The 505,406-nt window shown below is 40.3% G+C and overlaps 2 protein-coding genes across 2 annotated transcripts; one reads left to right on the top strand and one right to left on the bottom strand.

Annotated features, from left to right (window-relative positions):
- Positions 1–80,643: 80,643 nt before the first annotated feature.
- PREX2 (phosphatidylinositol-3,4,5-trisphosphate dependent Rac exchange factor 2) lies at positions 80,644–313,465 on the bottom strand. The gene is made up of 40 exons (XM_075213618.1): positions 312,983–313,465; positions 260,936–261,007; positions 255,122–255,244; positions 252,617–252,721; positions 250,443–250,544; positions 247,260–247,421; positions 245,756–245,889; positions 240,770–240,873; positions 229,786–229,935; positions 222,000–222,144; positions 220,612–220,712; positions 213,772–213,875; positions 211,642–211,691; positions 206,160–206,235; positions 203,722–203,794; positions 203,274–203,416; positions 199,525–199,617; positions 198,124–198,272; positions 192,634–192,719; positions 191,794–191,930; positions 188,195–188,315; positions 187,904–188,088; positions 186,597–186,758; positions 179,014–179,236; positions 176,828–177,035; positions 170,715–170,888; positions 169,038–169,132; positions 166,923–167,005; positions 166,448–166,538; positions 164,816–164,944; positions 156,658–156,699; positions 153,883–154,100; positions 151,505–151,607; positions 145,297–145,440; positions 143,861–143,975; positions 133,351–133,417; positions 131,735–131,925; positions 92,976–93,078; positions 87,923–87,990; positions 80,644–82,315 (listed from the first exon to the last, which is right to left on the bottom strand). The coding sequence occupies exons 1-40, from the start codon at positions 313,121–313,123 to the stop codon at positions 82,270–82,272; spliced, it is 4,818 nt and encodes a 1,605-aa protein (XP_075069719.1). The 5' UTR covers positions 313,124–313,465; the 3' UTR covers positions 80,644–82,269.
- A 104,014-nt stretch (positions 313,466–417,479) lies between these two features.
- Positions 417,480–504,991, top strand: CPA6 (carboxypeptidase A6). Its single transcript, XM_075211380.1, has 11 exons — positions 417,480–417,770; positions 461,554–461,629; positions 468,495–468,619; positions 474,215–474,329; positions 475,366–475,467; positions 486,314–486,430; positions 486,564–486,674; positions 492,611–492,698; positions 495,999–496,201; positions 500,067–500,151; positions 504,672–504,991. The coding sequence occupies exons 1-11, from the start codon at positions 417,670–417,672 to the stop codon at positions 504,857–504,859; spliced, it is 1,311 nt and encodes a 436-aa protein (XP_075067481.1). The 5' UTR covers positions 417,480–417,669; the 3' UTR covers positions 504,860–504,991.
- The last annotated feature ends 415 nt before the right edge of the window (positions 504,992–505,406 follow it).

Below are 505,406 nucleotides of genomic sequence, written 5' to 3'. Positions count from 1 at the left end.
GTCGGGCGTGGAGGGATAGAAGGAAATAGATCTATTTATTAAATGTGAATACTATTATTTTAATGTTGGGACTGGAGGAGGCCTAATTATTAATCGTGGGTGCTATTGACTTAACGCCGGGGCTGGTTGGAATTTTCTAAATGTACCCTTTTTTTTTCCAAATAGGGTCCCCCAACATTCCAGGATCCAGACAAGCCGAAACTAAAGAAACCAGCAGCCACAGGTGATAAAGGTGACAAGAACAAGTAGGAGTGCGCAGGATAGTCTGTCAAATGTTCTGATTCTAGTGAGACAATCCTGATTTTTGGTGACTGTTCTGCCCAATCTAAGGGGCAGATAAAGACTGTGTACTCTTTATATATACTCACTGCATTCTTTATATACTACACTATGGTGTTGGTGGCTAGTGTATAAGTAACCTGAAAGTCACCAGAAATTGGAGATCACATCCATATGCTCTGCATCTTGGTCGCTGCCAGTTTCAGGCGCTAATTTGTTCATAGTGTCTGCCATATAGGAAAATGCTTTTACATTTTCTTATCTGACACCATAAACAAAACAGAGCATGACAACCTGTCAGCTATATGGAGATGAGGGTTATTACCTTAGCAATGTGCAAGCAGCAAACCTATGTTCTTGCCTGTACTGAAAGCTGCCATATTTTTTGTAAAGTTTGCCAGTTTGGATTTAGTCTACTAAACTTCAATGTTATTCCTTGTATATTAAGACACCTGATACACTTGTCGGTGATGTTAGCCATTATAGCCAATTTTGACTTAATTAGGTAGTGAACGTAGCATTTATGTTCAACCCTTCTACCGAATCAAAACTTAATCAAACTGGATCAGTACCAATATGGCAGGATGGAAAACACATAAGTACTTGTCTGGCTGGGCCAAGATGCAAAATGTATACTTAACCTCATGTGTCAATCTCCCATTGTCCCATAGATTGTAAGCTTGCGAGCAGGGCCTTCTCACCTCTTTGTCTGTTTTACCCAGTTTGTTTATTAGTTTATTACGTTTGTCCCCAATTGTAAAGCGCTACGGAATATGTTGGCGCTATATAAATAAATGATGATGATGATGATGATTGTACGGCATCACTAGCCAATTGCAACAAGTACTTTGTGGTCATATCAGGTCTTGCATTTATCTTGGTCAGCGTACCACAGACAGTTTAGATAATTTGGTCACAACTCATCAATCAGACCAGACATTCCAATCTGAAAATGTAAAGCTATCTTTACAGCAGACGATATGTTGACAGAGATCAATATTATGTCAGGTCCAAGTCAGCAGTGGTTAAACAGTTCTGTCAGTATTTACTACTCATGTACGACTATCAAAGATATATATTATATTGGTATTAGTGTTCTATCACTAATTATGTTTTTGATTATATACTGATTGTTGTATTACTTTAGCATATATGGCCTTGAGAGATCCTTTAACAACCAGATGCCCTTAACGAGCAGCCAGCACCTGATTTATGATTGCAGTGTTCCTGACCTATATAATGTTCTTCCTGTCTGCAAACATTGGCCAAATCTTTGTTGTATGGTTCTTAGGCTTTGATAGATGAGGCCCTGAAACTCCGGTTCCTGACTCAGCCTGGCTGTAGCTTCTCCCCTGATTCTTGTTGCCACCCAGATAGTATGACCCTGCTTTGTCTGCCACCTGTACTGTATTTTGATTTTCCTTTGCAGTCCAGATCATCTGCTGCTTACCCTAATCCTGGTTTGTCTCTCCCTTCAGGTGCTGAGGTTACTGTAGACAGTCTTTTACTTGCTATTAGTAGTTTTGGAGGCATGGGGAAAGTTTTGTATGAAAAAAAACCACAGCCTAGGTGAATGGAAGCAAGTAATAAGTGAGAATAAGAGGAGCAGACCTTGGACAGAGAATTGGGGTCAGCTGGGAGATATTTTGAGACAAATGAAAAATGTATGTTGGTTCAATTTTATTAATTGCTTGGTATATTAGGAGAGGTATTTTATATTTCATCATGTAAAGTACAGCAACCAAAATAGGGTCTGGTAGAGTGGAGCAGGTGTTTAATAGCATTTTGTAAGGAATATTAGTCTAGTCGTTGCAATCAAAATAGGAAGGTCCCTCTATCTGAACCGGCCTCCATCTAAAAATGCCTGGAGAGGATCGTGTGAAGTGACGGGTGTCCTAAATCAAATTAGCCCTTCTGAAAAAGCTGACTAAATGCCACATTAGAGGCTCTCCAGATCTTAAGATATACTACTGGGCGGCCCACTGTCAAATTGTGACCTCCCTTCCTTCCCTTTCCTCCCTGTCTTGGGTAGATATCAATACTAATTATCTGTCACTGTCTTCTCTCTCCTGGATATGGGACCTGCATAAATGGACTGTTCTTTCTGTCTGTGTACTATGTAAGTACTGTTTAGGCAGAGCATACTTACACCTAGGAAACATATCTTGATCTGTTTGGAATTGAATACAGTCGGAACTGCATTCAAGTTCCGTGCTCTTTTTGAAAACGCAACTTGCATGAAAGTTGTATTTAGACTTGTAGGTCTTGTAGTCTGGTCGGACATTTATATTTTTAGCCTTTCTGCTCCATGGGAGGTTACTGTGCTCCCTGATCTGGTTTATGTACATTAATTCAGACTCTATACTATAATTTTGTCACACATATGTCCTCCACCTGTTTATCTGTAAATGAGGTGCACTGCTGCATAAGTGTGTAATGTCTGCAGCCTTGCCCTGTAAACTGTCAGATGAATATCTACTTCTTCTTTTAGATGCTTGTGACAAATCACTCGCTTTGTCACAATATGTAGGATGAGAACTAGGACTGTGTCCTGAAGACATAGAAAATGCAGTATTTGTATGAGAAGTCAGTGGTCAATAGTGTCAAATGCAGCAAAGAAGTCAAGGAGAATTAGAAGTCGGTAGTAGTCACTAGATTTATCAGTGATCAAATATTGGACTACCTTGGTCAGTGCAATCAATGTGGAGTGAGATGGGTGGTATAGACCCTTTAGGGGGGGCTTACCTGGGACGTCTGCGCTTTGTTTTGTCGTTGTTGTTGTGAGGGTGGGTGCTGCCTTGACGGATGGTCCGGATGTTCCAGGTCCGGTTTCTGTTGGTTTTCTCCTTGTTGTTTCCGTGGCGCGACCTGTGAGGGGAGAAAAGTAGGGGAGGGGGAGGGAGAAGAGAGAGAGAGGGGAAGGGCGAGAGCAAAGGACAGGCGAGGCAGTATACACGATTGGGGTATGTTTATAGCTCTTTTTGCAATGTAGGTCCTGAGCTAGTGGGCCTTGTTTATAGCTCTAGTCAGGGCCGCCGAGAGGGGGGGGGAGCGGGTACAGTTTACCCGGGCCCGGCCATGCCGGCCATGCCAGAGAGCCACAGGGGAATAAAAAAAAAATTGGGGAAAGAGGAACAGAGGAGGGGAAAAAAAGTGGGAGAAAGGAACAGAGGAGGAAAAAAAGTGGGAGAGAGGCACAAAGTAAAAAAGAAGGGGGAAAAGCAGCATGGAGGTCGCAGTGTGAGCATAAGGGGGTACAGTGTAGTTGTGATGAAGGGGCACAGTATTGTGTGTGTGATGGCACAGGGGGCTTGTTGCAATGTAGTGTGTGTGAGGTAGGTGGCAGCTAATTAATGGGCGCTATTTTGTTTGTAGGGTGATGGTGAGGCAATTTAATAGTAGGGACTATTAATTTAAGATGGGGTGGTTTGGGGGCTATTGAATCTTGGGGTGAGTTTAGGGAGAATGAGGTCTATTTATTAAATGTGACTATGAATTATTTAATGGCAGTGATGGTTGCGGGAAATAGGTATTGCTGGGGCTGTTTGCAGGAAGGGATATAGGTTTATTTATTAAATGTGAATAGTATTATTTTAATGTTGGGGCTAATTATTAATCGTGGGTGCTATTGATTTAACGCTGGGGCTGGCTGTAATTTTCTAAATGTAGCCATTTTTTTTTCAAAATAGGTCCTTCAACATTTCTGGATCCGGACAAGCCACAACTAAAGAAAGCAGCAGCCACAGGTGGAGAAAGTGAGAAGAACAGGTAGGAGAGAGCAGCACAGTGTGTGAAATGTTGTGATTCTAGTAGGGACAATACCAATTTTTGGTGAATGTTGTGTCCAATGTAAGGTGTAGGCCAAGACTGAACTGTTTGTGTACACACTGCATTGTTTGTATACTACCCTGTGGTGGTAGATGTCCTGAAAGTCAGGAGTGCTTGAACATATGTGACGCTCCGGCGAATTGAGAGCCTAGTGGTTTTTATGTTAGCCACGCCCCAATGGCACGTTTGCCACGCCCCCAAATGCATGACCACACCTCCCAAAAATTTTGCACTGCCGTTTGGCTAGCCACGCCCCTGAATATATGACCATATACCTAATTTTTTTTGCGCCGCCGTAAGGCGGCGCAAAAAAATTTTGGGGCTTACTTCACTATGAGGGGGGCCCCATGAATTTGTTGTACCCGGGCCCTGAATTCTTCTTGGCAGCCCTGGCTCTAGTGCCGTGTATACTTCGGGGCACTGATGTTAGTAAGGCTTATGCGGGCACGGGGACTACTGTGCCTTGCCTTAAGCTTGTATTAGAAGCTTTTGCAGATTATCTGCTATAAAATGACTAAGCCTGCTTTCCTTAAAAATGTGTATTGGTGTGTTAGGCTGTGGGGTGAACAAGCAGGCTTTTACTCCTATGAGTGTATTATTGTACCCTAATGGTGGATATGTGTGGTAAAGATACCTTTTTAGGGGGGTGGATGTCTCTTAGGGAGATGTAGGTGAAGATCTACGTGGGGTGGATCACGGGGTTTATAATGGTGTGTGTGCTTATAAAGCGGGTGTAGTAGAAATGAATGTAGCTTGTGTGTGGAAGAAAGAATGTGAGGAAAGTGCAGGCAAGCCCATCAGTAGCTTTAAGGGGAAAAATGGGGGGGGGGGGGGAGCATTGGAGTTGAGAACTTGAGTTAGAATTAATTTTATACTGAATAGGAAAAATAACAGCGTGCTTAATATTGATGGAAACATACAGTAGAGAGGGAACTATTACAGATGTTAGTTATGGCTGGGATGAGCAGAGGTGACAGCAAATGACAGATTTGTAAGGGAATAGGGTCTAGAATGGGAGAAGAAGAAAAGGGGCGGACACTTCATTTTCATTTGTGGAACTAGAAGAAGGCACCAGAGGGTACAGGAAAGGAATTGAGCAGGTTGTTGCTTAGAGTTGAGGAAGTCATTTTTTAACAGATTTTTCCAGTCTTATCTTTGGAGCAGAAAGCTAGATCTTGGGCAGTGATTGTGGTCACAGGGCTTGCAACGAGATTTAAATGTAATAAAGAGGTGTTTGAGTAGAAATGAATAAGTGTATTTGTTTAGCGGTGTCCAGAGCATTATTTAGGAGTGGTAGTTAGCAGTATAATTGAGGAAGTCATGAGAAGTGCAATACTTATAACAATAATGTCTTAATTTGTAGGACAGAGCGTTTTTTGTGTGCCACAGTTATGTTTATGGTAAACACTAAGCTGGAGCCAGTGAATTTAGAGCTGTTGCTATGGTGTGATTAAGATGTGGGGCTGCCAAATCAGAACAGGGAAATATAAAAATAGGGGAAATAAGTTGATGACATTAAAAATAGTTGAAAGTTAAAAGAACTGAGATTTCTGCAAGTAGGACGTTGAGGTGATCTGGTGATGGCTTGAGGGTGGAAGCAGAGTGTTACAGGAAAGAAGTATACAGTATTGTGAAAAAAAATCAAGAATAAGTGGTTGTTCATCACAAAGAGAAGAAGAGTCAGTCCACTAAAAGTGGACTTAAGAGGAGGTTAGCGAGAGTAGTTTTGGAAGTATAATATGGATAATCAACTGGCATATTGAAAGCACCAAAGATACTGGGGATAACAAAAGATAAGAATTTAAGGAGACAGACAGGGAAATGTTCAAGGAATTGTTGGCAGGGAGATTGATGGATTACAGCAACACCCAAAGAGAAAGGGTTAAAAGTCCAGATAGTATGTTCCTCAAAAGATGTGAAAATGAGTAATGGAACAGGGGGAGCAACTTTGATTGTGCAAAGTGGGGTAAAGAGAAGAAGTGCAAACCCATATTCCTGCCTGCTTCCAGGCCTGGAGGTGTGAATGAAGTAGAAACAACAAGTGAAAGGACTGGAGGTGAGGCATGTTTCTGTTATTGCCAGAAGGTTTAGGCTGTTTAAGAGGAGGAGGCCATAGATGGATTTTAGCTTGTTAGACTTATATTTTGTAGGGCACATTTCTAGAGTCTTGAAAATGACAGGAGACAGGTGATATGTTTGAGGTTTGCTGGATTCCTAATTTTGAAGGTGCTGGCAGTTCCTAGGAAAGTGCCACTTGGCTGGGTTAGCTATTAGAGACAAACCACGTCCAAGCCTCTTAGTCCTGAGAGAACTGGTTGTAACATACAAGCTGAAGTCAAAGGATTGGAGTAGGTAGAACAGTGGGGGACGAAGCTTAGGTCAAAGAATCAGAGAGGGTAGAATCATGATGTACAGTCAAAGAAGTTACCTTAAAAGCACAAGTAGAGAAATCCCAAAAAAACCTTGCAAAGCTCTTGCAAAGGTTTGGTAGAAATGAGGGACTTTTTGAAGACTGCAAACAGGTGAGATAATTGCGCTGATTGACTTGACATTTTCATTGATTTTGCTGTGTAGCAGTCCATGTGAGGAGACTAGCTAGATTACTGTTCTTAGAGTGCCTATTACAGGACTTGAGATAAGGGGGTAAATGTATCAAGCTAAGAGTTTTCCGGCGGGTTTGAAAAGTGGAGATGTTGCCTATAGCAAGCAATCAGATTCTAGGGGGGGTATTCAATTGGTAGCGTTAACGAAAAAAAACGAGCGCTCAAAAAATCTTAGCGTTAATACGGTAATTACTCACGGAATTTCAGCTCACCGCTCCCTGAGCGGCGAGCTGAAATTCCGCGAGTAAACTACCATATTAACGCTTTTCGCGCAATATTACTGTATAAACGGTAATATTTTTTGAGCGCTCGTTTTCTTTCGTTAATGCTAACAATTGAATACCCCCCTAGCTGTCATTTTGTAGAATGTACTAAATAAATGATAGCTAGAATCTGATTGGTTTTTCAAACCCGCCAGAAAAATCTCAGCTTGATACATTTACCCTCAGGTGTGTGTAACTGTCATTGTGAACTGTTTTCTGACAGCTGTCATCTGGAGCTGTTTTGAATCCTCACACTATTGTATGTACAATCTGAATTAAGAGCATGTGAGATGTGGATGGTGAAGGGAGACACCTGGGTTTGGTGATAAATCATCAGCTGCTGGACGCAGAAGGATTGAGCGGTAGAGGACATGATTATAAAATGTCTTATTTTATGATGACGGATTGAGGATATTGCAGTTAAGGAGCACAGATAGAAGAGAGGTTCATCAATGTTCATTAGAGGAGAGTGGAGTAGTGAGGGGGCAGTATGGATAATGGGGTGTTATGCAGGTGGTTTGTAAGGGCTCCATGTGCCGCAATAAAGATGAAAAGATGTGGCACTCCCAGCTGTAGGCCTCGTAGCATTAAAAGCCAGAGTGCCAGGAGCTTAGATTTGATGTGTTGTTAGGAACTGGGGTTTCACCCTAGTGGGAACCAACTTAGAAATAGCCCTGATCTGCACTGTCAGTTTCCAGGCCCAATTTCAGCTATATGCTTCTTTCTGATCAGGTAAGTTATGAATGGGTTGGTGGTGGGGAATGGTGTCTCTGCAGTAGAAGCTTGTGCAGTGGGGCTGGCAGTGGCTTTGTGTAGAGTCAGGGCTAGTAGTGATAGCAGTGTAGGCTAGCAATGGGGAGGGATTGGGATATGTGCAATGGGGCAGGGTCTATTAATTACACCACTAACTACCCTGAGTGAAATAAAACAGTCAATGCAGATAAGCGATAGGAGAAAATAGGCTCCTTCCAATCTATGTCCAGGTACAGGGACAAAAATGTCTGAAAATTATTATTAATTATTATCAGTTCCTAAAATTTTTACTTTGTAAAATAAAATTTTTAAGTACTTTTCTGACCCTAGATTGCTCTGTGTCTTAAAGCCATGTTATTAATGTCTATTTAAATGGCAGCTTTATGTATATTTTGATTTACACCAGTGGGGCTGAATAAAGAAGTTAAAATAGTGCTAAAATACATTTTGCAAATATTGCAATTTATTTTTTCTCACAATTTAATAAGATGTCTCGTTCATATTGATATGATAAACAGTAATCAACTGTTAACATATACCATGTTAAAGTATATTTCCCAGCGCTTTATAAATAAAAAGCTAATAATAATAATAATTGATAGTTGTAAAATTATTTCCAGGGACACTTTGCTGCTTGTCAGGGTCATCTCAGCATATCACTTGTGGTACAGTCTAGGTGACCTTTGGTGCACTACAATTCCCATCATGACATGTTAAATGAACTTGGCTATGGTGTCCTTGTTTAGAGTAGCTGAAAAGCTGTCACATACAAGGCATTACCGTTAGATAATAGATGAATAAATGATGATGATGATGATGAAATATATTCCCCTACTTCTGTCTCTATAACCTTTATTAAACTGGCACAGATTGTGAATCCTTGTAGTGGGATTCCTGAAAAATATGTAGAAGAAACCAAGAGAAACATTCTGGGAAATGATTTTGTTCTGGTTTTACCTATTTTCACTCAGAAACCCCAAAAATAAAAACCAATATAACATTTACATGGATAGATTGGGAAATTAAAACACAATATCTGAAAATGAGCCTAGTCACCACTGGTCTTGAAGGGATTAAATGCTTCCCTTTCTTTTGTCTAATAGAAATAGTTGAATGTATATTGCATTATGCATTATTATTTTCTATGATATTTACATACATATGTATTGTGAGAGGATTACACATAACATGAAAATTAAAAGGATTTTTCTACTGTGTGTTTGTCTTTTTTTTTTTTAAAAAAAAGTATTTTACTATATGGTCCTATAGGTCCCAGAGATCCTTGGATGCTAGAACTTGTAGTTCTATAAGCACCATTATGCTCTTGGTGCCACTGATATGCTGGTACTTGTAGTTCTTCAATCACCAGCATGCCCAAGCAGTTTATAGCTGCCAGGGCTTGCTGGATCCAGCAGTGCCACATATTGATATACAATTTTTTTTTAACTTTAAACAATTATTACCATTAACACTTGCACAGTAGCCCCCACTACTATCAGCACAATGCTATTACCTAGGTGCCCCATTTCCCTAGGTAATTCAGCCACGTGCTTAACCAACTGAGACTTTACCCCACATGCTGCAGGTTACCCTATTACAGTGTGACCAGCTCAGCCTGTCTGCGGATTTTACTGACCGCAAATCTCCCCAGTCTCCTTGCCAAAACTATGTTACAATGCAAGGGGTCAAAATTAGTTTTCTGTTTTGCACATAAGTTAAATAATGCCTTTTTTTTCATGTAGCACATAAATACTTGATAGCTTATTTGTACACTGAAATTTAAAGTTGATATTTATGTGCTACATGAAAAACAGGCAGTATTTAACTTATGTGCAAAACAGAATACTAATTTGCACCTCTTGCATTGTAACATGGTTTTGTCCAGGAGACTGAAATAAGAAGTTTCTCAAGTTAAGATCCTTAATGAATAAGGCCCTTAAAGTGTGTCATGATGCTCTTCCAATGTATTTTCATGCAGACACATTGTAACACATACAAGATATGTATGAATCAAAAGAACAGCTCAAATAAGTGCCGCAAATTTGTTCCACTCATTTACTTGCATGGGCGCAGCTCTTCAAGAACATATAATACCCCATTCATACTGCACCAAAATCCCGGGTTTTTCCCAGGGTGAGCTCAAACGACCCGGGTCTTGGTGCAGTATGAATGGTGTTTCTGAGCTGGGACGCTCCGAACCCCTGCAAAAATTGCCCGGGGGGCAGTATGAAAGTGGTATAAATAGTACATACCCTGCATACTGTGCCATGTTGAGCTGTGTATCTGGTCAGGTGTAAAAATTGTTGCATGACCTCACAAAACAGAATAGTATTGCAGCGACTCATCCTAACATGTTCTTAAATTACCTTTTACATGTACAGAAGTAACATAAACATAACTTATAATTGTAATATATTGTTCTATTAAATACACTTTTGAGCCTTAAATGGAATGACCACCGTCAATGTAAATATTTCAGTCTGTCCTTTTTTCCTTATTGTATCTTGCGTTTAGCAGTGTAATTTTACAGCAATTGGTTATCAGGAAGGCTGGAAGGCTTGTGCAGCTTACACATTTATTTTTCAGTAGCGGTTCAGCAGAGTATGAAACATTATTCATTCAAGTAAATACTTTGGATTACAGGTGAGCCAGAAACAAAATCTCAGGCACACAATAGGAGGTTTCAAAATAACAAGACATGAATGTCTATAATTAATCACAGCCTGTCACAACTGTTTTGTGAACCAACCTAACAGAGCATTGAAATATATATATATATATATATATATATATATATATATATATATATATATATCTATATCGTGGACCCCGATAACAACAATAAGGCTAATTTTCTTTTATTACTTATTGCCACAATTAATCTAAAAATATTGCCAGAGTAGCAACGTGATACTCAGTAGCCGTGGCAATTCTGGTTAATTTTCCACTTGGTGTAATAAAACTGTAAAAAAATTATATACATATAATGTTTAAAAATAAAATTATAGGCCTATTTTAAAAAAAAAAAACAACACATTATTTAATAAACTTAATAAAAAAAATGCTTTATTCAAATAGTAAAACATTTTTTTAAAGACTTTAATCTGTTATTGCCATTTAGAGATGGTGATAACAGAGCAGTTACCCCCACGATACTTGTTAAATAAGCTTCCTGACGTACGACTTTTAACCCTTTGATAGATCGAGAGAGAGAAATAATCATGACAGTATCCATGCAACAAATTACTAATAATTATTACAGTACTTGTTTGATTCTTTTCATGTACATAAATATATTATTCTATCATAGTGTTTTCTTAAGTTAATGGAGCTCTCCTTCCTGAATATAGAGCAGTTTTAGAGTAATAGGGTAATATACTTATGAAACAGTCAATAATGGGATATGGATAGAGGTGGTATTTCAGTTTACCATAAACAATGTAAAGTCTGGTCAGGCCTGCCCCAGGGGTGTATAACATTGGTTGGTTTTCACTCTCTGGAAGATGTTGCAGGGTCCTTTACTTGGATCTGTTCCTCTTCTCTCCCAGCAGATAATGGACAAGGAGTTAATTAAATAGAGATCGACCCAGTACCCCATTCCTGACTCACAAGACCTTAATATCAAATAGGTTAATGCAGTTTGAAAGCCTGGGCAAAAGAGAAAACTATCACTCCCACAATGGTGGGAGAGATAGTATATGCGTACTGCTGGAGGTGGAGCGGCCAAACTACAGAGGCTTAGCCTACTGAGACAGAATCCTGCATGAACTCGGGGCAGGCAGGAGGTGTCGGGGCTCTGCTGGTGGAGGCAGGAGGAGAGGCATCGAGCCACACTGCCTGGCAGTACTCAAGGACAGTGCTCTGAGCCACACCTAACTCAGTACAGATTATCCCCCTTGGTGCAGCCCACCTTCTCTGCTCTGCATTGCACTCTGGGCGGGCGCAGATTTCGCAATACCTTATTTGTTTCCCTTTTAACCCAGGGCTATAACTAAGTATGGCACATTTATTAACAGACTAAAGGAAAGGTAAAATAATTATGTAAAAGTGTTTGGTGGGAAAGTAATAGGATAAGCAAACAGTATAAGAAAATAAAAGGCAGGCAGCACAGTGGCCTAGTGGTTAGCACTTTTGCCTCACAGCACTGGGGTCATGAGTTCAATTCTCAACCATGGCCTTATCTGTGTGGAGTTTGTATGTTCTCCCTGTGTTTGCGTAGGTTTCCTCCGGGTGCTCCGGTTTCCTCCCACACTCCAAAAACATACTGGTAGGTTAATTGGCTGCTATCAAAATTGACCCTAGTCTCTCCCTCTCTCTCTGTCTGTCTGTCTGTGTGTGAGTGTGTGTCTATATTAGGGAATTTAGACTGTAAGCTCCAATGGGGCAGGGACTGATGTGAATGAGTTCTCTGTACAGTGCTGCGGAATTAGTGGAGCTATATAAATAAATGATGATGATGATGATAAAAGCATGTCTGTGTAAAGCACTTGCTTACAACAAAGATAAATTCAATATAATTACCACACTTTGCAGAACAGAGATCACAATTTCCTTATGAAGTAGCTAGTTATTGTAGTGCCACTCTTCAAATCTAAGAAACTGATCAACACTCATTATATTGCCAATCACAATAGAGTGATTTTAGGGTAACTTTGTGGTGCTGATTCCGAATATAACATCAGTTTTACTAGATTGGCTCTAAGTTTTGAGATAATGGATATCCCATTTAAAAACATAAAATACAAAAAATCTAACGGTCAGGCAGTTGTATTTTGCACTGAAATTGTCTCAAATCATACAAAAGTAAACACATGAAATGCATAATAGTATTTTATCCTGTATAATAACAGATGAACATAGTAAGCTGATTGGGATCATTACAATTAATGCATAATAAAATACTGTTTGTGCGATTTTCTTTTATGTGGGTTATCAGGACAATCACATTGGAGGTTCCAGCAATAGTCAGCTAACATGTGTCTGTTCCATATGCCTGGATACCTTTCCTCCGTCACTTTTATATCTTGATGAAACCTCTCCCCTTGTTCTTCATTAAAATCACCAAGATTATCTGGAAATCTATGTAAGTGGCTATGGATACAGTGTACCTTTATGCTCATATTAGTAGCCAAATTTTTAAAGTTTGTGAGCATGTTTTGCACCAGTTCTTCATAGTTGTCTGCTTTTGATTACCCAAGAAGTTCTTGGCAACTGAGACATAACTGCACCAGGCAGAAGCTTCAACACCATTCATAAGTTTTGTAAAATTAGAATCAAATTGATAAGTTTAGGAATGTGAGGGCCATCAAAGATTATAGCTTTTAGTTTTTCCATACTTTGTCCAGTGAACGATCTACAAATGTCTTTGAAGCAATCACCATCTTTGTCCAAGGCCCGATTGATATTTAGTGGTGGGAGAATGATTATGTCCTTGTCAACCAATGGCTCGTTAATGATGTTCACTGCACCTATAGTCATGTTTTCTCTTGAAGACCATGACACTTTTTCACCAATAAAAATGAAGATTATAGATATTGTCACATGGGCGTTGTAGATAAAACACGTTTTATCGTTAATTGACTTTATTCTTACTTGAAACACTCTGTATATACAAATTGTAACTACAACCACTCTGTATACAATTTTAACCCATTTACAGTAATTACATGTATACAAATTTATTATACGGACAAGAAACAACCAAACCACAATAGACATCGCAAACCGTTTAACTGTCAACTGACTGTTGGTTGTTTGACAAATCATTATTCTAAAATGATTGCGGAGTGAACACCTGGGGGTAAATGTATCTAGCTGAGAGTTTTCCAGCGGGTTTGAAAAACCAATCAGATTCTAGCTATCATTTATTTAGTACATTCTACAAATGATAGCTAGAATCTGATTGGTTGCTATAGGCAACATCTCCACTTTTCAAACCCGCCAGAAAAATCTCAGCTTGATACATTTACTCCCTAGAATATTTGTGTGTCTCAGCTTCTAGAATGTTCAAGTAGATTCCCATATGCACGCATTATGGCTAAGTTCCCTATTAATTGAGGGTATACATTATCTCAAGAACTAGAGCCAATTAATAAAAAAAATAAAAATTTTCAATTCAGCAATCAGAAAATACCCAAAATTCCTTCAAATATCGTTAGCAGCTAAAAACAATTTTTTTGTTGGGCTGTGTAATTATTGACCAATATTATTGCTCATCTCACACTAATACTTATGGCAAAAAGACTCCTTCTTCTTGATGCACTTGACTAGACTTAGTACAGTTGCTAGCAACAACCATCATTGTAATGCAGGCCAACACTTAGGGCTAGATTTACTAAGATGCGGGTTTGAAAAAGTGGGGATGTTGCCTATAGCAACCAATCAGATTCTAGCTGTCATTTTGTAGAAGGTACTAAATAAATGAAAGCTAGAATCTGATTGGTTGCTATAGGCAACATCCCCACTTTTTCAAACCCGCAGCTTAGTAAATCTAGCCCTTAGTCTTTGCTCTAGTTACGTCCAGGTAGAAGGATGCAATGCAATAGGTGTCTCCCTATTAATTCCAGTCTCCCCCAAGGATATCCAGTTAATGATAGGCTTTATCCCAGTTCCTCTGTACATTCACTGAGATCCAGAGTCCCCCTCTCAGCAACCAGGCTTGCCTGACACTTGATCCAGACCCCTTGGTATTTATTGGGATCTGTAGTCTCCCTCTTGCAGACTCTCTTGATACTGGTTGTGAATGGTGTTGTTTTGCTGCCTGAGAGATCTGTATTCTAACTTTGACCTATAGGATCCTTTGGTTTGAGAGACTAACCTACAGCTTGGTGATTGACTTAAGGTTACTACAAGGTAGGAGTTAACACAACACAGTGGTTCATTAAAAATTAAATGAAAAGAGTGTATAGAATTAATACGGTGTATCTATTCTCAGTTAAGTAGATTATTGAACATTTGTTACTATAAAGGATTGGCTCAAAGATTTATATAATCCATTTACGGTTTAGTCTTACTCAAAACCATAAAACAAATATCCACAGCGCCTAAAACTAAAAATCAGTAAAGAAGAGCATGATATTGAAATCAGACAATGAGATTAAACCTCTGCACTTTGTCAAGATATACTTTAGGACAGGATCATAGAGTGTTGATCATTATTATGAACAAAACTGAATTCCATATATTAAGGAACTCTATATAGTAATCACCCTGCTTCACGATTAGGAGTACGCACTCCCCATTATCAGACGTCAGTACTAGTCGCAAAAGTAATTTACAAAGCCGGGAAGCGTATGAGTAGAAATAACCGTCCCAGTTATTGTCCTGGCTCCAGTCACAGTATATTATGTCAGAGAGACATTTCTCTCTTTCATGTGACATTAGTTTCTCTCTGTCATGTTAGTAAGTGCAGCTTCTTGACGGGATTCATATTTCTTTATAGAGAAATGTTGTTTCGCCGTTCATGGTACTTTATCATTTATTCTTTATGTGGAACCAGCTCCCTTATATTAATACCTAGCTCACCTTCCACAAACAGTTGGGAGTTGCACAAATACAGCATAATCATCAGTAAAGGTTAAAATGAAATATACAATATCAAATAAATGAAAAATGAGGAATAAATATTAAACATGTTTTTTGAAGTATCAGCTAGCGATATATTGCATTAGATATTACTATTACTAAGGATTACTGTGTGACAATGGTTTCTGATCAATGCAATATGATATCATGTCATTATGTATACATTTAGTACTAAATGGGATAAATATGTTCATCTAATAACAGTAAGAGCTTTGCGAACTCTAAGCTCTTTGCCAGCCAGTGCAGGGACCCTCTGCTGATGTGTGTCCTTGCATTGGTCGGTTCACATATGTGCAGTGGAATCAGGGCCGGATTTAGGGAATGGAGGCCCCTGGGCTAAGGGGGCCTCCATTCCCCCGTGAGGGCCCCCCCCCCCGTGATCCGAGCTGCCCGTGCCCCCCCCCCCCCCGTGATCTGAGCTGCCCGTGCCCCCCCCCCCCATGATCCGAGCTGCCAGAGCCTCCCCCCCGGCACCTACCCCCTTCTCCGGCGCACTGTACTGAGGAAATCTCGTGAGAGTGAGACTCACGAGATCTCCTCAGTAAGGAGACTACAGCGCGCCGGAGAAGGACCGCAGTCAAAGTGCTCAGCAGCACTGATAGCGCCGGGGGAGCCCCCGCTCCCGACCGATCAATACTGCTGCTGAGCACTTTCAAGGGCCCCCTGGCTGCCATAGGCCCCTGGGCTGTAGCCCAGTTAGCCCTATGGTTAATCCGGCCCTGAGTGGAATTGGAAGTCCAGTCAGGGTGAAATAGGGAGAAGCCCTAAATCCAATGAAAATTCCCGTTTTCAAGGGATTTAGGTCTTTTATCCCTTTGTTAAATATACCACTCTATGCTGTGCAAGCACTGTGAGGATATGAAGGTACCACAGTGACAGTGACTGTACCTCTCTATCCATTCTTTGCATTATAGATCATAATTGCACTCTGCTCTAACATTAAACTAAGTTTTTCCCTTCTCTATGGTCTACACACTGCCACAGTGCCGATAATTACATTGTTTCAAATAAGTAGATATTTAATATGTTACTTTCCACTTCTGATGGGTTTGCTCATGTGTTTTAACTATGTTTCTTACTGTTTTTAATTGAATTAAACTGCCCTAATGATGTATACATTCTACCGAGGACTGATCCTCCCACTTTAACACAGTTGTGGAAAGTGGCCGAAGTGGGAATTCAGAAGTACTGGTATGTAAAGTTGAAGTGAATGGCTGGGATGTGTCACTGTTCTTTACCCTTTTATGCTTCCTTTTGTTTTGTTGGTAATGGGAAGTTTCTTATTTAGTGGAAAACCCTTTTTGCTATTTGCAGCACAATATACTTACAAACTGGTTCAACAAATTTTATAAGTGAATTAGAATAAAAAATATTTTTCAATAAAAAGATGCGGCTATGCTTAGTTATGCAATTGTGTGCTGCTTTGTGCATACATAATCCAGGTATCTATCTGGAATAGAGGAATATATTATTAGGACAAGCAGTTATATGCATAATTTATTAACATGGTAAATAGTTTTTGTACGCTGTAGAGAACTGAGGTACTAATATCCTGCTAAGAAGCAGCGGAGATAAGAGAGACTGGTGTTTCTGCCGGGTAACAGTTCAAATCAGGTTAAAAACACTGCAGCATTGGAGTTACACTGTCGGTGCGACCCGCTATTTTACCTGAGCCAGCAGGATCTATAGCAGTGATGGCTAACCAGTGACACTCCAGGTGTTTGTGAAACTACAAGTCCCAGCATGCTCTGCCAGGTATCAGCTAGTTATCTACTGGCAAAGCATGCTGGGGCTTGTAGTTTCACAAACACCTGGAGTGTCACAGGTTAGCCATCACTGGTCTATAAGGTCTCTGAATCTTATGCTCACTTGCCCTACAAGGGTAGTGTCTGCTTGTAGAGCATGTGACCAGCATCAAACGGAGTGGGAAATAGTAATGTCAGTATATCATACCTGCACATTGTGAGCACTGGTTGTGCAGTAATTAATACATTGCGGATGGGGGAGTGCTCTCCCATGCTGGTATTTATAAGGGGATAATTTTGGACACAATGACAGCTGTATCCTCAGATCAAACGTGTCAGCTGGAAAAGCACTTGGGTATCTGCTGCAGGACAAGCGCGTACCTCAATTCTTATTAAGAAAAAACAGGTGTGATCCCTTACTAGTGCTCCAATAGGTTTCAAAGAATGCTGCCTTAATATATGTCTGGAAACATACCTTTTTCTACATTCATAAATAAAAAACATATATATCTCAGGCGCAAAGAAAGACATATGTCTGGACTCCTTAGTATAACACCAATTGATAAAATAATCCATTAAACAAAGGTATGTCCAGTATACACAACCATAGTTCCAAAATGTCTTAATTTGGAAAAGTTCATAAATCGTTTCACGTGAAGTTGAAATCCTGCAAGACAGATCTTCCGATGATCTCATATATTTCTTTTCTTCCTAATATATGAGATCTATTCTTGCTCGAGATAAGCTATGAGAATTATCAGGTACCAAACTACCTGGCAAAGCGGTAAGAGTCCACTTACTCTTGTACAAGAAACCATGTTACAATGCAGAGAGTATTTAGCTTATGTGTAAAATAGAAATCTCATTTGTACCCACAAATGAGATTTCTATTTTGCACATAAGCTAAATACTCTCTGTTTTTTCATGTAACACACAAATACTTGATAGCTTATTTGTACACTGAAATTTAAAGTTGATCTAGGACATGCCTTACCCCAACTATAAATCTGCCATCACATTTTAAACTTAACTTCCCCTCCAATGCTACATGATTTTGCCAAGGTGCAAAGTTACTCATGTTTTTTGCTTTCCTTTCCTTAATGAATCAGGCCCAGGAAGTTCTTTATGGCTGTGAGAAACAGAAAGGGAAAACTAGTCCTATAGCTGCCTGATAATAAATAGACCCCTTTGTATGTTCAGCTTTATATATGTATATTTTAGGGACCTGGCAATTTCCCATTGAACGACAGCAGAACTCTGAACTATTATCTCCTTTTTATATTTTACTTCTATAAGCGCCTGACATATTTTGTTTGGGCTACATACTATTATACATTCTATTGAATCATGGCAACAGTGAGGCCCTAGAGTTCCAAAGTTTGTCATGAAGGGGCAAAGAGTTAGTGAAGGGACTAGGAAGTACCCTATGTAGAAATGATCCAGTGGAAATAGAGTAGTACATACCTGGGGTATGTGGGTCCAGAAAATTCAAAAGTCCATAGGGGGGCAGAATTGCAGGTGATGTAGGTGTCTCTTTGTTTCTTTATGCTATCACATTTTTGTACTTATCAATTATCATTTTACATAGTAGTAAAATTTGCCAATTTACACACATTGCAAACACTGGGGATAATGTACAAAGACCACTCTGCGCTGCTTTATATTTAAAATTTTACATTGTGTTTTCCTTATTGACAATCTAAGAAGATAACTTGCTTTCCACAAATCCAATTTACCTTTTTTTAATGTTGTGTAAAACATTCTCTAACTACAGAAACAAGTCCTGGAACATTGAGTAAGGGGTCTAATGAGCAATACATGTACAAAGTGTTTTTTCCTCTGTTGGTGAGTTTTTATTAGTGCTAAAATGTTGTTAAGGTGATAAAGTAGACTTTACAAATATAGGTCTCTAACATAAAGAGAATGTTGTTTTTGGAGCAGAGTGGCACCATATGTGAAATTTAACCAATGTATATAACTCAGGGGAGTGAATAGTGCAATCTTATATACCTCATTACCATGTGTGAGTGCCCTCCCTCTGCCCTGACTTCTCCTCTGGGCACACCGCATGGCAGAGAGTGTGTGTAAATGTGTTGCTCATAGTTTGCTTCTTTCCCAGAATGTCTGGGAGACTCCTGAATTTCTAGGAGATCTCCTGGACTCCCGGGAGAGCAGCACAACCTCCCGCGTAGTGCCCACTTCCCTACTGAAGTGGGTGGGGACGGGGCTTAATGGCGAGATTCACAGCGCAACGCATCATCATGGCCCGCACCCGGCTCTATTAGAAGGGGTGGGGCTTAATGATGGGAATAACATTGCTCCGCCCCCAATGCTCAGCGGCAGGATCTCCCGGAGGAGAAATTAAAAATGTTGTATGGTTAAGAAGTGATCTTGTGTAGAAATGTGCATTTAATGGAAATTACTGCTGTGAACATAAAAGAAAAGGGAAAAAACTCAACTGATTCTGCAATACAGCAGAACATTTCTCTGCGTAGAAATGTTACTGGTAATATCAGCACAAGCACATTGTTGACTCCACAATTACATTTAAATGTCAAATGATTCTCCTTTTAATAGTAACTGGCTGCCTAAAATTGATTTTCACATAGAAAACGAAATACCACACATTTATTTATACGCTTGTTACCCTTCAGTAATTTATGCGGTAAAAATTATCATGAAAACAGACAGGCATAAATAAAGCTCATAACTTTCAATAAAAAATAAAGTCCATTAATGGACCTTTCACTAGACTGCATTAAATAGAATTCTAAAATAAAATACAAATATGGTCAGAGATATAAAGAACTGATTTATCAACATTCCCCCATTGTAAATTAGTGTTATGAAACCAGCACAGTTTAAATATGTGCTTATTAAAACTCAGTTCTATATTCTTCAAACTTCCCTTGTTGTTCAAATGCCTATGACATGAAAACGGGCTCCATAAACGTCCTATAAAGTGGTATTGGGTGCATGGAGATGACTCTTTAAAGGGACATTGCACTTTCCACAAAGTAGGGTTAAAAATGTATCCCCCCCCCACATATAAATGGTGTGCATCTTTCCAAAGATCACCTTTCTTTACACTGTGGAGGTTGCGGATGAAATCTAGGGCCTCCACAAAGGAAAACATGATATGCAGAACAAGCTGCAAGAAAGCACAGTATTGGGCTTGTCTCCCACTGCTTCCCTCTGCCTCTTCAGCCTGCCAATTTAATTACTGTGGTGAAGCAAGGTATTAATATCACCCTCACCAGCCTGTCCCTCGTTTCTCACAAAATGTGGATTATAGCATGTACTTTTTATAGCCCTTGATTTTGTTCCCCAGCTCAACAGAATACCACTGCAGTTTCTAATTACATGTGGATAAGGGGACATTGTAGCTAATTGTAAATATGTATATTGTTTATTATATGTTGTTGAAATTGCATAGAAACTGTTAGTCACTGTCCTTAAAGTGAAGCCAGGTGGGTTATGGGTAAGGATCAGATTGCAGGATTCAGGTGAGGGTTGGAGGCCAATTAGTATCCATTGTTCTCAACATGACTAGTTCAGACATTTTGTCTAGAGCCCAGCAGGGGACCTTCTGTGGAAGTACAGCTCAACTCTACTCCCCTTCCAACCCCCTAATACAGCACCCACCAATGGTTAAGAAGAACAGACCCAGGGGTTTGCCCAGGGTGGGGAAACACTGTGAAAATTAGACCATAGATATAAGGAGCCACTCCAGGGAGGGAGGGAGATATTCATTCTGAGATTTGATTCATGGAAGGTGCAGTGTAACTGTTTTTTTGAGTTTTCGTTCTCTACCAATGGACTACAACTGCAGCTAAGAGAAGAACTCCATGGGTCTTTAAGTCAGGACATCCAGGTGACTGTGGCTTCTTAAGCTAGTGGGGTAAGGGACAGATGATGTGGTAAACCTGTCTGGCATTTATTTACTGTGTACATAATAATCTAGTGATTGTTTTTTATTACAATAAATGTATTGCTTTACTTTCTAACTACATTTGCCTGAGTGACTAATAAGAACCTTAGAAGGTACTGGGTAGGATTCCCTGGCCTAGGAAGGCACCCGTGGGTGGCCAGCCAGAGTGAAGTGGGTAGAATTGGTCCAGAAAACCCAGTAACATTTTTGGTGGCAGTAGTGGGATCACTCAGTCCCAGGTCCTCTCTGGGTAGAGCTGCAGGGGAACTGTATCATGATACATTCCAGGGCTCTGCAAAGCAGTTAGCACTAGAAACCAGTTACCACATTATCCTGAACTTACTCCTAAAGACCTTAAGGTAGAAAGTATCATGAAAAGCTTCTGGAGCTTTAGGCGAGGGAAGATGCCGCCTAAGTGCCGATTTGATAAGGAGAGGCGCACCCCGCCAGTGGAGAACAGAAGATGGAACAGTGTCTCAAGGAGGGGAAATCACAGTGAGATGATCTCTGGAAGTAAAATGGTTGTGAGCTCTGGGAAGAAGACAGCAGATCACAGCCCAATATGGAAAAAGCTTCCAAAGGAAGGGATGAAACAGTCCAGTACAACCAGGGGGACGAATTACTGAGATCAACGACTGTGGCAGTGTCTGTAGGATGGGGATATGGATGTGGTGCGCCACCTCACCTCAGTGCAGCACATTATGGATTATTGGGATTAGGAGTGGCCAAAGATTGAAATGAGTCAGTCTGCAGGAGAAATTGGAGAACCTGTTGGATGTGTTCCCAATGTTGAATGAGGAAGCAAGTGCCTGTAGTTTTCAGAATGAGCCAGAATGGGATGGTTTTACAAATTAAGTTATTTGTGCTATGCAGAATCTGGCCAAGGGAAAATCCAGTTACAATAATAATCAGCAGTACAAACAAGAAGAAAATGGACTGTTACAGCACAGGGACATGCCTCATGAATCCCCTGCAAATGTACTAATAGAATCCATTCCATTAGCAGATTGTACAAATCCACTAGAGACAATGAGTATGGAGGAGTTGATAGTGGAATGCCAGATCCAGAGTGTACCGTACCTGTACTGCACGCACAGGGATATCATCAAACGTCTTTTAAAATATCAGGAGAACCCCATCAATGCCTTTTAGTGTCTATAGGAAATGGATGTTCATTTTAGGTCCCCACATACCTCTCTGGGAATAAATGCTATGTCTGCAACAGAATTTTGAAGAAGCAGAGGACGAGGTATGGCAACAAAGACTTACTGGCACTGAAATGTGACAGGATCAGTGTTATCGAATGAATACTGAAAAATGTAAATTACAAAATCTTTTATCATATTTTAAAAAAAGGACCGCTCAGTCTGATAATCAGGGGGAGTACCATCCCAGTGGATTATACACAGCTGCCCAAGCTACTATCTTGGGAGGGGGACTGGAGAAGAACTACTTGGTGAGGATGTTGTAACTCTGACTACTCCAAAAGGATTAGAAGAAATCCTCCCGTTTGGTGACTTGGATGAAAAAGAACTACCAAGTAAGTACCATGTAGTACCATCTTCTGATACTTTGCCAGTGTTATTGGCACCTGAGACTGTGTCTGAGCTAGAACAGAATTACAGGAAAGGACAGTTATGCACCCCTGTTGTATCTGAAAATGTTTTATCTAATGAAGTAACTTAATTAGAATGTGACAGAAGAGAAACATAAACATGCTCAACATATGATCTCAGCAAAAATCATGATTACAGACTGCATGACAGAATTAATGGGAGAGGATAAAAGAATTGTCATGTCAGTGGCCACTACCATGGGGCCCTGGGAAAACTACTCCTACACCTTTCCCTATGCAAAATTGGTAGATAAGGAAATGTTGACTGAATGGGTGTCTGAGAGGGGACCAGCACAGCAAGATTCACCAGACCCACAAGCTTTGAAGCATCGCACTCCAGCTCCAAATCTGGGGACCCAGCACCCCATACCAGAGGCCTGCCCTGGACCATCCACTCTGGTTTGCTGTCATGAGGACAAGTCTGGATCCAATGAGGATTCACACTACCCTGATGCACCAGACATGAGGTGCAACAGTTGGATGTGGTAGCGGAGGAGGGGAGATGAACGCCAACATACATACAGGGGCACCCACAAGTGTTTTGGGACAGAGCATTCCCCAGCAGTAAAGAATTAATTGAGCCCCCACGTTTTCCTGCCACTTGACAGTTGTCCCTTGCATGTTTGGAGGAGGGGGGATTGGATCTTTGCCAGAAACAACCGGACAAGAAGCCCCTAAGTTTTCCGGCCCCTGGGCAGTGTTCACTTGATTATGTGGGGGAGGAGAGCATGGTCTCCAGACACAGAAGACATGCAGAATTTGCAGAAGGGAATTCACTACTGAATGATAGCTAAAGTCAGGCTAGCGATGAGATCTAGATATCTGCCCCAGGCAGAAAAGAGACAATTGGTCCCTGGAGTACTGCCTTTGCCCTGATCTACCTCTCCAAGTCTTGGGGAGCTGTGTGTCCGCCAAAAGCAGAGTGACAGTGACTCAGGACCACTGCCTTACTGGTAGCTTCAAAGGAGAGAGGGGGAGAAACTTGGATGGAAAGACAGCAGTCCCTGAAAGTGACTAGGATACTGGTGAGGTGTTTTATACCCTGTACGTTGTCTGTGCCAGACTGTAGGGTTATTTGTTGGAAGTTTTTAGTTAAATATGTTTATTGCTCTTTGGTGCTACCATTTTGTTAACTAAACTTATTTATTTTATTTTGGATATTTGCCTTGGTGATTTTGAACCTTGTATATGTACCGGGTAGGCCATCTGTGCGGCGCAAAACCCGGTATCATCACAATTATCATCCCCAATAGTTATCTTGTTAGGACTCTGCAACTTAATTATAGCGGCAGGCTGAAATTAACCTCTGCTACAGTATATTTAATTGGAACTGTACATATTTAAGTACAATGAAATATTGTTTTATTTTATGATTGACTTGTAAAATAAAATGCTTCAAATTGTTAAATTTTATTTGAGTCCAGGGTGATCCTTTATCTAAAAATGTTAGAGATACCAAGCATTATTCATTCAATGGGCCTTTGTCAGACCCTCTAAGATATAGGCACCATGGGGGTCTTGCACCCAAAAGGATACCTTGCTCGTACTTTTGCATCTAGAGTAACCCAGAACTACAGAAATCACAGATTTTAATAAATAGACCCCCATTTCTCTTACCACTACTTCAGTATACTGACTATTTGTAACATATGTCTAAATCCTAAAACAGCATTGCAGCATAGGGGCTTATGTAGGTGTTTAGGGCAGAGCAGTAACGAGGGCGGTGCGGCCGGTATGAGCGCCCAGGGCGCAATGTCAAGCGGGCGCCACTGCAACACGCTTTTGCCCAGACCCAACCCCCAAAGTACCCAGGTGGTTCCACAGGCAGCAGTGCACTTGTTGCACAGGTAGAAGCAGCGCCTGTCTCCAGATCGCAATACAGGAAGTAAAGAAATCATCACTTCCTGTAGGCTGCAAATCAGCTACACAGCAGGATTCGCGTTACTGGCAGGGAGGTGTACACTGAGAGTGTGCAGCTACCAGGAGGAACAGAGCTATTGGGAGCAGAAAACATAGGCACAGTAAGTTCTATAACTGAACTTGTAATAATACTCCAAACTGTTGAATCTATTGAAGTCTTTTATATCAAGAGCATATATGTATGTATGTATGCATGTAACCCTAATACCCCTAAGGTTAATATAATACATAATACTTACAGGACAGAAATCACAGGCGGGTCCGGCCAGCGCTGCTTTAAGCCAAGTCGCTCTTTGTGATGACGTTAATTTCTGCAGTCGGCAACACAGTGAGCCGGGATCTGAAGTCATCTTCATTCCGGTAAGTAGTTTTCTTTGCAGGTCGGTGTAGTACTAAATCGGACTCCTCGTGTCTTTATCTATGTTGTTGGGGTAGTCAGTACAGTTAAAAGGTACTACACCAGGTGAGGTATTGTGCTAAGGAGTGGTGGTGAGTAAGGGGTAGTTTAGTGGGTGAGGAGTGGTGGTGAGTGAGGGGTATATTAGTGGGTTGTCACTCACCGGACCGTGAGTGCCTCTTCCCGGACATTTAGGAACCGTGGCCGTCCACCATCCTGAGGGTCTGCGCATGCGCAGCCCTTTTCTATACTTCAGTGTATACCCCTTTAACTTAATTGGCAGATCAGGCAACCTCCCTATATTAAGCACCTGTGGTCACCACCACGTTGCCTGATCTTGGAGTCTCATTCCTCATGAGTCTCTGAAGGTGTTCCTGTATTACTTGTGTATTCAGTGCTGCTGATTCCTGTGGTTTCCAAACCACTTCTACTACTGTGGTTCCATACCACTTCTACCATCAACTGTATCATGATGACTGTTTGCTGATTCCTATCCGCTGCCTCCGTGCACTACAGTCTTCTACACCACTTCAACGTTATTTTATATCAATGTGACTGTTTGCTCATTGCTATCCGCTGCCTCCGTGCACTCCAGCTTTTACCTCACTCACCTGCTTCTCATCTAGTCTGTTTGCTGATTTCTATCCGCTGCCTCCGTGCACTACAGTCTCCTGCTTGCAACTCGCCTGTGTTCAACATCGTGACTGCCAGCTGACTACTATCCGCTGCCTCTGTGCACTACAGTCTCCTGCTTGCAACTCGCCTGTGTTCAACATCGTGACTGCCAGCTGACTACTATCCGCTGCCTCTGTGCACTACAGTCTCCTGCTTGCAACTCGCCTGTGTTCAACATCGTGACTGCCAGCTGACTACTATCCGCTGCCTCTGTGCACTACAGTCTCCTGCTTGCAACTCGCCTGTGTTCAACATCGTGACTGCCAGCTGATTACTATCCGCTGCCTCCGTGCACTACACTCTCATCTCATCTTTGCTGTGACTTCCTCGAGACTGCCGCTTTTCATTACCATCTGCTACACTTCGTGATCTACAGCTCCTGCCCTGCGCTGCACTCCTGTTTCCCATCGCTGTTGGTTCCTGTGGTTGCTACTGGTTACCTCCGTGTGCCGCTGAGTCCTGCCGCTGTGGTCAGCGCTATCGTCCATCTCCTGCTGATCCACTCTCCACGCCTTCACGTGTTCCACTGGCCTCTACCCTCCTGTCAGCATTGGATTTGTATCTCTTCTACTACCCTCTGCTGGATCATCTCCATTCTCCTGGGTTTCCTATGAGTCCAGTTCCACGTGTTGCTGACTCCTGTGGATTCGTGTCCCTGTCGGTCTACTCACCTGTGCGCTGCACCTGCTAGACCGCTGCTTCTCCTATCCAGGGACTTCCTATCCAGTCGGTCTCCAGCCGCTCAGGTACCGCTGCAATCCCATCTGACTGCTACTGCTGAACCACGGTATGCATACTTCTCATTGACTGTGCTGTGTATTGCATATCTTGCTGGACTGTGTTTGGTTCTCTCTGGAGTCTGCTATCCGCTGAGTCTATTGCCATCATTGACTGTGTTATCATTGTGCTGGACTACTTCAAGAGACTTTCTAGATTGCAGACCTGATCAGTCATTTACATATATATATACCTATATTGTGCATATTACTGTGGATCGTGTATAAGGTGCCTGTGTATATCCTGTGTTGCAGTCTTCCCCCGTGCACCTCCTCACATATATATGCAGTGGTACAACTTGCTGATGTCAGACCACTGATCCCTGTTTCCGGTATCACCTGTTCCATTATCCTCTCACATAGCAGTGGTACAACTTGCTACCGCAGACCACTGACTACCTGGATACCTCCACTTGGATTCCATTCCTTCACTCAGACAGCGGTACAACTTGCTACCCGCAGACCGCTGACTCTCATCACCTCCTTGTTTCTGTTGGACATTCCTCCTCACTATAGCAGTGGTACAACTTGCTATCGCAGACCACTGACTACCTTCACGTGTCCTTGTCCATACAGTTCCTTGTGTATCATTACCTCATTATTACCAGTGTTGCTAGTCATAGACTTTCCTGAGCATCTCATCGGCCATCATTTCATGTTCCGTGATCACTCAGCTACCAGAGTACCCTATTACCATCTACATTGCTCTGGTAAGCCTACCATCTGGTGATTCCTGGGTAAAGACTCCTAGTGCCCGTGACATGGGTGAGGTATGGTGCTAAGGAGTGGTTGGGAGCATATTAGTGGGTAAGGTGTGGCAGCAGGGAGTGGTGGTGAACAAGGACTATGTCAGTGACTGAGGGATAGGATTTTTGGTGATGTGTTTTATCTGGTGGGTGGTGTATTTGGTGAGTAGTAAAAGAGGTGAGTGAGGTAGAGTAGTACAGACAGCAATACTTATCCCTGATTCCTTAGACAGCTGAGTTTAATTTTATGTTCTCTTCTCCGCACCTTAATTCAACGTGCCTGAAAATGGGTAGTGCTATCACCCATTTCAGTCATTACAATGCTGACATCTCTATGTAAGCAGGACATGTTAGCTCTACATTTTGTAATATATGTCTATTCAGAAGGTTATTTAGCACTTCAAAGGCTTAGTCAAATGGAAGCTATTTTACTATACACCAATAGAGCTGTAACCAGCGTCGGACTGGCCCGCCGGGGGACCGGTCTATCCCCCGGTAGGCCCCGACCCTGATCGCTCCCCTCTTCGTTGGTGGGGGAGCGAGTAACTGAAGACCAAAAAAAAACAAAAAAAACCTTGCGTGTCTGCGGCGCTGGCTCCGTGCGCACTGAATGCCGGGCGTGACGTCATCACGCCCGACATTCAGTGAGGAGCGCCGCAGACAGAAGACAGAAGACAGAAGACAGAAGAGAATAAAGAATCAGATAGAAAAGGTAAGTGAGGGAATGGAAGAAAGAAGAGAGCATGAAGGCAGAGCATGAAGGCAGAGCGTGAAGGGGGAGCATGAAGGGGGAGCATGAAGGGGGAGCATGAAGGGGGAGCATGAAGGGGGAGCATGAAGGGGGAGCATGATGGCAGAGCATGAAGGGGGAGCATGAAGGCAGAGTGGAGGGGGAGCATGATGGCAGAGTATGAAGGCAGAATGAAGGGGGAGCATGAAGGCAGAGCATGAAGACAGAGTGGAGGGGTAGCATGAAGGGGGAGCATGAAGGGGGAGCATGAAGGCAGAGTATGATGGCAGAGTGGAGGGGGAGCATGAAGGCAGAGCATGAAGGCAGAGTGGAGGGGGAGCATGATGGCAGAGCATGAAGGGGGAGCATGATGGGAGAGCATGATGGCAGAGTGAAGGGGGAGCATGATGGCAGAGTGGAGGGGGAGCATGATGGCAGAGCATGAAGGGGGAGCATGATGGGAGAGCATGAAGGCAGAGTGAAGGGGGAGCATGATGGCAGAGTGGAGGGGGAGCGTGAAGGGGGAGCATGAAGGGGGAGCATGATGGCAGAGTGGAGGGGGAGCATGATGGCAGAGTGGAGGGGGAGCATGAAGGCAGAGTGGAGGGGGAGCATGAAGGCAGAGTGGAGGGGGAGCATGAAGGCAGAGTGGAGGGGGAGCATGAAGGCAGAGTGGAGGGGGAGCATGAAGGCAGAGTGGAGGGGGAGCATGAAGGCAGAGTGGAGGGGGAGCATGAAGGCAGAGTGAAGGGGGAGCATGATGGCAGAGTTAAGGGGGGCCAGGAGAAGGGGGAAACAAAAGCAGCATGACACAGGGTGATGAAGGGGGGGCAAAAACAGCATGGAGGGCGCAGTCTGATCATAAGGAGGCCCAGCATGGTGATTAAGGGGCACAGTAATGTGTGTGTGATGGCACAGCGGGCTTGTGGCAATGTAATGTGTGTGTGGTAGGTGGTAGCTAAATAATGGGTGCTATTTTCTTTGTAGGGTGAAGGTGGGACAATTTAATTTAAGATGGGGTGGTTTGGGGGCTTTTAATTAAATGTGAATATGAATTATTTAATGGCAGTGACGGTTGCGGGAAATAGGTATATTTATTATACGTATTATACATAAATGCGATTTATTGCAGGGGCTGTCTGGGGGGAGGGAAATAGGTTTATTAAATGGGAATACTATAACTTTAATGTTGTGGCTGGAGGAAGGCCTAAGTATTAATTGTTGGTCCTATTGATTTAATGCCAGGGCTGGTTGGAATCTTCTAAATGTACCCATTATTTTTTCCAAATAGGGCCCTCAACATTCCAAGATCCAGACAAGCAGCAACTAAAGAAACCAGCAGCTGCAGGTGGTAAAAGTGACAACAACAGGTAGGACAGTCTGTCAAAAATTCTGAGTCTAGTGCAGGCTTGGCTAACCTGTGGCACTCCAGGTGTTGTGAAACTACAAGTCTCAGCACACCCTTCCAGCAATAAGCTGCTATATATTGGCAAAGCATGCTGGGGCTTGTAGTTTCACAACACCTGGAGTGCCACAGGTTAGCCAAGCCTGGTCTAGTGGGACAATACCGATTTATGGTGACTGTTCTGCCCAATCTAAGGGGCAGGTCAGACTGTGTACTCTTTATACACACACTGCATTCTTTATATACTACACTATGGTGCTAGCTGTCCTTCGTGGGCTGACCACTCCCCCTCTAGCGTCTAGTCTCGCCTCTATGATGACTGGCCACACCCCCTCTGGTGGGCCCCTAGCATTGCAGTTCCCCGGTGGGCCCTTCATGCCCCAGTCCGACACTGGCTGTAACTAATGCAGTGCGACGTGCCACAGCCAAGGGTGCCTAGTATTTCCCCTAGCAAAAGTGTGTGTGGGTGGGGGGACGGGGGCGTCGGTGTTGTTTCTTGCCCAGGGCACTAATATCTCTAGTTACGGCTCTGGTTTAGGGGGATATACATACTTTTCTAAAATATAGGATACATAGGAAATAGCTTTGGTAACGTATTTTACAGTTTCTTTAAGTTATACCGTTAACATCCTGGTCAGCACAGGCCGAAAGTATCGCCACTCCAGATAGTTGATCACACTCAATGAATGCTCATGCTCCACCAATGCTGACGTGTGCCCGATCCTAGCCGTATCGCTTCCTGCACAGCATACAATCAGTGTATATTTAAGTACACTATGATATATACAGTATATATTTAATTCATTACTATTCAGCAGTAGGCCAGTAGTGATATTTAAGCACAACATAATATGAAAACCAAAAGGCAGAATTTCATTTTCAATACATCAAATGAATAATGCAAAAGAATAAACTTTCACAGAACTAACTAAATTGAATTTAATGCATAAATTGTAATGTTCCTTTTTATTTCCAAAAGCAAATTTGTTGCATCTGCAAGTTCAGCTCAGTAGGATGCATAACAAAGCAGGGTCAGTCTGTGCAGTCTGCATGAGTCCTGGCAGTATTCTCATCTTTTCATTTCATTACGCTCTTCTTTTTAACAATTACTTTACAGAACAAACTTCCTGTCTGTTGTTCATTTTAAAAAGTAAACTCAGAGAAGATTGATCATCAGAATACAAGTTATTTTAAATGCTTTAGTGTATGTATTTCATATTTTAACTTTGTCTATATTTGTAGAGATTGTAATATAAAGTCCAATTGCTAACATTTTTGTGTACCCCCCCCACCACCCTCTATTTTTCTCCTACACAGTGGATGGCTTTAATTTAATTTATATTTATCTTTTTTTTTTTTTGGCTGTGGAGCACTGTGTGGAGTGCTTTGTTGTCCTCTAGGGGGAGCTCTGTGGTGGTGTTACATCGGAGCCCTGGGTTCTCAGGATAGTTGTTGAGGAAGTAGAGCTGGAGATAGGTATGTATGAGTTACTATTACTAATAGCTTAATTGGAATATGAGAGTGGTGGAAATAAGAAAGAAAAAAGAAAAAAGCAGACCAGATAGGCAACAGGGAGGGTTAAATGTTGGTGAAAAAAGTGTGAATAGGCGTATGGGGTATAAACAATGCTTGGCCTCAACAATATAACTTAAAAATAGACATAATGAAGGTAATGAAAGTGAAGGGGTGGTGAGACATCATATACCACTTTGCCAAGCCTTTCTTGGGGCATATGTGCTGTAGAGCCAAAAGCCCTGTTATCGCTAACCTGAGATGGAGATAGCGAAAGGAGGATTGTAGCGGTACATGTACTGCCACGGTGCTTGTTAAATAGGCTTCTGATTCCGTCGGCATTCTCCAGCGAAGCAGTTGAACTGGGGCACAAAGGGAATATAATGGTAGGAACACAAGAAAGTGGCAGTGCACCACTGAGGGAGCGCAGCCAGCCACCAGAGAGGCAAGGCCAGACACTAGAGACAGAACTGATAGTTATTAATCCATAAAGATTGTTCATCAATCAATATATTATTATTATTATTATTATCGTTTATTTGTAAGGCGCCACAAGGTTTCCGCAGCGCAGTACATGGTACAAACAGTAGACTATACAGGGTAAGACAGTACAGAACAATAAACACAAAGTACCAGTACTTCAGAAACTCCAGGTAGGCAGATACAGTGGAGACGGAGCGGAAGAACAGGTATGGAGACAGAAGGGAGCACATTGCATCCTCAAAGAGAAATAACAGGGATTATTGCAAGCAAGACAAAAAAAGTTTTATATTTGTATGCATAAAAATCTACCCAGAATTAGCGACCGATATACAGTACAGAGAGCATCCTAGTGACTGATATACAATGCCTAGAGCACTGTAGACTGCCACACAATACGTAGAGCATCCTAGTGACCACCATACAATATAGAGAGCATCCTGTTGATTAATATACAATACAGAGAGTATCCTAGTTATCCCCATACAACACAGATAGCATTCTAGGAATTATATACAATGCAGAAAGCATTCTAATGAGCACCATACTATACAGAGAGCATCCAAGTGACGGCCATATAATGCAGCCTATGCTCAGGCTCCACTTTACACAGGTTCCCTTTATCACCTTCTTCCTTCTCCACCCCCATTATCCTCTCCAGTCCTTCATACTACTTCTCCTCCTTTCTCTTATTCCTCCTTCTTCCTCTTCTTAATCCTTCTTCTTCATCCTCATCCTCCACCTCCTCTATCCTCTCCTTCCTCCTCCCTTCTCATTACTTTCTCCTCTGCCTTTATCATCCTAAATCCTCCTCCTCCTCTTTCTTCTTGCTGCATCTTCTTTTTTAACCTTTATTCTCCTTCCACCTCTAGCCTCCTTTCTCCTTCTTCATCCATTCTCCTCCATCATCATCAACATCATCAACATTTATTTATATAACGCCAGCAAATTCCGTGGCGCTTTACAATTGTTTCAGAATCAGTGCAACTAGGATGAAACATACACTACTACATGTAATTACATGTGCTGTACTCCTGCTATTGGGGCTCCACACACACACAACGTTTCAGATGATGTTTGCTGAGCCCTGAGGCCTGCTTTGGAGCTCAGCACAAGTAGTTATTGAGTGCTCAGTGGTGCAGTCAGTGCATGTATTGCCCAATCTGTACAGGCACCGGTGGCAGGGCAAAAATACAGTAGTTGTCAGCCCTTGTCCTTAATATTATATATCTGTGTGTGTCTTGCAAAATTAAAATATGAAGTATCGGTTCATATTTTGATCAAAACATTTAAGCCTACTTCTCAGCAGCAAGGGAAACCCATTACATGCAAGTCATTCACTGACCTATATGCTTCAAACACCTTTAAAATGTAGTAAAAACCAGATGCCTCCCAGGTACAGGGGCTTACATCTAGTAAGGGCTGGCTTGTAAGCCACACCCAAAAAGGCCTTAAATAGGTCTGATCGACAGCTGCTATTACAACACAAGACAATATTTTGAAATAAAATCAGAGAAGAACTAAGCCTGAGCTTGGTTAATTCCATATTGTACATGGTATCATCTCTGTGGCAATATAAATGCATTATATGTGCACAAATAAAAAATACAGTTATTATCAGCACTTGTCCCTAATTGCAATGCATATTTCTGTGTATCTAGCAAATGAAAACATGAAGCATTAGTTCATATTTTTATCAAAACATTTAAACCTGCATCCCAGCATAAGGGTACCTCATTGTAATCATGTCCTATACCGTACCTCCCAACTGTTCTCAGTGGGACAGTCCTGATTTTACGTCTCTGTCCCGCTGTTAGGAGGTATCTTTCACAGCTGTTTTGCATATACCGTATATACTCGTGTATAAGCCAAGTTTTTCAGCACATTTTTGTATGCTGAAAAAGGCCCCTCGGCTTATACACGGGTGAACTTACCTGGTGTCCGGTCCCTGAGCTGTTAACTCTCTCTCTCAGCCCCGCAGTGGAACGCATGTGCGTTCCACTGACAGGAAGTTTTGCATTTGTAACAGAAATGCCGAACTTCCTGTATGTGGAACGCACATGCGTTCCACTGCGGGGCTGAGAGAGAGAGAGATGTCAGGACTGACGCGGGAATACAGCTGCTGCTGAACTGATTGAAGAATCAGAGCATAAAGTGAAGGACTTTGAGGACCAGTAAGCTTCATTCTTCTTCTTGAATCTCTGGGGATGTTGTTGTGGATCTGTGGGGTGACACCTCTGTCACAAAGGATTACGCCTTAAAAAGGGATACCCCAGGGTTGGCTACCAGCGCATCTGAATGGTAATGTACTATGTGTTATGTTACATGTGTAACTTAATTCTTCCTTAAAAGCTTTCTTGGTGCTTTGCATTAATAAACTTATGTATTCTTTACTTTCTTAAATGTGAAAATATTTTTCCATTTCCATGGTACTGGAGGTGAATGATAGGCTGCAGTTAGCCTGGTAAGATGTGATCTGGTGCAGTGTGTGTTTGCTGGTTAACCCTGGTTACACACTCCAAAAGTTGGCCAAGATAAAGAGCCTGTGGGTTCCTCGTTATGGTGACAGCACCCTACATTGATTTTTGCTTTACCATTATCATATTCATTTTTTGTTTTTGGTCTATGTTGTTGTTCCTGTTTCACAGTACACATTTGAAAAGTTTTTTACCTATTTGGAGTTGCCTGGTGATTTCCAAATCATCTTGTCTTTTTGTTTTGTGTTTCCATGTGCATAGAATCCCTATAGAAATGTTTGAGTTATGAAATCATTTGTTAAGACTGTGATTATCCTAATTGTTTAAAACTCTGACTGAAATTACAGTAATTAAACAGAAGTGAGCTTTTAAAAAAAAACAAAACATTACCAGTAGCTGCTGCATTTCCCACCCTAGGCTTATACTCGAGTCAATAAGTTTTCCCAGTTTTTGGTGGTAAAATTAGGTGCCTCGGCTTATATTCGGGTCGACTTATACTCGAGTATATACGGTAATACAAAGGTCAGACATTCAACTTATTTGTTTTGTTCTAATACACACTTTTAGTATGTTGATGTTTATGGATACATTTTAATTACAGACTAAACCAGCATTTCCTAAAGGGTGTGCCGCAATTTGTTCCTTTGTCCTTAGGGTCTGCTCATTACGGACATGAAGGTCCGAAAGTATGGGCTATGTACACCACTCGTGTCTGGCATATGTATCATGGAGAGCGTCTGCAGACCTCTGAAAGTGTGCGGAGGCTCCTTGCATTGTATACTGGCCTTTAAAATTGAGCTTTGCATTGTATACTGGTAAGATAGTAATGCATTTTTTTTTTTTTAAATTCATTGGCTTAGTACATCAATGCCCTTATACCAACAAGCCATGCAAACAGCATCATCCACATGCTTTAGTAAGACTAAAAGAGAAAATATTTCCCTGATTGTGCCTGGAACACCAAAAGGTTAACAACTGCTGCCTAAGGAGCTACAAGTGCCAGGATTCCCTGGCACCCGGGACCCCTGAGATCTGTAGTGCAGCAGAGGAAAATGTAAATATAAACAACAAAAAAACATTCATTGAAATAAAAACACCCAAATTAACTATTTGTATTTCCTCACCTAATCAGAAGATTGGAACTGGGACAGGTTATCTGTAAACAATCTGGCAAAATAAAAGAACGTAATAGACACCTCACAACTAGCTCCAAGCAAATAAGCTCTTAGCAGATATGAAGTAATATTTATAGCCTTGGAATTTTCCATTCACTGAGGTCACTGCATAATGCTGGTTTGTGCAATTTCGGGGGGACCCCATGCTTTTCGTCGATTTTCGTGCCCCATTTTGTCAATACCAGCCTACACTGCCTTTACTAGAGAGGATTTGCCTTTTTGGGAGGAGTCCCATTCAGCATTTACAAAAAAATATTATTTTTTTTTACAGGAATTGCAAGATCCGTAACTCAACGGCAGCACAGATCTTGCACTGGGGGAAGCAGGCGCACATGCTAAGAGTCGTAGCTGCACCTGCTAAGAGTCGTAGCTGCACCTGCTTCCTACACCTGCTTCCTACTGTACTCGGGCTACACCAAACCATCCCTCCACTCCTCCATTCCCCTCTTTACATGTAGAGGCACAATGGAAAGACAGATCCCAATCTGCATACAGACTGAGATGTACTAATTGTTTGTGCAGTATGAAAAAGCGAATTTGGACTTCCATTTCAGATTTACATCTGACTATATGTCAGCTTCTAAATGATCACTAAAGAGAGCCATTTAAAAATAATTAAAAAACTGGAATAGTTCTTTAAGTGTGAAGAATTCTGAGAGTTAGGAGGATGAACCCATAGTAAAAACAAATTGATATTTATTAAATTATATTTGTTTCTGGCCTTGAGACCTAGCAAAAAGCCCAACATGATCAGCATTATTACCTGAAATTTTCGTGTGGAGATTTTTATAGTGTACGTTTACTTCCACTTTACAGATTCCTAAAGCTCAATCAAATGAAGATCTGCGCTTATCATGGAGAGCGATGTATCCTGCTATCTCGGTGTCTCTTGATGCTGCCAACACAGAGAGATGCCTCAGATAGGACAGCTGCTACCCAAATTGAGATGTTTGTCAAATGCATTGCACTTTTCTTCCTTTTAAATCACCATGAGCAGACTGAATAGAACATGAACAAATTGCTTATTTGTATACTTACACCAGATGAAGTATCAAGGCCACTAGGCCATGTTACGGAGCAATAAAAATGATCAGTTATTTATGACTTTTTGTTTCCATATTTATATTCCTTTTTGGTGCATAATCTATTTCAACTTCAATTTGATATCTAATATGACATGTGTTTGATTATCCTATTGATAATTTCATCATGGATAAACTGGATTTTCATTTGTTTGAGTTATTTGATTATAGCAATGTATGAATTGTAATACTGATCTTTTTATACAGTGAATCATATTTAATTATATGTATTGCATTACTAATTACATTATTTCTATGATTGTTTCGTATATGGGGAATTATTAATATATATGTTTTTATTAAGATGTAATATTTAATGAATATTTATGAGGTTTTTTTTCTTGGTTTACTGTTTTGTTTTATCTGTACACACTTCAATAAGGAATAATTATATTGTTGATACCAGCGGTCGAAGTGGACTTCTCCTACTGCCTTCATTGTAAAACAAATTCCTCTCACATTTTCCAAACCACCATTTCTAAATGTCCACTTTGACCACTGGTTGATACAATATGAGTAATGATATGAGAGATTATTTTAGTGGCATAAATGTTTTTGGGTTGGTTGCAAACATCAAAATGAAAAAATCATTATTGTGTAGTAGACATGACAGAACAAGTGTCAAAGAGTAGGTGGAAGAAATACATATAGAGATTGCTAAGCAGAGCACACACAAAACAAGCATGCACAAAACACTATGGAAAATAAATTGATGATTTTTGAGAAAACTAATCAGGGCAAAAGAACTATTAAACAATATTGTGTGGCACTGAGTAATTTGCAATGTACCACAATTCTGTATCCTTCCTTAACCTACCTCATTGTGCAATCACTTGGGGTGGCAGCAGCTAATACAAGAGAATATTGTCATTTGATTTATTTTGTAGTGACTCACCGTACAAGGCTTTAATGCTATTGTCATGCATAAGTCTCCTGAACAGGAGAATCTAGTACTGGCAGAAGTAATTCTACTAATAAAGGTCATGTAAGAAGAAATTTTCAGACAGGGAACCTTTCAAAAGTTATTGATAAACTCAAAACAGCAGTAAAAATATAATGATGATTGCGATGAAATCGAAAATTGCCAACTTCCCATACACCACCCGTTCTGGCAAGAAAAGGCTGACAACATGAGCATTTATTTGTACTAGCATCGGTCCTGCTACTGCTTGTACGAGAAAGCCTAGGACATCAACAAGAGTCCACCATGATCATGCATATTAGTTAATTTCTAATGCATTACCTAGCTCTAGGTACAGGCCTGTCACCTCTAAAATACATCAAAGAATCAGAAGAAGAACACTGAGTTGAAAAAGTACCATTTGGGCCTTCACATAGTCCTAAGGAGTGTAAATGTGCCCAGGAGCGGTACTTCTGGCATTTCAGTCTCACACACTGTTATATTGGGTGATGACCTTGTTGACATCAGTGCTGACATTGATGAGGATAATTGTTCAGTCTGTATTCTGAACATTTTGTGGCATGCAGTTCTTCTGTTTCACCAGGAACTTTGGGTACTTGTAAGGGTTAAGTCTCCTCCTCTCTCTAACTGATTACCTGTACCTGCTTCTCTGGTTTAATATTCCCGCCCCTTGCACTGCTCATGGCTGGCCATTGCTTCTTCCTGTGTACAGACTGCTGCTCGGAGCCCCAGTCTGATCAAGCATTTGTTCCAGTGTCCCATCGGTGGTATTCTGGTATCATGCATCCCTTTGGGTTCCTGATTCTGGCTGCTTCCTGTTTGATTTTAACTTTCTCTGGTGTCTGTGATTTCCCAGGTCTGTTACACCATAGGACCAGGGCCACCTTAACAACTTTATGGGCCGCCGGGCAATGCAGTGTACCGGGCCCCTAAAAAAAAAATATATATATATATATATAAAATAGCAGGTTAACAACAGCAAACATAATGTGCAGCTTGAAAGTGACGTCATCGTTACCTGCCGGCTTCTTCATTTGTCAGCAGGGTTTCTGGTCACTGTTTCCAGCTGTCAGTATTACCAGTCTGCCGGGGAATATACCTTCAGTGTATTCCTTTCGGGGTATCTGGTATCAGTGATCCAATCATCGTAAAAAGGTACCCCACTCGCAAGGAAGCCTGTTTATTGAACAAATAAGCGGATGATTTAATGTTGGGCTGCTTGGGGTTAGGGTGGCCGAGTGTTTAGTCATTGCTCGACTGTCTAAGAGGTGAATAGCAACTATCGCTTCTCCAAACAGGGCCATAATGTTCCAGGATCCGGCAAAGCTGCAACTGAGTTTAAGACACTGGCAGCAGCACCAGGTAGGAATGTAGGAATGTCCCCTCTGACAGTGCGTTTCCGTGAGTGTGTAAAAAGGGGGGCGCCAGTGCTCTGTCTTGCACAGGGTGCTAAAATGTTTAGTTACACCTCTGCGCCTCTGTTCCCTCCTTTCTGTGTGTACCTTTGTCCCCCCTTCTATGTATAGATGCACCTCTGCGTCCAATTTTGTATTTGTACCAATTTCTCGCCATCTGTCCCTAACTGTTGTCTGTCTCCAAATTATGGGTGCCTTTCCCTTTATTTCTCCCTCACTATGGTGAGCATGAAAATACCTCCCAAACGTCCTATGAGTTGGGACAAATGTGCTGAACGAGGGGTTGTGGGACAGTCCCCTCAAATCGGGGCTTTCCCATCAAAATTGGGACACTTGGTCGGTAAAGATTACCACGCTAATCAAGTCTAGGGCCAGGATGCTAATTTATCTTTATTACATGTATTTTAAAAGATGATTTGGTCCTGCTAATGCTGCAGGACCAACACACTATAGTGTTTATAAGTGGATATATTGCAGAGATTTGTTAGAACTAATTGCCGTTCATCACAGCTCATTGCCAGACATCACACTTTTGTTACATTGCTGTTATGCAAACTGCTTTTAGATATAAAGGGTGATTAGTGTTATTGATCATAGTATAGTTACAACTTTTTAGCAAGAAAACATCTTAAGTTTAATTTAAAATTGATTTCAAACTTTATACCTTGTAATGACCACCACAGGTGAGATAATTCAGCAAGAGTAATACTAGACTTGAACAAACACACCAGCCCATACAAGCAGCAAACCAGATACATTAAAAAGCAATAAAGGTGTCAGGCGCCATCCCCGCACACACGCTAGGTGCCGAGGGTGGTCGTCTTCTTTTCTTCCGTCCCGTTGCTAGGCAACGGAACGCTACTTCGGCATTCGGGAGGATGTTTGGGCGCATGCCCAAACATCGCTTCTCTGTTGCAATGGAGACGCCGATTAGCGCTTCCTGTCGGCGGTCATATCAGCTGACTGCCGACCCGCGTTCACCAATGAGTCTCCAGCCACATGTATTTAAACCTGACTTTGGCACCACTAGGGTGTTAGAGTATCTAGTTTCCTAGGCTCCAGCACTGTTATCCTGCACACTTGTCTATTTGGATTCTTGACCCCAGCCCTGTCTGACCACTATTTCGAATTCACCCTTGGACCCATCCTTATTCTCCGATTTCTTTGTGGCTGGATCATGTGGAAATAATTTATTGTAGAAATGTTTTTCAATCAGAGGTGCAGGCACCAATGTATAATTTTAAAATGTACTTATTGTGTTACATTGGGATGTGTTTTGTATGGAAGTGTCATTGTTTGGGTGTAAGGTTGCTAGAGAAAATCTCCAATTAAGGCATATGTGGGGAGGGAGTGTGATAGCAGGAAATGCTAACTAAGTTTTTTGATGAAGTGTCAAATGCCTGCTCTGGCCAAAGGCCCAGCAGGGGGTTGTTACTGTGTGGCTTTTTGTCCAGAGTGTTCAAACCTTTCTGGACATTGTAAACAGCATGTGATGCAGGATATCACAGCAAGTTATAGGATATCACAGATAAGTGTAAATATTGTTAGCTTTGAATTGCATGTAAATCCATATTTGGATAAACAAATTGCATCCTGGTTCTAAAAATAGCTCAGATATCAAGGGGGCTGACTTATCCAGTGTGGCTGCACTCAAATGTGTACAAAAATAGAACTGTTTTGTATTAAAAGTTGCTCTTCTGATTTAATCTGACCTTAGCACTAGTACCTCCAATCAGTGTGACTGCAAATAAACATGACTTGCTTCAAAGACCTGCTTGAAAATATCTTCCATTCTGAAAATCCTGTGACCTAGAGATTAGACCCAAAATCGAATCCGTTCCCGGCTGCTCCTGAGGTTTGGACCCAGCTCTTCCGATGCCACCGCTCTGCCTGCTACCCTGCAGCTCTGGTCAGGGGGGATCCATCTGCAGCATCCCTGATCCATAGTAAGGGTTCAGGAGTACCAGCCCAGGTACACCAGTAACTGGGGAACACTCGCTGCGTCAGTTACCCAGAATAAACCCAGAACTGTAGCACTAGGGGGTAGATGTATGAAACCTAAAAAGGAAGGTAGAGGTGTTACCTAAAGCCACAGCTGGTTAACCTAATGGTCTTTCTGGGCTATAGCCCAGGGGCCACGGGCAACTGGGGGCCCTAACAAAGATTTTTTTTTATGTAATATTGTGGATTGCGGGCGGCCTCTCATTCATTCTAGGCAGGTGCAGCTAACAGCAAATCTGATGCTGTTATCTGACCTGCGATCCATGCGGCGGTGGTGCACAGCCCGCTACTAGAGAAAAGACTATGACTCATAGTCTCGAGAGATCTCCTCATTAAGCAATGCGCTGCCCATCGAGTCTGCACGGACAGCAAGACAAGAAGAAAGAAGAGGAGCCTGCAGGGTGCAGCTAGAGAAGAGGACCGGGTAAGTGCTCCATTCCCTTAATCGGGCCCTGTCTATAGCAAGCAATCAGAATCTGGCTATCATTTACTAGAATGTACTAGATGAATGATAGCTAGAAACTGATTGGTTGCTTTGGGCAATACCTCCACTTTTTCTTTTTGGAAAGTTTAATACATCTATCTCTAGTTCTTATTTGATCCTTAGCTGTTTTCAGATTTAGGATAGTCCTATGTTTATACTATGCATGTTTAAATCCCCCTAATCTGTTACCCTCTACCACTCTGTTGGGAGGTTATTTCACCTATACAAACTGTTAGTGGAGAAATTTTGTCTAAATTTCCCCCGTACCTACTGCCCTCCAGTTTTAGTGCATGTTCTCTTGTTCTAATATGTCTCTTTCTCTAAAAAAAGGCTTCTCTTCCGTACCTTGTTAAAACCCTTAATATATTTGAATTTTTCCATCATATCCACCCCTCCCTTCTCTTCTCCAAGCTATATATATTTATATCCTTTAGTTTTTCTTGGTAGTTTTTTTGCTGTAGACCATGCACCATTTTAGTGACATTCTTTGCACAAGCTCTGATTTTTATTTGTCCTTCTGGAGATAAGGTTTCCATGCACTTTTGTAACTCAAGTGCATTAATTTTATTTTTAACTTTAAACTGTAGTTTCATACTTTGATCATTCCTTTAATCTGCCTATTTAGCAATTTTTGGACTCCCTCTTGCCTACCCTGTTGCATATCTTTGTGTAATCTGCAAAAAGGCAGACTTTATCTTCAATACTGGTAATGTCACTGATAAAGATATTAAAAACACTGGTCCAAGTAAAGATCCCTGGGATATTCCATTTAGAACTTTTCCCTCCTCTGAATGTGCTCAATTTACTATAACTCTCTTACCCAACCACCTTAGAATCCAATCCCAGGCTTTGTTATTTATTTAGCATTCTTCATTGTGGACATTACCAAAGACCTTACTATAATCTAGATATGCTAGATCTGCAGCTCCAACTTGATCTATTACTGTAATCACCCCGCCAAAAAAGTCAATCAGATTTGTTTGATATGATCTCCCCAGGAAATACATCTAACAAGTTATTGAATTTGAGATATTGTACAGTTCTTTCTTTCAGCAGTGTTTCTATTAATTTCCCAATTTCTGAGATCAGCCACACTGGTCTGTAGCTGCCAGCCTCTTCTTTACTCTTGTGCAACAAGACTACATTCACTCTTTTCCAGTGTTCTTGAACTACTCTTGTTAACAGTGACAGATTGAAAAATTCTGTTATTTGTGTTACCAGTACCCCTTTAAACTCTTTTATTATGCTTGGATGTTTCCCTTTCCACTTTCAGTTTTGAGAATTCTTTTAGAATCTTCTGATCTGTAAGTGTACTTTTGTCTATCAGTGTTCTCGTGACTTAACTGTGGTCCTTTCCATTTTTCTTTCTGCTATGAATACTGAGCAAAAATTAGTATTAAGATGATTTGCTATACCCTTGTCTCCCTCAGGAAGACCATCTCCCTCCATCTTTATTCTTCCTGTTCCTCCTTTTGTTTTTGTTCTTTCACTTATATACTGTTAGGAACCCCTCCAGCCGGCACATCACAACCCGGAATCTACTCTGCCAATCAGGTGTTCATTGGAGCCCCTGATGGTGGGGACAGACTGGGCCGCAGACTGACAGAGGGTCGTGAAGTGTGTACCGGCTGGGGAGAACCCAGGCAAGCGGAGTGAGGTCCACGCAGAGGTCAAGGGCCGACAGCAGACAACAGTATCGGTAAACAAGCTGAGGTCAGGGGTCACAGGCAGATAGCAGAAACGGTAAACAGGCCGGAGATCAGGGTCACAGGAAACACAAGCGAAGTCCAATTCAAAGCCAAGGGTCATACACGGGAAATCAGTAGCAGTATCAGGATACAGGAACAGGAACAAGCAGGTCAGCAGACTGGAGCACAGAAGCTATAACCGGCAGTGAGGCTGCAGACCTCACTGCCTTAAATACATGGTTAGACCAATCAGAGCCTAGCTCTGTAACCACACACAGGGCCCTGTTAATTAATTAAATCAACCGCTAAATAGCCTGCAGGCTATTAGATAACCTTGTGCATGCGCCCGGCTGTCCCCTGTTGCCGGGACGCAGCGCTAAACTGTGAGGCGTCCGGCCGTTGTCTTGACAACGGTCGGCGTTGAGAAGGAAGTGACGTCCCGGTCGTCATGGTGACGGCCAGGACGCTGGGGCAGACAGGTGTCACTCACCGGACTGTGAGTGCTTCTTCCCGGACATTTAGGAACCGTGGCCGTCCTCCATCCTGAGGGACTGCGCATGCGCAGCCCTTTCTATACCTCCAGTGTATGTTCCTTTAACTTAATTGGCAGATCAGGCAACCTCCCTATATTAAGCACCTGTGGTCAACACCACGTTGCCTGATCTTGGAGTCTCATTCCCCATGAGTCTCTGAAGGTGTTCCTGTGTTTCCTCGTTTATTCAGCCCAGCTGATTCCTGTGGTTTCCAAACCACTTCTACCTCAGTGGTTTCCAAACCACTTCTACTACTGTGGTTCCCATACCACAGTTACCCTTCTGTGTATCATCGTGACTGTGAGCTGATTCCTATCCGCTGCCTCCGTGCACTACAGTCTTCTAACCACTTCAACTCTACCATGTATTATTGGGACTGTTAGCTGATGCCTATCCGCTGCCTCCGTGCACTACAGTCTTTCATTCACATCCACTCACCTGTTCATGATTGTGACTGCTAGCTGATTCCTATCCGCTGCCTCCGTGCACTACAGTCTTCAACCTGCAACTCGTCTGTGTTTCATCATCGTGACTGCTAGCTGATTCCTATCCGCTGCCTCCGTGCACTACAGTCTTCAACCTGCAACTCGTCTGTGTTTCATCATCGTGACTGTTAGCTGATTCCTATCCGCTGCCTCCGTGCACTACAGTCTTCAACCTGCAACCCGTCTGTGTTTCATCGTGACTGTTTGGCTGATTCCTATCCGCTGCCTCTGTGCGCTTCAGTCTTCAGTCCTTGTCTACTCTCCCGTGTTTCCTTGAGTCTGCTGCCACTATTGCTACCCGCTACTCTTCGTGATCAACAGTTCCAGTTCAACTCTGCTCTCCCGTGTCCCATCGTTACTGCACCTGCTGGTTGCTATTGGCTACCTCCGTGTTCCCGCAGAGACCCGCTGCTGCTACTCCTCAGCGCTACTCATCCATCTACTGCTGATCCGCTCTCCACGCTTTCCTGTGTTCCCTGCTGGTCTACCTACCTGTGCGCTGCACCTACTAGATCACCGCTTCACCCATCCAGGGACTTTGCATCCTGCCGGCCTCCTGCCGTTCAGGTATCTCTGGACTCCTGTCTGACTGCCTTCTCCTGAACCACGGTATGCATACTTCTCATTGACTGTGCTGTGTATTGCATACCTTGCTGGACTGTGTTGGTTCTCCTCTGGAGTTTGCTATCCGCTGAGTCTATTGCCATCATTGACTGTGTTATCTCGTGCTGGATTACTTCAAGAGACTTTCTATATTGGCAGTGTTGTTCAGTCATTTATACATTTATATTGTGTATATTACTGTGGATCAAAGTCAAGGTGCCCGTGTATATATTGTGTTGCAGTCTCTCCCCGTGCACCTCCTCACATATATATTCAGTGGTACAACTTGCTAGTGGCAGACCACTGACCCCTGTTTACAGTTTCACCTGTTCCAGTATCCCCTCACATAGCAGTGGTACAACTTGCTAACGCAGACCACTGACTCCCCGGATACCTCCACTTGGATTCCATTCCTTCACTCAGACAGCGGTACAACTTGCTATCCGCAGACCGCTGACTCTCATCACCTCCTCGTTTCTGTTGGACATTCCTCCTCACTATAGCAGTGGTACAACTTGCTACCGCAGACCACTGACTACCTTCACGTGTCCTTTGTCCATACAGTTCCTCGTGTATTACTACCTCCATATTGCCAGTGCTGCTAGTCATAGACTTTCCTGAGCATCTCATCATCTGCTATTTCCTGTTCCGTGATCACCCTGCTACCAGAGTACCATATTACCACCTATACTGCTCTGGTAAGCCTATCACCTGGTGATCCCTGGGTAAAGACTCTTAGTGCCCGTGACAGTAAGATCAGGCCATGACAGACCCAGATACGGAACCTACCGCTAAAGAGATGCTGCAGCATCTGGTCAGCCGTGTGGAGCAACAGGATGCTCGCCAACAGCTGTTACTTCAATGTTACCAATCATTAACCTCCCAAGGAACATCTGGACAGACTGTTACAGCTAATATTGAAGCTCCTGTGCTTTCCTCCGTTTCCCCAGTGCCATCCCAGGTGTCTACAGTTCCTACGCTTCACCTGCCTACTCCGTCAAAATATGACGGGGACCCCAAAACTTGTAGAGGTTTCCTTAACCAATGTTCAGTCCATTTTGAACTTCAACCTCAAAATTTTTCTACCCATCGTTCCAGAGTGGCCTATCTTATCTCATTGTTTTCTGGACAAGCCCTGGCTTGGGCCTCCCCTCTGTGGGAGAGAAACGATCCAATTCTACAAGATAGTGCCAAATTCATTTCCACGTTCCGAAGTGTGTTCGATGAACCAGGTCGTGTGACCTCCGCTGCTTCCAGCATTCTTCGTTTGCGACAAGGCTCCCATACAGTAGGACAGTATGTCATTCAATTTAGGATCTTAGCCTCTGAACTTCAGTGGAACACTGAAGCATTAGTTGCCGCCTTCTGGCAGGGGCTCTCCGATAAAATTAAGGATGCACTGACTACCCAAGAGCTTCCTTCGTCACTAGAAGATTTGATCTCTCTTTGCCATCGTGTAGATATGAGATTTCGTGAAAGAGAGTCTGAGAAAACAACGGCTGTCAAAGCACCTCTTCGTTCAAACCCTCAATTTCGTCCAGCTCCATCCTCTGCGATTCCCATGGAGATAGGACGTTCCAAATTATCTTCAGAGGAGAGGAAACGAAGAGTAAAGAATAGACTCTGTATCTATTGTGCTGATTCCACGCATATGCTCAGCTCTTGCCCTAAGAGATCGGGAAATGCCAGGCCCTAACTAGTTCTGGAGAGGTGAAGTTAGGGTCCCTGGAGTCCTCTCCATTGTCTATGAAATCTAAAGTCTGCGCTTTTGATGTTACGATTTCCTTTGCTACCAAATCCTTTGAGTCACAGGCATTGATTGATTCCGGAGCAGCAGGAAATTTCATTTCTAAATCACTAGTGAATCAATGGTCCCTACCAGTGATCACTTTAAAAACACCCATTACTGTGACGGCTATAGATGGATCACGTCTCATCAATGGTCTCATCACCCAGAGTACGTCTCCAGTAACCCTTCAGATTGGTGTACTACACCATGAAGAAATTTCGTTTTTAATTCTTCCAGTTACGACAAGTCCGATTGTCTTAGGCCTTCCATGGCTTCAGTGTCACTCTCCCCAGATTGACTGGCGCACCCCTCAAGTTACGTCTTGGGGGTCTGAATGTCACCATCGTTGTCTTTCTCAAGTTATTCCTCTTAAAGTACAGCAATCTTCCATCTCATCTTCCTCCCCGGGACTCCCTCTTCAGTATGCTTCATTTGCCGATGTGTTTGATAAAGCTCAGTCTGAACGTCTTCCTCCTCATCGTTCTTGGGATTGTCCGATCGACCTTCTACCTGGCAAGACTCCTCCCAGGGGTCGGGTCTATCCTCTCTCGTTACCTGAAACTCAAGCCACATCTGAGTACATACAGGAGAATCTCCAGCGTGGGTTCATTCGACCTTCCACCTCCCCCGCTGGAGCTGGGTTCTTCTTCGTCAAAAAGAAGGATGGATCATTACGCCCTTGTATGGATTTTCGTGGACTCAACGCCATTACTATCAAGAATCGGTATCCCATTCCGCTGATCACTGAGCTATTTGATCGCATCAAGGGAGCTCGGATATTTACTAAGTTGGATCTTCGTGGTGCCTACAATTTAATTAGAATCCGTTCCGGTGACGAATGGAAGACCGCGTTTAACACCAGAGATGGGCATTACGAATATTTAGTAATGCCCTTCGGGCTGTGTAATGCCCCCGCTGTTTTCCAGGGTTTCATCAATGAGATCTTTCGGGACTTATTATATGTATGTGTCGTTGTCTACCTGGACGACATATTGATCTTCTCACAGGACCTGCCTTCTCATCACCAACATGTGGCAGAGGTCCCCTCCAGACTACGGAAAAACTCATTGTTCTGTAAATTGGAAAAATGTTCATTCGAGTTACCCCAGATTCCATTCTTGGGGTATATAGTTTCCGGAGTTGGCCTGAAGATGGATCCAGACAAAGTAAATGCTGTACTACATTGGCCTCAGCCAACTACTCTTCGTGCCATCCAGCGTTTTTTAGGTTTTGCTAATTACTATAGACGCTTCATTCAAGACTTTTCATCCATTGCATCTCCTATTGTGGCCCTAACTCGGAAAGGGGCTAATACTAAGCAATGGTCATCTGAGGCTCTCCAAGCCTTTCAAATTCTCAAAGAGTCCTTCTCGTCTGCTCCCATCCTTCGACAGCCTGATGTGACACTCCCCTTCTTCCTAGAAGTAGATGCCTCTAATGTGGGCTTAGGAGCCATTCTCTCCCAACGCTCGGAGCAACAAAAATTACATCCTTGTGCCTTCTACTCTCGGGGTCTTCTGCCCGCAGAGAAAAATTATACTATCGGGGACAAGGAGTTGCTGGCCATCAAAGCTGCATTAGAGGAATGGAGATACTTGTTGGAAGGAGCTCGCCATCCGGTGACGATCTTCACGGATCATAAGAACTTGTCATATTTGCAATCTGCCCAATGCTTGAACCCTCGTCAAGCAAGATGGTCTCTTTTCTTTTCCCGTTTTGAATTAATTATAACCTTCAAACCAGCCGCTAAGAACAAGAAAGCTGACGCTCTATCTCGAGCTTTTGTGACGTCCTCTGATATAGAAGAGGTTCCCAACCATACTATTCTAGACCCCAAATGTATTTCTCTGGCTGCTTCATCCACCAAAATGCTACCATTTGGGAAGACCCTCGTGCCTCCTACTCTGAGGAGGAAAATCCTTTCGTGGTTCCATGCCTCTCGTTTTTCTGGACACGCCGGTGAACACAAGACCTTTGAGATTCTCTCTCGAAGTTACTGGTGGCCTTCAATGAGGAGAGACGTCAAAGAGTTTATTGCTTACTGTGATTTATGTTCTCAATTCAAATCCTCCCGCAGAACTCCAGCAGGGTTGCTGCGACCACTACCCATTCCGTCCAAGCCTTGGACCCATATTAGTATGGATTTCGTTACTGATTTGCCACCAAGTAAGAATCACAATACTATTTGGGTAGTGGTAGACAGATTTTCGAAGATGGCCCATTTCGTCCCTCTGTCCGGTTTACCTTCCTCGTCTACTCTGGCTGAACATTTCATTAAAGAAATCTTTCGCATCCATGGATGTCCGTCTGAGATTGTGTCAGATAGAGGAGTACAATTCGTTTCCAGATTCTGGCGGGCCCTTTGTAAAACCTTGGGCATACGATTAGCACTCTCATCTTCTTACCATCCGCAATCTAACGGACAAACGGAACGAGTCAATCAAGATCTTGAGACCTTTATTAGGATGTTCTCTTCAGCCAACCAAGACAACTGGGTAGAATTGCTCCCTTGGGCTGAATTCGCCCATAACAACATGTACCATGAGTCATCATCCAAAACTCCATTCTTTGTGGTCTACGGTCACCATCCGTCTTTTCCGGAATTTCCTGCCCTCCCGCCCACCCAAGTTCCTGCTGTGGAGACTGCTTGTCAGACCTTCAAAAATATCTGGTCTCAGGTCAAAACCTGTTTAAAGAAGACATCTAACAAATATAAGTCTTTCGCAGATAAGAAGAGGCGGGCTATTCCACCACTAAAAATTGGAGATCGTGTCTGGTTATCTACCAAAAATATTCGTTTGAAGGTTCCATCTATGAAATTCGCCCCTCGTTTTATTGGTCCATATAGGATCATTCAAGTTATCAATCCAGTATGTGTTAAACTTCTTCTTCCTAAGAATCTTCGGATTTCCAATGCCTTCCATGTGTCCTTGCTCAAACCTCTCATCATCAACCGTTTCTCGACTCCTCCCTCAGCACCGCAGCCAGTTCAAGTTCATCAGGAGGAGGATTTCGAGATTACTGAGGTATTGGATGCAAAAATTTCGCGAGGAGTCCTCCGTTTCCTCGTTCATTGGAAGGGCTTTGGTCCTGAAGAGCGTTCATGGATCAAAGCTGAAGATCTTAATGCTCCTGCCCTTCTGAAGAAGTTTTATTCCTAAAATCCGGACAAGCCCGGTTCCAGGCGTTCTGTGCCCACCTTTAAAAGGGGGGGTACTGTCACTCACCGGACTGTGAGTGCTTCTTCCCGGACATTTAGGAACCGTGGCCGTCCTCCATCCTGAGGGACTGCGCATGCGCAGCCCTTTCTATACCTCCAGTGTATGTTCCTTTAACTTAATTGGCAGATCAGGCAACCTCCCTATATTAAGCACCTGTGGTCAACACCACGTTGCCTGATCTTGGAGTCTCATTCCCCATGAGTCTCTGAAGGTGTTCCTGTGTTTCCTCGTTTATTCAGCCCAGCTGATTCCTGTGGTTTCCAAACCACTTCTACCTCAGTGGTTTCCAAACCACTTCTACTACTGTGGTTCCCATACCACAGTTACCCTTTGTCACTCACCGGACCGTGAGTGCCTCTTCCCGGACATTTAGGAACCGTGGCCGTCCACCATCCTGAGGGTCTGCGCATGCGCAGCCCTTTTCTATACTTCAGTGTATACCCCTTTAACTTAATTGGCAGATCAGGCAACCTCCCTATATTAAGCACCTGTGGTCACTACCACGTTGCCTGATCTTGGAGTCTCATTCCTCATGAGTCTCTGAAGGTGTTCCTGTATTACTTGTGTATTCAGTGCTGCTGATTCCTGTGGTTTCCAAACCACTTCTACTACTGTGGTTCCATACCACTTCTACCATCAACTTTATCATCATGACTGTTTGCTGATTCCTATCCGCTGCCTCCGTGCACTCCAGCTTTTACCTCACTCACCTGCTTCTCATCAAGTCTGTTTGCTGATTTCTATCCGCTGCCTCTGTGCACTACAGTCTCCTGCTTGCAACTCGCCTGTGTTCAACATCGTGACTGCCAGCTGACTACTATCCGCTGCCTCTGTGCACTACAGTCTCCTGCTTGCAACTCGCCTGTGTTTAAATCGTGACTGCCAGCTGACTACTATCCGCTGCCTCTGTGCACTACAGTCTCCTGCTTGCAACTCGCCTGTGTTCAACATCGTGACTGCCAGCTGATTACTATCCGCTGCCTCCGTGCACTACACTCTCATCTCATCTTTGCTGTGACTTCCTCGAGACTGCCGCTTTTCATTACCATCTGCTACACTTCGTGATCTACAGCTCCGGCCCTGCGCTGCACTCCTGTTTCCCATCGCTGTTGGTTCCTGTGGTTGCTACTGGTTACCTCCGTGTGCCGCTGAGTCCTGCCGCTGTGGTCAGCGCTATCGTCCATCTCCTGCTGATCCACTCTCCACGCCTTCACGTGTTCCACTGGCCTCTACCCTCCTGTCAGCATTGGATTTGTATCTCTTCTACTACCCTCTGCTGGATCATCTCCATTCTCCTGGGTTTCCTATGAGTCCAGTTCCACGTGTTGCTGACTCCTGTGGATTCGTGTCCCTGTCGGTCTACTCACCTGTGCGCTGCACCTGCTAGACCGCTGCTTCTCCTATCCAGGGACTTCCTATCCAGTCGGCCTCCAGCCGCTCAGGTACCGCTGCAATCCCATCTGACTGCTACTGCTGAACCACGGTATGCATACTTCTCATTGACTGTGCTGTGTATTGCATATCTTGCTGGACTGTGTTTGGTTCTCTCTGGAGTCTGCTATCCGCTGAGTCTATTGCCATCATTGACTGTGTTATCATTGTGCTGGACTACTTCAAGAGACTTTCTAGATTGCAGACCTGATCAGTCATTTACATATATATATACCTATATTGTGCATATTACTGTGGATCGTGTATAAGGTGCCTGTGTATATCCTGTGTTGCAGTCTTCCCCCGTGCACCTCCTCACATATATATGCAGTGGTACAACTTGCTGATGTCAGACCACTGATCCCTGTTTCCGGTATCACCTGTTCCATTATCCTCTCACAGAGCAGTGGTACAACTTGCTACCGCAGACCACTGACTACCTGGATACCTCCACTTGGATTCCATTCCTTCACTCAGACAGCGGTACAACTTGCTACCCGCAGACCGCTGACTCTCATCACCTCCTTGTTTCTGTTGGACATTCCACCTCACTATAGCAGTGGTACAACTTGCTATCGCAGACCACTGACTACCTTCACGTGTCCTTGTCCATACAGTTCCTTGTGTATCATTACCTCATTATTACCAGTGTTGCTAGTCATAGACTTTCCTGAGCATCTCATCGGCCATCATTTCATGTTCCGTGATCACCCAGCTACCAGAGTACCCTATTACCATCTACATTGCTCTGGTAAGCCTACCATCTGGTGATCCCTGGGTAAAGACTCCTAGTGCCCGTGACAGTAAGATCAGGCCATGACAGACCCAGATGTGGAACCTACCGCCAAAGAGATGCTGCAACATCTGGTTAGCCGTGTGGAGCAACAGGATGCCCGCCAACAGCTGTTACTTCAGTGTTATCAGTCATTAACCTCCCAAGGTACATCTGGACAGACTGTGACAGCTACTACTGAAGCTCCTGTGCTTTCCTCCGTTTCCCCATTGCCATCCCAGGTGTCTATAGCTTCCACGCTTCACCTGCCTACTCCGTCAAAGTACGATGGAGACCCCAAAACTTGTAGGGGTTTCCTTAACCAATGTTCAGTCCATTTTGAGCTCCAACCTCAAAATTTTTCTACCCATCGTTCCAGAGTGGCCTATCTTATCTCTTTGTTTTCAGGACAAGCCCTGGCTTGGGCCTCCCCTCTGTGGGAGAGGAACGATCCAATATTACAAGATAGTGCCAAATTCATTTCTACATTCCGAAGTGTGTTCGATGAACCAGGTCGTGTGACCTCCGCTGCTTCCAGCATCCTCCGTCTGCGACAAGGATCTCATACTGTAGGCCAGTACGTCATTCAATTTAGGATCTTAGCCTCTGAACTTCAGTGGAACACTGAAGCCCTAGTTGCCGCCTTCTGGCAGGGGCTTTCCGATAAAATTAAAGATGCACTGACTACCCAAGAGCTTCCTTCGTCACTTGAAGATTTGATCTCTCTATGCCATCGTGTTGATATGAGATTTCGTGAAAGAGAGGCTGAGAAAACGACTTCTGCTAAAGCACCTTTTCGCTCTAACCCTCAATTTCGTCCAGTGTCACCCGCTGTGATTCCCATGGAGATTGGACGTTCCAAGTTATCTTCTGAGGAGAGGAAACGAAGAGTCAAGAATAGACTCTGTATCTATTGTGCTGATTCCACTCATGTCCTCAGCTCCTGCCCTAAGAGATCGGGAAATGCCAGGCCCTAACTAGTTCTGGAGAGGTGAAGTTAGGGTCCCTGGAGTCCTCTCCATCGTCTATGAAATCTAAAGTCTGCGCTTTTGATGTGACTATTTCCTTTGCTACCAAGACCTTTGAGTCACAGGCATTGATTGATTCCGGAGCAGCAGGAAATTTTATTTCCAAATCGTTAGTTAATCAATGGTCTCTACCAATGATTACCTTAAAAACTCCCATTACTGTGACGGCTATCGATGGATCACGTCTCATCAACGGTCTCATCACCCAGAGTACGTCTCCAGTAACCCTTCAGATTGGTGCTCTGCATCATGAAGAGATATCGTTTTTAATTCTTCCTGTTACGACAAGTCCGATTGTCCTAGGCCTTCCATGGCTTCAGTGTCATTCTCCCCAGATTGACTGGCGCACCCCTCAAGTCACGTCTTGGGGGCCTGAATGTCACCATCATTGCCTTTCCCAAGTCATTCCTCTCAAGGTACAGCAAGCTTCCATTTCAGCTATTTCACCGGGACTCCCTCCTCAATATGCTTCATTTACCGATGTTTTTGATAAAGCTCAGTCTGAACGTCTTCCTCCTCATCGTTCTTGGGATTGTCCGATTGATCTTCTTCCTGGCAAGACTCCTCCCAGAGGCCGGGTCTATCCACTCTCGTTACCTGAAACTCAAGCTACATCTGAATATATACGGGAGAACCTCCAGCGTGGGTTCATTCGACCTTCCACCTCGCCCGCTGGAGCTGGGTTCTTCTTTGTCAAAAAGAAGGATGGATCATTACGCCCTTGTATAGATTTTCGTGGACTCAATGCCATTACTATCAAGAACCGGTATCCCATTCCGCTGATCACTGAGCTATTTGATCGCATCAAGGGAGCTCGGATATTTACTAAGTTGGATCTTCGTGGTGCCTACAATTTAATTAGAATCCGTTCCGGTGACGAATGGAAGACCGCGTTTAACACCAGAGATGGGCATTACGAATATTTAGTAATGCCCTTCGGGCTGTGTAATGCCCCCGCTGTTTTCCAGGGTTTCATCAATGAGATCTTTCGGGACTTATTATATGTATGTGTCGTCGTCTACTTGGACGACATATTGATCTTCTCACAGGACCTGCCTTCTCATCACCAACATGTGGCAGAGGTCCTCTCCAGACTACGGAAAAACTCATTGTTCTGTAAATTGGAAAAATGTTCGTTCGAGTTACCCCAGATTCCATTCTTGGGGTATATAGTTTCCGGAGTTGGCCTGAAGATGGATCCAGACAAAGTAAATGCTGTACTACATTGGCCCCAGCCAACTACTCTTCGTGCCATCCAGCGTTTTTTAGGTTTTGCCAATTACTATAGACGCTTCATTCAAGACTTTTCTTCCATTGCATCTCCTATTGTGGCCCTGACTCGTAAAGGGGCTAATCCTAAGCAATGGTCTACTGAGGCTATTCAAGCCTTTCAAACATTAAAAGAGTCCTTCTCTTCGGCTCCAATCCTTCGTCAGCCTGATGTGACACTCCCTTTTTTCCTAGAAGTAGATGCCTCTAATGTGGGCTTAGGAGCTATTCTCTCCCAACGCTCGGAACAGCAAAAATTCCACCCTTGTGCCTTCTATTCTCGGGGTCTCCTACCCGCAGAGAAGAATTATACCATCGGAGACAAGGAATTACTGGCTATCAAAGCCGCATTAGAGGAATGGAGATACTTGTTGGAGGGAGCTCGCCATCCGGTGACGATCTTCACGGATCATAAGAACTTGTCATATCTCCAGTCTGCCCAATGCTTGAACCCTCGTCAAGCAAGATGGTCTCTTTTCTTTTCCCGTTTTGAATTAATAATTACCTTCAAACCAGCTGCCAAGAACAAAAAAGCTGATGCCTTATCTAGAGCCTTTGCTACGTCCTCTGATATAGAAGAGGTTTCCAACCATACCATTCTAGACCCCAAATGTATCTCACTGGCTGCTTCATCCACCAAAACGCTACCATTTGGGAAGACCCTCGTGCCTCCTACTCTAAGGAGGAAAATCCTTTCGTGGTTCCATGCCTCTCGTTTTTCTGGACACGCCGGTGAACACAAGACTTTTGAGATCCTCTCTCGAAGTTACTGGTGGCCTTCAATGAGGAGAGACGTCAAAGAGTTCATTGCTTCCTGTGAATTATGTTCGCAATTCAAATCCTCCCGCAGAACCCCAGCAGGGTTGCTGCGACCACTACCCATTCCGTTCAAACCATGGACCCATATTAGTATGGATTTCGTTACTGACTTACCACCTAGTAAGAACCATAACACTATTTGGGTCGTAGTGGACAGATTTTCGAAGATGGCTCATTTCATCCCTCTGTCTGGTTTGCCTTCCTCGTCTATCCTGGCTGAACATTTCATTAAAGAGATCTTCCGTATCCATGGATGTCCATCTGAGATTGTGTCTGATAGAGGAGTACAATTCGTGTCCAGATTCTGGCGAGCCCTTTGTAAAACCTTGGGCATACGATTAGCACTCTCATCTTCTTACCATCCACAATCCAATGGACAAACCGAACGTGTCAATCAAGATCTTGAGACTTTTATAAGGATATTTTCATCAGCCAATCAAGACAACTGGGTAGAGTTACTCCCTTGGGCTGAGTTCGCCCATAACAACATGTACCATGAGTCATCATCCAAAACTCCATTCTTTGTGGTCTACGGTCACCATCCGTCTTTTCCGGAATTTCCTGCCCTCCCGCCCACCCAAGTTCCTGCGGTGGAGACTGTTTGTCAGACCTTTAAAAATATCTGGTCTCAGGTTAGAACCTGTTTGAAGAAGACATCTGTCAAATATAAATCTTTCGCTGATAAGAAGAGGCGGGCTATTCCACCACTAAAAATTGGAGATCGTGTCTGGTTATCCACAAAAAATATTCGTTTGAAGGTTCCATCCATGAAATTCGCCCCTCGTTTTATTGGTCCATATAGGATCATTCAAGTTATCAATCCAGTATGTGTGAAACTCCTTCTTCCTAAGAGTCTTCGGATTTCTAATGCCTTCCATGTATCTTTGCTCAAACCTCTTATTATCAACCGTTTTTCAACTCCTCCCTCAGCTCCGCAGCCAGTTCAAGTCCATCAGGAGGAGGATTTTGAGATTACCGAGGTACTAGATGCAAAAATTTCGCGAGGAGTCCTCCACTTCCTCGTTCATTGGAAGGGCTTTGGTCCTGAGGAGCGCTCTTGGATCAAAGCTGAAGATCTTAATGCTCCTGCCCTTTTGAAGAAGTTTTACTCCAAAAATCCGGACAAGCCCGGTTCCAGGCGTTCTGTGCCCACCTTTAAAAGGGGGGGTACTGTCACTCACCGGACCGTGAGTGCCTCTTCCCGGACATTTAGGAACCGTGGCCGTCCACCATCCTGAGGGTCTGCGCATGCGCAGCCCTTTTCTATACTTCAGTGTATACCCCTTTAACTTAATTGGCAGATCAGGCAACCTCCCTATATTAAGCACCTGTGGTCACTACCACGTTGCCTGATCTTGGAGTCTCATTCCTCATGAGTCTCTGAAGGTGTTCCTGTATTACTTGTGTATTCAGTGCTGCTGATTCCTGTGGTTTCCAAACCACTTCTACTACTGTGGTTCCATACCACTTCTACCATCAACTTTATCATCATGACTGTTTGCTGATTCCTATCCGCTGCCTCCGTGCACTCCAGCTTTTACCTCACTCACCTGCTTCTCATCAAGTCTGTTTGCTGATTTCTATCCGCTGCCTCTGTGCACTACAGTCTCCTGCTTGCAACTCGCCTGTGTTCAACATCGTGACTGCCAGCTGACTACTATCCGCTGCCTCTGTGCACTACAGTCTCCTGCTTGCAACTCGCCTGTGTTTAAATCGTGACTGCCAGCTGACTACTATCCGCTGCCTCTGTGCACTACAGTCTCCTGCTTGCAACTCGCCTGTGTTCAACATCGTGACTGCCAGCTGATTACTATCCGCTGCCTCCGTGCACTACACTCTCATCTCATCTTTGCTGTGACTTCCTCGAGACTGCCGCTTTTCATTACCATCTGCTACACTTCGTGATCTACAGCTCCGGCCCTGCGCTGCACTCCTGTTTCCCATCGCTGTTGGTTCCTGTGGTTGCTACTGGTTACCTCCGTGTGCCGCTGAGTCCTGCCGCTGTGGTCAGCGCTATCGTCCATCTCCTGCTGATCCACTCTCCACGCCTTCACGTGTTCCACTGGCCTCTACCCTCCTGTCAGCATTGGATTTGTATCTCTTCTACTACCCTCTGCTGGATCATCTCCATTCTCCTGGGTTTCCTATGAGTCCAGTTCCACGTGTTGCTGACTCCTGTGGATTCGTGTCCCTGTCGGTCTACTCACCTGTGCGCTGCACCTGCTAGACCGCTGCTTCTCCTATCCAGGGACTTCCTATCCAGTCGGCCTCCAGCCGCTCAGGTACCGCTGCAATCCCATCTGACTGCTACTGCTGAACCACGGTATGCATACTTCTCATTGACTGTGCTGTGTATTGCATATCTTGCTGGACTGTGTTTGGTTCTCTCTGGAGTCTGCTATCCGCTGAGTCTATTGCCATCATTGACTGTGTTATCATTGTGCTGGACTACTTCAAGAGACTTTCTAGATTGCAGACCTGATCAGTCATTTACATATATATATACCTATATTGTGCATATTACTGTGGATCGTGTATAAGGTGCCTGTGTATATCCTGTGTTGCAGTCTTCCCCCGTGCACCTCCTCACATATATATGCAGTGGTACAACTTGCTGATGTCAGACCACTGATCCCTGTTTCCGGTATCACCTGTTCCATTATCCTCTCACAGAGCAGTGGTACAACTTGCTACCGCAGACCACTGACTACCTGGATACCTCCACTTGGATTCCATTCCTTCACTCAGACAGCGGTACAACTTGCTACCCGCAGACCGCTGACTCTCATCACCTCCTTGTTTCTGTTGGACATTCCACCTCACTATAGCAGTGGTACAACTTGCTATCGCAGACCACTGACTACCTTCACGTGTCCTTGTCCATACAGTTCCTTGTGTATCATTACCTCATTATTACCAGTGTTGCTAGTCATAGACTTTCCTGAGCATCTCATCGGCCATCATTTCATGTTCCGTGATCACCCAGCTACCAGAGTACCCTATTACCATCTACATTGCTCTGGTAAGCCTACCATCTGGTGATCCCTGGGTAAAGACTCCTAGTGCCCGTGACAGTAAGATCAGGCCATGACAGACCCAGATGTGGAACCTACCGCCAAAGAGATGCTGCAACATCTGGTTAGCCGTGTGGAGCAACAGGATGCCCGCCAACAGCTGTTACTTCAGTGTTATCAGTCATTAACCTCCCAAGGTACATCTGGACAGACTGTGACAGCTACTACTGAAGCTCCTGTGCTTTCCTCCGTTTCCCCATTGCCATCCCAGGTGTCTATAGCTTCCACGCTTCACCTGCCTACTCCGTCAAAGTACGATGGAGACCCCAAAACTTGTAGGGGTTTCCTTAACCAATGTTCAGTCCATTTTGAGCTCCAACCTCAAAATTTTTCTACCCATCGTTCCAGAGTGGCCTATCTTATCTCTTTGTTTTCAGGACAAGCCCTGGCTTGGGCCTCCCCTCTGTGGGAGAGGAACGATCCAATATTACAAGATAGTGCCAAATTCATTTCTACATTCCGAAGTGTGTTCGATGAACCAGGTCGTGTGACCTCCGCTGCTTCCAGCATCCTCCGTCTGCGACAAGGATCTCATACTGTAGGCCAGTACGTCATTCAATTTAGGATCTTAGCCTCTGAACTTCAGTGGAACACTGAAGCCCTAGTTGCCGCCTTCTGGCAGGGGCTTTCCGATAAAATTAAAGATGCACTGACTACCCAAGAGCTTCCTTCGTCACTTGAAGATTTGATCTCTCTATGCCATCGTGTTGATATGAGATTTCGTGAAAGAGAGGCTGAGAAAACGACTTCTGCTAAAGCACCTTTTCGCTCTAACCCTCAATTTCGTCCAGTGTCACCCGCTGTGATTCCCATGGAGATTGGACGTTCCAAGTTATCTTCTGAGGAGAGGAAACGAAGAGTCAAGAATAGACTCTGTATCTATTGTGCTGATTCCACTCATGTCCTCAGCTCCTGCCCTAAGAGATCGGGAAATGCCAGGCCCTAACTAGTTCTGGAGAGGTGAAGTTAGGGTCCCTGGAGTCCTCTCCATCGTCTATGAAATCTAAAGTCTGCGCTTTTGATGTGACTATTTCCTTTGCTACCAAGACCTTTGAGTCACAGGCATTGATTGATTCCGGAGCAGCAGGAAATTTTATTTCCAAATCGTTAGTTAATCAATGGTCTCTACCAATGATTACCTTAAAAACTCCCATTACTGTGACGGCTATCGATGGATCACGTCTCATCAACGGTCTCATCACCCAGAGTACGTCTCCAGTAACCCTTCAGATTGGTGCTCTGCATCATGAAGAGATATCGTTTTTAATTCTTCCTGTTACGACAAGTCCGATTGTCCTAGGCCTTCCATGGCTTCAGTGTCATTCTCCCCAGATTGACTGGCGCACCCCTCAAGTCACGTCTTGGGGGCCTGAATGTCACCATCATTGCCTTTCCCAAGTCATTCCTCTCAAGGTACAGCAAGCTTCCATTTCAGCTATTTCACCGGGACTCCCTCCTCAATATGCTTCATTTACCGATGTTTTTGATAAAGCTCAGTCTGAACGTCTTCCTCCTCATCGTTCTTGGGATTGTCCGATTGATCTTCTTCCTGGCAAGACTCCTCCCAGAGGCCGGGTCTATCCACTCTCGTTACCTGAAACTCAAGCTACATCTGAATATATACGGGAGAACCTCCAGCGTGGGTTCATTCGACCTTCCACCTCGCCCGCTGGAGCTGGGTTCTTCTTTGTCAAAAAGAAGGATGGATCATTACGCCCTTGTATAGATTTTCGTGGACTCAATGCCATTACTATCAAGAACCGGTATCCCATTCCGCTGATCACTGAGCTATTTGATCGCATCAAGGGAGCTCGGATATTTACTAAGTTGGATCTTCGTGGTGCCTACAATTTAATTAGAATCCGTTCCGGTGACGAATGGAAGACCGCGTTTAACACCAGAGATGGGCATTACGAATATTTAGTAATGCCCTTCGGGCTGTGTAATGCCCCCGCTGTTTTCCAGGGTTTCATCAATGAGATCTTTCGGGACTTATTATATGTATGTGTCGTCGTCTACTTGGACGACATATTGATCTTCTCACAGGACCTGCCTTCTCATCACCAACATGTGGCAGAGGTCCTCTCCAGACTACGGAAAAACTCATTGTTCTGTAAATTGGAAAAATGTTCGTTCGAGTTACCCCAGATTCCATTCTTGGGGTATATAGTTTCCGGAGTTGGCCTGAAGATGGATCCAGACAAAGTAAATGCTGTACTACATTGGCCCCAGCCAACTACTCTTCGTGCCATCCAGCGTTTTTTAGGTTTTGCCAATTACTATAGACGCTTCATTCAAGACTTTTCTTCCATTGCATCTCCTATTGTGGCCCTGACTCGTAAAGGGGCTAATCCTAAGCAATGGTCTACTGAGGCTATTCAAGCCTTTCAAACATTAAAAGAGTCCTTCTCTTCGGCTCCAATCCTTCGTCAGCCTGATGTGACACTCCCTTTTTTCCTAGAAGTAGATGCCTCTAATGTGGGCTTAGGAGCTATTCTCTCCCAACGCTCGGAACAGCAAAAATTCCACCCTTGTGCCTTCTATTCTCGGGGTCTCCTACCCGCAGAGAAGAATTATACCATCGGAGACAAGGAATTACTGGCTATCAAAGCCGCATTAGAGGAATGGAGATACTTGTTGGAGGGAGCTCGCCATCCGGTGACGATCTTCACGGATCATAAGAACTTGTCATATCTCCAGTCTGCCCAATGCTTGAACCCTCGTCAAGCAAGATGGTCTCTTTTCTTTTCCCGTTTTGAATTAATAATTACCTTCAAACCAGCTGCCAAGAACAAAAAAGCTGATGCCTTATCTAGAGCCTTTGCTACGTCTTCTGATATAGAAGAGGTTTCCAACCATACCATTCTAGACCCCAAATGTATCTCACTGGCTGCTTCATCCACCAAAACGCTACCATTTGGGAAGACCCTCGTGCCTCCTACTCTAAGGAGGAAAATCCTTTCGTGGTTCCATGCCTCTCGTTTTTCTGGACACGCCGGTGAACACAAGACTTTTGAGATCCTCTCTCGAAGTTACTGGTGGCCTTCAATGAGGAGAGACGTCAAAGAGTTCATTGCTTCCTGTGAATTATGTTCGCAATTCAAATCCTCCCGCAGAACCCCAGCAGGGTTGCTGCGACCACTACCCATTCCGTTCAAACCATGGACCCATATTAGTATGGATTTCGTTACTGACTTACCACCTAGTAAGAACCATAACACTATTTGGGTCGTAGTGGACAGATTTTCGAAGATGGCTCATTTCATCCCTCTGTCTGGTTTGCCTTCCTCGTCTATCCTGGCTGAACATTTCATTAAAGAGATCTTCCGTATCCATGGATGTCCATCTGAGATTGTGTCTGATAGAGGAGTACAATTCGTGTCCAGATTCTGGCGAGCCCTTTGTAAAACCTTGGGCATACGATTAGCACTCTCATCTTCTTACCATCCACAATCCAATGGACAAACCGAACGTGTCAATCAAGATCTTGAGACTTTTATAAGGATATTTTCATCAGCCAATCAAGACAACTGGGTAGAGTTACTCCCTTGGGCTGAGTTCGCCCATAACAACATGTACCATGAGTCATCATCCAAAACTCCATTCTTTGTGGTCTACGGTCACCATCCGTCTTTTCCGGAATTTCCTGCCCTCCCGCCCACCCAAGTTCCTGCGGTGGAGACTGTTTGTCAGACCTTTAAAAATATCTGGTCTCAGGTTAGAACCTGTTTGAAGAAGACATCTGTCAAATATAAATCTTTCGCTGATAAGAAGAGGCGGGCTATTCCACCACTAAAAATTGGAGATCGTGTCTGGTTATCCACAAAAAATATTCGTTTGAAGGTTCCATCCATGAAATTCGCCCCTCGTTTTATTGGTCCATATAGGATCATTCAAGTTATCAATCCAGTATGTGTGAAACTCCTTCTTCCTAAGAGTCTTCGGATTTCTAATGCCTTCCATGTATCTTTGCTCAAACCTCTTATTATCAACCGTTTTTCAACTCCTCCCTCAGCTCCGCAGCCAGTTCAAGTCCATCAGGAGGAGGATTTTGAGATTACCGAGGTACTAGATGCAAAAATTTCGCGAGGAGTCCTCCACTTCCTCGTTCATTGGAAGGGCTTTGGTCCTGAGGAGCGCTCTTGGATCAAAGCTGAAGATCTTAATGCTCCTGCCCTTTTGAAGAAGTTTTACTCCAAAAATCCGGACAAGCCCGGTTCCAGGCGTTCTGTGCCCACCTTTAAAAGGGGGGGTACTGTCACTCACCGGACCGTGAGTGCCTCTTCCCGGACATTTAGGAACCGTGGCCGTCCACCATCCTGAGGGTCTGCGCATGCGCAGCCCTTTTCTATACTTCAGTGTATACCCCTTTAACTTAATTGGCAGATCAGGCAACCTCCCTATATTAAGCACCTGTGGTCACTACCACGTTGCCTGATCTTGGAGTCTCATTCCTCATGAGTCTCTGAAGGTGTTCCTGTATTACTTGTGTATTCAGTGCTGCTGATTCCTGTGGTTTCCAAACCACTTCTACTACTGTGGTTCCATACCACTTCTACCATCAACTTTATCATCATGACTGTTTGCTGATTCCTATCCGCTGCCTCCGTGCACTCCAGCTTTTACCTCACTCACCTGCTTCTCATCAAGTCTGTTTGCTGATTTCTATCCGCTGCCTCTGTGCACTACAGTCTCCTGCTTGCAACTCGCCTGTGTTCAACATCGTGACTGCCAGCTGACTACTATCCGCTGCCTCTGTGCACTACAGTCTCCTGCTTGCAACTCGCCTGTGTTTAAATCGTGACTGCCAGCTGACTACTATCCGCTGCCTCTGTGCACTACAGTCTCCTGCTTGCAACTCGCCTGTGTTCAACATCGTGACTGCCAGCTGATTACTATCCGCTGCCTCCGTGCACTACACTCTCATCTCATCTTTGCTGTGACTTCCTCGAGACTGCCGCTTTTCATTACCATCTGCTACACTTCGTGATCTACAGCTCCGGCCCTGCGCTGCACTCCTGTTTCCCATCGCTGTTGGTTCCTGTGGTTGCTACTGGTTACCTCCGTGTGCCGCTGAGTCCTGCCGCTGTGGTCAGCGCTATCGTCCATCTCCTGCTGATCCACTCTCCACGCCTTCACGTGTTCCACTGGCCTCTACCCTCCTGTCAGCATTGGATTTGTATCTCTTCTACTACCCTCTGCTGGATCATCTCCATTCTCCTGGGTTTCCTATGAGTCCAGTTCCACGTGTTGCTGACTCCTGTGGATTCGTGTCCCTGTCGGTCTACTCACCTGTGCGCTGCACCTGCTAGACCGCTGCTTCTCCTATCCAGGGACTTCCTATCCAGTCGGCCTCCAGCCGCTCAGGTACCGCTGCAATCCCATCTGACTGCTACTGCTGAACCACGGTATGCATACTTCTCATTGACTGTGCTGTGTATTGCATATCTTGCTGGACTGTGTTTGGTTCTCTCTGGAGTCTGCTATCCGCTGAGTCTATTGCCATCATTGACTGTGTTATCATTGTGCTGGACTACTTCAAGAGACTTTCTAGATTGCAGACCTGATCAGTCATTTACATATATATATACCTATATTGTGCATATTACTGTGGATCGTGTATAAGGTGCCTGTGTATATCCTGTGTTGCAGTCTTCCCCCGTGCACCTCCTCACATATATATGCAGTGGTACAACTTGCTGATGTCAGACCACTGATCCCTGTTTCCGGTATCACCTGTTCCATTATCCTCTCACAGAGCAGTGGTACAACTTGCTACCGCAGACCACTGACTACCTGGATACCTCCACTTGGATTCCATTCCTTCACTCAGACAGCGGTACAACTTGCTACCCGCAGACCGCTGACTCTCATCACCTCCTTGTTTCTGTTGGACATTCCACCTCACTATAGCAGTGGTACAACTTGCTATCGCAGACCACTGACTACCTTCACGTGTCCTTGTCCATACAGTTCCTTGTGTATCATTACCTCATTATTACCAGTGTTGCTAGTCATAGACTTTCCTGAGCATCTCATCGGCCATCATTTCATGTTCCGTGATCACCCAGCTACCAGAGTACCCTATTACCATCTACATTGCTCTGGTAAGCCTACCATCTGGTGATCCCTGGGTAAAGACTCCTAGTGCCCGTGACACCCTTCTGTGTATCATCGTGACTGTGAGCTGATTCCTATCCGCTGCCTCCGTGCACTACAGTCTTCTAACCACTTCAACTCTACCATGTATTATTGGGACTGTTAGCTGATGCCTATCCGCTGCCTCCGTGCACTACAGTCTTTCATTCACATCCACTCACCTGTTCATGATTGTGACTGCTAGCTGATTCCTATCCGCTGCCTCCGTGCACTACAGTCTTCAACCTGCAACTCGTCTGTGTTTCATCATCGTGACTGCTAGCTGATTCCTATCCGCTGCCTCCGTGCACTACAGTCTTCAACCTGCAACTCGTCTGTGTTTCATCATCGTGACTGTTAGCTGATTCCTATCCGCTGCCTCCGTGCACTACAGTCTTCAACCTGCAACCCGTCTGTGTTTCATCGTGACTGTTTGGCTGATTCCTATCCGCTGCCTCTGTGCGCTTCAGTCTTCAGTCCTTGTCTACTCTCCCGTGTTTCCTTGAGTCTGCTGCCACTATTGCTACCCGCTACTCTTCGTGATCAACAGTTCCAGTTCAACTCTGCTCTCCCGTGTCCCATCGTTACTGCACCTGCTGGTTGCTATTGGCTACCTCCGTGTTCCCGCAGAGACCCGCTGCTGCTACTCCTCAGCGCTACTCATCCATCTACTGCTGATCCGCTCTCCACGCTTTCCTGTGTTCCCTGCTGGTCTACCTACCTGTGCGCTGCACCTACTAGATCACCGCTTCACCCATCCAGGGACTTTGCATCCTGCCGGCCTCCTGCCGTTCAGGTATCTCTGGACTCCTGTCTGACTGCCTTCTCCTGAACCACGGTATGCATACTTCTCATTGACTGTGCTGTGTATTGCATACCTTGCTGGACTGTGTTGGTTCTCCTCTGGAGTTTGCTATCCGCTGAGTCTATTGCCATCATTGACTGTGTTATCTCGTGCTGGATTACTTCAAGAGACTTTCTATATTGGCAGTGTTGTTCAGTCATTTATACATTTATATTGTGTATATTACTGTGGATCAAAGTCAAGGTGCCCGTGTATATATTGTGTTGCAGTCTCTCCCCGTGCACCTCCTCACATATATATTCAGTGGTACAACTTGCTAGTGGCAGACCACTGACCCCTGTTTACAGTTTCACCTGTTCCAGTATCCCCTCACATAGCAGTGGTACAACTTGCTAACGCAGACCACTGACTCCCCGGATACCTCCACTTGGATTCCATTCCTTCACTCAGACAGCGGTACAACTTGCTATCCGCAGACCGCTGACTCTCATCACCTCCTCGTTTCTGTTGGACATTCCTCCTCACTATAGCAGTGGTACAACTTGCTACCGCAGACCACTGACTACCTTCACGTGTCCTTTGTCCATACAGTTCCTCGTGTATTACTACCTCCATATTGCCAGTGCTGCTAGTCATAGACTTTCCTGAGCATCTCATCATCTGCTATTTCCTGTTCCGTGATCACCCTGCTACCAGAGTACCATATTACCACCTATACTGCTCTGGTAAGCCTATCACCTGGTGATCCCTGGGTAAAGACTCTTAGTGCCCGTGACAACAGGAAGCGAGCCGCGGCGGCTGTGAGTACCGCCGCGGCTCGTGACATATACCTAAAAATTGTTTGCCCACTTTTCCACCAACTGTACTATCTTCTCGTCTTGGCCCTTTCCACATTTCCTTTTTAGCCTCCTTCTGCCTAGCAAGATATATTCATTCTTCTAAATCTGCTTTTATTACTTGAAAGCCATTTTTTTTGCTTTTATAAAATTTCTTACTTCTTTTGAATCTGAATTGTCTAAATTTTTCTTGTGCTTTTCCTAACCTGTTTGACACAATGGTCTGTTGCTTTTGGTGTATTACTTTCATATTATTCCCACTGTCCTGCATTTAATTCAACTGCCAACACTCTGCCAAAAAATCACTACCATAATGAAATAAATAGACGAATGAAATAAAAAAACAAATTTCTTGTGATCTTTATGGACTATGTATGAAACATACTTGCCTACAAAATTTCATGTCGACAAAGGGGACGTAACTTCCTGCACTCAATGGGCGTGTCTAGCCCCACACACAGACTTATCTGGTAAAGCATTTACAGTAGACCACACACATTTCCTGGTTTTCCCATGATAGTCCTTTGTTCCAACAGACATCTTTAACTCTATAATTTAGACTTCTGATGCCGCTAAATTGCCATAATAAGGAGTGATAGCTTCCTATAACAAGTTTATCTTATTTGGGAAATTGTGTTAATTTATGAGAGTGGACTTTATGGCCCCTGAAAACTTCAGGCCATAAATATGAGAGCCCTAGGTTAAACACAGTTTCCAACAGCATGAATTTCCAGCATAATATGTAATACATAGTAGTACATTCACTATACATAACTATACATGCTTCTGGGTTAAAGATCCACTCCCAGCAGCAGGAGCAGCAGCAGCGGGACTAAGGCTCAAGAATTCTTCTGAGGAATCCTAGATAGTGGTGGAGTCATCTAGCCTTAGCAACTTGGATGCAGGACTAACTCAGAACGCTACTGAGGATATTGATGAGGAAGTTGTTGTGGGTGTAGAGTGCAAGTGCTGGGATCTAGTTGAGAAAATGGACCTAGCTGATACTGGACTGCTTGTTATTATTTTTTTAGCATAAGTTTCAGATTTTCCCAACACCTTGCCATGAACTCACTTCATATGTCGTAACATGGATAAGGTTACTAGATGGTTAAGGTCCCTACCTCTACTGACTGTGGCTTTACAAACACTACATATAGCTAGACAACTGTTGTCAGGATTTGGGTAAAAATAATTCCACACATAAGAGGTGGATTTTTTGGTCTTAGGTCCAGGCATGACAATGACCTTCTTATTATCACGTGCCAGAACTGCTTCCACTGGTGCAGGACTTACACTAACAACATCATCCTCATCAACATCCTCATTAGCGCCATCGTCAGCTACACAAATATCCCCTTCATCCTGTTGCAATTCCAAAGTTGCATCCTCAATTTGTGTATCACTGGCTACACTTGGGCAGCTCATCAACACATCTGCAGAAATCCTGAAAGGAAGCTTCTTTATGAGTACAGTATCAGAAAGGTCAGGATTACACATAGCACTCGTGGATAGACTCTCCTCAGGGATTTGTGTCATTTCTGAATTTGAACAAACTGTTTCTTCTAATGCCTTATTGTTTTCTTCCAGCTCAGCTTTTACACGTAAAAGTATTTGGGCACCACTTTTTGAGTCAACATGGCAAGGTCATTGCATCTTCATGACTGACCTTACAGGAAGATGCCTCACTGTCAGTTGTAGAACTAGCACTCATAGAGAAAGGTGAAGGCCTGATTCTTTCCTTGCCACTGCGTGTGTAGAATGGCATGTTGGCAATTTTATTTTTTTCTGTAATTAACTTTGCATTGATTATGTTTTTTTCTTTACCAAGGTAAAAGGTGTTTTTTTACATTTATGTTTTTCCCTGACTTAAAAACACTATGCAGTTTAACATAGGCTTTAGCAGATGACGTAGAGGGATTACCAGCATCATGACTGGTGCCAGCAGCTGCTTGATGCTCCTGATCTTCTGTGGACTGGTGTGAATCCATTTTGATGACACAGTACAATGTGAATGTAGACTTTTAAAAACACTGCCAGCAATATTATTTCGGTTTCAGCACTGACAATGAGCAATGGCACGTAGACTATAGACTGGCAAGAACACTGGCACCTCTACTGTTTCTGTGTGAGCTTTAGCAACACAGTACAATGTGACTGGAGACTTTTAGGAACACTGCTAGCCCTATTATTTCTCTTTCAGCACTGACAATGAGCACTGGCACGTACACTGTAGACTGGCAAGAACACTGCCACCTCTCCTGTTTCTGGGTGAGCTATGGCCCAGTAGAACACTACCAGCCCTATTATTTGAATTTCTGTTTTCAGCACTGAACACTGCCATCTATCCTGTTTCTGTGTGAGCTTTAATAACACAGTACAATGTGACTGGAGACTTTTAATAACTCTGCCAGCCCTATTATTTTTGTTTCAGCACTGAACACTGCCACCTCTCCAGTTTCTGGGTGAGGTATGGCACAATAGAATGTCACTGGATACTTTTAGGAACACTGACAGCCTATTATTTGAATTTCTGTTTCAGCACTGAACACTGCCACCTCTCCTGTTTCTCATTGAGCTATGGCACAGTACAATGTGACTGGAGACTTTTAAGAACACTGCAGCCCTATTAATTCTGTGTCACGTAGTCTGAGTTTGGAGTAGACCTCGAAGTCCCGCTCTAGATTGACTTACCCTCAGAGAGGTGCAGATTCTAACGGTAGAGAGGTTTTCACCAGGGATCTCCGCAAGGGAATATGGACTTAGCCACAGGTCGCGGCCCTCTAAGGAGGATTAGAGCAGGATAAGATGGAACAGTGGAGTGGAGCATGACTGCTGGACAATAATTGCAGAGGTTCAGGGATCCCTGGAAAGCAAATAGCTTGAGAACAGGACCGATGATGAGGCACGAGGTTCTTGCAATTATACCACAGGTCTTGATCGTGGAACAAGTAACACAGAATACCAAGTGAGAGGTGGTGAACTGAAGAGAACTGATGCACTGAGATCCCTGGAAAGCAAAGAGCTTGAGGACGGGACCGATGATGAGGAATGAGGTTCTTGCAATAATACCACAGGTCTTGATCGTGGAACAGGTAACACAAGATACCAACTGAGAGGTGGTGAACTGCAGAGAACTGATGCACTGAACACTGCCACCTCTCCTGTTTCTGGGCAAGCTATAGCACAGTAGAATGTGACTGGAGACTTTTAAGAACACTGCCAGCCCTATTATTTCTCTTTCAGCACTGAAAACTGCCACCTATTACTCTGTAGAATGTCACTGGAGACTTTTAAGAACACTGCTAACCCTTCTCTTTAACTTTCATTAATGACGCTACCCAACTGCATTGGAGACTGCCAACAACCCTACTACCCCTTCTATGTTCTCTGTGAAATGGTGCCGGATCTCCATGGAGGGCGGTGCTTATAGAATCCAAAACTCACGAGATCTGACAATGTGATGATGACGTTCTGCATTGTTTCCAGTTCCGATGGCACATGAAAGTACCGAGCCGGTTCAGCTCAGTACTCGGATCGGCGATGTTCGGGTGGGCTCGGTTTTCAGAAAACCGAGCCAGAGTATCTCTAGTATTTGCTAGGAATTGTACATAATGCACTATTTTAAAAATAAAAAACAGCCCATGAACTGATTGCACCGTATTACATCAGATTGGTCACATAATTTTATATCTTTGAAAATCTGTAAAATAATGGTCTGTGCTTTGCTATGACACTGACATCTAATCCATTATACAAAACTTTAATTAGACCTTACCTACTCTAATTGATTGTCGTATTAGAAAATATACTGACAAATCACTACATTTCTTCATCAACCATATTGACATTTCAGACAGATGCAAGGGACCTTATTATCTATGCATCATTAAACCTACATTCACTTATTTAATGGAAGCATTTGTATCATATGAAAATGTGTTTTTTATGACAAATTGAATCATCAGGTTGCTTAGTTGCTATGGGACAGAGGGTCTTTATACAATTCACAAGTTCCAATCTTAGCAGCGTAACTGAAATTCCCAAATGAAATAAAGTTTGACCCTTGGTATGGCATGGTGTAGGTACAAGAACAGGCTTTCTTCCCCTTTCTCAGGCTCTCTAGGTTTCAAGTGTAAACAGCTCTTGCATATTCAAGTTTAAGAAGCAGTCATGTGCTTTAGATGACACAGGTATAGCAGTACAGTACAGATGTTGAAAAAATAGCCACCAGTTTATCTCACTTTGAATTCACACTTTAATCACCCCTTCAGCACATTATGTAGCTGACAGAAGCTTTAGGGATAACACTGTTTCTCCCTCTAAAAAGTATATGGATGAGCGCTCAAATAAAGATCACAAATTATTTGACATGAGCAGCATATAGAGAGACTTCCCCAAGTCTTCAAATTACATCTGATATTTAATTGCTACAGCGCTCAAATGTCAAATATAAACATACCATAACATAAACCACACATGAAATTCCTTTGAATTGTCACTGCCGATATGCCAATGTCACTGCCGATATCAGAAACAGATTCACACTATCTCCGTACTCTAGGCTAATATAGATACCGTCACTGGTTCAGTTGTGTGAGTAGCGTGATTGGTCCCAAAAATGTCTATTTCTTCCAATGTTAAACAGGCTGGGTAGGTTGAAAAAATATATTTCCATATACAGACCTTCCCTTCTGTGATCTTAATGCCGCTCCCGAGGATGGCATTCAACTGAACTCACGGCTGATGTCCATACAATGCTTGGGTGTTTGTAAATCGTATCACCCTCGATGTTGCAAGCATCCGTCTCGTCGGGAAGTGTTCTTTTACTCCGTTTTGCAACAGTGGGATCCACTCCACGTGTTAACGGCAAGAGAAGACCAGAGTAATAGATAAATAAAACAACTTTATTCCACTATACAAAACGAGCATCGGTACTTACAATTCAGTACATATGTAGATGTTCACAACTACCCCCTCAACGCGTTTCGTTCCCAAGATGGAACTTTATCAAGAGTAGATAATTGCAATTATTGATGTCCCTATATACCTATACGATGGTCTCCATTGGTCTATATCGATTGGTAACACATTGATCAATTTAACCCTATAGTTCCTCGTTCATGGGAGGTTTCATATATATTTGTACATCTTTGCTAATAAATAAACTATGTTAGTGCAATAATAATAATAATAATAATAATAATAATCATAGTAGTTATAAACATACAATTGTTATATTAAAAAGATTTTTTTTAAAAAAAAATTTATATTAAAAATATATACATAAAAACAAGGAGCTTGTATACTATATTTAAATATATGCACACATTTTGTGTATACATTACACTATACCATCTCAGAAACTATATGATATAATTAAATGCAACATCAAACATGTTTCCAATTTATTTATGCTCTATGATATATTATATTCCATAAACCATATTCCGTGTACCAAAGATAAATGCGGCCACAAATAAATACAAAAATTCTATACATATACATATATATATATATATATATATGTATATATATATATATACACACACACGTACACACCAAATAAGGATATGCACATGTACATATATATACACATGCCTGGACATCCACATATATGTACATGTATCTGCACATGCACATATAGTTGTAACTCGTTGACAATAGTTGTCCTGCCAAATGAAGATGATATACATATGTATATGTAACAAAGGGGATGACTAAAACTCTATTATCAGTGTACATCTCACATATTAATGTAGAGATGAATAGTGCACTGTCTTTATTTCTTAAAGTAAATTATTAATTTCAAAATCTATATTCATCCCTTTAGGGGCTAAGGTCCTCAGTTTGTATATCCATTTCATTTCCTCCTTATTTAACTTCCTGATGTAATCACCCCCTCGCCAATCTGGTTTAATTTGTGTCAAAGCCACAAATTTTAAACCATTTGGGTTTCCCTCATGATATGCCGCAAAATGCTGTGATACACTATGAAGCATATTACATTTGCGAATGTTTCGAATGTGTTCACTGATACGGACCTTTAGTCTCCTTATAGTGCGACCCACATATTGGATATGGCACAGACATTCCAACAAGTAGATCACATTTTTACTGTTGCAAGTCAATTTTTGTTTTATTTTAAATTGCTCTAATGTTTGATTGGATTGAAATACATCAGTAGGCTTGTTGGATCTCATTCCCAAATATTTACAATTTGTGCATGCACCACAATAGTAAAAGCCCCCCTTATGGGAAATGTCCGTAAGCCAGTTATTAGATTTTGTTGATTTAGATACATGACTATGTGTGATTTTCAAAGCTAGATTCGGAGCCTTTCGAAAGACCAATCTAGGTTTGGTAGATAAAATAGAATGAAGCTGTTCATCCTTTAATAACACATGCCAGTGTTTATTAAGGATTTTCCTCAATTTGGGAGCTGATCTTGAATATTGAGTAATGAACAGAGGTGTTTGTGCTTGTTGTAAATCCTGATTTTTATCTGAATTTGATTTATACCTAAGTAAAGTGGAACGATCTATGTCCCTATTTGACTCATAAGCCTTTGATACTAAATCTGGGTCATATTTCTTCTCTAGAAATTTTGCCCGCAAGTGTACACTCTGTTCCTTATACATATCCAAGTCTGTACAGTTTCTACGAATTCTGCGAAACTGCCCTTGAGGGATATTAGTCAACCAATTTGAATGATGATGGCTTGTAGCCAGAATATATCCATTGACATCTACTATTTTGTTAAATGTTTTTGTTTTTAAGATCTTATCTTCCACGTATATCTCTAAATCTAAATACTCTACTCTGTTATAACTGCATGTGTAGGTAAAGAGAAGGTTATTCTGATTACAATTTATATAGTGCAAAAATTCATTCAACTGTATCTGCGTTCCTTTCCAGACTATAAGAATGTCATCTATGTACCGCCTCCAAAGCACCAGGCTTGCCCCGAATTCGTGGGAGGACCAGATGTTTTCCTCCTCCCACTTGCTCATGAATAAATTGGCATAACTCGGGGCAAACCTGGTGCCCATTGCCGTACCTCTTGTCTGTAGATAATATGTTCCTTCATACCACATATAATTATGGTGCAATATAAATGACATGCTGTCGATGATGAAATCTATCTGATTTTTTGGTAATGTACCCGCACTTTCAAGAAACCATCTGGAACTCCTCAATCCCTGACCGTGATCAATTATAGTATATAGACTAGTGACATCACATGTTACTAATAAGTAATCGTCCTGCCACTCTATCTCATCTAATATATTAATCACCTGGGTGGTGTCCTGAATGTATGATTTTTGGGTTTCTCCCTCTATCTGCCTCTCTCTTTCTTCCCACATGGGCAACACTCTTTACTACTACTCTCTACCTCTACTTGTATATCCAGTCTATGCAGTCTCAGCAGCCAACTTGGCAATGTCATGGTGCACAATTGTTATTCAGCATACCTGCCATTACTCTTGGTCTCCACGCAAAGGGAAGCTCGGGCTCTGGTATTCCCACTTTTTGACAACTCCCCAGGAAACCACTTCACAGCTTTGGCAAAAGTTGATGCTGTGCATCAAGCCTAGTAGAGGTGTGACGTCCAGGACCAACAGAAAGCTAATGGTTGTATAGTCACTTTGCCAGGCCAGTGACATGGAGTCACCGGAGCCCCATCCATCCCCACCATAATCTGCCTTTGCTGTGCCCAAAGGAGGCCCGGCACTTTGTATTCTCCCCACCACGCTCTTGGCGCTCCTGACTGAGTCCCATGTTGACTAAATATCAGGTGGTTTAAAAAGGGAACTAGAAAGATAAATTATTACAATCTAGAATAAATAAAGCATTGTGAATCCACCTAAACATTGGTCGTTGGCATATATTACATTTAAAGGTACCGTGCAGTTATCATAGCAACAATAAAAAAAAGAGGATATGCAAACTTCCCTAAAAAAACATGTCCTTTTTTTATTATTACATGTCCCAATTATTAACCACAGTAATAGTATACTAATTTGAAATAGTATATAATGCAGCACCTATTTTACCAGTAACTCCTAACACACTTTGTCTAGCAGCACCCACTACCATTTTTACCAACAGCTTCCAGCACCCTGTGGCTTCATTTAGTCTTTCTATGATCTCTATCAGTTAGTTGACATTAAATTGAATGCTGATTGGCATTTGGGAGTCAAGGGAAGAAAGGCAACCAATGTCTTGACTGAAAGGAATCATGGCTGCCTTTTCTCTTCATTTGTTTACCGTCCTGATTCCCAGAGGCACGTATCTGCCGATTTTGAGTGTATGTAATGGAGTCCTGTCTGCTCTGTCTCCATGCCACACTCAAGCACAGGCAGCCACGTTCGAATCAAGCTCTCGGAAAGTATACTTGTTTTTTGCTGTATCTCTTGCTCCAGCTACAGGGCTAGTCTAAGTTTTGATCACAAGTGATGACAGTCTTGTATGCATGCTATAACATACGTCTGCAATCAGGACCAACTATATAATTGTATTTTATGTTCAGTAGAGATTAACAGCATGCTAATAAACTTATCATTAATGCCTTTATTATTAACTGGTGGCATTAATTATATATTTTTTTTATTTTCTGTGCATTCATTTGCAAATTTATAATCCACATAGGTCTTGGATGTATCATGCAGTGTTCTGTGTAGTAGAGCACAGGAGACCTACATTCGAATTCAACAGCGCACGTATCTAGGTCTGTGCTTTGATGAGTTCGGGTGTGTGCAAACTCGAAATACATGCGGTTTAAACTAACCTTATATAAGGAGTAGGTTGCCCTTCCCAACTCTATTTTGCACATCCAGCAGCCCTCTGAGGTGTATTGCATACAATAAATCAAATAGAGAGAACACTATACAGGACTGAGGGACCTCTCTAATGGGCAAAAACAAATATGCCAATATATAATCCCAGTTTTTCCCATCATTATCTACAACTTTTGTTAACATGGTTTTGAAGGTTTTGTTGAACCTTTCTAACAACCAATCAGTCTGATGATGGTAAACGGATGTCCTGAGGTGAGCGGCCTTAAACAATTTACACATTTCTTTCATGATTCTTGACATAAAGGGGGTGCGCTGATCAATCAGAATTTTTTTAAGTATTCCTACTCTGCTGAAAACATTCACCAGCTCTCTAGCTATCGTTTTGGTTGAGATATTGCGCAGACGGATTGCCTCAGGATAGCGGGTAGCAAAATCCATTATTTCCAAAGATATACTGATGCCCCTGAGCAGATGTTAACAAGAGCCCAAAAAGGTCCATAGCTATCCTATCAAACGGGGCCTTTATAATAGGTATTGGCAGTAGTGGGCTCCTGAAATGGGGTCTAGGAGCAGGATACTGGCATTCGGGACGGTAAGAACAAAATTCTGACAACTCTTTATGTACCCCTGGCCAAAAGAACCACTATAAAATCCTCTCAGTGTTTTTTTTTTGCCCCTAATTTACTGCTATGATGTGACCATGAGCCAGGTATAATGCGGTTCTCCTTTATTACCGGGGACCTAGCAGCTGTTCTTTCACAACCTCACTCATTTTTGTCATTTGATACAAAAGCTCATTGTTTATGGTCATGTGTGGGTACACAAGCCTGTCACCAGATTCTACTGGCTCCCCATTATAATTTTCACATTTTCTCAAGCTTTTATTAGGGTAGGGTGTTTTAGCTGTTCTGACGCAAAAAAAATTTTCCTCACCTCAAGATTAGGCTACTTTCAGCTCTGTCTACTGCTTGTCTTTTCCCCGTGGAAGGAGTCTCATTTTCACCTTCATCATATGCTATTTTCCCAGCCATACTAGTAAATGCAAATGGCTCTGGAAATTCACAGGACACACCCACTGCCAGAGGACCATCAGGGCAGTCAAATGGCTCTGGGAGTTCACAGGACACACCCACTGCCAGCGGACCATCAGGGCAGTCCAATGGCTCTGGGAGTTCACAGGACACACCCACCACCAACGGACCATCAGGGCAGTCAAATAGCTTCTACATCGCTCACACCTGAGACCATACGGGATTCCCATCATTTCCAAAAATGGGGAAAATCTTTCGCTGTTATAGCATCATGCAACAAGAAAGGGACCAATTGACTTTATCAGTAGACGAACCACAAAAGGTCTCAATATTCATCTCATCAGTGACATAATGCCAGGTGTCACCATGTATACAAGTTGCCCTAACAGTTGTTCGCTGGAATTATGAGTAGTTTACTAACCCTGCTTTCACTTGGGTAATTAAACTTCCTTAGTCTAACCATGCCTCTATCCGGTTACCCTCCATAAAAACTATACACATTTGTTTTTCTGGCTCAGCCAGAGGTAAAACCGTACAGACGTTCTGGGATATTCAAAGGCAGCACCACATTGAATAGGTTCTTTCATAAGTGGACAATTAGCAATAACATGGCATACCACACCTAAAACATTTAAGCACATGATTGACTAGTCTTTTATGTGGCGGGGACCTTTCAGGCCTCACTGACCAGTTTACAGGCCCAATGCCAACAGTCTCTTAATTTTTAATTCCTCTTAACCACCCAGCAAAATTTTCCCTTGGAACAGTCTGACCAGATATTACTGAAGTGCGCTGTCGCAGATCTTAAGGGTACTGTGGTGCAGCCAGATACCTCTCTACCATCTCTATCAACTTGTCAGCAGTCTGAGGGTCCCCGTGGGTCACTCACTTGTGCAAAACCATGGGCAGAGACCTCAAATAATGGTCCAATGCTACTCTGTCCACCATCTGTGAACTGGATAATGTCTTGGGCTGTAACCATTTCTTTGTTAGGTGGATAAGATGCACCTAAGATGCGGTACATTTGTGAGCGAGGAACCTATTCCATGGAGTAAACCCAGTAGTGCACTCATTGCGCTTGAACCAATAGTGTAACTACCAGGTGAGTGAAAATTTCCATTTTTAATTTTTCATAGTCCAGAGCAACTGCAGTGCTCAAATCAAAGTAGGCTTTCTGCGGTTCTCCGGCCAGAAAAGTAGGCCACCCCACTGTTCTTTAGGCCAACTCTCATGCTCCACCATTCTTTCAAAGGTGGTTAGATGCACCTCCACATCAACAGCCATAGTCATGATTTGAAGAAAGTGACTTGCTCATATGGTACTGGACATAGTCACTAAGCTGGAGGAGATACTTTTAATCACTGCAGCCATCTGCTGTATCACCTGAGTCAATGTGGTGCCATTTTGCTACATATTTTTTTAATTTAGTTGAGGTGAGCTGGCCATGGTGCTTAGCTTCGTATTCAACTGCAAACATCCTTAGACAGTCAGATCCGCTGATAAGAGTTGCTGTGAACAGTCTTTGGTACACCAACTTGATCATGGGCATTGATAAGGATCTTCAATGAAGTAAACACTATTTTAGTAAGCAGCACGGGCACCTAGCTAGACATTTTACCACTGATTTCTAATATGGCCAAGATATCACTCATTTGTGTATGTTTCCAATAGTAGTTTTGCTGCTTCTCTTTCTTGTCTACTGTTGAGCATTTTGACATTACAAGAATTTCACCCAGCATCTTCCAAACAGAAGAAATTGGGTTTTATTCCATGTTTTGTTTTGCTCTTTTCCTCAGAATTCACATGGGACATTTGCAATGTATCAATGTCTTCTGTCAGAGAAATCCATTTTGTTCCACTTTGCCTGATGCCATGTTCTAATGGCATGACTAGAAATACATATATTCCATTTTGTTTCAATAAGTTTGATAACATTCTTGTTTCATTGTCAGCTTTCCTAAGACTTTCTCCAAAACAGTTATATATTCACTATCTTTAGGGAAAAGCCAATTTCTATATTTGTGCAACTATCTGCCTGCAGCTTGCTGCTTTGTATTGGCAGCTCCTGGCTCCAGGACTTTTGGACTTATTATTTGTTATATATATATATATATATATATATTGTGGCAGTACCTCTATTCACCAGAGGTGCTGCTATTGTGCCTTCTTATTGTCCCAGGGGTTAACCTCCTCTTTATTTATCCCTTGCTATTACCTGGGTGTGTCCCTTCTTATACCTGTCACTCCCAGCACACATTGTTGGTTATTGTTGTTACATTGTTGTTGCTTCCTTCTGCTGTGCTTCTGGTTTTCTTGCTGCTTGGGATCTCTCCATACCTCCTGCTTACCTGCATCAGCCGTGTACCTGGTATTTTCTGCATGCTCATTATACCTCCTGCTTACCAGCATCAGCCGTGTACCTGGTATTTACTGCAAGCTCATTATTACTCCTTCTGTTCTGCTTGTCTTCAGCAAATAAACATTGAGTGTTTTTCACCATTTTCGTGGCTCCTTAGCTGTATTCCTGCATTGAACCGTGACAATTTGTTACTGAATGAATAAAAACCACATAGTTTACTTGCACCCTCAGCTACCAAAGTAAATCTGAGTGTATCGGGATCGCATCACCAGGCGACATAGACCTATATCTTTGGTTATTGCCATCATTGCCATAACATTTCCAGTAACATTAAAATAATCTTTCCTTCAGGCTTGCTATATTTACATGTCCTGCGTTTTGAACCTTTTGAAAGGCCTCTTTTGTGTCAAGATATCTTACTGCTGTTTTCTGACAATAAACACAGAGATGTCTTTTAACCCATATTTTTAATTTTCCTTCACTGGTCTTGTTAGTTCTTTTTACTGATACTATTTTGTAGCTTGATGGTACATTGGTCCCAATTGAGAATAGAAAGATGTTTGCCATGCATATGTGGAGCTATGGGGTGTTTTTTTTACAGTGTGGCAGGAATAATGCTGCAATGCCTTTTAAAGAAGAATACAGGTCTCTTGTGTAAATTCCAGCGGAGCGGAGCAAAAACTGTACGGACACTTTCACACAGATAACTGGACTGACAGATAGCTGAACTTGCAAAAAGAGGACTGCCCTGATAGTGCTACAACAGGATCAGATTTACCCTACCATGCTATTAAAACTGAGTTTTAGGTCCTCATAAGTACAGCGGTTCAAACAAACACATACACATTCTTTTCCTGATGTCGTGTGACTGTTTAGGAATACAAACATGAAGTAACCATTATCAATTATAATTATTTCAAATAAATGCTACGAATAAAATAAAAATAAAATGACATGATGATAATTATATGCTCTGTATTAATAGTTTTAGATTCTTATTTACACGTAGAGAAATATCTCCCAGCAACACTGCCGTGAGCTAGTAAAAGAGCTGTTATTCTACTTGTACATAAAATTGCAGAATTCTCAATTACACAAATTTGCAAATGCTTGATAAGCCACCCGCCACTTCAAGGCGCTTCTGCTAATAGAGAGGTCCTAACTCTAAACAATGAGAGTCCCTATATAATGAGTCATACATTCAATGTGTTTTTAAATTGAGAGCTAACTTACCAAGAAGTAGCCCAAGAGCCTCTAAATAGCAATAGAGGACCAGCACTCCCCATCAGCTACGGATACCAGAACATGTCTCTCAAACAACAATACAAAAATGGAAGGTGCTCAATTTATAGGTTCACAGCAGGAGCTTGAAAAGGTGGGATTATCCAGAAAGGAAAAAATGCAGAGAAAAATCCTCTAGCAACACTGCTGTGAGCAGTTATAGAATGAGCTACTGGCACGGGTAGCCAGCCTGAAAGGATCCCATTGATGTTGGGAGTTATTGTTAATGTATGCATTGTGGTATTTGTGGCTGTTTTTTATAACATCTGATTGGATTATAGTTGAACATCATTTCTTACAGGTAGTAAAGGTTAGATGGAATAACAGTTTAGTGTTAAATCAGGAGTTCTTAATATATATATTGTAGATGCCCTATTTGTATACTTGCTGGAGTTCAACAATTGATTGAAAGTGGCATTAGAGAGCTGGGATAGTAGTATAGTGAGTTGCCAGCAGTCATTCTTAGTGTATCATGGTTAGACATAAGACATGACCGGGACTACCTTTTGTGAAAGTATCAGCATTGAAGGCATAATCATTTTTTATGTAATGGATAAATTAAAAAAAATGTTTAAGTGTTGAATGAGTTTGTTTTGTTGTTGCTACTTTGGTTATTTGGGTGTTTTAGAACTTTGGTTAGTTTTGCACACACACACTAGCTTTTATTAATTAATGACTTAAAATTGTCTGTAGGTAGTGGCTTCAAATTAGGAGCAATGTGTTTGCTCGGTATCAGATCAATCTACTGTGAGATTTTATAAGACTGTGATGACAAACCATACCCCTGACGAAGTTCTAGGAGCGAAACGCGTTGGTGTTGTCCTCACAGTTCTGTAAGGTCATATTATTGGATTGTTTGTACAATACTGGACAACGCGACATCTATGGAACATTATTACTTTTTAATCTGGACAGAAAAGGAGTTCCTCATTGGAGTCGGAAACATTGTCTATAAAGATAAGCGCTGACATGTTTTACCTTTTGTAAGGGTTTTAGTTATTGTTTGAAAATAAAACCTTGCTGTTACGTTTTTACACACGAGTGGCTGTTTTCTCACTCTGTGTCTTTTTCTATAGTGCTTGGTGTAGATTTGTTTAGAGTAGCTCCAATCAAGTCACATACAGATAAGCTATAATTTCTTATAAAAAATGTTCGCTGACTTTTTCCTAAATTTACATGTGTAGTAGACAGGGCCGGATTAACCATAGGGCTAACTGGGCTGCAGCACAGGGGCCTATGGCATCAAGGGGGCCCATGAAAGTGCTCAGCAGCAGTATTGATCGGTTGGGGGCGGGGGCGCCCCTGGCGCGATCAGTGCTGCTGAGCACTTTCACTGCGGTCCTTCCCCGGCGTGCTGTAGTCTCCTTACTGAGGAGATCTCGTGAGTCTCACTCTCACGAGATCTCCTCAGTAAAGAGCATACAGTGCGCCGGAGAAGGGGGGGGGGGGAAAGGGCAGCTCGGATCATGGGGGGGAGGGGGCGCGGGCAGCTCGGATCACGGGGGGGCCTCACGGGGGAATGGAGGCCCCCTTAGCCCAGGGGCCTCCATTCCCTTAATCCGGCCCTGGTAGTAGATGAGATGTGTTAAGTATGATACCTGAATAAATATTATGATTACACAAAAGAGGTCTGTGTGATGATAAGTGCAATACTATGGAACCCAAGGACTAACTATCCATATTTCCGAAGTGCTCTCACAACATATGAAAGTAAATAGATCACCCTCTACTTAATATTATCGTTGTTAATTCTCCTCATTGTTTTCTACTTTAAGGATCCTATATTTGCCTGTGTATATTAAGCAGTGTAATAACGCTCTAAGCATTCCCATAGCCTCTACCCCCTTCTACTCTGGTCACATGTATAAAGTGTCACGTAGAAATGTAATTTTGTAAATACTATACGTAGTATTGCATTTATTTCAAAATCCTACATTTCATAAACGTAAAAAAAGTCAAAGATACACACCATGAATTTGAACTGTTCTTAAACGCCTAATGTATACATATGACAGTTAGATATGTCTACTAATCTAGCAAGGTTTACATTATATCTCATACTATATATACAATACATAGAGGTAGCTGGCTAAATAAGAAAGTTCAGTTATTTATTTAGTCATATGCAATTCATATTTTAATAATGAAAAGTATACCCAGGGTGCTTAGGGTCAGTATAAAATGATCATTCTTAGAATTTTATCTATCATAGTTCCAAGAGGAAACTCAGAGAACAATAGTGTTTGCTTTAAATCAAGTGACAGTGATTTCAGAGATCAAAACAGCTCAACTTGTTCATGTATCACAACAAGGAGATGTGTCTAAGTTGATGTCCACATATAAATCCAAGGAATAGACTTCATCAGTACAAGTCCACATTACTTATCTAATCGGGAAGGGTATGAAGTTATATCGAAACAAGATGAAGCAGATGGAATCCAACCACATGGGCTAAGGGAGTTAGCTAGTAAACCACATAACTGGGATGAATAATCTATGGGATCAAAGTGGCAGATTAACGCATTGATCTACATTAATAATCTATGGCAAGATCATTTAGATAATGGTGAGCTTGATCTACTTGTGTTTTACAATTGTAAAAATGTAGCAAGCATTGCTTTGCTAAGAAATAGCTAGTAATTAAATATAAGTAAAATATAATTTTTTTAAAATGCTAAGTTGCAATGATTTAGAAAAAATAAATACATCAACTAGACCAGATGATGATCTGAAATATAACTTGATAGGAAATAGAACTTTAAATAGCCAATTTGTTTGTGTTATGATGAAAGAATTATGCCACTCAAATAGTTCATATTTTTAGAAGACAGAATGATAGATCAGTTGAGCAATATAGGGGTTTTTAACCACAATACTACATCGAAAATGAGGAGTTACTAGTATTGCACAAATGAAAACGTAACATAAAAGAATATTATTTCATACATTCTCATTAATTTATGTCTAGTGACTGGCTTTCCCAATACAGTGTACATTATTAACAGGTTAATGTTCTATATCTATTTCTAATTAGCAAAATAAATTTTTTGATGCTCTATGAAAAAATGACCAACTAGAATTTTGTACACTACAGTTATACAGAATGATGGCATATATTATATATGTTGAAGTTTATTGATACCAAAGTGGATATAAATGCTTCCTTTTTGAAATATAATACTTCCATTTTCACTGACACAATACAAAAAAATAACATAGGTCCTGTTTGTATGTGGAAATAGATTTTGAACCGCAATCCAAAACCTTTCAACATTCAATGTCCTTGTTGAATTTTTACAACATGTAAGTGCTTTATCCAATGGGATTCCAGTGTACACAATATGCTATCGGCATATAGTCCTCCGAGCTTGAGCTGAATGTGTTCTTTCCATGTGACCAATACTGAAAATAGATGTTCGTCCTCCTGTATGTTTAATAACCACACTTACAAAGAGCAGTCATGAAATGAGTTCTGTTTGTAATGATCCAATTGATTCCACGGTGGGCGTGTTCACGGTTCATCATCAGCAGGTGGTGGCTGGCACAGCTTGTACAACCTATTTGAAATGACAAAGTAGAAAGATGAGCTTTCCAATGATGAGCAACCAATGTATATCAAGTTATGGTATATGGGATGATTCCCAACAATGTGTTTGCAAGGCTTACTGTGATGCCCCTGCAGAGTTAGTGTCAAATTATTGTATGTTGCTATGTACTTCTTCTATGCTTCCCATGTGGTTCTGTTGTGTATTACATGCCTTGTTATCCAGTAATCCTGATCCATTTTACATGTTATATCTTCTGTCACCTCACTTAGGGGTATATATACTAAATTGCGGGTTTGAAATAGTGGAGAGATGTTGTCTATAGCAACCAATCAGATTCTAGCTGTGATTTTGTAGAGTGTTCTAAATAAATGACAGCTAGAAACTGATTGGTTGCTACAGACAACATCTCCTCTGTTTCAAACCCACAGTTTAGTAAATATACCCCCTGTACTTCCTAAAGAGTGAATAGCCCTTCACTACGGCTAAGAATGTCTATTTTTTTGAGTTTTGCCTAAGTAGATTAATTTGCTGCTATTAAATTGACCCTAGTCTCTCTCGATCTGTGTGAGTGTGTATGTTAGGGAGTGTGTATGTTGGGGCAGGGACTGGAGTGAGTGAGTTCTCTGGACAGCGCTACAGTATTAGTGGCGCTATATAAATAGCTGATGGTGGTCATGACGTTTTCTAGTTTTGTCCATATACCTGTTAAATAAACTACATCTGGGCCGATCTCCTCTGTGGCATCTTGATCAAGTTCAGCTATTGATGGAGAGCACCTCAAGTGAGGAATACATACTCGTCATACAAATCAACATCTCACAAGATGTGTTATTTGTTATAACACAATTGGAAACAGAATTTTGACTGATTGGCTTACCTGCATCCATATAAGAATTTACATTAGGTGCAGGGGCACACGCAAGATTTGTAGAGGAAGGTTTCCCCACCACGCCGCCAGTGGGCGTGACCAGCATGCATGGGGCTGTGGCTATAATTTTAGACAGTGTTTGGCTGCTCTTCAACTCTTCCTATCCCCATAATATACATGGGCAATGCTGCATGCACTACTGTTAGGTGCACGCAGCTCTCCCTTTTCGAGCAGAGCCGTGTGAAGGGGGACATACCTCCAGCCTGTCCACCATAACCCCACTATTAAATGAAATATCCCTAATCTTTACCCCACCAATAAATTAAAGACTCCCACTCTCAACCTACTATGAAATTATTATTTTACACCCAACCCACATCACATAAAATTGTGCTCCCCTACACTTACATTAAAATCCCTTTTCCCCCTTCCACCACACTATTCCTTTTCAAGCAGAGCTGTGTGAAGCTAGGGCAGGGTCCAGCCACCTCAATTATACAGTGCCCCAGGCTTGAAGGGGGTTTCCAGGCACTAGGAACCCCCCTCCCCTCGGTTTGCCTATGAGGTTGTCACCTCTCTCTACACAAACCTCCTTCCTCTCATTCCTCCTATGAACTACTGATGTACAGTACATTAGAAATATGTTATTGAGGAGCTCTTTTTATTTACTGGTACTGCATGTTGTTTAGTATGCTGTATCTTCTGTTCCTATTCTAAACTGCAGCTGGAATAGATCAATCAGGTCTCTAAGCACAAATACAGGTGGTGGAATAGAAAGTAAAATGATCACAGAATCTTACGTAGTATGAAACATGAGCGCAGGATAATTTCTTGTTTCATTTCTGACAATTTTATTTCAGATCATTTCTATCCATCTGATAAATACTGCTTTCCTCTGCTCCTTCTGAAGTGATAAACTGCAGTATGAACTTTTAGTGTTCAGCTGCTATTTATTAAGCAAGTTCTGTCTGGGTCTAAAATACCTCTGTGCTATAAACAAGTCCAATTAATATAAACATAGTATTTAAGGTCTATTACCTCACAAACTATACTTCTTGGACCACAAATATTTAGTTTTATCTGCTTCTTATTTCTTGTGCAAAATGTTATATTAGCATTGCTAGTTGTACTTTATTAAGATTAGTTAAGTGTTTTATTTTAAGATGTAATTTCTATTTTGTACCTTAATTGTGGTCACGTGACTTGATGAGTCTGTTCTGGATCTATGAAGTGAGTGAAAAATGTCTCAAAATCTGATGAAGCTGATTTATTCAGCAGTGACTTTGATAAATTAGTCCAATATATACTGGCATCTGAGCCTAACTCAGTGCCTTACATTACAGAATACTGTATATATGTCTAAAAAATACACAGCATGATTTAAAGGCTTATTTTAATGCAAATAGTAACGTAATGAAAGACCTTGAACGTCTTTTTCCAAAGTTAAAATGTCTTCCTGTATCATAATGTCTCAATCATGTTTCATACTTAGACACTTCTTAAGTATTGCTTTATTTCCAAGGAGAAGATTATCTGAAACTGCACAACTTGAAAAGTAATCAATGTGATGGAAATGGTGTTGAGTTGGAAAAGACACAAGTCTCTAGGCAATGCTTTAATAATGATATTAAAGTAGAATCAACACATCATTCTCTAAGCTGGTCAAACTTTTCCTTCATTACAGCCGGGACCCTGCTGATTTGCCCTGCTGTTTTATTGCATTGTTTGTTTACTATTTTTGTAAATAATCATATAAAATTCTGTACCTCTGCTTTCTCTAATGTGATACTTGACACAGAGGAGCTGAGCCATAAATCATGTAATCTATTATGAAACAGTTTTCTCCTATTACCAAAAAAATATATATGTCCCCTCAGCTTTATAACCTGTGGGTGCATGATGACTGTTCTCAATATAAAAATTGAGTACAAAGCTGTATTGTAGACTGCAAAAGAAGTGACATAAAATATTGTTGAAAGATACACAATTTAAAACTATCTTTTTATTCTTGGATGTTACAGTAGTCACAGAGACTTCTACTTTATAATATCTATCTATCTATCTATCTATCTATCTATCTCATATCTATCTATCTATCTATCTCACATCTATCTCATATCTATCTGTCTATCTATCTATCTATCTAATATCTATCTATCTCACATCTATCTCATATCTATCTCATATCTATCTGTCTATCTATCTATCTAATATCTATCTATCTCATATCTATCTGTCTATCTATCTATCTATCTAATATCTATCTATCCCATATATATCTCTTTATCTATCTATCTATCTATCTCATATCTATCTATCTATCTATATATCTATCTATCTCACATATATCTATCTATCTATCTATTATTCTTGGATGTTACAGTAGTCACAGAGACTTCTACTTTATAATATCTATCTATCTCATATCTATCTATCTATCTATCTATCTATCTATCTATCTATCTATCTATCTATCTATCTATCTATCTATCTATCTATCCATACCATATCCCATATCTATCTATCTATCTATCTCATATCTATCTATCTATCTATCTATCTATCTATATATCTATCTCACATCTATCTCATATTTATCTATCTATCTATTATTCTTGAATGTTGCAGTAGTCACAGAGACTTATACTTTATAATATCTATCTATCTATCTATCCATCTATCTATCTCATATCTATCTATCTCATATCTATCTATCTATGTATCTATGTATCTATCTATCTATCCCATATCTATCTATCTATCTATCTATCCCATATCTCATATCTATCTATCTATCTATCTATCTATCTATCTATCTATCTATCTATCTATCTATCCCATATCTATCTATCTATCTATCTATCTATCCCATATCTCATATCTATCTATCTATCTATCTATCTATCTATCTATCTATCTATCTATCTATCTATCTATCTATCCCATATCTCATATCTATCTATCTATCTATCTCATACTTGCCAACTCTCCCGCAATGCCTGGGAGACTCCCGAATTCTGGGTAGGTCTCCCGGACTTCCGGTAGAGCTGCCAATTCTCCCACATTTGAAGCCTCCACAATGCGATTCTCCGGGAACCGCATCATTTTGGCCCGCTCCCCTTTAAAATGACTATGGATGCGATTTAATTAGCTGCAAGGTTGCATAGTAGCCTTACGTATTATGATTATACCCAAAACAATTTAAATTTTGTTAATGATAACATTGCTCAAATCCATTCTGTCTACGTTATTGTAATTTATTTGACTATAAATAGTCAACAATTATTTTTTAGTGATTCTATTAAATTCCCTTATGTTGATCTATAGTTATCATATTCTTTGTTTCTGCGTTTTAGTGTAGTGGAACTAGATTTATCATTCTCCAAACACCTGGGATTATATCTGTCTTAAATGTCACTCTGTAGGCTAGTAAAGTGACAATGATGTTAATGTCCCTCCCAATAATGAATAGAACCTTGATGCATTGTTCTGGAGATATCAGCTGGAGTACTTGCAGAGTCTTTTGTGCATTTTTCAGGTCACTAGAAGATGATTTAATAGGCAAGGCTCATGATCGGCAGTGAAACAGAAGTCAGCTCTCCAAATTGCACCTATCCCAGATGTGGGAATATTACGAAGCGTACTGCGTTAGTGCTCATACACACAGGCTTTATAAAAACAGTGCTAGTTTAGTGCAGTAGACCCCCACATTATGTGTCTCTGTAGATCTTGTGGCCTTATAAATAAAACTTAATAATAATAAAAATATAGACAAAATCTTACCATTGTTTTTGCATTCACATTGTTTTGGGAATAGGTGACTGATGTGCTAAAAAACATATCTGATAGTATTCCCTGCAGCATTCATTGTGGTCAAACATCTTCTGACTTTATTAGCAGTTAGCAAGTGCTAAATGAGTATTCCCTCTATTGTGAATGCATGTTCAGTACTTCTGAATGCTAATACTTGTCAACCAGAGTAGAGGTCCATTTTGCTTACATTGTATTTCAGCTATATTAGATATATTTTTTGGAGTATATGCATGAAAGCCCTAATGCCAGAGGCCTTTTTGTTGAAAAACAACATTTAAAGTAAACCTATGATCAGCCCAACGGGCTCTTCAAAAAAAGTCTCTCTCTTTGTGATCTAAATCTAATCTAACTCGACAAGATTAAAACAGAGTGGAAATGGGGAAGGCAAGAGAAAAACTAGTTAATCTCTTTTTCATTCCAAGTATATGTAAATAGCATATCATCTTATTATCAGGTAGGCTAACCAAATGAAAATTGTGTGGACTTCTTTTTTCATTATAATTTTCCAGGGCGAAAACTTATGGAAGAATTTTTTCACAGGAAATATGAAAACAGTGATAGATCTATGGAATAGACTCACACCAAAATATTAAGAAAATCCGCCAAAAATGTTCACTCTCAAAAAAAACACACACATAAGAGGACATTACATGGATAGATAGATATGAGATGGATAGAGATAGATTTGAGATGGATAGATAGATATGAGATGGATAGATTTGAGATGGATAGATAGATATGAGATAGATAGATATTAGATAGATATGAGATGGATAGATTTGAGATGGATAGATAGATATGAGATGGATAGATTTGAGATGGATAGATAGATATGAGATAGATAGATATTAGATAGATCGATCATACAGACAAATACAGTACAGTAAATATTACTTTCTACAAGTAACGTTGAGGATTTATACTATATACTGTACCTTGGAGCAGAAGCTGGAGTTCTGTCCCTAACACCCAAATTCTTGGCTGTGTTCTGAACCCTTGCTCCCTGGAAATAGAAAATAAACGATACATTCAATCACATTACTCATTTAAAATACAAATAATAAGATATGTTTGCTGAGATAAGCTATGATTACTTTATAGGTTTAACAACTACTCTACTCATTTTTTCTGATGTTTAGTAGGATAAGGAACAATGCATTACAAACGTGACACTTAATTGCAACAGTCTTATACAAGCAGTGACTTTCCAGCTACCAAACAGAGGATTTACTCTTGTGTGACAGATACAGCTAGATGCTGGTATATGATGAATACAAACCGCCACACAGCGGATGCGGTTTGAGTTTTCAGCCTCCAAACCGCAGGATAATGAATTCTGCGGTTTGGGGCTGAAAATCGTATCCGCTATTTGACGGTTTGTAATTCGTATCTTAAAAACGCAACTTGGTAAAAGACTAGGGGGGCAAATAAACTGTTTTTTTCTTGCAGAGAAAGTTTTATGTAATGGTTGCTATCTAGTTTCTGAAAAGTCGTCTTGAAAGCCAATTTGTATCTTTGAAAATTGTTTTCTTACAAGTCGGTTAAAATCTTGAAATCTTACATGCTAAAAATATAAACAAATGTAAAACCAAACTTAAGTGATTTCTGAAATTCCAAATCTTCATTGCTTTTAAAATAGATTTACTCTAGTACGTTACTCTAGCCAAGACTATTGATTAGCTCATCAGTGCTAACAGACATTGCCAAAAATTGCATTAGTGGTGTATCCATTACAATAAGTGCTGATGTCAACAGGATGTCTTCTCCAAAGATTCTGAACCAGTTTTCTACTATAAATCAGGATAATATCCAATTAAATTGCCATGCATAGATTCAACTCTATCGCTGGAATTGTGCTTAGGGGTAAAGTTAATTGGTTGCTGAATGATTATCTAAAAATGTTAAAAATCAATTGTCTATCTGCAGCTGTGGTTAAACTTCAAAATGTAAAACTGTAAAAATGAAACGTTATATGACAATATATTTTTAGTGCACACAGTAATAAATCTGTTCATTTTATGAACTTTCATACTGTAAAATATCCCTCACTTATAAAAAAAATGATAAAAAACTGTTTATTATACAATTATATGATTGTGTTTGTATTACTTTAACAGTGTCTGATTAGCAATGATAAACAGATTCAGATGGGACAGATCAGACCAGAGAAGAAAGACAAGACATAGGTTGTGGATAGAGATATGTTAAGTGGTTTCCCAATAGTTGACAGTCACACTCATTATGACCTGTATATAAAATGTAGCAAGTAGGGCAGGGGGACTAAATCCATGAAGTCCTCTTCAATAGCCTGGATGTGGCTTCCATATTCAGGGTCACTGGGTAGATTCAGTCCTCGTGCACTGTGATCGTGTCCTGAAGTTTTTCAGATAAATAGAGGGGTGCAGGGAGGCACCACCCTAGATGTCGTTGCAGGTTATTGAGTGGGTTGTACAAAAGTGGATTACCACATTAACTTATGCCTATGGTGATTTCTTAACAAGTTGATGAATCAGCTTTGTTTCATACACATACAACTTTCATATATTTTTTTGGCTGTTTATAAAATAAACATAATAGTAATAAAAAACTCCACAACAGACATAATCAATATGTTTATTTCTTAATTGATTAAACTAAAAAGTGCACCTCATATATATATATATATATATATATATATATATATATATATATATATGTATGTGTGTGTATATACACACACACACACATATTTTTATATATATATATATATATATATATATATATATATATATATATATATATATATATATACATACAGTCAAGTCAATAAATATTGGGACATCGACACAATTCTCATATTTTTGGCTCTATACACCACCACAATGGATTTGAAATGAAACAAACAAGATGTGCTTTAACTGCAGACTTTCAGCTTTAATTTGAGGGTATTTACATCCAAGTCAGGTGAACAGTGTAGGAATTACAACGGTTTCTATATGTGCCTCACACTTTTTAAGGGACCAAAAGTAATGGGACAAACTAAACAATCCTACATCAAACTTTCACTTTTTAATACTTTGTTGCAAATCCTTTGCAATCAATTACAGCCTGAAGTTTGGAATGCATAGACATCACCAGACGCTGGGTTTCATCCCTGGTGATGCTCTGCCAGGCCTCTACTGCAAATGTCTTTAGTTGCTGCTTGTTCTTGGGGTATTTTCCCTTCAGTTTTGTCTTCAGCAAGTGAAATGCATGCTCAATCGGATTCAGATCAGGTGATTGATTTGGCCATTGCATAACATTCCACTTGTTAGCCTTAAAAAACTCTTTTGCAGTATGCTTCGGGTCATTGTCCATTTGCACTGTGAAGCGCCGTCCAATGAGTTCTGAATCATGTGACTGAATATGAGCAGATAATATTGCCCGAAACACTTCAGAATTCATCCTGCTGCTTTTGTCAGTAGTCACATCATCAATAAATACAAGGGAACCAGTTCCATTGGCAGCCATACATGCCCACGCCATGACACTACCACCACCATGCTTCACTGATGAGGTGGTGTGTTTTGGATCATGAGCAGTTCCTTTCCTTCTCCATACTCTTCTCTTCCCATCACTCTGGTACAAGTTGAACTTTGTCTCATCTGTCCATAGGATGTTGTTCCAGAACTGTAATGGCTTTTTTAGATGTTGTTTGCCAAACTCTAATCTGGTCTTCCTGTTTTTGTGGCTCACAAAGGGTTTATATCTTGTGGTGAACCATCTATATTCACTCTTGTGAAGTCTTCTCTTGATTGTTAACTTTGACACATATACACCTACCTCCTGGAGAGTGTTCTTGATTTGGCCAACTGTTGTGAAGGGGTTTTTGTTCCCCAGGGAAAAAATTCTTCTGTCATCCACCACCAGTTGTTTTCCGTGGTCTTCCGGGTCTTTTGGTGTTGCTGAGCTCTCCGGTGCGTTCTTTCTTTTTAAGAATGTTGCAAACAGTTGATTTGGCCACACCTAATGTTTTTGCCATCTCTCTGATGGGTTTGTTTTGATTTTTCAGCCTAAAGATGGCTTGCTTCACTGATAGTGACAGCTCTTTGGATCTCATATTGAGAGTCTACAGCAACAGATTCCAAATGCAAATGTCACACCTAGAATCAACTCCAGACCTTTTACCTGCTTAATTGATGATGAAATAACGAGGGAATAGCCCACACATGTCCATGAAATAGTTTTTGAGTCGATTATTCCATTACTTTTGGTCCCTTAAAAAGTGGGAGGCACATATAGAAACCGATGTAATTCCTACACTGTTCACCTGACTTGGATGTAAATACCCTCCAATTAAAGCTGAAAGTCTGCAGTTAAAGCACATCTTGTTAGTTTCATTTCAAATCCATTGTGGTGGTGTATAGAGCCCAAAATATGAGAATTGTGTCGATGTCCCAATATTTATGGACTTTACTGTATATATACACACACACAGTATCTCTCACTCTCTCTCTCTATATATATACCGCTACCCTCTTATTCTCCTTCTCAGATCACGTGGAACGGTTTAAATTTGTTGATGTGTACTCCTCAGCATGTGTAAGACTATGCAAGCTACGTTATACTGTCCAGGAGAACCCCATAGTACTACAGGTGGGTTCTCCCGTGATTGCAAGCTCTGTAGCACAATGCTACAAGTTACTCTAACCATATGGGCACTGACTGGCCACAGGTTGAATCTGGTCAGGCCTAATTCCAAATTGCTCAATCAATGGACAGTGAGTAAAAACGTGTCCAACAATAGATGCTCATACCCAATTGAAAGACACTTAAAATAGCAGACAGGACAGGATAGTCCTGGTTACTCATAGCTATGGATATTGCGGTTGTGCTGATGACCATACATCAAATTTGATCAAATGCAGTTGACCAAATTGATAATCCAAATGGATTAGATTGAATGTTTTCTGACAAAAGATTGGATTTAAGTATATACTTATGCATACTAACTGTATTGTAATTAAACCTAATGATCCTACAACTGTCCTACATTTAATATACCCCTAAATGTATTTTTGCTCAGATCAAAATTGCATTGCATGCAGAGTGATGATCCATTATTACCTATTGTCTGATTGAAAATAATCACACTGAAAACAGTCATATTATAATGTGTGTGCTTTAACTGTACACGGTACGATTGCACATATACACAACTATTCATTCTTCATGTGTGTCAACAGTTTAAACCTCTGTGAATTTGAAAGAGATAATTGTTGAGGAATATTTTGAGTCTACAGGCATCTAAAGAGCTCAACTGACAAGCAAATGTGTCTAAGGTGCATTGTGTATGCCTCTTGTAGAGTAAGACAAAGGTGCATTGTGTATACCACTTGTAGAGTAAGACAAAGGTGCATTGTGTATACCACTTGTAGAGTAAGACAAAGGTGCATTGTGTATACCACTTGTAGATTAAGACAAAGGTGCATTGTGTATACCACTTGTAGAGTAAGACAAAGGTGCATTGTGTATACCACTTGTAGAGTAAGACAAAGGTGCATTGTGTATACCACTTGTAGAGTAAGACAACGGTGCATTGTGTATACCACTTGTAGAGTAAGACAAAGGTGCATTGTGTATACCACTTGTAGAGTAAGACAACGGTGCATTGTGTATACCACTTGTAGAGTAAGACAAAGGTGCATTGTGTATACCACTTGTAGAGTAAGACAAAGGTGCATTGTGTATACCACTTGTAGAGTAAGACAAAGGTGCATTGTGTATACCACTTGTAGAGTAAGACAAAGGTGCATTGTGTATACCACTTGTAGAGTAAGACAAAGGTGCATTGTGTATACCACTTGTAGAGTAAGACAAAGGTGCATTGTGTATACCACTTGTAGAGTAAGACAAAGGTGCATTGTGTATACCACTTGTAGAGTAAGACAAAGGTGCATTGTGTATACCACTTGTAGAGTAAGACTTCATCGGGTAACTGCAGATCAGTTTACAAAATATCTGACAAACCTGCTTTCTCATGACATCTGTAGCTTGCATGATGTAACGGGGAGGCAGCCCATGACTTCGGGCCAGAATAAGCGCCTGTTCGAGGGTGACGCTCAAAGTGCATCTGCAAGAAAAAAACACAAACATTTTCAACCTACTCAGAATATGATTTTTATTTACTCCAAGATGGGTCACCAATACACTCACAATGCTAGGCCTTTACAGGCAGGACCAGCACAGACATCCTAAATCTGATCCTTTACAAATACCAAGATGGCACAAACACGTGACTTCAGACACAGCAGCACAAATCAAGGGACGCTAATTAGTGCTGCAACGCCGGGTTGTGAATGGCTCCCAGTTTCTTTTGATTTATTATGTCAATCAAAAAATTTCATTAAATCAAAGCAGCTATTAGATGACTTTTTTCCCTCTAAATATGATGAAACAATACACGTCAGTATAAGGACCCCCTTATACCATTTAATTGTAGTATATCATATAGCTGTAAATGTTGTAGTGCTAATAATTCATCATTATCATCACCATTTATTTATATAGCACCACTGATTCCGCAGCACTGTACAGTTCACCTCTCATCCTCACCTACAAAGCCTTGCTCCACTCTCCCATCCCTATATCTGCGACCACATCTCACTCCACATACCCTCCTGCCATCTCTGATCTGCCAATAACCAGCGTCTCAACTCTCAACTGATATCCACATCCAACCCCTGCCTTCTAGACTTCTCCTGTGCTGTACCTCACATAGTAGAATACACTTCAATTCCTAATCAGACTCTACAGCAGCTTCTAGTTTTAAATAAAGACCCACCTATTCATCAAACCCTACCAATCTCCCTTCTATTTCCAGCTTGCCTCAGTCCGTATTCACATTGCGTGTCACCCCTTTGTGTCTTAGATTCACCCCTCCCTATTGGACTGATATCTCTTGCTACTTTTGCAATAATGCTATTAATAATATTTTTTCTTTTGCTTTCAGGTCTTAAATACTCAGTTTTTTATAGCCTGCAATATTTACAACTGCATTGGTTATTATTTGTATGTATTTATATCTAGCTACCTGTATTTCAAACACAATATAATAATATATTAAAATGCTGAACTCTTAGGTAACCTAGAACATTGATATCCTCAGAGCCAGTGCAATACAAGCATTTCAAACAATTGCACAGAATGAAAAGCTGCCACCAACATATTGTGAATAGAAACATGCAAACAACTCCTCACCTTTCCTCTGTAAAAGAGCTGGCTACTGATAAATCATTACATTTATTCTAGCATAGATACAAGGACAAATGCAGATTCATAAAATAAACGTACATAGTGCTTTTTAGAACATATTATATTTTATTGTGATGTGACATTATTAGTACAATATATTGTTTATTGCAAAATATTATACAGCCCCAGTGATTTTGGCTGAATCCCTAATAAACACACACAAGCAAATTATAAAGCCATAATGACTTGCATTTTATATATCAGTATTATATTCAGCCCAACTGTGAATTATACAGCTAATCAACCCCAATTGCCCAGTATACATTAGAGTAGCCCCTAATCACCAGTAAACAATATAGCAGCCAAAAGTTCTCAGTATACAATGCAATAACTTTAAATGAAGAACATACAATGTAGCAGACTCATGACCTGTATACTATGCAGCAGCCCCAAATATGATGGGCCTGAAGCTGCACTAAAAATGCATGTACCTACATCCATATGCAGATTCGGACTTGCAACTCCTTGCACTTAGAGAGGCAGCATGGGATAATGAAGGAGAGGGCAAGTGTCCGACGAGTACAGTAAAGGTGCATTCACATAACTGAGATGTAATAACAGATGAATGCAGCTACAGATTAGTACATTTAGAAGGCTGTTCGAACCCTGGTGCAGTGGCCCATGCTGATGATGATCTTTGCAGTGTTTAAAAGAATATTTAAATGAATAAATAAAAATAGCATACCAACCTTCAAATATCCAAGAACCAGCACTCAGAGCCTGGACTAGTTGCCACTAATATAATGCGGGAGTTCCCCGCAAAAACCACAACCAGCACCAGGCTATGACAAGCTGGACTGGACACACTATAACAGAGAAACCTGCTGCATGTAGCCCCCCTATTCTAAGGTCGCACAGCCTCAGTCTATTCAGCATGGGGCTGAATAGGAAAATCAGGCTCGCAAAAAACACAGGCACCCACCCTTGGGAAAAATAGATCCATGCTAATATCACTAGTGTTTCTCCCAACACCTGTGGATTTTGGAGTAATAAATAGTTAAAATTATTATTATTTTTTTTTAACCGGCACTACTGTGGGTATACTAGAGCCTGTAGAACTACAAGTACCAGCATACTCATGGCTGTAAGAGCATGCATGCCCTGGTATCTTGGGCCCACTGGGATCTGTAGAACACAAAAAAATACTATTTAAAAAAACACAGGTATCTTGAAAATATCTTTACTTTTAATAGACTTCTCCAAATTTATTTCTTAACGTGTTTAATATTACCTATATTATTTATGAAGTTTTTATCTTACAGATCAGATTTTATTTCTAAATTTTGCCTGGTGTTGATGAAGGATTAAGGAATCCATGAAGGGTTTGGAACTCAAAAAAGTCTGGGACATCCTGAACTAAATCCACAGGGATCCTCTTCATTCTTGCAGGTTTTATTCCAAAGACAAGACAAGAAAGACATATGGACAACACTGACTTGCTCCTTGCAAAGGAGTAACGCAACTGACAGGCTAGGAGGTTTATCATTAACTAACTAATGCAGAGTGGCTTCACTCTAAGTGGTCAGAATATAAGACAGCTGCTCTGATTGGTTAGTAGCGGCTCAATTCCACATGTGATCTAGCTGCAATAAACTTCATGGATACTGTATCAAAGAGGTACATTAATTCATGTACTCAATGAACCTCTTTGTATCCATGCTTTTGATATGTAGTCCTTTTCTAGAATACAGTATTTTGCTGTATGAAAGAGCACACAAACTCAGACAAGTGTAGATTAGTAAAAATATTGCATGTGTTGTCTGGATCACGTAGGATGGACACATACAGTAGATACAACATGCACCTAATTTGTGTGGAGTGATATTTGCTATATCCTTTTACTAAACTGACACAGATATGTAACGCTAACATTCTGCTAAATTTGTGGACCTCCAATTTATATGTAGCTAAAGGCATGTTAACGGAAGACAAAAGTGTCTATCCATATCCAATCTTCATTTATAAATGAAGTTTCAGTTTCTATATGCTATTTTCAACTAAATCTCTGCCTAAGTGAACAGAATAGTTGGAGATTTCTGCAACGTTTTCGCTCCTTAATATAATTGCTCTGTGGAATCCCAGCTGGTGATATTAAAGCATTAAAAGACAGACCTGTGGATATTCAAATATCCGAGTCCTGACCTGCAATATATATCTCCAGTACTTTATTACTGAGGTTAAAGATGCATCAGTAACTTTCATTGTTATGACTAGCAAGTCACAATAACAAATCAATAGTGTGTAAACCTCAAACACTAAGGATGACATGCGGACGATAATTAGAGATGACGGCACTTTAGATCAGCTCTCTGCCTACTTTCCACATAGTATCCATCTCACAAGTATATAACAGCTAAAGGTAATGGCAGTGGGAAATTTCAAGGTGGGGCCGGTTGAGTCTCATCACACCAATGTTGTTGGAGGATTACATGGAAGTATATACACTTTCTATTGAAACATCTGGTGCAAATGCTGCTAGTTTGGAGCCAGGCGCATCTTGAGAACATATTCGGGTGCATATGCTTTTTTTCTTCCTGCATATTTTCCTACATACTTTAAAAGCTCAAATGTGTCGTACTCTAAATGAGCCCTCTGGTCTATAAGGAGGATATACAATAAAAGGGGAGTGAGTAAATTACATTTAAGATAACACTCAGGGGCGCACCCAGGCGGGGTTTCCTAGTCCCCACAAACCCCTGTCCTCCCTGGAGTGTCGATACTTGCAGTGACTGGCCCCTGAATTGCTTCCCCTGCTGTGTGTGTATACAGCACTTTCTGACCTGCAGTCTGGCCCCTTCCCTTCCTCCCACCCGGCTGGCATGTGTATGATGCAGGAGGCAGAAGAAGAAGGTAAGAGAGTCTGTGTGTGTTTGATACTGTGTGTGTTTGTGTGAGTCTGTGCTTGTCTCTGTATGTGACAGTTTGCATGTCTGTGTGTTTGTGTATGTGTGACTCTGTGCTTGTCTGTGTATGTGAGAATTTACATGTTTATGTGTATGTGTAACTCTGTGCTTGTCTGTGTATGTCAGAGTGTACATGCCTGTGTGTTTGTGTGACTCTGTGCTTGTCTATGTATGTGATCCTGTGTGTGTTTGTGTATGTGTGAGTCTGTGCTTGTCTGTATATGTGACAGTTTACATGTCTGTGTGTTTGTGTATGTGTGAGTCTGTGCTTGTCTGTGTATGTGACAATTTTCATGTTTATGTGTATGTGTGACTCTGTGCTTGTCTGTGTATGTCACAGTTTATATGTCTGTGTGTTTGTGACTCTGTGCTTCTCTATGCATGTGACAGTTTACATGTCTGTGTGTTTGACCCTGTGCATTTGTGTATGTGTGACTCTGTGCTTGTCTGTGTATGTGATCCAGTGTGTGATTGTGTATGTGTGAGTTTGTGCTTGTCTGTGTATGTGACAGTTTACATGTCTGTGTTTTTGTATGTGTGAGTCTGTGCTTGTCTGTGTAAGTGACAGTTTACATGTCTGTGTGCTTGTGTATGTGTGACTCTGTGCTTGTGTGTGTATGTGACAGTTTACATGTCTGTGTGTTTGACCCTGTGTGTGTTTGCGCGTGTGATGCTATCCTGCCTAAATTGGGACAGATAGGAGATATGCATTTGTGATATAGTCTGACTATTCTAGTTAGATAATTACCAGCTGAAACAAACCACAAAACTCTATAAATTGCTAACCAGCTTGTGCCAAAAAAACATTTCATCATTATTTTCCATGAGGCAGCAAACACTGAATATCATTAACATTAGCATACAAAACCGTATATCACCTAAAAGTACAATACATACAGACCACCTGAGTGGCAATACAGTAATTTTAATGTCTGTACAGTATAGCATTTGACCATGTCTGAAGAATTCAGCTTGTGTGATACAGCAATGATAAACAAACAAACATCTTATATAGGATTTTACATAAGAATACTCAGTAAGCAGGGTTTGTTACTATATGAACATATACAGCACATGACGTTCATGCTAAAGAGCAATGTTGTAAAGCATACAAGAATGTGCTGGGTTGTGTTTATTTTCAAGAATGATTCTCTGTATGCAGCATTTATGCTTAACAGCATAGAAACATTTTGTTGTATGTATAACCAAGATAATCTACAATAATCTATCAGAACATATGATGTTTGGCCACATTCACTATGACTACAGTGTGTCACTTTGCTTATCATTTATTGTAATTATAACTGTTTTTTTATTCAGTTCTTAGTGTCACACTAGGCATTACAATGCATACGCATTCTGATGGCCCAATGGAATGTTGTAAAATTATAGCCATGCCCCCACACATGCTGGTCACACCCACTGGTGGTGTAGCATGGAAACCCCCCCTCAAATCCTGCGTTTACCTCTGACACTATCATCAACACTGTAAAAAAAAAAAAATTTAAATTTATGTTGCAACATAAGCTCTAGACAAATACAAGCAATAGCTGTTTTGTTGTTTGTTCTACAGCGTATATGTGGCCAGCATTACAGTAATACTGCTGGGCAAGCCAATTGCAGTGCACTTAGAGTCACTGATTCAAATCAATAAAACAAACAAAACAATAACTTGTAATGCTATTGTTGATAACATTGATAAACCACAATTCCCTCTCCCTCTTCTAAATGGACTCCATTTATTTCAACTCTCTGTCATCTAGCTTCCAACCAATGTTGTATCCACGCGAGCACTTTTCAGTTCAATACTAAGCATTACAATTTATCAGTCTTTGATGTTGGACAGTTTTAACAGCTTAACCAAAATCTAGATAAGCTACATCTAGGTAACCACCTCGTTCTATAATCACCCAGTCACCCAGCCAAAATAAATCAATCCGATTTGTACATGGTCTCCCCCCAGTAAATCCGTGCTGCTTAGGATATTGCAAATTGTTGGATACTTTTAGAAGTTTCCATTAATGTCTCAGACTACTGCCAGTCTCGCTGGTCTGTTGACGTCCGAGACTACTGCCAGTCTCGCTGGTCTTTTGACGTCCGAGACTACTGCCAGTCTCGCTGGTCTGTTGATGTCCCAGACTACTGCCAGTCTCGCTGGTCTGTTGATGTCCCAGACTACTGCCAGTCTCGCTGGTCTGCTGATGTCCCAGACTACTGCCAGTCTCGCTGGTCTGTTGATGTCCCAGATTACTGCCAGTCTCGCTGGTCTGTTGATGTCCCAGATTACTGCCAGTCTCGCTGGTCTGTTGATGTCCCAGACTACTGCCAGTCTCGCTGGTCTGTTGATGTCCCAGACTACTGCCAGTCTCGCTGGTCTGTTGATGTCCCAGACTACTGCCAGTCTCGCTGGTCTGTTGATGTCCCAGATTATTTCCAGTCTCGCTAGACTGTTGATATCCCAGACTATTGCCAGTCTCGCTGCACTGTTGATGTCCCAGACTACTGCCAGCCTCACTGGTCTGTTGATGTCCCAGACTACTGCCAGTCTCGCTGGTCTGTTGATGTCCCAGACTACTGCCAGCCTCACTGGTCTTTTGATGTCCCAGACTACTGCCAGCCTCACTGGTCTGTTGATGTCCCAGACTACTGCCAGTCTCGCTAGACTGTTGATGTCCCAGACTACTGCTAGTCTCGCTGGTCTGTTGATGTCCCAGACTACTGCTAGTCTCACTGGTCTGTTGATGTCCCAGACTACTGCCAGCCTCACTGGTTTGTTGATGTCCCAGACTACTGCCAGTCTCGCTGGTCTGTTGATGTCCCAGACTACTGCCAGTCTCACTGGTCTGTTGATGTCCCAGACTGCTGCCAGCCTCACTGGTCTGTTATGTCCCAGACTACTGCCAGCCTCACTGGACTATTGATGTCCCAGACTACTGCCAGTCTCGCTGGTCTGTTGATGTCCCAGACTACTGCCAGTCTCGCTGGTCTGTTGATGTCCCAGACTACTGCCAGTCTCCCTGGTCTGTTGATGTCCCAGACTGCTGCCAGCCTCACTGGTCTGTTGATGTCCCAGACTACTGCCAGTCGCGCTGGTCTGTTGATGTCCCAGACTACTGCCAGTCTCGCTGGTCTGTTGATGTCCCAGACTGCTGCCAGCCTCACTGGTCTGTTGATGTCCCAGACAACTGCCAGCCTCACTGGACTATTGATGTCCCAGACTACTGCCAGTCTCGCTGGTCTGTTGATGTCCCAGACTACTGCCAGTCTCGCTGGTCTGTTGATGGCAACCTTTTCTCTACTTCCACTTTGTGTAGCAGGACTACACTTGCCCCTTTTCCAGACCTCTGAGACTAATCTTGTTAATAGTGACTGGTTCCAGTTAAACTCTTCTAATATTATTGATGTACCCATCGAACCCTATTGACATGTTTACTGTCAGATTTGAGAACTCTATCAAGATCCTTTCCTCTGTAAGTGGCCTTATGTCTCCCATCTTTGCATCAATATTCTTCCACATAACTGAGGTCTTTTTCCTTCACCTATTAATTAGAACTTAGAGATGAATGAAGCCCGAGTTAAATGAAAAGCTGGGTCTGTGTACATAACCTTTTTGGATTAGAAAGGGTTAACAAAGTGAGTAGGGGGTAATGTACAAACCAGTGTCATGAAGGGGCAGGGACAAGGGATCAGTTTAAGAGTGGGTTGGAGTTAGCTCACTCTCTTGGCCCAGGAAAGAAATCCCTCCCGCCCTTTCACGAGTCCTGGTTCAAGGGTTCGCTGTCTGCTTGAGGTATAGTTTGTCCTGCTCATGTACAAGTGGCCACGAGTACATGGGCCAGATCATACAGTGGAGTGTTAGTGCAGACCAGAGGCATGAGGAGCCAATTGGAGCACGGGCTCATAGTATGGTACGGGTGTTGTGGTTCAGCTTCTGAGGTATGTTGATCTAACAGGGAGTTACAGCCATAGTATGGTACCGAGTGGTTCAGCCTCGGAGGTATGTTGGGCCAACAAGGAGATACAGCCATAGTATGGTACGGGTGTTGTGGTTCAGCCCCGGAGGTATGCTGGTCCAGCAAAGATGCAAGCCGTGGTATAGTACGTGCTGTGGTTCAGCTCTGGATGTACTTGGTGCCACGTGGATGAAGGCCGTGGTATGGTACGGCCTGTGGTTTAGCTCTGGATGTACCTGATGCCCCATGGATGAAGGCGGTGGCATGGTACGGGCTGTGGTTCAGCTCTGGATGTACTTGGTGCCACGTGGATGAAGGCCGTGGTGTGGTACGGACTGTGGTTTAGCTCTGGATGTACCTGATGCCCCATGGATGAAGGCCTTGGTATGGTACGGGTGTTGTGGTTCAGCCCCGTAGATAACTGGAGACTCTTGGTGAGAATGACAATGGCATGGTCTGTCGTCCCAGGTGAACACTGTACAGGATAAGCAAAGTGACGAAAGCACACATTAATGGTAGTCAGGCGTTTGAAACCCGTACCCTTCTAAGAGTCGGCTTAGGTTTGATGCAAGTACAGCTCTTCTGGGCTTACTTGCGGTGGATTACGATTAGTCCAGAGTGGTGTGGGTTCTGGGATGCCTGGGGACGGATGTCCCATTAAGTTTAAGAAACATTGTGCGCTTATTGATGGGCCAGGTCGAGTACAGTGTTCACCCGCTACCATAGCAGTTACGCTTTAATTTAAATAAATAAGTTATTTGCCAACAAGTCGGTGTGGTGTCTTTTATTATATTACTTAGCAGTTAAGGTTAAGACTAAGGTCTATTGGTTATGTCATCAACCGTAAGCATTTTATGCTGAAAATAGATACTTATTTAGATGATGTTTGTAGAGCTCAGTATAAAAAAAATAATGAGTCATAAGGGCTCATTCTCCAACATTACATTTAGGAGCAATGAGCCTGATTCATTAAGGAAAGTTAAGTAAAAAATCGAGTAAGCAGTCTCCTGGACAAAACCATGTTGCAATGCAAGGGGTGCAAATTAGTTTTCTATTCTGGACATAAGTTAAATACTGTATTTTTTTCATGTAGTACACAAATACTTGATAGCTTATCTGCCTTATATTACAACATGGAAACAGGTAGTGCTGCATTTACTAGAGTCTATGTCACTGACATATCCTAGCTGGGACATAATAGTTGGTGTTTGGCACAGATCTGTCAGTTATCAGCTGCCTGTGAACATGTCTGCACTGTATAAAAACTATTTATCTCTGTGACTGTACTATCAGATTTCCCATCACGTAGACTGAGGTAAGAGCAATTTAGTTTTATAACATATAGAAAATAACGTTAAAATTAAAAAGGAAAGGAAAAAAACTGCTCTCAGATCCTTCTATATATGAAATACAATTAAATGCTGTATCATTGAAGGAAAACTCCCACGTTGTTAGGCTTAATCAATTCCATTAAATATTGTGAAGTTTTTCATGTCACTAGTCTTTATGATTCAATTTGTATTACACTTATTATTAATGTGTTGGACATACTTTAATAGACCATAATACTTTTTCATGATTGCGATAATTGTAATCAGGGTTTCTTTATGTCACTACTCAGCCTTATTCCCATATGAAGAAACTCAAGGGGTTAGTTGCAGCTATATCCCAAAAATTGAGAGTGTCAAGTCGGTGGTAGTCAGCGTATCGATGCTGACTAGCCCGACAAGACTAACCACGACATGATCATTCCGAAGGGCTCTTGAGCAACGATCCCTGATGCCAACTACTCTTGAAAGCGACTACAAGCAATGACGAAGAAGTAAGAAGCCGACTGCTCTTCATGATGTCAGTCACCATGGCGATGAGATTATTGGTGCTGTTAATGGTGTAATGTAAGTATGCGGCTATATTCAATGTAGAAGCTTTTGTAAACTACATTGTACATAGGCGCATACTAACATGTTACTTATAAACCCCAATGTTGCATCATCTGCCCAAGTCAGCGGACTTGAAGTCAACAAAAGTGGACTATTCCTTTAAAACCCTGTATACATGTCATATCTCTGTTGTTTTAATGAGTGTCTTAATCACGGCCACATCTAATTAATTTTAAACTTGGATTACAGTACATTCCCACCCTTTATTTTAGCATTGTCTGACTTAAACACAAGCTGCAGCTCTCAGTTGTGGTATTTGTGTTATTAAACGTGATCAGTGTTATATAGAACAAAATGATGCCTTCACTTGCATATATCTCTATTTATCTGCATTTCTTGGAGAGGTAAGGTATAAAAGAACTAATACTAGCATTTTGCCTAGGCAAGTAAATTTGGTAGAGGATTTCAAGATGTGAATTAAACTGCAGCACATAAAAAGTCATTTCCAAAGATTAGATTGTAAGGCTTTTAGCGGAATGAAAAAAAAGCTGGCTTCTGTACAGCTACCTCTGAGAAGACCTGATTCACTGTACCCCAGACATTTGAAAGACCTACTCAATTACATTCCTCAGGCTATTGCAAAATAAATGCAGCACATTTTACCTTGATCCTAGGGTAATGTAACACAGCAGAGATTGGAGCTGCAGTAAAGCCTTGTATCTCTTATCCAGCTCTAGAAGAAATACATTACTGTATAAACAACATCCCCACTGTCTTCTGCCTTTGCTTTAACTTGAATCAATCAACGCAGTTTTTAAGATACTGTATATATTATCATATAATTTACCAGTGGTTTCTGAACTATAAACTTAATTGGATGTGCTGCAAGACTGCAATATTTTCACAATATTAAAAATAAAATTATATATTTTTTTAAAATATTTTTGCATCACTTGGTAGCAAGATAAATGTGCCATAGTGAAATATCAAGGAGAGATGGTGATATCTGTAAATCCGCTATATAATAACTCACACACGTAGGTAGTTCTAGGCCCAGCCTTTACTGCTAATTTGAAGAAAAGTTCCCAGCGATTTTCTTTTGTGAGCAGTGCTTGGATGAGGCGACAACAGAGGAGGCAACTGTCCTGGGTACAATAAGTTTCTGCACAGAATACTATCAGCTATTCCCTACTTTAGCTTATCAGCAGAAGAATTGCATCGTTATTGTGAAATTGGACCAGATAACCATCATCAATGAAGACTCTGCTTCTCCATGGAACCTTCAATTTATTTAGATTGATCAGAGCACACAGAAAAATAACATCTACGCTACCTGGCATTGCTATACAGTGACCATGCAATTATGCCATAGGTTTAGATGGATAGGGGGCATTTTGCATGGATTTCAAAATAGTTTGCCCAACCATTGGCTGTGAACTATTGTACTATGTAGCTAAAATCTACAAGATCCATCATATAGTATTGGGGCAACACGGTGGCTTAGTGGTTAGCACCTCTGCCTCACAGCACTGGATTCATGAGTTTCCTGACCATGGCCTTATCTGTGTGGAGCTTGTATCTTCTCCCCATGTTTGTGTGGGTTTCCTCCAAGTGCTCCAGTTTCCTCCCACACTCCAGAAAACATACTAGTAGGTTAACTGGCTGCTATTAAATTGACCTTAGTCTCTCGTTATGTATGTTAGGGAATTTAGACTGTAAGCTCCAATAGGACAGGAACTGATGCTCAATTTATTTTATTATATGTGCTTACAAAGCAGTACATACTTCATCTAAAAAATCCCACAAAATTTGTATTAATTAAATCATGTAAATTGAATTTACTATGATTTTTTTTCATTAAAGCTGAAAACCTTTGAGGCAAGTAACAAAATTGATGTCCCCGCAGATGTTCATATAACGAAAGATTTTCTTTATTGAAGAATTTCCTTTTAGACAGAAAGCAGAAGCAATACACAATTAGGTTTCTCTGTGCTTCACCATACCAGCCAATTTAACTAAGTGGGACTATATTTAAAATGATATATTGCACCAATACTGTGGGCTGCATGTGATATACAGTATGAATGTATAAGAGCAATAAATAACAGATCACTTATTGTCAAGGCAGTTTCTTAGACGTACACATTTGCAGTAATATGAAGATTAATGTGTTTTTTATCAGATCTGTAAATTTCTTATTTGAAAGCAAAATGTTGAAAAAAACAACCTTTCAGCACAGTATTCCACCCTCTGAATCTGCCCTTTATTATTGTAAGAATCAATGATCAGCTTATAAATCTATTTATCCTAATAAGTATTTTCACCCTGGGTCTGTACTACACAGATTTCTATCATGTTCCTTGCTTTTTACATATGTAAACGGCCGGACTGGCCATCTGGCAGTTCTGGCAAATGTCAGAAGGCCCGATGGCTAAATGGGCCGATGCAGGGACCGGCAGATTGGGCATTAATTTCTATCTGTTATATTCTATCTGGCAGTCTATGCACTCAAGCTAATGGGGCCAGCCCTAGGCTATTAGTGGCCGGCCCCAACACTGACTTCCTGGTGGCTGGCTCCTCCCCAGGAACCAGCCACCTTACCCCGGGTGCCCCCCCTTAATCCGGCTCTGGGGGGGGGCGGAGCATGGCACAGTTTGTAAGGTGCTGGTTCCTGGGGAGGAGCCAGCCACCAGGAAGTCAGTGTTGGGGCCGGCCACTAATAGGCTAGGGCTGGCCTCAACACTCCGATCACTTGTGAGGATATTGATGATGAAGGTGTTGTGGGTGTAGATTGCAGGTGCTGGGATCTAGCTGAGAGAAGGGAGGTAGCTGATGCTGGACTGCTTGTTGTTATTTTTTTGCATAAGTTTCTGATTTTCACAAAAGATTTCCATGAACTGGCTTCAAATGGCGTAACATGGATGAGGTTCCTAGATGGTTAAGGTCCCTAACTCTACTGACTGTGGCTTTACAATGCTACACATGGCCAGACAATTGTTGTCAGGATTTGTGTAAAAATTATTTCACACATATGAGGTGGATTTTTTGGTATTATGCCCAGACATGACAATGGCCTTCTTCTTATCAATGGCAACAACTGCTTCCACTGGTGCATGACTTGCCACAGTAGAGTTCATTAAAAGCACTGTTTGCTGTACATGTCCTTTTCAATATTTTACATAAGGGTGGGCGGGAGGGCCCAAGGACAAGTCCATCTTGCACCACTTTTCTTTTCTGCCACTGCTGTGTGGAAATGTTTCCTAGATGTGCTATGAACTGCGTGTGTTTGTGTCGCTGCTCTTTCGCTTAGCATCCAGCCAGTTCACTGCAGTCTTTGTCTGAGAATGGATGATACTAATATTGTGACCTGTGAGGTGGTCAAAATTGACTGGAAATTAGGGTCATTGAGGTTAATAATAATGTAGGAACAAATAAAGAGCAAAATTATGTGATTTTAGCATATTTTAGCAATTTTTTCTAAACAATACAGATCCAAAGCCTAAACCAAAACCAAAACATGCTAGGGCAGTTTTGCCAAAACCAAAACACAAAGTTAATCCAGATCCAAAACCAAAACCAAAACACGGGGGTCAGTGAACATCTCTATTGGCAACAGGGGCAATTTTCAGCAGTAGAGGGGCAACTTCTTTGCAGCTCCCCCACATGTGTGAAGAAAGCAAGCTTCAGCTCCAGTACAGGCTATAGCGCCACATGAAAGATGGTAAGTTTTAAGGAGGAAGGAAGAGGTTTGGGTTGGGGTGGTTTGAAGAGGCTTTTAATGTAATGCGGGTGGAGGCGTGAACTATTAATTTAATGGTAGAGTGAGGGTGGAGGATAGTCTTATAATAATGGGTGAGCGCTTTAAATTTATTGGTTAGCTATTTAATTTAATAGTGGGACCTATCAATTTAAACTGGGGTGCTATGGGGTCTATTAATTGAATGTGGGGCTGTTTGTGGAGAATGAGGTCTATTTATTAAATGTGACTAGGAATTATTTAATGGCAGTTATGGTTTGAGGGAAATAGGTATATTTGTTAAAAGTAAATGTTATTAATTTATTGTCAGGGTGGGGGAGTCTCTACTGTAATTTGGGTGGGAGGTAGGCTATTAATTTAATGGCAGACTGTGGGTCAGAGCTAATTATTTAATTGTAGTTGCTATTAATTTATTTGTGGGGTGATGGTGGGGCTATTTAATTTAGTAGTGGGATGTGTTCATTTAAGATGAGGTGACAGGACCTTTAATTTAATGCTGTGGTTGTTGGGGCTATTAATTGAATGTAGGGCTGAGAAGGGCTATGTATTAAATGTGAATATGAATTATTTAAGGTTGGGGATGGTTGTGGGAAATGGTTAAATTTATTAAATGCAAATATTATTAATTTATTGCTGGGGCTGTTTGGAGGTAGGGAATTAGGTTTATTTATTAAATGTGTACTGTATACTATTAACTTAATGTTGGAGCTGGTTGGAGTAAAGATGATCTATTTATCAAATGTGAATACAATTATTTTAATGTTGGCTGGAGGGAAGCATCATTATTATACGTGTGCTATTAATTTAACTCTGGATGTGGTTGGGGTTTTATAAATTACATGTACTCATTTTTCTTCCAAATAGTACCTCCTACATTCCAGGATCCAGACAAGCAGAGACTACAGAAACGAGTAGCTGTAGGTAGTGAAAGTGACAAGAACAGGTAGAAGAGAGCAGGACAGTCTGCCAACTGTCCTGAATCTGGTGGGACAGTCACAAATTTGGGTGACTGTCTCACTTAATCAGGATTTGGTCTGATTGCAAGGACAGTTAGGAAGTATATCCAACTTCACACTGTACTGCTCGTGAAAGGGGAACTGCCTGCACCTAACAGTAGTGCACACAGTATTGCCTGTGTATTTGTCTAAAGTTTGTCTAATAACCATAATACATCATAAGAGACCCCTTGTCTTAAGTGCCCCAGGCTCCCCAGAGCCTTAATCCAGCTCTGGTTAGCAGGAGGAAGCTGATAGTTGCTCGCAACTCCTCGCACATGACACAGCCTGCAGAGCAAGCCAAGGAGATCTAAGTACTACAAGATTTGGAAATATCGTGAGATAAGAGCTTTCCTGCTCACTCTACCGGAAGTTCCCACCCTGATAGATGTCAGCACCATCAGAAGCATAGATAAGTACAATGGACTGGGGGTGTCATAATGTGGGGTGGGGTGGCGGGATATGGCTGGGAAGGTGTGATAAGTGTAATGTTTTATTTTAATGTATGTATCAATGCCCCATGTTGACCACGCACCCAACACAATGTGGCCACGCCCTTGACACCGTACACAGAGGTGGGCTTGTGTGCTTTAAATGCTAGGGCTGATTTTTAGTCCAAGTCCGGCCCTGCATATGTACACGAGTGCTTGTGTGTATGAGCCTTTTGTTTGCAAGTTGAACTTTTCATGTTAGCAGGTAGTTTGCTTAGCTCACCTTATAGGATTTCTTGTTAGGGCATTTTTTTTGCTGTTAAATGGATGTTACCAGTAAGATGTAAGTTTGCTATATTGTAGTATGGCAATATCTACTACGGAAAGTTGTAAGTGGCACTTGTAAGAAACTGATTATTGTTTTATATAATTCAACTACGGTGGTAGGATCAAATATATGTTTAAAACATTCTCAGATAATTATCTGTACAATAAAAATGAGATACTTTCCCGTAGCTCACTGTCACCCCATTGGGACTCTTGGCCTGGAGTTAAAATTAATGATAGACCAGTTTTCCAGCTGCTGCCAATCATACATAGTTGCTAACTGACTGTTTTTCTGGGCTATTTCAGTTTATAATGATGTGCTGCAGGACATGTGATTTGTTTTGTTTTTATTTGCTTGGCGAATTCCATAGTATCAAATGTCTCTCTGTGGATATTGGATGTAATTGTTAGTATCTGTTATTTATACTTGTGGACAAGCTATTTGCAAATTGAATGTGTTTAGTCTGTTATTATTTTGGAAACATGTATGCTCACCTTGACAACTCTTGTGGGCCCCATTCTTATACCTATGATCACACTCAGTTTTTAAAAATGCAATGCTATACAGGTACTCCTCACTTAACAACCTACCCATTTAATGACCACTTGGAGTTACGACCAGGTTCTCCCTGGGTCCTCATTGTTATAATTGCTGCTGTTTGTAGAGCTTTACTGTACACATGTTTATTTTCTGTTATGCAGTGTTATGTAATGTAAAGCAAACTAACAAAATACAGTTTTCTTTAGTCTATTTCTTCATTCAGAATCAATAAAAATGATTACAATATATGTAGGTGCATATAACAGTACTGTACTCACTTAGCGACCAATTCGCTTAACGACCTAGTCGTAGGAACGGAACTCGGTCGTTAAGTGAGAAGTACCTGTATTGCAAAATACCCCCCCTCAAAAAAAGGATGGTGTATCGGCAGACTTTGATTGATGGGAGTGTGAGATGACCAAACTCTCAAGTTATTAATTTATAAAAGGCTCTAGTACAGTCATATTGTACAAGGAATTTACAGAAAGTCATAGGAATGCTGGTACAAAAGGGTTAACCGCCCAGTGTATAAAGCATACTTGCCAACTCTCCCAGAATGTCTGGGAGTCTCCCGAAATTCGGGTAGGTCTCCCGGACTCCCGGGAGAGCGGGCAAGTATCCCGCATACGGAACTCACTCATCAACAGGATGCGATTGACGGGGAATCGCGTCATTTTGGCCCAGCGACAAAATGACGGTTTGTTGCGGGGGCGACGCCAAAATGACGCGATTTACCACGGCCCGCCCCCTCCCACCATCCAACCACGCCCCCTGATCGGGATCTCCCGGAATTGTCTTTTCAAAGGTTGGCAAGTATGGTATAAAGCTGAATGGGGGCCCAGGGGAATTAATATTTTAAGTTAATTTGGTTACAGTTGAGGGCTGGAGAGCGTCAGTTTTCCTTCTTGTCCCAGGAGCTAACATTTCTAGCTACAGCCCTGTGAGTAACACTGGGGGAGTGACACATATCAATGAAAATGTCCTTCAAATGGTGTCATCCATAGTGACCATATTGTGGAGAAAGTGCAGTGTAAGCTCTGTTTATAACATATTTCTGGGGTAATGAGTTAGTGTGTTAGTTTGTCCTATGTCCTAGATTTGTTCAAATCAGATAAACCTTGCAAGCAAAATGACACAGTAAAAGAAATCATAGCGTATAACTTGGCAACCCCTGATCTAAAACTTGGAAAGCACTTTATAAGATAAATAGAAAAGATAACATATGTGCACAAAGAGGAAAAAGATTAAGAAAAATAATATTAACCAAAAAATGTGAGGTTTGAAGAAACTATATTGCAGGAAGCGATAAGGAGAAAAAGTTAATTAAGACTTGACCTGTGGCATGAAATAGCAGGAAACAGTTTAACGAGAAAGGTTAGAAGAAATCTAAATATATTTCAGTTCACAAGAATGCTGAAAAAATTGCATCAAAATTAAAGCTGGTTCAGCTTATTTTCAGATTAGAAAAAGACGAAAATGTTCATATTGTAATGGATACAGCAAAAAGTAAGACTACCAATGGGAATATATAACAATCAGGATTTGACCTAAATAATTGTGCTATAGATATTATGAAACGTAATATAAAATCTTCCTGACATCATGCAAAATAATGCAACCCAATCTGACCTTTTTAGCTGGGGCAGCCAATCACAATACAGTAAGGAATGTGGTAGGGGGGCAGGTGCTCTGACAACCAGGGCCTGAAGATAGTTGTCAGGAACAGATAAGTTAGAGGCAGAGGATTTAATAAGAGAGTCAGTTGCTACATCTTCTAAATGCCATTTTAATAAATCAATATTTTACAATGTTAGCTTTTATGAAAGATGATTTATTTAAATGACATTTGTATCATGTAACATTTTTGGAAAGCAATTAATTGGACACTGCGTACGCAAACGAATTTGAGTAGTTTTCTTGGTTTTACAATCAATCTTTGCTCCCTCCACATAAAGTAGCCATGCCATTTCAGTAATTATATTATGATATGTGGGTAATTTGGGGTATTATTGCATATTACCAACTCACTGATAATCCCAGGGACAGTGCCAGGTTTTCAGAATTTTTCCCTTGAAATCTTTTACCATGACAGTGTCCATAAGAATACTGGTTAGTTGTCCAGCACTACTTCTATTGTCATGGTTGCTGAATGCATTTCTCTGTATTCGTTCTGTTCTGTACTTTATATAATATACATTGTGACAAAGGGAGTGATTTGCCGCTGGCATCTAAGAGAGGAATTAGGTTTCCAACTGACAGTCGGCAGGTAAAGGCTTCAGACAGGGTTACACACAGCCATAGCAGTGCACCTAGGTTACAGTATACAGGTGTAAGATGTGTGACAAAGTAAAAGTATAAACTGTGACTTAACTTACATGCGTTGAAATGGCTTGAACATGTATTTTTCCACAGCTAACAGCAAAGCTAACAGGGTTTGTCTGCAGTGAAGAGTAATTACAGAACACCTGCAGAGAAAGAGAACTCCCTTTAAAGGCAAGGTGGGAGTGTCCCCTGTACATCAAGCTAGGACCGTGGGAGGAGTGTCAACTATATGAACAAGTATTGTGCACATGTGCGACCGATGCTAGACAGTGGCCGGTGACTAGGCAGGAAAATTATGTCTAGTCAGTGTTAGGTACCCTGGTGTCATCCTATATATATCTATATATATATATATATATATATATATATATATATGTATGTAGATAGATACATTTAAGATTAATATTTTTAAGAATTGTAATGTGATCATGTACAGTCATGTTATATTTTATAGGTGTAGGGATATATGCATGTATAGATTGTAACAGAACTATTTTGTAACCATGCTGAGTAGGTGCTATATCCTGCTCTATTTCTATGTAAAGTATAATTAAATTGAAATCAGATCATGTCAGTGATAAGACAGTGCAGTGTCCTATGTCTATATAGTGTGTAATAGAATTGTATTAGGATCATGTCAGTGTCATGTCATGTTGTGTTCGTGTAGCGTGCTATGTCTACATAGCGTGTAAATTAATGGCATTCCGATCATGTTCTTGCGGTCATGTCATGTTTTTGACTTCCATCTTTTTGAAATGAACAGCTTTGACACCCATGTGGCCTGAGGTTTCCCACCTCATATAATGCAACCCATACTCTATTTCACATGCCAAATAAGGAACATATTCCTAAATAACCTGATAATTGGTGTACATCACGCATATGAATGAAAATAAGAGTTAAACATTTTGGGTGGAAAAAGGGACAGTCATGGGAAAACATCATGCTGTCTATTGTTACATGTCTTTAGAGTGTAATATATTTGAATTATGATATCCAGTGTCATGTCATGTTGGGTAGACGGCTTTATATCTGAAAGCTGTACGAGGAAATTATTATTAGTATTAAGCATGTCCAGTGAACATGTTATGCTGTGGGTGGATGTAGAGTTCTGTGTCTGAATATGAGTGAAAAATAACTTTATTATCATGTCCAGTGGTAATGTTATGTTGGGTTGGTATGATGTACCATGTCTGTTTAGCATGTAATAGAATTAAATTATGATTATATTCAATCGTGGTTTGGTATAGTGTTATATGTCTGTAGAGTATAAACAGAATTGTGTTATAATCATTACAAGTTATCAAGTCATGTTGTGCAGTTACAGTGTCATGTCTGTATACAGTGTAATAGAACTGTATTAAGATTAGAGATGACCAGGCTCGGTTCCCCGAGAACCGAACACACCCGAACTTAGCAGATCCAAGTACTGAACCGAGCCGGCTCAGTACTTTCGCGCACCTTCGGAATTGGAAACGAGGCAAAACGTCATTGTTATGTCGTCGGATCTCGCAAGTTTTGGATTCTATAAGTACCGCCCTCCATGGCGATCCAGCATCATTTCACAGAGGGACACAGAAGGGGTAGCACTGTTCTTGCAGTCTCTAGTGCAGTTGGGCAGCGTCATAGCTAGAAAAGAAAGAGGAGGGGTAGCAGTGTTCTTCAAAGTATCCAGTGACATTAGCTACATTACTAATTGTCAGTGCTGAAATAGAAATAGTAGGGCTGGCAGTCTTGGTCTTTTAAATCTGCAGTCACCTTGTACTGTGTTATATAGCTCACACACAAGCAGGAGAGCTCCATTGCTAATTGTCATTGCTGAAGTAGAAATAATAGGACTGGCAGTCTTGGTATAAATCTGCAGTCAAATTGTATGGCGTTATATAACTAACACGCAAACAGGAGAGCTCCATTGCTAATTGTCATTGCTGACATAGAAATAATATTGCTGGCAGTCTTGGTCTAAATCTGCAGTCACTCTGTACTGTGTTATATAACTCACGCACAAACAGGAGAGTTCCATTGCTCCATTGCTAATTGTCATTGCTGAAATAGAAATAATAGGGCTGAGAGTCTTGGTCTAAATATGCAGTCAAATTGTACTGCGTTATATAGCTCACGCACAAACAGGAGAGCTCCATTGCTTCATTGCTTATTGTCATTGCTGAAATAGAAATAATAGGGCTGGCAGTGTTGTTCTTAATCTGTAGTCACATTGTACTGTATTATCAAAATGGATTCAAAGCAGTACACAGAAGACCAGGAGCACCAAGCATCTGCTTGCACCAGTCATGGTGATACTAATTCCTCTACGTCATTTGCTAAATCTTATGTTAAAAAAATTAAATTGCCAACATGCCATTCTACACACGTAGTGGCAAGGAAAGAATGAGGCCTTCGCCTTTCTCTATGAGTGCTAGTTCTGCAACTGTCACTGAGGCATCTTCTTGTAAGGTCAGTCATGAATAAGCAAGACCTTGTCATTCTGACTTCAAAAGTGGTGTCCAAATACTTTTACATGTAAAAGCCGAGCTGGAAGAAAACAGTAAGGCATTAGAGGAAAATGTATGTTCAGATTCAGAAATACCACAAATCCATGAGGAGAGTCTATCCACGAGTGCTATGTGTAAGTTTAACTCCTGCACCAGTGGAAGCAGATCTTGCACATGATAAGAAGAAGCCATTGTCATGCCTGGGCATAAGACCAAAAAAACACCTCTAATGTGTGGAATTATTTTTACCCAAATCCTGACAACAGTTGTCTAGCCATTTGTAGCATTTGTAAAGCCACAGTCAGTAGAGGTAGGGACCTTAATCATCTAGGAACCTCATCCATGTTACGCAATTTAAAGCGAGTTCATGGCAAGCTGTTGGGAAAATTGGAAACTTATGCTAAAAAAATAACAACAAGCAGTTCAGCATCAGCTAGATCCCTTCTCTCAGCTAGATCCCGACACCTGCAATCTACACCCACAACACTATCCTCATCAATATCTTCAGTAGCGATCGGAGTTAGTCCTGAATCCAGGTTGCTAAGGCGAGATGACTCCTCCCCTATCCAGGCTTCCTCGGAAGAATCCTTGAGCGTTAGGCCCACTGATGCTACTACTCCTGCTGGGAGTGGATCTTCAAACCAGAAGCAGACCAAGAAGAAGACTGCTACTAATTTACAACAATTGACTGTTAAACAATCCTTTGCAAGAGGAAGCAAGTATGACAGCTGTCACCCAGTTGCAAAGCGGATCACAGACGCCATGATGACTATCCTAGTATTAAATCTCTGCGTCCAATATCCACTATTAATGCAGCAGGTTTTAGACAGATACTTGAGGTCTTGTGTCCCACTACCAAATCCCATCACGACACCATTTTACTAGAAAAGCTATTCCTTGCCTCTACCAGAAAGTTTGTAAAAATGTAAATATTGGGCTACAAAATGCCATTCTACCCACTGTACACTTAACCACAGATATGTGGACAAGCGGAACTGGGCAAACTAAAGATTATAAGACTGTGACAGCCCACTGGGTTGGTGATTCGCCTTCACCAACAGGAACAGCAGCAGCATGTACCCAAGTACAGTCAGGTCCATAAATATTGGGACATCTACACAATTCTCATATTTTGGGCTCTATACACCACCACAATGGATTTGAAATGAAACTAACAAGATGTGCTTTGACTGCAGACTTTCAGGTTTAATTTGAGGGTATTTAAAGTCTGCAGTTAAAGCACATCTTGTTAGTTTCATTTCAAATCCATTGTGGTGGTGTAAAGAGCCCAAAATATGAGAATTGTGTCGATTTCCCAATATTTATGGACTTGACTGTACATCACATTTTTCAAAGGCAGGCTACTCTGTGTATCACCGGCTTCACTAAGAGGGATGTCATTGCATCATGGCTTATCCCGCTTGGACTCTCCTCAGGATATGTCATTTCTGATAATGCCACCAATATTCTGAGAGCATTAAAGCTGTGTGAATTCCATCACAATCCCTGTTTTGCTCACACAATAAATTTGGTGGTGCAGAGCTTTTTAAAAAATGACAGGGACGTGCAGGAGATGCTGTCTGTGGCCCATAAATTTCAGGACATTTCCGGGATTCAGCAACAGCATGTAGGAGATTGAAGCAGCTACAAGAGCAATATAATTTGCCCTGCCACCAACTGAAGCAAGAGGTGGTGACAAGGTGGAATTCCTCCCTGTATATGCTCTTGCGGATGGAGGAACAGCGAAAAGCCATGCACGCTTATTCCACAAGCCATGACATTGGGAAAGGAGGGGGGATGCATTTTACTCAAGCGTAGTGGAGAATAATTTCAGTGTTGTGAAAGGTGCTGAAACCATTCGAAGTAGTCACCTGTGAAATGAGTTCAGACACTGCTAGCTTGAGTAAAGTGATTCCTTTAATTAGACTTTTGGAAAAGCAACTTGAGAAACTGAAGGAGGAGATTAAACAAAGCAATTACACTAAGTATGTCAGACTTGTAAATTACTTTATTCACTTCGCCAGGATCCAAGAGTTATCAAAATCTTGAAATCGGATCACTACATTTTGGTGACTGTGCTTGATCCTAGTTTTAGGAGCTATGTCTTCTCTTTGTTTCCAACTGACCCCGATCTCAAGAGATGCAAGGAGCTCCTGGTGAGCAAGATGACAGCTCTAGTGTTACGTGACAGGACGGCGTCTCCTTCTTCAGTTTCTCAGTCAACTGCTGCTAGGAAAAAATGTAGCTTTCCCAAGAGACCCAGGGATGATGCAGATGACTCAGCACAACATTTTGACATCTGGTCTGGTCTAAAAGAATTGACCAAAAAACGTGACACCTCTGTCGTAAGTCCACCTGATCCAACTATCAACATCCAAAGGATGGTGGAGGATTATTTTAACAACAGTATAGAAATAAACACATCAGACAGTCCCATTATATACCGGGAGAAAAAAAAAGGGAATTTGGAGACCCATGTACCAACTCGCTTTGCACTGCCTGAGCTGTTCACCATCCAGTGTGTACTCTGAAAGAGTTTTCAGCACCGCTGGGAACCTTGTCAATGATCGGTGTAGAAGGCTACTTCCTCAAAATGTGGAAAAGTGGCACGGTGGCGTAGTGGTTAGCACTTCTGCCATACAGAACTGAGGTCATGAGTTCAATTCCTGACCATGGCTTTATCTGTGAGGAGTTTGTATGTTCTCCCCGTGTTTGCGTGGGTTTCCTCCGGGTGCTCCGGTTTCCTCCCACACTCCAAAAACATACTGGTAGGTTAATTGGCTGCTAACAAATTGACCCTAGTGTGTGTGTGTGTGTGTGTGTGTGTGTGTGTGTGTGTTAGGGAATTTAGACTGTAAGCCCCAATGAGGCAGGGGCTGATGTGAGTGAGTTCTCTGTACAGCGCTGCGGAATTAGTGGCGCTATATAAATAAATGGTGATGATGATGATGTTCATTAAAATGAACTTCAATTTCCACGAGGAAGGCCTTTCCCGCTAATTACATCGAAATACTGAGACTTCTGTAATGCTGCATTCCAGTCGTGACAATTCCATCTTGCATTACTTTTCCTTTCAGCTACAGCTGCGTGCCAATGTTACCTTCATATGCTATATACTGTTGTGTGCTTTGCAAAAATCAAAGACACCCATTGATGATGCAGATGACTCGGCACGACATTTTGACATCTGGGGGTAAATGTATCAAGCTGAGAGTTTTCCAGCAGGTTTGAAAAGTGGAGCTGTTTCCTATAGCAACCAATCAGATTCTAGCTGTCATTTTGTAGAATGTACTAAATAAATGATAGCTAGAATCTGATTGGTTTTTCAAACCGTCGAAAAACTCTCAGCTTTATACATTTACCCCTTGGTCTTGTCTACTGTAAAAGAATTGACCAGAATGAGTGACACCTCTGCTGTAACTCCACCTGATCCTACTATCACCTATCAGCATCCAAAGAATGGTGGAAGATTATTTAAAAAAAATTTGTACGGTATAAAGACAACAGTTTTATTAACAAAGAACAACTTTGCTTGCAGAAGTAATGTAAGCATGGATGTCAAAATAGACGTGTATATGTATTACTCAAATCTTCCAATTTGCTGTTGTTTCATCAGTATTGCAAAAAGTGTTTGTAATCTGCACTTTACGTCAAAGGTATCTAACTATATTATATTTTTTTAGGAATTGGGGCTGATTCGAAGCTCAGTGATGAACTTGCTTTTTGCTGTGAATTACAATGGCTCATTTTAGTGCATTGTCTGGCACCCTGGATTGGTCTGGGTCTGATAAAAGCACGCATCCCGGGAAGGTCAGTGCTCGTCGCCATGTCTTAGCTGTAGAATTACCACAGTTATCCAAGAAACGGGTGGAGTGATCAAATGAATCATAACTGATTTCATGATCCAAGGACAACTCCATCTTGCCCCACTTTTCTTTTCTGCCACTGCTGTGTGGCAATGTTTTCTAGATGTGCTATGAACTGCTGTGTGTTTGAGTCATTGCTTTGCTACTTAGCATCCAGCCAGCTTGCTGCAGCATTTGTCCGAAAGTGTATGAAATTAATATTGTGACGTGTGAGGTGGTCAAAACTGACTGCAAATGACTTGAAATTAGTGTTATTGAGGTTATTAATAATGTAGGGAAAAATAAAAGCACAATTATGTGTTTTTAGAAAAAGTAATAGGGATTTTAGGAAAAAATATGGATCCAAAACCAAAAACAAAACACCCATGGTAGGTTTTGCCAAAACAAAAACCAGAACACGAGGTTCAGTGAACATTTCTAATTAAGATCATGTTCAATAGTCTTTCCATGATAGGTATAGCATTCTATGTCTAGCAAATATTATTGTTACTGAATCAGAAAAAGCAAATATTTGGTTACAGTTAGACTGTTTGCACCTTAAAAAATCTGAAAAATGTTCAGTGGTCAATGACAAGCTGCAACTAAAACTGCTTTCTATTGTGCTGTTAAGTGTCACAAACTAGAATAAGTCATACTATCACCTAGGGGTTTCCTTTAATAACAGTACTGAATCCTCTTTTATCTGACCACATGCAGTTAGCCTGTACAAATAATGAAGATTAATTTAGCAAACCAGACTCCTGGAAAAGAAAGTGGTGAACAGAATCCCTGCTAATTCCAGATTGCTGATAGAGTGACATGTATGTTTTGGGAAATCTATGTAGAGATGATGTAGGGCATGAGCTGCTACTAATTTTGTTTAGTCAAAGTAAAAATTCCATCAATGCATTGGAATCTTGTTTATTTAAATAACAATATTCATGATATTTATATATGTAGTGTACTCCTCGTATTTCATGCTTCAGTGATGCCACTGGTTCTTTGTAAACAGCTGCATTCTCATTTTGCACACAATGGATTCAGCTATTGTGAGAAGACAACTGGTACACTTAATGGTAAAAATGTGAGTTACATAAAGTTTGTCATACTGCAGAAGCACACAACTTACACTCGTCTGATGAGCATATAGTATATCTGCAGCCCCTTGTGTTAGTATGTATACATCAGGGCATGAGTGTGTTATTTGTATTGTTATTTCATGTTGTTAGGTACATTGTGCCCTAGGTATTACCTGCAATATTGTATGTATTAGAAGTATAAAGACTATTGCTGTATTGTGTGAAAATAGCAGGACAGCAGAAACCATTTTGCTTGTGTTAGCTAAGGTAATTACCATTTGTCTCAAATGTCCAGTGTTATGAGGCGTGGCTTAGATCTAGGTTGTTAGTAATGTAATCAGAACGATGTCTGCGTGACTGTTAAGAAAGCTAACTGGCAGCCCAAGGTAATTTTCTAGGTCAACAGGTAATCTGAGTGGTAATTAGGTTAGAACATCCAGATTATGTGCAATGTGTCTCCACAGTACTACCGTATACTGGCTGAAATTGCATTGAGAAATGTATTAATATGTATCAATATAAATGTTATTGTATCAAAATGTATCTCAGACTTAGATCGAGTAATGCTGAAGATACAATGTGTCAAATGTCTCAATGTTTCACGCAAGAGTGATGTGTCATGGTATTCCCTGATGTACTATTGTAACCCTTTGTTAAGCGTATCTAGCCAAATAGCTAATTCCATTGCATAATCAAAGTAACAGAGACATTGGGCCTGATTCATTAAGGAATGTAAAGCAAAAAAAATGAGTAACTTTGCACCTTGGGAAAACCATGTTGCATTGGAGGGGGAGCTAAATGTAAGATGTGGGGACAGATTTAAAGGTGGGGTAGGGCATGTCCTAGATCATCTTTAAATGTCAGTGTAAAAATAAAGCTATTTGTGAGCTACATGAATAACAGCCAGTATTTAACGTATGTGCAAAATAATAAAGTAATTTACACCCTTGTATTGTAACATAGTTTTGCACCTGTCTTAAGATATGTGCAACAGAAAATACAGTCATAGAAACATAAGTGGATTGAATGCATTTTTACGTGTATGCAAAAATAGCAATTTTCACGTTTAACTTTAAACTTTAAACTTTAAAGGCCCATAGTTTGGTAAGTAAACCCAAAGGCATTGTACAATTACAATGACATTTTGCACATTTTATTTCTTGATATGAAACACCATCGTGGCCTAGTTACAATGCCATTGCCTACAATGTAGTAGCAATTTAACCTGAATTACTGGACAGGACTCACACAGTTCTATTCTAAAAAATAAATGATATGATGAAGTACATAATGATATGCCGTAAGCTGGTCGCTTTATTACTCATGATACAGAATCAGAAAAATATATGGAATAGAGCCCTGTTCCTGAAAACAATTTCCATTTACCCAGGATATCTATTTCATTCAATTTTAATGGAAACCTCAAGATCCCTAAATAATCAGATGTGTCAATGAAAACGTGTAGTAATAAGTTCAAAGCACGCTGCAGTCATTTGCTGAAATACAGTCGATTCCCTTGGGTAGTAATGTCAAGACCACAAATGTGTCCACAGGTCCCTTTCAGCCCCAAGCAATCTATATAAACCCGCTCTTCAAATCCTAGCTCATCCTGAATTGCTGTGCTTGCACTCTGCCATGCATAATCAACTTAGCATAAGTATCACGCTAGAGAAGCAGAGGCAACAATAACACACTAACTCTCTGTGCATATTGGAAGCGGTAGTTCATTCCTGCTCTGCAGAATTCTCTCTGTATGGAGTATTTATAAAAATAAAATATATTTTACTCAGTCTCACAATGACCTTCGTAATTTAGCACACAATCCTTCTTGACTGTCAAATAAATGTACCATTTGTATTGCCTGTATAAAAATAAAGATTACACAACACAGTACTGTTGTACTTCTATCCAAGTTAATGAGCAAGAAGAATTTACTGCAGAAAAATACTGGACTCAAGAATAATTCAGAGTAAGTGTTATGACCCTGAAGATAAGTAATGGGAACCAGAGGATAATGTTAATCAGAGAGTTTCACCGACGCTACCGTTTGAAACCTCGTTGAAAAGAGTATATACTACATACTTGCCTACTTTCGGCAAGTTCTGTCCGGGAGAGGGACGTGACTGGAGGGCGGGAGGGGGCGGAGCACGGCCAAACGTGTCATTTTGGCCCTGCCCCTGCAACAAAAATGCTGGTTTGATGCGGGGGCGGGGCCAAACGGCACGATTCAACGCGAATCGCGTCATTTTGGGAAGGCAGCTGCGGGATGCGGGAGACTTGCTTGCTCTCTCGGGAGTCCGTGAGACCAACCCGAATTTCGGGAGTCTCCCAGACATTCCAGGAGAGTTGACAAGTATGATATACTGTTAGAATAGTTTTTTTTTACTTAACACTTCCTACTTCCACTAATCAGAGACCCCCACATTGTCCATTAATTCTATCCTCATCCCAGATGGCCAATGCTGCATTGCTTGGTGGCCATCTTGTTTTTTGTTTCCTGTCTTGGCCTATAAATAGCTGCTTCCGTTTGTGCACAATGCTTGAGTACTCTGCTTTTGCCTTGCTCTGTCCCTCATTGTGTCTTCAACTTGATCTACAATCCAGTGTACCAAACCCAGCTTACCCCTAATGTCTCAGAAGGTTCCTGAAGCAGTTTGTTTATAATTCCTCCAACTGGGAACATTTCATCATTTGCTTATCTGATCAAACAAGATTTAATATGCTCCTTTCTCATACAATGAGGAAGACAATAAATTGACATGGAATTATAAGGATAAAATGATTTGCCTTTTAGATTTTTGGACTGAACATTACAGATAGGTCAATTGAATAGAAAGGAATTTAGTACATGCTAAACGGATCTTAGAAGCTACTGTAAAGTGTTATTAACTAAGCAACTGACTAATTTAGATGTAATGCAATACAAAATATAGACAGGATTATTTTGCTGCTCAGAGCATTATCTATGGATTAATAGAAAAGCATGTTACATAGTTATGGTTTCTCCAATATAAAAATACTGCCATGAATATTGCTGATATCCTGGCCAATGAAGAACGCAACATGTGTCATACAGGCCTATGAGAATGAAGAGGTGGAATAAAGATTTTGATGCGATCAAACAGATATACTAAGCATACATTCAAATCATTTTATAACATTGCATTATTCAGTTGCTAAAAGGAAAAGGTTTGTCAGATCAGCCATTTTATAGTCAAATAGCAATAAGTGCATATGGTCCATGGAATTGGTTTAAATGCATGCTGTTATTATGTAGACATAAAGAATGCACCTGATCTAACTGAAACTAAATAGAACACCATATGTATTTCATTCATTTTTAAATGGCCAACATGACAATCAAAAGAGAAAACCCTGCTCTGTACTTCCCTGTAGGTGATACCAAAAGTTCTCAATATATTTGTTAAAATGACTGCAGAACTATTTTGTGGGTCAGCATTAGCAGAGAAGCAGGGGATAGTTCTCAAACACGTCTGTGCAAAAAGATATCTATACAAGTTCAGCCTGAAATGTATTGTTACAGATAAAATCAACATTAGTTATTCTTAGATTAGCCAAATATATTTGGAGAATATTAAATAAAATAAGCAATGGGTAAAGGGGATGTCTGATAGTGATTTTTAAGATGGGGATAGTATTTCACTAGGGTGTTAGTCACCTTACGGCTCTCATTATGACGACAACGAGTATTTCTACAAAATAAATCCGATTTCATCAATGCCTATACAATAAAAAAGCAGACTTATCATAAAAATGACAGTCTACATGCCCGACATGCTTCTGCTATATACAGAGTGATCGAAATGACATCACTTTCTATTTACGTCACTTATCAGACTTACAGTGATATTTCAGGATTTTAAGTGGCAATGCCATGACGTTAGGACATTATTAGCTAATTTAAAGGTTCTGGTTTCTGTCAGGGTTAGGGTTAGGATTAGGGCTAGGGTTAGAGGTAAGGTTAGGGTTAGGATAAGGGTTAGGGTTAAAATTATAAACACCATCAACACTTTTATATTACACACGGATCCTGGCATTGCTGCTTTAAATCCCAAAATACCAGTGTAGGTCTGATAAGTGACGTAATAGAAAGTTCCATGATTTCCATCAATCGGTATATAGCAGAAGCATATTGGGCATGTAGACTGTTATTTTTATGGTAAGTATGCATTTTCTTTCTATAGGCATTGTGGAAATCAGACTTATTTTGTAGATATACTCGTTGTCGGCATAATGAGAACCATAAAATCGTACACAACCCTTTTATTATATTTTGATCAAAGATGCATTATGGTGCAAAACTGACCCACCACACATGCGCACAACTCGCGTCCATACTTAGAGTTGCACATAACTTGCACATATGGCCCCTTGCACTTGGAGAGGCAGATCTGGGATGTTATCATGCATTACAGTACAAAAAAAGCATACAGACACAAGTTAATCATGCCCCTTTGAGATGTGTGTTGTTTGGAGTTGCACGGATCATGAAATACATTATCTACAAGACGTACACTCTGCATCTGCATAAAGCAGGTACAAGCTTTGGAGTTGCTGATGATGAACACTGTGGGGTAGATGTATGAAGCTCCGGGTTCTTAAACACCCGCGAGTTCGGCGTCTTCAGTGCTTAAATTTAAAGCGGCGCTGCCTTGTAAAGGAAAGTTTCCCTTTACAAGGCAGCGCCGCTTTAAATTTAAGCGCTGAAGACGCCGAACTCGCGGGTGTTGAAGAACCCGGAGCTTCATACATTTACCCCTGTATCTTTGTTCTGGACGTACCTATGTGTTAAATTTAACGTTGCGCATATCTTAAGATGCCTGCAACTCCAAATATAGATATGTTTCAGCTCAAACAATATTTGCTGTACTTGAAGTTGGATTCAACATGCAAATGATTTCAGAATGTCAAAGAGGGAAATGTCATAGTCAGGTGAAACTCAGAACTAATGAAGCTCTTTACATTTGCTAATTGTGGCTCCAAGCCTTCATAGTATCACTGATATTTGTGCTGTATCATTGAAAATAGCTATCCACCAATTATGTATATATTTGGCCAGTAAAAAACCTCTACCTGCTCTACTAACAGGTTGAACCACTAACTTCGCCAGCCTTTATATTGCAATCGCCAGCCCTCTGCGATAACAAGTAATGGATTCCAGCCATTAGGGTTGGTAATAAGAATATTGACATAACTGTAGAAAGAGGTAGTGTTTATCCTACAGTATGAATATGATAATAGATACTGTAACAGGTCTCTTGCAGCAGTATTGCCTGATTTGGTGTCCTTGCTTCCGGTTCTCTGCTTACATGTGTGCCAATGTCTCATTCTGTTTATCCTGTTTTATAGCAGGATCATGTGACTGTACTTCAGGATTATCTATGTTGATGTAGTAGGCATTCTATTTAAAAGTAGGCCGTACATATTACAAGAGATATCTCTTTCTATATTTGTGTTGCCGTGTTGATGGCTATTGGACTACCCATTACTGACATGACTTGTTAATGACCTTCTGTGTGCCTGATTTTGTTTGCTGGTTACCTGATCCTGACTAGGGCCTGTTCCTGATCACACCAATTTGAATAATACCTGACCTTTGCAATGTGCGCACCCTTGGCCTGTCACTATGTCTGTGTATGGTCCTATTTTCTCCTGATGTGCGCCCTACAAGCTGATACCTAGCGGGGATAGTCTGAAGATGACCTCTGTGTATCTCTCACTGGGGTCCAAAGACTGGACATTAGACTCCATGCCCCAGGTTAGCCATTACCAACTACTTGCAGTCAGGTGGGACCATTAAGTGTGCCTATAACACATATTATTCGGATGTACATACATAAAGAACTAATAAGCAAGTGCACCCATCATATCTGTTTAGGGTGGAATATGTACAGTACGATTGATGCGATGAGATTACCTTAGCTTAATATTATCCAAACAAAACTGACATTAATGAGTATTTACTTATAATATTACAAGTATGTCATAGCCATACTTGCCTACTTTGGGCAACTTCTTTCCGGGAGAGGGTTATGACTGGAGGGCGGGAGGGGGTGGGGTGCGGCCAAACGCCTCATTTTGGCCCCGCCCCTGACGGAAATGACGGTTTGTTGCGGGGACGGGGCCAAAATTACACAATTCACCGCAAATCGCGTCATTTTGAAACGCCAGTAGCGGGATGTGGGAGATTTGCCTGCTCTCCCGGGAGTCTGTGAGACGGACCCGAATTTCGGGAGTCTCCCGGACATTCCGGGAGAGTTGGCAAGTATGGTCATAGCTTACTACTTCCACAGTCTACCCGTAGAAATGACACAATGTAGATAATTTAAAGCTGTATATCTGTCCGTTTGCCCAGAAGGTCACAAGTCATGAACATGATGTACTAGAATGTAAGCTTTCCTTACCTATTGTTTTCACATCTGTTTACTTTATCTACTTTGTATGTCCCTGTTTTATTTCTGCTCTATTTTCCCCACTGTCCGGCAGGGCAGAGTGCTGTGCTGTCCCACCACCCTACCACAATGATGATAATGATGTACAACTGTGATACCGTCACTTGCCTTCATTTAACACATGATAAGGTCTTTTATAATAGTTATTGCTTGAATAGTGACAAACTAGTTTTTAAAATCATATTTTACTGCAGCTTTATAGAGTGAATTAATTCTTTCTGTGATGATTTCATTAAATATTCAAATTCTTGCAGTACAGTATATCAGTTAGAATCTAACAACCAACTATACATTTTTAAAATGGTTTTTCTGCCATGTTGTTATGAGTACATCTGTTCTTTTGCTTTCAAAGCTGAGTATATGTATTAGAGACAAATGCATCTGCCTGTGCTCATCTGTATATTAACTGAAATGACAATAGATCGGTTGAGCAGCATTCCAGCCAGAGAGCTATTGTATGTTCTACCTGCTTCTATTACATTTTGTTTGCAAAGGTTGCAGTCAGATGCTCCAACTTCCTCTCACGGTCCACGGATACACTTAGATTATGAGCGCCACTGTGGCACTCACTGATGTTTCTCTGGTTTTATAACTCTGAGGAACATGCTGACACTAAAATAAATAATAATAACTGTATGATTCCTTGGACTATAAATCCCCATATGCTGTGCCACAGGGTTGTCCACGTCTACAGTCTCAACTAGGGTTGGACAGGGTAAGTTTATACATGATACATTGATGTAAAACAAAAAAGGGGTGAGGTTTTATCATTAATTGGCAAACAGTATTTTAAATGAAAATAATATGTACAATTGTGCAAATCAAACAAAAAAATTACATTTTCTAGAGTATATAAAGTGATTCTATATGTACTACACATCTCCATTTGCCTTTATGTACATGTAAACAAGCTACGTGACAGTGTTGAGTGTTGCTAGCTTGATTTGTCATGGAGTCAAGTAGTATGAGTGGATGCTCACACTGTGGACCCTATAGCAAGTGCATGTAATCTGAGTCTCATCTCAGAGAGGAAGGAGTGGGATCCCGGTGCTGTGTGGCAGTGGGTGGGATAATAAGGCCCAGTAGGGCAGCGGTGGGAAAGACAGAGTAAAAGAAAGAGAGAACATTAGTTCTTGGGATCCACTACGTGGTGCACTACCATTTATTACTGAAGCCAAAAACTGTGCAGGGGAGTGGGACAGAAGATTCTGGTGCCCAGACCTTTAACATCGAGATATTGCACTATGCTACCATGTTTACATCTGCATTGCAAGAATTTGTTACATAATCTTCACATAGTTACCCCATACTTGCCAACCTTTTAAAAGTTCATTCCGGGAGATCTCGGGCAGGGGGGTGTGGTTGGAGGGCAGGAGGGGTGCAGGCGCGGTCAACCGCATCATTTTGGCCCGCCCCCGCGACAAAATGCCATTTTTGTCGCGGGGGGTGGGGCCAAAATGACTCGTCATTTGGACAAACAAGTTGCCGTATGTGGGATACTTGCCTGCTCTCCCGGGAGCAGACCTACCGGAATTTCGGGAGTCTCCCGGCCATTCCGGGAGAGTTGGCAAGTATGAGTTACCCACAGCAGCCCGAGATGAAGAAGAATGAGGCAATTCCCAGATGGGCCTGATCCCAAGTAGTTGCATAGATAGGTTACAAGGCAAACACACCAAACACCCGACCAGTAAACAGGGGGCTACAATAGTGTTTTTCGTCTTGTTTTTTTTTTTGTTTATTTTAAAAATCCCACTGTGTTCTGGAAAGAAAAATGCACACATCAAATTTTGGGCTTTGTAGTGCACCAAGGATGTGCCTAAGCTCCTCTGCAAGCGATGCTCTGACATGTAACTGCCCAACAGCAAAGTAGATTATTTTTATAAGTTGACAACAAAATAAATGAAACACTAATAACATCTTTAACACAGAGAAAAAAAAATTGTGTTGACACAAACCAGTTCTATAGAAGTAGGGTGCCAAAACTCTGTAAAATATAAAAAGAATAAATTCCACAGCAAAGATTTTGTGCAGCACCTAAATATATGACCTGGCCATAAGCCTACACGGTGTCACCTGATTACCTCGTATCTATTCCATTACTTTGAAAAATAGCATATGTTCTCTCTAGAATACACTCAGCGGCAGACCGATTCAGGATGTCTGTATGGATTTCTTATTTAGTACCTTTTATTGAAAAATAAGAAAAAAGATTTATTTTAAGGTCAGAACTGTTAAAATGACACTGTCAGTGATATGTATTATGTCGTTTAGCTTACAAGACTAAGGTCAGTGTAGTGAATCCTATCAGCAGATTCCGCATGTTACACCGTTAAGTAGTGTACAGAGACTGGCCAGAAATTTTCCTGATAACATCTTGCTTTTCCCAGCAACCAGGGAAAAAACATCTTTATCAGAGTGCAGTGGAAATTCTCATCTGGCAAATCCCAATAACGGGAGATTATTTTTTCTTGGGAGTCTCGTGGGTATAGGCTGGTGGAAAAGATATATGGCTATTTTACTACATTTTATTACTAAAGCTGTTCTTGGCAGCATTTTATAGATATAGGTTAAGAGCAGAATGAGAAGAAGCAGAATTATGCCATAATAAATCACATATGATCTTTTTTTATCATGTATGCATACTTGTAAATGGGATGAGAGGTTCCATGTTTAAGTATTGTACTGCAGTAATATATGTAAATTGGCGCTGCCGTGTGACCCAGTTTTCCCAGGACTGCCCCCTTTTGCCATTCAAAATATTTAACCTTTTGCCCTAATTTAAACATTTGATCAACCCAAATTAACAGAACAAGTTGGAACATGTTCCTATAACACGGTGCATAGTGGTTAGCACTTCTGCCTCACAGCACTGGGGTCGTAAGTTCAAATCCCAACCATGGCCTTATCTTTGTGGAGTTTGTATATTCTCTCCGTGTTTGCATGGGTTCCTCCAGGTGCTCCGGTTTCCTCTCACAATCCAAAAACATACTGGTAGATCAATTGGCTTCTACCAAATTGACGTGTGTGTGTGTGTATGTTAGGGAATTTAGACTGTAAGCTCCAGTGGGGCATGGACTGATGTAGGTGAGTTCTCTGTACAGCGCTGCGGAATTGGTGGCTCTATATAAAATGAATGATGATGATAACAACAGTGTTATCATACTGAGACCTAAAAGGAACCATGTGTGATAGATTTTCTGGCCTTCGGATCGCACCAGTGGAAGGTGCACGCGACACCCTTTCATCGCCCCCCTGCTATGCCCTCAGCCCTCCCCTGCAGCACTTTCTCTTCCTCCCAGTCCCATGCCTGCTGTCTGGATTGTTATCAACCCACTACTTACCTGTGCTATGGAGAGGACCAGGTTTCATGTTTTCAATTGGAGTTTATTTGTTAATGTATCTCCCACAATAGTATTTGATGGGAGTTCCGTTCCTTTTTAATTCATTTACTGGTGACCTTTGCTGCTCACCTTCCAGAAAAGAGCACCAGAGCTGATCATTTGAGCCTCACATGTTGAGGTTGTGTCAATCTTTCAAGCTCTCTCTCAAAACCTACCTCTTCCCTATTACTTATCTTACCCCCACTTGATACTACTCCCTCTGCTCAGATTTCCACTATCTCCTATTGTCTCAGGATTGCCTTCTTCCTCTAGATTGTAAGCTCTCTCCCACAGGGCTCTCTCTACTATCTGTCTCATGCTTGTCCCTCCTACATCAATCCGGCTCACACATGCTCACATCTGCAGATACTGTCCCAGTCAAGCAGCTAACACTTACCACCGTTGTGAGCCAATATCTCTGGGGCAGCTGGAGTATCGTTTAGCTGCCACGATCATATTTTTGTCTTGTTAAATTTGGTTAATAACTGATTTTGTTATCGGCACAAGAATTGGGTAGTAAAAAAAAATCAGACTTATGGCCACAATGAGGCTCTCATTAATAAATATGACACTAAGGGCTAGATTTACTAAGCTGCGGGTTTGAAAAAGTGGGGATGTTGTCTATAGCAACCAATCAGATTCTAGCTTTCATTCATCCCCACTTTTTCAAAACCGCAGCTTAGTAAATCTAGCTCTTAATCTCCAAAAAACCTTGTGTCTGAATACATGAATGTGGTGGTTTTCACTGGTCCATTTATGAAAGTGTCCTTGATGCTGAATAAATTGTATTATTGTTTATGTCTTGACTGTATCTGTCAGATGGTAAATCCTTATGTTAATTGGCAAGCACACTGTCAGTAGTAATCCAACGGCTGCACATTATTATAGCTAATGGGAAGTAACAAGACCACTTACAAACAGTTTTAATCCAGTTTAGAAGCGCAGCCTCATTTTAGAAATTAGACCAACATCAAAACAGACTTTAATTATTTCAGTTAACCATTATGATGCAAGCAAAGTTAATTTCATGTGCATAAGCTTACTGTGTGTGTAGTGGGAATGCAGCCAAGCTCAGAAGATGAAGTCCTACATGTACATATACTTAAATACAAGAATATTAAGGAAAGTGCTGCTCAATACTAGATATTCATCTAAACAATGCCAGTTCTACTGGGGGTTTTTAAATGTTTCCTTTGTACTTGTCTAATGTAAACATTAAAACTGTACTACCCGCTAAGTGGTCAAACATTAAGGAGTAGTTATATCAAAGAAATGTGGAGGTTGCCCGTATCAACCAATTAGAGTCTAGCTAGCATCTATCTAGTACATTCTAGAAAATGATAGCTAGAATCTGATTGGTTGCTATGGGCAACACCTACAGTTTTCTTTTGAAAAGGTTTGATAAATCTACCACTAAGTTCACCACTTTAAACTGGCTGCAGGGGGAGGGAATGGGGGGGGGGGTATGAACAGGAGGATCAATCAGAAGCTACAATCTCCGTGATTGAGAATTCTAATTATTCCTCCTACCTCACAGCATCACACAGCCAGAATTTATGACTGGAGCTGTGAGACTAACTACAGAGCCATGGAGCAATCCCCGGGGCTTAGAGGTGAAGAACGTTAATGTTCTTCTCTTCTCCATAATACCTTTATCTGCCCCCAGAATGCTTTGGTAAATCTAGATGAAGTGAGATAATCCCCCCAAAATACAATATCTTGTGACCATGCAATAGTGGCCGGATGGGAGCAAGCACGGCTGCAGAGAGGAAACATAGGCGGCATGAGCAGCTGCAGGAAGGGTGGTGCTGCACCCACAGACAAAGACTTCAAATCAATTTACCCTCCTCTATTCACAATGAAGCAAATCATTTTTTTTGTGGCCAAATGAATGATAATTATTGTACAAAAAAACAAACAAACAAAATACCGATTACTGTTAATGTATTAAAGTATTCTCTTTTTTTGCCCATTTTATTGTGCACACACGTATGTAAACCTAGGCACACGTGGTATCTATTTACCAGGGACAATCTATTATATTTTGTGGGTTGTGTTTCATACTTCGATGTAGTAAGAGCTGCAACTAAGGATCTTTATTAGGTTTTTTAGTCTAAACTACAATCTGTATTCCACAGTGTCAGCACTGTCGTTGAATTTTGAAAACATAGCTATCTGTTTGGATACTTTATTTTGGGGATGTGATATTAGAATGTTGTGTGAATCTTGTGCATTATTGTATTGTCTCCATAGCTTGTGGGAGCTTTACAGATATGGTATTTATTTACTAAGCTGAGCCAGTTTTTCAAACGTATGGTTCTTTGATCATGTGATCAAATGTTTTGCATCTATTAAGTGTGAACTGATGAGAAAATAATGTTTATTTCCAATTATTTATTTTATGACATTACTCAAAATGTGAAATTCATTACAAGTTAGAAACAAATGGAAAGCTGAACACAAATGTTTATATGTGCAAATGAAATGTATTTTATTATATTAAAGTGCACAAAGAAAAGCCCTCTCCTGTATAAAGTTCACTTGGAAGCTTAGGGCAATGTCTGGTTTTTACCACCTTGTACACTTTATCTAAAAAAGCAAGCCTCTTTGTAGGGACAAATGATGATCTGTAGTGCCCACTAAGCAGAGAATGTCCCACTGAATGTGCCCCCTCCACCCTGAATCTCAGCTCAATAGTCACATCTCACGAGACAAAATTTTATTTCTGCATGTGGGTGCATAATTAGATGCATTCATACGGGGGGCCCTCACTCAACAAAGTAAGTTCCCATCCACCCTGCTTCTCCCAACAGAAGATGCTGAGGACACCTCCAGTGTCATGGATGTCATCTATCCGCTTTCCAAAAAATGTTCTGCTTTAACGCGAAAAAAGATGCAAATTGCATTTGTACTGGCAGAGGCACATTTTGCCACTCTGAAACACGTTTACTGAAATCAGAAAATACTACTTTCCTGAAGCTTTTGAATGTTATTTACTTTGTTTTGCTCACCAAGATTTTTTCAGTTAATTCATTTTTTTTACCTTGAAAAACAAATTCTGTAACTAAATAATAATAAATAAATTAAGTTTACCTACCGATGCACCCCACTATTGCACATTATAATATGGCAGGCTCCGAGCCGGTTGCACAGTTCTGAAGACACAGAGAGAAGTCCCACCCCTGAGGCACTGCAAGCTGTGTAGGCGCAGGGTGCTGTACGTTTGGAATGAATAAATGAATCCACCAACCGATACAGTTCATCCAAAGCATTCAGCGGCCTCATCAGCTACAAATGGAATAGAAAGGAAGGAACAAAATAAGCATTTTGTATATTTCAAACAGAAAACAGTACTTAAATGGATTTAAAGGAGATGTCTGTTGATATTAAAAGTAAAAAATCCCCAATTGATAATATGATATGTAAATATTTTTAGCCATTGGTTTTGCTGCATTATAGCTATAAAACAACATTAACATAACAGCTTCTCTGAAACTTTATAGCATACTTGGCCACTCTCCTGGAATGTCCGGGAGACTCTCAAATTCCGGGTAGGTCTCCTGGACTTCAGGGAGAGCATGCAAGTCTCCCGCATCCTGCAAACTGGGAGCCAAATGACACAATTCGCAGTGAAGAGCGTCACTTTGGCCCGGCCACCGAGACAAAATGACCATTCCGTTGCGAGGGCAAAATGACGCTATTAACTGCGTCCCAGCCCCTTCCGCCCTGCCACCCCCTCTCCAGGATCTCCCAGAGGCCAACTAAAGAAAGTTGGCAAGTATGCCTTATGGGCACATTTTTCCTGCAGAGATCTGTAACATTGTTGTAATAAAGTTAAAATCTAGTTATGGCTGTCTGCCAAGTTCTGTTATAATGAATGGGGCTATAAGGTATCTGACAGCTATGTCTTTAAATTGAATTCATATATGGAAGCTGAGATAAAGCTCACACGTCGATCGCATACCTCCCAATATTTGGAGTGCCATAAGAGGGACAAATAAGCCATGCCCCTCGTTGAGCCTAATCACCGCCTGCAAACGTACTTTTTGCACAGTTTGCGCATGCGCAGTAGCGGTATCGGACATGTTTGCATATGCGCCGTAGCAGTTTCCGAAACGTCATGCCCCACTTCCTCCTAAACCACTGGGGAAACTGGCTGCTATGTCCCGGTATCGGGACAAATTGTAAGTCGGGTGGGACAGCGGGACAGTCCACTGAAATCGGGACACTTGGGAGGCATGCGATCGGTTATATAAAATGTAAATACATGCATGTTTTCCATCAGAAGGCAGCAAAAAAAGTATTAACAATACATTTAAAATCACAACGTCAGTTGCGACGTCAGTTTTTATAAAAATTTTGTGTGCACAATATATTCTGTACAAAACACACAAACAGCCACACAACATTCACAAATGAACGTATATTCTCAATAAAATACTTCTTATGGATTACACTTATTTTGATTAATTTTCCTATCATGCCGGCTGTAGCCTTCCAGAATGTATGAAAGGAGAACTAGCAGGAACATCATTCAAGCATGTTTAAACAATTGATCTCAGGGACTTGCTGCATTTATTCAATCAAATGGAACAAATCACATTTTTCACATATCTGTATTACATTGAGCTCTGCATATCTATGGCTTCTTATCGTGCCATTACTTTATACTGAAACGAATAGCTTATCTCCATGGTACCACCAATGATTTACCTTATCAATGAATGCAGCTTTAGATGTGGTATTTGAAGGCAGATTTGTCTTATCCAAGTAAAAAGCCCTTAGAGAGAGACACACATTACCAATTAGTGTGGGAAATAATGACAGTCCAATTCAATCATTTATGTTGCACTATAAAGATGTAGTAATTGAATGCCTTGTTAGAGCTAATACAAAAGGTTGGCACTTTAAAAATACTAAATAATAATAAAGTAGCATTTTTAAATTGATACAACACATTAAATAGAGATACATGATTTGGGGTAACATCTTGTCTCCTAAACCTATTTCCTAGTATTGTAAACCAAAACTTCTCCCTCTCCTCTAACTGCACCAAGATCCCCTGTTACCTCTGCTCTATATTGGAGCAGAGTTGCGTTATTTCTAATACTACATTAATATTACATATTGCTGTGCTCTGCATAGAAAACAGAACTGCAAGGCTCTCTTGTATGTTAGCGGAACAACATGGGTCAGAGACAGGGTTAATTATTTAGGATATCCTTTTTTCTACTCTAAGCATATCTGACTGTTTTATCCTTTACCACTTGTGGAGAAAGACTGTTCCAATTATTTCAGTAAAGTATGACTTCCTTGCCATATCACTGCAGTGCCATCAATTCCTGTGCACGGCCTCTACTACGACCCTACTCTCTCTATGAAAGAAACTCCTTTCCTGCACATTGTTGAATCTATTAAATTATATTGTTTTTTAACCTTCCATTAAGCCCTTAGGTATCCCACAAGCCCTTACATCTTCCTCGCAGGGCCGTAACTAGGGCTGTGCAATAGGGGCGACCGCCCAGGGCGCAACGATGACGGGGGGCGCAGTTTAGGAATATTTTTGGTTCATTTAGTTAAAATTGAGGGCTAGGGAGGCAGCATTTGTCTTTCTCGCCCCGGACGCTAGAATTCTAAGTTACGGCTCTGCTTCCTCGTCTTACATCATGTCTTTTTCTACATACATGTGTCAGACTCTGAGAAATAAAACACCATATACATAGCATATTAGTTGAATAAAGACCTTTGCTTTCATCTTTCACCTTTTTTGCAGCGCACAAGTTTTTGTCAATGCCTCTCGTGTACAGCAAATTAATATGATCTTCAGTATTTCTTAACATCAAATTAATTTATCTTTCTTTGGAATAGTCAAGAATATTGGGCAGCTTTTTTTTTTATAAATTTTTTGTTTTGTTAAAAGTCGCATACACACACACACACATTAGTATCACACAAAGCACTACACAAAGATACAGGCTGCACAGTGGTTAGCATCGCTGCCACACTGTGCTGGGTGCTTGGGCTCCATACCGACTGGGGCTCCAGTTGTGTGAAATTTGTTTAACCCATGTTGGTGTGGGTTTCAGATAAGCTCTCCGGGTTAACGTCACAGTCCAAAAATAAGAGTGCGTGTGTGTGTGTGTGTGTGTGTGTTAGAGAATATAGAATGTAACCTCCACTTTGGCAAGACTGATTTGAATGATTAAACATTCTCTGTAAAGTAATGCACAATATGACAGCACTATACATATAAAGGATAATAATAGATATTATAATATGCATTTCTGTTATATTTTGCCACTAACAAAATGATGCTGACGTGCATTGATATTTAAATCTTCCCTCACAGTATAAAGAGCATCCTTTCTGCTTTATACTCAATATTTTACCACATTACACACTGTGGACAGTGCATACCTTCATTTAATTAGGAGTCTGTGCTGCTGGTTAATCACATTTTGTAAGAAATTCCTGATGGAAATGCTAGCGGCATGCTAACATTGACTAGTTTATTGAAGTGAATGGAAACCAAATGGCTAGAAATGGATCCAATAGAGAATATGGCCCTGATTCATTAAGTAACTTAGGCAAGAATCTGAGTAAGTTTTCTTACTTAAGTTTTCTGGACAAAACCATGTTGCAATGCAAGGGGTGTAAATTAGTTTATTATTTTGCACATAAGTTAAATACTGGCTGTTTTTTCATGTAGCACACAAATATCAACTTTAAATTTCAGTGTACAATTAAGCTATCAAGTATTTGTGTGCTACATGAAAAAACAGCCAGTACAATGCACTATGCCTCGCTCAAAGAAATCTAGTCTTACTGTTATTTTACCCAGGCTCCTCCACAGAGTGGAGAGTCGGCCTTCACATCCACATACACTTATGCAAAACCAAGGCAATGTGCAGTGCACATCCTGGATCCATGCTCCTAAATGAGGTCCACATGGTTTAAATGAATGGATTTAAATTATTTCTTGACAGATTATATTTGTATACATATCATTAAGTTGCATAATTAAATGCACTTTTTTATTGAATTATTGTGTTTTGTGATTGACTTTACTTAGATAATATTCAGAAATATAATGGGATAGTGTGGCTTTATCACATATAAATAACTTATTATATAAATATATTTAAATTATTAGCATGGTGCACAAATTATATCATTGCATAAGTACTGATTTTGATACTGTGTTATATTTCTGTATTAGCAATGTACTAATTTCTAAGGCCATGCCAAGGGAGTCCATTTCTGTGACTGTCTGAAGGCAAGTAATCTCATGTTAATTTGTGAGCAGCACGGTGGCGTAGTGGTTAGCACTTCTGCCTTACAGCACTGGGGTCATGGGTTCAATTCCTGTCCATGGCCTTATCTGGGAGGAGTATGTATGTTCTCCCCGTGTTTGCGTGGGTTTCCTCCGGGTGCTATGGTTTCCTCCCACACTCCAAAAACATACTGGTAGGTTAATTGGCTGCTACCAAATTGACCCTAGCCTGCATGTCTCTCTGTCTGTGTGTGCGTTAGGGAATTTAGACTGTAAGCTCTAATGGGGCAGGGACTGATGTGAGTGAATTCTCTGTACAGCGCTGCGGAATTAGTGGTGCTATATAAATAAATGATGATGATGATGATTAGACTTTTTCATCTCAGTGTCAAACACATCCCTTCGCCTGAATGCGAAGGGGGTTTAATTTAACTTGTTAGGTTTCTTATGTGTCTAAGACAGTATACAGGAAATCAAGAGATTGAAGTAAATTTGTTAAAGCTTAAACTGCGTTAACTCCTAGTCTGGAGATTTTTGCATCCTGTGATCTGATGTAATATTTCACACTTTGCGGAACCATCCAGGATCAGGGGGCAGTGTTACACCCTGCCAGGCTGTATCCAAAACTGTATAAAAAAGCACTGTTTGACCATGTAATGTATTATTGTTCCATGTGATCTTCTGATCACTAGTACCCGACACTAGTGTGAACTGTCCTTATTATGACACTTGTGCTAATAAACATCATTTGCTTCAAGAGTCTGCTTGACTAATACTTTCCTGCTGTAATTCCTGTGACCTGCAGATTATATCCAAATCTAATCCGTTATCCGACTGTTCTGAGGTTTGGACTCAGCATCTAGTACCACCGCTCTGCCTGCTACCCAGCAGCTCTGGCCATTGTAAGAGGCCAGGGGGGAAACCATCCACAGCAACCATGATCTACAGGAAGAGGTCAGGGGTACCAGCCCAGGTGCCCAGTGAGGGGGTACACTAGCAGGAACAGTTACCCAGAAGAACGCGGTTCTGGATGCTGCTAAGGAGTCCAGTGGTGGCAGCACCGTAAGCCTCTCCTACTGCTGTTAGAGGGCACATTTGGGAAAAAGAAAAGGTACAGGTAAGCCCAGCCAGTCCCCAGCATCACAACAGACAGGGTGGCATAGGCAGCTCATCCTGTCACAGATATATTTACTAGAAAGTTGACAGGAATTGCTGTGAATATTACGTGTTGTTTTCCCTCCACAGCCCCCACACATGGTAATATGTTATGGTGGTAAAGGTGCTTTAAAATACGTAATTTCAGATGCCAGTGAAACTGCATGTTGCATGGTCTTACCTGCACCTGGAGGTCTTTCGAGGTCACCTAGGATCCCCAATGAACGCTGCCATAGTGCTCCAGAACGGGAGTGATTTGGCGTGTGATTATGTGGTCATTGGAAACAATGGTTTCCATTTTCATATATTGTACTATCATTAAACACATTAATACAGCACATAACATTAATTCCAGTGGATATGAGGCCTTACAGGGCAGTAGAATTCTAGGAGAACTTACTGTAGTCTGAAAATGTTCCAAATATAGTGAGAGGAAACGGGGTGCTACTGGACTGGGAACTTTGTATTCATCATCCGTTTCTCACGGTTTAATGTACTTTTTTTAATCCCTTGCCCAGTCTAAGTATATACACCAGAGCATCGGTGTATTATGTGTATTATTATTTCATGTTATTAGGTACATTTTGCACTTGCTATTACCTGCAATATTGTATGTAGTAGAAATATAAAGAATATTGCCATACTGTGTGAATATAACAGGACAGCAGCAGTCATTTTGCTTGTGTTAGCTAATGTAATTACCATTTGTCTCAAAGTCCATTGTTATAGGTGCAGCTTAGATTTGGTTTGTAATCAGAACAATGTCTGAGTTAACTAGCTGCTTGCCCATGTTAATTAGCTAGGTCAACGGGTAATCTGAGAGGTGATCTTAGAACTTCTAGATGATATGCAATGTGCCTCCACAGACATATACTGGCTGAAATAGCATTGGGAAATGTACCAGTATGTATCAATATAAATGTTATTGTAGCAAAATGTATCACAGACTCAGATGGCGTAACACTGTTGATACAATGTGTCAAAAGTTTTGTTTCATGTAAGCGTGCATTGTCATTCCCTGATGTAACATTGTAACCCCATGTTTAGTGTATCCAGCCAAAATAGCTAATTGAGTCAAGCCATTCCATTGTATAATCAAGGTAACAGGGACAGTATGTCTAACAGTTAAAGTGTCCCTGTTGTAAAGGTGAAGTTTGAGACATTTGACCCTACTTCCTGTGTATACAGGGAAGAATATAGAGAGAGGCTGGGCGACACCGTAACTGTTTTGCTCATCGGTAGTGGTGGTATTGCGGGAGGATAAGACTCTGAAAGAGACTAAGATTAATACTTTGGAGTGCTGACTGCAAGAGGCTGCTGGAGGATACATGCTACCATTTACCATTTATGAACATCTTGTGGTGTTGTGCTGTTGTAATAAAGTCTTATTTTGGATATATTCTGGTCTACCCGAGTGAGTTGAATCCCACAGTGGGTAACTGCAATCCCAGCTAAGGGTGGTATCCTCACATATAGCTATGGATCTTTCATCCAAAATATGTTTCTACAATTTGGAACACCATACCCAGAGCAGTACTTAGGGCAAAGCTGGCAGTGTGACTGTTAAGAGGGCAAGGCTGTGGGGGGCGTAACACCCATGCGCCCGCCTTTTACATGCCACCAAAGAATGACACGGTGCCTGCCACGGCGAAGCACTGCAGGCTGCATTTTCCCATTGACAGAGAGTAGATGCAATGAGGAAGGCGCTGGCTCCCTTCTAACCACAGCGCCCTCACGTGGAGAAATTACTTTATGGCGCTATCAGAATAGAGGAGACAATAGGAGCTGGCACAGAAGCAACAAGAAGAAGGAGCAAGAAGACGCAGGAAGATGATACAGAAAGAAGAAGCAGAGAGAGACGAAAAAGAGACGCTCAGGAGCAGTAAGGTAATTAAAATACCGCAGGGGCTGGCGAGAAGAGGTGGTTCAAGAGCGGGGGGTCTGGAGCAAATTGATGGGGGGTTCTGAAGAGAACGGAGGTGGTCTGGAGAGAATAGAGGGAGATTCAGGGTGCTGGGTTTTGAGAGAGTATATAAATATATGATACATACTACAAAACAATAAGTAATTTAAGTAATAAGTAAACAATTAAGTAATATAAAAAATAAATTAGTAAACTATTAATTAGCAATAATAATCTCTATTAAATGTGAGCAAAGCTGTAAGCCATCATTTGATTGTGGTTCTGGTGGGGGAAATAAGCCTTGTATGTATTAAATGCGAATGTTAATAATTTAATGTGGGGCTGGTGAGGGGTGAAATTTGGTATGCTTGTTAACTGTGATAGTTATTACTTTAATGTTGGGTTTAATGAGGTGCAAGATGTCTGTTTATTAAATCGGAATGCTGCTAATTTAATGTCTGGATTTATGGGGGACGGGTTTGTCTGTTTATTACATGTTTATTACATGGGAATATTATTAATTTAATGTCAGGGCTGGTTGGGGAGAAAGAGGCTAAGTTATTAAATTAAAAATCTGTTAATTTAATGTTGGGCAGAAAAAAGAGAGACCCAACATGCCAGGAACCAGCCAAGCAGCAACACCAACAGCAGCACCAGGTAGTCAAAGCTGCAAGAACAGGTCGGAGAATGCAGCACCATCTTAGACAAAGACATTGTTCTTGTAAAGATCTAGGCACATCCCCTCCGGCGATGCGTAACCGCTGAGAGGCCACCCCCCTGGCCCCCAATGTATGCTTGGGGGGGATGTTTACCAATGTTCTGTTTTGCCCACGCCACTAAGATGTCTAATTATTGCTCTGACCATACCTAAAATTTACTAAAAAAACATTTTAAAAAATAGCTTTGCCAATGACATAAATCATTCATTTTTAAGCACTCTTGCTGCTGATGGGTACTCCCAAGTCATAAGGCTGTGTTGTTCATAAGTTTTTGCTGGGTAATGCCAGTCAAGTATTCTGACATTTTCCAATAAAATCTGCCCAGTAGGGGCGCTGTTGCCCTATAATCTCTATTGATTACCTACACATTTTTCATTTACTTGAGGACACTATATGAAAACTACTGCTGTAACAAGTAATAAGACATTTGCTTTCATTTGCTAAACAGTAATAGAAACATTACAGCTAGAAGCAGATAGGATGCAATTATCATAAATAACACTCAATATGTGCAGAATACACTGCCGACTGCCTCAAGTTCTACAATGACAAATAAGTCATGTATTTAAGTAGAAGGATGGAAATTGCTGGATAATATTGTCTTTTCATCTAAGTAAATAGATAAACATCTCCCATGCACTGATATTCTATAATGACAAAGTGACCACAGACACAATATCATTTCATTCTGAGTGCATTAAATGGATTACTCTAAGGAGTAATAAGTAAATTAATTTTAACGTTTTCTTCTTCTTAGGATTCTAATTATTTTTATTGTTTCTCGGAAACTCAGAAGATGTTCATTTGTCTCAAGCTTGTTTAGCTAATCAAAAGAGTAACATCCTTGACATGCATTTAGAGGCCTCATGAGGCCTGATTGAAACTAAAGGAAAGAAGACTTCACATTCAGAGCATGCCCAGCTACGGGAAGATAGCTTTCCACGTGTCTTACATTTTTAACCCAGCATTTGAACAGGGGAGTTGATACTATGTTCATCTTTCATTATTCATTTTAAAGTAATCTTTACTGTAAGTTTAGCAAGGACCTGTTTTAGAGGCTTCTGGGCCAGGGGACGGCTGGCACACTTTGTGCCAGGTAAGTGAACCAAGGTCTTGTATTCACGCTCTACAGTAGAAAAGAGTGTGGCCAAACCATGTGAGTGTGGTTTGCCTACTGCAGGCATGGCTTTAAGAAGCCAATGAACATATGAAAAAAATGTTATTTTAAAGATCTATAATCAAATAGCATACTGCCCCATCTGACCCATATTCAATGGAAAGCTTAATCTTGTGCAGATATATAATGCAAAGTTGGTCACTGCTATACAATACAGAGAATATGTTAGTGACCACTATACAATACAGGGGGGATTCTAGAGGTCAATACAATACAGCAAGCATCTTAGTGACAGATATACAATACAGAGAATATTCAAGTAACCACAATACAATGCAATGCATTTCTGGAGGTCACTATACAATGCAGGCTCCCAAATTATGGCGGTGGTACTGTTCAGACACCTAAAATCACTAAAGGATTCACTATGCAGCAGTCCCTCACCCCCATTTCAATCTCTGCTAACGATACACAGTGCCGATACCAGATCTCTTGTGGTGACACAGTGCAGGCTCAAATTGAGTTCTTACCCGTCCTCTGGTCCTGCGCTACCTCTCAACTGGGTGTTGTGCTGGGAACTAGTCTGACCGAAGAAGACAGCTCCCAGTACTCTGATTGATAAAAGTGGAAACCATTCATCAATCAGTGTGTCATACTTTGGTTGGTGGAAAGCTTTGCCAGTCAGAACACTATGATTGGTGGGTAGTTCCAGTCTTTCACTAATGAGTATATCTGTTTCCAGATACTCTGATACTTGCAATTGGCCAGTACTCTTCCAGAGTGATGGAAGCCATCTACTGGGGATGATGGAAGCTGTCAGGCTATGGAAATGTTTTCCTGACTGACAAGAAGTCTGGGGGAAAAAGCCCCTGCCAACCTTGTAAGCCCACCTTTGTTCTGGGCACCAGGATAAGCAATGATACATGGGCCACTCTAAAAAGAATTTGAGTCCAAACATTAAAAATAGACATTTATTGACATGTTAGGAACATATCATTTATAGAAAACTTATATATTAAGGAATACAAAACGTTACAATTTCACTCTGAAAAATGACACACTTTAAAAATAATATGCATTCCTCAGGGATCCATTTTTATTGCCTATATGATATATTAATTCATCCTTTTTTTGTTGGTGGTATAGATATAATCTATTAATAGAAAACTTAATTCAGAAATGACAAAAGTATAATTTCTGTGTGTATGACATTATTACTGAACAGCATTCAGTAATAATGTCATGCACCCAGAAATCATCACTCAGAAATTGTTCCTATTGTATCCTTACTGAGTCCTTGGGACGTGACCATGTGAACCAGGTCATTAAGACCTACCCCTCTGCTAAATGGCACAATTTTTGGCCCATTACAGCGAGGGGCAAGATATCTGTGAAGCGCGTCACTAAGTCCCGCTATCACACCAGTAAGGAAGTGGGCAGGATGCGGGAGGTTGTACTGCTCTCCTGGGAGTCCGCTAGAACTCCCAGAAATTTGTGTGTCTCCCGGACACTCTGGGGAAGTAAGCAACAATGTCCTATAGTTATTTTCATGTAATTTACAGTTAGATTCGTAATTCATTGGATGAAATGCCCACATGTAATATTTTTGGCCCCTATAATGATAGTGGCATTAGCTATTGCCGGGACTTTCTGGTGATAGCAAAGCATGGGGAAGCCTATTTACTAAGCTGCTGTCCTTCTGTCACTATGGCCATCTCAGAATGGTGATAGCAGCAGCCCAGTACAGGAAAAGTCACTTATTATACAAATACAGCATTGTTCTAATTTTGATTATATTAAAACAATACTTTTTTGTTTTCAATTTTTTGATTATTTGTTATGGAAAGTGGAACTGGAAGCCCAAGTCTACGTTTACCAACATGCAAATGCTCTTTTGTGAAGTCACACACCTTCTTTTATGCAAATGTACCCATCTTTACAGCTAATTACATGGATATGCAGGCCAGGATGGTGGTATATGTGGGGTGCAAATTCTTGCACCCCTGACGGAAGGAGTAGGGCAGATGTGGGGCATTCCTTACAAAGTGTGGATTAAACTGAAATAGAAAATTGAGATTTAAATTTGAAGGACGAAATTATTTAAATTAGATGGCGGGGACAGAGAACCCGCATTTATGGGGTTTCAGGGTAGGAACAAAGACTTTTCCTCCCTTTAAGAGGACCTGAATTCTGCGTAATTCGACCAATATAATAAAAACATTCAAACACACACGTAAGTAACACATATAATAACGACAGTCCCAATGACCTCTCACTCTCATGATTAAATAAACAAAGGTAAATCATGCAGTAATTTAGGAGAAAAAAATGGAAAAAGCAAAATTGATAAAAAAAGGTTGTTCTAAAGTACATCTAGGTTAGAATTAGATTTGACATTATTACTGTTCCATAGAATCCACCGACCCACTACTGCAGGCACAGACTGATGAGTGTTTCCAAAGAGCAGGAAAGGTAGATGCAGTGTGGGTCTGTCATTTGTTTACAGTTCTAAAATAAGTCTTAGGCCTAGATTTACTAAACTGCGAGTTTGAAGAAGTGAAGATGTTGCCTATAGCAACCAATCAGATTCTAGCTTTCATTTATTTAGTGCACTCTACAAAATGAAAGCTAGATTCTGATTGGTTGCTATTAGGCAACAGCTCCACTTTTTCAAACCCGAAGTTTAGTAAATATACCCCTTACTGTTATTTACTTAGATATTCCAATTTTTTCAGTTACACTAGTCGTTCTTGGTTCAATTCATCAATTTTCCATCAGTAAAAAGTCACGCTGTTCTGTACACGCCTCAAAGAAGAAAGGTGTAAAGATAACACTTATTGACTATAATTGGATCAGAGTAAATGATCGGGTCTGCCATGCCATATCTCAGGCTTATCACAGGGAATGTGTTACCCGCACACTGTCACGTACGCACTAAATTACAGACGAGATTCCTATTTACCAGATAGTGATGCTGAAACCTCTTTTATTATCAGTTTCAGGAATCAGAAGTATACAGCATCTGAGAGATGAGTGAAGGTAATTGAAGAGCATACCTTAGTTTCTGATTGTACTGCTTAACCTTCTCAAGTGATGCGGCATTAATCTGTGCTTGGAATTCTTCAATAGAAACATTGTCCTTGTAATAGTAGCCGTCCATGCTCTCTAGGGCTGAAATAGAGATTACATTTATTATTTCTGCACATTCTCGCAGCATTCTGGTTTTATGATCTTTATATAACACACATAGCAACTCATAGGTGAGCATGAGCATCTACGAAATGCAGGGACTATAAATAATCGCCAACAATAGCCCAAAATTTGGATTATATGGAGGGCAGAATCTTAAGTCATAGATAAACTAAATGTGAAACTAAAGGGTAATGTCAGATTGGTTCAAGAGTTAAGTTACCGATTTGCTGGGCCAGTCTGTGGGGATATGTACACGTCTGACCCAGCTAGCTGGATCCCACATGCACAGTGGAAATGAGAACCCAGACTATGGCTTTTAGTTCCACTAACTAAAAACAAAAATAGTAAAACAATAGATAAAAATATGTAAAAAATAATTAAAATAATTTAATACTGTTGCTAAATTTAAAAACTATTTTTAGTAACACACCTTGGTAGTTAAAGTTGTGCCAAAAAGATATAATTTTTCATTTTTCACTTTAGAGGTTTTTAATCACTGTAAATGCAAGTTGAAAACTGCAGCTTTCAGAGGATTAAAGTAACATGTCTATTTATTATTAGAGGATCTCTGATATCTGCTGTGGTCCCAAGCATCTTCGATCATCGATGCAATCACAGATGGATTTTTATGTGGACTGCGAAAATGTTCTATTTATCAAGCTCGCTAACGGCATCTAAAGATGGCATTAGCCATTCTATCGTATGGGGAGAGCATCACAGGAGAGGGATCTTCGGATTCCTCCCCAGCATGCTTCATGCTCCTCCTATCGCAGAGTGCGCAAAAGCCATCAGAACCTGTAAATAAAGTGATTTCAATTGATCACATTACTATAGACTCTTCATCGGGACAGGCTCCTATTGGAAGAATAAACAGTACATTTAAACAATTTTTATCATTGCGATAAGAAATGATAAATAATGTGACTAAAATGCAATGGGTCCCAAATAGACTCCTTAATAGTTATATTTGTGAAATTCAAAGGTAAAATTAAAAATGTAGTAAGTTTGCTTTTAAGCCAGAAAACGTTCTGCAACACTAAAAATACTCAGCAAAGGCAAGTGAAGGGAGAATGTTCATCTAGACTCTCTGTGCTTTGCATGACTGTATGCCTTAATACATTGCTTGTCTGTACTGCAAATACTTCATCAAAATAATAAGATTAAAATCTGAAATCTGAGAAATGCCTTTTGTTATTCATTGTTGTGATACAGAAGGTCTTAGGAAAAGACAATCCAATTTGCAGAAGAAAAGTACCTAATTTTTCTTTCTTTCAATGAAATGTAACAAAAAAGTGTTCACCTTGAGAAAATAGAACAGGGTGAATTTTAAATCCTCCTCCGTTCTTCAGCCTCTGTGGAAGATGTTCAAAATGATAACTGTCTAAATAGAAATAAATTTTCAAAGCTTGCAGGCTTCCTTCTGCCTGATAGGTCATGGGAACATCTGAGAATGCAAATCAATAGTTTTGTTAGTCTTACACAACTCTTGTACACAATAACAAGAACATTATTATTAATATTATCATCAATCTTTCTTTGTAGGGTGCCACACGAGGGCCATAGCTCCATACAGAGAAAAAAAAACTAAACAGTAAATGGTATAACAATACTGTAAACAAACAACACTACAACTCATAACACAGCTACTGATAAAACCAGCCTGAAAAAAAAAGTTATAGGTAAGAACAGGAGGGAAGAGGGCCCTGCTTACTAGTCTAACGGGAAAGCAGCAGACAAACTATTGACACATAGGGTAAGCCAATATAAGGGGATGGGAGGACAACAAGCAAGAGAGGGAGAGATGAAGGATGAAAGAGGGTGAGGTATACTACATGGTGAAATGGTTAAGTGGAGGACTGGTAGGCTTTTCTAAATATGAGGGTTTTCAATGACCGTTTGAAGTTATACAGGCTAGGGGGTAGTTTCATAAAACAAGGGATATCATGGTAGAGAGGCAACTGGACATCCGAGAGAGGAGGGAAGGTGCAAGATCAGGAGATGAGAGGTAGACTTGAGTGTTGTAGGCATAGAGGTGGTACTGGAGGCTGAAGGAACTGATGAGTTCACATAGGGAGGAAGTGTACAGAGAATAGAGCAGAGGGCCAAGGACAGAACCCTGTGGAACTCCTACAGGAAGGATGGATGGGGAGGAAAAACCAGAGGTAGAAAGAGAGAAGGAGTGGTTGGCGAGGTAGGATGTGAACCAGGAAAGGATGGTGTCTGAAAGACCAATGGTGTGAAAGGTGTGGAGTAAGAGAGAGTGATCCATGTTGTCAATGGCCATAGAGAGGTGCAGGAGGATAAGCAGGGAGAAGTGGCGCCTTGATTTGGGAGAGAAGATCGTTGGTGACTTTGGTCAAGACAGTTTCTGTGGAGTGGAGGGGACGGGAGCCAGATTGGAGAGGATCAAGGAGGGAGTTGTTAGAGAGGTAGCTGCTAAGACAGTTGTAGACAAGCCGCTCAAGTATTTTGGAGACAGAGTGGGAAGAGAAATGGAATGGTAGTTAGAGAGTGTGGTGCGGGTCAAGAATGTTTTTTTTTAATAATGGGTGAGACAAGATCACTTTTAAAAGATAAGGGAAAGATGCTAGTAGAAAGGGACATATTGAAGAGGTGAGCAAGGTGGTAGCAGGCAGTGGGGAAGAGGGAGTGAAGAAGATGAAAGGGGATGGGATGCAGAAGGCAGGTTGAGGGAGGAGAGGATAATAAACAGAATGGACTTCTACAACTGTAGTGGGGCAGAAGGAGCACAAGAGGTATTGGCTAGAGGGAGAGGAGGGTGGAGTGGTACAAGTAGCAGAAAAGTGATGGGAGGAGATTTTGTGTTTGATGTCCTCAATATTGTAAATGAAAAAAGTGGCAAAGTTAGTGGCAGTAAGGTAGGAGAGTGTAATAAAGGGCCAAGAGATTGGAGGACTCTAAATACATGAGAGACTGGAAGAAGGATTGTTTAGTAAGGGAGAGGACTGAACATAGGATGGGAGGATGAACTTGAAATGAAGGAAGTCTGCCAAGGAACAAGATTTCCTCCAGTGGCGTTCATCAGTACATGTGCAATTTAGAAGGAACCGAGTAAATTTGGAATGCAATAAAAATACCTGTCTGGTGCCCTCCTCCCCTCTACCCCTCGCACTGAATGTCGGGCGTGAGGTCATCACACCCAATATTTTCAGTGAGGAGCGCACAGAGCGGAGCTGGGAGAGACAAGACAGAAGAGAAATACAGAAGAGAAGAAGTCAGAAGAAAGAAGGCAATAGAAAGGTAAGTGAAGGGGAGCAAAAGCAGCATAATGGAGGGTACAGTGTGAAACAGGGCAGACAGATGAAGGGAAGCAAAAGCAGCATAAAGGAGGGCACAGTGTGAAACGGGAAACAGGTGAAGTGGAGTAAAAGCAACATGAAGGGCGCAGTGTAATGAAAGGGAGTGACAAAATTGCATATGCAACATTTTCTTGCTGCCCACACAATCTTAGACTTTGATTATTTGGTCCAATTGGGGTTTTGAGTTTGACATGTCTGGTCTAAAGTGTATGCAACTGACTGACTGATGTGTATGTAATTGACTGACAGATGTACGTGAGACTGACTGACTGATGGGTATGTAATTGATTGACTGATGTGTATGTAACTGACAGACTGGTGTGTATGTAAATGACTGACTGATGTGTATGTAACTGACTGACCTGTATATAATTGACTAACTGATGTGCAAACATCATTATTTTCTGGGCCTCTTTAATATAGCAATGGCAAACTGACAGGAATGGTCATTAAAAATCAAGTACAGTCATTATTTAACATACTGTATGTCATAAGCTGTGTATTGTTGAGCAGAATAAAATACAAGAAATAACTGGAGTGCTTCTACTTAAGTAAATATGTCCACCAAACTCTCTTTCATTTCTCTGCAGCAAGATACCTTATTAGGAGAGAAGATTTACTCTAACCCAGCAGACACACAGTGGCAGACAGATGTGCAGACTTGCTTTACAGAAATGCACTGTGTGGATTGGTTGATTCATAGCCAGGGACAGACCCAAAGATGTCACAGTAACTTAAATGACAGCATTTTCCGCTTTTTGACCTACATCTAAACCAATCAGGATACTGTCCTAAATATATAGGGGGACCTTCAGCTGCTTATAATGGGGTAGGAGATAATACAGTACTTTCATTTTCAACAGAACTATATTTGAACAGTCAGCAATGTATATTACCTTCATAATTCATATCTGAAATTTGGGGTTTTAGTGGTCACATTAAAGTCATATTGTCAGCACCAAATGTATGAATATATAAATGAAACTTTTGCAAGCACATTGTGGCACATTATCATAAATCACTGATAAGTAAAAATGAATGGGGTCAGCAATAAATGTGTAGAAAAAGGTCAAAAGGTAATTGGCCCCAAGGTCTCCTTGCAATAATAATCAAGTTGCTATCTTATTTATGTCTCTCTATAGATCAATAGAGATGCCTAATAGTTTCAAACTGGTTCAATGTCACTGGTTCAATGGTCACGTACATATTCATGGTACAATCTTCGACAGACCCCCAACTCGTATTTGTGACTCATGTTTGTCTGCCAATCACAATGGAGGTTCATTGTTTGCCGTTCGTGCTAAAATTAGCATTTTTGAATCTTTATTTTTAAGCACTATTTAAATAATAATAAATAACAAGGACATAATTTAACATATTATAATTCAAGTACTGAACACTCAACTGCCATCAAAAACTGTTAAAATGTGTATTTAAACTTAAACATGGTTGAACCTGCTCAACTTTCTTGAATGTAGCTCAATTTTTTTAAAATCAATCTAAAATGTGAGAATCTATTACATTTTTGTACCGAATCCACGAACCCGTACGAAAAATGATTTGTGTCCAGTTCGAGCACCTCTAGAGATCAATTATTTCTAAGTCAGCATACATCTGTTTCTTAAATGATGGAAAATAAACTAAATAGATACAAAGTCATAGAAGTGCACAATCCCTTACCTATAGAATATACTTTATCATTATGAAAGAGAATGTCTACATTTACATAAGTTATTAGTATCAATATATATATAACATATATGTCAGCCAAGTTGTGTGTTTATTCTCCTTACATTTATAGAAGCTGTGACCATACACTATAGCGGGTGTGGCAGATGTTGGTGTGGTTTTAACCATACAAGCCAACTTTCAAAACTTCATGTGACAGGGATGTGAGGGGGGGGGGCGTGGTGACATTGTCAGGCCACTGAATACAGGGGGCGGGGCTTAATTATGCTATTAATCCCCGCTCCAGCCAATCAATGCCGTCAATTTTGTCGAATCCTGAAAGTTTGGCTACTCTCCTGGGACTCCCCGAAATTCAGGAGCCTCCGAGGAATTCCGGGAGAGTAGGCAAGTATGATTTTAACTAACTCGAAACAGACATGTTTTTGATACCACTTCAGCACTAAGAACCTTATTGATCAGCCCCCTATCCTGGTGACCTCTCACTGCTCACATGACTTTCCTGCTTCCTGAGATACAGATGGAGCTGAAGAAACAGCAATATTTTATGCATTATAAATTATAAATCACCCACTACTGAACAGAATAAGAAAATACCATAATAAAGGAACTCCACAGTGATGATAATATCTTTCTTATATACAATATGGGTTAGTTTATCCCTTACATTATACCTCCCCAAAATGGGCTTGTCTGAAGAGACTGTGGCTTGATCCAGGGAATTAAATGTATGAAAACCATTGTTATTTCAAAAACTATGAACCAGGGAATCAGGTGATGCGGCTGATGAGACAGACGTGCTTTATAGATCTCCGAGACCGACCTGTAACCACCCAGCATAATTATTCCAAATAATATATCATATAAAAGTATCAAAGCTAATTTATCTATCTACAGAGGTTGCTTGGTATAATGATTGGACCCTCTAGAAACCTAAAAACGTAAGGAAAGCTGGAGAAATTATCCTGCAAATGCAAGAAGTGGATGCAGATCTCATGTTTAAGAAACCAGTGGGTAACACTGGGACCTCTAATTCAGAAGGGGGAATCTAAATAACATAAATAATAACGCCATTCCTGACTCCTTCCTGCCTATTCACTTTACAAGCTATTGCAGAGTGCCAATCTACTCTCATATAGAAAACAGACCACAATTTAGTCTTATCCTGAAAATGGTTGATGTACAAAATGACAGCTAGAATCTGATTGGTTGCTATAGGCAACATTTCCAGTTGTTCAAACCCGCAGTTTAGTAAATATAACCCAGAGACTAAACAGGTGAAAATGAAAGAGGGATATATAATTAGGAGGACATTAGTCAAACTACTTCCTCTTCAGTCAATGACTTCATTGATGGATGCACTGAAAAATTGTCTGAGAATGAATAATATCAGGTTAGTTTGGGAAATAAAGTTTTTCTCCAATGCAGAGCAAGGAAAGAGTCTTCAAATTACATGCCACACATATAATTATGAAGTTTCTCAACTACAAGGACAGGCTCAAGCTACTGAACGTGGCAGGCACTCAAGTTCCTTTTAAACATAATCATCATTTACTTATTTATATAGCGCCACTAATTCCGCAGCGCTGTACAGAGCACTCACTCACATCAGTCCCTGCCTCAGTGGGGCTTACAGTCTAAATTCCCTAACACACACACACACACACACACGTCAATTTGATAGCAGCCAATTAACCTACCAGTATGTTTTTGGATTGTGGGAGGAAACCGAAGCACCCGGAGGAAACCCACGCAAAATCAGGGAGAACATACAAACTCCACACAGATAAGGCCATGGTCGGGAATCAAACTCATGACCCCAGAGCTGTGAGGTAGAAGCATACTTGCCAACTTATGGCAAGTATGATCAGGGAGCTGCAGTGGGAAGGTGGGCGTGCAGGGGGCGGGGCTCCAAAAATTGTGTCATTTTGGCCCCACCCCGTGGCGTAATGATGCAAAACGCGTCATTTTACAGCGGGGGCGGGACCAAATGCCGCGATTACCAGTGAATTGTGGCGCTTTGGGACCAAACTCTGCCCGATGCGGGAGATTGCCATACTCTCCCGGGAGTCCGTGAGACTCACCCGAAATGCGGGAGTCTCTCGGACATTCCGGGAGAGTTGGCAAGTATGGGTAGAAGTGCTGCCCACTAAACCACTGTGCTGCCCACAATCAATTCTCAGTATACTCCAGTTTTCTCCCTTTTGCACTTCCAATATATAAAATTTTCTATGCTATTTCCAGCTAAACTGAGAGCCCAACACCAGCAAATGGTTCATCTGTCTGACACTCCTGTCTCTGCTACACACTGGATCACATATTTACAATGTACTCTGCAAGCAGTTTAGTGAGGGAACTTATCCTACTGACTTTGGTTCTGGAATGTATCTGTAGTTTAACAGTTCCTGCCTATTCACCATTGTAAATCTAAACAAATCATAAAGTTTTTGAAGGTATCTGTAGACCTGTTCCTAGGGGTACAGTTGTTCTATAGATACTTACTTGCCACTTGTGGCCCCTGTTCTGCTTGCCTGAAGTAAAACATGACCTTTTCCAAATCAAACAAGGCAACAAGTGAGTCTTCCAGCATTGCTTGCTCATCAGTCTGTAGAAAACATGGTAGAGACTAGGGATTAAACATGAAGGCACAATCCATTCACAGCGCAGCACTGCAGCTGCATATTAAAAATGAATATGATTTCACGCACAACTTCAGTGAGCATAATGAAAGTAGTGCCTGAGTGAAGATTAGAAGAATTACATTACATTATAGGTCCTTTCATTGGCAGTACAAAGGAGTGAAAGAGAATAATGAAATGCAAGATAAACGCTCCCATTAGGCTACAATTGGTACATGTGCTTACAAAGTGCAGCAGTGATTCATTCCACTATCCATCTCATTGTGCTGCACAGTGTTTGTTAAAATCATTGGAAGCATTTACAAATATTATAAAAGACAGTATGTAACTAATACTGTATTACATCAGATGTATTTTGTTTACTAAAATTGTATAGTTGTTATCAGTAAAAACATTGATATATTGCTAAGTACACACTACAGAAAATTTCTCTCAATGCGATATTTTTAACAATTGTACTACCGACATAAAGCCTTGATCAGCATACTGATTCATGTGTACACACTATCAGGGGTGCACGCAGGATTTTTAGGATTTTTCCCCCCCACCCAAAAAAAACAAAAACAAATAAAAACTGAGAGAGCTGCTCCGTTTCGGCAGCACTGTACTATACAGCAGCTGCGGCGCTGTCAAAGATGTGTCCGCGGCGCTGCTGTATACAATACAGCACCGCCGCGGACGCTTCTTTGACAGCGCAGCGGCTGCTATATAGTACAGTGCCGCTATGTGGGGCACTTCGTTAGCGGAGTTGAGGGGTTTCTCGTGACCCAGAAACCCCCCTGCGTGCGCCCCTGACTATACACAATTTACTTTCAGATCTGTGCTCTTCATCTGTCATAACCATCGGCTGAAAAGATTGTGACTATGATAACTCTGTGGAGATCTATGGACACTGCTGGTGGTGAGTGCATACACCCTGCAGACTTTGCCTGACATTATTCCATTGGTTATAGAAATTTTTAACCTGGTTATAAAATCAAATCAAACGATATGATGTGCTTTGGTACAATAAAACATGATCGTGGGAGTGTACACACTAATGCGATATTAAAGCTAACAGACATTTATCTGATTGGTTGCTATAGGCAACAGCTCCACTTTTTCAAACCTGCAATTTAGTAAATATACATCTAAGAGTTTTTCACTCTCAGACAACTTTAATCTCGGTGTACATGCCCTCCTGTAACTTTACCTAAATGCGTTATTTTTTTTTTTAGTTTTCTTATGTGCTTTTCAGCTATATCTTTAGTTTTCTGAACACAGATTTAACCAGTACAGGGAGATAGCACAAAAGAAAAAGGGTCTATTTATGGACCTCCAAATAGTCCAGAATTTGGAGGTCTGTCACGATTTTCGTACCCAGTAGTATTATGCCCTGTCAGAAAGTAGTTGTGGCTTCACTGCAATGTGGGTGGGTTTAGTGGATCAGGGGGATTTGTTTAGAATTTTCACTTTTAAGATGTTTACAGGTATGTGTATTTTTATGGCTGAGCGGTTGACATTTTTTATGAGAAGGCTTATAGGTCGATTAGTCCTAATTTCTCTCCCTTGCCCCAAGATACTGATGCTGCCCCAACTCCCATCACCACAGAGCTCCATGACCTCAACATTAACCATGTTCCGGCTGTTTGAAAGAAATAAATGTATTGTACCAAAAGAGTTATTAATGATAAACAAGGGTGCACATGAGACAATATTTAAAGCAATATACTTTGGAAACCCCCTCCATGATAAAAGAAGCCTCTCCTCAGACCCCCTAACCCATTATCTTAAGAGCCAGAGGATTCAATCTGTCTATACTTTTTTAATAGAGCTCTATTGAAGAGGGATGAACTGCCTGTAGGTGCGGGAGGGATGTTAGGGGAATGTTATAGTAAGGGCAAGTTGTCCAAAAGTGATCAACCTATTTAACAAAATACATTGTTTTTATTCCCTTTGTCCCCTGATTGTTGAACGTGTATAATGATTATACTCACTCAATGACAGGAGGCAATTGGGAAATACAGAGGCAATAATATAATGATATAAATTATATGCTAATAAAACTGTATAGCTTTTATGTTTAAGTTTAATGTACAGAAATCAGGTCAGATAGTAAGTAGCAATAAGACAAACTAAATAATCATTCATAATGACTGATGTGTGCATTATTTCCGTGCTAAACCATTTACTTCTGCAGTCTGCAGTAATTAGACATAATTAGACATAATTAGAATGTGCTGTACAAGACATGTGCGTTACCAGATTGGGAGAGAGAAGAGACTGGAAGTGGAAGAGAACACCAGCACTGGCAATCTGCTCCAACCATCTTCTGCTGGCCTCTCGCGTTTCTACTTCGTACTCTCTGTTGCTGTCATACATCTGATTTAATGCAGCCAGTAGTTGTTCAGAGAAGGCGCAGACAGTAGCCACTAAGCTCTGACAGAACACCATGTCTCGCCTGAGCTGTATCTCACTATCTGCACAGACAAATGGGAAAACATTGGTGAATACAATAATCACATCCTTTAATACTGTTTACCAACATGAATAGACTGGTATTTGCTTCATAAGGCTGGGTACACACTGAAGAGTTTTCAGAACAATCTGTTATGTACAACAGTTGTATCTACAAGTGAAGGTCTGACCTGTCTGACGATTCATGCATACACACTGACACGATTTACCTTCAGATCTGTGCTCTTCATCTGGTCCTGTAGTGGTTTAGAGAATGACAGCACAATAGTCATTCATACATTCATTCATTCCTGTTACACTGCTTAACCTCCTTGTTATAGCTATCCACAAGTCATAACGAATTTCGTTGGCTTCTGTGACTCTGAAACTAAATATTCCATCTCTGAAGGAACAAATTAATTATGCCATCTACAACACTCTCTACATTTAGTCACCAGGACATGTTCATTGCCGGCTTCGGTTGAAAAAACCATGACACTAAACTCTATGGAGATCATGATCAGGAGTGCATACACACTACATGGTTGGAAGGTGATTGGAATAGGATTATTAAATAGTACAACCAACCAAATGAAATGACAATCGGCACTTTGGAACGGCTGTCATTCATCATGTGATTAGATTGTTCGCTCCTTTGAGCAGGGCTCTCCTACCTCCTGTTTCCATCACTTTTAACTGCGCTCTCCAGCTACTCTGCTCACCTCCTCTCAGTCCCTCTGCCCTCTGTCTCCTCTCGCTTCTCTCCGCTCCCCTCAGTGACTCTCAACCTGTCATCCGTACCCACCCTCTTGGGCCATAGTTACCTGCCTGTACTCACTTTTCCCCTCCCTCCCTCTCTTTCATGCTGTGCCTGAGCCCCCAGAGTTATAGTGCTTACTGTTACTTGTACTGTGCTGTTTCACCTTGTACTGTGCCATTGTTTGTCCTTGTACGGCGCTACGGATACTTTGTGGCGCCCTATAAATAAAAATTAATAATAATAATAATAATGTGATTATACACACTAATGCCATATGTGGCTGAGCGGTAGTTTATCGGGTGATTGACCTGATAATTGGCTGAAAAACCTCCAATGTGTACCTAGCCTTCATCAACTTTAAAGGTAAAATATAAGTATATGATACATTTACTTTCCAGCTGAATAAAGTGTTGTGACATCATTATTATATTCAAAGTTGATTTCCTTTATATTGTAATCTGTAATGAGCAGGGGCTTATCGCCTGCTACTTCATTGTATGTTCCTCTATTGTTTTTTAGTTACACTCAATGTGTTGCCCTGGTTGTGGAATATGTTGTCACTATATAAAAAGGACAATGTATTGATAATAATAATAATAATAATAATAATAATAATAATAATAATTATTATGATTAGAATAATAACCTGTTTATGTTTTCATTTTTTTTATGAGAAGGATTCTGGAAAAAATGATCAACACTACAAGGGCAGAACAAAAATGCAGGAAGTATGCGTCATTCTTTGTTACCCTAGTAAAATATGAACAAGCATACAAGCTACAGCCCCTGTCACTGATCTATCGTTTCAGCTCTTTCAAAAGCTCTCTACAAAAATCACCTCAGAACTCAGATGTACCCAGTGAAGTGCCTTCTAAAATGTAAAAATGTCTGTATACAGGTGACTTACTGGCTTGTGCATGTACACCTGCTATATACAGACATTGTTTTCTCCATCTTGACTTCCTTTTGTGCTTTTCAGCCAACTCTTTATATCATCAAACAGTTGTTTATTTTTTTATGCATGGGACGCGACACAGGACTGCTCTATGGACACAACTGTTTAATGCAGAAAGCACAGAGCAACGGACAACCCCCAACTATGCCCAACTAGGAGAAAAACATGCAAACTGTATTTAGTAAAATTAGCAGAAGAGCAATAGTAAATCTGTTAGTATTATTGCTCCTGTCACTATAGACACTCTGATCAAACTGTAAAAAGGAAAATATGTTATATATATATGTCATATGATATTCCTCATACTAAACTCAAAGTGAGATATTGAAAAGTAATACAGAAATGACCACGGTTCATGTCATAAGACATCTGGAAAACCTGCATGTTAGATGATATATTCTGAAAACCTCATGGGGTAGAATTATCAAAACATCTATAAAGGAAAAGTAGAGATGCTGCCCATATCAACCAATCAGATTCTAGCTATAATTTAGCTAGTACATTTTAGAAAATGACAACTAGAATCTGATTGGTTGCTATGGGCAACACCTTCAATTTTAATTTTTAAAAGGTTTGATAAATCTAACTTCATAAGTTCACCCATATTATTATGAGGTCCTTGACTTTTAAGATGCTTTTACATATTATTATTCCTTCATAGCATATTTCTCCAAGTTCCTGAATTCATCCATAGCCATAACAGCTCACCTCCTTAAAAGTTTTATTATATGAAGGTAGGCTTAACTAACCTTTAATTCCTAGCATGTATATATATATATAGTAGGAAGCTTAGCTTTGTATACGACTACATAATTAATCTACGTTATATTACTATTGCAATCATGAATGCAACTGAGATCCTTACCTGTATATTCAAGTAGAGCCAAAAGTATTCGTACTTCCACTTCTAAAATAAATAGATGACAGCTGATTATGTTAAAATATACATAACAAATGCTGATATTACTTAACAGAAATTGCCAACATGGCATTGAGATGGTTTGTTTGAATGATTACAAACACATTCTACATGTTACCAATTGCAGGACATAACTCTTACGCTGGATTCCTCTGGATCAATGCAGTTACAATTTATAAAATGTTGAATCGTGAACTTTTACCTTTACTTAACCTAACAATTAGTGAAATGATAGATAAACTGAGTTTTGTGACAGACGAAGAGTTGTGAAGTTCTAGCAATGCAATCTTTGAGTTTGATTTTGATTTCCCCATTCTGTTCTGTGATTCTAAATTTGCGTTTCACAGAATGAATAGAGCTGGGACAACAGTCAATTAATTTTCTGATTCATGTTAATAAGTCCATTTTTGCATAGCGTATCTTGTATGAAATAGCTCCGCCCATGCCCAAAAATGGACATTACACCAATGAATGCAATTCATGACCACACTCAGCTGACACTTACAACTGGCTATGACTTGAGAGGCGGAACAGGGAAGGGAAAGGGCGGACTAATGTAGGCCATGTACAGTAAGGGCGTCCCAATGCAGATTCAAGGCCAACTGATAGAGGTGACTGACACGGCATAGTCTGTGATTCAAACTTGACATGTCAATGTGCCAGTAGCTATCACATAACAACTGTATGCAACTAAGATATATTATATAAAAAATGCATTGTATCTACTGTATACATTCAAATCTTCTTTATGTAATATATAAAATAAATCTGATAAAAAAATGTACATTTGAAAATAAAATATCTATTGAAATGATTATATTGATAACAGTTGTTATTTAAAATTTTGATCAAATAAAAGTTTTATGTGTTCTGATGTAACCTTTTATTGTATGGACGCATGTGTGTATATTGCAGTCTGTTTTGTGTGTCTGCATACGACAAGTAACGTTTATGTAGTGCGTACTTCCACCCACATTCAGATAGAGACATCTTCAGATACACTTGGGTTTGAATACAACCAGAACTACGCTCAAGTAACATGCTCTTTAAACATGCAATTTATGTGCAAGGTGTGTTCAGACATTAATCAGCCTCTATGTCCCTATAATTTTTTATAACACATGAGCAAATGCACCATTTCTTTTCTCAGCATCTGATGTTATTTTTTATGATGAAAAATACATAGGGGTCTATTTGCTATTTTAGAAAGGGTTAATCAGAGAGTTCTCGTGCCTTAACCCCATAACGTAAGTTACCTGAGTCTAGACGTCTGTGGGGACCACAACACTATTCAATTCATTAAGCAAAGCTTTTCACAGCAGAATAATGTCACCCTGAGATGTCGTTACCTGTCTTTTACAATGGGATCCAGCTGAGGGCTCTCTGGCTTTGCTCGATCCCTTACCCACCGTAGTGCTATGCGGCAGAGCTGTAACTTAAAATTCTAGCGCCTGGGGCGAGAAAGACAAATACTTCTTCCCCCTAGCCCTCACTTTTAACCGAATGAACCTAAAATATTCCTAAACTTCGCCCCTCTTCAGCGCTGCGCCCTTGGTGGTCGCCCCTAGTTACGGCCCTGCTATGCGCATAGCACTTCCTTCATTCATTTGCTGCGTTAGGCAGCTGATGATTAGTAAAAAAATCTTGGTGGAGGATGGGTGTCTTCTTTGGGGCTCCTACAGCAGCACTGGTATGATAAAATGCCAATGTTATTGTATTACGCTGTGATCGTGCTAGGTCATAAATGGACTGCTTAATATATAAAAAAAACAATACACTGTCTTCTCTAACCACGTTTAACAAAGATGTCACAATGAGGTTCTACTGTCCTTGTGTCCATGTTTTGTCATGTGTAACAGTAAGAAGTCTGTGTGCCAAGTCGGTGCATTTCTTCATAGGAATATGATCCCTTTTATATGCAGGTATCTGCCCTACATTTCTCCTTTCTCCAATGGTTAAAAAGAAATGCCCCCACCACTCATGAAAACTGCATGGGCCCCTTAGTCATCAGCACTTTCCATTCCATATAAGCAAATGTGAACAATACAGGACAACTGCTTCATTCAGAGGCTAAAATAATCGATTTCTATGGTCCGATATGGCTACTTTAATATGAGTTTATTGTATAAATTTCAATGATTGGATACTTTAAATGGCCAGAAGATGTCAGACGTTTGTGCCCAGCAACAGTCCATGTGGGTATGGGAAAACTGAGCAATGTCACATGCGGACGGTTAATTTCTGCCATGTTGTTTTTAAAAATAATTAATATTTTGCCCTGTCAAGTTCAACTGAGGTTTGTATGAAATCTGTACCCTTTGAAGGGTAAATGCAGATATAAATGATAGAAAGTTGTCTTATTTATTCCTAGCTGAATCTGAGTTAAAAAACAACACCCCAAACGCAAAGTGCTCATTTACTTAAGCACTTTTCCCTTCTTCCCTCCATTGCATTTTGAATGGAGCTCACACAGAGGGAAGTGGCAGTGTATAATTAACAGCCCCAGGGACTATTCATCCTTATTTTCACTGATTCACAGACTCACTGTTTGGCTGTGGAAATAGAAGATGTGTGTCACCGTTTGGATGAATGTTTCCTACGGCTGTTAAATATTCACTGCTGCTTCCCTCTGTGTGCGCTCAGTCCAAAACACAACATAGTGAGGAAGGAAACCACTCTTGTGTAAATAAACCCAAATGGGGACTTCAGTTTTAAAGCAGACCTGTTATCATACATTAAGATATCATTCAACAGTACATCAAAGACTACATAATTACTTGTTTTAAGTACCTCCTTTAAAGTTGTTTTTTTATAGGTCTAATCTGGACGAAATTACCTTGAAATGGCCATTTACAAAAACAACAGATGACATTATTGAAGCAATGCAAGCTTTGTAGAACTCTTTTTGCAGAATAACATGAGTTGACCCATGTCTAAAGTATGTTCTAATATTCTCCATTATAATTTGACCACAATGGGCAGTGTTCCGTTGAAATCTGTGTTGATTCGGTTTACCGGAGTCAAGAAAGCAGTTAATAAATGCAAATGTCTCAGTCTAGACTAGACATCTATTGAAAAGAAACCATACTTATAAAGTACTGTAGATTGCTACCATATTACCAGGGACAGATTAATATTTATGAGGGCCCCAAGGCAGATATCTTGTTGGAGCCCCTGCCAATAAAATATCATTTGCCAGACCTATGCATGCGCTGCCTCCATGCCGCAATCATGGCCTACGCATGCTCAGGCCACGTAAGCACTGCACTGACTATATGTAGTTAATGCTGTTCGGAATGTTGTCAGAATGTTGCCAGGCAGTGGCCACGCACAGCTCTCTGTGAACAGTTCATACAATAGTGTTACACCATAAAGAGGGAAGTAGATGCTGATTGGCTGGGGGGACAGTTAGTTTCTGGAGGCTCCGCTTGCCCTGCTTATTAACTGACTCTATACTCTTCTCCATCAGAAGTCAGTTTATTTGAAGCATATGACTGATATTTACTGTTACATCAGTGAACTCACAAGCCTTATTTATGTTAATAAGCGCAAATATGTCTATGCAAATTATGACCAGAACATTTCATGAAGTACTTTGCGTTTGAAATATTTTCATAATTCAAAGATGAATTGAATGTAATAGTTTTAAAATGATGGCAGTAGGAGAAGTGGCGGTAAGGCATATTACCGTATCCATACCCACTTCCACCACTGTATGTTTTAATGGTTTATAACATGTGGTTTGCAATGCAAACTAAGCCCTACTGTCTGTTTATGGTTAGTATGCTTTACCAACATATTATTTAAGGTATTAATTAATTAAAAGAAAAACTATTAAATTATTATTATTATTTATTTGGGCAGCACCATGTCCTTATCTGTGAGGAGTTTGTATGTTCTCCCTGTGTTTGCGTGGGTTTCCTCCGGGTGCTCCGGTTTCCTCCCACACTCCAAAAACATACTGGTAGGTTAATTGGCTGCTATCAAAATTGACCTTAGTCTCTCTGTCTGTCTCTCTGTGTATGTGTATGTTAGGGAATTAAGATTGCAAGCTCCAATGGGGCAGGTTAACATGATTAAGACAGATAAAGCAGCTGGCACAGATGGCATTCACCCATGTGAGCTAAAGGAAATAAGTTTAGTAATTGATGGACCACAATTTCTTATATATATGGACTTCTAAATATCTGAGTTAGTGCCACAAGACTGGAAGAAAGTAGGTGTGTTATCAATCTTTAAAAAAAGGAACAATATCAGAACAAGAAAAATTTTAGAGTTGCAAGACTCCTTTCTGTCATGGGTAAATTGTATGAAGGGATTGCGAGGGATAGGATTCTGAAAAATATTTTAAAAAATAATTTGGTAATACAGTGTCAGCATGATTTCAACTTGGTACTGTCATAGTTATGAGTTACTTGGATTTTGCTAAGGTGTTTGGCACTATTAGACATAACAGCCGTGTACATAAGATAAGAGTACTAGGGTAAAATGTATGCACATGAATAGAGGACTGGTTCAATGATTGTGCACAAAGGGTAGTTGTAGTACACATTCAGCTTGGGCTAAAGTTAATAGTGGAGGGTCAAAGTGATCAGTTTTAGGCCGTGTCTAATTCTTTTTATTAATGACCTTATAAATGGACTAGAAAGTATAGTGTCCATATTTGCTGCTGACACTAAGCTATGTAGGGTTATTATAACAAAGCAAGATAGTAACTTGATCCAGACGTTTTAGACACATTGTGCTGTGAAATGGAATAAGAAAATTAATGTACTGAACTTTATTGTTACTGAACTTTTGCCCATCTAACCACTCCACTCTCCAACCCAAGACCTTGACCATTCTTTCCTTTCCAATCCTGACCTCAGCCTGTGATCTTTATTATGTCACATTCTCCAATTCTTTATTTGTTCAGATAGTCTGTTTTATGGATCTACTTCCTGCTACTTCCTACTACCTGGACTGGACCCTTGGCCGTTAGTAAAAACTATACTACTTACATGTTAAGGGGAATACAATTATGGAAAACTAAGATGGAAAAGGAGTACTAGTCGGCAGACAGCCGCATACAGTGCCAAGCTGAGATTGCAAAGAAAAAACAATCCTAAGATGCAAAAAAGGGGGATGAATGCATGTGAAGCAAACATAATATTACCATTGTATAAGCCATTCACTTTAGGCATTTCACTGCAAGAAGGACATATGAAAATTTAAGATAGTTAAATACATTGCCTTTTCTAATAAGGGAATGTAAGTATAAAGTAATAAAGAGAAGTTAGAAAAACTGTTTGCTTTAGAAAAAAATGCTTTAGAGGTGACCTAGTTTTAGGTCAATACAAAGATCAGTAAACTTTTCATATCAAGGATCATACAAAGGACAAAGGGTCATCAACTGCATATGGAAGAAAGACGGTTTCACATGATAAGTGGTTGGGAGCTGGCAAACATGGAACACTGCCGGCACTAATTGCAGCAACGCAGGGCTATACATAATCATTGCTGTGTTTTCAACTAAACATTTCATAACTGCATTCTCTTTGCTAAAGTGTGCAACAATATCTAACTAACTTTAATCCGCATCCCCAGCTTGCACATGCGCACCTTACCAACCATTCTTCCTTTTCCACCCCTGACCTCAGCTTGTGACCTTGATTATTGGATTTTCTTTGGGCCTTAATGTTGTTCAGCTATTCTGCTCTCGGGACTCACTTCCCAGATCTTTGGACAGGACACAGTTCCCAGGCCCATGTTATTTATTTTAGTCCCTACCAGTGCCTTTTGGGTTGTTACTACCAGTGCTTCTGTCTGATATGAGCAGCATTATATAGTTATAAGGCTAATTATTTATCAAGCTCTTCTGTCTCCCCATGTTGTCTGCAAAAATTCAGTAACCTTTTTAAACTTTTGCTACATTTGTTGTAGTTGCAGCGTGCTCATTTTATCTTACTTTACATTTACCGCAGCAGTGAGATGTCTTTTACTTACAGTCTAATCAAAAGAAACTTTTTGATAGTTTAGGGCATTTCATTCAAACTGAACATCTTGAGCTGTGGGAAATAAGTCTTACAGAGCTATATTAGACTGCTGAAAGTAGATAACTGTTGTTTAATCTCCTCTGGATTTCAGTAAAATAAACATACTCATAAATCTTCTGGAGAATCATTCCCTTGCCATCAAAATGCATTACAGTAAGTGCTGACACTGCAACCTTCTTGGAATTACTCTACAGTGTTATGTGGATACATTCCGCTTACCACAATCAAACATTGTGTTTCAAATCTAGCACATTGTCTGTAGATTATTGCAAAGAGCCCTCAGAATGAATCCTGATTATACCATTAAGGTTTTAAGGAGAAACACGATAACCTTCTATCCGTTTCACATACGGTGATCTTATGTCACTTAGCAATACTGCCATTATATCCGCACATGGATTGAGTTTTCCTGGGGCCATTGGCTACTTCATAGATTGCTGCAACATTATTTCATATTACCATAAATTACTACAGATTAAATTAATCCTAATTATATCTCATGGTGAAGACCTTCTCTGTACTAAAGACCTAAGGCAGAGAAGGTCTGCGGATGATGATGTCTACACTATGTGTCTGTGGATGATCTTGTCTTCTGCTAGATGTCATGTGATGATGATCATGTAAGTGACAAATATTCTCTGTACAGCGCTGCGGAATTAATGGCACTATATAAATAAATGATGATGATGGTGATGATGATGTGAGCGCTGCATACCTCCCAAGATTCTATAATAAAATAAAGAGGTCATGACCCATTCCTCTCTATGATATGATAGAAAAGATGGGTCACATTGAAGTACATCTAGTTAGCAACTTGAATGGTATGGGCATCTCTGTCTTAACCTCCAATAGAACAAATCTGCCTTCACATTCAATCAACACATAAACAGGCAGAGAAGACATAATTTGCCTTTTGATAATTATTAGTACACAGATTATAACATGTTCTGCCATGTTCAGGCATGTGTGTACTATATACAACTAAGAACTCCAACCCTATGTCCACCCATTCGTGAAAGTTGTTCTTTGTCAAGATGGAAATAAACCAAAAGAATTATCCACCACCCTCAAATGTGACTCCATCAAGTGATCTATGGAGTAAAAGGTATCATCCCATTGTTAAATTATATTCAACAATTAGGAACTGCAGGAGTGCTTATCCAAAAGATAAAGGGCTAGATTTACTAAACGGCGGGTTTGAAAAAGTGGAGATGTTGCCTATAACAACCAATCAGATTCTAGCTATCATTTTGTAGAATGCAATAAATAAATAAAAGCTACAATCTGATTGGTTGCTATAGGCAACATCTCCACTTTTTAAAACTCGCCGTTTAGCAAATATAGCCCAAAGAGTCTTGCGCATTTGGTTTTCAATAGCGGCCACATATTTGACATTCAAGACCAGGTCCTGGAGCCCATTGGGCCTTACATGTTTTGGGTCTTATTATGATAGAGATACATGGCATATGAATGGGGATAGAAAAATGAAACTTGGGGGACAGAAGTGGGAAGACAAGGGGACAAATGAGGAGGAGGGAAACAAAGGCGCCAATTAAAGAGGTTATATAAGAGACAAACCTGTCTTATAGTAGACAAGGGGAAAAGAAAAGACACAAAGGATACACTAGGGGAGCAGACAAGAGGGCAGATAACAATCCAACAACAAAAAAGGAGAAGACAATGAATAGAGAGCAGAGCTCCCACCACACCACAGAGGTATCCATAGCTACAGCAGCTATTATTAGAGGCTGCAAGTCTTAAAAATAATAAATAAATAATATAAATAACAGCAATTGTAGTTAACACACAACCGTTGTATCGAGACCAGTTTATTTATTTATTTTTAATGATTTTTGTTATTTCCAATGTTTTACCTTGAGCTCAAGTGATATATTTATTGTATCAAGTGTATTATTAACTTGTTTTGTTTATAACTGCAAGTACTGTTATATACATTGTTTATCCAGAGTGAGAGAATAGATTCAGGATAATAAACCATTGTACAGTATTTTCCATTAATATTTTAAGTCACAGATGAACTTGTAAGTGTTTGGATATTTATAACTCACCTTCTACAAACTTTTTAATGTTCTGAGCAAGAATGCGGACACTGCTGGGAAGATTCCAAGGGTCCTGTTTAATATGAAGCCGTAACCGCTTCGGACAACTTAGTTTAAGCTCCATTTCCTGTTGAAAATCTGCAGAAAACATGGAACAGAAAAATGTGACAGTTTCTAAATTTCACATCTGGACGTAAGTATTTTAACTATGTTAAGATTATTCATCAATTTCAATCAGTAGCTCATCAACATGAGGCTGTACACATTTTCTTTTAGCTGCTTGTTTAATTACAGTTGTTACTGTTAATAGCAAAGGAGCAACTAAAATATGGGGCACCATAGCAAGATCATGACAGAGAAATCTATCCCACCAGGTTGTATCTTAACATCAGACCACCCAGCTCTGCTTTATTACAAAACAATACCCCACTAGCTGCATTTACAGCAATCATGACACTGGTATACTTTCATCTATGTATGCAGCCTTAGTATCTCTCTTATCTACCTATTGTTGCCTGGACAAAATGATTTGCAGCTATATTAAGGCACACTGGGATCTGGGCTGTTTGGCACATTACATATGGATGGTAATGGTTATAGTTAAACCCAGTGACAACATCTGATATAAAACATACATAATAAAGCCAAGGCGAGTTTTGTAAGGCCTTAAATACACTGAATCATGACTGAAGGCTGATATAAGTAATCTGTAGCTCTCTCAAACATGATGGAACTTGAGGTATCAAAGTGGCTGCTGTACAAAAACCCTTCTACTTATATATAATAATAAATGACCCACCGATAAATCTATAAAAAAAGATGCAAACACTAAACCTGACAAAAAATAATGTAATCAATAAAAAGAACTAAAAAGTTCCATGTTTCCAGTTACGATTCCTAAAGAGAGAACAATAATGGCAGTCATGCATACATTTTTTATCGGGCTTGAATTTTAAAATAAACATTAGAATCCTTAGGGGCATATTCATTTAGGTTTCCGGTACGTGGTAATGTGTGTTACAACGGAACCTGTGCAGTATTGCTGGTAATACGGTACCGCAATAACGCAGATTTTCCTACGCAACCCTATGGGGTGCGCATGAAAATCCACGTTATTGCTGTACCGTGGATTGACTCTGCGGCCTATTACGGCGTGTTCCCGCGGACCGGAAACCTAATTGAATATGCCCCTTAAAGCGTTTGTTTGACATCCTCTCCAAATTACTCATGTAATTATCAATTTGGGGCCGTTAGATACAGCCTTTAAATGTGGGGTTTATAGCGCCCTTGTGACACTTCCATAAAGAAATCTTTGCCGTGTTTGAACTTAGATGTTCACATGTATCCCTAAATTTGTCCAGAGGGACATTTGAACACTAGAACACTTTAGATTGTGCACTGATTCACAACCCAACAATCTTTTGTGTTTATCGTAAGATGCAGCTCAGTTTGCAGAGATAGAATTGCTCAACACACTATCAATAATGTTACATGAAAGTTAGGACAAAATGTGGAGCCAGTTGCTGATTTAAACATTAATGATTAAAAGGGAGAGTAAAATGTGGGCCCAAAAGGACATTGGGAGATATATATCGTGATTTGCTGTATTTACAAATAAAAATACTATATATAACTAAGTACCTTGTAGGCTTCGACCAGGTGTAAAGTATTTTGTTTGTTCGAATGCTCTGGCGACAGCTGGTCCCCTCAGAAGATTAGTAATTGACTCCACCTAGTATGATATGAAATGTCATCAATGTCACGGTACAATGAGCGAGATTTATGGATATTCTATTTTGCATTTTAAGTTTAAAGGTCCTTCAAAAGACAAAATACATTGCACCTACAGTACTCACAACTATTGTGCTATTACTACAGTTATTATATTTTCCACACTTATTTAATGAAATATCGGCTATTTGGATAAAATATCCTATACTGTGTAATATCATAGTCAGGGGTGATACGGTAGTGAACTGGGTCTTTTCACAAATGATTATCTGAAAAACTAGGTTTTAAATGGTATTTGGGCCACTTTAGTAAATTATAATTATAAATCCTCTCCTGCACATATCTCTATCTATCTATCTATCTATTTATATAATACATTACCCACCTGACTGAAAAGGTGCTCCAAGCAGCTGTGTAACTTGTCCTGTTTCTCATGAGAAATCCGCACACTTAAAGGCAATTCATCCCCTGTGGTATAAAAGTATCACATGTAATAAAATATGCAGCATGGGCATGTGTTAGATGTTTGAATGTAATCATTTTATGAATCAAGTAGTACCAAACGCAAGTAACATAACAACTTATTTTAATGGGGACCTGTCATCAGTTTGTACGCCCCTCTGCACCTTTCTCTGAGAAGGGGCTCCTGGAATGAGCTCTTCTACTAATTATATAATTTGTCCATGCTCTGCATTGCCAGCGCTGCTTCTCCTCCTGCACCGTACAGCTCCAGGGACTCTGGACCAATATAGAACACTGAGTATGGTAACGCATAGGAGCGCAGTGGCGCTGGGGAGACACCGGTCAGCCCTACAGGAACTCTCACTATCACACACTCAGAGGTGCGTCTCTGTGGTGCTGCCTCCCCTACACCATACTGCTCTCAGTGCTCTGGATTAGTAAAGATCACTGAGGGGCTCATATAAAGTTGTATGTATGTCATTTTCTTTCTCCATACTGCACATGCACACAGAATAAATGAAAGATTTGGATTCATCTTCCACTTGCGGCTCCTTACTCTTAAAGAGGTGGAATGGGGGAGAGAAGGAGTGGCGAAGTACAGTTAGGGCATGTTAATGTAATTGTGGCACCCTCGCAGGAGGAAACAGCAGCAGATTTGCCTGTCAAGGGAGTGCTGAAACCCTGGTGAAAGATAGATGGTGATGATGACGATTGTTCTTAAAAGAAAAAAATCTAAAGTTTTTTTTTCTGATTCAACATTAAAACACCAGTCATCATCATCATCATCATCATCATCATCATCATCATCATCATCATCATCAACATCTATCGTTGCTTTCCTGTTAACTTAAAAGCTCCCTGTACTACTTTACTGATCCAGAGTATTTAGAGCAATGACATACAATCAGGGGAGGGCTGGCAAATTTTAGCCTGGGGGGTAAGAGTCGACTCAGTGGCCTATTTTAATGGAAATAAATGCAGTTGGCCCAGTGGCCAAGCCCAAGCTAGTGCACTATGGGACCGACCCGGGAGCAGTGCCGGATTAACCCGAGGTCTAACTGGGCTATAGCCCAGGGGCCTCGAGCATCCAGGGGGCCCTTCAAAGTCCTCAGCAGCATTATTGATCGGTCCAGGGGCGGGGGCACCACCAGCCCGATCAATGCTGCTGAGCACTGTCACTGTAGTCCTCCATCCCCGACGCTCAGTAATCTGCTTACTGAGGAGATCTCGCGAGAGTTCACCTCAGTAAGGAGCTTACAGCACGCTGGGGACGGAGGACTACAGTGACAGGTAAGCGCTTGGGGGGGCCCTCATGGGGACGGGGGGGGGCCGCGGGTGGCTCACATTGGGGGCCTCACGGGGGAATGGAGGCGCCCTTAGCCCAGGGGCCTCCATTCCCTTAATCCGGCCCTGCCCGGGGGCAGATGACTCCCAGCTTGCCCCTGCATACAGGAGGGAAGGCAGCTCTGGAGGCAAAGAGTACTGACCACATTTTCAAAGCCATCTAGGTAAATAAATTTTACATTTTAAAGTATCTTTTTTTTTTTAAAAAAAAAAAAATAATAATGTTTAAGAGACAGTGATTTCATGTAAGTTCTTAAATGGATGACATTTTGGGGTGCTATAATATTCAACTTTCATATTAAAGTTTCAGAACAGACATCATTACCGACATTAAGTAGAGAAATTACAAAGTTATTGGGGATTATTATAATACTGTCTGTTCTGTTGTTTATAGGCACAGCCATTGTGGTAGTCCCACACATAAGGGGGTTTGTAAGAAGAAAAACTCCTTCAGTGGACATCCCCGTTACAGACAAATATCCTTCTAATGGCAAAACATGCATATAATAAATAATAGAAAATTTAAAAAAAAAAAAACTTTTAAATAAAATGGCAACAGAGAAAGCGCTATTTTCTGATTGACTTGTAGTGGTTTTTTTGTCTATTGTAGAAAAACATGTTTGTTTTTTAAACTATATTAAAAATATAGCCAATATTAAACTAAATTAAAAACATAACATATAGACTATCTTACCAGAATCCATGTCATCGCTGTGTAGGTATGAACTACACTGGCTGCTGCAGACACTTGTAAACGATGCAATTGAGTTTCTATTGCTGTTGCAGTCACTACAAAATAAAAGATAAGGGTATATGTTGTGTTTAAATAAGATCACTTCACTATGTTGACTAGTATCTAAATTGTCCAAAAAAATCACTATAGCATACACACACTTTTCACCAAATCTCTACTTTCATTATTTGATTTGTGGCAAATTTCACTGGTATTTCACTTATATCTCACTCTGCTTGTGTCCCCTGCAGCCGTGTGAACAGGTTATTTCCTCCTGTTAGATCTGGATTAAGTACACTCATTTACTAAAATACCCAAGAATTAATAAAATAGGTATTCTGACCTTAGTCAAATGCCTGCAAAATATACAGTAAATAAAATGTATGGGGCAGAGTGGATATAATTCTATCAGCTGCAAAAGCAAGTTTAACAAGGCAGCATATTAGTAAAGAGCAGTACTTCATACATACCACCCAACATGGCCACCAATTGGGATAGTGTGTGTATGCCCCTATGAATGGGGCACAGCCATGCCATGTTGCGGTGTTCTCCGACCCATGGGGAGGTGCCTAGCACTCCTGATGTGGTAGACTGGCTCTATGCCCCCTCCCCTAAACACACCCTTGCACTGCGACACCCACCAGTGGCAGATGTGCGTGCATACTGATACATTATCATCTTCATCATCACAATTTATTTATATAGCGCCACTAATTCCGCAGCGCTGTACAGAGAACTCATTCACATCAGTCCCTGCCCCATTGGTGCTTACAGTCTAAATTCCCTAACATGCACACATAACATGCACACATACAGACAGAGAGAGACTTAGACTAGGGTCAATTTTGATAGCAGCCAATTAACCTACCAGTATGTTTTTGGAGTGTGGGAGGAAACCAGAGCACAGATAAGGCCATGGTCAGGAATTGAACTCATGACCCCAGTGCTGTGAGGCAGAAGTGCTAACCACTTAGCCACTGTGCTCATCCCTCAGCAGTCTGACAGTCGGGACAAAAGTCCTGACTGTCGGGATGGAGAGACAGCCCCCCAAATTGGGACTGTTGGGAGCTATGCCTTACGTTACAGCCGCCACATGGTATCAAAGAGCAGACTGTAGTGACGTATTTTATCACTGAGCAGTATATTATATAGATTATTAAAATGCAACACATGGTATCACAGAGTATAGGACAAAGGTTATTTTTTATGGTATGAGAATAGAATATGGCACACGTGTAACGGGAAAAGTCTACTGTATGTCTATTATTACAAAAAGAAAGCCCATTAGCTTTGGTTATGACTAAAGGAAAATAATGAAAAAAACATAATGTGTAAATATTATATAAATAATTCATACATAATAACACGTTTCTATGATTAGATGTTTTTGATAAAGCCATACATATACAATGTCTACAAAAATGAAGGATGTTATAATCAGCGTATATAATAGAAAAACAGAAGGTGGCACATCTTTATACATTTTTATTTAACTTAAATTACAATGCTATTTTAGATGTGTCCCAACCTTTACAACTTTATTTATTTTTTTTATACATATATCAGTTCCTCTTATTCATATTGAAAAAAAATTAAGACCTCAAATGTTCTTCTCTTGTATAAGAAATAGAAATTTACCTGTAAGAATCTCTGTTGCTGATGGTATCGTGGCCCGAGTCCTCCTGCTCATCTCCAGCAAGGTTGAAGCAGACTCTCTTCCCGTTCTTCTCTCCTCTCTCATCACTGTCCAGAGCTATTAAAGTCTCAGTTTTCCGCTCACATTTGGGAGAACATGTTATTGAAGACAATAGCCTATCGAGAAAAAAAATATATTGATGATTGATGATGTTTCCGTGGAATGATTATTTTTTTATTGTCCAATAAGTTTTTCAATTTATAGTTCACTAAATGTCCATAAAATTAAGGGCATAAATATTATGTACACAGAATACAGCTGTTGCAGGACCACTTCTTCTGGTAAAGAGTCAAGACATTCCTTCAGTTCTCATTTATTATACCCTTGGAGACCATTAAGTTGTATATTTATTTAGGACACGAAGAATGTCTTATATAAAGAGCTTACACAGTCAGTTTTAACTTGGGAAAAATCTGCTGTGACTGCAGTAAAAGGTAAGAGAAGGTCAGCAAATGGACACCCTGTCACATAGGTGCTATATCAGAGGCAGAACTATTGAACTGTGGGCCCCGGTGCATTGAGGTGGGGAGGAGGGAACCGGGGGTCCCCGATCCTCTGCATCTGCCCTATTATCTCCATGGCCACCTGCCACACCAATGGTAGTTCTGCCACTGTGCTGTATAGAGTCTGTGCTCTGCTTAGTGCATTAACATCAGCACCAAAAGGAAAACCTGCTCTCAGCGCCACTCCTCATGTAAAACCCACAGCTTAATGTCCATAAAAATGGAAGCCAGGTGACAGCCCCTCCTCTGGCACCTCCTTGTGGCTGATACCACCTCCTTGTGGCTGATACCACCTCCTTGTGGCTGATACCGCCTCCTTGCGGCTTATGCCGCCAGCTGGAATCACCAAATGTTTCAGTTCCACTAGACTCTGGAGGACAGGAGCCATGAGTATAAATTCAAACAGAGTTACATTGTGCAGTAAGCACCTGATTGAACATGTGACATAGCTGTCCAATCAGGTGTCACCTTCACTATACATTTCTCTTCAACACCTTCTGAATTTCTACCGACATCTTCAGACTCTGTAGGACTGAAAATCGTGATGGATATAGTAAGCTAACAGTGATGGTCCCAGTGAAGGTCTGTGCTACATGGGACGAGGGGCACTGTTAAGGGATGGATGTAAAAAGAGTGGATGTCAATTTTAAGAAATGCGAATGTTCAGAAACGAATGGAGAAAAATAAAACCAACATATCGCTGCTGAGAAATTAAAAGGAAAATATGGTACACATTTGTAGGATGTGGTGTTCAGGTCAAAGAAAAGAAAAATACCTGCATATCAGAAAGCAAGGGTATGGGTATTACTAGTTGTTGTACTTTACAGGACTGATCTCCTATTAATCATATTAGGTAACTTGTGACAGATGAGAATTGGAAAATCAACTGGAATCCAAAAAAGTCAAATGTGATTGGTTCCCTCGTGTTCAAGCAGCCAGATGGTTATTTTCTGGACTTGTTGGAAGATCCTCTATTCTGGACTGAGAATGATTTCTCTCAAATCTAATTGTGCTGAGTTTTATTATGGAATATGCCACTACACTTTCTTCTTTCACTGAAGTGTTCAGTACAAAGCCAACTATGACAGAAAGTAACTTAAATAAACAATTGCCACAAATCTTGCCTAGGTGCCCTTTAAGGTTAGATTTAAAATACATCAGTGTTTGCCGGTGGTTAGAGCTGCAAACAGTATGTGCTAAATCAACACTTCACACCATGACTTCTGTAACCTGTATGTTCCTGCATTCCCCATGCAGGTCCTATAACTAGATCCTTTGGGGTTTTTCATTTCCTTAACGCAATTTTCTCCATTATAATTGCCAGATGGGTATTACCTGCAATGAATCAGACGCCTGAAGCATTCAGCATATACTCATTCACTGAACAACTGTGCTTTAGTAGTGTTTGTCATGACTCATGAGGAAAATGTATAATTATTAACAAAAATGTATGCATGCTGGGCATCTTTAATGTTAAAAATTATGATAACAGCAACAATAATTCATTTTATCTGTGATCAATAAAACATTGTTATACAAAGTTTTTTTTAAAACCTGTTTTCTTTATACAATTGCACAGGGGGTGACTTATAATTCTAACGCATATGATTTATAAAGGGTTACATTACCCCTTATAGTATGAATAATAAATGAATAGTATGTTTTGGCAAAGAAATTCAACATTTTAACAAAACATTTTCTTTATTTTGGTATTATCAGGTTTGTTTAATAATATTGTGAATTTTCTTTTAGAGGAGAGAAGAAAAGTAAAACTGGCGCCATGTTACACGGCTGTGTCTTGTGACGGGATTCTGTGACAGGAAGTTTGTACATGAGGGGTAAGCTATGGCAGGGCCAGGTGCAGGGGTAATATTGGGAGTATCGTGTCCTTTGTAATCTCTGGCTGAGGAAACTAAAATGGAGGAAGGGAAGAATGAAGCAGAGAAACAGTCAAACAAAGTGTACAAACAAGTGTTAATATATAATTATGTTTATCCCTCTCTGGCATGTGAAATATATTGTTATAATCAACTGTTTATCCAAGTGTTCAAATCACCAATGTATTAGGAAAATACATCCCTTAATATGAAACATTAGTATATTAAAATTCACCAGTTTCATGGCTAATGATCAGGGTCACTGAGAGGAAACTGACAGGGGAGGGCTGGCAAATTTTATCCTGGGGAACAAGACTCGAGTCAACAGCCTAAAAAAATGCAGGTGGCCTAGTAACCCACCCAAGGTAGTCCACTATGTGACCGGCCCAAGGGTCAGAGGACCCTCTGCCCCCCAGCATAGCCAGCCCCTGCCCCCTGACCTCAGGCTCCACGCAGTCTCCTGCCCCCGCATTCTCACCACCCATAATCTGATTTGGATGGGGCCACTGTTGGGCAGAGCCACAGGCCCCAGGCTATCGCCCCATCTACCCCCATTATCGTTTGCCAGGCGTCCAAGGCAGATCCAGGAACTTTGTACACCCCCCTCTCAGCATCCCAGCTAATTATGTCAGATATAAGTATATCTTATACAGCTGTTTACGTATTCACATCAATAATGTGGTGGGCTTTTTACATATATTATACAGGACTTTTACATATATTACTTGTGTATTCTAGTTATGTAATAAAATAAATCAAGTTTACAGTCATATATCAGGGCATCCAGTCATATATCAGGGCATCTGTGGATATTATAGTCTTCTGCTTGAAACCTATCTTAATCCATGCGTGTAAATGGGAGGAATTTGGAGCACCTGGAGGAGACCCATGCAAACATGGGGAGAACATACAAACTCCAAAGCGATAAGGGCCCTCTTCAGAATCAAACTCATGACCCCAGTGCTGCGAGGCCGCAATGCTTGGCATTATAGACATAGTAAGAATCAATGTCATATGATAACACACTAATATGTCCCCTGCTATAATAACTAAAATATTCTAAGGTAGTATAAGTCACCAGTTACCCTAGGGACTTATAAGTAATTGTTGTGCATTATCTTCTAATATAACCTGTAAAATATTTTTTCTGGCTTACTGCACATTGCATTAGTAGGCAAGCAACAACACTGAAGAATTGTGTTTTCTGTTAATAAGGAGAAGTGCAACATTGACCTGTTCCAAATTGAAATTCTGAGCAAAGAACAGTACGTAATAGATAAGAGAGAAGAAAAAGGAACATTCATTAAGAGCAGCTATTGAAACTAACAGTATAACGTGTTTTTGCTCTCATAATATTGTCCTGCTTTTATCTACAGATATAAAAATATAAATCCAATGTTGACAATGGATTAGTTGAGTCTCTTGAAAGCGTAGCACTAACAGAAGATATATCACCACACAAACCTTGCTGAATAACAAACACAGAACATGAGATATTATAGGAGTAAAAAAAAAATAATACATTCATCATAACAAACGCACATGAATCAAGCGCTGTACATCATTTTCTTTATTTACATTGCTTGTACTCTGCCTCTGGTAAGGTCTTTTTTAAGGCATAAAGTAACATTATAAAAGTACAAACTACTTGTCATGTCTACATTTTTATTTCTTATAGATATCTTTTGTCTAAAATGTAAAAGAATACAATAGCAATTTTGTTATTGTGAGTTTGGTAATCTGCATTATTTTTGATGGTGCATAGTAAGCTGTGTTTAATGTTAATTTGTGTCCTGGGATCTGCCAATGTGAAAGTGTCTATAGATATTCCTTGTTGTCAAATTGCCATAAGGTATGCAAGTTGAATAAAACGCACTTGTCTTGTTCCTTCCTTGCTTTCAGGCGATGTACTGTGGATGCAGGGCCGTAACTAGGGCTGTGCGATAGGGGCGACCGCCAAGGGCACAATACTGAAGGGGGGCGCAATTTAGGAATGTTTTAAGTTCATTTGGTTAAAATTGAGGGCTAGGGGGGCGGCATTTGTCTTTGTCGCCCCAGGCGCTAGAATTCTAAGTTACGGCTCTGCATGGATGTATGAAACAAAGAGGTTGGCTTGATTTGATTGCTCCAATAGAGTCATGATTTCATTATTACGCCCCTGCTCACTCAGTGTTCAAGTGAGTCGGCTGAGCTTGAAGATGCGATTGTCATCACAGCACATCTTTACCCAACTGGCAGGCAGATATTCACCTGCTCTTCGGCGTATAAAGGAGTTCAGGAGCTCTCACACTAACCTATTTGTTTTTCGGTGCAAGGAAATAAGGACTTGTAAGTAAAGCTTGTCATTAGCAAAGTACTGCAAATGTAACAATATATTTAATGCATCTGCTGAAGTTAAGCAAATGGATGAAAATGGTTATCAATACATTCTGTACACTAATATTAGTTGCGATGCAATTAGTATGCAATCGAATAATTTTTTTACCAAATAAGTCAAGGTAGTATCGTAGAGATAAAATTAATTATTAGTTTTAACCTGACAATCATTTTCCTCCTTACGCCATTACAGACTCAAGCTCCTCCCAGATGTTTAAAAAGTGAAGTTATTTGAGTGACTGTGACATCATTGGCCCTGTCTGAGTATAAGTCAACCAATCAACACTGTTGAATACTTCACAGCAACTCTGCAAAGATGTCACTCAATCTTTGCCCACTTATTTAAAGAAGCACCTCCCTCCTAACATGGCAAAGTGATACAGAGGAGTGAAAAAGAGCATAGTGTTCATATATAGGTAAGTATATGCATACCAGTTATCACCTGTATATTATTCCTCTCAATAACACACAGCCCTTGATATGCATTACAATAGTGGCTTCTTGCACCTTAAAGCTGCACCAACATAATCTCCCCCCTCCTACCAGTTTGGAACCCTGGGTACTGCTAAATGCAAATTAACCACTAAATTTATTTTGTTAACCAACTTATAATAGCGCCAGAGGAGGTAAACCTCTGGATTGCGACTTGCTAGTTCACACACATATCCCTCTTTTATTTCGTCCGGTGCTGTGAGAGTAGGAGCTACACCAGGTATGTCAAACTCAAAACCCCAATTGGGCCTAATAATCAATGTTTAAAATTGTGTGGGCCGCAAGGAAAAGAAAGTCTCATATGCTAGTTTGTTACCCCCTTTCACCACACTCTGCCACTTCATGATCACACTGCGCCCTTCATGCTGCTTTTGCTCCACTTCATCTGTTTCCCCTGTTCACACTGTGCCCTCCATTATGCTGCTTTTGCTCCCCTTCACTTACCTTTCTATTGCCTTCTTTCTTTGGATTTCTTCTCTTCTGTCTTGTCCGGCTCTTCTCTGTGCGCTCCTCATTGAAAATGTCGGGCGTGAGGACATTCAGTGTGATAGGAGGAGAGGAGGGTACCGGCGCGTCACGTGAGTATTTTTCAAAAAAAAATAAAAAAATATTCTGTGCTGGCGGCTCTGGTGGGGCCACAAAAAGTAGAGGTTTGGGCAGCATATGGCCTGCGGGTCATGAGTTTGACACCCCTGAGCTAGAGGAACAGATCAATACCTAGCTGAATAATGATGGCATAATCCTGTATACTACAAAACACAGAGTTTTGATGCACAAATCTAATAGTGACAAATATTAAATACTTACTCATCAATAAGAGACACGCAGGTCTCTACTTCTGCCAGTGCGGACTGCAGTTTGCATAGCAACTTATGGTGAATATCTTGTGTTTCCAAATCTTCAGCTCTAAGTAGGTATCGCAAACCATGGCCATCTCGCTGACCAAGTGAATGTCCCGAAGGTGCCGCCATCGTGGTTATGGTATGTTGTATGTACACCATAGGATTAAGTTTACCTAAACAACATCAAGAAAGGCTATGTATGAAACAGCAACTGCACAGATGTATAACAGTAATAAACATACACACAAGTAGTTGAAATTACATTTGCTTTGTTAGGGAGCATCTTTGCAATGCTCTTTTATTATCTACACTACGCAAGAAAATTGGCAGCTATAAATGATTGGTTGCTAAAGTTATAACGTTAGAAAACATATTTTCAATTATAATAAATTGTGCCAGGAAGCAATATACTAAATAATAATGTAGCATTTACTGCAATAACCATAAGAGGATTGAGAGGGGTGTTTAGAATGTTAGAGTCTGGTGTAGGCGGAGCTATCTCTCTTCAGCTCCGCCTTCCTCCTGCACAATGCTGTTCTAAGAGGTTTTTATTGGCTCTTATGTTTGAGAGATGGTGTCAGACAAGTTGTATTATTTGCATCTTTGCCACACTAACTGTTGGGAGGGGGGTGAGTAATAAATAGCTCAGATAGTTGCCTTTTGGTCAATGTGTACTGTTGTTTTGGTACACAAACTTTCAGGGCACTGACTAGTGGCTAGGCAAAACACTACTTCTTCCCCTAAATGACACTGCCCCGTAATTCTGGGGTTCCCTCCTCAGCCAGTCTTGGAAGTCACTCGCTATCTCTTCAGGGTCAGGATACCCTTCTGCCTTCAACTGCTCTTCGCACCTCCCAGCCTCTTGTAGAACACACAATGGTCTCACACTTGAGCCTCTACTCAGCTCCTCGCTGAATTGTATCCTCAGCTCCTTGCTGTTCCTCCTTCTGGCAGATTCCAGTCTCCTAGGAAAGTCTGGTTCTATATGGTCCTCTCTATTGTCTGGCTCTAAATGGTCCTCTCTATTGTCTGGCTCTATATGGTCCTCTCTATTGTCTGGCTTTATATGGTCCTCTCTATTGTCTGGCTCTATATGGTCCTCTCTATTGTCTGGCACTATATGGTCCTCTCTATTGTCTGGCTCTAAATGGTCCTCTCTATTTTCTGGCTCTAAATGGTCCTGACTGTATTCCTGCTTCCCGCAGGACACAGCTCCTTACTGAGTCCTATACTGAGCTGTAGAGAGGAATGATCACACACATTTGTAATCCTGTACATGTAGCAAACTAACACCGACTAGCCTGTAACCATCAGGGGACCCGCTAATTTGGGATATCTCCACAGCAGGCAAGTAAAATTGCTTATTTCATTTTATCATATTTAAAGCAGGTTGAATGTTACACCCCAGGTTGGGTGAAACATTCAACCTACTTCGATCACCATTTACCAGTTCTTTTTACCAGGGTTCGTCCTATAGCCCATGTCAAAAACAGGGTAAAGGTTAGATGGAGTAGAGACTGAGATAATCTCCAGTTCTCTGGAATGGTTAGCAAATTAAAAATGAGCAAACTGCTGTAAATATCCACTTCCTTGCTCCTTTGTTCATAGCTGATGCTGTATAAGAGTACTTAAGACCTCATTTAGAGTCAGATACAAAGTCCGTGTAAGAAGTGTAGGAGTGGGAGTGTGCCGCAGTTTGCTAGGGTATTACGAGTGGCAAGCAACCCCAGTTGCGTCCCACTCTTAATACCCTACAGAGCTGTGAGCAGTTCCTGCAGCTAGCTAACGCTTGCACCACCTAATTCCTACCGCACAGCTTTAGCCCTGTTTTGATGTGTGTTGCATCTGCGCCTCACTGCGACTAGGATGTATTTACATGGTCACTCCTTCACAATTTCATGTTCCTCCCATTCTCTCGTAGTGAGCCGCAAGCTGTCGCAAGTGTTAATTGCGTCCAAGATGCAGGCGGATTTGGGGCTTTCTGCACATGCGTGATAGTGGTTTTTTGTTGGATGCGCCTAAAACGGACTTTGCATCCGACTCTAAATGAGGTACTAAATGTGAATTAAAGTTTCAATAACATCAAATATGTAGAAGATAATCTTCACAATATATATTTACATTTAATAAATATATGTATAAACCTCTCACCTTGTTCTGCATTTTTATTTTCCTTGTCCTGGGATGATTGCTTTCTGTTATCCAGCTGTACCCCAAAAGCACTGCCAAGAGATGTCAAAGTTTTGGGGTATGAAACCTCCATCACATTGAAATGGCAATTTGTAGGACAGAAATCACTGCTATGGAGAGGAGATATCTTTGATTTTGCTTGTTTGAACGTCGGCCAGGCTCGGTTTTTCAAAACCCTTGAAAACTAAATTCAAATAAAAATATATTAATACAATTAATTGAAAGGACAAACCAAGGTTTTCCATTCACAATATGACCAGTCTAGTAGTCTTTAAGTAAATGCATATTGTTCCATTTGTGTATTTTAGGTCACATTATGAAACTTACCTATTTATTAATATAGGGAGTTGGTATTTGGATCTACAGTAAGAGCAGTATTGAGTTTAGAGTGTTGCTTTAGGCATTCAATGCTCATCTTTGCAATGGTTTAATGAAAAGCTACAAAATATATTCATGAACAATATTGCATTAGTGTGTACACTGCAGCAATGAGCGATTATCTTTCCAAATCTCATCGTAACATTTTATTTAATTTTTAAACTGAACTAAAAATCTCATTCAACGATGGAACGTTGTTGTTTCAATTTCGCAGTGTGTAACGCGCTCATGATAAGGATCCTCATAGAGTTTACAGAGTCATGTTCTTTTCAGCCGATGGTTATGACAGATGAAGAGCACAGATCTGAAGGTAAATCTTGTAAAACGTGTACAGTGTGTACACATGAATCAATATGCTGATTGGGACTTTTTTTTTTTATCAGTCGTTGGTAAAATCATATATAGATAACATATCGGGAGGACATTTCTGTAGTGGGTACGCAGCCTAAAGCTGGGTACACACTACAGAAATTTCGACCAACTTTTTATGCCGAGCGATTTTACAAGCGATCGATGTTACGATCGCTCGGTCCATGGACTGCATACACACTAGCCTTGTTTAGGACGATAAAGGGAAGAGCGGACGTCCCTTTAGCAACTTTTTACAGCCATGTTGTTGTGAGCAATGACTGTAATTTCGTACTCACTGTTGTGGATCGGTGGGAAGTTTATACACACTGCACAGCGGAAACGAGATTGGAACGAAAATATTAAACGGTACGACCAACCAAATAAGGCGACAATCATCCATTTGGGCAGACTTTCGACCATTGTGTCACTGCACACACTGACCCGACTTTTGAACGAGAGGTCGTATGTCAGCTGATTTAGCCGATTATTGGATGAAAACTGTGTAGTGTGTACCCAGCTTAAGTCTCCTTTATCCAGAGCCAGCCCCAATCTGTGATGTCGAAGTTATGTGACTCATCACACTGGTTGTAGCTGCAACACCACTTTTGACCACCGAGTGGTCGATGAGGATGACCTTCATTCAAACCATATTTCTGCCCAATGTAGTTTGTAGATTTCACTGGGGAAGAATTCATATATACCATACCTGTGAGCTTATTACATGTGTGCAGTGGAGGGCTGGCAAATTTTAGCCCGGAGAGCAAGACTCAACTCAGCAGCCTATTTTAAAGGAAATAAAAAGCAGGTGCCCTGTGACCCAGCCCAAGGTAACCCACTATGGGTCTAACCAGGGGGGCAGATCATCCTCATCATCATCACCATTTATTTATATAGTGGCACTAATTCCTCAGAGCTGTACAGTGAACTCACTCACATCAGTTCCTGTTCTATTAGGGCTTAGAGTCTAAATCCCCTAACATACACACACACTCACACACACACACACACACATATATATAGAGACAAGGGTCAATTTGTTAGCAGCCAATTAACCTACCAGTATGTTTTTGGAGTGTGGAAGGAAACTGGAGCACCCGGAGGAAACCCACACAAACACGGGAAGAGTAAGTGTATGATGACACCCACGGAACTGTGTTTGCCCCTGTGATACATTCTATTTTACTATATCTTTACATTTGCCCCTTTAGTAGCACATATTTTCAAGAAAAAGGCAAATTTATGACATTATTATAAAACAATGAAAGATAAAGAGTAACAAAATTAGAAACAAAACATGGTAGAACATCAGGGGGGTCAGGTAGAGTATTTGCAACCCGAACGTAACTAGAAAAAGACACAGATGTGAAAAAGTGCATTTATGGACATATGTTCAGTCAGACGCATCACAAGATGCTTCTAACTCTATAATATTTGGTTTATGTCAGGAGAAAAAAAGTGTGTATACTTATGCCCTGTTGTTTTCCCTTATAAAAATGAAATGGGAATCTTCTTTCCTGCTGCATTCCAAATGGAAATATCAATTAATTAATGTGATAGCAGCAACTTCATATAATATAGCAGCTGCCCTAAGGAATAAAGAACTATCAGCAAAAGCGGTCAATCCGCAATCAGCCAATCAGAAGTGCGAGCTAGTGCTGCTATTATCATCAACATCCCTGAGTTTCTTAGCACCAGCCCTCTAACACCCACAATGGATAAGGTGTAATTGTGTCTGTGTCCAGGCCTATCGCAAGTACATTAACATGCCCTTACTGTACTCGATGTACACTCGCTCGCCACTTCCCTGTTACCACTCTGCCTCTCCAGTCATAAAGAAGAGTAAGTGTAGGATGCAACACAACATGTGTACGTCTATCTGGTGAGCGCACGCAGGGCTGCCATCATGGGGGTACAGGAAGTACAGCAGTATGGGGCCCTATGAGCCCTGGGAACAAACAGATTTATAAGGGGAGCAGTGAATTAAGGGCCATACCGGGCTCCATTTCTAGGCAGCAGCTGCTCCTGCGATGTAATGGAGAGGAGAGGCCTCCGCAGTCTGCCCCTTGTAGGCAGCACATCTGACTCCACTTCCAAGATGCCGGGGCCCCATGGCTGCCGCCTGTTGCTCCAGTCCCCATGTGCACATCTTCCAGACAGAGAGGTTCCCGTCTCCCGGACAGAGCTGCGACAAGGCAGAAGGCTCCCTTGGCAACTTGTAATTAATAACGTCACAACGCTGCCAATGGAGAGGAGCCGAAGGGAGCCAGTAAGAAGAAGCAGAGAGATAGGAAAACTACTGTAGGGGCTAGATAGATGTGGAGATGGAGGGTGACTGTATAGAACAGGGGAGGGGGTCAAATGTTGGGTAGAAGATAACTTAAAAATGGGGGTGGGGTAAGAAAAGGAAGGAGGAGGGCCCTGTCTGTTATATTTGTACTGGGCCCCACAATTTCTGGTGGCAGCTCTGTGTGCAGTATAAAAATATGTATTTTACACATATAAAACATACGTCCCATTCTACATGAGCCCTCGGTGTGAAATCAGATATTACTATTAATAATTACTATCAAATATTTTTTATAACATATAAAATAAATTAGTAAAATCAAACTATGCGTAGATTACAAGTAGATTACAAGACAAGCTTTGTTTTTCTGATGGAGAGAAAAGAAAGTAGCAACTGTTGGATTCATTAAATCCAAAAATAATATAGGTAACATAAATGAGTAGTACATTAGCCATTGGCTATAAACTGTCTCATCTATTTATTGTTATGTTTTATTTGTTTGATTATGATTTGTAATTTTTATTCTATTTGGCTAAAATGTTAGGCTGTGTTTCAAAATGAAATCATTTTTGGCATAACCAAAATTTCCATAGTGTAGATATAACAGGGACACAATTGTATCAAATAAAGATGTGTCTCTTTGTTGAACCTAACTATGGCTAATCCCTCCACAGGACATCAAACAATGTAAACATCCTTAAAATATGGACAACAGACAGCTGGTGGAGCAAAGAAACACTTCATTTCTCTAACCACAGTCCAGATGAACTGTAATACTCGATACTGCATCTATCTACAAAAAAGACCCCAGACTGTATATAAATAGGTCTGTTCTGGGTACTAAGGACATTTGCTGAAATTTTTTCTCCAACATAATCTTGTTATTTAAATCTCCCACATGCTCCACTCTAAAGAGACCACATTCCGGAATGTAATTTAATCAGGTCACATTCTACAATTTAGGGGTTTTTCAATCGTGACTCTCCAAACATCTGGGACATTTCAAGTGATACCAAACCTCTAGTAAGAGCACAATGTACGGATAAGATGTACCACAAATAGCCTATTTTTAGAACGTAACTTTCTCACACAAAATGTTCAAGCATTCAATGCAATTTTGGTTACTATGGATACATAGTACCTCAGAACACAGCCTTTGTAAAGCGCTTAACTACTTCAGAATGGATAGGTTGCCGGCAATACTGACTTTGTCTATATCAATGACAAAGGCTAATGATGGATTTGATTTATAAGAGAGGGTTAACGTCATGACACAAATATCGTGCACGTGATTTATTTTTAGCAGTATCCACTCAAGCAAAACACAAAGTAAAAGGAAGCTGCGGTTCTGTAATGAATCTTGATTTACAGTATTTTCATATTCTTAATTACCCTAAAATCGATGTTTTTAGATCTATGGATGAAAGGGCCTAATTTGGTTGCCTAAAATATACCATTTGAAAATGGAGATAGAAAACTGGCATAAAGGAGACAGGCCACATTATGACGAAAGCAAATCATCTAGACCACTATTTCTGTAAATCTTTAGAAGTGACAGTAAAAACTCTAAGCTTAAGTACCTCCTAAAACAGTGTCTTTATTTACAAACGGTAGTTACTAATTGATCCTTCTAGAAGCAATTTCAGTTTAGAAAGATTTCACTCAGGAAACTTGAGTCCCTTATAACCAAGGCTGGCACAGCATGGTAAGGCTGGTTACCATGGCAGGAGGGCGCCTGCGCTGTAAAGTTTTTTATAAATACTTGACCATTTGCGCGCCTATAAATTTGTCATCTTGACCCCTCAAATTTCAATATCTGACCCCACAAGACAATCTTTAGTTATTGCATTTGCACACAATACAATATGTATTACTGCGGCTAGCCACATTTGTAAGGAAAGCTCTGATTTGCCTAACTTCTCCTATTTAACAGAGGAAAGTAATCCAAATCCATCTTGATAAGCCATGCATGGGCTTTCATCTATACTGACGCAATCACACAAAAATAGTTGCATAACACATTTGTGAAGCTTAGTAAATGATCTTTACTGACTAAGTGAATGACATATTATTTAGAAGTAAGTGGGTGTAATTCAGTGGAGGGCTGGCAAAGGTTAGTCCATGGGAAGACTCGACTCAGCAGCCTATTAGGAACATTTTAAAGGAATAAAATGCAGGTGGCCCAGTGACCCAGCCTAAAGTAGCCCACTATGGGACCAGCCCAGTCTGCTTTTATAATTCCCATTTAACATTAGACTAAATTCTTGGTAACACGGTGGGCTAACTAAGTACCCATACTTGTACCCATACTTGTAGAGTGTGCACTGCCTTAGGCCATTTGGAAGAAATATACTGTGGTTGTAACTTAAATCTGAAAGCAATATTTATCATTTTCTGCTTCACTGAACATACTGTCTATCCATAATACTGAAGTATGTCTTTGGTGAATCATAGCGTAATGCCAGAAGTCACAGTGTTTGTACTATGACAGCATATTAGTAATTGATTTAGTCCATATATATGATACCCCACATAAAATGCAAGAAAAGTGCAAAGGTTCTTATCTGTACAACTGTCTAGGGTCATGCATGCCTGTTTGTTGGGTTATTGGGCACCTCATTGGGCATTACATCAATGTGGGTGTTCACCAGCTGCAGTATGGGGTGCACCTACTATATCTTGATATCTGGCAACATGATCTGTTCATGCTGTCTGATAGATGAACAGTTACTCATCACCTGTTATAGGTTGCTGTTACCTGGGTACTCCCATCTGTTGTTAATCTGTTTACCAACCTTGCCTGAGGGCTCAACTTTGATTGATTTCCAACAGCCCTGACTTTTTGCTGCTTGTGATAATACATTTACCAGCTGCGTTTGTACTTTGATGTCTAATCTGATTCATGGCCCAGGTTTTTTTTTTACCGTGGTTTTCTCAACAATTTATTAATACTTTTAACATGAGTAGTAATTACCAACAACTCAAAAGTATTAGGGGCAGCGGAGTACTGTCAAGTGCATGGAAGCCAACTTTTCAAAATAATTGCAGGAGCTCAAGCAATGCCCCCCTTTATGATACAACACCAGCTTAGTGTTAACGTGTCGTAATGCTAGTGAAAATGTAAGTGAAGACATATGTATACTGGTAGGTTAATTGGCTACTATCAAAATTGAACCTAGTCTCTGTCTGTCTGTCTCCCTTCTCTGTCTGTCTGTCTCCCTTCTCTGTCTGTCTGTCTCCCTCACTGTGTGTGAGTGTGTGTCTACATTAGGGAATTTAGACTGTAAGCCCCAATGGGGCAGGGACTGATGTGAATGAGTTCTCTGTACAGCGCTGCGGAATTAGTGGCGCTATATAAATAAATGGTGATGATGATGATGATGATGTAAAAAAGGGGGTGACATAAGAGATCATTGTTTCTAGTTCCAGAATACCCACTACCACTGTTACCAGAGTTTACTAGTACTGTAGAAGTATTCCGGTTTTTGGAATACTTGGTGTTCTATCCACATGTGTTTACCATGTGTAAAAGCATATGTAAGCCAAATTTCCAAATGCTAGTTTGACATAAATTTTCACTGGCATTTTCACTAGCGTCAAAAAAACGCTACACAATGCTATGGCAACCTGGCCTAAAGGCTGTCATTTTGTATTTTTATAATAAATAATATATCAAGAAAGGGCCTTTAATATATACATTTAATTAAAATACTTTTTAAGGAAAAAAAATACAAGCTTTTGCCTATATAATATAAACATGTTATTATCGCTTAATATGTTTTATTACATTAATCAAATTTGTATTTTTATTTTAAAAAAGTACAGCCTTATGAAACTAAAACCTGTACATTTTTAATAAAAACTCAATTTTCATTACATTAAAATGAAGTAAAAAGAGATTTGGTAACAAGAGTTACAATGTAATGTGCTATGGAAATTGCTGCCATTATATAAATGAGTATAAATAAATAAATGTTGATGATATGCAACATACTCAACACTTCTCCAACAAGGGGGCGGTACTTGGCAGCAGCAGTAACCAATCAGGAAGTACAGTCACATCAGCGACTCCCTTAATGGTTGCTCGTCTAGGCACCAGGAAGGTAGAGAAAGTCTCTACAAGCAGAGGCAGAAAATTTGGGAATGCTCAAGCATCCACCGACTAAAGCTGGGCACATACTACATGATTTTCACCCGATTACCGTGCCAATCACACGATAAACGAATATGAGATCTGATATCGCATTAGTGTATACGCTCCCACGATCATGTTTTATCGTACCAAAGCACATTGTATTGTTTAGTTTCATTTTATAATCAGACTAAAGCACAGATCTGAAGGTAAATTGTGTAAAATCGTGTATAGTGTGTACACATGAAGCGACATGCTGATCGGGACTTTCAGTCATTGGTAAAATCATTAAAGATATTATATCTAGCTCTAAGGAAAAAGGAGGAGATTCTATAGGTGAACACTAGTTACTTGTGCTCACAGAAAGGGTACTGGGCAGACTGACATCACACATACCTTTCTGTAACTAGCGATCCTCCTGTACATGTGCTCAATTTTCTCTCGACAGATGATGGAGAACTTATTCTGAAGCTCAGGTGGGATGACTTCATGTAAGGAGTGCAGGTTGCTGCAGTTGTGCACAAACTGTTCGTCACTTTTAGCGAGGGCGTCTAATATCTGCATGAGACCGGAGACAAGAGGGTTTATTTCTTAAAAAAATCAGTTTGCCTAGAAAAAATAAAACTGTTGGGTTTTTAGTAATAGTCACTATTGTTGTATTGTGCTGTTTAATATATATTGGAATGTATTGGTAATATGAGCAGTGAAGCTAAATCTCCTTGATTTGTGGGTAACCAACTGTGGTTGACTGACAAAGTGGGGAAGCAGCTCATCATCTGTGTCTTTTAATAGAAGCAAATGCTCTCGGTGATACACAGAGTTGTGTGGTTTATGTATGAGTGTATTATTCAAAAACCACAAAAACTCAATGTACTAGAGTACATTTGGTGTAGTCATTAAAACAGACATAAAGAGAGTTGCTCCCCAGCTTTGACTGTTGCCATTCAACCACAGTTGGCTTCCCACAAATCGATCTGGGACTTCAGCGTGAGGGCTTCCACTATTTGGTTAACAGCAAACCACCCACAAAGTTGCACAGTCCAGAAAACCACTTAATAATTCCTCTCGATTTGCAAACATCTTGAAAGAATGATCGGAATCTATCCTTAAAAAGTCGGTTGATCTGGATTCAGCAGGGATCTGGATTATTTGAAAACTAGCATTCCAAGTTCCATGTCTCCAGTGACAAAACTGAGCTTACTTTAGAAATAAAGGGACATATGAGCTGTTATTCAGAATTAGTTTAATATAATTATACATTTCTAATAAAGGCCATTTTGATATGGTTTCATTCTCTTACAGGTTAGTGTGAACAGAGTAGACATTGACTAATGCAAAGTGCACTTTTGGTGAAGTATTGTGAAGTACATACACTTATTTATAGCGTTGTGAAGTATAGTATTAGCGTTGTGATGTATAATATTATATATAATACTTATTGACCTGACATGGCTTGACGTCACTTTATAAAAGATATGGAAGTTCTCCACCTTTTGACAAAAGCTGAAGATCTGGCAACATCTGATTTATACCATGGATGACAAACGTAACTTGTGGGAAAATAAAATGTCGTCCTGCCTAGTGAAGGAAAATATTTAACAAAGAGAAAGGAGATGGTGCTGTTGGACTGGACTCTTTGGGGGCCACTTATGTACGTTTTGCTATAACACAGACATTCCATTTAGGTTTTCAGCATGTCTCACCTTGGCGCTTAAACTAAAGAAGCCCTTTGGTTCAACCATCTTCTCCACCACATGACACTTGATTCCTGCAGTGCTGTCATATTCATAAATAACTCCGTACTCCAAGTGAACGTTATCTATTGTGAGGCTCACGTGTTCCTTCTTCCCATCAATTATTGCCATGGTGCTAAACTTGTCAATAACCTCTTGAATGTAAAACAGATAGGAATGAATGATGGACTCTCTGGGAAATTACAATGATGACATATGATGAAAAAGAACAGGTCAGCAATAATTATAGCTAAACCGTACCTTCTACTTTGCAATCAAATCCATCTCCGTCATTGTCTCCTAAGGGTTTAGGAGTAGCAGGCTTTACAATATCTTCCTTGGCACTCTCAATACTGTCATATATCCACTGTATGGAATCTTGCTAAACACACACAGCCAAAAAAATACAGTTTTATTAGCGCATACAAATAAATTAGACATCATGAATGTATTTTATTCTGATATATATGTATCCATTTAATGTTCCACTACAGAAAGCAAACGGTTTCATAAAAACTTAAAAAAGACTGTTTTTTTTAGAACCTGCCCTTAATAGTAAACTGGTAGGAAACAATTTGTGTCTGATAGCAATGTAAGTAGTAATGGATGAAACAATATTGACCAAAGAGAACCTCACCAATTCAAGCAGACAAGAGAAAAAATAAATCAGCAACAAGTACACTGTTCAATAAAAAATATGCTACTGTTACTCCTATTTAACCATGTTTAATAACAAGTGGTGTAAATCCCATGTCCATTGATAGGGTACTAGCAGGTTTGTATCATTTCTGCAATCTATCCCACTGTGGACACAGAAATAATTGGCCATTATTTTGTAGATAACCATTTTATTTGTTTTATTCTATGATATAAAAGTTTTTCTTTACTTCTTGTCCCAGAATGTATTAATAAGTTCAAGATTATATCAACCTCAGGACTTAGATACCTGTACAAGCTTTAACCTACCACGGAGAAAGATTGTGTGAAATTCTACAAAAACTATTCCACCCTCTGAGGCCTAGGTGGTGGAAGCCTATCATATTATTTTGTCCTATAGCTAAGTCCCATTAATATGTAAGGGAAGGTGTAAGGGCTCAAAGCTCTGGTCCCTACTGACTGCTGACTTTGGATTCTGTATTCTGTATTTTTTCATTTTCTACAGTTAATCTACCCTGTTGCATTCTCCAGCAGTTAATGATCTGCACCAGTGGACTGGCCTTTAAAACTCTGGCTTTCACTGAAACCATGGCCAGATCAATTTTGAGCTTATGCTGCCAGGCGACTACCGTTTCTGTGATTCTGTCCTGATCCTGTTCCTATAATCCTGAGTTCCTGATCCTGTTATTGTGAGTCCCTGATTCTTTGTTACCTGTGTCCTGGATCCTGACACTCTGCTGCCTATATGCTGTCCTCAGTTCCTGACACCTGACTACCTGTGTGCAATCCTGATCTACCTCTGTGGCCTAGGAACATCCAACTCTTTTCAATTCTTGTGTGTCTCAAGTATAATAAATACCGTATATACTCGTGTATAAGCCGAGTTTTTCAGCATACTTTTGTATGCTGAAAAAGGGCACTCGGCTTATACACGGGTGAACTTACCTGGTGTCCGGTCCCTCGGCTTCAACTTCTGCATATGTGTTCCAACACAGGAAGTTCGGCATTTGGAACGCAAACTTGCGTTCCAAATGCCGAACTTCCTGTTGTTGGAACGCATATGCGTTCCACTGCGGGGTGGATTTACAAGCCGTTCGATCACATCTTCTGGGTCTCCAGGTTTTGCCTTGATTTAAACAGCACCAGTACCTCTTCTACTTCTTAATGATGGTTCTGACAGGGTAAGTTCCTAACTGGAAGCATTTTGCTATATTTGTATAGCTTTTCTCTGCCTTGTAACTCTGAGTTACCGTTGTTTTGAAGTCCTCAGTCAGTTGCTTAGAAGAACTTGCATGCTTGTTGAGAGGAGGCATAATATCCTTATATATTTTCTGACTCTCTCTCTCTCTCTCTCTCTGATTTTATAATCATTTATGAATGTTCCTTGTCATCTAGCTAAAAATGATTTCATAGATTGAACCTATCATTTTTATTTAGGTTTTTAAATTAGCGCTCTTTTCCACCCTAGGCTTATACTCGAGTCAATAAGTTTTCCCAGTTTTATGTAGTAAAATTAGGTGCCTCGGCTTATATTCGGGTCGACTTATACTCGAGTATATACGGTATTTCAACATTTCACTGATCTCTGACTTGTGACATACTTTCTGACACATCCCTAGCAGGAACATGCCCGGTAAGTAAGTTCCATATGGTGAGTGGGATCACCTACACATACCCATAAAAGGAAATTGCTTTGACATGTGTAGCAGGAGACTTCTCTGAAAACCATAGCAGAGAAGGCACTTGCATTGGGTTAAACAATTGCTTGCAATATATACTTCAAACCCTTGCTGCTTTGTTTAATTTATACCTATATCAATAAAGAGTAAACAGCCCTTGATCTATGAGTGATCTTACAATGCTCTCCGCTCTGAAAACATGTTATTCACACCTAACAAAGGTGGAAAAAGTGCGGCCTACAGCTGTCTAGTGCCTTTTGTATGGTTACTTCTGCTTATTTAGCAATAAAGAAAATTATATTTTTATTTATTTAAATATATTCAAGCAGGTTGCTAGAACACTGTCTGATTTATTGTTAAGACCTAAGCAGCATTGAGCGTGCAATAAATTGAAAAATGTAATTATCCTTGGTTATTTGTAAAGATTGGAAGTGTTTTAGTGATAAATCTATTGTAATTAATTGAAGAAAAATTGAATGTTCTAGTCAAATGTTACATTTTTATCTCTATATTTCCAAACAAAAGTTTCTGTACATCATAACCTTGTCATAATACTGACTATGATACATTTTGTATAATATTATATTGTAAAACATTTTGTATCATTTTTATCGTATACTACACAAAACTACATTTAAAAGCATGAGTGTCTAGAAGAGAAAATAACCTGGATTCCTTTAACGTTCAATTTTATTAAGACATCAGATAAGAATTATACCGTATCACTGGTGAAAGACAATGGGCCTGATTCATTAAGGAATGTATGGCAAAAAATGAGTACGTTTTCTTCTGGACAAAACCATGTTAAAAAAGTAAGGGGTGCAAATTAGCTTATTATTTTGCACATAAGTCAAATACTGGCTGTTTTTTCATGTAGCACACAAATACTTGATAGCTTTATTTTTACACTGAAATTGTAAGTTCATCTAGGACATGCCTTACCCCAACTCTAAATCTGTCCCCACATTCTAAATGTACCTCCCCCTCCAATGCAACATGGTTGTTCCAAGGTGCAAAGTTACTCATTTTGTTTGCTTTCCTTTCCTTAATGAATCAGGCCCAATATCTCAAATTATGAAATACAGTTATAACATACTTACCAACTTTCTTCAGCTCTCTTCCGGGAGCCAGCCAGTTGAGGTGGGCGTGAAGGGGGCAGGGAGGCCAAAATCGTGGCATTTTGGCCCCACCCCCTGTGACGGCATGCCACAAACGCGTCATTTGACAGTGGGGGGCGGGGCCAAACGGCGCAATTCACCGGGAAACGCGGCATTTGGGATCTAATTCTGCCCACTTCACTAGGAAGTGAGGCACTTCCTAGTGAAGTGGGCAGAATTCGAGAGATTGCCACACTCACCCGGGAGCCTCCCAGACATTCCAGGAGAGTTGGCAAGTATGAGTTATAATCATGTGCAAATACCAATCTAAGGAACTATTATGAAGTAAATGTCCTCTCTGTTCTGATACAACACCCCCAGTTACAATCTTTATTATAACTGCAGGATACACACAGTTCATATCTACCTGCATTAGGCGCCGGTACTTCCTGCAGGCAGTCACATGGGCAATCACACTGGCATGGCTCTCCTTACTGACGTTGATTCCGTTCACTTTAATAATGCACTGTCCTGGGTGAAGACCAGCAACTGCTGCCACTGTCCCTGCAGGCCCGAGTATGAGAAATTACTAATTGCAATTAAAATGACAATCCTGCAGTTGATTTACCACCCAGCGGCTGATTAAGTTGAATATCTCACTTTTAAGATGAGAAAAGCAATTTGAAGAAATGACAAACTGCAAAGATATATCAATGTAAGCACTTAGCCTTCTAAACCGGTGCACTATGGGTAAGAACAGAACTGCTGATATGACGGTTTTGTAAACCTTGTGACACTGAGTAAATGGATTATTTCACCAAACCCAAGCAATTTTAATTTAAATTAATCTTAATTTAGTTGTAATTGTTTTCTGTACAGTATCTGATATTCTTCCAGTGATCATCTGCAGTAACATATGGTGATCCTGGAAACATTATTTCTACAGGTATCTATATGTATATAGGTTTTACACAGCACATTCAGAAGGGAAATTAAATATCAGCATGTGATGGAACAAGAAATCAAGGACAAATGTCACTATTACAGTAAGTAAATATAATAATAAAGTAGTATAGAAAGTAAATATTTGAATAAAAGAGAAATATATTTATCTTTTTTTTAATTCTGTATGGTTGATTACAATATATTTTTTCTTTATTTTATAAATTCTATCAATATAATTTGACATAATTCTACTTTATTTAAAAAAATATATTGTTCTTATAAAATTTTGGGATTATACAGTGCAAGTAAAAGATAACAGTACCTCTACCCACAGCATGTACGACAGATGGACCAAAACCCCTTATCTGGAAGCCGAGCCCCTCCGGAGAATCTGGAATTTTTACCGTTCTAGCAAAGATATAACAAGACAAAACAGATATTATATTCTAACATGTAAAACACTTCAGAAAGCATTGATGTTGCAGGTTTTAAATGAGGCCAACAGCCATTGCAAGATATGGTTAGTATAAACACAGCATTAAACAGTGAGGTGTAACTTGAGATAGCAGGAGGGCCCCATGTGGCCCTCCAGCCTTGAAGGGGCCGCACAGAGGAAGGAGGGAGTGCACATCCTCCTTCAGATATGTCATGTCACCTCCTTGCACAGTCACATGACACAGAAGTCAGCTGCCACTGTTCTTCCTCATCCTTTGCTTTATAGCAGAGAATAAGATCAAGAGCAACCAGTTGGGGCGCCACATGTGAAGGCTCGGAGGGCCGCAGATGAAGGCTCGGAGGGCCACAGGTGAAAGCTCGGAGGTTCGCTGGCAGCCTCGGTGGTACTACCCCAACAAGACTTACCCTGCCGTGAGGACTCCGGAAGGCTCCTTCCCGACCATCAGCGATGACGACTCCTCTTCAAAGTGACTTAACCCAATCACGATCAAGTAAGAAGTCGGCTCCAATTGATGACATCATTCACCATGGCGACGGTATTATCGCTCTTGTTAAGGGGGTAATGTAAGTATGCACCCATGTACATTGTAAAAGGCTTTGTAAACTACATTGTAAATGGGTGCATACTTACATTACCCCCTTAACAAGAGCGATAATACAGTCATGTTACCTATAGCAACCAATCAGATTTTAGTTGCCATTTATTTAGTACATTCTACAAAATTACAGCTAGACTCTGATTGGTTGCTATAGGTAACATCTCCACTTTTTCAAATCCGCAGTTTAGTATATATACCCCTTGGTGGGGTCTCACTAATGTACTTTAGTCACATGAGGGTTGAAAGGAAGCAGATGTGGAAACAATAAAACATTAAAAAAAATTGCATGATTGGAATCCATTAAGCTACATGAGATTGTGTTTTAAAAGTGGAATCTGAAGACTCAAGTTGTATCAATGTGAGGCTGCACAACTTTACTTTATACACAAGATGCTGCTTTGAATCGGACTGAATATATTTGCTTTGGCTTACTAGTCACTCTTGTTGATTTACATAGGAATTTGGGATTTCTGTAAAAATCTCCCACTTCATCACAAGTTAGAATACTACTATTCCTTCATAGGACAAGTTCTGTCATTGTAGCCCTTGGACTAGACTTTGAGCAATTCTCCAAAGGAAATGACTTTACAAGTGGAAATAGAATTACACAAAGCTACTGCAGAAACAATTATGTACAGTGTCCAAGAAAGTCAGTGGCCAATGGAAAATACAAGTCTGCATCAGAAACTGCAGGATATAAAAGAACAACATGGGCTTGGTTGGAAAGTAATTTAATTCAATCAAGTAAAGGTCCGGAAGAAAGACTCTCAATTAGAGGGAAACCGTTTCATTTTTCACTTTTCAGGTTGTTAGTGCTTAAATCCCCTATTCCTGTCTCATTCTTATTAAAATATATAAAGGGAGATACAGTACAATCGTGTCATTTGTATGTTTTTAGAAGACTAGGAAAATTTCATTTAAAGCAGCTGGTTAAACTTTATCTTGCAGCAAAGGTTGGATTAATTTGTGATGGCCCCAAAATCTCTCCAATAGCCTCATGCCCCCCCCATCTTAGATGAAGATAGGGAATTACGCTCTACTCCAGGTATGTTGCTACAGCAACAGTGGGGTCATTTTTCATCATCTATTTATTTATATAGCGCCACTAATTCCGCAGCGCTGTACAGAGAACTCACTATTCTTGTAGTTTTGAAATACTCTGAAATATGCTATTACACTAAACCATGAAAATAGACACATAAACTAAAATTGCAACGCCAAAAGTATAGGTTGGAATTCATGACCTGAATACAAGAAAATATTTTGGAGTGAAGAACTGTTTTTTAATATTAAGAAGACAAGCATACATTTCACACACTGTTGCCTGCTGTATACTTATTATGTAGCTGTATCAGTTCCCAGTATCAGACTTTCCGCTGCCAAACACTGGTCCCTCAAGCATGGAAACACTGCATCCAATTATGATTCACAGTGAAGCAGCATCTGACCTTCCGTATACCAGCTTTACTGTTTCTTAGACTAAAACCAAACTAACAAAATAATTAAGTGCATAGCTGGATTAATGAGGGGGAATGGGGTCAGGGGACATGTTCCCTGGGCCACCCTGAACCAAGCGGCAGTGTCTCACCAGTAACAAGCGCTGCCATGATTGTTAAGGCATTAGCTACTATCCCAATGGTGTTAAGGGGGCATTATTATTATTATTATTATTATTATTATTATTATTATTAATAATAATAATTATGATCATCAAGGGGGCATTATTATTATTAAGACAATCAAGAAGGCACTTTTATTAATTTAACTCGTCAAGGAGACTCTATTATTCATTTAGATCATCAAGGTGCCTAATAGTGAAGTATAATCAGAACCATGTGACTCAAAATTGGGTAAGTAACTATCCCTGAATGATGACATTATGCTTCTACTTTTAGACCATAGGGGCCCCCAAAGTCTTAATATAGCTCTGATTAAATGTATTCCACATTGTAACATTGTTACTTTGCTAATACCCACTGGCATTAAATTTACTAGTGTTCTTAAATCTAGTATGATGGATGTCTATGGGCCGTACAATGGAGCACACTCACATCTTTACTTGCATTCTAGTTGCGTACATTACCATTGCATTGCATAGCGGTTTTCTGAATCAAACGTCGGTGCCTTAGACAAACTTAAAGCGTTAAAGTGGGGCTGTCCTGCTCGCTGAGTAGCTGAAGTTTACACTGGCCAATCGGGAGAGTGAGGGTGTTCCTTGCTAAGAATGGGGCAGGAAGACCAAGGTTGGCCTAATTTTACGGAGCAGAGCAGAACATAAATATAATTTTGAGAAGTAGCCATTTTGCAGGATGAAACAATGTATAGCCTATCAATTCCCTAGCTTCGCAAAGCACCTTATGGGGTAAATTTATCAAGCTCAGAGTTTTCCGGCGTGTTTGAAAAGTGGAGATGTTGGAAGTAGGGGTGTATACCGTAGTATGCCATACCACCACATCTCCGACCAGCGGCGGATCCAGGGGGGGAGTGATCGGGGCGATCCCCCCCCTAGCAGGGGCTTGCTGCCGGCGGCTGCACACTGTGCAGGTCCGTTCAGCAGTGACAGTATGCTGCCTGGCTGCTCTGATTGTGTTTTAAACACAATCAGAGCAGCGGGGCAGCACACTGTCACTGCCGAGCGGACCTGCACATACTGTGCAGCCGCCGGCAGCCTTAGAAATTAGAAAGGGGGCGGGGCCTAAATGCCCCCCCCCCCCCTAAAATCGCCCGGGGTATAGCAATAGTCTGGATCCGCCCCTGTCTCCGACTGCCTTCATTGTAGAACTATAAAATTCAATTCACTTACATTCCAATTAAATTTTTCATACCGCCACTTGTAAATTTCCACCATCCCTGTATAATATAAGATTGAGTATGAACACAGAACCGACTGAACTATGCTTTTTGAATGTCATACTAGATCTATTTATTGGTTATTTGTCCTGTTCATAACAATTTCATGCTTGAAATGGCCAATAATATAACCAGAATATCATCCGGTGGGGGGAGGGGGTTAATCATGCTTTATTGGGTCCCTATAGCACATAGCATGTGTCAGGGTCAGACTGGGACTAAGAATAAGGCCCAGCATGCAAAGCACACCAGCATATAATTCACGTGCGTGCTCAAAGTCAAACCCCATAATGATGTTACATAATGATCAGAGGCGGAACTAGCGAGCTGTGGGCCCCGCTGCAGGGAGGAGGGAACCAGGGTCCCCGACCCTATGCATCTGCCATGCAGCGGGCCCCATTATCTCCATGGGCCCCAGTGCACAGCACCTGCAGCACCAATGGTAGTTCCGCCACTAATAATGATGTTACATAAGGCCGCATCAGTTTCTGAGCCTCACTATCTGTTCCACTGCTGACTAAGAACATTAGCAGAGGTTTAGTTCAGACAAGTAGTGACTATGGCCCATGACTGCAGAGAGAGACTGAGGTTGTGCAGACTAGGCAGTGCATACTCTAGGACACAACACCCCTTCTGGCAAATGCCCCAGCTTGGCAGCCTGAGCCTGACATGTTTAACACAAAGAACGAATGGTAATTGTGACTTTACTGCCCGAGCCCTGGCAGCCATATAGTCAGTGTTCTCCATACACTGCAATGAGATGAATGTTTCTTTAAGCTTCTCCAGGCTGTTGAGCCCCGAGAGGGCACTGTTACCAGCACTGCCATGTACCACAGGACAGTATCCCAGCACATGGGATACTTTTCTGCCACTTGGAAGGAGGGGGGGGGTTCATCATTAACATTTTATAACTATTCAAATATAAACTGCATTGCCTGGTTAGCTGGTTTGTTGGACTCTAGGTACGGTGCTCAGTTTATCGGCAGAGTAGCACAGCGCCATATGTAAGTGTATGGAGACAAATATGGAGGACAAAATGGGAATGAGCGGTTCTTTCCTCTGTATTTGTCCTAATGCATAGACCGCATTATATGTAACTAATGACTGCACTTTTATAATAGTCTAGTAAGACTCAAGGTTCATATTCTCAAGTATTTTGTTCTTAGCATGAACAGCACAATCACATACTTTAAAGCATACTTGCCAACTCTCCCGGAATGTCCGGGAGACTCCCGGATTCCAGGTAGGTCTCCCGGACTCCCAGGAGAGTATGGCAGCCTTCCTCATCTGCCCACTTCCTAGTGAAGTGGGCATAACTAGGTCCATAAATGCCGCAATTCACAGGGAATTGCGGCATTTGGCCCCGCCCCCCACTGCAAAATGACGCTGTCGCATCGTTACATCATGGGGATGGGGCCAAAATTATGTGATTTTTGCATAGCCCTGCACCCGAAACCCCCCTCCCCCAGGCAGCTCCCGGATGCCAACTTGAAAGTCGCCAAGTATGCTTTAAAGTAAGTGTCATGGTAACACCTAGCCGATAAATTCTGATATAGTACAGCAAGTAAATACCACCAAGCATTGCAAGTCCTGTATTTTACAGTGTAGTTGTCTTTAACTCCGATGTGTTAATCTTTAATACTAGTAAACAGGACCCAGACATCGTCCATTGTGAGAGTTTTATTATAGTGGTTAATACTGGCATATGTGTAAACCTTTGGGTATATGCTGAGACTTGTTGTTCCACTACAAGTGACGAGCCAATGGCTGCCTAGAACTGCTATTGATGACCATAGTAGCAAACGAGTGCACTAAATATTGGCCCTAGTTAAGAAACAGCTTTGTAAAGAAACTGAAAGCTATGTCTTGATGGTATCTTAAAATAGAAAGGACGAGAGGTGACTTACTCCCTTGGTTTCGTGCTTATGAGAATCCTCAGAGGTTTTCTGCTGTTCAAGCAAGTCCTCAGAAAACAATCCACTTCATGAAACGGCCTCAGGAAAACAAGGTCACCGTTTACAGCATAGATTTTCTTCCCCACCGCTATTCCTGACAACTGTTAGCAAATAAGACAGAAATAGTTCCTTTATCAAAGCAAAGCTTTCCATCACACAACACAATAACTAGATAGAGTTCAATGTGTTACAACAACAATCCAGCTGTGCATTCCCTGCTACATTAACCAAGATAATTAGACTTACAGTTCAAGATTGTTTATTAAACAGAACAATGCTTTGCCAGTGATAGGTTGGGTAACATTAAATATAACTGATTTGTTTTTAATGGGAAATGTATATTATTTACGGCATACGAAAAATTAATTACCAATTAATTTTGCTTCATACATTCAGTAATACATATCGACAGACTATGTGTACGGAGTTTAAATGATTCATTATGAGCAGGAGCTCTTTGCTCTGCAGAAATGGAGTGCTTACACTGGACCTCATTGACCTTATCAAAGTCCATGTTCCTTCTTCATAGAAGGAGAAGAAACATCTGTAGGAGCTACACTGTGCAGAACATTAAAATCCAACCCCATACTCCTTTAGTAACACCCCTTGTAATTGAATAAAGCGTTCCTAAAATACTGCTGGATCTAGATAGTCTAGATACACTTTGTATAGGAAGACCCTAATGTCATAAAAAGTGTAGAAGCTCTAAACTGAATTCAAGCCCATCAGAAGCTGTAAATGTGCCCTATTCACCCCATATCTTATTACAATAAACTCGCTTTACAACAATAAATCTTGGGCCTGATTCATTAAGGATCTTAACTTGAGAAACTTCTTATTTCAGTCTCCTGTAGCACACAAATACTTGATAGCTTATTTGTACACTGAAATTTAAAGTTGATATTTGTGTGCTACATGAAAAAACAGTCAGTATTTAACTTATGTGCAAAACAGAATACTAATTTGCACCCCTTGCATTGTAACATGGTTTTGTCCAGGAGACTGAAATAAGAAGTTTCTCAAGTTAAGATCCTTAATGAATCAGGCCCCTTGTTCTTATACCTCTTCCGTCCTTTAGTGGAAGTTCCGCCAAGCTCCTCCCCCTGCCTGTGCAACCTTGTCCTCCTCTACATATGTGGACATTTTGCTGTGTAAACCTATGTGTGAAAATCTGGGCGCTTTTGAGCACATAAAGAAACACAATGGATATATAACTGTATCTGTGCTGCCTTTTTGAACTGGGAATGTTGGAAAGTAAGTTTACAGGTTCCTAATGTTTTCAAAATTACATTATGCAGGATCAAACCTTTTAGGCAGCATTTAACAAAATCATGAGTTATAGTACAGTCCTACCTCAGCATTAGAACCTCGCTCCAGGTATTTGACAATTGGCACTTTATTCTTATCTTCCAAGCCGAAACCGTAGCTCCCGTCACTGGGCCTTATCTGCAAAACCACATTGTTGGTAAATAAAGGTGTAACAAAATATTCCAAAAATATACTTATATAACCAGGTATTTTAACATTAAAGAACATAAAAGTAGGTAGTCAAAATACTGCAGTTGTTTAACTATGAATGACATGGACATATTGGGCCTGATTCATTAAGTAAGGCAAAACCATGTTACAGTGCAAGGGGTGCATATTAGTTTATTACTTTGTACATAAGGAAAATACTGGCTGTTTTTTCATGCAGCACGCAAATACTTGATAGCTTTATTTTTACGCTGAAATTTAAAGTTGCTCTAGGACATGCCCTACCCCAACTATAAATCTGTCCCCACATTTTAAATTTACCTCCCCTGCAATGCAACATGGTTTTGGCAAGGTGCAGAGTTGCTAATTTTTTTGCTATACTTTCCTTAATGAATCAGGCCCATTATATACATGGACTGACGGCAATGGCAGTGCGCTTGTCTTACCCATTTGGGACACCAGAAATATGGCTGCTAATAGTTCACTTTAGCTTGGGGAACATGATTGGATTATGGACAGACTCAGACAGGTCTTCTGTCACCTGGGGCACTACAATCTATTCCAGTGTTGGCTAACCTGTGACACTCCAGGTGTTGTGAAACTACAAGTCCCAGCACACCCTTCCAGCAATAAGTTGATATATATTGGCAAAGCATGCTGGGACTTGTAGTTTCACAACACCTGGAGTGTCACAGGTTAGCCAGCACTGATCTATTCCATGATATCATACAGCTAATAAGTGAGGAATGTTTGCAAACAGTACATCAGTTTCCAAAATATTCTAATTAAACAACAATCTCGGAAATAGTAGTGACTATATTGTTTCCACCTTTACAATGCTTTCATGTATCAATAAAATGTGTGCTGCTCTTTAATCCTAGCCTTAGTACAGAAACATTTTACGATGATTCTCTGCACCAGGGAAAAGTGAAAGGTCTGAATTACAGGATTGGCTTCTGGTTTATAACTGCAGTAATTTTATTTGTGCTTTTTCCCAGCAGATTGCGGAGCAGCACATAAAAGGATTACTTTACTCCCGTTACCATGTCAGTGAGTACCAGCACAGGACATTCAGTGATTATGTGTTCTGACTCTTTACCAGGTGTTACCTTGCTGGTAATGCATTTACACATTATTTGTTTTACATATTATTCCAAATAACTCATAAGTAAAACAATATTTTTTTTAATATGCTATTAAAATAAAGAGTTGATACTAGTTTATGCAAAGCAATAGGTCCCATTTTAATGTTATTAACTTTACAGAGAGCAGTATTCTCTATGGTCAGGGTATCTCTTACACTGCTGAAGCGCAGACACCCCAAAACAAGAATTTTATTGGCTGCAAGTTAGTGAAGTTTTATCACATAATCGCTCATGGCAGAATAAAGCGTGTAGTCATTATTAACCATGTTTCTTTAGAAATATACTGCTTGAGAGGTCCAGAAATAAGTCATTCCAAAACACTGTTAGACCCAGACCTGAAACAGTGTTATGCTGATCTCTGAATTGTAAATTTAACTTTTAATCATTAATATCTAAAACCACAGGCACATGGAGAATCAAAATAAGAGCGTAATTGGGTAACCGTGCTGTGTATATAATTAGATATAAACCTATAGGATGCTGGAGAACAGACACCTCATCTAAGACAGTTATGCCCAACACCAGCAAATGTGCATGCAAAAATATATACATCTGCCCTATTGAGCATGCAACTATATCATCATCATCATGTATTGATAAAGTGCAAAAATAAAAAAAAACAAATAGAGTGTGTCAAGTTAACAAGCCAAAAAATATATATATTCAAAAAATAATAATAGTGACAGATGGCGAACTTCGTTATAAATGCATAAATTTATGCCAATACATTAAAAACAAAAATTAGTAATAACCCACATACATGGTTGTAATAATGTATATAACCTCTAAATAGAGGTATACTATCCAAATAAGCAGAGAGACATGTAACAAAAAATGTATAAAAACATATAAAAATATATCCTCAATAAGGAATATAAAGTCTGTCTTGAAAGCGGACAAAACGCGTCAGTTGGAGACATTCTAATAGATGGTGACATTCTAATAGATGGTATTATACATCTGGACAAGCAGAGTACTATCACTCACTACTATTGGATATTATTGGACTAAATATTTCATAAATGGATACCTTACACAATCTCTACCCTTATGAATGGAGTCTATCTAAATTGAGATCGCTCATCAGGCTGAAAGAAAACCACATAGGAGGTGTCTCTCCCTAAACAGCTGGAGTTTCCACTATATAACACCAAGATACCTGAGTACTTAGGACATACAGAGTTCATGTGATATCTTATGGTTCACTCCGGATCTCTGTCTGCAGATTTGTTAACTCACCAGCAATAGGTGAAAGCTGTGGAGTTAAGATCGCTTCTGTATTTACTGCTACTTTGAACTTTCCAGACTCTGATTAACCATATAAGTCCTGGATTTAAAGCCTTCAATACAAAGTGTACTGGCCACACACTGTGCTGCTTTATATTCCTATATATATTTGTATATGTTTGTATAAGTTTTTTATTACATTTCCCTGCTTATTTGGATGGTATACCTCCATTTAGAGGTTTTATATATATATAATTTCAGTGAAGATATCTGTTTGCATGTTTTTTTTGTTTTATTTGGCTCTATTTAGAGGTTATATACATTATTACAACCATGTATGTGGATTACTACTAATTTTTGTTTTCAATGCATTTGTATTTATGCATTTATAACGAAGTTCGCCATCTGTCACTATTATTATTTTTGGAATATATATTTTTTTTAGTTTTCATATTTTATTCTCAATTTTATCTAACATATTTCTGGAACGCTCAAGTTGTTTTAGTTTTTCATTGATATAGCGCCACCATTTCCACAGCGCTGTACAGAGAATATTTGTCATTCACATCATACAACTCCACCCACTGTGCATGTGGCTATATATATATATATATATATAACTCTACCCACTGTGCATGTGGCTATATATAACTCCACCCACTGTGCATGTGCCTATATATAACTCCACCCACTGTGCATGTGGCTATATATAACTCCACCCACTGTGCATGTGGCTATATATAACTCCACCCATTGTGCATGTGGCTATATATAACTCCACCCACTGTGCATGTGGCTATATATAACTCCACCCATTGTGCATGTGGCTATATATAACTCCACCCACTGTGCATGTGGCTATATATAACTCCACCCACTGTGCATGTGGCTATATATAACTCCACCCATTGTGCATGTGGCTATATATAACTCCACCCACTCTGCATGTGGCTATATATAACTCCACCCACTGTGCATGTGGCTATATATAACTCCACCCATTGTGCATGTGGCTATATATAACTCCACCCACTCTGCATGTGGCTATATATAACGCTACTTTCACACTGTTTTAGCTGTTCTTCTTTTACTATCAAACCTATAACTTAGAAGTATTGCTAGTTACAACAACTGTGTCTTGTCTTTGGGCAGATACAAATTAAATCCTGCCAGAGGGATTGAATAAGAAAAGCCTAGAAAGGAGATCGAAAAAAATGTATCTGCTTGTTCCCAAGTGCTTAGTGTAGTACCTACCAACAAAGACTTAGCAATTACATTCTCAACAATCTTTAGGTCGTGCTTCATGAGTCTGTGTTTCATATTGGAACCTTCCATTTCTTCATCAGAGAAGAATCGAAACAACAAAGGTTCGTCCTTGAACTCACTCTTCTCCAACACTGCACGGGATCAAATAAAATAACACAGGAAACAATCTGATAAAATGAATAAGGAAACCTACTACATGATAATATACAATACAGTTAAAACTTGAGTAATTTATCCAAGTCTATTCTTTAGAGTGAAAAGTGAGTTTAGGAGAAAAGAAGGACAGTCAAAGAATGTTTGGATTATTAATGTCAAAATAGATAAGGAAGATGAAACCCCCTCTTTAAGAAATACTTTAAAACATGTTAAATCAAGCTATATATTATATATATGATATATTTTAGGGATGCATACAATAATAAATTCCAGTTCATACCATGGTGCATGAATCCATTGTCACAAAGTGCTACCCCAAGAGTAATGGCTTCCTCTCTTGTCCGGCAGTCACCCTGTAATGTTTTACACACAATAAAATATTTTCACTCAATACATAATGGGCCTGAGTCATTAAGGAGAGCAAATCATAAAAAAGGAGTAACATTTGCACCTGGGCAAAACCATGTTACATTGGAGGGGAGGTAAATTTAAAATGTGGGGACAGATTCATAGTTGGGGTAGGACATGTCCTAGATCAACTTTAAATTTCAGTGTAATAATAAAGCTATCAAGTATTTGTGTGCTAGATGAAAAAACAGCCAGTATTTAACTTATGTGCAAAATAATAAACTCATTTGCACCCCTTTCATTGTAACATGGTTTGTCCCAGGGAACATTTACTCCTTTTTTGCCTTAATGACTCAGACCCAATACCTCCTATTTACTAAAATGTAAAAAAAAATATATATTTATACAGCTGAAGCATAATTATCTGATGTAACTATAGTAAATTAAATATATGCAATGGGGTTGGAACTATGTAGGTGGCTGTGTAGTCTATTTATGAATTGAGTGGACTGGAGATAGCCATACTACAATTAATGCATCTTGCATTCAATTGTGTGGAACTTGAATTACCATCATACACTGTCAGCCAAAGGCTCAACCTCCCACTGTCAATGGACCGCATTTCAATCAATTACTAGGTTTTCATGAAAAACATGTTGTGGGATATTCTACAAAAGAGGTGGAATGGAAAGGATGCCTTAACTCAGTGGTTCCCAAACTTTTGCAGTTCGCGGCACCCTTAGAGTCTCCAAATTTTTTCAAGGCACCCCTCCAAAATAATTACTGAGCAGTCCTGTTTTAGAAGTAGTTGGGTCAAAAAACTGTAATAAGTATTTAGGTCACGACAGAAATACTTATTTAGTTGTATGCAAAAATGCCCCTCTGCATCCAGACACTCTGCCCCCTCTGCATCCAGGCAGATGCACACTGCCCCCTCTGCATCCAGGCAGATGCACACTGCCCCCTCTGCATCCAGGCACACTGCCCCCTCTGCATCCAGGCACACTGTCCCCTCTGCATCCAGGCACACTGCCCTCTCTCACGTTTCCCCCTCTGTCCACTCCTCTGCCCTCTGTCACGCTGTCCCCCTCCTCTGCCCTCTGTCACCCTCCTCTGCCCTCTCTCACGCTGTCACCCTCCTCTGCCCTCTCTCACGCTGTCACCCTCCTCTGCCCTCTGTCCCCCTCCTCTGCCATCTGCACTCCTCCTCTGCTCTCTGTCCCCCTCCTCTGCCCTCCTCCTCTGCTCTCTGTCCCCCTCCTCTGCCCTCTGTCCTCCTCCTCTGTCATCTGACCCCCTCCTCTGCCATCTGTAACCCTCCTCTGCCATCTGCCCCCTCCTCTGCTCTCTGTCCCCCTCCTCTGCCCTCTGTCCCCCTCCTCTGTCATCTGCCCTCCTCCTCTGCTCTCTGTCCCCCTCCTCTGCCATCTGCCCTCCTCCTCTGCCATCTGACCTTCTCCTCTGCCATCTGACCCCCTCCTCTGCCCTCTGTCCCCCTCCTCTGCCATCTGCCCTCCTCCTCTGCTCTCTGTCCCCCTCCTCTGCCATCTGCCCTCCTCCTCTGCCATCTGACCTTCTCCTCTGCCATCTGTCCACCACCTATGCCATCTGTAACCCTCCTCTGCCATCTGCCCTCCTCCTCTGCTCTCTGTCTCCCTCCTCTGCCATCTGCCCTCCTCCTCTGCCCTCTGTCCCCCTCCTCTGCCATCTGCCCTCCTCCGCTGCCCTCTGTCCCCCTCCTCTGCCATCTGTCCCCCTCCTCTGCCCCGCGCCAGGCGCCAGCTATAGAGAAAAAGAAAGCAAACAGAAACTTACCAATCCGCGCGGCGCTAGGACCCTGCAGCCTCCTCTCTCGCGCACCTGTCACTGACGTCGATATTCAGTGACAGCTGCGGGAGAGAGGAGGCTGCAGAGTCCTAGCGCCGCGCGGATTGGTAAGTTTCTGTTTGCTTTCTTTTTTCTAGGGCTGGCCCACGGCACCCCAGTGACAGCGCCGCGGCACCCCTGGGAGCCGCGGCGCACACTTTGGGAACCGCCGTAACTAGTATGTAGGAATATTCTTCTATTTCCTCCACTTTCGCCTCTTATGCTACTGAATAAAATGGGTTTGGCGTTTAGTTAACGCCACAATTCATTGTCACATATTATGTAGTAGTTTTTATTATATATGTGTTTTCCAAACTGAAATAGCTCTCCACATTAAATGTAGCAAATGTCTTGCCTAAAGAGCATAGAGGACTAACATAAAAATATTTATTTTTTAAGAGAACAATGTATAAACAAATTTTTAAGGACAAGAAAATGATTTTTTTTTCTCATATATACACAGATATAGAATACCCCATTTAGTATTATTACTACTTTTCTTACCTGAGCTATTAGCCAGTCTATCAGTTTGTTTGCCATAACTACAGATTTATATGTCCTAAGATGATAGTCTTTATCTCTGGAAAGGAATAAAGCAAACTATGAAACAACAAGGATATAAAACACACCTTACTAAAAGTAGAACTCTGTTCACTGTTAAAAAAAACAACTCATATTTCATTGATTTGTTTCAATGTGTTTTCATCATACGGGCATAAGACTGCACAGCAAATCTGCTAACTAAGCAGATTTGTATTTGTTAGCATACTGCTTGTTTTAAAAAAAATAAAAATATAAAAAACATCGGCCATGTTTTTTTTAAACAAGCAAAAACATTTTAATTAAATCTCCACTTGATGTAAATTTGTTTCATGCAGATGTAATAGCTCCATTAATAATGCATTGTTTTATTAAAACACAACCTCACAATATTCCATCATAATGGTTGTGTAGTGCCAGACTGTTACTTAAATATTCAGTTCTGGATATGTGTAGAGTGTGTAAGTGGCTACGTAAGGTCTAAGAAAGAGACGTTAATTAGGATATCTAATTTGCAAAGAGCATAGTTACTTATAGTTGCTTACACAAGTTCTTTAACATCTCTTACCTATTTAATTAAGGTGCCCCTAAAAGCCTTTAAAAGCATCTGGCAGAATGGTTTCTATTTGGTGGCAGTCATTATAGCGACAGTTTTCTATTAATCTGACAGGTTGACAATGTCTACAGTGTGATTGGCTACATGCACAATGTTGCCATTGACAGTGCCGACATTAAAAGACCAATGCCGGTGGGTCCAGGGTATAGACGGCAGACCCGCTGGCATTGTTCTTTTAATGTTGGTATTGTCGTTGACGACATGCACGATCACACTGTAGACATTGTCAACTTGACAGCTTAATAGAAGTGTCGGAATTTAGCCTACCAACATTTTCATGTCGGCAGGTTAAATGCCAACATTTACACTTTCGCAATCATGTACCTTACCCTTCTTTTTAGAGGTGCATTAGAGATGCATACACACTCAACTGAGCACTCCTCAAAACCACTGAACAGTGTGCAGAGGAAGTGCCTATGTGTGAGAAGTCAGAACCTTCATTTCTTTGTGCTGTAGGTAAAAAGTCAATCACCCCTTACTCGTGTTTCTCTGACCACATCTCTTATGCAACAATCCCAAATCACTGTTATGTAACTGCTCACTAGACTCAATTGCTGCTCGGGGAAATGAGGTGACAAAGGCACTCATTAATATAAAACTGTGTTTTAAACTAATCATTTGATTTGAAATGTGTGTAACCCACAGAACTTCTGCACTGCCAAAAATATCTCAAAAACACAGTATGAACCGATTTATGTTACCGAACTGCTTTAATGGAAGATTTGTGGAAATTGTTAATGTTCACAAAACTACAACAGCATATAGTATGTATTGCGGTAACAAACACTCTGCAAAAAAATTTTATTTCTCCTGTGCTACATGAAAAATCATAAATTGCTCATAATTCACAAGTGGACAGAGCAATAAGATTATGATGTCTATTTAGCAATGAGAGAAAAGCTGTTTTTGCTGCATTTAGGGCTTCTCCCAATTTAAAAAAGGCCTCAGGCCGGGGGAAGCCTATTTACATTATTTACATGGCCAGTGGCAGTACACTGCTGTACTCCTATCGCTATTATTATGTAAGGGGATACATAAAGAAAGACTTATTTATTTAGAAAAGCCTTTCTTTTGTATCAGAATGTTCTAACTCCATAACTTTGAAAAAATAAATGTTTTAAACATTTTGTTCTATGTTTTTACTATTTTTTTATTTATCTGACGATTCTGGAACTGAAAGACTTCCTGATCCAGTACGCACGCACGGATCGGCATGGGTGAGGGTCACACCATTCAGCTGCCCCATCAAAATGCAAATGGCAAATAGCAATGAGCGAAGATGTCCTATCATAAGCAGTCATAGAAAATGTTCCACAGTAGAACTGCTAAGCTAAACTAGTTGTTTAATTTGGAAATGCGTGAACGCTTAGAGAAATGCTGGGTCACAGACTGCAGAACTATTACTTTGCATTTACAAGTAGGCTCTCTCGGCACAAGACATTACACTTACTTGACATAATGTTCGGAACATTGCTTTCAGCTAAACAGAATAAATCCTTATTGCCTGTGTGTGAAGCACAACAGACAGTGTATTCTTTCTCAGTAGGTGTATGAGTCATTATCTCTAATAGTGCATTTTTCTCACATACTTTCATTCCTAACACATTGGTGGTTCAGCCAAATGACATAACTCACTCCACTCCCCCCTATAGGCCATTGAGACACTGCGCCCCAAGACAGAACATTGTAATGCAATTAGTTTTTCTGTTGGAGGGACATCACTCAGTGCTGTGCTTGGCTTTGCTGACGTTTGACAGTTCAGCAAACAAAGCACTTCTCACATTTATTTATTGTCTATTATTCAAAGTGACTTTATAACTAATAATACACATGAAAAAGGACATATTTGTGATATATCTGAAGGAGGCTGAAAAGGGTACTATACAGAAATATATTAATCAAAATAAACTCATAACACAGTGCTTAATGTGATGATTCAGTCTAATACATTTTTATGAGGGAGTAAGTTGAAAACTGAACTGGTTGGTGCAGTGGATATGCTATATTTGGATTTTTGGATGGATTGTGTTTCTTATCAGAAATTGTATCTCTAGACACAACTATTAGATTGAGTTATTGGGGTTATTGTTCTAGGGAATTGGGGGTCTATTTATTAAGAGCCATCTTAATGCAGCAACAGAAAATCTTCATCCGCCGCTAAAAATCTACTACAGTGAAACCAGCATAGGCAAACCGAGGGGGGGTTTCCTAGTGCCTGGATCACGCCCACTGGCGGCGTGGTGTGGAAACTCCCCTCTACAAATCCTGCGTTTCCCCCTGACCAGTGTAATGTAGATAAAGGTCTGTGCAGAATAATGTATATTGATATGTTTTTCCTGAACAATTAAAGCCTTCCATAACAGAAAGTAGAGATGTTATATATATGTATTTTTCCTTGAGGCTTTATTCGTATAGATAACAATGAAGCACAAAATAAAGGTTATGTTAACAGTTACATAAGTATCACCACTTTAACCCCCATGTAGTAAATGATCTTCTGGCAGCTATTACTAGGCACAGGCTGGAGGCAGGGCCGGATTTACCACTAGGCAACCTAGGCAATTGCCTAGGGCCCAGCGGTCCCCAGAGGGCCCTCCCAGGGCCGGCGGTGAGACCACCCTTTAAAAATGGGCCGCTACTTATGGGCCAGTGCTATGTGCTTGCCCCCCCCGGGCTAAAGTCTGCCAGCCAGCCCCTGAATAGGGGTATAGCTTATGCTAAAAAACTATAGTGCTATGGATTTTTTCAGGGAGGGGGCCCCAAACCAGTATCTTGCCTAGGGCCCCATGAGGTCTAAATCCAGCTCTGGCTGGAGGGAAGGAGCATACAGCTGGCGAGGGGATCAGGAAGAGCTGTCTCTTCACAGATTCTGCTCCTCAGCTGCCTGAACAACTGGTACAAAGCTGGTTGACGCCATTCAAAGTTGGCATTAACTAGATGATAACAGATGATAACAACACAAATTGCACTTTTTGCCATTTGTTAAAAAGATCTTTTTGCCGTTCCTATAGAGCTCTATGGGGAAGACGATAACCTGCAAAAGCAAGGTTAATGTAAGAGCAATCTGTGATTTCTCCCACCTTAACCCATTAATAAATTGTGCAAAGCAGTACAAGAGTTGTTAGTTATTTTTTTATGGTAGAAATAGAGGCGGTAGAAAAGCTCATTTAGGATTTACTATTTTGATATATACGCCAGCCAGAAATTGTACAGGAACCCATGCGACAAGAGTCTGGGCACCCCTGATTTAGAAGTTCAGCACAGTGCAGTATGTACACTGCTATATACCAGTTCATAGATAGTTTTACATGTCTCCTCACCCCATTATTCTATGTATAGCTCATCATTATCCCTGACAGTAAGCCAAGTAATATTCCATAAATGGTTCCTTGCCATGCACTTAGACATCTGGTGGCCATGCCCATAGCCTCATAGATCATGGGTATTATCAAGAGGGATGTAGCCATTATCCTTAAAACAGCTTTAGGCTCCATTGGCAAAATAAAATCTGGACGTTATGGGGTGCCAATGTATTCTTTTTTACAGGACTTTTCTTTCCAATTAAGTTTTAAACTTGTCAGTAACAGTAACTTACACATGTGTCTACAATATATCCTGTGATCACATCGTTTCCTGAACAGGTGACTTTATGTAGCAGAGATATACTGTCACATTAGTTTACTTGCACCTGGCTATGTCCCTGGCTTATCTAGTATACCTGAGATGTGCTAACAAACCCTGACTGGATGTATTAGCTAATGCCACATTCAGAGTGGTGTCAACATCAAGGTCATTTGAGTGGTAATAAAGCTATATGCTACCATACAAATTAGAAAGTGCCCAGGGTCACATGATTTGTCCCTGCTGGCATACAGCCATTGGTGCTCTAAGCCCCACTCCATCCACTATCCATTCCTCTTTTACACTGAGCTTTGAACCTTTCTTACCCTGCTGGAGCTGTCTCGGAACAGAATACTGTGGCTCTTACATGCACAATAAAAATAAAAGTCTGCCTCTGTCGCTTCTCTGTCCCTGCTGAACATACTAAGCCTAATGCTAAATCATACTTGCCTACTCTCCAAGAATTTCAGGGAGACTCCTGAACTTGGGTACCTCCCCTGGACTACCAGGAGAGCAGGCTGTCCACCTAAACCCTGCCCACTTCCTAGCAAAGTACTGGGAATTCAATGATGCAATTCGGTATGAATCCTGTCATTTTGGTTCCATCCCCTGCGATGATGCAATAGCGGCGCTCTTTCACAGGGGAGAGGCAAATAAAGTGAGATGCTGTGCCACGCCCCAAAATCTAGGATCTCCTATAGGGGAGAGTCATTAAACTATGTGCTAAAAACCACCTGGACACAGAGCCGTAACTTAAATTTTTAGCACCCAGGCGAAAAGGAAAACTAAAATATTCATAAACTGCGGTCCCCTTCAGTATTGCGCCCTGGGCGGTCGCCCCTCTCGTACAGTTCTAGTTACGGCCATGCCTGGAAACGCTTCAAACTTTACACTTTTTCCATCCTTTTTTTTTCTCTTCTTCCCTTTAATTAACTCCTATAGACAATTAAATATAGTTCCAATTTTGGTGTTTAAAGCTCTACAGAATTGTGATTATATCATTTTTCGTACTGAAAAGCCCAATTCATCTAACATCCAGGGCAAACAATTTGCAGAACAAACCATAAAGCTATAACGTAAAACTAGGTGCATATGAAGCAGAAGTAGATGCATGCGCCACCACGTGGGATAACCGCTGTAGCGCTCCTCAGTGCTGTGTTGTCTAAACAATTATCCCATAGAATCATGAAACAGTTTCTAAATACATACCTAATTACTGGTGTAAACAGGCTGTGTAGGCGGCAGTATAGTCTAACACCCTGTAAAGGACAGATAATATTAATTAATAAACATAATATGTACAACAATTGTAAAATAAAGTGAGAAACTGCCCTAAACAAGCGATGAATTCTGGTTTATTTACTATGGTTACATTTATTATGGGCAGTTTAGGACACTACATCATTTCAGAAGCAATTTTAATCCCTAATAATCTGCACTCTAGTTTAATCCTGTTGAATGAATATCTTAAAGACATCAGTTCATATGGTCAAAGAGGAGGAGCTGCATGTGGTCTCCATCAGTGGCCGAAGTAGACATTTAGAAGTGACGGTATGTAAAATGTAATGGTAATGTAAGTGAATGGAATTTGGGAGTTTTACAATGAAGGCAGTAGAAGTGGCGGTATGGCATAGCACTGTATACCAGCCCACTTCCACCACTGGTCTCCATGCAATGTGTGAAAAGGGTTAAAAGCATCCCATAACTGAATGTTTCCCTTTGTACAACCCCCAATATTTCATTATGCCTATACCTCAAGCGGTGTAAGTTTGTAAGCTTTCTTCTTAAAACTGACAAAACCCTATGCACACATTCCTAAACCTATGACTAAATCCCATCATGCCAACTAATAAAACCTATCCTGCATCTTTACCACCATCTCAACATGTGAGCCAATACCTCTTTCCTAGTGACATACTCTCACCCCTTTCATCTTGCAGTCTTGGTATTAATTTAATATGTTAGTTCAGATCTGCACACAGTACAGCTCTCTATCCTAAATGCTACTTATTAATGTTTCATGGTGTCTGACATGTTTCTATTACATCTGTAGTAATAAGATCCCACAGATGAAGACCTATACACTTCTTACTTTTGTGCTTTTGCTGTTTTTGAGTTTTCTCTGAGTTTTGCTGGAAAAAAGTGATACCTTTATTTGGCAAACTGAACAGATTTTAGTTGCAGTCATTCCAGACTAGTTAGGTCTTTTCCGTCCTGGTATCAGACAAAATAAAGAGACCTGAGTAGAAACCTAGTGAGTTCTGCCACATAGAAGAATTATCTCTTACCCCCTTCTGTTTGTCATGTGTATATACTCATTAAACAGATGTCCCCACTTCGGTCACATGACTCATCTTCTAAGCATTGCATGATGGAATGTACAACTGTCAGGACCAGCACTACCACAGGCAAACCTAGGCGGTCGCCTATGGCATCTAGGTGTAGGGGGCACCTAAAACACTGAATGAGTGACATGATGTCAATCATGCAATGTTTTTATTTTCACTGTGGTGCCCCCACACTGAGCTCCAGCCAATGACATGGAGGGGCGGCTGCTCCATGTTTGCAATGACCTATAATGTCACAGTCCAGCTCCACACTACCAGAATAACAGAGGAGTAGAAAGTGTTACCCACCACTCCACATAAGGTAAGATGGATGGGGGGCAGAGATGTGCTTGAGGGGAGGGGGTACCTAGGAAAGTGTTCACATAGTGTGCTTCCACCAACTCTCATAAGTGTTATTTTAGGCAAATTAGATCCATAAAACATGTTTGTGTAATGTAAATAATCTTTGCTAATAAATGTTAAGATATTCTCATTTTAGAAGATGCTGTGAGATAAGGAAACTAAATAACATGCTAATACTTAAACCTGCTGTGCTTGTAGACATACTCTTCTCCTAGGCTAGGTACACACTGGAGGTTTGTCAGCCAATCATCGGGCCAATCGGTCAGGTATCGCGTTAGTGTGTATACTTACACGATGAACGACAGTGGTTCCAAAGTGCCGATCGTTGTTTCATTTGGTTGATCGTACTGTGCAATAATCTCATACCCCACCCAAAACCCCAATGCCTCCTCTCCATGGAACAAGTTTCCACAGGATCCCATGGTCAAATATGAAATAAATGGATATAATTTAGAACTCCTTCAGCTTAAATCAACATCACATTCCACTGCAGTGTGCACACATCTACAGTTTGCTGTCCTGTGTACTTAGATTATTTAGGAAGTGAACCTTCCATTGAAATCCCCTATATCTTTAGACACAATGAACCAATAGAGGGCAGTGGGGTGCCACTACATTCTAATGTGCAAAACTGTGTTCCTGTAATTACCTTTGATATCACTTCCTGCATTTCATTTCTTGGATAGTAGGTGCCATCATCATAACGAAACCTGTATAACATCTGCTCTGATTTAAACTGGTGCTTATCTGTAACTAAAAAAAAAGAAGAAATTCAGTATAAGCAGTATGTAATGAAATCCCCACTAGGGTTTAGATCTCTAGTAATTATTGTTCAGACCGAAAAATGAGATTACTTCTTAGGCAATTCCTTTAGGAAATATATTACTGTATAATATAAGAAAGAATTGAAAACCAAGCTGCAGTATTTGGCACATAGCGACTGCGTTCACAGGGCCTGAGTCATTAAGGAAAGTAAGGCAAAAAAAGGAGTAAATGTTCTCTGGGACAAACCATGTTACAATGCAAAGGGTGCAAATTAGTTTATTATTTTGCACATACGTTAAATACTGGCTGTTTTTTTCATGTAGCACACAAATACTTGATAGCTTTATTTTTACACTGAAATTTAAAGTTGATCTAGGATATGTCCTATCCCAACTATAAATCTGTCCCCTCATTTTAATTTTACCTCCCCTTCCAATTCAACATGGTTTTGCTCAAGTGCTACGTTACTTCTTTTTAATGCTTTGTTTTCCTTAATGACTCAGGCCCACAGTCTTTATAGTGAGTGAACAGTTTGGCATATAGGATAGGAATTGATTGATGGGCAACTTTTAAAATATATTCTGTCTGCATAAGAGAAAGACGTGTGCGGTCACTCTACCAGCAGACAATACACTGACAAATACTGGCCTCAGTTTCTGTTATATACATTCCCATACATTTTGCACATCTTTTTGATTTTTAACCCTATTTGGGGTTTAAATGTGTTTTTCTTTCCATAGTCAATAATCTCACAGATCAGTCCCTGGTTCCTTGGCTTTCAGCTGTGTACACTTGCCTTGAATCATTTGTAAAATCTAATTACTCATTGTTTATACCTGTGTTTCCCACATGGCCAATCAAGGAAGTTCCCTGACTATTTAAACCACTTAGTCCCACACTGCCCTTTCCTGTGCCACAGGTCACCTTACCAAAAGTGTATAAACATTTCCTTGCTGTTTCCTGACTTCACTTGATAGCCACCTGCCCTGACCTCTACTGCTGCCTGCCTCTGGTCTACAACTTGTGTTGTATTTTGGCCTGTCTTATGATTTAGTGCTTTGTTTGTTTGTTAGTCAGCAGTCACCTGGTAGGATTCCTTTGGGGCCACGACCTGTGTACCTTCTGCAGTCCAGGCCCCTTAATGGGATCCTCCAATGAACACCAGGAGGACCATTAGACTTTTTGACCCAAAGCCAGTGCCAATTAGCAGAGGCACAGGGGGTTACTTCCTCATGCAGATTTTTATAGAAAGTGTAACTCATTTATTGTCTCCACACAGGAAGTAAAATAATGAACTATGTCTAAGCATAGGAAAATAAGAATTCTAGTAGGAAAAAATGGGTCTTTCCTTGGAAAACAGAGACATCTGGCAGCCCTTTATAAAGAGTCACATTTAACAATGGTGTGTGTGGAGTTTTCAGCTACAGATCGATTATATGAAACACATGCTGTGTCATATAGAGCCACAAAAGGTCCTAACTAGACTAATTTAATAAGTATATGCTTATTCTAGGGGAAAGGGGCACAAAGATGAAGCAGCATTTATTGTAGTGATCAGTGCACATTGTCACAGGATGTTTTTGGAAACTACTTTAAATATCCCAAACTTTTCACAGTTAAACTAATCAGATCTTTCACATAATAGATTTGGCTCTTTACATAATTCTTAGTAATGATGCACTACCCACGGCAATATTCTGCTCCTTCTGTAACTATGGAATATGTCATTTAACCCAGGGCTATGTTACAGTGTCCAGGAAACTCTTAACACTGCTAACACAGAAAGATAAAGACAGTATTACTTTTTATGTACTAACCATTACTCTCACTTACACAGAAACTGTAAGTGTTGATCTAGTTTATGACTATGCCCAGATATTGACCCCTGTTTGCTAATTCAACATAAGATCTTTGTAAATTAAATAATGGATAGCAGAAACAAAAAACACCTTTTTGAAAAGTGAAACGATATTGAACAAGATTTTACTGAAAGTAAATTTCTGCAACTGTAAAAAAAATTAGACTACTTCTTAGAAAGATTACTGAATACCTCAGGTGTGCAAAATAAAAAAGGACGTAAAACTTAATTTTTACTTGAAAATACAAAACAAACAAATGTGTAACAATACATTAATTAGACTGATAAATCCTCGTATTACAGAATAATATTGTACTCTTCTGACTTAAATCATCCAATTGTTGTCCATGTACAGTCTGATGTGCAATAGTCCTGGCCTTAGATTTTCTACTGCTATACTGACTGCTGTAACACTGGTAAAGCAAAACGAAGTCGCTCTCAAACTAGTTAAACAATTAAACACTCTGCTAATTAGAAGAGTTATTTGTATCTGTTAATAGCATGTAGTTTAGTCAAGCACTCACCAACACCAAAGTTTTCTGCATTAAAAGTAATAACTTACTGGAGACTGCACTTTTACAAGTGAACTGAATAACGCGTTTCACTTTAAGGGAATCCAGAATAATATTACCATTGTGTATCACGGTATCAAAAATATATGTGGAGAGAAACAGATGGTTCATTTTGATTTGTTTCAAGAATTCTATTTTCAGAGCAAAACAGCTGCAGACACTTGTTAATAAAAACTGGTCTATTTTGCCTACACACGCGCTCTTGCGAAATTACTGTTTCTTTATGAGTTCAGTTAATCATTTTGTTCTGAAAATCCATAGTAATGAATCTCTAAAAACAATTACAAATCAGCATTGTACAAATTGGCAGCTTATGATGGATAGTGAGTAACAACACAAATTTTCGTAATAGTCCTCATTATTTGTACAAGGAATAAGCTTAGTAATATATCACAAAATTCTGTAGAAATTCCGTGGTATATCGTTCAACTTAGAAGCATGTCAAGGGATGCTTTGACAGTGGTTTTGATGCAGGAGCAAGTGCAGGAATTGAGAACGGGAGAATCCAAATGTAACGGTCACAGAGCCTGAGTTTGGAATAGACCTTGAAGCCCCGGTCTAGATAGACATACCTCCAGAGAGGTGTGGAGTCTAACGGTAGAGAGATATTCACCAGGGATCCACGGAAGGAAATATGAACTTAGCAGCTCTCTAGCCGCAGGTCACAGTCCTCTAAGGGGGATTAGAGCAGAGTGAGATGGAACCGTAGAGTGGAGCAGGCCTGCTGGAATATAAATGCAGAGGTTCAGGTGAACGGCAGTGAACCGAAGCGTTGAGGTCTTTAGAAAGCGAATAGCTGAGAACAGGACTGATTATGAGGTACGAACTTCCTGCAACAATACCGCAGATCTTGATCGTGGAACAGGTAACACAGGATACCAACTGAGAAGTGGTAGAACTGATGCACTGAGATCCCTGGAAAGCGAATAGCTTGAGAATGGGGCCGATGATGAGGAACAAAGTTCTTGCAATAATACCGCAGGTCTTGATCGTGGAACAGGTAACACAGGATACCAACTGAGAAGTGGTAGAACTGATGCACTGAGATCCCTGGAAAGCGAATAGCTTGAGAACGGGGCCGATGATGAGGAACAAAGTTCTTGCAATAATACCGCAGGTCTTGATCGTGGAACAGGTAACACAGGATACCAACTGAGAGGTGATGAACTGCAGAGAACTGATGCACTGAGATCCCTGGAAGGTGAATAGCTTGAGGATGGAACCGATGAGTAGGCACAAGGTTCTTGCAATAATACCACAGGTCTTGATTGTGGAACAGGTAACACAAGATATTGATGTGCAGACAGGAGCCAGAGAGAACAGCGTCCTAACAGATAAGGAGACCTGAAGATCTGGCAACTTGGTAGAGAAGCAGGTGCTTTAAATAGACAGAGCTGACAGGCAATTAGCCAATCAAGCAGGAAGTTTTGAAAAGACCAGGGGGTAAATGTATCAAGCTGAGAATTTTCCGGGGGTTTGAAAAACCAATCAGATTCTAACTATAATTTATTTAGTACATTCTACAAAATGATAGCTAGAATCTGATTGGTTGCCATAGGCAACATCTTCACTTTTCACACCCGCCAGAAAACGCTCAGCTTGATACATTTAGCCCCAGGTATGCGCAGTCTCAGTTCAGACCAGCAAGTGAATGCAGGGAGTGACAACTATGGGAAAAAGGTAAGAACAGTGACCAAAATGCAGGTTAGCTGGTGCAATGTGTGACAGCAACAATATAGTAGAATGGGAACTATCACAGGGATAAACTGACGGGAGAGTCACATAATAGTAGCAGAAATAGGGCACACTAGCATACATGTAATATACACATCAAATATAAATGTCCCCTAGTACTGTCTACAAAGCACAACGTATAGTCTGTAAGGATTAAATGATTGAGCCCTGCTTTGCCACATAGTGATAACCGATAGTGCAAACATGAAAGCCACATCATTAAATACATGGTAGGTTCCCTGGCGGCCATAGAAAGCAAGTTCTGTCTAACTAAAGAAAGCAGTGGTATCTTTGCAAAGTTAACGGTAGCAACACAGTTATCTTGTACAGTGTCTGGCATCAGGGCCTCCATGACAACGATTATTTGGGATCTATATGCACACGAACTAGGCTTTAGGGGATGATTGTGTGGCTAAGATCCACTGTAAGTGAGCTAACAGGTTGGGGGGGGGGGGGCGGTAAAGGGAGGGTGATCTCTATTGTTTAAACCAGTGGTTCCCAAACTTTTGCAGTTCGCGGCACCCTTAGAGTCTCCATAATTTTTTCAAGGCACCCCCCAAAATAACTACCAAGCAGTCCAGTTTTATAAGTAGTTGGGTCAAAAAAACTTAATAAGTATTTAGGTCAGGACAGAAATACTTATTTAGTTGTATGCAAAAATAATACACATAAATCCAAGGAAAAATAATATTTTTATATATTTTTTTCAATTATATTTCTGCCAAAGAATAATTTACAACTAACTCACACTGTGCCCCCTTCATCTCCACAAACTCTGTGCCCCCTTCATCTCCACACACTCTGTGACCTCCTTCATCTCCACACACTCTGTGCCCCCTTCATCTCCACATACTCTGTGCCCCCTTCATCTCCACACACTCTGTGCCCCCTTCATCTCCACACACTCTGTGCCCTCCTTCATCTACACACACTCTGCCCCCTCTGCATCCTTACTCTGCCCCCTCCTTCATTATTTTGCCCGTCCATTGCTGTTTCCTATCACCATTCCCCTCCGATTCTTTACTTACCATACTTGACCTTCTTTCTTCTATTTCTTTGGTCTTTTCTGTCTTACCAATTCGGCGTCCTCTCTCATGCCGCTTGTCACTGAATGTCGGGCGTGATGACGTCACACCCGACATTCAGGGAGGAGGATGCTGGGTCCCGGGTGCCGCGGGATTGGTAAGTTTTTTTGTTTTTGTTTTTTTTTCTCCTCCTGCCACGGCACCCCTGGGAGCCACGGTGCACACTTTGGGAACCTCCGGTTTAACCCCCAGCTGCTACAGTAAAACAGGCAATCTCACTCACTTAATCTTCTGATCCAAAATGCTTTCTGACTAAATACTACGAAGTAGGACAACAATTAAAGAACAAAAGGATTCAGTCCAATACATTGGTGACCCCATCCAGATCCGGGTGTGGATTCTTACAGGTCCCTTGGGGTCCAATGGTTAGATAGTAAATGTTGCCCTTTGTCATTATTGAGTAACATATATTCCATACCTAAATAGCTATATATGGAAAGAGTAACAATGTATGATCATGCCTCCCATTTGCTAGCAAAATACTAGGGTCATTATTTTTTTCAGCACTTACCTAGAAATTAGAAATGTCTCCAAAACTGGTGGCACCAACACATTTCAACATTTATCTTTGTTTAAATATTTATTATTCTTTATAATACAAGTTATAAATGTCTGAGGGCACATTTATAATAGATTGCTTTTTAATTTGTCACATGTTACTGTTGTGCACTGTTCATGTATTAGGAAGCAGAATTCTACAGGAAATTATAAAAATCATTGCACGTAATACAAATACAAAACTGTATTAATTAAGATTTCTGGGATGAAACAAAACAGCTATTAGCTTCACTTCAGTAGAGTGCAGCAACCCCTAGACACAAGCAATTACATTGCAATATGTTTGTGTACAACGTTCATTAAGACATTACCCAAGTAGATGAAAAAAAAATCTGTCTAAAAGAGTGAATGTATTAAAACATCAAATATCAAGATTCCTATCCATATAGTACATAAAAAAATAACTGCTTACAAATACATAATTACTCTTGGTATGTGGCAAAACATTAAAATTGTGGGGGGACATATTTTGTGGCCAGTTTACACCATCTGTACATGCAACATTCTATACAGTATGTTTAGAATATGTACAATAGTTCTACCCCACAATAATACAGTTCACCTGGTATGTATTGCAATTAAAATGATGCTCACCAGCTGCTCATTTGCATATTGCATGTGATGTCATTGCAGAGCCTAAAGTGTCACCTACACACAAAGGTAGGTACTGTGTGTGCTGAACCAATATTTAGCCATGACTAAGATATACATTTTATGCACTTAACCAAAATATTTCTTTACCAAACTAATGTGGAAATGAATGAGATAAAAGGCACTGTTTGAAAAACCTGCTTTATATTACAGCTATTAATATTAGTACTTGAACCTTTAAGTATAGGGGTTTGTATAAATTTGGCCCAGGCTCAATGGGCAAGTCGTTAGACAGGACAAACCAATGTTAGTGGCGCAATATTTACCATGATGAATTATTCCATTCTCCAGTAAAGCTTGGCCAAGATTAACACCTTCCTCTGGCTTGTGAATTTCTCCAATTTCCAGTAACCACTCCACAAATTCACTGCAAAGTATCAGAAACAAATGAAAAAATAATTATAGGAACTGCTCATTACTTACATCATTTTTAATCCCCTTCCCTCCCCCACCCATTGAGCAAAACTCGGCTCTTTTGTACCCAACTCTGAGGGTACAAATGATATGATTATGAAGCTGCAGATAAATTATTCACATCAATGAGGATAATTCATGACCATTTATGAAGTTGCGCCTTGGTTACTTATTGCAAGGGGCTAAAGTGACAACTGTACTTGGTTGACCTTCTACATAAACTATTTTTATTGATCATTTATGATACATTTGTAATGGAATAGAATGTACCATAGGCATCTTTGATTCCTGCAAATGAGTATGCTCTGCACATTCACACTGGCTAGTGTGAAAACAGACAATGGGATTTATTTACTAAACTGCGGGTTTGAAAAAGTGGAGATTCCAGTTATCATTTATGTAGCACAGTCTACAAAATGACAGCTATAATCTGATTGGTTGCTATAGGCAACATCTAAACTTTTTGAAACCCGCGGTTTAGTAAATATACCACAATGAGCTTGATAGCTGCACAGGGGTTTCTTATAGATGCTATAGGCTTATGCAACCAAATAGCACTGTTCTGCTTGTCCTGTAATGGCTGAAGAACAGAACCAAATATACACAATGCTGCAACTCCAAATTAATTGAATATATACATTTAAAAACAAAATAAAAGTCCAATATATATTTTTATTTCCACCAGTTGACAATATGATGATTGCAATGTACTGTTCATAACCCTTCTACTACCTTCTAGTGCAGTGTTGGCTAACCAGTGACAATCCAGGTGAAACTACAAGTCCCAGCATGCTTTGCCAATATATTGCAGCTTATTGCTGGAAGGGTATGCTGGGACTTGTAGTATACAACACCTGGAGTGTCACAGGTTAGCCAACACTGTTCTAGTGGAAAAACAAGTTATATGCCATACTGCGCTTCTCCTACTGCTTTAATTGTAAAACTATTACATTCCATTACATTTTTCATTCCACCACTACAAAATTTCCACTTCCACTACTGTATAAATATATTGTGTGTATAAGACAGCAACAAATTAAAGTATCAGCGCAAAGCAACTAATATAATAATCACATCTGTAGGTGTACTTATTCAATACATTGCGAACATTAGTTAAATCTACATTTATGTAACATTAAAGTGTTTATGGTGCTAGATTACCTTTATCATAAGCCCTAGTAGAAGATATTGGTAATACAATGATACATTGGTGTACATTGGTCATACAATACATACATACCTTCCAATAAAACATTTTGGGAACGTAGTAAGTTTCTTTTTCCTGTCTTTGATCAGGTTTCTTTGTTCACACATCATTTTATAGAGTTTTTCTCCTTGTTCTGATATCATCATCCAGGTATCCTGCTCCATACCCAGCGTCAAACCTACAGAGCCCATCAAACATGATATATTCAGTGTTGCAGTATTCAGTATCATCATCATCATCATCATCATTTATTTATGTAGCACCAACATATTCCATAGCGCTTTACAATTGGGGACAAACATAATAAACTAATAAACAAACTGGGTAAAACAGACAAAGAGGTGAGAAGGCACTGCTCGCGTGCTTACAATCTATGGGACAATGGGAGATTGACACATGAGGTTAAGTCTACATTTTGCATTTTGGCCCAGCCAGACTGCAAAGGTAAAAGTGACTCATAGGCTAAATGATCCCGTCACACAACAATGTTGGTCAGGGGGTAGTTGTCTAGTGTGAAATTGTGTAACAGGCTAAAGGTAGCGAGGTTAAGAGGGTGGCTGAGGAATATTATAAGCTTGTCTGAAGAGGTGGGTTTTCAGAGAACGCTTGAAAGTTTGTAGACCAGAGGAGAGTTTTACTGTGCGAGGGAGAGAATTCCATAGAGTGGGTGCAGCCCACTAAATAATGCAGCTCTAAATAAACACACATCCCCTTGCTTTGGTAACAGCAAATACAGAATATCTCAGAAACACTATAAATCTTATATAGAATAAAAGGGTAACACAGGACCTCCATAAAAACATAAAGCCACATATGCAGATACTTTCATATGCTGCAGAACACCAATACACTTGTATTTAATGGTGAAGATGTACCACAACCATCAAATATGTAAAAACTAACAGATAACAAGGGGGCAGGGCCGGACTGGCCATCTGGCACTTCTGGCAAATGCCAGAAGGGCCGATGGCCAGATGGGCCGGTTGCTAGCTGGCCGGCCCCATCGCTCAGCACACAGACTGTCATGCCAGAATTCAGCATGACAGTCTGTGTGCTGAGCAGTGGGGTCGGCACTACACTTACTTCCTGGTGTAGTCGCTCCTCCCCTCTCTTCTATGAATGGCTCTGGAGATGTCACATGGGACGAGCACCATGTGATAGGTGCCGTCCCATGTGTTAGGAGAGACTGTACAGCGCGCTGCGGAGCGCACAAGGTAAGAGGGAGGGGGTAGTTTGTGTGACAGGGGATCTATATGTGTGACAGGGGAGCTATATGTGTGACAGTGGAGCTATATGTGTGACAGGGGAGCTATATGTGGACAGGGGAGCTATATGTGGACAGGGGAGCTATATGTGTGACAGGGGAGCTATATGTGTGACAGGGAAGCTATATGTGTGACAGGGGAGCTATATGTGGACAGGGGAGCTATATGTGGACAGGGGAGCTATATGTGTGACAGGGGAGCTATATGTGTGACAGGGGATCTATATGTGTGACAGGGGATCTATATGTGTGACAGGGGAGCTATATGTGGACAGGGGAGCTATATGTGTGACAGGGGAGCTATATGTGTGACAGGGGATCTATATGTGTGACAGGGGATCTATATGTGTGACAGGGGAGCTATATGTGGACAGGGGAGCTATATGTGTGACAGGGAAGCTATATGTGTGACAGAGGAGCTATATGTGTGACAGGGGAGCTATATGTGTGACAGGGGCGCTATATGTGTGACAGGGGAGCTATATGTGTGACAGGGAAGCTATATGTGTGACAGGAGAGCTATATGTGTGACAGGGGAGCTATATGTGTGACAGGGGAGCTATATGTGTGACAGGGGAGCTATATGTGTGACAGGGGAGCTATATGTGTGACAGGGGATCTATTTATTTGTGTGACAGGGGATCTATATGTGTGACAGGGTATTTGTGTGACAGGGGATCTATATGTGTGACAGGGTATTTATTTGTGTGACAGGGTATCTATTTATTTGTGTGACAGGGTATCTATTTATTTGTGTGACAGGGTATCTATCTATTTGTGTGACAGGGTATCTAGCTATTTGTGTGACAGGGTATCTATCTATTTGTGTGACAGGGTATGATTATAGTGTAACAAAAAATAACAGAATTTACTGACAGGCGCCAATAAAAATGGGATCGACAAAGTTAAAAAATATATAAATCAAGCTCTGAATGACCATGAATACAAATTACCAAAAAAATAACCCCCCAAAAAAATATCCAAAGAATGACCTTTATGATTATAGTGTGTATGTGTGTAACAGTATAACTATAGTATGTGTGTGTGTGACAGGTTATGATTATAGTGTGTATGTGTGTAACAGTATAACTATAGTATGTGTGTGTGGGCCGGTGTATGACCATAATGTGTGTATGGGTAGCTCTTAATATAATGTGGGAGGTAGGCTGTTAATCTAATAGGGAATTGCAGGTGGGGGCTAATTATTGGGTGCTATTCTATTTGTGGGGTGATGGTGGGGGCAATTTAATAGTGGGGCCTATCAATTTCAGATGGGGTGATTGGATTTTTAATTTAATGCTGGGGTGCTTTGGAGAGAGGGAAATAGTTTTATTTATTAAATGGGAATACTATTTAATGTCAGGGCTAGTTGGAGGGAAATAGATGTATTTATCAAATGTGAATACTAGTACTTTAATGTTGTGGCTGCAGTGAGGCCTAATTTTAAAACATGGATGCTATATTGATTTAACACCAGGGCTAAATTTCATCTGCTCATTTTTTTCTCCAAATAGGGCATCCAACATTCCAGCAGCCACAAGTGGTGACCATGACAAGACAGGTAGGAGAGACCAGGACAGTCTGCCAACTGTTCTGAATTTGATGGGTGACTGTCCCACTTAGTCAGGATTTGGTCTGACTACAAGAACAGTTGGGAGATATGTCCTGCTTCACACTGTACTGCTTGTTAAGGCAGAACTGCGTGCACCTAACAGTAGTGCACACTGTATTGCCTTTGTATTTGTCAAAAATTTGTCTAATAGCCAAATTGCATCATAGCAGCCCCTCTGACTTAAGTGCCCGGGCCCCCCGAGCCTTAATCCAGTTGGTCAGCAGGAGGATATGTGCTCTGTCCCGGACAGGGCACAGCCTGCAGAGCAAGTCGAGGAGCTCTAAGTCTCACGAGATTTATTAATCTCATGAGACTAAAAGCTTCCCTGCTCACTCTACAGGAATGTCAGCAGCATCAGAAGCATAGATAAGTACAGTGGGCTGGGGGTGTCATAATGTATCTGGGGGGGTGGCGTAATGTGGATGGGGAGGGTCTGATAAATGTAATGTTTTATTATAATGTATGTATCAACGCACCATTTTGACCACGCCCCCAACATAATGTAGCTACGCCCTTGGCGGCACCGCCACTGCACTGCGGCACACATTTTTTTTTCCAGCTTATCAACAGAGGTGGGCCTGTGTGCTTTAAATGCCAGGGCTGATTTTTAGTCCCAGTCCGGCCCTGCAAGGGGGTCAATATATGGAGACCCCCTACCCCTAGATGAGGATGTCTTAAAACCAGGGGAATGTGATTGTAGGCAAGTAGATAATAAAGGGGGTCTGTAGGGAGAGGGATACTTTTAATTACAAAAAATGTGTTTTATTGTCTACTTCTCCAGTCGCCTCTCGAGTATCCACCCTGCTGTTATGATTCAAGTTGAGTGAACACCTTTCCATAGTTTCTGGAGGATTGAATACATTTGTGGAAAAAACATTTTGGTCCAAAGATTGATTTGATTTAGCTTTGGTTATACTGAGTGGGAGGAATGCTGGGAGGTCACTTACTACAGCATGGAGCAGAGATGTGTACTTCTAACTCATCCTGAAACTAAGCCGTTCTCTTATCCTATTAGCTGTCATGGGGTCCATGCAGAAGTTACAGATCAGGAGGCCCAACCAGTTTTTATATTCCTTATTTTATTTTACTGTAACCAAGCAAACTTACTTCCGATACGGCTTACTTTTGTTGTCATGGTTAAGTAAATATACTTTTGTTTGTATTATAAGGGGAAAAGAGGAAACAACTAAGAAATGCATTCTATTATATGTTTCTTCTATGTCAAATATTTGTACTATATTAATGTATGGTGTTTATATTGTACCACAATAGAAGTATTTGTAAAATGTGTTTGTGTGTCCTAAGTCTAAATGTTATAATTTTCCTTTAATCACATAGAGTAGTACTTTTTAGGACCCTTCTTCATTTTAATATGTACATTATAGTTCAGATTCGGTTCTGTATTTTGGCAGCATCGCTGGTTCAAGGATTTGGTTTTCAGATAAAACCTTAAAGTTGGATTTGATGCATTCCTAGAGTAACCATTGCAGATTTTCTCATCTCAATCCATCCCACTACAAAGTTACAAAGTGATCTGTGCATGTCCATGCACATTGCTGCTAAACATGTGAATACACAAGACATTAAATGCAGGGGCGCGGAAAGCGGGTTGTGAGGACAGGTACAGAGGCCTGACTAGGGGCCTGACCCGCCTCCTCTCTGTGACTATGGAAGGGGCAGCGCCGGTGCTAGGGTCCTTGGCGCCCTAGGTACAGTGTGAAAATTGGCGCCCCCTCCCTTTAAAAATCGGTGCTCCCCGCCGTGGGTACCCTGTCAAAATTGGCGCTGCGCTTCCCTACCCTCAGCTCCCCTCCCCATGTCTTTCTTTATCTTACCTGCATGAAGCTGCTCCTCTCTGCTCTGTCTTCTCCCCTCCCCTCACAGACACTGTCGGGCCGTGATGATATCATCATAACGGCCTGTCACTGTCAGTGAGCGGAGGGGAGGAGACAGAGCAGAGAGGAGCAGCTTCATGCAGGTAAGATTCATAGCCCCTTCCCCCCTCTCCTCCCCGTGGATTTCCGCACAGTTTTAAATGACCACAGTCATTTATTTTTTATTTTGAGGCGCCGGGCCTGGGAAGGGGCCCCAAAATTCTCTTGGCAGCCCTGATTACATGCCCCTAGGTCGTACAGTACTATGGAGTACATTTATCTAACCTTTTAAAAAGGAAAAGTGGAGGTGTTGCTTATAGCAATTAACCAGATTCTAGCTATCATTTATCTAGTTCTTTCTAGAAATTGACAGCTAGAAGCTGATTGGTTGCTATAGGCAACACCTCCACTTTTAGACAGTTTGATACATCTACCCCTATAAGCATACTTGTCCACTTCATGACTCTGTTCTTCGGGAGGACTGGTCATGTGACAGGGGTAGGAGGGGGCGTGGTGACATCTTTGCGTCACCATGGCTAAATTCACAGCAATGAAAAGTGGGGGGGCTTAATTGCGACATTAAGCCCCGCCCCCAATATTCAATGCTGTCAATCTAGGCATTTTTTAGGATCCGGGAGACTTGCCTACTCTTCCGGGAGTCTGGGTGGACTCCCCGAAATTCGGGAGCCTCCTGGAAATTCCAGGAGAGTATGCAAGTATGCCTATAAGTCTTATACAGAATCTGCCACAAACACTTTTAATTACATCACGGTGGGCACATAATGCAAAGACACTAGTGAATTTTTAAGATAAGTACTGTGTAGTGCTAGTATATGTATTAAAATTAGCACTCCATACTGGTAGTTCTTATTAGACACACTACACAAGTGGTAAGAGACAGTGCGTATGAGTACACAGCTACTTAATGTAAGGGGTAGACATAAGAAAATCTGAACCTTTTAGAATTCATACAAGAAGTGTATCTCTACAGAAACTGCATAGACAGTTTGGCACCAGCAGTATTTCAAAGGGCTGCAGAGATATGTACAGCTCTCATTGGAATTTTACAAAATATTGCATCAATTGTTCCCTAGTTAAGGTTGTTTTGGACAATGTTTAATGCCCACTTCATGTGATTAGTGTTTAACAATGCAGAATGTACTAGGTGGAATAATCTACTCTTGCATCAAACATACCTAATTTGGGGAGACTGTTAACAGCTGTTGTGTTATTTACAAGTGGCTGTTTTAGCAATGAATCATCTTGCATCCTGTGCGGAATGAAACACATTCTTAAAAATAGAAATTACAGGAACACAGCCGAAATATTTCAAATAAAGCTATGATGGCTCTGTGCTACTTTTCCATCTAGTCACATAACTTGTTTGTCCTCAAAATCACCATCTGAATGAAATATGGTATAAGATACTTTTTGCTTAAAACTTCTGGTTGCAATAAAGTTTTTTCTCAGGATTCCTCCACCCAGAGGCGGAACTATCGAGCTATGGACCCCATTATCTCCGTGGGCCTGGTGTACTGCACCTGCTGCACCAATGGGGGTTCTGCCACTGCCCCCAGCCCAACCTAGTAGATAAACCATTTATTGCAACTTGTTCAATGAGCTTAAACCCAACATACTGCATTCAGAACCACAGCAGCCAGGAGGCATTCTGGAGGTTACAGCTAATGGGTGCCTCTGAATGGAAAGTGTCTCCACAATGGCGGGATCGTGTTGTTTACTAGTATCAGAAGGAGGATTAGGGAAGAGGTTATCAGAAACAGGAGTTTAAGTACAGAGTTTTGTTTTGTCATTTTTGTGTGGCCTTTTATAAATAACAATAGAAAATGTTTCCCCTAATCCGGTCTAGGAAGTTTTCAGTAAACTGTTTCCCACAATGGTATAGATAAAGTACACAGCATTTCAAATCTCTCAAATTCGCCAATAAGATATAAAAATGTGCATATACAGAGATTTACATTTTTTGCCCAATATATCCATTTCCATGCACACCAAAGATGCGTAGCTCGGCATCTATTATTTTGCCTATTATTGACTTACCATCCCTTACACTTTGAGAGGCAGAACGGGGCAGACAAATCATGTGACCTTTGCACTTACTACTAACACTGTCAAGCCACATCTCAACACTATCCTCAGACATCACTATACAGACTTGTATGTCTGACATAGTCCTGGTTGAAAATTGCACCAAAATGTCTGTAAATCGAATTTTGCGTCAGAACAGGCTGTTTCGCAGAGGCGCAATACAAACTTTCAGTTTTTACTACAAAAATTCAATGAAGTGGCCATTTTGTCCTGTATTTGTAATTTCACATTTTGCAGAATTTATGATGACCTATGAGTACATCTTGGATGGTAACAATCATTTCATTGTGTTGTGTGGTGTGGTGTGGTGTGGTACGTCTGGGAACAGTTCAGGCCAAATTGCGCTGGTCAATCATGCAAAAGTTTACAGCCGAATTCCATGGAACAGTTTTGAAAAATGAACCTCATCTGTACTTTTAACCAATAATGATTTCTGAGTGGAGCTCATGTATATATGTTTATTTATATTTAGTATTGACTAAGCCAATGTTGGCTAACCTGTGACACTCCAGGTGTTGTGAAACTACAAGTCCCAGCATACTTTGCCAATATATAGCAGCTTATTGCTGGAAGGGTATGCTGGGACTTGTAGTTTCACAACACCTGGAGTGTCACTTGTTAGCCAACACTGGACTAAGCCATTGTATTGCCCATTATTGTGTAGCAATCAATGTCTAGGTCTGAGCCTTAAAAATAATAATATCCCTCACAGGCGAATAATGAAATCTCACACTGCATGATCCATAGTGACAGACAGTAAACACTTTCAGCTGGACATTTATAACGTATCTTTAGTAAATATTAAACTTCAATGAAACATTAATTATTGGGCATTGAAAATGCAACTGTGGAAATGAAGTAAAACAATTATCAAATAAAGAGATATCCATTTATTTCAACAGGGCACTCCAGTGGGCGGTGCCAATGCACTGCTCATACTCAGGGCCCTGAGGGTATACTCACTTTTTCTCCTCTCTCTTTCTTTCAAGATGGCTTCCAGCCACTCCTGTTTCTCCTCAGCTGTTTTTGCCATACACACAAACCATTTGTTCTTGGCTGTGTTATGTATCTTCCACCCGTTGAGTACAGGATTACCACTGCTGTGGAAATCGGCTAGAAGAGATGTAAATCATGTTAATCTCAAGAGAAAAACAGTCAGCACATCTATTACATTTCCAGGAGTAAATCTCCAGTGAGATACGAAGAATAGATGAGAGAGCAATATATCTTATAAATAGCACTGCACAGCGTTATTAGTACATGATTTACAGAAAATGCAGTGGCTAGTTCTCTACTACTTTAAATGTACTTGTTGTTAATACAGGATGGAGGCAGCCATTTTGTTCACTTATTTATTTGATAACAGCCTAATGATTTGCTATAAACTAGTGATATCACAGTGGTCTGAGGCAGAAAGGTGTACTTTAAATATAAATTTTGGTATAAAGCGTTTCTTAGGAACTTTATAATTAATAGAAAATACATTTATACACATTTCAGTCAAGCACTAGTCATAAGTGGCAGAGTGTAGAAAACCCACTTTTGTTTATTTGCAATTGTCTGTTGGTGAGAAATGTTGTCCATCATCACTATTCTGTTCTATTTTTTAAGAACATTTCACTCACATCTGCCAAATGAAAATATGATCTGCATCTGTGAGGTCGAAAGGTCTTGGAGATTAATATACTGTAGTTATTTACACTTAAGAAGCGAGTGCACACTTACATTTCTCTAGCTAAGAATATTCTCTTGACATTGGCCTGATTTGATTTTTCTAAAGGAAAGAGGCCACAGATCTGACATGTAGGAATGTCAATTTTTCTCTAACCCCATTCAAGGTACAGGGCATCTGATCTGACCCTTGTAAATAATTTTTACTGACAATAAAAGTTTACTGTTTAACAACATTTTTTACTGTCATATTGTTGCATTATACCAAAATATCTCCAAATTAGCAGCATATATGAGTCATTTAAAAAAAAAAAAAAGAGTGGGCCAACACAGTAGAAACCACCAGTGCAGAGATGACAAATGGGCCCCTTACTCCTCATAGGAACAGGGGTCCTTGTACTTGATGTTCATGTTTTACAGGCTTCTGGGGGTGAAGGGGCCCATATGAAAACAAAAAAGAAAATGGTACCGCAGACTAAAGGCCTAATGAAGAGTTGACCTTAAAACATACTTGCCAACTCTCCTGGAATGTCCGGGAGACTCCCGAAATTCGGGTCAGTCTCACGGACTTCCATCTGCCCACTTCAATAAAATTAGACCTACAATGTAAGGGCGGAGGAGGTGTGGCTTCGCTTCATTTTGGCCCTGCCCCAATGATGTAATGCTTGTTTGGGGTCTTTTTACACTGTAAAAAGACCCAAAACAGGCATTACGTCACCAGGGGCCGGGGCAAAAATGACACGGATCGTGAAGCCCCGCCCCCTCCGCCCCCTCCGCCCATACACCCCTCCTGCCCTCCAGAATCTCCCGGACCCGGCCAACATAAGGTTGGCAAGTATGCCTTAAAATGGGCGTAATTACAGTAAAAAGCTGGAAGTAAAACTAGCATATTTACACCATATGCTGAGCCATACACATCTGAAGATCCATGTAGGCCTGCAGTAGCATATGTGCTCAGTTCACACACAGACACTCATGTCACATTTTTTGCACCCATGTTTTTATCCATTTGTTTTATGTGCAACAAACACATTTGTTATTAGACATCAATAAAACCTAAAAAATCTAATGCAGCAGCACTCCGCATCTTGTATGCAAAATACAAAAAAAAAAATTATTATTTTTTGAATAAAGCATCAGCCAGCGTCATTGGTGCAATTGCAAATAGCCAATCAAAAGTGTCTCACTTGTGCTGGAGGCCATCATCAGCCTCTATTTATATCTGCCCCATATTTCCGGCATATAATACGGCTCTCTCAGGGGTATATGTATTTTACCCCCAGTCTACATCCATTTGCAATTGTGCAAATACTCCCTAACGGTACTTGGTCTACACTAGAACACCCCCGTCTTGTCCTGTCAGGCCTCTCCAGGTGCAGGCTGGCGTAAGTGGCAAAATAACGTAATTCTGCAGGGGGGGAAATGCGTGCGCCAACTGTCTTATACATATGTAAACATACTTCCCAATCCACAACAGGTGATAGCTGGCAGAACCTTTGGGACTTCTAGTTTCACAACACCTGCAGAGCCACCGTTTGGCCAGGCCTGCTCTAAATCTTGTTTCTGCACATCAGTGCAAAACTAGGTGCGGACAACACGGTGGCTTAGTGGTTAACACTTCAGCCTCCCAGCGCTGGGGTCATGAGTTCGATTCCCGACCATGGCCTTATCTGTGTGGAGTTTGTATGTTCTCCTCATGTTTCAGTGGGTTTCCTCCCACACTCCAAAAACATACTGGTAGGTTAATTGGCTGCTATTAAAATTGACCTTAGTTTCCCTCGGTCTGTGTGTGTGTGTGTGTGTGTATTATTCACTGATGTGAATGAGTACTCTGTACAACGCTGCGGAATTAGTGGCGCTATATAATTAAATAGATGATGATGACTTGCACCTAATCTGCACTTTCCTAGAGCACTCTTAATGCACCCAACTCCTCCCATTGGCTGGTGCAAACATATGCTGCAATCTTAGCCAACAAATAAAGAAATTAACTTCCCTGAAAAAAGTCATGCAATTGTGCAAAAGTAAGTACTCAGTGACACTTTTGGTTTTACACTTTTGGGGGCATATTCAATTAAGCACAAAGTGCCTCCAGAACGGACCAGGAGGCAGTTCACGTTACCACAATATCACAGATTTCCCTTTGCCACCATATGGTTGTAAAGGGAAATTCTTAATGGTCCGGTACACTTTATATGCACAGCCGCGCGTAGCCGCGATGTGCCGGCTTAATTGACTATGCCCCTTGCAGTTTTTGTAGATGACCCTTAATCATCACTGAGGAACATTTCTGAAAACTTCATCAGAGCAAACTATGAAAAATTGGTTATGTTGCCCACAGTAACCAATCATAAGTTAGCTTTAATTTTGTAAACTGTATAGAAAAAAGAAGAGAATAAAATATAATAAAATTGGTTTCTAGAATATAGTTGGTTGCTATGTGCAGCACTGTTCTTTCAAAGTTTTCCCCTAATGTGCCTCATCCTTGTCATCAGCGATAGCAGATACATTGGTCTGAGCGCTTCTCAATGCAATGGGCTGAATATGAATTAATGGTATTTCTGAGTTCATAAAAAGAGCATTTAAAGAGTTACCTATGTGCTTTGTAATAAAGATATTTATGTTGGTTATATCTAAGTATAATATATACCAGTGAGCCAGCACCAATGTCTGTCTCTAGATATTTGGGTTTATTTTTATTTTAGAAATCATATTCCAAATTTAATTAACCTCCTACTAAACCTATATAAGAATGTCATACTGCCAGTGGGAATGTCTACTTTAAAGAGTAAATTGCAAGTATACAGTTTGCCTATTTTTTCTTTGTACCCTTTGATCCTTGGATGAAGATACTGTTCAACTTCCAGAACCAGGCACTTGAACCAAGGACCAATTTGTGCATGATCAGAAGAAGTATTATGGTCTAGTAGTTGGTTACCTTCAACAGACAGATAAAATGCAACCTAAAAGTCAGGATATTGTTTTATGTGCTGGAGAAATGTACATGTGCATATACATTTAATGTAGTCAGAACGTAGACAAGGTAGAGACAAGCTGGGAAATGTCATCGTCCCCATGAATTTATTAATGGGTCCATCAGGAAGCAGATGACTAAATATTCTCTGTCTGCGTCGGCGGATTTTCCCAAGCAGATGTGTGTTTGTATATTTCCAAGGAGAAATGTGAACAATTGTCTGCTCTATTGTGCAACCACATTCCACAACGCAAAGGAATAATATCTCCTATCAAACCTAAAATTGCTTTAATTTAGTTACTAAGAGGTTCCTAAAGACTATAATATACACAGACAAAATACACAGAATGCAAGGATAGTAAGAGATGTATGTCCTAGAGTCTGGATTTTACTGGCAAATATAATCTAGTTGGTGCATTATATATGCCTATATTTTAACACATACATTTTTTATAATTTCAAAACATATACCACTATAAAATATAGTATATAGTACTATATAATAGGTATGTATCTTATTTACTAAATCTAAGCTTTTCTAACTGTAATACTGATGTAATAACATTATTAGTATTTTCTCCAGAGATCTAGATAACTAGATATTTGGGATTTTTGATCTTTAAACTGTTAAAAGGGCACTAAATCTACCCTATATGTTGTCTTAATGAAAATTTTTATGAACAATATTGAGAAATATATGTTAAAGTTTCAAGAGCTTACAATAAATGAAAGTCCATGAAACAAAGCTATAGTAAAGAAGGAAGTGATTTTTCTTATGCACACCAAACGTCTTGATGGACACTGTTGGCAGCCCTTCATAAATTATTGAGAACTAAGAATTACACAGCAACTGTAAATACAACCTCAAACATGTCACATTCTGTCAAGGTGTGGAATCGTTTACATATCTATCAGTGATGTCTTTACAAGATGTCTTTTATCAATGGACAGACTTTTGTCTAAGATTTAGTGACCATTTAGGTAGGGCCGGCGGAACGTGATAAGTCCGGTGAGCGCAACAGGAGGACGCGTGCGACATGCCCCGTTGTTCCTAGTCCCTGCTAGACCAAAGACACGGCCAAAGATATATAGAAATGTATTGTAGCTGACTTGCAGTCATTATCATAAGAGGTGTGAAGTTCTCGCCCTGGGATTTAGGCAGTGTATCTTTCTGGCCAATCGGATGGACTAATTACTACCAAATAAATTATTGGGTAACTCTAAATAAACTGTTGTTTCAGAATATCAATGGGAAATATCAATATTTATTGAATAAGTATCAAGATAAGTCTGTGTAAAACAAATATATTTGAAATTATTTCAATGTCTTGTGTTACTACAATATACTGGTGGCATTAATGTTAATTGGGTTTGAAAGAATATTGTTCAGTTAAACCCTCTGTCCTTCAAAAGAAACAAAGTAATGAAGATTAAGGAGTGTGTATTGAAAAGATTACCCTGGTATGAGATCAAAAACATTTATTCATCATCATCATCATCACCATTTATTTATATAGCACCACTGATTCCGCAGCGCTGTACAGAGAACTCCCTCACATCAGTCCCTGCCCCATTGGAGCTTACAGTCTAAATTCCCTAACATGCACAAACAGACAGACTGAGAGAGAGAGAGAGACTAGGGTCAATTTAGATAGCAGCCAATTAACCTGCCAGCATGTTTTTGGAGTCATCATTATTTATTTATATAGTGCCACTGATTTCGCAGCGCTGTACAGAGAACTCATTCACATCAGTCCCTGCCCCATTGGAGCTTACAGTCTAAATTCCCTAACATATACACACACACAGACAGACAGAGAGACAGCGAAAGACTAGGGTCAAATTGATAGCAGCCAATTAACCTATTAGTATGTTTTTGCCTGCTTGTTTGTCTGATTCTGGATGTGTGTGGTCTTGTGCATCTTTGCGTTGCTTTACGTCGCAGCGGTTGCGGGCATGTGCAGACTTTGTTTTGGTGGAGGGCTGCTCGTTCGGCCGTCGTGTCTGTGGAGCCCTTCTGTCCGGTTGCTCAGGTGGTCCATCTGCGCTTCGGTGCATCGGCGCGGATCATCTGCGCTTTGCCGGTCGTCGGTGGCTGTGAGTGGCCGGCTGCGTGCAACTATGGTGAGTGCTCTTTTTCTGTACACAGCTGAACTCTATGGTTGGAGGTAGTGTCTTGTTCCATCTGCTCTGTACTTGCAGGTTCTGCAACGGGACTCTGTTGGCAAGTGTGCACGTCTGAACTTTCTTCTAGATGACAACATATTGTTTGATGCTATTGGATATTTGTATATCTTTTATTAGTTATACTTTTGTTTTCATTTCTATATATGTTCTTTTGTACTGTTGTGATGTTTTTGCATTGAGTGTTTGTGCGTCTGTGTTTTGGAGTGTTGGATGCAGTTGTATATTCTACACATGGGAGTGCGACTTTTTTTTTTATCTCATTACATTTGTTGTGGTGGCTTTTGGCGCAGACACCTATTTCTCATTGTTTTTTCCTTCTTAATTGGGCATTCCCACTGCCCTTTGTGACTGCAGCTTGTGGTTATTTATTTATTTATTCCAATCAGTAGCGCCATTAGGGTATGAGCTTGGAGTATTAACTTTGTGGATGCACTAACAGGTGTACCCGCATCTATACCCCTTCTCGTATATATTTTCTACATTTGAATGCTGGAGAATACTCCTGCATATTAATATTCAGGCGTATTCCTATATGCCTATACATTTGTTGTGGGGGATGGGTCCACTCTACGGGCATCCAGAACCCTCAGTCAGGCCCTGAACAAAGCTGGTAACAATGTAGTCATGATCCTTTACCATGATCCTATCACCTGCTATATGTCACATCTCAATATATACTGTATACAGCACATTTATTGTATAATCTAAACACACAGTTAAATACAATTTCAAAAACTTGAGGACAACCAATGTTTTAGTTTTGTTTTTTTATTGGTAAAATATAGTTATATATATAATATAATAATAAAATATAATTTTTGTGTACTCTGCATTATAAAACTGCCCTGTGGCTCTCAGAAACTTGACCTATAAGTGGAAGCCTATGGACTCGCAAAGAGTCGTCCTTCAGCACTCAGGAGAGGAAAAACCCCCTGTGGAGGAAACCTCTGGGGAACCATGGCTGCGAGGACCGCCCTTCCCTCTGGGCATTAAGAGGCTATGCAGAGTTAAATGGCCAAAATATACTTTGTTAAAATATATAAATATAATATAAATGTAAAAAATAAATATAATATAAATAAAATAAAAAAATAATTTAATAAAAAAAAATATATATATAATATAATAAAAAATATATGTAAAATATATAAATGTAAAAAATAAATGTAATATAAAATAATAAATATAATATAAAATAAAAAAATAATATAATAAGAAATATACTTTCTAAAAATATATAAATAAAATGTAAATGTAAAAAATAAATATAATATAAATAAAATAAAAAAAAATATAATATAATAAAAAATATATTTTCTAACAATATAATGCTGAGCATTTCTTTATCAGTTTTTCCAGTCTGCTGTCTCCTTCTTCTCATCTTGAAATGGGGCCACCAAGCTCTTCCGATGTCTCCTCGACAAGTATATCTCCATAATAATATTGTCTGTTTTCCCATTTTTCTGTGAAAATGCCAGCCATTTCCTTAGGTGGTTGTCCCAGGTAATAGTAACCCTGGGCAGGGAGACAGCAATTTATACCCTGGCAGGTATGACATTATAATGCAGAACATCGATGACATCACAAAGACACTAGTGTGCCCTGCCCTGCCCCGCCCACTGGGTGTGTCCTGCCCCGCCCACTGGGTGTGTACTGCCCCGCCCACTGGGTGTGTCCTGTCCCCACCACTGGGTGTGTCCTCCCCCCCCTACTGGGTGTGTCCTGCCCCCCCTACTGGGTGTGTCCTGCCCCCCCTACTGGGTGTGTCCTGCCCCCCCCCACTGGGTGTGTCCCATGGAACCAGATTGTATTTGTGTATCGGTGGAAAAGTAATCACTTGCACATTCCCAAAGTGAAAGAATTTTAATATGAAAACAAAAATGTTTTAAACATTAATTAAAATAAATAATGCACATTTTGAGAGTGGTTGGCTTGGAGTCTGTCCCTCCTGCCATTGGGGGGGTGGCAAACTTCGGTGCCTTTGTCTTCATGGAACTTGTTAGATCCATCGTTTTAGTGCATTGGAGCCAGATGGTTTAGGTGAAATGCACAGATTTGGATTGTGGCTGTTTGTGCAATGTGGTGGCTAGTCTCCTGTAGATAGGGTCATTGGATGTGTTGTATTTGATCCCTGATGTTTATGGGGGTTAGGTATCTAGTTGGGGACCTGGGATTTGTTTTTGTTTTTTCTGGGGCTTGGGCCCAGGACTGTTGATTTTTCTGGGATGGTGCTTTATCTGCTCAGCCACTTTATCGGACCTTTGTGTGAGGTTGGGGGAGTGGTTGTGGAGGACGTGTATCTTGTGTGTAGTGCTTAACTGTCTTGTGTGTTGCTTACTCTTGAATGTGTTTATTTGTTTGTTTCTGTGGGGGATCCATTGGTCCTGTTTACAGACTGTTGTATTGTTGTAATTTTTTGGAGTCTCATACTCTGGTTGTTTGGTGCGATGTGGGTGTTCTATTATACATATGATGTTTTGATTGTTTGATCAGCTTCCGATTGGTTTCAATTTGGGTGGATCATTCTCTGGTTCACCAGACCAGACGTCCCTTCTGGTGGGGGTGCTCTATGGCACGGAGGCGCGTTGGGGTTTCTCAGCACATACGGTTTGTACTTGCAGAATATTGAGGTGTCTGTGATTGCACCCAATTTGTGGAATTCCCTCCCACGCACAATAAGACTTTCCTCTAGTCTTCAAACTTTCAAGCGTTCACTGAAAACCCACCTCTTCAGACAAGGTTATGATATTCCTCAACCACCATCTTAATTTCCCTAGATTACCCTTTTACCATCCTCTACACTGCTAACGCAAGACAACAACCCTCTGACCAACATTGCAACATTGCGTTCTAGCTGGTCCATTGTGCAATATGATGTAGCACATGCCCTTGTGTTTCTAACTCCCATTGTCCTATAGATTGTAAGCTTGCAAGCAGGGATAAGCTTGCAAGCAGGGATCTCTTACCTCTCTGTCTGTATGTATTACCCAGTATTGTCTTATCAGTGTTTGTTCCCAATTGTAAAGCGCTATGGAATTTTCTGGCGCTATATAAATAAATGTTGATGATGATGAGGATTGCCTGTGTTTCGAACTGCCTTCCTTGCTGTCGTCGTGCCACCTCTGGTGACCCTGGTCGAGGATTGCTTGTGGGCTGGGTGCTGGGTGCTCTGCGGACAGGGATGCAGCTCTTGGCGATCCAGGTCAGGGGTTGCTTGTGAGCCCGGATGCCAGTGGGGTTTTTCATCATCATCATCATCATCATCACCACCATTTATTTATATAGCGCCACAAATTCCGCAGCGCTGTACAGAGAACTCATTCACATCAGTCCCTGCCCCATTGGAGCTTACAGTCTAAATTCCCTAACGTACACACACACAGACACAGAGAGAGAAAGAGAGACTAGGGTCAATTTGTTAGCAGCCAATTAACCTACTAGTATGTTTTTGGTGTGTGATTCAGTTTCAATTAACAAAGGTGCTGTGAAACTTTTCTTTGGCAAGGAATACAATGTGTTTGCTCATTGAAAAGCAGACACCAATATGCAGTTTATTTTGCAGATCTATTTCCCAGAGCAACAGAAATGATTAAAGTGATACTGAAATCATATTTCTAATTATTAAGACACCAATAAACGTGTTACTCTACCACTATCTGTATAAAGTGGTATAACGTGTGCAAAACTGAGGTAGAGCAATTTGTCTCCTTGGTTATAAAGCAAATTGCTGTATTATGTTTTAGCTTAATCTGTAAAGAATGCTATCTTGTTATTTGCCATGTACTGAATTTTGCACCTTTATAATAATAATAATAATAATAATAATAATAGAAAAGGCATGATGCTTCTTTCTATAAGATCAATGCTTTCAATAATGTCATTATATATTATAAAAAATAATATTGATTAACTTGCCTAAAAGAGAATTCCATGCATTTCTTTTTAGTTTTTTTTTTTTTATTTCATGTCCACAAATTAACACTAAGACAATTTACTAATTATTATTGTTAATGACATTTCTGCTGCCTACTTATCATATAAATTTGTCTTTCTAACATACATACTTGTGAGATGTAGCTTTCAGCTGACGTGTAGCAATATATTTTGAAAGAAATAGTAGCCAGACATAGTCCCCTCCCTTCTATATTCATTAGAAGCTTAGGTAACAACTTGTTTCCAACCATAAGGCTAGGTACACACTGAAGAATTTTCCAACCGATTGTATCGCTAACGATTCTCTATTTTATCTCTAACAATTGTATCTACGACTGAAAGTCCGATCAGTCAGGCGATTCATGCATACACACTACACATGATTTACCTTCAGATCTGTGCTCTTCATCTGGTCCTCTAGTCTTCAGAGAATGACAGCACAAGATTCATTCATTCATGATTGTCACATTGTCACACTGACACTGATTAAAACCTCCTTGTTATAGTTATACACATGTCCTAACAAATTTTGTTAGTTTCTGTGACTGTGAAACTAAGCATTCTGTCTCAGAACGAACAAATGAATTATTGCTGCTACAGCACTCTCTACACTTATTCACCGGGACATTCATTGCTAACATCGGCTGAAAAGAGCCCGACTCTGTAACCTCTATGGAGATCGTGAGCATAAGTGCATATACACCACATGATCGGTCGGTGATTGATCGGAGAATATTAAACAGCACGACCAACCAAATGTAAAGATGATCAGCACTTTGGGACGACATTAGATCATCGTATCACTACACACACTCACACGATATCTGACCAAACGGTTGGATGTCGGCTGATTGGAGGTTTTTCGTGCAATCATTGGGCCAGTGTCTACCTAGCCTAAGGCAGGAGAAAAGGCAATATAACTGTGTTTACAAATATTCTTATAAATCAAATGGGTATGAATTTAATGAAAAAGAAAGGAGTGGACATCTTGTTTAAGTGCGATCTGATTCCATTCTGCAATAATTCCGAGCTGCTTTAGACAGTAAATCATTTATACATAAAGATTATGAGATTACATGTAGTCACTTGCCAGTTGCATGGCGGGAAACAGTAGATGTGTCGGCACTGGTCATAAATGACCATAGTTTTGCTCACTTTGCTGGGATTATAATGCATACACACCTGTCCCATCATCAACGTTTTCAACCTCCATAACTTCAGTGTTAATCCGGCCTCTGAAGAGAAACCGCTGCCCGTCTGTGGATGCTTTGTTATTCTTCAGTCGCCTTCAAATAAAATGAAATGAATATAATTGCTATGGGAGTAAATCCGGCACGCATCCTTACTTAACAGCAGGTATGTCACCCACACTGGTGGAAAGGTCACGCTCACAAATTCCACTTGGCTGCAAAATCTGGGCAAGCAAAAGTAATCAGTTTTTAGTTATGCGGAAATTAACATATGTGGGTGTTTTCTTATCCATTCCCATCAGACTTTGTACAGCAATGGTGGCAATGCTGTCCCTGTGTGTAAGGACAAGCACCTTCAACAACTTTTTCTTTTGTATACACATAGGGTATTTATATAGCTGTACAGCCGGTACCATGTATAAAACCAAGCGTTGATTTATTTTTTCTCTGTTTATGTCTGTGCATATGTCTATATACTATATATATATATGTTATTCTTGCTCTCTATTTATATGTTGGTCTGTGTATGTTATTCCTGCTATAGATTGTAAGCTGGTGAGTAGGGCCCTTTTCCCTCTTTTTTTGTCTACACTTAATCTTATTTTATTGCAACGTTAATTCCCAGTTATAAAGCACTGCAGAGTATGTTGGTGCTATAGAAGTAAATATTATTGATAATAATAGGGTAATCATCACTAAACTAACTGAAAACATCACTGAAATCTACATTCTAACATAGAAACATGGTAGATTTTATGCTGAGCGGTCCTCTAAAAGTAAGGAAGATCCTCTGTTTGAATATACTAATGCCAGTTATGCTCTACACAGCTAAATGTGATATTGCCATTCTTTAAAATGCAATGGAAGCCCTCTTGTCCTCTTATCAACCTCCATAATGAAGAAGTCCTAAAGGATGTTCTTATAACAGACTATGAATATTTTCAAGTAAAGTTACCATCAGAAGCTTCTTTTCTTGGTCTCATCATATCCAATTTGAAAGTGTTTCTAAAAAGCTACATTTTCCTCTTGATCAGCTTTAATTGGCTCTGAACTTTCCATGACATGATGTCCCTTTGCTAAGCGGAATCTACGAATATACATTCATCATGACTAGTATTGTATTGACAGCGAGTGTAGACTGTCCTCATTCTGACATGTTTTAGGTCTAAACTAAATCTTACATGACAATTGCTGTACATAATATAATATATATCGTAGGTAATTAGGTTATTACAGCTGACAGATTAACACATATTAAGCTAAGTGTAGCAAAGAGCACCTTAAGTCTGTGTCAAAGATTTTTCAACTAAGAATTGTAATCATTAGATCAAATGCCCAGGCAGAGGACGTAACATTGTATAATGTATTTACATCATTTATTCCATTTCTCCTCTGAGTTACTTAAAATACTGACTACTAAGACTCGGGGCTCCTTCATTAGTGGTAACTAGCTTTGGTTCATAAATATACCATAAACACACCTCCACTGTCTGACAGCTTTCATATTAATCTTATTCTCACTTATTCGCCTGAGCTTCCTGAAGAGCAGACATCCTCCCAGATCTCGATGGAGGTGGGGCTTAATGACACGATTTGCATAATCAGGACCGCCCCCGCAGTGCCATGCTGTGAATCTCGACATTACATAACAGGAGGTGGGGCCACAATGATGCCTGAACTCCCCTCTGGGAGATCCCAGAGGGGGGCGGTTATTAAAAGTTGACGAGTATGTATGTTCTATTAAAGAAAGTTTTTTTTTATGAAAGTGGAAAAGTGTGGCCACAAAGCACATAGAGTTTGTGTGTGAAGATGCCAGCTTTTAATGCGTTCTGATGGGAGGAGCTGGGCAGAGTGAGGACGTTGACAATGGGAACAGTGCAATACTGGGCATTTTTCCAATGCAATACATGCTTACAAATGTATGAAAGTAACACATGTAAAATATTTGTGATGTCCACTACCATGATTTATTAAGATATGAATTAGACTAAACAAAGCAGTATTTTAGGTGAAAAACTGAAGCATTTAAATTAATGAAGGACAGGAGCAGACCTATAGTGTAATAGGGTCTGTCAAAGTTACTGCTATTCTATTTATTTTTTTGTGTGTGTGAGCTCTGATCCCAATATGCTCATGTGGAGGGGACATGAAGGCTGTGGCAGATGACTCCGCTCAGCAATACACTTCACCAAAGTCTTGCTCCCTTTCTGCTCTCTGTTGGTGCCGGTAACAGTTGAATGAATTAACCAAGCAGCAGACAGAGTGAGCATTTTTAAATTATCTATTTTTTTTCCAGAGTTCCACCTGTTATTAGTGCAGGACCAGTGCTAAGGGCAGCGACTAGCGATGTCAGTTATTAGCGCTGCATAAGAAAATAACAAGTATGTAATTTCGCCTGGACATGCATTATTATAAAAATATTTAAGACAATGTCAAGCATGCTTTGCTTCAGAACATTAATGGGTTACTGACTACATCTGCTGAGTATCTTCCTGGCTTTCCAGAGGTTATAAGTCTCATATGTGTTCTTTGCTTGTAGCCCTTATTCGTAGAGGCAGCATTAAGTGCTTAGAAAGTGGTTAGGGATTATTAGCTGAAAAAATTATAATATATGACACAAATGAAACAAAGTTCATACATTCAACTAGCTTTGACTTTAGGGAGCTGCTGAGGCAAAACATTAATTGAAAGTTGGAAGACAAAGGGGCCCAAGTTCACTTTCTGGCCAAATTCTTGCACTGTAACTACATCGCTACATATTCCATCATTATGTCTGGCTGCATACACAGTGTAGCAAATTGTCAGTGTAAATTGTATATTTGGCCAGAAAGGGGGCAAGATGTGTGATTCTGCTTGAACACTGCTGTCAGCAAGTTCTCTTCCTATCAATATCCCTTGTTTCCCAAAGGAAATACAGGAATGTAGATTATTTATCTAAAGACAAGCAGAGGGCCAAATGCACAAATGAAAACAATTTACATAACGCTATGACTTCCACAAGGTTTCCGTTATACCATAGCTTTCAAGACACTATATTTGGAATTGTAGAAGCTACTAAATGGATGTATATAAACCAAGCAAAACATACCGGTCATTATTATTTGTAAATATAGAGGACATAACAAAACTGGTGCAAATCATAGCATGGTGTTGCCTAGAGCCAGAGCCAGGTTCAGCGCTGCTGTTAGGCGAACCTTGGCAGTTGTCTAGGCGTGATGGTTTAGGGGGGTACATAATGTCACTTTTTAAGAGTTTTTGATGTCCCTGTGGCACACTGAGCGCTGGTCACTGACACGGAGGGACCTGTGAAGCTGCCGTCTGCTGTTCCTCTGTGTCTGTGATACACTGACAGTGCTGCACAGCGCCATGCTCCCAGCAAACCCAACTTTTTCCCCTAGCATCCATAGTAAGCCCCACTGGAAGTACTAACATGGAACATGTTATTGTATATAATGGGCATGTTACTTACATGTTTGAAAGATTTATAAGATTTGCATCCATTGCACCTGATGATTTTAGGCTTTGGATTACAATAGCAGCTCTTTCACTAAATAATACAAATTGCAATGCTAAACATAAAGAAGTTATTCACTTAAAAAAAAGTTTATTATGACTTTGGGCAGTGCACACTGATATAGCAGCACTCTCCTCCTCCTGCCCTGGTCTGGTGAAAATCCGGTTGTTCTTTTCATTCCTGGAAGTTGTCTTTAAGCAGGTGGTGTGTGCTGCTTATGTGTGCTGTAGTGTGCGCTCTATGATGTAAATCTCTGCAGTAACTTTCTCCCGGGTTTGAATGTTAAAGGAGAATTATACTCAGAAAGAACTCTACAACAACTCCCTCCTCTTTTCTGGTACACCTATCATTGCCAGTATACTGGTGTATGCTGGTACTCTGTATTGGTGTATGCTGCTGGTGTTTACTGTGTTACTGTGTTTACTGCAGAACTCAAAATAATGGATCGCACCTTCAAAACCATTACAATGCTGCCTCCTCTGTATTCTATTGTATATATATATCTATGTTCACAATGGGCAACCAGATCTTGCGCCTATAATTGTATCTTATCACCACTTCTCATTGAAACTTCAAGGACTTTTTCCCTGCTGCACCTAATTAACCATTATCCACTCAATTAAATGCAAATGTGACACTAGTTATCTAGCCCAATTGTCCCTTGCTACCAAGCTATTCCTCTCACAAACTGCAATGCCTAAATTACACTTCTAAATACAATATTACAAATATTATGTATTATTCAATCACATTGGCACTCCAACGCGCTTTAGACAGTGAGTATATACAAGATCCCTTAGCACGTAGCAATGTATACCTCTATGTATACCTATATGTGTTTATGTACAGCTGGACCATTACTAGAGATATGTACCTGTGCCTTTTGTAGAAATTCCTTTAATCCCCTTATAGATTCTAAGCTCTTTTGAGCAGGTCACTCTCATGTTTTGTCTCATTATATGTTCCTGCCACAAATGTAAGTTTGATTTAAAAGCCTACTCTAATGCACTGCTTAATATGTACGCATTGCAATAAATAAGGGATAATAATAGTGTCCAAAATATAATTTGATCAAACCATGCAAGCTTTCTATCATGGCGGGAAGAGATGCTCAAAATATTAAACTAGTTGACCTTGTGTGCATCAACTCGACCTTGTGTGAACCTGTGGTACTCAAATGTAGCTTGATATCTGTACTCAATCTAAAATTCAAGAAATCCCAGTGAACTTTCAAATTTTAAAACGTATTTGTTGAACCGGTTCTCAAGAATCTGTCCGGTATATGTGGCTGGTTATAATATCTCTAATGCTAGGTGCAAGGAAAATGCCCCTTTTGCCTATTTAGAAGTCAAAGCCTATAATCACTGCAGAAAATAAATCCAAATCCTTTGATTTCTCTCTTTATTTTTTTTTATGCCAAGCGTTCAGTCTCACATCTTAAAAACTGAATTTGCTACAACTTACCGATGTTTTCTTTTGCAGTACACTAAAAGGTTATCGAAGAGAAAGAAAATCCTCTCCTGAACATTCCCAGAGGAAATTTTTAATAGACCCCCGTGCATCAGCATTTCAGTGCAAGTGTCTGTTATGCTGGATCCCTAACAAATAAACAAAAAAGATCCATTAAATCACAAATGTTAATGCCCTTTTTTCAGATCACAACAGCATGGTCATCTAACTAATTAGCAATGCAATAAAAATATACAGACTGAACCTTTCTAGAATCCAACTTTCCTGTTACATTCTTATATACTCAAAAGAACAAGTTGACAATGTATAATTAGAATAATAACAATTTAAAAAAATAATAGTAATACTAAAACCACGTAATAAAGCATAGCAGTACGTTATAAAAATATGTTAGTTTTTGGAAATGATTATTTTGTAAATATGATTTAGTTTAAACATAGCACGTCATTTGATTCATTATATCATTTAGAACACTGTTACTGTGTGTGAATTGTTTTCAATTTAAAACTTGTGCTATAATATTAAACCAAAATTTGAATAGTTACTCCAGAAAACATCATTAGAACTGCTAACCTAATCCCGAAATTAGAATTTATTAGAAATACTAGATAATATACTATTACAGAGTTAAAAGTAAGAGCACAGGCTGTGTGCTACAAATTACTGATGAATGATTAGCTTCTGTATAGATGGCATCCAGATACAACCCACATAACTGTATTTGACATATGTTTGGGCCTCCCAGTAGTATTTTACAAAGAATGTAAAGTCCATTGGTTCCGAAATGCATTGGCATATTAGTCATCTGTACTCTTTGTGCCCACATTGAAGAAAGCTGTATGCTTACCATAAGATAGGTAGGATATTGCATGAAAGCAATGGAAAGCATGTGCATAGGCTTTAAGAACATTGACCATGGGAGGTCCAACACGCTTGGACTATTCAGCGGTGAGAGGATTATATTTCAGCAGATGGTAACTTAATGCCATGATGTTCATGCTAATAAACAGTCTCGGCATATTGTTAGGAATAGGAATGTAAGCCACGCTTTGATCCTTACTGATCTAAAAATAACTTTTTTATATTCCTTACAAAGACAAACCCTCCTGTTAAATGTTTCCTTCTGGTAGGAAATCACTTTGTTTCTTCATCCCTATTCCTGACCCACAGCCGAAAACCAGATGTTTATTTACTGAAGCCAAAAGTGTTAAAATACTAAGGGCTTATTGGTAAATCTAATTTGTTAACACATATTTGTGTTTGTATTAATATGTATCACTTCCTGTTAGTAAAATACTGATTCCAACTAATCGGTCTTAGAAGTATACAGTACATTTTTGGTCTTCTAAATGTTTGTAAACTGTGTTAATGCTATCATCAGCCCCAACACACAGAACAGTAATGTACATTACAGAATAAACCAGTTTACTGTATAAAGTAATCATTAGAATAAAAGAACATTGTGCTGGTGATAATTCAAGCAGTGTCTGACTCTTACCTCCCAGCCCTCTATGTGGCTCTGCCATTCTTCCAACACTTCTAATTTCTCCATCTGCCGCTTAGCCTCATTAATGTTAGAGCACACAGCCTTCATCGCTTGTAGAGCCTCCGCCACAGAGGCATGATCGCTGTGTCTCTTTGGTGTCCGTTTCAGTAACTCCTGTTGGGACATATAATGATTTACATTAAAAGAAGGTTTCAGTAATTACAGAAGTAGGTGGGACTGCGTTATAAGGTGGTTCACTGGTATGAACCGCAATGACTATACTCATTACAATTATCTATCTATTATTATTATTATTATTATTATCGTTTATTTGTTAGGCGCCACAAGGTTTCCGCAGCGCCGAACATGGTACAAACAGTAGACTATACAGGGTAAAACAGTACAGGACAATAAACACAAAGTACCAGTACTTCAGAAACTCCAAGCAGGCAGATACAGTAGAGACGGAGCAGAAGAACAGGTATGGAGACAGGAGGGAAGAGGGCCCTGCTCATTCGAGCTTACATCCTAAGGGAGGGTAAACAAAGTCAGGCACAAAAGGGAGCCAGTGAAGCAACGGGGAGAGAGGAAAGGAGCCAGGGGAGAAACAGAAGGGTGAGTGGTTAAGTGGATGGTTGGCAGGCCTTAAGGAACAGGTGAGTTTTAAGTGCCCGCTTGAAGGAGCACAGATTGGGTGAGAGACGAATGGAGCGAGGGAGGTCGTTCCAGTGAAGGGGTGCAGCACGGGAGGAGATCTATCTATCTATCTAAATCATATCTATCTATCTATCTATCTAAATCATATCTATCTATCTAATTATCTAAATCATATCTATCTATCTATCTAAATCATATCTATCTATCTATCTAATTATCTAAATCATATCTATCTATCTATCTATCTAAATCATATCTATCTATCTAATTATCTAAATCATATATATCTATCTATCTAAATCATATCTATCTATCTAATTATCTAAATAATATATATCTATCTATCTATATCATATCTATCTATCTCATTTCTATCTGTCTATCTCATATCTATGTCTATCTATCTATCTAAATCATATCTATCTATCTGTCTATCTATCTAAATCATATCTATCCATCTATCTATCTAAATCATATCTATCTATCTATCTAAATCATATCTATCTATCTCATATCTATTTATCTATCTATATATATATATATATATATATATATATATATATATATATATATCTATATCTATATCTATATATATATATCTATATCTAAATCATATCTATGTATCTAAATCATATCTATCTATCTATCTAAATCATATCTATCTATCTATCTATTTATCTATCTATCTAAATCATATCTATCTATCTATCTATCTAAATCATATCTATCTATCTATCTAAATCATATCTATCTATCTATTTATCTATATATCTATCTATCGATCTATCTATCTCATATCTATCAATCTATCTATCTATCTCATATACATCTATCTCATATCTATTTATCTAATATCTATCTATCTCATATCTATCTATCTAACTATCTATCCATCTATCTATCTATCTATCTATCTATCTATCTATCTATCTATCTATCTATCTATCTATCTATCCAGGTTTCAGTAATTACAGAAGTAGGTGGGACTGCGTTATAAGGTGGTTCACTGGTATGAACCGCAATGACTATATTCATTACAATTATCTATCTATCTATCTAAATCATATCTATCTATCTATCTATCTAAATCATATCTATCTATCTATCTAAATCATATCTATCTATCTAATTATCTAAATCATATCTATCTATCTCATTTCTATCTGTCTATCTCATATCTATCTAGCTATCCATCTTATATCTATCTATCTATCTATCTCATATCTGTCTATCTATCTATTTATTGAAATCATATCTATCTATCTATCTATCTATCTATCTAAATCATGTCTATCTATCTATCTATCTATATATCTATCTATCTAAATCATATCTATCTAAATCATATCTATCTATCTAAATCATATCTATCTATCTATCTAAATCATATCTATCTATCTATCTATCTATCTATCTATCTCATATTTATCGATCTATCTATCTATCTCATATTTATCTATCTATCTATCTATCTCATATACATCTATCTCATATCTCTTTATCTAATATCTATCTATCTATCTATTATCTATCTCATATCTATCTATCTATCTATCTATCAATCTCATATCTATCTATCTCATATCTATCTATCTATCTATCTCATATCTATTTATCTATCTATCTATCTCTATCTATCTCTTTCTATCTCATATCTATCTCATATCTATCTATCTATCTATCTATCTTATTGAATGCAACCTTAAAAACATGTATTTATTCATACAAAATTTAGTGTCCTCAATATGAGTATTCATGTATATTACATTTGCTTTTATATTTCTATTAGCCAAAACAAAGTAAAGTAATAAAGGTTTATATTTATCAAGGGGTGAAAGCCCTATGGTCGTTTTATTGCCGGCTATCACCTATTTAACAAGTGCTGCCACAATGCTTGTTCTGTTATAACCCTCTCAGAATGACCATAACAGAGGAAAGGTCCTTTATTATTTGATTATACATTTTTTCAATGTTGAAAGGCTTTTACATTTTTTAACAAAATATTTTTTACCTATTTTTTAACATTTTACTTAATATTATTTTTTATTAGTAGAACTGAAAGTCCAAGTTTGACCTTTCAGTTCCACCGCACATGCCTGAACCGGCAAGCCACTTGACGCTTGCGCTTATGCCCTGAGACATAACCATCGAATATCCACGCTCCGCTGCCCTGGTGATATTTTATTCATAAATTGCGGCAATAAGTGATTTTTTTTTATTGTCGCGACAATCATTGGTAAAAAAAAATCATACATAACGCTGGATATTGATGTGTGCCTCAAAATCTTAAAGTATAAAAAATGTACATGAATAATAAGTGGTTTATAGCATGCCTATATTAAAAACACAGAGTATAAGGTGGGCTCAATGTCTACGTGACTGCCCCCAGTGGTCATTGCTGGGTCCTGTCCTTGTGTACCAATTGATGCTCTGCATAATAACAGGATTGTTAAAGGAAGGAAAATGATGGCATGAAAGAAATGGAGTAACATGCTTCAAGCTTCTAATAACATCCCCTAGCAACCAATGCATACTTACTCTCAAAAGAAGTGGGTACTTGCATATTCTCTGTATTGGAGCAACCAGATATCCTTCCAGGGGAACATCTGTGTTCTTCCGTCCACCAAGTAGCATGCAATTCTAAAAGCACAAACAAAACTGGTTTTCAGACAAATCCTGGCCGCGTTGTTCGCTTTTTCCATGCTGTGATATGAAAACGTGGGTGTTTGCCGTGTGTGCTTGCAGGATAATTTCATGTTTATATGTGGTTTTCTGGTCAGACTGCAACAATCTGCTAACAAACATCACAAGGAATGCATTTATCATCTACAAATACACAAAGTAACTCTGTTTGCTTGATAGTGAAGATAAATGACAGTCCTTTAAAAATACATAATTCACAGTTTTGTATCAATGTGATGTTTGCTCCGAGTGACATTTTATTTTAGCAGTAATCTTTCTGGCACTAAATACGTACACACATCGCTACAAAAAGTACAAATTGTGGCAGCTTAGTATGTGATATGCCAAAGTGACAATTTCCACAGTGACATAAAGTTCTGCTCCTGTTTTGCCAAACTTTGCAAATGTACCCAGCCCCTGAGAACTGCTCCACAAAATTCTATCTGTTAATGTGCATGGGGCATTTTCTCACAGCCCTAAATGAAAACATGAAGAATACCAAAACATTATTTATCACTGCCACATATTATTACATCTTTACCATTGGGCCTCATTCATTAAGGAAAATAAAGCAAATAAATGAGTAACTTTAAAACTTGGCAAAACCATGTTCCAATGCCAGGGGTGCAGATGAGTTTATTATTTTGCACATAAATAAAATACTGGCTGTTTTTCATCTAGGATGCAAATACTTGATAGCTTTATTTTTATATTGACATTAAAAGTTGATCTAGGACATGCCCTACCCCAATTATAAATCTGTCCTCATATTTTAAATTTACCTCCCCCTCCAATACAACATGATTTTGCCAAGATTCAAAGTTACTAATTTTTTATTTTTTTTTGCTTTTCTTTCCTTAATGAATCAGGCCCATTATTTGTATCTACACAGCTACTAAGGCTAATTAATGCTTAGAAAGACAAGGGAGCCCCTGGAGCCACGTTTATCGCTCTGTATGCTTTCATGTACCATGCCTGTTGTATGGTCTATGCAATCTTGGCCAAGCCATGTTGTTTCCATTGTCATCAAATTTCAATCTAAAATATATCTAATTCAGATAGCACTGCCTGGCTTTACATATTCAACTAGCAATCCGCCAATAGTTGTCATCATTCTTAGGACAAGTAGCAAAGGGGCCATAAAAAATGTATGTCAGTGACCAACAACTATGGATAATGCCCTTTGATTCTACATTAAAGGCAACTTAGTGACCAGGCGCCTTGGTTGTGCCTCACTCGTTGAGTAGATTGAGATGATTGGCTAGTTGCTACTCTGGTCAAACCACAAAAGCATAGTTGCTATGAGGTTTGCAGCTGGGTGGTGGGAGCACACTCCCTGTCAATGTCCCATATGCAGAGGCAGAACTAGCAAGCTGGGGGCTCCAGTGCAGGAAGGCGGGGAGGAGAGAACAGGGGGCCCCCAACCCTCTGCATCTCCCATGCAGCGGGCCCCATTATCTCCATGGACCCCAGAGCACGGCACCTGCCGTACCAATGATAGTTCTGCCACTGGCCATATGTATATGTGTTGTTCTCAGCCTTGGGCTGTACATATGAGACCTCACAATATTATGCACTGGGGCCCATGAATGTCAAGTTACACTACTGTCTAATCATAGAATAACTTCTTTAATTTCCTGGGCATTATGTCCACCGTGGAAATATGTACAGGTATTTTTCTTATTGTTCTATATAAAGCATGATAAAGAAAATGACACGGTTGAGTATGGGCAACAACCTAAACTAGCTCCAGTTAGGTAAAGGTTGATGTCAGGAGGAATGTTTAGTGCTGCAGACAATATGAACTCCTAAACTTTTAAAATATAATATTAATTATAATAAATATATTATATAATTTATAAAATATATTGCCTTTAAAACAAAACAAATAAATAATAATAAGAAAAAACAGCACCACATTATCCAAGTGGATATACTGCATATAATCTCTGCACAATAAAATGTAATTTCCTAGCTATAAGGCCAATCCATAATTCAAGAAACTAAATACAAGGATCATAACTTCTTACCAGTAGAAATGTTCTCACGGTTCTGATCTTGTTAAGTTCAAGCAAAAGTTTCTGAGCTTTTTCATGGTTGCTGCAATATTCATCATAAATGGCAAAGCGGTCCTTCTACAATTGTAAAGACATAATTCACTGGTTATAAAATGGTAGCAATAGGTACAATAATGCTGGGGGCACGGCACAATGTTCCATTAATAATGCTTTCCACGCCAGAAAAGCAAAAAGAGCCATTTATGAACTGGAAAAAGTGGAATGTCCATAAAATTTGTCCTCTTTATCTCTTTTAAAGAATGAAATCTCGTATTTTCACGTCAATGCAAAATTAGGCACACTTGTGCGCAGTGACGGATCATGGGGGGGGGGCAATCGGGGGAATTCGCCCTCCCTAGCAGCAGAAAGTCTACCCTTAAAATAGGTCCCAGCCGCCGATCAAAACGGGAGGGGCGGTGCCAATCGCGAGCGGAAGGCGGGGCTAAACGTGGGCCAGCCAATCAGAGTAAAGGAGGGGCGTGATTAGACAAAATCGGCCCCCCTAAACATAAAGTCTTGGTCCGTCCCTGCTTGTGCGTCTAAAATCTCCAACCTCTAAAATGCCCAACCTCTCCCATCAGCCGGTGGAAACCTTTTCACTTCTTCGTATGCTGCCATGTTGGCCTGCTAATCCTAAATCCTACATATCAAACATATTGACTACCAAATTACAGTAGAACCACCTGCAGCTACTGCCACGTTATCCATTGTGACTTTCTGTCATACAAACATGGCTCAAACAAGGAATCCACCATCAGACCTGTGTAGTGTTGGTGACTGACTCTAGCTGGCATTGAGTTGTGTAGAAGACAGTATGCGAAGTGGGCTGGTATATGGAGGTATGTTATACTGCCACTTCTCCTACTGCTTTCATTGTAAAACTATCAAATTCCATTCACTTACATTTTCCATACCACACTTCTAAATTTCCACTTTGTATATAAATCACTTGAATCTACTGTTTTAGGTAGAGATCTTGGGCCTTATTCATTAAGGATCTTAACTTGAGAAACTTCTTATTTCAGTCTCCTGGACAAAACCATGTTACAATGCAAGGGGTGCAAATTAGTATTATGTTTTGCACATAAGTTAAATACTGACTGTTTTTTCATGTAGCACACAAATATCAACTTTAAATTTCAGTGTACAAATAAGCTATCAAGTATTTGTGTGCTACATGAAAAAACAGTCAGTATTTAACTTATGTGCAAAACAGAATACTAATTTGCACCCCTTGCATTGTAACATGGTTTTGTCCAGGAGACTGAAATAAGAAGTTTCTCAAGTTAAGATCCTTAATGAATCAGGCCCCTTATTCTTTACAAATGCTACTAGTTCTTAGTGAATTGATAGGCTAGGTTCTCATTAATAGTGCTGCAGCCCAGAAAATAGCTGTCTCCACTGTCCTTAGGCAAAGAGCAAACTTTTACTTTACTTGTCATTTGCTGCAGTAGCGTTAGCACCTTAAAGAGACTTTTTATTAAATAATTATTTATTTTAAATGATAATGTGTTTGAAGTACAGTTATTATTGCTGAATATAACAAAATTACTTCCGTGACTGAGCGATGCTTTGTTCAAAAGCAATAATTTGGTAAAGTCAAGTGGAATATTTAATATATCTTTTCACCACTGCGGTTAGCGTTCCATTGTAGTCTACATCTGAAATTTCCGTGTAGCGTAGTTTTCAATTGGATTCTCTATGCAAAATGCCTCATGTTCAATTTTTTTATTGCACATTAATATGATTTCAACTAAAGCTGCTGTTTTACCATAATTCACATAAAATATTCTAATTTAAATAGGGGGCTTATGTTAAGTTAAGGCAAATTGCATTTCTGGTGTATAATACACTTCTTTACTTATGGGCAAGCGCACAAAGCAGTAGTAATAAAATAGCGGTGAGTGCGCATGATCGGATATAAAAACGCATATTAAAACACAATTCGTGTTCAACTTAACATGAGCCTCATATTGTGTGACAAACATTATATGAGTCAAGTCAGACATTGTACAATGAACAAATGAATTTGAAATGTAAGCTCCAATAGGGCAGAGACCAATGTGAAAGATTACATCATACTTGCCAACTCTCCCGGAATATCTGGGAGACTCCCGAAATCTGGGTCAGTCTCCCGGACTCCCGAGAGAGCAGGCAATTCTCCCGATTCCCGGCCGGCTCTGAAAAGTAAATGGAGGGGGTGGGGCTTATTGGTGTCATGTACGCGTCATTGTGGCCCCGCCCCTAGTTTTATTGGTGGTGACAGCTTTGGGGGCAGGGCTAATGACTCGATTCTTCTAGCTCCACCCCCACACACCCCCTGGACCTCCCGGGACACAAGCTGCCAATGTTGGCAACTATGGATTACATATTCGTTGCTGAGTAATACGATTGGCACTATACAAATAAATAATAATAATAATAATAATAATAATAATAATAATAATAACATGGTGTAAAATAAAAGTTCAAACTTACAAATCGGAGAAAGCAGAGCCCCATTTCTTGGTGTGCATTGGGTTCCGGATACAGGGATTTCTCAATCAAGGATAAAAAGTCTCTGTGTGCCACAAGAATGTCCTCAATGTTGGAGAATAACATCTAGACAGATGACAAGGTTGCACAGTTAGGTAAATTAACTGAAAATAAAATGTGTCAAGTGCTGAGCAGGCGTGAAGAATTCAGAATATCATACTTTTTTTTTTCAAAGAAACTTTTATCATACTTAGAAAATATCATTGGCCATACACTGTGCAACAACCCAGGTGACATCAGGCCACAGCATCAGCTTAATTTCAATATGTGTATGGCTTGAAAATGGTGGCGATCCTGTGGTTCTTAAATGCAGGATTGCATCAAATTTGGCAACCTACATATGTGGCCAAATTAAATATGTCACAGCAAATTAAATATGTCATATCATGACATAGCAGGACATTAGGTTAACTATGTCATGTCATCTTATATGCAATGACATGACATATTAATCTAGTGGTTTAAAACCTTTAATTTGGAAAAGCAGATGCATTAAAAGCAACATTCATAAATGCTGCATTTTAACCATAAGGCAGCAAAAACATATTGCAATGATTTAAAAATAAAGGGCCTGATTCATTAAGGATCTTAACTTGAGAAACTTCTTATTTCAGTCTCCTGGACAAAACCATGTTACAATGCAAGGGGTGCAAATTAGTATTCTGCTTTGCACATAAGTTAAATACTGACTGTTTTTTCATGTAGCACACAAACACTTGATAGCTTATTTGTACACTGAAATTTAAAGTTGATAATTGTGTGCTACATGAAAATACAGTAAGTATTTAACTTATGTGCAAAACAGAATACTAATTTGCACCCCTTGCATTGTAACATGGTTTTGTCCAGGAGACTGAAATAAGAAGTTTCTTAAGTTAAGATCCTTAATGAATCAGGGCCTTTTTCTTACTTAATGGGCACGGCTCTAACCCTCATTGGATACTTTTGTAGCCTTCCCAATCTCCTTTGTGGGAAAAACTTTTGCATAAATGTGGCAATGAGCACAGTGTGTTTCTGTTTAACAAGGGCTGGTCCGATATGAAAGTAAAGGCAGATCACACTTCTCTAAAACATATCAAAATATTGAATCCATTTTTCATAGATTTGTTTTATCTTTTATTGCTAATGTATTGCTGTGATATAAAATCTCTTGTGGCTTCTTAAATTGTTTTCCAGTTTACAGCAGGCACACAGTACTGCATACACTGTTGTACATTTGCATTCATTGTATGAGAATGTGACTGAAAAATCACCTCGATATCCACATTTCTCTCCCCAGAGAATTGACTATGGCTTGAAAATGTAATATGTCTGTGCCGGATATAGAGCATTGTAGAGGCAGCATCACAATCAGATAAAAAGATTAAAGCTCGGGGAGCTAAAATGTATTCTGTACTAAGTTGAAAAATGTTTGCACAATGCATTATGTGCTGAGGGCAGGGAGCATTGCAATGAATACCAAGTGGAAAACTATTTCTTCACAAACAAACATCCCTGACTTCTGTTTGGTTTAAAAACTGCAATAGCTGTTTCCTTGACCAACGTTTCAGTTCACATACAGCTAGTATTGTAAACAGCAACATTGTAAACCATGGGCAAGCAAAGGCTGACATCCTCTTATGGGAATTGTAGTTCTAAAATAGTTGGAAAACCACAGTTTGTGCAAGCCTGGTTTAGACAGATTAAGCGTCAGAGCTTTATGAAACACCAGTGCCACTCAAAAGATGGCAGGAGTGGGCATGCCTGGCTGGGGAAGTGGATGTGTCAATTAGCATACCCACAACTGTCACAATTTAGACGGTACATTCCCGATTTGAGGTGAGCAGGCAATTCCTGGATTTCTGGGAAGCACCTGTTACCTGCATTCATATTGTATACGGGGACAAATATCTGACACACAAATCCATCAATTTGAGCCATTTCACAGTATGATAATATTATGTTCATGTTTACAATTCCAATAACCTGGGCAATCAGGTGTCACCTAGGACTAAAGCTGGGTACACACTGCAGTGTATCAGCTGATAATCGGGCCTATCAAATGATAATTAACCGTTCGGCCCGATATCGCATTAGTGGGTACGCTGGAACAATGAATGACTATCGTTCCAAAGCACATCTTATCATTTCATTTGAGTTTTAAACTGGACTAAGAACATTGTTCAGTGATGGAATGATGGTGTTGACTCCCTCTGTTTCTGCTGTCTGTTTGCCCTCCCCTTAGGATGTAAGCTCTTATGAGCAGGGCCCTCCTTCCTCCTGTCTTTACACCATTTCTTCTACTCCATCTTCTCAGTAATTGCTGTGTTTGGAGCTTCTGGAGTCTTGGTTTACTTGACTTTTGTTCTGTACTGTTTTACCCTGTAATGTCTACTGTTTGTACTGCGTACGGCACTGCGGAAACCTTGTGGCGTCTTACAAATAAACGATAATAATAATAATAAATGCTGTTCCAATTCTGCAGTGTGTATGCACTTATGACCGGCAGTGTCCATAGATCTCTATGGAGTGTGCAGAGTCACAATCTTTTATGACAGATGAAGAGCACAGATCTGAAGGTGAATCATGTAAAAAGTGTTTAGTGAGTACACATGAATCCGCATGCTGACTGGGACTTTTTTTTTACTGTTGGTAAAATCGTTAAAGATATCGCATCAGCAGAAATTTTGTTTAGTGTGTACCCAGCCTAACAAGGAAGCAAATTTAGCCCTGTAAGTGCTTACTCATGCTGGGAGGCAGAAATTATAATTAGAGAGCAAACTAGGCCTTGCCTTTGATCCCTTGTTTGAAGATTATTCACACCTGATAGTGTGCTGACTCCTAAAGACTCCCCAGACTGTTGTGTTTGGGTTGTCTTTGTGTCTGTTCTGCAGAGCACTCTGGGTACAAGTGGCTTATTGACATACCGAGAGCTAGTACAGACATTGCTTGCCTGCTCCAGCTGGAGACTGATAAACTAAAGCTGGGTACACACTACAGAAAATTACTGCACATGCGATTTCTGTAACAATATTACTAACGACTGAAATTCCCGATGAACATGTAGATTTATGTGTACACACCTACACGATTTACCTTCAGATCTGTGATCTTCATCCCTCATAACCACCTGCTGAAAAGATCATGACTCTGCACAATGTATAGAGATCTGCCTACACTGCTGGTCGTGAGTGCGTACACACTTACACATTTACCCGCCATAATTCCCTTGTTGATCCTGATTTTTAGGAAGTTTATAAAACCACTTCAAATGATACGGTGTGCTTTGGTACGATAAAACATGACTGTGGGAGTGTACACACCAATGCAATGTCTTACCAAAAGCTCGTTTATCTTGGGAATTACAAAATAATTTGAAGAAAAATCTGTAGTGTGTACCCAGCTTAAGATAAGGTCCACAGTGCAGAACAGATTTTAAATAACTGGATTTCTTCAGAAAGAGGCAGCGTCATCCTCCAACCCGGACAAAGTACATTCCCCTGTGGAGGGTAGACAGGGCAGACCAGAAGCTGACCAAGGAATCTAACTCATCCAGAATCAGAGGCTGCAGCATATCTCCATACTATCCCTATTTAAGCTGAACAGCCCCAATTTGAGGGCTCTGTCCTACTGTGCCACCCAGGAACATGTTAGTCCCGTGGGTGGCAGCACGGTGGCGTAGTGGTAGCACTTCTGCCTCACAGCACTGGGATCATGAGTTCAATTCCCGACCATCTGTGTGGAGTTTGTATGTTCTCCCTGTGTTTGCGTGGGTTTCCTCCAGGTGCTCCGGTTTCCTCCCACACTCCAAAAACATACTGGTAGGTTAATTGGCCGCTATCATAATTGACCCTAGTCTGTCTGTCTCCCTCTCTGTCTGTCTGTCTGTGTGTGTCTATATTAGGGAATTTAGACTGTAAGCTCCAATGGGGCAGGGACTGATGTGAATGAGTTCTCTGTACAGCGCTGCGGAATTAGTGGCGCTATATAAATAAATGGTGATGATGATGATGTGGGTGGGAATGTTGGGGGAACAAATGTATGTAATGGGCAGCCTAGCGCTTTACAGACTGGAATTTACAGTGCTAAGCAGCCCTCTGGGGGAGTGACCCTGCCCCTTTGTTATGTAGACACGCCCCCTGTCCTGCTGTCAGTGCTGTTAGGTATGGTGCAGCCCCACACTGGACATGTGAGTGTACCATACGGTTCTGATATATTGTTTAAACTGAGTTGCCAGAATGTATGGAAATTTTTGCACTGTGTCATTTGAAGCAGTGATGGGCAACAGTCGTCACGTGGCCCTCGATCTGGCTAGTCCGGATCATATTCTCTGCCTTGTTATAAAGCAGAGAAATAAGGCAGAACCATGCTGCCGACACCCGCGTCACATGAGGAGCGCAGGGAGGCCACATGGCACACCCGGTGGAGAGCACGTGCACTGTGCTCTCTCGCTCCTTCCTCTGTGCTACGCTTTGGAAGGCTGTAGGGCTGCACATGCCGCTCTCAGGGTTAGAACAACTGCCCATTACTGATTTAATGGAACTTCCCCTCACTACATTTTCTTGGCAATGTTACTGAGTTTTTAAACAAACAAAGCAGGAATATATATTATATATATTATATTGTGTTTATTTTCACATATATTTATCATCAGCAGCAGCAGCTATTTATATAGCACCACTAATTCCACAGTGCTGAACAGAGACCCAGCCCCATTGGAGCTTGAAGTCTAAAAACTAGTATGTTTTCAGAGTGTGGGAGGAAACTGGAGCACCCAGAGGAAGCACACGCAAGCAAGGGGAGAACATACAAACTCCATATAGCTAAGACCAAGGTTGGGAAGTCAGAAGTGCTAACCACTAAGCCACCATGCTACCCGCATTTAGTACATTTAGTAAAGCCTTGAGTATAATCTTCCATCCGCACAACTAACCGTATGGCTAGCATAAACACAGGGGCATACATTACACACCACAATGAGTAGGTTATCCTTTTATACCAAGGAGATATTATTTCTCTTATCTTGGTATTCATAAAAATGGGTTCAGATGCCAATGTGTGCAAGGAAATTGCATGTTTTACACACTAGATTTACATAGCAGCAAATGTGCACGGTGGCTAAGTGGTTAGCACTTCTGCTTCACAGCGCTGGGGTCATGAGTTCAAATCCCGACCATGGCCTTATCTGTGTGGAGTTTGTATGTTCTCCCCGTGTTTGCGTGGGTTTCCTCCGGGTGCTCCGTTTTCCTCCCATACTCCAAAACATACTAGTCGGTTAATTGGCTGCTATCAAAATGGACCCTAGTCTCTCTCTCTCTGTCTGTATGTATGTGTGTATGTTAGGGACTTTAGACTGTAAGCTCCAATGGGACAGGGACTGATGTGAATGAGTTCTCTGTACAGCGCTGCGGAATCGGTGGCGCTATATAAATAAATGGTGATGATGATGATGATGATGATGATGAAATGTGGGTTCACCTACCCAGGCAAAATAAAATGTTGCTTTCCTGATCAGCTGAAGGTTCTCTGGTGATCTTAAACTAGTTTCTCTATTACGTTTCAATTTCCTTTTAAATCACGGCCTTGTGATTATTAGTGATATTTGAAGAAAGGACTGAGACGTATCTTATGCTGACGTATCTTATGCTGAGATCTTTAAGCTAGCTAACCATGTCAGAACCTTGTTATGTTTTGCCCAAATAACATTATTTGTGGAAGTCAAACAACAGTCACACAGACTGAAAATAGAACACAACCATCAACAAATTCACAACTAACCTTTACGGTTTCCTCTGTGACATTTTTATCAGATTTTGAAGCAGCATACTGCATCATTCGGTGAAAAAACGCCTAGGAAAAATAAGAGATGTGTTAGAATGTATTTATAAAGCATTGTTGCCAAGAAGGAAAAAAATCAGCCACCATCCAATAACATCGACTTTTTACCAAATATCCTTTCTGTTGATACAAAACACAAAACTAATTTCTAAAACAATTGTGGCAGTGGACAGTGCCCTATTTAGAGTAGATTAAATTACTCAGAGTGTACCCTATAAATCAACCACATTTATATTGTTTAGATCTACTTGGCGTTTATTGCTGTTCAATAGATATTTATTCTACTTGCATTCAAATATTCTATTTGTCATTTGAAATTGTCACAGACTTTATGTGCTGACTGGTATTTGTAGCCCAATACACTGTCCTTTAGCATTAGTACCAATACATACAAATACGGACTTACATTTTCAGCAGCCCTTGGCCCCATTGACTGTGACACCTTACACACTCATTGTCGTATTGATGCCATGTAAATGCAGAGCCGTAACAAGACATGTGTGGGCGGTGCCGTCGCCCAGGGCGCAAGCCCAAGGGGGTGCAGCAGCCGCCCGCTACCTGCCTCTATAACTTCAGCTCTTTACATTCGCAGGGGAACGCATGTGCGTTCCACTGACAGGAAGTTCATAATCCCAGTAAGTGCAAGAAAAAACACACAAACAAATTAAATAAATTGAGAGGGAAAATAAACTAAAAGTTCAGGTAGTGGCAGCAATAACTAATATCAGGGATGGATAAGATAAGTTTACATATTATCTGAGATTTCCGCAGGGAAGAGATGTAAATCAGTGATACTGACAGCAGATAATAGCTGGAAGTGAATGAGGCAGTGGTCGTCTGTGGGACCCCTTGTACCTCACCTTACAGAGGAGCTTCTTCTTCTCATGCTTTTGTGCTCATGTTTGGGGACCGCAGACATGTAACAGAATTCTTTCAGTAAAGTGCTAGCCACACCCCCACATTAGGTTAGCCACACCCACTTGGCAAATGTTACTCCCACTTGGATGGGGGCACCAGTACCCTGTCTCGCCAAGGGCATTAAAATGTCTAGTTACGGCACTGTGTAAATGGACCTAATTTAGAGCTAATTCGGCTGATGTAAAATGATAATAGTCTACAAATGATAACATTTAACATTTTACTTTGTTTTTAACTAATGGAACAAATCAAGACTTTCAGTTCCACTGCTCATGTGTGAAGTGACAAACCAGGTCACACATGTGGACACGCGCCAAAGAATGGCTGGCGAATAGGTTAGAGTACTCTTACCGCTTCCAGACAGTATTGCCAGGCACTCCAGCAATATTTTCTTGGTAAACTGTGGCAATAGGAGGTTTTCTACCTATCTTTTCTATATAAACCTGCCCTACTGCCACTTAATAGTAAATGGACCCGTAAGAATTACAATTACAAACATGTTTATAGAGCCGAAAGACAGAAGCTTTTAAAGATCTCAGGCAGGTGACATATTTAAGTGATACAAGTAGGATGTTCTAAAGATTCTTAAATTGGCAGGAGTAGGTAGAGCATCCATAGTCCTTATTAAATGTATGAACCATTAGCCGGGATCTGGAGATAGACCCCTAATCCTCATAATATATCATTTGTAGTTACACTGCAAAATAAAACAGATAAAGTTGTAAAGGGTATAAAGCTTGCTAATTTGAGGGGCTGTACCATAAACTACATCCCCATAATATACTATTGTCATTAACATGTACCATGCACTCTAACCATCGAATTTAGGCAGGAGTTAAATCTAGAGCTACCCCAGTTGGCACCTTGAGCCACCTTGAAAAACACAGTTGGTATTGGTCGAAATGCGTTGAGGGGAAGAGAGCTGAGTGTTTTATATGACAGACTGCTCTACTGGCTTTTGAAAAACATCTAAGATTAGGATAATCTTCTAGTATCTCCATCACCCCTGGGGAAATCTAAAGATCTGTGACACACTGTGTTTGTTTACTCACCTTTCCGGAAATAACAGGTATTTCACCCTTAAGGAAGGATCTTTGAACAAGAAAGCTGTAACGTTTGAGGAGGAGGAGCATTACATAGAAGCTAAATTAAAAGAAAAGCTCTAGTAAATTCTCCAACACTAGGGGGCAGCACATTTGGAAAGTGGGTTTTCTTCAAACATCATTATAAAGACCATTAGCCTAAAGGCCAAAGAAAACTTCTAGTAAGTTTTCCATCACTGGGGAAAACAACACAACTGGAATGTTGGTTCTCACTGAGCACGAAAAAAAGCATAAAAAAGTCACTAAGTTAAATTTCGAGGATTTGGACATTGTTTTTTAATTAATTTGTTTTGTTTTAAAAAGTGTTTTACTATTATTGTTTGTTTCTTTCTATACCACCTTTGGGATATCTCTTGGAGCAATAGAAGATAAAGATCTTCAACAGCACCAAGCAAATGTATGTATATTTAGCACATTTACATAATTGTATGCTTATGTGTATTATGCATTCTATTACACATATAGACAGCGCCTACATTTTTCTTTATTGCTAGGATTTCTATATGCAAATCAAATTAAAGGTTAGAATTAAGTCATTTACCCAAGTATTTATATTTTAATACTGATGTCAGATAAGATCTGGAGTCCTAATCAGTAGATAAGATGTAATGCACTTTGCAAGTTTAATCTTTGAACCAAATAACATGGATACTTTTTTATCAGTGTTTGTTTAGAGTTTTTCAGTTTAGCATAAGGTCAGAGAATACTTCAGCTGTGTGTTTACAAGATAGTATCTGACACATATGGTTAGAAGCTGATTAATGGAGACCTTTGGTAGAACAATATAAATAAGGAAAACAGCATTGGCTGCAGAACAGAGGCTCAAGGAACCCCACATGTAACATTTAGGTTAGAGATTGACACAAAATGGAATCTTCTTGACAAATAAAGCTGAGTACATATCTGTGCAATTATCGTGCAGATCACACATTTGGTCCAATATTGCAAGAGTGTGCACGCTCCCAGGATCAGCTTTTATCATTTCAAAACATATCGCATCGTTTGATCTGATTTTAGAAACTTCCTAAAAATCATGATCAACAATGGAACGATGTCGGGCAAATTTGGAAGTGTGTACACATTCACCAACCTCTATCCAACACTTCTGCCGACAGTTGTTCTGTATATCCGTAGAGTGTGTACAGAGTCACAATCTTTTCAGTAGATGGTTATGGCAGATGTAGATCTCAGATATGACAGTAAAACGTCTAGGTGTGTACACATCATCATCATCATCACCATTTATTTATATAGCGCCACTAATTCCGCAGCGCTGTACAGAGAACTCACCCACATCAGTCCCTACCCCATTGAGGCTTACAGTCTAAATTCCCTAACACACACACACACACACAGACACACAAAGACAGACAGACTAGGGTCAATTTTGTTAGCAGCCAATTAACCTACCAGTATATTTTGGGAGTGTGGGAGGAAACCGGAGCACCCGGAGGAAACCCACGCAAACACAGGGAGAACATACAAACTCCACACAGATAAGGCCATGAATCAGCATGCTCACCGAGACGTTCAGCTGTTTGTAACATCATTACAGAAATCGCAGTCTGAAGTAAGATTGCAGAGGTGTGTACCCAGCTTATAACTGAAACCACTTCAGTGCATATCGTCCTATACCTGAGCACTAAAGTTTGCTTAACAGTATAAATTCAGTGTCAAAGCCTTTGCAAAATCTCAAAATAATGCATCAGTCAATTCTTTGTGTTACATTCTACACTGAAATTCACTGCAGATTTTTAATAGGGTTATTACCACGGAATTGTTTGGTTGAAAGGCAGAGTGAAATGGACTAAGGAAATGTCTGAAAAGCTGCTGATTTCGGAATGAACACATTTCCATAACTTTGGGCAATATAGGCAGTAAATAGATAGGTCTATAGGTTAAAATTATGCTTTTGTCACAACTTTTGTGGATTGGCATGATTATAGCAATTTTCCATGTCTTGGGAATTTGACCAGATGACAATATAGAGTTCAGTAGGTTTATTAATGACCTCTTTGATGTCAACTGGTCAGGCCCACAGTGGTTGTTCAGTAGCAGCGGTATAAGCTCACGCTCAACCTTCTCCTCACATACTTCAGTAAACGTTAATGTGTGACTAGAGTGCTCAAACAAAGCATCTGAATTATGTTAAAAGTTATGCCTCGCCAGTAAGGAAATTGAACGCACTGACAATAGCGGTGTTGACAGGCAGCATAGTGTCAATCTTTTGATACTACTGGGCTCCTGATAGCAAGAGGGCTCCAATAAATTATTATTGACCTTACACAAATTGCAAGATTTGAAGTGTTTTGAGGTAAACAGAACCAGACTTTTGTTGCTTGCGGCTGCCTAATGCATGTATTACAGATGCGCCTGTAATCATGGAGATCTTTAATGGAGACACTAAGCTTCCATCTCTACCAAAAGGCAACTCTGAAGTTGTATAAATAATAAAAATTGGAAGTAATTGAGAAAAGGTGAGCTCCACACATTCTGACTCTGCGGAATGGAGCATGGGTATTGCAGAATTTTAGGAAATGTGATCAAAAATATTGAAATGCAGAATCAGTATCAAATTCAGTATCAAATTGATTCTAATCCAAGGACTGTTAGTTGGGTCATGTCCAAGGCTAAAATTTTTGAATGTTCTTATGTAGAGGACTTTAGGATTTGCTTTTAGACATTTGATTTTACTTACGCAAAACATTATTGGGTGATCATTAAGAATGGCTATGATAGGGTAACAGGATTCAGTCTACATGTGAGTGATTGGAGTTATTAAAGTTGGTTCTCATTGGTTGGGAAATTAGTTGATTTAGATTTAGAGATTTGAATTGGACATAGGATTTGCTGTTTTTGGGTTCAATTCAATTCAGATTAAAGTCCCCAAGAACCAACAGCTCACTTTTTGTATAAGGAGACACAATGCTACCCAAAAAGTGTATCACTTCAGTTAGGGTCCGATGTTTTCAGGGGGTTTATAGATGTCAGCGATAAAAAGAAAATTCTTTAACAATGCAATTTAACAACAATATATTGTCGGGGCAGCTGAACGATACTGGCCTGGTAAGGGTCTCTGCATACGTACTGGCTTTTGCCAAGACTCCATGCGCAGCCTGGTAGGGTTAAACAAGAAGATGCCACATTGGGACCTGAGTCTCTTCTCGGCGGCCCTGGGGATGATCTAACACATGCCTTATTGGAATTACTGCCACCATCCTTGAATTTCCAAGGCAGTTAGTTTATAGTCAAAGTGAACAATTATTACAGTCAGTTATCTTCCCTTAGGCTCAGACAGTAGACAGTAATGGTTGTGTAGCCTCTCAGTCTCTTTCCTATTGTCTTCATAATTGTAGTAAACTATTTTATTTGTGACATGAATATGCCTTTATACAAACGTTTACTCCCATGCCTTTTTGTCACACAGTACCAGAAATAAACACATCTAATCTTATAATGCATCCTCATCACCATTTATTTATATAGCGCCACTGCTTCCGCAGCGCTGTACAGAGAACTCATTCACATCAGTCCCTGCCCCATTGGAGCTTACAGTCTAAATTATCTAACATACACACACACAGACTAGGGTAAAAAAAAATATATATTTTATAGCAGCCAATTAACCGACTAGTATGTTTTTGGAGTGTGGGATGAAACTGGAGTACCCGGAGGAAACCCACGCAAACACGGGGAGAACATACAAACTCCTCACAGATAAGGCCATGGTCGGGAATTCAACTCATGACCCCAGCGCTAACTGATGTTTATATACGTACACAACCCTGGAAATGATATCTGCATTAAGTTTTGGTGACATCAGTTGACTTATAACCAATGAATTCTGATACTATCAGTACACAATTATTTAAAAATCATTATGTATTAAAGAAGAATATTCTTTACTTAGGGGTTTGAATGCATGTGCACACTTCAAGCACTTGGCTATCATTTGGTTTGACCTGCACTTACTGCATGGAGGCATGGTGAACACACCATAAGGCCATTTGTATTAGGCATTATTGAAAAACAATCCCAATATGCATGACAATTGCATAACTTTTCTAGAGACACTTTTCTGCTGAGCTGCAGCTTCCACGTGAGCATTACAATACCCATAGGGGCGTATTCAATTGTCGGCGGAAACGCCTAAAATCCCGCGGTCCGCGCACTATTACCGTTATTACGGTAATAGTGCTCGGAAAAACAGTTAAATACGGTAAGCCGCGAGCTGAAATCCAGCTAACTATTACCGTAATATCGGTAATAGTTTTTACGCGGCGCGGGAACGGAAGAATTGAATATGCCTCAAAATGTCATGTTTACTGAATTTGATACCAATGCACATTTTTGCATTTAAAATACTTCTCTTCAATTAATATTAAGTTCTAAAGCATAGACAATGAGGATTACTGATGAGTGACACTTCTACCATGTAGATATGTTTAACACATAGGGACATAACAATCATCTAGTCTTCACCAAGTCCTAAAAATTTATACATCTAATCTCATCTCATCTGACAAATAGCCCATAACAGATATTATTTTGTTATTATTGGTTCAACAATAAGCAGACATAAAGATGGCATGTGTGAAAACTAAGTGCTTCCATATCAATAAAGAAGATAATTTGAGCCAGATGCTGCTATTCAAGTGCACTTCATTATTTGAACATCAGGAAGTTCTACAACCTCTATATAAAGACAGAACCTTTGGCTGCTTGATCTATAACATTCAGATTTGTGTTAACACCATGCCAAGGAGAAAATACATCTGCAATGATTTCACAGAAACATGTGTTGCTGCTCATTGGTCTTGAAAGCGTTCTAAGGCCACTTCCAAACAATTGAAAGTTCATAATTTACATAGAGAACATTGGAGAACACTTAAGGCAGCTGAAACATGCCAATCCCCTTTTCTCTAAAGAAAATTGCAGCACACCTTAGGTTTAAAGAAAAACCCATATCAACACATGAACCCCATAACAGCTGTCAAGCATGGTGGAATTAAAGTCATGATTTGGGGATGTTTTCCAGCCACAGAACCCGGATGTCTCAAAATCATTGAGGCCACCATGAATTCTTCTTTAAACCAGAGTATTCTACAGAAAAATGTGAGGTCACTGTCTGAGAACTGAATCTTGGCTGAAACCAGATCACACAACAGGACAATAATCCAAACACACCATCAAATCTACAACTGAATGACAGAAAAAGTCAAGAATCCCGATTTTGAAATGGCCATTTCAACTCCCCAACTTAACCCCAATGAGGATGCTGTGGAGAAACCGTGAATGCCCTCAATCATCAATGAACTGAAGCCAAGCTGTAAGTTGAGGTTGGCTAAAATTCCTCAAATACGTTGTCAGAGACTGATAAATGTATATAGAAAATTATTATTTCAAGTTATTTCTGCTAAAGGTGAACTTACCCTCCCTTAGGATGTAAGCTCGAATGAGCAGGGCCCTCTTCCCTCCAGTCTCCATACCTGTTCTTCTGCTCCGTCTCTACTGTATCTGCCCTCCCGGAGTTTCTGAAGTACTGGTACTGTGTGTTTATTGTTCTGTACTGTTCTACCCTGTATAGTCTACTGTATAGTCTACTGTTTGTACTGTGTGCGGCGCTGCGGAAACCTTGTGGCGCCCTACAAATAAACGATAATAATAATAATAATAAAGGTGGTACTACAAGCTACTAAATCATAGGGTGTATTTCCTTTATCCCACATGGCATCTCCATCTTATTTTTGTTGAAAAAATAATGACAAAGCAAAATCTGTTATGTGTTATTTGTCCAATGAAATTAGATTTATTATATTTTAGGTCTTGTTGAGAACCAGATGAGTGTTAATTATGCTGTGTTATGGAAAAACACAGATTTGAAAGAGGGAGAAAAAGAAAAAGACTGAAGCATTATTATCAGGGGGTTGGTATATGATTCTACACATTAATTCCATTTGGAATTGTTCCTGCTGAAGTGTGAGCTAAAGTGCGGTGTTATAGGAAAGTATTCATTTTTTTTTTATATACGGTAAGATAATTAGGGAACGATATCTATGACAAATGCTTGCCAAGCAGTTTTCTCCAGCTATATGTAGCACATCTTGTTTCATAATTAGGTACATGACATCACCCTCATAACAATATTGTTTTTATAATTGCACTGTATTTATAAAGTGCCAACATATTCCAGAACTAAAATTAGTTATTCTTTTATTCTTTTTATGCCTACACTATTATAGCTGCTTGTGTTAGTTCTATACTGTTTCCAGGTACACTTAACCGCAATAAGCGCAACTGTGTAAACATTCTACCCATTAATGTGACATGCTATCACAACCCAACTAACTGCACTTGGAGCTCAGATATGCACAGCACCTTTCCTGCTAGGAAAGGCCCACTAAACATAACCAAAACTATTTATTTTTATTGTCCCAAAGCACCCACTACATCCTCCACTCTGATGTACATATCTCCACCACTTGCCTCGTTAAAGCTAATAGCGAAACGCGCATCGGCGGACACCGCGATCGCTGCTCAGCTTTCCCCATAATAAACTGGAATAGTCCAGAATTACTAAGCACAGATGGTAGTTGTTCAATCCTCAGGTTAGCGTCCATTTGCCTTGTCAATTGTGGAGGCATAGTAGTACAGCGACAGTTAGAGGCAAATTGAACCAGTTAGAATACAATGTAACAAAACCTCAGCCTCACTGAAAGGATTAACCCTAAAAGGTTATGCAGGCAGTTATATAGAGTGAAAACCAGAAACAATACTGCTTCTCTCTATACCCTAATTCTAAAACACTAGATGGTTAATGATATGTTATTAGGAGTACCTGATAATGGGAATTATTCTATCATGAGTAATAGGACTGATATATATCTACCCAACTTATACTAAGAATACAATTTAGAGGGATTATCATAAACTCTATCAGCCCTAGTGAATATTATCAATCAAGATTAATTATAAGCTATATGCGATAGATTACTTATTATTCTCATTATATTGAGCATACATTAAGTAATATCAATCATGTATTAGTGATGTGTAACCTTAGAATCAGAGGACTATCAGTATTCATTAATAGGGGAATTATTTATGAACAGAATAATTTTGATATACTTAATAACAAAAAGACCATTTATTCTGAGCAGGATAGCGGTTAGACAAGGAATTATTGTCTATTTTATCAGTATTCTGTTAATTTCAGTGTGTCAATTCATTACATTTTTTATATTTAGCTACTAGACCAATTTTAATCTATTTACAAATAAAGAATAATTTTAAGGGTTTCAATATACAGCAACATTAAGTATAAGTTTATGCTGCTTTCATTCTGAGTGCCCCAGATGATCATTCTTTTTTCTCTGATTGATATTTGAAAAATCTCCACCAAGATACTCTGCTGGGGAACTAGTGTTTCTCTTGCTGATAGTGAAGCCGCCATCTACTCCCATCTACTTAAAAACAATAAGGGAGGCAGATATTCCACTGTGTCCGATAACCAACTGATGATGGCTTGTTAGGAGAAACAGTGTTTCCCAGAAACATTTAAGTGAAGCTCTGCACAGCACCAGAGGGAGTGGAGGGTTGGGTGTTTTAACTATGCAGCTAAGCACCATAGACAACTCAAGCCTCTTCTGCGTCAGGTAAAAGGGATCCAGGGACATCAGGGAAGGGAAAAAATGTGCATGTGTACAATTCTGCTATCTCTATATCCTAACAGTTCTACTTTACAAAGTAATAAAACATCCTGGGATATAGTTTATCGCCCTATCAAATATGTTTATAATCTAAGATACAGAGATCAGAAAGAATAAAAAACAGTCTAATATGTAAATGCTGTTGTGTGTATTTCCACAATTAATTGGCACCAGGTGTTTTCAAATTGGGTTTGAACCCTGACTTTGAACTACTTTTGCTGGCAATAAAGTAAAGACTGATGCGACTCAATCCACAGACTCTCCTGAATGTCAAATGTGTCTTTCTACTTAAGCACTGACAAATAGCTCAAAAACAGAATGACAATAATTGACTTGGCAGTGAATATCCAAAAGGCTTCCTAACAGTTTATTAGGCTATTTAACTTGTTTCAAAGCCAATTCTTTATTAGAATCTGTAAAAAACACCACATGGACAAAAGGTTGTATCCAGCCTGCTATGTTCAAGTAGTTGATGTTTTTTACCTGATCCTTGCTTCTCTTCCTTATGTGTTGGAATAAGTTGTTTGCCATACATTATATACTATGTATTACAGTGAGGATCAGCTAAGACAGTACACGCTAATTAGAACCATCGTTGGCCACTCAACAGTCAACATAACGTCAAGTTCTTCTGTTTACCTTCTGCCTACCCAGCTGGGCTGTGACCTTTCCCACCTTCTAAACTAAACTCTAAGCAATGAACTGCTTCCCATCATCAACACTGTCATCACTGTTTATTTGTAATGGGCAACAAAAACTCTGCAGCGCCGGGCAGTCTGTATAGCAAAGCATATAAAAAAACAAAACGTATACAAAAAAATACATATGGGGTTGGGGTAGAAGGTCCAGACATGAGGGTAGAGAGGACTCTGCTTGTTAGAGCTTACAGTCTAGAAATCAACTGCCATGCATAGTATTTGAAACATTCCTTACTACTGTTTGAAAAGAGTCTTAGAGCTGGACAGTGACAACAAAAGAAGCAATACTACAATATAACGTATAATGTATTAGTCCTAAATCTACAATTATCTAAAAGTAAATTCAAGAAGAAAACTCCACTTTCAGAAACACAGATAGATACAGCGACCTCCAAAAAAAGGGTAAAAATCTGGAAAATTCAGTTGAGAAAACACACACACACACACACACATATATACACACACACACACATACACACACACACACACACACACCCACATACACACACACACAGAGACACACACACACACACACATATATACACACACACACACAGAGACACACACAGACACACACACACACATATACACACACACCCACATAAACACACACACACACAGAGACACACACACAGAGACACATACACACACACGCATTAAATTCTGAAAAATTCTAAATATATATTACACATTTTTCTACTTGTTGAGTAAAATAAGACCATTGTCAGAGAGTTCTAGGGGTAAATGTATTAAGCTGCAAGTTTACGGCGGGTTTGAAAAATGGAGATGTTGCCTACAACCAATCAGATTCTAGTTATCATTTAAAGATAGCTTCCCCATGCAAAGAATAAGGAAACCTATTTCACAAGCATCACGGCGGTACATCATGACTATTGTTTTATATGAAGCCTCCAGCTGTGTACAGAGAATATTTGCCATTCACATCCCTGCCCCTGTAAGTAACCCTTACCACTCCAGGCCATTATTACCAAGGCAGCTGCCACTGAGTTATTCCAGTGGTTTTTTTTTTTGGGTTTTTTTTTAAATAAAGCTTTATCGCTGCATATTGATAAATGGGTCCTTTCTGGTGTCCTTATATTTCTAGTTGCTGCATACACCTCTCTATCCAAGTTATAATACCAAGGGGTATTCTAAGGAACACCAAAGTGGGAAGCCAAGTACCCCAGCTTCTGGGACAAGTAAGATGTGAATCCTTACGTGAAGGACAAGTATCTTATACTTTGGCAAAAGGCACAAATAGATGATCCCCTAATGAATAATACTGGCCACAAATGCTGCAATATCTCAGCTATCGGCCCAATCTTACAGTGTGTGTGGTCCCTAACATGAACTGTCAGTCATAAGATGTCTCACAGTCATTGCTGAGATGCCTCTGATCATTTGCCATGAATCTTGGAGTCCAGCCTTGATTCTTCCATATACTTCACCAAAATTGATGTTGGTAAATGTAGTTGGAAGATACCCGCTATCAGCCTGTGTGTGTGATCATTGTACAACCACATTAAGAGGCCCTGGTAATGCCAGAAGTGATGTGTCCATTTGGGCCCAGTGGCCGAACAGACAAATCTCTTTTTTATCACTCACATATAGCCAAAATGGACATTCATCTTGTAGCTCAGTGCCGTGTTTCGATTCTGGAACTGCTTTGACAAATAAGCCCTGAAATTCAGTCGAATTTTGCATATTTTAGAACCACAAAAATAGTCGAGAAATTTCAATAGGTTTGAACATGTTTGAGCCTTCTTGAAAGTATTTGAAGTGGCTCGAAAACGTTCCATTTAAATTTGACATATGTAGGCTTTTTTAATCGAAGATGGCAAACTTTGAAAGCAGACAGCGAACCACAAACAGCAAATTCTGAACACCGCAGTATTCACAGTTCAATTTTTAAAATATGTTAAAAACACTAAGGGGTAAATGTATCAAGCTGAGAGTTTTCCGGCGGGTTTGAAAAGTGGAGATGCTGCCTATAGCAACCAATCAGATTCTAGCTATCATTTTGTAGATTGTACTAAATAAATGATAGCTAGAATCTGATTGGTTTTTCAAACCCGCCAGAAACTCTCAGTTTGATACATTTACCCCTAAGGGGTCTATTTACCAATACATTCTGATAGAGCTGGTTTTCTTTCACTTCACCATAATTTACTGTGTAAATATTGTAATATCCAACTGCCCATCTATACTGGCCAAGAGCAATAAGAGTAGTCCAGGGATCTGAGCTTGCATGGTTAGCCGGTTCACACATGCACAGTGCAACTGGAAGCAAATAAATAAAATAAGGTAAAAATTGGTTAAAAAAAAATATATTTCTTTAATTTTTTTCATTTTATAACAAATTCCAGTTGAAAAAAAATGCTTTATTTAAATGATGTAACCCCTGAGGATGCTGTATCTGGACTTCCATCTCTTTTCTTACTGATGTAATTGTGATTAGTAGCCCCTGGGTGCTCAAGTACAGCTGCAGCATCCCCAGAGGTTATAATGATAAAACATTTTTTTATTGAATATCTTCTGCTGTTCAAATTGGAGTCTATTGACAACCAGGGATGCCGAGAGTGGGGGCCCTGACCTGCCTGTGTAGTGGGAGAAGCCACCAACCTGGTGTGGCCATACCCCTTTCAGGTACTATGGAGGGGCCCCAAGAAATTGCTGTACTGAGGGTAGAAATTCCTCTTGGTAGCCTGTTGACAACTATACGCAGGTATAGTTATTTCGAACCAGTGCAACATTTTCAAACATATCTAGTGACCACTTTTCTCCACGGTGTTCTTCATTTTAGCAGTAAGTCCAGACAACACAACAAGAACTCTTCACTCCTTCCTCACACAGATAACACAGCAGGAGTAACTAGAATCAGTCACAACATCACCCAACTCCATAGTTGCCAACATTGGCAGGTTAAGTCCCAGGAGGTCCGGGGGTCAGGTGGGTGTGTGGGGGCGGGGCTCGAAAGCCCCCAAAGCTGTCACCACCTTTTTTAACCAATAAAACTAGGGGGCGGGGCCACAATGCTGTGTCTGTGACGCCGATAAACCCCCCATTTACTGCTTCATTTACTTTCCACAGCCGCCCGGGAATCGGGAGAATTGCCCTCTCTCCTGGGAGCCCGGGAGACTGACCCAGATTTTGGGAGTCTCCCGGATATTCCGGGAGAGTTGGCAAGTATGCCCAACTCTGCTCACCACACAGAAGCAAGGACAGAGTCCGTGAGCTTACGACTCCAAAGGGGGCAGAGACTTAGACCTATCAGCTTCCCCACAAGTCTACAGAGAAGGTCCTGTCAGCAGAAAGACTTAAGAGTGAAAGTAACTAATGTTTTCGTAAAAAGGTTGAATTTTCTCTTTATTGTACAAAATATTGTACATGAAAGTGTCGATCAATACTCAGGTAACTGAAGGAAATAAGCGGAAACAACAACACACAATAACCACTAGTAAATCGATTACAGTCTTTTTTTTTGTTTAAAAAATAATAATAAAAGAAGAATATTGCACAGTTGTAGTATGATTTGTAACCTTAAGCTTTTCTGTAACAGCTACACAAATACCAGACATGATCTCTTCAGGTCCGTGGTTTCTGCTGATCCCACACACATATCACAAAGTCAGGAGAATTCCTGCAGAGTATCATGCTGGGATTGAGCCAATAAATGTCAAGCTGAAGCAAAAAATCAATATATGTCTCAAGTGAGTAGGTCACTTTCAACAGTGTTGCACCTACTCTGTTCGCAAGGGAACTATTTTACATTCTGCTGCCAGTAACACAGAAAGCAATTATAAACCCAGCGCATCTAAAGGAAAATTACGGCTAAAATACAAACCAAACCATTGAGAGAAATGAATGAGAAATCAAAGAGGTTGGGATTGGCCTGCCAGCAAATTGTGCCAAGTTGTGCAGCACACAAAAGAGGCGTGGTCGCACCATGTGGGGGCGTGCCATGTTTTCCAGGGACGCGTTCAGAAGCCCGTAACACCCCCACCTTCTGAAAACTCCCTTTAATTGCTGCATGCACCAGTGAACAGGACCCCCTCAGCATGATTGCTTCCCAACAGTTGTGACAAATGTGCCAATTGCCAGGACAAAGGGACAGTCCCATCAAATCGGGACAGTTGGGAAGAATGTATATTTATTTTGCAAGTGTGATATGAACATTAGTGATGGAGTTTAAAAATGAGGCTTATGGAGTACACATTACTGTTAACAGGTTAGTTTTTTTTTATAGTTCTAAGTCTGTGACTTACAATGTGGCACAGACTTTCACAACAATATGTCACTGTGTAGTAGTAAGCAAGTTTTGATAATAAGTCACAACGAGTGCCGTAACGAGGGCTGTGCAAGAGGGGCAGCTGCCCAAGGTGCAAGTATGAAGGGAGACACCAAGAATGAACAAATTACATTAATTTGCTTAAAAATAAAGGTTGGGGGGTTACATGACCTACTTGACCCAGGCACTAAAAATACTAGTTAGGGCTCTGCACTTTGCACCACCTATGATCAATCAAGGACATGTCTGATGATTATCCAACTCAGCAGGCAGACTTGCTTTGCAGAAATACACTTTGTGGATTGGTAGATTGATAAATGTGACATGGCCAATAATATCACAGCAGCTGAACTCATTGCAACCTCTGTGTTTTCACCTGTATCAGATCTTATTATGGCATTGTATAAAAGATGTGGGAGGGGCATAAACTTTTTAATGGAGCTGGAGTGAATGTCAAGCTAACACTGAACCATTTACTTTATCTTCCTGGCTCATATTTATATATAGCTCACTGTGTATACCCCTCCTCCCAAAATATAACTTAAACTATCTTATCTAAAATAAAGCCACAGAGACATATATCAAGTGACTAAAGAAGGTCACAGTTTTATTACTTACATTTGGTGGTGGAGAAAGAGCACTATGGGACAGCTACCAACTCTTACCCAATACCAGGAGTGGAGAAGGGCGATCCTGCTGTGCATCCACTCCACACGGGAACTAATCCCTAAATGCTTGGCCGGCGCTAAACCTGGTGGCAGAGTGACTGCACCCCTGTAAACTCACCATGCCCTCCCTTACTGAGCCGGACAAGGGACCCTCCTCGCTGAAGGACCGTTGCCTTGAAGGGGACAGTGACCTGCAGTCAATAACGATAGGACCGTATGTAACAGTCGCTGATCACAGTGCCTTCCTCCCAACTGTGTCGGTGGGGAAAAATTTGGTTAAAACATGGACTCACTATCAAACCTACCCCAGCCGTGGGTGGGTGGGATCTTGTGAACCAGAATGAGGCAAATCAGGAAGTGAGAGGACCTATATAGAAACCCAGGACCCTCCCATGAAAACATCCATTGGTCGGACCTGTAACTGTTGTTAACCCCTTCCAGGTAAGTGTAAGCTCATGTGCAAACACGGGCGCTATTTAAATTAGTTCGTCTATAGGGCATACATAACAACTTTCAAAGCTTCTCACCCTGGAGATCCCAGGGGAGAAGTCATGGGACAAGGGGCAGGAGGGGGCATGGTGACGTCATAGCCATAGCCACGCCCCCCACTGTAAAGTGCCGAAATTCACGACATTGAATAACATGGGCAGGGCTTAATGCTGTGAATAAGCGCCCTCCCCGCCATTCAATGCATTCATTTCGGTGAATCATGGGAGGTTTGCCTACTCTTCCGGGAGTACGGGAGGACTCCCTGGAATTCGGGATCCTCCCAGGAATTCCGGGAGAGTAGGCAAGTATGCTATAGGGACTCCCTTGTCAAAAATGTAAATTTTGAAGTTTAGTTGTCATTAAGTCATCGATTGATGCTTATAATAAAAAGGTGAAAGTGGGAGCACCATTAGAAGTATATTCAGGTAGTTTATATATAAAGACAATGCAATTAAAATAGAAACACCAAATGTAACAGATTTAATTTTAAGTATTTTGAAATGTGCATTTTCCACCAATCCAACCTTCTGGTGCAGTTTAGTTAATCAAAATCATAGACTGAAAAAAACCCAGCTTGCTCATTGTCAAGTGTTTTCTAACTGTGTAATTGTATCCATATTTTTAATACTAATTGGGCTTTCAGCAGTATACTGCGGTTATTCTATGAAATATATTGGAGGATACAAATTGTGACAGTAATTGTTAGCACTTCATTTGCAGTCATCTCTATTGTTGTTCAGGATATAAATGATTCTAATTGCTAAATGGTAGTGTACCCTAATTTTCCTATCATTCAATATACAATATGGCCAATTTGAGTCTTTATTATAGTGTCAAAAATTATACACTAGCAAGATGGCAATTGCAATGTGATATATTGTAACATATAAATATATTGTAATTTGTTGCGGTAATGAGGAATAATGGTGCAGTATGGAAGAAAGGGTTTGCACTGGAAACCAAAAGAGGGAGGGGTAGATGTGTTATAAAATAGGTGCTTGTGTTATGTGCTTAAAGTATTTTGTACAGTTATTAATTTATTAGAATTATTTCTCCCATTGGCAAACGCATTTATAGGTATGGGATCAGCTTTAGACCGACAAACTAACAATTCCATGGGACAGAATGGCTGATGTGCCTGAGAATGTTACAGTTTGGTCAGGGTTCACAAACATATCTTGCAATTAGCTGCTCTACGTCATTTAGCGCCAACTAGCCCCATCTTTAGTAAAACAGTTGTGGGCTGAAGCCACTGTGTGCACTCAGTACTTGTGTTTCCCCACACTAACCCTAATATTATGACTTGTTTAGTACATAGTTGCCTACTCTCCCGGAGACTCCCGAATTTTTGTATGTAGACACACATAACAGGCTGCAGTATACGCACATGCATAAGTACAATAAGGTCCACATCAGAAAGCATACCATTTTTTTTTATATAAAATAACTTATAAGTATACCCATTGATAGAAATATGTATTGTAATTTTCCCCTCCATTATTTATAAAAATCCAGATGATTCCATTGCCTACTGTACATACAATGCTTTTTTATAGTCTATCTTAGTTGCATGCATTTGTTCTGTGCTATGTAGTGACATGCATACATGGAATCAGTCACCACTTACAGTCACCATTTACACTTGCCCAGTAGTGGGTGCAAATGATACGACTGAAACCAAGTGGACTTACGACAAACACAGAACCTGGTTTGGCTACAGCTGCATTAGAATGCCCTTACAGTACAAGGCTTATACATACTTGCCAACATTGGCAAGTTGTTTCCTGGGAGGTCCAGGAGGCAGGTGGGTGTGTGGGGGCGGGGCTCAAAGAACTGCGTCATTAGCCCCGCCCTTGAACTGCCATCAGTATTTTGAACTAATAAAAACAGGGGGCCAAAATCCCCCAAAAGATATATCCAGATTGCTCCAGGATATTCACATATATACACCTTGAAAAAGACTCTCATTCGAGTCAAAACGCATTGGATGGATAGGTGTGAGCGGGACCTCTTTACATTGCAGATTGGTTCATATCGTGGATGACAGTATATATGTGAATATTCTGGAGCAATCTGGTACGAGTTTTTACATTACCATACATATGGATATTTGTGGTGGTATATTGTACAGCTATTTTATGTCTCTGCCTTAGAGATAATGTTTTTATCTTAAATGGTGTCTTTTGATAATGCACCAGAGTGTTTTTATTTCTATTTTTACCCTACACATTGTGGTATCATCCTGTGGAAAAAGTTGAAAAGGACACCCATGGAGGATAATTTGAGATGCCTTATTACAGTGGACATCTTGTAAGCATATCTTTTGGGGGATTTGGTGTAAAGGTCACAGGATCTGTGGTGTGATTCCAGTTCCTTATCACAAGGTGGAAGAGGATACTCCTTTCTGGGAACTTTGTGGACTTTATATATTATATTTGATTTGAGACACACTGCACTATTCTCTCCCCATTTTTTGTATCTCCATGAGTCTGATTTTCAGACTACAGGTATCCATTTGAGGAGAAAGATTAAGACCGGTATCTTAGTGACAGAAGTGAATCGAAATAACACTCAAAGGGGACTCAATATCCCTATATGTGAAAAGGTGCGCGCCAACTTTATGTATGTCTGGCCAATAGGAGTGAATTGCATATCTCTACATAGAATTCCAAGGGAATCCTTCACAAATAAACTAGCCATGATAACGTGATCACCTTCTGTTACATTAAGGCTTGTACAGATGTGCTGTCAGCATATACAGCAGAGCACCATCCACTTTAAGAAAGAGCATCAGAAAACATCTTGGTCTGCTAAGGCTGAGAGATGAGAACTGATTTAAATCTCATGTGCCCTGATTTTCTATAATTAGTATTTCCGAACTGACGATAATATACTTTGCAGACATTATTATTATTTTTATGCTACCTTTTGGTTAATACCATTTAACTGTATCAACTACTCTACAGCACAAGTTAATAGTATTCCATAATCCATAGTATCTGAATATTGTCGTAACAAAATAAAACAACAAAGAGCAGTTGCCACATTTTACTGTAGGAAGTAGGGAAGACAGATTGTTATCTCCTAAAATCAGTTGATACCTGTCGGCTGAGTCTGCAGTTCACAAATAGACTGGTTATAAACAATGTGTCTATATGCTCCTCTTTTCCAGGATATAGCAGAAGAAATTTATTTTACAGTGCCCTCTTCCCTTGTAAGTCAGTTTAATCCCTAACTAATCACTTTCACATGTATGAGCCAATGCATTATATATTATGGTTTTTTTTAAAAGTCTTTTCATATTTTTAGTTTAGTTCCACTGTAATAGTGCAGCGTCATCATCATTATCAGCTATTTATATAGCACCACTGATTCCGCAGTGCTGTACAGAGAACTCACTCACATCCATCCCTGCCCCATTGGAATTTACAGTCTAAATTCCCTATCATGCATACACAGACAGAGAGATAGAGACTAGGGTTAATTTAATAGCAGCCAATTAACCTACTAGTGTGTTTTTGGAGTGTGGGAGGAAACCGGAGCACCCGGAGGAAATCTACACACACACACGGGGAAAACACACAAACTCCACACAGATAAGGGCATCGTTTGCATGTGACAGATCCAATTCAATTACTAGTGACACAACATTGAAAAGTTGTAAACATTGAGAATAATAGAGGGATACAGTAGTTACCAAAATCAGATCAAACCAGCCCATTTGGACCACCACAGTGCGTATTTTATTATTGCTAGGCTGTCAACTCAGATTCAAAGTGTGAATTTGAAGTTTAAGTTTCAATTTTACGTTCACGGCTTGAAGCTAAAATACTTTAAAATAGCCTGCTCCTTATACGTTACCCTTCCTGTCACCCTAGATGTGACACTCCTCCACCTCTCCCTCCCCTCGCCCAGGTCTCTTCTGGGGATCGCTATGTAATGGGCTACATATTTATTGCAACTCGGGACGTTATAGCTCAAGCTTGGAGGGCACCCTCTCTCCCCCTCTATCCAAATTTATTTCCAATGTACAGTTTAGTTTTGAGGTTGGAGACATTAGGGGATCCCTTACTCCTCCGCTGCCTCCTCTCCACTCGTGAAGTATTTCTCCTGGCATGAATATATATCGGAAAACCCAGCCCCCAGTGCACCCCGAAGACCTCCTCTTCCTAGGAGCCCCTGCTTGCTTTCTGGAGATTGGGTCTTTTTGCTACTTATGCATAACCACTTGTATGTTCTATAATGACTGTGTTGATGTGTACCTTCTCCCCTTTCTTCCTCCATGTTGCTCCCCCATATTTTCCCTGTTTTACTTTCTGTTTTCTGTACCCTTTTAATTGAAAAACCATAATAAAAACCATTTTGGGAAAAAATATTTTAAAATAAACTGTAAAATGTATGGGTTTGACCATGTTTCATTCAGTTCAAACATGTTCAAGCTTGTTTGAGCTTAAATAGCTATATTCTATAGTTTATATTTAATGCATTTTTAAATTTCAACAGTAAACATACAGTCTTCGAGTTGAAAGTTTGATTTCGCAGTTAGCATTAAAAATGGAAAATGGAAAAGATATTATACAATGTAGTCTTTTAATCTGGAAGAAGCTTGAACGTGTTTGAACTAGCTCCAACATGGTTTGAGGACCACTTTGAAACAATTTCTATCACCCTCTTATTCCCTCCACATTTTCTGTACAAATTGCTTAGTGGTTTCTAAGTGTTTAAGGGCTCTGTGACTGGATCACTTATAAATAACTTATGGTATAAATTTACGTAAAGGAAATAGCGCAGGTCGCTTATTTATATAATTGCAAATGTACTTATTTTTTATATTGTGTGTATTTTGGTAAAGGAAATATACTTCTGAGACCAGGGGAGGAAATTCGTTTTGTTGTATTGTTGCTAGAGGAAATGCATTATTTCTGAGGTATATACCTGATGCAATAAGCATTTGATGAGGAAGCCTTTTGTGCATTTTGGTGTACAAAAATGACTTGTTTGGGGTTTTGTAACTTTTCTTTGGGAATTCTCAAGTGAAGGAAATGTGTATTTTGCAACTGTCTGAAGATAGGACCATGTTAAACTCATGTTAATTAAACCTTTTGATGTGTGATGTCCAAACACACCTGGAGGCACATGAAGGTTTAATTAGACCTGCTGTTATATTTCCTCTGTGTTTAAAACAAGATACATGAAATCACAGAAAGTTTTAGAATATCACAGATAAGTGTAAATATTGTTAGCTTTGCATTGCATATAAATCCATGTTTGGGTAAACATATTGCATCCTGATACTAAAAATAACTCGAACCTCAGGGGGCTGGCTTACCCTGTGAGGCTGTGTCCAAGACTGTATAAAAAAGCACTGTTTTGTATTGAAAGTTGTTTTTCTTGTTTCATCTGAGCTGTTCACTGGTACCTTCAAACAGTGTGAGCACATAAACATCACTTGCTTCAAAGACCTGCTTGGAAACTTCTCTATGCTGATTCCTGTCACCTATAGATTAGAACTAGCTCTAATCCGTTCCCGGCTGTTTTGAGATTTGGAACCAGCTTTCTGGTACCATCGCTCTGTCCGCTACTCAGTAGCTCTGGCCAGTGTGATAGGCCAAGGGGGAACCATCCACAGCAACCCTGATCCAAAGAAAGAGGTCAGGGGTACCAGCCCAGGTACACCACTAATGAGGTACACTAGCAGCATCAGTTACCCAGAAGAAACCTGGTACTGGATGCCGGTAAGGAGTTCAGTGGTGGCAGCATTTGTAAGCCCCTCCTACTGCGATTAGAGGGCGCATTTGGGATACTGAAAGGGAGCGGTGGCAAAGTAAGCCCAGCCGGTTGCCAGCAACAATAGACAGGGTGGCATAGGTGGTCCATTCTGTCACAGGCTCCTAGTTGCCAGACATTGAAAATGGTCATCAGGTTATCTACTCAGGGCTGTTCATTAAATCTCCAATCATTTACTATTAACCCATCGTGCTCAAATAGTCTATAACCTCCTAACCTCCATAGTTAACCCCCTTTCATAATTATCATCCTTCATTAACTCCCCTCATCCCCTTAATATCATCCAAGACTCCTCCTCACTACAGGAGCTGGCTGGGCTGGGGGCATCTGCCCCCTGGGCCGGTCCCATAGTGGCCTACATTGCGATGGGTCACTGAGCTACTTACATTTTTTTTATTTAAAATGTTAATAATAGGCTGCTGAGCCGAGTCTCACCCGCCCACCCCCTTGGCTAACATTTGCCAGCCAGCCCCTGCTTCTATGGCACTGCTGAGGCCCATGCCTGCACTTTGATCTCAGAAGAATTGGTCTATGATCTGTTCCTCTCTGAGCAATTTTAAATCTGGTGCTCCAGAATGCCTGGCACAGATTTTGGGGGGTCCATTAGATGCCTGTGTTGATGGTAAAAAGAGAGTGCTCATTACAGAGCTCTCTGCTACTGCATACATGGAACCTTCTCCTCCCAACACTAGAGGAGGTCAGGAGAAGGTTAAGAATAGGGCCCCGTTGAAGCACATCGTCCTGTGTGATGGCCCTAAGGGCAACCCTCAAAAGGTAGTCCTCTGTTTGTTATTTCAGATCTGTTCTCAGACCTAACACTAAAATCTGCGCTCAGTATGAATTGAATATCCAGCTTGGTGACTGAAGACTACTCATGAGTATGAACTCTAATTATGCTCGTTGCTGTTTAAAAGAATAAAAATAAAAAATAATAATAATAATCTGATATTCAAAGAAACTCTGGATTAAAATGAGAGAGCTCCCACTGCTTGCATACACATCATTTAAATAATTCTCTATTTTGAGAACTCCATGACAAAATGTTCTTTGCACATGAACAATAAAAGTATAATTAGATTCTATGTCACATATTAATGTTAAACTAAGACAAGCCCTTTCAATGAAGTATACAAATATTAAAACAAGAGTTGTAGACAGGTAGGTGTAATTTATCTGTTGGGTACACTGATGTTTTCTGGGATATATTTTATGCTCTTTGATGTGAATGCACATTTTCTTTGGGTTTAAATCAGATAAACTATATTTGCAGAGTTACTGTTTATTTTAGTATAAATAAATAGACAATGAATGCATTTTTAATGAGTAATGCTCCAGGAGACTATCTAATAAATACCGTGGAAATGTTTGTATTACCCAGAGGCTTTAGAAAGTATTTGTTGTCATACAGGTTAATAGTTAGCAAGTGGTTATAGTCTTTGAAATCTGCCCAGAGCTAATTAAAAAATATTATAGTATACTTACAAGGAGTTTTAATTGTTTTCTTGCTTAGAAATCATGGTATTATTCTTCCAGATAGCAGTGCTGCATTAAAAACTATTAATATTACATTAAATTGTCCCCTTCAGCCAGTCACCAAAAGCCCAGGAGTTAAACTTGTGTGATAATGCAAGAGTAATCAAACACAAGACACAGAATGTCCTCAGAATATATAGAGGGTAGTTTAATTGTCAATAAAAATTTACCTACACAACCATACTCCACGGTAATCAGTGCTCTGTTTAACTAGCTTTGTTATATATAGTGTGGCAAAGAGGGATATTTGCCACAGTTCCCTGTAAGGGAACAGGCAGGAACACAGTTAGTCTGCAGCAGCAGGCTGCAGACAGAGTTAAGTTTTCCCTAGGTTCTTCTTTGAGCATACACACACACTGGTGTTCCACATGGGTGTGATTGGTTTGCTGTGATTTGTTTGTAGTGCTTGGGGTGGAGGATAAAGGTACTGTCTGTATGTGTGGGTGGCACCACCGATGCCAGTAAGTGGCTGCGAGTAGACAGGGAAGTAATGTCTAGCCAGATGTAGGTGGTAGGGATTTTCGTGTACTGTTACTGGATATGATTGCTGTACCAGCATTTGGAGCTGTTTTACCATCCTGACAACTGCTAATAAACAGCTAAATGGTTCAGCATACCTGTGTCCGATTCCTGTGAATGGTGTACTTTCTCACAATAGATTGTCAATCCACTTGGTCTGGGTGCCTGTAATTCTTTACCTTGATATAGCATACAACGGGAATAGTATTTTCATAATTGCCCACTCTCCCGGAGGCTCCCGAATTCCGGGGGAATCATGTCATTTTGGCTCCGCCCCAAAACAAATTTCCTCACTGGGACAGGGCCAAATCTACGTGACCGTCCCCACCACTCCCCCTCCCACCCTCCTATCATGCCCCCTGGAATTAAAAAACAAGTATGGTATTTCTTGTACCAAATATCTCCCAGAAAACGGCTTAGATAGAGAAATGTATTGACAACTGCACTGTATCACTGATACATGTAGTACTGTGAAATTTGATGCACATTATCTATTTAGAAAGCTAATTCTAATGCATACTTGCCAACTTTTCCTTGTTGGCTTCAGCAGGGCCGGTGCTAGGGTCCACGGTGCCCTAGGCATTTTTAAAAAAGCGGCGCCCCCCCCCCCCCCCCGCAAAAATCGCCGCTCCCCCCCGCAAAAATCGCCGCCCTCCTCCCTCCTCTCCTTACCTTGTCTCACCACCGCCGCCTCTCTGCTCCGTCTCCTCCCCTCCACTCACTGACACTAGTAAGTGGAGGGGAGGAGACGGAGCAGAGAGGCGGTGGTGGTGACAAAATAGCCTCTTCCCCCCCCCTCCCCGTGCATCTGAATGCTGTGCGGCGGCCGTGACAGGTATGGTCAGCGGTCGCCGCACAGTTTTAAAGTATTTTAGAATTCTGTGGCGCCCTCCAGGCGCCCTCCAGAGCCCGGCGCCCTAGGCAAGTGCCTAACCTTGCCTAATGGGAGCGCCGGGCCTGGGCTTCAGGGAGATCCCAGGTGAGGTGGGCATGCGGGGGCGATTGTCACAATTTTGCCCAAGTACAGCAGGGGGGGCTAAGATGACGCAATATTTGCATCATTAAGCCCCACCCCCCCACACACTTATCTATTGCGGGGGCGAGAACCGGGAGGTTGCCCTGCTCTCCCGAGAGCCCGGGAGGTCCCCCAGAAATGCGGAAGCATCCCGGACATTCTGGGAGAGTAGGCAAGTATGCGTTAAAGAAAAGCAGCTAATGAATCTCTAGAGGCTGAAGTGTCTTTTACATTTCTGTCTCCATTACTGTAGTCATGTTGTCTTACCTGTCAGTCTTTGATTAAATCTTGGTCTCCATGAAAGTGGACACCTCCATAGGCATCAATACATGGACATAGAACACAATTTCTGAACTGTGTCATCATGCCACAGATGGCGAAGCCTACCACGTCTTGTACTGGCTCAGCATCAGGGAGAATACCAGACTCTTCAGGGAGTGAGTGAGGAAGATCACCCCTATTTCAGGGAGTCTCCCTGACATTCAGGGAGTTAGCAAGTATGTTCTAATGTATGTAGTAACATGTGTAATCATGTACAGCTTAAATGGCCTGTGTGGATGCTGATGCAGTCTCCTAAAAAAAAAATTTTTTTCAAATCTTTAAAAAATATCCAGTGGCAGATATTTATAGGCATATTTAATTTAGAAGAGCCAGTTGACCTCACTTGTGAGGCACAGAGCCATAACGACGGCGGTGCGGGCGGTGCGACCGCCCTGGGCGCAAGCCCAAGGGGGCGCAGCCGCCCGATACCTGCCTCTGTGCCCACAATTCATTCAGGGCATCAAAAGCAGTGCAGTCCCACCGAAAGCCGGAAGTTCGGCATTTGGAACGCATTTGCGTTCCAAATGCCGAGGTGACCTGGAAGAAAGTTGGTTTCATCCCCGCTGACGAGCGGGTCATATCCGGAGCCAAGGGGGCGCAGCAGCCACCCGCTAATAGCTGGAACAGACCGAGAATGTTTGGGCTGAGATGTCAGTGGGGTGCAGGTGCCTCAGTCACGGTGCGGCTGCTGGGGGCGGAAGCGCTGACAACTACTCTTACATCCTCTGAGTGGGCAGACTACACAGCCGAGAGAAGCAATGCTTGCTCTGACACGGAGGATCTTACCACGAGTGGGCGGAGATCATCAGCCTTCACACAACCTATTATTGCGGTCACTCCCCAATGCAGAGAGAGGAAGAAAGATCAAAGAGCTGAAAGTTTGAACAACTCCAACCACCACGGTGACATAAGCAGAAGTAAATTATAGCTAGGTGATCCGACGCCAGGTACAGAGCAGCTGTCTCTGTATGAAAACATTATCCTATAGAGGTACTACAGTAAGAGTGTGGGGTATTTACAGAGGAATAGCTGGGTTATATGTACAAAGTGGCATGTTTACCAGTAATGAGCTACAGGTAGGTATTTCTGGGTATAATGACTTTATTACTTATGACATTTTCTCTCTAATATTCAGTGCGCTTGGAACATGAAAGTAGGTGCCCAGGAAGGTGATTATAAATCCCTTCTTGAATACTTCCTGCATTAAATGTGACAGGTAGTTTTTTCCCGGAAAGCTGGGGAGTAATTGGGGAGTAATTTTAGCTGTTCTGAATTTTACTGCACAATTCTTTCACTAAAGTGCTAGCCACACCCACTTGTCATATGCCACTCCCACTTAGATGGGGGGCGCCGGTGCCCTGTCTCGCCCAGGGCACCAAAATTTGTAGTTACGGCACTGGTGAGGCACTCTGGATGTACACTGCTGAGCACCTAGGCGCTCCTGGAGGGTTCTCCCAGCACACTTCCAGTTGCACGTCTTCCCTCTTGAGAGACAACTATGCCAATATTCCATCTGTTACAATAACTAATGACCAAATTTAAAAAAAAAAATGTTTGGTGGTGTCTGGAGTGTGGATGCTATGCAACCAGTAAAAGTAAATTCATTGGATTCAATGTACTGTCCTCAACTGACCCCCCTCTACTGCAAGTGCACGCACTGGTCACCATCACATGTCAACACAATCGTATTTTACATGTGGAGGTCAGTGGCGTTGTCCTAAAGCCATGGGGTAACCAGTAAAAAAATCCATTATCTGTTGCATGGATAAGTTATAAATAATTGGAAAAGTAAACTTTGAAACTACTGCATAAAAAAGGTGTATATAGATAATTGAAACTAAATAAATTTAGCTTGATCAGATGAACTTATTAAATAAATGGATTATCTTATTTCTCCAAGTTTGATTAAACATATAAACTCACGGGAAGATTTAAATATGTGCATTCACATCAGTTTGTTGTTAATTATTTACAACACTAAAAATTGTTGAGTGCTGACAAAACGCTCCCATATGACACAGCAATTGGAGCAAATGTTTTGTGGAAAAATATGAAATATTTTGTTCTGTTCAAAATATTTAAAAGTACTCTACTCCTTGGAGAATGCCCTCTGGAAAGTCATAGCTGGCAGTGAGTGAAGTCTGTGGGGAGGAACACTGAGGAGATCATTTGTCTATAAATATACATATGAAATACACTATATCAATTCAACATAGCTCTCAGCCAAAGGAATAGTCATTATTTCATTGGACATCCAAAAAAGTGTGGAATATTTTAGTGATAGATATATACCCTTACCCTAAAATATTAAGGAATATAATTCACTTACTGGAATTATGAATATGAACCTTTGTCGAACGTATCTTTATATTTTATTTCAAATACATGGACACGCGTTAAATTGTGATGTTCTGAAAACTGTCATTTGAAGCAAACAAAAGAATTTAAAGATTCTGTTTTATTTCACTGTGGCATCTCTTTAGTCCCACAGGAGTCTGTACATATGGTTCCAACAGTTTTACCAGTTTCTACCTCCAAGCTGCCTTTTCTCAACCCACGCTTCAATCACTACATACGTTCATGACTCCAACCTCCACCAATTCCCAATTTCACAAAAGAAATACCTGTATCCTACCAGCAAATAATACTGATCCCTGATTTACTATATGATTTAGTTGACAGCTTTGGCTATCCAGGCTGTCATTTCTAATAGTGTGTAAAATTGTAACTGTTCTCATTTAAAGTATTGACATCCTTATAAATTATTTGGACAAGTAGTTCAGTGACGCACGCAGGGGGGGTTTCTGAGTCTCCAGAAACCCCCCCTGCGCTAACTAAGTGGCCGCTATAGCTGCATTGTCCTACACAGCAGCCGCGGCGCTGTCAAAGAAGCGTCCGCGGCGCTGCTGTAGTGTATACAGCACCGCCGCGGACGCTTCTTAGACAGCGCCGCGGCTGCTGTATAGGACAGCACTGAAGAAACGGAGCGCATGCGCAGCTCTCGCGGGGAGTGTTTTTTTTTGGGGGGTCGGGGGGAAACCCCCCCCGACAATCCTCCATTCGCCCCTGTAGTTAAATATCTAAAATCTGTTCTATTACCAGCTCTGGAGGACTGGATTTATGATCTCCGGGCTTGAAATAAGGTTCTCATAATAACCCTTTGTCCTTCTACATTTCAAACAGAGGTTAAAGCACATGTCAACCTTTGAGGACATCTAACCTGTACAAAACCAAAGCGTACTTCCGTGCACATATCACACGTTTTACAAATCAAGTTCAAGTTCACCACGTGTCACAGGAACACTTAACACAAATTTAGCTCAAACTGCTTTAAAATGAAAAAATAAACCCAGTATATAAACACCAAAAACAGACACATTGCGAAAGCAAAACAAAAAGAAAGACCAACTTGTTTTACTCATGCTTATTTTACACTATGACAGAGCCTGGAAGAGAAAGTGTTAACAGTCTGATTGCTTATAGAACTGTATCCACAATACGCTCAGTGAAAGTAGCTTTTATAAATTACAGCATCATAAATGACAGGAGCTCTCTCTGAAGGCTGCGTATTCTTTTGTGTTTCTCACAGTGGGATGTCCGCTCTTCATTATTTATTACAACACAAAAACTTCAGCAGAAAATGTGATTTTTCTACTAGATCTGGACATCTGAAACAAGAGAGGTAGAAATACAACCTGAGAACCTCTGAGAATAAATAAAGCATTTTTACTATGATTATTTCCTGCTGTCTCCATCCTGAGATGGTGATAGCAATAGGAGGATTGCGGCGTTACATGTACTGCTGCAATCATTGTTATATATGCTTCCCGGCAAATCTGTTCACCAGTAGGAGCTACCGCTAGCGTCAGACGGTTTTAATATAGTTGATGAGGTTGAAAAAAGACCCCAGTACATCAAGTTCAACCTATTTTAGATCTCCTGCGATCCCGCTAATCTGTTTCGATTGGGAATAATCGCTCCTGACCCAATATTGCAGACCTATTTCTCCCTGGATTCACTATTATCCTTCATTTTAATTAACGATCGTAACCCTGGATACCCTTTTTCAATAAAAATTTGTCTAACCCTTTCTTGAACATATCAATTTAATCTGCCATCACAGCCTTCTCTGGTAGTGAATTCCATGCCCTTACTGTACAAAACCCCTTTATTTGCTGGTTGTGAACCTTCCTCTCTAACCTTGTGGGTGATCACGTGTCCTGTGTACGGTCCTTGGGGTAAAAAGACCACATCTACTGTACTACAATGGTATATAAACAAAAAGATTTGCACCGCTAAAAATCTAACTAATAAATGTATAAAAATATTAAAAAACAAAAATGGTCACGGATCATATAACATAAAAAGAGTTTATTGACTGATCAGCATGGCTCAAATAGGTGTGCACACATCTTTGTATATTTGTTCAATCACAGTACACTGTGATCTGTCATGTGGGGTCAGCTCCATTTACTTTTAGATGCTTACTAATTCCATCTTGATGGTAGATGTGCAATAATACTTTTATATTGTCAATAAAATCTTTTTATGTTATATGATCCGTGACCATTTTTGTTTTTTAATATTTTGATTAATTTATTAGTCAGTTAGATTTTTAGCGCTGCAAATCTTTTTGTTTTTGGTTATTGTATTTTAGCAGGTGGTTTGCAGCCACCTTGTTTTTTTGCAGCAGCTTGGTCTTTCTGTTATTTTTAGTCTCTGTATTATTTTTAGGCGCCATATCAAGGGTTGTTGTTTGTTTTTTTGAAATACTACAATGGTCTAAGTTCCCACTAACTTCCTCGTAGAAACTAATTAGATTAGTTTGACATGACCTATGCCTCATAAATCCATTCTGATTCCTACTAATAATCTTATTGCTCACTAAGTAATCCTGAATACTACCCCTTAATATACCTTCTAGTAGTTTCCCCACTATTGATGTCAGGCTTACAGGTCTCTAATTCCTTGGTTGATATCTCATTCCCTTTTTAAACAACGGCACCACATCTGCTATTCGTCAATCTCTAGGTACTGAGCCTGATGAAATTGAATCTATGAAATTAAGAATAGTGGTCTAGCTATTTCTGAGTTTAGCTCCATAAGAACCCTTGGGTGTATACCATCTGGATCTGGAGCTTTATTTATCTTAATTCTATTCAGACAACTTGAACTTCTTCCTTTGTCAGTCAAGTATTCAACAATGGTACGGTTCCATTTTAATTTTTATGAATTATTACTACCATTTGTTCCTCAGTAAATACTGAAGAAAAGAAACTGTTTAATACCTCTTTTTTTCCTTATTATCATTAATCAATCCCCCCATCTTACATTTTGGGGGTCCTATATTGTCCTTTTTAATCCTTTTGCCATTTATATACTTCAAAAACTGTTTATGGTTTGTCTTATTTTCTTTTGCAACCTGCTTTTCATTTTCTAATTTATTTAGTCTAATATTCCTTTTTGCATATTTTATTACATTCTTTGTAGATACGGAAGGACTCCTCAGTCCCTTCAGACTGAAGCAATTTAAATGCACGCTTCGTACTTTTCATTTCTTCCCTTACCTTTTTATTTAGCCACATTGGTTTAGACTTAATTCTTTTACATTTGGTTCCCATAGGAATGAACTGATACATCTATTTTTCCAACAACATTTTATAGACAGCCTTCTTATTCTTGTGTATTTTTTTCCTTCAAAAACTGCGTCCCAGTCTATGCCCTTTAATACCTTCTATAGCCTATTAAAATTTGCCTTTCTAAAGTTCTAAGTCCTAGTAGATCCCTTATACCCTTGCTTCTGAAAACTAATTTTAAATGAGACCATATTATGATCACTGTGTCCCAAGTGCTCCCTTACTTGTACATTTGATGATTTGTCTACATTATTTGTTATTATTTGTCCACTATAGTCTAGTTTCTAGTTGGTTCCTCTACTAATTGGGACATGTAATGGTCTTTTAGCGTGCTCAGAAACCTGTTGATCCTAGCTGTATCCCCTTGATAGATGGAGAGAAGCCCCATCTCTGGTGAAAAACAGAGACAGATATTTTCTTCCTTTCGTAAATAGACCCCACAATCTTTAATTTAAAAAAAAAAAAATGACGCTTTCAAATTTACATATTTAACCCAGGATGTAATAACCAGGGGCGGGCTGGGCCAGGGGGCAGGGGGTCATCGGTCCCCGGGCCGCTCAGTCTCACCGCTGTTAGGGCCGACCGGAAAGGCCGGCCCTAACAGGGATGCGGGATGCCACGGGATGCGTCCGCGTCAGCGCACAGACGGCCGCATCACATGACACGCGATGCGGCCGCGTCATTGGACGAGGCCGCATCGCGTGTCATGTGATGCGGCCGCCTGTGTGCCCCCCGGGCTGAAATCTGCCAGCCCACGCCTGGTAATAACGGCTTTATATCTCCCAACAATCCCATATAGGAAATTACATCCCCCACACACTGATCCATGCAACTCAACCCCAGATCCACCCAAACCACAACCTTATTTTATGAGGCCACTCTCCCAAATGAACAGGCCACAGTCATTTGGACCCCCATGCTGTCACATTCCAGCAAGATTTGGGATTATTGCAGGGGATGTTGCTGTGTTCTATGTCTGGGTTTGTGCAGGGCCAGATTAAGGGAATGGAGGCCCCTGGGCTAAGGGGGCCTCCATTCCCCCGTGAGGGCCCCCCCTGTGATCCGAGCTGCCAGCGCCTCCCCCCCCGGCACTTACCTCCTTCTCCGGCGCGCTGTATGCTCTTTACTGAGGAGATCTCGTGAGAGTGAGACTCACGAGATCTCCTCAGTGAGGAGACTACAGCGTGCCGTAGAAGGACCGCAGTGAAAGTGCTCAGCAGCACTGATCGCCCGACCGATCAATACTGCTGCTGAGCACTTTCAAGGGCCCCCTGGATGCCATAGGCCCCTGGGCTGTAGCTCAGTTAGCCCTATAGTTAATCCGGCCCTTGGTTTGTGGAGCGACAGAATGGTAGCGGTGTTTGGCTGTTCATTGTTTCATCAAGTTAACAAGCTTTTCTTTTCATATATGCCCATCTGCAGTAAAAAGAAATTCACTGATTCCTTAGCAATTTAGAGGGTGGAACCGTGATGCTGGGCAGCAGCACTGTAAAAGCACCCTAAGGAGACCAATGTTTGAAATTCAGACCGGTAGGCATCCACATAACAGCTATGATAAGCCTCTGTTTGTCCGTCATGACAGCTAAACTGATTGTTAGATATGTGGCATCAGTGCAAAAGGAAGAAAAACCCCACCAATGTATAATTATTTCACATCCAAAAACCCAATTGTGTAAATGTTTATGCTGCATAGTAAGGAGAAGTTTGATGGTTATCGACCGGAGATGGAGCTCAAGGGCTGAAAGGTAACCTTAAAATTGCCATGCTGGTAATATGTGGTCTGGGTATCGTTTAACAGATGCTAAAGATATATTTTATTCCTAATCGGCTTGATGTATAACAACTCCAGTCTCTGTTATGTTCTTTACAAAACACTTCCCTTTCCCTAACAAAGTATTAGAATGGCAGGAGATCCTTCCCCAGCACCCCCATCGTTACCAAGATACTAATCCCTGCTCATTGTGCTGGAGATTGTTGAGGTACAGTAGCAGGACTGAGCCATGGGGGTAAATTTATCAAGCTGCGGGTTTGAAAAAGTGGAGATGTTGCCTATAGCAACCAATAGAATTCTAGTTATCATTTATTTAGTACATTCTACAAAATGACAGCTAGAATCTAATTGGTTGTTATAGGCAGCATCTCCACTTATTCAAACCCGCAGCTTGATAAATTTACCCCATGGTGTCAAAAGCAGCTGATTTCTCAAAGCTCGGATGCCCGTAGAGCTGGTCACAGAGGAGTATCTTGGTAATGACTATGGTCATAGTTCTCTTTCAGTCTACTATTTAGGAAAATATAATATGATTGTCATTTTCTGTTCAATTGTATTCAAAGTAAGAATTTAAAAAACAACAATCTGTCAATAAAGTCAAATATTTGATGAAAAGTAAAAACAAACCCCCTATTCCACATAGTTGCCAACAGTAGCTCCGTGCTGTGCTGTCTCGTTAGACCATGGAGTACTACTATCTCCATCATGTCATTACACTGAATTTGATAACATACTTTTCACATTATAAATACTCTACTTCCATAAATATAATCTTATAAATCCCAGCAAATAAGAATAGATGATAAGAATTGCATCTTATACCCCATTTATACTGCATGGAAAACCCAGGTTTTTGCCGGGGCAAGCCCAGACAACCCGGGTTTAGGCACAGTATGAATGGTGTTAGTGAAAAATCCCGGGTCTGAAAACCCGGGATTTAGACCCTGGACTTTTGGTGGGCTAATTTCCGGGTCCATCCTGGGTCGCCTGCACAATGAATGGTGAGACCCGGGTTTTTCATCCTGGGTCTCACCAAACATAATTCTAAAGTTGAAAAAAAAAAAAAAACATCACAAGAGGAGCCAATCAGAGCTCCTCTTTTGATGTTGCCATGGAGACCCGGGCGGACCCATGTTCAGTATGAACAGGGTCTACCCGGGAATTTCTCTTCACGGGAGACTCTGTCCCCCGGCAATATGAAAGCGGTATTAGAGGCAGAAAAAGTAAATGTTATTCTGCAGTTGTTTCATATTGAAAAATAGGGACACTTCCAAGGACAAATCTCTAGAACCTGCAAATGTCTCTGGGAATTAAGGACAGTTGGCGGATGTGTATTTTATATTCACCCAGTATTCAAAAATATGACACATCAATGGTAACTAATATTAAACTGCTCCCAAACTAAATTTCTACTACTTAAAGAGTTCTTTCTTAAGCAGCAAAGAATAATCAAGTGATGACACAAAGGCAGCAAACACCTTCCACATCAATGTTTACAAAACAAAGGAGTCAACCTACCAGTAAACAACAAAATGAACTAAAAGCATTGCTCAACAAAGCATAACATATAATAATGTAATCTTAGGTGGCTTCTTTATTGACTCTCTTTTGGTATTAAACAGAAATGTAAAAGACAGCTGTAGACTAATGAGTAGACTAATGAAATACAAAGAAATGCGACACCACAATAATGTAAGCTTGTCACTGAGTAGGGAAAATGAAGACACTCCTGACATTTTCGCTTGTAACACTTCTGCCAAACATGAGCTGAATGGACCCCATTCTGACATTGTATAGTAATTGTGTTTGCACTTCCTTTTGACTTCTCCTGACGTCCACTGGCCTCTTTACAGTGCATAGGAAAGGAAGAGGAAATCACAGAGCCTTATCGTTGATTACAGAAAGCCAAAACCCTTCCCTTCTATTCACTGGCAATTTTTAAAAAGTGCCGTTATTCCCCCACTCCTCTTGTAAAGCTGTATAATGTGTACAGGAACTTATACTAGGTTTACTTAAGCTGGGCTGGGAATGTTTTGTCATTAGAACACATACTTTTTTGGTTTGAGTGTCATCACTTTGTCGATCAAATTATGGGATCCTCCTAGGTAAGACTTGGGAGTGGGAACAGTAATTATAATTGGGAGGTGCTCAGTAGCATTTGGAATATGGGAGAAAACCATTGAAGGTACATTAGATAAATACATGTTTTGCTCAACACTGGTTATTTCTTATTGCTTCTCCAGATCTTGTGGAACCATACCTCCCACCATTTGGGTAGTCAGCATTGGGATGAATGGTGGGGGGTGCCATGCAGAGCAGCAGTGATCGGGATTACGGAACGGAGCCCTCAAATCGGGATGCTTGGGAGGTATGTGGAACTACATGTCCAAGCATGCCCTAACAAATAAAATGTTACCTACTTATTATCCTGCTTTCCCACGCTCTCTCTCTCCACTGACTAATTATATGTACTGCAACAATGGAACTACACAACAGATACAATAGATGAATAGACTGTATAAGGGAAAATGTTCTCTCTTAGCATTGTGAGAGGCCATCTGTAAAGGGGGGTAAACAAGCTGTGATAGGGCCCCTGGTAAGCTCAGCAACTGAATCGCCTGTCATCTCCATAGTTATACCACGGTCATGCCTAACATTGCAGTATAGTTTAGGATGATGTCGCATAGACATAGAAAATGTCTGGGTTTTGTAGTTAAAGAAATGTGGCAAATAATCTTTTTCCCTTATAATCTATATAGATTCTGTCTTAGCGTCACATGTGCATTTTACAGCTCTGCGTAGACAATGATGGAGGGAGGAAAGAAGGAAAGATATATTCTAGAGATGCGCACTGACCCCCGTGAAGTGGTCTTGGTTTTGGATCTGGATTAGCTTCATGTTTCGGCTTTGGTTTTGGCAAAACCGCCCTTGTGTGTTTTGGTTTTGGTTTTGGATTTTTTAGAAAAAAAACCTTTCAAATATGCTAAAATCACATAATTTTGCTCTTTTTTTTTGTTCCTACATTATTATTAACCTCAATAGCACTAATTTCAAGTCATTTGCAGTCAATTTTGACCACCTCACAGGTCACAATATTATTTCCATACACTTTCGGACAAATACTGCAGCGACCTGGCTGGATGCTAAGCGACAGAGCAATGACACAAACACGCTGCAGTTTCTAGCACATCTAGGACACATTGGCACACAGCAGTGGCAGAAAAGAAAAATGGGGGTCCGCCCTCCCTCCCACCCCTCGCTATGTTGGATCTTAAAAAGCAATTCAAAACTCGCGAGATCCGACGACGTCACAATGACGTTTTGCCTTGTTTTCAATTCCGAGGGCGTGCGACATTACCGAGCCAGTTTGGCTCTGTACTCGGATCTCCTACATTCGGGTGTGTTCGGTTCTTGAGGAACCGAGCTTGAGCATCTCTAATATATTCTAACGATCTCTTACAGTATGTCTCAATCACACACTGTGGAATGATGTGCAGAGGGTATACATCTGTTGCTGTAAGTTGAAGGCAAGAAAATTACTTTGAAAATCGTTAGTTTGTTTGGATCTTTACCGTTTCCATTTTAAATAAATCAAATTATTTAATTATTCTTTATAGAAAAAGCCTAAGACCTAACCTGGCAACTTACTCCTTGGGGTATGTTTACTAAACTTTTGTAGAGTGTACTAAATAAATTATAACTAGAATCTGATTTGCTGCTATAGGCAACATTCATACTTTTTCCAACCCGCAGTTTAGTAAATATACCCCCTGATCCTCACAGTTTAGTTTAACAATAAGACAACATTAAAACACACACAGATTGAGAAAGAAATTATAATAAGCCTGTGCTTCCAATACTTCCTACAGATTTTAGTTGAAAATATGGTAGAATCTGTTTCTATGCAGCAGATTGCAGATACTTTTCTTCCACCAGGAGAATGGAGCAGTAGGATATCACTTTTCAGTGACTGAGTGCTTATCCACATGCACTGACATGTACCATATTCAGCATATACACATCTGCCTCATTTCACTGAAGCATCTTTATTACAAACAAAACTACATTTGCAGGATTCTTCTATTTTTTTTGGCAGAATCTCTGTCCAGGAAAACCGCTATATCCTGGGTCAAGTAAAAATAAGTCAATCTTCAGATGAGCTTCCATATGTTTTCCAGATGACATGTATAATAATGAATGTAGCACAACATAATCTTTGCCTTAAACATGCTTAGTAGTAGATCAGGGAGAACAGGGAATACACATCACAGAGAATACGCATCATCAAAGGACTAATCTGATTTTTGTGTGGTTCTACTAACACGAACATATGTCCCAGGTACGATGATTTTTTTTTGCATTTCCTAAATGTTTTAATGCTGGCGTCATGTTTTATGCAGTGCGTAAAATTATTGTAATTCTCCTTTTAAAAAACGTAATAAATATCTGGCAATATGAAATAACCTGATAATTTTACTAATTTGAATAGTTTTTGCACTTTTAGGGTAAATAATTCCTATATTAAGGGGTCTATGCATCAATAAGATGCGGTGCAGCTTAATATGCATCACTGCACATCGCAGTGATGCATATTTATGTACCACTAAGATATACTATGATGGGGCCACTATGGTAGCCCTGGTAAAGTGACCCCTGTGCTGCAAACTTTTTTTCCTAAGCTGCCGGTAAAATGAGGAAGTGCTGCGTGCACTTCTGCACAATGTAAAGCTTATCAAACCTTCATGCATTGCAGAACATCCTAGTCCCCATAGTAATCTATGGGGACTGCGGTGATTCACGGTATTAGATTTCCGTGAAATCTCCTTCATTAGTCATGTAATGCATAGCAAACATACATAAAAGATGCAGAAACAGTAGTTTTATGTGTCAAATATGATTGATGCGTAGACCCCTAAATGCCAAGACTTCAATAAAAGTTTCATTTTAAAAGCTATTTACTTAGTATACTGTGGTTTTTTTGACAGGGGGTGGGAGGGGGCGTGGTGACGTTGTTGCGTCACAATAGCCTTGCCCTCACTATAAAATGCCGAAGTTCATTGAATACATTGAATAGCGGGGATGGGTCTTAATGATGTGGTTAAGCCCTGCCATTAAATGCCGTGAATTTCGGCGAATCCGGGAGGATCGTCTACTTTTCCGGGAAGACTCCCCAAAATTCAGGAGCCTCCCAGGAATTTCGGGAGAGTGGGCAATATAATTAAGAGTCACACAGTGTAAGATCAGCTCCATAAGTCACATGATTGGCACTGTACATCTAGATAACAGCTGCCCACCTCGAGGCTAGCAGGATGACCGTGACCGTATTATTGTTTCTTGTGGTGCTCTGCTCCCCTATGAATGCCCAGCTAAAACATACATCTTCATACGACTTCACTTCTCATCGTTGTTTGGTCTAGGAGTATATGATTAAAATGCTTGTGTGACCGTGCTTATGTCACACTGGAACCTCATTTCCTTGAACTAACCAATCAGTTTGTTGCATTGTGAGCACTGTCAGGATTCCAAGAGAAGGAATGATTAGGTCAATTAAATTAGTTACAGGTGGGGGTATCTTTTTATAGCAGCGGGACACTCCACTATACATTGTACCTTCAATAGGGACCCTAGAAACTGAATCGGTGATACATGTCTTCTATAATATATTAGCTTGTTCTGCAGACCAGTACGTTTTTGTTGCATTCTTTTTATACCAGGCACTGTGAACCCCATATACTAGCCACTGAGCTAGTATATGTACATAGTATACATGTATTAAATCAGCCATTGTCTCCAGCACATTAATTAAACCATTCATGATATCTCACCCATTAATTTTACCAGCCACTGCTGCCCACATTAACCATGGTGAGCCCATTGATTATGTCCTCTGTGCACCACACATTACAGGTAAGTGAAAAACATGAGAGAGTTCCTTGTTGTGTAATAGCACCATTTTGTTTACCTGCCACATCATAGTTGCACACCCACATTCTGGTTTTCAGCTTGGTGGAAAATATGAAAATGTCACTTTACGGTCCACCCTATTTCCACATTAGTAACACCCTTCATTAATTTCAATTAAAAGAAAGAGTTGGGGGATACTGAGTTTGTCTCTATTACATTGTCACTTTGTATGTTTCAAAGACGTTTTTACATTGATTGAAAAACATCTAAAATTATCATATAATACTTGCATAGAGGAAGTGTAGAAGGTGCAACAGTTGACTCAATGGAAGAATAAGCCAATGCTTCACTACTTCAAGGGACATGTAAAATTCAAGTCCTTTATTTGAGGAAAAAATGGACTGCAGCCAGTGGCGTAACTACCATAGGTGCTGGGTTACAGTCACCATGGGGCCTTCTACTGAGAGTGGTCCACTTTTCCTGTCAAAGCCCCATGTTTAGAAGTCATTTGTTCAACAATGGGCAGTAGATGAGGATTCTTAACAAAATTTTGATATGGAGACCACAAATGTCTAGTTATGTCCCTGTCTGCACATACATAACAAAATACTAATTTTATGGATACATAAATAGATGCAATAATGCACCTAATCCACCCTCAGAAATCACCTGCCCAGCTCCTTGCATCTGAAGATTCCCGCAAAGCCATTCCCTAGTAATATACCATTATAGGGCTTGTAGAGTTGGACGCAAGTCCAACTTGTAACCAGATAAAAGGCTTTTGGCTACTGTGCACGCTCTTTACATTCTATGCTGAGTGGAATGCAGCTGCAGATAAGTTCTCTAGAAGACATATCTGTTGCGGGTGTTTTCTCCTGGTGCAAGATCTGTACTGATGATGATAACCATCACCACAGACCTAACTGTATGAAAAAAACCAGAAATAAATAACTAAAAACATGGCGTGCCCCCCCTCCCAAAAAGCTTAACCAACCCTATTGCCTAGGGTTGCCTATATTGCCTATAACCCTAACCAGCCTAGACTGGTAGTAGCAAAATCGTCAGGACAAAAGCGTGGGGTCCCCCAGATTTTACTATTACCAACATTAGGCTTTGCCAGCCTGGGCTGGTGGCACTATAGCAGGGGATTCAGCACCATAAATGAAGCCTCATAAAAGAAGCACAACCAGTTCCTAAGAGCTGCCGCCACAAATGATCTTTTAGCGTCAGTACAGTCCTAGTTATTACATGGGGATTTCCCATAGCTTGTGTTCAGGGCTGTGGGAAATCCCCATGTTATAAATAGGACTGTACTGACGCTAAAAGCTCATTTGCGGCTGCAGCTCTTAGGAGCTGGTTGTGCTTCCCTTATGAGGGCTTATTTTTACATTTCTTTATTTAATGGTTTATCTGCCTTACTACGGGTCACTATGGCTGATCCACTAATACAGTTAAGTGTATCAGTCACATTGACCCATAAGCAGAGCCGGATTAAAGGAATGGAGGCACCTGGGCCATTCCCCCGTGAGGCTCCCCCAGTGAGACGCACCCCCCACCCCCGTGAACCGCCTGACGCCCCCACCCCAAGCACTTACCTATTTTTGTTGTCCTGTCACTGTAATCATTCCGCGGTGCGCTGTAAGCTCCTTACTGAGGAGACTCATAGTCTCACTCTCACGAGATCTCCTCAGTAAGGAGATTAATGAGCACCGTGGAAAGACTACAGTGACAGGCTCAGCAGTATTGATCGGCCGGGGGCGTCCCTGCCCCTGCACCAATCATTAATGTCGCTGAGCACTGTCAAGGGCCCCCTGGATGCCCGAGGCCCCTGGGCTGTAGCCCAGTTAGACCTCGGGTTACTCCGGCTCTGCCCATAAGGCAGATAAAGAGGTGCGTCTGTGCAATTTGCATAGTATTCTGAGTCTCGGTTGCAATTCTGAATCCTATGTAAAGTACAGGATGCAATTTAAGCGTAAATTGCATCCAACTCTACATCTGGCCCATAGTTTGTATTATATCTGGCTGTCCAGCCTTCACTTAAAGTAACTATTTAATAAAGAACACTCTTATTGTCATTTTAAGTGTTCTTATTCAAATGTATCAGCCCAAAATATGAGGATTTTTTAAACAAAAATATTATTGTATAACTGCTCCGACATATGGACATATTTTTTTTCTGAAAAAAGAATGTTTCAGTACGAAGATCTGCCTTTCCTTTTGCTCACCATGTTCCCGGTCAGAAGACAATTACAATACATAAGGGTCTATTTATTATCTCAGAGATAGAACATCTCATTTCACCTCTACTTACCATTGCTGGCTGGCAGGGGTAAGAGGAGTCTTACGGCTTCACCAGACAGTGAACGTTGCTTCTGCCCATGTGTGAGCCCGCTTGCCAGCTTGCGCATGTGCACTGGAACCCAAAGCCCGGAACTGGGCTTCCAGATCCAGATTTGTTAAAAAATAGAAAGTAATACAAATAATAATAAAATGTTTAAGAAAAGCAAAAATTATAAATTATTTGAATCAAACTATTCCAATTAAAAATAAAGCTTTTCTTTATGTGTTCCGTCCTGTTATCGCAATCCTGAGCGATAGGAGTACAGGAGCCGTACATGTACCACTGCTGGCGGTGGTAAATAGGCTTCACTGGCCCGGGGCCTTCATTAAATAAAAAGAATTCCTGGCAAAAACCTCTATTGTGAAATTAATTAGAAATTATATAACAATGCCTAGGAGACAAACATTGGCTGGTGTATCATCCAGGGCACAATGGGTGCCTTGGTTTTCTATTGTAAGAATCAAAGCTAATATGTACAAAGACAGAGGATTTAGTAGCTATATTTAGGATTATGCTCTTACTACTGTATGTTATAAGGATATTAGAAGTTACCGCAGAGAACAAATGAAAGCATAAAGCTGTATAGGTCACAGAAATCCTAATCGACTTAATATCCATAATAATTTACAGTAGGGTCTACAATGAAAGAGTCCCCTTGAACACTGACGTGGCTACATTAAACCACACTCACACTGTTTGATCATTAGACACTAGTTTGGATTATGTAATCATCAGTTACTAGTTTGAATTCCTGGTTTAGAGTGTTGGAACACCAATATTGGTTCAGAGTGAATGATCATTAGATCTTGGTTTGGAGTGTTTATTCACCAGGTATTGAGTTGGAGTATTTGGTCATCAGATACTGGTTTAGAATGCTTGATCATCAAGTACTGAATTAAAGTGATTAATTCTCATGCTGGTTTAGGTTAAGAGTGCTGGAACCCCAGGTACTGGTTTAGAGTGGCCCATAATCAGATATTGGCTAAGAGTGTTGGAACCCCACGTAGTGGTTTAGAGTGGCCCATCATCAGATACTGGCTAAGAGTGCTGTAACCCCAAGTAGTGGTTTAGAGTGGCCTATCATCAGATACTGGCTAAGAGTGCTGTAACCCCACGTAGTGGTTTAGAGTGGCCCATCATCAGATACTGGCTAAGAGTGCTGGAACCCCAAGTAGTGGTTTAGAGTGGCCCATCATCAGATACTAGCTAAGAGTGCTGTAACCCCAAGTAGTGGTTTAGAGTGACCCATCATCAGTTGTTAGTTAAGAGTGTTGCAACAGCAAGTAATGCTCGGTGTTTCCCAAACCCAGTCCTCAGGGACCCCTAAAAGTGCAGGTTTTCCAGGTCACAATTGAAATAAATATACCACCTGTGGACACCACTGTTAGGGGTCCTGACAACTGGGTTTGGGAAACACTGGTTTAGAGTGATCAGTCAGTAGTGATTGTAAACATGAGTTCTCCTCATAACAAAATAATCAATAAAAATGTTAGCTGTAAGCAACGGAGATTCCAACAGCCCTCTGAACAGTACAAGTTTTCAAGGATTCTGATTCAAATTAACCAGTGAACCGGCTATTATGGAAGACTTCCTCTTGATGGCAGGAACGCTTGTCATCTTTGCCTGTCATCTTTGAGGGAATCATAATAACTCACAAAGGGAAGCGTTCTGTGCTATTGGTAAGTACTGTTATATACTGTAAAGAGAGAACTGAGAAAACATTCACTAATGACTTACTGATGAAATGCTGCCCACACATGGCTTTTCGCCACAAATGTCAACTAACCAGATCAGTCAGCAATTTCACCAAATCTGCTTTACAGTTCATTTAAAAGTTAAAAACTCAGATGTGCAGAAGGTTTCATCTTGTATTCAGAAAAAAAAACATATCAGGAACAAATGTTCAGAGATGGGAAGAGAAAATAGAACAGGACAATTCACATTCACTCAATTAATCAATGTACTTCACGGTAAATGGAGCAGTAGGCACAGTGTTACCAGAGCTCAGTATTGGCAGAGAGCTTGTTTTCAAGAGAACAATGGAGTCCCAATTAGTAGGAGTATCTGACCAGGCAAATTACCATAATGTATTCAGAGAGTATGTATTTATTATCTCTAACTATTATGCTCATATTGAATGTAATGGATTCAAAATGTTAGCTACTTAAAGACTAGAGGGTTTTAATCCCTTCATCATTATCATCAGCAGCAATTTATATAGCGCCACTAATTCCGCAGCTCTGTACAAACAACTCACTCACATCAGTCCCTGCCCCATTGGAATTTACAGTCTAAATTCTCTAACATATACACACAGACAGAGAAAGGGAGAGAGAGACTAGGGTCAATTTAATAGCAGCCAATTAATCTACTAGTAGGTTTTTGGAGTGTGGGAGGAAACCGGAGCACCCGGAGGAAACCCACGCAAACACGAGGAGAACATACAAATTCCTCACAGATAATGCCATGGTCAGGAATCAAACTCATGACCCTAGTGCTGTGAGACAGACGTGCTAACCACTAAGCCACTTCATGACCAAACCAATTTTTATGTTTATCGGGAGAGGGCCAAGCGCCAAGAACAATGGGAGACATGACGCAATTTGAGTAATTATTCCCTGCCGCGCAATGTCGCAACTTGCATCAGGGACTGGGCCATGATGAAGAAACTTGTATTGGATCACTTCATCAAGGCCCCGCCCACTTCTGAAGAAAGTAGGAATCGGGATTGTGACCATCTCTGGCAGGAGTGTGGGAGAACTCCCTAAAATTTGTGAGTCCAGGAGACAATCCAGGAGTGTAGGCAACTAAGTGGGGTGGGTTGACAAAATTTGGGTAAAAATGCCTTCTTTTGGGGGGGGTCACATGTATTTTCCATGACTTTCATAGACATTTGCATTAATGTGTGAAACTCATGCAAAATGCTTCAGAATCACAGAGATTGGATTACATCAGATATGGGAATTCGGAAGGAAGATAGGGACACATTTTTATCTGATCCATATACCTCTTCCTTGTACCTGTGTAACAATAGATAAATTATCATTGTGGTCTATTGCTAGTTTATATTCCAGAAATCCTGATGACATCACAAAGACATAACCAGGATTCTGTGACAACCCCAAGGTAGAAATGTATATTCCACATTGTGTTACATAGCGATTATATTGAACTCTATACAGCAGTGATCTCCTGGGTACCAAATTAAATGGTATTTGGGCACAGCACTGTAACCGAAGATGGCCACTGACACCCTAGTTCCAGTACCAAGAGGAGGAAGGCTGTTCAAGCTTCAGAGAATTATGATCTGCTGTTTTAAGTCACTCAGTGGTTGGGAAATAGTTAAAGAACAAAGATTACATTTGTTTGTATTTGACATCATTTTCTTTATTTGCTCAGTATAACAAATATTACAATAAGAATAATAATAAGAAATTCATACATTATTCTGTACATCTATTTTCTATATAATTTCATTTAATGGTATAAATGACAGCTGCCATGACGCTGATGTCACAAATTCAAATATTACCCAGACGATAATGAAAATAAAAAAATATTTGATGTTAGTAATAAAAAAAAACATAAATATTCAGCTTACTCTCAATTAAACATTGATCGATATGGTCAGGTTATCGTGGATAAAGTTAGAATGTCTGCATAGTTTTAATATAGAAAATGCTAATATTTAGGAAAACTGGTGTGCATATGCACAAAGAAATAAATGCTGTTATTTATAGCAACTAATAAGGTTGTACAGTCATTCTTCTAGTGGAGTTTAGAAAATTAAAGCAATCATCTTATTTTAAACAAATCATCTGTCAGTTATGGGAACAGAAATATTTGCATAGATGTTACTTAATCTATGCAAAGATCTATCATAATCCCAATGCTGATCTCTGTATTCCTACAACAGCTATTAATTTATGCAGCAACTATTCACTATGAGAAACAGCAATATACAATACAACAACATAACTATAGCAATATAAAAGCTATAGCCAAAACATTTGTTTTAGCACAATTTTTCCAAATAAAGTTTTTATTTAATTTCCTGCATTTTAATAAATATTTTACAAACTAATTAACATATATTTTTATTGTAAAAGTAAATAAACAAAATATGTTTCCTATAAATATATAGGATGTTTAACATACATTTAATGATTAAATACCTTACATTTTATACAATTTTAGATTATATTTCCAGTTTAGATGTAGTATTCCTTTAAATGAGGCAGGATGAGCCTTTAATTACTTTTTTCTTTACTTTGGATTTCTCACCAGTGCCATTGAGATTGATAATTCTCTCCCTTTCACAGTAACAGCATAGTATCTTTCATCCGGTGTTATGAGATTTTACATGCATTGGTCAAACACATTCTAAGAGAAGTGGGCACTGTGCTTGCATACAGATGAGAGCGGAAACAAAGGTTAAATTCTTTACACAATTTTAAAGAGGATGCCAGCCAAGGAGAGTGGTATCTTCTGTCTTAAACTTGATATTTCCTAAGAAAATGCTATTGGTATTCAAACACATAATATTTTGCTTACTCATCTCGCTAAGGAAATTAGCTGCCAGAACACTAATAATAGTAAATTAACTAACCAATTTATGTGAGCATGTACTAATTGGAGGCAAAACAATGTATCAGAGTGCAAGTTTATAGAAGGCAGCAACCTAGACAGGAAGTTAGCCACAGGGGACGCTTCCCCTAAGGGTTTCGGGAGGGGGGCTGGGTAGTATAATTTTTCTTCAATGGAAAAAGAGCTAGAAACAAAACATAGGAAACGAACAAATACGTGGAGCCCAGACTCCAAAATCTGCAATCTCCTAACTGATTATACCCTTCCAAGCATGGTTCCTTTTCCCTACTTCCTTAAACCTCTGTGTGCCTCTTATCTTGATTTGCTTTTCCTCATTCACAACAGCTATTTTTACAACTATTTAGGATAAAGTGCAGTACAATAGTGTCCACTAGATGAGTCCATTTGTAATCATTACATTAACTTCTGCAAGAATTTAAGATAGAAAAGCTGGCATATTTTGAGCATGATTTTTAGTTAGGAGCAAATTTGCACCTTGGTAAAACCATGTTGCATTAGAGGGGGAGGTAAATTTAAAATGTAGGGATTTATAGTTGGGGTAGGGCATGCCAAAGATCAACTTTAATTTCAGTGCTTAAATCAAGTATTTGTGTGCTACATGAAAAACAACTAGTATTTTCCTTGCGTGCAAAAAAATAAGTAAATTTGCACCCCTTGCATTGTTACATGGTTTGTCCAGGTGCAAAGTTGCTCATTTTCTTTGCTTTGCTCCTAACTGAAAATAAGGCCCTTTATGTTCAATATTAAAATGATGATATCCTGAACTTAGCCACTGTGCCTTCTATCAGTGTGAGCCATCACCTGTAGAAACAAGATCTGCCCGGGGTCAGATAATGAATGTGATTGTTGAATAGGTTGCTATGGGTTAGTGGACGCCTACAACTCTGTACTCTGTTAATAATAAACCAATTACACAGTGCAGCCTAACTACAACACACCTCACTACAAATCTAAAATAAACTTTTGAAGCTTGACAAGAACCAATTCTTTTTTCTTTTATTTGGATGACCTGTGACAAGGAAAGTTCTAATAAAGTCAAGACACAGTAACACAAATTCACACTAGAAGAATGGAAAGGTTGAATCGACTATTCCTCAATATGAAGAAGGATAAATTCTAATAGCAAGATATTTTAATGGTCAAACCCATTACGCAATGACTGGTGATACCTCTGAAAACTATGTATGTCCTCAAAAGAAGATTATAAAATTCAGATGATGATCATCTATTTATATAGCACCACTAATTCCGCAGCGCTGTACAGAGGACTCATTCACAGCAGTCCCTGCCCCATTGGAGCTTACAGTCTAAATCCCCTAACATACACACACACAGACTGAGAGAGACTAAGGACAATTTAATAGCAGCCAATTAACCTATCAGTCTGTTTTTGGAGTGTGGGAGTTAACTGGAGCACCTGGAGGAAACCCACACAAACACGGGGAGAACTTACAAACTCCACACAGATAAGGCCATGGCCGGGAATCGAACTTATGACCCCAGTGTTATGAGGCAGATATGCTAACCACTAAGCCACCGTACTCTAATAAGAAGGTATTGGGTTGAGGACGTCTTAACGGTGACGAGAACCCAGACACACTTGACACCTACACAAAAATTCCGATTTGACCAAAAAACGAATACAATATACACAGACTTATCAGAAAACCAAAGATCCAGCTTTCCAATAGCAGCGGCATGCTGATAGGCAGTCATTCCGAAGACCCAGCCGTCCGGCACTTCAGTTTCACGTTAGTGCGTCCTAAATTAATGTTAATTTACAGCGGCAATGTGTAGACCCCGTAGGCTAAGTCTTTAAACACTTAAACTGCTGGGTCCACACATTGCCGCTTTAAATTAACATTAATGTAGGGAGTGTGTGAAGCGTGTCGGGGTTCTCGTCACCATTAAGACGATTACCACCGAAGACATCGGGGTGGTAAGATGCAAAGACACTTTTTCTTTGCTATCCTTGTTTGGACAACACTGTCTAGTTTCTCTCTGTATTTAAGCTACATTGTACTTTTAAAGATGACCAGTGTATTATTTCAGCAAAGTCAGACTGTTGCCTTTATCATAGATGCTATACCTTAACCTGCTGTCACATAGTCTTCTGATGGGTTCAAATTATCACACAAGCATTTATCTAGCAGAAAATGTGTTAAAATTAAAAATTTTATATCTTTTGTATCTAATGTGCAAACAGATCAACAGGTCCATTGGTCATTGTTAAATGATCAGAAAGCCCAGGCTATTTGCTTTATAATATAATACCAATTACATTAGGCAAAGAAATACCAGCTGGAGAGAAAGGAGATTAACTTCTTCAAGATCAGTTTTGCTTTGGATTAGCCTGGTATAAATTTTAATCTGCCAAAGTGAATGTTGTATTTTAATTTTTTCAGGACATAGAGTTTCTTTTGGTAACATATTGAAATAGCAACATTTTTACAGGCAGTAGAAAGAGAAAACAGTAAAACCTTAAATGCAAGTAAAAATGTTGTCAGCATGATCTGTTAGTAATGATTCACATAGGGTATCTGATTCATCTATTAAATTGCAAGAACCCAACATGCCCAAGGCGACGAGACTAGCTAGGCTACCCCACCACAACTCCCCTCCCCTAAATTACCTTTGCAATGTGGTGAGCACCAATAGCAGGAGTGGGTGGCACCCAGTCACCTCCCCACATTCCCAGCAATCAGTGACAAGGACCTGGAACTTGGGATGGAGGTAGAGTTCCAACAAAGGCATTATAGCAGTAGTATGCTATAAAGGGGAGGTCCCTGATATTGTCACATTGTGACATTAGTGGGACTTGTCATCTCTGTTTGCATAGATCTGGGGGACACTACTTTCAAAATAATGAACTCGCCATCTGCCACTGACTACCAAATGTGGTGATGATGACGTTATGTAGGAACTCCATCCCGCATCTCTGGAATGATGTGCAAAATTGTCCCTCTGCCATGTGCCAGCGCCAGATATGACGCTTGTAAACATCAGGTTTCATAAAGGGGTTAGAAAATATAAATAACAAATGCATCATATAAGTTTACTTTATTGTATAACTGTATGTTAACATGGGCAAATTATAGCACTTCAAGGCATAAGTCTTCTTTATTCTCCTCTGTGGATGTTCGATTAGCAAATCAATAATCTATAGGCTTTGATGTAAATTCCCTTTATAGCCCGCAGCCCTGAAACTCCCCAAACATTAACGTTACCAGGTCTCACGGTTCACCAGGTGTAATATATGTTCTGTCTTCATCAGCAGAAGTAACTGTGGTTTTGGCACATCTTCATTATATACTCCATCCACAACTTGTCATGAGACAGGCCTTGAACTTTACATGCTGCCAACATTTCTAACTCATAGCCACAAATTTAGCAATCAGGATGTTTATTGAAACAACCAACTTGCCCCAAAGTCCCAAAACCCAATACAAATTGATAGGATTTTTTTTATCATGCCAGCTGAAGATCTGGCTCACCGATAACCATATAGTCACTTTTCACATTATCTGCATTTGTCACTGTTTTGGTGAACTCCACAAAACTGTGCATATAAATGTTTTTACTTGCAATATTGCAACAACTGTTCTGTAATATCCAAATTTCTTTAAATAAAAGTGAACAAAGCCATTTTAAAGAATAGTGGACTCTGCAAGATAATAATTTCCCCAAGTGATTTTAGTGTGTATGTAGTACATCACAGTCATAAATGTGACATCTTTTGCTGACAAATGTTTTTCCTATCAAACTAAAATGTAACTTTTTAAGACAGTCAATAAATCTATTAATAGCTAGAACACTGCCACATGTGTTATGTCAATTATTAGCGAGTGGAAGGAAACAGCTACCAGTGTCCCAGAGTAAATCCCGATGGCAGTGTCAGATGGGCATTTTTGACCAGGAAAATGGAATGTTCTAAAGCAAAGCCAGATTAACAGTAATGAGAATTGGGAACTGAATACCCAGACAGGGCTTAAACTGCGCATATGCCAGCCCTCAGTGGAGCAAGCTGGTATCCTACGGAGGCTATGGACTAGTTTCTTCAGGCTTATCCACCCATTGTGCTATGGGTGTTTGCATGTTTACGTCCGAGACTGCATAGGCATACTTGCCAACTTTCCGGGAGGGGCCTCTGTCATGGGGGCGTGACCAAGCGGGGTTGCGTCATTAGGCAACGCCTCCTGCCAAAGGTTATAAATATCAACCTATCATAATAGGGGGTGTGGCTAAATGTGCCATCCAGACCCCGCCTCCTCACTTCACCAACTAAGAGGGCACAATGCGGGAGGTTTCCCTTTTCTCCTTGGATCTCCCTGGAGTCCGGGAGAACTCCCAAAAATTTGAGCGTCTCCTGGATATTCCGGGAGAGTAGGCAGCTATACGCAAAGGGAAGTCCTTGGGAATCCCAGCATTCAGAATTTGTCGTCAGTCGGTCATAGTCTGTGGGAGGGTCATTTTTTTTAACTGGTATTTTTCAGCTAAAGTTTAAAGTTGTATGTATGTCTTTATTTGTACTCTCTTTAGTAAAATAGATAGGGGACCAATGGGGTGGCAGAACTGTGTAAGTTACTCATCACCCCCCCCCCCTTCATAGCCTAAGGAAGTCTGGAGGAGCCCAATGATTTCCAATACATGGCTGGTAGCCTCTGGGAGGGTGGCATACTTTCATGTGCCCCCACCATCAGTGAAGACGCCAGTCCTGTGCCCCCACCATAAGGGGCGACACCAGTCCTGTGCCCCCATCATCAGTGATGACACCAGTCCTGTGCCCCCACCATCAATGAAGACACCAGTTCTGTGCCCCCACCATCAGTGAAGACATCAGTCCTGTGCCCCCACCATAAGGGACGACACCAGTCGTGTGCCCTCATCATCAGTGATGACACCAGTCCTGTGCCCCCACCATCAGTGAAGACACCAGTTCTGTGCCCCCACCATCAGTGAAGACACCAGTCCTGTGCCCCCACTATCAGTGTAGACACCAGTCCTGCTCTAACCAGTGCGGTCGTTGGTTTTCACTATAGAACACTCATGGTCTCCCTGTTATAGTGAAATTAGACCAGCTTACCTACAGCTTACCTAGCACTGGACTAATCATTTTTCCCCACACAGCGCACTGTGTATGGGCACTGTTTTGTCTCAGACCCAGTCTTTGGCAACTCTGAGCTGGTGCAGAAATCAAGTACTTTTGTAAAGTGGGAATGGCCACACATGGCTAGGAACACCCCTGGAAACGCACCCCTCCAACCCCTTTACTCATTACTATAATCTTGCTCTGTAAAAAGGTGTCAGTTTGCCCCTACTCTGTTCTTCACTATGAACACCGTCCCTTTGCTCAGATCTTCCTTTGGGCCTATGGAAACTGCTGCTCCTCAGCCAATGCGGCCATCTTACTTTATAAACTTATGCGCCCCGGTGGAAAACTAGGGGCACTTGGGCAAATCAGGGAACATGGTTCGTCCAAAGCTGCATTTGCTCTGCCAAACTGATGTTTTGCATTTCGTAAATGACCTCCTCAGATTTCACCCAGATTGCACCTGCTATCCAGTATGTATTTAGGACACATTCTGGATCTACGTTACATAGTAATCTTATTATGTATGTATTACGGTCGCACATGCTTTGTAAGGTATAGCGGTGGTCTGCCTTATATAGCACAGGTACACAACCTGTGGCTCACCAGCTGTAGTTATGCAGAAGCCCTATCATGCCCTGTCAGCATTGTGCTAGGTATTTCACCACAGGTAGCCCAAGCCTGTTTACAAGCAAATTGCTACCAGACAAAACTCACTTGTTTTCTTTGAGGAACGATAAAAGTAAATGACCAATCGCCCAATTACTATACTGAATGAACTCAATAAAGTACTAATTATTCTCATAATCCATCTTTGTGGAGGAGATAAAATCCCAATCCACTCATTGAGCACTGCTGTATGCAGATGTATGTATGTATGTACATCCCCTTATTACAGACGTGCCCAGGATGAGCTTCTGTCCATGCATTGCATGTACCACAGTAATCACACTGTCTCTTTATTCTCCTCAGAACAATTGGGCACTGTCTGCTTTGTATTACAGAGGAACATGGCACTACAGCACATTCACAGAGACCACAAAATAAATCACTGAGAGGTGAGAGTCACTCCTATGCAATAGTATCAAACAGCTTCTGTTATCTACCAACAATTAAAGGGACAACTATCCTGCCAATCCGCATTTATATCTTAGTTAAAGGTGTGTTTCTAATTACATAACCATCAAACAAACTAAGCTTGAAGTGTATGCTGTTAACCAGACTTACTAACAAAATACCCGATCATATAATATAAGTAGCAATTTATAATTAAAATAAATGTACATTGCAAATGGTTTAGCAAAAATGTCAATTGATATTTATAGTATACAATATGATATATTACATGTTTGAAATAGTTTGTACTAGTTTGAACTATAACAGAGGCCACATGTTATATGTAATGTTAGAGAAGTATTCATCACTGACATTTGGACCTCTGTTTTGGAGATAATTATTCCCACCAGTCTATTTCTTTGTGTCACCTTTTGTTGTGTTTTCTTTGGAGCCTTCCAATAATCCCGTTACTTTGGCTGACTGAGCAGTGATACAAGACATCCCCATCCCCCATCTCCCCATCACACAACTCACCGAAACAAGGAACTCCAAAGTCCCCACATAGTCCCTCTCAGTCTTCAATAGTTCACTGAGAACACAGACCCTGAGACGAAGCTGCCTTTCCAGATCTTTACCACTCTCCCCTTTCCCATCAGTTTTATGTTCCTCAGTCATGTTACTCCTATATTCCAGTACTCGGTGCTGATTGCTCACACAGTCCCTCTCACAGTGCAGAAAAGTTATCCAAAGTTAGTCCAGTAGGTAGATCCTCTTAAACTACTGATTTTTTCTTTTTCAAAGGCATGGTCGTGTTTACAAATCCCATTCCAGTTTACCATAGAACTTTGAGATCAAATTAAAAAAAATCTTTTTCTGGGAATATTTGAAAAACAAGGTATAAAAGTTTCCTTATGCCTGCAGATATCCAGTCAGTGGCTTGAGAGCAGAGTAAGACATTTGGACATTAATCAAAAGATTGTATCCATGTGACTCCAGCCCTTCATCCTGGATCCAGCCTCTCTCCCCCATCACCCACCCCCTACAGAGTTTCCCCTCCTTCATCCTCCAATGAATGGCAGGAAAGAGAGCAGAAACCTTGGGAAGTATCTCGTGCCAACAATGCCCGTTCTACACAATCACAGAGCAGGATCGTGCACTGTGAACAGGGGAGATGGATGGAAAAGGACGTCAGCAACCAGTCCAACCCATAAACACTGGTTCAAGTGTGGGGCAGACTTATAAACCTTCTTCCTATACTCAGTGAAGCTCTGACTTAGAAAAAAGATAAACTACAACCAACTTCCAAAATTGTGTATGAGCCTCAAGGTTTACATTCCCTAAATTAATCAGTGCACTGGGTGCTCCTGCAAATGTAATTTAACACTGCACAGGAAAGAAAAGTAATTCAAAGTATTCTCAGCCCTGCAATATTAGTAGATTTAAATGACAGAATATGTAAAATGTTAGCAGATGTGTACTCACTCAGCGACATGAAGTTGCCGAAGGCAAGTACCAATACGGTTTTATGAGTTTATTTTAGTTTTCCTAGTAGTTTTGGAAACATTGTAGTGGGCACAATGTAATGGAATACCCGCAGAGTCAAGAAGGGGGCTAGGTAAAAACCAGAATGTCGGAACGCCGGAATGAGTTAGCTTCTTTGAGCTCCCCCTGCCTCCATAGAGTAGTTCTCGACTAAAGTCAAGAGTGCTGATTACTATAATTACACATCAATATTAGAGGTTATTAAAACGTTTCTTCCTTTCCATCTTGTATTGTCCAAATAACCCTTACTTAGTGGGTATTTGGATTGCATACATTTAATACAATAGACTTCTAAGAAATCGCATGCTCTGTTTATATGAAGTGAAAGAAAACATAATAAGTTATAAAAGGAAATAATATAAGCAGCTGTGCACTTTACAAAACATTGCATTTCAACAATTTATAGGTTTGTAGACACAGGGAGAAGGGAGGAGATGCAGCCTAACAACAAGCTGCAGATCACAGAGAGGCAGGTCAGTCGGCCTGCACGAGCCCGACACACAAAGAGCCCCAGCCCTGACTGTACAGAGACAGACAAGTGCAGAAAACAGGCACCCGGAATGGATGACTAAGGGGCTCATAGACAACTTCCGGAACCCGGAATTGGTGGCTAAGATGTACAGAGCCCCATTCCAGCAGTCAAAATGGATGGTTCAGGTACTCAGAGCCTTATTCCTTCACCGAGAATGGACGGCTAAAGTGCTCAGAGACCTATTCCAGCACCCGGAGTGGATGGCTAAGGTGCTCATAGACAACTTCCGGCACCCGGAATTGGTGGCTAAGGTGCACAGAGTCCCATTCCGGCAGTCAAAATGGATGGTTCAGGTACTCAGAGCCCCATTCCTTCACCTAGAATAGACGGCTAAAGCCCTCAGAGACCTATTCCAGCACCCGGAGTGGATGGCTAAGGTGCTCAGAGACCTATTCTAGCACCCGGAGTGGATGGCTAAGGTGCTCAGAGACCTATTCTAGCACCCGGAGTGGATGGCTAAGTTGCTCAGAGACCTATTCCAGCACCCGGAGTGGATGGCTAAAGCGCTCAGAGACCCACTCCAGCACCCGGAGTGTTTGGTTAAGTAGCTCAGACCCCCATTCAGACACCTGGAATGGATGGCTAAAGTGCTCAGAGCCCCATTTTGGCAGTCAGAATGGATATGTTCCAGTTCCCACAGCCCCGTTCCTTCACCCGGAATGGATGGCTAAGGTGCTCAGAGACAACTTCCGGCACACGGAATTGATGGCTAAGGTGCACAGAGCCCCATTCTATCACCCGGGAATGGATGACTAAGGTGCTCAGAGACAACTTCCGGCACACGGAATTGATGGCTAAGGTGCACAGAGCCCAATTCCGGTTGTCAAAATGGATTGTTCAGATACTCAGAGCCCCATTCCTTCACCTAGAATGGACGGCTAAAGTGCTCAGAGACCTATTCCAGCACCCGGAGTGGATGGCTAAGGTGCTCAGAGACCCACTCCAGCACGCAGAGTGGATGGTTAAGTAGCTCAGACCCCCATTCAGACACCTGGAATGGATGACTAAGGTGCTCAAAGACAACTTACGGCACACGGAATGGATGGCTAAGGAACTCAGAGCCCCATTCCAGCACCCGGAATGGATGGTTGAGGTACTTTATAGGTTTGTAGACACAGGGAGAAGGGAGGAGATGCAGCCTAACAACAAGCTGCAGATCACAGAGAGGCAGGTCAGTCGGCCTGCACGAGCCCGACACACAAAGAGCCCCAGCCCTGACTGTACAGAGACAGACAAGTGCAGAAAACAGGCACCCGGAATGGATGACTAAGGGGCTCATAGACAACTTCCGGAACCCGGAATTGGTGGCTAAGATGTACAGAGCCTCATTCCGGCAGTCAAAATGGATGGTTCAGGTACTCAGAGCCCCCATTCCTTCACCGAGAATGGACGGCTAAGTTGCTCAGAGACCTATTCCAGCACCCGGAGTGTTTGGTTAAGTAGCTCAGACCCCCATTCAGACACCTGGAATGGATGGCTAAAGTGCTCAGAGCCCCATTTTGGCAGTCAGAATGGATATGTTCCAGTTCCCACAGCCCCGTTCCTTCACCCGGAATGGATGGCTAAGGTGCTCAGAGCCCCATTCTATCACCCGGGAATGGATGACTAAGGTGCTCAGAGACAACTTCCGGCACACGGAATTGATGGCTAAGGTGCACAGAGCCCAATTCCGGTTGTCAAAATGGATTGTTCAGATACTCAGAGCCCCATTCCTTCACCTAGAATGGACGGCTAAAGTGCTCAGAGACCTATTCCAGCACCCGGAGTGGATGGCTAAGGTGCTCAGAGACCCACTCCAGCACGCAGAGTGGATGGTTAAGTAGCTCAGACCCCCATTCAGACACCTGGAATGGATGACTAAGGTGCTCAAAGACAACTTACGGCACACGGAATGGATGGCTAAGGAACTCAGAGCCCCATTCCAGCACCCGGAATGGATGGTTGAGGTACTTTATAGGTTTGTAGACACAGGGAGAAGGGAGGAGATGCAGCCTAACAACAAGCTGCAGATCACAGAGAGGCAGGTCAGTCGGCCTGCACGAGCCCGACACACAAAGAGCCCCAGCCCTGACTGTGCAGAGACAGACAAGTGCAGAAAACAGGCACCCGGAATGGATGACTAAGGGGCTCATAGACAACTTCCGGAACCCGGAATTGGTGGCTAAGATGTACAGAGCCTCATTCCGGCAGTCAAAATGGATGGTTCAGGTACTCAGAGCCCCCATTCCTTCACCGAGAATGGACGGCTAAGTTGCTCAGAGACCTATTCCAGCACCCAGAGTGGATGGCTAAGGTGCTCATAGACAACTTCCGACACCCGGAATTGGTGGCTAAGGTGCACAGAGTCCCATTCCGGCAGTCAAAATGGATGGTTCAGGTACTCAGAGCCCCATTCCTTCACCTAGAATGGATGGCTAAAGCCCTCAGAGACCTATTCCAGCACCCGGAGTGGATGGCTAAGGTGCTCAGAGACCTATTCTAGCACCCGGAGTGGATGGCTAAGGTGCTCAGAGACCTATTCTAGCACCCGGAGTGGATGGCTAAGTTGCTCAGAGACCTATTCCAGCACCTGGAGTGGATGGCTAAGGTGCTCATAGACAACTTCCGGCACACGGAATTGATGGCTAAGGTGTACAGAGTCCCATTCCGGCAGTCAAAATGGATGGTTCAGGTACTCAGAGCCCCATTCCTTCACCTAGAATGGACGGCTAAAGCGCTCAGAGACCCACTCCAGCACCCGGAGTGTTTGGTTAAGTAGCTCAGACCCCCATTCAGACACCTGGAATGGATGGCTAAAGTGCTCAGAGCCCCATTTTGGCAGTCAGAATGGATATGTTCCAGTTCCCACAGCCCCGTTCCTTCACCCGGAATGGATGGCTAAGGTGCTCAGAGCCCCATTCTATCACCCGGGAATGGATGACTAAGGTGCTCAGAGACAACTTCCGGCACACGGAATTGATGGCTAAGGTGCACAGAGCCCAATTCCGGTTGTCAAAATGGATTGTTCAGATACTCAGAGCCCCATTCCTTCACCTAGAATGGACGGCTAAAGTGCTCAGAGACCTATTCCAGCACCCGGAGTGGATGGCTAAGGTGCTCAGAGACCCACTCCAGCACCCGGAGTGTTTGGTTAAGTAGCTCAGACCCCCATTCAGACACCTGGAATGGATGACTAAGGTGCTCAGAGCCCCATTTTGGCAGTCAGAATGGATATGTTCCAGTTCCCACAGCCCCGTTCCTTCACCCGGAATGGATGGCTAAGGTGCTCAGAGCCCCATTCTATCACCCGGGAATGGATGACTAAGGTGCTCAGAGACAACTTCCGGCACACGGAATTGATGGCTAAGGTGCACAGAGCCCAATTCCGGTTGTCAAAATGGATGGTTCAGGTACTCAGAGCCCCATTCCTTCACCTAGAATGGACGGCTAAAGTGCTCAGAGACCTATTCCAGCACCCGGAGTGGATGGCTAAGGTGCTCATAGACAACTTCCGACACCCGGAATTGGTGGCTAAGGTGCACAGAGTCCCATTCCGGCAGTCAAAATGGATGGTTCAGGTACTCAGAGCCCCATTCCTTCACCTAGAATGGATGGCTAAGGTGCTCAGAGACCCATTCCAGCACCCGGAGTGGATGGCTAAGGTGCTCAGACCCACCCCAGCACCCGAAGTGGATGGTTAACTAACTCAGACCCTCATTCCGACACCTGGAATGGATGACTAAGGTGCTCAGAGCCCCATTCCAGCACCCGGAATGGATGGTTGAGGTACTCAGAGCTCCAATCCAGCACCTGGAGTGAACGGCTATGGTACTCAGAGCCCTATTGTGGCACCCAGAATGGATGGTTAAGGTGCTCAAGCCCTATTCCGGCATCTGGACTGGATGGCTAAGGTGCTTAGGGCCCTGTTAAGGCACCTGGAATGGATGGGTAAAGGAATCACAGCCCCATTCCTGCACCCAGAAATTGATGGCTAAGCTGCTCAGAGTCCCATTCCAGCACCCGGAATGGATGGTTAAGGTACTAGCAAACCCATTCTGGTACACAGAATGTATGGTTAAGTAGCTCAGGGCCCCATTCCGGCACCTGGAATGGATGGTTAAGATACTGAGAGCCCCATTCCGGTTGCCGGAATGGATAGCTAAATTGGTCAGAGCCCCAATCCTGCACCTGGAATGGATGGTTAAGGTACTCAGAGCCCCATTCCGGCATGTGGATAAGTACCACTCTAAACAGCAAGGAATCCTGCTAAAAATGCAATGCTCCACCCCTTTATCTAGTTTAAATTATCTTGGTCCACACAATGAAATCTCATTTTTGCATTGCTCTGCCAAACTCTTAATTTTGTAAGAAACGCCCTCACTCTGCCAACTCCTACCATTGTGCCTTGGTGGAAATCTAGGCACACCTGTCCAAATCAACTCCTAAAGCAAACGGGATATTTATTATTATTATTATTATTATTATGAGAGCTAATCTGAGTCTTCTTAGATCCAGAAGGTCTCTCTCTACATGGGACCCTAGCAAAATATACAGGATGCAGAAGTCCGGTGTGCAGAAATGATTGTGTGGTTCATCATGGTTGCCGACTGTCCCCTCATGGCCCTGGGCTGTGACTAGCTGCTTGGTCCCAAGTGGCCCACCACACATAGCAGCATGCCATCAACATTCCTTTGCCCCGTGTTTTTAGGGTGTTTAGGAATAAAGCCCATGTCCCCTCAGGCCTTGGGTGGGGGCAGTAATAGGTTAAATAATAAATAATAATTGAATTTCCCAAACTCTATTTCCAGAAGAATGTAAAAGTCCTGGGGCATCACCTGGAGATGAATGGCCAACAAGTGAGACATCATTAAAAAGAAAAAAGAAGAATAGGTTTCCCTTTAACTCTTAAATGACTGGGGGTAGTTTGTAACTTCATTAACAGATACATTTTAGCAATTTTGTTATGTCCAGGGAAAGAATAACATTTTTATTTTTTAGGGTATCCAAGGGAATTTCTAAATAGTATTTAACTTTATCTTTAAATAGTAAATATGGTATGATATTTTCCCATTTACTTTGATATCTAATCTATGTAAATGTCTCTAGTATATGGAAAGTTATACGTGCTAGAAGTGAGGATGTGTTTTTCAGTAACTTTTTTTTTTTTTTTTTTACATTTTTTATGTCTATTGTTTTAACTTATTGTTATTTTTTTAATTGTGTATTCCCCAACAGATGAAAATGGACTTTGGGGACAACACAAATATATTTTGATTTTTCTATCTCTGATTGTTTGTTGTGGCTAAAGCTGACATTCCCGTTCCAGTTAGAGCAAAAATAGTTAATTGCTTTATTTTTTTATTTTTACCCTTAGAGTTAATCTAAGTCGTCTTAGACCACATCCTGTATGTGCTGTATTGCATTCTATTTATTACTGTGCAGCTGTAGTCATGCAACCAGGAACCTTTAAAAAGGACTCCTGGCTGTCCCACTGGAGTCCTAGAGTGGCAAGGACAACTTTGTTCCGTGTGTGCAGTTGCTCTCAGTAATGTACGGCCACAATTACTCTGCATTGTAAAATCAAGCTGTATAGGAATACGGCCTGCTCCCAGAGGCCATAAAAACACTGCAGGTTGGTGTAAACTAGTTAATAATGAAATCTATAATTTTTAATGCTCTAGTATATTCTTTGGAATTTCAATCTAGAATGCATGGAACACAGTGATACAGTGATATTTTATTCCGTTGAAACCATACGTCATATCATAGTCATTTCTATAAAAGTTTTTCTCATAATGATAAATAACCCACAAAAGTATAGCTTCTTATCTGTTCAACCCCTCCTCCTGCCTGCTAGGGTAAGAAGCAGAGGGGTAGGTGTAAAATACCTGAGGGTGCCTCCAAGAGTGTCTCCAGAGGTTGCCTCTGCCCTGCCTGTGCTGCTATCACCGTTAGTTAAAGGCAGCATGAACAGTCCTCAAAAAAGATAGATAACAGTATAGATCACTATGAGATCCATATTGTTAGTACTCACTGTCAGTACTGTCCTCAAATACCGTTGGACCAAGCTGTTCGAGTTATGTTTACCATGGGTGACTGTCAGAGCTGTAACTTGAAATTTTAGCACCTGGGGCGAGAAAGAAAAATGCTGACCCCCTCCCTCCCTAGCCCTCAGTTTTAACCTAATGAACCTAAAATAATCATAAACTGCACCCCTCTTCAGCGTTACGCCCGGGGCTGTCGCCCCCTATCGCACAGCCCTAGTTACGGCCCTGGTGACTGTACAACTGCCTGTGAGTGCATGCCATTAGAGGTGTATGGCGTTTGTACAGTACATCATTGAGGATTGAGGGTTTTGTTGTTTATCCTGCATATTAATAGGGTTTGCAGTATGGGAACAGAGATTTGTGAATTTTTCAACAAAATGTAATAATATATTTTTTTCAGTGAGTGCCATTTTCTTGTCCCTGCTCTGTTTCTACAATATATATATATATATATATATATATATATATATATATATATATATATATATATATATATATATATATATATATATATATATAAATATATATATATCGATGCTAAATAAACATCCTACACGCTAAAGTCATTGTTAATTTATCAGCAACGAAGACATTAACCAGAGATACCATATTAGTCTAACAAAAATCAAGGATTTTTGCGTTGTCATTTCTTATAATCCCATCATTACTTTGTGTGCCCTGTGTCGGAGATTTGAGTTTGTCTCATGTTAGACATTGAAGGTTTTTGTTTTCTTGTGGTTGCTGTAAATAACCCTGTCCTTTCAAGCCGGGTCAAATGGCTCCCTTTGAAGATATCTTGCAGGATAAACAAAAAAACAGATGCCACAAAGCATGAAACACACACCAGTTCCCTGCATCTGGGTTAGGTCTACCCTTTAGTGTATAATGTAACCTAACGTAACCAGATTGTGATGCTGAGTCTTTGTATCAAGCAGCAGGAACCACTTTTTTTCAGCAGACACTGGTGTATTACATGATAGTATGTTAGGTTATTATGTTTTTTGTGTAAAAATGGTTTAAGACACCATCTAGATTCTAGAGGTATATTAATAAAAATGAATAAAAGCAAACCAGGGTTGTAATATACTATAATAAATACAACGTCAAGTATTAAAACTGGGTAGTTATTGTAACAATGTTTCATTCAAATCAATGGCTTTTAACTACTCCTTGAATCTATGTCTTTCCTATGTGTCTAAAATTCTAAAGAATTTACTTTTTAGAAGATAAAGTTGTAACTTAAAGCCCTAAACAATAGCATAGCCCAAGAGGAGGCATCTATTTGAGACATTATTCATAGTAAGTCTGAAGCCATATATAATACAACACTGGTCATTTACCCCCATTGGTATAGGGAAAAGTTGAAGGTATTCCCTAGTTGTGGTCTGAATTAAAGTAGACGGCAATTTATATACTCTTCTTCACTGGCCAAATGTAGCCGTAAATCTATTTCACAAAATTGCAGCTTTGTGGTTTTTGAGCCGTGCATATATTAAGAGAGATGCAAATCAAAATAAAATGGATAGATGCGGCTGCATCAAGATATACTCTGATCCTATCTTGGTGCAGTCTGAGCTGGTTACCACTAAAGTATGGGTACAATGAGCATGGAGTCACCTGCAAAAGTGGTAACCAATACCAGACTTATACTCTCTCATAACAGACTTAGGGGTATATTTACTAAACTGCGGGTTTGAAAAAGTGGAGATGTTGCCTATAGCAACCAATCAGATTCTAGCTGTCATTTTGTAGATCATTCTAATTAAATGATAACTAGAATCTGATTGGTTGCTATAAGCAACATCTCCATTTTTTTCAAACCAACAGTTTAATAAAAATACCCCTAAGCCTTTGTCTTAGCCTCTGCAATATAAACCAGTCCCAGTCCAATCAGCATGGGTGAAATTCCTTAGGTGAATCAGGCTCGCAAAAACGTTTTAGGTCCCTTCCTCCCCAGGTGAATACAGCCCAGGTGCCAATGTAATAGTGTTCAATCATAAGCAGAGTAAGTACTGTTGTGGAACTATAAACCTTGGCAGCCATTGATTGCTTGGGTAGGCTGGTGGTTGTGGAACTACAAGTGCTAGTATGTCTTGGCAGCCAGGGCCTGCTGGAACATGTAGTTCCACATTAGTACCAAATAGTAAAAAAACACACACTGTTTGTTTAAGTATTTTAATTAACAAAAATACTACTCAAAAGCCTTTTTTATTATTATCCTAAATCCTTAAGGAATATTTTTTCTTTGGTACTGAAGTAGTCCAATAATAAAAATAACCATAAGACAAAGATGAGACTTGCTCTTAACAGAGAAATGAACTTGATTGACCTTAAGGGGTTAATCCAGTGGTTCCCAAACTGTGTGCCGCGGCTCCCTGGGGTGCCTCTGCGATCTCATAGGGGTGCCGCAGCCAGGACTGGTGGTAAGCAAGGTGGGGGACTACTTGGTATTTTTTTGGCTTAGGGGTGCCTTGAAAAATTTAAGGAGACCCTAAGGGTGCCTCAAAATGAGAAAGTTTGGGATCCACTGGGTTAATCAATAAATAGCCAATTAGAGCAGATTTCCCAGCTCCAGCCAATCAGATGCAAACCACTCTAGCTGAGTGGATGTTGACCCCTTTATTCATTTATGGTGCATCATCTGATTGGCTGGAGCATGGCATACCTCCCGACATTTAGACATTTGACATCGAGACGTGGCCCTTTAGGCTTGGTACACACTGGAGCTTTTTCATCCAATATTCGTGTCAATCAGCCGATATACGACCTTTCGGTCAGATGTCGCGTTAGTGTGTATAATCACACGATGGTTGAAAGTCAACCCAAAGTGCCGATTGTCGGTTCTTTTGGTTGGTCGTACTGTTTAATAATCTCGTTCCAATCACCTTCTGATCATGTAGTGTATATGAATTCACAATCGAGTCCACAACCATTTGCCGAGAGATAGGGTCTGTACTTACAGTCTTCTGGCCATATCGAGTAGCAAAAGAGAAATAACTTGCTGTTCTTCAACAGTATCCATAAACCTAAAATAAATTGTTGCTGTGCAGCTGCGAACTAACGTACACATACATAAAGATGTGTTACAGAATGAATGAAGAAGACGTGTTTACTTTTCCTTTTAAGAGTTTTTGGGAGGTTCTTATCGGAGATGTTCCGCCCAATATTTAAAGTTCTTGGCAATATCGCTGCAGGGACGACGTATGTCGTTTCAGTGTGTACGAAATCAAAATCTTATAACATCACAATATGGCTGTGAAAAGTTGCTGCATGGATGGACAGTCTTTCGTTAATCACTTAAAACGTGTCTAGTGTGTACGCATGAATCACCCGAGCGATCGGACCTTCGTAGGTACAATCGTTGTAGATAACACATTGGTCGGAAAATTCTCCAGTGTGTACCTAGTCTAGTGTGCAGATTCCCTATTTCTAGATCTCACACACCACAGAGCAGAATGAATTTCCACCACCATCGTCCCAGCTCTCTTTATAGACTATAAATATTGTGGAATGCAGACTTTACATACACAGAATGCCAGGACTTCCCAGGTGTAAGATTGTTTATTTGTACAATTATGCTTGCGTTTTTGTCCTCTCTGGTTCAAGGTCCTACCACCTCCCCTAGATCTGACATTTATTCAGTGGAGAGAATAGAGACACCATATGACATAATATTGTCACAAATGTGTATGTAAACAAATAAATGCAGAAATACATAATAGGGGATACACTCACCATAGTGGTCTGACAAGCTTGGCAATATTGCTGTCCAGTCCGAGATACTGGATATATACAGAGGAATAACCATCTTCATGCTGCACTCACCCTAACAGCTGACACCTGGGAATCCCTTCCCATTGGGGTCAGAGCAGGGTCTGGCTGGATATTTTTAGCCCGGGGGAATAGACTTGGCTCGGCAGCCTATTAGGAACATTTTAAAGGAAAAATAGTGCCGGTAGCCCAGTGACCCAGTTCAAGGTAGCCCACTATGAGACGGGCCTGGGGGGCAGATATCCCCTGTCCCCCAGGTCAGCCCCTGGATCAGAGAACGATCATGAACAAGAAGAGCAAAAAAAATAAAAATGAAGAGTTGTCCTGATAATATAGTAATCAAAAGACACAATTGTGTTGAGTCAATTTAAATGTTCTTACCTTGAAATGGTGGGAACCACAAATTAATGTCTGAATTACCAAAGCTTAAAAATAACAAAGGGAACCTAGCAAAGTTGCTGTGCAGGAGGATTGCAGGCTTGTAAAAATAAAAATCACTTTCAGGGCCAGAGCTACATTTCCATGAGCGAAGGGGTTACTGCCACCCACAAGATCTGAAGGTGGTGATTACTTCCTCTACTATAGGGCACCTCTGACATTATTTTATTTATATTACATTGAATTTTTGATTTTTGAGTTGACATAATTAATAAGGGTCACCCATACCCATCAAATCTGAAAATGAAACACAAAAATCTGAAAGTGAACAAACAAGTGTAATAAACAGAATCTGTAATTCATGTCTCCAGCCTCTGGCTGTAATTATAAAAAAAAATATTAAAATAGCCAGAAGGTCTATGTAAGAAAATGTAGTGCAGCTGAAAAAACTACTTATTTAGACTTATGCAGCAAAAAAAATTGTGATTTTTTTTTTTTTTTTAAATGAATACTCTCTATATTGGTGGCCACTAAAACCTGCTGCCTGAGACAGCTATCGCACAGTCGCCTAGTTCTCCCAACTCCTGGGTGAGTAGTGTTACTTCCCGCATCTGCCAACTTCTCTTGTGAAGCTGGTAGGCGGCCTTTTGACGCAATTACCAACGAATCGCGTCACTATAGCACCGCTCCAGGCTGTAATAGCGGCATTAGAGCAGTGGGGGCAGGGTCTAATGATGCGATCCGCTCGGCCATGTCCCCCGCACTCGGCAACAGGGTTTCCCCTCTGGGATCTCCCTAAAAGTTGGCAAGTATGATCTATCTGCCTCAGTCTGTCAGTTTGCCTCATTATAAGAACACCCCTAAGGCCTTTCTCTGATAGTAAAGTTTTAGCACCTCAATCCTCTTTTATGGCTGTGGAGCAAGATGAGATTCCAGCGCAACTGAGATATTATATCAGGAATTCTAGAGATGCCGTCCCCCTTGCTCATTGCAGAGCAGGGTGCACATATCAGCATGCAATGGTCAGCAATGAGCCGCTGAATAAGTCATGTGCCCTGAAATAATACATCAGAACAAACAAAAGTTACAAACAGTCTGTAAAAACATCAAGCTATGCAAGAAATAAATAGAGTAAATGTAGACACAGTAGACCTGAAGATTTGCATACACAGTTCACAAAAACGTACAATGAATTAAGGACACCACAAAGACTTTATATTAGGACAAGGTAAAACCACCAAACACAGGGTCTGTGAGCCTGTTCACACTGAGATCCCACAGCCTGGAAATCAAGACGGGAAGGGATAAAAAGAACTATCAGCCCAGGGTGCAGACTGTGTCTGCAGTGTGTTCAAGGAATACTGGAGGATGACAGCCATTTCCTGCTATAATGCATAAAATACACAGGTGTAAAAGACTTTCACTTCCAACAATCCTCAACTGATATCCCAGATGGCAGGAAAGGAATCTGTGCATCCTTCTGAAACAATAACAATCTATAGTGGAACTAGCTGCAGAATATGTGAGTACCTGCCACAGACAGAGAGGCACCGCATTAAATCACAATGTACTTAAATGCCCGTGAAGTGGAATGTATCAAATGTAGCAAATTGTCCCATCAAATCCCCAGTGGGCACAGAGTTAGTAGGAGTGTGATGATGAAATGCGTATCACCATATGTCTTTGTACTGCCCACTTGACAATGCAAGGTATGAAAAGTATTTTTTTCTCTATAGCAATTGAATTTTCTCAAACCATAGGTTAATTTTTTCTTTACCGATGTAAAAGTCTGGAGCTGCCTATTCCCTATAATCAGGGGCAGTACTACCTTCATGTAAACCTAGGTGCTTGCCTAGAGCGACATTATGCCACTCATCCAGTGTCTTAATACCCCTACCAGCCGCTGACAAGGAGAAGCAGCTGTTCTCGCTGCTCCATGTCTGATGGGCTGAGAGTGCGACACTTGGCTATGATGTCACAGTCACCCACGCTCCCACTGATGAGCAGAAGATGCAGCCCCCAACTCCCTACCTGCTAAGGTAAGAAAGAGCGGAGCGGCAGTTTGCATCATTTCCAAGGGAGAATAGGTGCTGCCTACCACACCTTAAGAGCTAGCGCCAACACTAATCTATGTGCTGTGACAATGATAATGTCTGGTTGGTCCTGCCAATAAAACTTTCTCAATTTGAACATATGCTAAAACATTAAATGAAACATACTACATCAGCCTAGTTTATTGGAGAAACTTTCTATACCTGCAGGAAAACAGGACGGCGACCATCATTTGCTCCTTGTTGTTTGTTCCCTTTCATGTTTTGTTGCAACGGATATCACACCTTCATCTTGGCATGTTAATTATTTAAATGAGTCGGTGTTATCTACACTAAGTGTTTGATTATAGGTAATCTATGGTGTAATTCGGGTACTCACAGAATACTGTTCAAAGAAAAGATTTTTACTTTAATGGAGAGCCATTCATTGAACATTAACATGTTCCTCTCATCTGTTTTGTGCTGTCTGTGATTAAAGTGCGGTTTATCCTGCGGTATAACATACTGAGAGATGTTATCAGGTACAGTAACAAGACTAATAATATTCACTCAATACTGCAGGCTTAGTTGAATGGGGACGTCATGTCAATATAATAACATAGGTAAGTGTGCTATGCCGATACATTTAGTGTCATTGATCCTTATTCTACAACATGAAGACGGATGACAATGCAGCAGGAGAAGACAGTTGGTCACATTGGAGGAAAAAACTATAAAAGCTCTCCATGAACAGCAAAAGCACCATCAGGCTAAATTCATAGAACATGTAAAAAGGAATTATTTTGTCGGGGACCTTTGAAATGGCAAATTAAATTTTAAATATGTTTGTAATATGTTTAAAAAAAATAATAATAATTTTAAACCATGGTGATGCAAAACTTGTCAAAAAAGCTTTACTAAAAATGGATAAAGCGCTATTCTGTCATTCATATGAGGAATGATTGGCACCACTAGTCCTTATTCAACAAGAACAAAAATAGGACAATAGCATGGAATCCCAGTAGTGCCTCTCCTGAAACGTAATGACATGAAACCAACTAACAAAGTGAAAGTAGCATCATATAAAAGCACACACAAAAGAATGACGGTATGTTGACCACAATATAGTAAAATAAAAGGTAATTCTGACAGTACAAAATCATTAATAAAAATGAAATACAATTATTAATTAAATTTAAAAACTAATAGCCATTTGGATATCCTTCTTGCCCCCAAATTATTGAGCTAATTTTTGTGTACAAAATCCTTGGAATGCTCAAAGAGCACTGTGAGGAGTCTGTAGAGAAAGATTATCCTCATGCATTTAAAATATATGAGACTAATAACTGTCCCCGTCAGCCCCACAATGCAGCGCTCTGAGCAGCAAGGAGCGCACAGCAGAGCTGTAGAATGGGGCCTGCATTCACAGCAAAAGGTAAATGACCCAAGATGTCAACTATGCCCCCCCCCACCGCAGAGGGGGAGGCTACAATGAGACCAATTGGGGGAGGCTACAATGAGACCTATAGTGGGAGGGGAGGCTACAATTAGACCTATGGTGAGGGGGGCTGCAATGAGAACTATGGTGGAGGAGGAGAAGCTACAATGTGTCCTATTGAGGGGAAGGGGAGGCTACAAGGAAACCTATGAGGGGAGGGGAAGCTACAATGAGACCTATGGTGGGTAGGCTACAATGAGACCTATGGGGGGCTGCAATGAGACCTATAGAGGGGGGGTGGGCTGCAATGAGACCAATCATCATCATCACCACTTAGTTCTATAACGCCACTAATTCCGCAGCGCTGTACAGAGAGCTCACTCACATCAGTCCCTGCTCCATTGGAGCTTACAGTCTAAATTGCCTAATATACACACACACAGACAGACACACAGACTAGGGTCAATTTGTTAGCAGCCAATTAACCTACCAGTATGTTTTTGGAGTGTGGCAGGAAACTGGAAACCCGCGCAAACACGGGGAGAACATATGAACTCCTCACAGTTAAGGCCATGGTCGGGAATTGAACTCAGTGCTGTAAAGCAGAAGTGCTATCCACTTAGCCACCATGCTGCCCAGACAGCAATGAGGGGGAAATGAGAGAGACACAGAGGGGGTAGCAATGAGAGAGGCATGGAGGAGGCTGGAATGAGGGAGACAAAGAAGGGGCAGCAATGAGACCTATGGTGGGGGTTTGGGAGGTTACAATGAGACCATGGGGGTGAGGCTACAATGAGATCTATAAAGGAGGCTGCAATGAGACTATGAGGGGGGGGGCTGCAATGAGACCTATGGAGGGTGCAGCAAGGAGAGAGGCATAAAGGGGACTGCAATGAGAGAGATATGGAGGGGGCAGAAATGAGTGAGGCACAGATGCCCTTCATTTTAGACAATAGCCCCCCCCCTGCCCAGAGCCCCCCAAAGCCTTAATCCAGCTCTGACTATGAGGATTGGTGATATATAAGACTCATTTCTTTAATCAAGCTTCAATTATAGCAATTTGATCTAATGATAATGTGAAAAAGTGTAAAAGAATAAAAATGTGAATGTACAGATGGAATAATTGTAAAATGTTGCTATATTACCTGAGTAACAAACAGCAATCAATTTATGTCGGAAAATATCTGACTATACAGTTTAATCATTTCTATGTGTAAAACAAAAGCATTGCAAAAATGTTGGTGCGTGATACTTTGTTACAAACTAACCTATAATTTATATGATATTGCAAACACTGGTTATAAAATAGTACATCACCGCCAGGTATTAGGAAACACATTTAATATTTAATTGGCTATACTTGAAAACTCAAAATAAATATTGTTCACATGAACTCGAATGGAAGCTATAAGGAGCAAAATAAACTAATGATAACAATGTATTTAGCTTATTTGCAGTGATGCTATCTAAGTCAAACTCATAGTGGTAGCCCATTACTGCGTACAAGTCTACCAATGTAAATGAAAGAAAAAAAGTCTAAGGGGTATAAACTGTGGATTTGAAAAAGTGGAGATGTTGCCTATAGCAAACCCACAGTTTAGTAAACATTACCCTAACACTTGAAATAAATGTAAAAGGTAGTTTAATATTTCATGCATTTTATACTCAAATAAGAACAATAAAAAAGTACACAAAACTAGATTATGTTATAAGAAAAGTTTTGTACCATGCTGCTTTTACCCCCTTCACACTCTGCCATGCTACTTTTACCCCCCTTCACACTGTGCCATCCTGATTTTGCTCCCCCTTCACACTCTGCCATGCTGATTTTGCTCCCCCTTCACACTCTGCCATGCTGCCTTTGCTCCCCCTTCACACTCTGCCATGCTGCCTTTGCTCCCCCTTACTTCCGTTCCTTCACTTACCTTTTCTATCGGCTTCTTTCTTCTCTTTTCTTCTCTTCTTGTCTCCCGACTCCTCTCTGCGCCGCTCCTCACTGAACGTCGGGATCGATGATGTCACGTCCGACATTCAGTGCGGCAGAGCAGGGAGGAGGAGTGCCTATGCCGCAAACAGGTGAGTATTTTTTTTTTTTTTTTTTTAAAGGACCCTGCTCCTCCCACCAACGAAGAGGGTGGATTCAGTCTGTAGTTCACGGTTCGCCGAACTGAGCCTAAAATTAGGTATCGGTTCCGGTGAACCGCTGAATCCCACCACTGTATCTATCTGTTATAATCATCATCATCATCTATTTTTATGGCTCCACCAATTATTTGTTATTCACATCAGTCCCTATCCCATTGGAGCTCATAGAACTCTCTTAATATGTGTGTGCTTCTAAGAGTTAACCTGAGGTAGCTGTCTCAGGCAACACATTTTAGAGGGGAGCAAATGAAAGGAAGTTATTTAAAAATGTTTTCTTGATTGTAATGTATACATTAGTGATATATACCTTATGGTAAATCTAACAATGCTTAAACGATTATCTTTTAAAGAACACATTACTTGTAAACAAATGTTTATGGTAGTTTGTATGAGGGAGGGGATGGGATGGGCTTCAATTCATTTGCCCCCTCAGGCAGCAAAATGTTAATTGTACACTGCCCAATAGGAACAACAAACACCTTCTTGAATTCATATGTGTTTAGAGATGTTGATCTCTTTGTGTACATGTAGCATATATACAAAGATAATACTTTAATTTAGTGGCGATTAAGATATAGGGGGTTATTTACTAAACTGCGGGTTTGAAAAAGTGAAGATGTTGCCTATAGCAACCAATCAGATTCTAGTTATCATTTTTTTAGTACATTCTACAAAATGACAGCTGGAATCTGATTGGTTGCTATAGGCAACATCACCACTTTTCAAACCTGCAGTTTAGTAAATATACCCCATAGTTTTGTAAAAATACTTTATTTTGTAAATGTATTTTTGCTCAAACTAACAATATTTATCCAAGATAAAAAAAAAACAAATAAATATATGTAAAAAATTCAAGAAATCTTTGCCTATTGGAGTTTGTGCATTATGCAAAAATATAATGTGCTTTGAACAAGCAATCAACATCAATATCTTAATTCACATTTATTATCAGGCAGAAAAGGTATCCTGTCACGGATGTACAGATTAATAAAATAATGTCTTGGGACCACACATACATTTTTTTCTCATTTTAATCCATGTTTCTTTGATGAAACACACATGAAATAAAAAATGACATTTCTATCTTATTAATGAAAAATGCATTTGAATGTAACCTAGCATTTTGTGACATTTTAAAAATGATAGCTTATACCATTTAATTTCTTATATGAGTAAGTTTATTGTAAAAAAGCCTCAGCAAAGAGAATTCATAAACTGGAAGACACTTATTTGTTTTTTTAAATGCATTACTTATGTTAGGAAACAAATAATATATATATATATATATATATATATATATATATATATATATATATATATATATATATATATATATATATATATATATATAAATATGATGACCATATTCAAAGCACCACTTTATATCTGCATGATGTGATCTTGCAGTATTACGCATTAGGTTGCTCAATAACGCACAAACTAAAGTATTTAAATGTATTATGTGCCTGTTTCTGATTTGTTATGTTTACATGGGGGGAGGGACATTTGTATACATAGAAAATGTACTTGCCTGGTGTTCTTAATGATTCCCAATGGAAGAAGGTGAACAAAGTTCACACAAAAAACACAAAGTTGAAAGGTAGTGTTAAAGAGTGTTGTGTAACAGACTCTTAAATGATGTGTAGAGCTAAGAGGTTTCTCAGTGGGTGGGTTGGCAGCACCAGGGTGCCTATTCTACAAAGCTGTAGACAAAGGAGCTTAGAGTTCTGTATTTGTCAATCATTTACTATAACCTGTCATTCATATATTACTATACACACTTCAAAATAAGTATTTTTCCGCCACACTGTGGAATCATTCAATAGAATAATTTGAAGACTGATTTCTTGTGGTATAAAGAAGTAACACATGTAGTGAATGTTGAGGTACTAGTTCTATTATTATTATTTTTTTACTTAAAATATATTTATACACAGTAGCTCTACCATACATCGCAGTGTTTTACAATTGTGAAGAGCCTACAGTAATAACAAGACTGGGTAAGCTTACAATCAAGCTTACCCAGAAAGCTTACAATTTATAGGGAAATAGGAGTTTGATAAATGAGAGTAAGGGCTACTTATTGCATAATGGGAAAACGTGCTTAGTGGAGCTATGTGATCCAGTCTGGAGACAGAGGCTCTTTGATCATAGAAGGGATATAAGTGTAAGTTTTTGCGAGCAGTTAAGCGCGGTGGTTATCGGGTACAACAGGAAGCATAAGAAGGTGGCTCACGGATTCGGTAAGATTACTTTTAAAGAGATGAGCTTTCAGGGAGAACTTGAAGGTTTGGAGTCAAAGGAGGGAGTTCCACAGAGTTGGCGCAGTCAGAAAAAAAGTCCTGTAATCAGGAATGGGAGAAAGCAACAAGTGTGGATGAAAGACATAGATCTTGAGCATAGCAGAGGTGTCAAGTTGGGAGGTAATTTGATACAAAGAAAGAGATGTATGTTGTATGTGGGTAGAAACATTTTATATTTGAATTTGGCAAATTACAGGCAGCCAATGATCACTGAGATAACAGCATATCCTTGTATTAGTTCCCTCCCAATATGAAATATATACTCCTTTACATTGAATGACTTCTATATATATATTGCTATATGTACACACATTGCCAATGATCAGTTCATTTGTTTACAGATATAAAAATAAAAAAAAGCATGTTTTTTTGCCATCAGTAAAAAAAAAATGAAAGTGATGAATAACAATAAAACATTATTCCAATGCTACTAATATATAGGTAAGATATATGTATCTTACCTATAGATTAGTAGCATTGGAATAATGTTTTATTGTGCCTCAGTTGTTTGTAAACCCTTCCGTTTCATTAGATTCATTATTCTTTTGATGTTAAAACTTTTACTAAAAGTTTTGTATTACATAAGTACATTATATTTAATTACACAATTAAATACATCAGTAAGGCAATTGTGATCATTAGTTAACTTACTAATAAAATAGAGATATAATTGGTTAATGTAAATGATTCTCGGAGCGCACCCCCTGAAACTATGATGTGCGTTACACAAAGAATGGATACAAGTTCCTGTCTGGGTAATAAAATCTTTATTTGTTACATTCTAGTTACAGTTTCTATAATCAGAATTTCGACATAGAACAATTTATAGGCCAAGCTTAAAAATCAGGCTGAACCAGTGTAAAAGAACTTCTATATATTATGACATCATACGACGACAAAGCTTACGCAATGATGTAAACAACATGATCCTGTGCCAAATTCACAAAAGTTGTGGTTGTAAATGGTTGGGCTTAGTCTACTTTTTGTTCGAATAATCATGCTTTTGTGAGTTTCATGTTAGTTCATCATCATTATCAGCAGCAGCAGCTATTTATATAGTACCACTAATTCCACAGCGCTATACAGAGAACTCCCATTAGAGCTTCCAGTCTAAATTCCCTAACATACTAGTATCTTTTTGGAGTGTGGGAGGGAACACTTAGTTAATTTTAATGTGATAAATCAAGCTTTTTAAAAATAAATAAATAAATAAATAAATAGATGTTTAATGTAGGTTTTGCAAACATTCAAATGTTAGATCCACATTTAGACAAGATTCTATGACACAAAACTATCTTTCATATATATATATATATATTTTAAACTGACAAATTCACAAGGAAGTTTTTATTCTTTGCCCCTTTTGTGAATTCAGCCATAAGTTTATTACTTGAAGTTGGTTTGGAGAAAAAGCGCGACCTCCTTATCCAATTTTCAAAGTTCTCAACAGAACAAAGTACAGAACTGGGAACCATTATCTAAATAGATCAGATAGACGTTTAGCAAGAAATGAGCTGGGGGAATTGCATACCCAGACACACACTGTAAATACGATTATCTCCACGGAATTCAGAAATTCCTGATTTACTTTTGTTTACAGCTCAGATAAACTGTTGTCTATTTCTGCAATGAACATAAACGACTTCCCTTTAGATGTGTTTTCCTTCTTTTACAGTCATGGACCATTGACTTCTTATTACGACTTATATATTTTGTTAATTAGTGTTATCGATTTTGTAGATGTTCCCATAGATTTGTGCCAAGTGTTTGTCTTAGTGGGGGGTGGGGGGGTCTATCTATACATATTGTTACATAGAAGAAAACATTTTTAAAAAAGGGTATACAAATTTATTTGGCTTGACTATCTACAGATAAGCCACTGAAAGAATAAACATCTTGGTACAGCCAATTGAGTTAATGTTTTACCCAACTAGAGTTGGACTCAAATTATATCCAAAATTACGCCCACAAACAAGACGCATTCTACATATTGATAAGTGATGACTTAAGCCGAAGACACTTAAAAGCATGTTTTTATATATTTTGTCAGGCACCTACCCATTCAGGGTTAAAAGTTGGTCTGTACAGTCAGGCTTTATTTGAATATAGTTCTCTGACATATTTTATTTTATATTTATCATTAGTTAAATAAGCCACACTCCCATTTTTACATTGCAGCAGACATACGCAATATAAATGCCTGGCCCACTTGCTTATGTTTGCCACCCAGGCTAAAAGTTGCTAGCCAGACTCTGATTACCATAGAATCTGGGCTCATGCTATTCATCGGAGGCCACACATGTGTATTCTACATTAGCTGGCACCCACAGTCTTGTAAGCAATGACCTGATATCAATATACCCTTGTTTCATAATGGGACCCCATTGTGAGGAAACAGAAAACACTGATGACATGATATACTGTGTTTTCTAGTAAGACCCAGATCATCTCTCTCACAGCAACCGTAGTGTTAGTGTCCAGAGTTAGCGTCCAGAGCTGGGGCAAGAAAGAAAATTTATACCTCCTTGCCCTCAAGTTTAACCACATTATTATAAAATATTAATTTTGCTGCACACCCATTCAGCATTGCACACAGGGTGTCCCTCACACACAACACTAGTTATGGTCCTGTTAGTGTCAATAGTTTCCAAGCCTATGGTATTGCATTTACACATGCTGTACCAGAGAAATATATTTATTTTATGCAAGTTATGCAAGTTATGCAAATTTGGCACAGTCCCTTGAGAGTGAAAGGGTTAATCTTTGAGTCATAACTTAAAAAATTAATGTCTTGCCATTTTGGGCTCATTCGGGCAATTTCTTTGTACAACATACTTGGACTGCAATCTACAGGGAATGCAGTGTGAGTAAAACACTGATGAAATAGGAATCTAGTTTTACATATACTGTGTTTTTGCATTAGCCCCCACTGTATCTACAACATGGTTCGTCCAGATGCAAATGTCCACCCTTGAACTTGATGTGCTGCTAACTCTAATTAAAGCCCTTAGTGTGGATAAAGAGGGAAGGGATTTCATGATCACAGCAACACCTTCATCCTGTGTTTTGTGCCCTAACCTCTGCCAACTCCTAAATTATCAAGATTCTTCAGAGTTGTAGATGGGAAAAGTTGAAGTAGAAACAGAGTGGTACCTGGAAACTGATTGGATGATCTTTAATAAAAAAATTTGTGTTTGCTTTAACTGACTAGTTTACCACTACTCATCTGTCTAGTTTTGCCTATACCTTCAATGGTTTTCAGCCATACAGTACATTTCTGATAAGTGCTACTCTCATTTTTTTTTTTTCAAGCAATATTTGAATTAATCATCAGTCATATATTTGTTGCCAGTAATCAGTCCAATGTTTATTGACATTTTAATGCATTATTCTGAAGAAACAATCATATTTGTCTTCTCCTTTTGCAAGAGAGTGCATAGTAATGAGATTAAACTGACAGCAAAGAAAAAAAAAAGATACACATGGTGAGAAAAGTTTTAAAAACTAATCAATATAAAAGACTATCCAAGGACAACCTAAGCACATAGTAGAGGAAAGGCAAGAGATCATTGTCCGCGGCATCTTCCTTAAGTGAATTGAGGTCTGCATAGTGAACATTGTTTAAATTATTTTCTAAGCAGTTAGGAAAAACAAATCCATAAACAACGTTATTTAGAGCTGTTTCCATTCGCATTTATTGGATTATTTCCAAAATCAGCATTATAATAGACAAGCATCATATCCTGCAGCCACTCTCATTAATTCCTTTGTATTCCATAAGTAAATGTTCCAAACAGACACAGGAGTGAATCATGTTCCAAGAAGCATCCCGTACTAGGTTTGCATGTCTAAGCAAAATCAAACACATGCCAACACCTAAATAATTAGATCACACGTCCCCTCTAGAGATTGGCATTAAAACCCCCCACTCTACCCAGTCACGCCTTGATCCACCCAAGGAGGCCCCTATCTGCCATAGTCATCTCCCAATCAGTAGGTCACAACCATCCTACACACTGAAAACAGAAATCTCTCTCACTGTTCTCATTGAGAGACCACTCCTGATTGGTTGACTGTCTAACTGGTAGGCAGGCTAGTTAAAATTTAAGGGCCTGATTCATTAAGGATCTTAATGAAGAGGTATCTTATTTCAGTCTCCTGTACAAAACCATGTTACAATGCAAGGGGTGCAAATTAGTATTCTGTTTTGCACATAAGTTAAATACTGACTGTTTTTTCATGTAGCACACAAATATCAACTTTTAATTTCAGTGTACAAATAAGCTATCAAGTATTTGTGTGCTACATGAAAAAACAGTCAGCATTTAACTTATGTGCAAAACAGAATACTAATTTGCACTCCTTGCATTGTAACATGGTTTTGTCCAGGAGACTTAAATAAGAAGTTTCTTAAGTTAAGATCCTAAATGAATCAGGCCCTAAGACACTAATGGTTGCTACAAGGGCAGAAACTTGCTAACCTTCTTTAGCCCACTATGGCAAGGGAGCAGAGTAAAAGCTCCAGTGGACTTATATCTCACACAGTACCCCAGACGTTTTCTTGCTATGATAGTCTTCTCTGGCTACTACTGTATATGTAAAAATGATGATCCTTATGATGCTTAACATTTTCTTAATTTCTGCTCTAAGCAATGATCTTTTGCTGGTCAAACATGTACATATAATGTAAGTAAGAACATTGTCAGCACAATGTCCCTTCACTAGACCAAGAGGCTAATCTACCAGTAAATGGTAACCTGAAATAACAATCTATGAATTGTATTATTAGGATGTATTTTAGCTTTACAAGTGCAGTGCACACATATTAATTTGTGCAAGACACTGAATTAATTGCTTAACGTTCTGCCTCCAAGCAACTTAATTTCATCCATTGTTCTATTTAGCCTTCAGTGATCACCAATCATTTCTGGTTTACAAGTACAACCATGCAAGATCAAGTTCAGTAACATGATGTCTTGAATTGTTTAATACATATATGCAGGAACAGTACCACATCACATATGAAAACGAGCTACTATTTTCTTTTTAGTTGGGTTTCTCGTTCTATTATTTTTCAGTAAAATATACGAGGTTCAGTTTATCTACACAAGAGACCCCAATTTACATCACATTTGCATATTGTACAATAAGTGCATACTCCATCTATAGTCTACAGTGGAACAGTGCCCCCAGTAATCCCGATCACTGAAAGAAGGTTAGCCAGAAGAGCCCTTTTCGCTTTTGAGGAGACCTGATAACTGAAGCCCTAATTTGCCCTTTTATTTGCACTGAGCTCTAATTGAAATTTTAGCTAGCATACTATCTAAAGGTGGTCACACATGGTGCGATTTGCTTGATTAGCCTCATCACTGGATGACTAGAACTTTGGCCAATTTTGCCATACTTGTTTAGGACCAGATAGCACAGATCTGGTTGGTCTGCAACATAGCCTAAAGCTGAATTACAAGGTGCCTATTTATTATGCCTCTCTGTTTGCATCCTTGAAGCAGTGTTTGTAGTAGGCCGACCAGGTGTTATAGAGGATCTGTGGTCCATATAGGTTGGTTGTGGGAAGGCGAGTATAACTGTGAGTGGATGAGTCCGTAGTCTCCGGTTTTCAGATATGGGGAGTTGAGAGTACCGTGGGTGAAGAGATGAATGTTAAATAGGATAAACTGTAGGGTAGTGTAGATTGTTCTGGGAGAATGAAACGTGAGGTACAGTGGAATTGGTGTATTCTAGGGTTGGTGTTATCATATGGAGATGGAGGAAAGGTGGGACAGTAGGAAGGGTGGGTGTGGAGGGGTTAGATATAGATGTGGAGGAGTTGAAATGATGGGGCGAGGGCAAGGGTCTAAATGTGGGGTGCGGTGTAGGGGGTAGTGTATACCAGTAGGTGGGACATGTGTATGGAAGATTTGTGGGGTGTTGTTTGGTGGGAGAGGGTGCGATTGTGTCTGATAGAATATGTGAAACCATGTGTTATGGTAGGGCAAGTAGTTGTCAAGAGTATTGTTAGATTGGGAGAGGCGTTAAAGGAGGCCACAGACTAGATGGTGTGTGGTAGGTTGAGGTGAAGTAATGTCAGTGGTGATGGAGGTGAAACTAATTAAACAAATGGAATGGATTAGGGTATTAGTTAAGTTTAGGGTAGGAAAAGCTGTAAGTGGATGAGATAGTGACTGAGAAGGTGGATAAAGGCAGCAGTTATGGTATGTAGTTGCTTGAAACCAAATAAGGGGAGTTGAAAATATGATGGAGGTAGATCGATAGATAGATAGCTTAGTGAAACATTAGATATGACAGTAAATCAATAGATAGATATGTGAATTAGTACAATTAATTAGGTAGTTTTGGTAACTTTGTAGGATTGTAACACCCTCTATTCCACGCCTTGAGCCATCTTGATCTATACGCACTTTCAAGTTTTCATACTTTTGTGAAGTACATAATTATTACATCAACCAAAAATGGCACCTGTCAGTGGATGTTTTAAAGTATAGAAATAATGCTGGCATAATCAGTGTGCCTTTATTCAACTTTATAAATAATTTGTATTTGCAGCTTAATGAGTGAGCGTCTGCCTATCGTTTAGCTCCAACTGTTGATGCACATGTTTACATTGTTGTTTTATAATGATATATTTTCAGTGTACATGCGATAGATCCAGATTATAAATATTCTAGTTAGGTTGTTCTTTTAAGTAGAATAGCATTTGGCTGGAAAGTTAAACATTGCAAAATTTCACTTCCAGTTTCATCTCATGCTGAAATTGACTGGGATAATCACGCAGTACAGTTCTTTTCGATACATAAAACAACAATATTTTTCATTCAAAATGCAAATGAGATTATGGTGCGGAATAAATTCCTAGCAAGCCTGGATAATACAAAACACCCCAAGCAATCCTAAAGTAAAGACCTCAGTCATTTTAAGAAGGATGAGAGATTATGAAGGATTACAATTAGCTAAATGTACTAACAGACACCATTTCCATTATATCATATTAAATGTTTTAACCTATTAATTTTTTCAAATTTTATATCTTCATTTCTATTCCACTGTAATCATCTTTCCCTAATTTGACCATTCAGTTTACCAGGGTGTTGTCCCCAACATGCTTAATACAAAGAGAACATGACAAAAGTGACTATCACATAGCTTATGCTATTGATCAAAACATTTCTATAATATATGTTAGGAATAATATATATCAGCGATTTTAAACCATTACATTTAGTACTTGCAAGTGATTGCAGCTTGTTTCTATGGGGAAGATCTGCACAGGTGATCTTTAATTACTGTGTAGTGCAACCATTGCCCTTGATTGCATAATGCCACAGTTTAATTGTATCGCATGAACGTCAAGCGATTAATCACGTTCATCGTCTGCAATGGCATGAGTGATTAATTGCTCATTCAGGTGATTTTTTTTTAGGCAATCTAGGCCAGGAAATACTACTTTGACCTGCATAAGGATATTGCAGAGGGTTTTCTCTAAGGCTTTTAAGAACGCAAAGTAGCATAAAATAGCACAGTGTTTTCTAAGCAATTAAATGTATGAAATTTAATCACAGAGAATATAAATTGCCTGGATTGCCATCTCGTTTTATATATTTATAATAGGAAATGTGTAGTCTATATTTACTGTAGAACCATATGTGGTGAAATCATTATTATCTCTCAGGGTTAACACCTACATGACAGATATTCAGAATGTAATGGTGCATGAGGTGTAAATTAGTTTTGACTCGTTAGTTGTAAAGAGTGACATAACGCCTGCTACTATGGTTTGGCAGCAAAATCCTATTTTCTACAAGGTTTTTCCTGAAATATAATTGATTATTATTGCTACTTCCATGATGTAAGTGAGAGCCCTATCTGTATAAACTCAACAGGTGCCCAAGTATGGATTATGCAAACTTCAACCCCACTGCAAAAAGGCGAACCCCATGAAACAGCCTAAGCAGTTCTCTTTTCCTGACAAGGAAAGGGGCCCCAGAGAGGAGTCCTGGTGTCATTGGGACAATGGGAATCATGGCCCCATAGACCTGGTGTTTGTATTTATTTGCTTGTTGCACATAGGTTCCAGGATCATGTGGGACTGATATATGTACAGCCTATGTCAGGGAGCACAGACTGCACCTTAACAAGCTATGGTGGCAGGTGCCAACCATTGTATTTTCTACGTTGTGATCTCCTAAGTTTGAGACAGACCCTAATGTAGAATTTACATTAATGACAGTGAAGTGATTAAGGGGTTCAGGACTCCTGGATTCCACTTCATTACATTAACAACATGTCTGGCTGCAGTGAAGGAACTGTAGTATAACAATCTGAACCACCTAAGGAGCTGTAGTATAACAATCTGAGCCATCTTAGGAGCTGTAGTATAACAATCTGAGCCATCTAAGGAGCTGTAGTATAACAATCTGAGCCACCAAAGGAGCTGTAGTATAACAATCTGCGCCACCAAAGGAGCTATAGTATAACAATCTGCGCCACCAAAGGAGCTATAGTATAACAATCTGCGCCACCAAAGGAGCTGTAGTATAACAATCTGAGCCATCTAAGGAGCTGTAGTATAACAATCTGAGCCACCAAAGGAGCTGTAGTATAACAATCTGAGCCTCAAAAAGAGCTGTAGTATAACAAGCTGAGCCCCCAAAGGAGCTGTAGTATAACAAGCTGAGCCACCAAAGGAGCTGTAGTATAACAAGCTGAGCCACCAAAGGAGCTGTAGTATAACAATCTAAATAATCTAAGGAGCTGTAGTATAACAATCTGAGCCATCTAAGGACCTGTAGTATAACAATCTGAGCCACCTAAGGAACTGTAGTATAATAGTATAACAATCTGAGCCACCAAAGGAGCTTTAATATAACAATCTGAGCCACCTAAGGAACTGTAGTACAACAATCTGAGCCACCTAAGGAGCTGTAATAAAACAATCTGAGCCACCTAAGGAACTGTAGTATAACAATCTGAGCCACCTAAGGAGCTGTAATATAACAATCTGAGCCTTCTAAGGAGCTGTAGTATAACAATCTGAGCCACCAAAGGAGCTGTAGTATAACAATCTGAGCCATCTAAGGACCTGTAGTATAACAATCTGAGCCACCAAAGGAGCTGTAGTATAGTAAACTAAGCCACCAAAGAAGCTGTAATATAACAATCTGAGCCACCAAAGGAGCTGTAGTATAGTAAACTAAGCCACCAAAGAAGCTGTAATATAATAAACTGAGCCACCAAAGGGGCTGTAGTCTATTAAACTGAGCCACCAAAGGAGCTGTAGTATAACAAGCTGAGCTACCAAAGGAGCTGTAGTATAACAAGTTGAGTCACTCAATTTGCAGCATTGTTCTGCAGAATATTTACCTCTTTTCACATTTAGCCACACAAATTCACACATTTTGCTGGCTGAATTTGGAGTCCTAGTATTCCCAGTCCTACTCAATCATAATACACAGCCATCCTGCTTTTATTCCTGCAAAATAATTCAGAAAATGAATTCTGAAATACAGTCTGAAATCGGAATTCTTTTTTTTTTACGTGAAAAGTTTTTTATTGATTTTATCAAATAAAACAATGCATACAAAGCAATGCATACTGGATACAAGCAGAAGTAGGAAAAAGTTGTACAATCACATTACTGGCATAAAAATAAAATATTAGACAGAAAAAGAAAACATAAATCAGAAATGGATGGGCTAAGAGGGGAGAGGGTAGCAAGGGTGGGAAAAGGGGGGACTAGGAAGGAGACATATTTAGATACGAGCAGCACTGCTGGGCTATCGCTGCCCTAGTGGTGATAAGTACATGCCCGGTGACATAGTTATTATGGCTCTGAAGATGGGGTGGGTAAAGGTGTAAAAGTGCCATAGTGGGTCACGGGCGTACACTGATTTTGGTGACCTGAGATATCAAGTGAAAGACTGCGTCCCACAGTGGACTGACTCTTGGGCTCAATCAGAAAACATGTTTGAGCGTGCCAATTTCTCCACACTCTCACAACAATATTTAGATACCGAGGGTCAGATTCTATGGAGCTTATCCAGAGTAAAATACAGCCAGTGTACAATCTTAAGCATCATGTCAGAATGGTTGATACATTTGGTTATTTTATAAATGTTTTGAAAAATCTTCTCCCAATCCTCTGCAGAGATAGTGATCTCCAAATCAGATTCCCAAGTAGCCTGAACTGGCAGGTCGTGAGTCTCAACATGGAACTGAAGGGTCTGGTACCATGTTGAAATGCCGCCCACCTGGGAAGAGGAGAACAACAACCATTCACAGGGGGGGGCAGGCTTAAATAAAGGGGGATATGATGGGTAAGACTGCACCCAATGCTTGATCTAGAGATACTTATTAAAATCTCGACCCGGGATATCGTTCTTGGCCTGTAGCTGGGAGAAGGGAAGGAGTGAGGCTCTTTTCAGTATTCGACCAGCTCTCCATCCATGCCAAGAGTCAAGGCGGAGGTCTGGGATTAGTTGGGACACAGTAATGGTAGATATGTTAGTGGGGGGAAAATGGGAATCTGAGGACAAGCGTATTATCTGATCCCAAACAGCAAGAGAATCTTTAATACTATGTAGTGTGGTTACAGTAACTGGTCTACTGGGCTTATCCAGCCACAGATGATCTGCCTATGGGAATGGAGAGGAATTGTGATATTCAACAGTAACCCAGGGTTTGAGTGGGGAAAGATCCTGCAAATATCTAAGCTGATCAAGTGCAGCATGTTGATAAGCTTCCAACTTTGACGTGGCCAAAGCACCTTGCAATTTAGAATGAAACATGCACTCTCTGGAAATCCTAGGATGTTTATTATGCCAGATAAACAGAAATGTAATAGTAGAAAATTTATTGAGGATGGATGTGGGGACAAGGTATGGGATAGAGCGTAATAAATACAGGATCTTCGGAAGTAACATCATTTTCAAGGCAGCCACCCATCCCAGCTAAGAGACTTCATAATTTGCCCAAGATTTAGTAAGTGTATCAAATTGTTTCAGTAATGGTTGGTCAACGACTGATAGGGGGTCTGGGGGAATATGTATGCCTAGGTATGTCATAGATGTAGAGCACCTTTGGAATTTATATAATACGCGAGGGACACCCCTAGTGCCTCCGTCTTGGAGGTATTCAGTTTATAGTAAGAGGCCTCTGAAAAGTCCTGCAAGATTCGAGACAATGCAGGTAAGGAGTTCTTAAGGTTTGTAACAAATAAGAGAACATCATCAGCAAGGAGGCAGATTTTGTGGTGAGTCAGTTATTCTAATCTTTGTGGCCAGTGGTTCCATTACCAGTGCAAAAATCAGTGGGGAGAGGGGACAACACTGTCTGGTGCCGGTGGTGATCCCAAAGGAAGAGGAGAGGAACCCATTGCTATAGATCCTGGCCAAAGGTGTAGCGTACAAAGTGGAGATAGCATGGAGATAGAATCGTCCAAACCCAAATTTGGTTAGAACCACAGACAAAATTGCAATTCTTCATCATGGCGAAGGAATAGTAAAACACAAAGGACCTGATTCATTAAGGCACATATCCCAGCTCTCTGGGCTGTGGAGGCTGGGATAAGTAACAAGACTGGTATCAATAAATTGGCCCGGCCCCTGTCCATTATACCAAATGAGTAAAAAACTTACACAGGGCCTGATTCTTTAAGGAGCATAAATGGCAAAATGTTGCACATAATGCAATTACTCTGTGTATGTCCAGAAACGGTCCATACGCCACAGAACGCAGCAACATACAATTAATATTTGCGTGCAAAGGACCCTTAACAGCCTACAATTTCAGTGGTGGAATGGGGAGGGGTATGGACATGTGCACTTAGTCAATGTACAGTGCCAAGCTTGAGTTCACGCAGTAGAGTCCGATTCAAGCATCGAACATTTCAAAGATACGTGATTTTCAGCCGTAACATTTGCACTAGCTTTAGGTCTGGTGTAAGTGCCGATCACTAGTGATGACAGTTGTGTATGCATGTATTTGCAATCAGGAGCAACTTTAAAAATGTATTTTATGTACAGTAAGAACATCCTAATAAATGTGTTTTTTTGGAGAAAGAAAAGGTGTTATGTTGTCTGTTTTTTAATTGTTTGTTTTAAACAGTGCACTGTGCATGTCAACTGATTTGTCTCATTCAATGCTAGATCTCTTCTACCACTGAGCTGGTGCAGAATTAAAATCTTTTTGTAGAGAGAACAATCGTGCACTGCAAGCTGCACACATGGAAATGCATTCTCTCCACTCTTCTACTCATTAGAATAATCTTGCTTTGCAAAGGGAAATCTAATTTTGCAAAACCAGGTGCAATGGTGAGCTTACTCTGAATGTCTGTGCAAACTGTTAAAACTCTTTAACTGCCATGGTCGTCTGTATTTCTTGATCCGATTTGGGACCCTTGGGACTAGCTGGAGCAGGACTGAAACAGAACCTAGCAGCCTGGATGATCTTCCAGCTCATGTTCTTGCTGATTGTAGAATATAGCAGGGGAATGAGCAGTCTGGAAATGTTGACAGGAACACTGCACTTGTAATGCAGACAGGAACACTGGAGCCAAGAACTATCCTCTGGAGAGAAGTGTGTTGTTCTGGCAATGAACAGATGACAGCAGCAGGTTTAAATAGGGTGTCCCAAACAACTATTGGCTGATTAGTTCATGTGATCACAGCTGCTGAATCTGGTTGGTCTGGAATATTCACCTGACTACATCCAAGATGGCCGCGCCCATGCAGCAGAACAAACAGTGTGTGTTTGTTTACAAACGGAGGTGTGGAGAATGGGAATGTTGCAGACGACCAGAAGGGACCCAGGTAGCCGTGATATGACAGCGGCGGATGGGGTAAGTACGGCTAAGATCCCGATTTGTGACATTAACATTGTAATCCTTTCTCTATAGGTCAGCCTCCAGTGAAGGCAGTAGGAGAAGTGGCGGTGTGTATGTGTCAGGATGAGAGCATAAATCTGATATGCTGAAATAGAATATTGAATGTCAGGGCCCAAATTAAACTTTGCATGGCTATATACAAATGTACCTGATCTTCAACTCAGATAAATGTGTGATCAAATGTTTTTCTTTTTAAAAAGAAACAATGAGCCCAGTAGGAGGGGATTAAGTTAAGCAAACCCTTTGTGAAGAGACCAGCTTAAGATATGCAGATCACAGACATCCATTGTATTTGATCATGTATTTCCCTAGCTAATTGACTTCCTTTCAATAGGGTTGTAAACACAAACTAACCACTAGGTGTAAATTAGAGAGCCATAAGCCTAGGTGGGAATCTTGGAGACTCTTGTATAAAAATGGTATGGTCTTTATGCAGGTATATAGAAATATGAACTTGAAAGGAAATTAATTCATTTTTCATATTTTGGGAAATCTGGTCAAAGGTTTGGTATCAAAAGATGGACAGAGTCATAAGGGATGTATTAATGATAAAATGGGATCGATGTCACGCTCTACAAAAAAGTTATATCACATAGTAGAATTTGTTAGTAAATCAGGCAACATGCAAATGGTGATTGAAAAAGTGTTACAGGCCACAACTGCATATTGGCATTAAACCCTGCCCCTGTGAAGACCATCCCATTTCATGTTGCTTAAAAACCTGTGTTCTGAAGGAATAAACTGTCTGCTTCTTTGGGAATCAATCTAATTGAAGGACTGTCCATCTTCTCTGCCTGCCCCAGGCATGCAGATTATAAGTGAGTTATGCTCTGTACTGTTATTCCTTTTGATTTTATAACTGTTTGCCATTTTTTATTTGTGTGTCAAATCTTTATCTAATTGTTTTTATTATCTGTAAGCATTGTACTTTTGTATATTAAATCTAAAATGTAATAGTTCTGTCCTTATTGCTCTAAACAAATCCATTAGCCTGTTTAGAAGAGACAGATTGCTTGGCTGGATTAACACTTTAGATACCAGAGTGAGAAGAGTTAACTATTTAGCTACCAGAGCACACAGTGTGCGCAATTGGTTGATTAAGTCATAGGTTTGCTATGGGCCTTATTCGTAGCTGGTGGCAGTTGGTGAGAGGTGTGAAGCCTGCGTTTGTGTTGGGACGGGACCAGCAAAATCTGTAGCCTTAGAGAAAGAGGTGAGTGTTAGATTTGGGTCTGGAATCCTGTGTTCCCTTACAGTAAGCTTCCAAGTCACAAGTGCGCAGAGTGCGGTTTGTGACTGATAAAGGGGTTCAGGAGCGGTTTCCTAAGAGAATAGCGGTGATATATTGTATGACGGTTGGAATATATGAGAAGATATCTAATCAGGGAGTAGCTAGAGGGGCTTATTCCTGACAGTATGTATTTATATATGTGTATATATATATATATATATATATATATATATATATATACACACTCTTCCTACAAATACTAGGTAAGGTAAAATAAATAAGGTAAGTCGTGCATTATAAGATTAGAAATTGTTAGTGTAGGCACCCATCTGAAAGAGGTCACTTTGACGTGGTGGATGGGCATGCACAGTTTGATCGCAACATGCACTAAAAAACCTCATATTTATTCTAAAGGATATACGTATGTATATATATATATATATATATATATATATATATATATATATATATATATATATATCCATATCCCTTGCTAAGGTACCAAATCTGGACAAATATTGAAAGGTCCTTAAACTAAACCGAAATGTTGACTGCACACACACATAAGAGAACAGCAGTAAAAGAAAGGTAAATTATTAGTTTTGGGGTGTTCTGCCATGTACGAAGAAAGGTTCCTTCTGCACTTTCTACCAACACAGTCAGTCACATTTATCTTGCTAGCTTGTTATTCCGGCTGTCTCAGTAAGAATTGTTGAAGAAATGCCTGTATGGTGCCCCGCATGTTTTATAAAAACGTGGGGCCACGTCTGTCCCTCTGCTGACAATAACAATGTGAGGGTTTAGTAGAGACAAACATGAGGAAGGCGTTGAATACAAATGCAGGATTTTATCCACTTCAAAGACTTAATAACTTAAAATCTGCTCTCCCACCACATGCAGAACTGCTTCTACAGTGCATAGATGCAAATATTTCTGTACTTAGTTTTAAATCCCATTATTTATAATCTAGGACAGATTTTTTTTAAAATTGAAGCCCTATTTTTGTGTTTGTTTGGCACAACAGGCCTGGGCAAGCAGAACTTATTGCTTTGTTGTGTGAAAACAAATGTGAATAAACAGAAAAACCCAGATTTCATTAAAGAACCACACAACAATGTCCAGTCCTACAATCTACCCCTTAGCTTCAGTAGCAGTTCCTGAGTCTGAGAACATTCCTAGGCTGTTTTATGGAAAGCTCACTAAAAAAACCTGACTGTAATATGAAGATTGTCTAATCATCTAGGAACCTGTTCTCACAAATGTTATTGATTGAAATGCATCAGGGGTCTGATATCTATAAAATAGGACATTTTCAAGCTAAAGATTTGCAGAGAACAACCCTGGATAAATTTGGACCCCATAGTTTGGTACGGAGTACTAGATAAGGACTCTTAATCTTGACACTTTTGTGGTCTGGTTTAAGTCTGTGAGCTTTGAGATCCTTACTTTAGAAATTTAACATACTGTACTTCCCTTCAGGAGGTTATCAGAATGAAACATATTTGAGATAAGGCAATGAATGATAGAGGGGGCATCTTTTCATATGTGTTTTAGACATGTCAGTAGGCACATTGAAGGGCATTGTAAACACTTCTCTAATCCAAAAATGGTATTACAGGATAATTGAATGCATTGAGGTGGATAATAAGGCCATCTTACCATTAATACTTTTACATATAAATAATGTCGGTGTGATCATGATTTCCATACAGACAGCAAAAAATATGAAGCTATGAGGTTACTAAGAGAAAAGGATGTCACCATTTTAATATTGTCCATTTAAACTGTAGTGAAACAGGTAAGTATTCATACAATTTATGAATGAAATACATTGCATCAATGGACTTCATTATAGCTAAACCCCACATGGGGTAAATAAATTAGGTATCTGAAGGTGGAAGAATAAGGAAGGAGAATTACAGTGTGGACATAGAGGAGGTAAATGCACCCAGTCGCTGGGATTGCCACCCTACCAAGCAGAGCATTGTTAATCTTTATTACTATCTTCACCACTATAGTTGTTGCAAAGACTTAACCTACTACATGCAGATTCTTTATGCAGCTACTCGGAGATTGAAATTATGTCCAGGCTTCATATTCATTAGGTTCTTTTCCAATTCATCCATGTCTCCTGTATGAGACATTAGTTATTTCAGGGAGAGCAGCTGTAGTTTATATTGAGAGTAACACCCTCATTAAGCTCATGCCCAAGTCAGTGATCTTAGCAAAGAGTGTGACTTCGACATGGTATTGCTACACATCCTCATTCTGAAAATACAGAGAGATGTTCTATTTCATACTAAAATGCTACTATGAGTATTGTCATTGTATACCTGCATTTTCACCAATGCTATTATTATCCTTCAATGAGTGCTATTGCCATATGTTGTCATCATTGATTGTCTCTATTCAATGTTGAATGCCATTGTTCCATTATCTTTGCCTCATTGATATTATATCATAGCTGTTGTATGTCATTCCATTTTATGGTTACATTGACCTCAACTGCTTACACCTTATCAGAGGTTGAGGTGTAGATTGATTAAACCTTCTGAAAAGTGGAGATGTTGCCGATAGCAACCAATTAGATACTGGCTATCATGTATCTAGTTCATTCTAGAAGATGATCACTAGAATCTGATTGGTTGCTATGTGCAACACCTCCATCTTTTTTTTTTAGAAGGTTTGATAAATCTGCCCCTGAATCTTTTTACCCACTATTTTAGTTATACAGCCTTTTAATAAACACGACAATTGTCTTATCCCCCTTTCCTGGTGTGAGTTATAGTCATTTACGGTGAGACAGACGGGAATTTCCTAAGTCTACTCCTGGTAGATCCTTCCAAGATCTGCAATCCCAAAGAGAGAACACGATTTAGGTAGATGCACTGAATTTGAGAAAATTAGAAAGAGGTACAATTACCCTAACCATCATCTTCATCATCATCATTTATTTATATAGCGCCACTGATTCCGCAGCGCTGTACAGAGAACTAATTCACATCAGTCCCTGCTCCATTGGAGCTTACAGTCTAAATTATCTAACATACACATACACACAGACAGACAGAGAGAGACAAGGGTCAATTTTGATAGCAGCCAATTAACCTACTAGTATGTTTTTTTTGGGAGTGTGGGAGGAAACCGGAGCACCTGGAGGAAACCCACGCAAACACGGGGAGAACATACAAACACCATACAGATAAGGCCATGGTCGGGAATTAAACTCATGACCCCAGCGCTGTGAGGCAGAAGTGCTAACCACTTAGCCACCGTGCTGCCCCATGAGATTTACCACCCCTCCCCCCCTCAAGCCGCTGAGGTACTTGGTAGTGCAGAGGCTATATAAGCCTTCCATATACCCGATGTGAGATAATGAACACAGCTAATGCTTTTCATATTTTGCCTGCATCTTAGGTCAACCATACAGTATATATTGCACTACACAGAGCTCTTTTTTTTTAAAAAAAAACTTCTTCCAATCTTTCCTGGCTTAAATATTATTTTACGTCATATATTATTTCTGTCTGTAATTTGAGCAAAATCACTCACAGGCAATGTAGCTGAGACAAAGCAATGTATTGATTCAAGAAGACAAGGTAGGTGTAATGTTTAGATTTGTTTTCGTTTATTCTTTTTTGCTACAGTTTCTCAGGAGAATAAGCATTGCAGTGTGTGCTGGCTTTCGTCTACTGTGCTTTTTTCAGGAGAAATATCTATATATAAACATTTGAATAAAGTAACAGTTTGCATTTTATTAGCTCTTGCAATATGTGCCTCTTTTCTGCTTAGCCAGATGGGGCTGGTGGCACCATAGCAGTGTAAGCTGCAGCAGGGGGTCCCCCTGCCATGATGCCAGCCAGCCCCAGGCTGGTTTGCATGGGGCTAGAATCCCTAGGGAGTTGAAGTCCGCACAAAAATGTGGGCTTCCTCCCTAGGGGTACCCAATCCCTGGGCGGTGGGTGTGGGGTAATCAAATTATTAAATAATAACCCTAATGCTGCCAGCCTAGGGCTGGTTGGTGGAAAATCAGGGGGACAAACAGCATGGGGTCCCCCTATTTTCCTCAAGCCAGACCTAAGCTTTACCAGCCAGGGCTGGTGGCACCATAGTAGGCGAACCCGCAGCATGGGGTCCGCCATGATGCCAACCAGCCCCAAGCTAGTCAGTACGGTGCTGGTGCTGCGTCCTGTAGTACATCAATGTAAAATGTAAATTAAAGACACCCCGCATTAAAACCACAATATTTTATTTAAAAATTTTAAAAAAACATTCTTACCAACTCTGCTCTTCTTTACGATACAGTCTTTAAGCTTTTAATCCAAAGTGAGTTTTGAAAAAAAAAAAAATACATATATTACAACTGATGATAAAAAAAGAAGCTAAAAAATATTCCAAGAGATTAAATAAAAAATGTTTTCTGTCTGGCAGCTTGATCCTAAAACATATCCAGCCGGGACATGCTTGGCAAAACAAAAAAAGTTTTCAGGAGATGCCACCACAGCTTCTGCACGAAGCAACCCGCCGCAGAATGAAATTCTAATAGCTGGCAGGTTTATTCATAACCTGGGACTGCGTCTCTGACAGTGTGTGAAAAAGCATCCTTGATGCCGGCGTCCCTGACCCTGATGCCGGCGTCCCTGGCCCCGATGCCGGCGTCCCTGGCCCCGATGCCGGCGTCCCTGGCCCCGATGCCGGCGTCCCTGGCCCTGGCCCCGATGCCGACGTCCCTGGCCCTGGCCCTGATGCCGGCGTCCCTGACCCTGATGCCGGCGACCCTGACGCTAGCGTCCCTGGCCCTGACCCTGATGCCGGCGTGCCTGGCGCGGACCCTGATGCCGGCGTCCCTGACCCTGATGCCGGAGTCCCTGACCCTGACCCTGACCCTGATGCCGGCGTCCCTGACCCTGACTCCGATTTCAGTTATTCTTTTTCCCACACTGTCAGAGATGCAGCCCCAGGTTATAATATTTATTAGGCTTCTTTTTTTATAGATTTCCACTAACTTCTATAGTATTATTATAAATCTAACAAAAAAGGGGGTAAATATTGATCCAGATGACAAGGAAAAAAATTCCGGCAAGTTCTGGAGACATTTTTGTCTTTTCGCAGGTCATCCGGTTCAGCAATAAGTATTTTGGTAATATCCAAGAATTGGAGTAAAGACAAAAGGGAGGTACAAAGTATGCAAGCAGATAAAATGTATTCAGGATTATGAACAGCATTTAGCCTTCTGACAAGAAATTGAGCTTTATTTTTCACTGTCAAGTTGGTAGTGAGAAAAAGATGATCGGCTTCTACCCTACAAATGGAATTGCCTGACACAGATGAATAAGGTGTTCACGAACTAGCCAGTCATCTGGTGGAGGGTGACTTCCCACCTGCAGGTAACAGCTGACAATATTACGTCTTCATTAAGATGAAATGCCAAAGATTGTTTTGGAATTCTACCACTTATCTTAGAAGCACTTTATTACGATGGAAAATAGCACTACTAGCTAAATAATTACTATATCTCTCGAAAGATGCTTCTAACAAATAAAGTCATTGAAGTTGAATATTTTCTTGCTCTTAACTACTACTGAACTACTTGTATGTTGCAGAACCTTAGTCCAATAATGGACTAAATAATGGACTTACCATCTGTGAGCATAAATCATTAAACACAAATTGCAATTTTTGGTTGATGTCATTAAATACACACTTGGAAGACTCAACTTTTGGGATAGATGCCTGATCACTGACTGATTTATTTCCAATTCATGTCTGTTTAACTTTGCTCAAAGAGATCCACTGAGTTTTTCAGTTGTGCTGCAACTACTTTGCAATCTGTTGAAATTCCGGTGTGATGAATCTCCAGAAGAGAATCAACATATATCGGTGTTTGTTTGCCAGATCCTGACTCTATTTGCCCTGAATAATATGATATCCAAAAGTTGTTTCCAGCCTTGCATAGACATCTGTGAAAAGATCTTGGAAGTTTTTGGAAGGGATTACTCTTTTTTTGAGATACACACCAATGTCACTCCTTCTTTAAAGAGTGTCACTACAATCCTCTGTTCCCAGTTGTTCAGGAATTTATCGCATTGTGAAAGGAATGTCTTCCGAGGTCCCCTGAGATGCCACCTTAATCATTTTACCATGGGTTGTTAGCTTTCCTAATAGTGACATGAAATATCTGACCTAAATCTCTAGAAGCCCTACTACTGAAGATACCGGCTCACTTGCATTCTATTTTTCTGTGGGTGGAGGCACTCGGCCACCTGTTGTTTCAAAGAATGTCCCCAAGAACACCAATTATCTTGATGGCTGAAGCTGACTTTTCTTAATTTTGAAAATCTAACCATGGATATAATCATTAATTCCCTCTGATCAACCAGAATGTTTTGATTTCTTGCAAATGGCCTCAAACAGCATGTGGCTTTTCTTTACTAGAAAAATAATCAAGTAAATGCCTTTCCCCCATTCTTATAGTGGCCCTGGGGTTATTGCTTCTTACATCAACAGTTGATAGACTCTATTGCCTTACAACACTTTTTTGTAGGAATTATGAGAAATAAATCTTGTACTGGTATGCAACAAGATTTACATTTAAATAGTTGTTGGTAAAAAAAAAATGGATCTTGCCCATATTACTAACTTTCCAAAACTCTGCAAATGGTTTGAGTCTGGCTCCCACCTATTCTGACATGTAATCAGAATGACTTCTTGAGAAGCAAGAATATCTAGATCCAGATATCACAGATTTCCTTCTCATATGGTGCACTCCATTATTGAATTTTAAACCCTTGCTGTTGAGGCTGGAAAGTTGTATAGTAAAAAAGCAGTATTCCCTGGCGCAATGGATGTGGAATGTGTGCAAAAATTTATTCAAACAGAAGAATAATAAAACATATATAGCATATATAGCATGTATGGTCCGGACCAGAAGGAACTCTGTATACATAAATATGCAATAAAGTAATATTCAGGATGACCAAATTCCAATATTAGTACAACAAGTTCAATACTCGACATAAACATCCTCTCCGGAGGTAAAAGTAAATAAATAGAAGTCCAACATCTCAATAAAATATGGCAAGTTCAGTAAAGATAGGTTTCCAATGAATAAGCCCAGAGTCCGGTTACAGTAAATCAATAAGAATAAAAAGCATATCTTAAGTGTGAACCATGCATAGCGTGTTTACTCAGCATGACATACATAACTAGAATGCAGAACAGAGAACCGGAACTTTCCTGCATTGCCAATGTCCTCACTTCCTGCCAGGCTCTGGCTGGTCATACAATTAGGAAAACAAAACAAAATAATTAAACACACCCACAATTCCACCTTGTCAGTTGATATTAATTGGAAGTGTATATGTCACCTGCACACATTGGATGCAACCATTTTGTGGGTTGAACCAAAATTCAAGAGAATGTATCTTATTAATTCACTAGGAACCATCACGGAGACACTAGACTAGTTGTAAATAAGGTAATAACTACATTATATTGAATACTGGTTTAACAAAAGTACATGTTAAAATATAACCGTCACTATATAACCACCTGAATATTGGTTCAGCCCACAAAATGGCTGCCTCCAATGTGTGTTGACAACAGGTACACATCTTCAGCTCTCTATTATTATCCTACATTTTTCAAGATGCTCCATCATAAACTAACTGGTCATCATGGGAAATGTAGTTCTGTAACAACCAGATGTACAAGGGTTGCAAGTTGTACGTAGTAGAATGTTGTTTGTAAAGGCATACTGTATCTATAAGTGTATCTCATATTATTGATTGTTGTAAGGTAATACAACTTATGTTTGCTGTTTTTGCATTTCTATTATAACTCTCTAGCACCAAACTGAGCTCTATCGCTAGATAGAGTGTTTAATATCACATTTGATTAAAGAGTAAGGTTACCAGAAAATGGTTCTGCCTACCAAGTTAATGAAATGTATTTATCATTTTATATTTAAGATCACAAATCTTTTTTATGAACCAAAAGATGAGTGGGTCTTGTTTCATAGCAGCAGAGAGACACATTACTCCGGACAGCTTAATACTTTCACAGGGACAAGACAATTAAACCATGCTGTATGTCTGTGTGGCTGGAGTTGGGATACAACATTTTTTTTTAGAATAATCTGCTTTCCTGTATTCATTTGACCTAAAAAGTGATCAGATCTTTAACTAACATCTAATAAAAAAAGAGCCACAGTGATTGAGGTAGGGTAATTGGTATATGTTTCATATTCCACTGTATATTACCATTAAATTAATTTAGGAATACAGAGAATACCAAAGGGTTCAGATATTTACTGTGCCCTTCCATTATGCAATCTGATCATTCAGCCCGATTACTGAATTATGGGATTTGTGGACAATTTGACCACACATGTATTGGGCCAAACATCTAGTCATTTGGATGTCAGGCTTAATGGCAGGATTGCAAATTTACGAGAGCACCTATTACATTCATGTCAGTCAGTGATCTCACACATATGTCAATAGGATCATTCCCAACCTGTATTGTGCAACATGCCTATATTTAACATTAGTCACGATCAGGGCCGCCTTCAGAAAAAAATCGGGGCCAGTACGGGCCCCCGTGCCACCCGGGCGCCCCCCCCCCCCATGAGCAACACATACTTACCTGGGGCCCGCCGCTGGTCTCCGCTATTCTGTCTTCAGCCTGGCGATCCGATCGCAGGGGTGGAGGAATCATTCCCCCTGCGATCATGTGATCTGTCACAGGTAGAGCACATGATCGCAGGGGGAATGAATTCTCCACCCCTGCGATCGGATCCTGGTGCCTGGCTGTCACGGTGACAGCCAGGCTGAAGACAGAATAGCGGAGACCAGCGGCGGGCCCCAGGTAAGTCTGTGCTAAGCTGTTGCACCGGGCCCCCTGGTGAGCCCGGGCCCGGTACAACAGTACCCCCCGTAGGCAGCCCTGGTCACGATAAGCCTGTGCCTAAACAGCGGCTAAGGCTTAAAGGCATAATTTTCTGCACTTAGGGCAAGCATACTTCTTCCCTCTGCACAGAAAAAATTATTTGGAGACAGAATAATCAGCTGACATGAATTAAGCTGTTATGTGACAGGACTAATGTAAAAGGGGTCTGGCTAGTGGATAAGGCAGGGCTCCAAAAGTTGTATGTCTACTGGCTCCAATAAGAATAAATTGATTCCTGCTAAGCATCAATTACACTTAAATGAAGTCATCGACTGTTGAACCACACATGTTGCATAATCACACTAATTTGGTCACAAAATTTAATTGAACAACACGATCTGTCTGTGTACAGCTAGAGTTATCCTCACCACTGTACTGGGACAACCATAAATATGTGCATCTCACGATCTGCCTCAGACTGCAGTTCAGTATCTCCTCTCTAGTGGCTGCACTGCCTTCGTCTGATCCTGCCTGCAAGGGGTTCAGTCTACATCATCATTCCTGGAGACTAATCACCTGTGTCTGGCCTTTAAGATTGCCATTGCTGCTGCTAGTTTCTCTGTGCATCCTTGTGACCTGATCCTGACCTGCTTCCTGGTATTGACTCCTACTAGTCCCTTCACACTTGCACAGTCTTTTGTGATCTAGACCTCGGCTTCGTTTTGACCTTGCTTTTGCTCATTTCCTGGCTTCTGACCTTTATCTTGTCTGACCCTCAATTTGCCACCCCTGGATCATTCGGTGCCTCGTGCCTCCTGGCTAACCTGGACTCCTGACACCTGTGGATCATCTGGGGCCTTGTGCCTCCTGGCTAAACCTGGAATCCTGACACCTTTGGATCATCCAGTGCCTAGTGCCTCCCTGCGAAACCTGAATCCTGTTACCTGTGGTTTATCCAGTGTCTCCTGCTTCCCCTGCATCTCTATCCTCAGAGGCTGACCTGGTAAACCTGCTACTATGTGCTGTAATTCTCCCTCTGTGTCTAGGAACCTGCATTTATCCTTATAACTACCAGCCTTGCTGTCTAGAACCTGCTGCCCCTATGAACTGAGTTGCCATTAACCATTCATTGCATCTGTTGGTTCCTGTGTAATCCGTGCTATATTGGTTATTTCCTGCTGTCTTGAATCTGCTGTCTCTAAGAACCGAGTTGCCATTAACTATTGACTGCACCTATTGGTACCTGTGTAACCATGTTATCAATAAAGACATTCTGTTTTCATTACTATAACTCTCCAGAATATTCATGCTAGGAATGCTGACAATGCAGCTGCCATTTATGTGTCACGTAGAGCACTCACCAGAGCCTGTCTGATGTGAGTGTATGTGAATGGTTTAATCACATCAAATCCAACTGGTCTTTCTAAAAATGAGCACAATTCATCTTCAATTATACCTCAATCTCACAATCATCCAACACGGCCACAACCAAGATTTGATTCTATAGCTAACACTTTCTAGAAGTCCTTTGGTTTTACCTGAGGTATCGCAAACTAAAAAATTCCCTGTATTTCATTTATGTAGCATTTATAACAACCAAGCTATCTAGTATGTGAAGAACACAATAGCAAAACACCATTAGAGTTTAATGTGATGAAAAATTCCACAATGCTTGAGGTATATAAAGATATAATAAAATGACACACAGTAATATACAATTATGCAAATAAGTTTCTTAATATAAAAAGGAGAGATTCAGAAACAGAAGAAAACTTACGCTATTTCCTACACTCTGTTGCCGGAGGAAGCAGAAATGTTGACCATATCCTCAATAGTAGATTGACCTCCAGGAAAATACAATATCTTAAATCAATGCATTACATTGTAAGCATTTTCTTCTGCCCAGCGAGTTCACTGGCAGAAGTGTGGTGGAAATACTAACTCACTTTTTTGACCTGGGTTTCTTCTTTTGTGCAAGACCAGTTCTAGTCATGAAATCTATAAACTATGATATCTTTCCTCAGGAACATATCAGCATCATAATGCTACATTCAATGAACTAGTCATAACTTCGTGCACATTTGCATATGAAACATCATCAGGAAATATCAATGCCTTACAAAGATATGTTATTTCGCTATATTCCATGTAAGGCTAATAGTTATATTTTATATATTTTATGCATCTAGTTGCCATGATTATACATAAGTAAAGAGGCATTCTCAAATGTACATGATAAAATAAATTGTTTTGATGTATTCAGTTCATATATGGATACAGAATGCACTTGGAATGATCACACTTTGTCTTTGTATTTGCAGCATTTGCTTTGAGCGGAAAGTATTATATTACAGGCTGTTGGGAGTGATGGTCAGTCTCTCTGAGTGTAAGCAACTCCTTTATGACAGGACACAAGCCACAGCACTGTGACAGGACAGAGCAAATGGCCAGTGGAGTTGATTAGCATAGTTAGATTAAATCCTTCTTACACACATGGAGGCTGAATCATCAAGGGACACATCTGCCGATTTTGAGCATAAGGTACGCAAAATCACACAGTCATGCTCTGCCCAGAACCATGACATATGTCAGTAAATGAAGCCCTGTCCACTCCATCTTCGAATGCAAAGGATACTCACTACAGTCTACAATTGTGGGGAGTGAACGGAGCATGGAAGGGGAGTTTGGCCATACTCATTTTACAGTAAGGGCACGCCAAACTCAAGCACACGCACCTACATCTGAATCAAGCTCTAGACATGGCAAAGTTACTTGTTTATCTGTCGTATTTCTTGCTCAAGCTACAGGGCTAGTCTAAATCCTGACCACTAGTGACCACAGTCTTGTATGCATGCTATAACATGTGTTTTCAAACAGGAGCAACTGCAAAAATTATTTTTATGTTCAGTAGACATTAACAACATCTTACCATTATATCATTAATGCCTTTATTATTAACTGGTGTCATTAATTCTTTATTTCTTGTATTCTTTTGCAAATTCATAATCCACATAGGCTTTGAATCGTGCAGTGTCTTGTGTAGACCTACACCCACATTTACCAGCACATGTATCTTGAGATTCATGCCTTGAATTCGGGAGTGCGCAGAGCCTATATATATGTGCGTCTTAAAACAAACACATGTTGCGCGCAGTATGCGTGCCTTTATGAATCAGGCCCAGAGAGTTCACATGTCAAAACAAACTTGTATTTTCTTAGCCACTGATTATGCCATAATCAGGGGGTTAATAATGAGTAAATTAGTCTTAATAAAAGAGCATAGAACAATAGCATCTTTCCTCCTTTATGCAGAGCCATGCGCTTAGTAAGATGCCTCTGCCTCAACATCAGCAGTACAAACGCCTGGTTTACGACAAGTCATCATCATCAGCGAGTATTTGCACCTGCCCTAGATGAGTGTTTCTGCAGATCTCCATGAGCCACCTTTGTGTCCCCTTGTTTTCTGAGCATACGCAAAACAATTTTACGCAAGATACACTACGCTGGCATCCTTACCAATTTCCATCATCCCTATATGTAGATGATCTATCCAAACATCTTGGTTAAATCTAATCACTAGCTGTTAAAATGCTAGTTATACAATGTGACGTTTTCTGTTTTGACAGATATCAGTATGAATTAAAAAAATGCAAAATATCTTCTGTGTCTCAGTTTCCACCTATTACTCTGTCTGTCGCTTCTCATTAGCTTCACTGACACCTGAATTCAAAACTAATTCCTTCCTGACTCTGCTCTCCATTACTTTACGATTGTCAGTTATTCTGACGTAACTACTGCTACCGATATACAAATCATATGCAAAATCATAACATATCATTGTCTAAATCACATTTTTTACAGTATTCTCTTATTTGTCTCAAACATATTTAAAAGGCCCTCACACCTCTACCTTGTACAATGTGCTCTTTATTTTTTACTGGCCTTTCAAACATCTAACCATTTATCAAATTTTTGTGGTATCATAATGTTCATGTTTTTACCACCACATGGAAAAGACAGACACATGAAGTTGTTTAACAGAAAGTTTCAGACTATATAGAATATGCATGCAAAGTAAACCTTAGTTCTATAAGTTGTATGAGAAGCTGAAAGTATTTATGAAGTAAATTGTCATTTAAGGTTTATTACTAAAAGCTGAATCATCATCATCAGCTGATATTTACATAGCGCCACTAATTCAGCTGCGCTGTACAGAGAACTCACATCAGTCCCTGCCCCATTGGAGCTTACAATCTAAATTCCCTAACACACACAGACCAAGAGAGACTAAGGTCAATTTAATAGCAGCCAATTAACCTACCAGTATGTTTTTGGAGTGTAGGAGGAAACTGGAGCACCCGGAGGAAACCCACGCAAACACATTGAGAACATACAAGTCCCCTTCAATGTTCACCTAATTAGTATCAGTTTTATAAATGTCTTGTGGGACTAGGATTTATGAAAGCTACATAATTCATTAATACAAACAAATTTACTTGATGTATATTGCCTGGTGATAGCCTCTAAGAAGTGTTGGAACTTCCAACGGAGCAGCCCATGTGATCACCTAGGCCCGACAATGCCTATCCATCCACTACGGAGGCTCCTACTTTGTTTAAAGAGCTGAAAGCCCAAATGTGGCTCCCTGCTCATGTGCCACCCCCTGCCTAGTAGAAGTTACCGCTGAGTTCTGTGACCTATGTAAAAACCCTTGCTGGCAGTCTCATGCTTTTTATGTGGTCATAGAATGCTTCAGTGACTATAATTATCTTACAATTTACAGTAGGTGTGTTATATTATGTCATATCTCCAAATATGTTACAGACATCATCATCATATCAGTAAATGATTAATAAATATTGCACATGGCAGATTCTTGATTACTGCTCAAATTATTTTAGAAGAAATATGTCAATAGACAGCGAGGTCGTACAATAGGTATACTGAATGTAGTAGAAAAAAGATGTAAGGAAAGGCTTTGATTAGATAGATAGATAGATCGATAGATAGATAAAATATGATTAAAGAAAGAAAAAAGATAGATAGATAGATAGATAAAATATGATTGAAAGAAAAAAGATAGATAGATAGAATATGATTAAAGAAAGAGAAAAAAAGGACAGAAACACATTTTGTAGTAACAATGACTACTAATTAAGGAGGTTTTATAAATTTTGCATAGCATTGAAATCGTTGTTAAACACTGCCCTCTAGTGGCTGACTGCCCTGAACATTGTAGATCAGATCACAGTAGTATTTTATCAAGTTGCCAACAGAAACCTACAGCTGTGCTAAAGGACTCTCCCACAGGAACACAAGAAAATCAATCAGTAGTATGGGCATAGCTTTCAGCACCGATTAAGCACTGTCTCTTCATACTTCCATAACGACTTGTAAGGTCATAAGGTATTGTATTATAGGATAAAAAATAGCAATTAAAAAATACTGTTGCATATAAGTGAGAGTAATACGTAGGCAGAGAAGGGCAACCTGTGCCTTTCTAGTGGCTGTAGAAATACTTGTCCCAGCAGTGGCAGAGGAAGTTGGGTTATAAAAGAAAAAAGAAAAACACTGGTTGCTAAGTCTGATCTAGTTGATTATTACTATCTATTGTGCCCAATATTCTTACAACTTTACATTTGTTTGTTACAACCAGTAATTGTTGTCCTTATAGCATATATAATTTAAGTACTTCCCTAAGGGTCATTCACTACTCTTAACAGATTTGAACATGCAGCACATTTTCATTTTGCTCAAATCCCCAAATATAGGTGCACACCCAATTTAAGTTTTTGGGATGTAACCTCATGTAATACTTAACTATTTGTGGGATTGCTCTCCCAGATACAGATGCGCATGCTGGTAAAATATCAGCATCACGTCAATCTACTGAATACTATCACTTCTGTGCTATCCCCTAATTAGTTACAACAGTAACAGGACATTGGCACTGCCTTCATTTCACGTGCCACAGATGTACTTTTACATTTTATAATATTGCTAGATTTACACCTATAAATTCATATTACTCTATACATTACATTTTTTAGGTGCAAAAAGTACATTGAAAGTTGTGACCAAAGCTCAATCTCCACCACCTCTAATGAATGATTTGTAGAAATCAAGGGGCCTATTTATAAACATCCCAGTATTTTGAAGATTTACTATCGGTGCCTATCTTTGGTCACCCAGTTTATTAATAAAATTACACTGGTGCAGCTGAGCGATGCTTAGTTCCCCAGTGATACTGGTTGGCAACTGTAAGAGGACACTTACCACTCACCAGTTCAGGGTCTCTCTGCACATGCACACTGGAACTGGAAGACCAGATTTAGGGTTCCAGATTAAACTAAAAAAAATAATAAAGTTATCAAAAAAAATGTTAAAAATTAATTAAAAAATAAAAAATTGAAGACGAAAAAAATCAAAAGAAAAGGAAAAAATGCTTTAGCTTCCTTGTTAAATATGCTACCCCTGGTCTGCATGGGGAAGTTTCAGCAGAGGCACCAGGAAAAGGCTACTTCCGATGATATCAGTCTTAGTCCCTCACCATCCAGGGGGCCAGGGGAGAGCTGGCTAATTTTAGCCCAGGGGGGCAAGACTTGACTCAGCAGCCTATTAGGAACAAAAAATGCTGGTGACCCAGTGACCGTACCCAAGGTAGCCCTCTATAGGACCGGCACAGGGGGCAGATGCCTCCCTGCCCCCCCCCCCCCCACCCCCAGCCCAGTCTGTCCCTCCCCTCCAGCCCAGTCTGCCCCTGCCAGGGGCTTTAGTTTTGTGGTGGATGGGAAAGCTCTACAACCACCAACTAAAGCAGGAACATCCTCCTAAATGCAGGTAAAAGGGGTAAATGATTAATTGCATTTATGCTTTGTCAATGATTTGTGTAATAGTTTATGTTATATGTTTTCATCTCTGATACTCTTTATGTGCTGTGTTTTCACTGCTTGGTATGCTCTATTATTATTATTATTTAATTTATTTATTTATTTATTTATTTATTTATTTATAAGGCACCACAGATTCCATAGGGCCAGATACAGAAGCAAGTAACAAATAGATGAGGTAATACATGTCAGTAGCACAGATGAGTGTGAGTAATGCTTTGGGGACTCACACAGAGTGCAGCAAGACATGACAGGACATACGAGGGACAGTAGATAGACGTGGGAAAATAGGTAGAGAGGACTCTGCCCACGAGGGCTTACGTTCTAAAGGCAGTGGTAGTGAGAGACAGTAGGAACAACTGGGAGATGGCAGACAAGGAAGAGGAGGTGATGGATATAATGGTTAGGAGGTGGTAGGATAGGTGAGCTAGAAAAGGTGAGTTTTGAGTGCGCATTTGAGGGACTGAAGTTTGGGGGAGAGTCGAGTGAGCTCTATCTATGTAAAAGAGCACCTGCTCTCTAGTCATTGCGTTTTTACAGGAGGATAACAGAAAACTGGGACAGTGAAAGGATGGGATGCAGTGGTAGAAAGAAATAGAGGGCCGAGAATGTTTTTGATTGCAAGTTGCACTCCCACTTGTTCCACCCAGCTAATTCTGTCAGTAGATGCTATATTTGCTACCTTCATAGATGCCACACATCTATGCCCTTCCTAGAACAACAGTGTATTTGAACAAAATAGGAGCATGACCTAACATAAAGGCACATGTGTAACCATGGTGCATTTAATACATTCTTTAATGACCTTTAAAACCTTTAATTACTAATATCTAGATAAAAATAAGATTACACTTTGCAAGCTGACTATTTGGAGAAATTACTGACTTATGAGATCTCTGGACAATTTGCCTACACATGTGTTTTGTTGTTTATTTGTTATTTGGTTTTATTGGCAGACTACATGCCTGGACTGCAAACTAGATAGAAAACTTCTTGTTTATATGTTAATATGGAGCACTACGCTTCATCTCCCATTTTGATAGTGATATCCCCTGTGATCTAGTGAAGACAGGGAGTGAGGCAGCCTCCAGCCATCTGCATTACTTTACTGAACATGCCCGAACAAGAAGTTCAGCTCTCAGCAGGTTCTTCCAGTGATACTTGAACTATAAAGAAGTAATAACAGAAGCTGCATCCTTTTTGTGATCTCTTATGTATAGATATATAAAGTGACTGAAGGCACAAAATATATATGAGAAACCTGTTCTCTGACATTGTCCACAATATAAGCTGTTAAGTACATTAACTGCATAAGCTTGTCATACTGCCTTTCTGTTGCAGTCAGTATCAACTGTGAGCAACTGTGAGCAACTGTATATATTATGATAGAGTCCCTGGAATGAGGCTAAATGGCAGAGGTATGTGTCCCAGGCTTTCTGCCTTGTGTACATTAAAACACCACGGAGAATGTGTAGGTATGTGGGAAAAGCTTCCCAGAGGGTGTTTCCCTGCTGTAATTAAAACATGGCAAGGGTCCCTGGTGTTATGTAAGGAGCCCCCCTTCTCTTTCTCCATACATAAGGCCTAGTCCAGGTCTTCTGGTCTGTCAGTCTCTAAGCAGGAGTTGCACCTGTTTGGTTTCTGTTAAAATGGATCTAGAATGTGCAATCAGTCTCTCAGACCTGGGGAGAAGGTTAGTTGCCTCCTGAGACACTCTGCTGTGGTGAGCAATAATACATGTTTGATTTGTGTGTGGGACATAAGGTCCTGTACAGGAGAGAGGGCCTCCACAGATGTTTAAGTGTTGGACAGGCAGGGTTTTTATTTGTGTTTTGTTTACTTTGTTTCTATTAATAAAACTGGTTGATGCCAGTTACACCGAAAAAAAACCTGCATTCAAGTAACTTATTGCTGCTGCTATTCGCCATCTACCCCAGGAGATGGTACCTATTCCCCTGATTATCTCACAATATGTATATATCATCTGTTACAACTAGTTCTGAAATAAAACCAATACATTGGTTAAGTCTAAAAGCTTCTTGTGGTTTAACATCTACCACCAACGCCACTGACACCGATTACATATAACAGCATGAGTGCTCTGATAATAAGTTTCATGCCAATACCTCTGGCATCCACATCAACAAGTGACCTCATACATATGACAATAGAGTCATCACTAAACCTGAGCAACAGACCTTGATTTTACCAGTAGGCATACTAGTCTCATGCCTATGAAAGACATTTTTTACCTCTCTATTAGATCCTTTTTTCTATTTAAACACTGCACTTGATTTGCATTTTTAACACAAGTGAAAAGCACATAAATTCTATGGGGCATATTCAATTGATGGCGGAATCACCGAAAATCACGTGCTCCAAAAATATTACCGTTATTACGGTAATCCTGCGTGAGAAAACCGTTAATACGGTAATTTACTCGCTGCAAGCTGAAATCCAGCGAGATATTACCGTATTAACGGTAATATTTTTGGAGCGCGGGATTTTGGGCGATCCCGCCGTCAATTGAATATGCTCCTATGAGTCCATACTCATGAGTCTGTATTCTTTTGTGCGGTGGAACATTTTGAAATGCTGCTTGCTCCATTTCTGTGCATTTTAAGTATGTCACTGTGTAATATCCTCGAGAGGTAGTTGTGCCTCTGTGGTGGATAGTAATCTAGCCTTGCTGTAGTAAAAGAAAAATTACATTTCCTGTGAGCCTTTGGAATTGTAAAACAAAAGGGGGCGGAGCTCAGTCGCAAAGAAGTAGTTATGACAGTTGGTCAATGAGGGAAGTGGCAGTTGGTCAGTGAGGGGCGTAACAGTTGGTCAGTGAGGGGCGTGACAGTTGGTCAGTGAGGGGCGTGGCAGTTGGTCAGTGAGGGAAGTGACAGTTGGTCAGTGAGGGAAGTGACAGTTGGTCAGTGAGGGAAGTGACAGTTGGTCAGTGAGGGAAGTGACAGTTGGTCAGTGAGGGGCGTGGCAGTTGGTCAGTGAGGGAAGGGACACTTGTAGATGTGAGGAGAGTGATGGTGGTCAGAAGAGTTGAGAGGAGGCCAATGGAATACAATAAGAAGGAACTCGTTAAATACAAATAAAAATTATTTCAATAAGAATTCATTTAACAATTAGACTACAACTGTCCCAGTTTAGACGGATAGTCCCTATTTGAGGGGACAGTCCCACCATCCCGACTATTGGTACACTTGTCCCAATGCAGAGAGAGTTGAGAGATATGTACCACTGAGTGATGCCCTGGAATGCGGCACATACCAGAGGCAGATGCATAGGGCTCTGAAGGGGTAATTTTAGGGAAGGGGGCTCGGGGTGCTGGGCACATTCTTGGAGGAGGTATCAAGCATTGCAATGGCCTTTTCTCATGTACTTGCGGTGGTCTGTGCACTCTGTTACAAATTTTGAATATGAGATTTTGGGAGATATAAGATAGTTCAAATACAGTCTTATGCCTACAAATAAATGTTCCTGCATATATTGTATGTAGTTTGTGCTAAAAGTGTCCTTTTAAAAATATTGATCCACACCCAATCTTGGCTGCCTCAGAGGATATGTAAAAATCTAATTAATTGTTGTCAACCTCATAAAGCTCATATAAATACCTTGCCCCATAAGACAAAATATATATATTTTTTGTCTGTGGGCAGAACACAAGGCGCATTCCCATATTTATCCTTCAGTACTCTCCAATAAACACACTAAGTTACAGATGGGCCTAGTTACCCAAAGAAGGCGCAATCTGGGTCCTCATTTTGGAGCTTCACAACCAATCATCAAATTACTTTATATTTTACTTTTGTAAGATCTCTGCATTATATTACAATACACTATTTGCACCTTGAGCCTGTGTGTCTGTAACTTCAAAAACAACCTTTAATTTCTCAAATAACTAGGTATTTTGTTTTTGTTACATTGATTAACAGACATTATCCTTATTTGCAGTATTTTTTTACTGTAAAAAAAGTATCATTCTATTCATGGCATTGTTTGACACATTCTGCATTTTTATGTGTCGAGAGCACCTGGCGCTCCATACTTTTTTCTAAGATGAAACAAAGATAGCTCAGCCAATCAGGCTCCCTTTATCTTTAACAAGAAAAGCTCAGATCACAGAACAGAGATTTGCCTGGAGAATTGGGCTTTGTTTAAACTTGTAAACATCAATGACTTTTAAATACAGGAAACCAAAACAAGATCTTTTTTTTATTGTCAAAGTAAGTTTCAGTTAAAATTGGATACCTTTATAACATTTTTGCAAAGGGTGCAAATTAGTTTATTATTTTCCCCCTTTTCATGTAGCTCAGAAATACTTGAAAGTTTTATTTTTACACGAAAATTTAAAATTGATCTAGGACATGCCTACCCCAACTATGAACTTGTCCCCACATTTTAAATAGAGAGAGAGAGAGAGAGAGAGAGAGAGAGAGAGAGAGAGAGAGAGAGAGAGAGAGAGAGAGAGAGAGCACACTCCTCAGCGCTTTATATGAGGTTAAGTGTCATATACTGCACATTTGTCTAGACAACAGTAATGGAAAGAACTGCTTAATGTGGCTATGTGATAAGGTGTGATAAGGGAGGGAATTCCACAATTCCACAGAATGGGAGCAGGTAATATGTTTCGACGAGAGGCGCAGGTCTTGGGCAGAGCAGAGGGGCCGAGGGAAGAGATGTAAGTTGTTGCAGTTCATTAATGGTTTTGTAGAACTAATAGTTGAACTATTTTATATTTGATTAGGTAAAATACAGGCAATCCATATAGGGACATTGAGCTGTGCAGTAGTAGAAGAATGTCTTGCAAGGAAAATCAGTCCAGAGTTTGAGTTGGCCACAGGACATCTAGTATGAAATGGCAGAGAGACATTAAATAATGCAGCCCAATGGTGACAGATCTGGAGATCAGAGAAAAATGTGGGTGTCATCTGCACTGAAGTGATAAAGAAACCCAAAGAAGTTTATTAGTTTTAAAAGAGAAGTGGTATAGAAAGAGAACAGTAGAGTTCCTAGAACAGAGTTTTATGGTACTCAACTGGTAGAGGAAGCAGAGATGAGGTGTATCCAGAGATATGATCACTGAAGGAGTGGTTTGATCAGTGGGCTGATAACCAGGAGAGGACAGTGTCCTGAAGACCTAGGGAATGTAGAGTTTGTATGAGAAGAGAGTGGTCAAATGCAGCTGAGAGGTCCACGAAAATTAGAAGTAGTGTCTCTTAGCTTTAGCACTGATCAAATCATTGACCACAGTAATCAGTGAAGTGTTGGGAATGAATGCCTGACTGAAGAGGATCCAATGGGTTGTTTGAGGAAAGTAATAGTGCGATGCTAATGAGGCTTAGAAGGGCATAGGAGTTGAGAGATGGGATGGTTATCTTAGAGCGAGTTTGAGTCACAATTATTATTTTTTTTCAGAATAGGAGTAATTGCTGCATATTTGAATAATTGTGGAAAATATCAGTGAAGAGAGAGATTCATGCTGTTAAGGTAGTAATTTAAGGAGGCGCCGGCTGTACAATGTGCTTTACAAAGTCTTATACAGTGTACAGCCGGAACCTCCTTAAATTACCACCTAAACAGCACGAATAATTGAGTCGCCTTTCAAAGTGACGTCATTGCAGCCGCCCGGGATCTTTATTGATCGGGATTCTTTCAAGTCTGTTTTTCAAGCAGTCGGTATGAACAATCTGTCGGGGATGACAGCTTCAGTGTCCTCATGTCGGGGTATGTGTTGTTGGTGTTTACAGTTTCACTATAATGTACCCAATCCCAGTAGTGTGGGAGGAGAAGAAAAAAGTAGATACTTCCTCTTCATTTGTTGTATTAAATGAAGAGAAGGTGCCCGATGGTGTGAGAAAGGACTTCAACAGGTTATCACTTGGGGAAAACGATGCCACTTCATGTCCGATCTTGTCAATCTTGTTCTTAAAGTAGAAAGCAAGATTTTGGACAGTGATAGTCATCACATGGTTTGGGGTGGGAGGGCTGAGAAGAGATTTTAATGTATTTAAGAGACATTTGGGATTAGTAACTTGAGAGAAGATGAGAGATTGGAAAAATATTTGTTTGGCAGTGTGCAGAGATTTTTGATAGGAGTGGTAGGAAGGAGATTTTCTCTGGTGTTCTATGGGAAAATTTTTGGAGGCAGCCTGTTTCTTTATGTGCCAGGGCTGAGATTGTGGTTGACACTGATAGTAAAGTATAGCTGTCGCTGGAGTCCTGAGTTCCATCAGTTCCCCAATGACTTCTGTCATCCATCAATGCTCTCCTAGCCCCTTCTGGTAGTGTGTTGTCAATGAACAACCGTTGCTTTTATGAAATAAAACTCTCCTCCGCAGGGAGGGTGGTTCTCCTTACATGAGGCAGTGTGTTATCTATCAACAACATCCTGCTTGCAAGCAGGAGGAGAGTATTGCACATAGCATGCATACAAATGTGCCCGACCAGGTCAGGTGGAACACCAGACCTCAGGTGAGTAATATTCTGTATTAATGTCTAACTCTTGGAACTCTAAAAATTAAATTCAAACTGTTAAGATATAGGTGTAGTTATCAATCATTTAACTAACTCTAGTTAAAGGCATTTAGAAACAATAAAAGACCATTAAACCTAAAATAAGAGTTGGTTTACATAAAAGAGCTACTGTCAGGCGCCGTCCCATGATCTCCCCAGGACGGCCGCCTGTACTGTCCCCTCGCGCTTCCTGGCTACTCCTCAGTGCCAGAGTATCAGGTCCACTTACCTGCCTCCAGCGTTCCTGTATCCAGTATCCTTGCTTTGTATTTGACTCTTCTGCCTGCCTGTGACCCTTTGACCTGGACCGTTTTGACTACCCCTTTTGGATTTCCCTGTTGTACTGCGTCTCCAGAATATTACCGACCCAGCTTGTCTCACCATCCTTCCGAATGCTCCTTGTGTACTTCTAATTGCCAGCACTGTTACCGACCCGGCTTGTCTAACCATTCTTCTCACGTGCCTCACTATCCGACTTGGGGAAGGACCGTGACCTGCTTGTCTCCTGCGGCGGAGTCCATACCTCCTTGCAGGGGTCCCTGGTGAATACCAGGGGCACGTTAGATTCCGCACTTTCCTCCGAGTAGTGCCAACGCTAGCAGGTACACAACATATAGTTGTGACAGCTACTAATAACAATTTTAAATGTGCAAGTAAAAGTTTTAGGAGCATTGACAAAGGAAAATATTTGGGATTGTAAGAATGTAATTGTGATGATGGAGGTGGGTGGTAGTTTCTTATGTATAACAGACTTCCTCACAGTATTTTTATTGAAGGACTCTGCAACCAGCCTCTTTTCTGACCTATGCAAAAGCTGGGTGATAATAGAGAACAATTGCTTGCACTTTGCTGCAAAGCAAATGTAAGCAGTAGGTCAAGCATGTACTGTGAAGGTATGCAGGGTCACCATCAGGGTAATTCAGGCCGAGCCCCATAGTCTGACAGCAGTTTCTCAGCATCCCTCCATGATGCAGTGGCTCCCAGTCACTGATAGATTGCATTGTGCAGAGGGTGGCATGTATTGTGCATAGGGAGGGGGGGAATGTATTGTGCAGAGGGAGGGAGGGCATGTATTGTGCAGAGGGGGCAGGGCCGGATTAATGGAATGGAGGCCCCTGTGCTAAGGCCCCCCCCCCCGTGATCCGAGCTGCCTGCGCCCCCCCCCCCCCCGTGATCTGAGCCGCCCGCGCCCCCCCCCCCCCACCCCCCCAACACTTACCTCCTTCTCCGGCGCGCTGTACACTCTTTACTGAGGAGATCTTGTGAGAGTGAGACTCATGAGATCTCCTCAGTAAGGAGACTACAGCGCGCCGGAGAAGGACCGCAGTGAAAGTGCTCAGCAGTATTGATCGCACCGGGGGCGCCCCCGCCCCCGCCCCCGACCGATCAATACTGCTGCTGAGCACTTTTAAGGGCCCCCTGGATGCCCAAGGCCCCTGGGCTGTAGCCCAGTTAGCCCTATGGTTAATCCGGCCCTGAGAGGGGGGGGGGGTGGTATTGTGCAGAGTGGGAGTGGCATGTATTGTGCAGAGGGGGGCATGTATTATGCAGAGGGAGGGGGGTATGTATTGCAACAAGAGGGGGGGGGCTATTCGGTATGGAAAAGTATGGGACCTTTATATGTGTATTTGTGAATGTTATAGTACTGTAGATCTGTTATATAGGAAAACTTGTATATTATGTTTAAGGGTCCTTTAATGAAATAACTAGAGATGGTCACTGACCCCCGTGTTTTGGTTTTGGATTCGGTTTTGGATCTGGATTACCGTCGTGTTTTGGTTTTGGTTTTGGTTTTGCAAAACCGCCATTGCGTGTTTTGGTTTTGGTTTTGGTTTTGTTTGGTTTTGTTTTGCTATTTTTTGGGAAAATCCATGTTTTTGGGCCTAAATTAACCCAATTTAGTGCTCCAACTGTTTTAGAGACAAGTAATCTAATTGTTGAGGTAATAAATCATCCAAAAAAACAGTTTAATTCTTCGTTGGTAGGCCTATTCTACACACAAAACAGATTGTCTTCCTCTCCATCTATGCATATTGGCAATGCAGCCATCGTCTTTGAATGTATATTACACCCTACACTTATAGTTAAATATGTAAAGAAATGGAAAAAGCCAGTTTGCTTTCTGTCTCTCAAGGCCCCCCTCCACTTGTATAAAATAGCAAAAAATTCAGCCATTATAGACTGTACAATATTAATTGACATGGAGAAAGCCAGTTTGGTTTCTGTCTCTCTAGGCCCCCCTCCACTTGTATAAAATACTAAAAAATTCAGCCATTATAGACTGTACAATATTAATTGACATGGAGAAAGACAGTTTGGGGTCACTCTGTCTCTCTAGGCCCCCCTCCACTTGTATAAAATACCAAAAAATTCAGCCATTATAGACTGTACAATATTAATTGACATGGAGAAAGCCAGTTTGGTTTCTGTCTCTCTAGCCCCCCCTCCACTTGTATAAAATACCAAAAAATTCAGCCATTATAGACTGTACAATATTAATTGACATGGAGAAAGCCAGTTCGGTTTCTGTCTCTCTAGCCCCCCCTCCACTTGTATAAAATACTAAAAAATTCAGCCATTATAGACTGTACAATATAAATTGAAATGGACAAAGGCAGTTTGGTATCTGTCTGCATCAGATCCTCTCTCCACTAGGAGTAAAATAGAAAACTATTCAGCCGTTATATAATCTAGAATATAAATAGAAATTGAGAAAGGCAATTTGGTATCTGTCTGCATCATAATCATCAACATCATCATTAGCGCCCTCGTCGCCTACACAAATCTCCCCCTCATCCTCTTCTAATTCCAAAGTGGCATCCTCAATTTGGGTATCACCGGCTACACTCGGGCTATTAAGGCACACATCAGCAGAATGCTCACGATTAGACATCCCACTGTTGGATGGACTCTCCACAGGGATTGTTGTCATTTGTGAATCAGAGCAAATATTCTCCTGTAATGCCTCACTGGTATCTTGCAGCTCAGCTTTGACGCGTAACAGTAGTTGTGCACCAATTGTAGCCTGGGTAACTTTTTGGGATCTGCCACTAATAGCCAAAGGTGAAGGCCTCATTCTCTCTTTGCCACTGCGTGTGTAGAATGGCATGCTTGCAATTTTTTTTTTATCGTCACTTAACTTTTGCTCAGTTACACTTCTTTTTCGCTTCAATACAGTAAATTTTTTTTTGGTTTTTGTTTTTTGCACTAATTTGAAAACACTCTGTTGTTTGACATCGCCTTGGCCAGATGACGTACTGGGAACACTAACATCAGGACTGGTGACAGAACCTGGTTGCTCATTTAGATCATATGTGGACTGCTTTGAATCCATTCTGAGCGCAAACCACTGAGGAGTGCTAAAAATTATTGAGTAGATACTGCTGACAGATATGACTTTTGACAGCCAGAAATATTAATGCACAATTAGGGAGGACACCCCAAAAACACTGAGGAGTGCTACAAATTATTGAGTAGATACTGCTGACAGATATGACTTTTGACAGCCAGAAATATTAATGCACAATTAGAGAGGACACCCCAAAAACACTGAGGAGTGCTAACATTTATTGAGTAGATACTGCTGACAGATATGACTTTTGACAGCCAGAAATATTAATGCACAATTAGGGAGGACACCCCAAAAACACTGAGGAGTGCTACAAATTATTGAGTAGATACTGCTGACAGATATGACTTTTGACAGCCAGAAATATTAATGCACAATTAGGGAGGACACCCCAAAAACACTGAGGAGTGCTACAAATTATTGAGTAGATACTGCTGACAGATATGACTTTTGACAGCCAGAAATATTAATGCACAATTAGGGAGGACACCCCAAAAACACAGAGGAGTGCTAAAATTTATTGAGTAGATACTGCTGACAGATATGACTTTTGACAGCCAGAAATATTAATGCACAATTAGAGAGGACACCCCAAAAACACTGAGGAGTGCTTAAAATTATTGAGTAGATACTGCTGACAGATATGACTTTTGACAGCCAGAAATATTAATGCACAATTAGGGAGGACACCCCAAAAACACAGAGGAGTGCTAAAATTTATTGAGTAGATACTGCTGACAGATATGACTTTTGACAGCCAGAAATATTAATGCACAATTAGAGAGGACACCCCAAAAACACTGAGGAGTGCTTAAAATTATTGAGTAGATACTGCTGACAGATATGACTTTTGACAGCCAGAAATATTAATGCACAATTAGGGAGGACACCCCAAAAACACAGAGGAGTGCTAAAATTTATTGAGTAGATACTGCTGACAGATATGACTTTTGACAGCCAGAAATATTAATGCACAATTAGAGAGGACACCCCAAAAACACTGAGGAGTGCTTAAAATTATTGAGTAGATACTGCTGACAGATATGACTTTTGACAGCCAGAAATATTAATGCACAATTAGAGAGGACACCCCAAAAACACTGAGGAGTGCTTAAAATTATTGAGTAGATACTGCTGACAGATATGACTTTTGACAGCCAGAAATATTAATGCACAATTAGAGAGGACACCCCAAAAACACTGAGGAGTGCTAACATTTATTGAGTAGATACTGCTGACAGATATGACTTTTGACAGCCAGAAATATTAATGCACAATTATGGGGGACAACCCAAAAGCGCTGGGGAGTGCCAAATATGAAGAAAAAATAATAAACCTCTATCCTCCTCTCTGCACTAGCGATTTTGGTTAGAGCAATTGCAAGAACAATATTGTATTCTTTCTCTGTCCCTGCTCTAATTAGCCTATGACTACACCCTGCTCTCTCCCTCTGTCAAATGGCGATGGATTGCTGTGGAGGCGTGTATTTATAAAGTTGAAGTATCGCGAGAACCGAGTCCCGAGATCCGACGACGTCACAATGACGTTCGGCCTCGATTTGGATTCGGAATTGGCGGGAGAGTACCGAGCTGCTCAGCTCGGTACTCGGATACCCAAAGTTCGGGTGGGTTCGGTTCTCGGAGAACCGGACCCGCCCATCTCTAGAAATAACTCCGTTCAAGTTATTGCAGTTGTAACATAAGTGATAAAAGCAGACAAAGACCATTATAAAACTGTGAAAGGGATGATGTTTCTTCTGCTTTCTGATATATATTCAGAGCCATGTGAGTTAATGTGAGTCATATGCCTCTATTAACATAACAGCCACTGGATGGAGCTAGCAGCCCAGTTCTTTGGTGTCAATTGCCAATGTGATAGCTACCTTATTACCATCTTGTGGTATTACAGTATAAATTATATTGTATTATGTAGTCTTACTTCTTCTTACTGTAAGAGTAGAAATGGACCTCCAAGAAAAAAGTTAAATAAGCATATATTAAAATTATGTATTTGGGCTTTTCGTTACATATTGAAATTCCCTTATTGCTGGTTTAAACAAACATTCCCATTCTGCTATTTTTGCATGGTGATGTCTGGAGAATATAGATCACTGTATGCCACTCACATTACAAGTTGCAAAGCTGAATAAAACAAGTCCCGCCTGTATAATTTGTTATGGCAATATTCTTACCTAAATAACATTTATTGATATTACCTTTGTTTAAGGCACTTGCAGAAACCTGAGCTGTGGCACTACCAATCAGAGAGCATAAATATGCTACAGTTGACTACACAGTATTTTGGATACAGATCAGGTGTCTCCCATGTGAATTATTTACAAATGCTGATGGTCCCAGAAATAGATCTAAATAGCATTGTTATGTCTTGTGAAAGCCCTAGTGTTAGTGTTTTCACAAAATAAACAGGACTTGTAAATAAGCTAATCAGCAAGGATGAAGAAATGTCCCATATGTAGCCTTATAAAAGAACATTAAAGGCCCTTTTTTAAATGAATCCAAAATGTATTAACTGGTGCAAAAAAAAATCGTCTTCTTGTCATTAGTGCCATTAGCTATGTAAACGCACAAATACTCAGGAAATATACTGTGATGTCAACTGGTGTATTCTTACAATGCACTGACTGGTGCAAAAAAACAGGAAATAAAAAGTTTTTTTCTGCACTTCTCACAATCATTAGTAGTGATGCTTGAAAATTATTAAACGGTTCTATATTCGATCAAATTTCAACAATTTGAAGCAGACAGTTGTCAGTGCTAAACCTGCAGAAACTATATAAAGGGAAGAACTGGTTGCAGTTACATTCCATGGACTATCAGAAAGGAAAAATGAAGAATCATGACTCCATACAACCAGGAGATGTAACAGAGTGCTTATTATCATTGCAGATAGTGAGTAATACAGCAGTTACTATCTTCCTTAAGATTTTAAGTAAATGTGTATTTCCATTCTACTACATACATGCCAACTTTTAAAACATGTCCTCCGGGAGATCCCTGGAGTCAGGTCATGTGACAAGTGTAGGGGGCATGGTGACGCCGTTGCGTCACCACAGCCCCGCCCCCTATTATTTAAAAAACCTGTTATTTAAAACCCTATTATTTAAAAAATTTGCAGAATTGAAAAGTGGTGGTTGGGGCTTAATGACGCCATCCACAAGTGTCCGGGAGGTTGCCTACTCTTCCGGGGGTCCGGGAGGACTCCCCGAAATTTGGGAGCCTCACGAAAATTCTAAGAGAGTAGGCAAGTATGTAATCTACTATAGAAAGCCTAATGTTAGAGAAGCTGCCCATTTACATGTACCGGTGTGTGTAATCAATGACTCTTATACGAGCTATGGTGGCACCTCAGCACTCCCTAGTGATAGAACACAGCAGATAACACAAAGTACACTATACACTTGTATGAGTTACCTGCTACAGTGTCTATGGTCCAGTCTGTGGCTGATAAGTGAGTTCATAAGTGAAATAACGCATGAGGTCCCTTTTCAATCCATAGGAATATATCAATAGCTGAAAGTGACCTATTCTGAAGAAATGATGGTTTAGCCAGTATTTAACATGCTCAACTACAAATAAGTGCAATCCCTTTATTTATAATAATATCATAAAAAGAGTTCTTTAATGGATAATGACTCTCACTTACACAAATCCCTCAATGATGAAGTTGTAAACTGACCAAATCAGCTTATGGGGTAAATGTATCAGCCTGTGGTTTTGTCAAATTGCCAAAATTCAGAAATTTTTAACACAAGATTTAAAATTACAATTTTATTAAATGCAATACCAGGCATGTGGAGTTGGTAAATACATATTTTCCAAACTAACATGCCCGGTTTTACCTTTAACACCCACCCACAAAATCGCCAGAAATCGTAAATTTGACAAAATCACAGGTTGATACATTTACCCCTCGGTCTGTGTAGTTGATGTAGATACTAGTTCAGAGCAGAAATATTGGTAATAAAGTTGTGTATTCTTCCTGCACTGTGTTGAGGGACATATTTACAATGTCGAAGTTGAATTATTGGATGAAGTCGACTAAATTGATTAATATTGGTTAATCACACAATAGCACAGGTAAATACCACACACTTACAGTCATACTTACATTTTGTAAATAGTACACATTTACTGAAGGTCCAATCCACATGCATTTATTAATAAATGTATTAGAGATTATTTACACATAGATAATATTACAGTGAAGGTATCTATGGTTCAGGTCCTCAAAAATGTATGGAGTTTGGTCTCATATTAATCCATATTTTACCAGCAGAAATCCGGAGTGAACAGAGTAGTGTTCACACACAGAGATCGCTAGTTATGAATAGTATGAGATTAATACTCGAAAGAACTTTGTTTATGGGTCAGTTTAAACTGTTTTTTTGGCGGGAAGACATGTATGCAACAGTTGGAGTGAGTTGCCCCCACCTTTGGAAAGAGGATCAAATGAACTGACCTATGACCAGCAGTCTACTGGGACATCGTAAACCCTGGACCAATGAAGAACTTTCTTAATGTTATCTGTGTATATTTGTGACATCATCATTGTTTTTCCTAAACCAAACTGTATATAATCTGGCCTCTGGTACAGGAACAGACATCAGCTTTGACGACTATTCCTGGATTCAGGGTGCGCAGCCTATGTATTGGTTGTACTTTGTAACATTGTGATTGCATTTTGCTGCTTATTGCTATTAAATCTCTTTTGTGCTTTGGAACCACATTGATCATATCGGACAATATTTATTGGTGACGGACACAACAACCATATAGGCAAAAAAGGCACATATATAATCCTAGGGTAGCACTGTTCAGGGATAGAGTAGAAATGTTTTTTATGCTAGTAAAAATATGTATAGTTTGGAGCAGAGAAGGGAAAGGGGGGACATGATAGAAACTCAAATATAACAAGGGTTTTAACTAGAGATGTTCACTGACCCATGTTTTGGTTTTGGCAAAACCACCCTTGTGTGTTTTGGGTTTGTATCCCGATTTTTTTTTTTATAAAATCCCTATTTTTTTTTGCTAAAATCACATATTTTTGCTTTTTTCCCCCCCTACATTATCATTAACCCCAATAACACTAAATTCAAGTAATTTGCAGTCAATTTTGACCAGCTCACAGGTCACAATACTATTTTCAAACACTTTCAAACAAAGACTGCAGATTTAGAAGACCAAGCCTGCCAGACCTATTATTTGTATTTCAGCAGTGACAATTAGCAATGGAGCAATGCAACTCTCCTGAATGTCACTGGAGACTTTGAAGAACACTGCTACCCCTCCTCTTTCTTTTCTATCCATGACGCTACCCAACTGCACTAGAGACTGCCAAGAACTGTGCTACCCCTTCTGTGTCTCTCTGTGAAATGGTGCTGGATCGCCGTGGAGGACGGTACTTATAGAATCCAAAGCTCGCGACATCCGACAATGTAACAATGACGTTTTGCCTCATTTTCAATTCCAAGGGCGCGCAAAAGTACCGAGGCGGCTCTGCTCTGAGCATCTCTAGTTTTAACAAGGTACAGGAGGGAAACATTCTTCAAAGGAATAGAAATATTAGAACACAAGGACATGCACTGAAACTGGAGGGAAGTAGGTTAAGAGGAAACTTGAGAAAATCCTACTTCATATAAAGGTTAGTGGATAAGTAGAATAGCCTCCCATCAGAGGTGGTAGAGGCTAATACAGTAGAGCAATTTAAACATGCTTGGGATAGACATAAGGATATGCTTGCAAAGTTTAAAGGACCAAATAGGGTTTGAGGTTACTATAGGTTAATAAAAAAAAATGGGTAGACTAGATGGGCCAAGCAGTTCTTATCTGCTGTCAAATTCTTTGTTCCTAGTTTTCTTTACTGTTTTCCTTTAGATTTTTGTTATGATACTTGTTCTTTACAAACCACTTAATCCCAAAGTAAAAATAGTATGCTGGATAGAGAAGGCAGGGAGTGCAGGGAGGCACCTCTCCTATCAAACTCTTGTGTGAATTAGTCTCATGAATAGAGGAGTTTAGCATGTGGGATTTAAAAATCATTGATTTAGGGCATAACCTATCACAATGAATAGGACATTGCCAGCTCTAGATATACCCCTGTCTGTGTGACTGATCTTAGTTAGATGAATAGTAAATTGATATCAATATATATATATATATATATATATATATATATATATATATATATATATATATATATATATATATATATATCTATATATCTACTATATAAATGCCTAGTGGCGTGTGTGAAAAAAAACAAACCAAGCTGCAGTGCCACCTGCTGGGCAGAGTTATACACTGACCTATATATTTCTTGAAGAAGAAGTGACAGGTGGGAGTGGTTGGTGGTTGCCGGGGGTGACAGTGGGGAGTTTTTAACACCTTAAGTAGCTTGATGAAGGATGTGGCGATGAAGATGAAGGATGAGGTGATGGAGAAAAATGATGAGGTGGTGACATATGGACAAAACCACGTTAAAAAAGGGCGCTTGCGTCCGGAAGTAACGCTCTTCCCCTGAGGAGGCCTGGGCTAGGCCCAAATGCATGACAAGAACCTTTTTAAGACCTTAAGTAGCTTGATTTGACTAGAATGCATGAGTATCATGCACGGGTTAACTTGTATGTATATATATATATATATATATATTTGTGCAGATAACAGATACCACATAAAAGGGGGCGCGTAACCCTATTCAGTATACAGTCACTAGGCGGGATAATGACACCCAAAGTCCAATGTACAGGAGGCAGCCAGTTCCAATACAGGTGGTGAGTCTGGAAAATCTATAAAGGAATAAAGGAAACACGGCGCCACATGGTGTATTACCACAATATATTAATGTAGTAAGAGAGAGTAAAGTGGAGGAGTCAGAGATGTACTCAAGGATAATAACTTCTCTCCGGTAGGGCTAATGAAACCAAAAGGGTGAATAGATATATACAAAAGTGACAGCACACTGTGTGACCAATGTAATCACCAATAAACATAAAACTGTGTACCAGATAAAAGAACCAGAAGATGTATGAATCAGTTCAATGGAAAACTCCAAATCTGTGCAGCTGTTGCCAGTAACGTCACTCATCCAAATGTACAATTCTGTTAGGACTGTAACTTCAGCATCATAGGAGCAATATAAAAAAACTCATATAGTGTAATATTGTAAAAACTCAGATTTTACTAATAAAATAGTAAGTATCACACTTACATAAAAACACAAGGTAACAAACATATATTGGTATCTTTAGGTACTCATCTGGGATGTAATCAGAGATGTATGCATAGATATCAATCAGCTCATATATAAATCTCTGCAGCGCTCCCACCACACTAGTACCACGATATCCAAACAGATGATGGAAAGGTCCTTAGATACTCCTCAACGCGTTTCATCTGGTTAGATGTTCAGACTTCATCAGGAGGAAAAAATAGTATATATATATACACAGAGAGAGAGAGAGATCAGCTTTCAGCAGTTGTAGAGTTTAACTTTGGCAGATAGTAGATCATAGTGTGTCATTAATTATCAGAGCTGATTAACATGTTGTGCAGAGTCTCATACCAACTGTATTATTCACCACGCAAGGAGATTGAAGTTTGCAGTCAAGGCTTCCACTTGGCAGCTAAACATGGTGGAGGCAAGATCAGAATTATGGACAGGCAAGAAATCTAACAGGCAGCAAAGGTTCTTGAATGAGAAATAAGCCACAGTTGGGGTAACTGGAGCTATAGTAGAGTCAAAGGATCGCCTGGTTAATACCAAGAGATCGTTCAGATACGCAAATCAGGATTTACTTAACACAACAATAATCTGCTGCTTGGGAAAAGGTAAAATGTGAAAAACATAAATAGAGAATGACAGTGAAGTCAGCAAGGACATACCCCATACTTGTCCACTCTCCCTGAATATACTGGAGGCTCATGTATTCTGGGTAGGTTTCCCAGAACTACCCAGAAGATTTAGAACAGGAAAACATTATGGATGTTCATGCTATAACTCATTACTAGAAAAAACTAAAAAAGAAATCTAAATTCTTTCCACAGGCGAAATCTTGCCCTCAAATACAAACTTTCTTGAATCTAGTCTCTGGTGATCTGGACAAATTAATGGGAATAAACTCATACAAAGTAGACAATCTAACCAGAGAAGAAAATAAGGTTTTACAAGAGATTAAAAGATGGAAGGATGTAGTGATAAAAAGTTCTGATAAAGGTGGTATATTGTGGTATGATCAACAGAAGACTAGATAGCAGAGACCAATAGACAGTTAAATGATAAAACATGCTAACAGAAATTGATATTCATTCCTACAGCTAATTATTTAAATCAATATCAGAATTTGATACAAATGGCATATGACAAAGGAACTATAGATAAGAATGATTTTGAATTAATCTGGATTAATAATCCTAAAATTGCCACTTTTTATAAACTGCCAAAAATCCACATAAATGAAAAACATCCACCAGGCAGACCTATAGTGTCTGGAATTGACAATCTAACTAAGAAAGCAAGCATAAATGTGGATACTTATCTTCGGGAATTTGTGACCACGCTACCATTACATATAAAAGATACAATGTATCATTGCAACATCTAACGTTGGATTCAAAAATTTGGTTATGTACTTGCGACGTTGAGGCACTGTACACCAGTATTAAACATCATATTGGTATAGAAGCAGTAAGATATTTTTTACAAATGAAAAAAATAAAGAACGATCATAACGATTTCATGTTGGATCTTTGGAAGTTTGGATTAACAAAGAACTATTTTGTGTTCAATTAAAATTTCTTCCTCCAAGTACGGGGAACAGCCATGGGAACAACATGCGCTCCCACCTACGCCAACATATATTTGGGGTGGTGGGAGCAGGAGCCTGTCTTTATCCCCATCAATGAGAAATATACAAAATTTGTTATTCTATGGGGCATATTCAATTGTCGGCGGAAACGCTGAAAAAACGTTATTACGGTAGTTTTCCCGCTGGATTTCAGCTCGTAGCTCCCTGAGCCACAAGCTGAAATCCAGCTAACTACTACCGTAATAACGGTAGTAGTTTTAATGCCGCGGAAACCCGTGACAATTTAATATGCCCCTATGGCTAAGCTTTATCGACAATATCGTAATCATATGGGGGGTGATAAAGAGCAATTTGAGGAATTTATATGCAAATTGCATATAAACAGCATCAATTTGAAATTAACGTCAGAGATTAATTCAAAACAAATAATCTTTGTAGATCTGACTATATCAATATCGGAAAAGAATGAAATAATTACAGACATCCACAGAAAACCCATCGCAACAAATAGCATCCTCCATGCAGAAAGTTCACATCCACCATCAACTATACCAGTAGTACCCAAAGGGGAATATTTCAGGACTAGACACAATTGGAGTGATTCCAACATATTTGAAAAACGAGCTGGAGAGCTAAAAGAAAGGTTACTAAAAAGAGGGTATAGCCACAATTTAATAAAAAATACATTCAAGGAGACTAAGAACATCAGTAGAGATAAACTATTGTTTCCAAAACCTAAAAATAAAGAACAAGAAAATGGACCAATCAGATTCATCAGTACCTCTAATCATGATTGGCAAAAAATTGGCAAAATAATATACAATCATAAACATATTTTTTAATTAGATGCAGATTTGAAGGAAGTTGTAGGTGATAAAATCCCCATAACTTGGAGATGGTCCAAGAATTTAAAAGATCTTTTGGTAAAAAGCCATTTTTCAACTAAAGTTCAAAATAAAGAGTTTCTAAGACAAACTATGTGTTTTTTCCCTTGTGGTACATGCAAAGCATGTAGATACACGGTGAAAACAAAAGTATTTATGGATAGATATCACTAAGAGCATAAAATCACAACCTTTATGAATTGCAACACCCCAGAGGTAATTTATTTGCCTCTAATATTCTTGCTATTTAAAATATGTAGGAATGACGAGCAGGCCATTCAAGCAAAGACTACTGGAGCATATTGTCAATATACATAATGTCAGAAATTATAATTTAAAAATGGAACAAATAACCACAGTAGCAAGACATTTCTTAAAAGAGCATGATTGTGATCCTAAAAAACTCAAAGCCTTTGCTTTGAGAAAAGTATCATTAAACATAAGAGGTGGCGACATTAAAACTGAATTATCCAAAGAAGAAACAAAATATAATTTTTTACTTACCACTGTACATCTCTTTGGATTTAACGACAATGCTAATTTTGCTGTATTTTTATGAGCGGATTTGATCCTGCTATAAAAGTAGAGATTATTTATTTTTTAGAGAGAGCAGTTTTTGCTGAAAATTATGATTCAAAATAATGGCATATCATATGAACAAAATTGATTAATTGGATAACAACAAGTGTCCGAGGATGACCATGATATTTGGGGAAATATATTTTGTAAGAAAATAATATGTATAGATGGACTGCTTTAGAACCACACATCTATATAATTTCAGTACTATACATCTTTGTTAAAGTTTATTGTATTAAATAATCTGTGCTAGAGTGATAACCATAAGAACATTACAAAAGGGAATAAATATTAACTACCTGGTTCAGTTGACAAATCCGGAGGTAGTGGGCAGGATCCATGGTCAACCGAAGATCTGAGGAAAAGAGATAATTATTGGGGAACACCCAATAGCCCATATTTTTTAGAGCACCTTAATTTTGATTATTTATATATATATATATATATATATATATATATATATATATATATATATATATATATATATACACACGCAGTCATATTATTAATCTCATGTATAACATTAAATAATCATAAGCACTTATTAGTTTAATATTATTAATTTAAACAGATAGAGCCTGAGTCATTGAGGAGAGCAAAGCATAAAAAAGGAGTGATCTGGACACTGGTCTTGCACCTGAGCAAAACCATGTTGCATTGGAGAGGGAGCTAAATTTAAAATGTGGGGACAGATTTATAGTTGGGATAGGGTATGTCCTTGATCAGCTTTAAATTTCAGTGTAATGAAAAAGCTATCAAGTATTTGTGTGCTAGATGAAAACACAGCCAGTATTTAATTTTTATGCAAAATAATAAATTAATTTGCAAAATAATAAACTAATTTGCACCCCTTGCATGGTTTGTCCCAGAGAACATTTACTCCTTTTTTGCCTTAATGACTCAGGCACATATAGTTTTTTACATTTGTTTTACTTTATCACAATATTAAACATAAGAAGGATTTCTTTCACAAGTTTCACAACACAGTTAATAGTTTATAATTATATAATCTTTCACTGATATTAATATGATTCATTTACATCACTGAGGACATAGTGCTCAATTCAATAATAATAGGAATTAAAAATGAGGGCAAAAAAGGTTTGATATACTGATATATTAATACACTAATAAACGACCTTGCAGATTGGAAATCTGTAGGTAATAGGTAGGATCTATGGCCAACTGGAGATCTGAGGAAAAGAGATAATAACAATTGGGGAATACCCAACAGTCCCTATTTGTCATAGCACCTTAATTTTGATATTACTAATACACATTAATACATTTTCAATTTTATAAATAATATCATAAGCACAAATTAGTTTAATATTATTTTCAAACACATATACAGTAATCACTTTTTGTTTTTAGTTAGTATATCACAATAATAATTATAGGATAAAAAATTGTTTTCACTAGTTTCACAATATAGTCAATAGTCCATAATTATGCAATCTATCACTAATAATAAGTAATATGATTAATTAACACTGATGGCATAATGTTTATTTGGATATAAAAAATGGGGACAAGAAAAAAGGTTTATGGTATATTGATATAGCACTACTTTGTCTCCTTAATTATATTTAAATATAATAGAATATATAATAAAAATTAATGGAGTTCTAATTCTAATAATATATAGTTACAATCACTGAGAAAGACAAATAATCCCCAATGATCAATTTTAAGTAGAATGATGTAATAATATATTTTGCTAATTAGAGATGCTCACTGACCCCCATGAACTGGTTTTGGTTTTGGTTTTGGATCTGGATTAGCTTCGTGTTTTTGTTTTGGCAAAACCTCCCTTGTGTGTTTTGGTTTTGGATTTTTTAGAAAAAATCCTAAAATATGCTAAAATCACATAATTTTGCTCTTTTTTGTTCCTACATTATTATTAACTGCAATAACACTAATTTCAAGTCATTTGCAGTCAATTTTGATCACCTCACAGGTCACAATATTATTTTCATACACTTTCGGACAAATACTGTAGCGACCTGGCTGGAATCTATACGACAGAGCAATGACACAAACACACAGCAGATCTAGCACATCTAGGACACATTGGCACATAGCAGCGGCAAAAAAGAAAAATAGGGGTCTGCCCTCCCTCCCACCCCTCGCTATGTTGAATCTTAAAAAGGAATTCAAAACTCGCGAGATCCGAGATCCAACGACGTCACAATGATGTTTTGCCTCGTTTTCAGTTGCCTAGACAAATCCTTCACAGCAAAACGCGCATCGGTGTTCACGCTGTGTGTGACTTACTCTGTCAATTTACAATATTATTGCAAATCTGGAATATCAATCCTTTATATCAACCCAATCTCGAGTTAGAAATCAAATAGGCAGAGAGCAATACACTCCAATCACCTATTTTGTTGTGATATTTAATAACTGATAGCTGATCAAGGCAGATATTTATAATAGATGATACTATAGCTAACTATCTCAGGTTGGGCGGATGTGATACTGTTTAGAGATAAGCTGGATAAAAGATATTATCGGTAACCTAGATAACTGAAGTGGCCTGATATTGATATACTCAAGAAGAATCGGCAAATGATTCATTTAATACATAGAATATATACAAAAAATGTCAAGCGCTGGGAAAACCTGTACTTCTTATTCTCTTCAAAACTGAATGTATGTTGATTTCAAATGCAGTATCAGGCAATATAATAGGAATAGCCTAATATAGTAGAGAACACATGTTGTATTTATTATGGTTACATCACATGAATATAAAAAAGATTAAACAAATAGCCAGACAGTATTATCCTAATACACAAGAACATATAAGTTCTATCATTGGAGGAAAAGAGGGAGGGAGGGGGGAGAAAAATGCCCGGGCACAAGAAAAAATACTGCTTACATAGATTGCACTAGATGGAAAAAATGTATGTACATCTATTTTAAATCCCGGTTCCAGTAGAAAATAGAAATGTATAAAAAGCATGCATTAATAATAGAGCTCGATGTAAAAATAAAAACATAAAAATAGGTAAAGTCCTCCACATATCATGTAACTTCGTGGGAAGCAGTAGTGCGCTGAAAATTCCTCATAGGTAAGGGAGAGTTCAAATTCCAATAGTCACGTATAAGAACTGATAAAAGATGGCATATGTAATATCTCAAAAAAGTTCTTACCACCTTCTTCACGGATTCGGATGATGTCTCTGATAAGTCCTCTCCTTAGGAATGGCTTAGAGCCCAGTTGGAATTGAAATAAACCAGAGTGTCTTACCACTTTCTGGACCCTCCGGAGGGATAATAAATGTATATTGATCTTAGCAGTGAACCCAATACATAGAAGTAATAAAACAAAAGAGATGAGATTGGATCTGGAGGATTGGTTGAGAGCTTTGTAGGCCTTTGGGAGCCAATGTAATGACTAGAGCAGAGAGACAGCAGAGATAGAGTGGTGGGAGATAAAAATAAGGCAGGCATCGATATTGATGATAAACTGAAGAGGGTCAAGGCAGAAGTTTGGTAGGTCAGAGAGAAGGAGGTTACAGTAATCAAGATGAAGTGGAGGAAGATGATCATGTAAGTCTTAGAAATATTGAGTTTTAGAAAGCACTAGAACATCCAAATTGAGGTGACCGAGTTAGAGCAGGAGACATGAGACATTAGGGAAAGGAGGAAAAATAGATTTGGAAGTGTTCAGCATAAAGGTGGTACTGATGGCCAAAAGAGCTGATGGGGTCACCAGGGGAGGAGGTGTAGAGAGAAAAGAGCAGAGGCCAAATTCGGATCCTTGGTGAACTCCCCAACAAAGAATGGATCATAACATGACATAAATAAATTACATACTATGACATGAAACAGATGGTAAAGATGGTCCTACCCAAATGATCTTACAATATAAAAGGTATGGGGAACACATAATAGAGAAGGTAATGGAGTAACAGTTGGAGGGGTAATTGCAGATGGCTATTGTTAGACAGCAGCATTAACAGCCTCCAATTTTAAATAACAAAGCAGTCATTGGCGACTGGCATTTCTGTGCAGCTATCGGTAGTGTAGTATGGTTGGAAGGAACAGAGACAGCAGAAGGCAGAGAGGCGAAGCATGAATAAGGCACTGTAGAAATCCTAAAACAGTAAGCTGCTGGCAACTATAACTGTCCTTCACCATTTATCATAACTGAGCATACTTCCAGTGCAGGGTCTAGAGGCTGTTGCTTTTGTGCTGAAAATGTACTTTAGTGATCATCTGTCAGTGTTTGGAGTAACTGCAACTCTGAGTTTTTCTTTATTGTCATGCTCGCTTCAGAAGAAAGAGCCAGGACAGTTGTTCCCCATGTTTGATGGCAGCTGCTATCACCAAGGAGGAAGCAAAGATCACCATAGGAGGAATAGGAATGACAATAGCAATAAAAATGTATAAGGGTTGAAACAAATTTTTATGAAAACAATAGGTAAAAAAAAAAAAAACTTTAACATCATTTCAGGCCTTCTTTAATATTTTTAGACAATTACTTGCAAAAATAAGCAAAAGCATTTAAAATAAGGGAGAAAACCATGTATGTTGAATTGATAGAATTTATGATATATTGGACAAACTCTAGGTAGTGAATGTACAAATGAATCAATAAATACATTTGTGGACCCTCTGCATATTCTACATATTAGATTACTGTCACTGCCAGTTGTAACATTTAAGGCAAATTCTGTCTTCAAGTATACAAGACATTCTGCTCGCTACAGGAGTGCACTTGTGGGGTTTAGGCTTCAGGTTCAACAGACTCAACTTCTTCTGAGAAATGATCTACACATTGCAGAATCATATCTGTGTCAGCTGCAATGTTTGGTGCTGGTGTTGTTTCTGCAGAAGCCATCTCGGACTCTTGAGACACATACAGTTGTGATGTTCCTTTGTTAACAAAAAAATAATAATAACTGATCTTCAACGTTACCTATTCCAAAACATTTACAGGGGTTAATGTCTACAGGAAAATGTATAATGACAGTTTCTGTAAATATGTAACTTCTTTTTTATCGTAGGTGGGTTCACCTTCTAATGACCATGAGCAATTGGTGGCATTGGCTGCGTTTCAGATGAACCTGTGTATCGAAAATTGCAAGATGATTGATATTTATATATTTCATGAAAATATTATGAAGCTGTGAAATAAAAACATGACATCCACATGGCATTATCACATTATTTTATATGTGTCAGACTTCTGAATTCAAGATGCAAAAATGTATAACATTTACATGATGCTGGATAATTAAGTCTGCATAAAGGATTTTAGACATTAAATCTATACATTACTCACCAGCCATTGTTTGGGACAGAGGCCTGTTTGTGTCCCGGACATTGATCCCCAGGCTCGGACTGGCCTGCAGGGCAGCAGGACTATCCACCGGTAGGCCCTGCCACATTATAGCCACGCCCTCTCCGTTGTTAGGGAGGAGCTAAGAAAACAGCTGACTCCCGACTTGCATACAATTCATCTTTTGGACATACGCGAGAACATGAAGGGACAGATGCGTTTCACAGTGGAACGCAGGCACCTTCCTCTCCAACAGTAACAAGCACGGACCACGAGAAACATCCTCTGATTTCAGCACACTGGGTACCCGGCCACCATCTCTATATACATCAAAACTGCAAGTTAACAAAGTTAAATTTGAAAGCATCGCAGCAATAACCATGTGATATATGTGGACAGTGATCTGAATATTTATATTGCACTAGCAGAGACTTAAAGAAATACCAATTCCCATCTACTGGACTTGTATGCTATGAACATTATTTTATTGAGATATCAGTGACTGTGTTATATCTGGATCAATGCAGCATTTATACCCACTGCCATTTGCCTCCCAGTAGCTAGACTAGTCCAGGTCTATATACCTAGGTTTGTCTGATTTTTTATGTATGTTCAATTAATGCCATACCATATGTATGTATATAGAAATCAATGCCTCATAATATAAATACTGTGGTTTAATTGGAGTATTTTATTTGTCTATATGAATGTATTTTTAGGTATTTTAACCAGGATTCAATAAATTGTGATAAAACTAACATTAAATGTTATCTCACTAATTGAACCAAGCCTCTTGCTCACAGCCTAATACAAGATATAGAAAAATACGAATTGTATTCAAAATAAAAGAATACAAATTTTATTATTAGCATTACACTTGGAATAATACATAAGTCAATGAGCGCTTAACTTTCAGTATATTATTAGTATGTAGAGAGGGATAACCTGTGTTAATGCTGCTCTTGCAACAGTAGGGGTAGAGCGCAACTCCTCCCCCCCCTCCCCGTTTTTGCCAAACACTCCCGTTAAACACACTACCACACAGGTGCAGAGAGTCGCGTCTGGGCTCTCTGAACCTGCGCGGTAGTGTGTTTTTCACTTTGAGCAGGGCAGATGAGAGTAGGAGTTCCAGATATCCAACCGCCCAGAGGAGCATGAGCAGGTTAGTAACTAAGTGCGCAGTCAGCCTGTCATTTTAAAAGAGAAGGATGAGCACACTACATTCTTTATATACTACACTATGGTGCTAGCTGTCCTTCGTGGGCTGACCACTCTCCCTTTAGTGTCTGGTCTCGCCTCTATGATGGCTGGCCACACCCCCTCTGGTGGGCCCCTAGCGTTGCAGTCCCCCGGTGGGCCCTTCATGCCCCAGTCCGACACTGTTGATCCCTTCTATGACGTCTCGTGGTCTCAGCTGCTTGAGTTCTTCCTCATAGGAGGTATAGACAATGACCAGGGTGGGGCCACCACCCGACCCTGGAGCTGCTCTCCTCTCATCTAACAGTTGTTTCTTTGACCCTTCTCTTTATATCTGCTATGCACTTGTTGGCAATTCTCAAAGGATCGTTTAATAGGGCCAACAGCATTCCCAGCAGCACATACAGATTACAGAAACTGCTTTTTCTAGAAAATGCGGTTTCTGCAGCGTAACTGCCCAATAGCCTGTCATACACGGGCACTATATTTGGCACAAGCACACAATTTTCCTCAAAGCTGAAGCTCACATTGCGCCCAGATTTAGCCTTCTCACTAGCAGCAGAAGACCCGGCCTCTTCCAGAGGCTCATGAGCATCCTCACCTACTTTTCTCTATCCCGCTCCTCCTCCTCAGTGTCCCTACACTGCTCCCCTCTTCTTCCTCTTACCACCAGAAACACAGAGCAGACATACAAAGGTTTAATAAAAAAATGACACCCACCACACTCGCACACAAATTACAGATCTGCCTTTATTTAATGAACCTTGGCTTCATCAAAATGGCTACCATGATTTTTTTTACTTTTGGCTGTAGTATATGGTTCTTAGGTTATGGCTGTAATGTCTCTGTGACTTTAGGCGCAGTAAAAGTAATTTGTGGTATTCTGCAATATTTTCAACAGCTGTCTTACATTCTATTCATTTGGTAAGATGGGTAAGATTGGTTAACTTGGATTTTATTACTGTAAAGCTTCCTTTTTGCATCATTTTTTTTTTCTTTAACCTGCGTCATCATTTTTATATACATTATATTTTTCTAATTTTTGAGATATATATCAGAGTGCATGAAGTTTCCACCAAGCTTGTTTCGCATATACTCTAATTGTGCATCTACAACATTAATAAGAATATGGTTCTGCTGACATTAAGCATTAAAGTAATTTTAAGGAGATTATATACATGTTAAAAGGCCTCAAGGGGAGATGGTATCAAAGCTCCAGGCCCTCCATATTGTCTGATGCTCTAGTGTCTTCCTCATCTGCCCCTACTATAACCCACTACTGAACATGAGAAGTGTTCTCAACATATATATTTTAGCTACTTCAGGCTGTACTCTATTATAAACCAGAAATGTTAGTACCACATATTGCAATATATGTTAAGCTGACAAACTCACACCACAGCCTTCTCCTTCTGGCCAAACCTGCACTAACTATAAACATGAATTCAATCGGAATTTTAAACGTATTATTGCAATGTTTTTTTAACTGGGTTAAGTCTTCACTGCATACAGCTTTTAAAGGAAAGCAATAGGAGCTATTGGACACCTGGGAAATCACCTTCTTCAAGATTCTTTTACATGCATTATCATATTTATGTGCATTATATTTTTCTAATTTTAGATACGTTCATTGAGATATATATCGGAGTGCCTGAAGTTTCTACCCAGGGTGTTTCGCACACACTCTTTAATTGTGCATCTACAACATTAATAAGGTTCTTCACACATTATAGCAGCCCTCTCTCTCCTCCTTTCCTTCACACACTTTAGCAGTCACCCTCCTTCACACACTTTAGCAGCTCCCCCTCCTTCACACACTTTAGCAGCTCCCCTTCCTTCACACACTTTAGCATCCCTCCTCCTTCACACACTTTAGCAGCTCCCCCTCCTTCACACACTTTAGCAGCTCCCCCTCCTTCACACACTTTAGCAGCCCACCCTCCTTCACACACTTTAGCAGCCCACCCTCCTTCACACACTTTAGCAGTTCCCCCTCCTTCACACACTTTAGCAGCTCCTCCTCCTTCACACACTTTAGCAGCTCCTCCTCCTTCACACACTTTAGCAGCTCCTCCTCCTTCACACACTTTAGCAGCTCCTCCTCCTTCACACATTTTAGCAGCTGCTCCTCCTTCACACACTTTAGCAGCTCCCCCTTCTTCACACACTTTAGCAGCCCACCCTTCACACACTTTAGCAGCTCCCCCTCCTTCACACACTTTAGCAGCTCCCCCTCCTTCACACACTTTAGCAGCCCCCCTCCTTCACACACTTTAGCAGCCCCCCTCCTTCACACACTTTAGCATAACACTCTTTAGCTGTCCCCCCTCCTTAACACACTTTAGTATAATGCTCCTTTGCAGCCCCCTCTCCTTCACACACATTAGTAAAACGCACTTTAGCAGCCCTCCACCCACCCACCCACTTACTCTATTGCTCCTTTTTGAGACTCCTCTCTCTGCACACATGGGACTCATGTGGTGCTCCTCCCATGTGACTACTGACTGGACGGAGACTGCAGGCAGCCACATAGGAGAAGGAGGAAGGGAGGGACACATTAAGGAAGGTGGCTAGTTCTGGAGGAGAGGCCAGTCACCTAGTACAACACTGACCCGCACCCACCCCCCTGCTGGCAGAGGAGTGAAAGAAAATGTAATATAGTCAGTGATCATATGTGACGGCGAACTAACTAGTGTTAGTTTGCTTAATTTGGACAAATGTTTTTTCCAAGATGAAAATTGCAAATAAATTGTTAAAAGTTCCCAACTAGCACCAGAACAGCTGACGTGTCTGAATTTATATTGTGAATGTGAGAAAAATGACACTATGAGTATAAGTCACAGGGTAGCCTGTGGATCGTTAACTGTCAAAATGTAAATAAAACCACTGCAAAGAAAAGTACAACCTCATAATGAATAAGTATTCAAAAGAATGGCTAGTTACTGAATCACAATAATCTAAAATAAAGTCATTTAAAAGAACAATCTGGGATGTAGGTGGTTACAAAAATGAATCTGTAATTAATCAAGAGATTCTTAACCTACACATCAATACTCCTATGTCCTAACTTTTTCATGGACAGCTTCCTGGTATTCACCTTGGTCTGCTTACTTGACCTCCTTCCTGATCCTGTTCCATTGATTTCTGCTATTGATTCCTGTTATTGACATCAGTCTGATTCTGACCTCTCTCTTGATCCTGACTATCCGTCTTTCTTCTTGGCTATTATCCTTGGCTCTGCTCCACTATGTTCCTAACTTTGACTCTGAATGGATAGTTGTCACCTCATATACTGCAGGACTACACCCAGGAGTTCAGTTCTGATAGAAAGGATCTGTTTAGTGAATTTTATTATTTTTGCATTTGTGTTGGCTTATAAAAGATTGCCTGATCAAAATCCAACCTGGATGCATGAATTTTTCATCAAGCTGCCTGGTAAATTCTATCAGCCAATAACACGGATACACTGGTATCCGTGATCCAGTGTTTTAACAGCAGATCTGCCCTCCTAGGACTGGTATATCTAATACAGTCTGCAATTACCACAGAGGGCAACCTGGTTAATTAATTCACTTTTAAAATATACTTTACAAACTTCTTCTGAAGACAAAATAATTTGAAGGACAATTTAACTGTCAATTGATTCCACTCTTACAGCACAGTATATAATTGATAACACATATTTGTATGGCAGGTCGTGCCAGAAAAGAAATTGAAACAGATTTGCCCAATAATTGCTTCACAAACAGCATGTGATAATGATTAGAATGCAAAGTTTCTGCAAACATACTGATTACATTTAGTTGTATACTCAGTGGCAGTAACTGGATATATTTTAGTTACAGGCATTTGAGAGCTCTTAGGTCTCTTTGTTGAGTAAGCTGTATATTTCGTAAAATAATAGTTTTTCGCTGGTTTATAAGATCCTGGTCTCCAACAACAACCTATTAGAATCTGAAACTTCAATGTAAATAACAAAGACAGGGATTATTTTTAATTAAGATGCAAAAATTTAGTAACCCTCAGCACCAAAAACCAGATACCACAAATCTAATGAAGAACACTGCAGCCTATCTTATATGGCTCTTGGCAGCTCATAGTCAGTTGTAGAAGCAGACTTTAAATTGTGCATTATAAAATGATCAGGTGGTATCAAGCTGTATCTTCGGTTTAGTGATCCCTGTTTATCATTCCATTCCTGTCCTATTCAAACATCTTACAGTAGTCCCTAAATTGTGCCGTCAGAAAACCACTACATTAATGATATTTTTTTAGACATCAACGTTACAGTATATAAATAAATTCAACAGGGTGATAGGAAAGAGCTACAAAACTGCCAGGACAATAGCAAATGAATATATGGTAAAGACAAATGCCTGACCTAGTATTTTGCTTTAATGTTTCAGTTTTTTCAGTATAACCCTGTCTGTAACTCTACAATAATTGTTTCCACTTTCAAGCAATTTTGTTCCTGGACAGTTAGTGTGCAGGGCATCCAGGAAAGTGCTTTGGTCCTGCTAATTCCAATATTTCTTTTTTATTTTGCAGTTGTGTAATTTAACTGCTTCATGATTGGTAGGTTTACACCCATTCTTCTTGACCAGGCAAAATTTCAGGATTAAATTAGAATTGCTCCATATCACAGACTAGGGGGGCTATTTATCAAAAGGACATAAGACTTAAATCTGTCAAAAACAGACGTTCTCACCCATTCTAGTGTTTTTCACTACTGGCCCCCTCCATTAGCAGCTGTCGCCGGCTTTCGCTAGGGAAGCTTCTCCATACAAAGCAAGTACCGCAGGTGACCTATCGCTATCTCTATTTCAGCACGGCGATAGCCTCTAGTCAGCTCAGGAAAATATGCTTTTTATTAGCATCGCTCAGCTGCCCTGGTGACATTTTAATGATTAATTATGCACATGATGATCTCTAAATTGGTCTTTTATTTCCTTTATTCAACTTAATTTCACATTGGGACGGATAAGGCTTTCTTTCCATGCCATATAATCATAAATAGGCGTTTCATATTTTCCTGTTGGGCCTCATATAGATTTAGGAGCAAAGCAAATAAAAGAACAATGTTGCACCTTAAACAAGCCATATGGCACTTTAGGGGGAGTGGGAAGCCAAATTAAAATGTGCAGACAGATTTAGAGTTGGAAGTTTGACTATCACAGAGGGAAGGTGTCCTAGCTCAACTCTAAATTGCAGTGTATAAATAAACTTGTCCCATATTTCTTGCGATGCATGAAAAGCAGCCAGTATTTTCCGTGTATGCAAAACAAAATAAATGCATTTGCACCTCTTGACTTGCAACATGGTTTGTCCAGGAGCACATTTGCACCTTTTTTTTTGCTTTGCTCTGCACTGAACTCTAAATTAGGCCCTTTATGGGGAAATTTGGCCACAAGATGACAAAGTTAATGTTCCTTGAATTAACCCATAAAAGTTATGAAATAACAATGATAGTGCTATTGCACAAATATATATATATATATATTCCAAAAGGGACCCAAAATATATATACTCTGTTTAAGGGCTTTATGCACTAACATACTGCCATATTTAATACTGAGGTATTATAACAGCTCTGCAGAGCTGACCTCCGGCACCTCAGAGGTGACATAAGATTCCAGCACAGGAATACCTGATCTGTAAATGCCCTCCCAAAATAGCATTTAACAGACTAACTGCCCTGGATAGTTTATTATTTTGTGCTGCTAACGCCATCCTGAGATGGTAATAACATAATAGGTATCACGGTAGTTCAAGTACAATTAGATACTTTGAATAGGCTCTCTCATGCAAAGGCTTACTCCGGTTAGGGTTATTGCCGGATATTCCGCAGTGCTGTGCAGAGAACTCAGATCAGTCCCTGTCCAACTGGAGCTTACAGTCTATATTCCCTAACACGCACACACAGACAGAGGGAGACTAGGGTCAATTTTTGAGAGCAGCCAATTAACCTACTAGTATGTAACCTACTAGTATGTTTTTGGAGTGTGGGAGGAAACCAAAACCCACGCAAACACAGAGAGAACATTCAAACTCCTCACAGATAAGTCATGGTCGGTAATCGAACTCATGACCCCAGTGCTGTGAGGCAGAAGGGCTAACCACTAAGCCGTGCTGCCCAACCTTTTTGATGTATAGCGCAAAACAAAAATACTGTCGCTGATGAAATCTCCAATTTTGCCTGCATTAGGGCTTTTCACTGTTTGATAAAAATGCCCAACAGTCTTCTTTCCATCCAGCTACTACACAAAGGAAGTATCCTGAATCGCTGCTCAGGCACTGGAAATCACTATAAAATTTTACTGCTGGTGTCTCTGATGTTGTCTGTGGTTGCTGGAACTTGATGTGCTGCAGAAAGAGACTGCTCTCCTGGCGTTCTTTCATTTCCTTGATCCAAACAGTAGAGAAAGATGTGCACTTCACCTGGGTTTCCGTCTGTCTCTTCACATCAGTCCTAGTAGCTGCGGGTGATGGAACACGTAGTTTCCTCAGCTGCCAATTCCTTGAAAGTGTCCCAGAAACTCAAGGACTGCTCAGGGATATGTCTGGCATCACTGGTATACAGGGTGCAGCTGGGTTCACAAGAGAATTAAATATTATAATTTTTTAATGCTTTCATTTATGTTTTATTTCATTCATCTAATTTATTGTTTAGTTTATTTTTTCTTTAATCATTTTCTTTTATTTCCTTAATGAATTTTATTAGTGACATCTGTAATTATTTGGTAAGTATAGTCATGGGCAAAAGTTTTGAGAATGACACAAATATTTTTCAGTCTGCTGCCTTAGTTTTTATGATGACAATTTGCATATACTCCAGAATGTCATGAATAGTGATCAGTTATTAATTCATTATTTCAAAGTCCCTCTTTGCCATGACAATGAACTTTATCACAAAAACAACTGTCACGGTTACAAACAGAAGTACAGCTAGGAGTCACGAATATGGTGAAAACACTCTGTGTTTATTTGCAGACAAGTATAAATAACAGGTAGTCAGGAGTAGTGGTAATTACCAGGTGCAGGCTGATGCAGGAAATAATATAAATGTCCAGAAACAAGCAGGTACACAGCTAATGCAGGGAAGCAGGGGTATGAACAGATTCCAGGCAGCATGAACCAGAGGAGCAAGGCAGGAGGAAGACTCCACAGGTAACACAGGATATGACATCAGAATAGGGCAACAATAACCAGCCATGTGTGCTGGGAGTGACAGGTATATAAAGGGGAAATGAGAACACACCCAGGTGCATGAGATAATTAGTGAAGCAGTGTTAACTCCTAAGGAACTAGGAGCACAACAGGCACAATAGCAGCACCTCTGGTGATCAGAGGTACTGCTGCTAACACAAAATGAACACAAATGATAAAGTCTGATAGTCCAGGAGGCAGGAGCTGCCAGGCAAAGCAGTATGCTGCAGGCAGATCGTGACAACAACATTTCCACTGCATTTCAGCCCTGCCACAAAAGGACCAGCTGACATCAGGTCAGTGATTCTCTCATTAACACAGGTGAGTGTGTTGACGAGGACAAGGCTTGAGATCACTCTGTCATGCTGATTGAGTTAGAATAACAGACTGAAAGCTTTAAAAGGAGGGTGGTGATTGAAATCAATGTTTTTCCTCTGTTAACTATAGTTATCTGCAAGGAAACACATGCAGTCATCATTGCTTTGCACAAAAAGGGCTTCACAGGCAAAGATATTTTTGATAGTAAGATTGCACCTAAATCAACCATTTATCGGAGCATCAAGAACTTCAAGGAGAGAGATTCAATAGTTGTGAAGAAGGCTACAGGGCACCCAAGAACGTCCAGCAAGCGCCAGGACCGTCTCCTAAAGTTGATTCAGCTGCGGGATCGGGTCAAGACCAGTGCAGAATCATAGCAACATCTGACAAAAAGGTCTAAAAACACTGAAGCAACAAACATTGTGAAAACCAATACTTGTGTGATTCTCAAAACGTTTGGCCATGACTGTAGAGTAGGCAATTATCCAGCAAATGTAGAATGTTTTTGAAAGTTACACAAACAAGTGTATTCTTTTGAGTAAATTTAATAAAAATGTTCAGGACAGATCTTATTCATAAAAAATAATAACATATTTTCCATATGTTGCCACCTTAATTTTTTATGAAATAAGAAATAGGAAAATAAGCTAATGCAATGAATTCTGCTTTTTCTTTTGACAAAAAAAAGCTAAAATGTTGTGCAGTTGAGTAATATAGAGCAGTTATTAGCTCAACAGCAGTTGGTATCACCAATTTAGGCCCCTGATAACAATGGAACACCGAATGTTAAAATAAACTTCTAGAATGTTTTGTTAGAATTTTGCACATATGTCAGATGGAATTTGGCATTAAGTATTCCGCACTAAGGGCTAGATTTACTAAGCTGCGGGTTTGAAAAAGTGGGGATGTTGCCTATAGCAACCAATCAGATTCTTGCTTTCATTTATTTAGTACCTTCTACAAAATGACAGCTAGAATCTGATTGGTTGCCATAGGCAACATCCCCACTTTCTCAAACCCGCAGCTTAGTAAATCTAGCCCTAAATCTCCCTATTCACTTTGTTTGTCCCATACCGCTCCTTTAGTAAACCTCAACCCCACTATCAGGGGCATAACGTCAAATTACTAAGCACCTTAGCAAAATTAGGAGGTGGGGGGAGTCCCGGTTAAATATCCTATTTATATCCAAAATATATATCCAAGAGGAACAGGTGAGCAGAGATCAGCAGATTCCAGATATGCAGCAACCGATGAGCCACAGCTTACCGCAGGGATGTGGAACAAGTCAGCAGTAGTCAGCGGTGCATGCAGAGTAGATAGCGGGCGTTGGTCATAGGGATTACCACGAATGAGTGGAACAGGTGAGCAGAGACCAGCGGAATCTAGACATGCAGCAAATGATGAGCCACAGCTTACTGCAGGGATGTGTAACGAATCAGCAGCAGTCAGCGATGCAGGCAGAGCAGGTAACAGCATAGATAATAACGGGAAGAGGCAGCTGAACCAGGCCAGGTGTAGACTTGAAGAACCAGCAATGAATAGGTGAAAGGAGGAGCCTTATAAAGGAGGACTGACCAATGGCAGAGCTGACTAAAAACACAGATGAAGTAATCACAGGTGCAAACCGTGGATGACAGCCTGTACCATGAAGAGGTTTAAAGTGAGAGTCGGTGTTTTGAGGCTCTGGTGGAGATGCCCGGGGAGTGGAGTGTGACAACATGACTGTGTTTGACCTACGCTAGCACACCCCTCCTTTCCCCTGTTCAGCCTTTCTAGGTGTAGAGATACGCAAGTCAAAGATACAAACATGTATATATGGACATGTGTGTATACATGTTTAGTGCACATGTACAGTATGAAAATATGTATCTTCCGTAACAAAAAAACAGTTGTACAGCCTGATGAGCCTCAAAGTGTTTACATATGTGTGAATCCTTGCAAAGTTTATTTCACTATAGAATGCCACATCCTGAATTAACTTTTAATTACAGATTTAAGTAAAAACACAGATATTATGTTTTATAAACACATTCTCTGTCCTCAGAAAGATAGTTCTGCCTAATTTATGATTGATAACTCAATATTACTGTTTCTGTTATGTTACTGTTTGTTTTTTTCATTATTATTTTGTCTGTGTAACAGGTAAAGTAAAAACAAGTGTGTTCTCCCTATCCACTTCAAAAGTTTGAACAGCCGGAGAATGAGATGAATATTGATAACAAAAAGGTGCTCTGACTTTAAACAAAACTGACAGTAGTTGTGTCTGCCTGACAAGGTCTGTAGTGACTATAGCATGGAGAGGAATGTGATAGCTCAGACTTCTAGGTTTTAAATTCAGTTGTTATATTTGTTTGCTTTGGGCAAAAATCATTGATTAGATTGTAGTACTATAAATGTATAAGAAAAAAGATTAACCGCACCAAGTTATTAGATTAGTATGCCATCATAAAACATCCCCTCATTTACTGTTTATATAGTTTAGTCCACAGTTTTTTCGAAGATATCTCTCTGAAGGGTGCACCCAAATACATAAATATAATGCAAAGGAAGAAAAGCAAAGACGTATAAATTGAGGCACTCCGGGATGTTAATACACATTAAAAACTTCTGTTTTATTGGTATGCATTAAAAAATATATATTTCCTTTAATGATTTCATACAAAATTGCGAAATAAAGACAAAAAAGTGAACATATAGTGATTTATTGTGTATTGTGATTAAAATGCAGAACCAGCTCAAATGGCTTTGCTATCCCCCAAATCTCTTACTGATAATCACTTTCATTCATATTTTTGAGATAATTGTCTGCCAATATTAATCTGAAATAATATCAGTGTAACGCCCCCTGCGGGGAAAGACAGGGACAGACGCAACACAAAAGAACTTACCTTGTAAACGATGGTCACCTCCAGTCCGCTTCCGATATCCCAGCTGCGATCCAACCCCAGCAGATCCGCAGCCGCAACCCGTCACCTCCAATCACGTCCCTCTACGGAAGAGACAGAGATTACGGCCGTGCCTACCAGGTAAGGGCTGTCCGAGACTACGGCAAAGAACGAGGACACGGTCAGTCCAAGCTCACTTGCCGCCTCCTCACTTTGTTCTTGCCAAGACGCGGGGGACTACAGGCACTTAAGACCAAGACTAGTCCGAGGACTAATCCCGCCTCAAGTACCTCACACACCTGCCGGTGAGGGCCTAACCGAAAGGGGGAATCGAGCGTAATACTCACTGGGACACTCCCACTTCCGATCCGGTTCTCCTGCACCTCCCCGATACCTGCGGATGACAAGGACACACAGCCTCCCTCTGCACTGTCAGTGAGACTAAGATGGCACCCACAAATGCTAAACTGACTACAACAGCGACCCAACCCTAACAGCGTTCTAATGGTCGGCAACGTAACTAAGTCAAACCACTATGACTAACTAGGTGTGGTGCACTAACGGAACTGCTCACTTACACACTACAGGGAACACCAGCCGGTGTTCACGGACTAAACCGGAGGGCGGTTCCTAACCCCCTCACCCAGGTCGTACCAAGAAGCTGCCTTCTTGCTATGGGGTCACCCACAGACCCTAAGGACCGGTTCTTTAAGCCCGGCTGAGGCTCAGTGGAACAGCACACTAACCCGCGGGCTGACTGCTGCACGGAACAGCCGATCGAACTGAACCGCCCGACTGCCTGTACTCGGGTATCTCACACGTGTTCCTACGTCCGGAACCACAGGTCCACCTGCACGGAACCGGCCTTGAGGACCCTCAATCAGAACCACGGCCACCCCTGGAACTGCCTCAAGGTGTGCTGCACTGCCACCAACTCACTCAGCCACCCCCTCTGGGTACCAGTGTGACCCCGGGGACCTAAGGGACAGGAAAACTACGTGTGTTCTCCCCTGACTATGTGTATGCTGGTAACTACACTTGTCCCCACAGCACGAGTTAGCACAGGAAAACACAGGAACAAGAGCCTACCTTTAATGGGGGCCTGACGTCTTGCCCCTGGATTCAATTACACAGCACACCCAAAATACTGTAATTCAACAATACCCGCCTCACAGACAGAATACAATATACAGTACTTTGTAAGCTACTTACCAGAGCACACCGCTGTTAGCCAACCAGACGGTTGCTACAGCACCACAGGAGCCTCCGCTCTACTGTACCTCCTAACCACGTGTGCTCACCTCACACAGGACCGCGCCTACACTCACGAGGCTCCCACGCCTCTATCTCACCACCTCCAAGGCCTTCTGCCCTTCTACAAACAGAGCCTTGTGCTCTGATTAATGGGCCTCAGCCCTCTCTCTACCTCAGGGCTCTGAGCCCACTAACTAGGGCCTTGTGCCCTGCTACCCAGGGGTCCTAGCCCCTGCCTACCGAGGCCTGTGGCCTCCCTAGCTATCTACTAGGGCCTTGTGCCCTTTATAGCCTACGGGCTACCAGCCCCTAACCAGGCCCTCTGGCCTTCCTATGGCCTCTAGGCCACTAACTACCTGAGGGCCTTGTGCCCTTGCACCTGGGGCTCTCACGCCCCCTATCTAACTAACAGGGCCTTGTGCCCTTTATAGACCAGTAATATGGCCTACTGGCCCACTAACTCGTAGGGGCCTAGTGCCCAGGTCCCTGGGCCTTGTGCCCCTAATTTTCCGTGCCAACAGGCCTTGTGCCCGACCATGGCCCCGAGCCTAGTGCCCGAATTTAACGTTGAATATACTTACCTGCTCTGCGCAGGCTACTCAACTTGCCACGCCGTCTTCTTCCTTCTCCGAGTCTTCCAGACTCTCCAGCCGGCGGTGCCTCTTCTCCTCTTCGGCGCTTGATCTCCTGTTGCTGCTGGGGCGGGGGCGCTCTCAGCCCTTACAAGGGCTCCCCGCCGGCGATCACTGCTTGATTGTAGTCTTCGGGCGGCAGGGTAGCTCACGGCCCTTACAAGGGCCCCCTGCCGCCGCTGCCGCTGATCCTGTTGCTGGACGTCTTGAAGAGACGTTCTCCCTCTTCTCCGCCGACGGACTTCTGACAAAATGGCGCCGCCCGGCGACTTATATAGTCACCGGCGCGACGTCATCAGCCGGCGCGAGCGCTGATTGGCTCGCGTTGGCGCCAATCTTTTAAATGGCCGGGCGCGAGCCGCGATTGTCTCGCGCATCCGGCCGCTGATTGGCCAGCGGGGAAAGATGAGCCCTGATTGGCTCATCCTTCCCCCGCACACAGGACCTGCAGGAAAGAACTCATACTTACCGCCGCTGGATCGATGGACGGGTGAGTAACCTTCTTTCTTCACCCGCTTGCAGGGCTCAGCTACCAGGGGACTCTTCACCCCCTTCACGGGCACCAGGCACATCTTCAGCCCCTCCAGGGGCATAGCGATGGCGGGCATCTTCGCCCGCTTCTCGGGCACCATCTCCACATCAGGACTAGATATAGAGTGATAATCGTGTATAATCCCTATATATCTAATAGTATGCTTTCCATTTTCACTCTGAAATATATCAATTAGCGACAATATATGGCTATGCAACCATTTACTATGTTGATTATAATGAATATATAATTGTTGGGTGTAAAAGGATAATTCTAATCCAATTTAGCAGTTAGAGATAATAATCTTCTGACCGGTGCTTAAATAATCGTGAATCAATCCTGATTTATTTTATTTTTGTAAAATTTTTAGGTCAAAAACATAGGGCATTAATCTCGCCATAACTAAGTGTGGCCATATTAAGAAGCGTGCAGCAGATTATAGTTGATAGCAATAATGGACAACTTGGCTTAGCTGGAGGTCCACATGTGCGGCTCTCCAGCCTTCAAAAGGGCCCACACAGCACACCCTCACCCTCCCCTGCGTATGTCATGTGACCTCCCTGTACGGTGCAGAGGGGGTCATGTGACATTGAAGTCAGCTGCCTACATTCTGTCCATTTATCTGCTTATTAAAAATATGAGCAGAGACTAAAATGCAGATCTGGTCAGTAGAATGAAACTGCTCTCAGCCCATCTGGGGGTACCCTGCTGCACACTTTATCCAAGAATATCATGTCCTTAAAACAAGCACTCCCTCAAGTAGCATTAATGAAAAAGGAGTGGGGATATGTTAAAGGGGTTCTCTCTCTCTCATTACCTGGAATCAGGATACCAAGCTCTCATAAGCTCCTGAAACATTTACATGTAATATTGTGAATGTTATCAGCATTTGTTTTATTTAAATTAAGCTACACTTAAGGTTTTTTGGCTCTATAACGTCCCTTAGAGACGGGCGGGTAGCCAAATCCATTTAGGCATAACAGGAGGGGATTTGGTTAGGTCCCTGCTGCAAAAGGAATGCAAATGGATTTCATAGACGAACGTCATCTAACTCTTAATGAACATAATAACTATTCAGGTTTTCAAAGAAAATTTATTTAATCCTTTTTCTGGTGACCTTTTCTTCAAACCTGGAGATTTAACAGTTTTGAACTCGGATTATTCATGCACGGTTTTATTTCAAATAATACTAGTTGATAACATGCTATGACGTATTTCCATATCTGTTCATATGGTCATTATCTCTTCTTTAGTGTTAGAATAGTAAATAACATTATTATCTATATTTCTAAGTTATTTTTAAATCCTATATTCTAGTAGATGTCAATACTCTCCATTTTATCCTGGGTGGTTTAGGAAATCTCCATTTTTTGCCAGTTTTTAATCTATCTTTGAATTAATCAATAAATGTCATATTAAGAAGTACCGTCCGTATTCAACTACAAGTGGATCTGAAGAAACGTCTCTTGATGAATAGGCTGTAGGAACGCTCTGCATATACGGCACTTGTCGTATTGAGACAAAACGCACGTGCCTCAGAGTAACATGTGCTTAGCGAGCAACCTGTGCCTAGCAATGTTTGTAGGCTGCGAGGCCTTCTAGCTCAGACTCCCCTCCTTCTAAATGCATAATAGCTTCAAAGGAAGACCTCTCCAAGCCGTAGCGATAGCTTCTCCAATCCTAATCCAATGGATGCCATATTCCTTTGAGCTAAATCCGCTCCCACTTGCAGTTCAGGGGAGAAAAATTAATGTGTATAATGTGTATAAACACTGCGGTCTAAAGGCTACGTCCTCTGTGCCAGATCAACCAGACATATGGTCAGGTTTGCACATGAAACGATGGAGACCAAATCCGTTATCTAAATGGTACTTCTAGTGTCTCTGCAATAGAGGCATCTAAGAAGACAAAAGCTGTTGGTGATCTCCAGAAGGTAAAATTAATTTTCAGTTTATTTTATCACTATATATTGTTTTTTCATGTAACACACAAATATCAACTTTAAATTTCAGTGTACAAATAAGCTATCAAGTATTTGTGTGCTACATGAAAATAAGTATCCTCTTCATTTAAGATCCTTAATGAATCAGGCCCAAGGTGAGGAGAAAATGTAATAAAAACTGAATATAGATAAAGAGATAAATAACAAGGGTAGACAGCTATCAATTAGTAATACATTTCAGTCAATAAGCCACTAGCCAGAAATAACAATACAAATCCTTTTCCTTACAGGTCCTCAGGATTTGTGCAGAGAATAAGGCAGAACAACAGCCAGAGAGGGTTCTTATCTGAAAACCAGAACCTGCCCACAATGGATCCCATTGGCTAGAAGGGGCCTACAGAAAATATTTAACCCATGCTAGGTAATTGTTTGTGTATGTGGGCTCAAACTGCATGAGTTTAAGTGAGTTCAGCTTTAAGGCTTCTCTTGTCATCAGCAGGGCCGTCTCTATCATTGGGCACGATGGGCAGGTGCCCGGGGGCCCTGCAGGCAAGGTGGGCCCATCCGAATTCTAAAAAAAAAATTATTTTTTAAATACTTACCTTGCGGTCACATCAGGGGTGATCCGGCTCCCTCCCTGGACCCTCTTCCGTGCTGTGCTCGCAGTGAATGCTGGGCGTGATGTCACACCCAGCATTCACTGCAACCACAGCACGGAAGAGGGCAGAAGAGACTCAGCGGCGCGGAAAAAAGAAGAGGATCGGACTTAAGGTAAGTTAAGGGGGCCCCTATATATATATATATATATATATATATATATGTAAAAAAAAGTGATTATATATATAATCACGTTTTTTTTTACATACATATATATTTTTTTTACACACACACACTATTATATATATATATATTTTTTTTAGGGGCCCAATACACTGCATTGCCCGGGGGCCCACAAAGTAGTTAAGGTGGCCCTGGTCATCAGATTGGTCTGATAGATGTTTGTATTTCATTTTAGCTCTTTGGCAACAAATGTTCATATATTTTATTGTCTGTATTATGGGGTAGTTTGTTTGCCTTAATGTAGTGATGTGTATGAGCTAAAGAGCCTAAGCATTCTGGATTTCTTAACATTTTGCATTATAATATAATTTTTTAGATTTTCAAAACAGGCCTCCAACTTTCCAGAAACCAACTGGAAGCCAACAAAGCTGCAAAAACAAGCAACAGAGAGCAGCAGGTAGTCAAAGCTGCAAGAACAGGTAAGAGAGAACAGCATAATCTACCTACATTTGAATGCTGGAGAAATGCAGGAGTATTCCTATATGCATGAATATTCATTAATGAGTTACGGATATATGCCTTATATGATAGGCTGAACGTTAACATATAGCTCTCTATTGGTTACAGTTGTTGTACGTGGGCAGTATTTTGCTCATTGCTGAATATGAACACAAACATTGGTTGGGGGGCCATTATAGGTGTATAAGCCTAAGGTGGCTGGAACCCTTAATCAGGACCCGTTATTAAGATAAGCATTAAGAACTAAGAGAGGCAGTATGTTTTCACCTCTCTGAAATGCTGACAGACTAATTTTGATTTTGCATTCTCAGGTGACAGATACCAAACTGACTTACAATGAATATAGCATGGGCAGCACAATGAGTATTACAAATAAAAGAGAACTTTTGTCCCTTAGCTGAAAAACACTTCCGCAAAGAACATGTTGCAAAATTCCGAATACACCCATGTAGCAGTCAGTCAGTTGTGTCTCATGTAAAACACTTAGATCACTGCTTATTTCCTAATCGACAGGTAATAAGACACAAGTATCAAAGCCAAATAAGAATGTACTTTCCACAGTATCCCACTCCATGGACCAATGCATTAATGGTCATTAACTCTGCCTGGTGACAGACTGATTATTTTACCATATGTTTTTCTTACAGTAATGTGTTCCATAGGACGTATCACAAGTAGGGAAAAGACAGTAGCATGAGCCAGCAAAGGCTAATCCCTGCTATGACAAGTATGGAAGGTGAGGCGGTGTGAGTTTTATTGAACAAGCTGCTAATGTAATGTTTTTACTCTATCCATAAATGTACACAAATCCATGTAAAATGTTAAATTAAAGAACTCCAGCTATTTTTTTTAATATCAACCCCATCATCCATAATGGGCAGAACCACAGTTTCCCCAACGTTTCCAAAAAAAAACCTCAATGATAGTCATTTTACCATTGTTTAACACCCTAAAGAACTTTGGACAAACACAACACTCTTGAAAAAATAAGAACTATCTTCAGCATAAAGAACAAGGAGTCCTGGAAGTGATGATATGGCCCCCACAGAGCCCTGATCTCAACATCATCAAGTCTGTTTGGATTTACATGAAGAGACAAAATGATTTGAACAAGCCTACATACAAAAAAGATCTGTGGTTAGCTCTCCAAGATGTTTGAAACAACCTCCCTGCTGTGTTCCTTCAAAAACTGTGTGCAAGTGTACCTAGAAGAATTGATGCATTGATGCTCTTTTGAAGGCAAAGAGTGGTCACACCAAATATTGATTTGATTTAGATTTCTCTTCTGCTCATTCACTTTGCATTTTGTTATTTGGTAAAAATATACTATTAACACCTCTATTTTTGAAAGCATTCTTACTTTGCAGCAATTTTTCCACACCTGCCAAAACTTTTGCACAGTATTATAGATAGATAGATAGATAGATAGATAGATAGATAGATAGATAGATAGATAATATAGATGGATAAATAGTGAGATAGAAGCACTGGGAAAATGCTGAATGGCAGAGGCATTTGTTACCAGCTTTCTGCCTTGTGTACATTACAACCCCAAGGAGATTGTTTATGTGTGTGAGAAAACCTTCCCAGTGTTTTTCTCAGCTATAGGGAAAACTGGTAAGGGTCCCTGGGGTTATGAATGGAGAGAGGGGCAGGCTCCATTCATCAGACCCGGGTCTTCTGGGCCTCCACCCTAAGTGTATGCTGATTTGCAACTGTACCTGTGTATGGGTGTTTAAAAAAGCAGTCAGACTGGACATTTAGTCTCTCAGATCTGGGGAGGAGGTTGGGTGCCTCCTGAGATACTCTGCAAATGGTGAACAATTACTCACTGACCGCCGACTCACTGACCTGCTTGGCACCTCTATTTAAACCTGACTCTGACACCATTAGGGTGCCAGAGTATAAGGTCTTTTCCTGCCTCAGCGTTTCATTGTACCTTGACTATTCTCCTGGATCATGATTTGGTTTGCTTGATCTCCTGGTTTGACCTCGGCTACTCTGACCATCCCTTTTGATCTCCCTCGGTACTCTGTTGTCCAATTGGCTTGATCCGTATTGTCCTGACCACCCGCATCTCTACTACACTGGTAACTGTCCTGGAGAAACCTGACCTGCGCACCATTAGCAGCAAAGCCCAAACCTCCTTGCGGGGGTCTCTGGTGAATACCAGGGGTGCATTAGACTCTGCGCCTCCTTATTCAGTAGCACCAATTCCAGTTAGTAGCTTCTTCCAATTCATCAGCCTGACACCCTGGACTTGTGTGACTTCTCTGCTGCTGTTCACTACCATCTACCCCCTTCTAAATCAGTATTCCATATATAGATATATATACACTAATAAACATGCACATCAGACCTCTTCACATGCCCATCAGGTCTACCCACAGTCTTCCTACATGCCATCAGACTTCTACACATGCCCCTTACATGCTAATCAGCCTCCCCACATGCTATGAGATCTACCCACATTCCTTATACATGCAATCAGACTTCCACACACGCCCCATACATGCCAATCAAACCTCCAGACATTATAACAGATCTCTCCAAATGCCATCAGATTTCCCGACAAGCCCATCAGCCACTCACATGCTCCTTACTTACCTGTCACACCTCCCACACAGACACTAGAGCCTACGCATAGGACAGAGGAAGAGCACATTGCACGCTCTTCTCCTTCCCTGATTGGATTACCTGTGATAACGTGACCTCTCTGCGTTATGCAGACCAGGTCACATGATGTGGCTGCTCTCAGTCAGCCGAGCAGTCAGATGTTTCCAAATCGAGGTCTGTCAGCACCCAGAGCACTGTGCTTGGGTGATACTCCCAGCCAGCTGGCCAGGAGCTACAGTTCTAAGGTCAAAGAGCTGCATGCGGCTCGAGAGCTGCGGGTTGGCCATTGCTGGCATAGACACTTTTCAAGATTGTATTCAGATTGTGACATTATTATTACTGCCTTGCATACTACAACATTGGAGCATATTTGTGAATTAGAATGTACATTTGCTCATTTGTTTTATCCCCTTCATCTCGTTAATGACACCTATCTATAATTTCCTCAATTCATGGAAAAATCATATGTACAAACAGTTTGAAGTCAGTAAAGGAAGCATATAAAATATTTGTTTACATTTTTTTAACAGAAATAAATAATATAACTATACAGGGTTGTGATAGTAATTAACAGGAGGAATCTATTGAGGGCTTCAAGCTTAAGGTTAGGTAAACACTACTGCTTTTTCAGCCGACTATTGGGCCAATCAGACGATAAACGACTGATTGGCCCGATATCACAGTAGTGTGTACACTGGAACGACTTTCAGCGCTGGTTCATAACGCTGAGCTCTGTGATGTTCTTTTCCTCTTCTTGCCTTCCACAGTGTCGCTCTGGTCTGTAACATAGGCTGAGCCCAGGCTAATCAGCAGTCTCCATCTATTGGCCAGTCACACCCATGCCCAAAATTACTACAATGGGTCTGATTGGTTGGTAATTCTACAATTCTTCAATTGGCTATTCTACTACTGGTTGTCCAACCAATGAGGGGTTCTGGTTAACAGTTAATTATTGAGTGGCAATGCTGAGCGGTAGATCAGATAGCAAAACTACTGTTAAGAGTTGGGGGGAGGGGGTACTTATTATCACAAGGGCTACAAGTGTACTTTTAGTTTGATAGATGATGGTTCCACTGATCATCCAGCTGCTCACCGCAGCCTACTGTTCTGAATTACGTGTCCTTTCACTCTGAAGAGCCGAGTACAGTGATATGATCTCTTATGTTCTTAAGGAGGAATAGGTTGGATCTACACATTTGTCTAGAATATTTTTTATTTCTTTACCTTATATATAAAAAATTTTGATTTGTTTGTTTGTCTGTCGGGTTATGCATTCGGACACCCCTGTACCAATTGGGATGACATTAATGCAAGGTGGTCCAGTTGGATCCTGGCCAGGTTTTAGGTGTGTCAGGTTCGGACCTCCCATTGGTGTACGCTGGGCAGAACTTTGAACCAGGGAGCCTGTTCTGAGTCTTCCACTGGATGGATTTGGATGAAAACTTCACAGTCTGGTAACATTAGATCCCAGAAGACATGCTCTCTCCCACGGTTATCCTGGCTGTGCAGGTCAGGTATGACCTGTGCCAGTCAGTGCTATCCTGGCTGTGCCCCCCTCCTTTTACACGTGTCCCATTGCTGCCAAGGTGTGTGCCCCCTGCCCTAGGTAGAAGTTATATCTCAAGCGTGTCACATTCCTTGATCAGTGCCCACTGCCAGCACACACTACACATAGCCCGGGCAATGGGCACACAGCTCTCTTGCAAAACAAAAAATGAAAGTGTCAAGATGGTGAAGATGGGGTGAGACTGAGCAGGCAGATCAGGAAGCAGAAATGACAACTAGATGAGTCTTCCAGATGATGATTAAGTTTAGAGATAAAAGAGGCAGTGAGGAGACCATGAGTTGCAGCCGATGGTTATGACAGGGGAAGAGCACAGATCTGAAGGTATTCGTGTATAATGTGTGCACATGGATCGGCTGCTGATTGGGACTTTTTTTTTGTCTGTCATTGGTAAATCTTTAATTGTTAGATTTTTTTTGAAGTGTGTACCTAGCCTAAGTAGGCCTAGGGGCTGCTTTTAGCCCCTCAGCTCAAATTTTAGAGACTCAGTTTAGTAGCCTATTAGGAACATTTTAAAGGAGCCCAAGGTAGCCCACTATGAGAGTGGCCTGGGGAGCACATGCCCCTCAGCCCAGTCAGCCCCCGAGTGGGCCTCTGTAGTATGTTTTTTAGAAGGAAATCATGGAAAAAGTACATTTATCACCCTCATATATTATGAAATCATGAAACAAATTTGTAGATTATTGTGAATTATGGTATAATATATGTTTGCTGAAATCATATATTATTTTCAACCAAACTATGGGCCCTTGTTACTTGATTTTTATGTGGGCTATGTATACAATCCAACAGTGAATCCATAGGTGACAAAGATTACTGTTGTTGAACACTCCCGGAAAACCAGCATTAATGGAATTCTTTTGCAACAACCCAGCACTAACAGCCGGGAGAGAAGAGAACTTTCAGTGCTGCTCTGAGAGGGGTGCAGCAAACTTGGTTCCTCACTGAACTAACCCTGACTTGTGCACTAATCAGGATTTCCACTCTTCCTCCCAGTTTTCACTGTCAGTGTTGACAATGCTCTACTGTGCCAAGTGTCAACACACACCTTCAAGGGATAGAGGGTGGTGGACACTTAAGGGATACAGTGGCCTTCCAAAGGTGGATAACTGCCTGCATTATTCATTTCAGAAAGTCTTGGAGTTGTCACTTCAAGATTTTCTTCAAATCTTCAAAAAAAATAGCTAAAATAACTTGGAAATAATGTGGTACTCTTGTGGTGTCTCGTTAAAGAGAGATTGAATTTGATCTGTTTCAGAACAGCTGCAGGAGAAAGGAAAGAATACTTAGACATTCCTCTGCATTGCATTCTATTGATTACTGTCACAAGCCGGTTAGAAGACTTACAGATGTATCATAAACACAACATGAAGGCATGTATCATGTATCATGGCTGCTCTACAGATCATGTGACCTTGTGCTTCTTCAGAAGCAGCTGATAAACATTACCTTCTAATTATTTCCTGGAGGCCAGTGAGGTTGAAAGTAAATGTGAGGTGAGGAGATTGTTTTGGGAGATATTTAGCATGTAGGTTTGAAGTGTGTGTTGTCTGCGTGCGTCATTTTGTGTCTTTGTGTGTGTCTTGTCCCAGCATGCTGAAATATATCCAAGGCATGTGTCTCTTTTTTACTGACCGACCAAATCTTTTTCTTACTGTACAATTGAATTCGTTAGACAGGAAAAAACGACAGAGATAATCTACATGTATATATTTTCTTCTGTTTATTGTTTGTTGCTTGTGCATTGTTGCAGATTCTGTGGAGCCATATAAATAAAATAAGATGACAATGAGATCTACACAATTGTGTGCACAATCATGTTTTATCATTTAAAATATTGTATAAGTTTGTCCCACCTGTCACCTGTAAGTGCAATGACTTGATACCTGGCCCTGCTTAATGGTAGAGAGTACTCACTCTTCTCTATTAGCATACTTGCCAACTCCCGGAAACAAGTTTCTGGGAGAAGGGGCGTGACTGGAGGGCGGGAGGGGGCGGGGCGAGGCCAGTCGCGTCATTTTGGCCCCACCCACGCGAAACCGGAATTCACATCGCGGGGCGGTGTCAAAATGCAGTGATTGGCCCCGCCCCCTCCCGCCCTCCAAAATGGCGTGATTTCTCGGTGATATCCAGGATCCGGGAGAAATGCCAGCTCGCCCGGGAGCCCGGAAGACTGACCTGAATTTCGGGAGTCTCCCGGACTTTCTGGGAGAGTTGGCAAGTATGTCTGTTAGTAATCAGGATGAGTCAATCGGTCAATGAAGAAGAGCTATCACTCCTGCTCCTTTGGGAGGGGTCTCACTTCTTCCCGTGCGGATGTGCGCTGCCTCAACGGTGTCAGTCTGCTTCCTGCTTATGTTAGCAGTAGTAGAAGGAGACACCAATCAGTTGTCAGTGAGGCATGAGGGAGATAAGTAGGCACATGGAAGAGATGAAAGGATGTATGAGAGAAAGGTGGAAGGCCACAGGGGAGAGGTGAAGGAATGTGGGAGAGGTGGGCGAGGTGGGCGTCAGACAGTTGATAGTCTTGCATCATTTAATGACAAATGAGGTCATAAACACAGATGTTTGTGAAAGTGTCAGGTACTTACTCATTCGGGGTTAAGTTCACTGCAAGTTTCAACCAATAGTATCCAATGGGAGTGTTCTCAGCCACACTGCAATGGCTCCTCCCAAGGGCTGCCAGGTCTCTTTAACTGCAGGAAATCTAGGGAACCTGTAACACAGGCTCAGTATCTGTCACTTTACACTTTTTGCTTTAACTTTATTCGTCTTCTTTATCCCTTAACCCTCTCCCTTCCCTCATTTCCTTCAGCCTTTTGTTTTCTCAGCTTCTTTCATTTTCTTTCCTTCCAACTTTCCCCTGGCTGTCCCCCATCTTCTTTATCCACCTGTCTCTCCTGCCGCCTGTCCCAACCACCTTGCTCACTCCTACAATAAACCCCCCTGCCCATCATTATGTCTGCCACCCCCTCCTCCATACACCAGCAGCACCTTTACCACCCTCTCCATGCAGCGATGCCTACCCCCACCGCCTCACCCACCTGTCCCCTACAGTTACTTTCATGGGCTCCGGCCACGTTTCTCTATCCCCCCTCACTGCTTCAAGTAGTGTCCGTTCGGCTCCATATCGCACGGCTGTCCATCTGACAGCCAGGGCCCCAAAGCAGGCAGCCAGTCCAGCTCTCGGGACGAGGACCGAGCCTGTAGTGAGTGGCAGAAGGGGGATGTGCATCCCCTTCCACTGCTCGCTTGCTGGATCAACAGTAACACAGGTGACGGTTTGTGACTGTGCCACCTGCGAACACCATGTTTTCTCACTCAGCAGGAGCAGGCCCCCGGATTAAAAAATAAATAAAAAAAAGTAAGAAAATCAATGTAAATGCAAATCCATACATTCACACATAATTAATAAAATGCAAGACAGCGCCCTTCCCAGAATGGCACCCGCAACCATACATATGCCCTCAACGATAGCCCCTTGATTTTTATCCCTGAGAAGGAGGCAGTTTCCAGCCCTCGGGGAACCACCTGGTGGTCTTTGCTCCTCCCTACTAAACTCTTTTCCCCTTTCTCTAGGTACCCTCGGCCACCAAAAAGGCTGCAGCCAACCACACTCCCAGCACGGCAGGCTAGAGCATAGTTCGTTATCTGCTTATGAGAAGCAACATTTTATCTATGAGGAGGAATCAGTATGGAGTCTGTATTAGTTAAGCTCAGTGGCCAACCCAGCTCACTGCTGGGTTTTACGGATGTAGAAATTGGTTTTGCATTTATGAGACCCAGCGGAGTCCATATAAATAAATGATGATTATAAATGAGACCCAGTGGAGTCACCAAGCTTACTAGCAATGAGTTGACATTGCCTACACAAGGACACTCCTCACCATGGGCATATTGAGGTTTTCGCCTCTACTACAGCAAACTAACTATATACCTTTGTGCCATTAATACTCATGGTTTTGAGTTTGAGTGGAATATTTCATAGGCTGACATCTATGTAAACACCTTTTTATTTTATCTCTTGACAAGCCGTATTTCCTTTAAGCATATTTCAAGGCTCATATTTCCATTTAAGTGATGAATGTCTAAGACAAAGGTGTTACCAAGGCAGGTACACCTATGATATAGGGCTCATTACGAGAGCGGGCAGGTTTTTCCTCCCTACCCGTCTGCTTAGTGCCCCGCTAATTACAGGGTATTCCTAGTCTACAGGACTGAGACTATTCTGGGGCCGTTATATGTAGACTTAGATTTAGCATCAACCCCAAAAGCCAGTGAGCATAATCTATGGCTCCCCTATGGGGCTCTACAGTCCATATTCCCTTTTGGCCCAGGCTAATTTCACCTAATTTGCATGATCTTGAATTAATGTCACCCGCTTTAGGAGCTCCTGGTTTTAATAATTTTGTTCCCTGAGCATGTCTGTCAACTTTTTATTCAGTAAATAGTGAGGGCCTTATCAAGCCTATAGGTAGCCTATATTGATTTCTATTTTGCATAAATATTATGCCATGATTTTATGAGGTGCCATTATAACGCGAGCATGCCCAAGTTCAGTTCTTCACTAACAACAATTTACGCACGTAGATATTTGGTGGAATCACTAGCTTCATGGGGTTACTAAGCATACAGGTTTTACTGAACAGCGTAATGTATAGCATGCTTTCACTCACTTTAGTTAACATCTCTAGGGCCCTTTAGTGTTTGGGCAACATTATGTAGAGGGGTTATCCTGCTGATTTCTGGTCGGGGGACATATTATAACTCTTTGGTTGACTGGAATAAAACCATGAGATCATTCCAGAGTACAATCTAGTTGCCAGCTACACTTTGAATGCTTTGCTGTAACACTGGAGTTAACTTTTTCAGAATTGGTGACATGTTTCCCTAGGTTATGCTTACACTACACTGCTTGCCGATTGCGGATCTTTCATAACATACATTTACAACATATATTGTTGTCTGGGGGAGCGTTTTGGGGTGCAATTTCGACCCACAGCAATTTACACGCCTTCTTGCCTTCGCTGGTCCGTTATATTGGTGATATATTATAGGTCCATGTGAAGGGCGAGGAGTACCTGAGGCTTACCTCATGTAACTTTAATGACTGCCTTCAGGCCATTTGTGTTGGTTCACCACTTTGTACCGCTTGTCTGTTTTAACGCTATACAGCTTATTACACTAACACTAGTTAACACTAGTTAATTAGGGAAGTCAATTACACCTATGTGTTGCATAGTTAAGGCTGATTCAGGGTTACCTGCTGTCTGATGGTCAGAGATTGCAGACAGACATTGTGCTAGCGGACGTGGGTTTGCATCGACTCCCTTATGGTCCAGACCATATGTCCGGGTGTGTTAGATGAACAATTTGTTAGTACACAAGGGATGTCACATACTTGGTGATGCTTGGTTGCTCCCTTCAGTGCTAGCAATCTTTCAGCAGCCCATAACTTTTCTCAGCTGGGGGGCAGGGGGGTATGAGCCCCCAGGCCAGTCCCATCGTGGGCTATCTTGGGCTGGGTCATCTGCATTTTTTTTCTAGGCTGCTGAATCAAGTCTTGCCCCCTGGGCTAAAATTTGCCAGCCCTCCCCTAGCTGGGGACCATGGAACCCATTCGTTTAGATTTGGGGCAACTTCAGCTGCGACTTTGAAAGTATCTTCCACCAAAGCGTTAAAACACTTAGGAGGATGGAAGTCCGATGGCAACGGGAACTGTTGGCGCAGGTGAAACACGCTGCAGATGTCCATTTGATACTTGTGTGGCACGTTTATTTGACATTGTATTTTAAATGCCCCTTTTGGGTGCATTTCCAGTTGTACTCAATTTTATGGGGTCAGACCCCTTGTGGGGTGGGAGCCCGGTTTAATTCATGCCACCAGTCCCCACTCACAAATGTTATTTTAACGCACTATTTCAGCGTTCTTTGTGGTTCATGGTTATTGATTCGACCATCTGCGGCACCCACTCCATTGGGTTGGCGCAGCTACAGCTGTGGCCGAGGCAGGCTTTTCCATTGCTACATTTAAATCCCTGGGCAGAGGTAAGTTAGAGACAAACGCTTCACTCTGAGACAGTTCAATTTGGAAAAGGCCATTAGATAAACTTACCTGCACACGAGGACTCCAGTATATGCCCAGTAGCTCCGTGTACCCAATTTGCAGGGGTTCGACACTTGAGGGGGATCTATTGTGGGTACATGCCGATGGATCCTACCTCACTAAATTTCAATGCTTTATGCTTTATTTAGACCCAGTTATCTACTGCACCTATTACTTCAAGTTTAGGGCAGCTAATGCTGTAGCCGAGGTGGGAACTTCCTTCGCAGCCATTAAATTCCTGAGCAGATGGAAGCCTGATGCCTACAGGTCTTACATTTCATGAAGGAAATGGAGGGTAATTCCCGGTCTCCCCTCCCCTTTCCTCCTCCTTCGGTAACCCAGGATTTTGCTGCTCGTCACTTTTAGCAGGAGCATGAACGGAATATTTCCTAATTTCTTCTCAAATCAAGGCCTGATTAGCTACGTGCCTCCAGGGTTTTATGGGTTATCACCTTGATATGGGTTACCACATGCCCACCCTATACCTGTTCAGTGATACCTGTACCACCAGTTTTGTCGGTGGCAGAAAATATCTGGACAGCTATGGCTGAGCTGATGTGCACTTGCTTTGTCTTGCTTCTAGGTCAATGCAAGGTGAAGATAAGGCTATGGGTCGGTCACTCATATGTGCACTGGGCATCCATGTACTCAATAGTATGCAACTGGGCATCATTTGCGCATCCTGAGGTCGTGAGATGGATGGGTAAGTCCCTTGACTTGATTATCTCCATTAGGGAGGGTTTGCGGACTATTAAGTCATGCTGGCCGGCGGTAACCATATGCTGGTCAGATGTGCCCAGGCTTCACTGGAGATGTCCTGTCCCGGCCCCTATGATGCAGAGTTTTCTTAAGGTGGTAAGGGGTCTGGGTGGAGTGTGCATTAATCACCCTTTAATTACTGCGGAGTAGTCTCACTTGAATAGGGTGGATGGTATGCACCTTATGGGAAAGGGTGTATGGATATTCATAGAACTGATCTACTGGAGGGTGGGGGAGGTAGATCAGTCAGTTGGTGGCGGGCTGAAGTCTGTTAATTGTCTACAGTATTGGCAGGAAAGTAGTTGCAAGTCAGTGACTAATTCATATGGTGCTTATGCTGATTGGCCGCAGGTCCCTGCCCTCTTCAAAGTAACTTTGGCTCTTGGTCTCTTTGTGAGGGGGATCCCTTGACCTGCTTTGTGAGAGTACATCATTGTGAGCCCAGAAGAGGTGTAGTCACGCTGACGCCAGATTTAGCACCTGGTCAATCGTGGAGGATTATATCCTGGTACAAGTGTTTAGTGCCGGATGGCCATACACTGTTTTGTTACTGCTATTAGTTGTAGCTGACTCACAATTTGCCTTCTCCGCCACCACATCTTGTGTTTAATAAATTGTGACCTTTATTTGCCAAAAAAATTCCGGTGTCAGTGTCTTTATTTTATTGTAAGTATATTGTTAAGTCTTAAAGTGTGAGTGAGGTTTGGTGCAGTGAAAGTGAAGCATCAACAATCTGCAGCTCATACATTTACTGCATAATGTTAAAAAGCATCTAAAATTATTTTTCTAAACCTTCTGGTGCCATTCTGTTACATTTTCCATAGCACCCTCCAGAACTAGAATAATGTCATTTCATGTTTACACATATGTATGGATGTCTTATATGTAACATATTTAATGTTACAACTGAACACATTGTTACTGAACTGTAATTTGTTATCTTCTATCTCCGTAAAGCCTGTATGTAGTAGTTGTACTAGAGGAGATGGTTGGTACATCTAGCACACAAGCAAGTATGTCCAGGCCAGTAAGGAAGGTATTGTACAGGGAGGGATTATGTAGTTCTCCCTTCTGACATGTAACCCAAAGACCCCTCCTCTATCTGTAGTGTGCTAATCCTGGCTGAGTGACAAAACACAAAAATCCTCACCAAAGTGCGGAGACCCTCCCACTGTCATACATCCCTTCTCATCAGTGGGCTACAGATTCATTTCCAGGGAGAAACCAATTCACAGCAGTTGGACTCAAGTTTTCAAAGCAGCTGATGAACAGATTCCATACCTCCAAGTGCAAATCATATGGATTTACAGTATAGCAGCCCAGCTGTTTCATTGCTGTCCCTGTAATCCCCAGAGTGATTCCCAGATTCCACCCAGAGTTGTGTGATCATGGACTGCACATGGAGAATCTCTCATCTGTTTCAGCTCTGCCTTCTCTGTCAAAGTTGGCTGTCAGGCTGTTGCCACTTGTACAACAACCGTTATGCTGGGTAAGTGTATTTGCTAATTATTGCTTTATTTCACTTAACATGCACTTTAGATTGCTGCATATTATGCTGTATAAGCATTGCCTGTGATTAATCTCTCCAGATCCAGTCAGTCACTAAGTGCGCATAAATTGCTTAATCAATTATTTATACATATTGTTATAAATGAAGAGGAATCAATAGCACTGTATGACTGTGGCTATTTACTATGGTTTGTTTACACATTGTCAGCTGTAGTACTTATGAATGACTGTCTATGCAATGCCTACATTCTTTTGCTATTGGGGCACATATGGTAAATGTTATTACAATAATTTATGATATGTTACAGGGGTGACATGTTCAGCTTCAACAAACATGAAATTAATGAAGTAACTTATGGGAACAAATGTAACTATTTTCTGCAATATACAGATTTGTTAGATAACACGCAGCTGTTGGAGCTTCTTATGCAGCAGCATTTGCAAATAAGCAATAGCTATATGGTGTATCACACCGTAGCTCTAGGATTCCTGTTTGCTGTTATCTCTCCTACATACATGAATTCCAGTAGGTTAAAAACAATAATAATTTCTATTTGTCAGCTGCATCATTTTCAAAAATGAGAACTATTTGTGATGACCTAGCCATATGTCTAATTAGTGAGAGTCACTAATCAAAGAAGACATTCCCCTGGCCACAACAGGGTAGGAAACACAGACAGATCCTGAAGACAACTATCAGAGAGCCCTCAAAAGTCAAAACCTATCCACAATCAATAATACAATGAACACATCAGAAGATTGACATTACCCTCAATCTTGGTGGCACCCAGTGAAAACACACAGACTACACAAACCAAAGGTCACTTACATTACCCAAAGACAGTGGCGTAACTATACATTTTGGTGCCCTGGGAGAGACAGGGCACCGGCGCCCCCCCATCTAAGGAGGGGGAGGAGGGAGGGGGAGGAGAGAGAGGAAGAGATTAATTTACCAGAGTTTGATGCTTGTCCTTAACTTCTGCCGTGGAACGCATGTGCGTTCTACTGACAGGAAGTTCAGCATTTGGAACGCAAGTTTGCTTTCCAAATGCAGAACTTTCTGTCAGTGGAACGCACATGCATTCCACGGTGGAAGTAAAGGAGTGAAACATCAAACTCTGGTTAGTTAATCTCTCCCTCTCTCTCGGTATGGAGGCAGGTAGCGGGCGGCTGCTGTGCCCACTTGGCTTTGCGCCCTGGGCGACGGCACTGCCCACACCACCCTCGTTACGGCCCTGCCCAAAGACATAGTTACCAATATTGTGATACAATTCCAATCATCGTATATGGTTCACTGTTTGTGGTGATATGACACTACACCGCACTGCACAGCATAACATGACAGCTCGATCTGAGCATAACGTTCCCCTTTTACAAGTGCTAAATTATGAAACATAAAGAACAAGAGAAGAGGTCAAAAAAGGTACAACTTGTTAATTCAGGCAACAAGTGACCCAGGGGATGCATGCAACCCTCATCACCAAACTAATTTTCCCTCTTTGGTCCTGTTCCTAATCGCTTTGTGCAGCACAGTGCATTTACAACTGTAGCTGGTTAGTTTGTGATTGAATGGTGATGTACTTTCCCCCTATTAACTAGTGAACATTCACCTATTGTTTGGCTCTGTGTGCGTTTAATGCTGATGCTTTATTAATGATCGATCCCTGCAAAAGTAATATGCAACACCTTTATCGGACCAAGGGCCACTTATGTCCCCTGAAAATATATTTCTCAAAAGACAAAAAAAATGGTCCAGGTTTGTAGAGCTTGTGCTTTTAACAAAGACACACGTTAAAAGCATGTTTGCGCGCATATTTTGGATACATCTCAAAAAAACAGTAGAATGAGCCAGCCATACGTCAGGCATGCCAAGTGTGTATGTGACGCCCCACAATAGGGTAGGGTTAGCACAAAGATGTGGCTTGATAGTGTTAGTAGTAAATACTAGAGTTGCATAACCCTAATTGTACACAAGTGTCATACACACAAGAGAGAGGAGTATTGACGGTTATTAATAAAAGTCACATTTCCATATGACATGTAATTAAATACAAACAAAAATAGAAACACAAATTAAATTAAATTAAAAAAAATTAAATTGCATGACACTAAATAAAAACATCTGTTGTTTTCCCCTATAAAAATCCAATGGCAATTATCTAATTAGCCAATCAGAAGTGGCTAGATAGTCCTGCCAATAGTCATTATCACTGTGTATATTTGCACCATCCCTCCAGCACTGGGAAGAGATACCCCTTCTGACAGGCATATCTGTGAGTGCGTCCATGTCTTATTAAGTCAAATTTATGCAAACATTGCTGTACTGTTCTACGCTTATGATTGACTTTTCTCTGAGAACTACCTGCTCTCCCGCGAACACAGGAGATCTCACCCTGAGCTATTAGTCTGCCAGACATTTTAATAGATTAGGCAAGTAGGTGTAACACTGAGTAAAATAATATATATAAAGAGTTTGGAGTGTTTATGCTTTGCACTTAAATAAATATGTCTGAATGTTCTAGCAGGTTTTCCTAGCAATAGGCTGCAATTTTATTGCCAGTTACCACTTCATTTTTCTCAGGAAAAAAAACATCCTTCTTGGGAAAAGAAATAAGAAAGCAGACAGATACCATTATTTCTGGCTTTCTGCTGAATGTCAGGATTTTGGTTAAGGCCTACTTCTCCTAGCAGGAACATTATGGCAGTGTCCCTTACCAGATACTCAGTGGATCATAGGAAGGACCTCCTCTTTGACATCTGCTTTGCTGAATCTGAGCTCCAGCAAGTGGAACAGTGGTGAACTAATGTTCATCACAAAACAGAAGGTGATGGAGGTCAGGAAAGGAAAAGTAGCACACGCTGAGGTACAGAGCTGCACAAGGAAAGCACGTCCACCTTGGATATAGATGAGTAGGTCCAGAGCAGGGGTGGAACACAATATCAGCAGGTCCCATAACAAAATCTTAGGTATGGGGCAGCAATGCTTTCCGCTCTCCTGCAGTCCCTGCTCTGCTCTTGTGAGCTTGCACTAGGGTTTGCACATGTGCAGTAAAACTCTGATTTATTGGTCACTAAAAGCAAAGCATAATGCTGATTGCTGACAGAATAAAAAGTAAACAGTTTACATTCACACACTGTCAGAAGTTCCCATTACAAAAGAGTAATACGGATTAACCAATATTACACCACAAGCAGTACAGAAAACATTAGCTTTATACAGAAACAAAACCTAATCTCCCCCCTTCTGAGGAGATTAATCACAGAGAGTTAAGCAAAACTCTGGCTAAAGAAACAGCAATCTTCAAAATTGCAATCCACAGATGTCTGCTAGAACAGTCATAAAACCAGATACCACCCTCAGACAGAGAATACTCTGACTCAACACTTTAAATCTGTTGTGAACTGAAATCACAATACACACTTTCTAGCAATACATATTGAATAAATGCAATGTAAATGCTGCATATAGAGTCAGACTGACATTCTTCGAAGTTGGATATTATAATTGTAAAATGCGGAACTTCCTTCACCAAAGATATACACTTAAGAATGGAAAGCAACATGGATAAGCAGCTAAATACCATGGACATAACACCAAAAGAGACCAAAGGGAAAGAAAATACTATTATATCAACTGACTTAATCCTCCATTGTCAGCTGCACAACATAATGTATGCCTGCTACTTAAAATACCACTCAGCCACCTAACCCCCCGCCCCCCCAATAAAAGACCAAGAGGTACCATAAATCCTCTCTCATTCACTTGATGACATTTTTAAAGCTCTAAAGGAAACTGGAGTTACAGCTATAGCACAAATTACTGTCCAGGCTCAATAAATAACTGAAGTAGAGCAGAGGACATTGGGATCATCTAACTGGTGCACAAGCCACAAACGACAAGAGCAAACTCTCCACACAGTTATTGGCAACATAGAAGATTTGGGAAATCCCCGCAGAAATAATACTGTTACAGTGATAGGCCTACCTGAAAATATAAACGGAAAAGACATATCACTCTTAATAATATGGTCACCACAGGAACTGGGAGTTGAATCTGCTGTCAATCCCATACTGATTGAAGGAGCATAGAGTTGGTCCAGACTGGAGTGGAGAGACTCAAAGACCAAGAGCAGCCTGAGCACCTACTAATTCATTGATTCCTAAGATTTACATAGTATGGCTGCATACAGGCGCAGGCTGGCACAGTTCAGCCCGGCGGGCACACATTGATGACGCTGCCCGAACAGGGGTCAGACTGAGCGGCCCGGGGGACCGATGCCCCCCTCCCCCCTGGCCCAGCCCGCCCCTGGTTGCATAGCAACTGAGAGAATACTCACATATTTGCAAGATTCTTGTTGCTGAGAAGATAACATTTCCCCTACATAACCTAGCCAAAATGTGGACAACACACAATGGGAGAACTTTTTTCTTTGATTCTCTTGTCATTTTACCTCACGATTATTACCTTGCATTCTCACTCATTACCTGAAGCCATTCCAAATTACTGGACATTTCCGGGGCTGCACCCACTAGGTGAAATTCCCTCCTTCATAGAAGACTTTCACCTTGTCTTCAAACCTTCAAGCGTTCCTTGAAAAATATGATTTTTATACTATGCCAAAGCAGATGCGGCTGATTCGTCCTGGGTTTCTCTTAAGTACATTTATTGCAGCCGTATCATTTGCACCAGCTTAAGAGCAGGTGTAAGTGCTGACTGATAGGGATAACTGTTGCGGCATTATCTTTGTATTAAAAACTACACGTATGCACAGAACATGTATATGCTAGGAAGATAGACTATAAAAACGCATTGTATGTACAGTACGAATTAAAAACATCCTGATTTATGTATTTACTATTAAAAAAAATGTAAAAAACATGACCAAATATTTTTATTAATGATTGTAGTATTAAGAGTTGTTCATTTATTTTATAAAATATTGTTTGTGCATTTGCTCTGATATGCCTTTATATTGCATATATGCATGTGTGTATCCTGTACTCCGTTCTGTCTGTGTACATACGGCAAGTAACATTTACCCAGAACGTACTTATACCCGGACTCAAGTGGAAACATATATTGAGATCCACTTGTATTTAAATATGACTAAAGGCAATTATCTGTATTTATCTGTGATCACAACTTTAAAATATGCAGAAAAATATTAACAACAAGTATTACCCCTCTTATTATGTGACACGCAAGTGGAATTTACTCAAAATGGAACTGCTCTTTCCCTTGCAAATGGGCAACTGAACTCATTAAATACATAGGTATCAAACTCCCTGTGATCACTTTTACATTGAGAATATTCCTTAAATAATAAACAAACTAAAAACAGGACTCAAAACTTGGAAATCTTCCAAATTTTCCTTTATAAGAAGTTCACTCTTATTTAAAGGGACATTTCCAAAATTACTATGTTATTCAAATGCTTACTGTGAAAGACTAGCCTAAAATCAAAAATATTTTTCAGTTCCTTATATGCATACCTCCCAACGCTGAAAGATCTCAAAGCGGAACGGTCGACTAAAAGGGGCGTGCCCGCATCATACTGGGGGCGTGCCTGCATCATCATGGGGTGTGGCCACCCTCCCCAGGAAATTGCCTGGCACTAGAGCACTAAAGACTTGGGGCCTGATTCATTAAGGATCTTAAATGAAGAGGATCTTTAGTTCAGTCTCCTGGACAAGACCATGTTACATGCAAGGGGTGCAAATGAGTGTTCTGTTTTGCACATAAGTGAAATACTGACTGTTATTTTGTTTACAATTTAATTGTGTAGTTAAATAAACTATTGGTAAACAAATAAATGTTCCTAATTGTAGCTGTTGAATAAACTTGACTTTGTTTACAAAGCCCACCGTATAGGCCAGTAATGGCTAACCTGTGACACTCCAGGTGTTGTGAAGTCCCAGCATGCTTTGCCAGTAGATAACTAGCTGATAGCTGGAAAAGCATGCTGGGGCTTGTAGTTTCACAACACCTGGAGTGTCACAGGTTAGCCATCACTGGTATAGGCACTGCAAGACATCTGGGCTTTGCGTGGTGTGCCTACACGGTCCACCCAGTGCCATTTAACATACACAACTACGCTCCACTCTCAGGACACCTCTGTAAACTGGAAGTACATCAAGATTGGCTGGAAGGTGGATAAATATAAAGAGATGCGCTGTCCAAAGTGTAAATGTCACATCAGAGACCAACCTACTACCATATTACAATTGCCCCATTCATTAAAGGAACATTTTCTGTTCTCTTAAAACATTGCTCAATTTTGCCTTAAGACTGATTAATAATGAGGATTAGGGCGGAATTGGGACTGTCTTTATTACATATTACATGTGTGTTTGAAGATTTTGCTTGTTTACATTGGGCAAAATACCCCTAGAAATAAATTTACTTCATTGACAAAATGCAAATGAAAGTGTATCCTATAGGATGAGACCACATCCCTACCAAGTCTGAACTGATGCAAAAGTCAGGTCCTTTTGCGGAGTGGAAATCGCTGTGCACCCTTCTGCAAAACAGGAGCACTCTTAAAAATGTGCCCTCCCCACATTTCCACCTCTTTATCTCGTTTAAGTAATCTGGCTCTGCAACATGAAATCTAATATTTGTATTGATCCACAAATCTTGCCACAACTATTGAGGTGCATGGTGTTTTGTGCTTTAATGATCTTTACGGTTGGAATCCAGTTTGCTTTTCACGGCTGTTTGGGAGGCTGGTTCCAGTGATCACTGGGTGCAATTATATTTGATTAGGGCAGTTTCAATATATGCTCAATGTTTATGTGTCTATGAACTGTGGAGTCCTGACCATGCTCGTAGTTAGTACATTCCACAATGTAATGTGAGTGCATTGTTTCCCTTATTGTTATTTCACCTTCTGAGGGCTTTAAACACTTTTAACTGTCTGTAAAGAGGATACCCAGGTGTTGCTTTACATTTCAGGTAATTTTTCTGTGCTGCCCTCCCCCCATTGCTGTAGCTCTTCATTGTCCCAACTCTATGGCTTCTTATCTGTATTAAATAAATCATTTGAAATATAATATAGATAAAAGGTAGAGTATGATCTATCTAAGTTTTATTCTCTTAGAACTACAAGCTCTGTTAAGCCGGTATCCCAGCCAGGACTGGCGGTACCATTAGGCGAACTTTGGCAACCAATGATTAGGAGCCACCCGAAACACTGAATAAATGACGTAACATGACTCTTTCAGAGTTTGTAATGTCCCAGTGGCGCCACCACATGGAACACTGAACGATGACATGAAGAAGAAGCAGCCAGCAGCTTCTTACATGTATAGTGAAGGCTTCTGCTCCTCAGTGTCCGTATTAATCTGGGAGTGTGGCACTTGGCTATGAAGTCACTCCCAGTCTGAGGAGCCAAGGATGGCGTCCCCATCTCCCCCTTGCCAAGGTAAGAAGCAGCGGAGACAGGGGTGCTGCCTCCTAGTGTGGGGGGAGGGGGGGCTTAGGGCTTGCACCTGCCCTGGTTCTAGCAAGAATCACTATGAACTTATTTAAACATATTTATACATTATTAAACTGTATTGAACTTATAATGAGATTTTAAAGTGGTTGAACAAGAAACTATTTGCATAAAGAATTGCACAACCAATATGTATTTAGGACTATTTGTGTGAACTGAATATTTTTAGACAGACATATTTATTTGCGCATGAATTTTATAACATTTATTTTGTATGCTTTTTTATCATATTTATTGTATTATGTTACAGTAATGCTAGTGGTGTTGTTGATAATTGATTATCATTTAAAATAATTCAGCCATAATTTAGTCCATGGTTAAATGTATATTATATAATAATAAGTTATTAATATTCATAGTAAGAACAATGATGTTCAAAGTGAGAGAGGGTGGCCCCTACACCCCTGCTGCCCTAGGCCCCTATGACTTCTCACAAGTCCCACCTAGGTATGCCCCAACCGCAAGGACCACATATTTATTGGAAGGAGAGTCTCAACCATTCAACATCATCATCATCATTTATATAGCTCCACCATAACCACACATAGGGGTCTATTTATGAAATAGAGAAAAGCTCTATCACTGGCAAAACTGGTGTTTTCATCTGAAATAGGGCGAAACAGAAAAACCCAATCAAGTGGTTTATAGCACTGCTAGAGGCAACCCCCACCGGCGATACGGTTCACCGAGTTTCTCCATAATCCTTCTTCTGCTATCGCCATCTCAGGATTGCCTGTTAGATACACTTGACTAGTGAATACCTCTAACCAACACTTTCAGATAAAAAGAGGTTTAACTTACAAAAAAAATAATATTCCTTGAAATGGTTACTTTCAGCAAACTATCTACACATTGTGGATTTGACATGAAAATGCTTATCTATAAAGTAAATCCAAGGGATACCTTTGAAAACAAATACACTTATCCAGGTCCTTTATCCACTATGTACAGTGTTTTATAAGTTTGCATTACTAAATCACACACTACTATACTGTACTGAGCACTTGCAGTAATACACAAAAAGCTACAGCAATGAATGGTGTAAATGTGGGAAATATTAGCTTAAAATTAGAGAAATTAAATGTTTTAGGTATTTAGGGGACTATGAAAAAAGGTGCGAATTCCAGGAAAGTGTAACATGGGGTTTTTAATGTATGCTGCGTTATGAGGCTATCTGACCCTCAGTGTTTATTTTGTGATTTGTTTTGCTAGTGTAACGGGGGCTTCCATTTCTTTACAATGGTGCTTGGACTGCATGCCTGGTGGAATGAAAGACACTATTTACAACTACCAAGTTATTCATAATGAGATATCTAAATCTCAGGTAGGAGAGACGGCTTCATTCCACCACAGCATTCTGCCTCAAATAGTCATCTGTTATATGGAGAAATGAAAGGCTTTATTTTTCTGCTCATACAGAGGGAAATGCAGACTCTCTTTAGAAACCAGTTGCATCAGGCAAGAAAAAATATGTTTCAAAAATGTCAAAGGTAATGATGTGTGACATCGCTGAGCCTAGGGGCTATAATTATAGCTAAAAGGACATGCTGCTTTTTCCTGCTGCATTAGAGGGGCAGGAAAGGTTGTGCTATGTTCCAACATATAGAGAGATGAAGTAGTTTGTGTAACGCTGGCAGTTCCGAGAGGACGATTCTGGATGTTCCACAATTTAACTTGTTCACCTGAGTCAGCTGCATTTATGACAGATATTCCCGACATTTTACACGTATATATCAAAGTTTTATAGGCTTCACCTACAGATTTAGGCTAAAACTGTAACAGATACCATGTAAAGAGTGTGTTGTTTTTCACTCATGTGATTCATGCAGGTTGATATTACAGAACCACTAAATCCATAGTTGCTGACTGTTTAGGGAAATGCAGAGGGAGGATCCTGATGTCAGGGTGTGTGGGAATTAATGGAGTAACTTGCGTCACAACAGCCCAGCACACCGTAGCATGATGATGCAAAATATCTCACCACACTGCAGAGAACAAAGCATGATTATACCAAACGTACCATGGCTTTATCTGTGAGGAGTTTATATGTTCTTCCTGTGTTTGCGTGGGTTTCCTCCGGGTGCTCCGGTTTCCTCCCACACTCCAAAAACATACTGGTAGGTTAATTGGCTGCTATTAAATTGACACTAGTCTGTGTATCTGTGTGTGTGTGTGTGTGTGTGTGTGTCAGGGACTTTAGACTGTAAGCCCTAATGGGGAAGGGACTGATGTGAATGAGTTCTCTGTACAGCGCTGCGGAATTAGTGGCGCTATATAAATAAATGGTGATGATGATGATGATGATAATTACACCGTGTGCACAGCGTGATCATGTCAATAAATCATTAATTGTGTCAATGCATTACATAATTGCCAGCAGTGAGTTTTTGTCCTCTGGGAGGGGGGCGTGGGGGGAGGGCGGGAGGGGGTGAAATTTGCAGCAAAACATGTCACCCCCTCCTGCACGTGTCGAAAGCGCCATTTCGTCACAGGGGCAAAAATGGCAAAATGACACAATTCACCATGAATCGCGTCATTGAGGCTCCCATCCTGCCCACTTCACTAGGTGGGCAGGATTCAGGAGTATTGCCCGCTCTCCAGGGAGTCCAGGAAACCTACCTGGAATTCGGGAGTCTACTGAACATACAGGGAAAGTGAGCAAGTATGTATTATTATTACTATTATAAAGCGCTGACATGTTATATAGCACAAACCCATGCTCCTATTGCCGTTTGTGATCACCTGTGGGCGGTAGCATTATTGCCCACACATGGACACATCACAGCATGTTGCCAGGTATGATGAGCCTACACATCTAGCCATGTCTGCCCATCCAGTATAGACCAGCTAGGTTATAGAGAAGGTTGTTACTGCCATGGTGCATTCTTCTAGTTATCCACCAGCATGGAGTAGCTATATAGCAGTCTTGCAATTAAAAAAATGCATTATTATTATTAACATAAAGCATTTTTTTCCTTTAAAAGGCTGAACGGCTGATATCCTGACTTCCCTTACCTCTTACTTTTATTTAACTATGTCCTTAAATAATTGACACCAAACCTGAGTGTGGCAAAACTAAAATAGTTTATTTAAATATTGTGGTGGAGAAAAAGAGCAGTCTGCACGACGTCCACAAGGCAGAACCAGAATGTCCCAGCATTAACCATGGGATCTCATCCATGAAAAAACACAGTATTTGAATTATGTGCAAAATAGAAAACTAATTTGCACCCCTTGCATTGTAACATGGTTTTGTCCATGAGACTACTTACTCAATTTATTTACTTTTACTTTCCTTAATGTATCAGGGCCAATGTGAGACATTAGGTAACAGCTTAAGGGGCCTATGTATTAAGCCATAAACTATGCGGAAACAGCTTTTCCCCATAGTTTTGGCATTTTAAAGTAACAGCTGTATATCTATGATACAGATACCTGTACCTGTATCATAGATATCTCATGCATTAGGCTGAGTTCTGCATTAAATCCCAGTCCCCATAATTTCCAATGGGGACTGCAGTCTGGCCCACTTTAACAAGCTCAAAAAGCTGAGCTTTTTCGGAGCATGACCCGGATGGCTGAAGTTAGCTGGTCTACCCTATGGGGAGAGCATCGAAGGAGAGGGATCTTTGGAACCCTCTCCACAGCCGTCCTGCTCTTACTTACCAGAAATGGCTCTGCGCATGCGTGACCTAAAATCCTGCATACACAGTAAAGACTCAAGAAATCACAGTTTTTAGGGAAGTAAAGTCATCACCGCAACAGTCTATTTTCGGATGGCCGCGATATATCATCCCTTTTCAGTGTAATAAGGAAAGATACTTAATGGGAGGAGGGAAATGTATCCATTAGTAAATAGGCCTCTTAATGTAATAGGATAGTAGCAACAAGCAATATTAACATATGATTGATGTCTGGTCAATTGGCCATGCCCAGAAATGCCTATAAAGGGTATAATGTATGTTTGTGCAGCAATAAAGAATCTGCATAACGACATAGGGCCTGATTCATTAAGGAAAGTTAAGCAAAAGTAAGCAAGTAAGGCAAAAGCATGTTGCATTGGAGGGGGAGGTAAATTTATAATGTGGGGTCAAATTTATTGTTGTGGTAGGGCATGTTCTAGATCAACTTTAAATTTCAGTGTACAAATAAGCTATCAAGTATTTGTGAGCTACATGAAAAAACAGCCAGTATTTTCCTTATGTGCAAAATAATAAACTAATTTGAATTGCAACATGGTTTTGGGCAGGAGAAAACTTAAGTAAAAAACAAGTTTTTTTTCCTGGACAAAACCATGTTGCGATGCAAGGGGTGCAAATTTATTTTGCACATAAGGAAAATACTGTCTGTTTTTTCATGTAGCACACAAATACTTGATAGCTTTATTTGAACACTGAAATTTAAAGTTGATCTGGAACATGCCCTACCCCAACTATAAATTACTGAACTGATTTCCAACTTGCAGTAAAAGTAAAAGATCATCAAATTCAGCTTTACAGCACTCACTCTTTTGCAGTTGATATCACCATCTATTTCACTCTTAAGGATAATCTCTGGCTTCATCCAGAGCTTGCTTGTAACTTGCTTGCTGGCTTTCTGGCTTGCACACACTCTCAACACATTGTTACTCTTTTATGTAGGTGATTTTCTGTCTTTGGTTGTTGATCTACCGGATTCACCAGTTTCATTTGCTGCTATTGCTTGAATACTTTCAGACATATGTCTCTTTTCCACTTTTCTGTCTTGCTTTTGGAGCTATATTCTTCCCTGCATTCCTGTAGCAACATGTAGTACTCTACTCACTGTTTTACTTGTTCTTCTGTTCTCTTTCTCTGTTTCTTTATACTTTTCCTTGGTTTGCTTTGTCGTATAGGCTCTCTGCCTGCTTCTCTCAGCACTCTTACTCTGCTCCCACCAGCTTCTCACCAGCTCTCCTCAAGGTCCGACTCATCAATTCCTCGTCCTTTCCAGACTGTTTTCAGTTTGCATCATTGGAGGCCATCCATGGTAACGGCCTTGCTATTCGCGGTGGGCAGTTACATATGCCAGTGTACAAAGGACCACAATCTAAAGAGCAAAATAATATGACTAGACATCAGTAATATGGATTGGTCTGTCTTAGAGGGATGTGGTTGATTCGGATGGGTCTCTCAGACTTAAGTTAGCTGAACAGGCTCCCTACAAAAGTAAGCCAACACTAACAAACAGCCACAAGCCCGTCACTCCGTCTTCACTCCACTCTCTTTGAATTTTCCAGGCCACCTTCAAACCCCCACCCACACTCTATGCTTATACTGCTTTGTAAATGAACCCAACAAGTTAGAGAGATAAATGGTTCTGCAGAGAGGAGTACAAAGATTGAACAGGTAGTGTCAAAAGGCCTACATCACTGAATTGTAAAGTATGTGCTGTTTTCACAAAGAATTTATGAGATAGTTAAACTATGTAGAATTTATAATAAATAGATAATGTTGGCTTCAGAGGATATGAAAATAGTATGAATGTGTTTTAAATATGGTCCCATAGATTGTAAGCTTGTGAGCAGGGTCCTCTTACCTCTCTGTCTGTATGTATTACGCAGTATTGTTTTATTAATGTTTGTTCCCAATTGTAAAGCGCTACGGAATTTGCTGGCGCTATATAAATAAATATTGATGATGAGGATGACGATGATGATGATGATGAAAGTGGTCCAGTAAATGAAAAAAAGAGGGTGTTACCTGCTGACAAGAGAATGGAAAGTGCCAGACATGTGTGAGAATAATATATTTCTCTTCTTTATGAGACAGATCCATCCAACACTCCACTGTCATAGTTACTTTGTTAAACTTGATATAGTTTCAGTACCAGGAAGAGACATGGAACATTAATGATTACATATTAACATTCATTATCAGAAAAAATAATGATTTGCAAATCAAGTTATTATCAACTGAAATGCATGACTGTACAAAGTGGTCATTTGTTAAATGATTATTGGGGTAGTGTTATAAAGGTGCACTCAGTATTGCAAAGTTATTCTCACTCACTGACTTAATGTGATTAAAAAGACCACACTGTCAAATTAATTTGCATGTACTAACGTCAGTAAAACAGTGTAGGAATGCAATGAAAAACTAATTTCCACATTTGGCAATTGGGTATATATATATATATATATATATATATATATATATATATATATACAAGTTAACCCGTGCATGATACTCATGCATTCTAGTCAAATCAAGCTACTTAAGGTGTTAAAAAGGTTCTTGTCATGCATTTGGGCCTAGCCCAGGCCTCCTCAGGGGAAGAGCGTTACTTCCCGATGCAAGCGCCCTTTTTTAATGTGGTTTTGTCCACATGTCACCACCTCATCATTTTTCTCCATCACCTCATCCTTCATCTTCATCGCCACATCCTTCATCAAGCTACTTAAGGTGTTAAAAACTCCCCACTGTCACCCCCGACAACCACCAACCACTCCCAACTGTCACTTCTCCTTCAAGAAATATATAGATCAGTGTATAACTCTGCCCAGCAGGTGGCGCTGCAGCTTGTTTTTTTTTTCCACACACGCCACTAGGCATTTATATAGTAGATATATATATGCACATACATACATGCACTGTATATGGATCTCTCTTACACATGCTTGCCCACTCTCCCATAAAGCATGCAACAGATAAAGGATTTTTTTTAATGGTTACCTAATGGCTTTAAGAAAAAACCAATGACCCATGTCAAATACGATTGTGCCGACACTCGGTGGTGACCAGAGCTTGCACTTACAGTTGTGTGTGTGGGGGGGGGGGGGTGTCAGTTGAGGACAGTACATTGAATCCAATGAATTTACTTTTACTGAACGCATAGCATCCAGACACCACCAAACATTTTTTAAATTTGGTCATTAGTTATTGTAACGGATGAATAATTTGCATAGATGTCTCCCAAGACAGAAGACGTGCAACTGGAAGTGTGCTGGGAGAACCCTCCCGGAGCAACTAGGTGCTCAGCAGTGTACATCCAGTGTGCCCTGTCTCTTCCCTGTCCCCCTTGACGAAAATTTAATTTTGTCGCGGAGCCTAAATGGCGTGATTCCTCGCAAATCGCGTAGTTTAGGTTCCCATCCTGGCCACTTCACTAGGAAGTGGGCAGCATATGGGAAATTGACCTGCTCTACCAGGAGTTTGGGATACCTACCCGAGACTCGTGATCCTCCTGGACTTCCGGTAGAGCAGACCATTCTCCTGTATTCTGCCCACTTCCTAGTGTAGGGATCCTCCATGACGCGTTTCACTGTGAATCGCATTATTTTGGCCCTGTCCGGTTGAAAAATTACGCACTTATATAATTAAGGGGACAAAAGGATGCAATTCGCCTATGCTCCCGCCCCCTTCAGTCCTCACACTGTCTGTACCCAGACTGGTGGTGTCTCTGGAGTTAGGTTGGTGACTAGATACACAAAGCTGGATGGCCTGATTATGTTCTGTTGCATCTTAATGAAAGGACTGGTACAGGTGGGGATAAACTAGCAGAGGAGACCAGGCAGGAACTGGATTGCTGAACCGAACTGGAAACGAGATGGAACCAGAATGCTGGAACCAGAATGGAACTGGAATGCTGGAACCACAACGGAGCTTGAATGCTGGATCCAGAATGTAACCAGAATGCTGGAACCAGAATTCTGGAACCAAAATGGAGCAGGAATGCAGACTGCACTGTCTGACCTGGAAAGAAAAGACTGCAGACTGCTGAGAACCAGGTTGGCGCTTGAAAATACAAGATTGCACTGGCAACAGGTAAGAGCTCCAGGAAGTCCTCATATACTAGTTGTTGTTTCCTCATTGGAGACTGCGGTCAGCTGGGCTGAAGCAGCAGTCTGAGTTGCTGAGATGGATCAGGTGACTACATCCAAGATGGCAGCTCCCAGGAACTGGTTTTGGATGGAAACCTGGAGTGGAGGCTGCTATCCCCTGATTGGCTGAGAGGAATCATGTGACCGAATCCGAGTTGGCAGCGCCCATACACTGATTCTGGAGGGATCTCTGGAATGGAAACAGACTGGGCAGCATCTTGCAGAGAGATCTGAAACCAGCAGAGCCTTAGAACCGTAGGCACAGCTTGGAAAGACAGCAGAGAGGTAAGTGACAGGACCTGAAAGCCTGGTGTGTGACAGATGTGTGACAGTTGGTAAGTATGCTCATAGTAACAAATAACAGGACTGCACTGGAAAAACTCAGACATTGGAGCTTAATATATAGATATCATGCACCTGCTTTTGTGCAGTTGCCATGACAGTTAAGTGCTTGGCTTAGCATATCAAGAGTCTATGCAAACTTTTGTTCTCGAGTTGGGTATTACTTTCAGCATGCAGGCTAGCTGCACTAAAGCATATGATCCTGCATAAAAAATACAATTTATTGTTGAGGGACGAGATATTCTAATGAACGTAGTTAGCCACTGAAGAACCTGTTATTAATGGTCTAGTTCAAAATTCACTGTAGATAGAACTTTGAAATTGCATTTTATTTTTTATGACTGCATTTGCAGTCCCCAAAAAAGTCCTACAAAGAATATTCACAGATAAAACGCAAAAAAAGGGAACGACAAACAAATAGGTTCATCTGGGCATTTTTCTGCTCATAATATACCAGAGAAGAGCTTCTGCTGACAAGTTACTGATCATGGTAAGCTGCCAAGTAACAAATATGTTAAACATTTATCTTTCATACTTTTGCCATTGGGGAACTTGAGCACCAATCAGTGATATTACAGTGCTAAGACATGGGCCATTTATTACATACAACTTAAAGCCATGTTCAGTATATATATTTAGTATGTTTTGTAGGCTTTCTGATCATATATGATTCTCTACCCCAAAGAGTTTGTCCATTTAATACTAGATTAGTGCTAATCATTAGTGTTATAATGTCAAGTGTCACTTGCATACTTGTTGTGCTAGTGAAAAGGTTAACGGCCACGAAAGCTCACTTTCTGAAGTCAGATGTTTTCCACTGACGTTATTTTGCATCCAACATCACACACCTCAGTAAGCTCTTGGTTTCTATTAGCTATGAAGAAATCCTCTGCTATGCAAAATTCCATTAGTTTTATAGCAGCCCAATGTAGATAGATTGTAAAAACTCCTGTTCAGAAACACTTCATACATCCATCTTGTCATAAACATCCAGATCCAAGATCTTCTTGGCATTTGTTTACCATGCCACATCTAGCAGTGTCAGTATTATCAGCATGAAATAACTCCTAAACTCTATATATAGGATAATGTACTTCATTGTAAACCCAAAAATATTATAAGTCACAGAGGATTTCAGTGACCACATAAAAGCAAGAGTCTAAAGGCTGAGTGCTTTTATATAGGTCATGGATACCCAAGGTGAATTCTAATATCTGTAATAATTTACAGCAAGGTATTATTCCTTAGAATACACAAGTTTTCCTAATACACACTGAAGTTATGACATCAGAATTCACTCTTTCTGCAGATATTATTGGCATGAATTGATACATATATCAACATCACTTGCGTATTATACTATCTATATTCTGTACATAAAAGGCCAACGCTGCTCCTCACCTTTATAAATATGCACACAAACAAATTTGGTAAAATGTTTGCAAATGACTCTTGTGTACTTGACTATTCCTACGGACTAGATTTTCCTCATTTTTTGGGCTTTTTTGTTTTGTTTATTTTGTTTTTTGTGTGGCAGTTACCATTTATAACGGCCTTTGCTATTCCAAATTGACTCTATTTTCTAGCTATTCCTTTTATTTGCACTTAGTGTTAAACTAATAATAGGTGTCACACGCCGCAATCCCGCTGTCTCCTCGTGGGAGCCGGCGTGTGTACCCGCTGTCTCCCGCTGGGTTCCCGCCTGACTTCTCTGCTCTTTTTACTTACCTGGTTCCACGCTGCTGCAGTCTGTCCAGCGCTGCCTCTCTCCTTCCTTGTTCGGCGCTTACTGGTTCTGCGCATGCGCAGAACGTCCTAACTCTTTTCTGTATTCCTACAGCCCTCTATTGGCTGCCTAATTGGAACTACGCTATAAAATACCTTCTGACCTGAAATCTGTGCTGGTTCTTTCAGTCAGTCTCTGACTTCCGTATTGAATACAGCTCCTGTGTCGTTTCAAGCTCCCGGGGATTCCTACTCTGCCTTTCCGAGTTCCTGCACCTCCGGGCTCCTACGCCGCAGTCTATTCCACTATTTACTCCAGGTGACTTCATTGCATTATCATCGCTACCACCTCCAGTGGCAACGCGACAGGCTATCCGGTAGATCCGCTCCAAGCAACATTCTTTGGCTCATCTCCTCGCCAGTTGCCAGTAGCAATGAATACTACCTACATCTGTCTACTCTACACTCTCTCTCTCGTGGTTCACTGGGAACTTCCTAGGGGGCCGCGACCTGCAAGTGGAAGCCGCAAAGTCCATATTCCCTTGCGGGAATCACTGGCGAACACCTTTCGCTTGTTAGACTCCGTGCCCCTAGCTGAAGTCACGTCGATTCCGGTGAACTACCAGGATCCAGTTGTCCCTGGTTGGTACCATGACAATAGGAATATCCAAATTAATTTAAGCAACAACATGTTAGTGAGATGCCACTTAAAAGGCAAATGTCTACTGTGAGATTAACTGCACAGAAAGAAGCAGCAAAAAGACGAAGGGCGGAGCGGGATAAAACCCAACGACAAACTATGACTGATGACCAAAGAGAGCGCGAACGTGATCGTCATCATTATTCAAATATGACTCCTCAGCAGATTGCCCGTCAGAGAGAAAACAACTGAAGAGCAAACAGGACAGAGGTAATATCACATCAATGCCTACAAAGTCAGCGAACAAGAGGCCGCGCCATTCTTGATGTTGGTGACTTGGATGAAGCAAATATTAATGCTCATAACTGTGGTCCCATGAACAGTATTTGTGAATTTTGCCGCATTAAGCATTTTGCAGCTGAGAAGCCATCAGACAAACTATTCAATAAATGCTTCCACAAGGGTAAAGTCATATTGGGTGCAATAAGATCTGCCCCTGTTATTGAGCACATAATGAAAGGACAGCATGAACATTCAAAAATTTCTTTGACAACATAAGATCGATTAATAGTGTTTCAATAGCGCAGAATTTAACTGTTCCCAAATAAGGGTCCAACATGATCTTACTCTTATTTTTTTCCAATCATTTTGACGGGCTTCAACTAGTGGAATAATTATCTCCTACTGTGAAATATTAGGTTGATTAGAAGTAACCAAGGCGTCCAATGACAGTGACAACTGCAGCACAATTTTCAGCATTGCGTGGCAGAGCTTAATGGCATGAATGTCGCCTCCACCTGGGATTCTGACGTGTGCCTGCTCTTCCGAGAGAACTCCGCAAAATTTGGAAGTGTCCAGATATTGGTATGCTCAACTGTGTTATGGTTGGATATTCTATTTGTGAATGTGAGGGGGGGTCGGGAGTAGGGTGGCACTTTAGGGTCAGGGGCTGGGGAGTAGGGTGGGTAATTGTGGGCATTGCAAGATCTAGCTCATGCAAATTTTGATTAAGAGAGAAATTGATTTGTATAAAAGTGGCTAGATTTCTGCAGAGGGCCGTAGGTTTACAGAGAAATAAAATTAATTTATATTAACAGGAGAGAATTGATTTTCCCCTAGTATGGTCTCTCTGATTCCTCCTAGGCGTTCAAGTTTCCCAGCTTAATAGACTAACCCCTTCACCGCTAAAGACATGTGGAATTCCAAGTATACTACATTAAGGTGAAGTGCTCAGCGGTGCATGGTGTTCAGAGGCCATAAAGAAATACTCACCGGTCAATCAGCAATGGACCGGTCAGTATTCCTTCCTGGTAGAATTATATACAGAAAACTAGCAGGAGCACACCTGAAAAAACAATAACCTCCATAAAAGCTGTTTTTCATTCGGCCTCAGTAAGTCAGTGGTAAAGGTATGTGCAGTAGTCCAGGAACTGATCTATCTAAGCGTTACAATAGGAACTTGTATAATGAGGTCACCATCATCATCAATTATTTATATAGCGCCACTAATTCCGCAGCGCTGTACAGAGAACTCATTCACATCAGTCCCTGCCCCATTGGAGCTTACAGTCTAAATTCCCTAATATAGACACACACTCACACACAGACACAGACAGACAGGGAGACAGACAAAGAGGGAGAGACTAGGGTCAATTTTGACATCATGAAGTGGTATAAGGTCTTCACCACTTTGAAAAAAGAAATTGTCAGTTAACAATTTGGTTAAAGAATGACCTAGTTTAGCAACATTGCAGCATTTCTGCATCTCTTTGTTTAAGCTGATTTGGACCTCAGGAGTACTCCTGCTCACTTGAACTCATCATAGAACTTATGTAGAGTTACATGCAAAAAAAGTAATTTAACCCTTAAAAAGGAGAACCTTATTATCCGTGCGGCATAGCAAACAGGAGTAACTGCGTGCGTGTGAGTAAAGCATGATGATAAAAAAATCGAACCCATCCCATCGTCCCAGATAGACATGTATTCCAAAAACATCATAACTATATATCATAATAATGTTTTGTTATTTAATAAGTCTCCATTGCCTCCGATCTTTCCTATTACCATTGTCATTAACTGCAAATGAAAAGTATGAGAATGAGATCACTATTTTTAAAACACATTCAACTAAATAAGTGATTATCTAATGTTTATCAATATCATAATGTGTTTTTGAATAGCAAAGAATAATTAACATTAAAACCGATGTACACTAGAGAAACGCTTAAAAAATATATTATAAGTTTAACAACATTTTTAAATAGCTCCTAAAAAGAAATGTCATCATTTTAAAATGGTTCATGTATCAGAAGATATAGGATCACACTGTTCTTAATCTTATGCCATGACTCTGAAAACAGTGTGTTCACTTGTGCAGAGTCCACGTGTATTTAATCCTGTCCTCGGCACTAAATCTTTCTGGACACAGTAAGTTGAGTTGCTTTCCAGGAATGAATGTGCTACTGTAGCATCCATTAAAGTGAAACTTTCTAAATTATTGAATAGGGTTTTTCAAATGCATTGGTTCTTATACAGTTTGCATAAAATTGCACTTGATGAAACGACCTATAGGGCATCCCTAACGTTTGTACAAAACTCCACCACTGCCAATGCAGGAGGTTTGTCAAGACTTAAAGTGCAGGAGTGTTACAAACATATCTTATATACCCTCAAACTGAGCAAAACATTAAAAACAGCTGAGAAGCAAACAATACAATGCAAATGAATGTAGTGTGCTCAGCATTAGCAATATATTAAAGGCCTAGGACAATCCAGCTAAACAAACAAAGGCAACCCCAGAATTATAGCAACATAACAAAATATATCAATGTAGTGTATTATAAAATATTCAGTGCAAGTTAAGGACAATTTTTGTCAAACTGCTATACAAAATGGTTAGAAAGTACAATTACTATCATGTATTACCCAAAATATGTCACCATCAGAAGTCACTTCAAACACCTGGTAATTTATAAAATTTGACCTAACCTATCACAAACTAATCAGTATGTGCAATGTAATCAAGATGTAGAAGGGTTATTATTAAAAATTTTAAAAGATATGCTGATATACATTAACGGTTAACATATCCATATCAAAGAAAATAGTAAAACAACACGTAGTATCAACTTAACATCATATAAATATAAATAAATAAAATTCCATTGTTCGTGTAAAAATATAATATATTATTGTAATAAAATGTATAATAGATGATCTTTACAAGGCATTATCTTAGATATTTCAATTGTACATGTAGGGATGGATATATGTGTGTTAAGTACTTTACATAATTGCTGTCTTCTGTTTCTGAGATGTCTGTTACTGGGGAATATCATTAAACGTTTAAACATTTAAACATTAGACGAGTTATTCAGCAGTTGACAGATTTAGAAATCCCTGTTAATATTTCTACCACCAGATGGTGCCCTGGTACTTGCTTGTGTTTCAATACTCTGATTGCAGAGAATGCAAAACCTGTACAAAAATAGAGAAAAAAATGTAGATGGTAAAAGTGTGTATAGCAAGCGCCCCCATGCTTTTAATTTGATGTTTTTTAATAAAAGTTGTACATTACCCAGCCACCACGTCCTCGCATTGCCCCCTTAATACTGGCCAAAATTATACAAAATCACAGCGAGTTAAGTCATGAACCTGCTCTCCTGGGAGTCCAGGAGACCTACCCGGAATTCAGGAGTCTCCTGGATATTCCCCGGAAAGTATGCCTAAGACGTTGCTGGCTGCTGCTCCTCCATGTCAACCATGCATAGGGAGTGTAGTGCTGGGCTATGATGTAACAGTCCAGTGCCACAATACCAGTCTGATAAAGGAGCAGAAAATACCTGCGCCCCCCTCCCTCTGCTCCCCACATGGTAAGAGGTTTGGGCCCGGGCAGCTCCTGAGAAATGGGGTGGGGGTGTCCGAGGAGGTTCCCCCAGGTGCTTCAGCGGGCCTCAAAAAAAACTCAAAATACAGTGGTTCATCTTTATATCACCAGCATAAAACACAAACCAAAACTTGCACTGTAGCAAACCCATCAGATATATTTCTGCGTTACCCGGGTTTAAATCTTCAAGTTATTAAGTAATAAATGAGTTGAATGTAACAGTCAACCTTTTAAAAACATTTAGCATCTAAGATGTCATCCAAATCCATCCAGTGGAAGCTCCAGAACAGGGTCCTTATGTTAAACTTCTGCCCAGCGAACACCAACGGGAGGTCCAACCAGAACCCCAACCACTCCATTAGGCCCCCTAGGCCAATTGCCAGCCCTCTGTGAACTTTTCATCCAAATCCATCCAGTGGAAGGCCCAGAACAGGCTCCATGGGTCACAGCTCTGGCCAGTATAAACCAACGGACCAGAGGTCTGAACGGGACCTTAACTCCCTAGTATGTCTTCTGGGATCCAATGTTACAAGTCTGTGAAGTTTTTGTCCAAATCCGTCCAGTGGAAGGCTCAGAACAGTCTCTCCGGGTCAAAGTTCTGCCCAAAAAAATTATGTGTTCAAAATTTGTTGCTCTGTCGCATTGTCACTATGCTATGTGGTCTAATTACTTTTTCAATACTAAATAAGTATATAACATTTGGCAGTTTTATCTTGAGAGTTGTGGAAGATATTCGCCAACAAACAAAGAAACAGACTTCTTCTTTTATATATTTAGAAGAATAGAATTATCCATTGTAGTAGGGAAAATAACTTACCGCTTCTAGCTGCAAATCACTAAACCTGGCCCCATGCTGAGTAATCTGGATAACGTTGCTCAGCGTATGGGTAAAGTTTAAAATTATTAAAACATATTAATGACAGCAAACTCGGTTACAGTCAGATGATGATCAACTGGATTTTTAATGGCCTTTCTAGTAAAGTGCTTTGCCGGTCTCCATGTTACACTACAGCAGGGCTTGGAGGCATATGATTTGGTTGTTCAGACTGAGAACCTAACGCCAGGATCTGTACAGTCTTTCTACCACATGCTTGGCTAGATTGGACAGAGATTCAGTGGTTTGGTAATTAGGTTGCGGTATCAGAGCTGTACATGACTGGCCACTAAAACACATGCTCCACTTTCCATTCTAGACATGATTTTATTGTTACTACTGCTTCCTACTCTAATTCATCTGTACCAGCTCAGCAGTGTGTGTTCTGCTTAATGTCAGTGCTCCTTTCTGCCTCTGTCTGTCAAAATAATTTAATTAATGCCAGGCAGTGGATTAATGCTGGATGACACAGTTCCAATAACATTATTTATTTTGCAACCTAAGAAAGATCTATCCATCCTGCCATAACTGCACAGTTTCATTACCCGAAACATTTATAACCATTAGGGATAATGGCAAATATTTGCTTACACACAGTTACCTTGACAAATAAATATGTTTACAGCACTGTCTTGATTATAATCTATTCTAAGAACTGTCATTCTGATTATATGTAAATTATTTTCCCAGCCACTCTATAGGATATTTTAAAAAGAGGAGAATAAAGATTGTGTTTAATGTTCTGTTAAGGATTCCGTGGAGCCAGACATCTGCTCTGGGTGAGAAAAACATAATAAGGTCTTGTACAACCAAATATTAACATTAAGGGCTAGATTTACTAAGCTGCGGGTTTGAAAAAGTGGGGATGTTGCCTATAGCAACCAATCAGAATCTAGTTGTCATTTTGTAGAAAGTACTAAATAAAAGAAAGCTAGAATCTGATTGGTTGCTATAGGCAACATCCCCACTTTTTCAAACCCGCAGCTTAGTAAATCTAGCTCTAAGTGTTTAACTCACATTTATAAAGCCTACTAAACATGTTTGACACTGACAATCCAAAACATAATATCGGGAAATTGACCTACACATAGGGCTAGATTTACTAATCTGCGGGTTTGAAAAAGTGGGGATGTTGCCTATAGCAACCAATCAGATTCTAGCTATCATTTTGTAGAAGGTACTAAATAAATGAAAGCTAGAATCTGATTGGTTGCTATAGGCAACATCCCCACTTTTTCAAACCCGCAGCTTAGTAAATCTAGCCCATAGTCTCTGATAAGTGCACCAATTTTGATGTTGCCTCCTACGTTTTGAAGAGTTAACGCTCTGTAAAATAAAATGGATCTCTTATTACATAATGTGCTTCATTCTAACAAGTATTGATCCTATAGGGATCCCGCAGCTTATGGGTCTCCTGTAGGGCTAATGCTCTGATTGTGACTGACGCAGAAGCATAGGCCATGACAACTACTAGTTTGCCAGTTGGTGGCCAGTGTCCACGATGCTAAATTAGATGGGAGACTCCTTGTGAGTAGGAGGCTCCCATTAATAAGAGACTTCAGCACATTTGGTACACTCTCTAACTTTAAAATAAACTTTTCAAGTCAAATGCCCTTAATATTTTGGCTCCAGATCAAATAATAGAGGGACTCAAGAAAGCATTTCGATTTAAATGGCAGCCATCACATATTCATTATCTTGGGGTCTCCATCGAGAGATCAAACGACCAATTATTCCACTTAAACTACTCCCCTCTATTATCTAAAATGAAAAGAGACTTGGCTATCTGTTCGTCCTCTAACTTCTCATGGCTAGGCAAAATGAATATTATAAAAATGAATATCTTTCCTAAAGTCCTTTACATTATGCAAGCGCTCACGATTTTGATTCCTCAGAGATTCCTTGATAGTCTCCAGCGTTTAATGCGTGACTTTAAGGGGGGGGGGACCCTGCTTTAAGCATGCTATCCTATACAGACGTAAACATCAAGGCGGTGCTCAGTTACCGTGTTCCAGAGTTATCTACAGGCAATCTACCTAAGCAGGATTGTGGATTGGACCAGAGGTGGTCATACTAAACAATGTGTGGTAATTGAGAATGATTTCAATTTGACTCCGCTGAGTGTTATACCTTGGCTGTCTAAGATTCCCAGAATCCACCACTCTACCATAGGTCCAACCTTGAATGTATGGAAGAAAATTTGCTTTCGGGAAAGTATTTCAGCCTTTCCTTCACCTATTACTCCCTTTGTGTTCAATCTGGATTTCCCGCTGGGTCTATCGGGTATTGACTTAAGAATTTGATCTCGGGCAGGGATCACAGGCCTCGGCCAGCTGGTGGTGAATGGTAAACCTCGTTCTTTTATGGACCTTCAGGCGTCTTTTTCTTTGCCCTCAACTGAATATTGGAGATATGTCCAGGTGTTACATTACATCAGTACTATTGGAGGGGCCAGATCTCTAGACAGACCTCCATCCCCATATGAAAATCTCTGTTTATCTAAATCCGCCCCGGTCCATGTCATATCTAGGATATATAAACTTTTGATAGAGGACTAATTCAGACCTCCGCCTTCCTTCGTAGGGTCATGGCAACGCGAACTAGCTCCACATATAACCTCATGGCAAAAGATATATACTAATACTCACACTTGTTCGGTAAGAATTTCTGTAGTCGAGACTCACTATAAACTTTTGACCAGATGTTACAGATGCCCTACAGTGTTACACAAATTTAACCCCCAATTGTCCCCCTCCTGTTGGAGATGTTCCCTTTCTGTGGGATCATTAATACACATATGGTGGGAGTGTTCAATCATCTCTCCATTCTGGAGCGAAGTTATTAGAATATCTAGTATTATCTTAGGACATGAAGTACCCAATGACCCTGGTTTCTGGTTATTATCCTTTTCCTCCATCCAACCCTCTAAGCACAAAAAATCATTATTAAAGCACCTCAACAATGCAGCTAGAGCAGTTTTACCCACACGCTGGAGATCTCAAATTCTTCCTTCGATTATGGACTGGTTCAATAGAATTGACTATTATATGTCCATATTATTTTCTTTGCCAATGATAAATACTTGGAATACATGGCCACTTGGTCTACCTGGATAGAGTTTAAAGATTCAGATGACTTCAAATATGTATGCTCTGCATCTGTTTAGCTCCACATCTCCCCCTTCCTATACCGTCCCCCTTCCTATTGTGTTCTTTCTTCATTTACTCTCTCTTTATTTCCCTATATGTCGCCCTTTCTCTTTTGGGAGTGTACTTGATGTTATGTTTATTGTTGCTTTTAAAATTAATGCGTAGTGATTTACGTATGCTTTTATATCAAATGGATGTTCATTTTGAAAAATTGTTGACTACTTGCCACATATTTATTGCATATGTATGGGCAAACTTGTAATACATTTGGCTACGCGCATTGAATAAATAAATAAACAAATATATAAAAAAAAGAGACTCCAGCAAAGGCCACACAGTATGTGACTAGCCAGATGCCTTCCCAGTGATTCAAGTCTCCCACATAGGCAAGGCATAGTAAACACTGCCCCTGAACATGGGAAGAAAGAGACAAACAGAAAGATAAAAACAAAGGAAGAAAAAAATAACATTAAGTTTTATCTCAGCATTTTACGATTGCATTTATTTTTATTTTTTACTGTTGAAACATGCAGCTGCAGAATAATATGGACACCACTGTAGCTCATCAGCTTGGCACCACTTTTTACACTTAACCACAAAGTGTCCACTGCAATGGGTGGAAGATGATATCCAGGGGGAGAGACCACAGAAGGAAGCAAGTGTTTAGAGACGGCAGTGCCAGTAGGGTTGTTAATGGAAATGTAGAAATCCCCTATAATAACAGTAGGTATGTCAGTGGAAAGGTGAGAAAGCCAGCCGACAAAATTGTCAAGATATTGGGAAGTGATAGTTGACCGCAGTGCGAGGTGGAGTGAAGGGAAGAGACATATGGTGTGAACTTCAAAGAAGTTTGATGACATGGAAGTTTGATGACTGGAAGGATGACATAGAAGGTGCAATCATGAGAAGTAGAGTCTACTCCACTATTCTGTCAGTCACTTGGTGAAGTGGTGTGGATGAAGCAGAGAAACCCCTAGGAGATAGCAGCAGGGAAACCAGTGTCAGAGTTTTAGTAATGGCAAGGAGAGAGAAGGAATGATATAGGAATAGGAGGTTTGTTGCAGAAAGATCTACCACTTCAGAGTGCACAGGAAAAGGGGTATAGGAAAGTGGAGAGATGAGAATGAGTTTGGATGGGTTAGAGTTGTGTGGTGGGTGGGACATTTTGTGGTGAAAGGAGGAACATGAGCAGATAGTGGGGATTGTGGGGTGCCTGAGGTTGCTGCAAATGTCATCAGTAGCCAGGTGGAGGAGATGGGAGAGAAAGATGACCAGGAAGGAAGGTCACTCTTGCCTCAGTATTTAGGATGGATTAAAGTGGGGATAGATGGGTGAGGAGACTACCAGATATTAGGAAGTTTCAGTAATCAACATTAAAGATGATTAGAGAATAGGTAAGAATTTTGGTTGCTTCCTATGTAAGATAAGGTCCTCTTCTACAATATTTGGAGTTGTCAGATTGAATATATCTCTAGTGTTGTCTAGTAGAGGTCAAAGGACTAGGAGAGAGATTGGATGTAAAGAGTGCACCAGGGCAGCACGCTTGGGAACTGAGGAAATAGTAGTATTTGTAACAGCTGATACGCTGAATGTATCATGTGACCAGGAGGAGTGGCTTTAATAGGAACGAACATTGCCCAGAGTGGTTACCTTGATAAAGAATCCACGTTTGGACTTGAAATGCGTTGGTGGACCCACGACAACCTGTGTGACTACCTGGACTTGTGGTGCATCGATAATGAGGAGAGGGCTGGACCCGGGTAATCCACCTCGTCTCACTGTTTATGCTTTACTTTATTGTTCCATGGTACGCACATAGGAGAACTACAAGTTCCTGTTTTTATCTATTGTATTTATGTCTTTATTAAATGGAATTATGCTATGAGCATTTTTGTTTTTGGTATCATATGCTGCATGCTGGAGTACTTTGGGAGAAGAAATATCATCAACACCAGCAGAGGGTTATATATGCGCTGGATACAAGAATTTATTCTGTAAGCGGATCCCCTGAGGGGACCGCTTCACGCGGTTCATATTTACAGCTGGTTATATATATTTAAACACCTGGAGAAGGGCACATCTTGTAGGAATACCTTTATCTATGCTGTTGGACAATACTACTCTATGTTTGTTTTATTTTTGTTTGTACAGTTTTCCATATGATTATGGCACTGATGAATTCTGATCTATGTTGATCCACTTAGCGCTGGAAGGTATACAATATTTGTTCCATATTGCATGTTTTTATTGGGAAGTCAGTGGTCTTTCCTGTGTACCTTTGGCAGCTTTGGGGAATATATAAGCACTCATTCCTGGTATATATTTGTATTTTGCTTTAAGTTTCCAGCGCTGTGTTTTTATACAAGGAGAAGAACAGTTTGAAGATAGCTTTAGAACAAACATTTATATGATCTTATACAAGTCCTGCTATTATCATGTACAGCTGCAAATGTACTTGCAGTACAGGAATGTCACAAAGACAAGATGGCGGTGTTGCTGATTCTTTATTTGTTGCTGGCAAGTGGAAGCAACAGTTTACAAACTTTTGCTGTCTAACCCACAAATACAGCAACTGTACCATAAAACTAAATAGCACTCACCTTCTCTCAAACTTAAACTGGTCATACGTGCTGTGATTGGGTTGTTTAATGCAACCAAAAATGACCTGATACTTGGTGAGATTGGTTACACATGTAAAGGATAATTTGTCACACATCCACTTAATGACCACATCACAATGTTTTCTGCTTGCTTTTCTATCCTACACAATCAAAACCTTGTCCAATCAGATGTTGATCAAACTGGACAATGGTTTTGGGGCCACACATGAGCAGATGACTGGGAAGTTTATTCTAAAGTTCCCAAACTAGCCAGCAAATCCAGAACATGTTTAGCTAGCATTAACCATGCTCTTTACAATAGAGAAGTCAAACATGCCAAAGGCAATCACCATAATTGCTGGTAAGAGCAAAACGAGTTTAACATTTAATGTTATGTCTTCAGTTACTGGAATTTTATGTGATTAATTAAGCTTCAAGCACTTGAGTCTCCATTTAAAAAGCTGTTTGGTACGCTTAATTACATGCTTAAAAATATAAGGAAGATTAGACATCTGCGGTAAACAATGACTGAAGTAGAAATTTAAAGATAGAAAATGACTTGCCAACAATGTCATGATTCCAAATCTACAGGATTTGTCACAGTAGCGGCATTTGGTGGTCTTTAACAAGGTTGTAACAAGATATTTGAGGCCTGCATAGCAAGATTTTGTAAAGTTCCCATCCCTGTTCTGCTCAAGGGTGAAAAAAACACACATGTACATGGGACTATGATAGGGGAGTTGAGATCCACCTGCTATGGGCTAGAAGCAGCAGCACACTTGGCTATTTTGGCGGGTATTCCATTGGTCTTCAATAAATGTACAGTGCTGGCATAAAGCAGTTTTGGAGGCATTACATTTTATTTAATAACTAAGTCATAAACATGGCACAGACCTGTTCACAAACACATGGTACCAGACAGCCAGGCAAAACAAACCTCTTGCGTTTCAGTGGCTTGGACACATTGGTGGGTGGTGTTGTTTTCACGTGGATCCTGTGCAGCAACTCCAAAGAGATTGCTGCTCACAGAATCAAGCCTGGAGATATAATGGCTTTCCTCTCAATGACGAATCATTTCCTGGTGAACTGAAGGGTGAGTCTGTCGACCTTGACGTTTCTGGATCCAGGCCAGTATGTTATGATAAAGTAAAACCTGCTTAAGAATAACATCCACCATCTGAGCTGACACATGAATATGCTGCAGGTTCTTGTAGTTAGAGAGAATAGAGAGAGGGAATCTAGCCTCCTCTAGATGGTGCCTCCACTCAGTGAGGTCCATGATGATGGCCAGAAACTCCAGTTTCCCACATCATAGTTGACTTCAGCAGTGGTAAACCTCTTTGAAAAGAAGGCGCAGGGGTGAAGTACATTCTTGTAATTAGCCTGGGAGATCATAGTCGCTGCTCTATACTGTGATGCATCACTTTCGAGTAAATAAGTCTGACTGTGGACAGGATACTGGAGTATGGGTGCAGAGGTGAAGAGACATTTGAATGTATCTAAACACTGTCTGGGGGTCCATGTGTCATTAGAAGTTCTTTGTTTAGTCAAGGTGGCTACAGGGCTAACAACTCTCGAGATATTGCTACTAAAACATGTGTAGTAGTTGCTAAACCCTACAAACCTGGATTGCTTTGATCCTTCTCACAATCAAGCACAGCAGAGAGCTTCACCAGTGCCAATTCTATGCCATGTAAATTATGAGTGCAGGAAACTCACTCTGGACTGATTATAGTAACACTTATCGATCTTGACAAATTGTCAATTATCCAAGAGCCTCTGCAATATCTCTCTCACATGGTCATGTTGTTCCTCAAGCCTACTGGAGATAATGAGCATATGAAGATGAGGACTGATGTCTCCAGTAGTAAATCCAAATGGTTGAAAAATGTCTGGTACATTGCAACTGCTGAATGGTATAACCTGGTATTTCTAGTGGCCATCATTTGTGCTGAAGGACATTTTCCATTTGTCCCCCTCCAGGACATGAATCAAAATATAGGCCACTCTCATGGCCTGACCAAGCCTCTATAAGTATTTGTATTTATTTGATGAATCCAAAAATATCCAAATCCCCCCCCAAAAAATATTCTCTTTTTGATAGTGTCATTGTGCTGGTTGCTCCCAGGAGAGAACCACTTGGCTGGTGTATTTATCAGAGACACACCACAACCAGCCATGCCATGAAGTTCTGAGAGGATGACTTATGAGATACAAAACTGAAGACAATGAGTTGGAGAAGGCAGAATTGTGAGGGACGAATCCAAAGTCAATGGGTTGGAGCATGCAGATCATGAGGGACAACACCAAAGTCGAGAAACAGGCAAGCAAAACAAATCTCTTGAAGCACCAAGAGAAACAAAATTCCAACTCTGCTCACTCATACAAAGACTGGTATGAGTGAGAGCTTATAAAGGCTGAATACAAGTGAGGTCTCTTAGTCTTAAATTATGATTAGGGAATCCATTGCTAATTTTATTTATATATATTTCCTAATTTTTAATTGTTGTTTTGTTTTACTAATATATGATTGGCGCACCACATTATATTAGGTAAATCAGTATATCATGTACATTTAGTCCTCTAATCACATTAGCTCTAACCTTGACCATGAAAAAGTTTTTTTATGTCTATCCATATATCTACACATAAAGCATTGTGAACATGGATAACATCCTTTCCACTTGTATCTATTAATAGAATTATAAATTAGCAAAAGATAGGGGCCAATAATGATTTAGAATTTGCCAGCTATTTATATACAATCTAAGCTCTGTCAGGACTTTATAGAAGATCATGTCCTTATGTGAAACATCCCAATGTTTAGAGAGAATTAACTCTTTTTACTACCCAGGTTGAATCTACTGACAGTGAAATCCTAATAATAATTTTCTGTCACAATATTCTTTTTTATGTTGTAATAAACTATATCTATCTCAATTTCTTGCTTTTATCTTTTATTTGTCATAGCCTTTTCTTGAAACTTAGTGTCATGATTAACTGTGTGTTGTAAGAGTAAGATGCAGGGCCGGTGGAATGCGGTAAGTGGAGGAGGTGGACACCATGCGTGAGAGGCACTTTTCCCACCTGCCTTTCCCGCTGTCCACAGACCCAGCTTAAAAAAATTAAAAATAAAGAAGTGACTGGTGGCATCCGGCGCCCTCTTCTCTGCTCCGAGCTCCCTGCTCACTGACAGTGTCGGACGTGAAGTCATCACATCCCAACACTGTCACTGAGGAGCCACACAGGGAGCAGCACAGAAGGGAAGAAGACAAAAGAGAAGAAGAGGAGAAGATCATAGAAAGTTAAGCAAAAACAGAGGGGACAGTGCAATAATGAAGGGGGAGTGTGATAATGAAGGGGGGGGGAAATAGTGCAAGAATGAAGGGGGAAACAGTGCAAGAATGAAGGGGGGGTGTGATAATGAAGAGGGGGCAAACAGTGCAAGAATGAAGGGGGGGAAACAGTGCAAGAATGAAGGGGGGAACAGTGTAATAATGAAGTGGGGAAAACAGTGCAAGAACGAAGGGGGAAATAGTGCAAGAACGAAGGGGAGAAACAGTGCAAAAAGGAAGGGGGGGGCAGTGCAAGAATGAAGGGGGGGAGAAAAAGTGCTAGAATGAAGGGGGGAAAAAGTGCAAGAATGAAGGGGGAAACAGTGTAAGAATGAAGGGGGGAAACAGTGTAAGAATGAAGGTGGGAAAGAGTGTAATAATGAAGGGGGAAACAGTGCAAGAACGAAGGGGGAAACAATGCAATAATGAAGCGGGGTAAACAGTGCAAGAATTAAGGGGGTAATAGTGCAATAATGAAGGGGAGAGAAACAGTGCAATAATGAAGGGGGGAAACAGTGCAATAATGAAGTGGGGAAACAGTGCAATAATGAATGGGGGGGAATAGTACAATAATGAAGGGGGAAACAGTGCAATAATGACGAGGGGAAATCATGCAATAATGAAGGGGGGGGGGAAAAAGTGTGATAATGAAGGGGGTGAAACAGTGTGATAATGAAAGGGGTGAAACAGTGTGATGATGAAGGAGGGAACCGTGTGATAATGAAGGGAAGGAACAGTGTAATAATGAAGGGGGACAGTGTGATAATGAAGGGGGAACAGTGTAATAATAAGGGGGGATGGGGAAACAGTGTGATAAAGAAGGGGGGTGAAACAATGTGATGATGAAGGGAGGTAAAACAATGTGATAATGAAGGAGGGAACCGTGTGATAATAAAGGTGGTGAAAGAGGGCACAATGTGATGAAGGAGGGCACAGTGTAATGAAAGAGGGGGCTACAGTGTGATGAAGGGACAAAAGTGTGATGAAGGAGGGGGCACAGTGTGACAAAATAGGGGGCACAGTGGGATGAAAGAGGGGGCATAGTCTGATGATGAAGGGTGGGGCACAGTGTGATGAAGGAGCTCACCAAATTAATTTGCCAAAAATATAAAATTTTATTACAAAGAATACATATTATTCATTTATATTATTCATATAACAGTCAATGTTCGCTGTTTAATATATTTATTTGTATTTATTAAAGTTTATTGTATGATTTGTATTAAAAGAAGAAAAGCATTATTGAATGAACAAATAATTTATATAGGAGGGCATAAATTTATTTTTTGCAGGGGGGCGCCAGACATGGTAACACAGGCCCTGGTAAGATGATACAATTTAGTTATGTTCATCATCATTTATTTATATAGCACCACTAATTCCGCAGCACTGTACCGAGAACTCATCACATCATTTAAACGGCAATGTGCCTCATGGCAAAACTTGCCTTGAAATAAGTTGCCGTTTTAAATTTGGCAGGCAAAGTCGCCGAATATCATTGATTTGCTAGTGTTCTCTTGTTACCTGAGAACACTGTTCTCAGGTAACAATTAATGACTAGCACAGCGCAGAGTGCGAGTAATCAGAGCAAAGGAAGAAAACTCTGACAGATAATGTACTAAAGTTCACAACAGCAGCACCTCTGGTAGAACAGAGGTACTGCAAGAGCTACACAAATTTTATTCACAGTCCTAACACTTAGAGGATATTTTAGCTTGCTATTAACTTGTTATTTGTTATAAATGATCATTGGTACAATTGCTCCTAAGTATCAGAAATTATGAATAAGGTACATTATTCTTTCATTTTGCGAGATGATAAATGCAGAATAAGAAGACTATTGATATCTACTGTTTTGAAAAAATAATACTGGTTACAATCTTGCTTGTTTTGTCAGTTTCTAATCGAGATCAAGGAAGTCAATCTTATGTTTATTTACTTTATGGGCAAATTTAAGGTTCAGAAAAAAATAAATAGAGCACTAGTCTACCAAAAGCAATCTATTATTAAATGAATAAAGACAATGAAATGAATTATAAAGTCTCTCATGAATTACCAATGCAAATGCAAATTGATTCTATTACACAAATGTGGATAGCACATTGAACAAATATATATATATAACATGTTGCATAAAACTGATACATAGAGTATGCACAAAACTAACTACTAAAAAAATCTAAAAACCTAATTTATACATAAAAAACATGAACAGAATGGCAGGATTATCAAGCAGATGCAAATGCAGATATCACAATATAAACTGCTAAACTGCTAAATAAATGTTAAATAATAAACATAGTAAAAGATTTATCAGAATTCCTAACGTCTAAAGAAAATATATAATATAAATTTGCCTGCCCTCCCCTGACCACCATCCCATATGATCAATATATTGCATGTAAATAAAACATCTATGAAAATGTTAAGGTGTTACATATAAAAAACACCTCCCAACTAACCAGACACTGATATGCATAAGTAGGCACAAATTTTGAAACCATGGTTGTTCCTTTCACTGGTAAATAAAAACATTTGGTAAACATAAAGTAATTATGAAGTCAACATGAAGGAAGATATCTAGATGTACATATATATATATATATATATATATATATATATATATATATAAACTGAACTTTTTTTAACAAATTAATATCTTATTGCTTTGTGTTAAATGGAATTCTACAAATGTTAATCCCTTATTATGTGGGATGAATGTATATACCGCCAACTGGTATTGACGCTGCTAATCTAGGAGTCGCGGAGTCTAAACGCGCCTCTGGTCTTTTCCAGGGAGCCCTTCCAGGTAGTCACCAGAGAGGTAGAGAGAGTTGGTGTGGTCGTACAATCCAGATCAGAACCATGCAGACTAATAGGTACCGAAGGGAAAGGCAAAGGCAGAGTCAGGGAGTTCAGAGGTCAAACCAGGAGATCCAGATATGACAAAAGGAGAATCCAAGTACAGTGTCAGGATAGCCGGGTCAGTAACCAAAAGGACAATCCGAGTGCAGGAACACAGACAGGAGCGCTGGAGCATAAGGGGACCTTGATACTCTGACACCCTAATGGTTCCAGAGAGTCCCTTAAATAGTACACACTGTATTCTGATTGGTGGCAGTGGGATTTGCGGTCAGAATCAGATGACCACTCACAGGAAGGCGAGGAGAGCGTGCTGTTGCCTAGCAATGGAGACGCGGAGGAGCCGCGCATGCGCCGACAGCCGCTGGGCCCAAAATACAGATGCGTCCTGTTGCTAGGCAACGGGACGCAATTGGTCAGCACAGGAAGGCAACCGCCCCTGGCACTTCCTGAATGTGCGGGGATGGGCGCCTGACATATAGTTGCCCAAATATGTAAAGCCATCCATTTAAAATGATCAAAATGATCAATTTAAACAGACAACAAAAATGATTGTAGTTGTAGATTAAAATAGTTGAAAAGATAAAAAAAACATAAAAACATAAACCCTAAATATATATGAATGCTTAAAACATTTGTAAAAATAACAAGTTAATAAAACAGTACAAACTAATGACCAATTTAATCATGTTAAACATAAATGACAATAATAGTAGATAAATGTATTATCCCCATGCTAATAAAACAGTGTACTGTAATCAATGTACTCTAGAACTTTTAAATTAGGTGTGTTTATAAAAAAGCCAACAGGTATGTATATATATATATATATATATATATCTATAATATAAATGTCTAGTGGCGTGTGTTAGTCTGTCTGTGTGTGTGTGGAAAAAAAAAACCCAAGCTGCAACGCCACCTGCTGGGCAGAGTTATACACTGACCTATATATTTCTTGAAGGAGAAGTGACAGTTGGGAGTGGTTGGTGGTTGCCGGGGGTGACAGTGGGGAGTTTTTAACACCTTAAGTAGGTTGATTTGACTAGAATGCATGAGTATCATGCACGGGTTAACTGACCTACTAAATTCTTAGTGTGTGTGGAAAAAAACCCTCAAAAAGGGCTGAAATTTGGTATACTGACATTATTGACGAGTTGAGGGGTCAAACTCATTTTCGTGAGGTAATTTTACCTCATGAACACACATGTGTACAGTGGCGGATCCAGGGGGGTGCGATCGGGGCAATTGCCCCCCCCTAGCAGGGTTTTGCTGCCGACGGCTGCACAGTATGTGCAGGTCCGTTTGGCAGTGACAGTGTGCTGCCCGGCTGCTCTGATTGTGTTTTAAACACAATCAGAGCAGCCGGGCAGCACACTGTCCCTGTCTGTCACTGCCGAGCGGACCTGCACATACTGTAGGGCTCATCCGAATGACCTGAAATTTGGTATACTGACATTATTTGACAAAAAAATGCATGAGTATCATGCACGGGTTAACTTGTATGTATATATATATATATATATATATATATATATATTGAGTAGAGATGAGAGGTTCGGATTCGACATATCGGAATTTTGGGGTTCAGAGGCGAATCGAGTCATGGTTTCTCGCGCCAAATTTGGATCTGAAATCAAGGCAAAACATAATTTCCAGAAAATGTTGAATCTCAAGAGATTTTGATCAGTATCTTCTATATATAACCCTCTCCCCTGTTCTCATCTGCCGTTTTAGAAGTGATAGCACATGGGGAGGAGGTTGACTTTAATATGATATTATAGTATATATATTAAAGACATCTGAACTATTTAATGGACAAAAAACAGTGAGCTGTTTGACTGTGAGCAGCACAATCCAAAAAACAAATAAATTTCTTGCTTTTAAAATCAAGCTGAAATCAATTTTGTGAGGAGCAGCATCAGTGACATCTTTAGTAAGCGGCAAAAAAACACAGTGTTCTTTGACTCTGAGCATCAGCAGAATTTTTTTTTAAAAAAAAATGTAAGTACCAATTGTCTAAATTTGAATTGTATTGTAGAGTAGTGTCAGAAGAATTTAAAGGTAACATTCTCTCCTTCCCTTTCTCATTGGACATTCAGCTGCTGTGGTGGCAGCTACAAGTAGCTCAAACTTAAAGTAACATTACTCCTCTTGTCAACCATGGATCAGTCTACAGATCAGGAGCATCCCAGTACCAGTATTGCCAGTATTAATACTTTTTCGACCTCTTCTAGAAAAAAGTTCATGTGGGAAAAAGGTGTAGTGCTCAAGATCCAAAATTCAAAAAGTAGAGTGGTCAAAATCCATACCCTGTTTGTCAATCTCAAAGAAAATATCAGCTCTTGGCGTAAGGATTAAGGGAAAAGTTTCTGATCAACGTGGTGATTTGTCCAAAAGAATGAAACATTCACCACCCACAGTGGCAAGAAAAGGCTCAGATCATGCCCGCCTTTTGCTAGTAGGGGTCCTGCTACTTCTGGTACAAGTACTAGAATGCCAATTGCAAAAGAGAGTGCCCAACATGGTAATGCACCTTCCTTAACTTCCCATGCACCACCTTCTCGCTCAGAGTGTAGGTCTGTCACCTCCAAAACCGCCATATCAGTGCATGAAAAGAACACTCAGGCTGAAGAACAATGTGGGCACTCACAGAGTCCTGAGAGGAGTCTAAGATTATCTATGAGTGCTATATGTGAGTCTGATGTTTCAGATTCTGACACTGTAATTATAAGGCAGCCCACTTCCTAAATTTCTCAACCATTTGGAAACGTGAGGATGATTAGTAATGATGATGATTTAGACATAGAAAATGAGGATGCTTCTTTGGAACTTGTTAATGTGCAAGAGGGTGAAGGGGGTATTTGTGGATCTGAAAATCAATGTGTTGTACATGAACAAGATAATGAGGAGGTTGATGATGATGTTGAAGTAAGGCAGCCACCAGTGGTACCACCTCATGCCCATGATAAACCCATTGTCATGCCAGAGCATAAGACCAAAAAAGCACCTCTTGTGTATGGAAATATTTTTATACCAACCCAGCCAACATTTATCAAGGCATCTGTAGCCTTTGTGATGCGACAATAAGTAGAGGCTGTTAGGGTGATCTAGGCAGCTCGTCTCTGTTACGTCATTTGCAGTGAGTTCATTCAAATAGTTTTGCAAAAGGAGGAACATTGTGTGTAGTAACAAGCAGTCCAGCATCAGCTAGCTGAATGGAGAGACACCTCATGCAATCTTCACTGTCAACACCTTCACCATCAACCTCCTCATTATTAGTACGTAATGCAGCATCCAATTTTCCAATTCCAGCGGACTCCACTAATGCTATCCATTATTCTAAAGTGAAATCCTTGTATGCTGCAGAAATGGCCAAAACACAGCTGCTATATAGCTGTCCATTCAGTGTGCACTGGCTGCATGCCCACGATAAAACAGAAATTGCTGGAACACTTCCACAAGCCCCACTCATTCTTGTCTCAAAGGTGGAGCAGTGAGACAATGCAGGTTAAGTTTCCTTTGAGTGGTGTTCAGTGTCTTCAGTGCCTGTGATTGAGTGAGATTTTGTTATCGGATGGTAATACCAAAATATTGTGCTCCGTTCAATGGCTATTCCTGGCTGCTTGGGGACAACCTCATACCCAATGACCAGTATGACCAAGTCAAGGAGATGGTGGCCTTGGGGCTGTTAACGGAATTGGGATACATCAATGACTTGTCTGCTCATATGATGACAAACCCCATATGGTTTTTATGTTGGTTTATAAAACAGAGAATATTTGGATTCACAGAGAAGGTGATCACATCATGGTATCCAGAATTGTCTTTCTGCACATGCCATAAGAATGACATATTACTGGTCTTAAATTAAAAGCCATCAGGGCACGCTTACATATCTCCTCTGACCTCTGCCCCAGAACTGCTTGTAGTGTTCATGGTATGTTGGACATTAGTATGTATTAATATGCAACCAAGACTTCATTGATCCCATAGTCTGCTTTATTTTCAGTGCACTCAACATACACTGAACACTTTGAGCACTAATATATATGAAAAAGCCCTAAACCTTTCAATACACAATTTGGACCTATGTGAAAAGTTTGGTCCATATTATGAATTGAATGGCTTTATGATAAGACACTTTATTGTAGTTGTTAAGTGTTTGACACTTTACTACTGTTTGCAGGTGTGTAATTTTTTGTCTTTTTCGTTTTGCACTTTGTAACGATTGTTCTGTTATGTTTCCCATGCAAAAAAACTTTATCACTAGCTATGAATACATTTTGAGCACTGCAGGCATTATGATGAGGTTTTATAATTTTAAGTAAATATTTGACATGTAGGTTTAAAATAAAATGAAAATAAAAAATATATAGGGTGCGTGGTCTGTCTTCCACCATTTTCTTCTGGATACAACCCACCTTCGTCTATCTACTTGTCTAAAATGACCATCCTATCAGTCAGTGTTCTGCTTCTGTGCTTCATAGTGATTGTAAAATGCTTTGCAACCAAAACTTGGTTGTTCCGAATTTCTTACACAAATGAGACATCGGTGCAGGATATGCTGTCTGTGACATAAAATTTCGGGGCATTTTCGTCATTCAGCGACCACATCTAGATCATTGCAGCAGCTTCCAAAAATATGACCTGCCATGCCACCAACTGAAGCAAGAGGTAGTAACTATGTGGAATTCCACACTTTATGCACACTGCTGTGTCACTATGATTAATAGGGATTGTATATTTTATTAAACTGACATGTATTTTTGCCGCTGCTCTGTCACTAACTTTAGCCAGTCAAAATTTTGACAGTGAAGAAGAGATCATTAGAAAATACTCTGTAAATTACTGTAAATGAATGTTGATGCTATCAATAGTCATATAGGAACAAACACAGCTTAAAAGCACATGATTGTACATATTTTTCACAATGTTTAATTAAATCCACATCTAAAACCAATGAAGATTTTTGGCCAAAACCAAAACATGAAGATGGTTTAAGAACCAAAACCAAAACACAGGGCTCTGTGCACATCTCTAATACTGAGTCCCTCTGCATTTCTGTCATCTCACCACTCCAATCTTCAATGGCACATGATATGTAAAGCCCGTGGGGTTTACTAGAACTGATAGTATAAATTGTTTAGCTTGCAGTTTTTGCATTACGTTAGCAATAAAAACAGATATTCTGATAACTTTCTCAAGCTTTTGTAATTTCATTTTTTGCCAAATAATTAGTCATAATATGCAGGGCAGATCACAGCAGCCAATTACTAACTCAGAAATCCATACCACCATTTATATAGTTTAGCTGATTTTACATACACCAATTTATTCAATATATTGTATAATCATTTAAAACTGCATACAGATTCACAGGATAATCAGCGCACCACATGACATATAGTCTTTCGATAAACTTAAGTGGCATAATAAACTCTTTCAGAGGTTTGATCTTTGGTATCTTATAATAACAAGAAAAATCTTTTCAATAATAAAGGAATAGTAAAAGAATGTTCCGCTCAATTATTCTGTATTTCTTGAAAGGTTTCATACATTTATTCATCCCCCCTCACTGCTCCTTGGAGTAATGTCACGCTGTCATACCATGCTTATTAGTCTTCTGGGCATGATAAGAACTTGAAGGGAAACTCCACCTGCTTTTATTTAATAATAACCATGATAAGTCAGTAAGGGGATTTGTAAAACATAGTTATTAGTTTTTATTAGATTCATTTGAAACAACAATTAAACTAAACTTGGTTTATCTGCTGCACTAAAGGTTTATTTTTTCGGAATCCTAATAAAGCATTTTTGTTTATCTGTTTCAAATATCGAGTGTTGTCTGCCAAGGTTTACTGAAGCAAATTATAAAAAAAAGGTTTGTGTGAAAATTCACGAATAGCAACTTGCATTGTATGAGAGCTGATAAAAGCAAGGAGAGACAGGATCACAGGAACAAGATCTTACAGATAATGAGATAACGAGTTAGAGCAAGGCAAGTTATATATTCAGATCACCGAAAGAGAATTAACGGAAGCAAACGGTGCGATAAATGATAAAAATACATGCCTTGATATAAAAAAAAACTGTAATAAACTTGAGCCTTAGGAGACACAGCATGTTATAATGCCATTTATCATGAGGCATTGTAAAACAATGTTTCTGAGAAATATCTTTTTCAACTTTCAACCTAATTGAATATTATATTTAGATCACAAATATAGCCACATGGGAGGGTACACTCCTTGACAGTGTAGCCATTCTCCTAAATGACATTCCAGGTAAAAGATACAATTGTTATGAAAAAATATTGACCCACTTTTGTCAGAGGTGTGTGTAGAAATTATGTTGCATATATTGCCTGATGCAGAAACTAGAATGGCCCTTTTGTTATACCTTACACAAACCAGCAAAACCTTTGGTGCATGAGTAGTGTATACTATAAGAGGCAAGTAGTGATACACTTAAGGCTACTTCCAATTTTATCCCTTATTTTTAAAAGTAATTCCCACCCCCATTACCCGTTCTTTCCAACTCTCCCGGAATGTCCGGGAGACTCCCGCATTTCATGTGACTCCCGCATCTGCCCACTTTCTAGTGAAGTGGGCAGAATTAGGTCCAAAACGCCTCGCCCCTGCTGTAAAATGACGCGTTTGCCTCATTACGTCACAGGAGCAGGTCCAAAATAACGCAAATTTTGGAGCCCCGCCCCCATCACGCCCACCTACCCCGACTGGCTCCCGGAAGCCAACAGAAGAAAGTTGGTAAGTATGCCATTACCCCACCTTTTTTGAATTGTTTTCCACCCCTGGCACCCTTTTATTTTGTAGTGTTGTGGCAAAAGATAAAATTGGGCAGAGTAGCTAGCCCTATTGGCACTGCCTCTTACCACATCATCACCAACCTTGCAGGGCCAACAGAGACTGTGCTACGGCCTACTCAGAAATTAGGGTCCCCATCTGATTTCATCAGGGACTTAACAGAACAAATTAACGGGTCCTATGGCTAAGATACTCACTATTACATTTACTATTAAGTGGGAAATACATTTCAAGATGTAAGAACTATCCTTTACTCATTATTTGATTTGCAAACAAATATAAAATAACTAATTTTAATTTTTGCTGCAAAATTATATGCATTAGATTAAATTGAATTCCCTTAATCTTGATATTCCTAAAATGTCTAAGAGTAGTAAGAATTGCAGAGGTTTCCCACACAGAAGCACCTGAACGTGGTACACTGTGATTGGGTCGTTGTATTTCTACCCATGGTTTACATTTTATTATTTAGTGTAAATGGAACAGGGACAGATATATCCCATTTTAATCAACGTTACTTGGTACATTATATTTTTTCTCCCAAAGAAAAACACACAGCAGCTGTGTGAAACAGGCAGGAGCAGGAAGTAATCAGTGTACTGTAATCATCATAATTTATTTATGATGAGGCACAAATTACACAGCACTGTTGAGTTGGCAATACACAAACAGAACATAGTACAAATAAATATTGGAACTAGAGAACAAACAATAGCAGAAGACACAGTGTAAGCTAAACATTTATTATTACCAAAATGTAACAGAGCGATCAATGATTTTTAATATGTAGAGGATACCTATCTTTGGTGAGCATGTCAAGCACAGCTTATGCTGTATAAAGAATCGATGTCTGTTCATTCCATTACCACTTGTGATGTTCTGGACACTTGATATATGTAATGTTACATGCTGAGCATCACTCTATCTGTACAGACATGTGTCCCACTGTCACATTTGTATTTCCGTGGCTACTGAACCTATACGGATGTACCCATCTAGTTACAAGTGTCTATTGTGGAACAGTCACCAATATATTCACTAACTGTGTTACTTATGGTGATCATACGTAACATGCAACCACACCCTGTGCATTGTTCTGGAGTTAATTCAGCTTCATAACTCCAAACTTTGCATAATTTCTTTGCCTGCCATAGCATATAACTGGGTGTGCTACTGGTTTTCTTATTAGCCTGTTTCTAATCGAGCGCTACTTGCCTTGACCTCTACTTTGCTCCTTGACAATCCTTTAGCCCTGCAATTTAGTACTTCTGACACCAAGGGGTATATTTACTAAACTGCAGGTTTGAAAAAGTGGAGATGTTGCCTATAGCAACCAATCAGATTCTAGCTGTCATTTTGTAGAATGTACTCAATAAATGATAACTAGAATCTGATTGGTTGCTATAAGCAACATTTCCACTTTTTCAAACCCGCAGTTTAGTAAATCTAGCCCTATGGCTGTTCTACACATGCGCCTGTCTGACCAGGAGCCGGCTACCCTATTTTTCTGTTTGTCTTTGTAACAGTCAAGACTTCAGTATCTCAGCCACGTCTTCACAAACGGTTTTGTGAAACTGACGGTACAATTTCATTCAAGTGCAATATAAGATTAGATCTATTAAAGGGTCATTAAACCTGAAAATTAAAATTTTCAAACATGCACCATCCAGGTGAAACACATTATTTATTATTAACATAAAATTATTACATTATGTTTGTTAAAAAGCAAAGTATTACCTCCACCTGCATTACAGATAGCCAATGCTCAACCACATCTTTAGGACAGTGTCCTGATGGGATTCGATGCAGGTCAAATAGCGAAGACATTCATTTGAGTTATTGTGACATCACTGACACTGCTCCTTTCTATGAATCCACTAATACACAGAGTACATTTGTGCAAAGTCAAAGTATAATAATAAAACAAGCTCCATGATTATAGATTTGCTGGTTTATAAATGACCTCAAATATCTCTTTATGTCTGTTTTTTGCGACTTACTCTGTAGTTGCACCAGAAGAAAATCTAAATCATAATCACCATTGCTTCCAGGCACTGTGTTTGTTATGTATTAGAGATATACTAAGATGTTATCACTATGATGCATTTTACGAGGCCCAAACTGCATTTTAAGTGTTATCTGACATGTGAGATATTTATTTTCAATGCTGTGTTGTTTGCTTCTTGACAGTGACAAAGTGTTACGAATTGTTCCCAAAAATGATAAAGAGGCTGATGAATTAAAGAATATGTATCGCCAGCTGCAGGTAAGCCGGTCACCTTCTTCCAAACTTGTAATGACCTAATGATGTATATTGCAGAACTGAAGGGCGCTCCTACCAAGAACAAGACTGACAAATAATCAGGATTGTGCTGCCCAAGGAGTCAACTGAAATGGTTCCATTCTCATCCCTTATCAATAAGCCTCTCCCATAATCTACCCAAATAATACCAATATCTACCCAAACCACACCCAGATCCACCCATCAAAACCCACATTCTCAAAAGGACCCACCCCTTTCTAACTTCAATAATCAGGATAAAATAGGGACTGTTAGTGTTAGGAACCCCTCTAGCCGGTACAGCACAACCCAGAGTCTGCTCTGCCAGTCTGGTGTTCACTGGAGCCCCTATTGGTGGGGACAGACTTGGCCGCAGACTAACAGAGGGTCGTGAAGTGCGTACCGGCTGGGGAGAACCCAGGAAAGCAGAATGAAGTCCAGGCAAGGGTCGAGGGCCGGCAGCAGACAGCGAATCCAATAGACAAGCCAAGATCAGAGGTCACAGGCACGGTAGCAAGGTCTAAGATACAGGCAAGAAAGGTCAGGGTCACGAGCAAACAGGCAGGGTCCAAATCCAAGCAAGGGGTCATACACGGGAAATCCAACAGAGTGTCCACGGGACAGGGACAGGGACAAGAACAGGAACTAGGATCAAGCAGGTCAGCAAGGGGTGCAAATTAGTATTCTGTTTTGCACATAAGTTAAATACTGCCTGTTTTTTCATGTAGCACACAAATATCAACTTTAAATTTCAGTGTACAAATAAGCTATCAAGTACACGAAAAAACAGTCAGTATTTAACTTATGTGCAAAACAGAATACTAATTTTCACCCCTTGCATTGCAACGTGGTTTTGTCCAGGAGACTGAAATAAGAAGTTTCTCAAGTTAAGATCCTTAATGAATCAGGCCCCAAGATCTAAAATTGGACCAAACACAGGCAGATCCATCCACTCAGTGAGCTGGCTAAACGACTGGATTCCATTATCTTTTTTTTTGTTTGCATATCCTTCCCTATATATTGCATTCCACTATTACCAATTACATCCAAAAGGAGACCCTGTCTGTCCTGGGAAGTTCCTATTTCCTACTTTTGCCCGGATTAAATAACTTTTGTTTTGGCTTTGTTTTATTTATTTATTTTATTGTTTTTATCTGTTTTTACTTTACTACTTCAGCATTTTTCTTGCTGTCATTCTAGTTTGAATTCTTCGTTAGATTAAAATGAAAAGAACATACAAGAAGATAGGACAGGGTGATACCAAAAAAAACGTTCAAAGCAATAAAAAATAAACAAATAAATAATGCCCCACAGCGAAATGCGTGCTGTTGGCCCATACATTTTTGGTTTTCTGTGCTTTAAAAATACAGCACATTGATAAAATACATTAGTATGTCTGTAGGGCTCATTCACATGACAAACAAACAAACCTCTGTTATACTGTACTGAACGTTAATGAACGCTGCTTGCAATATCGAAACTGATGCAGAGGAAAACGAGGTGTGTGATTACATTAGTGTTTGAAGCCCCAGCGTGTCACGGTAACAATAAACAATTTCAGTTATCTGTCTCCAGTGGGTGGATTCCAATGCCTGGTAGCAAGGTGGGTCTGGAGTCTAGACTGACAATGCAGCAGAAGGACCAGGGGGCCTATTTATCAAACATTCCCCCTGTGTTAAATAAATAATGCATAGCAATTTCACGGTAAACCCCCGAAAACAACAGTTTTTGGGGGTTTACCGTGAAATTGCTATGTATTATTGAAGCATCGCAGCAGATATCTCAGATATCTGCTGCTTTGCATTTCCTATAGTTTTTCTGAGCACTCCCCTTAACAGTCTATGGGAAGTGCTCAGAACCGCTCTGTCAGGCCCCGTCTCCGCACTGACACTTGGTGCAGGAGACGGACGCCTGCACCTTCCAAGCAACCACGTCCTGTTGCCTAGCAGCGGGATGCTATCTCTGCTCACCTGTCTGCAGCCAGCATGTCTTACCGCCAAAATCTCCCTAACCCTATCAGGAGGCACCTTAGGGTATATAAGGCAGCCTCTGACACATGTCTAGTGCCAGAGTATTAGGTCTTCAGACTTGCTCCAGCATTTGTTCCTGTGTTGCTGTTATTTGGATTCTGACCCCGGCTTGTTTCTGACTTCTCCTTGGTTCCTGATTCTGGCATAGACTGATATTTGGTATTGACCCGGCTTCCTGACCATTCTCCTGCTTCTGATTTGGCTATATCCGTTCCTCTGGTTTTGACCCGGCTTGCTGACTACTCTTCCATCCTGCATCCTGGTGGGCTCTCACCGCTGCCTCAATTGTTACCTCGCCAGCTGACTGATACTGAGGGTCGCGACCTGCACGTCCCTTGCAGCGAAGTCCATACCTCCTTGCGGGGGTTCCTGGTGAAAACCAGGGGCGTGTTAGACTCCGCGCCTCAGTACTCAGTAGCGCCAACTGCTGGCAGGTATCATCAATTCCACCTAGTGATTCTGACACGCTATGTATGAAAGTCTTCAAAGAGAATTTTTTCTCTTTTTCTACATGTTAATGTACGCCCTCTGAAGCTGGCGCCATCTGAAGCTGGCGTACATTAACATATCTTAAAACTTTTGCGCTGTCCAGCTCTGCTGTGAAGAGCAGAGTTGGACAGCGCGAAAGTTGCACCAAGTTTTCGGTCGGCGCAGCGCACTAACTAAAAAGAAAAAAAAAAAAAAGAGAAGATCACCGCAGCCTTCAAAATTGAGAAAAGACTGCAATGATCAGGTGAGTCACTTCTCAGGGACAGCAGGTTATCGGCACTGCTGTCCCTGAGAAGTTTTTTAATACATTGCCGTTGCTTTTCAATCCTTATCAAGGAGATAAGGATTGAAAAGTATCACGTGAAAAAAACGAAGGGTCATAAATAGACCCCCAGATGTCAGCCTGGAAGGTTCTAGGAAAGCAGTTCCAGAGTGGTGTTGAGAAGAAGAGATCCAAGTTCTTGATGAAGTCGGGTAATGCAGTCAGGGAGACAAAAATAGGATTAAGCTTTACAATAACATAGCCCATAGTTCCAGACGGGTCGGTACACAGTACAACCGTACGGGTTAAGCAAGGTTTCAGAGGGTTAAACAGCGGTAAGTCCAGTATCCAGAGCTAGGTCGGTACACAGTGTAACAATCTTAAGCAATCAAGGTTTCAAAAGAGTTAATAACAGCAAGTCCAGCAATCCAAAGTCAAGTTGTTACACAGCAAAACAATTTTAAGCAATTGAGGTTCCAAAAAGTTTAACAGTAGTGAGGCCAGTAATCCACAGATGTCTGCAGGGTTCAGAGACTGTGTTTGGACATCTGTGCATGTGCAGAACCGCCGGATCATGTGGACATGCAACGCAGGATGCTGGTATGGAACTTCTGTTGGAGAGCTCGAGTCAACCGAGTGAAGACGGAAGAATCGTACAGATGGACAAGCCCTGAGAAGTGGCTTGTCCTGACATGTAAGGCGCGGCAGTCCTTACTGGCGGTAGCAGCATCAGAGAGCACTTATATGGTTTTTCTCACCCATGTTAAACTCGCTTTTTTTGTGCTTGATTTTAACACCAGTATCAGATATAGGGCCTGAATCATCAAGGCACACATTCTGAACGCAACCTGCATTCCGTTTAAAACGCACATGCCCGAATTCAAGATATGTGCGCTGTTGAATTTGGGTGTAGGTCTGCTGTGCTCTAATATAAAAGACACTGCATGATACCTCCAACCACTATGTGGACTATAAATTCACCAAAGAACACACAGAAATATATATATATATATATATATATATATATATATATATATATTTAATTCAACCAGTTAATAAAAAAGGCATTAATGGTAAAACAGTATAACTGAAGAAAAAAAAATTAAATACATTTATTAGTGTTAATGTCTACTGAACACAAATACATTCTTACAGTTGCACATGTTATAGCATGCATACCAGACTGTCTTCTGGAACCCCCCCTCGGTTTGCCTATGACACCAATAATAATAGTCATAGTGACTGTCGCAAAATAAATTATTTTGAGAATACTGGATATCTGTCTCTTCTACCTTACTCTCTGAAGTGAAAACTGTTAGAGGTCCTTTATTCTGATAGGAGAGCGACTCTCCCACAAATAGAGAAGGGTGTGGAGAAATTTTTGATGAAATGGGGCCCGTACATCGAGTCTCTACCACCAGAAACCCAGGAGATCATCATGAAAATATTTGAATCCACAACATGGTCTTTACTTTTATGATGACAATTATGAATACCCATAAGATTGGCCCACCATAATCTGTCAGATGTCTCTATATGCTGTCATGATGCATACATGTCCCCATTCCTATTCTTCAGTCTTGCAGAGCAGCCATGCACCCCCTATTGCACACACCCTCTGATCTCTCCAAGCTTGATGCCTGATTCTCTTGACGTGATATTCCTATCTTTCCGTACAACCCCGCTGGTTAGTCAACTTATTGTTTTGTTGTTTTTTTATGGTTTCTGTTCTGGACATTAACATAATTTTTTAAAATTGACATGGAAGGTGGAGCATGCTGTGAACCTTGTACAAATACACCATACCTTGTCTGATTAGATCTGATTATATATTTTATTGTAAACTATTCTTCCTTCCTTGTTATTCAATAAAAAAAAAATTCAATTCAATTTCTCCGGAACAGTCTGCGGGGACACATCTCCTTAATGTTTTTTCCCTTCCATCCCATATAGGTGCACAGAAAATTGAGCAGAGGTTTCTTACCACAATAGATGGAAAAATGAACTTCTATATCTATCTATCTATCTATCTATCTATCTATCTATCTATCTATCTATCTATCTGTCTTATATCTATATATCTATCTCATATCTACCTACCTATCTATCTATCTATCTTATAGCTATATATCTATCTATCTTTCTATCTTATATCTATATATATATCTATCTATCTATCTATCTATCTATCTCATATCTATATATCTTATATCTATCTCTCTATCTCATATCTATATGTCTATCTATCTATCTTATATCTATCCATCTATCTACCTATCTATCTATCTATCTATCTATCTATCTATCTATCTTTCTAGCTGTCATTTTGTAGAATGTACTAAATAACTGATAACTAGAATCTGATTAGTTGCTATAGGCAACATCACCACTTTTCAAACCCGCTAGAAACTCGCAGCTCGATAAATTTACCCCTGGATGTTGCAGCATCCCTCCTCCTTCAAGGTTATGCTAGGAACAATAAAATGTTTAGATGGTTAAGGGCAAAGATTTACAATCACTTTAACCAGATTTTGGTATAATACATCTGTCAGTGAAGTTGTTTTTTAGAATTTTTATTTTTAAAATTGAATAATGTTTGTTAAATATGTGAGTGTTTGTACCATCTGGGTATTAGCATTTACGCCTAATTCACGTGATTAATAAAGAGGTATTTTTTCAATTTCATTTAGTGTATGTTTTATTAGGATGTATTTTTTGCTGTATTTGGTAGTGGAGCGCAGGTTGAATTTCAACCACTTAGACCTGATAAATGGAGTCAGAGCCCTCATATCTGCACAATGGAAGCAGTCCCTCTTTTAGGGACTGGGTTCTGAAAAACAATTAAACAACACACATGGAAAATATTAGAACTTGGTTTATCTGGATGAAATTCCAATACAAAATAAGGAAAAATAAGTATTTATATAAATTATTGCCACAATTCTATTTAAACATCCAGAGGACATTAAACATTGACTAGAATGATGCAAGCACTTTTTATCTGGAATGGCAATTGCAAATTTTTCTGTGCAAAATAAACAGTAAAAAAAAATCTCAGTTGGGCTCATTTAATAATATTGCATTTAAGTGCAACCAAAAAGTCAATTGTTTTCATTGTACTAGTGATGGGCAACAGGCGGCTGAGCCTTCATCAGCAGCCCCCAGCCCCTTCCTGATTTAGTATAAGCTTTGTTTGTTATAACTTGTTAAATGTCTGCTTATATGTTATTACAGATAGGTGTCTCTCTCTTTAATGAAATGTATTGTTTTAACGCATTACTGTGATTAACGGTAATGTGCGGCCATTACAAAGGTTAGAGGCCCCTGAAGTGTATTGGGCTATCACTGTACTCAGTGCCGGATTAAGGGAATGGAGGCCCCTGGGCTAAGGGGGCCTCCATCCCCCCGTGAGGGCCCCCCTCCCCCTGTGATCCGAGCTGAACACCTCCCCCCTGTGATCTGAGCTGAACGAACCCTCACCCCCTGTGATCCGAGCTGCCGCCCCCCCCGTGATCTGAGCTGCCGCCCCCCCCCCCCGTGATCCGAGCTGACGGCCCCCCCCCTAACCCCCCCCCACCACCACCGGCGCTTACCTCCTTCTCCGGCGCTCTGTACGCTCCTTACTGAGGAGTTCTCGTGAGAGTGAAACTCACAAGATCTCAGTAAGGAGACTACAGCTCGCTGGGGAAGTACTGCAGTGAAAGTGCTCAGCAGCACTGATAGCACCGGGGGCGCCCCAGCCCCTGACCGAGAAAAAGTAATTCTCATTTTTGCTCGCACCTCTATGGGGCGCAAGCAAAAATGAGTGTTACTTCTGTGAATTTTTTTTTATCTTGAGGTAATCTCACGGCCATTCTGGAGGCACCTTTCATGGATTTCTTTCCCCAAAATGAGACACTTGGGTTTCAGTTAATGAAAAGCCTTCTTGAAAGGTGTACAGTCCACATACGGACATATAGAACTTGTTATATTGGGCCTCCAAGGCCGTAGTAAAAGATAATATAGAGTAAGTCTGTGTCAGTCTATACTTTACATCAATATGGTTTACAGGTTGGTTCCTGCACTGCAGGTGGATCTCTGGCAGCCCAGCAGCATTAGCAACATCTGGAAAAACACAGTAACGGATGTGCACACGTCAAACAACAGCACCGTGGCCCTGCTCTCCTACCTGCGACAAGCCAACATAGAGCACAAGTAAGAAACGCCATCTATTTTATAACACTATGCTTATATTTACATATACCCAGATATAGGAGTTAGTGATCTGGTACATACATGCATCATGCTTGCCTACTATGTGGACCTGCACTCTTGGAGATCCCGGAGGTAGGTCCCAGACACAATGATGTTATGGGAGGTTAGGCATGAATGACATGCATACAAAAGGGAAAAAGGAGAGTTGCGCAGAAGTACCTAATAGGTTTTTAATAAAAATGAATGACATGCAACAACAAATGAGCAGCTTTCAAAAAATTCCTAAAAAATTAACAATGATTCAGTAGTGGTTGTAGTGATGGTTGAGGTGCATTAGAATGTACAAAGAGAAGGCACGGTCTCTCTACAATCTTTTGAAGGTGTTGCTATCCCTCCACCTACACCTACACTAACTGGCTGGGACAAGGATCCTACCATTGCTGTGTGATGTATTTTTCAAAAGTTCTTGAAAGTTTGCTGTATTCAAATGGAAGTGGATTTCAAGATGAGTTTAGTTTGGAATCTAGGTGTAAGTACGTTCTGCCTAAATGGTATTTGCCTTAAGCAGACAGACAGAACAGACTGCAATGTACGCACAAGCATATGTGCAATATGGCATAGTCTTTGTTTTAAAAACTACACGTATGTGTGCCACTAGCCTTTTTATAGACTATCTAACCTGCATGCACATGTTCTGTGCTAGCTAGTTGCATGCATACGTGCAGTTTTTAAAACAATGACTATGCCATGTCGGTCATCACTCTTAGACGGTGTAATGAAACGGGGCCCACTGAACTGAGGACTTTTTAGTCCTCACCTGTTTCTCAGAGTTTTTTGTACTTTTGTCATGATCTGAAACTGAAATATAGGATCCCCAGGTATGTCTAATTTGGCACTACTCTACTGAGAGGCGCGGAGTCTAACGGGACAGGTTGTCTTCACCAGGACCCCCCGCAAGGAGGTATGGACTTTGCAGACACTGCCCCGCAGGTTGCGGCCCTTAAGGAGATCGTTAGACGGGACCCTTGAGGGTTGATACACATGATTGGTTTCACACAGAACTGTGTCAAACGGGAGTTATATTTCAAGAGTGTATGAGATCGGACATATATCTGGCTTCCTTTTCGGCAGGTGATTGGATGCACACGTAACTGTTCTCTTTTTGAAATCCAGCAACAGTGGTAACTATAGGAGTCACAATTGTGGACGTTCAGTACTATATTTGTTTGCCCCTTGACACATCATTATGTGGGCTATATGAATCGAAATTTTAATAGCATTTGGGATTTGACTTTTTTGTCTCCACCAATAATGAATTAGAGTGTATACTCTACTACATTTTATATGTCATTTACACTATTTATTAAAATATGTATTACTTTTAACTTAGCGCTCTCTCTTGTGTGTTTTTCCCTTTGATATATTCTTTTGTTCGAGCTCCAGTACACATTTAAAAGAGCTGCAGCTTGATAAGCCAGTGTTAATTTTATTATTATTGTCCAAGTCATTTAGCGTCTGACTTGTTGTTTGTTTAATTAATTAAAGAGGTTAGGCGGAATTTCCCTATAGCATCCTAACCACACCACATAGAATGAATTGACATTGCCCTCATGCCTGCTGTATTCATTCCTTGAAATGCAGGTTTCCAAATACAATTCAGAAAAGCAATCCACTGAATTGCAAGACAAAAACAAACCTCAAAGACTTTTGTGAGTCAACCTGTTGCACTGTTTAATATGTGTGAAATTCTGCCACAACTTCGCTCATGTCTAGATCAAAGATAATATTAAAAGTAGACAGCAATTATACAATCACTGAACTGCAGGAGCAATTGACAAGAAACCTATTATTGGTATATGTATCATCTTTATCTATAATTTCCACATTTTCTATTGCTAACATTTGTAATGCGTGGATTGTCTAAACAATATGAACTGGGGAAATTTGTTGACCTAGGAGGGTGCAATGCCATGGATGGATCATTAGTAAGCCCATGCTTGCCAGTTTTATAAACCTCTCCTATGGGAGTTCCTGGAAGGGGAGGTCAAATGGCAAGTGGTTGGGGGGCGTGGTGATGCAAATCACATAATTTTGACCCCGCCTCCCACCGTGAAATCCTGCAATTGTATCATGTTGCCATGGGGCCGGGTCAAAATGGTGCAATTCAAATTATTGAGGCCCCCATCCCAATCACTTTACTAGAAAGTAGGCGGGATCCCAGAGAAAGCCCTCTTCTCCTGGGGGTCCGGGAGAACTGCCTGAACGTTCTGGGAGAGTAGGCAGGTATGAGTAAGCTGCAAGTGGCATTCTATTGGTCTGCAGGGTCAAACTCCCATATGACAGACATATTCTGCTGGTTAACGCAATTAAATCAGCCAAATAAGCAAGAACTGCCTCAGTGTGCAGCATCCAGGGGCTCAGCACCAGCACACTGTGCATGCTCTATGCCCCAATAGGACAATCCGCCTCTGTCTGGTAATGTTCAGTAGAGATCAGCGGAACCTTTTAAAACTGTTCCATGAAATATTCAGCTCATTCTGCATTTTTCACAGCCCTATCTCACCACACAGCAGAATGAATGAACCATAATTTTTCCTTGATCTATTCTTTGCCTGAACTGCGAATTTGCAAATACATTGTGGAATGACGAAGGAAAGGCTGAAGCCGGATGTTACATCACTGGATCTTTACACTTTTGGCAAACAGCCTGTTCCTCCGCAAAGCACAATTTGCTGTGTTTTCACTCATTCAGATTGTGAGCGAACTACAGACCTAAAATACAGGATGCTTATTGTAGTAATTTAAAAAATAAAAATTAAATGAAGAAACACACAGAAAGTTTTATTTTTAAGAAGACTTTATTGAGAGCATTGCAAAAAATAATATAGTAATATGGTAACAAATAGCACTTACAAAGTAACATTTTCATTTATGTTACAGTATATTCACTTTTCCTGTTTGAGGATTGGATCTAATGAGCCAACAACAAACTGATTTAACATATCTCAAATGTTTACACTCCAGGCCATTCCAATTGAATAACATAACAGAATTAGAAAGCAGCGAGTTGTACAGAAGGACAGAAATAAATTATTTTACCTTCAAGTGTTTAGGCAAAGTGTATAGAATAGACTTAACAGTACATTTTTAAAACAATCATAATTACTCTTTTACATTTATTTTCTAGTTTTACTGCTTATTATAAAGCATCATCAAGACTGTTTGTTTTTAGATTTTTGCTAATATTGAAATAAACATTTTGCAGATTGACATAAAATATTTGTGTCTGCTCAGGGCTATAATTATAGTTGATACTACCGTAGACATTGTTATCCTGGTTGTAAACTCAATGTAAAAATACAGCCTGAACGTAGATGCAAAAATATGTCCACAAACTTATGGTTTTATGTGTGCATTTAGAGATGCACAAATCTTAAGAGATGTGCACCTTAAATCCAGTGTAGAGATGCAGCCGCAGTGTAGAGATGTAGTCACAGTGTATAGATGCAGCCGCAGTGTATAGATGCAGCCGCAGTGTAGAAATGCAGCCGCAGTGTATAGATGCAGCCGCAGTGTAGAAATGCAGCCGCAGTGTATAGATGCAGCCGCAGTGTAGAAATGCAGCCGCAGTGTAGAAATGCAGCCGCAGTGTATAGATGCAGCCAGTGTATTGATGCAGCCGCAGTGTATAGATGCAGCCGCAGTGTATAGATGCAGCCGCAGTGTATAGATGCAGCCACAGTGTATAGATGCAGCCGCAGTGTAGAAATGCAGCCGCAGTGTAGAAATGCAGCCGCAGTGTATAGATGCAGCCGCAGTGTATAGATGCAGCCGCAGTGTATAGATGCAGCCGCAGTGTAGAAATGCAGCCGCAGTGTATAGATGCAGCCGCAGTGTAGAAATGCAGCCGCAGTGTATAGATGCAGCCGCAGTGTATAGATGCAGCCGCAGTGTATAGATGCAGCCGCAGTGTATAGATGCAGCCGCAGTGTATAGATGCAGGCGCAGTGTAGAAATGCAGCCGCAGTGTATAGATGCAGCCAGTGTATCGATGCAGCCACAGTGTATAGATGCAGCCGCAGTGTAGAAATGCAGCCGCAGTGTAGAGATGTAGTCACAGTGTATAGATGCAGCCAGTGTATCGATGCAGCCGCAGTGTAGAAATGCAGCCGCAGTGTAGAAATGCAGCCGCAGTGTATAGATGCAGCCAGTGTATCGATGCAGCCGCAGTGTATCGATGCAGCCGCAGTGTATAGATGCAGCCGCAGTGTAGAGATGTATTCACAGTGTATAGATGCAGCCGCAGTGTATAGATGCAGCCGCAGTGTAGAAATGCAGCCGCAGTGTATAGATGCAGCCACAGTGTAGAAATGCAGCCGCAGTGTATAGATGCAGCCACAGTGTATAGATGCAGCCGCAGTGTATAGATGCAGCCGCAGTGTAGAAATGCAGCCGCAGTGTATAGATGCAGCCAGTGTATCGATGCAGCCGCAGTGTATCGATGCAGCCGCAGTGTAGAAATGCAGCCGCAGTGTATAGATGCAGCCGCAGTGTATAGATGCAGCCGCAGTGTAGAAATGCAGCTGCAGTGTGTAGATGCAGCCGCAGTGTATAGATGCAGCCACAGTGTATAGATGCAGCCACAGTGTAGAGATACAGCCACAGTGTAGAGATACAAACGCAGAGTATAGATGCAGCCGCAGTGTAGAGGTGCAGCCGCAGTGTAGAGATGCAGCCGCAGTGTATATATGCAGCCGCGGTGTCCAAATGCAGCCGCAGAGTATAGATGCAGCTGCAGTGTAGAGATGCAGCCACAGTGTAGAGATGCAGCCGCAGTGTAGAGATGTAGCCACAGTGTAGAGATGCAGCCGCAGTGTAGAGATACAGCTGCAGCTTTGACAAAAAAGACTGCTGTATTTTTACTGTTTGTTTTTTTTAAAAGAGTAAAATAATTAAATGGTCACATAATAACAGGGACCCCCAAAGCTTTGTGTTCTTCCTGGCTGCTTATTTATTTGAGGGGGAAGGGGGCACCAGGGTTTAATTTGTTTACATTACACAATAAAGATATGTGCCTATGCTATCTTTATCATCAGCAGCATTTATCTCTACACCAGCCCTTAGGGGTGGACTAAATATATGTCCCTTTTCCATTTCTAAAGATCAGTCTAACTAGGACACAGCTCTACAACGCAATCTAAAGTTATTTGTGAAACACCCTTTTCTGTACTGAGCTTATAAACCTCTGATCCACCTCTCCAGACACATGTCATTAATAAGGTGGGGAACAGGGCTCTAAATGATATAATGCAAGGGATCAGGAGTAAGGGCATTGATTATTAATTTAACCAGTGATGCAGAAGGATGGACCCATTGATTTGAACATGGGTGAAACCATCTAGAGCCTGTGACAATATTGCTGCAGGGTTTTAAGGATTTATTTTTATTTTTTTTCATAATGAATAAACAATTTTTTAAGTAAGTGTAATTGCATACACAAGATTATATCATTAGATTTATTTAACAATTATTATGTGATTACATGAACATTGCACACAAGTCTGATGATATTGAATACTCGTTCTTGTTTTTTAGTGTTCTTGTAAATAATTTACAGAATGTAATTGAAAAACAAAGTGTTTCTAAACCAAGAAGGAACCGTCGGTCACTGTCAAAGTATGATTATGAAGATTATCATACCCTGGAAGAGGTATGCTCACAGATCCACATGGCAGAGAATTCAAAATGTAAAATAGTTATTTTAAATGCTATGTATATTCATGTAGTAGTTTTTGGTCATGAAGATTCAAGCACAAAACATAAAATTCAATGTAAAATTTGCATGTAATGGAGCATAGCTCAAAGTCACAAATTGCACCACAAATGTAAGTACGGTGTATATAAAATATATATAACCCTACCTCTTAATAGTCACATGGACTGTCCATAATTTCAGACCTTCAAATGGAAGTGGCCTATTAAAATGGGGTGCTACTTTATCTGACCTCTCTTATTAGATTTATGTCATCTACCGCAGATGAAGGAAGGTTGAACACTTGTCACAGGGGCGGACCCAGACATTTGTCCTACCCCGGGCGATTTTAGGGGGGGCGATTTAGGCCCCGCCCCCTTTCTAATTTCTAAGGCTGCCGGCGGCTGCACAGTATGTGCAGGTCCGCTCGGCAGTGACAGTGTGCTGCCCCGCTGCTCTGATTGTGTTTAAAACACAATCAGAGCAGCCGGGCAGCACACTGTCACTGCTGAACGGACCTGCACAGTGTGCAGCCGCCGGCAGCAAGCCCCTGCTAGGGGGGGGCGATCGCCCCGATCGCCCCCCCCCCCCCCTGGATCCGCCACTGACTTGTCACAACAATTATTATTACATCCCTCAGGCAAATACAATTCCAACAATCAAAGCAGTTTTCTAAAGTACCTATTGGATAATAAAAACAGCTTATTGCATATTGATGTCATTCATATATATACAGTGAACGAAGTGGGGGTGTATACGGTGGTATGCCGTACTGCCGCTTCTTCTACTGCCTTTATGGTGAAACTCACATTCCATTTACTTACATTTTCCATACCACCTCTTCTAAATCTCCACTTCGACCTCTGTTATATATATATATATATATATATATATATATGTATATACATAGTAACTTTTAGCACTTTTTTACTGATTAAAAGAAGGTTATTATGAGATAATACAGCTCGTTTAAGAACTATGTATGTGCTTTCAGATTGAGAAGTGGATGCATCAAATGAATAGCACACATTCTAGTCTTATTCACATGTTTTCGGTGGGAACATCATATGAAGGAAGACCATTGTATGTACTCAAGGTAATCAATCTGGTAGTTCAAGCTTAAGACTTCAAGCTTAGGTTTCTTGTAGAATTTTTTTTTACTAGTTCTTATATCCTGTTAACATTCACCACACACACATTTTCCTTGCTGTTAGGGATCCCGGTATGAATACAATTGAAAGTGTTGGTAGTTACTGCAAACAGAGTGTTTTTATTTTGAACATGGGTCACACAGGTAATATAAAAATACAGTCAATGTTAATACAGTTATCACAAGTCCCTAGGCACAACAGGTAATGCTGGTAAGATGTATTGCAGAACTCAGAGTCAGACAGACAGTGGCTAATACAGAATAGTCTGGCACTTGTTGATTGAGTGAATAAGATAAGGGTTGCTCGATAGCTACCAAACACACAAAGTCTAAATCCAGTCAGTATAGCAAATATCCGGTAGGCGGAAATAAAGTTCCTGGCACATGTGAAAAGTGGTCGCAGGTGCTGTTCTCGTTCTTCTCCTTGATGCCACTACCTCCCAAAAGAGCCGGGGGGCTCCGCTCACGGGTTATCGCAAAGTCCTTGCAGTGTTCGTAGTTCGCCGGCTTAGGTTTGCACATGCACAAGTGTGCTGGTTGGAACAGCTGTGTGTGTTGCCGGCCAATGCCGGGTCGCTGTTCAGTAACAACAGAAAGTGTGCTGCAGCAGTCTTGTATCAATCGCAAACAGAATGCATATGGGATGTGTGTTTGCTTAGTTTACCAACGCGTTTCGAATAGTGAATAACAGGGCTTTCTCAGGGACAGAGAATGATAGTCAGGTGCTGTGCTCTGCACTCTTTTAAACTTGGTGCAAATCAAAAACAATACCGATTGGTGGATACTCAGATGACATGGGCAAGTAATCAGTGTGTGGTTCGAGGAATCTTGGTTGAAGATCGAGGCCAGTCCGTTGTGATTCCCTCTTATTGTGATAGCAAGTAGATATATGCACAATAACACACTTATGAAGTAAAGTACACGTAGGGACATTTTGTGTGGTATACACTCCTCTTTGGGATGCAAACAAGTGTGTTGTGATATTAGTATATGCCATTAGATATAATACATAGCCTTTCTCCATCCCTGCAACACAATCACCCTCAGTGGACTCAACTACAGACGAGAACATAGACAATTTTTAAAAATTAGCATGGGGAGAAACACACCCACCAGAAACTCCATCACACTTAAACCAAAGTACCCAATATCTAAAAAGAAAGGAGAGGCCAGAATCTCCAGAGGAAAACGGGAAGGAGTTCAGGCTAGGAACAAGACAAAAAATCAAGAATTTAAAGTTTTAACAAAACAGTCACTTGATCCCACTATGTCTCAACGGAGCAAAGCGATATTTCATTTGAGCAATACCAGCCTTACAACCTGTCACACGCCGGTCCCATAGCTAGGTGCTGGCTTTGTGACTTGCCCTTTAAGAACTATGTTGGTGCTTGCTTTCGCTTCAGAGTCTTTACCTGTCCATAGGTGTTTCTCGTTATGTTGACTGGGACCTCCTTCTGAAGCCTATTGGTCCTAGAGGACTATTTCAAGCTCCCGTAATCATGGACTCATTCCCTGATCTTCGTGTTACTCACACTGCCGTGGGTTCTGGCTGCATATCTGACCTTTTGCCTATCTTCTGAATACTATCGGTTGCCGAAGTTACCTGTCATCATTGCTCTCCACCGGCTCCGCTGTATGCCAGTTCGTGGTTCATCTACAAGCTGAAGTTACGTGTCGTTGTTCATCTGCACACAGAACTATTCGTGAGTTGTTTGCTACACCTGCGCTCATGTTGATTGGCTCCAGTACTACTTGGCTGTCTATGTTGCGGTATTCTATGTTGAACTAGAATCAAGCTCTCTTGTCATCTGTGGTTCTATGTCTGGCACGGCTATTATTATTCTGCTGATTATTATTGCTGGACTGTTAATATGAATATACTGCTAAGCCGGGAGCCTCTACTTCAATTCAAGTTGTGTGCATTATCAGCTGTTGTCTAATTGTGATGAACTCACACTTACCTGTTAACCGGATCTTCTGTGACCTGTAGTTCTACGCTCAGTCTGGATTTCGTTTATCACGCTGCTACTTCTAGGCAACACCTTATTGCATGTTACCTGTTATATCCAAGTTCCTGGATAACATATAACATTCTCTGTTCTGCTATATGAACTATTGTGATACCTATAACCACCTGCTAAAGTGAATCATATTATACGTTTGGATCAGCCAAGTCTACATACTATTCTCATCGGACTTCTAGCTGTGTCAGTGGTTCACCTTCATCTGCTGTGTGTTTCGTGTGGGATCCAAGTGTTCTAATTACCATCTTAGCGTTGAACTGTTATATTGTCTATTTTGCATGCTGTTGCCATTGGTTACCAACTGAAGTACATCTGTGATTAAGATTGTATTTTATGAACTGCCGTGTGCTCAGCTCTGCTGTGTTGGACATATCTTTTATTATTATTGCTGTTGTATCTTCCATCAATATATCAAGTTGCAACACTACCACCATCGTTTGTGTTATTGTTCCCTGTGATGCTTTCAAGTTAAGAACTTCAATTCCACTGTGTCCGGTCTCCACCACCCTCTACTATCACCATCTAAGTAGAGGTTGGGGATCCATAATTATTCTTATCCGTGACACAACCCCTCAGTTTAATATGCAAAGTAAAGGACTAAAAGTCGCCCCAGATAAGGAGCTTAACAAATTCGAAACATTTATTGATCTTCACAAGTTCATTAGAAAAATCACTTTGAAAATGTTCTTTGTGAACCACCCGATAGTATCATGGCCTAATGAGAATAAAGAAAATGGCACAACCACTTCATATGTACACACGAACCTTAAAAAGAAATCCTCCTTTTACCCCAGTTACCAGAAAGAGCCCATTATTGAGAGATTTCAAAAGTTAGTTGAGGAAGAGCTAGAAAAAGTGCCTGAAAAGACCACTCTACGAAGAACTAACATTACGAGATCAGAATCCGCAGCTATTAAGAAATTAAGTTGCAATAAGGCCATTTCCATCAAGCCTGCGGATAAAGGAGGTGGGATCACAATCCAAAATAAGAATGAATATCTCCAAGAGCTTGAGAACCAATTAGCTGATAGAACCACTTACGAACCTCTGTCGTGCGACCCTACTGTAATATACAGTCAAGAATTAGATAACCTCATTGAAAGGGCTTTATCTAAAGGTATACTAAACAAGACAGAATTTGAATACCTCAATAGCAAACATCTTAATGTCCCTGTCATTTATTGTCTACCTAAGATCCCCATGTGAGACCTATTGCCTCAGGGACTGACTCTCTAACGTTCAATTTGTCATATTACATTGACACCTTTTTACAACCACTAGTTACTAAACAAAATTGTTACTTAAAAGAAACAAGTCACATACTCAACATCCTAGCAAACATCAAATGGGAACAGGACTACATGCTCATGACTTGTGACATGACATTGTTATATTCGGTGATATATCACATCACTGGCTGCACCTATGTCAAAGACATCTTAAGCACAGGGACAGACCTTCCCCCTGAGCAGATTGATTTAACTGGGGAGAATATCCTTTTCATATTACAGCACAACTACTTATGGTTTCACGGTAGGTATCACAAACAGGTTCACGGGACTGCTATGGGCACTAAATTTTCGCCAAGTTAAGCAAATCTGTTTGTGGCCCACTGGGAAGAATCCCATATTTGGCATAACAACCCCCATTTGGCGAATATTGGGTTGGTATAGATTCATTGATGATGTCCTTTGTTTTTGGATCGGAACCATGGTGGAGTTACAATCTTTCATTCAGTATATCAATTCAAATGACATTTAAGCTTTATTTCACATCCACAACCAGTAAAGAGAGGGTAGATTACCTAGATTTGGAGATTTGTATCATTAACAACCATATAGAGACCAAGGCCTTTCTAAAACCTGTTGATTGTAATACCAACATCCTGGCAGATAGTAACCACCATAGGCACTGGCTTACTAACATTCCGAAAGGCCAGTTCACAAGACTCCGGAGGAACTGCACCAGCATAGAGCAGTATGAGTTACAATCTGAAACCCTGAAGGAGATGTTTCTAGAGAGAGATTACGAGAAGGTTCTAGTTGAACAAGCCTATACACAAGTAAGAGATACATCAAGGGATAATCTCCTAATCACTAAACGGCATGAGGTGGCTGAACACCACCAATCGAACATTGGGGCAGTGGCGCACGCAGGGGGGGTTTCTGGTTCTACAGAAACCCCTCCCCTACGCGAACAAACGGTACTGTACAGCAGCCGCGGCGCTGTCAAAGAAGCGTCCGCGGCAGTGCTGTATTGTAGTATAATACAACACTGCCGCGGATGCTGCTTGACAGCGCCTCTCGCAATATTTTTTTTTTTCCGGGGGGGCGGAAACCCCTCCTTCTAAATCCTGCGTACGCCCCTGGGGGGAGTACATCTTCATGACAAGATATAGCTCTAATTCTCAAACCATAGACAAAATCATTATAAAAACACAGGAACATCTTCCTAATGGATGAGAAATTAAAAGGAATCCTACCAATCAAACCCAATTTTATATACAGGAAGGTGACGAACCTTAGAGAAACGTTAGTAAAAAGCTGCATACCTGTTGAGAAAGACAAACCAGGCGCAACCTGGCTAAAAGAAGATAAAAAAAGCTTTTTCCATTGCAATAGATGTTATGTCTAGAAAACTACCAATCAGTGTACCACCAAACCCTTAGAGAAATTTAAATCAAACAAGACAGGGGCAACATATACTATCAGAGATAGGATAACATATGATGCAAGTGGGGTCATATACCTTCTCAAGTGTCCCTGTGGCATGCAGTACATGGGGCGAACCATTCGGAAGCTCCACGTGAGACTAGCCGAACATGTTAGAAACCAACAAAACTAACAAGGACCACGGCGCAAAATAAAATGTATGAAGGATAGAACAATACTCTTCAAAACAGAAATTCTAACAAAAGGCTTATTATAGATAGGCTGATTGAGAGAAAATGGTCTGAATAAACCCAAATATAAAAAACAGCAATCAAGGTTAAGATTGAAATGTAATCTAATGTGAACAGGATAATGGTGCAGATAAAAAATAATAACTAAACATTTTTTATCTGCACTATAGGGAGGTTGTAGGACTCATCGAGGAGGAAACTGAGAACAGCACCCGCGGCCACATTTCACATGTAAGTCAGGGACATTATTTCTGCATGACGGAAATTTGCTATACTGACTGGATTTGGACTTTGTTTGGTAGCTATCGGGCAACCCTTATCCATTTTTGTGACTCACCATCAAGTGACCATACAGCCCGTATCGTGACTTTTTGGACTACCATCTATATATTCTCAGTGCTCCTCTGGTTGGTGATATTGAGTTTGCATTTTGATCCATGCATTCTAATACGAACTTTATCTTATTTATGACCTATTACTGTTCTGGCCAGAACGTTTTGTGAATAAATATTAATTTATTATATTATACCTATTGTTCTTGATACTACTTGTATTCACAAAATCCATTGAGCCCAGGGAACACACCTGTATTTGCTATTCATATGGGAATTGAGGAATCCCTATTCCCATTTTCTCCCTGTGTGGCTGCAAACTTTAGGTAGTGCAGTTGACTCACTACTTTGAACAGGTTAAGCTGGGAAGCTGATGACTCTGTTTTTCCAAGATTGACAGGTGATTGCAGGTAATGAATGTCTGGATTGCTAGATAAGGCTGAAAAGCTGGATACTCTGGTTTTCCAAGTTATACAGTGGGCTGCAGATATGGGATGATTCACGGGAGAATCAGTCAAAAGAAGAGTCAGGCAAACCAGGGTCAGAAGGCAAGAGATCACCAAACAATACCAGGGAAAAGGCAAGAGCAAAGTCAAATGGGGTCTGGATCATAAGCAAAGGTGCAAAATGGTGAAACAGGCAAAAGTCAGATAATCAGGATAACAAAAGGCACAAATCACAGGAGTACTGATAGGGACCAGAAGCAACAAACAATTGATGAACTGCAAGGAGCATTGTTTAGGGCAGGTATATAAGGCAGTGGAACAGGTACAGGTAATGACCAGGGAAGGAGGTTAACTCCTGTAGGCGAGGTGGAAATGTCCAATGGCGAAACAGCAGCATCTTTGGTAGCATAGAGGTACTGCAGTCCAGATACAAATTAGGATCAGAGTCCTAACACTTGCTTTAACCTCTATAAGAATACAGGCTGTTAATTCCTCACTCTGCAAGTTGGGGAAAGTTAAGAGAACATAACTTAGGTATAAGGCTGGCCATATGTAATAAATTAAATAATTATGTTAGCCAATAATTCCCCAAATTTCAGATAAAGGATTAGTATTTCTAATCTGAGAAAATAGGATGGATCAATATTTTTTTATTTTCTGTTTTAGAGACTATTGTCTATATTTACCATTGCTAGTTCCAACATTTTAGTGGTAGCAGATAATTCATTAAAAATTGGATAAACTACTCTGAAAAAAGACAGATCACTCATTTAAAAAGCAATAAGCATTATTGCAATAAATGTACAGACATTATAAAATAACATTGAGTTAATTGAGATAAGTATATTTCAAATAATGCACACATATGACTAAACACAATTCATCTCCTTCAGTTCTCTAACCTTTGGAAGCAACATGAACTGCAGAAACATAGAGCACAAGGGAAAAACATTAAGATCATTGTAATTTTTTTACAATTTAAAATAATCCTAAACCCCAGTGGGATCTCAATCACAAAGAAAATAGTAAAGATCACAAATTTAAATATGAAATTGTTGCCACAGATGACCAATGTTCCCTTTAAGTTAAGCAACTTGGAAATTGAAGAGTTAAAAAACTTAAATTTGCACGATAAAGGGCTAAACGTTAGGATATTCAGTTCAACCATGCATAATCAATGATTCATAAGTTAAATGTTCACTATGATTTTCAGATCATCTTGGAGGGAGACTTCCTAGAGATAACGCCCAAACATTGTTCTGGTCTCACACTTTCTTCATTGAGTGCAAATATATATCCTTATTTTGTCACCTTTAACAGGAGAGGAACACGGCATCACAGAGCTCAATATAAAAATTTGGGAGACGATCCAGCAATGTCGGTCTACCCTCCCGAGGGCCCCATGCAGTTTCTTCTTTTTTAGTGTTTCACTCCAATGAGCCTACCCTATGCATTCTAAGAGTGTAGGCCTTGAGAAGATGGAACGGCATTGCAGCCATACTTCCTGCAGTACCAGTAGTTCCACTCTCTAGCATCATTAGTCATCAAAGATAACAATAACTTCACTAATATGTGAATTTTAGGACACACTTCATCCATGCCAGAGTGCTTCACAGTTATCTACACAATACCTTCAGCTTCTCCTCTTACTTCTTCAATCTAAGTACCTAAATCAGATATCTTAATACAGCCAGTAACACTGCTGCAGCGGACCCCACTGAATTCACTTCCACAGGCACAAAGATCTTCTCTTAGACAAAATCCTCTCATAAAATACAGCCCTTCTTCATTAACACCTTCATGACCAGTGGTACTTTGGAACATCATGACAAAGCATCTTTTCTCCTTTTGCTATGCTGTATAACAGGAGTATAACATTCTTACTTGATAAGGTATCTGAGTTAATTTTTTACAGATTTTTGTGACAGTGCATTTAGTAGTATTTATATATAAACAGTCTTTCACTCTTACTTTTTTGAATTATAAAAATGTAATTTGACAATAGCAAACAAAATACAGTATTCATGATTATACACATTATTATTTTCAAGCAATTAGTGTTGAAAGTGAATATTTTTCATTACAGTTTATTTGTATTATGTATTTTTCTCAGTTTAGGTAAAGTGATAGGGACTAGAAAGAAGTGTGTGTGCATTTATTTTTAACAGATTTTTATTTGTATTTGTTTACATTTTTATTTTTTATGAATATAGCTGATATCAACTCCAGTTAGAGCTAAAACAAACAGGTTTGTTTTTTTTCACTTTTTAAAACGAAAAGCTTATCGGGGTCATCTAAGACCCAGTAGCCGTCACTCCTGCAGGGCTCCGGATGTGGAAGTAATATCCTGTATAGGCTGCACAATGTTCTGGTGAAGGCTATTAAATACTGTGCAGATGTGATTGTGCCATCTATAGCATCCTAGAGCCAGATATCCGACACACTCAGGAGTGTGTAGCTGCCATTTATATGCTCCTTTAAAACACAGCCAGAGCATAAAAGCTTATTATAAAAGAAAATACACACTTAAAAAAAAAAAAGAAGAATAACACAATTTCATTTACTAACTAAAAATACCAAAAAGTTTGATTTATTAAAAATTACTATTGTGCACAGTATATATATTAATGATATGCAAACTACTAAAACCATAGAAACATAGAATTTGATGGCAGAGAATAACTTAAAGGTCCATTTAGTCAGCTTTCGTTCTATGGGGCGTATTCAATTGTCAGCGGTAATGCTGCAAAATGAGCGCTCGAAAAATAGTACCGTTTATATGGTAATATTGCGCACGAAAACCGTTAATACGGTAGTTTACTCGCGGAATTTCAGCTCGCAGCTCAAGGAGCTGCGAGCTGAAATTCCGCGAGTAATTACCGTATTAACGGTAAGATTTTTTGAGCGCTCATTTTGCAGCGTTAACGCTGACAATTGAATACGCCCCTATGTGTGTATTTGTTTTAATTTTATTGTGTTTTTTGTTATTTTTTTACTTTTTTATATTTTAACAATACCTGCATATTTGTCCCATGAACTTGTGAATTATTTTACTGTATGAGCCTCCACCACCACCAGTGGATTTATCATCCTTTCTGTAAAAAAATATCTTTCTTATATTACTTTTCAGCATTCTTCCCTTTGTTCCCCCTCTGTGCCCCTTGTTTTAGAAACTTATCTAATTTTTTATATTATTGTCGTGCTAAACTTTATTAATACATTCGATATATTGGAATCTTTATATCATATTACATCTCTTTCTTTGCTTATTTAAGCTGTGCGTGTTTGTTACTTGGAGTCTTTCCTGCTAAAATTTTGCTATGCGGCCCATGGACCAGAGGTGCAAATTTCTAACGATACAATATTCAAGTTCCTTTGTATGTAAGGTTGAAAAAAGAGTTCACATAAATGTGTTGAAAAAAAGTGGTTTGAAAGTTTGTTTATTTTTGCCAGCGACCTGTGGTTGGTAGAGAAAGTCTCTGAATTACCAGTGTTAGTTTATGGTGTGTCGATTCTAGTGCTCTAGTCTTTCTTCTTCTCGGTATCCTGGTAAAGAACTGATGGTATCAAGACAATTATGGAAACGTTATATTAAATGTCACTCACAATTAGATATTTCACTGGTGGCTTCGGTCAATATTAAATTCCAATGGTTCAGAGAACTGGGCAGTTTCTTACCTCCTGTTGCTTCTAGGAGGCCTCCATTCAGATTAATTTGCAAGCACATAACACATATCGCCTACATTGTGGAGCGTTAGAGACTTTTCTTTGTATTTGATTGAACACAGTGGTAAGGATTGCCTCAAAAACATAAAAAACCACAGCAACACCCATCCACTTTTAAATAATTCACTATGACAGTGCAGTTCTATTGATACTCCCTACAATATTCAAGTTCCACTTTTGTTTCCACACTCCTCGTTCATCAAGAAACACAAAACCGAACGTATAGTGCGATTGTTAAAAAGGCACATACATAGAGTATAGGGTTGGGTACGGCTGAGCGATTACCACTATTCCGACAACTGGGATTCCTACATAAAAACCCCGATGGCAGAAGAATGAAATAGAAGCAGACTTACCTGAAAGACGACGAGGGAGATGTCCGATGGCAGCGCAGGCTGACAGGCGGTGATTCCGAACGGGAGTGTTTAAGCAGTTCGTCTTCTTCTGCCATCGGGTTTTTTATGTAGGAATTCCAGTTGTCGGAATAGTGGTAATCGGTAATGCGGTCCCCACCGGAGTATACGCACTTCCGTATTCAACAAGGAGTGGTTTTGAAGATACTTCTGTTAATGAGTACGGGTCTAGGTCCGCTCTACCCTAACAGACAATACACTGCAGTGTACGTCCAATACATATGTGAAATATCAAGTCCCAAAAGAACATACAGAAAAAATACTATTCACACAATGTCACATGTTAATAGTATAGTCATTAATGACAAAACATAAAAAAAGTGTTCTTTTTTACATTTTCCCCCCATAAAATACATTTATAATGATGTCATTAATGTCTACTATACATAAAATACATTTATCATGATGTTATTAATGTCCACTGTACCTAAAATACATTTTTACAGTTGCTCCTGATTGCAAACACATGTTATAGCATGTATACACAGTAGACATCACTAGTAATCGACACTTAGACCAGAGTTATACGAATGAGATGGGCAAAGCTTGAATTGGACATTGTTGCGTGCGCTCGAGCTTGGCATGTCCTTACTGTAAACTTACTACGTGCATCCGCCCGTGTCCCTCCCTGTTTTACCCCTTAAAATGCAGATCGTAGTAGGGGTCCTTTGCGCTCAAAGATGAATTGGATGTTTCTGCGTTCTCTGGCATATGGTCTGGTTCTGGGTATGCGTAGAGCGATTTTATGCAAAATACGCAATGTATCAGCATTTACATTCTTTAATGATTCAGGCCCTGTCTATGGAAATTGGCATTACACAGAATTTATAGTCTGTAAATACAGCTGGGAATATAACTGGTCAATTTAGACTTATAACTCCAAGCTCCCCTTCCTCTGTTGTTGGCATTACTTCATTAACCATTCTAAATTTAGATTATCTTTCTCCAGGTGGGGACAAAGCCCTCCTCTTCTAAGAAATCCTCTAAGAGAGAAATATGGATTGATTGCGGTATTCATGCAAGAGAATGGATTGGGCCTGCATTTTGTCAGTGGTTTGTAAAAGAGGTACCCTACTTAGCAATATTTAATTTTCAATACATACAGTGTATATTTTTGGTGTAGAAAAATCTTCTTGAAATAGTTTTACATTAACTTTTTTTGGCATTTGTTGGTAACTAATTTGTGTTTCTTCACATAGGCCATTAATACCCATAAAAGTGATCCTGTTATGAAAAAAATTCTTGACCAATTCTACGTTTATGTAATGCCAGTGTTTAATGTGGATGGGTATCGCTATAGCTGGACTCATGTAAGTATTTTAGTGCTAATGAGGTGGGCATGTTTAAAGCCGCGAGTGCATTTAAATAAGAATGATGTATTTCTAGTGATACAGATAATTGTTCAGAAATTAAAATTCACTATCAAAAAGCACTCAGAAAGAATCAAAATATAAATTAATAGTAACAATATTAATAAAATGAGTCAGAACTAATGATTCAGGATATAATCAATAATACTCTATTCGTACGATATTAACACTATTAATCTTACATGTGTGGTATTTGTAAAACTTAAAATATTATATTGTTATGTTTTCATTGATAGTAAATTCCACAAAGCATTTTAACTTTAGCCGCTACGGCTAGATTTACTAAGCTGCGGGTTTGAAAAAGTGGGGATGTTGCCTAGAGCAACCAATCAGATTCTAGCTGTCATTTTGTAGAAAGCACTAAATAAATGAAAGCTAAAATCTGATTGGTTGCTATGGGCAACATTCCCACTTTTTCAAACCCGCAGCTTAGTAAATATAGCTCTAGGTGTGTGATATCTGAGATAATACGTACATTATGAACTCTATTCACATATTAGCACTCCAGTTAGCATAACAATGGGGCTCCAAAATCAGTGCTGCTAAGGTTGTTTAAGCAACCCAGTAGGCTCGATATTATTATTATTATCCATATTGCTCCTACCACTACTACCATTCCTACACCGCTATCAGTGGTATTGTACAATTGCTATGAGGAGAGACAGTGGAAGGTAGAGACATGAAATATTATCTAGTCATTGTGGAATTCTACAAATACTTAGCTGCTAGTAACATAAAGCTGTGTGAAGCACTGAGGCATACAATTCTCCAGGTATAAGAGAGAGTTCTTAGCAAGAGATGGTACTCGCTATTCTGACGCCTTTAATACTGACAACTAGGATATAGACAAAACAATTACAATTGCAATAACAATAACATCAACATGGTTTAAATGCAGACTTACATTAAAATTGACAGAGGACATTTCCGAACGCACTGCCATCCAGACTGCTAGAAATTGCGAACATACTGCATGCTGTAACTTAACTTTTACGTCACAAAACAGAGCAACATTGAGATTTCGGTATTTAAAGCGACAATGGACAATTTAATCTAAAATTAGGGTTAGGATTAGAGTAAGAGTTAGGATTACGATTAGGGTTAGGATTAGGGATGGGGTTAGGTGCTGAGTCCTGCCATTGCCATTTTAAATAACAATATATCAGTAGTAGTAGCAGTTACAATATATACTCTTGGTGATAAAAACTTCAGAATGACATGAGAGAATATTAATATCATACAGACAACCAAAATGGTGCAAAACATCCCCAAATCCCCTCTCATTAGATCTGCAAATTACCCTTGCCCTTGAACTTGTGCCTTCTGTCTTACATCTAGTCTCCTGATTTCACCCTAACTTTTACCTTGATCCTGCTTTAGACAAATTTGTTCTGCTGTTTACCATGTGTCTGCCCCATTCCAGTTTACATTGTCCATGAATCTTGTTTCCATGCTGTGGTGTAAACCCTCTATCTGTATGGTACCTTTATTATTTTCTGTAGTACTATTGTTTTCCAGTCCTGGTCCTTTACATCTTACTTGTCCTGGTGTAGTAGAGAAGATCGTTGTGCTGACAAGTCCTAGTTGGCATATGGGTGTCACGATCTGCATCCTGCAGCTCCTGTCTTCCAGGAACTATGTTGTACCTTAGTCTATATAGGTATCCTGCCTGTAGTACCACTCTTCTACCAAAGGGGCCACTGTGGTACTTCTGCTCTCTTACCTGTCAGAGCTAGGCTCGTTACTCCAGGATGCTTAACACCTGTCCTTGGCCTACAAAAGCCTGCATGTCCCAGCAGCCATGGCCAGATCATCTGTTGCCTTTACCTGTGTTGCTGTTCCTATGTCCTATCCTGATTGATCTCCTGGTATTGACCTCTGCTCATCCCTTCGCTTTTGCACCTCTTCCTGTGACGCCTCGGTTTGTCCGTGACTCTGTACCTGTTTTTAGCCCTCCAGTGTTTCAGCTTTATCCTGCTGCAGTGTATTATCACGAATACCTGCTTTCAGCTCTCCAGTGTTACAGATGACTAATCTGTTGCAGATTGTCACTAGCAGTCTCCAGTACTTTGTGTTAAAGTCCGGCAGACCATCACATCCTGTGTCCGTTACCTTCAGTGCCTTGCTCCGCAGAGCATCACACCTTGTGTATTATCTCCACTACTTTGTGGAAAAGTCCTGTAGACCATCGCATTCTGCATCTGTTGTTTTCTGAGTTCTCTTGCTATTTCTGCCATACCCTACCGTACTGCATCCTGAAACCTGTGTAACCGGTGTTTAATAAAAAAACACTTGATTCACTACGCTCTCTCTGTGGTCTTATATAGGGAATCCTGACAATGGGTAGCCATAGAGATTTCCTTAGGGGAAAGCCAGCTGCTATAAGCCCAAGCACATGCCAAGACCAGGAATTATACTCTCCACCAGTGGTTCCGGTATCAGGTCATTCTCCCATTCTTGTCAACCCTTGTTGAGTCTGTGTCCCTATTTATATTTTGTCTGTGATCTCTGACTTGTCTGACTTCCCATTTCTGGTGTTGACCACTGCTTGTCTGATTGCTCCGAATATGTGACTACTAGCCTTCCATAAAATTAACCCCTTGCTTACCTCAATCCTATCATTCTCAACCTGTCTGTTATGTTCCTTCCCCTCAGATGCATCTAGCATGATATTCCTACCTCATTTATATACCTCATTTTGTAGAAGGTACTAAATAAATGATAACTAGAATCTGATTGGTTGCTATAGGCAACATCTCCACTTTTTTAAACCCGCAGTTTAGTAAATATACCCCCTTTATGCAATTATGTCATTTTGAAGGCTGTAATTATATAATCATGTAAACTTTGAAGCTTGTAGTTATATAAGTTTGTTGTTTTTGTATCTATGGACTTTTGTATTTGGTTGTTTGTTCAAGCCCATTATGTATGACGCTGTGGACCCCTTGTCATGCCTTATAAATAAAAGATAACAATACTTTTAAAATACCCCATTAATTAACTGTGCAATGATAAATGAAATCAGTGAAAAAAATATTTTATTCATCATAAAATACCACTAACAATTAATTTTTTTAAATAACCATCATTTTGTAGGGATCCTTAATTCAAAAAGGCAAATATTACCTTTTAAACTGTTTCCAATAATGAATTAATTACATCTCAAAAATTTCAAACCTTTATCGTCACTGTGATTAGCCATCCACAAACCACCCAAAGTTACCGTTGTTACTTTTGTAATACATCTACCAATTATTATCTGACTTATGAGTATCGGTGAGAACAGTTGTTTGTGTCCAAGGGTTACCACACTAATATTTTTGTCCTTGTCACTATAAATATATTCACCTAATTCTGCCAGAAGTTAACAAGTGAGAGGTAATTTGTATGCAAGGAGACCTGCCACATACCTGACATTGTGCTATGTTATCAGCTTAATTAAATATGAATTGTGACAATGCCTGGAATAGGACTGTACAAGGTGACAAAAGGAAATAACCCTATATCAGCATTCAAAACAATACATTGTTTTCTCTATTTTTAGCTCTCAATCCTTCATGTGCTCACTCTGTATATGTATTGGATGCAACCAATTATCACTCATTAATTTTAACTGGTGTTGTCACCATGCCAATTACCAACCCCAGGAATTATTGCCATCAAGCTTCATTAAATCTACAAATGAGGTAAATTCTGCTGCAATATATTATCACAGAACTTGCCTTCTATTCTGGGCTGGGTTTTAATTATTTCTGTGAATCTCATATTGAAAGTAGCCAGTTAATGTATAATTGGAGCTGGTATATTAGTAGCTATAACTAGAGAGCCCGCCGGTCTTAGACTCTACACCTGAACTGAGGTCGTAGTTGTTGGCCTCTGTTATAAATTACATTTGCTGTTATCTCACAAAATAACTTCCTCTTTTGAGCATGCATGTCAGATTTGTATTATAAGGGAAAGACAATATTTTGTAAGTGTTGTCTTATCTGACAGATACTGTATGACAGGGGCGGGCTGGCAAATTTTAGCCCGTGGGGCAAAACTTGACTCTATTAGTAACATTTTAAAGGAAAAAAAATGCAGATGGCCCAGTGACCCAGCCTAAGGTAGCCCACTATGGCCCTCTCCCTCCAGCCCAGTCTACCCCTGATGCATGCATTACATCATGAAACACTTTCATAGTGAGTCATGTATGACCACCCCTTGCCATATAGCCATCATTAAAGCCAGGAGATGCCGGAAAGGTGAGGGGCTGAAGATGATTCATATGATTGAATGTGAGCCACAAAAACACTGCTCTCCTTCCAAGTGTCTCCCAGCCAAACACTGTGAAATATTACTGGGACCTAACCCATTTAAAAAGAAAAGCATTGAGATCAGCTTTCAAGTTCTTGCTAATCTTTATTTATATATTTGTGCTTCATCTCTCAGCGGTGTCACTAATTCCTAGAAAATTGATAGGCTGAATGTTGTCTCAACAAATAAATTGTCTGGCAGCTGATCGGTACACTTTACCTACAAAAAATCCTTTACTTTATTTATTTTGATTGAAACCTTAACTAATTTTTTACTATGTTGTTTTTATATGTCTTCAATTTTAAAGTGGGTGAGGATCAAACCTGTAGACAATACGATCATTGGAGAGTTCCCATCCGCACAGATTATCTCAGGTGATGAGTGAACTGACCTTATGGGTTGCAGTAACCTTGTCCAATCATATGATTATGTTAATGAGGACAGAGCTGCATGTGATAGGGCCATGATGTTAGGAGGAGAGAAATGGGGGGGGGGATAGGAAGCAACCAATTGATAGGTGAGAGGAACATCCCCCCTCCTCACAGCACAGAGTAGTAACGTAAAGTCTTATATTATTATTGGGCTTGCAGGTCAATGCTGTTGAAGGATGACCGTAATCGACTTGCACGTGAGGCCATCTTCCAACTGCACTAACAGGCCCTGATGATGCTGGAAATGATTCGGCAACTTGGCCTATGTGCTGAATGGCCAACGCTTGTCTAACATGACCTCCTATTCCAGAGGACAGTGATCATATTGCTCAGGACTCTGCTTAAAGTCAGGATCATCTGGTGTTTGGCCAACTTTAGGCTTCTGCCAAACTGCTACTAGAAGGTTATGGTGTCAAGTGCACCTCTTATGGAAAACAGAAATCACACTTCCAATTATTTTCTTCTCACAATATATGATTCATAACTCATTCATATTTTTAAGTGTTTAATAAATGTTCGCCTGTCCCCTAATCTTGGCTCCTTCAAGCGGGCTCTCAAAACCTATCTGTTCCTTAAGGCCTACCAACCTTCCACTTAAACTTATTGTTCTCATCACCTCCCACTTTCCTGTCTACTGTTATATTTGAACACCTCTACTGACTCCCCATGTGCCTGCTGTCCGTCTCCCCTCCCCTTAGTATGTAAGCTCTTATGAGCAGGGCCCTCTTCCCTTCTGTCTCAATACCATTTCTTCTTCTCCTACACCACTCTACCTGCTTTGCTTGGAGATATTGAAGTCTTGGCTATACTTGTTCTACTCTGTACTGTCATACCCTTGTACACTGTCTGTACTGTATTTTGTACGGCGCTGCGGACACCTTGTGGCGCCATATAAATAAAGAATAATAATAATAATAATAAATGTGACATATTATTATTATGTTTGCTCAGCAAGTAATTCCCACAGTTTGCCATCTTCTTGGTAAGGCTTTCACAGTGGCCAATAGCTTTATTGATTTGATCCATATATCTATATATTTGACTCAAAAGTAAAGTGTGTGGTTTTTCCAACTAGAAAGAAGTCAACTACATAATTCTCTTTAAATACAGATTTTTCTAATGATATTTCTGACTTTTATATCTGAACAGGATCGTTTTTGGAGAAAAACAAGATCTAAAATGAGACTTAACTGCCATGGAGTAGATGCCAACAGAAACTGGAAGGTAAACTTTTGCGGTAAGTGCCACAAGCTTTATGTTATGGAACAATTCTGAATGTTCTGACAGTCGTTCCTTGTCCACTCAACCCCAAAGTAATAAGAAATATACACTCTACATATACTGTATTAGAAACCCTCCAATTATATGCTGGAAAGAGCATTCCTAAAGGGATGTTGCCTTTCTGTGGTTATGGAACTTGTTGTAGAGATCTGTAGTGTTTTATCCAAAAATGAGTTTTGTTCTGTGATAAGGGGTTACAAGGCGATTGCTATTTAATTAATCAGTCCCATCTTATCCTGCTGTCCACTTTACCTCTATCTGCTCCTGAGACAGAGCTCTGATGCATGAAAGCATTGTAAGTCTGTGACATCTCACAAAATATATATATATATATATATATATATATATATATATATATTTATATGTATATATATATATATGCACTAAAAGCAAATTAGGAGTTAATGGCAAATCAAAAAAGTCCAAAACACAGCACAAAACCAACTTATGTACCACAATGTACCTCATATTGTGAAATTATGCCTTGAGCTAAGCAAGGCAGAGGTATTTGTGGATGGGCAGAAGTTTGCACCGGGCAATGGAAGAAGTTGGGCGAAGTGGGTGCGCTCATGCAAAGTATGGTATAAGCTCGATCTGTGCAGTAGTGCAAAAATGAAAGTTCTTTTAGCAGATCTAGATTATCAAAGTGATAAAAGGGAGGAGAGACCACATTTCGGACGCTTCCTTCTGCATGTAAAAAGGCTAGATTTTTGCATTAACTCTGGGCTGGCAGAGAACGTGTGTTGTCCTATAGGCCTTTCATTTGTGCATTGACAGAAAAGCACATTTCTATGATTTCTTTGCCCAATGTAAAACAAAGCTTCAAACAAATAAAACTGTCAAATATAAGGACGGCAGTCCCAATGCCTGCTCATTCTCATAATTAATTTACGCCATTCATGATGCTAAACGGATCAGTATTTGATCTGTAACAAAGAGAAAAGCTTAGTTTAATGAAAGGGTGTGAAGCTGGACATTGATGTGATGTTTGTTTGTTCTCCCCTTGAGATTTTTCCATGTTGTGGCACACTTCTAGTTTCAGTCTCCCAAAGAGAGGAATAGGTGTGCATCTTGATGTGCGCAGTTTTTACTTTCTGTGGGTACCAAACTTGTTTCCGGGAGAGAGGCATGACTGGAGGGCGGGAGGCCCGTCCCCCTCAACGTAAATGATGTTTTGCAGGAGGCGGGGCCAAAATGGCAAGATTCACTGAGAATCGCGTCAAATGACGTGATTCTCGGTGAATTTCGTGATGCAGGAGAAATGCCAGCTCTCGCGGGAGCCCGGTGCAAAACTGGGACATTTTGTGCAGCAGATCATGTTTAGTCGGACTCATTTCAAGCCAGCTCAAAACCAGATGCATTTGCTCCAAACGTGCAACAGGAGTAAAAAATTGTATACACACTCCCCACAATGGTGTAGAGATAGACTATGGCCTGACTGTGTTAGCCTATTTATACACAATATAACAATGTAATAAGGTGTCTGTGAAGGAAGCTGGGTGCCGGGAACCAAGAGAGGCGATTGTCCCACCTGGTGCCGCTTCCTCTGTTGTCATTGTAATTGTGCCCTATTGTACTTCCCTCTTAAACTGTATGTGGACCCTGGCTGCAGTGGTGGAGATGTGTTAGAAACAATGTTATTGGTTTTAGGACTTGTTGGGCCGGAGTCATTAAGGAGAGCAAGGCAAAAAAATGAGTACGTTTTCTCCTGGACGAATCATGTTACAATGCAAGGGGGGCAAGTTAGTTTATCATTTTGCACATAAGGAAAATACCGGCTGCTTTTTCATGTAGCACACAAATACTTGATAGCTTTATTTGTACACTGAAATTTAAAGCTGATCTAGGACATGTTCTACCCCAACTATAAATCCATCCCCACATTTTAAATTTACCTCCTCCTCCAATGCAACATGGTTCTGCCCAGGTGCAAAGTTACTCCTATTTTTGCTTTGCTCTCCTTAATGGCTCAAAACCCATTATGTTTAAATTACGCCAGGTGGATAACCCGTAACAACATGGCAAGGTAGACTCCGTTATCAGAAATATTCATGAGGTTTTCTACCCTCAGACATTAAAAAGCAATTCACTGGTCAATGTTCAGTACATCTGGTGGTAATCATGTGGAATGCCCATTACTGGCCCATTGTTTCAGCCCCAGTGGTCCCATTTTCTACCCTGTCCCTCAGCAGACTTCCAGAAGCCCTAAAAGTGTCAGGGTACCTAGCCCATATCACCTGGGGAGGTGAGAAGGTTTGATCAGAGACATGTTTTATCCTATCAGAGGCTACCTCAGGGCAGGAAGGCTGTCAGTTCTCACAGTCACCCAGGATAGGGGATAAAAGGAGCCCTGAGATCCTGGGGTGTGTTTGTTTTGGAAAAGACTGAGCTAAAGAGGTGTTGCTCTGGTCAGGGTAAACTTGGGACTTTTTGGATTTGTGCGTTATTAGGACTTTTTGCCAGTCATCTACTTTGGGAACTGTAACCTGTCATTTGCTGGACTCTGTTATGTACTTCGTGATTGTATTTTACGCTGATTTCTGTTGATGTTCCTGGCTGCTAGGAGTACCTTTAGCACTTAAATAAATCTTGTTGGATTTCTACCTAGTGTCAGTCCAAGTGATATAAAGGATCCCATAACCTCACAGTGTCATTTACTCAATAGAGGATATTGTCTGAACAGATATTAATAGATATAAAATTCAGTTTCAATATAAAAATTAATTAGATACAAACAGAAATTGAAAATACAAATGTAAATTACGTTAAATACAAACATCTGTTGTTTTCCTCTCTCAAAATCAAATAGGAATATTTTTTACTGTAGTAATCGAAATGCAAATGCCAATTATTTAATGTGAATAGACGGCCATGACTTCATAGAGGCGTATCTGGGGATGCACCCATGTCTAGTTATGTCACACTTACCTGAACATATCCTTAACGTACTCAGCTTACACTTGCATACCGCTACCCATCCTCAGTCCTCCTCTCCAGATGTAAGGAGATGTAAGCCAATGGTACGCTAAATATTGTTGAGATGTATGCATATACATTTTTGGTGCGCATCTGCAGTGTGGCTCAAAAACATTTGACAAACGTCCAACTCTAAATGGGCACCGGAGCAATCATCAATAAAGAGGTCCAGTGTTTGCAAGCATTTATTCATAGACTTTGCATGTCTGTCCGCTTTCACCAAGAATGTGTTATAATTATTCTAAACTGCTTCAAGGAATTATTTTTGTACACACTTTAGAGGAAGGAGCTTCTTACAATCCATGTGACAGCACCTACTGCGGACCATATGCTGAATCTGAGCCAGAAGTGAAGGCAGTTGCTCATTTTATCCATAAAAGGAGGAAACATATCAAAATCTACATATCATTCCATGCCTATGCTCAAATGTTACTCTACCCTTTCTCCTACCAGTATGGTGCCATTCCAAACTACAAGTGTGTGGTAAGTGCTTATTGTGTTGTCAAGTGTTAACATGGTTCCAGACTATTTTAATGAGAGGTAAAAAGAGGCATTTGCCCATGGCCCACCAGAACAGGGGGACCACCATTAGACTTTCTAGTATTTCATCCTGGATAAGAGAGGCCCTAAAAACAGCACTTATTTCAGGTGTCTGGTCTCATAGAAAGAAAGAGAGCTTTTGTTTTGAAGAAGACTATCCCATCCTTCTAGACAGTATAATGAAAAAAATACTTAAATTTAATACCAACGTCAACTGTAGATTAAGGCCTCATACCCGCTGGTATTTTTGAATTTTTTGCATTAAAAACCACTAGTAAAAATGTGAGTGAAAATGCATGTGAAACAAAGTGCATTTTTCAATGCATCCGATACACATTTTATATGTGGTCAGTATGCTGCTGATATCCGCTGGATGCATTAACATGTTTGTATATGCGTTCAAAATTCAATTGCTATCAAGTTTCAGGTTAAGCTCCTCCTATATTTTACCTATAATTCTAATCTATATTCTGGTGACATCCTTCTATATCCTGTCTATCTGTGAGAGCAAATAGAGTCTGTCTTCTTCATGAATCTGACCACAATGTAATGTAGACACTCAAGGGCTCATGCTGAGTTGGATGCATGTGACCAAAAAACCTCTAAAAAGACGCACATACAAATAGCAGGTTTACACCCATATGTGGAGTGGGTTGCATCTCAGGATGCATCAAGCTCAGCGCCAGTAGCATATGTGCCAGGTTTACGTCAAGCGTACAGCAAATACACTTATACCCAACCAGCTCATTAGTACATAAATAAATATGTAGCATTGTTTTGATTGATAAAAATGCATTCGCTATTAGGTGTAATTTAGATGTAAAAACTAACCTATAAGACAGCAGGTATAATCTTCCTTCTCATGTATGAATGGATGTAGCAAAATATTAATTCTAAAATACACCCACAAAATTAAATAACATAGGCACAAGCGGTGCAGAAAGCACTACCTGCTCCAGAGGTGAATCCATAATCAGCCAATTAGAAGTGTCTGGCTAGTTCTGGTGACCATCATCATCATTCTTTAGTTGAAGCAGCCTTCAGGCACCCACAAGTGATACAGATACTGAAAGGTCTATCTGCATCTCTGTGCAGTTCTACCTCTTTAGCAGTTATGTGAACATGCCCTTACCGTACTCGGACTACCTGTCCCCCTCCCTGCCATCCCGCCTCTCCAAGCACAAGAGGGTGCAAGTGTCATATCTGCACATGGATGTAGATGTAGGCTTTTTTTGTTGGTATGTGGAGTACAAATTTGCACATTTTACGCTGACTAAACAGGCACACGCCCAACTAACTATCATCCACTCAATGTTATCATGTTATCTTTAGTATTTAAAGCAATATATTAAAAATATGCATTTTGGTACAAAACTGCAATAAAATCCATCTAATAGGATGTGTAATAAAACTGCATTTCAAGAATCAACGATTCTCTGTTTAGCTATGGGGTTAATAAAAGCACACATTTCCCCTCGGATAGTGTATAATTTTTGCAAACCAGGAAGGGTACACAAGAAACATCCTTTAAGATGTGTATTACACCTAACAGTGTTGTAAAGGGACATGTTAACACTATTAAAAGTAATATCTGAAAAATATGCACTTGTGTGCAGTCTACTGCATATGCAGAGGAGCAGAAGATGGAAGAGCTGAATGCAGTGACGGCGAGACTTACGTGCAAAATCAAGATTTCATTTTATGGATCATGATTATTGAATTGGATAAAGAGGTGGTGCTGCTGTGCGCAGGGGTGCACATTATTTTCACTCCACAAATGTAATTTTAGTGGTCTTCAGGACTTGTCCTATACTTTTAATGAGATGCATTTCATGCCTCCATATTTAACTAATACAGTTTTAGGTGCATTGTGATTAATGTATTAAAATTATTTACACACTCATATACAAAATTGCCACAGGTTATATGAATCCTGAAATTCCCTTACTCTCATAATTTTCTTAAGCTAAAATGAGCACTACAAATGTAGTGTTAAATTGACACCTGGTGCATCACAAATGTATTGCATCACACCCTTCTCGTGTTACTCGTTTGCATTACATTACTATAATGTAATGTCCTCCAATCTGTGACGGTGTTGGTTGGTCTTTGCCAAGAACCACTTAACCGGTGCAGATATCAGAGACATACCACAACAGCCATGCTGTTTAGTCCTAACAGAGTTGTAAGGGGCGAAGCTCAAGTCAAATGATTGGAGAAGGTATAATAGTATGGGGCGAAGCTGAAGTCAATGATCAATGTACACCAACAAGGAAACCCACCAACAAGGAAACCCATATGCAATCCTTGCTCATGCAAAGCTTGGTAGGAGTAAAGGGTCATAAAGACAGCATACAGGTGATGTCTCTTAGTCCTGCTTGTGCTGACCTTTAGCAGAAGTGGTGAATGTGCAGTAATGAAAAAGTGTACCATCATCCAGTATGCTTTTGTTGTGTAAGGTAATGATGCTGCAGGTAAAGTCATGTACTTGTATTACCAGTACTGTCTGCTTCAGGGGCTCACGTTGCAAAAGTCATTCTTAAGATTTATTTTTACGCTGCTTTGTGACGTCACTAATTTATTTAATGCAAGGCAAGGGATGTGCCAGGAAAAAGTGCTTTAAGTACAAGCTTTAATCACACAAAGCAGCTATTGATGCATGAATTTGGAGAAGGGTATAAAGGAGGCTGTGACCAGAGCTTCCTACTGTATTGTAATCCAGTCAAGTGCTGGAAACCCCATTTAATAAATATTGTGACAAAAGCACTGGGAAAGTGGAAAATGGCAGGTATGTGTGTCCCAGGCTGTATGTCTTACATGCCTTTAAACCCCAGGGAGATTACATGTGTTTGGGAAAAGCTCCCAGCTGTAGGAAAAGCTGGTAAGGGTTCCTGGGGTATAAATGGAGAGGAGTGGGCTCTATTTAAAAGGACCATTTTGGGTTTTCCAACCAGCTAGCAAGTGCTGCTATGCTAAATGCAGCATGATAAAAATTAAATACTGTTCTACATATTTTCAAGGTTAGAAATATGCTCTATCATCTTACAACGGCTGACTACAGTCTGTAGACGTCTTCAGTATAGCATGCTCTGAGTTCGGCAGTGATAGATAACACGCTATGCTGTAACTTGTAGTTGCACCACAGCTGGAGACCCACCTGCTGCTTACCTCTGATAACATTCTCCGTCTGGTGTGTTGCTATTGAAGTTAGCTACAGATTTACCAGATTCTGCACATTACCTAACACTGTGAACTATAAAATCATAATCTGCCTGCATTAAGTAGAAAGAACTTCAATACCTTATCGTTACTATTGTTCTCATTTCATTAATTCCAGATCTTTAAACCTGATCTTCTTCAGACAGCAGTACAACTAGGACTACCCCTTAAATTGGACACTAGCTGCTAAACCATTCCTCACATGCTATTGTCTGAGAGGGCCTTGGATCAATATAATCCCTATCATGTCTTGTTTACTGAATGTAAAATACCTTTTCACTGCGCTTGTTCTCTGGTTTTAATAAATTACAGGCAGTGGCAGAACTACCACCGTTGCAGGGTGTGTGGCGGCTGTGATCCCCCCTCTCCTTTGCACCCCCTGCAAAGGAGGTTTTTCTACCACTTCTATAGGTGTGATCACACAGTGAAGCCTTATAAGTGGGTGACAGGTGAGCCTTTAGTCCAACAACACCTAATACAGTCACTCACAAAAACTCATATTAATATTACAACTGTATTATGTACTATATATAACATATCCTAAAGATTACTATTGTGTTGCTAATATTTTTTAAATGTATTTAAACAGGAATCAGCTGCACAAAAAGCTGTGGACGCTATAAGCTCTGCTTATGGTATACGGTATAAACACGGTCCAGCATCCACTATTTTATGTGAGTATCGTTTTTATAGGAAACCATGTTCTGCCATTTTTATGAGTCACACCAAGGCAACCTTTATTGTGGATGGATTCAAAAATGCCTAATACACTTTAACAAAATGTTTGATTAAAAAATATATATTTTAACATGCTTTTGTTGATGGCAATAAGTTGCTCTAACCCATAGCTCCCACCTTACATGCAAGATGTGTTCGGACAGGAATCAGGCCCAATATGAGTAATTATCAAGTGCAAAAGTGGCAATAAAAAGCTTCAAACACACGAAAAGTGACAATTGTAACGCAATAGATGAACTGTTCTTTAGAAAGGAAAAGGCAAAAGTTGTGCTGAATGAAAGGGGTGGTCCTATTGTGGAATCAGATTAAACTTGAGTACTGTTTGCGGTTTCCACCTTTTCAGATATATTGCCAAACCCTAGGTGCAGATTGTTTTTCCAGAGTTAGTTCCAAGGACTGGGAAGTGGACACGCATCTTGAGATGCGATAGCAGACACTTAAGTGTACTTGTGCATATAAAGCTTTTAAAGGCTGCACATTTTTGTGGTTATTAAATGAGAGACACCAATCTTGGGAATGAGCTCTCATGTGTTTGTACATTTCGTTTAATTTTGTATATCTAAAGATTACTTGCAGAATCTGTATGTACAATAACCTAAGCATAATCAACAGAAACAAAGATATAGTGATTTCATATGCAGAAAATCCAAGTAAATATTCTACCATTGTGCATAACATAATACTGACTTATGTGGGCACTAGTAGTCATACACAAAGAGCACTTGACGGACAAAGCAAAACACCTTGATTGCCAACTTTGCATCTAGATGATCCGCCCAACACACATCAAAACGCATGTCTACTGTCTGCTCTTGGGGGATGACTCTTTAACCTAGTTGTGTGAAGTGGTAGAATAATCTGAAGAGACACACTGTACAGAAGCAGTTTAGCCTCATTTATCCTAATCCTCATAGCTAGGGGACATTAGGACATTACTTGTGGCACTTCTGTTTGTTTTAAACTTTGTTTTACATTGGGCAAAATATGCCTGGAATTGCACTTCTCCGTCGAAGTCCAACTGGAAGAAGCAAAATGCATTCCCTTAAAAGTATATGACAAGACCAGCTCTCAGATCAGCCAATTCAAAATCAATGCAAGTAAAGTTGCGGAGTGTAAATGGCCGTGAACCCTGCCACACACAAGGAATGTCCCTAAATGTGTTATACCCACTCTTTTACCTAATTTCAATAATCTTGTCCTGCAAGATGAAAGCTGTTTTCTGATCTGCTCTGAAAAACTAGATGCACCAGTACTCTGAGCTTTGCAAGGAACACTCTCACTATGCCCAACACATCCCAACAGCAGACGAAAACTTCTGCTAGTCTATAAATACTACCTAGTATGACCTATCTGTACTGTCCTCTGTATTGCCACATATATAAGCAACAAGACTACTAAAATCGCTGACTTATTGAATCCTCATATCTAGCATGTATTACAGAGACCTGGAGAGAAGAAAATGCAGCTTGTATTTTGGAAGCTGCAGTCTTAGCTAATCACTCAGTCATCCACTGCTCAAGACAGGACCACAAAGAAGGTAGAGTGGCAATCGGCATTTAAAAAAAATTTAAGTTAGGGAATAGCTAGCTCATTTTAGTGTATTGCAGGCCAGAGTTCTACAGGTTTAGGAGTCCTTCCCATCTACAGCCCCTCTGGAGATAGGATATTTCTGCTAGAAATCTCAGAAATTGTTGCTGGTCTAGTCCTGGAGCATCAAAGATGGCTTATTCTGGGTGATTTCAATGTGTGGGCGATGACAAACTCTCACATCTTAGTGAAGACCTTCATTACACAATGAATGCTCTGGGCCTCACACAAGTTGGTTCCCCTGCTATGCATAAAAGTGGTCACACACTTAATCTTGTTTTCCATATCAGTTTAACAGTCTCTGCCCTAATGATAAACAAAATTACTTGGTCAGACCACTACCCCATTTGGCTTTCAGTTGTAACCCCTCAAAATAGAACTTTGCACCCGAAGTTGACCAGGTATCATCCAATGAAGGAAACTACTTCCCGTACCCTGATAGCAAATCTGGATCTCTCTGTGAATATAATAGTTCTCTTGTCCATTACAATAATAGGCATGTGACAGCTGCAATGAATGCTATCACTCCTAAGGTGACGTAAGAGGCTGTATTAAGTCCATGTGCACAAGCCCTAATGGAACCAGTAGTTAAAGAGAAATGGTCACATACATTGCATTGCAAGATTGAGAGGCGTTGACAGAAGACTTGCATGGTAAAGGATTAACTAAAACTAATGATGCCTCTTCAAGAATACCAGTCAACAATTACCCACAGTTCCTATCAAGCGAGATTACGGCAGCAAATAGCAGACCAGTTCAGCTTTTCTGTCTGGTGGAGAAGCTTTGCAGACGAGCATGTCTGCAGCCTGATGCAGCCATCTCCCAATCAAGTTGCAATGAGTTTGCAAATGTCTTTGCTGATAAGGTTTCCTCGATCTGGGCTGGAATCCCACCAATGCTTCTAAAACAAGTTGCAAGACAGTAGTCTTGCAAATGTGGATGTTCTAGCCTCTAGGACTAGCTTTGACACCCTGGATATAGAAGACACTTTCAAAATTAAAACTTTTAAATTTGTAATCTGGACCCAGCCAAATCAAATATTTTGCTAGGGTGCCAAAAAAGTACAACACTCTATACAGACAGGCATATTTAGTGAACCACTAAAGGAAGCAGTTGTCAAATCTCCTAAACAAAACTTTTTAGACCCAGTCTGCATAACTAAATACAAACCAAACTATTCCTAAGGAAGGTTATTGAGAAAGTGGTTGCAACCCAACTGGAAACTCATTTGCCAACCCATGATATTTATGTTCCATTCCAGAGACAGAATGGTACTGAAACAGTCCCGGTGCATGTGCTTAATGCTCTTAATGAGACAGAGGCTATTGTTCTATCTCAATCCTCCTTGACCTCTCTGCTGCAGTTGATACAGTGGACCATGGGTTCTAATAGAGCGCCTGAATTTCTGTGGAATGGATGGCACAGTCATTAGTTGGTTCAAATTGTTTCTCACTGGCAGGTCAGAGTGTCTTTAGGAGTACATTGATTTGCTCCAGTGTCCCTGCCATTCAATGTTCCACAGGGCTCTATCCTATTCCCCATGCTTCTTCATCATCATCATCATCATCATCATCATTTTTGGTGATGATGCTTGACTGCCTGACTGCTTTGACTATTGCAATGCTCTTAATGAGACAGAGGCTACATGTGTTTTCCAGAAAATAAAATTGCACTGCTTGCAGCCGGTTCAAAATGTAACAGCCAGGTTGTTGACTAAACTGACTTGATCCTGCCACATGTTACATGTTCTCCATTCCTTTCACTGGTAAATCTGTTGGTATATTGACATTCAAAGCCCTACATAACCAGATACTAGATACCTGAAGCATCTTCTGAGTCCCTATACTTCCACTCACTAACTTCAATCCGCAGATGAAGGACTACTAACAGTACCTAGAATCTCCTATACTTCATATGTACCCAAGCTTTTAGCTTTGTGGCTCCTACTCTTTAAAAATCCTGGCCCCACTCTAGAAACCTTCAAAAACATACTCAAGACTTACCTTTTACTCAAGTGCCTATTTGTGGATGATTGCACCTCTACTTTCATAATACCCACTGCTTAGCGCTCTTTTCTGTACTCTGTTAATCTTTGTTTATTTTTATCATGTGTTTTTTTTTTCCTGAAAATGTAAATGCTTGGAGTCCTATTGGGAGAAAAGTGCCATATAAATAAAATGACTATTATTATTATAATGGGATGTTACCAACAGCAGACATCAAAGTATGGTTTAGCATTAATTTAATCTAATTATAAAATTGCATTGTATTATATTCCCTTTGCTATTGTGGAGTAAACTAATACCATAACATTTCCGCCTATCAACTTCCGACATTTGTCATTGCATGTAACAAACAAATACTCATTGTCGTCATGAGAGATTAATATTGTTTTAATACACACAGTACTGTCTTTTATTTAAACTCTACTGGGTATTTTGGGGAAGTTAATTCTGTCTAAAGCTACTTTATGTCAATTGCCATCTTTGAGGTCAGAAAGGATTTTTCTCTCTTTCCCCCAATAAGCCTAAACTGGCAACTGTTACACTGTTGGTTTGTTTTGCCTTCCTCTGGATCAACACAATTAGAATTTATAAAAGGTTCAACTTGATGGACCTGGATTTTTTCCAATATACTAATTATGTAAATACTAGTAATTATCTGGTGGTGCACAACGGATTTAGTAGCATGAGAAACATGGAGACCAATATTTAGATTGTTATTCATCGGTTAAAGGACCCGACTTCAGAATAACCTTATTGAAGATCTTATTAATACATATGGCAAAAAGAGGAGGTATTTTCCATATAATCCTAATTTCTAGGGTTTTGTGGCAATTGATGAATATGTAAAATATTTTGTATTTCAGATTTGAGTTCTGGCAGTTCCATGGACTGGGCCTACAGTAACGGCATCCCATATTCATTTGCCTTTGAACTTCGTGACAGAGGATATTATGGATTTCTTCTACCTGAAAGCCTAATTCGACCAACTTGTACAGAAACAATGCTCGCAGTTAAAAATATCACAATGCACTTGCTCAAGAAATGCCGCTAGACATTTAGATGTATTGGAGTTTTTTTAATATTTTTTGACTTTTAATATTGTATGGGATGCAAAACATCACCTTACAATATAGACGAATAAGTGTGTTTCTGATCTTTCAGAGATGAGGAATTGTATTTATTCGCAATAACAATAAAATGTTGCTGAATACTATAACTGTATTTTTAATATATCTAATGTGATACATGAATACCTGAGTTTTCTTTCATCAATTCTCATGAATGACACTGAATATAATGATAATCCCCTTAAAGGTACATAACCATTATTGGTTGTACCTCTGCATGTGATATGGCCCTGGACAGTGAACAGAACAGTGAAATATTAATCACTATGAAGAATGATTTTTCTATACTCACTGCACTGCAGCCGGGCAAACCCTGAACACATCTTATTATGTTTGTTCTGTCTGGCATCTGGATAAAGGGCAGTGAGTAGAGAGTGAGTAAATCAGTGTTGGCTAACCTGTGACACTCCAAGAGTTGTGAATCTATAAGTCCCAACATGCTTTGCCAATATATAGCAGCTTATTGCTGGA

This window comes from Mixophyes fleayi, chromosome 5 (assembly GCF_038048845.1).
Source record: "Mixophyes fleayi isolate aMixFle1 chromosome 5, aMixFle1.hap1, whole genome shotgun sequence".
In the NCBI taxonomy this organism is placed as follows: domain Eukaryota; kingdom Metazoa; phylum Chordata; class Amphibia; order Anura; family Limnodynastidae; genus Mixophyes; species Mixophyes fleayi.
Note: the sequence above shows the minus strand (reverse complement) of the source record. Positions and strands in the feature narration are given on the sequence as shown.

Bases quoted from the DNA above. Each gene is read 5' to 3' on its own strand.
- PREX2 (XM_075213618.1), bottom strand. From the start codon at position 313,123: ATGACTGAGGAACATAAAACTGATGGGAAAGGGGAGAGTGGTAAAGAT. The intron at 179,237-186,596 runs GTATGTGTGATG...ATTTGAATTTAG, and splicing joins GGATCGCTAGTTACAGAAAG to TTTTCAAGGGTTTTGAAAAA. The intron at 164,945-166,447 runs GTACTTAGTTAT...TGTTTTCTGCAG, and splicing joins ACCTGGTCGAAGCCTACAAG to ATTTTCAACAGGAAATGGAG.
- CPA6 (XM_075211380.1), top strand. From the start codon at position 417,670: ATGGACTGCACATGGAGAATCTCTCATCTGTTTCAGCTCTGCCTTCTC. The intron at 474,330-475,365 runs GTATGCTCACAG...ATGTGCTTTCAG, and splicing joins ATTATCATACCCTGGAAGAG to ATTGAGAAGTGGATGCATCA. The intron at 496,202-500,066 runs GTAAGTGCTTAT...GTATTTAAACAG, and splicing joins TTCCAAACTACAAGTGTGTG to GAATCAGCTGCACAAAAAGC.